Below are 576,716 nucleotides of genomic sequence, written 5' to 3' on the forward strand. Positions count from 1 at the left end.
ATTTCAATATACTCCAATAATTTCCTATTTTTTCCAAATTGTTCCTATAATTTCCTATTTTTTCCAAATTGTTCCTATAATTTCCTATTTTTTCCCAATTGTTCCTATAATTTCCTTTTTTTTCCAAATTGTTCCTATAATTTCCTATTTTTTCCAAATTGTTCCTATAATTTCCTATTTTTTCCCAATTGTTCCTATAATTTCCTTTTTTTTCCAAATTGTTCCTATAATTTCCTTTTTTTTCCAAATTGTTCCTATAATTTCCTATTTTTTCCAAATTGTTCCTATAATTTCCTATTTTCTCAAAATTGTTCCTATAATTTCCTATTTTTAGCTAAAATGTTCCTATAAATTCCTATTTTTTCTATGAAATTTCCTATAATATGTAACAAAAAATCGCTGGGAGCCCTGTTAATGAGGGTTCAGAAAGTTTGCCCTGAAGAATACAAATTTACATCAATTAAATTTTTAATATTAAAGATTTGACTTTATCACTTCTCTTTTATAATAATATGCCTCTTCGGGGAAAGAATTAACGGGGTAGGTACATTTGTTCGAATTTAAATCGTCCGAACGGTGGAACAAATGTTCGAATTTAATTCGTCCGAACCGCCGAAATAACAAATGTTTCAATTGTTCGAATTGGACAACTTGTTTGTTTCATTCGTCCGAATCGGTAGCATCACTTGTCCGAATTCTGTCGCTAAATTAGTATTTCTTATTGCTGTTTTTTTTTGGTCCGGATTTTTTTTAGTGCAAGAATAAAAAATAAAAACTACATTGTAAATATCGTTGTTTGTTAATAAGTGGGAATTGCGTTGAATGTTGTGGATATTTTAGGTTAGGTTAGGTTAGGTTAGGTTCACGTTAACGTTACTATTTTCTTATATTAACAATATTTAAAAAAAATAATCAATTCCTAATGTTCGAAAAAACCAACAAATGAAATTCGCCAGTAAAGTGAATATAAATTGAACGACTAAACCACCAACAAAAGTTATGATAAATTTTTCGGGCAAATGAAATGACATACGATCCTGTTTTCCGGCATTCGCACATTTGTACCACCGTCCGGACGAATGAAATTCGAAGAAATGTACCCAAATCGAAATAACTCTCCATGTCATTGCTAACTTAATCATAAGATAAAACCTTAGTTTCTATTTAGTTTATCTTAAAACATTCGCTCCGTTGCATCTGGAAAAATTAAAGAAATCGGTTTCCTATAGTTGTATGAATCCTCCTATAGTTGATAGTCCGTTGTTCTCAATAGATAAATAAACTATTGGTTAATAAATAATAATAATTAGCTAGGCACCACCCTATATCATTAAATAAAGAAAGTCATATTAAACTTTTTAAGAAAGTCAAACTCATATTTTTGTGGTTCTTAAATATTTATACTTTTTTAATAAAATAAAACGATTAATTTGTTAACCTTAATGTAACGACAACTCGGACGTTAGTATTATTATTGTGATAGTGATGTTCAGTATTGGACAAGAAAATTGTAAAGATATGAAAGACTTAGACTAAAGTCTAGAACACGTTTTGAACCTAGGCTTAGTCAAAGATAATATAAACCTCGTACCCTAGATTCGAAACCAGAAAGCTTTCGGATTGACGGTCTTGTAACGAAGCGTTATCCATTTCCAGCACGTGACTTCCAAAATATCGGCCTCCATCGGAACGGCCAACTTTGATGACAGCAGCGTGTCATCAAAGTTGGCCGTTTTAAGTCTATAGAAGTGGGTAAACGCTTCGTTACAAAACCGTCAATCCGAATTCGAATCTAAGGTACGAGGTTGATATAAGCTTTTTCTTAGTGTTTTGACCACGGCCAACCCCGATCGCGGAACCCCGTTATAGAAGTTGGCAGTGCTTTGACGAAATTCCGGAAACATTTTTACAAGTTAGCTAAGAGCCTAAGACCAAAATAATTTATGCTATCGCCTATTGCGTAGGAGGGTGTTGGAAAGCCGTTGATGCCACACGAGCCAACAGCAGCCCTACACTCACTATTACTGCTAACCTCCACGAGTTTTTATAGAAACCAGCAGGGAGATAATTTGCAAACGCAGGAGCTGTTACGATAAACTAACAAGGCAATAACCTCTGGTAAGAACTGAGTGCGGAGAGTGAATTGAAATGTTTGGTTGACTAAAAGTAAAATATACTCTAGATTCCACGTTAAATATTCTCATATCAGACAAAGTTTATTATACTACCGAAAGTTCTTCAAAAATTAATTTCAAAGCACCATCACATATTTCAAGTGAATTTTATTTTACCCGAATTGTACTTAGGTGAAGCAATGTTTGCCATTAAATTTTTCAATGACCTACTTACTTATATTGTGTTACTTCTGATGCTATTAATAAACAGACTGCTCAAAAATTATTTTTGTGTCAGTCGGTTATATTAGAACTGCTCCCAAAACATGAAGTCGTATAAGGGTATACTTAAAGTTTTTTTACTTATGCAGGGCTCCCACCAGGTCCCTAAAATGCCTAAAAGCCCCTACTTTTTTTCGAGGTCCCTAAACCACCATAAAATCGGGATTGTTCACTAAATCACCCTATTTCTAGTACATTTGGTGAAAAGTACCATCGGCTTAAAATATTTCGTAGAAAAGCGAAAAAAACCCGATTTAATGTGATAGAATTATTACAAAAAATTTATAGTCATTTTTGGGATTGATAAAAGTTTTTTTAGAAATTAAAACTAAGTACTTAATTTTTGTGATAAAACATTTTTTTAAATTAAAACTAAGTCAGTTTTAAAAATTTGCTGCTTTTAAAATTTTAAATAAAGACCTTATTTTTACCTCTCCGAGGGGACAAAGTCCCCTAGGAGGGGTTATATATATTATATTAATCTTATTTAATTAAATATTAATAAATTATATTAATATTATATTTAATTAAATATTAATAAATTATATTAATATTATATTTAATTAAATATTAATAAATTATATTAATATTATATTTAATTAAATATTAATAAATTATATTAATATTATATTTAATTAAATATTAATAAATTATATTAATATTATATTTAATTAAATATTAATAAATTATATTAATATTATATTTAATTGAATATCTGAGTACTTCACTTTATTTGATCGTGTTCAGGAATTGAACTCGGGTCGCATCGTTACAATGCAGATAGTTTACCGCCGAGCCATTGACTTCCTTTAGGAATATAAAAAGTAAAGAAATCATTATGATAAGGCGGGTTTTTTACCTTTAAATAACGCTTAGAAAAAGGATAATTATTCAAAACTCACGCGGAAACTATATAAAAGTAATAATATAGCGCCACCGTGTGGAGAACTATCAATCAAACCGGGTACAAAATATAATCTCTTCAATTTTTCGAACTTTAGTCAAATCTTGACGGGTCTAAAAAACATCAAATAATCGTATATAAAGCCGTTGCCGTGAATATGGAAGTCTTTCTTAGTTCTTGGCGGTCAGACTAACTACTACAGGACGGGGTCCTGGTGTCGGTCTTCGGTCATTGAAAGAGCTAAATTGTGTTTCGCGTTTGGAACGTGAGCGAATGGACTTAAGTGTATGAGCAGTGCGTGTTTAAGACTGAAAGTGTTAAAGTAATTGTGAACTAACTCAAGTCAGCTGTAAGATAAAATTGATTGTTTTTTTGAATTGGAATAACCAAATTATACCCTTGAAATTATCAACTCAACATGTGAGGCTAATTAAGTAGATTGGAAGATATTAGTAGCGGACAGCTCTCAGCTGTTAATTAAGACAAGAGTGTATAGTAAGGTAGTTTGAATTTAGTTAAAATTACTCAGTATAATTTATGATATTTACTTAAGTGTAAGTGTGTTTTGGTTTATTTTCCAATCACGATGAACTAAGACAAATCTAGTCTTAGACACTTGAGTACCAGTTCTGTACAATTAAGTAGAAGGGATATATATTGTTGGGTTATTGATGAAAGTTAAATCTAGAACGTTACATAGACTGTTCTGAATAAAAATAAACATTTATAATTTTGCATAATTCTGGTTGCCATTTTATTTCTAATCACTCGCCCACAACATTACAGTTTTATTTTGGTGGTGCAAGGCGGGTGCAAATAGAATTCAGGTAAAAAAGACCTTTGGAAATTCTGGGGGGCTGGCCATTAAGTTATCCCCCCAGTTTAATTTTGCCGGTGGAATCTTCCCTCTTCTGGTGCAAGCTTTTATTTTGGTGGTGCAAGGCTGGTGCAAATAGAATTCAGGAAAAAAAGACCTTTGGAAATTCTGGGGGGGCTGGCCATTAAGTTAGCCCCCCAGTTTAATTTTGCCGGTGGAATCTTCCCTCTTCTGGTGCAAGCTTTTATTTTGGTGGTGCAAGGCGGGTGCAAATAGAATTCAGGAAAAAAAGACCTTTGGAAATTCTGGGGGGCTGGCCATTAAGTTGGCCCCCCAGTTTAATTTTGCCGGTGGAATCTTTCCTCTTCTGGTGCAAGCTTTTATTTTGGTGGTGCAAGGCGGGTGCAAATAGAATTCAGGAAAAAAAGACCTTTGGAAATTCTGGGGGGCTGGCCATTAAGTTGGCCCCCAGTTTAATTTTGCCGGTGGAATCTTCCCTCTTCTGGTGCAAGCTTTTATTTTGGTGGTGCAAGGCGGGTGCAAATAGAATTCAGGAAAAAAAGACCTTTGGAAATTCTGGGGGGCTGGCCATTAAGTTGGCCCCCCAGTTTAATTTTTCCGGTGGAATCTTCCCTCTTCTGGTGCAAGCTTTTATTTTGGTGGTGCAAGGCGGGTGCAAATAGAATTCAGGAAAAAAAGACCTTTGGAAATTCTGGGGGGCTGGCCATTAAGTTGGCCCCCCAGTTTAATTTTTCCGGTGGAATCTTCCCTCTTCTGGTGCAAGCTTTTATTTTGGTGGTGCAAGGCGGGTGCAAATAGAATTCAGGAAAAAAAGACCTTTGGAAATTCTGGGGGGCTGGCCATTAAGTTGGCCCCCCAGTTTAATTTTGCCGGTGGAATCTTCCCTCTTTTGGTGCAAGCTTTTATTTTGGTGGTGCAAGGCGGGTGCAAATAGAATTCAGGAAAAAAAGACCTTTGGAAATTCTGGGGGGCTGGCCATTAAGTTGGCCCCCCAGTTTAATTTTGCCGGTGGAATCTTCCCTCTTCTGGTGCAAGCTTTTATTTTGGTGGTGCAAGGCGGGTGCAAATAGAATTCAGGAAAAAAAGACCTTTGGAAATTCTGGGGGGCTGGCCATTAAGTTGGCCCCCCAGTTTAATTTTGCCGGTGGAATCTTCCCTCTTCTGGTGCAAGCTTTATTTTGGTGGTTCAAGGCGGGTGCAAATAGAATTCAGGGAAAAAAAGACCTTTGGAAATTCTGGGGGGCTGGCCATTAAGTTGGCCCCCCCAGTTTAATTTTGCCGGTGGAATCTTCCCTCTTCTGGTGCAAGCTTTTGTTTTGGTGGTTCAAGGCGGGTGCAAATAGAATTCAGGGAAAAAAAGACCTTTGGAAATTCTGGGGGGCTGGCCATTAAGTTGGCCCCCCAGTTTAATTTTGCCGGTGGAATCTTTCCTCTTCTGGTGCAAGCTTTTATTTTGGTGGTGCAAGGTGGGTGCAAATAGAATTTAGGTCTCTAATAAAATTTCGGGTTGCTGGGGGGGCTAACTTAACGGAGCCAGAAAGGAGACTTTCGTTGAACCCCCATAAAAATAGAACTTTATAATCGCTCCAACAAATCAGTTTTAGCTAGAATGTATTCAGGTTAACGTTGAATACGTTATTTATTTATTTAACAAATTACAAACTGCTAAGCTTTAGAGCTTATACGCAGCCTTGCAGGAGTATGACAAATGAGATAACATCATGGAATATAGCGTAATACAATTTATACATCAGAAGGGTGATCATTCTTCCTTTATTTTGTAATTTCTCCTATATTTCAATGCTTTCCTTTATTTTCCTATAATTTCACCATTTTTCCTTTATTTTCCTATAATTAGATATTATTTTGTATTTCGCGCGGTTTTTTCGAATTTCCCGCGTGCCTAGTTCGTTTTTCGTAATACAGATGGCGCTTAATGTACTAAATCCCTTTGATAAAATGTAAACTGCTTCTCCAAACAAAGAGTATGGAGGAAATAGAGATAAAACAACCGGGAGAGGTCCGCAACGAAACGTTCACCACCGAGGGGGTTGACAATGGGGAAAAACGTCTGTAAACCCAGCTTCAAAATAGCTCTTTGCTCCAAAGAACTGCACGGAACGAATTAAGAATATCGTCGTCTCCTTAAAAGAAGTTCCTTTTATCAGGGCCGGATTAAGACCTTGTGGGGCCCTAGGCCCAAGCTAATTTTGGTGCCCCTTTCCTCGCTCCCGCAATTTGTAATTAACAAATGGATGGAAACACAATTTCAATGTACACTTTAATAAATGATATTGCTTTACATGGTATTGGAAAATGTGGACGCATATACTAAAATTACACCGGAATAATTTTTTTTCTGAAAAGTTAATTTAAATTTAATTTTTTCGAAACTTCTTTTTTGCCCTAGGCCCAGGCCTAGTCGGCCTATTGGTTAATCCAGCCCTGCCTTTTATATTAAAACAAATTTAAATTTTATTTCTGCAAATTTTCCTATATGTTCCTATATTATCAAAGATAATACTCCAATATTTTCCTATAAATCGACTGTTGAATTTCCTATATTCCTATAAATTGTTTGGAGTTTTTCAGTGGTCACCCGGCATCAGGGATCGCGCGAATGTAATCACGCACACATTGACTGGCGACTTTCACATTTGAGGACGCGATCAGGGAGTGAATTCCATCTGGCAATAGTTCTGTTTTATTGTATAATTGTTATGCGGGTTATTACGACCAAGATGGAGAACTCCACTTTTATTAATGTTAAATTGCATATCATGGTCAGCATCTAAATCTTTTTGTAAACATGCTTTATCGAAATCTGTGGCAACTGGATGACAAGTTTAGAGTCATCAGCAAACAGGTTAATGCGACTGTGCTGAACGATCTGTGGCATAGAGTTTATGACATTTTGAAAATAGGATTGGCCCAAGCACGCCACCTTGAGGAACACCACTAGTAGGACTGAGCGGGGCTGATATATGACCTTGAAGTACAACTGAATGTTTACGATTGGATATGAAATCGGCAAGCCAGGTAAGCGCTGTGTCCGTCACACCAGCCCCACGTAAGGCGTCGATGAGCCCCCGGTGAGGGATAGTATCAAAAGCTTTACTAAGATCAAGATAGATGACGTCAACAGGTTTACCGTCATCCAGCCAGGAAGTCCAATCTTTGTTTGCTTGTAGAGTCCGACGCCGATGTAAAAATGATCAGCGGTGGCGTGTCTCATTTTTAGAGCCTTCAACGACGGTGGCGTAAGGATAATTTAACCAGCGGCGGCGGCGCTTGACGGCGTAACAGTGGCGGATGCAGTGGGGGGAGGTGCCCCCACTTTGACGTATAAGATTTGCATGTGATTTGATTTTATGTTATTACACTCATATCTCAAAATGTCATTTAGCGCCCCTAACAAACGGGTTCATACTCTTTCATAGAATTTCTGCTAGAAATCATTCATTGAACAAAAATTATAATGACTAGAGCAAGAGCCCTTGGATTTTTTTTAGAAAATAGGAAAATAGTACGGCGTCGCGCGCCGAAAAAATCACCTATCGGCAGCGGCGCGCCGTAAATAAGGGAAAAGCCAGCGTGGCGGCGTGAACAGCGGCGGCGTTGGACTCTAGTTGCTTGAAGAAGGTGGTACAAGAATATTTAGGCCGAAATCCATGCTGGGACGGATGTAAGAACTCACAAGGAGACTACCCGAGGTGGTTATCACCGATTTTGTTGAAACTCGGGGGTTAGGTAGACCTTATGGTAGTATGAAAATTCGCAAAGGGAAAAGTTGCAATGGGCTTTAGTTTTCCTATGGCAACCCAAAATGTTTTTGACCTCTCCATTTAAAAACGCATGGGATTTTCTAGGTTACCCAAATTTTGTTAAAATTTAACCAAAATTTATCAATTTTAGCCAAAATCATTGATCAATTTTACCCAAAATAGGTCAAATTAATCTTTTTGGGTATGTTTTGAAAATAAAAAAATTTCAAATTTTTTAAGTAAGTTCCCTGTAAAACCTGCTTTTTTAAATGGAGATTTTTTGTTTTTGAGAGATCAAAAACATTTTCGGTTGCCATGGGAAAACTAAAGCCCATTGCAACTTTTCCCTTTGGCAATTTTCATACTACCATAAGGTCTACCTAACCCCCGAGTTTCAACAAAATCGGTGATAACCACCTCGGGGAGTCTCCTTGTCAGTGTCAGTTAGAAACTTTCTCAATGAGTCATCAGCCAGCCTCTCACCAACCCTAGAAACTTGACAGGTCTATAGTTGGAAGGAGTGTTACGAAGACCAGCTTTATGGATCGGTGTAATGATGGCAATTTCCAGTCGCTGGTAACTCACCAGACGCAAAGCTTTGGTTAATAATAATTGATAACGGAAGTGCAATTGATGGAGCTATTTTTTTCAGAAGGTACGGATACAATTCATCCGGTCCAGCCAGGGTTGGAAAAAACCCGGCAACAACAGATTTTTGCCGGGACATGTGCGAAAAACTGTTAAAAACCGATAAAAATGAAAAAAAAAAACGGCAAAAAGTGGAAAAAACTCTTTTCGTGCAAAATTTGGTCATTGCAAATAGGAGATATGAAAAAAAGGCCAGAAGAAGAGTGAATAGAATAGAAGAATATACTGCTTTTATTATTTATTTATTTTTTTATTGAATTTTGCCACTAGAGGTGGAAAAAACCATGGAAGTACGATTTTCCACACGGATTTTAACAGGAAAACAATAGGTGGAAAAAACCGCGGAAAAATCTAGTTTTTTTCACCCGGTTTTTTCAAGCTTTGGCAAAATTGTGCCAACCCTGGGTCCAGCGGCATGGAGATGATTCAAAGCAAGAAGTTCTTTTAGCACAGATGATTCAGTACATGTAAATGTCTTAATACAAGGACGATCAGGATTTGAATTTTGAGTAGGTGAAGTACTATGTCTTTGAGTCGAAGTATTTAGTTTTGAAGATACTTCTACAAAATGCTTGTTTAGAACGTCCGCCATTGATTCCGGATTTGATGTTAAAGATTAGTCAGAAGTTTTCATTTCGGTAATAGTAAATTTCGTTTTGCGGAGGCTGTTAACATGACTGTAAAATGCTTTTGGGTGAATTCTAATTTGCTCAGTGAGGTGGTTTTCAAATTTCCTTTTAAAATTACGAGAGGCGTTTGTTGTAGCATTTCTGGCATTTTTATAATTGGAGTACGCTTTTTCAACCTGAGAGCCAGAATAGTATCTTGCTTTAGATCGCACATATTTCCGCCAAGCCACAGTTTTGAACTGACGGGATTTAGAGAAGCGGCTTGAAAAATGAACTGGATAAGGCCTATATGGGCGACGAAAAGGAACGTAAAGATCTATTCCACAATTCAGTATATTTAAAAAGGTGGTCAAACAGGTATTGAAGTTAAGATCATTCAATTCAGTTGACCATGTGAATTGTGAGAGATAAGCGTTCATAGTCTCCATGGAAAAAGTCTCTACAAAGTCGTGTTGGAGCTGTTTCCGAATGTTGATTAGGACATGACAATTTAAAAGTTAGAACGTTATGGTCACTGCTGCCAAAAGGTGGATAGTGCAATATGTCATAGACCATTTGATCCTCAAGCGAGAAGATTAAGTCCAGTACGCTAGGGAGCTGGAAAAGGTAACCAAGGCGAGTGAAATCTGTGACATGTTGGAAAATATTATGTTTTAAAATCGATTCAAGAAAACATTTGGTAACCTGATCCGCTTCAGGAAATGGTAGTACTGATTTCCAGAGTACATGAGGATATTTAAAATCACCCATTAATAATGGTTCCATCCGCTCACTTTCACAATATTGGACAAGACAGTCAATTACAGTCAAGACTTCACAATGATTTTTGTAGGAAGGTGAGCGATACACCACGCAGAACAGAATAACCATGGAAGACAGAACACATTTAACAGTTAGATAGTCAAGCCCATTTAATTCGGAAAAATTGTCTAAAACATCCGCAGGAATAAGCGATATTTGGCTTGCGTTAAAAGTAGTTGGAAAAAGCAGTGCCACACCGCCACCCTTCTTAGATCCACAACGGTCTTGACGAAAGATGTTGAAATTAGGAAGCCTCAGTTCACTGTTAAGAATTTCAGGTTTCAGCCCAGTTTCAGTTATAGACACAATATTAGTATTATTGGTATTAATTATGGATGTCAGCTCAGAAAGTTTGTACGACGTAAGCGTGCAAGCATTGATATAGAGAATATTGAATTCGTTGAATTTTGTTCGCACTAAGGAAGCCGAAAAAGTTGGTGTTTTGTAAGATTGTTCTTAAATTTAAAAGGAAAAAGAATTTAGCTCTTGGATTTAAAGGGGTAAAGGTTGCGGTTGTTGAAGATAGTAGCATAGTTGTATGGGTGGCACAAAATCGTTGCGTAGAATGTTTGAGTATAGTGTTAAGGCTGGTTTACACTAAGGCAAAACCGCCGTGACGGCGGGCGCTAACTTTTGAAATCCTCGTTAGGCCTAATAGAAAATTTTTGCGTTCACGCCCGCCGTCACGACGGTTTTGCGCTAGTGAAAACCAACCCTTATGAAGAAGAGGGGGAAGTGTTGGTAAAGAGTTAAAGTTAATTTGGCTATATACAATATTTACAGAAGAACCAGAAAGTGATACTTTCTGGGGCTCGATCAGTTTTTTGAACCAGCCGAAACAGGTTGTGCGGGAAGCTTGGGTGGTCTTAGTTGTGACCGCGTTAACACCTTTCCTCTGCGAATACAAAGATCGCTTTCTTCCATAACAAGACGTTGTTTCAACTCTGCAACAACAATACGATGGGCTAGTCGTTGGGTCGGCGAACGATCCATTGAACAGGAAAATTTCACATTGCTATCTCTAAGTTTCAGAGACTTGACTTCACCCAGAAAATGATACTTAAGGTCCAATGATGGAAATTCGATCTTTATTGTACGACAATAGTTGGCGGCCGAAGGTTGAGATTGTCGAGATCGCAGTCGAGAAATTTTAACAAAATTTATTTGATCGGGCTCTATAAGAGTTGTTGAATAGCTGGTGTATCAGTAGCAGGATCTTCACTGTCAGGGAAGTTATGTAACATGGCATTAAATAGCCGGTTGGAATTCTCTTGGTCATGTGAAATAGCTGCCACCGATTCTTGAACCTTCTTTGCTATTTGTTGGTCAATGTTAAGGTCTATAGAGGCAACGGTATTTCGCATGTGCTCATCTAAGTTAGCAGGTAGAACGGAATTTTTAACTTCTGTACGTAGAGCGTCCATAGTTTCTTCTAGAAATTGAAAATGACGGTTAATATCAACATGGGAGGTAGTCATTGCTTGTGAGAGGCGAGCACATCCGTTATCTATATTTTTGGGACTTTGAAGCAGGGCACTATGATTAGACTGAACAGTAGTCTTCAGATTGAGTAATTCATGGCCTTGACTGTTGAGATTTTCATTTAGTGAAAATAACTGGTCTTTCTGGTCCTCAAGATCAGCACCATTCACTTCTACCTCAGCAAAGTATTTGTTGACATCATCTAGTTGCTGAGTAAACGAGGACGTGAGAGCTTTCACAGTGTCATTCAGAGTGGAGATGGCGGCATCTCTGTATTTCACATCCATTTGCAACTGTTTAACCTGTTCTTTGAGGGTGTCTTGCGAAGTCGAAAGGGCGTAAAATTGAGATTGGAGTACACGGAGGGCAGCCTCCAGGTCCATAACAGGTTTTGTAGTGGAGATGTCAATGGGATGATATGAGTCATTGACAGTTGCAACATCATACTTCGGGCTACTCTCCATTGTTGCCATTTCTTCTTCATTTCCATTCGCCTCCACTCCATGATTGCCGGCCACGATAAGTTATTAGCCTTCACACTTCGCAGATCTCAACTTGAGCAACATTTCTGAAGGTTCTTCAATAGTATTTTCCGATCTTCCCTCTACACGAGATCGCAAAAACGAAGTAACTAGCCTCTGAGACATATAACAATAAGTTGAAACTATCAATTAAACTAAACTAAACTAAGCCCTAATAATTTTTAAAAAAAACAATATATCCGAAAAAAAACGCAAAGCCTAAAAATAAATTGAAGATTGAAATATAAAAAACTGCACGAGCGAAAAAATATGCGACTGCACGAGACAAATTCTGTGATTCCATGATTCCCTTAAGAAAAACCACGCCTCTCAACCATTCCTTGAAGACACTCCGGTAAGATCGCAGGAGAATATCTTCCATGAATCATGAAAACATAGCTATAGTTTTCGGTATTCTCTGTTAACCTGACATATTCTCTATTAACATCCTGAGATACAGGGCTGATTTAGCAACACTAAAAATTGTCTCAACATGGTCATTCACCCCAAGTATTAAAAAATATCTCCTTTAGCCATAGTTGAAATAGTTTATCTTATAAACTAACTATTCAAGAACCGTTGGAGGCTGTCAGTGCCAAGGTCTAGTAAAGGGCCTACAAAATGGTTCAGAGTTTGCAACATAAAATAAGAAGACAATGGAAAATAGATTAAAATTTAATTATTAACTTTTATTTAATTAACTATTAGCTTGAGATTAATCCACAATGTTGAGCCAATAATTTATTTAATGATCAATAGATTTATTTCGCTAACACAAGAGCTTATTATAATCTTCAGATTACACTAGGTTTTCAACGACTTTTTAAAAGTCAAAAAAGTTCTTCTTGGGCGATTCGTCGAACTTGGACTATGGAGATTTTGTATAGACTCACGGATACGCTACGGAATAAGCTCACATTTTTCGTATTTCAAGAGCCTTTGGATGTTTTCATTTGAACCATCAATATTGAATTGTCATCAGTCCCTAGGATGTGAAGGGCTGCGCAGAACCGTCCCTTGGGTAGGGCGAGAGGGGCAGGGGCCCAGGGCGCGATAAGTTTAATACGCATCTTTTCGATTGAACGAAAATAGGTAAAAATATAAACAGAAATTACCTTTATTTATGATTATCAAGTAATTTGGTATTAGTACAGATATTATTCTAAGAATTACAAGGAATTTCCGGATTTTAAAATTTTAAGAACTTTAGGACTTCTTGAGAGGTGAAAATGCATAGTTTTCAAAACTTTTTTTTGGTACGAGCTAACGAAAAACGCCTGTTTCCTGATCTCCTGAAGTTATTTTGTAAAACGCAACAAGGTAACACCCATCCAAGCTAAAGATGGTAGAACGGGTAATGATATAGCTGCATATTCACGGTTGAAATTTGTACATTCATGGTAGTAATTAATACGAAGAAGTTTATTTCAAACCATCTTCTGAGTTTGATGATAATTAGCCTTAAAACGTGTATACTAGGATACAGTGGCGTAGCCAGAAATTCGTCAACGGGGGGTCTAAGTATGTGAATGTTAAGAGGGGGGTCGAGAAGGGGGTGTAAATTTTTAACAGTCAAAGGTAGGAACAAGGGGGGTCTGAACCCGGAAACCCCCTTGTGTACGCCACTGCTAGGATATTAAATCTGCGCTTTGATGTTGATTGTTCAGAATTTTATATTATTTTGCAAGTTCCAGGAATTTATTTTGTTGATTGAATATGTAATATCATAAGCCTATCATAAGCATAGGTCTACCATAGGAGCCCATGTTAACAGCGTTGTCCTGTAGATAAGAAAATTAACGTACGACGATAGGGCAGTAGCGCCATCTTCATTTTCAAAATTTCTACATCTAAACTATATTCTCTTACTTGGTAGAGCAACCACGCTCGGCGGCTTGGGTTAATAATGCCACACATAATGCGTCTAAATCTCAAAATTTCAAAATAAATACCTTTAGAAACAAGTTGTCTTATATTTTAAACCAGTTTTGGGTTCTGATGAATCATTTTGCAACGATAAGTGTTAATTTTAAAGGGCAACGCAAGTGACCATGCAGGGGGTAAATTAACTTATAGATAAAAAGAACGACTGCGCATGCGCTATCTGCCATAGCCTTTCCCTCTGTAAAAAAAGCAGAACCATATTTGCCGAATTTATTTTGTATAAATGAGCCTCTCGCGGTTTTTACGCAAAATCCATGCATTCTTTAGTCGCGAAAATGGCCGAGGAAAGTGAAGTCTCCGTGCTTATACCGACAAATCGGATCCTAAACTTCTACAAAATAAATGTAATAAAAAAAGATAAATATTCTGTCGGGGTATAATGATAGGGAAATTGTTAAGGGAGACGGGATATAGGAGTGTGTGTGGTGTTGAATTTTCTTAATCCAATGTGAGGCTAGCGGCAGAGATTTACCGCGTCCAAGGCCTAATGTTTCAACTTCCATTATTAAAAATATTCAATTCACAAATAATTTTATTCCAAAACATTGTTAAATCGAAAATATCAAAGTCCAACTCTCGGAAACTAACCCAGTTCTTTTCTCCATAATAAATAAATTAAGCTAGGCCTAAATTCGTGGGTTCGTTGATTGCGAGCTAACTCGGCGAAGAAAATCGAAAAATTCACGAATGAGAGCGAAATTGCGCCACGTGGCTACACCAAGGAGAATATGGCTTTCGCGCTGTATAAAATCATCCTTGGAAAACCTACTTACGGCTTGTTGAAGAAAACATAGTTCCCCCCCCTGCATGACCACTTGCGTTGCCCTTTAAGTTTGAAGGTGATAAAATTGCGAATAAGCCTTGGTTATGGTGCTAAGGGCTCCCGCCTCGCGGCGGAGATTTCTCCCGCATGGTTCTAAGTTTAAAAACGTTCGCGCACGCCTTCTGCGCATTAATCATGCAACGCGTGAAATTCATTTGGGGAAATGCCTAGTTGAGAACATAACCACTAGGAGGTGCAGATTTTTAATACCTACCTCCAGGAATTCATACCTCTAACTTAGAGGTATGAATTCCTGCTACCTCTTAATAACGGGAATGTGATCGTCAAAAATGTGGCTAAAGGCGCATTTTCATGCTCGCTGGTAGCGGGTAAAAATTGTCGAAATCCGCTTCCGCTACACACTTTTTCACTTTCCGCGTCGATCTGTTTCAAACAGATATTTTAGCTTTATTTTCACGCTTGCGAGTGGCGGATGCGAATTTTGACGATTTTTATCCGCTACCAGCGAGCATGAAAATGGCCCTTTAGACCTTTGCTTATATGGACCTTATGATAGGTTTATGGTAATATGATAGAATTTGTTTAAGTTTTCATTTGTTTTTAAAGAACTGATTTAGTTTCCAATGTTCTGTAACCTGTTTGATGAGACGAGCGGAATCTGTATTGTTTACTGAGCTGAGCGTGACAGAGCGGTATTCAGTTAGATATTGAGCGAATGAGAGAACAGGCAACTTCCTTGGTAGATTGAGCCAAAGAAGAGATGAGCTATAAACGTTTGCGAGTGTCAAGTATGATAGTTCGCGCGTACGAAGTATAAACGTTTGCGAGTGTCAAGTATGATAGTTCGCGCGTACGAAGTATAAACGTTTGCGAGTGTCAAGTATGATAGTTCGCGCGTACGAAGTATAAACGTTTGCGAGTGTCAGGTAAACATGGTAGTTCGCGGGTACAAAGTATGCTCGTTTGCGTAAAGTGAGACAAAAGTATGAGATATAGTAGAAAAGTATACAATCGTGTGAAGTAAGAATTTTGTCCGGTTTCGCGTGCCATACATCACTGATTTACCCACACCTAGGAGCAACAAACACAAGGAGAACGCAGCTAGCCTTGAAACACGCTAAGGCAGTGTTGTGTACAAATTTCATTGGTCTAGTCTTTACGCTGAACGTTTTACTAAAAGGGGGAAGACAATTTCCGAATTTCCCCCTTCCGACGGCAGCAGGTGGGCTCTAATGCGTCTAACCAATGAAAAATGTACGCAAGAAAATGCACGACTTTTGACGGGTTGAGTTTCTCTTGTGTGGGGTGCTGTGTTTGTTGCTGCTAGCCCACATGCACACGGCCTTCGTGTAATTTCCTTGTGCATATTTCCAACGGCAGAAGAAGATGAAAATTTCACCGTCGACAATAATTGGCATTATCAAATTCTTCCGCATGTAATTCAATAATTCTACAGACTAGTTAGAGAAGATATATGGTCAACAAATACTAGTAGACTAGTAATGGCTATTATTGGCTCTAAAAGACTAAAAGTCGCTTGATGAATTAGGCCTAAGGTGGTGCCTTGGGTATTAGCCTAGCTGATTATTATTATTATTATTGATAAGTTCAATTTTCTGAAGTAATTTATTTAAAGCCTATATTAACACGAGTCAAGTTGACTAAGTCAACATTTCCCCCAACTTTGTTGGTGAACGTAGTTTTCTACTTCTGTTCGCCAAACACGTTGCGTTGTCAAAAACGCGCTCGAAAAAATGTTCAGCTTCTCTGAGCCGCATAATCCTTTAGGCAGATTAGGCAAAGTACCTAGGGCCTACGAAACTTTTAGGAGACATTAGGGCCTACGATTATATATAATAGGGCCTACGAAGGTCCGAAAAGTCGGTAAATAAGATATTTTTGCCTAAGGCCTTGGAGCTTCTGATTGACCAACTTTGATACGCGCTGTTGCGCGACAGCACGTCATCCAAGTTGGCCGTGGTCTTTTCTATAGTTGGTTACCATGGTAACTATGGAGCTAATGATTTCGGAGATCCGGTAAGAAGTGGGTAAACGCAATTAACTACGCGCGAGGCATCAATTTCGAATCTAGGATACGGGGTTTATATTATCTTTGATAGCACTACACAAAATATTAAATCGATTTCTCGATTGTAACAGCGCGCGATACGTCGTGCTCGGTGGCACGTTTCATAAAGCTTATATAACCTATATTATAGGTGTTAGTTGTTACATGCCACGATAATAAAGTTCAGTAACATGTTTCTTGTGCCGTGGACCTGCGATAAATCGTTGGTATGGGATTTCACTGGCACTTAATCACTAGCACTAACGAATTTGAGTTCTACAGTCGCTCTCTGGACCCTATTCCAGGTTGAATAGAAGAAGAAATCTAATTACTATAAAATCTTTGTTTGTTTAAAGCTGTAGCCCCTTGGTTCCTTTTGCTTTGGTAGCATTCGGCTCGAAACCGATGAACTGCAGCCTCTCTTTCAACACTTTTCCCCGTGTATCTCCCTCTAGGATAGCTCTTTCCTCCAAGCCTTCCTCGAGGAAGGTTCTACTCATTGTCAAAGTTTCTTTTGGTAATATATAAATATTTTTGTGTTGGAAATAGAGAAACAGTACAAAATATTACTTTGTAGAAAAATAGTACAAAATATTACTTTGTAGAGAAATAGTACAAAATATTACTTTGTAGAAAAATAGTACAAAATATTACTTTGTAGAGAAATAGTACAAAATATTACTTTGTAGAAAAATAGTACAAAATATTACTCTGTAGAGAAATAGTACAAAATATTACTTTGTAGAAAAATAGTACAAAATATTACTTTGTAGAGAAATAGTACAAAATATTACTTTGTAGAAAAATAGTACAAAATATTACTTTGTAGAGAAATAGTACAAAATATTACTTTGTAGAAAAATAGTACAAAATATTACTCTGTAGAGAAATAGTACAAAATATTACTTTGTAGAAAAATAGTACAAAATATTACTCTGTAGAGAAATTGTACAAAATATTACTTTGTAGAAAAATAGTACAAAATATTACTCTGTAGAGAAATTGTAAAAAATATTACTTTGTAGAAAAATATTACAAAATATTACTTTGTAGAGAAATAGTATAAAATATTACTCTGTAGAGAAGTTGTAAAAAATATTACTTTGTAGAAAAATAGTACAAAATATTACTTGTAGAGAATAGCACAAAATATTACTTTGCAGAGAAATAGTACAAAATATTACTTTGTAGAGAAAGAGTACAAAATATTACTTTGTAGAGAAATAGTACAAAATATTACTTTGTAGAGAAATAGTACAAAATATTACTCTATAGTGAAATGGTACAAAATATTACTCTGTAGAGAAATAGTACAAAATATTTTTTTATAGAGAAATAGTACAAAATATTACTCCGTAGAGAAATAGTACAAAATATTTTTTATAGAGAAATAGTACAAAATATTACTCTATAGAGAAATAGTACAAAATATTACTCCGTAGAGAAATAGTACAAAATATTACTCCGTAGATAAATAGTATAAAATATTACTCTATAGAGAAATAGTACAAAATATTACTCGATAGAGAAATAGTACAAAATATTACTCCGTAGATAAATAGTTTAAAATATTACTCTATAGAGAAATAGTACAAAATATTACTCGATAGAGAAATAGTACAAAATATTACTCGATAGAGAAATAGTACAAAATATTACTCTGTAGAGAAATAGTACCAAATATTCCTCTGTAGAGAAATAGTACAAAATTTTACTCTGTAGAAAAATAGTACAAAATATTCATAGTCTTTGGTTTTCTCCAATGTGTTTAAAAGGTTGATTTCAGCATTCGTACGCCCTTTAGGAACAGAGTGCCTTCTTCAAATCGCCGATAGATGGCGGATAAATAAATGTGACGTAAGAGAATTCGCTACGGTGAGAAACTGAGAATCGCTCGGCCACAGAAATTCTGTGACAGCAGAATACTTTGCCTTATTCATTCTCCAAGGTGTGAATTTTTGTAACCAAGGCCCATTTTTATTTATATTCATATTTAGTTTATTATTGAAGTGATTTATAACCAAATCATGGAAGACGTATTTCATTGGAGTAGAGAAGGAAATGCATTTCAAGTTCGAGTGTGGCTTGATGATACTGAAAATGACATGAACCAAGGGTATGATTTTGTCATTGGCTTATTTCGTTTTGATGTCATCTCCTTATATGGCTAAGTCAAAGATTTTGGGTGGGTGGGACCTTAAGATTTGCATTTTTTTCCGATAAATCTTTTTTGCATTTCTTATTACCAGTAATTTATTGATTTAAATACTCTTTGGAATTCAGAGATGATCATGGATTTAGTCCTCTGCATTGGGCTTGCAAAGAAGGCAGGCCCAATATTGTAGAAATGCTTCTTCATCGGGGAGCTAGAATAAATTCTACGAACATGGGAGATGATACGGCTTTACATTTGGCATCTGCTCATGGTCACAGAGATATAATTCACATGCTCTTACGCAATAAAGCAGATGTAAATGCAGTGAACGAACATGGAAACACACCATTACATTATGCTTGTTTTTGGGGATATAGTGCAATCGCTGAGGTATAGTCTAAATTAACGCAAGAAGTGATGAAGTGATCTAAACTTGGGAATTTTTTGTAGGATTTAGTCAATCAGGGGGCAGTCGTTTCTATATCAAATAAATATAACGAAACACCCCTTGATAAAGGCCGGGGACAGTTGTCACAAAGACTACATGGTAATATAAATCTAAATGGACCAATTGCATTTTTTTTTCTAGTTTGCGATAACATTATTTTTATTTAAATTCAGAAATTGCCACTCAAATGGGACAAGAATTAAAGAAAATCCCATATAAAGATCAAAGTTGGATGGGGACAAAATCAAGAACAAGTTTGTGAATTTTGTAACTTATTTAACCTTTTAGTAATAACATAAAATTGATCTAAATTTAATTAGGAGATGCGACCTTGTCAAGACATTCAGGAATCAATATCAACGAGATTGGTTTTCAGACAAAAATTGCCAGCACACCATCCGGCGAGGTAATACTATGCCTTAATTTAATCAACTAATATTTATATTAATAATCTTAATTACCGTATAGACTTGGAGAGGCATGTGGCAAGGCAATGATGTTGTGGCCAAAGTTCTTAGAATATTAGACGTAACACCGAGACATTCCAGAGATTTTGCCGATGAATACCCTCGTCTTCGAATATTTTCTCATCCAAATGTGGTGCCGGTCATAGGCTGCTGTAATAGTCCACCAAATTTAATTATTATCAACCAATTTATGCCATTTGGATCTTTGTACTCTGTTTTACACGAAAGAACTGGTAATTTACTTCTTCTATGGCTTATTTAAAGTCTCAGTTTTTAAATGAAGTTGTCTATTTTCAGGGATTGTTGTGGATACGGCGCAAGCATTGAAATTTGCTATCGATATTGCTCGAGGAATGGCATTTTTACATAGTCTTGAACCTCCAGTTGTTAGATACTATCTCAGTAGCAAGCATGTTATGGTAATGTATCTTATTCTATTCAATCCTATTATTATATAATAAATAAACACTGCTTTTTCGTTTAGATTGACGAAGATTTAACTGCCAGAATAAATATGGCAGATACAAAGTTTTCCTTCCAAGAAAAAGCCAGAATGTATAGTCCAGCCTGGATGGCGCCGGAAGGTATTAAATGTTTTTTTTAATTGATTGTATTTAATGGAATAATAAAAAAATCCCTTTTTATCTACTAGCGCTCCAGAAGAAACAAGATGAATTAAATGCCAGAGCTGCGGATATGTGGAGCTACGCTGTGCTGCTCTGGGAACTGGCTACGCGAGAGGTACCGTTTTCAGATTTAACACCAATGGAAATTGGCATGAAAGTGAGTATTTTATGTTTTAATCAGGCTCGGACATAAGTATACAAAAACGAATTTAGTAGGTTTGTGCGATTAGTGGTTTTAGGCAATCGAGTTATCGAGTACCAAATTTATTTTTCTAGTATTCGAGTCAAGTATTATTGAAGTAGAGTCGAGTAATCAAGTACTTGATTAAGGGGAAACTTACTCTTATTCGAGTCGAGTAACTAAAAAAAAACAAGTTATATATTTTTAACGAGTCAGGTTATCGAGTACTTGATTAGGAGCTGGTTTTATTCAAGAAATTATAAAATTAAATTTAAAAGGAGTATTAAGTAACTTTTAATGCTGAAAATTATTCCTTTAATTTAAATGAACCACCGTTTCCACAAATTTGTAGGTACCGTTTATTGCCCCCCAAAACGTTGTAAAAAACTAAAAACCCTTCTTTGAACTTTGAAGCAATGAGGATATTAAAAACAAATACTAGAAAAGTTTAGAGAGCAGCTTATTTGAGTAATCGTAAACCCGAATATGCATTTTTTTGGTACTCTGTAATCGACGATTATTCTCCGAGGTCTAGTTCCAGTACTTGACCTCGAGAAAGGCAGAGTCATTGCTTGCACCAGATTATATATTAAAAAAACTGTGGCCGATTTATTATGGTGCTATTAACTAATATACAATCGGAGATTTTAGATGTTTTCAGTCTAAGCTTGATCTTAATTATTTTAAATTTTTTTACTCTTTAGATTAGCTTGGAAGGATTGAGAGTTACGATACCGCCTGGTATTTCTCACCATCTTTCACGATTAATCAGAATATGTATGAATGAAGATCCTGGAAAAAGGCCAACTTTTGATATGATTATTCCCATTTTGGAAAAAATGAAGCAGTGATTTGTGCATAAAAATATTTATGGTTTACTCTATTTTTCATCATGCCAAATTTCGTGTTATATAAATTTAAATATATTTACCTAATCGTAGCTTTACAAAATCATGTTTCAAAATGTAGTTGGAAGATAAGTAAAAAATTTGACTTAACAGTATTTTTGTTGTATTGCATTTTAAAATATTTAAATGAGGAAAGTGCCTTGAAACTGTACCAATTTTAATAAATTTTAACTTTTTAACGTTTATATCATTGCTTTTAATTTTTGTATGTAAGTTTTAATCAACTCGCTTTCATAATCCTATTAGCCTCTAAATTCTAAAATGCCAAAAATAGAAAAAATAGATAAAAATTGACAAAAAAAAATCAAAACTGATCAACTTTTGATCAATTTGAGGTCAAAATCCCATGTTATTTTCAATGGGAAAATTTAATATTTTGTGCTGTCAAAAACATTTTTCGTTGCCATGGCAAAACGGTTGCCCATTGAATAAATTCCCTTTAGGATTTTTCATGATACACGAAGGTCTACCAATCCCCGGAGTTTGAACAAAATCGGTGAGTTACACTTTGGGATGTCTCCTTGTAAGTAGTGAGAATTAGGGCTGTGCGGGTATTGATACCCGACCCGATACTCGGTCGGGTATCGGGTCGGGTATCCGCCCCGATACCCGAAATTTAAATTTTTAAATACCCGAAAGTGATCGGGTATTAAATTTTTTACCGCCAAATATTCGGGTATTCAAATTTTCCCGCCAAATATTCGGGTATTCAAATTTCCCGCCAAATATTCGGGTATTCAAATTTTCCCGCCAAATATTAGTTAACCTTGACCAAACCGCCCAGGACTATTTTAGTATTTTCATATTTTACTCTAGTCTTCCTTAGCTATCTAAATGATCTCAAAGTTGAAGTTCATGTATTTTATCATATTTTACAGCTAAAATATGATATTTCAACATATGTCTCTAATGAAATTGTACTAAAATACTAAAATAAAAGGATTGTTTTTGAATTTTGGATAAATAAAAGTTTAATTATTTAATTCCCTTAAATAATGTAACTACCCGATAATTACCCGTTATTTTTAGTATCCGAATAGTTATTTTGCTTAGGCTTAAATACCCGAATACCCGATAAAAATTGGCTACCCGACCCGATACCCTAAAGAAATATTTCTGATTTACCTGTACCCGACCCGAACCCGAAAAAGCACTACCCGCACAGCCCTAGTGAGAATTCTCACTATCCCATGGGGAGAATTCTTATCATTTTGACGTGAGCCTGGGCTATTTAAAAGTCGCAAAATGCCGTTTGAATCAGTGGCGTAGGCGGGGTGGGCACAGGGGGCACGTGCCCCCCCCCAAAACGTATGGTTGTATGTACAATTTTTTATTTTTTGTTTTACTTTTTTGCATTGTGTGCCCTCCCCGAAATCAAATCCTGGCTACGCTACTGGTTTGAATTTTGCTACTTTTCCGCGCGAGCACCAGAAATAGGGCTGTAAAAATCCAACAATATGATTAATAGAATTTTCTTTGATAGAGATTTTTAAAAAGCAAGTGTGGCCCTTAAAAACAGAGCCAGAATATAGTAATTCTTACCAATCTTACAGGATGGTCTAAAATTTATTGCCAATGAAGCGCTTCTGGTTTTATCTAAACATTAATTAAGGTCAGCTGTTTGCTATTAGCCAACCGTTTGGTCCATATTGGTCAAGATGGTTTTCATTTTGGTAGTTTTACGCATGCGTTGCTGCAGTAGCCGACGATAGCTAACGACAAGATTATATTTACGTTTTAGTTTACTTCGTCTTATAGCAGTAATATTTGACAAATATTAGTTTGTAATTTAGTTTTAATATTTACTTTTTCGTTCAAGAATTCAAATCTTTATATTTTATGCAAAATGGCAACTGAACTCAGGTAAATCTATTTCTTTTAGAATTTGTTGTTTGGGACATGAACCTTAAGACAGCCAAGGCCCTTTTCTCACGTGTCATGGTTTAGACCATGCTTGTTCAAACCTTAGCTTTTCAAATTTATTTTAATGTTGTTTTTTGGATTTAATTAAAGTTATATTTTGACTAGTTTATTTATTATTAAATCAGTTACTGAAATTAATAAGGCCCTATAGTTAATTATCTCATATTGCGTTCTTAACTTCTTGAATATCCAAACTGACAGATCTCTCATCTTATCATGACATTTACCCCTTATAGAATGAACATTAAAGTAGAATTATTTATTTTTTAGGGCAGTAGATCCGCAGTCGTATTATCAGTACTTTTTGGTAAGCATTTCAGTCTTAGACATTCTTCATAATGCCTTTAAAATTTAATTTTATATTAGGACAAAGATATAAGGCCAGATAATCGTGAGTTATTAAAAGTTCGGTCAACCACAATCAATATCAGTAGGTTTATTCTTACAAAATTAATGGCTTTGGTTAAAAATTAAGACCAGTTAATTATGTTAAGATTGTATTCAAACTGCTGATGGCTCCGCTCTTGTTAAATTTGGAAATACAACTGTCATTTGCGGTGTGAAAGCTGTGAGTTAAAAGTACTAAAATAGGAAATAAAAATTGAGCTATATGTGAATTAAACCTATTTAGGAATTATCAAACCCAGCACCGGATAAAGCTCATTTAGGAATAATTGGTAGATATTTATAATTATTATCATAAATTGAATCGGAATTTTAAAACTAATGGCTAGTTTTCAATTAAGTCCCAAATGTAGATTTATCGCAGTTATGTTCATCTAGATTTCGTCCTGGTCCCCCTAGTGAACAAGCTCAGGTTTTAACACAAATTATATCGGATACCATTTCCAAGTAATTCTCCATTTTCAAATATCCAATTTATTTTGAAATTTTTATTAATATAAAATCAAAATCTTGAAGTTCAAAGTGCATTAAAGCTGAAGACTTATGCGTAAAGTCAGGCAAGGTAGTTCTTTTTAACTCTAGTTTCCTGAAACAATGTAGGGTTCTTTATTAAATTATTACATTCGATATTTAGCTGGTGTGGTGTCTTTTCATTGACATAATTTGTCTAAGCTATGATGGCAATATAATGGATGCCGCTTTGTTAGCCTTATTAGGAGCATTACATACCAGTAAGGAATTTAATATCAGTTAATATCCTCTAATACTCCAACCCAAATGTATCTACAGCTAAATTGCCAAAAGTTAATGTAAATGCTGAAACAAATGATGCTATTTCGGTGGAAGATAATTTGACGGAATCTTTAAAGATATATAGTGAACCTTTCTCTTGTACCTTTGCTATGGTCGAGAATGGGTAATTCAGTTACCTCTCTTACGAGGAGACTACCCGAGGTGATAATCACCGATTTTGTTGAAACTAGGTGGGTATGTAGACCTTATGTTAACATGAAATTTCACCAAGGAAAAAGTTTCAATGGAAATTAGTTTTGCCATGGCAACCGAAAATGTTTTTGAAAACGCAGTACGTATATTATAACATGGGAATCTGAGCACTTCTAAAGGTCCTCCCTGTAAAAAATAATAATAATAATTCTAATTAAAATTATTAATTTTGATCAAATTCAAATAACTAAATTCCATTTTATTAATTTTAATAAAATTCATTTATTATCTTCGATTTGGCGATTAGTTGGCAAATACAACTTTTTTATCTTTATATTTCGCTTTTTTCCATTTTTACCGATTCTGATCAATTTTAACATACTTTGATCAAATTGACCAAAATTCATCAAAAAATCATAAAATTAATTTCATTTGTCAATTTTGATAATTTTTTTGTTTTGAAATTTTTCATAGGGGGGGACCTTTAGAAGTGCTTAAATTCCCATGTTATTCGCAATGGGAAAATATACATACTGTGTTGTCAAAAACATTTTCGGTTGCCATGGCAAAACTAATGCACATTGCAACTTTTCCCTTGGTGAAATTTCATGTTACCATAAGGTCTACATACCCAGCTAGTTTCAACAAAATTGGTTATAATCACCTCGGGTAGTCTCCTCGTTAGTTTTAACGCAAAATGATACTCTAATTTTAACTTAGTAAAATTATCATTGATCCTACTGATGAGGAAGAGCAAATAGCACAAGGTACTTTTACAATCATAGTAAACCAGGATGAACTGTGTGGTATTCATAAATATGGTAGGGATCATATTTGGCCTTGTTTGGAATTTGTCATGATGGAAATATGTGGCAATTTTAGGCGGGGCTAGCATAGCTGAAGAGCAAATGACTCAATGTATAGAAAAATCTAAGCAGAGAAACAGAGAACTTAAAGAACTGTTGCATCAAAGTTTGCAATCTCTTCAATGATGGGTAAATAAAAAAGTTTTCATTCTTGTTAAACAATTTTTTATTTCTGGTTACATGTGGTTTACAAAAATATATTCTCCTCAGTAAGGTTTTATTAACAAACATTGACTAGGAAAGCTAAACTGTAACTTTCAACAAAAAAAAAATAACTAAGAAAGTTCTGAAATTAACTTTCAACAAAAAAAGACTAGAAAAAGCCTACTGTAAAATGAGATATAAACAGAAACGGACTAGAATCCCTTTTTACAGAGGTTTAAATTAGAAAACTTGGCACGTAATCGAACTTAAAAAATAACTGATTGTTGTTCAGTGTTTGGATTAGTGTACTGTCCAAATGTAGTAGTACATCCCACTGAACCATTACCAGTATTGTTGTAAATTGGGTTGTAAAAAAAATAAATTGGATAACTGGTGTAAGCTAGTAATAAAAATTATATTAGAATGTTATTTTTCCATATCCATATTAAAACTTACGCGAAAACTCCCCATTTGTCATGACTGAACCTTCTCCCATAGTGGCTGCTCCAGCAAAACTATTTTGCAACATGCACCCGTTGTAGGTGTACATTTGATTTGGTATAGTTACTTGCTGCTGCTAAAATGCCCAAAAATAGTAAACTAAGTATTTTAACCGAAAGAATTTGAAATATACCTCTGGTAAGGGTGAATATGACTGGATTTGAAAAGAGGTTTCAGCGTTTTCATTGGAATTTTCATATTGCACATTGGGTTGGGGTGGGCAAGTGGGTAGAGTGTAAAATGGGTAAGTGTAGTTGCAGACTGGGAACAATGTTGAGTTTGAAGCTTCGAAACCGGGAGTTAATGGGTTTGTGGCAGTTGAATAGTTTGTTTCATAGTTAGTCTCCCCATTTGAGTAGGTTGGGATAATGTAGTTTTCAATTGGAATCATTGGAGGAGATAACGCCACGTTTTGCGTTGCTGGATTTGTAACTTCGTCTACGTTTCTTGCAGTAACTTTTGTTGTTTTTACGGGTGGCCTTTTTTGCGATCTGTGCTTGGTTTTGATGTTAACTTCCTAAAATTTATCAGCTCATTATAACTATTTTAAACAAAATATCATAATTTTATTAGTACCATTGTTTTTGTAGACTTGGCTAGAAAAGTTGATTTAGTCTCATGGGGTTTTGACATCTTAGAAACAGTCATACTAGTATTCTTCATTTCACTCGCAGAAATTTGAGCTTTTTTCGCTTCTTTTCCTAAAATAAAATTGAATAAAATTCCGAAATATGACAAATCGTCAATTTGTAATGCTATACCTATCGGTAAAGCCGCAGTTGCTTGGGAAACGCTCCAAGACTGAAGAACAGTTTGACTATAATTAACGTCCTCAGGACCTTCTGAATCTAAATTCTTAGGCCCTTGATCATTAGTCACTGGAGAAGTTAGAACTTGGGAGTGTGTTAATTTTAGCAGAGAAGAACTTTGGAAAAACGGAATGACCATCTGAAAATCTTGATAGCTTCCCTTTTTCGATCTCCTTTTGGGGGCTTTCATTTTGTCTATTTAAATTTTATCAAATTACATTTCATCATCTCTGAGATGAAAATATCTGAAAATATTTTACCATAAACTTGGGGGAAGTTTTTTAAATATTCCCATACATTTGAACCTTTGTTGTTTGTGAATCCTTGCATTGCAATTGCTAAATGGAAATGTTAGAAATGCAATTTTTCACAGTTTTAAAGTCAAACCAAATATTTATACCTTTGTAAATAGGTATGGGCAATGGGGTCAGACTTGTAAAAGGCACACGTTTTCTGCAAAATGAAAATTTTGGGTATTGGAAAATTGCTTATAAAAAATTCTAATGCGCATTTTCTGTACTTTTCTCCCAGTTCCTCAATAAACACCAAAACTGAGCCCTCATTTGGAGACATTTCTTGTATATGCACGTGAAATGTTTCTTTGGAATTCTCCAATTGGAGCTGAAAGTAAGTGGTGCATACTTAAGATGTCTTATTTCGTAAGACTGATTGGAATTTAATTACCAGACACTTAACTCCTGGACCAATGTCTGGAACCACCATTTGATCATTACGCAATTGTTCTATTGGTTTAAATTAAATTTAGTGCTAAAAATTCTATGATTAAAATTAAGGTGATTAACCTTTTTTCACTTCGTTCCACAAATCTAATTCAACATTTCGATAAATTTGCCAATCCAAAGCTTTTGCCACTTTATAAGGAAAAGGTGGATCACCCTTAGCCAAAGATTTTCGAATTTCATTTGACTTTGCATCCTGAAATATAAAAAGTTAACTTTTTGTTTTGATTTGAAAGTGTTTAAATTCAATATTTTACTTCATTTTCCGGTATCTCAATTATCGAAATGCTTGAACTAAAAAAAACAGCGAAACTTTATAAAAAAATTTACATAATTTTTAAATATTTATTATAATAGTATGACCTGCTAGGTTTCGCTCCTCTTGAATTGTAAATATTTCTCTTCTGTTTTGCGTAATCCTTATCATATAACATTTTTTCCACCGCAAAATCAACATCATGTCCCAGTTCAAAAACATTTTTGTATAACAAGTCATACACGAGAGCTAAAAAAAAATTAATTTTACACAATCTCAATTTTAAGTTATGTAAAAGAAAGTTTTAAATTTTATGTAAATATTTTAAAACTTGTAAATAAATTTTTAATCTTTTAAGATTATATAATTAAAATTAATTACATTGGCAGATTGAGGAGTTGATTAGTTTAGACTTTGGGTATATTACATCATAATGGTTGGTCAGAGCGTAGAATAAGCATATCTATTTAAAAAAAGTAAATTAATCATTTATTCTAATTTACATATTAAATATTCTACCTTTTCTGGGGTATTAGCCAAATTGGTCATTAAAGTAGGTGGTTTGTCCTTCTCTTCATAAACTTCAAAGTTAACTCTAGAAGACTCAATTTAATTAAATTTCTATATTTTCCTGTATTAGTTAAACCAGTTTGGACCCTTACTTGTACATGAGGGACATGGCATATATCTCAATTTGACCCCCATACCCCTAATAAATGTAGATAAGAATTATTAAAATTTAACAAAGCCCTGATAGAAATTTGATTATAAATGTAACCTTAGGGTTTGTTAAATTTTGTAAATACTCTTCATAATCTCCATTAATACACTGTAAATATTTAATTGTAATGTGATTTATTTTTGTAAAAGGTGTGTATGTAAGCCAACAAATTGTCAACCTGTCTTACAGATTGGAACAAGTGTTTCTTGTGTCTCATAAAAGAAGCGCATTCTTCTCTAATTAATTGGTGTTTGGCTTGAGTACCATAAACCTAAAGGGTTCAAAGAAAAATTAATTTTCTTAAAATGATTGTCTTTAATTTTCATTATGGGCGCGGAAATATTGTGAAAAAATAAATATCTTACGTGTTCTGAAACAATTCGGAACAAACATGTCGCATCTTTTGGAATTTGTTTCCTCCATAATCCTAGTTGATCGAAATACTCGTCGAAATTCTCCATTTTTATTTAAAAACTTGATTAACCTTAAAATTATTTGAAGTAATGATTAGTTTTACGGACCCGTAATAGCGGCGAAGTGAGGAAAAAAGCAAGCTCCCACGATTAATAGACCAAAAAACACGCGTATTAGGGGGAGGGGGTTCACTCTGTGCACTTGTCTCGTCTAGTCAGATAGACATGCTGAATTGTCTAAGAGTTGTGATTGGTGCAACAAGTGAGTTTCAGGGGGGAGGGAAGGGTTTATGTAATTTTTTTGGTCTACTGAAGGATTTCAGAGACCCAGAAATGTCTACTTTTGATAATCACTATTTCGAATACAATTTTTTGTTACTAGTCCTATGAATCATGATGATTTTATTATAATTAACAGTCATATATTTGTACCTTTTCGGAAACTTGCGCGTAATAAATAAATATGCGCCTCAAATTTGTGGGTAAAGGTCATAAATTTAGGTGTTTGTCTTTTTCGGATCAACCCATTTCCCAAAAGAGGGGGATAGGCGGCTATTTTTCTTTTTGACCGTATACCCTTCTCTTTATGCCTACTGTACTGCAAATGTTGTCGTTTTCAAGCAACCAATCCACGTCTCTCAGAAACTAGGATTGCAACATTTCGACTATGACGCTGAAGCAGTGGCGTAGCTAGAAATTCACGCGTCCAGGAAGGATCCGAATCGGCCATTATTATATGCCAAAGAGGGTTTCGAAAAGGGCGTTTTGAACGAGGGGGTAGTCACTCGTAAAATCTTTGTACACCTGATTACTCATTTTTGAAAATCATCCGTTGATTTCTTACAATTTCTCGCTGATTTTCTTAAGATTTTTCTCGCGATTGCCTACGATTTCTACACCTGATTACTATACTGACTACCCCCTCGGTTTTGAATCAGCATTTGATTGTAAATTTAGCACAGTCAAAGCTACAAGACTTAATTAGGGCCAAGGGGCGGTTGAACACCAAATCGCAACATATTCAAGCCACTAACCACCCAGAGTGAAGTCCCTATGTCTTAAAGGGAAAATTTCGGACGCCTATTAAAGGGTCCAATGTCAGCTGCGTATAACGCGTATGTTAAAAGGTAGGTAAAAATGTAGACCTACCCTACTAAATTTGAATTTATATGGAGACGAATTTCGTGTTTCATGTTTTCGGTTTAAAATAGTCTGCGTTTCAGACGACTTTTAACAAAATGATTGGTCTTTCATATAAATTCAAATTTTGCTGGGTGCAGAGGCGTACCGACCCTGTTTCAGTTGATACATTTTGAGCATGGCGCCAAGTTGTCTTTAATGTAGGGGGCGCCAAGTTGCCTTTAATGTAGGGGGGCGCCAAAAACACTCCTATCTTTAAAATATCAAAGCTACTTATAATTTTTTTTGTATATAAGGGGCGCCATTTTGAAAATCTTGAACCGGGCGCCATATACAAACACAACACCCTTGGTGTGCCCATGGACCTTATATAAACGGTCCGTGTTGTGTCTGTAATCCCAAGAACATAAATTAAAAGAAGTTGTAACTTTGTAAATCACTTTTCAAACGGCCAAAACCAGAGTTGGTTAATATGTTTTTGTTATAAATAGAAAGACCAATTTTTTAAAAACTTGCCATGATATTTTAGTAAAATTGTTAAAAGAAGACTAGTATCTGCTGTAACCTACTCCTTTCTTCGCTGATCCTGAAACTCGATTTAGCTTGACCGAACTTGTTTAATACATGAAAATAAACATTTGAATATTTACAAAATAGTTAATTCTTTCTTATAATATGGTAATATGGTTAATTTTTTATTATGTTTTACTACACAGAGATATGTTTCAACACTGATTTTGAATAAGTAGGAAAAGCAAATGAAATCGCAGCAGGGCGGAAAGTAGTAGCTTCGCCATTTTGATTAGATGTCGCGTATCAAAATAACATTTTCGCGCGAAATTTGAACACCATTTTACCAACCATGTGATTTAAGAAATTCCTGGTCAATTTTTGTTTTACTTGTATTTCAACTACAAATTCAACAGAAATATTATTTTTTTAGAGTTGGTTTGCGATCTGAAATATAGAGCCTATTAAATGACCAAAACTTAAATTTTATTTCGAAGTTCTTCACTTGTCCGTTAGGGGAGCTTGGCGCTTACTATCTAACAAATTTAGCGTCTGCTTCACTTTAGTCTAAAAAGTAATTTTTCTTTCGGTTTAGTAGAGGTGGGGCTGCAGAGTGTGCGAATTATTATTTCTGTTAGTTTATTCTTAGTCAATTTCGGTTTAATTATTGTATTAATTTACTGATAAAAGTAGTGAGTAATGATGGATATAAGTTTGGTTTAGAATTTGAAGGAGTGAATGTTCCATGATTATATAGCGCCTAATATTGGTTTGAATGAATGGACTTCTGGGACTACCCAATATATAAATATGTGCAAAATGTTTGAAGTTTATGGCAAAGGAAAATTTACGGGGCCAGGTTGAGTAACGTTTATTTGCCCAGGCGCTACTTAAAGTTTTGATTATTTACTTATTAATTGGTTCAGTTATGTGTATTGGTTAAAACGTCCATACATATTCGGTCTTTCGGTTTTCAAACGTGCGGTTCAAGACTAAAGGGGGGTTTTGTAAAGGGGTGCACCAAAATACTGGGCCATTGCCCGCCGAGAACGCTGTCTTCAACTCCAGCCCGGACCCAGCAAAGAGAGGTTTGCCTCACTTCGCGTTGACATCATGCATGGAGCGTGGAGGTCATAGAAATTCGAGATTCATTTCCATCTTTGTTTACCAATGGTTAAAAGGAAACGAATAGCGCAACAAAACAATCAAGATGAAAGGAATGAAGACGGGTAATGATAATTTATTTTTATTTTGGGTACGGTTAGAATTTATGTAATTGTATGGCATTCTTTGCAACAATTTACACCGCCATTTTAGCACATTTTAAACAGTATCGTTATACCCAACTTACTTATTTTATTCATATATTTAAAACAAGAAGTGGAACGGTTTTTATGGAATGTAAAATGGGTAGTTAAATGAAGAGTTTAGTGGTAACTATTTAAGTAAAATACTCGGTCACAATGTAAATAGTTCAATGTTTACAACCGATTAAGTATCCGCCATCTTTAAATATTTTTGCGCTACACCCCTTAGTTTAACCTAAAATGTTTAAATGTAATGTTAGACACGTTTAAGTGTTAAGCCCCAAGGTAAAAGAAATGATATTCCTTAACGGCCTTTGTCACGTTTGCAACCTAGAGAAATTTAATTTTCTGCAGGGCTACGCGGTCTTCGGAAGTGGCGGTTCGTGAAGATGCCAAAGCAACGGACAATCGTAACGTCGGTGGCGGACCTTCGAACGTCGCTGATCCGGGGAACACGAGTGTCATGTGCGGTACCCGTAGCCGGTCTCAACTCAGTGCCGGCCGAAATCCTCAACAGAACCCGCCAACCACGACGGACGCTCCCGCCACCGCTACGCCGACCGTCGGGGACGTAAAAGCCGCCGCCGTTCCTCGTAGTAGCGCCCGGGTGCCGTGCAAGAAACGTCTCCGTAAGGAATCGGCGAGTTCCACACCGGCCACGTCCAAAAATAGCGCACAACCGTCTCGGAAGAATAGTCTTCAGCCTGCTGTTAAGATTAAGAAGAATGGTAAGGCAAAGGCTTAGTTAATTTAATTATCGTTTAATTTTTCAATTAATATGTTATTTAACTTTATTACTGGGAATATTAATAGGAAATATTCCCATCTTTAACTGTTATAAATAAAGTTGATAGTATCGGAGATACCAAACCTTTGAATATTAATTTTAATTATATAGCTTATTTAATAAACATTCAGAGTGCCCTATAGTTTATTTAATTTGAAAATTCAAATCATTGCCTTTACTTCAGGGAAAAAAGTTGCCACCAGACCTGATCAACTCAGAACTCGCAGAAGCTGGGAACTTTGGAGTGTCGAAGATAAAAATGCATTTTTTGAGGCTTTGTGCGAGGTGTGTTTTTCAGTCTTTGACAAGCGAATGAAACTGGTTGGCTAATGATTATTTTCCACAAAGTATGGGAAAGATTTCGAGAATATTCAACTGTATATCGCTCAGAAGAGCAAAAAGAAAGGGCTTCCACCTAACATGATTAAAAACAAGGATCAAGTTCGGTTTTTCTACTATCGTACCTGGCACAAAATTGCCAAGTTCTTAGATGTTGGAGAGGGTAAAACATTTTTAATTAAATTTTCGTTCTGGAAAGTTAATTTTATTTCCATTTTAGATATAAAGAAACCAACTCTAGAATTATATGGTCTTGTTAATTACGCTGAGTTGCGGAAAAAGAAAGGAGGTTGCGGATTATTAAATGTGAAAAATCAACAGAAACTCAATGAACTTGTTACTAGAGGGTAAGAATGATTTATTAAATCACGTCAACAAACTAAGAGATACCTTTTTTTTTAACTCTAGAGAGACTACATTCAAGTACAAAGGAAAGAAATTGAAAGTGCGTACGCCTGTGTGTAGAGCGTTAAAAAAGTTGAACAAGATTGAAGGTAATTGGTTTATTTTTCTCCATTTTCGAGTTTTATAAGAAGACATTGTTTTTCGTGAATTTTAGATACCAAAGAACCCGAAATACCAAGGCTTCCAAAGGAGATTGAAGTTGAATTTAGACCAAAGACCAACGCAGCCTGGATGCGTGTTCAAAACATGGCGCATAATCCCAGAGTCAAGACAAAAATTGGACTTCACAAGAGATTATCAACTTTATTAGCTTATATGGAAAAAAGGTGGAAACCTTATAGGTTACGACAAGTATCCTTTTTATTAAATGTGAAATGACGCAAAATCCTTTGTTGGAATTCTTTAATACACGACGCTTCAGAAAGAGAAGATCTTTGAAACCATGCCTGAATTAGCTCCTTCATCAATCCCAACTGAGAAAATGCCCAACATCAGGGTTTTCTTGTTAAAGGATGTCACTCTTTGTATGCTGTCAGTAACGTCCATAGATACGGCTTGTAGCGAAGATGTGTGTTTAGACAACTATATCAAAGGCTTAGCGATGAGTGAACAGTTAAAAGAAAGCGCTAAAGATGCTGGTAAACCAAAGAAACCAGTTCGAACTAGAATTTTGCCCTTGAATGCCATGCAGAACAAAATAAGTTCCCAAACTCCGGAGGAAATTTGCGCAGAGTTAAACTCTGATGCTAAGAAACTTGAAAAGAAACCTGGTGACCCGGAAGAAACTGACGCAAAAGGTGTGGAGGAGCTGGAAGAAACGGGAATTGTGCGAGAAGACAGTTGCGCTTCAAATGACCCAGAGATTGAAGCCGAAAGATCTCTATCTTTGCTCAAAAATATGATTCAGTCTATCACTCCCGCTGATGGGGATGTATCCGCATTAGAGAGTAAACCTAATGTAGGTTTATTGCGTAATATAAGTGTTACTTGAGAATTCACCTCGAAAGAAACTTTTATAATTTTAGGAGGCCGAACCAATTAAGAATATAGAGCAAGATGAATCACCGTGTGTTTCAAGCGCACCTGAGAAAACGTCTGAGAATACTTGTCCCGCTGCCCTTGATCTCTTTCTTGCCAACCAAAGTGAAAATAAAAACTTAACTTTTGGACAGTTTTTAAGTCTAACTGAATCTGAGGATAACAAAGAAATTGAATCGGTAAATGACCCAGAGAAGAAACTTGACGCTGAAGATGATAATAAACGGGCTGAAGACCAGGAGAAGATAAATAAGAAGAAAGAAGAACTGATGAATAAAATAAGAAAAGGCTGGACCCGTGAAGAGTGCCGGATGCTCACTATCGGGGAACTTTATCTTATGGTGACTCATTATAAACTCCTCTGTCTGAATTTTGACGTTTTTCAACATAATTAAATTTTCCAGCTAAATCATCCTGAGAAAATTGTACTGGAATACGATTTTGAAGTTCTGGGTGACCCGCAAGTTAAAGTGATGCCTGATTCAGAGCTTGAAGCTGTCAGAATTCCAAAAAATTTACGCGTTCATCATTTGGCAGAGATTCTTAATAGCCTTGTTTCAGTCGCATCTCATTATTTCACTGATTTTAAAACTAAACCTGTTAGTTTAAATACATAGTCATACTGCTTATTTAAGGGATGTTTTTCTTAAACCACACTATCTGTTTTGTAGACTCCCATCTCTCCTACCACACGTGTTCAGTCCAAATCAACTGCGACTCCTACTCAGTCTAAAAGTACAGGAGGTACTCGGGCCAATGCAAGAAATCAGGGAGCTGGCAAGGCGGCTAATAATGCAAAAGCTAATAAATGTGTTAATACTGAAGTCAATGCTACCTTAATCGCTGCGGAAAGACCATCTGACCCGGTTGCCCAGCCTGTCATCGCATCTGTACCTACCTTAAATAGAATTGCCGTTTGTGAAACTGTCAGTGTAGACAAGCATCAATTTGCCATGCCCGTCAGAACAGCTCCGAGACCTTTCAAAATTTCTACATCAAATCCTCGAAATGATAGTGTGATGCAACAGTTAGATGTAAGTTGAAGTGAATTAAAATTCATTGAAAGTTACTATGTTAAAATTTTCTTTTGTCATTTACAGAAATTAGTGGATTTGCAACGGCGTAATAATCGTTCTAGGAACAGGCGTAGTTTGGTAGTGCCTAGGCCGTTGTTACCTTCAACGGCTGATAATTCGGGGATGACAGTTGTTCATCTGCTGCCTTCAGGTGGTTCTCTTTCTCCACTAACTGTCACAAATGTCGGTGGTGTTAAGAAGATAATTTTACCAAAACAGCAAACTGTCTTATCTAAATGTAAATTTTTCAGTGATGACAAAATTTTGTACAAATTAGTAATAATGAAGGTTTATCACAATTTAGCCGCAATTGGGCTAACTCCGGTGCAGATTTTAAACCCAGTTGCACCTACTCCCAGAGGGTTGATGTTTCCTACAGCCAGTTTGACACCTCGAGTTTTAGTCGGCGCAAGTACGAATCGCACTGTTATATCCAACCCCGCCTCTCATGCAGTTGTGACAACTGTTCAGTCTGTGATTACGCCTTCAACTTTAGCAGTTAGCAATTCCGCGGACAATGTTAGGATATCTGAAAATGCATTGCTCTCTCTTCAAACGCCCTTAGATGGGACGCGAAACCCGAAAATCAGTATCAGCGTATGTATTGCTTTTTTATTTCAAAATTTTTGTTATTGATCATTCAATTTATTTTTTTCGTGTAGCCCATATCTTTAAATGTGATAACAAATGATGGTCAGATGCAGCAAACAATTGGGAACTTGTGTATTACCACTAGAAGTGGCAATTCCCCACCACAAATTTCTATTCCAGAGGCACCAAGCATTACGAGTTCTCTTCAAATTCCTTCTCAGTCTTCATCTCAAAGCACGAGCTTTACCCCTAACATATGTTCCTTATTGGATTTAAGTGAAGGTAAATTATATACCATGATGTAGGCTTAATCGCTCTCACTCCCCTAGTAATGGTCAATATTTAAATATCTATTTCAGGCTTAAATCAAATCCCTCATCCGGAACCAGATCATCTATTAGATTTTAATTCAAATTCCACTATTTCAAGTAGGTATTCCACTTTAATCACTTAAGTTTTAAATTAACTCTAATCCTCTTTCGCAGGTACTTTTGGCCTTTCTACTAAAAGCGGTTCTTCCAATACCCACTTATCACCACTCATTAAACAAGCTCGCACAAGTGATAACGATCCTTTAGTTTCCAACAGAGTTCAAGAAACTCCGCCTCTCTCTCCTAATGGAAGTGGGTTTAAAGTAAATTCTCCTGGTCCCGAAACTAACTGGCTTAATGGGGAGGTAAGTTAAAATTTAACAATATAGAGGGTGATTATGCTAATTTATCTCTTATTTAATTTTCAGAGTTCTGATTTCTCCTTGAGTAGTCTTTTAAACACGTTCGAGTCCCCAGTAAAAAATATTCAGTGTGGTCCTTCGGATGGGTCAACTTTAGATGCCATGTCTAGACTTGGGCCAGATGTAATTATAATATTTAGTTGGATTTTAAGTAGGCATGTGCGAGTACTCAATTTCGTTCAAGTAGTCAATCAAAAAGCCTTAGTTGAAAAAACAACTTTCAAGTACTCAAATCTATTATTCTTACCAGAGACATTAAAAATGCAGGAAAAGCTACTAAAATATTCCGTTTGGTCCTGCCTTAAGATCTCTTATTGGGCGAGGTAAAAGTCTTAGTGGTTTCTGATTGGTCACTGATTTTAAATGTATAAAATGAAACCAAAACCATAAATTACATAATGTAGGGTGCCCTAGCTGTTTATTTTCAGTTGTTTGGCGGTTCATCAGTCTATTATTTTCTAGTTGTTAATCCCTTGTATGGCTAGTTATTAATTTAGACTTCACAAATATGGCTTCAAATAAATGTACAAGCTCGGGCAGTAAATATTCTTAATTTTTGAAAAATGTTTTACTTAATAAACCCAATTATTCAGAGCCTTTTAAGCTAAATCTATCATATAGTACTCAAAACCCCCCTTTATAGAGCTAAGCATAATTATTAGAGTACTTGAAACCCTCTTTTTAAGCTAAGCCTAATTATTTGAGTACTCTAAAACAAAGTTTTTAAGCCGAGCCTAAAAGGTTGATAAAATTTCAAAGCTCGACTTGATAATCTAAAAGTGAAATTTTTCTCGAAGCTCTGCTAGAAAACCGTAAATCAAGTCTTGCACATGCCTAATTTTTAGGGTATAAATTTCATGATTTTTTTAATTGTAGGTTGATAACAATCTCCAGTGCCTAATTAATGAGAGCAGTGTCGATTACGTAGCCAAGTTTGCTGACTTGGCAGCTCAAATTGCCTCCACTGCCACTGAGAACAAGTGCACTTGAAACATTTGAGTGGTCCATTCGGTTCCCAAAATAACAAAGCTTAAGGTATTATAATTAAGTATTTATGCCCCTACTTTGATTTGTAAATAGACATGTAAATTTTTTATATTTAATGGCAATAATAGTTTTTTATACGCAATAGTAACAATTGTGCATGCCTTAACATTAAAAATAGTATAAAGTTACTGGGGGTATTCGTTAAAATCATTTTATCAAGTTTCTCTGCAAATTTTTATATTGTTTTTGGAGTATAATTAGAAAAATTTAAATATGTAGCAATTTAATTTTGAACAAGCATAAATGACACCTAAATATACAATATTTTAGAAAATAAAATAGTTTACAGTAAATAATATTTTCTCTAAACCAAATGAGGCCAATTAATGTACAAATCAAATTATTTCGTTTCAATACTATAAAAATAAAGATTGGTTAATTAAATTAAAATGTAACCTTTATCTACACAATTTGATCAAAACAGTCCAAAACTAAATCATTTCAAGTTTAATTATCTTCAGTTTTTTTAGTATGTTGGCGACACTCGTTGATTATATGCTTGATACCGACCATCCATTGGCTAACCTTTTTTTAAAGACAGGTATACAAATTAGACTCTTGTAATTTTCAACATTTTGAGAAGTTTTTTAATAGGTCATTGACCTCAGTTTACCTCACTAACGTAGTCAACCATTAAACTTAAGTGTAATTTGTGGGCTTCTTCCCAATCTTCTTTTTCCATCGCTGCCAGGGTTAAATTATAATTAAATTTTAAAGAATTATATTAAACTGCATTGCTACCTTTGGCAAGAATATAGACATTTTTTTTAACAGCTGAACACAGTTTGTCACCAGTCCACCATGTACTTAGTATAGATAGCCTTTTTGATACATCATCACGAACTCGTGGCTACATAAATGATGTTTTTATATCGGTTTCATTGATTGGTGTAGACTATAAAAGATATTTACTGCCATATGGGAAGAACATGATTTCATGTAATTATTCAATATTTCCATGCTCTTATTATGCATGATCTCATCATCAAGGATTTCTTTAGTGTCTTCCATTTTCTCATCTGTTTTAGATGTAAGGCAAGTTCCCTGCCCTGAAGGAGGAAATAAAATTGCAGGGCATGTTGAAGGCACATCTGTATTTAATTTGGGTGGTAAAATAACCACACCACCTTCTCCAACCGGTAGAGCATTTTCAGTCAAACCACTGACAGGCACTAAACTACCTAGAATTAAAAATTTTGAACTAACATTTGGGTTATTATAGATTAGTTTGGGTTATACCTAAATTACCTATGGGTGCTGGTGGTAAAGGGTAGCGTATTCTACCGGATAACAGTCCCCTTCGAGGAACAGATGCTTGAGTGCTTTCATATGAAAAAACTGGTGGATCATTCCATGCTCTCTCATGATTTCCTATAAATTAAGATTACTTTCTATTTATAAAGTCTATTCACATGGTAGATGGCACTTATGAAAAGTTCATAAAAGATCCAAGGCTTAGTTAGTTTTGTATTTTTTTAATGCTATAAATTAGTATTAGGTTTCAATCTGAACCGCAAGTAAAATTTATTAGTGAAATCAGCTATTTAACTACTTTATTATCATATCATAACTTGGAAAAAGCATTTAACACTTAAATTACGAAGGAAAGGAGCGCCATAGCTCACCAGGTCCGAGAGCAGCCATTTTAGTTCAAAGTGGATCACGTGAAGGTATAAGCCAATTAGCTCTTACGAGAGCTTCGAAATAATTCAAGAGGCAGCCTTGACGCATCTCTCCGGTAATTTAACCCAAATTAATATATAATTTATAGATTTTATTAATGTTTGTTAAAAAATCGTTTGCTCGTACATTGATAAAATACAATATGCAAGATTTTTAAGGCCTTATGTCATTAAGTAATTGTGAAACAACGGTTTCTTTGATAAGATTCTTGGCAAAGGCTTGAGGTGCCGACTGTAAAGTTTTTTGCATTTGCTGCAATGAAAGTGAAAGTACTGTCATTAACTCATGTGATCCTTAGTGCTAGCCTTCTTATAATTTTATTATGGGGTAAATCGGTTGATGGCCTCAAGTTTAAACGGTTGAGCGCAAGTTCCTCTTTATCAAGCAAAAGTGCTTCTAAAGAAAAGTTAGTTGAAACTCTCACACAAACTCCACCGATAGAGGATACATGTTCCAAAAATTCCTGCCCCGGTGGTATTCCATCTAAAACACCCGGTACTAAAAGTTCTTTACATTCGAGTGATACTAAAGCCATTAAGTCTGATGAGAAGAAGGAAGATGAAAGTGATAAACACTCAAGATTTGGTAATATGTTTTCATTCATTTCAACAGAATAAGTACAATTAAAAAAGTTATGGCTGACTTTCTATATTATATACATTTTGAAGGGGTTGGTCTACTGGTCATGGCATTGTATATATAATATCAAAGGGGAATGATCTTGCCCCTATCTTAACCTATCTAATTTCTATTGCACTGTATATACCCGCACATGTAAAAAAGTACACCAGTGTTGAGCTTAATTTGGTTAAAATTAAAAACCTTGGATGGTACTAAAAGCCCCACCTGTCAAGACTTGTTAAAAGTTTGTAACCCACTATTTTTTCCATCTATTTTACATAATTATGAAGCTAGTTTTTATTAGCGAACAGAAGTTATGAAAATGAAACCACAATTTACTTTGCAGTCATGTTTGTAGTCTTTACAATTTTGTGTAGGCATGCAGCTTAAAATTTCCTCTATAGCCTAATGTAGTTCTTTAGTGTTGGCAGTTTATGATGATACTTGTACTATTACTAAGCATTTGATTTATTGATAGTATTTTTAATTGTCACATTTCTGTATTTTAAACTACTTTGCCATTTTTTTTCTTTAATAATTTTTAATGAAACTGAGTAAAAGCAATTAGATATGCCTTTCCTCTGATACATTTTACGCTTCATTAGCAATAATCTTACACGTATAAACCATACAGTGATAATCCAAATTTAAGACTCGCTAATTATTTATTTTATCAGATAAATTGGCAATAAATATACTAATGCTGGGGACAAACTACATTTTGCATCACAAGGAAAGATATATGTCAGTTATTTGTGTTAAGGTTGGGGTTTCTGGAATCATTCCAAAAAAATTGTATGCTGCAGAAAACCTATCTTTACAATATTTCTTCATAAAAGCATTTTTTATCCGAAAATCATAATATAATCTTTACTTTTTAGCTTTCCCGTTTTATGAACTCAAACATTTTATATAGGTCTAGACAAAGGTCTGGATTTAAATTGCAAATCAAAATTTTGTGCCAGTGGCTTATAAGCTTTTAGACGTTGACTTATTTGTAACAATATTGTCATACTGTGTTAGATATACTTAACATGTAGGTTGAATATTTTTTTTCGGGGTCTACTAAAAACATCTTGGCCAATTTGTACTTGATTAAATTTAATTTCACCGTCCCACACACCCAGTAATATTATAGTAAATACATAGCTTATCTAACTCAAATCTTTTCAGTTATGACACATGAGGATGAGCATAGCTTTGAAGCAATCAGTTTTCTACATAGACAATTGGATGATGATGCGAATGGAAATATTGATGTGTCTGAAAGTGATGAGGTAGAAATTTTTCTTTCTAGAGTGTTGAGAGTGTCACTTACTGTGCTTTAGAGTTTAGACATTGAAATTTCTTACATGTACACCTACCTATATCATATTACGCAACCCCATTATTTGTTTTGTTAACCTAATATATTCTTATAATATGTCATTATTCTCAATATTTTTTCTAAATTTTATAGATTTGGGATATTAATATTAAAAATTCAATGCTTAAAATCATTCCCAAATAATATAAAATGGTGTTCAAATCTTATGTGGTTGTTAATATTCAGTTTAATAGACATAGAAAAAGGATATGACTGTGAATTTATTGCAATGGTACTGTAAAAATTAAGGTACTTCCAATAATATGTTTTTGAAATCCATATGAAAACGCACACATTTAGTGTGGCCTACTTACTAAAGTGTATACATACTTGTACATTTCTCAGTATTACGAAATATATTTTATTTTCTGAAACTAAATCAGGTTATAGCTTGACTCTGGTCCACTTTACAGTATAGTACATGTATTTGGAATATCTGTATTTTTCAACAACTCTTTAGAAATAATTATTTTGTTAAGCAATAATCTAGTGTTAGTAATTCATAGGGAAAATGTTGTTATACTTAGATAAGATTTAAGGAAGCATATATAGATAAGCAACTTAGGTATGTCACTATAGGAATTTGACGGCTAGAAAATTTCACATGTGTTGATGTAGATACGCGTGTTAATTAATTGTTAGGGCTTAGTTTATTTATATTCCAAGCGATATACATCTAATCTATAAATATTATGTTGATATAGTTTCTGAGAGATGAACTGCAATATGAAAATGGTTATGAACGTCAAAAAACTTTCCATGGCAATGACAAACATATTAGTGTGGATGAATTATGGAGAGCGTGGAAAATGTCTGAAGGTGCGCTAAAAAGTCTAAAAATAAAATTGGTTTTATGAACTAGAAATTATAATACATTAGTTTTAATTTTCACATCTTAATTAGTTCATAATTGGACAACGGAGCAAACAATTCAGTGGTTGGTGCAAAATGTGGAGCTACCTCAATATGCTCAAGTCTTCCAAGATCATCACGTAAATGGTTCGACACTTCCGAGGTGAGCGTCTTTCAATTTGATCTTATCAGGGTAATTTCTGTCATCCCAACGGCAGTAAGGGAACTCTTCAGCTTCTTTGTGTTTATTTTCACACTAATCCTCTTAAATATATTTTTAAAAAGGTTTTTTCTTCAAATTCCTTCTTTTTTTTTCCCACTTAAGGATGGCCGTTCCAAATATGCAGTATCTTACCCAGGTCTTGGGTATTAAAGATCACCGACATAAACAAAAATTAGCTCTTAAAGCGATGGATGTGGTTCTTTTTGGACCACCTAAACGTAAGTCAGTTTTAGTATTTCAATCACTTCCCCAATTTATATTTTATAAACAAAGCAACAGCTTTTACTCCCAACTTAGAGGTGTAGGTGTTCCCCATTCAAATCACAAGCCATTATTTTAAGCCTACTCTATTTTTAAACTATATTCGCAATTCAATATATCAAAATTCTACAGATCACAATTATGTAAAGGATAGTATACTGGTTTTGCTGTTGGTCATTGCCATTGGCGGCGTTTGGTTTGCGTATATCCAGCACAAACATTCTCAAAATCACATGAAAAAGATGATGAAGGACATGGAAAGTTTGCAGCATGCGGAAGAAGCTCTCGAAGTTCTGGCCAGAGAACTGGATAAGGCTAGGGAAGAGAACATGCAACGTAAAATTCAAGAACATTCCCTCATGCGTTCCGGAAGGGAATCTAGCCGTATACGTGAAGCAGCTACAAATGGAGATTTAAATGCTCTTCAAAGTGGAATGTCAACCCCTGAGGAAGAAATATCCAAAAGATTGGAATTGGAAGATGAACTGAGAAGAACGAAAGAGCAGCTCACTAGAATGGAACAAGACTTTGAATCTCGATCAACGTGGTCTGCTCCAGCCGCACTCCAACACTGGTTGCAGCTTACTCACGAACTTGAGCAGAAGCATTACAATTTGAAAAAATCTAACGCAGAACAACAGTTACTCTCAGCCAAAGAAGGGGTGAGAATCTGAATTAATAAAAACGCTTCATTCCATGTTGGTTACGTATGAAATATATCCTGTAGTGTGAAAAGATTAGAAAAAGGAGGTCAAGCTTTCTTGGAACATTCAGAATAGCTCATGGTGGAGTCATAGATGATGTAGATAATCGTATTTTACAAGCTAGGTATGAAAATTTGTGTTGCTACTGATATTCAGTAAACTTAATAATTAATTTTCTTTAGGGCGGCCCTGTCTGAAGTTACGAAAGATCTTCAAGAAAGGCTTCATAGGTGGAGGCAGATTGAACTACTATGTGGTTTTCCCATAGTGATGAACCCAGGTCTGCATCAATTGGAGGCCATCCTCAGGGGTACACCAATAGCCAATGGGAGCACATCAACACTGGGACATTATTCAGGTTAGGGGTGGGGGCTGCTACGCAATGTAGCGGAAAGCTTTTTGTATTTATGGTATATTCTTTGGTGGTTTTGTTCTCTATCACTTTTTTGGAACATACAACACACTTCTAATTTAAAAACATACATGTATGTAGGACACAATAGAAATTTAGGCTATTTTAGACATTTTAAGTTAATATATTAATGTTTTCTGTTTTTGCGTATTTTTGTTAAGAGTAGATGATAGATTCATTTAGCACTTAGTGAATAGTACCTTAACCCCCTTTCCTTCCGTCTTCATCTTCTCTTCTGAAATTGTAAACCTTGAGGAACTCTGGCCAAACCATTTCATTGCTTGAAATATAACTAAATTTGTTTGGATCTTTTTATAGATTCAAAATTGAAACGTTTTATTGCAGCGAGGAGCAACATGTCCCGCAGTTGTAGCGAAGGTACTTTGCTGGAAGATGAAACCGTGACAGGCGCCCCTCCAAATCAACCTTTAATTGGGGGCACTTCAGCAGGTTAAGCATCAGTATTTTTAGCGTTTTCTCATTCTCATAATCCAGATTTTTTTATGCTACATGCATGTGCACACAGCTATTTAATTTCAATAAATAGCCCATATTGAAAACATTTACGGTTTCAATAAGTAGCAGGCTTTTGTAGTGTGTAGTGCTTTTGTCTTTGTACAGTTTTAACTTTACTAATTGGTAATGGGTTTTTTCTCTTAACTTTGCTGTAATACCTCACAAAACCCAACCATTTTCTGTCTCTTCTTTTCCAAAATTCTTTTTAACACTTTAAAAAATGAAATGACTCTGACTGTGGACCTATTTGGAATGTGGCTCTGTTGACACCGTGGGGCTGGTACTTTTTGCCTGGTTGTTTCTTTAACCTATGTGACACTGTCCAGTGCAGCAGTTGGTACACCGCTCGGCAGCCCTCTTCTTGGCGTCCGTTCCACCCGCTTGCCTGAAGTGCGGCGTTCAGTGTCAATCAAATCCCGCGTATCTCTCTTCTCGGAGCGCTAGAGGAAGCATTACCTCCATTGGCTCTAATGCTTCTTCTAGTCTCCTACAATCTCAACTCAATCCTGTACTTACTGGTGTAGAATTGACTTATAGTAATGGTGAGGAACTTTTTATGTCCTCTTCATGTGTTTATTTTGGTTTCTTTACTCTCATATTTCCTGGTTAAATTTAGGCATACCTATGATGGTATTTTTAGAAAATTAATCTAACTACTACCAATATAACACCTTAATAATAATTCTTTCAATAATTCTTTAGTATCTAAATAGTAAATATATTAGTTGGTAATTTTTATTCGTTAAATTTCATTTTTGCTTATGAAACGAAAACGCTTTGGTGTTAAAATTAGCTAATACATTTTTACATTTGCTTGTATGTTAGGCTCAGTTATAACAATGCCTGGCTACGTAAATGCTCATTTACCAGCACCAGGAGTTGTTTCAGAGCTACGACGCGAGCATGCTCAATTCGCTGGGGGCCGGCTCGGGTCAACCAACTCACTGAGTTCTGAGAGCAAGAGTCAGCCACCAGCTGCCTCTGGTTCTCAACTTCATCAGCTTGATGAAGAAGAGGCCACGGATGATGAGGTGGATAATGAAGAGCTGGATGATAATAGCGAAGAGGTCAAAGGAGCCACCCTTACTGTTACTACTACTTCCCCTACCAATGGTGGACGCGCTTCTTCCGCTCCGCCCGAAGATAGGGCCACTTTTATAGTGGGTGAAGATAGGTAATTTGATCACACTCTTCTCCAATACTTTTTCACAGAGGCAGTACGTGGCTGGTCCCGGGTGCTATGCGCAAAATATTACTTACGCCACTCTAATTGATTATCTTTTATAAACGTAGTAACTCTATATTAATCCAGTAATAGTTTGTTGCATGTTGAAATTTGTTCCTTAGTAGTGGTGCCTGTTATGTAAATGATTTCTTATTAATTTTTTTATTATTTTACGTAGTCCGAAAGCTGTCCCACCAACAGCAACGATTGGCAGAGGCCGAATGTTAAAATGTTATAGCCAAGATCAGCCTCAGTATAACCCAGCAGCTCCTCATCATTCCCCTTTTTATCAGCAGAGTTCTTCCTCCTCATCTTCTTCAGCAACTAACGCGACTGTTTCTAAGCCTTTGTTTTGGCCGGAAAGTTCCCATATATCATCCAGTCAGTTAACGCACGCAGATTCAACAGATTCCTGGGATGGTCCATCCAAAGTCACGGGCCAAATTTCTCCCAGTGGCTCTGTTTCTTCTAGTGGGGGAGGAAGTGTCACTGGCCGACGCAAGAAAGGAAATATTATATCCGCTTTACGTCATGGGTTATCTTCAAACCCTCCTCCTACATTAGAAGAAGAAAATTCTACGGACTCAGCTTCAGTAGAAGATAGTGATAGTCGTAAAGAGAAAAAGAAAACTTCTTTATTATCTAAATTAAAGAAGAAAAAATCTCCATGATGAAAGATTTTTTTAATTTTTGTTGTGGATATAAAGTGAAGAAAAGTTATATTTTTGGTGCTTTGTAAGAAAGTTTTTCAGAGTGAGAGATACTATAAAGTACAATCCGTTGGATGTAGTCCGAAATACTTCGCAGAAGTTCCAAGTGAAGCAGGCCGAGTTTTTGTGCGAAAAAATTTATAAGAAATGTGATTCTTCAAAAGGAAGTAAGATCAATTTCCTTCGATATATTTTTCCGACAGGTTTTTTGCATATACCAGGGTCCTTTTTTATATTTTACATGTATTAAATTTATTAAGGGTATTCTCAAAGAAAACTACTAAAGCTCGGGTGTCCCCCGAATCTTTGTAGTTTTAACTTAAATTTGTTTCCCTCCCAAGCCTATTTCTTTTGCGTATCCGTTGTCTCCTTTTAGACTTGATTTTTATTTTATAATAACATTATACAATGGTTAATGGCATTAATGCCAGAAGTGGATAGTGAATTTCCATTAAGTATTTTAAACTAGTTTATAGCTTTAAATTTTTTTAGATATGTTAAGTTAATGACCCTTTATTATATTGAATATATACTTATGTATTCAAGTTACTTTCCCAACAAATACAAAAACTGTTGATTTCAAGGGATTATTAACTAACTAAAGGCAATAATATAAAAGTATAGATAGAAACTTTCCAGCCCAAATATAAGCACAAATAGATCTATCTATTTTGATTGATATCATGAAACCCTTGATTTCATAGGTTTTTAATTAATTGGGATCAGTGAGAAATACCAATGGTACTATGATGCGTGCTAAACCTTTTACTCAAACCAATATTTGTGATTAAATTTTTGAAATTCACCAGTGCCTCCATTATAAAAATGTTTATAATGAAGGCAATGAATTCTGTTCTCTGTTGAATGGTCAGACTGAAATGCGTTTATGTGCCCGTCTATAAACCTAATTTTGTATTTTCCTATATTTATCTTCCACAAATGCATTTTAACTGTGCTTGAAAAATTTGCAAAAACCCAGTCTTCTACTGAGTATCGCATTTTCTGAAATAGAACCTTCTACAGGGTATTATAATTCATTCATTTCAATAACGATTAATTGTAAATTTTCAAATTATTTAAAAATCAACAATGTACTTTGTTTTGATTTTTAGTTTTAAAGAATTCATTGTAACGCACTCCTTCAATGCAATTAAGTTAAACACTGTAAATTTTTATCTAATAGATCTCTATTTTATGATAGCCTTTAAATATTTGTTGACATTATAATTTCAAATAGAATGTGCTTAACAGCAAAATAACTGTTTCCAAATAGAAAGAGCATTTTAGACAGTTGTATAATAGATATATATTGGTTTATCAATTATTATAAAACATCCCACCAAATTTTCCCTGAAATATATCAAATTATTTATCATTTGAACAATGTGTAAATCCCTGTATATAAAAAGGTTTTTGTATTTGTTGGTTGGGAAAGTTTTAAAGTGAAAATAAAACTTAGCGATCAAGTTGAATTGCCAACTTCCCCCAGACTTGTATAAATTAAAACTTAAGGATTGTTATTGCTGTTTTTGAAAAAGCTTAAAAAGCTGCATTTACTTGTAAATATGTTAATTTACAATCCAAATATACCTTTTAAATAATGTAGGTTGAAAAAAAAAAGATGTTGAGGTAATTTAAAAAAAATGTTAATGCAGAAAATGTATGCAAAATGTTGTTTTGAAGATTCATAAAAATGACACGTTGGTTCTCAGTACTGTTTCTTTGTTTTTAATATTTATATCAATAAGCCAAGATAAATTTTTCCCAAAATGAGTTATTAAAGAAAAGGACAAACATTATATAGGAAATAGCATTTAATCCGAAATTGCATGATTACATAGTAAAATATATATATCAAAAGTTAAATACAAAAGTAGGATTTTTATAAATATTGTGTGTAAATTTGTCAGTTTTCTTAAGGCAGTCTGAAAATAGTTACTTTATCTCAACTGAGAATATTGGAATATTTAAATTTGTGTGTGGAAAAAAAAGGAATTAATTGAAGAAACATAAATATGGCTGTGGATACACAATAGGGTATAATTTCATTCCAAAATACGGAATTTTTTTTCAGTAAATGGCTAAAAAATAGGGAGCAATATAAAGATTATGAAAATAGAGAAATTTTTTCCACCTCTAACTTTATAATTTCCGCTAATAATTATCAAATTACTATAAAATTTATAATTTAACCATATGAAAATTAATTTTTTTGAGGAAAGACTACGCATCAATTTGCCTTAGAATATATAGTATTCCATTGGCATCTATAGTTATGAAAACTTTGAAGTCCTTTGATGTGTATATATGTTTAATTCGTTTACCCTTAACTATAAACCTTTGTAACATTTTTCTGCTATTAATATCCCACCAACATATTTCATCTGCTACGGAAACTAGCCGAGTAGAATCAGGGGACCAAACCATATCATTCACGAAACCTCCGTGACCTTCCAATTCGTAGCTTTGTTTCTTGGATTCTTCAGGTACATTTATAATCTGTACGCGAATAGTGTGGATTTATACCATTTTGTATACGCTTCAAATATTAAAGTAAAAGATAGGAAAGTTACTTTAATAACGCCTTGGTCATCACCAGCAGCGAGGTAAAAACCATTGGGAGAAAATTGGCAAGAGCGGACGCAACTTGAAAAGAGTACTTCGTGGAGGGGTCTTCCAGATGTGGCATCAAAAATCTTATAAATTTTGATAAGTATAAATTTTCTAACTTTTAAATCATTGACTATGATAATGGTTTACCCTGGCATATTTATCAACGGACGTTGAACCGTAGTATTTCCTATTTTGTGACACATCGCAACTTGTAACAGTGTCTTTGTGCTTCATTTTTAGTAGAAATTCATAGTTTTGTAAATCCCATGCCTAGTAAAATATTTTCCAATTAGTGAAAAGTCTACATAACAGATTAGTCAAATAGTTACAATTAAAAATCCATCTCTAGAACACGATAACAAATAGGATCTATCCTTAGTTCGGAAGTAAACACATTTATTTATTTGATCTATATGACTGCATAATGGTTTCAGATTTCCGCTCTCTCCTAGTTCAATCCCTTCCCACACCTGAAAAAGAAAAGTTTAATTCACCTAAATTAACTATAAATTTATAAAACTTACAACAATTAAGCCCTCCACAGAAGCAGTTATAAACCTCCTTCCTTCATCCAAAAAAAGGCAACAAGTAATCTCGGATGAATGTATATGGAATATATTCCTTTGACCATTGCATAACGTCAAAATCTTTAAAATTAAATGAATTTGGTACTACTAATAATTAACAAGGTTAAGCTGGTGCTAGAAAACGCAAAAGGGAGAGCATGTGTAATAAACCATTCATGCTCTATGAAGGTACGCAATCCTCCCAAATGTTTTCTAGCACAGGCTTAACCTGTCTATTAACAACTATAATAAGTATTACATATGCTTTGCCACTTTTAGTTCCATATAGCAGCTTCGAACAGTCAAGTGATAAACAGCAGCATGTAATGTCTAATTTCTCTGGCTCTGAATACTCGTAGGTTTTTTCAGCAGTTAAATCTTTAACAACCCGAACTTTATTAGACTCATCAATAGTTGCCACATATGGGATGTTGTCTTTGAAACGGACGAAGAACTCAGGAATGAGGCTAACTAACGATATGTTTTTATCTATTTGCATGTTGATTATCATGACAGTTCCATCTTCAGATGCTGAAACTAATTTCGTTCCATCACTGGCGATATTCACACATCGAACTTCACCAGAGTGAAATTTGTATGAAGCATCAATTGAACCATTGCTTTCAGTCCAAACAACCACCGCTCTTTCAGATGTTCCACCAATAATTTTCTTTTCATCTACGCTGAAAGCGCAACACTTGACGTAATAAACTGTTCGTAAATTGTTGTATTGATACACCCGATCACCAGATTGAAGATTCCACTTCCAGACATAGTGACCAGAAGCTGATATCAGAGTTCTCCCATCAGCACTAAATCTACATGATTCTACACTCTTATCATCGTGAAAGAAGCGTTTATAAATGACTCCTGCGTGACTGTCCCAAATGATTGCATTGGAATCATTAGAACAAGATGCAATGTATTGGCTATTTGATGAAAAACAACAATGGTTGATTTGAGCAACACTGTCATGATATCGAAGCCGGTATTTTACTTCTCCGGATCTTGGATTCCAAACCTAAAAATACATTAAGTAACTTGAGAACCAAGATCACAAATGTTAATTTAAAATTCAAAGGTTACAAGAACTTCTCCATTATCACTGCCGGAAGCAATCATTTCATCATTATGCGAAATGGCACAAGTTGTAACGCTGCTTGCGTGTTCATTGAATACCAAGGCACAATTTTCCTGTTGATCCTCTGTAGCACTAAAAATGAAACTTCCGCTTCTAGGACGGGGAGTTCTTGGCGATGAGCAACTATCTATATAATACAAATAATATTATTAAGCAATTGGCAATCACGGTTTAACTATATAAAGAACAGAGAACCACTGTTGTACAATAAAACTTTATTAAAAAGCTATGCTACGGCCTGTTCGGCGCTACAACTGGCGTCATCGTCAGGCAAAACTAATCTAGAGACAATCTATGGCTGAGAATTATTGACAGAAACAGAGTAAACAAAGTTCGAGTGTAGGCATAAGAATAACAAACTCTCGGCCATAGATTGTCTCTAGATTAGTTTTGGATGACGACGACGCCAGTTGTAGCGCCGAAACGGCCGTAGCATAACTTTTTAATAAAGTTTTATTGTACAACAGTGGTTCTCTGTTCTTTATATAGTTATAATATGTAAAAGATAGTCCTTAAACATATTTAATCATGGTTTATATAATTCCAATACCGATGATGTGTTTTATGTTTTCTGTACTCCATATACGGACAGTAGTATCAAGTGATGATGATATGAGGTAGCTTCCATCATGGCTGAATGCACAACAGGTTACTGTATCACTGTGGCCAGTGAACTGTTGTAGTTGCTTTCCAGAACAGCTATCCCAAACTTTTACTAGGTTATCATCACCACAAGATGCGACAAATAGATTACAGGGACTGAATTCTACCCACGAAACGCTGTTGGTATGGGGTCTTACACTTAAAAGCGTACCATTGTAGTTACAAGACCTATTGCTGCGAAGAACCATTGGATTACAAATTAACTTTAAACAGATACACTTTACGTTAGGCTTACCAATATTCAAAATACAGCTTGGGAGATGGGGAAATCATGGAGGAACGCTGATGGATTAATTCACGAGCTTTAATGTGAACTACGGATGTAACAGGTTCATTTAAAGCCAATTGCACGAAATCAACATTTTGATTACAAAGAATATGCCCATTTCTGCTGAGAAAGTGGCGGAAATCATTAAGGGTATCCAGATCCTGCAATAGAAACTTCAAATTACACGGAGAATAAATGGTATATACAAAAAATTGTGATATAAAAATCATATAATACATTTGAGTAATGTTCACGATATGTTTCCAGGTCATGGTTGAGATCGTGAGGACCAGAAACTTTAATTTTGCTAATACAAAACTTGAGATCGAAGAAAATAATGGGAAAGTATTCAAACATTTCTGCGCGAACCAAATGATAGGCCAAGAATATGTGGCAATAGTTATCCTGGGGCAAACGACCATAATCATATGTGCCATCTGAATTTCGACATAATTCTAAGTATTTGTTCACCAGCTTTTTGTGTCTTTCAACCTTAAGAGCTTGATATTGTTCTTTCAGAAACTTTAGGTAAAGATCGTGGATGCCATATCTTGCGTGTTTTGAATCCTCATCCTTCATTTTCTGAATCAGCGATTTCATGGCCAATTCATCCATTAAATCTTCAACTTCAAAGTGAGATTTGCTCCACAGCACTTCAAAAACCTCACATGGAATGTAGTAATCCTCCGCAAATAGCATAAAATCTATAAAACATTCGCGCAAAATGGCATCTAGGCTATCGACAGTCATCTGGATTTCTTTCGTCAAATTGGTTTGTCCAGAATACCGTCTGGATCTTTCCATTTTCTCCTCATCAAGAACTCTGAGCATGTTATTCCATCTGTCCTCGTCATTTCCGTATTGAGACATTCCAGTTCCCAACATACTCATCACAATTGGAAGACCGCGATATTTGTTATGGAGCTTTTCAACAACTGGGTTCAAGTCATCGGGACAGACGTAAACCCACAAAGAAATATGATATTTAGTCTCTTCGAGACTAAAGCCGCTAGGTAACTCTATAATTGTAGTTGTTCTTTTATAGTTTAACTTTGTTTTGTCGCGAGTAGTTATTAAAATTGTCCAGGTTGCGGGGAAAGCATCTATAATGTTATTTTCCCATACATCGTCTAATATCAGTAAAAATTTATCATACTTCCTAGCTTGTTTTTTTAAGAATCTTGATGCGGAGGAAATTGTTTCAGGGCGGTAATTTTCATCAAAATATTCACAGAGAAGCTGTAGTTTAAGTAAGAGAGCGTTGCTTTCCAATGAACTTCCTATTGGCAACCAAAATATTCCACTTGGAAAATAGAGTTCATTGTATTTAAATTCTCTGAGTGCTTGAGCAGCTATGACAGATTTTCCTGAGCCAACCATTCCGTAGATCACAATATATTGTGGTTTCTCACCTGCAATAAGTTATTGGTTATTTTCATTTCGCAATAACCATAACGTATTAGACTATATTACTTTCAGCAGCACTTAATAACGCAGTTTGAATTCTCTCCACCTCGTTCTTACGAGTAATTTCACATGGTCTCATCTTTGGCACACATCCAAGATCAAGTTTATGTTTCAATTCCTTATCAAGCCACTCTTTCACTTTAGATTTAACCCATGGATAATTCCTATAGAGTTGCTCAATAAATAAATTTAATGAATTGAGTCCCTTTTTCTTTAAAACATTGACCAATTTTTCACGACAATCATTTTCTCCCTGTCAAAATCATTTGAAATTAAGTTTTAAACCCTAGATTTCAAGAAAGTGAATTTCTCTTACGGTATTATTGTTGAAAAGAATGTGAATTTCATCTGAAGGGAAGATTGCACCAAGATCAACTAGATATGGAGTTACGTGTCTTGGTTCCACATCACTTAGGAGGGCTTTCAACGTTTTTTCAGTCTCGTCCATAATTTATAATTTAACTTTTTGGAGCCAAATTATGTGAACTCTACGAGTCATTAAATAAAGCATGCAACAAAATGAAGTTACAGTATTTTACTTACAATTGCTTAAAGTAACAACCTTTAAGTATTCTTGGAGATACAAAACTTTTAAAAATCTTTTAAATAATACAATATTATTAACTAACCAAATAACAACAAATACGTGAGTCACATAGCGATTTTTACATTCTCCGGGTCTCAATCTGTATGAGACATGTCAAAACGAAATTACGTAATTAAGTAATTTTTTATCGCCCTCTATCCAAAGAAAATATACATGACCAAGTTAATTTGTGTTTCGCGCCTTCATTTTTTTCGATATTGAGCAGACGGTCGGCTGCTTCATTTTATGTCATCATTCTTGCTTATGCTGTCGTTTTATTTTGTCGCGGTTACAGCTATTTTCAGTTTAATTTCAAAGAGCATTTGTTATAAACGATAACTGTATAAGTTTTCAAACAAAACGAACTTTTAAGAAGAGACCAAGGATTTCATTCAACATCTCCTGTGAGTAATTAGTTAAATTTTAAGATTGGGCCTTGGACCCTTGGCCAGTTAACTGGTGAGGAGGGGTAAAAACTAAAAACCAGCCATATGACTTATGTCCGTCCGTCATTTTACTTTCAACACAAATGTGTGTGTGTTTTTTTTTTCTCTTTGGTCATGTTGATAGTAGAATAATTAATTTTTAACCGCAGATGGTCAAGGCGAGCCAAAAGGTGATGCTACCCATTGCATTTAGATTTATTGTGAAAATAATACAATTGCTGCGAGTGCATAACTTGTTAGTTGTTTATATACGGTTCATTAATTGTTTTCTTAAAATTAAAAAGCTGGCCAAAATTCCATTTAATTAACTGCTGGGATTAAACTGGAGTTTGCCCAATGCCACCACCATATTCTTAAGACAAATGTTTGGGTGCCCACAAATATCTTTAAAATAACTGGGGGAAAATGTGACTTATCTCTTTAAAAGTAAATGTTTGAAGAATAGGAACAAAATAAGGTCCAGTGTAAACAAAATGAGACCATTATTTGCACTAAATTATCCTAAAAAGTTACTTTTAACCACACTATTTAGAATTTACAATAAAACTAATTCCCGTGAAGTTTGTTTGTGTTTTTCAGCCTTAGTCTCTAACCGAAGGGTGGGAAACATTTTTGTTTAATTTAATTTATTAATGTTAGTAAGGGAGAAGCTTTTTTCATATGAGTCTAATTTTTAAACTTCTAACTGTATCGTACCTAGTAATTTATAATTATCTTAAAATTATGAAATATTATTTCTTCATTCTTTTTATGACGAATTTTCCACGAGTTGAACGTCTGTAGTTTTTAGTAAAATATTGCTTAAAATAGTGTTAGAAGTTGATTATTTATTATTCCCCGCCGATCAAAATTAAAATGGCGCCATCTAGTATAAATAAAAACGTTAAAACTGGACCTCTAAGGGCTGCGTTATAAATGTTTGCTTCAACTGTAATTTCAAATTCTCAAATTGAACCCGGTATCAGAAAACAGTTGTTTTTTGTTTTATTTCAATGTACATTATTGGCTGCGTTCAGTAACGCTCAACGGACTCATCGTTGAGTACGGATTCGCACTGTACGCCTTTTCACGTTTCCGCTTTTGACGTCACGTTGCCCGTCCGTTGAGCAACGAAGTCATGGAGGAAGGGTAGCTGCAGACGCCGTGACAGACGATATTTTAATTACTAGAGTCAAGCAACAAGTATCTTTATTCAAATGGGTCTGATTAACTGTACGTATAGACTGTGTAACGTATATATATATATATATATATATATATAATATAAGCAAATAAAAGGAAATAACTTTATTTTGAATGTTTAACAATATACATAATTCCAGAATGTTTTGATATTTACATAAAAATATTTCTTAACTAATTTAAAATGGGTTAATTCTGAGACCAGTACCTAAGGGTGAAAATGGGTTGACCCTAGCCCACATGATGGCGTGACTTAGTGACATGGCTGATTTACCATCATCCAAAACATAAACTGGACCCTGAAATTGGGTAGTCTTTAAATTTTACACAAACATAAATGCATTATAGACAGTGATGGGCACCGCTCATCTCATTTGAGAGGTTTTTGTCACTTTGAGCGGAAATTAATGAGCGCCTATTCGGGCATTCAGAATTGAGCGGAAATTAATGAGCACATATTCCGGCGTTCAAAATTGAGCGGAAATTAATGAGCGCCTATTCCGGCGTTCAAAATTGAGCGGAAATTAATGAGCGCCTATTCCGGCGTTCAAAATTGAGCGGAAATTAATGAGCGCCTATTCCGGCATTCAAAATTAAAATGAAATTAATGAACGCCTATTCGGGCATTCAAAATTGAGCGGAAATTAATGAGCGCCTATTCCGGCTCTCAAAATTTAACACGTGAGACCACGAGTGGCGTGCGAGCTGAGCGGTTCTCTAACGGAAGTGCCCATCATTTATAGATTTAGTGGTGAAAAACGGAATTCGGATTTGTTATCAGTACCACCAGTTAGCAAACAAACGTACCTTAATAGATTTCCCCGATATGACGCATCTATGTTGATCGGAATGTCTGGGCAGGTGGCCACCCGTCACTATCACTTCGCCAATCACGAAAGTTGAGCTCCACCCTTCGAGGTGACTTTGTATTTCTCGATAAGTATGTTCCAGCTCGCCATCCATCCTGATTGGAAAATGCGCTTTTATCAGACGGCCTTTTATAACGAGACTTGACGACTTGAAACTTACGCTATATTAGGATGCGTAGTCACTTCCCAGGCGTGTATTTCAGATGTTAATTGTTCGAACGTAATTGGCAACGCTATATTTCCCAGTTTTGCCAAAAAGAAACTGCGTTTTAAGTAAAATTAAAACAAATTGTAATTGCGTGAATCGAACGACATTTTATGCCTTAAAGCTAGGAGGATGGAAATACTGGAGGGGAAATATGGGATTCATAGGCCTGGCAATGTGGGGAATTCGTACATAAGATACTAGAGACACCTAGCGGACACCGTAGTCAAAATTTCGTCCGCATGTTCGTTGGGACTTGGTTTGAAATGCGTGCTGGTTTTAAAACCGTGACAAAGATTTATTTATTTTGTCTTCAAATTAAATAAACATCTCCGAAATTAGTTTCGTAGAATCCAGGTAGAATATTCGTGTTTCAACTTGAACAAAAATCCTTGTGAATAGAATGAAAAGTAGGCAAAATTTATAGAGACAAAAAATTCCGCCTATTTTTACGATGGCGCTACGCTCGTATGTCCGAAATTGTATAGCTCTCGCGTTGCCGAAGCTAAAACAGCGAGTCCGTGATGGGGGAATACAAATTTCTGTTCCAGGTACGCAGTATTATATTCCTAGCTTAAAGGGAGTATTACCTTGGTCGATATTTAGGGAGAAAAGTCTTTCATTCCCCCCGAGCGCGAAATAAGAAAAAATATAGGTGTATTTTTGGAAGAATTAATAGGATTTTTCAACCTATCATTTTCTTTCTAAATTCGAATATAGTCGATTTTTAACATGAAGCTAAGATAACCTACATGAAGAGATTGTTTTTCAAAATATAGTTGGTTTATAACATAACTATATCTCAGTGACTATGTAAATAGTTATTTCAATGGTTAAGATGGGTTTGTTTAAAAATATAACCGTAAAATCAGTAGGGTTTTGAACTAAAATCAATTTATTTAACTAGGCAACTGGCTGCGTTTATGGGTCATCAACAGCTTGATAGTAGAAGTTCTATGGGGAATTAATTCTACTCGTGTGGATTTTTAGTAAGCTTATCGCACCCTACTAAACTAGGAAGGTCATACTCCCTTTAAAGCAAGTGTCGGCTTGACGCGAAGTAGCTCTTTTTTCAACAGATGTCGCTATTGTCGGAATCAAAATAAGATGCTTACGCTACATTTTGACCTAAAAAGCCGGCCATAAAAGTACCCCTCGCGTTGATTGGCTCGTTTGTAAATTAGGCAATAACCTAAATATAGTAAATTTTTTACAATATATTTTATAAGGGATATATAATTTAGGTTAAAGTCCACTAAGTAAAGTATGTCTAATTATAATAATTATAAATGGTTCTCTGACGACGTTTTTATTTCGCTATTTTGAATTTTAGTTTCCTTTTCTATTAATAGATGGCACCACGCTCTCCAGTAAAGTCGTTTTTTTCAAAGAATCTGATAAATTCATTGCCATCTCTAATAACTGGGACCTTATTATAATACAGGTGGCAATGATAGAGCCGACTGTTGCTTTAATAAGGGTTCGTACACGTGTGATTAATAATAGTGTTACACTATTATTAATCTCACGACCCGGAAAATTTAAAATGATCCCAAAAATTCAGGGAAAAAGCCTATCCATCTTTGCTTTAAAAATGAAACTTGTACCGTCGCAAGCCCATTTAAACAAATTTCTAATCATCTTGTACATTAACTTAATAAACCCAAGATGAATTTTTCGAGTTACATGGTTTTAAAATTAAAGTAGCGAAACGTGAACACGTTAATTTAAATTAATTTTTAGACAAACATAATTTTTTGAGTTACTTGGTGTTGGAAATAAGGTAGTGGACGCATTGAATGCACTCAATGTGTTTTGGAGTTAGATGGCGCCTGTATCAATTTATACGACATTCAAATATCACATTAGTGCTTACGCGGGTTTTGGGGTTCCGCGAATTTTTCCAGAAATCTCACTAAAAGGGGAACGGTCAAGCTTTAACCAGTTAGATAGCCCTATAGCCCATTAAAAACTAAAATTTATGGCTAAAACCGCATCAAAAATATTGAGTGGTTAATTTTTAATAAAATAAAGAAATTTCGGGAAATCGAAAAGCGCGCGTCCGCCGCGACACCTGGTGAGAAATCGGTGAGACAGAAAAACAACGTAAAAGCGCGCGCTGCTGAAGACGCAAAAAATTTGTTTCGCACGCGCGGCGCGTTCGAGTTATAAGAGACCTAAGCCTAAATTGCGTGATTTTAAAAGTTAGGATAGTTCGTAAATCGCTCATTCGGGGTTAGGGGCGCTGGCGGCAGCCCCTAAGATGGCGGCGAAAATTCAAACCCAAACACCTGGCGTTATTTTTCATTTCAACTTTTTGGGCCAAAAGCTATTTTTTCAAGTCAAAAAAAGGTACGTGTTAGAATATTGAACGTCTTGTTAATCTTTTGATACGGAAATAAGGCCATATTTGGAAAAGCTTGGCCGTTCCCCTTTAAAATATAAATTTGTTAATGCAACCGAAAACCTAGTTCAGAAATGATCAGTACTAACTAAAAATATAATTTTCAACCAACCGGTTCTATTATAAAAAAGTATGTAGAATTAAAAGTGGAATATCGTAAAAAATAACTAAAATGGATAAATTAGCAACTTTTGGGCTCCCGATCTCCAAACTTTATAACGGGCTACCGAGGACATGATATTTCCTTACGATTGAGATATCCCTGGCCCTTCTAAGACTAATTCTTGGAGATTTATTTCGAATACGGCATTGGCTACACTGTACGTGGGCTCACTACACACCAATCCCTGACGGATTGTGTGTAGACACCATTTTAATAACGTACTATTTAGAAATCTCAGCGGGAACTTGCGAAGATACGTGTTTCAATCGAATAACAGTAAATATATTAATACTTTTGTTATAAGATATATACAAGAATGTATTTATTTATATTTAGGAAGAATGATCATGGGCCAAATAATGATAAATCCAGGACATGACTCTATGCGAAAAACCCGTCCAACAGCGCTAACACCCGACCACTATTGCCCCCTATTGGGAAAAATGCGCGATCGCGGACCCACGTCATTTTGGGGGCAAATTTTTTAGGGGCAGTTTTCAAAAATAATACACGTGGTCGTCTAAGGTTCGTGGTGGTCGTCGTAGTAAATATCCTGGAATATTTATTCACAGTTATCATATCTAATGTGGTTATTAATGTAAGTACTTTTTTTACGTACTAGGTTCATAATTAGTATAATATATATAATTATATAATATTAAACATATACTTTCCTAGAATCGTTAACATTAATCTAAAAATGAGGGGCCAATATGGCAGGATTTTCAAATTAAAAACGCCACTTATTTCCGAATTTCGACTTAGTCAACACAAGATGGCGTTCGGGAAACCGGAAATTTCTGCTTGATTTTGCTCCCAATTTTTTTTATTTGCACCTTTTCCCCGCCTACTAAAAAGGCCGCCCGTTACTTTTGGTGGACGACCGATTTAGTACGTATGAAGGTACCAGAGGCATGTCCTGGATTTATCATTATTTGGCCCATGGAATGATTATGTTGCGACAATCGCCGGACACGTTGAACGCCTTTCCCCTGGAAAGACAAAACGTCACCGGCGTTTGATTTCCATCGCGTTGGGTGACTTAAATTTTAAGCAGCCAATGAAATACCGGGACTATTCGTTTTATTTTAAGCGGAGGAGCGTACTGGGGGGACCAACGGGTGGATTGAGAGAAAGGCTCAAAACCGTCTCGACATAGACATTTTCCCTATGTATAAATAAATACATTCTTGATATATATTATTTACTCCAGTTATTAATAATCAGCTAGGCTAATACCCAATTCATCGAGTGACATTTTAAGCCATAAAATTAGGTGGCCGGGTTATAATGCAAGCCCTTCGTGCTCCCTACACTCGCTACAAGTTTTTATGGAATGGGGAAACCGAAGAACTCGAGGGAAACCCCTTTTAACGAGTGGGGAGAGAACTTGCTAACTCTACGCGGAAGGAGGAGTTTCGAGTTTTCTACCAGTTCTACAAGCTGCGATCGAACCCGGCTCCTCTTGTTGCGAGGCAAAAGTGCTAACAGGGTTGCCACACGTCAGGGAAAACAGGGAATTTAAAATGGGCCTATAAAGTCAGGGAATTCAGTTTAATCTTGACACTTTTTTAAAGTAATTTTATTGTAGATCTATGGCAAATTCTGCTATTATTACTTAGATTCTTGAAAGGTTTTTTAACGTTGAACTAACCTTTGTACTGAAATATAAGTTTATTAAGTTTTTTAACTTCTGATAAATGTAAAAGTTAAAAACTTGTCTAACTTTGGCCTTAAAAAGTCAGGGAAAATAACTTATTGGTTAGGGAAAACAGGGAATAGTCAATTAATTCGAATCTGAGAATATTGTGGCAACCCTGGCTAACCACTCTGCTAACCCCACTTACTACTTACTAGTTGATAAGATTAATTGGTTATATTTAACCAAAAATACCTGCTTTGATTGTAGAGTGGTTTAACAATAGGATTATATTTATGATGTATAGCCGCCAATGCGCCTAAATACGAACTGTATAGCTGTAGTTCATTGCAAAACCTATTTAAAAAATAAATATCAAAATTATCCTAAATATTTCGGTTAATAATTTGAATTACCTCGCGTTAGAATCTTCTGCCAATATTGTTGATTTTATGTAAGAAAGTTTCTGAATTACTGGCCATACTTCCTTCATGTTCCATTCTCCAGTTGAAAGACGACCTAAAAACAATTCAAAGTTTTTAACGCCACCAATGCAATAAACATTATTAATAATCTTCGAAAAGCTAGGTGACGAAATATTTTATATTTTATTTAGAATTACCAAGAATGTATTTATTTATATTTAAAGGAGAACTGTCACCAAATCAAAATTTACGAGGTTTTTTTACTGAATGATAGAAAATATATTAATGATTATGTCCCTGAAATTTTATAGTTATTGGAAAAGTATTTAAAAAGTGACGCTACTTTTTCCACAACCTACATCAAACGGTTTCAAAAATTTCAGAAATTGCGGTTGAACCTACGTGCAGTGCCAAAAAAATGAAGCGGCAAAAATTTAAGAAAGGGCGGCGTGTAAGGCATTTTAAAAACACGATAAACTACAATCTACGAAAATAACTAGGTTAAAAAGCCAAGGAGAATGTCCTAGCAGACGACAGTTCCGATCGAAAAACGATAAAACCGGGGAAAAAATATTTCGTTCTCGAGATGGCGCTGCAGGTAGGTTCAACCAAGCGGTTCTGAGATTCTCGAGTCGGGGATAAAACACGAAATTTCGTTGCTTATAATAAATCAAATACTGGAAATATTAAGATGAAATTTTTTGTATAAACATTTTCGGACGTCTTCTATCCATTTAAATAGTTTTTAACAATTTTTAGGGTGGTGACAGTTCTTCCTTAAGGTGGATAACAGTCATTATCACTGACAACTAGGAGCAACAAACACAATGAGAACGCAGCTAGCCTTTAAACACGCTAACGAAGGGTTGTGTACGAATTTCACGAGCCTTTACGCTGAACGTTTTACGGGCGGGGGAAGACAATTTCCGAATTTCCCCTTCCGACGGCAGCAGGCGCTAAAGCGTCTAGCCAATGAAAAACGTACACAAGAAAATCCACGACTTTTGACGGGTTGCGTTCTCCTTGTGTGGGGTGCTGTGTTTGTTGCTCCTAGCTGACAAGGAGACATCCCGAGGTGTTTCTCCCCATTTTTTTCAAACTCTGGGGTTAAGTAGACCTTCATGTACTTTGAAAGCTCCTAAAGTGATAAATTTCAATGGCCATTCGTTTTGCCATGGCAACCAAAAATCGATAAAATTGGATGAAATCGATAAAATTGGATGAAATCGATAAAATTGGATGAAATCGATAAAATTGGATGAAATCGATAAAATTGGATGAAATCGATAAAATTGGATGAAATCGATAAAATTGGATGAAATCGATAAAATGGATGAAATCGATAAAATGGATGAAATCGATAAAATGGATGAAATCGATAAAATTGGATGAAATCGATAAAATTGGATGAAATCGATAAAATTGGATGAAATCGATAAAATTGGATGAAATCGATAAAATTGGATGAAATCGATAAAATTGGATGAAATCGATAAAATTGGATGAAATCGATAAAATTGGATGAAATCGATAAAATTGGATGAAATCGATAAAATTGGATGAAATCGATAAAATTGGATGAAATCGATAAAATTGGATGAAATCGATAAAATTGGATGAAATCGATAAAATTGGATGAAATCGATAAAATTGGATGAAATCGATAAAATTGGATGAAATCGATTAAATTGGATGAAATCGATTAAATTGGATGAAATCGATTAAATTGGATGAAATCGATTAAATTGGATGAAATCGATTAAATTGGATGAAATCGATTAAATTGGATGAAATCGATTAAATTGGATGAAATCGATAAAATTGGATGAAATCGATTAAATTGGATGAAATCGATTAAATTGGATGAAATCGATTAAATTGGATGAAATCGATTAAATTGGATGAAATCGATTAAATTGGATGAAATCGATTAAATTGGATGAAATCGATAAAATTGGATGAAATCGATAAAATTGGATAAAATCGATAAAATTGGATGAAATCGATAAAATTGGATGAAATCGATAAAATTGGATGAAATCGATAAAATTGGGTAAAATCGATAAAATTGGGTAAAATCGATAAAATTGGATGAAATCGATAAAATTGGATAAAATCTATAAAATTGGATAAAATCTATAAAATTGGATAAAATCTATAAAATTGGATAAAATCTATAAAATTGGATAAAATCTATAAAATTGGATGAAATCGATAAAATTGGATGAAATCGATAAAATTGGATGAAATCGATAAAATTGGGTAAAATCGATAAAATTGGATGAAATCGATAAAATTGGATAAAATCTATAAAATTGGATAAAATCTATAAAATTGGATAAAATCTATAAAATTGGATAAAATCTATAAAATTAGATAAAATCTATAAAATTAGATAAAATCGATATAAATATCGATTTTACCCGATTTTAAGGAAATTATATCGATTTTACCCGATTTTAAGGAAATTATATCGATTTTACCCAATTGTTTTGCCAAAATTTTAATTTCTTAATTTTTGGGAAATGGCAATCCTTGATTTCGCCATACTATTTGGTTGTCGGTAAAAAAATCCTAGGTAAAGAAATTCACAGAAAAAAAATCCAAAAATAAAAGCCGATAAATAAATTTGAGTTGTGAAAATCATTTTTGGTTGCCATGGCAAAAAGAATGGCCATTTTATGAGCTTTCAAGGTACATAATGTTCTACTGAATACATATTTATTTACCTCTGATCAGGTCCAACCCCAATTCGAGTCCTTCAACGGGTCGATTCGAGATGAGGAAATGAGAAATGGCTTTTTCTTTCAATATAAGTTCGTCGTCTTGGCCTATTTGGCAAACTGACAATGTTTCTTCGGCCACCGAAGAACTGGCTTGTACGTCTGGCAGCCCTAACTGAAGTTCACGGAAGAGTACCGCAAAGTTTAGTTGGTGAGAACCGCCGTTGGATTAGAGAATGAGAACTATGTTAAACGTGAAGAAGTTAAAAGACCAAAAATTTGGGGAGAATTCAAGTTGGTATATTAGCCTCGAAAATTGGGAATTTCCCTAACAGGGTTGTCTGATTTTGGACAAAAGAACTAGTGGTCGGTTCTTTAAGAGCAATAGACGTTAATTCTAATTTGTTTAGCTCTTTTTCTAAAGTTTTTCGCATCTGTTTTTTTATATGGGTTGAAAAGTTTCGCGATTATCTCGGTAGGAGCGTTGGTAGACGACCTAATTTTAGTGTTTGCTTATGATTTTGGCACAGTAGTTTGTATAAAGTTTGATTTAAATCAAATAAATTTTTAAACTATTAGTTTAAATTAAATTTATGAAAGGTTTTTTTACTCAAATCAATCGATTTTTTTAATCAAATTAATTTTTTTACTCAAATCCAATAAATATTTTTTCTAAATTAAAAAAAATTATTTACTCAAATCAAATAAATCTTATTTACTCAAATCAAATAAATCTTTTTTACTCAAATCAAATAAATCTTTTTTTTACTCAAATCAATTGAATCGATTTTGTTACCGAAATCAAATAAATCGACTTTGTTACCGAAATCAAATAAATCGACTTTTTGAAATCAAATCAAATAAATCGACTTTTTGAAATCAAATCAAATAAATCTACTTTTTGAAATCAAATCAAATAAATCGACTTTTTGAAATCAAATCAAATAAATCGACTTTTTGTACTCAAATCAAATAAATCGACTTTTTGTACTCAAATCAAATAAATCGACTTTTTGTACTCAAATCAAATAAATCAACTTTTTTACTTAAATCAAGTGAATCGATTTTTTCTCTAACAAAACCATTTTGATAATAAAGGTTAGATCTCCAAAAATCGTTGGTCTTATTTCCTTCTTCACGTGTAACACACAACAAAGAGTAGTTGTTTTTTCAAATACCTTTTCGTAAAGTTTATTCCGTTCTACCAGGGATATGGGACAACTAGCGCACAGTTGAATTTTGGCCACGTCATTTTCCGCGCATAGATTTATCAATTCCACCGCTAAATCCCTGTTAATAGTATTGGTGATTTAAACTGTTATTTTAAAGGCCTAGGTTTTCTTCCGCCTGTCCCCCTTTAAATTAGGCCAACATGTTCAGCGGTTGGCCTACCACCAGGGTATTTGTGCTCCACTAACAAGGAGACGACCCGAGGTGTAACGCGCCGATTTTGTTCAAACTCGGGGGTTTGGTAGACCTTCATGTTTCTTGAAAAACCCTAAAGGGAAATGTCTCCATAGACAACCGTTTTGCGATGGCAACCAAAAATGTTTTTGACAACACAAAATGGAAATTTTCCCATTGAAAATAACATGGGAATCTGACCAATTAAAATTTTTGAAAATGCTTAAAATAGAAAATATAAATATAAAAATAATGAAATAGTTCGAATTAATTAAAATTTTTAAAGGGGGTACCTTAAAACTGGTCAGATTCCCATGTTATTTTCAATGGGAAAATTTCAATTTTGTGTTGTCAAAAACATTTTTGGTTGCCATGGCAAAACCGTTGCCCATTGAATAAATTCCTTTTAGGGTTTTTCAAGTTATACGAAGGTCTACCAACTCCCCGAGTTTGAACTAAATCGGTGCGTTACACCTCAGGTGTAAGTTAATTTAAAGGGGGACAGGCAGAAAAGAACCTAGGCCTTTAAGCGTTAGAACTATCTTGAACCAATAATTATACTTAGGGAGAATGACATCATGATCTAGAGAGGGGGGAAGTCAAAACGTCACAATTGTGCGTTGGAAGACGTCTATCTTAGGGAGCCAATGGAATCCCGGGCAAGAAGCGGTTTGGTAGTAATGCGAAAACGCTACCTAATAGTACCTATGTTACAAAACCAGGTAACTTGACTTACCCGAATTTGCTTTTTGGCCGTTTTTCAAAAGAGCATTTCAACTAAAGTTTTTACTAAAATTATTAAAAGTAGGCCTTATGTAATTTTAAAGTAATCGATGTTTTACCATTTAAAAAAAAAAGCATTGTGTGATGCTATTTTCTGAAAGGACATCGCACTTCTTCTATGGGATTTGGCTTTCGACCAATTTTTTTCAAATTGAAACATGTTGTTGGGCTTGTTCAAAGGAGCAAAATTGTCCATTGCCATTTTTTCCTAGCTCCTATAGTTTGGCCAGTAATAGCGGTCAAAAGTGGACGAAACTTAGTGTAGTCTATTTGTTAAAAGAAGTCTCGGCCCATCGCTTAGCGCTCTATGTTTGCGCGTCGCTAGTCCGGGTTCACTATCAAAAGAGGTTTCTTGCTATAATTCCGGGTGCTTCCCAAAACCGAGCGTCGTATTTGGTTTCGTTCTGTTCGTATGACTTTCTGATCGCACGATGAACGAACTCAGTTGATAAATAGTTATAAGTATTGAGTCTTAACTGGCGTGTGACCGTGACTATAACCGAGTATGTGCTGTATCGATAAATAAGTGTTTGATCTGTTGTTGAGTGACTGTTTCTTACCTATGGCCGAGTGTTGAATGTGGGATTCAACGAAACGGTTAATCATATATGTTCTGATTTCTTTAGTATTTCTTTTATTTTATTATTGCTCATAAAATAATGAGTATTAAATAATTCCACGTACGAAAATTCATCGAATAATAAGTTGCGAGAAAATAAATAATGAAGTAGAGGTGTAAAAATCTTGGCAAGAAAACTCTATTGATAGTGAGCCCGGACTAGCGACGCGCGAGCGTAGAACCCTAACCGATGGGCCGTGACTCCTTTTAATAAATAGACTATACTAAGTTTTGTCCACTTTCGACCGCTGATACTGGACAAACTATAAGAGCTAGGGAAAAAAGGCAAGAGACAATTTTGCTCCTTTGATCAAGCTTAGCAACATGTTTCATCTTGAAAAAAATCTGTCGAAAGCCAAATCCCATAGAAGAAGTCCGATTTCCTTTGAATAATTTTTTTATAATTCCAATACTTTCCTATAATTAATGGTCCTTTAAAGTCCTATAACTCCATGTTTATCCTACAGGATGACCACAGTTCCTATATTTCCTATTTTTCCTATAATATAACGTATTTCCTTTTTTATCCTATAATTCCATTAAATTTCCTATAATACCCTATATTTTAACTCAAAAGTCTGAAGGAATTAAAATAGTGGATATTTTATCCAAGTTAGAAGTCTTGAAAACGTCCTAGTTTTTAAAGTTGTTTTTTTCAACTCTGTTCGCCGATAGTTTTGGACTATTTCTATCGTTTATCAACTTGATTAACCCCCCCTTTAAACAATTTTGACAACCGTTTTCTCTTATGGTATAATTAATTTTATCTTATTTCTTCGTTTTTTTCTCACAATTTTCTTCCCATATTTTCCTATATTTCACTGATTATTTTCCTATAATTCCTTTAAACGATTTTAACATATTTTGTGGTCACTCTGAGCCTATGATTTCCTATTTTTTAGCATATTCGGTTAAAACCGAACTTATAAAATTTGAAGAAGATTTACACACCAACCATAAATATATTTTTCTTGAAAAGCAATGTCCCTCGCGGAAATTTAAATAATTGAAGGAACAGAATGGACGGGAATGCGAGTTTTCAGTTCGGGAATGGACGGGAATGCGAGTTTTCAGTTCGGGAATGGACGGGAATGCGAGTTTTCAGTTCGGGAATGGACGGGAATGCCATTTTTCAGTTCGGGAATGGACGGGAATGCCATTTTTCAGTTATGGAATGGACGGGAATGTATTCTCCCTTTTCTGCACGATTTTTATGAAGGTGCCAAGGCAGAGCCTCCGTGAAAATATCTCGCGTTTGCGTATAGTGTAGAAGACATGGTTACCCTAGGTTACTAGACTACCCCATTGCTTCTCATTTAATAATTAATAATATGATATTAATTAGCCTAATAATCATGTTCGGAATTCTTTGATTTGGGAATAGAAATTTCGGGAGTATCTGGAATCACAATGGATGGAAACGGGTAGTCATAGAAATGGAAGAGGAAAATCAGGACGAGAAATGGGATGGGAATGTAAATTTGCACTACGGGAATGGGCGGGAATGGAAACGTTTTGGACTCAATTGCAGCTCTCTACTATAAATCATATCTCTATATTGTTGATCACTATTGTCCAGGAGCCCTGGAAACCAGGTTTTGGAACTAAGGTAGTCACTCTCCCTAACGAGGAGACAACCCGAGGTGATGATCCCCGATTTTGTTGTAACTAAGTGGGTGTGTAGAACTTATGGTAATATGAAATTTCCCCAAGGGGAAAGTTGCAATGGGCATTAGTTTTACCATGGCAACTGAAAATGTTTTTGACAACACAGTATGTATATTTTCCCATTGGCAAATACATCTTTTTATCTTCACATTTCGCTTTTCTCCATTTTTACATATTTGTATCAAATTGACCAAAATTCATCAAAATATCATAAAATTAATTTAATTTGTCAATTTTGATCTACTTTTTTTGGTTTTGAAATTTTTGACAATATAAAATAACATGGGATTTTGACCGATTTCCCTGGGAAAAAAAATTTAAAAATTGATAATAATGTGACAAATTTTATTTATTTTTTGTCAATTTTTATCAATTTTTTTTATAATTTTGGTATTTTAATTTTATTTAAATTTTGTAAAATGTTTCACAGGGGGGGGGGGGGGACCCTTGGAATCGGTCAAAATCCCATGCTATTTTCAATGGGAAAATTTCCATTTTATGTTGTCAAAAACATTTTTCGTTGCCATGGCAAACCCGTTGCCCATTGAATAAAATCCTTTTAGGATTTTTCAAGTTACACGAAGGTCTACCAATGCCCCGAGTTTGAACAAAATCGGTGTGTAACACCTCGGGTAGTCACTCTCCCTAAGTATAAATAAATCCATGGTTGCGTGAAGATAATGACCATTCGCCCTTGTGCATGCACTTCCAAGCCAAGAAGTAGAGGGCGCTCTGATAGGCGGTTTCCTTGAAGTTCAGCGTTTGAGCGAGACCAATGGCCAATTCCACTTCGTAGCCTCGTAGTAAGGCGTTCATAGCGGACTGAAAGAAAATTGACGGAAAAATATTTCACTGTTGAAACTGCAGTCGTGATGTCAACATACGGAAATGTCATCTATGGACAGGTGGTAGGCTGCCGCCACGACAGGTGCGCCTTGTCGAATATGGAATTCTGATAGGTGCTCCACACATTCGTTCAGTAAACTGTGGATGGAAAATCCGTATTAATAACAGTTCAGGGTCGTCAAGTGTAAATGGGTTTTTGGGTTGCGTCAAGTGTAAATGGGTTTTTGGGTTGCGTCAAGTGTAAATGGGTTTTTGGGTTGCGTCAAGTGTAAATGGGTTTTTGGGTTGCGTCAAGTGTAAATGGGTTTTTGGGTTGCGTCAAGTGTAAATGGGTTTTTGGGTTGCGTCAAGTGTAAATGGGTTTTTGGGTTGCGTCAAGTGTAAATGGGTTTTTGGGTTGCGTCAAGTGTAAATGGGTTTTTGGGTTGCGTCAAGTGTAAATGGGTTTTTGGGTTGCGTCAAGTGTAAATGGGTTTTTGGGTTGCGTCAAGTGTAAATGGGTTTTTGGGTTGCGTCAAGTGTAAATGGGTTTTTGGGTTGCGTCAAGTGTAAATGGGTTTTGGGGCCATAAAGTGAGAAATGGTTTTTGGGGCCATAAAGTGAGAAATGGTTTTTGGGGCCGTAAAGTGAGAAATGGTTTTTGGGGCCGTAAAGTGAGAAATGGTTTTTGGGGCCCTAAAGTGAAAAATGGTTTTTGCGGCCCTTAAGTCGGAAATGGTTTCTGGGACCGTAAAGTGAAAAATGGGTTTCTGGGTCCGTAAAGGGAGAAGTGGTTTTTGGGGCCGTTAAGTGAAAAATGGTTTTTGGGGCGATGCATAAATTGTTTTTTTTTTGGAATCACGAAATCTAACTGTGTTTTTGGGGTTCACGAAGTGTAAAAGCACTTATGGGGATGGGCCTCCAGTTCGAATGGAATGAAATGCCGCTAAGAAATGGGGCTTACTTAAGTCGGGGTCCGTTTTCGTACGGAACCTGTTCGTAGTCCGTGATAACATCTTCCAGACTATCCGCGGCCGGTTCCTCCTCTTCCAGCGCCGCCGGAAGTGGACTCAGGGTTTTCTTCATTTCCGCCGCGACCGTCAGCGCCTTCTGCCACATTCCGTGGTTGGCCAACAGTTGCACCAATTCTTTCTGGTTCCTCGTGGCGGCCAAGTGCGGAGCCGCTTGCAGGAGCGTCGAACTGTGGTGAACCAGCGTGGCGTACCTCTTGGTGCATTTCATCCAGAATTCCACGGAAATGGCCGGTGCCACCGATAAAGCCAGTAGCCACTGACCAACGATAATAAAACTTTTAGGGTTTTATTTTTATGGCTAAATCTCCGTTAGAGCAGTGGCGCACCGAAAAAAAAATTAAAAGAAACAAATATTTTTTTCGATGAAAAAGCAAAATTTGATAATTTTTACCAAAACAAAAGATTTTTTTCCTTTAAATTATAATGGTTATTTTGGAAAAAAAATAATTGTCGAAGAAATAAAATATTTTTGAAAGAAAAAAAACATTTTTGTAAAAAAATATTACAAAATATAAAAAAAAAATTGGGAACGAAAAACAAGGTCTAATAATTGATAAAATGAAATATTTTAGCATAAATGAAAAAGTGCATATACCGAAACATAGATGGCTCTACTTTACGCTAGCAGGAACTATACTAATACTGTCATGGGATTATTACAGGAATGAGTAATACTCCAAAATATGGTATGGTTTTTCAGCGTTTAAGCTGAGATCGACGTTGAAACAGTGATGGGCACTTCCGTTAGCGAACCGGATTAGGCGCCCGTGATTTCCGCTCAATTTTAAAGCTGAGATCGACGTTGAAACAGTGATGGGCACTTCCGTTAGCGAACCGGATTAGGCGCCCGTGATTTCCGCTCAATTTTAAGAGCTAAAAATATATTAAACCGCTCTTAAAAAGCTCTCAAAGCGGTGCCCATCAGTACTAATATGCGCTATTAATAATCGCGGATCTTTTAAAACGCCAATAAACCGATATGTAGAAACCTTGAAGCTTCTTTAGGCTTCGTCTAAAGAGATTGGTGTACAAAAATATGCCTTGAATTCACTATGCACTTATTCATTTATGACTAAAATGTTTTATTTTCTCAATTATTAGACCATGTTTTTCTTTCCCATTTTTTTTTTACATTTTGTAATATTTTTTCCAGAAATAAAATATTTTTATTTCAAAATAACAAAAAGGAAAGAATTTTTTTCAATATCCAATTTTTCTTTTTTTTATGAAAAAAAATTATTTTTATCTTTGTAATTTTGACCAGAATGGTGTGCCATATGCTGGTTAACACAGGTAGTGTTTCCCAGATTTTCTTGTTTTACCACCTTTTCCAGTGGTTTTGGTGCACGGAAAACGACTGTACACACGGACTTTTCCCCAATTTTATTGCCACGAGTGCTGCTTGTAAAAGAGACCTAGGATCAACAAACACAGTACCCCACACAAGGACAAGGAGAACGCAACCCGTCAAAAGTCGAGCATTTTCTTGCGTACATTTTTCATTGGTTAGACGGTGTAGCGCCTGCTGCCGTCGAAAGGGGAAAATTCGGAAATTGTCTTCCCCCGCCCGTAAAACGCTAAGTGTAAAGGTTCGTCCAATGAAATTTGTACACAACACGGCGTTAGCGTATTTAAAGACTAGCTGCGTTTGTTGCTCCTAGGTGGCACTATATCACTGTAATGCGGAGAAGTAGTAAAACATTCATAAGGGCTACAAAGGCACGCCACCGACATCTATATTCGTCACTGAATTTATTAAATCTACTTTTTTTTAATATTTATTTTTAGTTTTTTCTCCCTACCCCCCCGAAAAATCCTGGGCGCGCCACTGTGTTAGAGGCGCGTTATTTAAACAAACTAACCTCTCCAAGTTCCATTTTAAGTTCGCAATATTTTTGCAAGTTACCCAGGAGAAGGTAAATTTCGGCGGCTTGCTCCAAGCTGGATTCTCGACTCGGAGCTCCGATGCCGCCGGAGCCGAAACGAGTCATTTTCACCAGTTCCAATTGTTGAGCTCGACTCTGCGCCGTTACAAAAATTACTGGCTTGTCTGATTTTAAATCATTGATTTAAATCGCCTATTATACTGTTTTGAATTTATTTTTAAATGTAGCCATGCCAATTATTCAATTTAATTGAAAATAATTTAAATTTTATCACTGCAAATTATAAACCAATTTGCGAATTAAAGGGAATATAACCTGCAAAGCAATCTTTATGGAAGACCCCTTTAATTTTTCAAGTTTCCCTGTACAGTGGCGCCAAACATTTTTAAAGCCAAAAGGCAAGAGCGGCCAGAGCTTCAAACGTTGGTGTTCCACACCAAATACCTGAGGTTATATTCCCTTTAAGAAATAAAAAAGGTTTAAAAAACAAGAAATTTAAAGTAATTTAAAAATTTTTTAATTTTTTTTATTTAATCTGGATTGGGACATAATTTTTTTAATTCAATCGATTTTTGATTTAATTTATAGATTTTTGAACAATTACTGACTCTTCCAGTATATTTGATTAATTATCTATCTTATCTATCGGTTATATAATCTTTAGTATTTTAGTTTGATCAGGTTTGTTTTGCAATGGAATTATTGCAATGGATTTAAAAATAAATTAATTTCAATCAAATGATAGTTTTTCAAAAAATAAATAAATTTCAATCAAATGATCGTTTTTCAAAAAATAAATAAATTTCAATCAAATGATCGTTTTTCAAAAAATAAATAAATTTCAATCAAATGATCGTTTTTCAAAAAATAAATAAATTTCAAGCAAATGATCGTTTTTCAAAAAATAAATAAATTTCAATCAATTGATCGTTTTTCAAAAAATAAATTAATTTCAAGCAAATGATCGTTTTTCAAAAAATAAATAAATTTCAATCAAATGATCGTTTTTCAAAAAATAAATAAATTTCAATCAAATGATCGTTTTTCAAAAAATAAATAAATTTCAATCAAATGATCGTTTTTCAAAAAATAAATAAATTTTAATCAATTGATCGTTTTTCAAAAAATAAATTAATTTCAATCAAATGATCGTTTTTCAAAAAATAAATTAATTTCAATCAAATGATCGTTTTTCAAAAAATAAATTAATTTCAATCAAATGATCGTTTTTCAAAAAATAAATTAATTTCAATCAAATGATCGTTTTTAATTTTTTAATCAATGATTGTTGATATAAAAATAATATACTTTTAATCAACGATTGTTGATATAAAAATAACATACTTTTAATCAACGATTGTTGATATAAAAATAACAATTTTAATCAACGATTGTTGATATAAAAATAACATAATTTTAATCAACGATTGTTGATATAAAAACAACATAATTTTAATCAACGATTGTTGATATAAAAATAACATAATTTTAATCAACGATTGTTGATATAAAAATAACATAATTTTAATCAACGATTGTTGATATAAAAATAACATAATTTTAATCAACGATTGTTGATATAAAAATAACATAATTTTAATCAACGATTGTTGATATAAAAATAACATAATTTTAATCAACGATTGTTGATATAAAAATAACATAATTTTAATCAACGATTGTTGATATAAAAATAACATAATTTTAATCAACGATTGTTGATATAAAAATAACATAATTTTAATCAACGATTGTTGATATAAAAATAACATAATTTTAATCAACGATTGTTGATATAAAAATAACATAATTTTAATCAACGATTGTTGATATAAAAATAACATAATTTTAATCAACGATTGTTGATATAAAAATAACATAATTTTAATCAACGATTGTTGATATAAAAATAACATAATTTTAATCAACGATTGTTGATATAAAAATAACATAATTTTAATCAACGATTGTTGATATAAAAATAACATAATTTTAATCAACGATTGTTGATATAAAAATAACATAATTTTAATCAACGATTGTTGATATAAAAATAACATAATTTTAATCAACGATTGTTGATATAAAAATAACATAATTTTAATCAACGATTGTTGATATAAAAATAACATAATTTTAATCAACGATTGTTGATATAAAAATAACATAATTTTAATCAACGATTGTTGATATAAAAATAACATAATTTTAATCAACGATTATTCGTCTAAAAATAACATAATTTTAATCAATGATTATTCGTCTAAAAATAATTTCAGGGCTCCCAGCGAACCTATAATACCTATATTTACCTATAATTTTGAAATGGTCCTATAAAAACCTATATTTGCTTTTTTTATCCTATATTTCCTATATTTTTAACATTTTGTTGAAAATTATACTAAGACAGTTTGAACAAATTTCGGATTGTTTACGTTTTTTTCTCGAAACTCCCGCCTCTATAAATTCGTGCGAAAAGTTTTATTTGAAAATGGAAGATTATCTGATCAAAAACTTTCAATCTCCAAAAATATCTTTCAAAATTTACAATTTCTAAAACCGAGTGAAATCAAGCTTAGAGAGATGTGTAAGAGTGGCAAAGTCTTTACCATTCGATGTTGATGTCAAGTTTTCCAGTAATTCAGTCGATGATTTTAAACTACTACAATTGGAAGGGTTAAAAATTGACGAATCTCAGCGGATCGACCACTTTTGGCGTGAATTAGGAGGAATTGAAACAAGTGTGGGACACATAAAATATACTAGCATTTTATAAGTGGTCCAGGCTGCTTTATGTATTGCAAAAATGTGATACTTTTAGTCATAATTTTGTGATATTTTTATTAAAGTTTAAGTATCCGTGAATTTTGATCCTATAAAAACCTATATATTGATAATTTTTTACCTATATTTAACCTATAATTTAGCGATTCCAAACCTATAATACCTATAATTGTTTAGAGGGTATTGGCTGGGAGCCCTGTAATTTTATTTAAATGAAATTTAATCAGTCAACCGTGCTAAATAAAATAGACTGCAACGTACCGTCTGAAAGCGTGCCAAATGCTTGTAGTGCATGACTTGAGCTTTGGCGTATCCCGGCGATAGTCGAGACAGATCTTTGCCTTGTAAGACGCTGATTAGGTCCAGAAAGTTATCAACTCCTCGAGAGTACTAAGACGGATAAATATGTCATATTATTTCGCGCGTGTTGATTTGTGCGCGCGAATTATTTACGCAGAAAAATGGCGACGTGATCAAGGGGGCTTCCATTTCCCAGTCGTCATCCGAGATGCTTTTCAAACTTTGCTGAACCTTCGCCGACGCTTTGCCGCAGAGCTTCACGAGGCCTTCTTGATTTTCCGTCGGTCCATCTGAAAATTCCCGACGAAATTCAAATGGTTTCTCTGAGGGTTGTTGAATTTAATTATTTGGTTTCATTTTAATATTTTTTAAAGGTCTTGTGCCGGTTTTTCTTGATAAAGAGATTAATAATTTGAGTGCAGTGATAATGTAAATTGAGCATAAATTAAATCTTCATTAAATTTTATTATTAATTAATAATAAATTTTAATTTAATTAACATTGCTAGAGAACCTAGTTCGTTCTTACATTTTCATAAATACATCAGAGCCCCCAGAGGTCCTATAGCATCCTATATTTTTAGCAAAATCCCCAAAAAGTCCTATAAAATTCTATAATTTTGATATTTTGCTCATTTCAAATCCCACCACTCACAAGGAGACGACCCGAGGTGTTACACACAGATTTCGTTCAAACTCGGGGGATTGGTAGATCTTCGTGTAACTCGAAAAATCCTAAAGGGAATTTATTCAATGGGTAACGGTTTTGCCATGGCACCGAAAAATGTTTTTGACAACATAAAATTGAAATTTTTCCTATTTAAGCCATATTGTTTCATTTTTACCCATTTGGTTCAAATTGATCAAAATGTGATCAATTTTGATTTTTTTCGTCAATTTTTAAATTTTGTTTTATAATTTTGGTATTTTAAAATTTTTCAATTTTTTAAAATCTTTCACAGGGAATCGGTCCAAATCCCATGTTATTTTCGATGGGAAAATTTCCACTTTATGTTGTCAAAAACATTTTTCGTTGCCATGGTAAAACCGTTGCCCATTGAATAAATTCCCTTTAGGATTTTTCAAGTTACATGAAGGTCTACCAATCCCCCGAGTTTGAACAAAATCGGTGTGTAACACCTCGGGTCGTCTCCTTGTCAGTTAAATTGCTAGATTTAGTTGTAGGATAAATTCCTTAATAAAGTCATTCTAGTCTCTACATATTGTTAACATGGTTAGCTACTAGTATATTTTGGTGATAAAATGGTTAAATTGTTTCTATTTTTAAGTGGAAATAAAACATTTATTTCACTTAATATAGATTTTGCTTTACGCTGTTATGGGGTAGCGAATAGTTTGAGTCGGAGTAAAAACGTTTTTCCAAAATGACTGCCTGAGTCCATTTTAGCAGATAAATTCTGGCTAGCAGATGACAAAATCCGATTTACTCTCTTTACACTCCTTTTCAGAAGGAGTAAAAAGAGTAGCCCTAATACTCCGGAACAAGTGAATAGTTTATGGGTCGGAGTAATTCTCATCCCTGGAACAGGCGAATAAAACGTTTTAGGGGAAAAAATAGTACACTTTTAGTCCGATAACAGGCGAAATGTAACCACTTACAAGGAGAGTACCTGAAGTGTTTATTGCCGATTTAGTTCAAAGTCGGGTGTAATGTAGACCTATATGAGATATGAAATTTCCCAAAAGGAGACGTTGCACTACCCATTAGATTTGCCATCGCATCCGAAAATGTCTTTGATCACTTAAAACAATAATAAGATTTTTTCCTGATTTTACCCAAAAATTGTTACAATTTTACCCCAAAAATATTCCAATTTACCCAATAATGATGAAATTTATCTAAGTGTGGTACAAATTACCCATTTCGTGATTTTAAAAATTAAAAAAATTCTTAGCTAGGACCCTGTGAAACCGAGACAATCCCATGCTTTTTTAAATGGAGATTTTTTGTTTTAAGTTGTTTGGTTGCCATGGCAAATCGAATGGGTAGTGCAACGTCTCCTTTTGGGAAATTTCATACGTCATATAGTTCTCCATTACGCCCGACTTTGAATAAAATCGGCAATAAACACCTCGGGTACTATCCTTGTTATTGTTAAAGAAACTATTAACTCTGTAATTATCAATAACTTAATTTCTATGTACAGGGTGTTTCAAAAGATTATGCAAATATTTTAAGGAGTGTAAGCAGCAGGGAAACGCGAACATTAAGGTTTGGGTTCGTGTGATAGGTAAAAAAGGACTTTGTTAATCGAGGTAACCAGCGAAAAAAAGTACACTTAAACAGTATTTAAAGTCCAGGGGCTAGTAGGCCACACTTTGAAGCTCTGGCGCTCTTTTAACTCATCGTAGGAAAATGGGAAAAACAGGCATACTTCTCAACTCATCCCCTACAACTCCTTAAAAATTTTCATAACCTTTCGAAACACCCTGTATTGTTCCAAGAATGCATAGAAATAACGTAATTCAATGCTACCATGATGTTATACTTATCAGAATAAAAACGCCCTAAAAACTCTGTCTGTAGCGCCACCTGGAATATGCAAAAGTGGGATATTTTTCCCTCAGAGAAATATAACTTCTTAAATTATTCTTGGTTTTTTCTTGATTCTAGATTGTATAGTTTTCGTAATTGAAAGTGTAGAGAGATCTATAGTGGCAATTGAGAGTGACAGTTTGGGTCTTACCGGGATGCGAGGCGAAGACTGTTTCCAGGGGTTTCCTGAGAAGGCATTTGGCCTGCAGCGTGGCTGCCAGGGGCTGCAGCGACCACAGGCGAAGGCTGGAATCCCGCGAGGACGAGGCCAGCAGGAAAGGCCGACGAGGGTGACAGGCTAAACCTATTTTTTTTAAAAAGAAAAGACTTTTTGTAGAGACCCGTAGATAGACTGCTATGCGGAGAAAATGGGAAATCAATACATCTTTTTCAGGGGCAACCGCAAACACAAGGAGAACGCGGCTAGTCTTTAAACACGCTAAGGCAGTGTTGCGTACACATTTCATTGGACGAGCCTTTACGCTGAACGTTTTACGGGCGGGGGGAAGACGATTTCCTAATTTTCCCCTTCTGACGGCAGCAGGCGCTAAAGCGTCTAACCAATGAAAAATGTACGCGAGAAAATGCACGACTTTTGACGGGTTGCTTTCTCCTTGTGTGGGATGTGGTTGCTCCTAGATTTGTATCTAGTTTATAATGTTGGAATAATTTACAACACTGGCTCGTTATTATGATACGAAGATTTAAGATTCCCAACCGCACCTTCCTTAAAGCGAACTTGTTAGAAGTAATTTAAGTTTGCATAATTTAACGTATCGTAAGTTGCATTTTTGTTCGATCAGCGTAGCTCTGAAGATAATATTGTTCCGTAAATTGCACCATTGTAGTTGGTTGGGATTTCACGAGATTGATAATATTCTGTTGGGATTTCACGAGATTGATAATATTTTTTCGTTTTTCACGAGATTGATAATATTTTTTCGTTTTTCACGAGATTGATAATATTTTGGCTCGGTAAAGTTGGCACCCCCTATTTTTCTTTACTCGAATTAACCATCTTATATTATGGCACCCAATATGCACCATAACGCACCATCAAAGACACGTTACGCACCCCCTGGGAACCGAAGGAAATTTACAATATAAAAGGGGTGCCAACTTTATCTCAACACCCCCACTTCAACTTTTGTGGAAAAGACATGCACCAATCAATCGCACCCATTACGCACCATTATGCACCATTATCAGCGTTTTTCGCACCGTATTGGTTTTAGATTTATTCAAATATTACAGTGGGGGTGCCAGATTTACTTCAGCACCCCCATATACCTAGCGCCCTATAAAGATGACCAATCAATCGCACCCATTACGCACCATTATGCACCGTACGCTTTTAATTACGCACCATACTAGTTCATGAATTACGTTCATTTTTAATTTTAGGATTATTTAAATATAAATTGGAACTGTGGGGGTGCCAGATTTACTTCAGCACCCCCATATACCTAGCGCCCTATAAAGATGACCAATCAATCGCACCCATTACGCACCATTATGCACCGTACGCTTTTAATTACGCACCATACTAGTTCATGAATTACGTTCATTTTTAATTTTAGGATTATTTAAATATAAATTGGAACTGTGGGGGTGCCAGATTTACTTCAGCACCCCCATATACCTAGCGCCCTATAAAGATGACCAATCAATCGCACCCATTACGCACCATTATGCACCGTACGCTTTTAATTACGCACCATACTAGTTCATGAATTACGTTCATTTTTAATTTTAGGATTATTTAAATATAAATTGGAACTGTGGGGGTGCCAGATTTACTTCAGCACCCCCATATACCTAGCGCCCTATAAAGATGACCAATCAATCGCACCCATTACGCACCATTATGCACCGTACGCTTTTAATTACGCACCATACTAGTTCATGAATTACGTTCATTTTTAATTTTAGGATTATTTAAATATAAATTGGAACTGTGGGGGTGCCAGATTTACTTCAGCACCCCCATATACCTAGCGCCCTATAAAGATGACCAATCAATCGCACCCATTACGCACCATTATGCACCGTACGCTTTTAATTACGCACCATACTAGTTCATGAATTACGTTCATTTTTAATTTTAGGATTATTTAAATATAAATTGGAACTGTGGGGGTGCCAGATTTACTTCAGCACCCCCATATACCTAGCGCCCTATAAAGATGACCAATCAATCGCACCCATTACGCACCATTATGCACCGTACGCTTTTAATTACGCACCATACTAGTTCATGAATTACGTTCATTTTTAATTTTAGGATTATTTAAATATAAATTGGAACTGTGGGGGTGCCAGATTTACTTCAGCACCCCCATATATCTAGCGCCCTATAAAGATGACCAATCAATCGCACCCATTACGCACCATTATGCACCGTACGCTTTTAATTACGCACCATACTAGTTCATGAATTACGTTCATTTTTAATTTTAGGATTATTTAAATATAAATTGGAACTGTGGGGGTGCCAGATTTACTTCAGCACCCCCATATATCTAGCGCCCTATAAAGATGACCAATCAATCGCACCCATTACGCACCATTATGCACCGTACGCTTTTAATTACGCACCATACTAGTTCATGAATTACGTTCATTTTTAATTTTAGGATTATTTAAATATAAATTGGAACTGTGGGGGTGCCAGATTTACTTCAGCACCCCCATATATCTAGCGCCCTATAAAGATGACCAATCAATCGCACCCATTACGCACCATTATGCACCGTACGCTTTTAATTACGCACCATACTAGTTCATGAATTACGTTCATTTTTAATTTTAGGATTATTTAAATATAAATTGGAACTGTGGGGGTGCCAGATTTACTTCAGCACCCCCATATATCTAGCGCCCTATAAAGATGACCAATCAATCGCACCCATTACGCACCATTATGCACCGTACGCTTTTAATTACGCACCATACTAGTTCATGAATTACGTTCATTTTTAATTTTAGGATTATTTAAATATAAATTGGAACTGTGGGGGTGCCAGATTTACTTCAGCACCCCCATATACCTAGCGCCCTATAAAGATGACCAATCAATCGCACCCATTACGCACCATTATGCACCGTACGCTTTTAATTACGCACCATACTAGTTCATGAATTACGTTCATTTTTAATTTTAGGATTATTTAAATATAAATTGGAACTGTGGGGGTGCCAGATTTACTTCAGCACCCCCATATATCTAGCGCCCTATAAAGATGACCAATCAATCGCACCCATTACGCACCATTATGCACCGTACGCTTTTAATTACGCACCATACTAGTTCATGAATTACGTTCATTTTTAATTTTAGGATTATTTAAATATAAATTGGAACTGTGGGGGTGCCAGATTTACTTCAGCACCCCCATATATCTAGCGCCCTATAAAGATGACCAATCAATCGCACCCATTACGCACCATTATGCACCGTACGCTTTTAATTACGCACCATACTAGTTCATGAATTACGTTCATTTTTAATTTTAGGATTATTTAAATATAAATTGGAACTGTGGGGGTGCCAGATTTACTTCAGCACCCCCATATACCTAGCGCCCTATAAAGATGACCAATCAATCGCACCCATTACGCACCATTATGCACCGTACGCTTTTAATTACGCACCATACTAGTTCATGAATTACGTTCATTTTTAATTTTAGGATTATTTAAATATAAATTGGAACTGTGGGGGTGCCAGATTTACTTCAGCACCCCCATATACCTAGCGCCCTATAAAGATGACCAATCAATCGCACCCATTACGCACCATTATGCACCGTACGCTTTTAATTACGCACCATACTAGTTCATGAATTACGTTCATTTTTAATTTTAGGATTATTTAAATATAAATTGGAACTGTGGGGGTGCCAGATTTACTTCAGCACCCCCATATATCTAGCGCCCTATAAAGATGACCAATCAATCGCACCCATTACGCACCATTATGCACCGTACGCTTTTAATTACGCACCATACTAGTTCATGAATTACGTTCATTTTTAATTTTAGGATTATTTAAATATAAATTGGAACTGTGGGGGTGCCAGATTTACTTCAGCACCCCCATATACCTAGCGCCCTATAAAGATGACCAATCAATCGCACCCATTACGCACCATTATGCACCGTACGCTTTTAATTACGCACCATACTAGTTCATGAATTACGTTCATTTTTAATTTTAGGATTATTTAAATATAAATTGGAACTGTGGGGGTGCCAGATTTACTTCAGCACCCCCATATACCTAGCGCCCTATAAAGATGACCAATCAATCGCACCCATTACGCACCATTATGCACCGTACGCTTTTAATTACGCACCATACTAGTTCATGAATTACGTTCATTTTTAATTTTAGGATTATTTAAATATAAATTGGAACTGTGGGGGTGCCAGATTTACTTCAGCACCCCCATATACCTAGCGCCCTATAAAGATGACCAATCAATCGCACCCATTACGCACCATTATGCACCGTACGCTTTTAATTACGCACCATACTAGTTCATGAATTACGTTCATTTTTAATTTTAGGATTATTTAAATATAAATTGGAACTGTGGGGGTGCCAGATTTACTTCAGCACCCCCATATACCTAGCGCCCTATAAAGATGACCAATCAATCGCACCCATTACGCACCATTATGCACCGTACGCTTTTAATTACGCACCATACTAGTTCATGAATTACGTTCATTTTTAATTTTAGGATTATTTAAATATAAATTGGAACTGTGGGGGTGCCAGATTTACTTCAGCACCCCCATATACCTAGCGCCCTATAAAGATGACCAATCAATCGCACCCATTACGCACCATTATGCACCGTACGCTTTTAATTACGCACCATACTAGTTCATGAATTACGTTCATTTTTAATTTTAGGATTATTTAAATATAAATTGGAACTGTGGGGGTGCCAGATTTACTTCAGCACCCCCATATACCTAGCGCCCTATAAAGATGACCAATCAATCGCACCCATTACGCACCATTATGCACCGTACGCTTTTAATTACGCACCATACTAGTTCATGAATTACGTTCATTTTTAATTTTAGGATTATTTAAATATAAATTGGAACTGTGGGGGTGCCAGATTTACTTCAGCACCCCCATATACCTAGCGCCCTATAAAGATGACCAATCAATCGCACCCATTACGCACCATTATGCACCGTACGCTTTTAATTACGCACCATACTAGTTCATGAATTACGTTCATTTTTAATTTTAGGATTATTTAAATATAAATTGGAACTGTGGGGGTGCCAGATTTACTTCAGCACCCCCATATATCTAGCGCCCTATAAAGATGACCAATCAATCGCACCCATTACGCACCATTATGCACCGTACGCTTTTAATTACGCACCATACTAGTTCATGAATTACGTTCATTTTTAATTTTAGGATTATTTAAATATAAATTGGAACTGTGGGGGTGCCAGATTTACTTCAGCACCCCCATATACCTAGCGCCCTATAAAGATGACCAATCAATCGCACCCATTACGCACCATTATGCACCGTACGCTTTTAATTACGCACCATACTAGTTCATGAATTACGTTCATTTTTAATTTTAGGATTATTTAAATATAAATTGGAACTGTGGGGGTGCCAGATTTACTTCAGCACCCCCATATACCTAGCGCCCTATAAAGATGACCAATCAATCGCACCCATTACGCACCATTATGCACCGTACGCTTTTAATTACGCACCATACTAGTTCATGAATTACGTTCATTTTTAATTTTAGGATTATTTAAATATAAATTGGAACTGTGGGGGTGCCAGATTTACTTCAGCACCCCCATATACCTAGCGCCCTATAAAGATGACCAATCAATCGCACCCATTACGCACCATTATGCACCGTACGCTTTTAATTACGCACCATACTAGTTCATGAATTACGTTCATTTTTAATTTTAGGATTATTTAAATATAAATTGGAACTGTGGGGGTGCCAGATTTACTTCAGCACCCCCATATACCTAGCGCCCTATAAAGATGACCAATCAATCGCACCCATTACGCACCATTATGCACCGTACGCTTTTAATTACGCACCATACTAGTTCATGAATTACGTTCATTTTTAATTTTAGGATTATTTAAATATAAATTGGAACTGTGGGGGTGCCAGATTTACTTCAGCACCCCCATATACCTAGCGCCCTATAAAGATGACCAATCAATCGCACCCATTACGCACCATTATGCACCGTACGCTTTTAATTACGCACCATACTAGTTCATGAATTACGTTCATTTTTAATTTTAGGATTATTTAAATATAAATTGGAACTGTGGGGGTGCCAGATTTACTTCAGCACCCCCATATACCTAGCGCCCTATAAAGATGACCAATCAATCGCACCCATTACGCACCATTATGCACCGTACGCTTTTAATTACGCACCATACTAGTTCATGAATTACGTTCATTTTTAATTTTAGGATTATTTAAATATAAATTGGAACTGTGGGGGTGCCAGATTTACTTCAGCACCCCCATATACCTAGCGCCCTATAAAGATGACCAATCAATCGCACCCATTACGCACCATTATGCACCGTACGCTTTTAATTACGCACCATACTAGTTCATGAATTACGTTCATTTTTAATTTTAGGATTATTTAAATATAAATTGGAACTGTGGGGGTGCCAGATTTACTTCAGCACCCCCATATATCTAGCGCCCTATAAAGATGACCAATCAATCGCACCCATTACGCACCATTATGCACCGTACGCTTTTAATTACGCACCATACTAGTTCATGAATTACGTTCATTTTTAATTTTAGGATTATTTAAATATAAATTGGAACTGTGGGGGTGCCAGATTTACTTCAGCACCCCCATATACCTAGCGCCCTATAAAGATGACCAATCAATCGCACCCATTACGCACCATTATGCACCGTACGCTTTTAATTACGCACCATACTAGTTCATGAATTACGTTCATTTTTAATTTTAGGATTATTTAAATATAAATTGGAACTGTGGGGGTGCCAGATTTACTTCAGCACCCCCATATACCTAGCGCCCTATAAAGATGACCAATCAATCGCACCCATTACGCACCATTATGCACCGTACGCTTTTAATTACGCACCATACTAGTTCATGAATTACGTTCATTTTTAATTTTAGGATTATTTAAATATAAATTGGAACTGTGGGGGTGCCAGATTTACTTCAGCACCCCCATATACCTAGCGCCCTATAAAGATGACCAATCAATCGCACCCATTACGCACCATTATGCACCGTACGCTTTTAATTACGCACCATACTAGTTCATGAATTACGTTCATTTTTAATTTTAGGATTATTTAAATATAAATTGGAACTGTGGGGGTGCCAGATTTACTTCAGCACCCCCATATACCTAGCGCCCTATAAAGATGACCAATCAATCGCACCCATTACGCACCATTATGCACCGTACGCTTTTAATTACGCACCATACTAGTTCATGAATTACGTTCATTTTTAATTTTAGGATTATTTAAATATAAATTGGAACTGTGGGGGTGCCAGATTTACTTCAGCACCCCCATATACCTAGCGCCCTATAAAGATGACCAATCAATCGCACCCATTACGCACCATTATGCACCGTACGCTTTTAATTACGCACCATACTAGTTCATGAATTACGTTCATTTTTAATTTTAGGATTATTTAAATATAAATTGGAACTGTGGGGGTGCCAGATTTACTTCAGCACCCCCATATACCTAGCGCCCTATAAAGATGACCAATCAATCGCACCCATTACGCACCATTATGCACCGTACGCTTTTAATTACGCACCATACTAGTTCATGAATTACGTTCATTTTTAATTTTAGGATTATTTAAATATAAATTGGAACTGTGGGGGTGCCAGATTTACTTCAGCACCCCCATATACCTAGCGCCCTATAAAGATGACCAATCAATCGCACCCATTACGCACCATTATGCACCGTACGCTTTTAATTACGCACCATACTAGTTCATGAATTACGTTCATTTTTAATTTTAGGATTATTTAAATATAAATTGGAACTGTGGGGGTGCCAGATTTACTTCAGCACCCCCATATATCTAGCGCCCTATAAAGATGACCAATCAATCGCACCCATTACGCACCATTATGCACCGTACGCTTTTAATTACGCACCATACTAGTTCATGAATTACGTTCATTTTTAATTTTAGGATTATTTAAATATAAATTGGAACTGTGGGGGTGCCAGATTTACTTCAGCACCCCCATATATCTAGCGCCCTATAAAGATGACCAATCAATCGCACCCATTACGCACCATTATGCACCGTACGCTTTTAATTACGCACCATACTAGTTCATGAATTACGTTCATTTTTAATTTTAGGATTATTTAAATATAAATTGGAACTGTGGGGGTGCCAGATTTACTTCAGCACCCCCATATACCTAGCGCCCTATAAAGATGACCAATCAATCGCACCCATTACGCACCATTATGCACCGTACGCTTTTAATTACGCACCATACTAGTTCATGAATTACGTTCATTTTTAATTTTAGGATTATTTAAATATAAATTGGAACTGTGGGGGTGCCAGATTTACTTCAGCACCCCCATATACCTAGCGCCCTATAAAGATGACCAATCAATCGCACCCATTACGCACCATTATGCACCGTACGCTTTTAATTACGCACCATACTAGTTCATGAATTACGTTCATTTTTAATTTTAGGATTATTTAAATATAAATTGGAACTGTGGGGGTGCCAGATTTACTTCAGCACCCCCATATACCTAGCGCCCTATAAAGATGACCAATCAATCGCACCCATTACGCACCATTATGCACCGTACGCTTTTAATTACGCACCATACTAGTTCATGAATTACGTTCATTTTTAATTTTAGGATTATTTAAATATAAATTGGAACTGTGGGGGTGCCAGATTTACTTCAGCACCCCCATATATCTAGCGCCCTATAAAGATGACCAATCAATCGCACCCATTACGCACCATTATGCACCGTACGCTTTTAATTACGCACCATACTAGTTCATGAATTACGTTCATTTTTAATTTTAGGATTATTTAAATATAAATTGGAACTGTGGGGGTGCCAGATTTACTTCAGCACCCCCATATATCTAGCGCCCTATAAAGATGACCAATCAATCGCACCCATTACGCACCATTATGCACCGTACGCTTTTAATTACGCACCATACTAGTTCATGAATTACGTTCATTTTTAATTTTAGGATTATTTAAATATAAATTGGAACTGTGGGGGTGCCAGATTTACTTCAGCACCCCCATATATCTAGCGCCCTATAAAGATGACCAATCAATCGCACGCCGTGGATCTTTTGTATTCGTTAGATAGTTGTAAAAGTTGTTGTAGTTAGGTATTGTTTCCTGCTAACTAATCATACTAGTTTTGTCCCGCTGGAGTTGGGCAAAGGGGGGAATTTTCGGCCCCCAAATGGAAACCAACGACGCGTAATCTAAAATGAGATTTTTCTTCAACAACTCATTGGAACTGCTTTATTTTCCCAAGAAGCGCGCATTCCTCGCTTTTCATTACAACAGAGTTTCCGAAAGTTACACCGGATAACCAGGGAGTGGCCGCAGGGGGAGAGGCGACGACTTCGGGAGACACTCCCGCAAAGAGGAAATTTATTTGGGTAGCGTCGCCAACCTGTAAGACAATTATCGTTTTGTAGGATAATTTGACATTCCCTACAACGTACGATACCATTTGAAGTGTCCCACGTTAACTTTAAGCTTTCGATGTGCATCTAATATTACGGCCTTGGCCGACTTGTTAATTTTAGGATTATTTAATAATAAAGGAGGTCAAAAATTTTTACGTTTAGTTTTTTAATAATATTGAATAACTCAAAAATAACGAAAACAAAGTTTCTAAACTTTTGACAATTATATGGCTGGGGGCAAAGGGCTTTTCGCGCCCTAATAATATTTAGAACCTCAGAAATACCCTTTTCACTATCTCCGCTTCTTCTAAGAAGTGACTTTGCTTACTTTGTATCAAAAGTAAAATTTTTCCTGTTGGGATTCTTGAAAGTTGGTAGACATAGTTTGAGTCGTTCTTTATTTAATTGGGGTAAGGTTAAGGCAAACTATTGTTGGATTTAACGTGCGCATCCGACTTAACACTTCAACGAGTTTTTTTGCGCGAATATAATTTGGCATCTTGTTTTTCACAAGTTGGCCCATTACCAAAGAAATCTATGAAGTATTTAAAGGTTTTGTTTCTTATCTCCAAAAATTGAAACCCAAAGCTTCTCACGTGCTCTTGCTAATTAGAGTTGCTCCGGTTTTTTGGTACGTAACGCAATACAATTTACGGAGGAAAGACTGTTTCCCCGATTTCGTGTATACGTGATATCGGCTCCATGGAAACAGTAAAGAGGGATTTTTTTTTGGTCTTCTAGGAAAAGTTCATGTGGACGGTAGGTAGGGTCCATAGTTGTACATTTATTCTTTCGACGTGAAATTTTAAAACAGGCTAGTTGGAATAGACATGATCTCAGAGAAGGTTTAATTACTTCCCAGTCTAGTAGTTTTGAATTTTATATTTTAAGCTTAAAATAAGTGTGAAACCAAAATGGCTCCCAAAGCTAGAACGAAAGAAGACACAGAAAATATCTTACGTGCTTTATCAAAATTTAAAGAAAAAATATATCATCATAATAGCGTTACAGGAAAATCGTTTAAAGTATGGCAAGATGTAAGTGCCGAATTGGACAGCCATATGACGGGATTGGCGTTGTATACTTACGTTATGAAAAACATCAAGGAAAACAACATTCAAGTGTGTAAAGCTCTAGGCATTGATTTAACGAGTGATGAAGACCGAAGTGGAAGTTCGTCTCCAAGATCTAACCGCAGTTCTCAAGAAAGCGAAACTCCGAGTGAAACCTCTGAAAAGTCCGATAATTCGAATACGGCTCGTTTTGTTTTATCAATTAAACCCGAAGACTATAAGTTAATGGCACCGGAAGAAACTACTTTTAGATGTCGAGAGAAATCTAAATTACGAAAACATCGTAAGTACGTGGTTTTTAAACCCCGAGTGTGGGCAGACATCGTGCAAAATTATTTTTTCGAGAAAACCAAATTTCCCTGCACCTTAAGTTTCAAATGTGCACGAATCCATACTAGAAGTGATGTCTATGCAAAAATCCTGGGTCGCTGTTCGGACTGCCAGGCGACGTTTTTTGGATACGTCAAAGATGAGCCAAACCCGGTTTATGGTATGGACATCGAATGTGTTTTGCGGGGAAAATTTAATTCGTCCCATGAAGGATTAAAAAGGAATTTATCAGGAGATAGAAGAAAAGAAATGGTGGAAAAAATGACAGAAAAGAGTTTAACACCAGGTATGATTCGAATGGAGATGGCAAGTGATAAAATGAGTTTCGGAGATATCGAACCGTGTATTTTCCCTTCGGCGGAAGTGCTTAAAGTCGCTAAATATCAGCACTTAAAGGCCCTTAAGCTGGACGATGATCCTTTCACGGCAGTTTGCAAGATGATGAGTATATCAATATTTCAAGGTGTAATTAGAGACTTAGGTTATTTTAAATTCCGAGCCATCTACTGGACCCATACGCAATTACATGTTTACAAGGCCTATTGCGAAAACAATTTAGAGAACTGTAAAATATCAATAGACGCAACTGGCTCAGTTGTGAAAAAATTACAGCGACCTAGTGGTAAAAGTGGCCATATATTTCTTTACGAAGCAACCGTGAACGACTTAATCAATAAGAAACAATTTGCAGTGACTCAAATGCTTTCTGAGGCACATGATGCAACGTCAATTTATCTTTGGTTGCAAATGTGGATAAACTCGGGTGCCATAAGACCGAAAGAATGTGTATCGGATATGTCTTTAGCTCTACTTCATGCCGTATGCAGGGCCTTTGCTAATTGCACGTCCCTTTCGGATTACATATCGCGTTGTGGGGACATTTTAATATCAAAGAAGATCGATGTTCTTTTACCAGAGTCTTTCATTAGATGTGATGTTGCTCATACAATGAAATTAATTGCCAGTTGGCCTAGTTTAAAAACGGAAAAAGTAAGAACCAGAAGGTTTTTTCTACACGCTATGGGTCAAATTATCCAAACTGAAACTCTTGAAGATTTAGAAAATTTTCTTCGAGCTATTTTGATAGTTTCACTTAGCGAGACAGAAGGGCAAAGCCTTAAGACCGGAAATAACACAAAATGCGAACTTAGAAAGTCATGGCTTCAAGGAAAAATATCGGGCATTCAATCTGAAAGCGTTGAGGTCTTAGCCGTGTCAGTACCTGAAAATTTGAACGTCGAACATGAGGAGAGCACAAAGAGATCGCCTTTCGAAGATTTTATCTCTCAAATTATTCACGCGTGTGAGCAAGAAGTTTTTAACTCGGAATTTCCAGAAAATAATCCCGAGGAAGAAGGTAACCGGGGTAACCAACAACTAGTTCCTCATTTGAAAAAAGACTTGATGAAATTGGCAAAACTTTTACCACTTTGGACCAGCCTAATGCGACCTGTTTTTAAACTAGGAAGTACAGTGGCTACCAGTGCCGGAGTTGAAAGTAGCTTTAATGATTTGAAACATCGAGTTTTTAAAAACCACCAACTCCCCCTTAGTATCGATGAGTTTTTGTCGATTCATATCAAATCCTTGGTTGGGAGAATGAACTTAATTGAATCAAATACGCAATCTCAGAAAAAAAGCATCATGGTCATTTCTCCACAAACTAACGGTGAGTAAATAATTTTATGTATAGCATTTATTCACTATGTTTCTACATGCATGTATTAATTTATACCATGAATGTAGAACCGCATTAGGTAGGTCTAGTTTTTATGACGTCGCTCACGAGCGGCAGCTACAAACGTTTTAACAAGCAGATTTTTAGTTTTCTTTGAGTCCAAAAAGTTGCAATATTTATTCTTACGATCAAACGAAAATAATTTTTAATAATATTAATAGTGCATTTTATTATAAATAATATGTAAGATTTTTCGTATTAGTAGAGGTAATATTCTAAGAGTAGCAAGTAAATTTCTTTATCGGTTAAAATACGAAAAACGGGGATTTTTCGTAGAACCAGATACGCTTGTGAAAATGTTTAAGCCTATCCGAGACGCAGATGACAGCAAAGATATTTCAGATCGATATTCTTGGTAGAAATGAATACATTCATGGTTTCTAGAATCAATTGAGAAATTATGTAACAACTGAGAATATTTTGGAAAGTTATCTTAAATAATACACTTATTTACCAAATTCCATGTCTGTTATTATAAACGTCATGTTATTTAGTATGATTTAGAACTTAATTTTAAAAAAATGAACTATTTCAAATATGGGGCTGTTCACAAATTACGTAACGCAAAAAAAAACCGTTTTCGACATCTCCCTCCCCCTTGTAACAGAGAGTAACTAAAGGACAGACCCCACCCCCTAAATTACGTCACAAATACTCGACACCCCCCATTATAATAACACCATTAATCTCAAAAATATAAAATTTCTTTCAAAATTAAGTAAATTTCGGTATTATTCTGCCCCTAGAAAGATAATTTGTAGCGTTTTTATTTTTAATTGATCCTTCATATAAATATATTTCACTTATGTAACACTAGATGGTAGTCCGGGACTTCCGCTAAGATTTCACTATTGGGTCTTGCGGATAAAATGGTCTGTTATTGTCTAGGGGATTTTGTTGTAAGCTTAGTTTAGATTAAGGGAATCGAATGCGTTGCCAAATTACTTATTTTATTATCTTTGCTTAAATGGCCAATCGACCAAGTTATAGTAAGAATGGAAAAATCAACCCATTGATAGTGATAGTAATTTAATTTATACCAGAATCCATGTAAGGATGATAAATTCGAAAACTAAGCTTTGTGAATATATTATAACTGAACGGTAATTAAAAGTGCCCTCTCGGTACACTTGTAAAGGGGTTTTCCCCGAGTGCTTCGGTTTCCCCTTTCCATCAAAACTTGCAGAGGTTTTAAAGCGATAGTTAGTGTAGAGACGCTAGCGGTTATCTGTGGCAGGGCTAGCCACAACCATCCCACGCGGTTTAAATTTCCCCCGCATCGCTGTTAAAAGGGCCTCAGGCCTGTTGCGATGCAGGTAATAAGCAGTAGATTATTATTATTATTATTATTATTATAGTATATCAAATTATAGGCTGTCAGTGATAATATGAAATTGGCTTAGTCGGAAAATTATTTAACTATCAAGAGGGTTGCTTATAAATTGAACTTAAGACATTGACATTAAATTTTAACTTTAAATATTAAGATACCGATTTTAAATCGAATTTAGGAAATAAAATGTACGATACGATTAGGTGGCTGTTGGAGTCCATTGAGAAAGATGAGCTTGATGAAAGTGCAGTCACGGCTTATGAGCTTGATGAAAGTGCAGTAAATAAGTACCGTACACGTTACCCGGTAGCGGCGCATGGTGGGTTATCTTGCCTCTTTTTGCTATCGTGAGCTCAACGCCTCTTTTCTTACATAATCGGGGAGCTCATGGAACGCAGCATCATTACCGGTCCGCACTTTATTATTTTTTTCGTTTTTAATTTTTTTCTTGTTATCAAAAAGGTTTTAAGACTAATTTTTAACTTTAGGTCTCTCTTTTCTGTTACCACTCTGTTACCACTTTTTCTTCCCGCGCACCATAGTTTTTTATTCATCCGTTTGTGGGTCATCTTTATGGTCCCTTTTCTAGGAAAGCGCCAATTCGAAACGTAGTGACTAAGTGGTCATAAAACACAAATTATAAGATTTTATTTTTGGCAACGCATTCGGTTTTGGGAAATGCGTAAATGTTTTTATATGGCCTAAGAAAAATGCAACCATATGTCGGGGTGGTAAGAAATTGGATATCTGACCAGCAGATTCCAATCGTTAGAAGCGGACCTCCCTCGTGGTTGAGCGGGAATCTGGGGGGGGGGGGATCCTAACCCTCGAACCCTAACAAACAATTTTAAAATTTAAATTGGGAGATATCGAAATAGATAATGCTTAGGAATAATATACGCTGCAACTCACACTATTATATATGATAAAACAAGTTAAAATAATTGATAATTTAAATTCCTATGCTAATTTATGATATGTGACGTAACAGTTCAGTGAACCCTCCCCCTGCCACATTTAGTAACGCTTGAACAAACCCCCCTCCCCCTTATCGATTTAGGTAATTTGTGAACAGCCCCTATTCCCAAAATAAATACTTAGACGTTCCATGCCTCTCTTTATTTCAAATACGGAAGTATATATATTTATATTAAATCATTAGAACATTCAGATGAACAAATTATTCAAACAGAGGAATCTCCTGATGGTAGTTTCCCTGAAGATGTCTCCGATAAAATTTGTCACTTTTGCCAGGTAATACCAAAAAACTGTCAAGATTTTAGTTCTTTATAAACATATTTAGATGAAACCGTTAGCTTTTAATTAGTAATTACAAACGAATTAGTGTTATAATTTTTGTTAACTACCGTTTTGTATTTGATTCAAACTTATGTATTTGAAGGTCCAATTAGCCTTATGAATTAGCCTTTGGAACTGATGTAATACTGTAGCGAATCAGAGTCTTTCGCGAAAAGTAGTCGCGATACAGATGCTCGGGAATTTTAGAATAGTCTTTAAATTTAAGCAATATAAGTTATTTAACTACTTGTGAAAGATATTATTTAAAACGGATGAATCGTAAGAATAATGTCTGAAAGATATTAAACAGTTTTCCCAAGGCAAAAGCATTATTTGTTACTATTTTATTCTCTATTATACGATTAAACTCTCTAAGCTCAATTTTCACCGCCTCTGATTAGCTACAGAATTATTAAAGCAGTTTAAAATTTTTCAGCTACCTTATTTTATGCTCTGATTAGGCGTAAAGCTAATTTATCGTTACTATGTTCCGAGCTATATTTTCTCCAATTAAATTTATTTTTTGCCTTAAAATAAACAAAATATTTCATTTATTTAGAAAACTTCAACAGAAACGTTTCTTGTACGGTTTAATAACCCAACGTCTTCAGATCAAAATGCTTATAGTTGGAGTTGCAAAAATCACCTGGAAATTATTTCTCGTAAAATCATTTAATTGATAAATAAACAGTGTTGTAGTCGAGAAAAGCATTGTTAGCTTAATGTACCACTTTAGAGAAACGATCATTACAGTGGTAAAATTGGCATATATGACAAAAACTGGTGTATATAAAAAATATAAAAAAATTGTTAATATATATCTCCCCACTATAGAGTTTTAACTACCTCAGTAGCGCTTTGTTAGCTTCGGGACTTTGTTTTAGGACTACACCACTGTAAATAATTTTACTTTAGTTTTAAATTTTTATGATTTTAATATTTAGCCGATACTAGTTCCTCATCTACAACAAAATGCATCGCTTGTATTCGGGGAGACTTCCCATCAAGTGCCCACAAGTGTACCATATGCAATGTATGTTTAAAAAATAATGTAATTACAACGCAATAACTAATATAATATATTTATGAAAACGCTAGATAAATGTTCATATCCTTCCTGGATGTTCTCTCTTCGTCGAAGGAGAAGAAGAAGGATACGGCGAAAAACGTATCTGTTGCAATTGCGCCCCGAAGGCGCCCCAACAGAAAGAAGCGATAAAAGAGTCTACTTCATTTGAAAACTGGCGAAACCAAGGCACTAGTCCCAAAAAACGACCACGAAAATCCTATCTAAATAAACTATCTGAACTTTCCAGAATTGACTTTTCCTCAAAACAGAACGCACTGCCTATAGGTCTCTTAAAAAATGCTAATTCGTTATCTCTGCAACCAATCAAAATTCAAAAACTTAAATATTCACTTACCAACACTTGCGCGTTTGATAGTATTATTCAAGCTCTGTGCGTAGGCTATTGCGATTCCGCCGAGGTTAAAAACGTAGTGGATGATCCAAACACGGACACACCGATATTTATACTAGTTGAACGAATGATGCGTGTTGGAATTAAACTAAATATTTACAGACAAAGAGCAGTAATTTTGAAAGATCTTTTCGAAAACGAAACTTCGCCCTTCAATATAATTATTGTAAAATGCGAATCATCAGCAGTGGAACTTTTAAGAAAAATAAATTTAGGACCATGCCTTAAAGAAAGTAGTAAATGCGATTGCAATTCCGAAACAAGAGACATATTGAAGAATTTCGTCACAATAGATTGTTCACCAACAGCTATTGACCAAATGGAAGAGTTAGTTCAAACGTATTTGTCAACGGAAATATTTGTGGAATGCTACCTTTGCAAGGGCATTAAGAAAATAACACAATCTTTCCCAGATTTTCATTTCTTTATAGAATTGACAGATATTACGTCAAGAATGGATTGTGAAACCAGCGTGGTATTAAAACTTTCAAACATACCAAAATCAATTAAGTTAAATAGCAAGACCTACTTTTGTCGAGCCGTAGTATCTTTTCAGGGATTGAATTCACCTGGTATTATTGGCCATTACGTGTGTTACGGGCTACGTCCAAACGACAAGTGGGAAAAGTACGACGATTTGGCAAAGACCAGTATAGAGGTTTCAGATAACACACAAGTTTACCCTCATATAGTATATTTCTCAATATAAAGGAGAAGAATCGTTAAAAGTTGAATAAAACCGCCTATATTAGTGATAAAAACTCTTTTGGCATTTAAGTATTTTTTGTTGCTACCATTTATTCTTATATTCTAATATAAAACTACTCCGATATATTTGTTTAAAATATTTTTATACCTTTATATGCTCTACGCAATTGAATTAATTCCATCAGTATAAATATTTCTTTACCTTAATTATTTTGAATTAAAAGGTAAAATACTCGACATAACGGAAAAATAAGCGACAAAATGTAAAATTTAAAATAGTGCATAGAATGTCTCGAACATATCTAAAATATAAACGCAGTTTTTATTACACACTAAAAGTTAAGATAAATACACCATACCTAAAATTCTATGTCTTTATTTTGGATTTCTTTCTCTTTGTAATAAAAATATTTGCAAAAAGTTCAGTTGACCTAATTTCTAGGGTGCTAAGTAAATCTGGCACCTCCACTGTAATATTTGAATAAATCTGAAACCAGTATGGTGCGTAATTAAAAGCGTACGGTGCATAATGGTGCGTAATGGGTGCGATTGATTGGTCATCTTTATAGGGCGCTAGGTATATGGGGGTGCTGAAGTAAATCTGGCACCCCCACAGTTCCAATTTATATTTAAATAATCCTAAAATTAAAAATGAACGTAATTCATGAACTAGTATGGTGCGTAATTAAAAGCGTACGGTGCATAATGGTGCGTAATGGGTGCGATTGATTGGTCATCTTTATAGGGCGCTAGGTATATGGAGGTGCTGAAGTAAATCTGGCACCCCCACAGTTCCAATTTATATTTAAATAATCCTAAAATTAAAAATGAACGTAATTCATGAACTAGTATGGTGCGTAATTAAAAGCGTACGGTGCATAATGGTGCGTAATGGGTGCGATTGATTGGTCATCTTTATAGGGCGCTAGGTATATGGAGGTGCTGAAGTAAATCTGGCACCCCCACAGTTCCAATTTATATTTAAATAATCCTAAAATTAAAAATGAACGTAATTCATGAACTAGTATGGTGCGTAATTAAAAGCGTACGGTGCATAATGGTGCGTAATGGGTGCGATTGATTGGTCATCTTTATAGGGCGCTAGGTATATGGAGGTGCTGAAGTAAATCTGGCACCCCCACAGTTCCAATTTATATTTAAATAATCCTAAAATTAAAAATGAACGTAATTCATGAACTAGTATGGTGCGTAATTAAAAGCGTACGGTGCATAATGGTGCGTAATGGGTGCGATTGATTGGTCATCTTTATAGGGCGCTAGGTATATGGAGGTGCTGAAGTAAATCTGGCACCCCCACAGTTCCAATTTATATTTAAATAATCCTAAAATTAAAAATGAACGTAATTCATGAACTAGTATGGTGCGTAATTAAAAGCGTACGGTGCATAATGGTGCGTAATGGGTGCGATTGATTGGTCATCTTTATAGGGCGCTAGGTATATGGGGGTGCTGAAGTAAATCTGGCACCCCCACAGTTCCAATTTATATTTAAATAATCCTAAAATTAAAAATGAACGTAATTCATGAACTAGTATGGTGCGTAATTAAAAGCGTACGGTGCATAATGGTGCGTAATGGGTGCGATTGATTGGTCATCTTTATAGGGCGCTAGGTATATGGGGGTGCTGAAGTAAATCTGGCACCCCCACAGTTCCAATTTATATTTAAATAATCCTAAAATTAAAAATGAACGTAATTCATGAACTAGTATGGTGCGTAATTAAAAGCGTACGGTGCATAATGGTGCGTAATGGGTGCGATTGATTGGTCATCTTTATAGGGCGCTAGGTATATGGGGGTGCTGAAGTAAATCTGGCACCCCCACAGTTCCAATTTATATTTAAATAATCCTAAAATTAAAAATGAACGTAATTCATGAACTAGTATGGTGCGTAATTAAAAGCGTACGGTGCATAATGGTGCGTAATGGGTGCGATTGATTGGTCATCTTTATAGGGCGCTAGGTATATGGGGGTGCTGAAGTAAATCTGGCACCCCCACAGTTCCAATTTATATTTAAATAATCCTAAAATTAAAAATGAACGTAATTCATGAACTAGTATGGTGCGTAATTAAAAGCGTACGGTGCATAATGGTGCGTAATGGGTGCGATTGATTGGTCATCTTTATAGGGCGCTAGGTATATGGGGGTGCTGAAGTAAATCTGGCACCCCCACAGTTCCAATTTATATTTAAATAATCCTAAAATTAAAAATGAACGTAATTCATGAACTAGTATGGTGCGTAATTAAAAGCGTACGGTGCATAATGGTGCGTAATGGGTGCGATTGATTGGTCATCTTTATAGGGCGCTAGGTATATGGGGGTGCTGAAGTAAATCTGGCACCCCCACTGTAATATTTGAATAAATCTAAAACCAATACGGTGCGAAAAACGCTGATAATGGTGCATAATGGTGCGTAATGGGTGCGATTGATTGGTGCATGTCTTTTCCACAAAAGTTGAAGTGGGGGTGTTGAGATAAAGTTGGCACCCCTTTTATATTGTAAATTTCCTTCGGTTCCCAGGGGGTGCGTAACGTGTCTTTGATGGTGCGTTATGGTGCATATTGGGTGCCATAATATAAGATGGTTAATTCGAGTAAAGAAAAATAGGGGGTGCCAACTTTACCGAGCCTAATATTTTTTCGTTTTTCACGAGATTTATGATATTTTTTGGGATTTCACGAGATTGATAATATTTTGTTGGGATTTGACGAGATTGATAACGTTTGGTTGGGATTTGACGAGATGGATAATGTTCTGTTGGGATTTCACGAGATTGATAATATTTTTTCGTTTTTCACCAGATTTATGATATTTTTTGGGATTTTACGAGATTGATAACGTTTGGTTGGGATTTCACGAGATTGATAATATTATTCGGATTTCACGGGATGTATATTATTTTAGCATTTAACTAAATTTATATATTTTTTGGGGTTAAACGGAATTTATATTTTATGGGGATTTCTCGAGATTGATAATTTTTTTTGGGATTTCCCAATATTTATATTTTTCCGGATGGTTTGAATTTCTTCTATTTCTTATAGATTTCTAAAATTACAGAAGTAATTAAATTTATCTTCACTTGTACACCAGATTTCTTAAATTGTTTGTTTAGTTTTCCGTAGATGGCGCCAGGTTTTCCGTATTGACCTATTTGTCTAGAAATTAACCTGAACCGGAGGGACTTAAAGGTCTACAGAATCGTTTCGAAAATTCGGGTTGAATTTCAAGTAGTTATTTCCGCCTTCCGTCACGTGACTCTGACTCAGGCATACTTTCGTGCTCCTAAAATCACGTGGTTAAGGTTTTGAGGAATCTTTTCAATACAGCGAAATACTGATTTCTCAATATTGCGTTAACATTCCAATTATATTATTGCAATATTTGGAAAAAATAGTATAATCATGTAGAATACGTAAACTCGACCTTCTGACCTTTAAAAAAATACCAAATTAAATTGTACTTTTCTTGCTATAACTTAAAGCATATGTAACGTAATTACTCATAAGTATGCCACTAGCTCTATTTCTTCACTAACGGTTTGTTTCACAGATATTGCGTCATCCGTACCCTAGGTAATATTTGACGTCATATTTGATGTAATATTTGATGTAATATTTGACGTCATCGAATATCAAATGCTGATTATGCCGTCGCTCAATTAGCTCTACTTCTGATGAACTGACGGCCATTATTTTAGTAAACAAACCGGCTTAGGAAATAAAATGAACTACAATATACTGTCAAGTGCTGTTAATGCAATTAATAAAGTTTTCGGAGACTCGGGTTCAAAAATAAGTTTGCATTGTCAAATAAAAGAAGCAGGTTTATTGAAACAATAATTGAAATTCAGGTTGAGCTTTTCTGGGGCATCTACAAGGTTGAAGGTTGGAGTCTTTGCAGATTCTTTTGAGCCTAGGTCTAACTCTACTTGGCTTGGTATGGGTTTTAAAAACTTCGACGACTTGTTCCATTTTCGGAAAGTGCTCTCTGAACCGAACCGTATTGGTCATTTTCCCCAACCTTTTCTTCTTCTCATTATTTAACTTCATCCGCACAAACCGAGCGAATTTATGAATTTCAATAAAGCTACATTGGGCTAACTAAAATTTCGACGCAAAAAATGCCTTCTTAATTTAGAGGTTTTCCATTGGCTTAAATAAATATGTTGGTAGCCAATAGTGTGACTCCCAAAATTACTAGGATGAATAAAAAGGTTAAAATCTAACGTAGTCCACCTTTTTACTGGTTCGTGGTGAAACAAACCGTTAGTGAAGATTTTTAAATGGAATAAAGGTACAGTGGCATACTTATGAGTAATTATGTTACATATGCTTAAAGCATAAGTAACTTAAGAAAAATAAGTATGTCAAATAACATTCTAATTAAATTATTGCAATATTTGGAAAAAAAAATAGTATATTCACGTAGAATACATAAATTCGACCTTCTGACCTTTAAAAAAAATACAATTGTTCTTTTCTTGCTGTAACTTAAAGCATAAGTAACTTAAGGAAAATAAGTATGTCAAATAAGGAAAGCTATCACCAAACTGATTTTCAGAGCAATCAAGTCTTTTTTTTTCCACACAGAGCCCTCTAGTGTCTAAATATGCCCAAAGCGAAATATCCTACTACCAAAGACGATAACACGCTTCTCAGTTCGGGTGCGAGTCCCAATCGGAGCTGGGTGAGTGTGTCGGTGTCGAAAAGAGGTTCGATCAGAAAATTAGCATTAAAACAATGGATATGTCATACTTATTTTTATTATATTACTTATGCCTGAAGCAAAGGAAATATACTGCCTAGTGCCTACCAGCCCTACCTACAAAATAGCCACGCCCACATTTCAACTCGAAATGAAGTCTTTATTCAACAGTGGATCTCTAACCTTCACGGTGTATCACCTCGGTATTAACTGACCATGTTTAAATGATGTTTTATTACGAATTACGCGAACTACATAGTTATTCGGTTTACTCTGTCTTTCACTGGAAGTTGGCTCGCCACGAGACACATATGCTACGCAAACAGCCAGTTTCCAGTGAAATATAGAGTAAACCGAATAACTATGTCTTCAGCTTTGAACATTTTCGGTATATAACGGGAGAAATAGTATCAATTTCAAAATCCAAATGGCTCGGTAAGAATGAGAAACAGTCTAGTATAGATGTAGAGATTTAAGGCCGGTATTACTGAAAGCAATGTGGTGGTTATTACTGATATTTATCAATGTCCGAAAACCTTTCTCACTGTTAGACTATTTTGAGGGAGAACCAACTAAAAGGTAATATTTCATTTTTTATGAAACCATTCTCCGCCCGTTTCCCCGCTAGGGTTTCGCCCCCCCCCCTCCCTCGCGAGCCTCTTCATTTTCTTTGTTACCCCCCACCAGGGGTTTCTGGCTTCATTTTAATATGAGGCGTATGGTGGCGCTCCAGTCACTACTTTAAAGCATTACGTCAGGTAGAATTTTAAAGTGGGAATATATTTCTTTTCCCGCCGGTAGAGGGCGAGGCTGATATACCATCCATCATTCTATCCAAAATAGCCGAGAAAAAGTTGAATATAGCAGGTTGAATATTCCAGCAGCAGGTCCCGAGTCACCTACTGTCCTTCTTTCTCTTCAACAACCCACGGTTTTTTTTTAAGACGAGGGCACTTCAATGACGCCATCTCCCGAGTTTTTTGTTCCGTATTTTTATATTGTCTGATTTCCATTTTCTCAAGGGTCGTTTTGCATCGAGATATCGCGTATCTTCATAAATGGAATACGTCATAAATACCTTCCCAATAATTACTTTTTACATATTTATCTCAATTTAATGAAATTTTAGTAAAATTTTAAATTCTTTTTTGTAAAAATGCCGCCTTGGTAATTTTTAATTAATAAAATTTAGTGTGAAGTGTAATAAAATAGTTTCAAATATTTTATGTATTCTAAAATTATCCTGGAAGTAGAACACCGTTTCTTGGGTTTTGTGCGAGACATTTACACGAGCTGCAGGTTGATGTCGCTAATGGTGCAACCCCTGTAAATAAGAACACAGAAGTAGTTTTCTAGCTAGTGCCAAATTTAAAAATTTTATTCGCTCTTGCAAATTCATTCGTATATGAGCTGTACATATTGTAAATAGCTTTATTATTTGTCATATTCAGCTTTTGTGTTTTATTTTTCTAAATTCTATAGTTTTTTTTGCCAAACTTATCCAAACGAAATTATAGTGTATAATATGTTTTTGACGATGGCAAATATAATTTAAAATGTAGCTCGTGAATCCATATTTATGGTTTCCTTCCTGTTATCAAAGGGATTTGTTCTTTCACAAGGAGCTAATAAATATTCATTCATTCATTCATTCAGCGCGTGTCGAACACTTCTACAAATCTACAGACGTTTTAATCTATTTTCTAAACTTTAATTATTAAGGCAATTTTGTCTTTGCAATTCATATATCGTAACAAACTGAAATGTATCTTAAATTCTATTTAAAGTGACGGTTCGAGTGTAGTAGCTGAATGGTATTCGGCGTCGAGTTCTAGTCTCTCGAAATGAACCCGTTCAACGCTAGTGCCGACTTAGCGAAAAATGCAGTTTTCGCGAAGTGAATTGACGCATGCGAGTGAAATTTAGTGAAGCTCAAAGCTACGACGAAAATAAAATTCGTCGCGAAAGTCTCGAAAATTCGTCAAGTGGGAACTCGGCTTTACCGTCTTATGACCGAGACTTAGCGACAAATTTTAATCGTAAATTATAACAAACGTCTTTACGATTGAAAATTAAATTTAAATAAATAAAATAAAAATAAATTAAATAAAAATAAATAAAATAAAAATAAATAAAATAAAAATAAATAAAATAAAAATAAATAAAATAAAATAAAAATAAATAAAATAAAATAAAAATAAATTAAATTAAATAAAAAAAAATTAATTAAAAAAAATGAAAAAAAATGAAAAAAATAAAATTAAATTAAAAATAAAATATGAAAAGGTACACACACACCTGCATTATGTTTATCAACAGAGATTGTAATAGATTTAAGTATTTTTAAAGAGTTACGAATAGTTGTTTTAACCTATGAAACCACAGACCATCTACCCTAAGAGGGACATGTATCGCTGGTAGTAATCTCAATTTCATTATGGCTCGAATGTTATGCGGCCATCTCACGGCAAGTTGAGGCAGTTTTAAAGGTACAAAGACTAACACGCGCGACCATATAAAATGTGCGTGTGCCAGTTTCTACATTACATCTTTTTTATTTTATTTCGTAAAATAAAGGATTTTCACGCGCTATTTTCTGTTAGCGCATCACTTTTGAGACACCCTTTTTTAGGTAGATGCAAGTCCGTCTTGAGGTAGGTGGTCTGTGGTTAAACTGAGAAATCGCCGAAGCTTCTCATTGGGTGATAATATTAAAATATTTCGCGCCGCGGTTACGAAAGGGGGCGATACTTTACTTAGTCTTTTTGGGGCACTACGGAAAAGCATCCAAGGGGTTTTCTTTGGACCATCCGCTGATTTTAAATTAATTTGTCGAACTTACCGTAGACGTCGGCTCCATGGTCCTGTATAGTATCGAGGCAAGTCCCATCCCTGGTGTCCCATATCCGGATACTACTGTCCCAACTTCCGGTTATAAGGATGTGAGGTAGTTCCGGTGACCAACAAGCTCCACGTACGCAGTCCGTATGTCCCTCCAGGGTCCTCAAACAACTTCCGCTACTGTAGTCCCAAACTCGCACGGAACTGTTGAAATATCAACCGTAATTACATTTAAAATAATATTTTTAATAAATGGTGTTACCAAAAGTATATGGTAAAACATGCGCGTGAGAAGTAAGCGTCTAGGACGTATAAAACTAAACCTGTACCATCGTACCGGGTTGGCTGATTTAAATCAAGTTATTTTCCCCTCACTTTTTTTAATAATAATCACTATCAGCTAGGCTAATACCCAAGGCACCACCTTAAGTTATCTAGCGACTTTTAATACCTTTAAATCAGGTGGACGGGTTACACTAACTATTACCGGTAACATCAAAATAATTCTATAAAAAGGAGAAACCGAAGAAATCGGGAAAACCCCTTTAACCAGTGGAATGAGAACTTGCAACTCAACGTGGAAGTTGTTCCGAGTTTTCCTTTACAATTGGCAGTGCCACCTAGGAGCAAGAAATACAAGGAGAACGCAGCTAGCCTTTAAACACGCTAACGCAGTGTTGTGTACAGTGCTTCCACTTCCAAAAGATTATTTTACCCATTCCAAATTTCAAAAATACCCACTTTTACCCATTTTAAATTTAAAAATACTCTAAAAATTCCCATAAAAAACAACAATATAAAATATGTAGTTTAATTATCACAGTTTTTATTTAATTTTTACAAAGAAAAAGACACTCATAGGGACGAAAACAATATTTTTGTCTGCTACAATCGGCAAAGCTGACAACAGAGAAAGAACCTATAAAGGTCTCGACATAAGAAAAACCAGTTTTCCACTTACGGCCAACTTAGTTACACTTTGTCAAATAGGGAAATTATATTTCATGGTAGATTATTTTCAAAATTATTTAAATACCCTTAAATTTCCCATGAAATGTTCAAAATACCCTCATTTTACCCATTACCCTCAATCTCGAAAAAAATCCCTCTCGAGGTCAATTTTACGCGAAAAAGGGTAAAATACCCTCAAAGTGGTTGTGTACACATTTCATTGGACGAGGCTTTACGCTGCACGTACTCTTAAAACAGTTGGGTTAAAAATTTTGGGTTGTTTTAGTTTTAACCCAAAAATGGCTAAAATTGACTAGTTTTGGGTTATGGTTTTTCTTACATTTTGTTCTGGGTCAAAAAACTGGGTCGAAATGTCTAACCCAAAATTTTGGTTATTTTTTAAACCCATTCTGGGTTGTTATTAACCAATTTTGGGTCACATGTTCTTACAACCAAAAATTGAGTTACAAAATTCGCGGGAAAATTAATTATGACGTCACTATCGTAACGATGCGTCAGTAAGTCGCGCGACGCCATATTTTTCGCGCGAAAGCAGCGTTTTTTCGAGTGAGTGATTGTTGATTTCATTCTTTTTACCTTTTCAATTATACAGTGAAGATAATTAGTTTAACGACTTTATTGTGCAGCATCTTCATAATAAATATTTAGGGTAAAAGTCATCCATGAACAGGTCCATTCAAGGTTAATTCCCCAATAAGCCTAAACATGCATGCTTCAAAGTGTTAGGCTTAAGTGTTGCCAGAATAACCAAAAGTAGTAATAATAATAAATAGACCTTTGCACAATTGCAAAAGCAGATTGCGTTCTATAATATATGTTTAAGTAAACTATTACATATACCAAATGCGCCTAGATCGTGGAATTAGATGTATGGTCTTCTTAAAATTATTGAATATGATAATCTACCATAACCAAATTAACTTAAAAATCATAGATGAAATATATTATCCAACCATTGGGAAAAATTTAATTTGTGTAAGCTCAATAGCGAACGGGGCTGAATATCTGATGGTTTTGAAGAAAGTTGGAAGTACGCTGTATCGAACAAAAAACACTACTTGGTAAATACAAAAATATTTCATACAATATCTCTTTGTTTATAACCTCTTTGCGATAAACTGCCCAAGTGGTCAAACACAAAGAGATTTATATCCAATCTAATTACTCATAGAAGTAAAGAGAAAAAAACTTAATTAAAAGAGACTTAAACAGTTTTAAATTCACAATATATTTATTTATAACAACCAACGTTTCGGAGGAACTCTTCCACCTTCTAACTATTAAGCTCCCGAATGTTTTTCGTCCCAAAGTTTTACCATTATATCGTCAGACTTGTAAAAATCCCTGAAGAGTTAGTAATATATTTATAAATAAAAATATTGTGAATTTAAAACCGTTTGTCTCTTTAATTTATTTACTCATACGTATCAAAATTTTTATCTATTAAACCTGATACTTTGTATATATAAATTAATTTTCAAATTTAATAGGTCTCTTAGAATATGAAGTTTAGTAAAAAAAAATCACTTTCGCATAACCGAATTTACAGCCATTGGGTTAATTAAAATATATTACTAACTCCAAGTCATTTTACCAGTTGTACCTTTTAAGTGGGAACATTCAAAGATGTAATTTCTACTACATAGCTTAATAGAAAAATAATCTGATTGTAATATTTCAATTGGTTAATGGCCTCTTTGCGATGAAACTGCCCGAATCATGAAACACAGTTTATGGGTAATTCCCACGCTAACACTTTTATAATTTTTTAAAAATCAAATCAGTACCATAGTATGGTACTGAATTGATTTTAAAAAAATTATAAAAGTTTTATTGTCAGAAATATCCATAAAAGTGCTAGTCTGTGAAAGTTTCATAAATGTTTCGTAAATCCCGTTGATTTAACAAGGGATGAAGATCAAAAACCTCCTTTTTAAGAGCAAGATTTGACTAATTATTTTATAAATAGCCACAATGAGTCTGAAATAGGTCAGAAATAGAGGTATGATATAGAAATTATTTTTCAAAAACATTTATAAAAGTGTTATTGTGGGAAATATCCATAAAAGTACCAAAACCTCAGTTACTTTTACAAGGGAAAGTAACTAAAAATCCTCATTTTTAAGAGCAGGATTTAACTAGTAATTTTACTAATAGTAAAAATCAGTTTGAAATTGGTCAGAAATATAGGTATGATATAGAAATTATTTATCAAAAACCTTTATAGAAGTGCTAGTCTGTGAAAGTTTCATAAATGTTTCGTAAAACCCGTTGATTTAACAAGGGATGAAGACCAAAAACCTCCTTTTTATAAGCAGGATTTGACTAATTATTTTATAAATACCCACAATGAGTCTGAAATAGGTCAGAAATAGAGGTATGGTACTGAATTTATTTTTTTTAAAAATTTTAAAGTGTTAGTGTGGACAATATCCATAAAAGTACCAAAACCTCTGTTACTTTCACAAGGGTAAGAAATCAAAAATTGTCATTTTTAAGAGCAGGATTTAAATAATTTATTTAATAGCCACAATGAGTCTGAGATAGGTCAGAAATAGAGGTATGGTTTCAGTCTCATTGTTGCTATTTATAAAATAATTAGTTAAATCCTGCTCTTAAATATGAGGATTTTTGGTCTTCATCCCTTGTTATACAACGGGTGATACGAAACATTTATGAAACTTTCACAGACTAGCACTTCTATAAATGTTTTTGAAAAATCATATTTTTATCATACCGATATTTCTGACCTATTTCAAACTTATTTTTACTATTTGTAAAATTATTAGTTAAATCCTGCTCTTAAATATGAGGATTTTTGGTTACTTTCTATTGTAAAAGTAACTGAGGTTTTGGTACTTTAATGGTTATTGCCCACACTAACACTTTTATAATTGTTTTTTTAAATCAACTCAGTACCATAGCTTTATTTCTGACCTATTTCAGACTCATTGTTGCTATTTATAAAATAATTAGTTAAATCCTGCTCTTAAAAATGATAATTTATGGTTACTTTCCCTTGTAAAAGTAACTGAGGTTTTGGTACTTTTATGGATATTTCCCACACTAACACTTTTATAAATGTTTTTGAAAAATAATTTCTATATCATACCTCTATTTCTGACCTAATTCAGACTCATTGTTGCTATTTATAAAATAATTAGTCAAATCTTGCTCTCAAAAATTAGGATTTTTGGTTTCTTTCCTTTGTAAAAGTAACTGAGGTTTTGGTACTTGTTGCCCATTGTGAACATCAGTTTATTTATGAGATTTAACTTTTAAGTAATTAAATTAACGAAAATTACTAAATTTGTGAGACTGAACTTTCGTGAATCTAAGATGTATTCAGCCAAAATGTGTAATAATTATATTTTTCACATAAGTTGAACAACTTGTTAAAATTTTTCGTAATTATAGTTTCATTTTTTTAATCCTAATTTCACTGAACTTTTAAATCTAGTCTTTCATTGTTATTTTTTAAGATAATATACTTTTATATAGCGAGGCTGAACGTTTTATAATTTGTGAAGAAAAAAGCAGTTTTATGTCAAATTCCTTTTCATATGTTTTTTAAGTTTTGTAATAAACAATTTTTAATTGTTTTTACCACAGTTTAATATTAGTATTTTGCTGACAGTTGTGGTAAAATACAGGTATCTTAAAAATTGTAACATAATAGTTCTGTTGAGTTAAAATTTTAACTTAAAAAAACCAAAGAACAATATAATTTTTAAAATACAATAATGTCATAATTTAACTATTTACAACAACATTTTGAAAATAAAAAAATTTCCTAAGTGATTGAGTTTGGTATTTATTGATTGTATTCACAAAGGGTAGATGAACGGGCTAGGTTATACCTGCTTAGGCTAGAAAGGATTCTTTTAGGTGAATCAGAGATAGTTTTGATTCTTTTACTAAGAATGTTACGAAGTTTCGGTATATATAAACTAAATGGGGTGTTTCAGTTTAAAAAAGAGCCCAAATTGGGTTATTATTGCAACAAAAAATGGGGTGTTTCAGTTTAAAAAAGAGCCCAAATTGGGTTATTATTGCAACAAAAAATGGGGTGTTTCAGTTTAAAAAAGAGCCCAAATTGGGTTATTATTGCAACCAAAAATGGGGTGTTTCAGTTTAAAAAAGAGCCCAAATTGAGTTATTATTGCAACTAAAAATGGGGTGTTTCAGTTTAAAAAAGAGCCCAAATTGGGTTATTATTGCAACCAAAAATGGGGTGTTTCAGTTTAAAAAAGAGCCCAAATTGGGTTATTATTGCAACCCAAAATGGGTTGTTTTAGATATTAACACAGTTTTGTGTTACGAAAAATAACCCAGTTTATGTTATTCTTGTAACCCAACTGTGGGTTAAAACGTAACAACCCAACTTTGGGTTGCAAGTTCTAACCATTTCTGGGTTGAAATTTAAATAACCCAAAAAAGGGTAGGGTAAATACTGACCCAGCGTTGGGTTACAAAAATAACCCATTTTGGGTCGATTTTAACCCAACTGTTTTAAGAGTGTACGGAAATGGGGAAGACAATTTCCGAATTTTCCCCTTCCGACGGCAGCAGGCGCTAAAGTGTCTGACCAATGAAAATGCACGACTTTTGACGGATCGCGTTCTCCTTGTGTGGGGTTCTGTGTTTGTCGCTCCTAGGTGCCACAAACGGGGAACAAAACCCGGCTCCTCTTGCTGCGAAGCGAAAGTGCTAACCACTCTGTTACCCCACTTCATTCCGAAATGATGACAACTTCTCCTTAAGAGATATCTGATATACTTTTGAGGTTACTTACTGGTCATCGGAAGTGCTGCAGAGCAAACTCTCTCTCAGGGGAGACCATCTGACCTTGAACACCTTTGCCGTGTGCCCTGTCATTTGTTATAAAAGTTAACCAACCTCGCAGTTGCTAAAATTCACTAATGATTTAGTCCATATTATGAAATACCTTGTAACGTCTTTATCGGTTCCACGTTACCGGTAGTGACGCTGAATATACGAATCGCTTTATCTTCGCAGGCCGTTGCCAATATTGCCCTGCAAAATATGGTTTAAAGTTACAAAGTAAAATGCGTAACAAGAGTAACAAATCGAGATCGTTTGAATAGACAAAGAATTTTTTTAAATATTTAAAACTAGTGTTGTAAGTCCGAGGCTTTTTTCCGGAAAATTTTCCGTATTTTTCCGAAAAAAAGAAAAAAGGTTTATTTCATGAATATAAAAGACTAATATATTGTTTGTTTTAAATAAAGTGGCATTTGCTCCTAACTTTTTCGAATCTAAAAGTAAAACTAACCTCTAGACTAGTTGAAACTGATTAACAATGTAACACTATTAATGTTTTGTAGTATGTTTACTGATATTAGATATTTATATCGAAAAAAAGTTAAAAATATTAAGAACCCTTAAAAATATTAAGAACCCTTAAAAAGTTATTTATGTTTAAATTTTTTATTTTTCCGATTTGCGGAAAATTTTTGGAAATTTTTGGAAATTTTTCCGGGAAACTAACAACACTATTTAAAACTAATAATTTTCAAAGGAATCTTTTCGATTGTACAAAATAAATATTAATATTAAATACTTTTTTCCAATGAAATTTACATATTTTTTTGTTGTACTTTATGTTAAGAGAAATCTGTGCCCATTAACAAAGTTGATCAAAAATGTTAACTAGTACGAATTTGGCCCGTAGTGAAATTTAAAAATTAAATTACGAATTTTATTATTATCATGCCCTAAAAATGTCAGAATTCTTAACTTTTAAAGTTTTTTGACTAAATATTCTTATTCAACAATTTAAACACAGCATAGTACCGCTTACTTAGGTCAAAAATAGCTAGAAAAAAATACGTTTATTGCCCTAAAATTATGTATAAAAATCAGGGTTACCACAGGTCAGGGAAAAGTCAGGGAATTTAAAGAATTCTTAAAATTACGTAGAGTTAAATATCATAATGAACTTGTAATTTTATTATAATTCTGTCACAGATTGTTACTTAAGTTCTCTAAATGTTTTGGTCATTTTAATCATTACAATTCTAAAGATTAAAGTTAGTTTTTCGACCTTGAAAATATTGTCCCATTGCAAACATTTTAGGTACGGTAGATAACTTTAAATCGGTTCCATCATATCGTTATTAATGAACGAAAAATAGTTTCCATTTGAAATTCGGGTCGAATATAATTAGAATGTTGTTTACCTCGGAGTGGCGACTCTTAATATAAAGTGAGCTTACTCGTTGCTAGGATGCCAGTCGCATCCGTAGACGGTGGCTGGGTGCCGCATAGAGTGCAAGAGTTTCCCGTCCGCTTGGTGGACCAAACTGTTAATTACATTAGTCAAATATCGCTTAGTAAGTTCTCGGACCAATGCTTCGATGGACGATGTCCAAATCAAGCGACGTCATTAGTAAGAACGGAAGTGTACCATTTCTATTTGCGACTTAGCACGGAAGTAGAAAGGGCTTGAAACCGCGAAGAATATGACGCTTTGTATATTGCAGCGGCGGCGGATTAACTGCTTTAATATGGGCATTTTACTGACGGGGCAACTCAGCTCATTTATCGACGCTCCTCTCTTTTCGCGCTCATTTGAGAGCCTAAATCGGCGTTGGTTTTTCGGGCTCATTTGAAAGCCTAAATCGGCGTTGGTTTTTCGGGCTCATTTGAAAGCCTAAGTCGGCGCTGCTCTCTTTTTACGCTCATTTGAGAGCCTAAGTCGGCGCTGCTCTCTTTTTACGCTCATTTGAGAGCCTAAGTCGGCGCTGCTCTCTTTTTACGCTCATTTGAGAGCCTAAGTCGGCGCTGCTCTCTTTTTACGCTCATTTGAGAGCCTAAGTCGGCGCTGCTCTCTTTTTACGCTCATTTGAGAGCCTAAGTCGGCGCTGCTCTCTTTTTACGCTCATTTGAGAGCCTAAGTCGGCGCTGCTCTCTTTTTACGCTCATTTGAGAGCCTAAGTCGGCGCTGCTCTCTTTTTACGCTCATTTGAGAGCCTAAGTCGGCGCTGCTCTCTTTTCACGCTCATTTGAGAGCCTAAGTCGGCGCTGCTCTCTTTTTACGCTCATTTGAGAGCCTAAGTCGGCGCTGCTATCTTTTCACGCTCATTACAAATTTAACATGATCACTGTTTTTAGAAAGTGACTCCTCAAAAATCTTTTTGATAATCGCCATAAATTAATTTAGCCAATCATAAAACCCTATTTTTCGAAAGCATTGATATCTAGAGAAGAAATGTTTCAAATTTGAACCAACAGTAGCCGCGTTCACACTAGACACTTTGGAACCGTTTTTAAACGGTATCGAAAGCTAAAATTTAACCTTTTCGGTGTCAACTGTATTACGATAAATTCATTCGATAGCAAAATTTTACAATTTGTACTTTCGAAACCGTTTTAAAACGGTCCCAAAGTGCCTAGAGTGAACGCTGCTTTAAAGATATCTTACGCACTTCCGTTCATACAGTCGCAGGGTTGGCAAAAAAACCGGATTTGGATTGTTTTTTTTTGCTGGTTAAAACGGGTTTTATGGGTTTGAACCGGATTTTCTAAAAATAATAATATATGCGTTTTTTAACTTATTTATAGTTCCTATCTCTAGACCGCCTGAGAGAACGTTTCAGAGATTTTAGTTCTCAGTATTTTATTAGTATGGATGGAAGTAGATAAAATTGTCGGTGAAAATGGGACATTAAAAATTAAGTGTAAACATTGTGGAAGTGAAATAAGTGCGAGGGCAGAGAGAGACAGGTATCATATGGACAAATGTACAAAAATCCGGATTTTTTAAGTAGTTTAAACCCAGGGTTGCCACACTTCAGGGAAATCAGGGAAAAGTCAGGGAATTTAAAAATGGGCCTAAAAAGTCAGGGAAATGTCAGGGAATTTTAAGAATTTGTAAAGATTCAGGGAAAAGTCAGGGAATTTAATTTTATCTGGGCACTTTTTGAAGGTAATTTAACTCTAGATGTATGACAAATTCCACGATTATCATTTATTTCCTTGAATGTTTGGCTAATTTTTTCAACATTGCAATAACCTTTTTACTGAAATATAAGTCCATCCAATTTTTTTAACTTCTGATAAAAGTAAAATATAAAAGAAAAATTTTGCCCTTAATAAGTCAGAGAAAATCTCTTAAAATGGTCAGGGAAGACAGGGAATAGTCAGGGAATTTGAATCTGAAAATTTTGTGGCAACCCTGATTTTAACCGGTTTTAACCGGGTGGATTAAACCGGACTGGTATCCACTTTGCCAACCCTGTTTAACAGTCGCCTAAAATGTGGTACACGAGGAAAGACTGTACCAGAGCGCGTCCGTCCCTCCAGAGGCGATCTTTCGAGCGTCTTTCTGGTTCCAGGCGACGCAATAAATGCAGGCCGCTTTGCCGTGCTGTAATGATATTAACTTAGCTCGCTTCGGAATTTAATAGGCGCTTGTTAAAGCATTCCACGCGCTCTTTAATATTTTAGCGTAAAAGTCTCGCGCATTTTTTTTATTTTAGAGAGCTCGCGCGAAATCGCTCGAGCCATTTTATACTAAAATATCAAGACGCGCGTGGAACTTTTGAACAAGTTGAATAAGACATTAAAGGCTAGTTCACACTTAGCGAATTGCCGAGACGAATAAAATTTTCGCGCAAAGAAAAAAGACGCGTTTTTTCGGTCGCTGGCGAAGCGGTTCTCACTTAAGCGCGAAAATTTAAAAACGCTGAAAACAACTCGTGCGGGTTTTTAGTAATGTTTTAGGCCTAACATAAAACATCAGTTCAAAATGAACCAAATGGATGTTCCTGTTGATAATTTCAATAAATAAACGATTCTATTCGTGAGATAATTACCTTTACTTCAGTATCTTGGTCAAGTTGGCTGAGCCGCTTTTCTAAAGACCTAGGCTTAATAAGTGACGGACGGGAGCGGAATAGATCGAGGGAACGCGTTTTCTGATTGGCTGAAGCTTTTTATCGCCAAGGTGTGGACGTCCAAAAATAGAACATTCGCTAGATACCGCGGAGACGCGACTTTAGCGGCGAATTTGAAAAAATTGCAAATTTTATTCGCGAGCGTCAATTTTCAGCGCGAAAATTGTTTTTTTCGCTAAGTGGGAACTAGGCTTAATAGAGTTTATGCTAGCGTCTATTGGCGAGCGTTTGAAATGTACTTACGCTGGTGAATCGCCTCGACACGAGCCCCTTGGCGATGTCCCAGATGATGACGCCTCGTTTGGAGGTGGCCGCCGCGATGCAGTCGATGTCTCCGGGTGCCCAGGACAGCGAATAGATCACCGATTCGTCGCCTGGGGAACTGGTTACCTGCAGGAAGAGACAATGCCTGGATTCACTTAAAACAGTCACATTTGATAGGTCAAGGTCATTTTATAATTTTGAGTGAGTTTATAGTTCTAATGGTTTGACTATGGGTGCCTGATTTACAGTCTTTCGAACAATCTTTCTTCAAATCCCTCTATCGGGAAAAATATGCGTAACAGCGACTGCGCAGGTGCGATAGTATCACGAAGAGCGGCCATTTCTAAAAACCTGTAGACGAAATGGACGTTTCAATAAAAGATACTCGGTTTCTACTCCCCTCTCCAAATTCATCTGGGAAGGAGCTATTTCCGGTCGGTCGGTTAAACGGTTAGAATGGCTAGCCAAAAAGTCATATTTAAGCCAATTGGATACGCGTTTTTGCCCTCATGAGAATTTTGCGTCAGATAAGAAACGCGTCGGCTCACGTGTATAAGGAACATACTAATGTTCATTTTCGATAATATATTTTAAGGTAAAATATATAATGTTACTAAAACTAAGTATAAGAAGATAATAATATTATTATTATCATCCTCTTATGGTATAAATAATTAAAATTATATGTAATATTTTTATAATACCGGGGAATTTTAAAGCTTCTCATGGAGGCAGAGTTAATTCATTTCGTAGAAAATTATCTTTTGGAAAAAAATGAAAACTCATTCCTTTAGAACTAAACATATTACTTTTTCAGTACGGTATGCAACAAGTGTTTCCTTTAAACCAGGTAACTTTTTTGCCATGTTAAGGCTTAGCAAAAAACCGATGTTACGTTCGAGAAAGTTTCCAGCTTTCTAATATTTCAACAAGCACTATATAAATAACTTATGAGTCCTGGCTGTCGGAAATATTACTTCTTGGAAATTTCTGGGAAGATGTTTTATTTAAGCGCCTATTATACGAAACCGTTATCCACATAACTCTCCAAGCATTAGGGTTACAAGGGTCAGGGATATCTTTATCGAAAGGAAATATCATACCCTCGGTAACCCGTTATGACAAGTTGGTCATTTCCAAAACCAGGTAACTCGAAATAATAGGTTTGTATAGGAATTAATTTTAATAAAGGTATTCGCGTTTCACTTCCTTATTTCCAAAAACCAGATAACTCGAAAAAATAGGTTTGTATCAAAATTAATTTTAATTAAGGTATTCGCGTTTCACTTCCTTATTTCCAAAAACCAGATAACCCGAAAAAATAGGTTTGTATCAAAATTAATTTTAATTAAAGTATTCGCGTTTCACTTCCTTATTTCCAAAAACCAGATAACTCGAAAAATTGATTTTCGATAATATTCCTCTTGTGTTTCTTAAGTTAATGTACAAAGATGATTGAAAATTTGTTCAAATTTAGTATGTAAAATATTTAATACATCGGGTGGGATTGTGTGTACTTAAATGTCCATGACATTTAAAATAAAATGGCCGCTGCTTGTGATACATTCGCGCATGCGCGGAGTGAGTTACGCATTTTTAGTCGGAACAAAGATGGGCGGAAGTGTTTTAGAAGTCGAAACGTCCCCTTTAATTGGCCTTTCTATAAATAAACATTGGCCTTCTGTTTAGAGTTATATAAACTCTATTTATGTCTTGTTCAACTTGTTAAAAAGTTCCACGCGCGTTTTGATATTTTAGCGCAAATGGGCTCGAGCGATTTCGCGCGAGCTCCCTAAAATAATAAAAATGCGCGAGACTTTTACGCTAAAATATGAAAGAGCGCGTGGAACATTTTAACAAGTTGAACAAGACACGAATTAAAATTCGACGAGTCGCTCTTTTTATAAAGATCTAACCCGAGGGGCAGGTCACTTCCTTGATTAACGACGCACCCCTTAAAAGATTAAATCCGATTTAATCGTGATTATTTTTATTAAATCCGATTTAATCGTGATTATTTTTATTAAATTCAATTTAATCACGATTAAGTTGATTAAATCACGTTTAATCATGATTAGAATGTTTAAATCTGATTTAATAATGATTAAATCTGATTAAAAAGATTAAATCGGTTTAAAATGATTAAATCTGATTAAAATGATTAAATCAGATTAAAAAGATTAAATCTGTTTAAAATGATTAAATCCTGATTAAAAAATTATATCGTGATTAGTATGATTAAATCGTACTTTAGTTTTGATTTTAATGATAAATTCTCGATTCGACCGATTATATTGATTAAATCTAATTAAAAAGATTAGATCATGATTAGAATGATTAAATCTCGTTTAAATCGTGATTAGATTTTTTAATCTTGATTAGATTTTTTAATCTTGATTAGATTTTTTAATCTTGATTAGATTTTTTAATCTTGATTAGATTTTTTAATCTTGATTAGATTTTTTTATCACGATTACCCCGATTTAATCATTTTACTATGATTAAGACGCACCCAAAATGGAAGTGACCTGCCCCTCGATCTAACCTTCAAAACTGAACTGAACTCCTACGTATCTCGTGACGAAAGCGATACAATTAAACAAGTTCGGCAAGCGTAATGGCTTTATAGAAAGGCTTATTGGTCTAAGGACGCTTTAACCTCGTTCTATCACTGTCTTGGAACCCTGTCAAAAATGTAATACCGGCGTCATGGTCGTGATGTCCCAAATTTTCATGGTACCGTCGTAGCTCGTGGTGGCCAATAGATCGACGGACTCTCCTTTGAATTGACAGTCGAAGATGGTTTCAACGTGACCCTGTTGTAGTATAATTCCGATTAGATAATTATACGTTTTCTCTAGGCAATTGTTCCTACCATTTCCTGTTTGAAATCCCACTTTCTCAGCCCCAAGTCGTAAACTCCGCTGCCGCCGTCGATAAAGAGAGCCACTATTTTGCCCGTTGGCGTGGCGAATTTCTTGTAAGGTCCGTGCCTGGGGACGTTCGATCTGTTCCCCTCTCTCGATACGTCGTCGTCCATGTCGCAGCATTTTGGAAGGGTGCACAACGTCTGGAATCCGGTCTGCTTCAGGCGGATGCTTTCCAACGGCGATTCCTGAGAGACACTCCACACTCTCAACACACCCGTGTCCTTATCTGAAGTTCAATTTGCAATGCTTTAAATACACGTTTCTGACGTGCGGAGGGGAATTTAACGTCTAGATATAAGATGGTATTATTTCGTCACTATGAGCGTTTACTGCTGTTGTTGAGGGGAAATCCTTACATACGCGAACTAGGCTAGTGGAAATTATACGCTGAACTTGTATATTTATGGTAGTGCCGTGAAAATTATTCTTGATTTATTTTTCTCCCCCGTGCAGTAAAGAAGATTCACTTAATAGAAAACGTGCTTTCTCGTGCAGGTAACAGAAAACCTACTCTCCCGTGCAGGTAACAGAAAACCTACTCTCCCGTGCAGGTAACAGAAAACCTACTCTCCCGTGCAGGTAACAGAAAACCTACTCTCCCGTGCAGGTAACAGAAAACCTACTCTCCCGTGCAGGTAACAGAAAACCTACTCTCCCGTGCAGGTAACAGAAAACCTACTCTCCCGTGCAGGTAACAGAAAACCTACTCTCCCGTGCAGGTAACAGAAAACCTACTCTCCCGTGCAGGTAACAGAAAACCTACTCTCCCGTGCAGGTAACAGAAAACCTACTCTCCCGTGCAGGTAACAGAAAACCTACTCTCCCGTGCAGGTAACAGAAAACCTACTCTCCCGTGCAGTTAACAGAAATCCTACTCTCCCGTGCAGTTAACAGAAAACCTACTCTCCCGTGCAGTTAACAGAAATCCTACTCTCCCGTGCAGTTAACAGAAAACCTACTCTCCCGTGCAGGTAACAGAAAACCTACTCTCCCGTGCAGGTAACAGAAAACCTACTCTCCCGTGCAGTTAACAGAAATCCTACTCTCCCGTGCAGTTAACAGAAAACCTACTCTCCCGTGCAGTTAACAGAAAACCTACTCTCCCGTGCAGTTAACAGAAAACCTACTCTCCCGTGCAGTTTACAGAAAACCTACTCTCCCGTGCAGTTTACAGAAAACCTACTCTCCCGTGCAGTTAACAGAAATCCTACTCTCCCGTGCAGTTAACAGAAATCCTACTCTCCCGTGCAGGTAACAGAAAACCTACTCTCCCGTGCAGGTAACAGAAAACCTACTCTCCCGTGCAGTTAACAGAAATCCTACTCTCCCGTGCAGTTAACAGAAAACCTACTCTCCCGTGCAGGTAACAGAAAACCTACTCTCCCGTGCAGGTAACAGAAAACCTACTCTCCCGTGCAGTTAACAGAAATCCTACTCTCCCGTGCAGTTAACAGAAAACCTACTCTCCCGTGCAGTTAACAGAAAACCTACTCTCCCGTGCAGTTAACAGAAAACCTACTCTCCCGTGCAGTTTACAGAAAACCTACTCTCCCGTGCAGTTTACAGAAAACCTACTCTCCCGTGCAGTTTACAGAAAACCTACTCTCCCGTGCAGTTTACAGAAAACCTACTCTCCCGTGCAGTTTACAGAAAACCTACTCTCCCGTGCAGTTTACAGAAAACCTACTCTCCCGTGCAGTTTACAGAAAACCTACTCTCCCGTGCAGTTAACAGAAAACCTACTCTCCCGTGCAGTTAACAGAAAACCTACTCTCCCGTGCAGTTAACAGAAAACCTACTCTCCCGTGCAGTTAACAGAAAACCTACTCTTTCGTGCAGTTAACAGAAAACCTACTCTCCCGTGCAGGTAACAGAAAACCTACTCTCCCGTGCAGTTAACAGAAAACCTACTCTCCCGTGCAGTTAACAGAAAACCTACTCTCCCGTGCAGTTAATAGAAAACCTACTCTGCCGTGCAGCAAGGATACTATATGTTAGAAGGATAGGTAGCCCTCCGGCCAGTCCGTGTTTTCAAAACGCCGGCAGCGCCGTCGATATTAAGAGAGTGTCTAAACGTGGAACGTGTTGTTTCTATTCCCTCAAGGACAAATTTTGGCGGTGCTTCCTCCGTGTTTTGTCCTTGACGGATTCTCTATCGCGCATGACCCACCGACGGCGCTGCCATTTTTCGTCCCTCGCCTCATATCCTTCTAACATATAGGATCCTCGCGTGCAGTTAACAGAAAACCTACTCTCCCGCGCAGTTAATAGAAAACCTACTCTCCCGCGCAGTTAATAGAAAACCTACTCTCCCGCGCAGTTAATAGAAAACCTACTCTCCCGCGCAGTTAATAGAAAACCTACTCTCCCGCGCAGTTAATAGAAAACCTACTCTCCCGCGCAGTTAATAGAAAACCTACTCTCCCGCGCAGTTAATAGAAAACCTACTCTCCCGCGCAGTTAATAGAAAACCTACTCTCCCGCGCAGTTAATAGAAAACCTACTCTCCCGCGCAGTTAATAGAAAACCTACTCTCCCGCGCAGTTAATAGAAAACCTACTCTCCCGCGCAGTTAATAGAAAACCTACTCTCCCGCGCAGTTAATAGAAAACCTACTCTCCCGCGCAGTTAATAGAAAACCTACTCTCCCGCGCAGTTAATAGAAAACCTACTCTCCCGCGCAGTTAATAGAAAACCTACTCTCCCGCGCAGTTAATAGAAAACCTACTCTCCCGCGCAGTTAATAGAAAACCTACTCTCCCGCGCAGTTAATAGAAAACCTACTCTCCCGCGCAGTTAATAGAAAACCTACTCTCCCGCGCAGTTAATAGAAAACCTACTCTCCCGCGCAGTTAATAGAAAACCTACTCTCCCGCGCAGTTAATAGAAAACCTACTCTCCCGCGCAGTTAATAGAAAACCTACTCTCCCGCGCAGTTAATAGAAAACCTACTCTCCCGCGCAGTTAATAGAAAACCTACTCTCCCGCGCAGTTAATAGAAAACCTACTCTCCCGCGCAGTTAATAGAAAACCTACTCTCCCGCGCAGTTAATAGAAAACCTACTCTCCCGCGCAGTTAATAGAAAACCTACTCTCCCGCGCAGTTAATAGAAAACCTACTCTCCCGCGCAGTTAATAGAAAACCTACTCTCCCGCGCAGTTAATAGAAAACCTACTCTCCCGCGCAGTTAATAGAAAACCTACTCTCCCGCGCAGTTAATAGAAAACCTACTCTCCCGCGCAGTTAATAGAAAACCTACTCTCCCGCGCAGTTAATAGAAAACCTACTCTCCCGCGCAGTTAATAGAAAACCTACTCTCCCGCGCAGTTAATAGAAAACCTACTCTCCCGCGCAGTTAATAGAAAACCTACTCTCCCGCGCAGTTAATAGAAAACCTACTCTCCCGCGCAGTTAATAGAAAACCTACTCTCCCGCGCAGTTAATAGAAAACCTACTCTCCCGCGCAGTTAATAGAAAACCTACTCTCCCGCGCAGTTAATAGAAAACCTACTCTCCCGCGCAGTTAATAGAAAACCTACTCTCCCGCGCAGTTAATAGAAAACCTACTCTCCCGCGCAGTTAATAGAAAACCTACTCTCCCGCGCAGTTAATAGAAAACCTACTCTCCCGCGCAGTTAATAGAAAACCTACTCTCCCGCGCAGTTAATAGAAAACCTACTCTCCCGCGCAGTTAATAGAAAACCTACTCTCCCGCGCAGTTAATAGAAAACCTACTCTCCCGCGCAGTTAATAGAAAACCTACTCTCCCGCGCAGTTAATAGAAAACCTACTCTCCCGCGCAGTTAATAGAAAACCTACTCTCCCGCGCAGTTAATAGAAAACCTACTCTCCCGCGCAGTTAATAGAAAACCTACTCTCCCGCGCAGTTAATAGAAAACCTACTCTCCCGCGCAGTTAATAGAAAACCTACTCTCCCGCGCAGTTAATAGAAAACCTACTCTCCCGCGCAGTTAATAGAAAACCTACTCTCCCGCGCAGTTAATAGAAAACCTACTCTCCCGCGCAGTTAATAGAAAACCTACTCTCCCGCGCAGTTAATAGAAAACCTACTCTCCCGCGCAGTTAATAGAAAACCTACTCTCCCGCGCAGTTAATAGAAAACCTACTCTCCCGCGCAGTTAATAGAAAACCTACTCTCCCGCGCAGTTAATAGAAAACCTACTCTCCCGCGCAGTTAATAGAAAACCTACTCTCCCGCGCAGTTAATAGAAAACCTACTCTCCCGCGCAGTTAATAGAAAACCTACTCTCCCGCGCAGTTAATAGAAAACCTACTCTCCCGCGCAGTTAATAGAAAACCTACTCTCCCGCGCAGTTAATAGAAAACCTACTCTCCCGCGCAGTTAATAGAAAACCTACTCTCCCGCGCAGTTAATAGAAAACCTACTCTCCCGCGCAGTTAATAGAAAACCTACTCTCCCGCGCAGTTAATAGAAAACCCGCTCTCTTGTATATCTTTTGAAAAACATCTTTTAGTGAATGGTATATACGCTTTCAACGCGCATTTATTGGATTGAAACTTTTAATCGCGCATTGTCATTTAAAGCTACTTCCTTTTTTCGTTTAATTCCCGGAACAATTGCCCCGAGTCGCGATTCTAGATGGGCGGGCATAAGAAGGGTGCGAACTTACCCCCGGTAACGAAGACTCCGGGGGCGCCTTGGATCCAGGCCACGGTTTGCAGTGAGACGGCCTTGCTGGGCGCGGAGTAGCGCTGCACGGCGACGCTGCACTCGAGGGCCGTGTCCAGAAGGAACATGGCCCGTCCGCCCAGGATGACCAGCAGGTAGCTCTGCGACTGCGGGTCCCATTCCAGGGCCGTCACCGCCTGGATGCCCTTTTCGTCCTTGCTCTCTTGGAAGGCTTCCCAGTAGCCATCCGGGACCACCGCGAAGTGCCTCTCCACTTTGCGATCTGCACGAGACGGAAGCGAATCAGTTATTGATGAAAGCCGTCGCTTCTAAATAATAGAGCGAGGCTCAGCGGAGCGCTCTAGACGTTCGAACGCGGGGCCCCAGAGGTCCTATAATTCCTATAAAATCCTATATTTTCGAAAATGTCCTGTAATATCCTAAATTTTTAGCGCAATCCCCAAAAAGTCCTATAAAATCCTATAATTTTTATATTTTCCCCATTTCAAATCCGACCACTAACGAGGAGACTACCCGAGGTGATAATCACCGATTTTGTTGAAACTAGGTGGGTATGTAGACCTTATGGTAACGTGAAAATAACAATTGATCAATTTTTACATATTTTGATCAAATTGACCAAAATTCATCAAAATATCATAAAATTCATTTCATTTGTCAATTTTGATCTATTTTTTTGAATTTTTTTTTAGAAGTGTTATTTTCAATGAGAAAATATACGTACTGTGTTGTCAAAAACATTTTCGGTTGCCATGGCAAAACTAATGCCCATTGCAATTTTTCCCTTGGTGAAATTTCATGTTACCATAAGGTCTACATGCCCACCTAGTTTCAACCAAATCGGTGATTATCACCTCGGGTAGTCTCCTCGTCAGTTGAATTGCCAGATTTAGCTATATAATAATTTCTCATACAAAGTCATTCTAGTCTATACTTTTATTATTGTTAACATGGTTAGCTAATAGTATATTTTTGTGATAAAATGGTTAAATAGTTTCGATTTTTTAATCGAAAATCAAATTTGTTTCACTAAATATAGATTGTTTTTAAATGCATAACGTTAGTAAATGAAATAGCATAAAATCCTATAATTTTGAAAAAAAGTCCTATAAAATCCTATAATTGACGGATTTTGAAATGACGTTTTAGCGCGCGACACTACAGGTACATGTCTTAGGCACACAGCCTTCTTTGCGTGCTTTTTTTACCATAACATGTAGAGGTATTTTCACGCGCAAAATGAATTTTAAAAGCCGTCAATTTTGAAATATAGTCCTATAAAATCCTATAATTTTGAAAAATAGTCTAATAAAATCCTATAATTTTGACAAAATAGTGTAATAAAATCCTATAGTTTTGAAAAATAGTGAAATAAAATCCTATCGTTTTGAAAAATAGTCCTATAATAAAACTGAACATTTGAGTGGGGGCCCTGCGAACGACAACGTCGAGTCACGCAAAGATGGGCACTATCATATCTTTTTTAAATCTGATACTTTTTTGATCGATTCCACAAATAATAATTCTATCAATTTTGATACGATTTTTAACCCAAAAATTCTATACAAAAAATTTAGTTTGAAATGTTTCAGAATACCGTAAAAAAATTGAATGGTTGTGATTCAACGGATTTTTATTGATAGAAAAATTGATCTTAATAGTGATAGTGGCGTTATATTAAAAAAGTTGATAGGAATAAAATTGGTCGAGAAAAGTTACTCATCTTTGATTTTAAATTGATATTTAAACGTTGCGGGGTTTAAAAAAAATTGATCGTGATAGTGATATTGGCGCCATCTTGATGATTTTGAAAGGTAAAAAGATCGATAGGCAAAAAAGTGCCCATCTCTGGAGTCACGTGCGGTTAAAGTTGGAGAGTGCGGTCATATTTTTGTTTTTGTTGAGCTCGCGCGAAAACGCACGAGACCCGCTACACGGAAATATTAGAAAGCGCGCTCAAAAAAATAACACTTTTTATACATGTATGCGTAGGTTTTTATTATTTTATAGAAAGAGCTATTAGAAATATTGAAAATTTTAAATACTATTTATTTCAAATAAAAAATTCAGCTTTTTTTTATTCCAAAACGTGACTAAAACTTAACCTTCACTTTTTGTCGTAAGTAATGAGAGCTAGATATAAGCAATGGACGCTTCAATTAAAGATACTCGGTTTTTACTCCCCTCTCCAAATTCATCTGGGAAGGAACTATTTCCGGTCGGTCGGTTAAACGGTTAGAATCAGTGTTTCTTTCAGAAAATTTTCTTCGGGGGGGGGGTTTCCCAGATATCCGGGGGTGCCGGTATCCAGTGGCGAGCGTAGCATTCCATGCACGCCTGGCAGTGGCGTCGGAAAAGGGGGAAACTCCGGGGGGGGGATGACTTTTTTCCGGGGCTGAGAATTTTGCGTCAGATAAGAAACGCGTCGGCTCACGTGTATTAGGAACATACTAATGTTAATTTTCGATAATATATTTTAAGGTAAAATATATAATTTTACTAAAACTAAGTATAAGAAGATAATATTATTATTATTATCATCCTCTTACGGAATATTTTTATATTACCGGGCGATTTTAAGCAGAGTTAATTTATTTCGTATAAAATTATCTTTCGGAAAAAGATGAACTAAACGTATTACTTTTACAGTACGGTATGCAACAAGTGTTCCTTTTAACCAGGTAACTTTTTTTGCCATGTTAAGGCTTAGCAAAAACCGATGTTATGTTCGAGAAACGTTTCCAGCTTTCTAATATTTCAACAAACACTATATAAATATAACTTATGAGTCCTGGCTGTCGGAAATATTACTTCTTGGCAATTTCTGTGAAGATGTTTATTTAAGCGACTATTGGGGGATCTTAAAATTCATTTTGCGCGTGAAAATACGTCGCCATGTTAGGGTATCAAGCGGGTAAATAAGTCTGCTATACCTCACAATGTAAAAGTACTGTCACGCGCAAAAACGTAATTTTGAAATCGGGCAATTTGAGCATTTTAGAAGTTATGAGGGCTAGATATAAGCAATTTTAGAATTTTTTATTAGCGGTTTTAACCATACTTAATTTTTTAATAAAAAAACACGGTTTTTTTCCCCCAACCCCGCATTCTATACTGTTTTTAGAGTATAAACTTCGGAGTCGGGTCCGTTAATAACTTGAAGACGACGCCGTATTTCTGTCGAGCTAATTTGACACGTGGTATAATATCTATAGCGCTTAAATAATAAATACTGAATATTACAATTTTCCTGCTCAACAAATCGAGAGATAATTATGGTTTATATTGGTTTATATTGGTTAAAACTTAAATGCTCCTAAGCCTTGTGAATTATAGGCGAAATCAGTCCACGGAGAGTGGGTGACCAGACTTCCTATATTTTCCTATATTTTTAATGCCCTCCTGTAAATCCCTATATTTTCACCTATTTTCCTATATTTTCACGGTCTTTTAAAAATGAAAAAACTTTTTTCTACGTTTTATAAAAAACACTACCACTTTCGAACAAAATCTTGTAAATCCGCTAAGTGGTCCAATATTTCAAGAAGGCAGTGTACAAAAAATTATCAATATTCTAGGTGCTTCGAGTCAAAGTATACCCATATGCAATAGTTATCGTATTAGTTTTCCCATATTTTCTTATTTAGTTATCTATAATAAAATATAATATTGTAATATAATATAATCTATAATTCGCCTATTTTTTTCCTTTAATGCGCCTATTTTATTTCCTTTATTTTTCTATAATTCGCCTATTTTATTTCCTATATTTCCTATAATTCGCCTATTTTATTTCCTATATTTCCTATAATTCGCAAAAATACACTATTTTCGACTCGCTTTTTAACATTATTTAATTAATTAACTTAAACCAAATTGGAAATCGATGAAAATACCGCGACTCGCTGCCTTTGCGCCATAAGATAAGCTGTGAGAAATTTGGAGGTCCTAGGTTTAACGGCTCGGACGCCTATAGAGAAACAGACGCAAGACAGACAGAAGACACTTAGGCGAATTATTATCTATACTATATTCCTATTTTATTTCCTATATTTCCTATAATTCGCCTATTTTACTTCCTATATTTCGCCTATTTTATTTCTTATTTCTTATATTTCCTATAATTCGCCTATTTTATTTCTTATTTCCTATAATTCGCCTATTTTATTTCCTATATTTCCTATAATTCGCCTCTAAAATTCCTATTTTTCCTATAAAATTTTGAAAGCCTTTCCTTGGTCACCCTGCGGAAACGCATTTAAAGTAAAGTAGGGAACGCGAAAACCAATATTGGTCTTTAGACTGTTCACGGCGTTTTAGTATAGGTTAAACACTTTTTATTTTCGTCACGTACCCGGGTTTATCAAATATTTCTAAAATGTGTAAACATTCTATTTTTACTGGAAATGTTACCGTAGCAGTTAAAGTGCAAACTGATTTAAAATTAATTAATTTAAGGAAACGTCTAAATACTCCCGACGCTGTCGTTCAAACTCTTAGAGCGTCCTGCTAAACCTCTCTAATAATTATCTTCGTACGTCGCCAACGCCTGATGCGGCCGTTGGGATAGGTCTCGCGTTATTTGCAACCGGATCGATTTTCTAAATGGAATTTGGTTGTCTTCAGCGGAAGAATGACCTTCAGACGACGGCAACTCTATTTCTTTCCTTTGACTCTCTGTCTCGTTAGATAATTCCGCGACACGATTGTCCCCTTTGGCAGCAAAGTGCGATGTCCGCTCAATCGAGGCTTAAATCCGGGAGCTGACTTTTTATCAGTAGTTTAGTGTTTAGCGAAGATTTTCATTATAGCATCTCTATAGATTAGTAATTACCTGGGTTCCAAAGTGGTATTTAACAGGTGGTAAATAACGTTATGGTGTCTCATGTGTGCAGCCAGCTTTAAACCAAAATAGTTCCAAATAAAGTTTAGTAGAAATTATTATTAAGTCTCGCTAACGGTGTTTCCTCAGAAACGATTCTGAACAGATTTAGGTTAAATACTTAAATTAAATAGTAGTGGGAACAATGCGGTAAACGCCTATGTTAAAAGGGGGGTAAAAATGTCGAGCCACCCTGCGAAAGTTTAATTTATATAGAGACGAATTTCCTGTCTGGCGTAGTTTCGTGTTTTCGGTTTTAAATTGTCTGCGAAATAGCAGTTTCTTATTGGTCTTTCATATAAATTCAAATTTTGCTGGCTGGCTGACCACAGTTCCTTTATTTCCTATTTTTTCGTATAATTTAACGACCTTATATAATAATTTCATTAAATTTCCTAAAATACCCTCTATTTTAATTCAAAAGTCTGAAGAAATTAAAATCGTTGTTGTTTTACCCTTAGAAGTCTTTAAAACGTCCTTGTTTTTAAAGATGCTTAGTTCGAACACTGTTCGCCGGTAGTTTTCGACTATTTCTATCGGTTATCAACTTCATTTTGAATGTTATACCCCTTTAAACAATTTTGACAACCATTTTCTTTTATTGTATAATTAGGGTTGGCTGGTTTAAATCATGGTTTAAACCAAGTGATTTAAAAAAAATTATTCCAAAATGTTTGTACATTTTCTTACCGAAATTATTACATTTTTTTTAAATAGAGCTAATACCCAAGGCACCACCTTCGACCACATAAGCAATGTTGCTTGTGCGTAACAGGTAGCCGGGTTACAATGCGTAGGAGGGTGGTGGCAAGCCACGCGAGCCAACCGTCAGCTCCATACACTTACTATTACCGTTAACCTCAGTAAGTTTTTATGGGAAGGGGAAACCGAAGATCTCGGGGGAAAACCCCTTTAACCAGATCATACTTGGTTTAAATTTTAAACGCGAAAGGCGGGCAAGGCTTAAGGTTTTTCAAAGCGTATTGAGAAAATGATACGGAGATATCGCCTTCAGAATCACGATTATTGTTCATTAGAATGTATATTTATGTTTAGCAGATACTAGTTTTAACATTTATTACCTTTACAATGTAGAAATTACCAAGTTCAATCAAAACGAGGCGAGTCTCTCAAAATTTAAATTTTATGGGAATTCTACGAGCTAAAATGTAAAGAATAGTCTGCATTTTTCAAATGTTTTCTCCGCTACTGCTCGCGTATGAATCAAGGGGCTATCCAATCCTTCCAATGTTAGAAATTTTGTACATCTGATTTCAGATTTCAAGTGATTTCAAAATCTAATTGATTAAAGTTATTAAAGCTACTAAATTTGCGTGATTTAAAGTGATTTCAAAATTTAATTGCATAAAGTTATTAAAGCTACTAAATTTGCGTGATTTAAAGTGATTTCAAAATTTAATTGCATAAAGTTATTAAAGCTACTAAATTTGCGTGATTTCAAGTGATTTCACGGCTGATTTGTACACCTGAAATCCCTCGGTATGAATATATCGAGAGGACTATATTTTCTGGCCACAAATCGGCTTAACAAATCTGTATCCCTCCGAATACCTCTAGTTCGAAAACGAGATGTTTCACGGTTTTGGGCAAGTAGCCGAGTTAGAGGCTCCTCTTATTATAGGCTTCTGGTTACATGTATGCACGGTTAAACTAAAGTGAAAAATAGATTAAAAGTAAAATAAAGGGTTGTTAAAAGAACCTGATTTAAACCAAAAAACCGGTGTTTTGGGTCCCCCCCCACCCTGTGTATAATTAATTTTATCCTATTCCCCCCCAATTTTCTTCCCATTTTTTCCTATATTTCACTGATAAATATCCTATAATAGAGCGTTATATAAAATCGGTGTGGTGTGCTTTCCCCATTTGAGTTCGGAGGAGGTGAAGGTTTGGCCGCTTTTTCGTGTGAGATAGAAATATTAATCTGGCAAGCCCGTAAGAAATTGAGAGCAGTTGCTAGCCTAGGCTTCACTAATTTCCGGCTTTCCGCGCCGTTTTTCTTATTTTAAATGATTGTTGTAATAAATGTATGATGGCAAATAAGCAAAATACTAGTCCCAAATCCACGGGTTTAAAAAAAAAACATAGATCATGAAAATATCCTTAACCCCAAACATACTTCAACACTTAGGGTCCCTCTTACAACTCCTAAAAGGTACGTTTCTAAAATATTAATATAAAGACAGGACATAAGCCGAATTCTCTTAAACCAAAGAATAACAAATGTTGTTAGTCCTGCTGAACTAGCTCTATAGTCAGTATGAAAAGTTTGGCCGGTTTTGGGCCGATTTTATAGAACGCTCTATTCCTTTAAACGATTTTAAAATATTCTGTGGTCACCCTGTAGGCCTATAGCCCGACCACTTGTTTAAATGCCTTAAAAGTCGCTAGATGACTTGGACCTAAGGTGAGGCCTTGGGTATTAGCCTAGCTGATTATTAATATTATTATTATTATTGTCTCAACCAAGTAATTTTCCCTAAGTAAAAATAAGTACATCATTGCATGTAGAAACTCGGTTCACGATCCATGTTGACCAGCATTGTTTCACAAAAATGTTGACGCGTGTGAAATTGCCTTTAATCATTAAATGTAAAGAGATCAGGGAATTTCTATGTCAGCCCGAAATACTGTCTGTATAAACGGGGTATCAGCGACAAGCACGAATAAATATGAGTTCTAATAATTAGATTATTGATTACGATTTCACTAAACGCTTACCGCGTTACGGCTAGGTCGATAAAAATGTTGGTCATATTTTTCCGGGAAATTGTTTGCTTCGTTACCTTTGATGTAGATGGAAACAGTTCCGTTGGCGTGACCGAAGGCGAGCTTGCCCGGGACGGTGGGGTGCCAGCGGGCGTGCGTGACGGCGCTGTTGAAGGGGGTGATTTCCTTCCACTGAACCGACTTCCATTGCTGTTGCTCTCGCCGGATCAAGCCGTCGCTGCTTCGAAGACTCTGAAACAGCCATTAGATCACATTTATTTCAGGGACCCCAGAGCTCCTATAATTCCTATCACATTCTATATTTCCAAAAATGTCCTATAACAGGGTTGCCACACGTCAGGGAAATCAGGGAAAAGTCAGGGAATTTAAAAATGGGTCTAAAAAGTCGGGGAATTTTAAGAATTGGTAAAAATTCAGGGAAAAGTTAGGGAATTCAATTTTATCTTGGCACTTTTTGAAGGTAATTTAACTCTACAGGGTTCATACAAACATGGAAATCAGTGAAATCCTGGAAATATCAGTGACATTTATTTAAAGCAAAAAAGTCAGGGAAATATCAGGGAAAATGAAAATTTTCCTGAAAAATCAGGGAAATCAGGGAAAATGATTTTGAGAACTCCAAATGATGTGCAATTTGTTTTAGTATTTTTGAAATTATTAATTAGTATTGAATTCTTACGTTCAATCTTGACTATATTATATTAGAAAGTGTAACAGTAATGCTTTTAACATTTTAGAGACCCCTATTGTTTTAAAAAATACACCTGGAAAATATTCAAAACTACCCTGGAAAACCTGGAAATATCAGGGAAAAGGGTTTTTGAAATATTGTATGAACCCTGCTCTAGATCTATGATAAATTCCACGATTATCATTTATTTCCTTGAATGTTTGGCTAATTTTTTCAACATTGCAATAACCTTTTTACTGAAATATAAGTTCATCTATAGAAAAATTTTGGCCTTAATAAGTGGGAAAATCTGTTAAAATGGTCAGGGAAAACAGGGAATAGTCAGGGAATTTGAATCTGAAAATTTTGTGGTAACCCTGTATAACATCCTATATTTTTAGCAAAATCTCCAAAAGTCCTATAATATCATAAAATTTTGATATTTGGCCCATTTCAAATCCCGCCACTCAGTTAAATTGCTAGATTTAGCTATATATAAATGTAGGATAAATTCCTATACAAAGTCGTTCTAGTCTATACTTAAATTGCTATTGTTAACACGGTTAGCTACTAGTATATTTCGGTGATAAAATGGTTCAATAGTTTCTATTTTTTAAGTGAAAATCAAAGATTTATTTCACTAAATATAGATTTTGTTCTTAAATGCATAAAGTTAGTAGATGAAATAGCATATACATGTCTAGTCCTATAATTTTGAAAAACAATAGTCCTATAAAATCTTATTATTTTGCAAAAATAGTCCTATAAAATCCTATAATTTTGAAAAACAATAGTCCTATAAAATCCTATAATTTTGAAAAACAATAGTCCTATAAAATCCTATAATTTTGAAAAACAATAGTCCTATAAAATCCTATAATTTTGAAAAACAATAGTCCTATAAAATCCTATAATTTTGAAAAACAATAGTCCTATAAAATCTTATTATTTTGCAAAAATAGTCCTATAAAATCCTATAATTTTGAAAAACAATAGTCCTATAAAATCCTATAATTTTGAAAAACAATAGTCCTATAAAATCCTATAATTTTGAAAAACAATAGTCCTATAAAATCCTATAATTTTGAAAAACAATAGTCCTATAAAATCTTATTATTTTGCAAAAATAGTCCTATAAAATCCTATAATTTTGAAAAACAATAGTCCTATAAAATCCTATAATTTTGAAAAACAATAGTCCTATAAAATCCTATAATTTTGAAAAACAATAGTCCTATAAAATCCTATAATTTTGAAAAACAATAGTCCTATAAAATCCTATAATTTTGAAAAACAATAGTCCTATAAAATCTTATTATTTTGCAAAAATAGTCCTATAAAATCCTATAATTTTGAAAAACAATAGTCCTATAAAATCCTATAATTTTGAAAAACAATAGTCCTATAAAATCCTATAATTTTGAAAAACAATAGTCCTATAAAATCCTATAATTTTGAAAAACAATAGTCCTATAAAATCCTATAATTTTGAAAAACAATAGTCCTATAAAATCTTATTATTTTGCAAAAATAGTCCTATAAAATCCTATAATTTTGAAAAACAATAGTCCTATAAAATCCTATAATTTTGAAAAACAATAGTCCTATAAAATCCTATAATTTTGAAAAACAATAGTCCTATAAAATCCTATAATTTTGAAAAACAATAGTCCTATAAAATCTTATTATTTTGCAAAAATAGTCCTATAAAATCCTATAATTTTGAAAAACAATAGTCCTATAAAATCCTATAATTTTGAAAAACAATAGTCCTATAAAATCCTATAATTTTGAAAAACAATAGTCCTATAAAATCCTATAATTTTGAAAAACAATAGTCCTATAAAATCCTATAATTTTGAAAAACAATAGTCCTATAAAATCCTATAATTTTGAAAAACAATAGTCCTATAAAATCCTATAATTTCGAAAAACAATAGTCCTATAAAATCCTATAATTTTGAAAAACAATAGTCCTATAAAATCTTATATATTTTTTAAATATAATCCAATTTTTCCTATAATATAATTTAAGATTTGAGTGGAGGCCCTGTTACTTAATAAGCCGATCAAGAAGTATATATAGATATGGTATCGGTATCGGTTAGCAGATTAATCGGCTCGCGTCTAAATTTGCGATTTAAAAAAAGTTGCTTTAAAAGTATTTGTTTTATCTTCATTAAAATTATTCCTAAAATTTCCTATAAATTCACCTGAACGTTCCTAAAAATTACTCCTATAATTTCCTATATTTATCTAACAATTACTCCTATAATTTCCTATATTTATCTAACAATTACTCCTATAATTTCCTATATTTATCTAACAATTACTCCTATAATTTCCTATATTTATTTAAAAATTACTCCTATAATTTCCTATATTTATCTAAAAATTACTCCTATAATTTCCTATATTTATCTAAAAATTACTCCTATAATTTCCTATATTTATCTAACAATTACTCCTATAATTTCCTATATTTATCTAACAATTACTCCTATAATTTCCTATATTTATTTAAAAATTACTCCTATAATTTCCTATATTTATCTAAAAATTACTCCTATAATTTCCTATATTTATCTAAAAATTACTCCTATAATTTCCTATATTTATCTAAAAATTACTCCTATAATTTCCTATATTTATCTAAAAATTACTCGTATAATTTCCTATATTTATCTAAACATTACTCCTATAATTTCCTATATTTATCTAAACATTACTCCTATAATTTCCTATATTTATCCAAACATTACTCCTATAATTTCCTATATTTATCTAAAAATTACTCCTATAATTTCCTATATTTATCTAAAAATTGCTCCTATAATTTCCTATATTTATCTAAACATTGCTCCTATAATTTCCTATGTTTATCTAAACATTACTCGTATAATTTCCTATATTTATCTAAAAATTACTCGTATAATTTCCTATATTTATCTAAACATTACTCCTATAATTTCCTATATTTATCCAAACATTACTCCTATAATTTCCTATATTTATCTAAACATTACTCCTATAATTTCCTATATTTATCTAAAAATTACTCCTATAATTTCCTATATTTATCTAAACATTACTCCTATAATTTCCTATATTTATCCAAACATTGCTCCTATAATTTCCTATATTTATCTAAAAATTGCTCCTATAATTTCCTATATTTATCTAAAAATTGCTCCTATAATTTCCTATATTTATCTAAACATTACTCCTATAATTTCCTATATTTATCCAAACATTACTCCTATAATTTCCTATATTTATCTAAACATTACTCCTATAATTTCCTATATTTATCTAAAAATTACTCCTATAATTTCCTATATTTATCTAAACATTACTCCTATAATTTCCTATATTTATCTAAACATTGCTCCTATAATTTCCTATGTTTATCTAAACATTACTCGTATAATTTCCTATATTTATCTAAAAATTACTCGTATAATTTCCTATATTTATCTAAACATTACTCCTATAATTTCCTATATTTATCCAAACATTACTCCTATAATTTCCTATATTTATCTAAACATTACTCCTATAATTTCCTATATTTATCTAAAAATTACTCCTATAATTTCCTATATTTATCTAAACATTACTCCTATAATTTCCTATATTTATCCAAACATTGCTCCTATAATTTCCTATATTTATCTAAAAATTGCTCCTATAATTTCCTATATTTATCTAAAAATTGCTCCTATAATTTCCTATATTTATCTAAACATTACTCCTATAATTTCCTATATTTATCCAAACATTACTCCTATAATTTCCTATATTTATCTAAACATTACTCCTATAATTTCCTATATTTATCTAAAAATTACTCCTATAATTTCCTATATTTATCTAAACATTACTCCTATAATTTCCTATATTTATCTAAAAATTACTCCTATAATTTCCTATATTTATCTAAAAATTACTCCTATAATTTCCTATATTTATCTAAAAATTGCTCCTATAATTTCCTATATTTATCTAAACATTACTCCTATAATTTCCTATATTTATCTAAAAATTACTCGTATAATTTCCTATATTTATCTAAAAATTACTCGTATAATTTCCTATATTTATCTAAACATTACTATTATAATTTCCTATATTTATCTAAACATTACTCCTATAATTTCCTATATTTATCTAAAAATTACTCCTATAATTTCCTATAACAAATCGTTGAAATCGGAATATCTCTATCAAAATTATCATACTAGACGCAATTTTGTGATAACACTATTGCCATCTCTAGATTCGTTGGAGAACCACAATTTAGCAGACGATAGTTTATAGAATCCTACGAGCGTTTCTAAATAATAGTTCAACGATAGATCTATGGATGGCGCCACGTTTGCAGCTGTCACTCGCTATCGGCTAATCTCCATTCCGTTACCAAATATTTGATATTATTATTTTGCTCATTCGTAAGAAGTTCAACATTTCCTATTACGATTAATCGAATGTATTGCATATTTTTAATCCGTAATCGATTCGATACCCGTAAAGTTATCGAACTCTAAACAATGACTTGGAAAATTAATCGGCTAATTTAAACTGTATCGATTCTCGTTATGTCGATTATATTAATGGTTAAATATTTCAATTGCTCAATCGTTAAAATTTTATATCAGTAAATAATAGTGGCTTTTTAATCGATTAATAGTTTAAATTTTTAATCGATTAAAGGTTAAAATGTTAATCGATTGATTGTTTAAATGTTCAAATAATCGGAAATAGAACAAACCACTCCTTCAGTCAATACTTTGTCGCAGTTATAGCTCTAACCGATTAATATTAAATCAGGGTTGCCACACATCAGGGAAAAGTCAGGGATTTTAAAAAATGAGCCTAGAAAGTCAGGGGAAGGTCAGGGAATTTTAAGAATTTGTAAAAAGTCAGGGTATTAAATTTTATCTTGACACTTTTTGAAGGTAATTTTACTCTATTTAATTCCTTCAAAGATATTTTAACGTTGCAATAATACTTTTGTACGGAAATGGAGGTTGATTTCAATTTATAAACTTCTGATAAAAGTAAAATACAAAGCTAAAAATTGTCTAATTTGGGTTTTAAAAAGTCAGGGAAAACAGGTAATAGTCGGGGAATTTGTATCTGGAGTTATTGTGGCAACCCTGTAAAGCTTTATCAAACAATATCATCTATACAATAAATGCTCATTTGAATGTCCTATAAAGATTTTAATTCTTTCTATGGTCTCTATGGATTTGCGAAGCCAATTACCGGTGGCGGGTAAAATTTAACCGACTAATATGAAATGTTAATCGAACAATTCGATAGGTACAATAAACGAACTGATAAGGAGAAACGAACCTCTTCTAAAGTGAGTGGATCTACGGCTCGTGGTATATGTTGGGTGGGTCCAAAGCACGGATGAAGATTATCCCGCGGGCTGTACCGCCCAGAAAAAGATGGCCACCTCAAGGGGAAATTCCCTTCGGTATAATTAGGGGACGATTTATAAAGGTTAAGAAAACCTATTAGCGAAAAAGCAAAAGGGATATGTACTCCGTATAATGTCGGCTCTCTGAGCCTCCGAATTGAGCCCCTTAACTGATGCTTCTAATAATGGAATTAATTTCTTTTAAAGAAGAGCTAAGGGAGCTTCTAGCCTAGATTTCCAATTATTTTCTTTCGCTTTTAATGAAGTAGGGCCATTAGCCGCGACCAACCCCATCTAGCGGTTTTCCCGGGAACGTTTTTTTCCCTCGCCAACATCGGCTCTCGTCGGATAATAATTTGATGGTGGTCAAATTCTTACCGTCCCTTTGGGAGAGACGTTCTTCCACAGATAAAGCGGTCCTTTTTCGTCGCAGTAGATAATGGCGTCGTAGTCGTCTTGATGCCAAGCGATGACCAGTGGCCGGACGTTGACCATGCTGGTTGAAGCTACGGCGCAGTGGTTGGAGACGCTCCAGACCAGGATCAAAGGATCCCTGCTGGCCACCGCCAGCAAGTCGTCGTTTTTAGGATGCCACGCGATGCCCGTTATAGTTTTGGTCGTTTGGGATATGACCGAATCCAGCACGAATTGACCCACATCGCTCGAATACTGGGAAGGAAATATATTCAATTACTCTTCTCTATATTAGAAATAGTTTTACGTAATAATGATAATAATAATAATCAGCTTGGCTAATCACCCGAGGCACCACCTTAGGCCCAGAGTTCTTAAATTACCGTAATTTTATTTTTTTTTAAAAAGGTTTTTTTTTACGATTAAAACAAGGAATACAAACAAGAAACGCTTTTGTTGGGTATTATACATTTTATAAATTACCACAATAGGTTATAAATGCCCAAAAATGTTCAATTATCTTCATTTTGAGATTAATTATCAGTATCATCATATTCCTCATGGTACTCACTATCGTTTTCATCCTCGTCAGATTCATCGATAGTTAATTGAACCGGTATAAACAGGGCTAGACATAAGTATTCTTCCTATTAAACGTATCAAACTATTCTAACACGGCCTTCGACTCCTTGGAAATTCGCAACCAAAACGAATCTAGGTGGCGCAGCGGTGCCTAGCTATTCGAGTTAGTGCGTTACACGGTTTACGCTTATGATCTAGTGTTTGCTGGAGTGAAATTACATTATTAAACGATGCAAAAATACACTAAATGATATTTGTAATCTTGTGCGACGTATTTTAGGTACATTTTAGCCCGAAAGATCAAAGAAAATTGAGAAACAGTGAAACACGAATACCATGGTAAATTACCATGGTAATTTACCACAGTAAATTACCCTGGTAATTACCAGGGTAATTACCATTTTCGTAATTTACCTGAGAAAATTGTAAATTACTGTTACCAGGGTAATTTACCGCGTAAATTACCAGGGTAAATTACCGATTCGTATCTCTACTTAGGCCTAAGTCATCAAGCGACTTTTAAAGCTATTTATTAAGGCGGTCGGTTTACAATACGTAGGAGGGTGGTGTCTGCATGCAAGGGGTAAGACAGTCTCAGATAATCTGTACACCGAGTTCGTGCATTTAGCACTGTTAAAGGTACATATTTTCAAGAGTTCGCGAGTTCCATTTAGCACTGTCAAAGGTACGGCAGTGTACACCGAGTTCGCATAGTGTCTTACCCCTCGGTGTCATGCCCTTCATGCCACGCGAGCCAACAGCTCCCTACACTAACTATTACCGTTAACCTCGACAAGTTTTTATGGATGGGGAAACAGTGTGGATAATATGACGTAACTCTCCACTGCATAAAATGTCATAAATATTGGTAAATTATCGGATTCATTAAGCGGGAAAAGTTATCATTTAAAAAAAACTTGATTTAAAACGATATTTTTTAAAAATAAGTTGATTTAAATAAAATTGATTATATCAGAGAACTCTGATGGCAAACAATTCACGTGACTAATAGTCGTAAAATATCACATATACAGGCGGTCTGGGCCGATCAAATGAAGACACCCTGTATAAGGTTGAATTTTCTTTGCATAGAAAGGCAAAATTTAACCTTAATTATATGGCGAATAATCCTTCTGCCTAATATTGGTAAAATATCGGATTTATAAGGCGGAATTCCTTTGCATATAAATTAAGGCACAATTTAATCTGGAGGTTATGGCGAAAACTACCTGTGTCCAATATTGGTAAAATATCGGATTTATAAGGCGGAATTCCTTTGCATATAAATTAAGGCACAATTTAATCTGGAGGTTATGGCGAAAACTACCTGTGTCCAATATTGGTAAAATATCGGATTTATAAGGCGGAATTCCTTTGCATATAAATTAAGGCACAATTTAATCTGGAGGTTATGGCGAAAACTACCTGTGTCCAATATTGGTAAAATATCGGATTTATAAGGCGGAATTCCTTTGCATATAAATTAAGGCACAATTTAATCTGGAGGTTATGGCGAAAACTACCTGTGTCCAATATTGGTAAAATATCGGATTTATACGGCGGAATTCCTTTGCATATAAATTAAGGCACAATTTAATCTGGAGGTTATGGCGAAAACTACCTGTGTCCAATATTGGTAAAATATCGGATTTATAAGGCGGAATTCCTTTGCATATAAATTAAGGCACAATTTAATCTGGAGGTTATGGCGAAAACTACCTGTGTCCAATATTGGTAAAATATCGGATTTATAAGGCGGAATTCCTTTGCATATAAATTAAGGCACAATTTAATCTGGAGGTTATGGCGAAAACTACCTGTGTCCAATATTGGTAAAATATCGGATTTATAAGGCGGAATTCCTTTGCATATAAATTAAGGCACAATTTAATCTGGAGGTTATGGCGAAAACTACCTGTGTCCAATATTGGTAAAATATCGGATTTATACGGCGGAATTCCTTTGCATATAAATTAAGGCACAATTTAATCTGGAGGTTATGGCGAAAACTACCTGTGTCCAATATTGGTAAAATATCGGATTTATACGGCGGAATTCCTTTGCATATAAATTAAGGCACAATTTAATCTGGAGGTTATGGCGAAAACTACCTGTGTCCAATATTGGTAAAATATCGGATTTATACGGCGGAATTCCTTTGCATATAAATTAAGGCACAATTTAATCTGGAGGTTATGGCGAAAACTACCTGTGTCCAATATTGGTAAAATATCGGATTTATAAGGCGGAATTCCTTTGCATATAAATTAAGGCACAATTTAATCTGGAGGTTATGGCGAAAACTACCTGTGTCCAATATTGGTAAAATATCGGATTTATACGGCGGAATTCCTTTGCATATAAATTAAGGCACAATTTAATCTGGAGGTTATGGCGAAAACTACCTGTGTCCAATATTGGTAAAATATCGGATTTATAAGGCGGAATTCCTTTGCATATAAATTAAGGCACAATTTAATCTGGAGGTTATGGCGAAAACTACCTGTGTCCAATATTGGTAAAATATCGGATTTATACGGCGGAATTCCTTTGCATATAAATTAAGGCACAATTTAATCTGGAGGTTATGGCGAAAACTACCTGTGTCCAATATTGGTAAAATATCGGATTTATACGGCGGAATTCCTTTGCATATAAATTAAGGCACAATTTAATCTGGAGGTTATGGCGAAAACTACCTGTGTCCAATATTGGTAAAATATCGGATTTATAAGGCGGAATTCCTTTGCATATAAATTAAGGCACAATTTAATCTGGAGGTTATGGCGAAAACTACCTGTGTCCAATATTGGTAAAATATCGGATTTATACGGCGGAATTCCTTTGCATATAAATTAAGGCACAATTTAATCTGGAGGTTATGGCGAAAACTACCTGTGTCCAATATTGGTAAAATATCGGATTTATACGGCGGAATTCCTTTGCATATAAATTAAGGCACAATTTAATCTGGAGGTTATGGCGAAAACTACCTGTGTCCAATATTGGTAAAATATCGGATTTATACGGCGGAATTCCTTTGCATATAAATTAAGGCACAATTTAATCTGGAGGTTATGGCGAAAACTACCTGTGTCCAATATTGGTAAAATATCGGATTTATAAGGCGGAATTCCTTTGCATATAAATTAAGGCACAATTTAATCTGGAGGTTATGGCGAAAACTACCTGTGTCCAATATTGGTAAAATATCGGATTTATACGGCGGAATTCCTTTGCATATAAATTAAGGCACAATTTAATCTGGAGGTTATGGCGAAAACTACCTGTGTCCAATATTGGTAAAATATCGGATTTATACGGCGGAATTCCTTTGCATATAAATTAAGGCACAATTTAATCTGGAGGTTATGGCGAAAACTACCTGTGTCCAATATTGGTAAAATATCGGATTTATAAGGCGGAATTCCTTTGCATATAAATTAAGGCACAATTTAATCTGGAGGTTATGGCGAAAACTACCTGTGTCCAATATTGGTAAAATATCGGATTTATAAGGCGGAATTCCTTTGCATATAAATTAAGGCACAATTTAATCTGGAGGTTATGGCGAAAACTACCTGTGTCCAATATTGGTAAAATATCGGATTTATACGGCGGAATTCCTTTGCATATAAATTAAGGCACAATTTAATCTGGAGGTTATGGCGAAAACTACCTGTGTCCAATATTGGTAAAATATCGGATTTATACGGCGGAATTCCTTTGCATATAAATTAAGGCACAATTTAATCTGGAGGTTATGGCGAAAACTACCTGTGTCCAATATTGGTAAAATATCGGATTTATAAGGCGGAATTCCTTTGCATATAAATTAAGGCACAATTTAATCTGGAGGTTATGGCGAAAACTACCTGTGTCCAATATTGGTAAAATATCGGATTTATAAGGCGGAATTCCTTTGCATATAAATTAAGGCACAATTTAATCTGGAGGTTATGGCGAAAACTACCTGTGTCCAATATTGGTAAAATATCGGATTTATACGGCGGAATTCCTTTGCATATAAATTAAGGCACAATTTAATCTGGAGGTTATGGCGAAAACTACCTGTGTCCAATATTGGTAAAATATCGGATTTATAAGGCGGAATTCCTTTGCATATAAATTAAGGCACAATTTAATCTGGAGGTTATGGCGAAAACTACCTGTGTCCAATATTGGTAAAATATCGGATTTATAAGGCGGAATTCCTTTGCATATAAATTAAGGCACAATTTAATCTGGAGGTTATGGCGAAAACTACCTGTGTCCAATATTGGTAAAATATCGGATTTATAAGGCGGAATTCCTTTGCATATAAATTAAGGCACAATTTAATCTGGAGGTTATGGCGAAAACTACCTGTGTCCAATATTGGTAAAATATCGGATTTATACGGCGGAATTCCTTTGCATATAAATTAAGGCACAATTTAATCTGGAGGTTATGGCGAAAACTACCTGTGTCCAATATTGGTAAAATATCGGATTTATACGGCGGAATTCCTTTGCATATAAATTAAGGCACAATTTAATCTGGAGGTTATGGCGAAAACTACCTGTGTCCAATATTGGTAAAATATCGGATTTATAAGGCGGAATTCCTTTGCATATAAATTAAGGCACAATTTAATCTGGAGGTTATGGCGAAAACTACCTGTGTCCAATATTGGTAAAATATCGGATTTATACGGCGGAATTCCTTTGCATATAAATTAAGGCACAATTTAATCTGGAGGTTATGGCGAAAACTACCTGTAAAATATCGGATTTATAAGGCGGAATTTGGTATGACTGCAAAGGCAAAACATTTTCTGAACGATATGGCGAATACAATTACGGCATAATATTGCATATAGGTCTGTAATAATTAGTGAAATAACCCTTAACGTATTACACACATTTCTTCCTTCGTGAATAACACGAGCGTTATCTTTGCCTTGACAAATCTGAAATATTATCCGCGCTTACCTGGTAGACGTAAACAGCCAGAGTAGCGGCGTAGGCGAACCTTTTTCCTTTGCAAGCGAGTACGCTACGGAACCAAGGTTGACAGCCAGCGGGCAGTAACGCCACCTGCCGCAATAGCCCGGAACTAGTGGGCATTGTCTTTTCTTTCCACTCTCGTGGATGTTCTGGCTCGGGATCTGGAAAAGGGAAAATGAGGAAATAAGCGTTTCAACGATTAAGAAAAAGCGCCGATAAGAAAAAAGTTCTTTTCTTTTAAAGGGTCCATTCCGAAGGTCTATATAGGACCGCGCTCTCCCCGTCGCGAAGCCTTATTGATATTTCATTACCGGATGAAGGAGGGGCTCAATAGACCCTTCCAATGATTCCCCAAATGCCTATTTTATCCGTCGCGGCTTCGATATTCTTTTTTCGATGAATTTTTAAAATCGCTGTTTTGTGCTTTTGTTTGTTTCGACCGATAACGCTGATCAAAAAGTATAATAATGCCGCTATGATATCACACGACAATGATTCTGTCCCATTTTCTTTTCAGTTTGAGCTTATCTTTGTTGTAAGAGAAAGCTAAGAATAAGGAGATTTTGTAGGAAATTCATATAAAAATTAAGAAAAGGAGGAAAATAGCATTTTTAGATTTGGTGCAATAATTTATCGGTTAGCGAAATGCGTGTGCAGGTTCGTTGACTTTTGTATTTAGGCGTTATATTTATTTAAGTATATTTTGCATTTGATTATGCAATCAAATCACATGGTGACCACAGTTCCTATATTTCCTATAATTTCATTAAATTTCCTATAATATCCTATATTTTAACTCAAACGTCTGAAGAAATTATAATAGTTGATATTTTACCCTTGGAAGTCTTTAAAACGTCTTAGTTTTTAAAAATGCTTATTTCCAACATTGTTCGCCGATAGTTTTCGACTATTACTATCGGTTATCCACTTATTTTGAAGGTTATACCCCCTTTAAACAATTTTGACAAGCGTTTTCTCTTACTGTGTAATTAATGTTATCCTATTTTTTCCTTCAAATTTTCTTCCTATATTTTCGTATATTTCACTGTTAAGTTTCCTATAAGGATTTTAAAATATTCTGTGGTTGCCCTGAAATAAACTAATTTTACATTTCGGCCACAAGTTTTAAGAAAAGATACGGGTAACTGGTGTTAGCTACCTTCAAAACAAGTCGTTAGTCAACTATTTTTCAACTTTCAGAACTTCTATAACTTATTCGCGTTGTGTTATTTGACCAATGATTATTTGACCTTTTTAACCCTAATTACTTAAATATTAAGAAAATCTTTAATGTATTCATTGAAATATAATATAGTATGATTCACAATTTGCTTATAGGGAAACAAATTCTTTGAGAGGTTGGATTTTAGTTATTTTATTTTCTACCAGATGGCGTCAATTTAAACGTTTTGGCGTCTATCATTGCCACCTGTATTATGAAAAGGCCCCTGTTATTAGAGATGGCCATGAACCTATCCGATTCTTCGAAAAACGCGACTTTACTGGAGAGCGTGGTGCCATCTATTAATGGCAAAGGAATCTAAAATTTAAAATGGCCAAATGATAACGTCGTTAGAAAGCAATTGTAGAATATTATAGTTAGACAACTTATACTCTACTTACAAGGAGACGACCCGAGGTGTAACGCACCGATTTGGTTCAAACTCGGGGGATTGGTAGACCTTCATGTAACTTGAAACACCCTAGAGGGAAATGTCTCCATAGGCAACCGTTTTGCCATGGCAACCAAAAATGTTTTTGACAATGCAAAATGGACATTTTCCTATTGAATATAACATGGGAATCTGACCAAATGTAAGGGTACCCCTGTAAAGATTTTAATCAACTTCGAACTTTTTCATTATTTTCTTATTTATATTTTCTATTTTTAGCATTTAATATTGGTCAGATTCCCATGTTATTTTCTATGGGAAAATTTTCATTTTGTGTTGTCAAAAACATTTTTGGTTGCCATGGCAAAACGGTTGCCTATGGAGACATTTCCCTTTAGGGTGTTTCAAGCTACATGAAGGTCTACCAAAACCCCGAGTTTGAACAAAATCTGTGTGTTACACCTCGGGTCGTCTCCTTGTTAGTGAACTTTAACCTAAATTATAAATCCCATGTAAAAAGTTTGTTTATAATTGCTGTAATTTATGTTATTTACCAATTTACAAACGATCCAGCAAACGCGAGGGGTACCTATAAGTACCGCCTTTTTGATTTCCACGCTAGCGACATCTATTGAAAAAAGAGTTACTACACGTCGAGCTGACACTTGCTTTAAGCGATATTTTTTCTAAACACTATAAATAATAGACTAATGATAAACAAAAGTTCAATTCAGGATAATTTAATCATAAAAATAATATTTTTTCCCTCGTTTTTAGAGCATTTAAAATTTCTACATTCCAAACGGCTAGCGCCATCTGGTAAGATATTGGGTATTTGTAAATGTATCTTCTCTCTTGTCAAACGCGTATCGCATTATTGTACACATAATGTTGGAGCTTCAAAATCAAATATGTGCACGGGTACACACACGTGGTTTCTTTTGGGAGAGGCCATTGAAAAATTGAAATTTCCCGCGGGATAACGAAATCCGCTAGATGTCGCGATAAGTAAACAAATAAAGACCTTTTGTAGAAGGGCCTTCATTTTGCTGCTGAATCTGGGTTAAAAGTCTAAACTGCCGCGGGACAGAGAAACGATCTCGGCTATTCAGGCCCGTTCTATCATCGCTCTTAATGGAGTAGCTGTTTACATTGCGTTTGTATCCAGATGAGCGGGGGGGGGGGGGGGGGAATGTTTATTTCTACAAGTACTCTTTAGGAAAATACGCAAATGCTGAAAGTTACCTCAATTGCATTTACCTGGTGCTAGTCAATAGATCGATTCCCAAATTCCGTGACGACCAAGGTTTGGGCATTTTCGTCAAAGTGCCGCTCGCACTCGCTACCCTAATATCCGCTCACGCTCACGTATTTTTGAGCGCTTAATTTGGCGCTCCTCTCTTTTCACTCTTTTTAGAGCAGTTAAATAAGCGCTCCTCTCTTTTCGCTTCATTTAGGGCTCATCTCTACTTTTAAGTTCTAAACTCAACTAAAAGCTAGTAGCAACAAGCACAAGGAGAACGCAGCTAGCCTTTAAACACGCTAACGCAGTGTTGTGTCCAAATTTAATTGGACGAGCCTTTACGCTGAACGTTTTACGGAAATTGGGAAGACAATTTCCGTTTTTTCCCCTTCCGACGGCAGCAGGCGCTAAAGCGTCTAACCAATGAAAAATGTACGCGAGAAAATGCACGACTTTTGACGGGTTGCTTTCTCCTTGTGTGGGGTGCTGTGTTTGTTAAGCCTACACTAAAAGTAAGAGCGGAAGTACACTATTTATCACGGATGAGAGAAGTATCAATTATTCTATCCTGCTCGAAAAATGTAGCTTCGCCGGCTCCCATGAATTTACTTTCAAAAGTAAAGTAAACATTAGCAAATTAGCCCACGTTGAAAAGAGTATCGAGCCTGCGTAGACGCGTGTTTCATTTTCATGACCTAGATCAGTGGTTTTCATCCTGTGAACCCCCGCGAGATGGCTCCAGGGGTTCAACGGAAACACATATGAAAAGTTAAAAAACCCAAATTTTCTAATCTAGCTAATCTATTCTATATTTCTATTCTACTTCATGTTTGCGATATTTTTATTAATAAATTGATAATTCTGCAGTTTTTTTATAATATAATATAATATAATATATAATTATTATTATAAATAACAATTTATTATTTTTTATTAGTCTAACTTAAAGGGAATATAACCTCAGGTATTGGGTGTGGAACACCAACGCTTGCAGCTCTGACCTTTCGCTTTAAAAATGTTTGGCGCCACTGTACAGCGAAATTTGAAAAATTGAAGGGGTCTTCCATAAAGATTGCTTTGCAGGTTATATTCCCTTTAAATTAACTTACTCAAGTAAGATAAGAAATAGTGGTCAGTACTATAAACTAGCCAGCGGTCAATTAAATTTTGAAAATATGTTAGACCTCTGAACTTAAATGCATCCGTCGGTTCTCTTAAAAAGGGCCCTTTGAAGTGCCAATTTAAAAAGGTCAAACGGGGTCTATATTCGGCGATAGAAAGAGGTCGAGGAGGGGCCGCCTTGAGGTCAAATTCCGGGATCAAGCGAGCCTATTCATCTTTCAATTTCATGCTCCGTAGATTCGGGGTTTTTGCCCATTGAAAGTCGGCCCATCAGCCGTTGCTTATTAAGCAACTAGCGCCGCCACGCGTTTTATTTTATAAGCTCAATTTTCTTCAATAGCTTCAAGTCGGAACCGTTAAATGTCGTATTTTTAACTTTGTACTGTTACTCCCTAATTGAGCTTCGTAGCGTTTAAATAATTCTTGATTGGAACCAATTTTATATCTCGCGTTTTCGAGTTAACTTCTTTGAAGTTTTTCCTTTTCTTTTAACCTTTAAGAAATGCCCTAGCTCTACTAATTGGCTTTGAAATTGTTGAATATGTTGCCGGAAATGGCATATATCCTGACTCTACTGCCTTTAATTGGCCCGCTTTTCCGGTGCCATTTTGTTTTTGAGGATATGGTATGGCAACCTTTTGAATTTTATGCACTGTTTCCGGCCATAATTTGGGCATTGGAATTAGGTTTTTAAGATATCTAAAGTTGGATAATTTTGTAGAGTGGTTAGTTTTCCGGAAAAATAAAAAAATTGAAACATAAATTACTTTTTAAGGATTTTTAATGTTTTTAACTTTTTATCGATATAAAATGTCTAATAACAGTAAACATACTACAAAACATTAATAGTGTTACATTGTTAATCAGTTTAAAGCTTGTTTAGAGGTTTAGTTTTACTTTTAAATTCGAAAAAATTAGGTGATTTAAATTTGAAAACATTATTAGACTAATCATGGAATGAAAACTTTTTATTTTGTTTCGGAAAAATACGGAACTAGTATATTTTTGTGATAAAATGCTTCAATAGTTTCTATATTTTAAATGAAAACCAAAGGTTTATTTCGCTAAATATAGATTTTTTTAATGCTTAAAGTCAGTAAATGAAATAACATATATAGTCTTATGAAATCCTATAATTTAGAAAAAATAGTCCTATAAAGTTCTATATTTTTAGAAATATAATCCAATTTTTCCTATAAAAAATTTAGAGGTGAGTAAGGGACCTTCTAATGTGAAGAACGTTAAAATAGTATTTTTCGAAAAATAGCGATCTGATGATGTTAAAACAATCGATGAAATATCGTAATTTGACTTAATTTTAAGAATTTGTTTTAAAAATGTAACCCGTAAATGAGTGAGGTAGAAAAATTACTGCTAGAATCACGGCCAGAAATACCGTATTACAAAGTTAAAATACTGGGTGTTAACTAAAAAATGGACCAGGGCGAATATCTCAATGTATTTTAGCTACGATTTTGAAATTTTAGGTTGTTATAGAGCGCTCAGGGGGTCACCCAACTATGAAAATTTCAATGACCTTGAACCATGTCTTCAAGGTCGTTCGAAAATTCTACTTGAGAACCGTAAGAGTTACGAAGTTGGTTCCAATTAGAAAGTTGTTCCCCGTCACATTTTATGGTTAACTGTCTTTGACTCGATCTGATTTGCGAAATAGGAAGTCGAGAAATTTTAGGCCAAAAACAAGAAGGTCGTTAAGTTGATAACGTGTGGAAGACGAGTTTCGGGAGCTGAAATTTTCAAACTTAAAGACCCTCAACAAATTCCAGTACTCTAACAAGAACACTTTTAAAGGTATCAGTTGAACATCGACTTTAACACGTTATCAACTTAACGGCCTTCTTGATTTTGGCCTAACATGGCTCAACTTCCTATTTCGCAAATCAGATCGAGTCAAAGCTAGTTAACCATAAAATGTGACGGGGAACAACTTTCTAATTGCAACCAACTTCGTAACTCTTACGGTTCTCAAGTTAATTTTCGAACGACATGGTTCAAAGTCTTTGACATTTTCATAGTTGGTTGACCCCCTGAGCGCTCTATAACAACCTAAAATTTCAAAATCGTAGCTAAAACACATTTTGAGATATTCGCCCTGGTTCATTTTTTAGTTAACACCCTGTATAGGAAAATATATTGATGGGCTTCGGTGACATTGAAATTTATTTAATTTATTAATATGCTTATACAGGGTGTCCACTATAAACGAACAATGATAAATAACTGAAAAACGATTTTTTTTAATTTGAAATTTCTGTGAAGCATTCCTCGTGCAAGTGTAAAATTGAATGGCCTTAAAGACATGGTTCAAGGTCATTCAAAAACTATCTCAGGAACCGTTGGGTTTACGGATATGGTTCCAATTAGAAAGTTGTTGCACGCCATATTATTAGTTCAAATAACTTTTGATTTGACCAATCAGAAGCCGAGAAATTGAAGGTTAATCAATTGAACCTGATTTCCGTAAGATTGGTTGTCATGACAACAAGAAAAAATAATTTATGCCTTGGACCGTGACATTTCAATTGAAATGTTGAACAACACTATGAACTCCTTCGTTAAACGAGCTCAAGCTTGTATCGTAGCTGACGGTGGCATAATTGAACTTTTGTACACTATTCGGAATTTATTTGATTTAGTCACAATAAAACTAATCAGATTATTTTATTATCAAACACTGAATTCATTAGCCTTAATAATAATCAGCTATATATAATACCCAAGGCACCACCTTAGGCCTAAGTCATCAAGCGACTTTTGAAGCCTTTAATTCAGGATTGGTCAAATCAAAGTGATTTGAACTAATAATATGGCGAGCAACAACTTTTTAATTGGAACCAAATCCGTAAACCCAGCGGTTCTCTAGGTAGTTTTTGAATGACCTTGAACACATGGTTCAAGGTCATTCAATTTTACACTTTAAAATGTGCCCTGCACGAGGAATGTTCCATAAAAATTTGTTCGTTTTTTTAGTGGACACCCGGTATAATATGCTAATATTTGGCATTCAAATTTAACATAAAGTATTTAAAGGGTTCTGTAGAATTATATGACGTGACTATTTTAATTTTTACCTGGAATTATGATTGAAATTTAGTTATTTTTAAATGACCTTGAATTTTGTTAACAGTTTCGTAAGATGCATATTCAGACTTTTTTCAACATATGGAATAATGTCAAGTTGAAGTGTCACATTAGCTAACATATGGACGTTTTTTAATTTAAATATTATTAGTAAATAAAATCTAAATTTATTTAAATTGCAAAAACGTCCAAAAATAACGGATAACATACCAATAAATATACGTTCATTTTTGATATTTTTGGGGTTCGAATTGGCTTAAATTAAAATTTTTTACTATTATATATCCATCAGTAAATATCATCTAATATTGTCACTAGTATCGTACTCTTTTTAATTCGATTCTTAAAACTAAACCGTTGCCAGTAATGACTGAAATTTACGGTTCACTGGTTTTATGAATACCTGCTAATATCACGTTGTCGTTTCAAGTGCCAATTATTAACGCGTAATTCTATCTTATCTTAGAAACTTGAAAATCGAAAAGAAAAAACTTACCTTTATATTAAAAGACTGTGAAATTTTCCAAAATGAAGCTGCGATACGAAACCCGAAGAGCGTGTAAAATTATACTCTTAATAAGAAGAACTGTTTTCTGTGTACCGCAGTACAGTTGTTTAGTTACCATAGCGACGGTAAAATGCGGGCCTGTTCCCATTTCCCCTCTCCTCGCTTTACCTAGTAGTACGCTTTACAAAGGGGAACCTTGGGGAACCTTTTGGTGGAAAAGTAAGAGATCGTAGTAGGGAAATAGGAGAAGTCTGATCGTTAAGGGTCGTACGTAGCCTAAAGTAACGCCATATTTTTTCGACGCGATAAGGGACAGTATTTTTTTATATTTATTTTGATGTGGACGGTTATAGTGGCTTCTTTGGCAGTCGCTCTTTGAAAGTGGTAAGTTTAGTTTGCCGTGATACTTAGCTCCGAGCACCGTAGTTAAAATATACGGCATTTTTTGACGTGCCGAAAAAATACATCCTTTTTCTTATTTATTAGAAACCCTAGAGCTATCTAAAGCTTGTTGTTTTGTATTCTTTAGATCCCCGTTTTTTATCCAAGGTTTATTCAACCCGATTTTTCCTTGAACTCGTTGTTGAATAATACAGTTTTCCTTTATATATAACGGATTATTATTGATTTAGGTTGCATTTTATGGAATCGGGAAACATATTTTAATATTTTATTGGAATTTTATCCTAAATGATTCATTTTCTACGGTTTTTAAGTAGTAGGCCAAATTATATTACCCCGTGCCTGTAGTGTTCTACACGCAGCGCTCCGATTCCCAGGGAGAAGTTAATTTTCAGGGGCTAACCTACTATCGCCATCTTTAGGTAGAATTGTTCCACCCGTGAAACTCGTTCGAAAAATTGTTGTGTTAGTTTAAGAATTAGAACCTAGATGGCGCCAGGGTTTCTATTGAAGGTTTAAAAATATCGCTTTCAAAATAATGTGAATAATAAAATATATATAATAATTTTAGGTTTTATTTTATACTTTTAGAGTTAATTTGAATAATTAAATATAATAGTTAATATTTAACCACCAATGTATAAAAATTAAAATTCAATTGGATAAAATGGAAAATTTTAAGTTGATTTTCCGTTATTACTAGTATCGCCATGTAGATGGCGACTCAGTCTCCATCAGGGAAAACTATAAGTTCGCGTGATATCATAAGTAAAATAGTGTGTTGATTTCATTTGAATAAATAAATCAAACGCTCATTCCTTATTAATATTAGTGGCTTAAAATAATTCAAGCCTTTTTTATTACATTATTAAAATAAAACATAAATAATCAAGTGATCGTTTTCAATGTAAAAAGACAGTGTAAAATTATAGGGGCTGCACTGTTTTGTAGTGTTTTAGGTTTTAAATTGAATATAAAGCTAGGACGCGCCGTAAGGAATTCGAAGTCGTGGATTTATTTTTAAATAAATAGGGGTGACGGTAGGGTTAGAAAGCGAAGCTAGAGGGCGTTTGAGAGTTAAATCGGCTTAGCCTTTAGTCTTGTTTTGATAAATTCCTCGCGGACTGTATCTATCTTGGAAAGAACGTGCTTCGGAATTGAATTTCTGATTAAATAGAAACAAAAAAGCTGAGATAGAATGTGGAATATACAGGGTGTTTCAAAAGGTGATGCCAAAATTTGAAGGAGTTGTAGGGGTGAGTTGAGAAGTATGCCTGTTTTTCCCATTTTCCTACGATGAGTTAAAAGAGCGCCAGAGAGCTTCAAAGTGTGGCCTACTAGCCCCTGGAAGTAGGCTGCAACAAGCGCATAACCCAGCAGCAGGGAAATGCGAACATAAAAGTTTGGGTTCGTGTGATATGTAAAAAAAGACTTTGTAAACAAATTGAGGTAACTAGCGTATAACAGTATCAGAATTATTTTTTGCGTCCTCGCAGCAGCGTTAATCGCGTCGAAAACGTAATTTTTAAGAACCAATGAGATTGCAGTATTATTTGATTTTATTAAAGCGGAGGAGCACACCGGGGGGCACAACGGGTGGAATTAGAGAAACGCTAAAAATAATCTCGACATATTCATTCTTCCTGAGTATAAATAAATACATTCTTGATAAACAATAAAAACTATTTTTAAAACACGTTTTAAACTATTCATTATACTTATGAATCAGATTCACGAGTAAACTCATTTAAAGAAATATTACGTATCATTAAAGGTATTATCATAAGTGGCATAATTACCCTAAGTGTGTCAATAAGATGAATTTTTCAATGATACCTTGTTTAATAAAGTGACGTAAAGGCGTTGTTGACCAACCATTAGGGTTTTCGATGCCCCATGCAAATACTACCTAACCTGTAGTAGGGTTTTTAATATAGCTATCATCCTGGAATTTTCGGTCGCATAGTACTAAGAAAAGGGAAAATAGCTAGTTATCCACACATTGTTTTTAGTTTTGGTTTATTGAAATGTGCACGTCTGCAGTCATAAATCATCACAAATAAACAATGTTATAAAAAATAAGAACTTAGATAACACTATAAACTTAAGTCTTCCATCACATCATAAAATTTCTAAAAAATCGAGAAAGGGGACCGAAATCCCTTGATTTTTATCTAGGAGTGCCGCCTAGTCGGTTTTAACCCGATCTGTCCAGACCGGCCGTGTTTCTTGTACCGGCACAGCCCGAATAAACAGCAACCCTACTTTTATCTCATGCATAGGTAGTGTCCCAAATATATGTATATTGGCTATATACATTCTATATAAACAAAAAGACAAAATTCAATGCATTCGTAGGATTTTTGCACTGGTAGGAAATTTATGAAATCATATCGAGCCCTTTCAGTCGCTCTTTTCAGAGAATCTTAAAATCAAACTACCCGTTATCAATACAATTTAACTTTCTTAGAGCCTTGGAATGGTTTTTTCTACCTTTTCCCTCATATTGAATAACCAAAATCTTGCAAAAAAAAAACAATGAAAATTTACCTTATAAAAAACATGTTTAAAACAGATAGTTTAAAACGTTTAAAACAAATTGGTGTTTGTTTAAAATACTTGTTTTAAACGTGTTTTAAACACTTGTTTTAAACATTTTGTTTAAAACTTGCCAACCCTGGAATTGAATGAACCGAAGTTATCGAAATAGCGCTCAGAATCGGAGGGCGAAAATCGAGTCAAATAAAAGCTAATTTCCATCCCCGTCTTTTGATATGATTTTTTGCACTTGGGAATTGTGGGTATAATTATTTCTATGTATAAAAAATGGTTTCATAAAAACAAACGTTTTTGTTTCGGCCTAGGAGCGCACAAATTTTCAAATTCGAGGTAAAAATGTAACTTCATAAGGAAAACGCCTCCAACATGGGGAGTATAGCAGTCCGATAACTTCGGTTCATTTACTTCTGACAGTATTTAAAGTCCCTGCTGCTTGGTTTTGCGCTGGTTGCAGCCTACTTCCAGGAGCTAGTAGGCCACACTTTGAAGCTCTCTGGCGCTCTTTTAACTCATCGTAGGAAAATGGAAAAAAACAGGCATACTTCTCAACTCACCCCCTACAACTCCTTCAAAATTTGCTTAACCTTTTGAAACACCCTGTATAGTGTCTAAAGGGGGCGTTTTTCGCTGTTTAGAGAGTCTCGCACTGTGGCGCCATCTCTGTTTATCCGATGGCCATTTTCCCGGCGCAGTTCGGTTTTCTTAGGCCTGTAGCGCTGCTCTTTATATTCAGAGGGTCTCTGCATGTAAATTACTACCTCGGGGCTTTGAACGTTTTTATTTTACTTTCTTTATAAAAAAAACCGAAGGCAAAGAAAACAGAAAAGAAAGGTCGGTCGAAATCACCTTCAACTTTGACCTTTTAATGCCTTATTTCTTAATTTTATAGCCTTGTAAACTTAAATAGAGCGTTTCATAAGGGGGTTATAAAATTTCGAGTAGTGACCAGCGTTTGATGATTGATTATAACTTGGATAGGGTTTTCCAGATTTTTATCCCTCCGAGAGTGCATTTTTTTTATAGTTTTTACTGCCTTGTTATGACGGTATTAAAAGTTTCCTTTCCAAAATCCCCGACTATTATGTGAAACCACACTTAAATTTTCGGTACACTGGCATTACGTATAATCGGCATAAACCCTAAAACGTCACAAAATATAACGCGTATCTTTAGTTGAAAGTTACAATTACGATTTTCCTGTAGATCGATTCAGTAAAAATGGTTTTATACTAAGTCAGCTATAACGTTGCTGCGAAATCGATACTACACTTTGATCTAAGCCAAACAATGAAGAAAATGAAATCGAAAACGTTAGATGAAATCACTTATTTGTTGATTTCCAAATGTTATTATATTAAAAAAAATTATTTACGTTTTCTATTGTATAGTATAACAAATATTTTATAGGTACAGATAAATAATTATTTCAAAGACTTTACAAAAATGTCGACCTATTGTAGAAATCTAGCTGGAATAATTAGTGTTTTTTCTTGTTCTAATCGAATTCCTAGAATTTGAACGTAAATAGAACTCCTAGAATTTCAACGTAAATAGAACTCCTAGAATTTCAACGTAAATAGAACTAGAATTTCAACGTAAATCCTTTATAGCTCCTAGAATATCGACGTAAATAGTTAGAACTCCTAGAACTTCAACGTAAATCCTTTATAGCTCCTAGAATATCGACGTAAATAGTTAGAACTCCTAGAACTTCAACGTAAATCCTTTATAGCTCCTAGAACTTCAACGTAAATCCTTTATAGCTCCTAGAATATCGACGTAAATAGAACTCCTAGAACTTCAACATAAATCGCTTATAGCTCCTAGAATATCGACGTAAATAGTTAGAACTCCTAGAACTTCAACGTAAATCCTTTATAGCTCCTTTATAACTCCTTATAACTCATAGATCTTCGACGTAATTCGTTATAGCTTTTAGAATTTCAACGTAAATCCTTAAAGCTTTTAGAATTTCAACGTAAATCCTTAAAGCTTTTAGAATTTCAACGTAAATCCTTAAAGCTTTTAGAATTTCAACGTAAATCCTTAAAGCTTTTAGAATTTCAACGTAAATCCTTAAAGCTTTTAGAATTTCAACGTAAATCCTTAAAGCTTTTAGAATTTCAACGTAAATCCTTAAAGCTTTTAGAATTTCAACGTAAATCCTTAAAGCTTTTAGAATTTCCACGTAAATCCTTAAAGCTTTTAGAATTTCAACGTAAATCCTTATAGCTTTTAGAATTTCAACGTAAATCCTTAAAGCTTTTAGAATTTCAACGTAAATCCTTAAAGCTTTTAGAATTTCAACGTAAATCCTTAAAGCTTTTAGAATTTCAACGTAAATCCTTAAAGCTTTTAGAATTTCAACGTAAATCCTTAAAGCTTTTAGAGTTTCAACGTAAATCCTTAAAGCTTTTAGAATTTCAACGTAAATCCTTAAAGCTTTTAGAATTTCAACGTAAATCCTTAAAGCTTTTAGAATTTCAACGTAAATCCTTAAAGCTTTTAGAATTTCAACGTAAATCCTTAAAGCTTTTAGAATTTCAACGTAAATCCTTAAAGCTTTTAGAGTTTCAACGTAAATCCTTAAAGCTTTTAGAATTTCAACGTAAATCCTTAAAGCTTTTAGAATTTCAACGTAAATCCTTAAAGCTTTTAGAGTTTCAACGTAAATCCTTAAAGCTTTTAGAATTTCAACGTAAATCCTTAAAACTTTTAGAATTTCAACGTAAATACTTAAAGCTTTTAGAATTTCAACGTAAATCCTTAAAGCTTTTAGAATTTCAACGTAAATCCTTAAAGCTTTTAGAATTTCAACGTAAATCCTTAAAGCTTTTAGAATTTCAACGTAAATCCTTATAGCTCCTAGAATTTCGGCATAAATCGTTCTAACTTTAAAAATGTCGACGTAAATCGTTATAACTTGTATCAAAATCTCGGTGAAACATTTAACGGTTTTTTTTTATAGTCCCTGGCGTATAGTTCGTTTAGTAGTCCACTCCGGCTCCAGCGTTATGTAATAATAAAGAGAAGCCTTTTCTAACGACCTATTATGATCCGCGGGAAGGCGGGCGCGGAGTGGCGCTGACGAACGCCCCCTGTCGTTAAAAATCCGACCTTCTCCGCGAACCACGACTAATATAATGATCCATGGATTCCGAAAGGCTACTTTGTGTACAATGGCCGACCGGATGCCAGAAGAGAAAGAGAACTCTCTATTTACGGCTATCGCCTTAAAATGGATGGCCATCTACCGGAGCTTTCCAGCGATAACAAGTATACACTTTTATTGGTCAACCCCTGAGCGGCTGCAGCCCCGCCAATCTCGCTCTTTGTTGATTTTTGTCCACTTTATTAAAGCGAGAGATCCGCTTTTCGATCATAACTTTGGGAATTTCCGCGCCCCTCACCGAACGTAACGTGGCTCGAAAACCTCGTTGTATCGTCACGCGCTGACTTAACCCCTGGTTCGCCTTTGGTCGTATTGCTGGTCGAACGCCACGCGTAGTATATCGCTGTCCTTTCAATTTCATTTTGATAATCTGGCGTGTCCATTGTAATAAACAGATTGTCCCGAGTTTGTATGTGTTTCTGGCTTTCTGATACTTGATGGCTGGGATCGCCAACGAGCGAGAAGGATGCGCTGTTCGTAGATAACAAGGGGACAACTATTGTATTGTAGGATTTTGTCAACGTTGTTTGATGGCATTTTCCGCAAAGCGTGAACTCCGAAAGCTGCTCGAGAAACGGGTAGGATTAAAACTAAGACGTCACACATTTTTACAAATTTATTGGCTGGATGGCGTCGCTTAGAAACAGCTCACTCGGGAAAAAGAACCAACAGCAGGGTTTAAACCAGTTAAAACAAGGGTTGGCTGATTTAAATCAACTTGATTTTAATCACGATTTTAATCGCGATTTTAATCGTGATTTTAATCACGATTTAAATCGCGATTTTAATCAATGATTTTTTTTCCAAAAAAATCAATGATTTAAATCAATTTTTATATAGTATTTTTGAAAAATAAAAACCTCGCCAATTGCTATAATTTAGGTTTAATTATAATCTTTCTTGTATTTCCCCCCTAAAGATAGGTTTTAAAAAATAAAAACTTCTATATGATTATTAGCTTAAATTTTACAAATTCATTATTCATATTAGTCTTTAAAAATTAAAACATATGATTTAGGTAAAATAATTATACTAAATTATATAAAACTTTGAAATTTTAATTAAAATCAAATAAATAAAAAAAATCAATACAAATCCGATTTAAATAAAAAAAATCAAAAAAATGCCAACCCTGGTTAAAACCACTAATAAATATGCTCAAATTGCTTATATCTAGCCGTCAACACTTCGAAAAGGATCAAATTGACGTTTTTGCGCGTGACACTACCTTTACATTGTGAGGTATAGCAGGCTTATTTACCCGCTTTTATAACCCAATATGGCGGCGTATTTTCACGCGCAAAATTAATATTAAGATCCCCCAATAGACCTTTCTGTAAATTCCTAGCTAAATGATATTTTCTGAACCGTCACCCACAAAGTCGATTTTCAAAATATAGCTAAGGTAGCCTGCGTTAAGATCGTATATTTCAAAATATAGTACGTTTATAACTGAACTATTTACAAAATCAATGACATGTAGTCAATTAACTATTAATAATGGTTTGTATAAAACGATAACCGTTAAATGAGTAGGATTTTGATGAAAAATCTACTATTTATCCACACAAGTAAGTTGGCAGGTTTGCCAGATAATAATTTTTTGAGCCTCCCTGGTTCATGAAAAATCGGGCCAAAACTTCTACCTCTCTATACACAAAAGTAAATAAGCATTTGAAATAAATAGTATGTCAAATTTTCAATATTTCTAATTCATTTCTCAATATTTCTTTTAATAAAAAAAAGTGGTTTTAATCATGGATTTTTCCGGTGGTTAAAACTAGTTTAAATAAGTCTGGCTGGTTGTTGGCAACCCTGCCCAACAGGAAATGAATTTAAGAAACTGATTAGTTCTCAGACTGAAGATCAAGGAGATTTTCTCACGGTTTTCACGAAACTGATCTAGTTCCGCGTAAAATCCAGGGTTGGAAAGAAACCTCATTTTTTTTTCAAAAGAACCAAAATAGCCGTTTTTGAGTTTAAACCCGGTTTATTACACACAATCCGTCAGGAATTTGTGTGTAGCCGATGCCACCGTATTCCACATAACTCTCCAATATATTTGACATCGGAGCCCAAAAAGTTAATAATTTTTTCATTTAAGTGGTTTTTGGCGATTTTCGACTTCTAGTCTACATACTTTTTTAAATTAATTAAGACCGACCTGGTTGGAAATTATATTTTTAGTAAGTACTGATTATTTCTGAACTACATTTTCTTAAATTTTAATTTTAAGTGAGATTTCTGGCCAATTCGCGGGACCTCATTACCCGCGTACGCATTATTGTGATATTAGAATTTCGTACCATTTGATACGGGGTAGGTACATTTGTTCGAATTTCAATCGTCCGAACGGTGGAACAAATGTTCGAATTTCATTCTTCCGAACCGCCGAAATAACAAATGTTTCAATTGTTCGAATTGGACAACTTGTTTGTTTCATTCGTCCGAATCGGTAGCAATACTTGTCCGAATTGTGTTGTTAAATTAGTATTTCTTATTGCTGTTTTTTGTGGGATTTGGTTTGAATGTTGTGGATGTTTTAGGTTAGGTTAGGTTCACGTTAATGTTACTATTTTCTTATATTAACAATATTAAAAAACAACCAATTCCTAATGTTCGAAAAAACGGACAAACGATTATTCGAACAAATGAAATTCGCCAGTAAAGTTAACATAAATTGAACGACTAAATCACCAACAAAAGTTGTGATACATTTTTCGGGCAAATGAAATACGTTTTCGGACATACGATCCTGTTTTCCGGCATTCGGACAAATGATCATTCGGACATTTGTACCCAAATCATTGATACAGGCGCCATCTAACTGCAAAAACATGGCTACCCTATTTCCAAAACCAGGTAACTCGAAAAATTAGCTTTGCCTAAAAATTTATTTAAATTAATGTGTTCACGTTTCCCTACCAAAACCAGTTAGGCCTAACTTAAAAAATTCAATTTCGATAAAATTCCTCTTGGGTTTATTTAGTACAAGATGATTGAAAATTGGTTCAAATTTAATGTTTAAAATGTATTTAAAATGTCCGTGACATTTTGTTTGGTTTAAACTATTTTTTTAATACACTGGTTGGTCTGGTTTATTTTACTTTTAATCTATTTTTTCGCTTGTGTTGATTATTTTTTAGTTAAAAGGAAGGTATGAACTGCATTGCAAAGGATGATAAAATTAGCGAATAAGTAGATTAGTCCATTAGGAAAAAGGATAAAAAAGTTAAACCCGAAACAAAGGACATCGCACTTCTTCTATGGGATTTGGCTTTCGACCGATTTTTTTCAAATTGAAACATGTTGTTGGGCTTGATCAAAGGAGCAAAATTGTCCGTTGCCATTTTTCCCTAGCTCCTATTGTTTGGCCAGTAGCAGCGGTCAAAAGTGGACGAAACTTAGTGTCGTCTATTTGTTAAAAGAAGTCTCGGCCCATCGCTTAGCGCTCTATGTTTGCGCGTCGCTAGTCCGAGTACACTATCAATAGAGTTTTCTTGTCGAAATTCGAGGGGCTTCACAAAACGGATTTGGTTTCGTTCTGTTCGTACGACGTTCTGATCGCACGATGAACGAACTCCGTAGATAAATAGTTAAGTATTGAGTCTTAACTGTCGTGTGACCGTGACTTTAACCGAGTATGTGCTGCATCGATAAATAGGTGTTTGATCTGTTGTTGAGTGACCTATGAGCGAGTGTTGAATGTGGGATTCAACGAAATGGTTAATCATATATATTCTGATTTCTTTAGTATTTATTTTATTTTATTATTTCTCATAAAATATTGATTAATAAATAATTCCACGTACGAAAATTCATCGAATAATAAGTTGCGAGAAAAGAAATAATGAAGTAGAGGTGTAAACATCTTGGCAAGAAAGCTCTATTGATAGTGAGCCCGGACTAGCGACGCGCGAGCGATGAGCGTTAACCGATGGGCCGTGACTCCTTTTAACAAATAGACTATACTAAGTTTTGTCCACTTTCGACCGCTGATACTGGACAAACTATAAGAGCTAGGGAAAAATGGCAAGAGACAATTTTGCTCCTTTGATCAAGCTTAGCAACATATTTAATTTTGAAAAAAATCTGTCGAAAGCCAAATCCCATAGAAGAAGTTCGATGTCCTTTGAAGAAATTTAAAAACTTACTAATAGCTCGTACCGATAGGTCTTCGAGCAAACCAAAAGACGCGAAACTCGGACCAAATAGATCTTCGAGTGAAATTTGTTTAGGGTTTAACTTTTTTATAACTTTTCACAAAGGACTTATCTCCTTATCGCTAATTTTAATTCTTTTTAACTGTACAATGTACATACGGTTCTTTATTAACTAAAATTTAATTTAAGTAAAAAAATAAAAATACCAAAACTATATGCCCAGATTAAAATTAACTTTTTTATTTTCTGGAACTATACTTTAAGGGATTACACTTCTTTGACTCTATTTAACATCTTTTCTAAAGACTTAAAGGGGGTAAAATACAGTAAAAGCCTCTTTTTCGTTCAAGCTGAACGTTTCTGTTTTAACAATTATATAGTTGAATTATATTTTTATTATTAGGCTGAACCTTCCTCTAGTGCTTAAAATAATTTTGATAATTATAATATTAATAGTTAACGAGATATAAGGTCCTAACTAAAGGGTAGTTTGGGCCTTGCCAACTTGTTTAGCTCCGGGCATCCGAATTAAAACGTAATAACTTAATTACTTTTAAATTTAAATTTGTCAAAATTATTTTAGGCTGTTTTACACTGAAATATTAATTTTTTAAGTAAAAATACAAAATTAAAAGTGTTCAGCTTGAAATAGCGTGAAAGTAGACAATGGTCACTGTAGTCTTCCCCCTTAAACAAACACGCAAGTTTAGATACTTTCTCTGTGCCTTGTGGATTATTATTAACCAATAAACATCTATAGAACAGCAGTAACGCTTTAAAATGTGTTGTAGATGTTTTTCGGTTTTCAATATTAGAAAGGTCTTGGCCAGAAACGAAGTTTTAGTTTCGATTATGTAGAAATATTTTGGCCAAGAAGACGTTTTAGCTTCGTAGTGTTATGGTAAGTAAATGTACAAGTTATTGGGAATAGTTTACAGTAAATCATAACAAAGTTAAAAAAAACTACTTGGTTTAAACCAGCCAGTCCTGGTAAAATCATGTATTTATAAAAGGTTTGCCACACGTCAAGGAAAAGTCAGGGAATCTAAAAATTGACATAAAAAGTCAGGCATATATCAGGGAATTTTAAGAATTCGTATCAATTCCGGAAAAAGCCAGGGAATTATATTATATTATTATATTTTATTATTATTCCTTTTTATCTTGGCACTTATTGAAGGTAATTTTACTCTTGATCTATAATAAATTCTATGATTATCATTTATTTCCTTGAAAGTTTGCTAATTTTTTCTACATTGCAATAACCTTTTTACTGAAATATACGTACATTTAAATTTATAAACTTCTGATAAAAGTGAATTTTTAAATAAACATTTTGGCCTTAAATAGTCAGGGAAAATTTCTTAAAATGGTCAGGGAAAACAGAGAATAGTCAGGGAATTTGAATCTCAACATTTTGAGGATTAAAAGAGCGAGGTAAGTGAGCGAGCTTCTATTCGAGACAAGGCTTAATGTTGACTGGGAGCCGTGTCTAGCTTAGCGCGTCGCGTGCCAAATCCCCGCTCTTTACCATAATCAACCGGTGTATCATACCAAGAATGCATTTATTCCGATTTCGCGAGAATGACTATAAGGAGATAATTTTTAGAGTATGGTAATCTTCCATACTTACCGATATTGTTACTTTTGGCACTTAAAATTATTGCAGATAATTTTGGGAGGCCAAAAGATGTATAGCCCAGTTGTGGAGTTCTATGTAAGGCTGCTTTCACAATCGGGGTCATCCTCGACCGGCGCCGTCTGTATACACGCGAGATACTTAAAAGAAATAGGGAGATATATTTTTATTTTGACTGCAGATGGCGCTATACGAAAATTACCCTGTCATCTATTAGTCAGGGCTCGTACATGAACTGAAAAAAGTGGAAAATTTAGGGAATTTGAAAATTATTACAAAAAGTCAGGGAATTTGAAAATGACTGCAAGAAAATCAGGCAAATAATGTTTTGAAAAATGTATTAAAAATAAATATTTAATATTTTGCAAGATTTTACTTCAAACATTTCATTTATGCTACAAAAATGGTCAGGGAAAATTTGTGAGTCAGGAAAATTAATTCAGGAAATTTTGTACGAACCCTGTTACTGTATTTTCAAATATTATCCGGAGCAAAGGTACCTGAACAAACAATTGGTATTGTTTTCAGATTCTTCATTTATTGGAATGTTTTGTGTAAATATTATTTCGGAAGAAATTGTACTTTACCCGATTTGTAGGTGTATCGTCGTTTGTTGATCGCTCTAATGGGATAACGCTGACATCATTGTACAGTTGATACGCGGTAGTTAAATTGGTCCCCGTGTTTACATTACGTCCTTAGAAGGCTTTGTTAATAAACCATCGTCACCAATTTGGGTTTAAATAACACAGACCACTGAGTTTGCCTCGATGTTGCCGCAGTTTCAAATTCAGACTGTCCATATTGAAAACTGTAAGGTTGGCTGTAATGCTAATTGGAAAAGTACTGATTGTGTGTCCATTAATTATTTAATTTACGTTTAAAATATATTATTTTTCAACATATTTCAAGATTTAATGGTTTTATTCTGAGCATTAAATATCAGAAATATAGGTCGATTCTGAAAGTTAGCGGGTGGAATTTTGGTTCGCTCTATCTTGTGAAATTTTCCTTCCCTTACGTCAAAACGTCGTCTGTTGTGTCCAATAAATATCCCGATACTGGTCCAATAAATATCCCGATACTGGTCCAATAAATATCCCGATACTGGTCCAATAAATATCCCGATACTGGTCCAATAAATATCCCGATACTGGTCCAATAAATATCCCGATATTGGTCCAATAAATATCCCGATATTGGTCCAATAAATATCCCGATACTGGTCCAATAAATATCCCGATACTGGTCCAATAAATATCCCGATACTGGTCCAATAAATAGCCCGATACTGGTCCAATAAATATCCCGATACTGGTCCAATAAATATCCCGATACTGGTCCAATAAATATCCCGATACTGGCCCAATAAATATCCCGATACTGGCCCAATAAATATCCCGATACTGGCCGAAGAAACATCACGATACTGGCCGAAGAAACATCACGATACTGGCCGAATAAACATCACGATACTGGCCGAATAAATATCACGATACTGGCCGAATAAATATCACGATACTGGCCGAACAAACATCACGATACTGGCCGAACAAACATCACGGTACTGGCCGAACAAACATCACGATACTGGCCGAACAAACATCACGATACTGGCCGAACAAACATCACGATACTGGCCGAAGAAACATCACGATACTGGCCGAAGAAACATCACGATACTGGCCGAATAAATATCACGATACTGGCCAAAGAATCATCACGATACTGGGCTAAAAATATCATGATACTAGCCACTTTCCCAAGCTTAAGGGAAGACGATGGAACAGACGACATAATGACGTGGGGGAAGTGAATCTTCACAAGATAGAAAGAAGAAAATGTAAATGATATAACTTTTTCAGTTTGTAATGTAATATCAATCGATTAAAAACTATAATGTAAACAAGATGTCATGGACATTTGAATACACACTCAAATACTGTACGTGTTAAGAATATCGAGAAAGTGATTAACCGAGAAAATTCCCAACATCTGGGCCCCCGAGTGCTCAAAATGATGTAGCGACAGCGAGGGATCGATATTCTCGATCGGTTGATGTATCATTTTCCTTTCTAACCTTAACGGATCGAAGCAGAGCCAATGCCCAATTTCTGGGCCCTCGAGTTCTGAAATTGATATGGCGACAGTGAAGGTTCCATATTTATTATTAGTTAATGGTATACCGTTTAAGTTTCATGTTGCTCCATTTAAAGTCGGAGAATAAATATTTCGGGATAGATGGCGTCACGTGTCTTAATATTCAATTGATACTAAATTCAAATATCAAAATAGAGCGTCCGCGGGCTGTCGGGGGTCCCGCGTATGGGCTAAAAACCTCAAGTAAAATTGCAATTGGATTATGTAATTCTATACTTAGATAAAAGGGGTTGAGGCCTAACCAAAAATATAATTTTCAAGAAAATCGAACCTAATTTAAAATATGTATTTAGTTTCCGATGCAAAAATTTCCAAAATAGCTAAAATGGGTAAATGGCCAATTTGCAGGCTTGAGATTACCGAATTTAATATTGGGATATCGAGTACGTGCAGTTCCATATCGATTGGTGTACAATATACCATATTCACCATACCGGTCGAAGAGCTACGCGCTATTGGACGACGACGACGGCGGCGGTGGCGGCTACACCATACGTGATTTTAATGAAAGTTCCGTGTTTTTCGAATGATTTGTTAACAGTAACAAGCAGTTTAAACGAAATGTTGCTTTTCTTTTGCCTATTTTTGTGTCGTTATTTTTATTTGGTGGTTTTTATAAAGTTAAATATTTTATGGACGACCTTATTTAAAAAAAATCGATTTATTTGATTTAAATCGTATTTGTGTTTTTTATTTTAATTAAGTAATTAATATAATTACTATTTTAATTTAGTTTGCCCTGAATTGGCATTGCTAGAGAACCTACTTTTGTACATTTTCATAAATACATTGAAGAATAATTGGCGATTTAAATCAATGATTTTGAAATAAAGTCGCTTCATTTAAATCCAAATATTTAATTGATTAGTAATTTACTCGAAGTGGTAATGCAAGGTAAAGTTAACTTTAATTAAATTTAATTACTTTAGTATGCTGTGAATTGTCATTTTAAATTTTTATGGATAAAATTAAAAATGATACATGTAGATGATTTAAATCAATGATTTTAAAATAAAATTATTTAAACCAAGTGTTTAATTGATTAATATTTTCCCTGGGTAAAATTAATTTTGATTATATTTAATTTAGTTGACTCTGAATTATTTTACGTACATTTTCCTACAATGAAGAATAATATACGAATTAAATCAATTATTTTAAAATAAAATCATTTGATTTAAATCACGGAATCAAATTGATTAAATTCAGACCAGGCTGTTTTCCCGAAAGGCTGCGCGTGGCTCATAGTGGCTTATCGTGGCTTATACAAAGTGTCTTGTTTACTGGGCCCCGATATTCAATCTACCCTCAAAATTAACTGGCGACACCGTCGAGAGAAATGTGAAACATTCCACGCCTATCCCGAAATCCAAAGCGTGGAACTCGTTGGGAAGCTCGCCTCCAGGCGCCTCTCATCCTGCGCTTTCTCTTCTCCTCAGGGCAGCAGCGTGTCTCTCCGAAAGTAGAATTACGGGGGGTACTTCTCCGAGCGCTTAGAAATCGATATCCAATCGACGTTCTTAAACCGGAAACTGAGAAGAGGAAGTAGGCGAAAACAGACGAGGAAGTGGCCCGTATGTATATATATTGGGCGCCATCTAGTGGGAGACTTCGGAATCCGGGGAAAACTGTTGTGGAGACGGATGTCAATTAACAACGCCACCTTTCCACTTTGGAAGAGCTTCCTTCCCTCTCCGCTAGGGGGCATATATAAAAAGGAACTTTAGAAGAGGAAGGATGGGGGGGGGGGCACCGTCAGAGTGCGACACTGTCGCCTCCTAGAGACGGCAGAAAAAAGTTCTCTGTCTCGCGAAAAAAGCGTCGCGGATGCTGACTGGAGGGATTCGGAGGGGCCCGGGCTATAGTTTGATATCGTTGATTTCGTACAGGGTGATGCGTCACTCCTTCAAAATCTGACGCTATTGTTTGTTGGGATTACTGATAAACTGTAATTTGCACCTTCTTGAATATTAACTATTTTTGTTAGGTGCTCTTTTCTAAATATCCCCAATTTCAGCTTTTGAAATAAAACATATTTACATGATGTTATATCTCGTGATGTTTCTTTGGACCAGTATCGAGATTTCTTGGGACGAGCCTTGAGATATTTCTTTGGACCAATCTCGAAATTTTTTCTTGGTCCAGTCTTTTTGGTTTAGTCTCAATATATTTTTTTGACCAGTCTCGATATATTTTTTGACCAGTCTCGATATATTTTTTGACCAGTCGATATATTTTTTGACCAGTTTCGAGATATTTCTTTGTACCAGTTTCGAGATATTTCTTTGTACCAGTTTCGAGATATTTCTTTGACCAATCTCGAGATATTTCTTTGTACCAGTCTGTAGACATTTTTGTACCAGTTTCGAGATATTTCTTTGACCAATCTCGAGATATTTCTTTGACCAATCTCGAGATATTTCTTTGTATCAGTTTCGAGATATTTCTTTGTATCAGTTTCGAGATATTTCTTTGTACCAGTCTCTAGATATTTCTTTGTACCAGTCTCTAGATATTTCTTTGTACCAGTCTCTAGATATTTCTTTGTACCAGTCTCTAGATATTTCTTTGTACCAGTCTCTAGATATTTCTTTGACCAATCTCGAGATATTTCTTTGACCAATCTCGAGATATTTCTTTAAACCAGTCTCTAGATATTTCTTTAAACCAGTCTCTAGATATTTCTTTAAACCAGTCTCTAGATATTTCTTTGACCAATCTCGAGATATTTCTTTGTACCAGTCTCTAGACATTTTTGTACCAATCTAGACATTCTTTGGACCAGTTTCGAGATAATTCTTGGACCAGTTTCGAGACGTTTCCTTGTACCAGTGTCAACCTATTTCTTTACCCTGTTTCGTCATTGCAAGACGTTTTCTACGCACGAAAACCAATCGCTCGAAGGCATTGGTTCCTCGGACGATGCATCTCCCTGTCATTTCTCGGGGGTGCGGCAGCCTGTAGATCGCAGTGTTATAGTAAGCGTCGAAGGAGAGAGAGAGAGAGAGAGAGAGAGAGAGAGAGAGAGGGACTGGAGTGCTCCCGGGGGCTTCTCTGTCAACCGCATTAGTCCATGCTGAATAATTCATGCGCGAGTGCAGCGCCATCGTGTAGCGGGGGGAGAAACGGCCGAGCTTCAATTTCCGTGACAGCGCCGAGGCCTAGGCCGCCACTGCCCTCTATTAAGGCCAATGGCTTTCCTTATTTAATGCCACTCTCGAACGGTAGGTGGCGTACTCGGTTGCCCCCTCGCGCATGCTTCCCCGCTAGCGACACTGTTCTGTTTATTTTAGGATTATCTGCCGATTATTTTACGCGTTGCCGAGCTTTTAAAAGGGGGATGGAAAACCAGCTTCGCTTCTCGCCCCCCCCCCCTAAATCTCTCGATATCTCGCGAATGGACGTTGGTCACTTGATAGCTCCGCTCGAGACGAGGAAGGCGAGATGGTCCTTCGTTCGCTTTATTAAGTGACCCGGGCGGATTCCATTTGATACGGTATCTCCGTAATTAGTGTAGGAGGTTAATTCGCTACTTATAAAACTCGTTTTTAGAATCGTTTTATGTTGAAGCTAGGATTTGGGAATATATTGTCGATAAGGCCTAACTCGACTCGGTAAATACTGACCCCCGAATACGGGACTGTAACGTTATCCTATCGAGGCTTCATTATAGTTTAAAGCGCCTTATTTATTATAATTGAAGAACCTTATGGCGATTTAAACATTGCTACACTCTCATCACTAACAAGGAGACATCCCGAAGTGTAACCCACCGATTTTGTTCAAACTCGGGGGATTGGTAGACCTTCATGTAACTTGAAAAATCCTAAAGGAAATTTATTCAATGGGCAACCGTTTTGCCATGGCAACGAAAAATGTTTTTGACAACAACAAATGGATATTTTTCCCATTGAAAATAACATGGGATTCTGACCGATTCCTAGCCCCCGCCCTGTAAAAAATTTGAACAAATTTCAAAATTTCGAAAATGCCAAAAAAAGAAAAAAGAAATAAAAATTAACAATAAAAACATCAAAATTTATCAACTTTTGATCAATTTGAGGTCAAAATCCCATGTTATTTTCAATGGGAAAATTTAATATTTTGTATTGTAAAAACATTTTTCGTTGCCATGGCAAAGCGGTTGCCCATTGAATAAATTCCCTTTAGGTTTTTTCATCATACATGAACGTCTACCAATCCCCCGAGTTTGAACAAAATCGGTGGGTTACACTTCGGGATGTCTCCTTGTAAGTGGAATTTCCTATTGGATTCTAACTTTTCGCGGTAACTGCCGCCACCTATGATACGGAATATTCACTTTCAAATGTTAGTATTTCCGGCTCGTGACGTACTTGTTCTAGGCTATCTCAATCTCTTTTCATTTTTTATCTTTCGAAAATGTTTTTTCCCCGCCCACCCCCGCGTAAAACAAACAAATAATGATTAGAAATGGTAAAATGTAATATTTTTATGTCAATACTTTTTGCTTGACCTATTTTTTAGTGCAGCCGACAAATAAATCGTGCCGTATCGCTATTTGTATTCTTTTTTTTTTGGCAAATATCGATAAAACAAATAAATTATTAGAAAGGGTAATTTTATATTTTTCCGTCAATCCTTTTAAAAATAGTAATTTTTTATTCTACCTATTATTTGGCCTATAATGGAACAGGACTCGGGAACGTCAAATAAATTGTAAACCATGAGAACGTTTGGTTTTAAGCCTTTGTTGGACCGGATTGCTTTTTCGATATGGTTATGGTCGCTATTCAAACTGTTATTTCAAGAGCAACTGTTACGATAATTTTGTATGACATATCTGTACATAGTTACCTTAAGACTTTGTAGAATCTACAATATTACTATTGGTACAAGCGAATATGTAGCTAATATATCGATCCAAGTTTACACACTTGGTGCGACAAACATATTACACTTTGATCTTAGCTTATTATTAATATTTAATTTATTTATATAAACTAAGTCTTTTAGAGGTGTCTATTTACAAATAAATAATTTATATAAAAGTTAAGAATTCCAGCAAAACCTATTCGCGACCGAAAACTATCGCTACGCCCCCTTTGGTTCGCCATTGAAACCTAGATAGGTAGCGGATGAAGCAGACGCTATTAGTTTTTCCTCATCGGAATTCGGAAATTTGACTTAATAAAATAATTATACTGGCATTTTAATATAATTTGTGCATCGTTTGCTTATATTTTGATATTTAAGACTTTTTAATTTTTCCGTAGCAGACGCTAGATCGCAGGCGCAACCTCGGAGTAGATAGCGCCGCTACGCCACCTAGACTCGTTTCGGTTGCGAATTGAAATGGCGTATTTCTATATTTTAACCCTACAAAACTCTTTTAAATTGGTAATTTAGTCCTATAATTATCCTACAATTTAGTCCTATAATTATCCTATAATTTAGTCCTATAATTTAGTCCTATATAATTATCCTTTAATTTAGTCCTATAATTATCCTATAATTTAGTCCTATAATTATCCTATAATTTAGTCCTATATAATTATCCTTTAATTTAGTCCTATAATTATCCTATAATTTAGTCCTATAATTATCCTATAATTTAGTCCTACAATTTAGTCCTATAATTATCCTATAATTTAGTCCTATAATTATCCTATAATTTAGTCCTACAATTTAGTCCTATAATTATCCTATAATTTAGTCCTATATAATTATCCTTTAATTTAGTCCTATAATTATCCTATAATTTAGTCCTATAATTATCCTATAATTTAGTCCTATAATTATCCCATAATTTAGTCCTATAATTATCCTATAATTATCCCATAATTTAGTCCTATAATTATCCTATAATTTAGTCCCATAATTTAGTCCTATATAATTATCCTTTAATTTAGTCCTATAATTATCCTATAATTTAGTCCTATAATTATCCTATAATTTAGTCCTATATAATTATCCTTTAATTTAGTCCTATAATTATCCTATAATTTAGTCCCATAATTATCCTATAATTTAGTCCCATAATTATCCTATAATTTAGTCCCATAATTATCCTATAATTTAGTCCTATAATTATCCTATAATTTAGTCCTATAATTATCCTATAATTATCCTATAATTTAGTCCCAGATAATTATCCTTTAATTTAGTCCTAGATAATTATCCTATAATTTAGTCCCATAATTATCCTATAATTTAGTCCTATAATTATCCTATAATAGAGTCCTATAATTATCCTATAATAGAGTCCTATAATTATCCTATAATTTAGTCCTATAATTATCCTATAATTTAGTCCTATAATTATCCTATAATTTAGTCCTATAATTATCCTATAATTTAGTCCTATAATTATCCTATAATTTAGAGAGCTGCATGGGAATGTTTTTTTTTTTTTTTCATTTCCCGCGGGAATGGAAAATTGTCGAATGGATGGAAATAGACGTGAAATCAATTTTTCAGTTCGGAAATGAAGCAAACGTTGTAAAAATTATATTAAAATGAAATTATCTATATTTATTAAGTCAAATTTACGAATAACGATGAGGAAAACTAATAGCGTCTGCTTCATCCGCTTCATCAATGGCGAAATAAAGGGGGCGTAGCGATAGTTTCAGTCGCGAATAGGCCATTATAGATTCTTAATATTACTAAATTTGGACGTCACTATTTTGAAGAATTCTGACATACATCTAATTTTAAATCCCTAAATTTATACCTTAAATCGTTTAAGGCCGACTACATAAATCTTCGGTTTACTCTGTCTTTCACTGGAAGTAGGCTTACTGCAATACACGTGTGCCATGCAGTCAGCCTACTTCCAGTAAAAGACAGAGTAAACCGAAGATTCATGTAGTCGGCCTTTAAGTAATTTCCAAGTTTCATTTTTATATTTATTTGGTCTAATCATGTGGTTTAGAGAGGGAAACTATATAGATATACACTTGGAATGCCCAAGGAAGATTTTTACGGCCGCGATGAAGCTCGTAGCAACGGGCGTGTCTTAAAGCGGGAAAACTCACGAGAAAAACTTTCGAGCCTCGCTACCCTCATTCGACGAAAACTCGTCATTAAGCCTAGTCATGGTTAATATATTATTAGCTTACCCGATTATTTCTTTTATAACCGTACAAATACCTGAAATTAGGTATCACTACACTTCTTTCGCGAAGAACATTATAATTACTTTAAAATATTAAGTAAGATAACAAATTGAAGTTTTTAAATCCATTGTTTTATAAGCCTTTTTTTGCGCGGGAAGATCGCTTATTTGTTACCATGACGACGCATTCCTTTCACGTCAAACCTCGAGCCAATGAATTAGAAATGTTGTGTTACGTCTTACACTTGACGTAGTTAAGCCCCGCCCTTTTCTCGACGCGTTTTCGTATCACCGTCCCAATGGAACCTTAGACATCCCAAGTGTATACCTCTATAGTTTCCTGTTTATAGTTATTATATTTTATAATTTTGTACCCAAAATAATAAAATGTAGCTGCTATATTTTATTATTTTGTGGAGATTTTCTTACTTATAACGTACTTCTGGTAATATTATGGTCGTATGGTAATATATGCCTCTAAAACCAATCCCCACAAATGTTGTAAATTTCAAATATTTGTAGTAACACGAACAAACTGGTAAGAATTACGTAATAAGTTTTCTCTAGATGCCACTCTGAAACAAATACAAAATATTTCGGGTCTAAAGTGGCCCGTATAAAAACTCCCTTTGTAGTTTTAAGTTTCAAAGAAAATTTGGATCCATACGCGCAGACAATGGGGGTAAAATGCTCTCAAAATGAAAGTTAGTAAGAAAAAAAACGGTATTTTCTTACTGCGAAGGTTTTTAGAGATTACAAAAATCGGTGCTCTTAAAAAAAAATCCTGGGCAACGCCCTTAGAATAATCAAAGGCCCCTCTCAAATCGTACTTTCCTCCGCAGCGATGGGCACCTCTCAACTCATTTGAGAGTTTTTTGTAACTTTGAGCGAAATTGAGCGGTAAAATATATTTCCAGCTCTCTAAATTGTGCGACAAACACGAGCGCTTATTCCGGCTCTCAAAAATTATCGGAAATTCATGAGCACCTACTCCGTCTTTCCAAAATGAGCGGAACTTCATGAGCGCCTATTCCGGCTCTCAAAATTGAGCGGAACTTCATGAAGGCCTATTCCGGCTGTCAAAATTTTGAGAGCGTGAGCGGTGTTTGAGCTGAGCGGTTCGCTATCGGAAGTGCCTATCACTGCTTTTATACGAGTAACAAAAAAGGTGGATTTTTCCCGATCCTAACGTCTTGCTCTAGATTCATTGATAGTTATACGGTAGGACCCCCAGTTTGTCCGTTTGTCGCCACTCCGTACGCCGAAGAAGCCCGACGGTCCTTCGGAATTCCCTAGCCTCGTTGCTTACCATCGTATAAGTCCTATATAGATTGTCGTAAAAAGTTTTATACCTTTTTTTGATAGTCTGCTTTTTGGGCTATTGGACGTTAAATATTTTGCTCCCTACTTTCTTTCGATTTTTCTCGTGGTATATATTTCTTCGTAGCGTTTTTAGGGTTTATTTTTCTTATAAGTGTGTTAGAGTAATTGATTATTTTTATACGCGGTATGGGTTTTATTAGAATATTTATTCGGGCTAATCAGTTGATTCTTTTTTGTGGAAATATGATTTAGCTTTCACACGGAGTTATTATATTTTATAATTTTTCCTATATTTTTCTATATTTTCGTAAATATTTTGTTCTTTATTCGTTGCGGTTGCGGTAGACAAGTCGCGTGGAATTTTCCCTTTTTATCGATTTTGTAATTGGTTTTTCCTTTTAAATTTTATCGCGTTTTGTCTCACATTTTTATATTATTCGTAGTCGCGCCGTTTTAATTATTTTAAAATAGTTTGGTGACGTCATTGGTAAAGAAAGCGATAATTAACCAAATTTAATTTTTGGGAATCGAATCGAATATTAAATCTTGTTTTTTTTAATCCCGGCGAATACGAAATCGAATATTCGAAACGTCGAATAGTTTGGTCAAATATTTTTGAATGGGAAAAACGGGACCAGTTAATTGATCAAATACCAAATAGTATTTCGAATATTAAATATTGGTTTTTCTAGTCACGTCGAATACGAAATCGAATATTCGAAACGTCGAATAGGTTGGTCGAATATTTTTTAATGGGAAAAACGGGACCAGTTAATTGATCAAATACCAAATATAGTATTTCGAATACCAATTAATTTGACGTGTTTGGTTTTACAGTTTTACTTAACTTTGCCCTTCGAATGTTCGAACATTTTCCACGTTTGTTCGATTCGAATATTCGATCGAATTATTTGGTGTAACCAAACATATCACACACCCTTTTAAAATCCATTTAAATAAAATGTTTATTCGCTTCAAAGGTATTAATTATACACTTTTCTTAATATTCTAAAATATATTTTCTACAATTTTTTTCTTTAAAAAGTGACCACCTTGTGGTCCGCCATCTTGTGCAAATTTATCTTAAATATCACCTATAGAGATAGCTTTCACGTGACGTCATGCCTCTTTTCTTTGTAACATGGCCGCCGTATTATTCACCTAATGAATTCACGGTTAGCCTCGATCTTCTGTTTAGAAATGTTTCTTAGTTTATCTCGCCGACTCGCAGTGGCGCTATAGACGTTATCTATTTTCCGCTCGCAGTTTCCCTTTTTTTTCAAATTGATAAATAGGTGGCGCTATCAGAGGGGTTCTCATCCCCTCCATTTAATTCTAGATTTCCCGGAGAACGAATAAAAATCTTGAGAGCGCAGCCACAGCCTACGAGATCGAATCAAAGGCCAGGAACGAGTGGACCAGCGGAGAACGGTAAGTTTTCTTTATATTCTATCGCGACGTCAGCGATTTATTTTACGGTTAGCCCTAATAGAGAGAGCCGCGAATGTCGGTAGACGCCAGCGCCCTCCCGCGCCCGCCTGCCGAATGAATATAGCTTCGACGCCCATTCATTTTCATATAGAATATAGATAGGTATTCCTTTGAAACTCCCCAACGCCGCTGACGTCACTCGACGGCTACTCGTAAAGCCCGCGATTTGGTAAAGTTTACGAACGTTACCTTTCATTCGATTATCGGCTAAGCCTCGGCCCCTAAATCTAGTCTTTGCAAAGGCTTATGAAGCGAGAAAATAGTCCGACTCAATGCGAAACTATCGCGTGTCGTAAATATTTGCTTTTTCCCCCTTCTGGCCGCGCTCGTACCCAGAATGCGATTTATCTGCCCCTTTTCTCCTTTCGGTGGCGCCCTCTCGCGACAATGTCCGTCATTTGTCATTTTGGGAAGACCGCAAAGACTTCACCATTTGGTCGCTCCATTGGTTTTTTGTTACCCAATTTTCGAAAACGCCTAGCGCCACCTAACGACTAGGAAGAGAATCTATTTAAAAACGCTTTTTTTTCGCTTTTTTAGCGCTATTACGATTTTTATTCTTTTGAATCAAAAACTTGTAGTGTGATAGATAGTGGGCGGCCGGATTGGACAAATCTTGATTTTCTTTTAGTTCACCCACTTTCTTTAAAATACTAGCAAATTAATAATAATTATACTGATAATAATAATCAGCTAGGCTAATACCCAAGGCACCACCATAGGCCTAAGTCGTCAGGTAGCCGGGTTACAATGCGTAGGAAGGTGGTGGCAAGCCCTTCATGCCACGTGAGCCAACAGATCTCTAAACTCACTATTACCGTAACTCTCAAGAAATGTTTATGGAAAGGGAAACTGAAAAAATTGGAGGAAAACCACTTTGACCAGTGGTTAGAGAACTTGCAAACTCAACGCAGAAACCGATATTATATTATATTAATATTAGTATATTTTTTTTATAAAAAAAGGCTTAAATTTACATACATTTATCTATTTTAAAGTACTTTGCAATTTTACATCTTTACATCAAAAATAGGTTTATATTGAATTTTGGTACGACAAATGTTCACAAGAGGGCTACAATGGGATGATCCGTATTTTTTTATTTTGTCTGCTATTTTCTTTCTGTTTAAAAGTGTTCTGTATTAAATTTAGAAATTAGGCTTAACTTGTCAAGATTATTTATGTCTGCTTTACGCTAGGTGAATTGGGCCTAAGGTGCTGCCTTGGTTATTGTCGTAGCGGATTATTATTATTATAATTATTGTAATAGCAACGTTTGATAGTAAGCAGACAACTGGTCAAAAGTTTCAAAGTTCCCGCGTTAGGAATACTTCAATTTCATTGGTTGAATTTTCAATAGTTGTATATCTCAAACAAATTGTACACCCAAAAATTGGTCACCTACCCGAATAAAATGCCTGTTGGTCCCTTAAAGAGTGTACCAATATTTTATCTTCACACTTGATATTTCATTACCAATTAGTCGGACAAATTTGGTTGGCAAACTTATTGCCGTTTTGAAGTTGTATAGTCTGAACGTCCCTTAAGACAGGGTTCGTACACGACCTGAAAAACCTGGAAAAGTCAAGGAATTTGAAAATGGTCCCAAAAAGTAAGGAATTTTAAAATGACCCCAAAAAAAATCAGGCAAATAAATTTTTGAAATAAAATATTTCTCAAGATTTTTTACCTAAAACCATTCATTTATTCTACAAAAATGGTCAGGGAAAACCTGGAAATGTCAGGGAATTTAATTCTGGACATTTTGTACGAACCCTGTAAGAGGCCAATAATATGCATTTGGATTTCAAGGATGTTTTGGCTCGCCCAACTTGTTCTTATGACTAGAAAGCCTTCCAGTTGATGCCCCTGCCACAGGCTCTTTCCCTGAGAGATTTTTTCGTAGATTCCTATAACGCGTTCCCGCCTTTTTTATAGGAAATTGAATTACCTTTTTTCCTCCGTGACTAAGAAAGTCTTTTCAAATTGCTAATAGTTGGCGTTTCAGCCCGAAAACGTCACATTTCATTTGCGTCAGTTCACTTTTAGCATCTTTGATATTAGTTCTTTATTATACATGGGAGTGTCTGTTATTTTTGTTTTTGCTGAACGTGTTATTTCGATATTTTAACTAGCGCTTTTTACGTATAATCCCTCTGGTTGAATGTATTAGTTTCGCAAACAGTGTAGTCGATGCCGCCGCCGCCGCTGCCGCCGTGGAATTTTACATACCTCATCAAGTGTTACGCCTAGAAGGGTAAATGATCGGTCAATCGATAGGAAATAGCGCTTTAGTCCCATTCGACCGAAATTCCATTCGACCGAAGGCGGTTTTTGAGGTGTCCCATTCGACCGAACGCTGCAATATAAATTGGCTTTTGCTATGTTTTCAATTTAGTTACTGAAGTCGTTTGCAATGGAGCGGATAGCTAATATGCATTTATTTGAAAATAAAATGGAATGAGCATGAATTATATTTTTATCTTCACCTAGTCAAGAAAAGTAACTGAACCAAAACTGAAATAGTAAACTTAACCAACTCTAACCTAACCTAACCTAACCTAACCTAACCTAACCTAACCTAAACATGGATCTTCGATAGTACATACCTTGTAAATAAAATACCAAATCACCCCGCCAAATTGGGCTACATTTTAAAATTCTTTCGGTCGAATGGGATTTCGGTCGAATGAGATTTCGGTCGAATGAGATTTCGGTCGAATGAGATTTCGGTCGAATGAGATTTCGGTCGAATGGGATTTCGGTCGAATGGGATTTCGGTCGAATGGGATTTCAGTCGAATGGGAATAAACGGAAATAGCATACCCTCTGTAGCTAATTTACGATCGGGGGTACAGAAGTTGGTCATCTGTCCATTTTTGTTTTTCTTTTGTCGATTTTCGGCTTGAAATTAACGCATTTCCGAAATTAAGTCGAATTTCAATGAAAGTGTTATTTTCGGTTAGACCATAGTCTCTTTTTTCTTTATTTTTTTCCAATTAGTTGTGGTATTTCGAAATTTCACGTGACCTTACAATCCACTTATCAGTGTTCCGCCGTGGACAAAAGTGAATTTTTTAACCTATCTGACCAAAGTGGCCAATAAATTTTTTTACCACAAAAAATTATGAAATAATTTAAAAAAAAAAATTTAACACAGGTATTTAAGATTTGGGCTACTTAAGGCAAATATATATGCATAGGAATGGTCAGATTCTGATTAACTAGTCTGTTAATATTATTCGAATAAATAATTCTAACATTGTAAGTTCAGTGTAAACTAAGAAATTTTTACAATAAACTTCTTAAAATATAATTCCAATTACTTTTTCAAGCTTTGTAATGCAATTTTTATTTATTAGCCACTATTTGCCAATTTTCCACTATTTTCCACTGGCCTGGACTTTTCTCCAAAAAGGTGGCACTACGTTGATATTTGAAATAAGTAAAAATAGAGCGTTCTATAAAATCGGCCCAAAACTTTTCATACTGACTATAGAGCTAGTTCAGCAGGACTAACAACGTTTGTTATTCTTTGGTTTAAGAGAATTCGGCTTATGTCCTGTCTTTATATTAATATTTTAGAGATGTACCTTTTAGGAGTTGTAAGAGGGACCCTAAGTAAGTGTTGAAGTATGTTTGGGGTTAAGGATATTTTCATGATCTAAGTTTCTTTTTAAACCCAATGATTAATTTGGGACTAGTATTTTGCTTATTTGCCATCATACATTTATTACAACAATCATTTAAAATAAGAAAAACGGCGCGGAAAGCCGGAAATTAGTGAAGCATAGGCTAGCAACTACGCTACTCCTAAATATCGACTGCTATCAATTTCTTACGGGCTTGCCAGATTAATATTTTTATCTCACACGAAAAAGCGGCCAATCCTTCACCTCCTCCGAACTCAAATGGGGAAAGCACACCACACCGATTTTATTGATCTTGAAATGCACAAATTTTCTTAACCAGCTTTTCTTCGAAGGTCCAAAGTTAAAAATACGAACTCTGTAAAAATAGGTAATTTTTAATTCTTAATCACTTTAGTTCTGGTTATTATTATATAATTGATCTTAGTTCGTTAATGTTAAAAGATCTTTTGTTAATGGACAGGGTGATTTGGATAGCTTTATAATGAATATTTCTTTGTGGTAAAGTTACTCTTAGGTTGTTAATGCTTAGTGCGCTTATTATATTAAGGTACAGGATGATTGCAATATATTGTTAGTTAGTAACTGAAGCACTAATTACGATAAAAATGACTCTTAGCTCTTTATAGTGCGCTTATTAAGTTAATAATTTCATGGTAAATAAGGGTTATATTAATAATCAGTTAGGCTAATAGTCTTATAAGTCGATAATTCAAAATAACGGTCAAAAACGCTGCCGAACAGTTTAGTAGAATATTTTCGGCGGCGTAATCGTCGGCCATTTTCGGTATGGAGATACAGGCCGGAAGGCAGGCAAGGCTGCCAGATTTCGATAGAGCGAAAACGGCCAACTCTCTCAAATGTTTTCGTTTTCAAAACGAAAATTTTGCGGCGTAGCTATCGACTAAGACTATATCGAAGGCACCACATGATGAAGTTCCTGATATTTTATAATTTTAATTATTGACTGATTGAGATAATTGTGCAAAATGTACTTAACGAGGAATTTTTTGTGGAAATTTGTTATTCTCATTGTTTTATTTCGTAAGAAATTAAAATAAAATACATTTTATTTTTAGTCTAATGATAACCGTTTTTATTTCTATTGACTCACGCTTAATTTCAAAATCTGTATATCTAGGCGTATCCGCTTGAAAAAACCATGGATTTAAGTCGCCTATGGCAAATTAAATTACCAATAGTAATTCAATTTAATTGAGGTTAATTTAAATTTTAGAATACTCTCCTTAGATAACCAGTTTAATTTCTGTTGATTCTATCACAGTTTAATTTTATGTTCACTATCCGGAACTAAGTCCAGTACCTTCGTGTTTAATTCTACTTTTAAAACCGAATTTTTATGATAATTTATAAATTATTTTCAAATAAACCATGGACAGTAAATTAAGAGGACAGGTTTTCGATACCCTTCCACAGTGCATTTTATTTCTCCCCGCGTATCAATAGCTCGAGAGACTCCGAGGGAGTCTTACAAGGTCGTTTGTACCACGTGATCTTAAAATTTCAAAATTGCAATCTAATGCGGTTGATATTGTTAAGTAATTTTTTGCCCTTCATATTTGAGTAATTTTTAATTTTAGTTTTTTAATTCAATAAAAACTATCAACTGATATTTAGTATATCATATTTAATCTATAAAAACGTGAAAAAATACCTTTTGGCGTAAAAATGTACCTCGTGTTTATCTTTTTTTCCTTTTTCGAACAGTATCGTCCACTCTTAGCGATACTTGTTTTTTTTTTCAAATAACCTTGGACGACTCCCTTACAAGGAGACATCCCGAAGTGTAACCCACCGATTTTGTTCAAACTCGGGGGATTGGTAGACCTTCATGTAACTTGAAAAATGCTAAAGGGAATTTATTCAATGGGCAACCGTTTTGCCATGGCAACGAAAAATGTTTTTGACAACAACAAATGGAAATTTTCCCATTGAAAATAACATGGGATTCTGACCGATTCCTAGTACCCCTGTGAAAAATTTTAACAAATTTAAAAATTTGGAAAATTCCAAAAATAGAAAAAATAGATAAAAATGGGCGAAAAAACATCAAAATTGATCAACTTTTGATCAATTTGATGTCAAAATCCCATGTTATTTTCAATGGGAAAATGTAATATTTTGTGTTGTCAATCCCCCGAGTTTGAACCAAATCGGTGGGTCACACTTCGGGATGTCTCCTTGTTAGTGTGATTGGTTAACGGGGGCTAAAAACCAGGCTTTTTACCGATCCTCTAAAATCTATCCATGAATAAACTTAAATCTAGGTTTAACTGTCAGTCTTAACAATAGACATGACTCCTGGTCTTAATTATATTTATTATTGGTAAAAAAAAGAGTGAATGAAATTGGCCAAAGGGAAAAGGTTAATGATGGTGGAGGTCTCTCGGGTGGGCTGTTTGTTTTGATCTAATTGATTGTACGCGGAGAGAGGAGTGACCCCTAGTTAGCCCGGGGCCTGCCCTAATAATAGACCTCTTTGGCGAACCCGCCGTCGAATCTTTCTTTACTGATAAAGAGTATTTTTCCGCCGCGATTCATGTGGGATTTAGGCCAGTCGTTCGCCGCAATTCGTTATCTCTTAGCCTAGACGTTTTTGAAAAGCCCGTTCTCAAAGCATTCTTCAGGGACGATCAAGGATTTCCAATAATGGGTGGTTTGTTGTTTTGCCAGGGAATTTTAATATGGGTCTAAAAATCAGGGAAAAGTGAGGGAATTTTAAAAATTAGTCTTTAAATCATTGGAAAGTCAAGGAATTTTAAAAATGAGTCTAAAATCAGAGAAAAGTCAGGGAATTTATAAATTTGTCTAAAAATCAAAGGAAAGTCAGGGAATTAAAAAAATTAGGGGCTGTTCACAAATTACGTAACGCAGAAAAACCACATTTTGGACTCTTCCACTCTCCCCCTCGTAACAAAGAGTAACAAATGGAAAGACCCCTCTTCTTAAATTACGTAACAAATATCGAACCCCCCCCCCCTTAAATTATTATAGTACGTAACAACTAATATGCTGGTAATAAAGTACTATAAGATCAGGTACTAAATTTTGTTGTTTGTAATTTACATTTGAAATTACAACTGTATTTTTATGTAAACCAATGAAAATGTTTTTAATAATTGCGACTGTTTCTGAAAGTGATGAAAATTTTATTCTACCAGGGTTGCCACACGTCAGGGAAAACAGGGAAATCAGGGAAAAGTCAGGGAATTTAAGAATGGACCTAATAAGTCAGGGAAATGTCAGGGATTTTTTAGAATTTGTAAAAAGTCAGGGAAAAGTCAGGGAATTAAATTTTATCTTGGCACTTTTTTAAGGTTATTTTTTAGACCAGATCTATGACAAATTCTATGATTATCATTTATTTCCTTGAAAATTTGGCTAATTTTTTCAACATTGCAATAACCTTTTTACTGAATTATAAGTTCATTAAAATTTATTAACTTCTGATAAAAGTCAAATATAAAATAAAAATTTGGCCTTAAAAAGTCAGGGAAAATCTCTTAAAATGGTCAGGGAAAACAGGGAATAGTCATGGAATTTGAATCTCAAAATTTTGTGGCAACCCTGTCTACGATATTAAAAATAAGATGTGTTACGTAACATTTTAGTGAACCCTCCCCCCCCCACGTAACAATTCGTAACGCTTGCCAAAACCCCCCTCCCCCCTACCACGTTACGTAATTTGTGAACAGCCCCTTATTTTAAACATCGGGGAATTTTAAAAATTAGTCTAAAATCAAAGGAAAGTCAGGGAAATTATAAATTTGTCTAAAAATCAAAGGAAAGTCAGGGAATTAAAAAACATTTTAAACATCGGGGAATTTTAAAAATTAGTCTAAAATCAGAGAAAAGTCAGGGAAATTATAAATTTGTCTAAAAATCGAAGGAAAGTCAGGGAATTAAATAAATTATTCTAAAAATCGGGGAATTTTAAAAATAAGTCTAAAATCAGAGAAAAGTCAGGGAATTTCTAAATTAGTCTAAAAATCAAAGGAAAGTCAGGGAATTAAAAAATATTTTAAACATCGGGGAATTTTAAAAATTAGTCTAAAAATCAGGGGGAAGTCAAGGAATTTTAAAAATTATTCTAAAAATCAGGGAAAAGTCAGGAAATTTTAAAAATTATTCTAAATACAAAATATTTGCATAAAATAAGTCAGGGAAAATCTCCGGAGATGGTCAGGGAAAACATGAAAAAGTCAGGGAATTTGATTGTGAAAAACTGTGTTTGGCTCTTCTAAACCAATCGAAAGTCGTAGTTTCAATCTTAAAGGTTTATTTGGAAGAGCCAACTTTCGATTCGTCTAAAAAATACATCTACTTTTAAAATATATATACACACTTTTGCCTCGCAGCAAAAGGAGCTGGTTTTGATCCCAGCTTGTAGCACTGAGTGAAAACTCGGAACAACTCCTTCCGCGTTGAGTTTGCAAGTTCTCTCCCCACTGGTTTAAGGGGTTTGCCCCCGAGTTCTTCGGTTTCCCCTTCCCATAAAAACTTGTAGGGGTTAACGGTAATAGTTAGTGTAGGGAGCTGTTGGCTCGCGTGGCATGAAGGGCCGGCCACCACCCTCCTACGCATTGTAACCCGGCCACCTGAATTAATGGCATTGAAAATCGCTAGATGACTTAGGTCTATGGTGTGTGTCTTTGGTATTAGAGTAGCCGATTATTAATATTATTAGTGTAATATTATAATTTAGTGTTGTTCAAATCAAAATGAGGTGTACGAAAAGTCTTCGATTTAAATATTCTTAACTTTGTCAAGTTAAAGTAAAGTAGTGTTATATAAATTATATTTATTTTTTGTTGGCAAACGGTTTCTTTTGACCTTTTGACCTAATTTCGCTTAAGATGAAATCATCTTAATTGAATTTAAGGCAGGTAGTAAACCCGTTTTAATTTTTCTTAGATCTTAGTTACTTAAAAGTTACAAAGTTAGTTTTAGTTTCATTTGCAACGCCTTATTACCAATTTATTCACTTAAAGGGGAACGGCCAAGCTTTTCCAAATATGGCCTTATTTCCGTATCAAAAGATTAACAAGACGTTCAATATACTAACACGTACCTTTTTTTGTCTGGAAAAAATAGCTTTTGGCCCAAAAAGTTGAAACGAAAAATAACACCAGGTGTTTGGGTTTAAATTTTCGCCGCCATCTTAGGGGCTGCCGCCAGCGCCCCTAACCCCGAAATTTCTTCATTTTATTAAAAATTAACCACTCAATATTTTTTGACGCGGTTTTCGCCATAAAATTTAGTTTTTAATGGGCTATAGGGCTATCTAACTGGTTAAAGCTTGACCGTTCCCCTTTAAGGAAAGGGGTTTAAAATGTATAAAAGGTGAGGAAAATCGATGAAAATTATATCTCCTTCTTGATCTAACCTTGATAAATAGGCTATTCGTATAGTCGACTTCAATTTGGACTTGAACTAATGGGAAATATTTTGGCTTTGGGATTGGATGTGGGGGGGGGGGGGAGGGTACAACGAGAAGGGGATGTTGCAGCATCCCAGGGAAGCACCATTGCAGGGAAACTGGGAGTCAGTGCGTGGATGGTGGGGCGGCGGTTTCGAGGGAATTTGCAAAGGAGAAACAAATTTCTCACTTTTCCGGCTGAATCGTTTCCGACGGAATGCGCCGCCAGGGGAACCGCGCGCCACTCCTTTTCCTGGTTCATCCGCCAGGGGTTACTCTCCAAAAGGAACTCTGGCTTTTGGCTGGCCGCGCTTCCCTTATCACGGCCCCTCCCGCTCTCAGTCGTTACTTCTCTGTAAAACACAAAAGCCCAGTGCACTACTTATATTATAGCGAATCTAGGGACTCTGCTGCTTTATTTTAAAAATAAGCAGTCGTATAAAATGGCTGAGCAGTCGACTAAATTCGCTTTCAACGTTTTCCGACATTCGCTTTCCTAAATGACAAATACAAAGTTACATTTTAGATCGGATCAGGGGGGATTTGTATCCCAGAGTTATTGCTAACTTTGTTACCTACCTCCTGGTTAGACATTTTAGATTTGGCTATTTTCTGAACCACGTTTTTAACTAGTGTTTTTAAAGGGAATTTATTCAATGGGCAACCGTTTTGCCATGGCAACGAAAAATGTTTAGATTTTCCACCCTAGCTACCTAGTGGTGAAATGTTTTCGAAAGTAAAGTCGGACTAATGACGAGATGATTTGAGTAGATAGACTGCACTATAAAATTATTAAAAATTCTAATTGGTTTTGGAGATTTTCATTTATTTTCTGATAAATTTGATTTTAATTTAATTTAATAAGATTTAATTTTAATTTATTTGATTTTAAATTCAACGTGTTCCACTATTTTGAACCCCTAATTTTCGAAATTTTCAGACGGATTGGCTCGTAATAAAAATTGAATCGTGAATAAGTTCCAATTACAGGGTAGAAATCAGGTCAGGAAAAAGATAGGGAATTTGAAAGTAGGCCAACCAAGTTAGGGAAATGTCTGGAAATTTTAAGAATTTGAGAAAAGTCAGGTATATTTAGAGATTTAAATAATACCGTAAAAAGTCAGGTATAAGTCAGCGATTTTATCAGACAATAAACTTTGCATCACGGATTATATTCCCAATACAGGGTGTCTTCGTGTGTATTATTTTCATGTACTGTGGACGGTGTTCGCACGATTAAAGGTACAAAGACACATGATACGTCAATCGATTGGAAATACCATGTGGGGCATTTGCTCATTTTCGTCATTTTAGGCGATTTTCGAATTTAAATTTACATAATTTTTTTAAATTAAAACCGACGACTTGGTTGAATATTTTATTTTTAGTTAGTACTGATTATTTCTGAACTGAAAGTTTTCGGTTGCATTAAAAAAAATATTTTTAGTGAGATTTCTGGCCAATTCGCGGGACCCCAATTCATATTTGAATTTCCAATTGATACAGGTACCATCTAACTCTTTCGGGTTTCGCGGGTTTCGCTACCTGATTTCCAAAACCAGGTAACTCGAAAAATTGATTTTCGATAAAATTCCTTTTGGGTTTGTTAAGTTCATGTACAAGATGATTGGAAATTTGTTCAAATTTAAATTTAATATTTAAAATACAGGGTGTCTTCAGTTGATCGGCCCAGGCATGTTTCTCAAAAACTATACTTTCTAGAAATGTAAAATTTTCAGTATGTACTCTCTCGGGGGAGATCGTTGTTATTTGTAAATTTCTGAAAAATCGTGAAATTGTTCACGGTTTTAGGAGTGTTAGTTTTTGAACGCCATGTGATAGACGAAAAGTTTCAATTTTGTTTGTTTTTCATGACCAATTATTTCAGTGACGAAATGTCCGATTTCCACCATACCAATTCCATTAAAGGTTTTCGAGTATGCTCTACAACTTGCTCATTGAAATTTTTCGTCTACCACATGGCGTTCAAAAACTAACACTTCTAAAACCGTGAATAATTTCACGATTTTTCAGAAATTTACAAATAACAACGATCTCCCCCGAGAGAGTACATACTGAAAATTTCACATTTCTAGAAAGTATAGTTTTTGAGAAAAATGCCTGGGCCGATCAAATGTAGACATACCCTGTATAGTTGGCGAACTTTTAATCTCAGTTAATAAGGTGGGGTGGCGGAGTGGTTAGCACTTTCGCCTCGCAGCAAAAGGAGCCGGGTTCGATCCCAGCTTGTGGCACTGGGTGAAAACTCGGAACAACTCCTTCTGCGTTGAGTTTGCAAGTTCTCTCCCCACTGGTTTAAGGGGTTTTCCCCCGAGTTCTTCGGTTTCCCCTTCCACAAAAACTTGTTGAGGTTAACGGTAATAGTTAGTGTAGGGAGCTTTTGGCTTGATCTCGTGGCATGCAGGGCTTGCCACCACCCTCCTACGCATTGTAACCCGGCCACCTGAATTAAAGGCTTTAAAAGTCGCTCGATGACTTAGGCCTAAGATGGTGCCTCGGGTATTAGCCTAGCTGATTATTTATAATAATAATAACCAACTAGGCTAATACCCTTGGCACCACCTTAGGCCAAAGTCATCTGGTGACTTTTAAAGCCTTTAATTAAGTTGGCTGGGTTACAATGCGTAGGAGGGTGCCAGGGTGGTGGAAAGCCCTACATGACACGCGAACCAACAGTTTATAAAATAAAATCAAGTTCGTGATATTTAAGAAAATTGTTTCACTTTGTAATTTTACCTATGTAAACATGAAAATTATCAGGAATATTATAAAATTACAAAAAAAAAAACGAATTATCGCGTAAGTTAAAAAGACTTTTTATTACATAATTAAGGTATTCATATAATCAAATTGGTCGACTAGTTTCGGCATAGTTAGTGCCATTGTCGATCAATTTTATTATATGAATACCTTAATTATTTAATAAAAAAACGTCTTTTTAACTTGCGAAATAATTTGTATCTTTTTTCAGTAATTTTATAATCTGATAGCGCAAGAATAGAAGAAATATTACTAAAAACGTCAAAGATATTTCCACGAATTGGTCAGGGATAACCTGGATAAGTCAGGGGTCGTACGAAATTTACGGATTTCAAATACCTGACTGTATACTTTAATAATACGAATGGCAGTTAACACGCGTGACCCGACAGTTCGCAATAATGCGCGTTAAACAGCGACGATATTAGGACAATAATAGCGAGTGACTGTCCCGTACACCGTAAGTCAGGCAAAAAAAGCGAGGCGTCTTCTTCGGCGTGGGTTGAGTCGCGCGGAAGTATCTCGAAAGAGGGTCCAAAGTAATTAATTCCGCAAAGATAAGGAAAATATAGCGACGCGGTTCAAATGGAACTTGCGGGGAAAAAAGCACGAGACTACGGCGAACTGTCCAAAATAACTTCGGAAGGCGGGCGCGGTAAGTGAGTTAACACGGCCACAATATTTCTGCCATTATCGAGTTTCCGGGTTCGTCCGAGAGGGGGCGCCGCGACTCGATCAATAGCCATAAATTCGGGCAACGTCGCCCCCAATTGATAGCGCCCTTAAATAGGGAGGAGAAAGTACGGAGACAGCCAGGCATGATGGGAAACTAGAGGCAGCGTTGGGCATTTTCGGCAAAGAGCGGCTCGGCTCACTCACCGCTCGCACTCGATAGCCTAATATCTATTTATAGCGGTAAAATTAGCACTCCTCTCTTTACGCTCTTTTTTGAGCGGTAAACTAAGCGCTCCTATCTTTTCGCTCTTTTGTGAGCGGTAAAATAAGCGCTCCTATCTTTACGCTCTTTTTTGAGCGGTAAAATAAGCACTCCTCTCTTTACGCTCTTTTTTGAGCGGTAAAATAAGCGCTCCTCTCTTTACGCTCTTTTGTGAGCGGTAAAATAAGCGCTCCTCTCTTTACGCTCTTTTGTGAGCGGTAAAATAAGCGCTCCTATCTTTACGCTCTTTTTTGAGCCGTAAAATTAGCACTCCTCTCTTTACGCTCTTTTTTGAGCGGTAAAATAAGCGCTCCTCTCTTTACGCTCTTTTGTGAGCGGTAAAATAAGCGCTCCTATCTTTTCGCTCTTTTGTGAGCGGTAAAATAAGCGCTCCTCTCTTTACGCTCTTTTGTGAGCGGGAAAATAAGTGCTCCTCTCTTTACGCTCTTTTGTGAGCGGGAAAATAAGCGCTCCTCTCTTCACGCTCTTTTGTGAGCGGGAAAATAAGTGCTCCTCTCTTCACGCTCTTTTATGAGCGGTAAAATAAGCGCTCCTCTCTTCACGCTCTTTTATGAGCGGTAAAATAAGCGCTCCTCTCTTCACGCTCTTTTATGAGCGGTAAAATAAGCGCTCCTCTCTTTACGCTCTTTTGTGAGCGGTAAAATAAGCGATCCTCTCTTTTCGTTCTTTTGTGAGCTGTAAAATAAGCGCTCCTCTCTTTACGCTCTTTTGTGAGCGGGAAAATAAGCGCTCCTCTCTTCACGCTCTTTTGTGAGCGGGAAAATAAGTGCTCCTCTCTTCACGCTCTTTTATGAGCGGTAAAATAAGCGCTCCTCTCTTCACGCTCTTTTATGAGCGGTAAAATAAGCGTTCCTCTCTTCACGCTCTTTTATGAGCGGTAAAATAAGCGCTCCTCTCTTTACGCTCTTTTGTGAGCGGTAAAATAAGCGATCCTCTCTTTTCGTTCTTTTGTGAGCTGTAAAATAAGCGCTCCTCTCTTTACGCTCTTTTGTGAGCGGGAAAATAAGCGCTCCTCTCTTTACGCTCTTTTGTGAGCGGGAAAATAAGTGCTCCTCTCTTTACGCTCTTTTGTGAGCGGGAAAATAAGCGCTCCTCTCTTCACGCTCTTTTGTGAGCGGGAAAATAAGCGCTCCTCTCTTCACGCTCTTTTATGAGCGGTAAAATAAGCGCTCCTCTCTTTTCGTTCTTTTGTGAGCTGTAAAATAAGCGCTCCTCTCTTTACGCTCTTTTGTGAGCGGGAAAATAAGCGCTCCTCTCTTCACGCTCTTTTATGAGCGGTAAAATAAGCGCTCCTCTCTTTACGCTCTTTTGTGAGCGGTAAAATAAGCGCTCCTCTCTTTTCGCTATTATGTGAGCGGTAAAATAAGCGCCCTCTTTCAATTTCGGGTCGCGCTCTTTTAAAAAAACATTTTTTCATGTCAATTTCGCTCATAACAACCACAGCGCTCACAATGAGAGGAGCGGTGCCCATCACTGACTAGAGGCGCCATCTCGCGTCGCTCGTCACCGCGCGCCACCTACGTCCCAGTGAGGGTAATAGATAGGGAAGGCGCATTTCACTCTCGAGTAGGTTAAATTGGAGACGAATCCGCGGAAGCGAGAGGAAGACGCGGGGAAAGATATCATCCGAGTTTGATTCTGAGCGTCAAACGTTTCCAGTTTCGAACCTTCTTCTCTCCCTCCACTTTTATTATTACCAAGAGTGTTTTCCAATCGAATTTGCCCGCTTCTTCAAAGAGTCTTTTCAACTCTACTATCTCCGTAATAAAAATGAAATCTGAAATTTCGTACCATTTTTGTACGTGGTTGGGTGAAAACACTACGGGTTTCAATCTTAACCAATTTTGACCTTTACTCGCGGGTTAAAGGTAATTTATACATCGATTTTTTGGGCGGGGTATTGAGGGAAATGATAAAGCTAAGTAAAAAAAGAGACAGAAACCGTGTTTATTTCTGAAGCCCAGGCTTCACTAATTTAAATAAATTTATTTTTAAATCGGGATTTAAAAGAGTGATTTTTAAACAGTCATGTATTCTTCAATTTCTGTAAAAAAATTGTTTCTAACCAAATTAAAAGCAAACCAAATTAGTAGTAATTAAATTTAATACAATATAATTAAAATAAAATTTTTGTTGATACTACAGTTGCAAGCAAAGTGTATATCAAACCAAATAATAAGTAATTAAATTCAATACAATATAATTAATATTAAATTTTGGTTGATATTACCGTTACAAGCAAAGTGTATATCAAACCAAATAATAATTCAAATTATTTTTTGTTAATATTACTGTTGCAAGCAAAATGTCTATTAAACCAAATATATATAATAATTTATAATTAAATTTAATACAATTCGATTAAAAATAATTTTAGTTACAAGCAAATTATTAATTAATTAGCGAAAAAAGATAGTGGTACAAAAATTAATGAATTCAAAATTCAAATTAAATTATTTTTAATATTTAAAACACTTCGAAAAGTAAAAGCATTTTTAAGCGTAGTTATAGGGACTATGAACTTCTATATTTATGGCGGATCAACGAATTTCACGTTTCTGCCGCTAGGTTTTATAAAACGCTAGTAGTAACTGTCGCTAGTTACGTTAGCAGATGTTTTAATTCCTCCTAAAAAACAATTTTGTTGAGACTTTTGAAATGTTCTGTTTCAAGATTGATGTAAATTTTGGCTAATTTTCATTATAACCAAATTTCTACATATTAACCCAAATTTCTACATATTAACCCAAATTTCTACATATTAACCCAAATTTCAACATATTAACCCAAATTTCTACATATTAACCCAAATTTCAACATATTAACCCAAATTTCTACATATTAACCCAAATTTCTACATATTAACCCAAATTTCTACATATTAACCCAAATTTCTACATATTAACCCAAATTTCTAGATATGAACCCAAATTTCAACATATTAACCCAAATTTCTACATATTAACCCAAATTTCTAGATATGAACCCAAATTTCTACATATTAACCCAAATTTCTACATATTAACCCAAATTTCTACATATTAACCCAAATTTCAACATATTAACCCAAATTTCTACATATTAACCCAAATTTCTACATATTAACCCAAATTTCAACATATTAACCCAAATTTCTACATATTAACCTTCTTATAATTATTTTTCGAACAAGAACCAGAGGCGTTAGATAATTTGTCCTGCATTTGCATTTCTCAGGATAAACATAACTGGGTTTTCTCCGACTAAATTCTCTTAATCGAGCAATAGGGTCATCGATTAGGCAATTTGCCGCTTAGAGAGAGGTTTTTTTCCGTCGATTTTCAACGCCTTATGAATAATTAATCGATTTTTCATTTCGTCTTCGCTGAAATAATAATCTCTTTGCCTGAAAGTTCTCTCTTCCGCCAAGCTCCCTCGAGATACGATGCCGAAGAGAACATTCCATATATTTCCTCAACGTTTCCTCTCTCGCGTTAGCGATGTTATTTCTAATAGTACACCTCATTTTCTTATTCGTATATATTCTCCAAACAGTGTTGCCAGGTATAAGTGACGTCTCGCCGCCCAAACGGGTATTAAACTAGCCCAAAAAATCGGCCACAGTCAAAAATGTTTTTTTTAAGAAAAAAATATAGGTCCAAGAGGTCCTATAATTCCTATAAAATCCTATATTTCCAAAAATGTCATATAACATCCTTTATTTTCAAAAATGTCCTGTAACATCCTATATTTTCAAAAATGTCCTATGACATCCTATATTTCTATTAAAATGTCCTATAAAATCCTATATTTCAAAAAATGTCCTATAAAATCCTATATTTTCAAAAATGTCCTATAACATCCTTTATTTTTAGCAAAATGTCCTATAACATCCTATGTTTTCAAAAATGTCCTATAAAATCCTATATTTTCAAAACCTGGACCTGGAAAACGTGGAAAAGTCAGGGCATTAAAAATGTTTCCAAAAGGTCAGGGAAAAGTCGGGGAATTTGAAAATGGTCCCCAAAAAAATATGGCAAATACATTTTTGAACGATGTATTACATACTCAATATTTTTCAAGATTTTTCCTCAAACCATTCATTTATTCTATAAAAATGGTCAGGGAAAATTTGGCAATTTGGTCAGGGAAAACCTGGAAATGTCAGGGAATTTAGTTCCGGAAATTTAGTACGAACCCTGTATAACATCCTATATTTTCAAAAATGTCTTATAACATCCTATAATTTTGATATTTTGCCCATTTCAAATCCCGCCTCACAGTGAAATTGCTAGATTTAGCTATAGCATAAATTACTATACAAAGTCATTTTACTATACTTTTGTTATTGTTAACATGGTTAGCTAGTATATTTTTCTTTTTGTGATAAAATGGTTAAATAGTTTTTTTAAAGTGAAAATCAAAGATTTATTTCGCTAAATATAGATTTGGTTTTTAAATGCATAAAGCTAGTAAATTAAATGACATAGGCCTATGTGTTCCTTAAAAATCCTATAATTTTGAATAAATAGTCCTATAAAATCCTATAATTTGGAAAAAAAATAGTCCTATAAAATCCTATATTTTTATAAATGTAATCCTATTTTTCCTATAAAAATTTTGAAGATTTTATTGATAATCATCGGTCAAATATTTACTATACAAACAGTAACAAAACCAAAACAAGTATAATATTTGTTTTTAGCAAAATTGTGGTAAAATAATTATTCCCTAGACCGCTGGGCAGCCGCTATTTGGTAGAAACACCAAAAAATCAGCCTTTTTACCCCGCAAAGCTCTTTAAAAGCCCAATTGGTCGAGAAAACCGCCATGCTGGCAACTTTGACCTCCGACCAAATTATTCGAAAAAATGTGTGTGGAGGAAAGATTAGGTTTATTTCCAAATTTCTCAGTAAATTTCGGGGAAAGGAATCAAGTTTTGCATAAATATTCCTTAAGTCCGTAAACACCATTTCGAATTTTAGCTTTAATTGCGTATCGATTTTGTTCGTATAGTAGTCACTAATTAGGAAGTTATTTTTTTCCCAAAAAGCCAACTTCGCGAGAATACGGCGATGAGAAATGATGAACGGGCTTAAAAGCTGAATTAAATTTTCTTTAATCACCTTTTCCAAGTATTACAGACATTCTTTAAAATTCTGTTTACACTACGGATTTTTTGAATCTGTAAAGATATTTTTAAATTGCCACATTTAACGTAAACAGTTTTTAATATTTGGAATCCTCTACAAAATCGTATTCCAAAACAAACCAATATTATTTTGACAATTTGGAAATCGAATGAAATTCTAAAATTTTACATAAAATGTGTTTAAATATTTCAATTTAATCCTTTAATTAAGACATCAACCTCGCATTTTTTAAATCTTTTAGCGATTCAAAATCCTTAAGTTAACTGCAAATATAGAACTATCCGACTGCTAATAGCGTAAGTCCATAATATGTTGACACAAGTATGACCCTTTTATAATTTTTACGAAATCAGCTAGGCTAATACCCAAGGCAACACCGTAGGCCTAAGTCAACCGTCGACTTTTAATGCCATTAATTCCGGTGACAAGGGTTACAATTCCCGGTAGGAGGGTGGTGGAAAGTTTCCAAGTTGGGATCAAACCCGGCGCCTCTGGCTTCGAAGCGAAAGTGCTAACATGGAGCAACAAACACAACACCCCACACAAGGAGAACGCAACCCGTCAAAAGTCGTGCATTTTCTTGCGTACCTTTTTCATTGGTTAGACGCTTTAGCGCCTGCTGCCGTCGGAAGGGGGAAATTCGGAAATTGTCTTCCCCATTTCCGTAAAACGTTCAGCGTAAAGGTTCGTCCAATGAAATTTGTACACAACACCGCGTTGAATAAAACTGTTAAAACATTATACGTTTTTTATTTTATCTTCTGTATATAAATTCTGATATTTTTCAGTTTTAATATGAAGCCATTATGAATTTTCAAAGCGAGTGTCAGCCTTGAAAATAGCGAGTCTAGAATCCTCGCTTACGCCTTGGCCGTCCTCCAAGTGCATCGGTCTTATATCGTTACGCGCTGGATCGAATCAATGTTTGGATATAGCCTATAATATGTATGTTTCTCTCTCAACTTGGGATATATTCAATATTACAATTGCTAATGGCTCTTCACCGGCGGGTACATCCGGCTTGATAGGCCCCCCCTTATATCAAGAGAACCTATATCTATCCCGCATTCCGACGTACGTAGTGACCGCTAGGAATTTCGGACACACTATACCGAGAGCCACCATTAGTTGGCCATTTGTCTTGGTAATGACCAACGTAAACCGTACCCCTTTAATAGCCTTTCTCCGACACTAACTTCCCCGAATTGATCGGCGCTATAGCGGGGGTTTTCCAACTCGATAGACGTTGATGGATGATGGACCACAGAGGCGGGCCCTTACGCGGAATATATTAAAAAGAGATAGCCCTAGCTTCCCTTATTTCAGCCCTAGCTTGGCCCTCATTCCTCCGAGAAATCTCTTCTGGGAAGATCACTTTTAAAACATTCGCTCTAATCTATTGGATAAAAATAACGTTATGTATGCTCGTGGAGCCTTTATTAATAGTCTGTGACGTTGCGTTCAATTTGCGCGAATTAAAACTACGGAATTTGATCGAAATGATTCCTTCTAAATAAGTAGTTTTATTTCAGTGTTAGCAAAGTGACACTTTTTGCGTGAAGGTTCAGACCGGTGGCCAATTGTGGAAAATAGTTCCCAATAGTGGAATATAGTGGACAATAGTAAATAGTGAATAGTAGTGGCGAATAGTGGTAAATAGACAACAATAGTGGCCAATTGTGGAAAGTAGTGGCCAATTGTGGAAAATAGTGAATAGTAGTGGCGAATAGTGGAAAATAGTGAATAGTAGTGGCGAATATTGGTAAATAGTGAATATTAGTGGACAATTGTGGAAAAATAGTGGTAAATAGTGAATAGTAGTGGCGAATAGTGGTAAATAGACAACAATAGTGGCCAATAGTGGAATATAGTGAATATTAGTGGCCAATTGTGGAAAATAGTGAATAGTAGTGGCGAATAATGGAAAATAGTGAATAGTAGTGGCCAATTGTGGAAAATAGTGAATAGTAGTAGCCAATAGGGGTAAATAGACAACAATAGAGGACAATTGTGGAAAAATAGTGGCCAATAGTGGAATATAGTGGTAAATAGTTAATAGTAGTGGCCAATAGCGGAAAATAGTTAACAATAGTGGATAACAATGGGAATTAGTGGCCAGCAATGTAAAATAGTGGCCAATTGTGGAAAATAGTAGTCAATAATGGAAAATAGTGGCCCATAATGGAAAATAGTGGCCAGCAATGGAAAATAGAGGCCAATAGTGGAATATAATGGCTAATAATGGCTAATAATGGAATATAATGGCTAATAATGGAATATAATGGCTAATAATGGAATATAATGGCTAATAATGGAATATAATGGCCAATAGTGGAATATAATGGCCAGCAATGGAAAATAGTGGCCAGCAATGGAAAATAGTGGCCAATAATGTAAAATAGTTAACAATAATGTAAAATAGTTAACAATAATGTAAAATAGTTAACAATAATGTAAAATAGTTAACAATAATGTAAAATAGTTAACAATAATGTAAAATAGTTAACAATAATGTAAAATAGTTAACAATAATGTAAAATAGTTAACAATAATGTAAAATAGTTAACAATAATGTAAAATAGTTAACAATAATGTAAAATAGTTAACAATAATGTAAAATAGTTAACAATAATGTAAAATAGTTAACAATAATGGAAAATAGTTAACAATAATGGAAAATAGTTAACAATAATGAAAAATAGTGACTAGTAATGGAAAATAGTGACTAGTAATGGAAAATAGTGACTAGTAATGGAAATGAAATGAAAAATCTGTTTATTGGGCAAAGAAACACCACCTGTTACAGTATCAGCTAGTCGATACACATTAAATAATTGGTTAATCGGTATAAATTATATAACATTAGTTAATGATATAAGAATAGGGAAATGTCAGTGAAATGTTATTACAGTGAATGGCCTATATGGTAAGGGCCGATCATGTTTTCAGATCAGATATTTTACAGTTAAATATATCAACAACATTTGAATAATTGTTTTACGGTTTTTAAAAGTAAATAACAATAATAGAAAGTAGTGGTCAATAATAAAAAAAAGCTAAAAATAATGGAAATTAGTGGTCAATGGTGGATAATACAGTAATATTTCTAAAACACTAGTTTGAAACTTGTTTAATATTATTATTTTTTTTATTATTAAAATCGCGCCATGACAAATTAGCCCACTGACCAAAGAACATAGCCATCTAGTTGGTTTTGCAGTCGATGGTGAGACTAGCTAGATCAGGAAATATTTCAAAAGGTGTAAAGATAGGGCTGACACACTTTGGGGTCTTACGTCGCTTTTGCTACGTAGTGTAACTTTTTCATTTTATATCCTGAGGCTCTACCACTCTTTACCTCATAAAATGGGTGTAAATTCTTCTCCAAGTGTAGTCTAATGCGAACCCATTTTATATCCTGAGGCGGTAAATTTGGAGTCATGTTGCGGGGTACAACACCTTTACCTCATAAAATGGGTGTAAATTCTTCTCCAAGTCTAGTCTAATGCGAACCCATTTTATATGCTGAGGCGGTAAATTTGGAGTCATGTTGCGGGGTACAACAGCTTTACCGTATAAAATGGGTGTAAATTCTTCTACAAGTCTAGTCTAATGCGAACCCAATCACCGTCCATATAGAAATATGGTGGGAATCTTTGAAATATTGTTTCAAGTCATCAGCCAACGGTATGGGGGGGGGGGTCGGTTTCAAATAAGCGGCTGGCTGGGCGCAGTATTTGTAATTAATTTCGTCGCTACGTCGCCCCATCTGGTGGCGGCCCCCACCGAAACTGACTCCCTTGTCGAGTAGAACGAAATGGCGATTAGTGGCGCCACCGACCTTATTGTTTGCGAAAGCGGAAAGATTCGGACAGTGCTGGACCAAAGGCGGCCGGTCCAGTCCAGGCGATGGGTTTTTGTTCCGTTCGTTTCGGACAGCCACTCCCGCCGTTCTTTCGGGCTTTGGCGGGAAGAGGCGCCAAACGGAATCACTGGGCGTGCCTATCTCTTCACTCGCTCCGCTAGCACTAGGTGGTGGCGCTGCTCCAATACAATGGCCTACGATCATTAATAAACGACGTTGGATTTGTAGCTTCCCCCACACCCGGCCGAAATCCCCAACGTCTTCTCTAAAGTGTACCTCTCCCTATATCCCACTTTCTCAAGTTCCACGCGACCTAGTGTACCGGGTGTTGCGTATTTTACCTTCGAAAATTCCTTTCAGTCGGTCTAGTTCTTAATTCGTCATTTTAAATGAGAAATTTTAATTGAGGGTTTCTAATAATATTTGCCGTATTTAGCCTGTTCTCGGGCTAAAAGTGTACTCTTTTTACCCCAAAACGTTTAATTCGCCTGTTCCGAGGATGAGAATTACTCCGGCTCATAAACTATTCGCTTGTTCCGGAGTATTAGGGCTACTCTTGTTACTCCTTCTGAAAAGGAGGTGTAAAGAGAGTAAATCGGATTTTGTCATCTGCTAGCCAGAATTTATCCTCTGATAATAATATTTATTTTGCTAATCAACTTTGCTGGCAACCACTGAGGCAAAGCCTATACATTCTTTTATATCCTTATTTGTGAGAGCTGCCATTTTATTACGGGTCTGATTTCAAATAGTGCATGCGAGGCCGCTTCACGCGGTCAAGTGCACGCGAAGTCTCGAGCTGATGAGCACGTGCAGACGCCCTTGCCTGTACTATTTTAAATTAGGCCTGTAAGGAAATGGCCAACTTCGTAAAAGAGTGTATACGATAAGGCCACGGGCAGATATTTTGGAAAAACATTTTTACTCCGACTCAAACTATTCTCCACCACAGAATGGGAATAAAATGACGTCATAGCCTGACTCATCTTACACTACTTCGAAATCCCGGAAGAAGCGAAAATAAACCACCTAATTTATTCAGGAAAGGTTAAAGGGAAGTGGTTTTTAACTGAGAATTCTTGAAGCAGAATACCACTCGGATCTTGTTTGGAAATAATTGTGTGCTTTTAATTTTAATTTTTATTCATAATTATAATTTTAATCCTAACGTTACCCAGTGCGGGCCGAAAATGTACAGCTATGATTTTCCTAAATTCCGAACCAATGTTTAACAAACCGCAACACCCTGTATATTTCTACGCTGTTTTAATAAATCTGGACTTATACGGTTCGGAATTCCGTCGGACGTCAAGTGGGTGGGAGGCAGCAAATTTATGTTGTCCCCGGGACCACCGTATTGTTTCCGTCCTCTTCGCGGGCCAAATGAAAGACGAGGGACCTGTCCCCCATATTCCTCGCTGTCCCCCCCGCTAGTTCCTATTCCATATTAAGTTGATCACTATAATCACTTTAATATCTTCCCCCTGGAATACTGACTGTCATCCCAAAATGTCACGCGCCAAACGATCTAGACGGCCGACCACTATCGCCATTTTATCCGTCTTTCCGGTCAAAACTATATATTATCCCCAACTATCATTGTTTGGATGCGCGTTTGGATGGTATAGCTTTGCTCGTATTAAATTGAGTTGACTTTTAGTGCCATAGTTATCCGGAGTTTGCCTCTCAAATTGATATTTTATTCTGGTTGGAATTGTTTGCGCAGTTTGCGTAAGTAACTTTAAAAATATGATAATAAATATTAATTATTATTCTATGAAATACTATAATAATATTTAATACTATAATAATATTAAATACTAAAATAATATGAAATACTATAATAATATTAAATACTATAATAATATTAAATACTATAATAATATTAAATACTATATTAATATTAAATACTATATTAATATTAAATACTATATTAATATTAAATACTATATTAATATTAAATACTATAAAAATATTAAATACTATAAAAATATAAAATACTATAAAATATTTAAATAAAAATATTAAATACTATAATAATATTTCAAGTTTTGTTTTTGTGTATAAATAAGATTATCGCTCGTAGAAGTGTGTATTTTATAACTGAGAGGAACCCACGAGAGCATTAAAAGTAATATTAAACTAACAAGGAGACGACCCGAGGTGATAATCACCAATTTTGTTCAAAGTCGGGTATAATGTACACCTCCATGTACCTTGAAAAACCTGCAAGGGAAAAGTTGCGACGGGCTTTCGTTTTGCCATGGCAATCGAAAACGTTTCTGACAACATGATTTGGAATTAATTCCAATGAAATAACATGGGAATCTGGAGGATGATTGTTTGAGGCTTTTCGTTGTAAACCGCCATCGATATGTCACCCGTGACGCAACAGCGACGTCAAAACAAGAAGGCCAATGTTACTCTATAAAAAGACCTATATTTCATTACTGTTTAATATTTTAGTTTGCTTAGATTTTCTTTGTATTTTAATTTTTTAAGAACCTAATTTTTGCCAATTTTTATGCCCCATTAAATACATTGTGTGATTTAAGTCATGGGCTAATACCCAAGTCATCTAGCGACTTTTAATACAAGTGGCTGGATAACCTGGGTTATACTGAGGGTGGTAGTGAGTTCTTCATGCCACGCGAGCCAACAGCTCCCTACACTTACTATTACCGTTAAGTTTTAAAATGATTAGGCTTAGTAAGTTTTAAACCTTTTATTTTGGAAATTGGTTCTTTAAAAGTTGAAGTAATGGTAATTAACCATTTTTGGTCCGTGATCGGTGTTTAGGGTGAAGTGAAGCTACAGGAATTCATTTATTAGCGCCATTGCTACGTAGCGCTCTTAAGCTATTTCACTCCCCATAATCACCGGCGTAATTTCCACCTAGTTCGAGAATTGTCACCTAGATGGCGACTGGCTCTCCATAAGGGTGGAAATATTTCCTAACGTTCGATATTTTTCGGCTGATATTGATTATTAAACGATAATGACGTGGAATTTCAATGGAAATACGTACATTGTATCAGAACAATTGATTTTTAAAATTATAAGTCTAGTAAACCACAGAGGATATCGATTTTGTATTGCCCAGAAGATAATGTTTATTTTATTCTTATAAGAGCCTTTGTTCGCTTTAGCTGGAAGATTTTGATAACAGCTAGTCAAAAAATTGTTTTATTATTATAACGGTCTATTATATTGGTATTTCTATATCATCTTACACGAAGTTAGATGTAAACAACCTTAGTGAAAGAAGAAAATTAATTTTTGTTTTTATGGAAAAGCTAATTCTAAAAAATAATATATTTAATATGGTGACTTAAAACCGATTTCAAGGTCACTTATTTAATTCCAATGTTTCGGAGGAACAATATCTCCCTTAAATAATTAATTATTATGTTATATTATATTATTTTATTTACTTATTTAATTAATTCTTCAAATAAAAAAAATAAAGTAAGTAATATTTTAATTAATATAGAATATTAATTCATTTATTAATAATTTAAATAAAAATAATGTATTAATAATGTAATTTATTAATAATTTAAAAAAAAATTATTAATAATGTAATTTATTAATAATTTAAATAAAAATAATTTATTAATAATGTAATTTATTAATAATTTAAATAAAAATAATTTATTAATAATGTAATTTATTAATAATTTAAATAAAAATAATTTATTAATAATGTAATTTATTAATAATTTAAATAAAAATAATTTATTAATAATTTAAATAAAAATGAATTTATTAACAATGTAATTTATTGATAATTTAAATAAAAATTAATTTATTAAAATGTAATTTATTAATAATTTAAATAAAATTTAATTTATTAACAATGTAATTTATTACTAATTTAAATAAAAATATTAATTTATTAGTAATGAAATTTAATAATAATTTAAATAAAAATATTAATTTATTAATAATGTGATTTACTAATAATTTAAATTAAAATTAATTTATTAACAAATTAATTTATTAATAATTAATAAATGTTATTGTTAATTTTAATCGTGTTAGTAAATGGTTTCGTGAATTGTCATTTTACAAGTTAGAGTATTTTTTTAAACTCTTTAAGTTTGCAAATCAGCGCATTAATCGTCGATGACAAATTTCCAACGGACCAAAGTGCGGCTGTATTTTATTTGTAAATGTAATTTTGTGTTACAGAATTTCTTGAAATGGGAGATTTTTCCGTCGCAAACTTCTTAAAGGAGGTATTAATTTAAATATAGGGAAAAAAGGGAGAAAAAGACGCGTGAAAAAAGGAAAAACGAGCCGAGCGTCGGGAGGAGAAAACTTAAGATGGCTTTAGTCTTTTCTTTTTGTCGGGGCTAGATGGCGTTATATAAAGAGGGCGGGTAAGGCAAGCTGAGCGGGGATTCTGGGGGCATAACCCTATTAGAGTTTTTCAAGTCGCCCGAGAGTGAAATGTAATTTATTTTAAAGCGGCTGCCTGCTTGCATCGCGCACTCATTTAGGCGAAAAGTTTGCAGTGGCAAGCCGCTCTTTTTATCACATTTTTTCTTTTCTTCGGGCCTTGGCTGGTCGACTACGCACGCGCAGGACCGTTTCTTCCGCGCCATACTCTTCTTCAGCCACCGTCGACGATTTGAGAAGAGAGAGAAATTTCGCTCCATCTTTCTCCATCCATGGGAGCCGCGCCGAGTAAAACCCTTTCCAGGGGTGGGAAATGTCTGCGAGCGAACTTGACGTTGCGGTGGTTAACCCTTTGAACTCTCGTTGCGTCAATGCTTTCTTTTTTATATTTATTCGTACGAGTTGGCGACGTTATTCGGATTTCGACTTGCATTTTAGGGTTAATAATGTTCAATTTCGGTTCTAAAAGCGAAATTTGTTTGTTCAACTATAAATTTGTTTGTTCAAGGATTAATTTGTTTGGTCAAGGATAAATTTGTTTGTTCAAGGATAAATTTGTTTGTTCAAGGATAAATTTGTTTGTTCAAGGATAAATTTGTTTGTTCAAGGATAAATTTGTTTGGTCAAGGATAAATTTGTTTGTTCAAGGATAAATTTGTTTGTTCAAGGATAAATTTGTTTGTTCAAGGATAAATTTGTTTGTTCAAGGATAATTTTTTCAGAGATAAAGATCTCCTTTAAGTAGAAGCCTTAACGATTTCTGTTATTTGTTTTAGGTTGTTTGAGTTATGGTAGAAACATTTTGTGTTTTGGAATTAAAACTACGATATATATTTATATAAACATTTTTAACAATATAAATTGTCATTTTTGGCAATTTAAAATCACCTTTTTTTAGGAGAATGGCTTAAGATTTTAATTAATATTAAATATTTTGTTAAATAGTTATTAATATTGGGTCTTGTTGGAGGATTTTCAATTTAAACCCTTCATTATTTGGAAAAATATTTTAAATAATATTTTAATTCGTACTTTAGCTATCTTTAAATTACTTATCTATTATATAGCGTATTACACTTATAAACAAGTATCAACTCTAACTTTTAACTTAATTACTTTGCAGCGGAGTTATGAATTCATACAGGGTGGAAGCCTCAGCCGTGGTCCAGCCTCGGTACTTCTCCTAGTACACCAGAGTGCTGCGGGTCGAACACTTCTACAGGCGCTGGTATCCCACAAATAGACCAATGGCATAATTAGAAGCGCATCTTTGTCCAATCGCCCGAAAAAGCATTTGGAGGATGCGTTTCTAATTCTCCCATTGGTCTATTTTTAGACTAGGAAAAGTACCGAGGCTGGACCACGACGGAGGCATTGGTCTATTTTTGGCCTACGAGCGCCTGTAGACGTGTTCCACCCGCAGCACTCGGGTGTACTAGGAGAAGTACCGAGGCTGGAACACGGCTAAGGCTTCCACCCTGTATGTATTTGGCCCTAAATGGGTTAGAGTGTGCAATAACTGGTGGCTTTACCGGGGAGTCGGGGTCCGGCTCTTGTACCCCATAAGGGCGGTGGCGCACTGGGAGATGTTAGCTCTGATCAAATGGTCCTATCTCCACCTCCGACTTCGGTCAGGTTTGGGCTGGATACTGAACTTCGGTTCAGGCTAACGGAGAGGGTCCAGGCAAACTGGCCGCCTCGGCGGATTGGGTAGCCTGCTGTGGGGCGGCGAGCCTCCATATGCGGGCACGGCGGTCCTGTTTCCCGGCCTTTTGGGGTCCACTGGGATCTCCGGTGCCAGCTGTGCCGGGTTACTTGGGCTGCTGTGTGCTCGTCGTTCCCCTTTAGGAGCTCTTTCCAAAGGGTTTGGCTCCTTACCTTCATAGGTAGGGTGTCGGCTGGAGTTGCTATAGCATCCATTCTAAATCCCACTGCTGTGTGCGAAGTGGGGATTGGTCCACCCATTGCTGCACCTTCTGCTGGGTTGAGTGGCTCGCGTCAAAGGTGAGACCATCAGTAGTGGGGTTCTGCTACCCATGCTGGTTTTGTCACCTGTCCGGGCTTGGGGACGCTGGCGTAGGGCACTATGATGATAGGCCTCCGGTGGTATGGTCTTTGTTACTAGGTACACCGGGCTATAAATTCTGACACACCCTGTATGGATTTATACTGTTACGAGAATGACTATTTCGAGACGGTACGCGGCTATCATGATTGCATTTCTCCTAGGCTTGAGAAGGGGAATTAAAACCGTCACGGGATACCGGGCTGATTTGATTTGATTTGATTTCGAGCATGCGGGCTTTTGGGAGCAACGCTAAAAATCGTCTCAATATAGTCATTACATTATTTACATTCTTGGTTGAATCTCAATTGTTTCACACTTACTTGTCAATACGGCGCTATACTAAGGGAGTTCTTACCCCATCTGGTGACGGCAACCGTATCTATTTAAGAGTTTTACCTTTACATATCGAATTTCATTTGTGAACACATTGATAACAGGGTTGTCAAAGCAAATGATTTTTTTTAAATAATGATTTAAATCAACTATGATATTTCCATGTAATTTAAAGAAGTAGGTTCTAACAATAGGCTTCGACCATTAATATCCGTCAACTAAATATTTGAAGAAATAGCAGACGACTTTTGAATTTCAACGTTTATCGTTTGAACCTTTCAGCTACTGTGCAGAGAGAATTTTGAACGAGCAGACAGAGTAGAAGGAAAGTGAGGGTGTGGCATCGATCCCGGGTTCGGGTTTGGGTTCGGGATCGAAATCCGGGATTTAAGGGATGAAATGGGGGTAAAATCGTCAAAAAGTCAATGTATTTAGGGTATTTCTCGCGACGATTTGTTTTCCCGTATATCAACATATTGTGTCCAGGCCAACTTGTTCATTTATCTACGCTTATCTCGAAAGATACTTGAACGTATATCTTATCAAGTTTTATCGTACGGAATAAGTTGAAATGATGTAAAAATTGATAACCTAGGCGGCGCGTGCGCAGATTACCCCGGGGGACGCGATTAATTTGAATTTAAGAGTTTTTTGACGTCATGGAATATGGGACGCGGTTAACGTGCGCGGATTGGGGCGCGGTTAATTTGAATTTAAAACATAGATTTGAGTGTTTTGACGTCATGGAATATTCGTTGTTAAAATGACGTAGAATGGAAATATTTTTAAACTTAATTTTAATATCATTGTAGTACTTAAATATGCTTGACACTTGAACCTTTCTCACGAGTATTTCAAACGAATATCTAAAGTTTAAGTATGAGAAACGTATCGTTCTCAAGTATTGTAATTGTACACGTGATTCCGTATGAGGACCGGGTAAATTCCTATATACGTAACGCGATACACTTCAAAATGCGTATACGTAGAATGGAATTAATTTTAAACTCCATTTTAAAAAATAAGATATCGAAGATAAATAATTTCAGAGTATAAAAAGGGAAAACCGTATAATAGTAAGACCATATTTAGAAAGTTCACCATCTGAATTGTATTGGAAGTGACTTCGAGGAACCTTAAAATGTAAGTAGGAATACTCAGTGATAATTCTTAACTTTGTCTTAATGTATTTATTTTATAGGAATTGTTCATTTCCTGTGTCTGCTGACAAAGGGTTAATCGTTTATGCAGATGAAACCATCTACTGCGGTCTATTAGATTTAACAAAGGGTATCAAACTAACAGAAGCGGAACTGCAAGAGCTATGGACAAAGAAAGATGCCATTGAAGCTTATTTCAATAACGAAGCTGAAACTTCGTGGGTTTTCACAGGTTCTGAAACTAAACGGTTTTCGGTTCATAGATTTGCCGAACAAAAGGTTTTAGATGTTAGACAAATGTACCATGGTTATGGAGTAAACTATGGAAAACTGTTACCGACTAAAGAGGGGGTAGCTTTCGCTCAATCTTCTTGGTTGAATTTCCTCGACCAGTACAAGTCTATTCAGAAGTGTTTAAAGAAAATCAAGGAAATAAAGGAGGCGATGACTAACGTTGTAATTAAACAATTACACGAAGCTCTTAAGAAAGCGTGCAATGGCTGTCAAATTGATCATCCATCTCAACTCCAGCATGATTGTATCATGACGGATTATTCTAAGCGCGTAGATTTGCATTTTTATGAAATAATTATGTCGGTAGATTGTGAAAATATTATTGAAATGTTTACTATTCGCTGTGAATTGTCGAAAGAAATTTTAAATAATATAATGTCACTAATAATATGCAATGCTAAAAACTTGTTAAAAAGTTAATAAAATTGATTGCACTAATGTTCCGATTCTCATTTACCATTATGGATTTAAGCTTACAACATCCAATGAATGGGCTTGTAGCCGGGTCCACCCAATGCGGAAAGTCATTCCTGGTGGGACGGTTGATTCAATATAAGAAGACCTGTATATCCCCTCCTCCGGAGAGGATAATATGGTGTTATACCGAGTATCAGCCGAAACTATTTCAATCAATATTAGAACACACACCTTCAGTCGAGTTTCACGAAGGGTTACTCGATGTTAATATATTAAACCCGCAAATTAGGAATTTAGTTATTTTAGACGATTTGTTATGCGAGATATCTAATAATAAAGATGTAACTAATTTATTTATTCGTGGATCTCATCACAGAAACACCTCCGTACTAATTTTAATGCAAAACCTTTATTACCCCGGAAAAGAAATAAGAACTTTAAATTTAAATGCTCATTATCTATTTATTTTTAAATCACCACGAGATAAATCAACAATTTATCATCTCGCGAGGCAGATATCTCCAACCAATAGCAAATACGTTATTGATGCGTTTCAACAAGCTACGTCACGGAAATTTGGGTATTTATTAGTTGACTTGAAACCTCACACCCCAGATCAGTATTTACTACGAACAGGTTTAATACCGGGTGAAGAATCGGCTGTCTTTATTCCAAAATGAAGTGTATTATAGAAGGGAATTTTTTTAGGGTTAATCGAGAGTGGATTATTAAAGAATTAGCTTACGTAGTATTAGAAACTGAAGAATCGGAAGTGTTTACTTTCAAATCTCCATGCCCTTTCAAAGAGCTTTCAAACGAAAATAAAAGACAATGCAGATGGATATCTCATAACATTTGTCATCTTCGATGGGATGACGGCGAACGTCCTTACAGAACGAGACGTGACATTTGCAATCAGATAGCGGAAAAAGCTACTTCGTTTTTCACCAAAGGTTTAGAAAAAGCTGCAGTATTATCGACACTCCTCGGTGTTCCAGTAACTAACATCGAAGATACCGGTTGTCCTAAATTATCAGAACTAGAAGACGTTGAATTAAACTGCCCTTTTCATTCCGAAACTGTTCATTGCGCTTTAAGAAAGGCTAAGAAAATCTCTAAATGGATGTCTCAAAACGAGTAAAGGAAAACCTAGACTTTCTACGTTTCCTGACATCCTGTAATCTAAATCAAAGAAAGACAGCTATTAAATACGCTAGCAAGGAAGCTATACTGGCTCTCGTTGAATGTTGTATAAATGTATTACACGGAACAATTGAACTGTCAGAACGTCATCGTAAGCGGTTAAAGAAACATAGCGCGGTTATACGAAACGTGTCGAAGAAGAATCCTATATCAAAACGACGAAAGATACTGGTACAAAAAGGTGGTTTTCTTCCATTTTTATTAGCGCCACTGCTATCTATCGTTAGCTCAGTCGCCGGAAGTGCAATAAGCCGAGCTATAAACCGATGATGGCTCGAAAAATGCTTCTAGTACCTGAAGATGTAATGGAGAGATTAAAAAACACTCCACCTTCCAAAACAGAAGAAACACCTGAACTTCAAAAAGAGAAGACACTCGATGATGAAATGAAATCTATTCTAGATAATCCAGATTTAAACGAATCAGAGAAATTAGCATTATACAATCAAACTCTCCAACGACGGTTAACTTACGTACGTAAAGAGCAAATCTCTCCCGTTATTGAAAACTCTGAACGGCCTAAAACCTGGTTCGCGCAAATATCTTATTCTCTACCTGCAACTTATGTTAGTGATGCGATTTCATTATACCGAGCGACTACGGAAGATCCGAGATATATTAGATGGACTAACTCAGGAGAGCTTTCTATTCGAGGACAAGTGATTGGAGGATCTAATATAATCGATCTTTTGTATGACGCTGTGAGAAAAACGCCTGGAACAGCGATTGATCCTATAGGAGTTACAGAGTTTTACGAGGGCATTCATAAGTCAAATATTTCAAAACGTTTAATTAAAAATCCTGTAAGATTGACACTGTTAAAAACATTCGCTGTATTTCATACACCACCAAGTAGTTCAATGTTATCATCATCTTCACCTAGTCCTCTAAGATCTTGGATACATACTAAATAAAATATATTAACCTGATAATTTTGTTCTCATTTCATAGTATAAGCCTACAATGGAAGGTTGTACAGAAACGGTCTCTTTAGGACTTTTAGCCTATTTATCACAATCATTTTCAAAATCACCGAAAATTATCACAGCTGTATTAATTATCATAGTTATTATAATATTAGAATTATTTAATTTCCTTTTTTGGCGTTACATGCCATTACATCAAAATATTACCCAATATGGAGAAAGAACTTGAGCAGATCTATACTAACCCCGCAGACCCAGGGTCATTCGCTGGAGTTCAAGCGCTCTATAATTCAGCTCGACATAAAGGTTTAAAGGTTTCATTGGAAAAAGTAAAACAATTTCTAATAAAGCAGGATACATATACGCTGCATAAACCTGCTAGAAGACGATTCAAACGAAATCGAACTATTGTTTATGGAATTGACGAACAGTGGCAAGCGGACTTGGCAGATTTTCAGAAGCTGTCTAAATATAATTCAGGATCTCGCTACGTATTATGTATTATCGACATATTTAGCAAATACGCTATGGCTGTAGCGGTTAAAAATAAGAAAGGTGTAACAATTTTAGAAGCGTTACGTAACGTTTTTGAAAAAGGCCGTCAACCGAAAAGAATTCAAAGTGATCATGGAAACGAATTTGTCTGTCAAGAAGTGCAGAGTGAATTAGAAAGAAGGAACATTAAATTTTTCGCTACCCGATCGGAAATGAAAGCGTCCATTATTGAAAGATTCATTAGAAGTTTTAAATCTCGTTTATATCGCTATTTCACGCAGAATAACACCCTTAAATATATCGACGTTTTAGATGATATTATAAACGCTTATAACAATAGTTATCATAGATCAATTAAATGTAAACCCGCGGAAGTTACTCTAGATAACTCTGCTAAAATATGGAAAAATCTTTACGGTTCGGTAAATTTTTCTCCTCCGTTAACATACGCGTTTGAAATTGGAGATATTTGTAGAATAAGTAGAAATTTATCAATTTTCGATAAGAAATATAACCCGAATTTTACTACAGAATTGTTTAAAATAGCTGAGAGACTACCACGTGACCCACCTGTATATAAGCTGATGGATTTAAATTCTAACCCCATTTTAGGAGTATTCTATCGAGAGGAGGTTCAGATTGTTGGTCGAGATTTAAAAGACTGTTACTTCATAATCGAAAAAGTAATAAAAAAGAGGAAAAAATCGGACGGTCGCGTAGAACTGTATGTCAAGTGGCAAGATTACGACCCTACATTTAATTCTTGGATACAAGAAGTGGATTTAAAATGAGTTTTTACGTAACGCTACCTTCAGATTCCTCGTCATTATATTACCAAGATAATAGCGTTGGTAAATTTCGAACGTATTTAGCTGAACCGTTAAGATTTGAGGAACAGTACGAAGTTGGGTTAGCGGAAATAAGCTATCCTCGGACATGGCATAACGTTCGAAAACCTAATCTATTGGTTATTAAAGACCCTCTCGAATATGATAAAATGACTGATAACCCTCTAGTTAAAGACCCTCTCGAATATGATAAAATAATTGAAGTTCCCGCGGGTTTTTATAAAACTCCGGAAGAACTATTACATGTTATGAACGTCCACAACCAAGAAGAAGAACAAGTTACATTCGCTTATTTAAATTATTCTAATCGAATTAAAGTTAAATTGCAACCGAAAATCAGAGCTGTAATTGGCCCCGATCTATCGATTTTACTAGGTTTTAAGGATAGAAGAGATAATGATTTCACCATTTTAAATTCAATGATAACCCCCTACCCAGTTGATATGAACGCTGGGTTACATTCCTTATTCGTTTATTCCGATCTGGTTGAAAATAGCGTTGTTGGGGATAGTTTAGCACCTCTATTAAGAATCATAAGCGTCGAAGAGAAAGCCGAGTCTAATGGGAAAACAACTACAAAAATATTTTCACAACCTCATTACCTACCAGTCGTGTGTAATAATATTAAGACTATAGAGATTAATATAACAGATGATTTAGGTGAGCCAATACAGTTTCATAGTGGAAAAGCTCACGTTGTATTACATTTTAAACCCCGTAAAATGTGGACTTCACTATAAACCTTTAATCATTCAGGACACACCTTCATTCTAGCTTAAGAGAGCGAACAGTTAACATCATGAGGTCTGAATATTCACCTTCAAGAACTGATTATGAAAGTTACTATTTAAACCAGGTTGGTTTCGGTGGAATACCTGTATATAGAGGTTTAGCCGTGCAAAGAGGACATGGACTAGGAAATATATTATCTTCAGCGTTTAGATTCGCGGTACCTTTACTGAAGAAAGGCGCTACTTACTTGGGAAAAAAACTTTTAAGTACCGGAGCGAAAGTAGCGACCGATGTTGTTAGCGGAGTCCCAATTAAAACAGCGCTTAAATCGCATTCTATTAACGCTGGAAGGGAAACTTTAGCTTCAGCAGCTGATGAAGCCATGAGACTAACATCTTCAGCTACGGATCATATTAAAAGAATGACGGGTTCCGGAAATAAAAGGAAACGAACTCAATCGAAAAGCGCCATTTCAACAGCAGGCAGGATAGCGAAAGGACGGTTCCCTAAACGTTCTGATATATTCTCATAATGTCCCTTTTACACCCGCACTCAGTTGAGTGTATAAATTCCGAGCTAGATTTGTTTCAAGTACCTATGACACAATCTTCGATTATTGGTGGAGAATGGGTTGAGTATAATCCAATATCAAATATAGTTGATAACGCATCAATTACATTTTCTATCAACGGTAACTCTGAAACGTATATAGACCTTTCACAAACTTTGCTGCACGTTCGAGTTAAGGTAACTAAAGATAATGGTCAACTACCGCAACCCGCGGTTCCAGGTGTTGCGGGTGGGGCCGCCGGAACTCCAGCCGACAATATCGCCCCCGAGAATTTGTTTCTTCATTCGCTTTTTAGCGACGTCCACGTATTTCTTAATGAAAGATCAGTAACACCTTCCAGTCAAAATTACGCTTATAAAAGTATGATACAAACTTTATTAACGTTCGGAGATTCTGCGAAAAAAAGTTATTTAACGAGTTCACTTTTCTATCGGGATACGCCTGGAAAGTTCGATTCATTTTTCGATAACGATGGTTTCTCTAAACGAGCGAGTTTAGCGCAAAAAGGGGCGATTGACTTGTTAGGCGTAGTCCATACTGATTTATGTCAACAACCACGCTTTTTATTAAATATGGTTGATTTGAAATTTAAATTCGATAAAAATAGAGCAGCTTTTTGCGTTCATTCCGACGTAAAATGTAAAGTGGAGATTTTATCAGCTTCCCTTTATCTGAGGAAAGTTAAAGTGATACCGGAACTATCGCTCGCTCAAGCCAAGGCGTTACAATATGGAACCGCTAAATATCCTGTAACTCGTTCGGAGTGCACCTCATTTTCTATACCCGCTGGACTTATGGCTAGTGTGCAAGATCATTTATTTACCGGACAAGCACCTAAGAAAGTTGTTATCGGGTTTGTGGAACAAAAAGCGTTTCTAGGAGATTTGAAAAAATCCCCGTACAACTTTCAACATTTCGATTTATCAAGCATTGGATTGTACATTGACGGTAGCAGCGTCCCTCATAAGGCGTTATCTCTAAACTTTGAGGAAAATCTATATATTCAAGCGTATTGCAATCTTTTCATTCAAACTAATCAGTGGAACGTAGATGAAGGGAATCAGATAAGTCGGGAAGATTACCCTAACGGAAATTGTTTATTCGCGTACAATTTAACCTCGGATCTTAATAACAACGCTAATCACTTGCATCTTGTAAAAAACAGTAACCTGAGATTAGAATTAAAATTTGCAAAACCGTTACCGGAGACGATTTCCATTCTAATTTACGCCGAGTTTCAAAATTTGATTGAAATTGATAAAAATCGAACCGTGATTTTCGATTACAGTAATTAATGGATTCGCTACAGATAACTAAAATACTTGAAAAAGATTTAAGTACTAAAAGTATATTTCAAGGCGTGTTCGCGGCTGACAAGCTACCTAAATACGTAAAAATATTCCCTTCTCTATTTATTGTAAATACCGATACGAGTGCTGAACCTGGAGAACACTGGGTTCTAATATATTTTTCTAAACATAAAAATTGTGAATTCATGGATTCCTTTGGAAACCCGCCAGATTATTTTAAATTTAATGACTTTATTGAACGAAACAGTAAAACTGTAACTTTTAATTCTAATCAATTACAGAGTAATTCTAGTAATACGTGTGGAGCATTCTGTATCTATTTTGCTATAAACAGGTGTAAAGGAATAGAAATGTATAACATTGTGTCTAGGTTTAAGAAAGATAAATATGTAAACGATAAAATGATTAAAGAGTTTATGTGCAAAATGTATTCAATAAAATAATTTTTTACAATTTATAGCAATAGCAGTTTTTTTTTTATATATACATAAATACAAGCATTCATTATAATTTTTCAATATCTTTATGACCGTGCGCTAATGTACGAACCCCGCAGGGTAGAATGTATCTCTTATCATCATTTGGTGATAAACAAAGTTTTCTAGTATTTATAGTAAATAGTTCATGCTTGAAACTAGCTATACGCATCATCTCGGCTGACATGGTTTCTTGATTAAAAAGACAACGTTCATAGTCTTCGTGGCGGATGACGTTTCTAATAACGTTCATGGCAACGCCCTTACAAACCTTTTTATGGTTTAAAATTGACTCTAAAGATTTCCCCAATCGCAACTCCTTTTCTATCTCTTCAGCGGTCTTAGACTCCCCGTACAATTTAATAGAATAAAGCTTTGGACGAAGTCCTACAAAGCTTTGAATTAACTGCGAATTTGTCTCGTCTTTAAAATAACCGAGAGCTTTTTTATTCTGATTAGAATGAAGGAAATGCGAAGGTGGATAATCAGAGAAGTCAAAGCGGTTTTTATGAACTTCAAAGTCTTTATAAACATCATCCGTCTTAATGTTGTACGTTAAACTGTCTGTAAATATTTTATATATTAGTACTATTTAAATAAAAAATGCATATTAAATTAAATTACCAGTGTCTGTAAATAATAGTGATGCTTTGTCCCCGTACGTATTTTTTATGAATCCATAATGGAACCGATACATGAGCTCCTTGGATAAATCTAGAATGGTGAATCCGGTAAATATAGGCCGGTTAAGAACAATTTTAGCTCTCTTCTTATGAGCGCCGGCTAACTCTTCATTAAAGATGGTAAAGTGTTCAAACTGCGGGGAACTTGTAACTTTTAACATTCTTTCTGGTTTATGAATCAACTCGAAATTTATATGCTTCCGTAAATTTTCCATTGTTTTTCTAAAGAATTAAATGAAGTAAGGGAAAAAACAGCAATAAATTATTTAAATTGATTTACCCGAAAACAGAGTTAACCATTAGTTTCCAGAAATTCTTTTCAAATGAACTCTTGGATAATTTCCTCTGTTCAGTGTTGAATCTAACATATTTTTCTAACCATTTTCCTTGAGTGAAGGTTAGAGCTCGATGAACCTTGGTTATTTTCAAACCTAATTCTACATAATATTTTAAATTGCGGTAATGTACTATGTATTTCTCTTTATTATTTAAATTAGGAAGAAGTTTTGGTAGACTTTGATTCTCCTTAATATTTAATTTTCCTAAGAGATCTTTGGAGTATGGAGATAGCATATCATGTGTAATAACTTTAGATTCCGCCGCTACTGGGAGATCGTTATGTAAGTCATGCAACTCTGGAGGATATTCAAGATCCACCTGCAAAGGAAACAATTCTTTAAAAATATAATTCAATAATTATAACACTTGTTATTTACCTCTAAAATGTATCCGTTTTCAACGTTATTGGGAATACTCAGAATATTTTCACTGAGTGTTTGCAAATCATCCTCCTGAACCCACTGGAAGTCGCCTAGCGGTAGTGGTTCACACATAACAGCACCGTACAAATTATTAGCATCTTCAATTAAGTTAAATTAAGTTAATTAATATAATTAAAATTAAAATAATAAAAATAAAAAAATAAAAATAAAAAAAATTATTTATTTTTTTAAAAATGTAAATTACCTAAATAGCATATATAACTGCTCTCTTTAGACGAATCATATGTGTCGGCCATATATTTGTTATTCGCTTCAGAATAACGAGTTGAGATCATTGAAACACCGCCTCGAATCCCTAAAAATTCAATGTAAATACAATAATATTTAAAATATCACAAAAGCGTTACCCTTTTCAATAAATAAGTGTTGATCTATATCAAGTATGAGATCGAGGCGAACATCGGTCATCTTCAAAGCTGCTTGCCAGGCTAAACCTGGTGCGGTGTAAGCGTGAGCGGGATCTAATTTATAATGGGTTATAGATAATGTTCTAAAATTTTCAAAAACGTCGGCTAAGAGCAACGCATCGCTTTTCACATAGAAGTCGGTGTATTCCCCTACGAAAACCGAGGTTAAGAGATTTGAAATATTTATACTATAGTAATTTTACCTAATGTTTGAATATTAAACGCTGTCCAAACATTTTGGGCGTGTAAATAATCAGATTCTAAAATTTTTTGATTTTTCAATGAACTGAAAAACGCTTCTCTAGGTGGCAGCATCGTCTCGTCAAATTTCTTTTCATCGTCCATATACTCGTATGGGTAGACCCCCTTCCGCAAAAGCAGTTGAACTTTCTCACTTTCAAAATATTTCTTAACAATCTGGAATTTACTGGCTCCTTCCAAAACGAGATTAGATACTAGAGCATCGAGGCTATCACTTAGAAATCGATAAGAGTCTAAAAACCGAAATCTCCCTAAAAAACAATAAAATTAATGTTAAGGTTAAATTCATAATTAAATATATTTTACCTAGTTTCAGCGAAATATAATTTTCGCTAGTGGAAGGAATACAGTCAAGTGTCTGTTCCTTAAAATGACCAATCTCCTGACATATAAGATGTAAATCGTATCTATGAAGATTTATTATTATTAGGTTTATTTCCTGGTTAATTAACTTAATAAATTCACCTGCTAAGGTTATGAAGGAAAATAGGGATAAATTCTGGAACTTTCTTTTGAAGATTACAGACGTTATGCGCTGGCCCCCTATATTTGCCGCTGAAATGGCAATGATCTCGAACAGCGGGCATATTTCCCTGATTTAGCTGCTTCTGACAAATGTAGCAATGCGTAGCAGCTTGAAACTGTTCCTCCTCCTCCGGGGTAATAATCATTGGTACATTTGTCTCAATGAGTTCCATCAACTCCTTCTCTAATTCCAGAATAGACTCCAGAAATCTTCGAGTTGCATCTTGTCCTCGATAGCAATCGGTTCGAACAGGTACACCTATAAGTATCCTATTGTAATATATCTAAAAGGGAATTTTGTCAAATAACTTACCGTCAGGTCCAACAAACACCCACGAATACGCGCAGCTGATGTGCATGTTTACTTTGCTGGTATTTATATCGGGATCTAGATCACATCCTTGAACTCTCGGTAGGATTGCTTCAAAATCGGCGTAAAATACATACTGCACCTAATAATTTCATTTCATTAAGAGTTAAATTAAATAATTTTTATTTTTACCTTTTCTGTCCACTCATATTTATCAAAATAAACCGTCTTCTTCTTAGTAGGGAAAACTGTTTTTTGGACGCCGTGAGTGGCGCATTCTTCGATATGCGCATCACGTCGCTGTTCAGCGTTGCTTCCACTGAATCGGTGAAGACACATTCTAATACAGAAAATAATTAGTATATTTCAAACTAATATATTGGAAACTAAATTACCTGCAATAATAACTTGTATTTCTGTGTTTTGTTAGATGCTGTAGCAGTTTTCCTAGGTCTCGTATAAGACAGTAATGTCTATTCCCATCGTCAATATCTTTAGTTTCGTCGGTGATGTATAGCAAATCAACCTCCCTTTCCTTACAACACTTGTTAGCGCTTACGTAAAGGGGGAATATGTCTCCCGAAAAGCCGAACACAGATATTGATAAATTATTCATTAATTCAAATTTTTTAAGTTCCGTAGCGTTTAATTTGAAAGGAAAAGATATATCACTGGTATCAAGTTCATTTTCATAAGGTGTATATTTGGAAACACGATTAGCGTTTTGAGTCCGAGGAACTGGGTGAAGTTTAGCGAGAATTGACCAGAGAAAACATTTCTCGTCATTTTCGTTTCTAATATTAAGAATCGCGTGACGTCGAGATAGTTTTTCAGGTAGTTCCATATACGATGACCCTCGCAACGGTTGGTAAGATGCTACATTTAATTCTACATACAGAACACGGTCAATTACCCAACCCGATCCTATCAAAAATATAATGTTTTAGTTCAAAATATAACTTATAAATTTTAGTACATACCTGTCGCTTCAAAGTTTTCCGCTGCTGACTGTATTGTTTCAAGACATTCATTCAGCTGGCTTTCAATGACATCGGGCGTTAATGTTGTTTGCATAGTGCTCCGGAAATAGGGTCGTACTTCCGCTCTTTGTTCCTCACCCCCTAAAGGTCTCATATAAACAGATCTTACGAGTAGGAACCATTTAATTCCACGTTTACTGGTGAGTCTTTCCATTAGAAATTTACTGAAAGCGGCTCGGTAACGTCCGATAAACATCCCCGCATCAATATCATAGTCTTCAGCATTGTAACGGATAGATGCTAACGTATCATTCAAGGCCTGGACCATACTTGGAGATGCTGGTGGTGTTTCATCAAGTATTGATGAGGCGGGAACAGGTGATGGCGTTGGGTTGTTGGGTAAATCCGCTGTAGATGGTTGGATAGATTCCAGTTGAATTTCTTGAAGCAGACTAGGTGAAGGTGGACGGTATGGCGATGGTGGACGGAAAGATGCTAGCGAACGTTGCATTGGTGACGGTGTGCGAGACAGGTCCATGGGTTCGGAAGGGCCGGGTGCGTTCAAGTCATGAGTTCGTTGATGGCTCTTGAAATGTTCCAATCTAGCAACATTCTTACCACATACTTCACAGACAAACGTATGTCTATCACCGTGTACTTCTCTAACATGCCGATTTAAGGAGGACTTGGTAGTGAAACTTTTCGCGCACGTAGGGCAAATATGTTGGGCTTTAGGCATCTTGAATATAGCTACCGCAGTTAACCGTGGAATGACCTCCTACAACGCTATACAACCTCTTTTATAGTATATTCAAGTATCATTTGAGAACAATACGTTTCTCATACTTAAAATATTCGTTTGAAATACTCGTGAGATAGGTTCAAGTGTTAAGCATATTTAAGTACTACTTACGCGTTAATGCTATTAAAATGAAGTTTAAAAATATTTCCATTCTACTTTAACAACAAATATTCCATGACGTCAAAACACTTCAATTCAAATTAACCGCGCCTCCCGGGGAATCTGCGCACGCGCCGCCTAGGTTATCAATTTTTACATCATTTCAACTTATTCCGTACGATAAAACTTGATAAGATATACGTTCAAGTATCTTTCGAGATAAGCGTAGATAAATGAACAAGTTGGCCTGGACACAATATGTTGATATACGGGAAAACAAATCGTCGCGAGAAATACCCTAAATACATTGACTTTTCGATGATTTTACCCCCATTTCATCCCTTAAATCCCGGATTTCGATCCCGAACCCAAACCCGAACCCGGGATCGATGCCACACCCTCACTTTCCTTCTACTAGACAGCTTTCATACATTCAATTTAAAACTAAAATAATTTTTTTCCTTTTTTAATCAAATAAATTGATTTTTTAATTAGATAAATTGTTTTTTTAATAAATAAATTAATGTTTTAATTAGATAAATAAATTAATGTTTTAATTAGATAAATTGATTTTTTTAATCCAATAATTTGATTTTTTAATCCAATAATATGATTTTTTAATCCAATAATTTGATTTTTTAATCCAATAATTTGATTTTTTAATCCAATAATTTGATTTTTTAATCCAATAATTTGATTTTTTAATCCAATAATTTGATTTTTTAATCCAATAATTTGATTTTTTTTAAACCAATAATTTGATTTTTTTTAAACCAATAATTTGATTTTTTTTAAACCAATAATTTGATTTTTTAATCCAATAATTTGATATTTTAATCAAAGAAATTAATTTTTTTAATCATCAAAGAAATTGATTTTTTAATCAAAGAAATTGCTTTTTTTAATCAAATAAATCGATTTATTTTTTAAATCAAAAAACGATAAAACGATTTATAATACTTTTCGCTCCTGATAAATATTTTTTTAAAATTTCAAGCTTCGTAATTGAATCAAATTTACAGTGTGATAAATTCTTTTAATTTTCATAAAAGCACGATTCCCTCATTTCAAAATAAATAATCTTATACGCAAAATTTCTTATTTCTCGTAATTTTCGTGATTAATACTTTTAAATATTTCGTAAACGGACGGACCAAAAGACTAATATCGTATGTTGTAAAGAAGAATTCCCTTCTTCGAGTCGCAAATCCATTTTTTGCTGTTTTTCCCTTCCTTCTATTCGCCCACTAAAACCGAAGTCCAAAAAGACTTTTCAAAAATAGCTGGCTCCAGCGTATAATAATTCTCCTTCTTCCCATTTTTGGACGCGTTTTTCCCCTCACCACCCACCGTGCTAACCCAAACGATATCGGAGGAAAAACTTGGTCGGCAGGCTCGGGTGGCGGAAATTGAGCGTTAGTTTAGGGGCTACACCGTCGGGGGTTGGGAACACCGTCTTTAGCTTACCCTCCCGCTCTTGGGGTGTTTCTGGGACTCTCGCTTCATTTGGCACCTAATCTGGCAAAGACACTTTGGACTCTTTCGTGTCCTAAAGGTTCCGGTTGCTCTGGCGGGTTCTGTGAACTCGGCTACTCTACTTCGAAGCCGATTCGCGTATAGTCTAATACGAAACTCAGACCGGTGCAATATCAAAGTCGCAATTTCGCCTATTTGGAGATGTTTGAGTGTTTGGTAAATTTCTGCGTCACTGCGCCGCCGTTATTTAATATATTTCAATATAAGTGTCTTTGCAACGTGTTGCTCTCGAGCACGGATAATATTTTGGTTATGGTTTTAAACAATGTGGCGTTTGTCGTAAATTTAATTCGTTCGCATTCGATATACATACGTTACTTCGGAATGAGGAAGATTTTTACCGCAACTACGCTAAAGATGAACTTCTATTTAATAGGTGGTTTTTTTCGCCTGTCCCAGGACAAAAAGTGTAAACTTTTTACCCTAAGACGTTTTATTCGCCTCTTCTCGGGGTAAGATTTACCCTGTCCCGAATTTGGTTCGCTTGTTCCAGAGCTCTAAGGTTACACTTTTTACTCCTCCTCGAAAAGAGGTGTAGAGGGAGTAATCTAGCTTATATAGAAAGTTCGTCTGCTTAAATTTCGTTTCACGAAAACATGACGGGTTTTGAACATCTTCACATGTGGCAAGCTTTTAATAACGAAAATCCAATTGTTAAATGCTATTTAATGACTTTAAAAGTTGCTTGATGACTTAGACCTAAGGGGGTGTCTTGGGTATAAGCTTAGCTGATTATTATTATTATTAAATAAATAAGAAAAATGGGTCATATATTGATGACTTCACCACCGGTCGCCATCTTAAAAACAAAACAAATATATAACCTTTAACCTCTAACTCGTTTTTTTCGTCAAGATAGAATTGGAGTAAAATGACGTCATAGGGCTACACTTTTTAACCTGCTCAAAAAACCCAGAACAGGCGAAAAAAAACCACCTAGAAACGGCGTGCGACCCACGATCGGTGTCATGTGGTAACCAGGGCACTAGTCACGTCATTTGACTACTAAATTTAATGCTGTGACTACTAAAATTAATTGAAATCGGGGGGCTCACTATTTGAATTGTTAAAATTTTATCTAAATATTCATAAATAATGGCGTATCGTAAACTCATCATTCATCAATGCCATTTTATTTAAAAAAAATTGTGATCGGCCAAAGTCATGTAACTCAAGTGATATTAAACTCCCATTTTAATTCTGAAGGTAAAGCAAAATGTTGGCTCTCCTTGTTTTTATACCCCCACTGGTCAGTTAATATTAAAATAAATTAAGGTAGGAGGCTCTCTAGTCAGGCTAACTACGAAAAAAATGTCCATATGTCCAACTCTGGTGGTAACTGGAACACCCGTGCTTCGGGGTAGTTAATAAATAGACGAGAAAACCCCTAACGATGTGTGGCGCCATCTTTAGCGTAGGATGAGTAGTAATCTTATTGTATTGTCTTCAATTCGACAATAGAGAGGTTAAGCAGGACGCTCTAGAACGTCAACGTCGGGAGTATCGTTCGTGAAATTAAATTCTTTAAATTCAGTTAAGCGTGCTTTCACTTTGACTGCTAAAGAAAACATTTACAGATACGATAGAATTTTAACACATTTTACAAATATTTGCCAAACACGGGTACATGGCGAATATAAAAATGTGTTTAACCGATACTAAAACGCGCCTTATGTGAGTGTTGTCTTAACACAAACATTGGTTTTCGTGTACCTTGCTTTACTTTAAATGTGTCTCCGTCTTCCAATTTCGCCTATAATATACAAGGCTTAGGAGCATTTTCATTTAAACCAGTATTTACGAATGCTGAAACGCACGTTGCTAGAAAAGAAACAAATCTGCTATAATTATCTCTCAATTGGTGGAGCAGGAAAATTGTTATATTTTTATTTCAACGCTATAGATATTATACCACGTGCCAAATTAGCTCGATAAAAATAGGGCGTCTTTTTAAGTTGTAAAAGGTTCCGAATCCAAAGTAGAAACGTTAAAAGAAAACTGTAGAGAATATTCACGGGACTCTCGACGTTGTCGTTCAAACTCCTAGAGCGCTCTGCTTAACCTCTCTACTAAAACTTGAGGTCTTCATTCTTATTATCTGAATCTTGCGTTATTTATGTGTTTATTGGCAACTCCACACTAATAACTTAAATTTAGGCACCGATATAATTATTCTCGGGGATTTTAATTTACCGAGGGTTGATTGGTCGTATAACAGCGCAGTTGACTGCCTTCACAAAACTAAGAAAAAAGCGGCCCATATTTTTGACGTTTGCTATTCAAACAACCTTCGCCAAATCTCTAATTTCAAAAACACGTGCGGGAATACTCTGGATCTGTGCTTAACTAATGTCAATAATTTGAAAATCTCGCGCATGGCGACCCCCTTTGTTGATATCGATAAAGCCCACCCACCTTTTTCCTTGCCTTGACAAGGCTATTCCTGTTACCTCCAAATCGTACAATTTTGCCAAAGGCCCATGGACATTCGGCTCAAAAAAGACTCTAATTTGATGACCAACCCTACCGATCTCGCGAATGAGTTTCTTAGTGTTTTCTCTAAAATCTCTGTTGACGACATTCCGGCCAACCAAATTTTCGACTACGATACAACTGTTTTACATTCAGATGCCTTTAATCACGTTCAAATTTCGTCATTGGATTTTAAAGAGGCCATATTGGGCCTTAAATTAACTTTCTCGACTGGCATTGATAATATTCCAGCATTTATAATTAAAGGTTGCGGGGACCTATTTCTACCGCTTTTAGAATACTTATTTAACCTCTCCATTAAATTTAACAAATTCCCCACTTTATGGAAGACGTCTATCGTTAGCCCAATTTTCAAAGGTGTTGCCGGAAATCCAATAAACTACAGGCCTATTTCACTCCTCCGCGTATTCGCGAAACATTTTGACCGAATTATGCGCAAATATATATCTAACTGGTTTAATAATTTTCCAAATTCTACCCAACACGGTTTCTTAAAGGGCAAAAGCGTGGAGACAAACCACGTAAATTTCTTAAATCAAGTATCTGACGCTGTTGAAAATCAAAAACAAATTGACGTAATCTTTCTAGACCTAGCAAAAGCTTTTGATCGCGTGTCCAATCCACTTCTCTTGAAAAAAATAGAATGTCTACTACGCTGGTTAAGCGACTATCTATCTACTCGTGCAAATCTCTTAAAATGTAACGGTGTTGTCACTGATGTAAGTTACGATACGAACTGCGGGGTACCCCAGGGTAGTTCCCTGGGACCCCTTTTATTTAACATTTACATCTACGACCTACAATTTTTAATTCAAAATTCCACTCTCTATCAATTTGCAGACGATAACAAGCTATGCAAAACTATTAACAACGTGACCGACTCTTTCAATTTACAAGATGATCTCAACAAAATTTCTATATGGTGTTCTAAAAACAATTTACCCGTTAACCCCTCCAAATCCACTGTAATATCTTTCAGTAGAAAAACTGAATTAATTTGATCCGTCTTCAAAATTAACGGTGATACAGTCCCGCGCAAAGACTCGACCAAAGACCTCGGAATATACCTTGATAAAGGGTTATACTTCCGAGATCACGTCCATCATATTGTTAATAGCTGCAAAAGGCTATTAGGTGTTATCTTAAAACTTGCCAAAAAAATCAATTCCAAATTTCACTTTATTCTTCTGTATAAAAGCTTAATTCCGTCTAAACTCATGTACGGTTCGTTGGCGTGGGGAGGCTGTAGCGCTTATCTACTTTTAATTATTGAATCAGTACAAAAGAAATTTATCGAATATTTACATACTAACTTTATAAAAATTCATAGATATAATTATATTACATTACTAGGAGATTTGCAAATTGATAAATTATCTGTAACCCGGGAAAAATCCGAACTAATATTTTTATATAAATTGTTAAAAAATCAGATTCCTAGCGAGGACTTACTTTCCAATATAAACTTTGTTGTCCCTAACTATTATACAAGGCACCCTCAATTGTTCAAAATTTCTAAAAGTCTTTTAAACCCCATTAACCGAATTTTAAGAACTGCAAACAAATATACTGAAGTAGTCGATTTATTTAGCTGTAAATTATCTGAACTTAAAACTTTACCGGCTCTTAATACGTAGGAGCCATGAAAACTGTTGTCAATTAAAATTATATTATGCTTTTAACCTTTCGGTCATTTTTAAACACTTTGTACATATAATTTTTTATGCAATGTGTGTCAACTAGCTGACGCTGTAATAGTGTTGTTTTGATACACAATAAACAAGTTTCCATTTCCATATCAAAAATGTATATAGATATAAAGTCCCTATTTTTCTTCAAGGTCCCTAATCTACCCTATTTTCATGAAATCCCAGGGAATCCGAGATAGGTTTAAAATATGTTTATACATCTGCTAAATTTTAGGACAGATCCTCCCCGTTAGGTTGTCAAATTTAAAAAATATATAAATACCAAATCAGTTTTGGAATTTAGTTCAAATAAATATATCATTTTGTTTTTTGTTTCCAATTTTGAAAAAAAAAATTCAATACGATACTCACATCAATCATATCGTATTGGTTAACTAAAATTACGTCTTTCCATGCGGTAAAACAGGGGCCCCAGAGGTCCTATAATTTCTTTAAAATCCTTTCTTTTCAAAAATGTCCTTTAACATGCTATATTTTTAGCAAAATCCCCAAAAGTCCTATAAAATCCTATAATTTTGATATTTTGTCCATTTCAAATCCCGCCACTTGTTTAAATTGCTAGATTTAGCTATAGGATAAATTCCTATACAAAGTAATTATAGTCAATACTTTGGTTATTGTTAACACGGTTAGCTACTAGTATATTTTTGTGATAAAATGGTTAAATTGTTTCTATATTTTAAGTGAAAATCAAAGATTTATTTCACTAAATATAGATTTTGTTTTTTAATTCATAAAGTTAGTAAATTATATGACATATTTGGTCCTATAAAATCGTATAATTTTGAAAAAATAGTCATATTTTTAGAAATATAATCCTATTTTTCCTATAAAAAATTGAAGATTTGAGTGGGGCCCCTGTAAAACACTGTCCGCTAACGTCTTTTCCTCCGCCTCTTGTGTCTGGGAAAACTACACCATGATGATTATAATTAATTATAATTAACCTGAAAAGACCATATTAAAACATTCTACTGTTGATTTCCTATTTTGATATTTATTTCCACACTTGTTATAATAAATTCGACAAATCAAAATACTTTCGACACTCCTAAATGTATGGCAATTTTAATTAATTTTAACACCAATTTATAGTTACCAATTTTAGGTCCACAATATGTTCGAATTTAATTTATCCGATTTTAACGCGAGGCGATCGTAATTGTTTGGTTTGATGTTGCGAGATGTCGCCACTATACAGACTATTGAACGCGAATTTGAGCTTTGATGCCTCTACATGATATTTATCCCCGTTCCAAGGTGGAGCTATGATTGAAATTTTGGGCCAAAACTGCCTTATCCCGGCAAATTGACTGACAGGATGATAAACGTCAACGCCCCCTATGTACACTCGCGTTTCCGACCGCAAAATTAATTTAGTCCGCACCACCGCCGCCAGGTAGCGTTTATTTCACGAGACGAATTCAATTTCGTGTCTTATTGTATTGAGAGTCATTTTCAATCTTCAGTAACAAGAATGCATCCGGTCGCACAGAATATGGCTCTGCTCTCGTGATGGGCGCACTCCTCTCATTTTCAGCGGATTTTGTCATTTTGAGCGAAATTGAGCGGTAAAATATTTATTTTAAAAGAGTGTAAAACGGAAATGAGAGGAACGAAAACTTAACCGCTCCCAATAATCCAAAAGAGAGGAACGAAAACTTAACCGCTCCAAAAAAACCAAAGGAGAGGAGCAAAAACTTAACCGCTCCCAATAATCCAAAAGAGAGGAGCAAAAACTTAACCGCTCCCAATAATCCAAAAGAGAGGAGCAAAAACCTAACCGCTCCCAATAATCCAAAAGAGAGGAGCAAAAACTTAACCGCTCCCAATAATCCAAAAGAGAGGAGCAAAAACCTAACCGCTCCCAATAATCCAAAAGAGAGGAGCAAAAACTTAACCGCTCCCAATAATCCAAAAGAGAGGAGCAAAAACTTAACCGCTCCCAATAATCCAAAAGAGAGGAGCAAAAACTTAACCGTTCCCAATAATCCAAAAGAGAGGAGCAAAAACCTAACCGCTCCCAATAATCCAAAAGAGAGGAGCAAAAACCTAACCGCTCCCAATAATCCAAAAGAGAGGAGCAAAAACTTAACCGCTCCCAATAATCCAAAAGAGAGGAGCAAAAACTTAACCGCTCCCAATAATCCAAAAGAGAGGAGCAAAAACTTAACCGCTCCCAATAATCCAAAAGAGAGGAGCAAAAACTTAACCGCTCCCAATAATCCAAAAGAGAGGAGCAAAAACTTAACCGCTCCCAATAATCCAAAAGAGAGGAGCAAAAACCTAACCGCTCCCAATAATCCAAAAGAGAGGAGCAAAAACTTAACCGCTCCCAATAATCCAAAAGAGAGGAGCAAAAACTTAACCGCTCCCAATAATCCAAAAGAGAGGAGCAAAAACTTAACCGCTCCCAATAATCCAAAAGAGAGGAGCAAAAACCTAACCGCTCCCAATAATCCAAAAGAGAGGAGCAAAAACTTAACCGCTCCCAATAATCCAAAAGAGAGGAGCAAAAACTTAACCGCTCCCAATAATCCAAAAGAGAGGAGCAAAAACTTAACCGCTCCCAATAATCCAAAAGAGAGGAGCAAAAACTTAACCGCTCCCAATAATCCAAAAGAGAGGAGCAAAAACTTAACCGCTCCCAATAATCCAAAAGAGAGGAGCAAAAACCTAACCGCTCCCAATAATCCAAAAGAGAGGAGCAAAAACCTAACCGCTCCCAATAATCCAAAAGAGAGGAGCAAAAACTTAACCGCTCCCAATAATCCAAAAGAGAGGAGCAAAAACTTAACCGCTCCCAATAATCCAAAAGAGAGGAGCAAAAACTTAACCGCTCCCAATAATCCAAAAGAGAGGAGCAAAAACCTAACCGCTCCCAATAATCCAAAAGAGAGGAGCAAAAACTTAACCGCTCCCAATAATCCAAAAGAGAGGAGCAAAAACTTAACCGCTCCCAATAATCCAAAAGAGAGGAGCAAAAACTTAACCGCTCCCAATAATCCAAAAGAGAGGAGCAAAAACTTAACCGCTCCCAATAATCCAAAAGAGAGGAGCAAAAACCTAACCGCTCCCAATAATCCAAAAGAGAGGAGCAAAAACCTAACCGCTCCCAATAATCCAAAAGAGAGGAGCAAAAACTTAACCGCTCCCAATAATCCAAAAGAGAGGAGCAAAAACTTAACCGCTCCCAATAATCCAAAAGAGAGGAGCAAAAACTTAACCGCTCCCAATAATCCAAAAGAGAGGAGCAAAAACTAAACCGCTCCCAATAATCCAAAAGAGAGGAGCAAAAACTTAACCGCTCCCAATAATCCAAAAGAGAGGAGCAAAAACTTAACCGCTCCCAATAATCCAAAAGAGAGGAGCAAAAACCTAACCGCTCCCAATAATCCAAAAGAGAGGAGCAAAAACCTAACCGCTCCCAATAATCCAAAAGAGAGGAGCAAAAACCTAACCGCTCCCAATAATCCAAAAGAGAGGAGCAAAAACTTAACCGCTCCCAATAATCCAAAAGAGAGGAGCAAATCCTAACCGCTCCCAATAATCCAAAAGAGAGGAGCAAAAACTTAACCGCTCCCAATAATCCAAAAGAGAGGAGCAAAAACTTAACCGCTCCCAATAATCCAAAAGAGAGGAGCAAAAACCTAACCGCTCCCAATAATCCAAAAGAGAGGAGCAAAAACTTAACCGCTCCCAATAATCCAAAAGAGAGGAGCAAAAACTTAACCGCTCCCAATAATCCAAAAGAGAGGAGCAAAAACTTAACCGCTCCCAATAATCCAAAAGAGAGGAGCAAATCCTAACCGCTCCCAATAATCCAAAAGAGAGGAGCAAAAACTTAACCGCTCCCAATAATCCAAAAGAGAGGAGCAAAAACTTAACCGCTCCCAATAATCCAAAAGAGAGGAGCAAAAACCTAACCGCTCCCAATAATCCAAAAGAGAGGAGCAAAAACTTAACCGCTCCCAATAATCCAAAAGAGAGGAGCAAATCCTAACCGCTCCCAATAATCCAAAAGAGAGGAGCAAAAACCTAACCGCTCCCAATAATCCAAAAGAGAGGAGCAAAAACCTAACCGCTCCCAATAATCCAAAAGAGAGGAGCAAAAACTTAACCGCTCCCAATAATCCAAAAGAGAGGAGCAAAAACTTAACCGCTCCCAATAATCCAAAAGAGAGGAGCAAAAACCTAACCGCTCCCAATAATCCAAAAGAGAGGAGCAAAAACTTAACCGCTCCCAATAATCCAAAAGAGAGGAGCAAAAACTTAACCGCTCCCAATAATCCAAAAGAGAGGAGCAAAAACTAAACCGCTCCCAATAATCCAAAAGAGAGGAGCAAATCCTAACCGCTCCCAATAATCCAAAAGAGAGGAGCAAAAACTTAACCGCTCCCAATAATCCAAAAGAGAGGAGCAAAAACTTAACCGCTCCCAATAATCCAAAAGAGAGGAGCAAAAACCTAACCGCTCCGAATAATCCAAAAGAGAGGAGCAAAAACTTAACCGCTCCCAATAATCCAAAAGAGAGGAGCAAAAACTTAACCGCTCCCAATAATCCAAAAGAGAGGAGCAAAAACTTAACCGCTCCCAATAATCCAAAAGAGAGGAGCAAATCCTAACCGCTCCCAATAATCCAAAAGAGAGGAGCAAAAACTTAACCGCTCCCAATAATCCAAAAGAGAGGAGCAAAAACTTAACCGCTCCCAATAATCCAAAAGAGAGGAGCAAAAACCTAACCGCTCCCAATAATCCAAAAGAGAGGAGCAAAAACTTAACCGCTCCCAATAATCCAAAAGAGAGGAGCAAAAACTTAACCGCTCCCAATAATCCAAAAGGGAGGAGCAAAAACCTAACCGCTCCCAATAATCCAAAAGAGAGGAGCAAAAATTTTAACTGCTCAAAAAAGAGCGAAAAGAGAGGAACGAATATTTTGCCGCTCAATAAAGGGCGAGCGCGAGCGGCTATTACGTGAGCGAGCGTGAGCGGTGCACGAGATGAGCAGTTTTTTAACAAAAATTATGTTCCCGGAAGATGATATCCGCCTGTGATCGTACAAGAGTGTCTCCCCCTCCCCCCCCCCCCCCCACCGGCGCAAGGGGGGAAAAGGAAAAGTGGCGTGGTTTTTCTACCGGGAATCACGTGGCAACCCGGGTGGTACTCGCATACTCTCTGTTCTCATCAATATATTCTTGTCATTAGATATTAATACCATGAACAAATTAATATACTTAAAATTATGCGATAATTCTAAATCACACTTTCGCGTAATTTAGATTTTTTGTGACACTCTTTCACATCGAGTATCGTCATCTGTAGTTATGTTTTGCAGGGTTCATGATTTTTATTTTATTTTTTAAATCTAAAAAGTGTTTCTATTTAAATCGGATTTTGATTGATTTTATTGATTTTTGAAGGTTTGGTGCCGGTTTCTCTTGACAAATTGATTATTAATTTGAGTGCAGCAGTAATGCAAACTAAAATTTAAGTTAATCTTAATAAAATATAAGTATTATTTAAAAATTAAATTTATTTGAGTTTACTTTGAATTGACATTGCTAGAGATCTTACGTTTGTGCATTTTCATAGATACATTAAAGTATATTAAATGATTTAAATCGATGATTTAAATCATATCCATTTAAAACCTCGATATTTTGCGATTTAAAAGCGGATGAACTTTCATATTCTTTTACTTTTTATATTAAAAATTCAGTTGAATGCATTTGGAAATGTAATTTAAAAGCTAACTTATGAATACTCTTGTTTGAACTTTTAAAAAATATTATTAAAACTTTTGTTTAAAATATTCCAATTTATACAAAACTGTATTTAGGAAATTCCAATTAGTTATTAATGATGCTCAAAAACCATGAATAAAAAATGTATTATATTTCTACTTAAGAAAACGGCTGATTCCTGGTTTAATAAATAAATGTGTTTTCAGTTTCAAGATCAAAAGGTTTTCTATAGTATAAAATAATTATTTTCGACTCTTAACTGAACTAAACAAAGGAGACTCGGGTGGTAAGTTTAGTGTAACTTGAAAATCCTTAAAAAGGTGGACAAGAATGGACTTTTGTTTTGCCATGGCAACCGAAAATATTTTTGGCAACTTAAAACCTGATTTTCTCTACCAATATTTAAATAAAACCCATATTTCAACAAGTTTATCCAATTTAAGTGTATTTAACCAAAAAACCCAATTTACGTGTATTTACCAAAACTTACCCAATTAACGTGTATTTACCAATACTTCCCCATTCACGTGTATTTAATAAAACTTACTCAATTTACGTGTATTTACCCAAACTTACCCCATTTAAGTGTATTTACCCAAACTTACCCAATTTACGTGTATTTAACCAAACTTACTCAATTTTCGCGTATTAACCCAAACTTACCCCATTTAAGTGTATTTACCCAAATTTACCCAATTGTGTATTTACCACAATTTACCGAATTTAAGTATTTTTACCCAAATTGACATGTATTTACAACAATTTACCACAATTTACCCAATTTAAGTATATTTACCCAAATTGACATGTATTTACCACAATTTACCCAATTTAAGTATATTTACCCAAATTGACATGTATTTACCACAATTTACACATGTTCTGAATTCTGTTTTTTTTTTCAGATTTTACCATGTTAATTTCCGTAGAGAAAATTAGGTTTTAAGCTGTCGAAAACATTTTCGGTTGCCATGACAAAACGAAAGCCCATTCTTGTCCATCATTTTAGTGATTTTCAAGTTTCACTCGGGTCTACTTACCACCCGAGTTTGAACGAAATCGGAGCAGGGTTCGTACACGACCTGGAAAAGTCAGGGAATTTGAAAATGATTCCAAAAGGTCAGGGAAAAGTCGGGAATTTGAAAATAGTTCCAAAAGGTCAGGGAAAAGTCAAGTAATTTGAAAATGGTCCAAAATGTAAGAGAAATTTAAAATGACCCCAAAAGGTCAGGGAAAAGTCAAGGAATTTGAAAATTGTCCAAAAAAGTAAGGGAATTTGAAAATGACCCCAAAAGGTCAGGGAAAAGTCAAGAAAAGTAAGGGAATTTGAAAATGACCCTAAAAAAATCAGTCAAATAAATTTTTGAAAGATGTATTAAAAATACATAATAATATTTTTCAAGATTTTTCCTCAAACCATTCATTTATTCTACAAAAATGGTCAGGGAAAATTTTGAAATTTGGAAATGTCAGGGAATTTTATTCCGGAAATTTTGTTCGAAAACTGCGGAGATAAACACATCGGCTAGTCTCCTTTGTAAGTTAAGTAATAATTTAAAACATTTATGAAAACTTCAAACTTGAGTGGAGAAAACTAATATTCTTGTTTCGATAATTTATTTATCACGACATTTAATTTTCAATTTTTATTCAATTCAATATATAACTGTGTGAGTGGTCTTCTAGCGACTTATAGCGAAATTAAATTCCACTTTTTTAATCCCAAAACTAATCCTTCTTTTCCAATAAGTGGAAAGTTGTTCAAATCGAATTCTTTACGTTCTATTATAATATTTCCATGAATAAAATTCGTAATTTCTTCTCGTTTTTGAGGAACAAAGCAATCGCGTTCCATTTAGTTCGTGTTCGAATTATCATATTTCCTTATTGGCGAACAGCCCGCGACTGACATTTGAGTCCAAACTAAAAATCTTTTTTCTCCGAATCGCGCCGTACTTTTTAATTTCTGTGTCGGGCGGCACGGTCGAACTGAAAGGGGCAACGATATTTACCGTTCCTAAAGCGCCCTGGCGGACGTTTTTGGAAATGAAAATCGATAGTTAATGACTCGAGAAATTTCTCCGCCGCTTCTTAAGACTATAAATTCTTATTTATCTTCTTAGCCAATCTTTTTTATAGCAAATTTTTGATAATCGCTTCCAATATACGGTACAAGTAAGGTTACGCAACGACACCATTTTAAAAAAAGTCGGGAAAAAAATTAAAAAAAAAGAGTTCAAATTTGTTCGTTTTTATAATGCGTAATTTTTGCTAGCGATCGCAAAAATGTTTTAAAAGGAAAAAAAATTAATTTACAGGTTCTGGAGATATTTTATATCCTTTTTATTATTATTATTCGATAGATTTTTCCAGGGGTTTTGCTTGCTCGTTTTCCCTTCGGGGGTTTTCGGGAGCCGCCATGAAAATTGTTCTAGACAAATTTGCATTTCCCATTACGGTGAAAAATCCCTCTTTATACCGAGCGCCAGAAAAAGAATGCCAAAGTTCTACAGTTTAGTTTTCTTTATAAAATCGATTTGGAATCGTCGGAAAACTCCGGCCTTAATATTTCATATTTTTATTTTCTTGGTGTGCAATTATTATTAGTTTCAGTTGATTTATTAAATTTTATTTTACTACCATAATTTTAATGTGTCGGGAAGATAGTATTTTGCTTTATAAAAATGACCCGTATGTTTTAAAGCAACTATTTCGACCTTTTGTGGAATTGCAGGGCTCCCAGAGGTCCTATAATTCCTATATTTTTAAAAAGGTCCTATAACATCCTATTCTTTTAGCAAAATTACCCATAACATCCTATTCTTTTAGCAAAATAACCCATAACATCCTATTATTTTACCAAAATCCTCATAACATCCTATTAATTTAGCAAAATTCCCCATAAAATCCTATTCTTTTAGCAAAATCCCCCACAACATCCTATTATTTTAATAAAATTCCCCATAACATCCTATTCTTTTAGCAAAATCCCCCATAACATCCTATTCTTTTAGCAAAATCCCCCATAACATCCTATTCTTTTAGCAAAATCCCCCATAACATCCCATTCTTTTAGCAAAATCCCCCATAACATCCTATTCTTTTAGCAAAATTCCCCATAACATCCTATTCTTTTAGCAAAATCCCCCATAACATCCTATTCTTTTAGCAAAATCCCCCATAACATCCCATTCTTTTAGCAAAATCCCCCATAACATCCTATTCTTTTAGCAAAATTCCCCATAACATCCTATTCTTTTAGCAAAATTCCCCATAACATCCTATTCTTTTAGCCTACGTTATAAAATCTTATAATTTGGATATTTTGCCCATTCAAATCTCACGGAGAGTACCCGAGGTGTAACACACCGATTTTGTTCAAACTCGGGGGTTAGGTAGACCTTATGGTAGTATGAAAATTGTCAAAGGGAAAAGTTACAATAGGCTTTAGTTTTCCCATGGCAACTGAAAATGTTTTTGACCTATCAAAACGAAAAAATCTCCATTTAAAAAAAAGCATTGGATTTTATTGGTTATACAACCTGTGAAAATTCTTCAAAAATTTGAAAAATTAAAATTTTCAAAAATTATCCAAAATGATAAATTTTACCTAATTTGGGTAAAAAAGCTCGATTTGGTAAAATTTTCACAAAATTTGGATAAATTTTGTGAAAATTTCAATAAATTACATGAATAAAGTAATTTTGGGATAATTATGAGTTAAATTTGGTAAAGGTGATTAAATTTCGATGAAATTGAATAAACTGCAGAAAATTGGATAAACCTTATAAAGTTGGACGAAAATTTGGTAAACCCAAAAAAATCGGTGATAACCACCACGGGTAGAGGTCGGCGGAACAAATAATTTAACCGCAAAAATTTCAAATAACCATTAAAATTAGTATTATTTGTTTTATACGAATAAATTATACGATTAAAATGCAAAATTAATCATTTTGTTTCGAATATTTCTGAATAATTCTCGGTTATGGATAAATATAAACAATCGTATAATTTCTTATTCAAACGCCGACCTCTAACCACGGGTAGTCTCCTTGTTAGTATCTTCCAATGACCACGAATAAATATAAATCACTGGAATTGGAAGTAGAAAAATTTACAGAAAAAGAGGCAACATCGAAAAAAAAAAGTAGCATCGAGACCGGAAACGCGTCCCCAATAGCTAATTTCCGGTTTGAATAGAAACTCGCAGCAGATAGCGTCGGTGTCTGAATTGAAGAGACTTTTAAATGTTTATTCGTTTCCTTTTCCAATTAGAGGCGGCGCTAATAACGGAAGAGTAAACGCGAAATCATTGTAGAAACCGGGAAGAGGGGGGTTGAACGACCGGAAGATTAATAATAGCCCCGCCCACAATCCCCGGAAGTGGGTACCGAAGAAGGCGGGTGGAGGGTTGTAGTGGTAGATCATCTATGTCTTTGCTTATTACCGTCAATTAACAAGTTCCCCGGGCCTTGGAGGACCGCGATCCCGCGTTGATCATAAAAAAAACCTAGATGGCGCTAGTGAGGCGGAAGGGTAGGACTCGCTTAATCTAATGATACCCAGGGGCAATTGACGCTGAAGAGGCTCGCGACTCTGATAAGACATGCCGAGGAGAGAGAGAAGGAGATCCAAGCCATCGCGTCATCATCTTTTCTTCCCTACAAAATGGACGCGGAGACATATCTTCCCTTACACGCCATCCTCTTAATGCGGCCACATCGCTCGTTTTATCAATAGTGGCTTCTCCAAAGACGACTCTTCAGTCGCCTCATCTCCATCTCTTAACGGGGGGAAATGTCCTTAGAGTATATTGACTTTGCCGCCGCCCGAACTGATGTCCTTAAAGTTCCCGACACTTTCGAACCGTCCTCGCCTAAAAAGGTTTCTTTTTAGCGTCTATTTTTTTCGCCTTTTTTTATTTATCCTGGAGAACTTTGTAGACCTGACTTTCGAATGACCAAGTTTTCGATCCCGTTAGGCGTAGCGGTGCCTACGTTATTATAAAGGCCTGTGCAAGCTGCTCAGCTAGGGGGTGACAGGAGCTTGCGACTTACGCGCGAAAGAGTAATAGGTGGCGTACTTTTCAAATATTTCGAGATTCGCGCCGAAAGTTTTAATCGTTCGGCGGGCTCATTTTGCTAATGTCCTGTCTAATACCATTTTATTAATGGAATTTTCATTGTAAATCCTTAAATTAAATTAAATTAATAATATAGTATGTTACAATAGGCCTTGGCAAAAATTTTATCAGTTAAAATAACCTAGTTTTATAAATAACAGTATTTTCGAATAAATTGATTATAATTAATTAATTTATTAGAAAATAAAATATTATCTAATTTATTTTAGTAATGAAAGATTTTGAAAATATCTTACTTAAAACTCTCGACCAACATTTCACCGCCGCGGAAAAACCGCCTTCCTCCTTATAAGGCACCGACTCGACAATGATTATACGCGGGAACTTTGGAAATTCAAAACTCTAATGTAAAGGAAGAGCGCCTCTATCGGGAAATACTAAAACTTCCAAAATCAAAAATGAAATCAGACTCTTGCACAGGCCTTTATAATAACGTAGGCACCGGGCGTAGTCATAAAGATTCTTCCTCACTTCTCTGTTTGGGTTGGCAAGAACCAGCCAGACTGGTTTAAACCCCGGTTTTAACCACCAAAAAAATCCATGGTTAAAACAACTTTTTTTATTAATAAATTATTGAGAAATGAATTAGAAATATTGAAAAAACTAAAACTTAACCCTTTATTTTTGTCGTAAGTAATGAGAGCTGGATATAAGCAATTGGGGGATCTTAAAATTCATTTTGCGCGTGAAAATACGCCGCCATGTTAGGGTGTAAAAGCGGGTAAATAAGCCTGCTATACCTCACAATGTCACGCGCTAAAACGTTATTTTGAAATCGGACAATTGGAGCACTTTCGAAGTAATGAGGGCTAGATATAAGCAATTTGAGCATTTTTTTATTATTGGATCAAATAATATTTACCCTATCCATATTTGATGAAATATTTGCATAAATAAATTAACTATAAATAAAATACAGGGTGGAAGCCTCAGCCGTGGTCCAGCCTCGGTACTTCTCCTAGTACACCACAGTGCTGCGGGTCGAACACTTCTACAGGCGCCGGTAGGCCAAAAATAGACCAATGGGAGAATTAGAAGCGCATCTTTATCCAATCGCCCGAAAAAGCATTTGAAAGATGCGCTTCTAATTCTTCCATTGGTCTTTTTTTAGACTAGGAAAAGTACCGAGGCTGGAGCATGGCTGAGGCATCTAATTCTCCCATTGGTCTATTTTTGGCCTACCGTCGCCTGTAGAAGTGTTCGACCCGCAGCACTCCGGTGTACTAATAGAAGTACCGAGGCTGGACCACGGCTGAGGTTACAACCCGGTATATTTGGCATCTTTCCCTAATCGGGCTTTGACGGAAAACCAATTTTTAGTCTTACATAGAAATATATTTCGAGTATTTTTTTATCCGAATCGTACTAGTATAAGCTGTTGTTGTAGCGGTTAATTCTTGTCCTACTTCGCGTGAGTGTTTCCGAGAAATTGGCAGAACAAAGAGATGTTAGATTCAGTTGTTTGTTGATGGTTTTGAGTAAGAAATTATTCTACGACTTTTAAATTGGAAATTAAAAGCATTCGCAGAAACCATTTAAGTTTTGGGCAAATAGGGGCCCATATATTTTGTCAATAAATATATTTCTATTTCGATGTGGAGCTAATATTACGACTTGTTCGACTTGCTTATTATTCTCAAAGGCAAGCACGCAGATAGTCTCGTCGGGGCTTTAAAGTTTAGCCTCATAATTAATCCTTAAATGATACATGTAAGGCGTCAGCGCAACTTAAGGATAAATAGTAACATAAGTAAATAATGTGTCTTACAAAATTTAAGTGAAAAGATGAAAAACAACATTAGCAGTTACTTTAAATATTTCTGGTAGTAAAAATTATTTTTAATCTTTTTCTAAAACGTTGTTTTTCGAATCTGTTCAAATTTAGATTAAGAATATTAAATTAAAAATTACGACAGGAACCAATGATATACGGAGCAATTAGTAAATGTATTTTTTCCGAAAGGTATTTTGAAAAATTAGCCGTATAGAGAGATACAAATTTCCGGCGTAAGAGATATCTTATACACTTAGGGTGTAATGCAATTATTTGATAAATAAGTGCCAAGAAAAACTAATTACGTAATTAAATTCACATTAATTCTCTATTAATTTCTGTAAAGGTAAATGAATACACGGGAAGATTTAACACCAATTAAACAATTTCATCTCAAATGAACAATTTTCTATAAAAGCTTAAAAGGATGATTTTTTACTCCCATTTTCCCCGCATTAAAATGATATTTCGAGTTTCGGTCTAATTGCAAAATTCCATTTATAATAATCGTTGAATTTCTTATTTTTGCAAGCTTAACGCATATTAAAAAAGCCCAAAGAAAAATCGATACTTATAAAAAGGAAAAAATATAAAATTATGTACTGAATCGGGAAAATATTTTCTATTTAATAGTTGCCTACGTTATTTCAAAGGCCCGTGCACGGCATTTTTCTTAAATTAAATTCTGGAAATTTAGTTCGACAATTCTGGCCACTAGGTTCTCTCGTATCTGGAACCCGTTGCCTAGGCAACAGTGAGGTTCCAAACCCACCAAATAAAATGTGGCGTTGCGAAGTGCGAGATATGGCATTATCACATTTTTCAGATGTAATTTCCATGGTTTTTAAGCTTCTTTAAAAATGTTTAATTCTAAGAATTTGAGAAAAAGGAAGATGAGGAAAAAACTTTAATTAAATTTAACCAATAATTAAAAAAGCAAAAAATAACCGGTGGAGAGTTCCCGGTAAATCTGGTTTTAAGCAGTGAAAAATCGATAATTATCTCAGAAAATCCAATCATAACCAGAAAAAATATTTTTCCCATAAAATCCAATATTAACCACAAAAAAGGTAAAAAAAAACCCGGATAATCCAGTTATAAACAGGATAAAACCTATATTTTTCCCATAAAATCCTTTTTCACCACCAATAAAGCGATATTTTTCCCATAAAATCCGGTTTTAACTACCAAAAAAAAACGATATTTTCCCCATACAATCGGGTTGTAAACAGGATAAAACCTATATTTTTCCCATAAAATCCGGTTTCACCACTAATAAAGCGATATTTTACCCATAAAATCCAGATTTAACCACATAAAAAAACGATATTTTCCCCATAAAATCGGGTTGTAAATAGGATAAAACCTATATTTTTCCCATAAAATCCGGTTTCACCACTAATAAAGCGATATTTTACCCATAAAATCCAGATTTAACCACATAAAAAAACGATATTTTCCCCATACAATCGGGTTTTAAACAGGATAAAACCTATATTTTTCCCATAAAATCCGGTTTCACCACTAATAAAGCGATATTTTACCCATAAAATCCAGATTTAACCACATAAAAAAACGATATTTTCCCCATAAAATCGGGTTGTAAATAGGATAAAACCTATATTTTTCCCATAAAATCCGGTTTCACCACTAATAAAGCGATATTTTACCCATAAAATCCAGATTTAACCACATAAAAAAACGATATTTTCCCCATACAATCGGGTTTTAAACAGGATAAAACCTATATTTTTCCCATAAAATCCGGTTTCACCACTAATAAAGCGATATTTTACCCATAAAATCCAGATTTAACCACATAAAAAAACGATATTTTCCCCATAAAATCGGGTTGTAAATAGGATAAAACCTATATTTTTCCCATAAAATCCGGTTTCACCACTAATAAAGCGATATTTTACCCATAAAATCCAGGTTTAACCACATAAAAAAACGATATTTTTCCCATAAAATCGGGTTGTAAATAGGATAAAACCTATATTTTTCCCATAAAATCCGGTTTCACCACTAATAAAGCGATATTTTACCCATAAAATCCCGATTTAACCACCAAAAAACCGTATTTTTTCCATTAAATCCGGTTTGAACCACCAAGGTTAAATCCAGTTTCCAACCCTTTCTCGGTTGTGGCTCCAAAATTCTTTCGCTGACCATCTGTTAAATAAATCTGTGTTCTCTGGCTCAAGATCAATATTTTTATTTTGTATTTTGGGGCGCAGTTTTTGGGAACGTGTTGTTGAAACGGTCGCACTCACGCCAATATAAAGCGGTGCGTCCAAATTTATTGAAGAAATAAAAATGTTTTTAGACTCGCGCCATCTTTATACGCCATCTACCCTTGGTCCCGATAAATTTATTGGGTTTTTTTTATCCGTTTTACTCGTAGGCCATCCCTCTTTTTATGTATTTTTGCTTACTGCAGCCATTTTATGTTTGTTTTGTTTTGTGGCCAAACAATTTGTTGATAAAATATTTCGAGTTTTTCTTGTTTCGAGAGTTTTGAGATTTTTGAGAGCGGAAATGTTACCTTTTAGTATTTATGTTATATTTTTACGTTGCGGATCTGCCTGAAAGTGTAGGTGATTTTGAATATATAATCACTTATTTTAGACTATTTTTTTTATAAGTCTTATTGATGTGAAATATATTTTGTTTGAAGTAAACTTTATGTTCATTTTTATTTTTTATACCTTTGCAGGCGGTGCATCAAATATCAGAGAGTTGTTTTCGATACACATCTATCTTCGTAAGTGCTACAGTTTTAATAATTTGGTTATATATCTTTGGGCGATTTTAATATTTTAGTATAGAGTTTTTTTTTGACACACAAGCTTAGGGGATTTGTGTGTATTATTTTCATGTACTGTGGATGGTGTTCGCACGATTAAAGGTACAAAGACACATGATACGTCAATCGATTGGAAATATCATGTGGGACATTTGCTCATTTTAGTCATTTTGGGCGATTTTCGAATTTAAATGTACATATTTTTTAAATTAAAACCGACTTGGTTGAATATTATATTTTTAGTTAGTACTGATTATTTCTGAACTAAGTTTTAAGTTGCATTAAGAAATTTTTATTTTTAGTGAGATTTATGTCCAATTCGCCGGACCCACTATTGTCATATTTGAATTTAGTTCCAATTGATACAGGTACCATCTAACTCTTTCGGGTTTCGCTACCTGATTTCCAAAACCAGGTAACTCGAAAAATTGATTTTCGATAAAATTCCTTTTGGGTTTGTTAAGTTAATGTACAAGATGATTGGAAATTTCTTCAAATTTAAATTTAATATTTAAAATACAGGGTGTCTTCAGTTGATAGGCCCAGACATTTTTCTCAAAAACTATACCTTCTAGAAATGTGAAATTTTCAGTATGTACTCTCTCTGGGGAGATCGTTGTTATTTGTAAATTTCTGAAAAATCGTGAAATTATTCACGGTTTTAGAAGTGTTAGTTTTTGAACGCCATGTGGTAGACGAAAAGTTTCAATAAGCAAGTTGTAGAGCATACTCGAAAACCTTTAATGGAATTGGTATGCTGGGAATCGGACATTTCGTCACTGAAATAATTGGTCATTAAAAACCAACAAAATTGAAACAGCATTGTGATAACCAGCTCGTAATTAAGACAACGGCTTTGCTCGAATTGTTTATTTTGGACGAATCCATCCAATAGCAGCGACACAGTAGTGGCTCCATTCCAAGAATTTGGCTGCAGTGATGAAAGTGCAAAGAAAAATGGTCCGATTTAAATGAAGAGACAGGGATTCGGCTAATGATTAAATCTGGAGGAAGAGATAATTAGTGATGACCGTTTCGAGCATTCCTTCTCCGATCAACGGGGGAAATAAATACTGTCCTACCCTCTTAAAAAACCTCCTCAGGCCGTTCTCAGTCCCGTCTCCTTCCGCGTTACGAAACTCCGCGACGTGTACTTGTACGCCCCGAAGAATGACTTCATTTCGTTGGTCGAGAAGTCGCCAAGATCGCCAACTTCGAAGCAGTGTTGGGCATTTTCGTCAAAGAGCCGCTCAGCTCACTCACCGCTCGCACTCGCTCCTTTCTGTTTGCTCTTTTTTTAAGCGGTTAAATAAGCGCTCCTCTCTTTTCGTTCTTTTATGAGCGGTTAAATAAGCGCTCCTCTCTTTTCACTCTTTTTTTGAGCGGTGAAATAAGCGCTCCTCTCTTTTCGTTCTTTTTTTGAGCGGTGAAATAAGCGCTCCTCTCTTTTCACTCTTTTTTTGAGCGGTGAAATAAACGCTCCTCTCTTTTCACTCTTTTTTTGAGCGGTAAAATAAACGCTCCTCTCTTTTCACTCTTTTTTTGAGCGGTAAAATAAGCGCTCCTCTCTTTTCGTTCTTTTTTTGAGCGGTAAAATAAACGCTCCTCTCTTTTCACTCTTTTTTGAGCGGTGAAATAAGCGCTCCTCTCTTTTCGTTCTTTTATGAGCGGTTAAATAAGCGCTCCTCTCTTTTCACTCTTTTTTTGAGCGGTGAAATAAGCGCTCCTCTCTTTTCGTTCTTTTTTTGAGCGGTTAAATAAACGCTCCTCTCTTTTCGTTCTTTTTTTGAGCGGTGAAATAAGCGCTCCTCTCTTTTCACTCTTTTTGAGCGATGAAATAAACGCTCCTCTCTTTTCGTTCTTTTTTGAGCGGTTAAATAAGCGCTCCTCTTTTTTCGTTCTTTTTTGAGCGGTGAAATAAACGCTCCTCTCTTTTCACTTTTTTTGAGCGGTGAAATAAACGCTCCTCTCTTTTCACTTTTTTTGAGTGGTGAAATTAGCGCTCCTCTCTTTTCGTTCTTTTTTGAGGGGCTAAATTAGCGCTCCTCTCTTTTCACTTTTTTTGAGCGGTGAAATTAGCGCTCCTCTCTTTTCGTTCGTTTTTGAGCGGCAAAATAAGCGCCCCTCTCAATTTCGCTCTTTTTTGAGCGCTGAATTTGGCGTTCCTCTCATTTTCGGGCTCTTTAAAAAAAACATTTTGCCGCTCAATTTTACTCCTAATAACAAAAGCGCTCACAATGAGAGGAGCGATGCCCATCACTGCCTCCAAGACGTGGCAATTTTCATTTTCCCAATCCGACGCTATTTACTTGACCAATTATACGCGTACCTTCCTCCTCGGGCGGATGGCCCTTTCCTGGACCCTTTTCTCGATTTGGACTACAGCCTTTTTGAGAGCCCACCGCCGCCCGATGTACTTCCATTAAAGTTTAATTAATTCTGGACACTCTCAGTAGGACTATCCGCACGCTGCTGGTAGCTGGAATAAGTCCCCTCCCCTATTTTTTGTTTTTCGCGACTATTGCTCCACCTGACGGGACTATTCTCGGATAAACTAATTAACGGAGTAGTGTTCGCTTTTAAGTCTCGTTAAATTTGTCTTTCCGATTCTTCACTTTAGCGAGCAATTTGTTAACGATAAAATCATTTACATTGTCGTCACTTTTACTAAATTTAACGGTCGTATATACCGAATTTAAAAATCTTCAATCTTATAAATTATTATTTTTATTAACATTTATTATTTCTATATTAATATTATTTAATATTTTATTTTTTATTTCTATATTAATATTATTTAATATTTTATTTAATATTTCAATATTAATATTATTTAATATTTTAATTAATATTTCTATATTAATATTTAATATTTATATATTAACAAGAATGTATTTATTTATTTTCAGGGAGAATGAATATGTTGAGATTATTTTTAGCGTTTCTCTAATTCCACCCGTTGTGCCCCCCGGTATGCTTCCCCGCTTTAATAAAATCAAATAATACTGCAATCTCATTGGTTCTTAAAAATTACGTTTTCCGACGCGATTAACGCTGCTGCGAGGACGCAAAAAATAAGACCGCCTCCTTTTTCTCCCCCCCCCCTTAGCGTGAGGGTGTTAGGGCCTCAACGTGTCCGTCGATCGTCTCGACATATTCATTCTCCCTGAGAATAAATAAATACATTCTTGATATTAATATTATTTATTATTTCTATATTAATATTATTTATTATTTCTATATTAATATTATTTATTATTTTTTTATTAATGTTATTTATTAGTTTATATTTATAATATTTATTTTATTTTTATTTATATTAATAAATAAATTAGTATTATTTTTATATTACCATTTTTTATTTTTATAGTAACATTTTTATTTTTATATTACCATTTTTTATTTTTATAGTAACATTTTTTATTTTTATATTAACATTTATTATTTTTATATTACCATTTTTTATTTCAAATTAACATTTTTTATTTTTATATTAACATTTTTTATATTTACTATTTTTAATATTTGTTTATTATTTTTAATATTATATTTACTATTATATTATATCAAGAATGTGAAATTCTTTTAATATATGTATTGTTATCAGTATTATATTTATTGTTATCAATATTTTTTTATTTATCAATATTATATTTATTTATCAATATTATATTTATTTATCAATATTATATTTATTTATCAATATTATATTTATTTATCAATATTATATTTATTTATCAATATTATATTTATTTATCAATATTATATTTATTTATCAATATTATATTTATTTATCAATATTATATTTATTTATCAATATTATATTTATTTATCAATATTATATTTATTTATCAATATTATATTTATTTATCAATATTATATTTATTTATCAATATTATATTTATTTATCAATATTATATTTATTTATCAATATTATATTTATTTATCAATATTATATTTATTTATCAATATTATATTTATTTATCAATATTATATTTATTTATCAATATTATATTTATTTATCAATATTATATTTATTTATCAATATTATATTTATTTATCAATATTATATTTATTTATCAATATTATATTTATTTATCAATATTATATTTATTTATCAATATTATATTTATTTATCAATATTATATTTATTTATCAATATTATATTTATTTATCAATATTATATTTATTTATCAATATTATATTTATTTATCAATATTATATTTATTTATCAATATTATATTTATTTATCAATATTATATTTATTTATCAATATTATATTTATTTATCAATATTATATTTATTTATCAATATTATATTTATTTATCAATATTATATTTACTCTTATCAATATTATATTTATTTATCAATATTATATTTATTTATCAATATTATATTTATTTATCAATATTATATTTATTTATCAATATTATATTTATTTATCAATATTATATTTATTTATCAATATTATATTTATTTATCAATATTATATTTATTTATCAATATTATATTTATTTATCAATATTATATTTACTCTTATCAATATTATATTTACTCTTATCAATATTATATTTACTCTTATCAATATTATATTTACTCTTATCAATATTATATTTACTTTTATTGATATTATATCACTAATTTATTTATTTCAACTTAGAGAGAACGACTATGTTGACTTAACAACGAAAGCCCTATTATCATATTTAAACTTTCGTTTATAATATTAATTTTGCGTGCATAGTGCTGACATCTGGCGTGTTTATTTAAAACCCTTACGAATAGATAATTAATTAATTCAAACTTCTCCATAATTCCAAATACAAATTTGTCGTACGAGTCGTTACATTTCCATAGAACAAATAAACACCAATTTGACGTATTTTGGACTTGGATTTAATTATTTTTATTTAATAATTAAATTCCCAAGAGAAGCCCGCTGGTAATAGATCTTTTCTTCAATTACCGGTAGCCTGTTATTTTTGGAAGTTGGATAAACTTTTTGGAGATTTGTAGGAAATAAAATATGAGGCTATAAATAATTTCTAGTCATTCTGATTAGAGCTCCAATAAGATATGTCGAAAAGTAGAAACGACAGCGTCGGTAGAAATAGAGATAGACACGTAGAGGACTTAATTTTAGTTGTCGGTCCTCCGATAATGAATGTCCCCGGGCCCGCCAGATGAAGTTTTCTCTCTCCGCCGTCCTTTGGCGGCGCTGCTGTCGAGTTATTTCTACTCCGAGACGCCAGAGGCCACCACCGTCTCTTTTCCGCCTCAAAGTACTTCTCCCGCTACGCCGGAGAGTCGGTGTTTCGCGCCCTCTGGTCGCCGCTTTCTGGGGTGTCTCATTTGCGCCCGACATCTACCGGTTGGTGTTTGGGTTATCTTGAATTCGCTCTAGGCTTCTAATTAAGGCCGTGCTTTAAGTAAACCTTCAATATTTAACGCCCTAATTTTCTATATTTTGCGCTTCGAGGTATTCTTTTCGGGTTAAACTATATTGAGGGGTCTTGACCTATTTTTATAAAACCAAATAGGCTTCATTTATAGAAGTTTCTTTTTGCGCAATTTATATATATATATATATATAAAGTTCCAAAGTTCGCTGCCTCGCTTCTGTAGGTGCGTCATACACAAAAACTAGGGGGAATTATTTTAATTTAAAATCTTAAAAGGAAGAGACTCATGGATAAAGGTTAATTAATTCCTTTAATTAAGGAAACAAATAGGGTGTACAGAACCCATGTTAAGAGAGAGCTTTCGGCCTCGTAAGGCCTTTATCAATTATTTTATATAGTTACTTCGCTTTATTTGTTTAGTTTCTTATTTACGGCAATAACGGCAGACAATTTCTACTTACATAAGTAAAAGGTACTGTTTATATTTTAGACGGATATAACCGAAAAAAACCGGCTATAGCCAATTAAAACCACTGGTCTGGATTTTTTCCAAAAAAGCCGGCTTTTTTTTGTATATCAAAGTAGACATTTCTAATTTTTGGTTTAACAAAGACCTCACAATTGTATGTACTTAACACTCAAGCTCGTTAGTGTTATATCACAGTGTTAATTTACTTATTATTATTATTATTCAACAAACTACAAAATGCACCGAAAACTGTATATTTTTCTATTTAAATTAACGTACTTTTTCTTTACAAACGATCTTAAATGAAACGAAAATTGTAAGATCGTTGTTAAGTAAATTTTTATATCGAAGGCAGATCTTTTCAAATCCTTAATAAAAGCTGCTTATTATCAGGGCTGGAAAAAAATGTTTATTTAAAAAAAAACTAAAAATAACAATTTTTTTTATATATTTAACGGGTTTTTTTTTGGTTTAAACCAGGTTTTATTTAAAACATTGATTTATAATCCTTTTAAACTATTTTTTCGCCTGTATTAATTGTACATACGGTTCTTTATTAACTACATATTTAATTTGAGTAAAAAAAAAGATTAGAGTACTAAAATAATTTGCCCAAATTAAAAAATTAACTTTTTTAACAAACACACAAGCTTAGATACTCTCTGTGCCTAGTCGATTATTATTAGTCAATAATCAATTATAGAACAGCAGTTTCGCTTTAAAAAAGTGTTGTTGTAGATTTATTTTCGGTTTTGAATACATTACAAAGCTCTCGCTAGAAATGAAATTTTAGGTTCGATTATGTACAAATATTTTTGTTTTAGTTTTGCAGTGTTTGGTAAGAAAATGAACAAATATTTGGGAAAAATTTGCAGTAAATCGTAACAAAGTCATTTTAAATAAAACCAACTTAATCGATTAAATTATGTAGTTCAAATGATACTCCGAAACCTTTTTAATACTTTAAGGGGAACGGCCAAGCTTCTCCAAATATGGCCTTATTTCCGTATCAAAAGATTAACAAGACGTTCAATATACTAACACGTATCTTTTTTTGTCTTGAAAAAATAGCTTTTGGCCCAAAAAGTTGAAACGAAAAATAACGCCATGTGTTTGGGTTTGAATTTTCGCCGCCATCTTAGGGGCTGCCGCCAGCGCCCCTAACCCCGTATGAGCGATTTGCGAACTATCCTAACTTTTAAAATCGCGCAATTTAGGCTTAAGGCTCTTATAACTGGAACGCGCCGTGCGTGCAAAACAATTTTTTCGCGTCTTCAGCAGCGCGCGCTTTTACGTTGTTTTTCTGTCTCACCGACTTCTCACCAGGTGTCGCGGCGGACGCGCGCTTTTCGATTTCCCGAAATTTCTTCATTTTATTAAAAATTAACCACTCAATATTTTTTGATGCGGTATTCGCCATAAATTTTAGTTTTTAATGGGCTATAGGGCTATCTAACTGGTTAAAGCTTGACCGTTCCCCGTTAAACTTTTAATAGTTCACGAACTTCTTTTCGTCTCGAAGTATAAATTTAATTATGTATCTGCAAAGTATTATGAAGTTAATTTTAAATTATAATGAAATTTAATGTTGTCTGTACTACGTAGTTTAAATTCAGATTCATTTAAGAATGGCTCCAGCTGAAGCTCAATCTCTCTCCTAAAGTGCCAGAAATGGTTATTTGTAGCGGTAATTTGTAGGCTATTTAGAATCACTCTGATCATCCAATTAGCGACTATTTTACCATTATTCGAAATTTATGGTCTGTTTTATAATAGGCCATAAATTGTGCTTTATCGCTCGAAAGTTCATAAATCTAATAACCCATAATTTACTTGTCAAAGGATCACAACCTTTTAGAATTATTATCAGAAAGCTAGTTTAGCAGAAAGGTAGAATATTTATTGGGTCATAATATTTTACTAAAATGCGCCATTTTATATTAACTTTAAGAAAGTTATGGTGCATATACATTACTAATTAAATTTTATAGTAATGATTTTTTAAATATACAGGTAATTGTTTAAGACTGACTCATTACATCATTAACGTTATAATTAGATTAGCAAGTCGCTAAAGATGTAGGTAAATTATATTATAGCGGATTATTTTTATTAATAATAATAATAATAATAATAATAATAATTATTATTATTGTAAAATGTTGTTATTTTGTTTGTTGCTTTAAAATTTAGTTTTTAGGCAAAGCAAGCGCTATTTATGACCAGTTGTAAATAATTTTTAATTCCATTTTATAACCAATTATATTTATGACCCATTCGTGGGTATACTACTGATAGAGAGATAAATAAAAATTATGGCTTATTGTTTTAGGTGTTACTCTTAAAAGTTATATTTATGACTAGCTGGAAATAGTTTTTAATTCCATTTTATAACGAATTATATATATGAACCATTAGTGGGCGCACTATTGATAGAGATATATGAAAATTATGGCTTATTGTTTTTATACGTTATTATAAATGTTAAATGTAGGACCAGTTGGAAATACCTTTGAATTCCATTTTAAAATGAATTATATTTATGAACTGTTCGCGGGCGCACTATTGGTAGCGATATATGAAAATGATGACTTTTTGTTTTTATACGTTACTCTTAAAAGTTATATTTATGACCAGCTGGAAATAATTTTTAATTCGTTTATATAACGAATTATATCGATGAACTATTTGCGGGCTTATTATTGATAAAGATATATGAAAATTATGACTTATTGTTTTTATACGTTACTAGAAATGTGAAATGTCTGAGCAGTCGGAAATAATTTTTAATTCCATTTTATAACGAATTATATTTATGAACTATTCGTGGGCGCACTTTTGATAACTATATATGAAAATTATGGCTTTTGGTTTTTATACGTTACTAGAAATGTTAAATGTCTGACCAGTTGGAAATAATTTTTAATTCCATTTTATAACGAATTATATTTATGAACTATTCGCGGGCACGCTATTACGCTTAAATACTTTCCCCTTTTAGTGGCGAAATCGGTGCTTTTCCTCTGTCAAAGAGCATCTCGGAGCAATTCATTATTGAGCCTAGAGAAGTTCTGCTTATTAGGCGGAACGGAGTCTGCCATAACCCGATAAAAACTCTCCCCTCTCCCCCGCCCCCGTTCACGCCCCCCTCTCGACTTGTCCGGGTTTTTTTTGCGTGTGCCCTATCTCGTTTTTCTACACATACATTTTTTTAGTTCCAAATACGGCCACTACGATTTCAACGGCGCTGCTTACTTAAGCGTATTTAGCTTTCGATGCCAATACAGAATCCTCTATTTATAAGTTCTTTCATTTTAAAATGGCCGAAACGATTTCCCCGGATAACTGCGTGCCAATGAAACCCCCCAGTTGCTTCCTGAGAATTCTAAAATGGCCTTTTTTATATCTCTAATTTATGCCGTTTCTTGGGAAGGATTTACCGCCATTTTAAACTTAAAAACGTTTATATTCCAAGGATTTTTATCCAACTCCCAAAGCGACCATAAATAGATATTTTCCATAAAATATTCAAAACGTAAGTTCAGCTCTCTCGACGCTAAGGTGTAACGAAAATTTTTCTACTGTTTCTTTTTTTTTGCAGAGTTAACGGCATTAGAAAAGTGCCTAGTTCGTGTTAAACGTTTTCCCCGTCTAGATGGCGGTAATAGACCAAAAACCCTGTTATTCCACTTCTCCCAGAACACCGGTGTTTTGCGCGTGGAACACTTTCACAGGCGTATAGACCTATTTAAATTTCGATTATCATTTATTTGATTCAAATTAGTTTTTTTTTGTATTTTAATTCTTTTTTAACATTTTATGTTTTTTACAAAGCTCTCAGAGTAACTATAATTCCTATATTTTAAAATTGTTCCTATTTTTTCTTATTTTAAAAAAAATGTACCTATAATTTAAAAAAAAATGTTATTAGATAGCTACTGAAACGCTTAACCTTAACTTTAAGCAGCGTTATGACATTTTTATGGAATTTGATTTTAAAAAAAAAACCAGAACATTTCCTATTATAATGAAGCAATATTAAATTTGATAGAAAAAAATTGAAGTTTTAAAGTAATTGTCTTTTGTTACAAGGGTTTTTATGAGGAAGATGTTCCTATATAATCCTTTTTTTTTCAAAGATGATTATCTATAAATTCCTATATTTTCTGTGTTAAGTTTCAATAATTCCTATAATTAAAAAAAATCGCTGGAACCCAGTTAGGCTATTCTATAAAAATTAAAAACTACCAGAAATCATGATCCTTCCAAAATGACAATGCACGTTTGCAGAAGAGGCTGTTATCGAAATTTCAAACTATCGATAGTATTGGTCAAATTCAAAATCGTGGCGGTCTGTAATGCCGACGTTAGTAATTTTAATGAAATGCTTCGACATGCGGGCGATGGTGGCAATTTAAGCCTTGGGCACCAAAACTAAACAGATATTTAATATTTTTAAAAATAATAAATATAATTTTAAAAATAATAAATATAATTTTAAAAATAATAAATATAATTTTAAAAATAATAAATATAATTTTAAAAATAATAAATATAATTTTAAAAATAATAAATATAATTTTAAAAATAATAAATATAATTTTAAAAATAATAAATATAATTTTAAAAATAATAAATATAATTTTAAAAATAATAAATATAATTTTAAAAATAATAAATATAATTTTAAAAATAATAAATATAATTTTAAAAATAATAAATATAATTTTAAAAATAATAAATATAATTTTAAAAATAATAAATATAATTTTAAAAATAATAAATATAATTTTAAAAATAATAAATATAACTTTAAAAATAATAAATATAATTTTAAAATTAATAAATATAATTTTAAAAATAATAATAATAATTTTAAAAATAATAAATATAACTTTAAAAATAATAAATATAATTTTATAAATAATAAATATAATTTTATAAATAATAAATATAATTTTATAAATAATAAATATAATTTAATAATAAAAATAATAATATTGCACACCATCGTATGCCAATTTTTTCATTGACCTGAATTTAAAATGAATTGTTTTTAAAATACCGCATTTCCGCACATCTCTGTTATATTTAGCACGAAAAGGTACCGTGTGTGTAGCTATGATTCTTACCTTGAAGCTTCGAAAGGTCGAAGCACGCACGATTCTCAATTGCATTAATGTCCTATTTGAATAAAACATAATACGTAAATGTCTTTCATCGATTGAAAATTATTCCTCTTGGAAATTTCACTTAGGCTCGAAGCGGCTAGGAAAACAATACCCTTCTTCGGTGAGCGATGACCCTGGGGGGTGGTGGCGCGCGCATTTTGAAGAACGGGGGCGGTTTGGAGGTGGGGTGGGGCTCCGTACGGGAATAACAGCGTGGTTTGCAAATTTTTATTATTCGTACTTTTCTTAAATAATTCATACTCCATTTGCTCGATAGAAGGGGTTATTGGCGTTACCAGGCTCCAGGTATTGTCCTTCCTCTATCGAGCCTTCGCCTTTACGCTTTCATCCTGCAGGAATTGCGCTTCTATGCTTTCAAGGTTGCCGCTTCCGCTACTTTGTAGCCCTTGTTAATAATAGTTTAGTAATCCAATAATAATATTTTCTATGTAGGATTAACGTTTCTATATATTGATAATGCTCTATTTAATAAATAAATATTTACATCGCGTCTGTGTATTAAAAAAATAAATATTTACATCGCGTCTGTGTATTAAAAAAATAAGTATTTACACCGCGTCTGTGTATTAAAAAAGAAATATTTACATCGCGTTTGTGTATTAAAAAAATATTTACATTATTATTTTAGTAGCATAAAGTGAGTTGCGTTTCTAAAAGAAAAATTGCTTTTTAAAATTTAGAATACTGTATAGTATTGGCAAAAGTTAAAAAAAATATAACGTAATAATATTTTATATAATATTATTTGTTTGGAAGGGTACATACTTTTATCGTACTATTATGGACTTATATTCGTTACATAAAGGGATAATTCTAAAGCTTAAAAAAAACTTTACTACGTAACATTTCTTGTTGAAAATATCTTAACCCCCAAATGGAAATGTTTTAAAGCATATTTTTCGAGGTATTTCATTTTTTTCTTCTTAAGTAAAAGTGCTTTGGCCAAATCCGTTCTTTTTTAAAGGGCTTAAATGTAGGTTCATATTTCTTTCACTTAATATGTCAGCGGTAGCGCTAGTCACGTTCCCATGGCACCAACACTAAACTGAAATTCGTCGATAATGGCGTTTCGAACGGTGCATTTCAAATTTAAAGTATTTTTTAGAAAGGCCGGAGGAAGATAACTTATGGAAACGTTAAATTTGTTTGTCCACGTATCACGGAGACTACATCAATTTTAGATATTTTATTTTTACTGTAGCCATAAAGTCGTGCGGTGGCTAAATAAGGAAGTAAAGCCTATATATTTTATTTGCATTGACCCATAAAACAAGAGCTTAATTTTCAAATTACTAACCTATATAGTTTTCGAATCTTATCACAATCAAACACACGAGGCACGCTAATGTTGTGTTTTAATAAATGGTTTTCGGTGTTTGGACGATATATTTGAACTAAAATATTTTGTTTGACCTACAAACTTAACCAAAATCAATTTATTTTGGGTTTGTCCTACCTACATAACTCTTTTGACCGAATGAATTAAGTTTAGGATTGTTCTATGTAGCTGTTTTGACCGAATGAGTTTAGTTTAAGATTGTTTTATGTAGCTGTTTTGGTAGAATTAATTTAGTGTAGGATTGGTTCTATGTAGCTGTTTTGTCCGAATTAATTTAGTTTAGGATTGGTTCTATGTAGCTGTTTTGACTGAATGAATTAAGTATAGGATTGTTCCATGTAGCTGTTTTGACCGAATGAATTTAGTTTATGATTGTTCCATGTAGCTGTTTTGACCGAATGAATTTAGTTTAGGATTGTTCCATGTAGCTGTTTTGACCGAATGAATTTAGTTTAGGATTGTTCCATATAGCTGTTTTGACTGAATGAATTTATTTTAGGATTGTTCTATGTAGCTTTTTTGACCGAATTAATTTAGTTTAGGATTGTTCCATGTAGCTGTTTTGACCGAATGAATTTAGTTTAGGATTGTTCCATGTAGCTGTTTTGACCGAATTAATTTAGTTTAGGATTGGTTCTATGTAGCGGTTTTGACCGAATTAATTTAGTTTAGGATTGGTTCCATGTAGCTGTTTTGACCGAATTAATTTAGTTCAGGATTGTTCCATGTAGCTGTTTTGACCGAATGAATTTAGTTTATGATTGTTCCATGTAGCTGTTTTGACCGAATGAATTTAGTTTAGGATTGTTCCATGTAGCTGTTTTGACCGAATGATTTTAGTTTAGGATTGTTCCATATAGCTGTTTTGACTGAATGAATTTATTTTAGGATTGTTCTATGTAGCTTTTTTGACCGAATTAATTTAGTTTAGGATTTGTTCTATGTAGCTGTTTTGACCGAATTAATTTAGTTCAGGATTGTTCCATGTAGCTGTTTTTACCGAATTAATTTAGTTTAGGATTGGTTCTATGTAGCGGTTTTGACCGAATTAATTTAGTTTAGGATTGGTTCCATGTAGCTGTTTTGACCGAATTAATTTAGTTCAGGATTGTTCCATGTAGCTGTTTTGACCGAATTAATTTAGTTCAGGATTGTTCCATGTAGCTGTTTTGACCGAATTAATTTAGTTCAGGATTGTTCCATGTAGCTGTTTTGACCGAATGGATTTAGCTTAGAATGGATCTATGTAGCTGTTTTGACGGAATGAATTTAATTTAGGATTGGTTCTATGTAGCTGTTTGAGCGAATTAATTTAGTGTAGAAATCCAGCTTAATAAACGGCGAGAAGATGTCTCGAACAAATTCCTGTTTATTTATTGGCCTTCCGTGGTGTGTGTCCCCGATTCCGAATAACCAAAGTGGAAAACATATTTTCAATATACCGCTTCACTTTGAGCTTTTACGCTCGTAATGTGTTTTGGTGAAATAGGAGAAAACCTTAAAGTTTTTCTGGAATCAGATTTTATACACTGCGGCGGTTCTGTTGGAAAAAGGACTTCAAATATCGAGCTAGGTAATGTTGTCCGTAAATCGAATAGTAACAAAAACCGTCGCTAGATGGAGGGAGGCGGGAGGGAAGACGCTCGAACGAGGTGGTATATTTGCTTTAACAGCGCCTTCTTTACTAGAAAAAGGCGTTGGGCGTGACAAAGGCTTAACTTTATGACCTAAAATGGACATCTATTCCCAACAACCCCCCTCATTCCAAACAAATAGTCACGAAAGCAAACGCCACCGCTTCTTTTGACGTCTCGTCGGTGTCAGGTTAACCCGATAGCGCCGTTCATGGCGGGGAAAAGGGGTAAAAGTTTAACCCTATCCCCGCCTTCGCGTTCATTCGCTGGTAAAGTAGGCTTCAATGACGGGTTTCGATATTGATCGAGAGCGTTTCCGAGTTTCGGCCCCTTTTCGTACGGGAAAGTAGAGGCTTTTTCCGAATTGATTTACGATCCGGTCGTTAGCGCGGTGGAGGCGTCGACGGGAATTTGGCGCGATTTGAACGCTCGGTGTCTAAATTTTATTTTTATTTTTTTTGGGTCGGAATATTTGTTCCCTTTCTGGCCAATAGAGGGAGTTAAAGTACGCAGTTTTCAATACGCTTTTGTAAGCCTAATGATAATGTTGAGGGTTTCCTATTCAGACGAAAACGAAATGACCACTTTTATTCCGAATGTAGGTTCGCCGCGCCCTCCCACGCTTCAATTTTTATCAACTTTATCTGGAAAATGCCCTCTAGCGTTCAGATTTGGTACTTTTGATAGCGGACTCGCTAACTTTAATTCCTAATGCGCTCCTGGTCGCTTTCGTAGTTGGTGGTACGGGGAAGAAAGGTATGTTTAGGTAGTAGTATGTACGGGGGGGGGGGGGGCGTGGTTGGGCCTATTATACGTTTCGGGGGCCCTTGAGCACGTTCGAATATGGCGCACGTGGCGAACGTGCCCCCAACTTGGTTGCTATCCAAACAACCGCAGCTACGTCGATGTTTTTTGCCGTGAAGTGTGCCCAGAAATTAATACGTGACTTTCGGTTAGCGCTATACCGTTTACAGGCACGTGTGGTATTAGAAATTAATTATGTGATACTGAGGGTGATTCCAATTTATCGCTTGTGAAATCAAGTTTGGCGATTTTTTTTGGTGGGTTTAAATCTTGTATGACAATTAACACCTTGGTAATAAACCTTGCATCTTGGTTTGGAGTGTCCTTTGAAAGTTATTTAAGCGTTAAAGCAATTAATTTTTTGAGTTCGTTACAAATAGATATTGATGAAAGGATCGTTTGTCAAAACTGCACACTTACTTACAAAAAACTAAAACGTTAGCATCTCATTAAAAATGACACTAGAAATATGCGTTCCAATCAACTTCAAAATTCTCCTATTTCAAAACGGTTTTCAGATGGAAATTTTTAAGCATCTGATGCCTTGTTTGTCTTTAAGGTCCTATTTCAGGTTCAGGAAACTTTATTTAATTATCATTTTATTAATTTAATAATAATAATAATAATAATAATAGATTCCGGAATTTGTATATTGATTGAAAAAAAGAAGAAAGTAAAAATGAAATTGGAAATGTAAATAGCATTGGAAGCGTTTTTTTAAGTAAATAGTATTGGAAGTGTGTTTTTATGTAAATAGCATTGGTTGTGCGGAAAACTTTTGTAAAGAAATGGAATTTTGTATTGAATAAAATTAAAAAAAAAAATAATAATAATAATAATAATAATCAGCTAGGCTAATACCCAAGGCACCACCTTAGGCCCAAGTCATCTTGCGACTTTTAATGCCTTTAAACAGGTGGCCGGGTTACAATCATGATGGGCTCATAGCTTTGCCAGAATATCTCTCTGATCTACATTTATACTTACGATTAGTTGCTTAAACTATTTAAAATTATGATTTACAATTATTTATCAGTTAAAAAAATCTTTGATTTAAATTACCTATTATACTTCAATGTATTTATGAAATACGTAGGTTCTCTAGCAATGCCAATTCAGTGAAAACTTAATTAAATTAAAATTTTAATTAATTAAATTTAAAGATTTATGTCCGTTTTAGAAGGGCCCCCAGAGGTCCTATAATTCCTATAAAATCCTATATTTTTACAAAATCCCCAAAAAGTCCTATAAATCCTATATTTTATACAAAATCCCCAAAAAGTCCTATAAAATCCTATATTTTTTACAAAATCGCAAAAGTTCCTATAAAATCCTATAATTTTGATATTTTGCCCATTTCAAATCCCGCCACTCACAAGGAGAGTACCCGAGGTGTTTATTGCCGATTTTGTTCCAAGTCGGGCGTAATGTAGACCTACATGAGACATGAAATTTCCCAAAAAGGAGGCGTTACACTACCCATTCGATTTGCCATGGAAACCGAAAATGTTTTTGACCACTTAAAACAAAAAATTATCGATTTAAAAAAGCATGGGATTTTCTCGGTTTCACAGGGTACTGACCTACGAAAATTTAAATAAAAATTAAAATACATTTAGGTAAATTTAATCAAGTTTGGGTAATTTGAAACATTTTCGGGGTAAAATTGATACAGTTTTTTTGGTAAAGTAAGGAAAAAATCTTATTTTTGTTTTAAGTGGTCAAAAATATTTTCGGTTTGCCATGGCAAATCGAATGGGTAGTGCAACGTCTCCTTTTGGGAAATTTCATATCTCATTTAGGTCTACATTACGCCCGACTTTGAACAAAATCGGCAATAAACACCTCGGGTACTCTCCTTGTCAGTGAAATTGCTAGATTTAGCTATAGGATAAATTCCTATACAAATTCATCCTTGTCAGCTAGGCGAATACTCAAGGCACCACCTTAGGCTAAAGTCATCTAGCGACTTATAATGCCTTAAACAGGTTACAATGCGTATTTTTGTTATTGTTAACACGGTTAGCTACTAGTATATTTTGGTGATAAAATGGTTAAATTGTTTCTATATTTAATTGAAAATCAAATATTTTTCACTAAATTTAGATTTTGTTTTTAAATGTATAAAGCTAGTAAATGAAATAGCATATATAGTCCTATGAAATTTTATAATTTAAAAAAATAGACCTATAAAGTACTATACACATGTGTATTTTTACTATTTTGAGAAATATAACGCTATTTTTCCTATAAAAAAATTGAAGATTTGAGTGAGGGGCCCTGTAACGGTTTAAGTGGGTTTTTATTTAAGATAAATAATAAAGGTACTTTTTACCGTATTATAACAAACCCCGCTTATCTTATACTTATAACGTTACTTAAGGTACGATTGACGTCGATGAATGGTATATTTGTAACATTTCTAAAAGGCGGTAATAAGGGCTAAAATGGCAACTCCATTTTGGAGTCGCTCTTGTTTGAGCCGCTAAAACGTCGTTTACATAAAACGACTGCTTCGAATTCTCCCTGTGTGTCTTTTATCATAAATGGGCGATTCTTCGGGGACGGGAAATTTCTTTGTTAGCGACGCCACGACGAAAGATAATGTTTGTTCTCTTCGACGCGAGTTACGACCCCCTTTTTCCTACCCCCCACTTGGTCCTAATATCCACCTTCAGCCATTTCGCCGCTACTAGATGGCGCTTTTGGGAGCCCGAGTTTAAACTATACGAAGAGTTAGGCTTCTCTAAAACCGGCACCCCCTCTAACAAGATGTTCGTCGTCTCCATCAGCCGATGAAATGACCTCCTTCAACGGAGAATGGAGACTCTCGATGTCCATCCTGTTATTTACATATAAGAAACCGCAATAAAAATATCGGTAGATTGCCGCTCGGGCTCCCTGTCCGAGATAATGAACTCGGCCCTTTATCTATGTTCTGCCGGTAATTGCTAGTCCCTTTACGCCTGTGTAGAGTCTATATCTTCCTTTGTACGAGCCGCTACTCTCCCTCCCCCCCCCCCGCAACCGGAATGACGTCAATTGAGATAGAGCGACATCCAACGGCGGCTTTTATGTATTGGGAGTTCCCTCCAAAGTTTAGGGAATTTTCAAAGTACACTCTGTTTGAAAAGTCTTCGACAGCTGAAATTTTTGCCCTCTTTTTAATTCTGCTAAAAAACTATAATAGATAGTTCGATGAAACCAATTGCAACTTTTATTTATTTTCCAATATCTTTCGTTATTTATTGGTTTCGTCCGCCAAAAATTAATAGTTTGGCGGGAACCGTCAAAACTCATTTTTGACAACTTTTTAAATATTGGTTCTACGGCACTTACTGCCGCGTTTTTGAATTTACAATGGTCGGTTCATATTTAGAAAGTGGAAAAATAATCCCTCTACAACCAACGGTTGAGAAGTTATAGCGTTTCCAAACTTTCCTCGAAACTAGGAAACACCTAAAATTCATCAAGCGATTATAAATAACGCAACTTCGATGACAATTTGGAAACGCGATAACTTCTCAACCGTTGGTTGTAGAGGGATAATTTTTCCACTTTCTAAATATGAACCGACCATTGTGAATTCAAAAACGCGCGAGTCAGTGCCGTAGAACCAATATTTAAACAGTTGTCAAAAATGAGTTTCGACGGTTCCCGCCAAACTATTAATTTTTGGCGGACGAAACCGATAAATAACGAAAGATATTGGAAAATAAATAAAAGTTGCAATTGGTTTCATCGAGCTATCTATTATAGTTTTCTAGCAGAATTAAAAAGAGGGCAAAAATTTCAGCTGTCGAAGACTTTTCAAACAGAGTGTACTTTTTTTAATGTCTTCATTTAGGAGTTAAATATTTTTAAAAGTCGCTAAGCGACCTAGTTTAATCCTAAACGTATTTAGATCCTATGAATTGATCCAGGTTCGAATCCAGGATTCATACGGTAATTTGTAACTTAATTATGTTTTTTTTAAATGTTTGTAATTACATTTCTACAAATAATATTTTTTTGAAAGGTTTAATTTTTTTTTAATTTTTGTTCAAAATGTCCAATGAACGTGACCACTCTTCCTATAATTTAATAAAATTACACTATTTTAAACTTCATTACAAACCCATTATTTCCTGTAATTTTAATTTTTAATTTTAATTTATTTTCCAGAAAGTCCCATATATCAAATACATTTTTTTTTATTTTCCTATACCTTAAGTTTTTCAGTTTTCTGTGGTCACCCTGCATAACCAATAATGCCAAACTGGGTACATTTTACCTTTACCAGAGGTATATAATATATATCTGCAAAAGTTATTTTCTTGTAAGGTTGTGCCATCACAGGGCTCATTTTTCGAAAGATGTTTCGCAAGGCAATTTTTGAAAACCAAAACGCTTCAGATTTCAAATAAATGATATTTTTTAAAATATCAATTTATTTAAAAAAAAATTATTTATATTAATAATATTTATTTATTAACAAATCGGCCGAATTATCAATTTATTAATCAAAACCACACAAATATGAAGTAGAATAGGCTAGATTATAAATTTGTTATTTGGGTTTTCAACCTTTTTATATATTTTTTGAAATTTTCCGTAATACACAGGTTTAAAACCAGTTTTACATCGTCAGGCGCAGTAAAAGACGTGGTAAATATTTCGCCGTGACACGGTCTCCGCATCCGCGTATGTCATTTCTTTCGTTAGGGATATTAGATTGCCTTAAATGATCCGATGAAATTATTACGATATATCAGGTAACAAATTAACACTCTCACGATCAGATATCAGATCAGTTCATATGTGTCCAAATGTAAACCAGATTCTGTAAACCCAAAACTAATCTGAATTCATTGTAAACAGAAGGACTGTGAGCAGATTTGGGATTTCCTCACAGTTATCGATTTTACATATCCAATCCATAAATTACTTTCGAAATTTTAATGCGTACCTCAGTTAAATTGTTAGATTTAGCTATAGGATAAATCCCTATACAAAGTAATTCTAGTCTATACTTTGGTTATTGTATATTTTGGTGATAAAATGGTTAAATAGTTGCTATTTTTGTGTGAAAATCACTAAATTTTGTTTTTAAATGCATAAAGTTGGTAAATGAAATAGCATATATAGTCCTATAAAATATTATAATTTAAAAAAGTCCTTTATTATTAGAAATATAATCCTATTTTTCCTATAAAAATTTTAAGATTTGAGTGGGGGCCCTGTGACTGCTTAAGTGGGTTCTTAATTAAGATAAATAATAAAGATAATTAATTTTATGTTATTATTTCAAACCGGTATCTTCCCATTGCGCCGAATCCCATTCGACCGAATTCCCATTAGACCGAATTCCGCCAATGTTTTTGATGAAATTAGCCCAAAGGCGGTTTTGTATTTTTCTAATCGACCGACGCAATATTATCAATTGAGCGACCGCAAAAAAAGTTTTTATTTCTACTCCTTTTGATTTTTTAGGTTAGGTTAGGTTAGGTGAGGTGAGGTGAGGTGAGGTTAGGTTAGGTAACACTGCATGCGGTTCTGAAAGATGTCGAAACGGATAAAACCGAATCATAAACCCGGAGAAGTGCTGGTTTCTCGGTCAAATGGGACAATCCCATTAGACCGAATCCTAAATCCGCCAAAGTGCGGCTTTTTCGGTCGAATGGGATTCGGCGCAATGGAACAGATTCTTTCAAACCCCGCTCAAGATCAAACAACGCTTATCTTAAATTTTATAAGATCGTTCCATTTTGCTCCTCCGTTCCAAAATACAAATAAAAAGCTTCTGCGCGCCCCTTTGCGTGTGTCACGTACTCGCGAACTGTCTTTAAATTCTCGGTAAAAAGGGGGGTACAACTTATCAAATGTTTGCCTCCCCCCATTGTTTTCCAGTCTTATATTTTGATATAATCAGAGCCCTTCGAATACCGTAGCGGAATATCTAATCCGCTATTTCGGCTCCAACCCCCGAGTTGTATCCCTCCGATTAGACTTGTAAATGCGACTGGATTCAGCCATTTTTTGCGTGATGCATGTAGGAGGGAGGCTGACCTTTGACCCGCCATGATTCGTCACTCCTCTCTCTCTCTCTCTCTCTCTCTCTCTCGATGAGATGCAATTGAATCGTCATCCCCGTCCCCTACTGTGCTTCCCTCTGGCTGCCCGAGAATTTATTCCATTTCGTCTCCCGTCTCATCTCTTAGATCTTCTTATTTTGTTCTCGGTATCAATAGTATTTTCTTCCGCCATTCTGTGACTACAAAGAATTCCTTTCTTTCAACAAAAATCAACACCAAATTCCCTGCGTGTTTTTTTTCCTGCCGTGCCCGTCAGCTGCTCGTGAAATATTAGTCCCCCTCTCCGTAGTTGGTTTTGTAAATCTAGTCTTTGTGCGGAATCCGTTTCCTGTTCCGGAAGAGTAGGAGTGTATTATTTATTCTCCGCTGTTTGAATTGCCGCCGATTTTGTTGTCTTTGTTATTCGATGAAATTGCTGTTTACGGATTAAGCAAATTCAAAGGCGAAGTTTACCAATTAGAAAACCAGGGTTTGTTCCCCTCTTTTAGTTACGTTTTACGGCAATAGAGGGCGCTAATATTCGTTTAAAAGTAACGTAATACTCTTGTAATATTATATTAATCTTTATAAATAATAATAATTTAAAATTAATTAATCAAGAGTGGGAAAGTCTTGTTCTTTAAATATTTAAAATGTTTTAACAATTTGACTTTTTACCTAACATTGCATTTACATTTATCAGTTAGATTGATTTGACAAATATCCGATAGATTGATTTGTCAAATATCCGATAGATTGATTTGCCAAATATCTGATAGATTGATTTGCCAAATATCTGATAGATTGATTTGCCAAATATCTGATAGATTGATTTGTCAAATTACCGATAAATTGATTTGTTAAATACGCGATAGAATGATTTGTCAATTAGATTGATATTTTGAAATGGCAATTAGATTGATATTTTCAAATGTCAATTAGATTGATATTTTCAAATGTCAATTAAATTGATATTTTCAAATGTCAAGTAGATTGATATTTTCAAATGTCAAAGTAGATTGATATTTTCCAATGTCAATTAGATTGATATTTTCCAATGTCAATTAGATTGATATTTTCAAATGTCAATTAGATTGATATTTTCAAATGTCAATTAGATTGATATTTTCAAATGTCAATTAGATTGATATTTTCCAATGTCAATTAGATTGATATTTTCCAATGTCAATTAGATTGATATTCTCAAATGTCAATTAGATTGATATTCTCAAATGTCAATTAGTTTGATATTCTCAAATGTCAATTAGATTGATATTCTCAAATGTCAATTAGATTGATATTTTCAAATGTCAATTAGATTGATATTTTCAAATGTCAAGTAGATTGATATTTTCCAATGTCAATTAGATTGATATTTTCAAATGTCAATTAGATTATTTTTAGGTATTTGTTGGTTCGGGCGGTAGTTATTGACTACAGACGTCGCAAATGCTTTACTCATTCTTAAAATATCAGCATTCGCGGAATTTTCAATTTGATTGGTCGAAGTTTCAGTTTTTACAGTGTACCGGCTCGTTTTAATCCCAATTCTGCTAAATAAAGTCGCCCTCGCGTTAATTAAAATTTCTTTCTTTCCAAGATTTACCACTAAATGGTTAAGGCCGTTTAACAACTTCTCCGAATTCGGGCTCCTTCTGCTACCAAACACTTTACCTTCCGAGGAAGAATACTAAAAGCCCAAGATTGCATAAACAGGCCTACGAGGGGGAGTGATATATTAAGAATGATAAATGGATTGCAGGGAAGAATCGATCCTCCGAAAGAAGGGTTTAGCGCGGAGGCTGCTGGGAAGGCGCGCTGGGTGACGCCAATGTCACGTGACCCGTCAAAAGGCGTCCAATTAGGCGTATCCATCACTCCTCAAACGTCCAAGGACAAACACACCTGTTACCTGATGAACTGCGCGCCATCGACCCGCCTGGCTCTTCTGACGTCTCAAGCGTCGTTGAAAGAGTGGCGCGGGGTTCGAAGTTCACCAACTCTCTGGTTCCCCTTTTTAACAGTAGACCCCCTCTCGTTACTTTGGATCTTTTTTTTATGACACCCTCACCCCCTTATCGCCCCCCCCCCCCGGTTCCAACAATTATGTAGTCTTGTGTTTTTCCAAGAAACCCGAGCCATAAACCGTCGCTTTTACGAGTTATATATTTTTTATAACAGGCCGTTAAAACGAGGCTAGCGAGAGTAACGAGCAGATTGGTCGATACTGGTAATAGGGTGGCCCTTTTACGGGCCCCTATGAAGTCCATAAAGGTACATTTTAGGGATGGAAGGTCTTCACTTGGCGCGTTTTATTTAAATTAAATTAGTTAGTTAGCTTGAAATGTTTCTTTTGTTTTTGTGGTGGCTTATTTTCTTGTTGTGGTTATTCGAGACTTAAAAGGATAATTCTTGTTGTGGGCTTTATTAGTGGAGTTAATGAAGGAAATGTTTTAACTTTTACCATAAATATATTATATTTACAAGCTTAAGTTGTAATAAAGTAAAATTTAGGAACAGTAATTTTTATGTAAAATATTTTTGGATTTTCATTGACTTACCTAGAATAGTAGTGCGGTTCATTATTTTACCTACATTCTTTTTTGGGATTATTTTATGCCTTACCTAAAATAAATTCGAGGTTTTTCATTATTAAGGTATAATTTAATATTTCATTATCTTAGCTAAAATATTGGTGTAGTTTTCATAATTTATAGGTATAATCTGTGTTGGATTTTTCATTATCTTAGCTAAAATATTTGTGGGGTATATCGTTACTTATAGGTATAATCTGTGTTGGATTTTTCATTATCTTAGCTAAAATATTTGTGGGGTATATCGTTACTTATAGGTATAATCTGTGTTGGATTTTTCATTATCTTAGCTAAAATATTTGTGGGGTATATCGTTACTTATAGGTATAATCTGTGTTGGATTTTTCATTATCTTAACTAAAATATTTGTGGGGTATATCGTTACTTATAGGTATAATCTGTGTTGGATTTTTCATTATCTTAGCTAAAATATTTGGGGGTTATTTCATTACTTATAGGTATAATCTGTTTAGGACTTTTCATTTACTTAGCTAAAACATTCCTGAGGTTTTTCATTATTTAGATAAAATCAGTTTTGAATTTTTCATTACCTTAGCTAAAATCTTTCTGAGGTTTTCCATTATGTAAATAAAATCGGTTTTAAATTTTTCATTACCTTAGCTAAAATCTTTGAGTTTTTTTTATTATTTATAGGTATTTTTCCATTAACTGCCATAAAATATTTGTGGGTTTTTTATTATTTATACTTATAAACATTTTTAATTTTTCATTATCTTACCTAAAGTAGTTGTGCGGTTTTTTGGATTACATTAGCTTTCGTTTTTATGTCGTTTATCATAATACAGGGTGGAAGCATCAACCGTGGTCCAGCCTCGGTACTTCTCCTAGTACACCAGAGTGCTGCGGGTGGAACACTTCTACAGGCGCTGGTAGGCCAAAAATAGACCAATGGGATAATTAGAAGCTCATCTTTATCCAATCGCCGGAATGAGCATTTGGAAGATGCCCTTCTAATTATCCCATTGGTCATTTTGGGCCTACCAGCGCCTGTAGAAGTGCTCCACCCGCAGCACTCTGGTGTACCAGGAGAAGTACCGAGGCTGGACCACGGCTGAGGGTTCGAACCTGTATTTAGCGAACCCGTTCTTTTTTCGGTTTTTGGTTTTTCGCGTACAACGGAAACCAAACTCATTAGCTATCCAATACTAATTCAAATCCTAGTTGTCGAATTCAGCCGCAAAAGAACGTTATTTTTCAGGATCATTGCAAATGAAAACAGTATCGTAACCCCGTGTCAGGTTGCCTTGTCCCCGAGTTGAAACAAGCTAGACGCCTGTTATTTGAGAGAACGTAGCTAAGCCTCGTCCCCCTTTTGACCCGGGCTTAACTCGGAAGAGGGGGGTGAGGGGGATGGAAATTACGGTCTGTAAATGGCGTTAATAGGGCCCTATAAAAGGTACCAAGTGCCCTCTAGGGCTCACATCTCTTTCTCTCACTCTCAGGGAAAGGATATATATATATATATATAACTATTTTTATTCTTTTCCCCACCCGACCCTCGAACCCGGACAATAGCAGCGCCATCTATACGACGGCGGGAGAACGAGTAACGAAATGGCTTTCTCTGCCCCTATTTTTACGATCGTTTTTATTTCGTTCTCGTGCGTCAGATTTCGCGCGCGCGCTTTTCCGCTCTTTAAGAGCGTATTAATCTTTTATGGGGGCCTTGCTTTAACCCTCGTGCACCGAGGGCCCCCGCGTCACGTGATCCGCCCCCTCCATCCCCCTCCATCCCCCTCCTTTCTAATAGTGGCTAACGATGTTTATGAAGGTGGGCCTCCTTTTATTATATCGGGGGAAATTTACGCGCGAGTTGGAAGAGAAATCGTAATTCGGTATTGAGTGAGGCGCCATACTTGGGGTTCGCACTTGATGAATGGCGTTATACTGAAGATGATTTTTGATAAGGTTGGACTATCTACGGTTTTGTCTAATTAGTTGGGTTTCTTCGTTCAAACTACTTGGGTCGCTCAATCTTCTTGATTTTTCGAACTAAAATAACTTGGGTTTCTTGGTCCAAACTACTTGGGTAGTTAAAACTACTTGATTTTTATAGTTTGAACCAAAACTACTTGGGTTTCTTGGTCCAAACTATTAGGATTTACTAGTTCAAAATACTAGATTTTCTCAGCTTAAACTACTGGTTTTTCATATGTAAAACTACCTGGATTTTCTTATTTCAAACTAATCGAATAATCTTAGTTCAAACTACGTGGATTTTCTTATTTCAAACTACTGGAATAATTTTAGTTCAAACTACTTGGTTTTTCTCAGTTTAAACAATTTGGATAATCTTGGTTCAAACTACTTGGATTTTCTCAGTTTAAACTATTTAGATATATAGTTCAAACTACTAATATTACTTGGTTTTTCACAGTTTCACTATTTGGATAATCTCGGTTCAAACTACTTGGATTTTCTTATTTCCAACTACTGGAATAATTTTAGTTTAAACTACTTGGTTTTTCTCAGTTTAAACAATTTGGATAATCTTGGTTCAAACTACTTGGATTTTCTCAGTTTAAACTATTTAGATATCTTAGTTCAAACTACTAATATTACTTGGTTTTTCACTGTTTAACTATTTGGATATCTTAGTTCAAACTACTAATATTACTTGGTTTTTCACTGTTTAACTATTTGGATAATCTTAGTTCAAACTACTTGGATTTTCTCAGTTTAAACTATTTAGATATCTTAGTTCAAACTACTAATATTACTTGGTTTTTCACTGTTTAACTATTTGGATATCTTAGTTCAAACTACTAATATTACTTGGTTTTTCACTGTTTAACTATTTGGATAATCTTAGTTCAAACTACTTGGATTTTCTCAGTTTAAACTATTTAGATATCTTAGTTCAAACTACTAATATTACTTGGTTTTTCACTGTTTAACTATTTGGATATCTTAGTTCAAACTACTAATATTACTTGGTTTTTCACTGTTTAACTATTTGGATAATCTTAGTTCAAACTACTTGGATTTTCTCAGTTTAAACTATTTAAGATATCTTAGTTCAAACTACTTGGTTTTTCTCAGTTTAAACAATTTGGATATCTTAGTTCAAACTACTTGGTTTTGCTGATCCAAAATAGTTAGTCTTTTTCACGGTTCAAAAAATCTTGTTTCCCTCGCTACATTGCCTAAATCTCTGTTTGTTAGTTCTTAACCCTTCTTAATCATATCCAAACACTCTGAACCCTTTAGTTACAGGAAGGTCATAGCGTTATATTAGTGTATCTAATTTAAGCGACACCCACTCGTCAGCTTAATATTATTATCCCTTCCAATATACGAATCCTGGTATAAATCTCGATATCCGATTAGATGAGGAAGAACGCGCGCCAACTAAACTTGGCCATCGTGCGTGGGTCTAAGTTAGCGTGGGTGGAAGTTAGACGTGACCTTCTCATTTTGATGTAATCAACTATAGGATATATAACCTCGCGTCGCGAACGCTAACCCGGTTCGTATACCTTCCAGCGCGTATGACGCCGCTCCGTTGTACGCCTTGAGACTGGTTGCGGCGAATGGGGTGTTTATTCGCGGATCCGTAGATTGTCGGGTGTCGGGCGCTGTAAATGGGCCAATTTGACCGCTGGCCGGCCGGGATTAAGCGGCCTAATAACCGTTAAAGGTCGTCTGGGTTCATCGCGATAAAGTGTAGAGCTTTCATTTCCCGTCTCATTTCTCCGGAACGCCTTCATCCGTGACTTTTGTTTTATACCCCGATGGAGTCTCTATCGCCTTCGCCACCCACGCCGAATCCGTTTCAAAAATGCCTTGTTATTCCACTTCGTACCACAGGAAACGGACATTTGAATAAGTCGAAGACTTTTATCTGAGGCAGGGTTGCCACACGTCAGGGAAAACAGGGAAATCAGGGAATTTAATAATGGGCCTAAAAAGTCAGGGAAATGTCAGGGAATTTTAAGAATTGGTAAAAATTCAGGGAAAAGTCAGGGAATTCAATTTTATCTTGGCACTTTTTGAAGGTAATTTAACTCTAGATCTATGATAAATTCCACCATTATAATTTATTTCCTTGAATGTTTGGCTAATTTTTTCAACATTACAATAACCTTTTTACTGAAATATAAGTTCATCTATAGAAAAATTTTGGCCTTAATAAGTCAGGAAAAATCTGTTAAAATGGTCAGGGAAAACAGGGAATAGTCAGGGAATTTGAATCTGAAAATTTTGTGGCAACCCTGTGAGGGCGAGAGTAAAGCGAGTTGAAATATGTAATTTATTTTTGCTTTAATCGAAGATTTGAAACAAAAATTAACGTCAAAATTTCATAGTTAAAGGCCTAGGTTTTCTTATGCCTGTCCCCTTTTAAATTAGGCCAACACGTTCAGCAGTTGGCCTTCCACCAGGGTATTTGTGCTCCACTAAGTTAATTTAAAGGGGGACAGGCAGAAAAAAACTTAGGCCTTTAAGGTATAAAACCACATAGCGCACATTTGAAAAATCGTAATGCAATTTTTCGAAATGCATTTCTTTATTAAGAACAGATAACCTAGGCCTTTAAAATAAATTAAATAAGGCTTTCTTCTGCCTGTCACCCTTTAAATCTACTTTCCTTCCAAACAAATACCACGTTGGCCTACCACAACGGTATTTGTTTGGAAGGAAAGTAAATTTAAAGGGTGACCGACAGAAGAAAACCTAGGCCTTTAACTACTAATAACTAGATATTGTCCATTAACACTTATATAACTAAAAATGTTACTTCTAACCTCGATCACTATCTCTGTAGCACAAATTATTAAAGGGATGATTAAGATCATGTAGACTATTATACATTTTTTACTAATAAAGGTTTAATTGATTAAGTTAAAAGTTTTTTCATGTTACTAAGATCTTATGACATATTGTATCGTTTTCCTGGTTAAGATAGCAGTTTACCTATCTCGGTTAACTAAGAACGATAGGAATTAGGGCAAATCAGAACGCAAAGGATTAATTAATTAAGAAAACGCTTAATATTAGAAAAAATATTTACAACACTAAGTTTATTTTAACCTAACTGCTGAATGGCCAAATTCCCTACATCAGCCGAAACTTAATCCTTGTTTTTCCTTGTATTGTTTCCTAACAAAAACAGCGAAAATAAGAAGCATATGCTTGAAAAAATGACCGGGAATCGGAAAACATTAGTATCAGATATCCTGGAAAAGTCCAGGGATTTTCAGTAAGAAACGTTTATTACCACTAGTGCTCGGCATTCGATTAATTTTTATCCATAAATAAAATAAGCTCGGCGATATTTAAATAATATTTATTTAAATAACCAATAGTTGAATAAAAATTGCAAAATGTTTAAATAATCGAAAGTGAATAAGCCTATTATTTAAATAAAACAAACAATTATTTAAATAAATACCACTTTTATTCAAATAAATGCTTGGTTGCGTAAAAAACATAATTAAATAAGTTGAAATGATATTCTTTTTACCAACGTTTTTTAAATAAATCGGAAAATTTGTGAATAACGAATAAACAATTCCGAACACTAAGTACCACTACTGATTTTTCGATAATGTGTCTGTGTTACATCCATGATTTAAATAATATCATCTAGCTGAAATGGTAGCGTTAATATAGTCAATTGTTTCCATAATTACCGTTGTTTTAAAATTTAAAAATCAATTTATTTAAATATTTTTATTTTATTTATATTTAAACATATTTCTCGACAAATTGATTAATGATGTAAACTAAAATTTTAATTAATTCTAAATAAATTTAATTACTATTTGAAAACAAAATATAATTTAGTTTGTTGTGAATTGGCATTACTTTAGACACTACTGTTGTACATTTGCATTAATTCATTGAAATATAATAGGCTATTTAATTTAACGATTTTTTCTTAAATCGTGGATATGATATTGGAATTAGATAGTGTTGTTAATTTTCCGGAAAAATAAAATTCGGAAAATTTTCCAGAAAAATATAAGGAAAAGTTTCGATTTTCCGCAAATCGTAAAAATAAAAAATTGAAATGTAAATTACTTTTTAAGGGTTTTTGATGTTTTAAACTTTTTATCGATAGAAAATGCCTAATATCAGTAAACATACTACAAAACATTAATAGTGTTACATTGTTAATCAGTTTAAACTAGTCTAGAGGTTAGTTTTACTTTCAGATACGAAAAAATGAGGCGAAAATGCCACTTCATTTATATTTGACTAATCATCGAATGAAAACTAATTTTCCACGGAAAATTTTCAGACTTACAACACTGGAATTAGACAATGAATTAGGCAAGAGCTTTCAAATAAGTATTTTATTTTATCGAAAGCTATATTCCTAAATATTCCGAAGAAACTTTTAAATTGGAATTGGTGGTAACAACGGTAACAAGGCTTAGTAGCACCTTTGAAACTCCGAAATGACGAAAAGAGAAATAGAAGCGCCTTAAACCTATCCTCAAACGAAGGGGTACCTTTCGCGCTTTGGCCCAAAGATATTGCTTCCCTTTCTTTGGTCAGGTGTGTTTCGACACTTTAGTCCACCTCCTCCTCCTTCGTGCTTCAAGGCTGGGGTTTCGTGAACGTTGTATTTGTTGCTCGCCGCCTAGATGCATCGCATAATGCTCTTGCTATTCCCGTTTCTTTTCCCCCTGTTTTTTACGCTTATTTAACAAGATCGTGTTTTGCCTCTTTACGTGCGCGTTCTTCTTAAGGTATCTCCCGCCCACTTATTCTAACCGCGCTACTTTTTGAAACTTACAGCCTTCTAATATAAATTAACCTTATGATTTGGTTGGTGTCGTCGTCGTAGTAGTAGCGTAAGATGGGTATACTTTAGTATAGGTCGTACACTATAGTAGAACTCACGAAGATGATTTCAATCGTTAATTTTCCGGAAAAATGAAATGCGGAAAAGTTGCCGCAAATCGGAAAAATAAAAAATTGAAACATGAATTACTTTTTAATGGGTTTTAATGTTCTTAACTTTTAATCGATATAAAATGTCTAATATCAGTAAACATACTACAAAACATTAATAGTGTTACATTGTTAATCAGTTTAAAGCTCCTCTAGAGATTTAGTTTCACTTTTAGATTCGAATAAATGAGGCGAAAATTCCGTTTTATTTAAATTTGCAAACAGTATATTAGATTAATCATGGAATGAAAACTTTGGTCATTTTCCGGAAAATTTTCCGACTTACACAAGTAAGTTCAATTGTTTGTACTGTACTAAAATATAATTATAATTCAGAAGTATAGTATAGTAGAACGGATGAAGTAATTGGTGCATTGTTCGGACCGAGCTAGACATATTTATATAGTAGTCTAGGAGTACGAGCTAAATATCGCAATTTCATTTTTCGATGTTTAATTTCCTCTAGTGTAGTCTAGCAATAAAAATCGTTTTCGCGAGTTCTGATTTAGTGTAGGACCTATATTAAAGTGGCCCCGTAGTTTATTTTGGCAACTGTCGAGTGCGATAAACTTACGCAGGCTTATACTTAAAACCAGTGATGGGCACTCTCCTCTCACCCTGAGATCAGTGAGATAAATTGAGAGAATGTGAGATGCTCTAAGCTTCCAATGGAGAGGAGCGTGAATGGAAAAGAGCGTGAGATGAGATAAAATTTTTCAAAGAAAGTATTTGGAGGAGGTGAGCTGAAAAGTTAGTTTACGGTGGTGAGAGGGAGTTGAGCTCAAAAGTTAGTTAGGGAATGAGATGGAGTGAGAGGTATCACAAATTTTTTAAAATGCCTATCACCGCTAACTGCTTAGAACACGGAATGCTGGTAAACTAATTTTTCGATTTCATAATTTGAACAATTTTACATTCTGATCAATTTTGTAAATTTTTACCCTCTGCCCAATTTTGTAAATTATTCCCCTCCGCCCAATTTCTGATTTAATGTTCGCAAATTTTCCATTCTGATAAATTTTTTCACTCTTCCAATTTGATAAATTTTTTCACTTTTCCAATTTGATAAATTTTTTCACTTTTCCAATTTGATAAATTTTTTCACTCTTCCAATTTGATAAATTTTTTCACTTTTCCAATTTGATAAATTTTTTCACTTTTCCAATTTGATAAATTTTTTCACTTTTCCAATTTGATAAATTTTTTCACTTTTCCAATTTGATAAATTTTTTCACTTTTCCAAATTGATAAATTTTTTCACTCTTCCAATTTGATAAATTTTTTCACTCTTCCATTCTGATAAATTTTTTCACTCTTCCAATTTGATAAATTTTTTCACTTTTCCAATTTGATAAATTTTTTCACTTTTCCAATTTGATAAATTTTTTCACTTTTCCAATTTGATAAATTTTTTCACTTTTCCAATTTGATAAATTTTTTCACTCTTCCAATTTGATAAATTTTTTCACTCTTCCAATTTGATAAATTTTTTCACTCTTCCAATTTGATAAATTTTTTCACTTTTCCAATTTGATAAATTTTTTCACTTTTCCAATTTGATAAATTTTTTCACTTTTCCAATTTGATAAATTTTTTCACTCTTCCAATTTGATAAATTTTTTCACTTTTCCAATTTGATAAATTTTTTCACTTTTCCAATTTGATAAATTTTTTCACTTTTCCAATTTGATAAATTTTTTCACTTTTCTTACTAGCACGAAATGCGTGAAGAGTTAATCGTAACTCGCTCATCTTGTTTTTATCATCCGGCGTTTTTCGGTGGGAGGGGGGTCGGTAGCATGTCCACCACCCCGTTCATCTTTAGGCGCTGGAAGGGTTGATTGTCAGATCCAGGTTGGCCCGATTGCTTCTAGCCAAGAGGCTCTCTTGTCCTACCCATCTCTCCTTCGCTCTCCATCCACTAGTATTTTTTCTCCCGGCGCCTGTCTTTCTCCGCATTTAGCCGCTCCGGGATATGGGAGTTTCTGGCGCTATTAGCGCTATTCCAGCACGTCAAAGAGACTCTCTCGCTCTCGCCATGTAGACGGATATAACTCTCTCTTTTAAATAATAATGAAGTCTACCGCCTCGGGAACCGTCCACTATTTATATTTAATAGCAGACACCGTACCCAACGCTTAAAATATTAATCATTTATTTCGGACTGAATAATAGAAGGTGTCGGAAGATAAAATAGGCCAAACGCCTGTAGAAGTGTTCCACCCGCAATGCACCGGTGTTCGGGGTGAGGTTAATTTACAGGGACTTCGCCTACTCACGCCATCTATTAGTATCTTATTTAAGCGCGTTCCACAGTAGAAGTATCTAGCTACTCATTTTTCTTGTAACATCTTTTTGATGAACGGCGACTGGCGGACTAATACATTTAAAAAATAGTGCCTCTATCAATACGCATTTTCCTTCTCTGTTTGAGCGATAATTCAGAAAATATTACATACCAGCAGACGACAGGAAAATCCATTTTTCAAGGACAACAAAGACTATTGATGAGTTTATTCTCTTTACCTCTGTAGTAAACAGAATGTATTTAAAAAGGTTTTTATATTAAAAACTTGTAATACCATTTTTACGGCAATGACTTAAGATAATGGACTTACAAATACGATCATAATAGACTTTTTTGCTTGGAAAAATGGATCCTAATGTCTTTTACTAGTCTGTAGATTTTCTGAATTATCTTTGAATTGTTTGAAATTTCTCATAATTCGAAAAACGTTACCTAGATGGCGGTATTGTCTCTGGTGGTTAAATAAACGGTTATCATAATTGCATAAAAATATCTGAGGATATGTATGTAAATTAATACAATTTAAATTAATGTTTTTCATGGTTTTCATATTAAATCGGCCCTCAATGGGTTAGAGTGTGCAATAACTGGTGGCTTTACCGGGGAGTCGGGGTCCAGCTCTTGTAACCCGTAAGGGCGGTGGCGCACTGGGAGATGTTAGCTCCGTCCAAATGGTCCTATCTCCACCTCCGATTGGGTAGCCTGTTGTGGGGCGGCGGGCCTCCATATGCGGGCACGGTGGTCCTGTTTCCCGGCCTTTTGGAACAACACCGGGATCTCCGGTGCCAGCTGTGCCGGGTTACTTGGGCTGCTGTGTGCTCGTCGTTCCCCTTTAGGAGCTCTCTCCAAAGGGTTTGACTCTTTACCTACGTAGGTAGGGTGTCGGCTGGAGTTGCTACAGCATCCACTCTTACTCCCACTGCTGTGTGCGAAGTGGGGATTGGTCCACCCGTTGCTGCACCTTCTGCTGGGTTGAGTGGCTTGCGTCAAAGGTGCGACCATCAGTAGTAGGGTACTACTACCCATGCTGGCTTTGTCACCTGTCCGGGCTAGGGGGACGCTGGCGAAGGGCACTCTGATGATAGGCCTCCGGTGGTATGGTCTCTGTTACTAGGTCCACCGGGCTATAAATTCTGACACACTGTCATTTAAATCCTATTTACTTTAAAGAGTTAATGAATTTAAATATTGTGTTTACTTGTCTTTTTAAAATCCAAGATTGTTAAAGTGAGTGGAAATTAAATAGAAAAATCGTCTGCTGACACGCGCTACGACATGTTTTTAACGTAACTAGCGCCAATCATACCTGGTGGCTGTAATGTGAAATTTGTTGATTTAGCAGAAATTTGCTTCATACAGGATTCGTACACGTCCTGGAAAACCTGGAAAAGTCGGGGAATTTGGAAATGTCTCCAAAATGTCAGGGAAAAGTCAAGGAATTTGAAAAAAGGTCCCAAAAGTAAGGGAATTTTAAAATTACCCCAAAAAGATCTGGCAAATACATTTTTGAAAGAAAATATTTTTCAAGATTTTTACCTCAAACCATCCATTTATTCTTCAAAAATGGTCAGGGAAAATTTGGCAATTTAATCAGGGAAAATCTGGAAATGTCAGGGATTTAAATTTTGTAAATTTTGTACGAACCCTGTCATACTTTCGTTAATATAATTGTTTCTGTAATAGTTCCATAAACGAAATCTAGATGGCGATGAAGTATCCTTGGCGAAGTTTCGCATTTCGTCATAGCACGTGGTAATACGGTGAATCGGAAAATCACGATGTAGTTTAGATTATTTCCGACAGACTTGGTCTCGCTACATTAAATTTCTGATCATTAATAGCTACCTTCAAATCTTGGTGAAACCTTAAGAATGTTTCGTACTGGCGTCTGACACTAGATGGGGTATGAAAACCCACAGCTTCGCGCTGTATTGCCTTGTTAGGGTGAAGTAAATTCTGAACCCTCAGCTTTTAAATCGTAAAGAAATAAAAATTGAAATAAACGGAATGGAACAAGTTGAGAAATGATGAAATACTCGTAGCTTGCTCGTGGGTGTGGCTTATGTTCGTTGCCATGGTAACGCGTATAGGTCGGCTATGGCGGTCACGTGTTTATTTCGTGTGGCGTTTCGCCTCGTGATCTGTGAAACAGTGCCATGTCTACGACGCTACGAATAAAAACATTATAGGCATTGAGAAATATGTCTAAAGTGTACCATTTACACTCTTATTTAACATCATTTATAAAGCATTATTAAGGGTCTAAATTAGTGGTCGGCATTCGATTAATTTTTATCCATGAATAAAATAAGCTCGGCGATATTTAAATAATATTTATTTAAATAACCAATAGTTGAATAAAAATTGTAAAATATTTAAATAATCGAAAGTGAATAAGCCTATTATTTAAATAAAACAAACAATTATTTAAATAAATACCATTTTAATTCAAATAAATGCTTGGTTGCGTAAAAAACATAATTAATTAAGTTAAAATGATATTATTTTTACCAACGTTTTTTTAAATAAATCGGAAAATTTGTGGATAATGAATAAACAATTCCGAGCACTAGTCTAAATTAGGGCTGTGCGAGTAACTCGAACATCATCGAGTTATCGGCCTTTTTTGAGGTTGAGTACTCCAACTCGACCTCGAATAAGTAATTGGAGAATACCAGTCGAGTACCGAGTACCAAAAAATTGCATATTCGGGAACCCGATTACTGGAATTAGCTGCTCTCTAAACTCATAGATGATTTGTTTTTTCTATCCTCGTTGCTTCAAACTTCAAAGAGGGGTTTTTACAACTTTAAATTTAATTTAATAATTTCTTGAATAAAACCAGCTCCTAATTAAATACTTGATAACCCGACTCGTTAAAAATATTACTCGAGGTTTTTTTTAGTTACTCAACTCGAATGAGAGAAAGTTTCCCCTTAATCAAGTACTCGATTACTCGAGACTCGACTCGAATACTCGATGAAAAAAAATGATATAATCGGTAACCAACTTGATTGAATAAAACCACTTATCAAAAATGTAATTATCGTTAATATCTAATATCCATTGAACAAAATAATTTTCAGACCAGTGTATCACAAAGTTGTTCGTAAAATTAACCAAAATTGCTTTTTTTAATATTTTGCCAATTTTTGGTATTTTTAAACAAACTAATTAAACAATTAAGCATAACCATTCCCTCTTAATTTAAGAGCCTACAAAACGGATTACAAAATATCACAACACGCAGTGTTCCACATTAAAATTTTTTACGTGGTTTTATTCGGTTATCTTAACATTGCGACCGCCAATACAAAGGACAAGTACACCAACCATAGAGGAACCCTTAAATTCATTATCCAGTGCCCCCAGAGGTCCTATAATTCCTATAATATCCTATATTTTCATAAATGTACTATAACATCCTATATTTTTATCAAAATTGCCATAAAGTCCTTTAAAATCCTATAATTTGGATATACGCCACAGACAAGTTAGTGAAATTTCTAGATTCAGCTATAGGATAAATTACTATACAAAGTCATTCTAGTCTATACTTTTGTTATTTTTAACATGGTTAGCTACTAGTATATTTTTGTGATAAAATGGTTAAATATTTTCTATTTTTGTGATAAAATGGTTAAATATTTTCTATTTTTGTGATAAAATGGTTAAATATTTTCTATTTTTGTAAGTGAAAATCAATGATTTATTTTACTAAATATAGATTTAGTTTTTAAATGCATAAAGTCAGTTAACTAAATAGCATATATAGTCCAATAAAATCCTATAATTTGGAAAAAATAGTCCTATAAATTCCTATATTTTTTAAATATAATCCTATTTTTCCAATTGGAAATTTTTACAAATAATCGAGGCTAATCGATTAAGACAAATTTTATTTTTAAATGCACAAAGTTAGTAAATGAAATAGCATATATAGTCCAATAAAATCCAAAAATTTCTAAAAAATAGTCCTATAAAGTCCTATATTTAAAAAAAATCTAATCCTATTTTTCCTATAAAAATATTGAAGATTTGAGTGGGGACCCTGTTAATGTAACGTTAAACCACTTTCATTCCCCCTCCTCGTTTTAAAAATAAATTGTAAAGATACAACCTTGGCGGAATTGGGTTAGGCAAACCCCGCCCACCGCCCGAAGCGACATCTTTAGGTGTTGAAACAAAACCAGCGCCTTTTCACGTAATATATTTAAAAGAAGCGTAGAAAGCGTTTCCGGCCTCTTAATTAAATAATAACGCTGAAAAACAACGCGTCCTTTTATTATTACATTATGAGGCGCCAAGGCTTAGCCGCTTTTCATTCTCGCTGTTTTTGTCACCTAGTAGTTTTCGTTATTTTCCGCCACCACCACCGTCGATATTTGTTTTTTAATCTGTCCTCTGGCAGTGGCGTGTACAATAGCGCCTCCCAGGGAGAGATTGAGTTAAGCCTTGGCGCGCCAATATGTATGCTAAAGAAGCCTTTGTCGAGACTCGGCCGGGGGTATCATCGTCGAGAAAGGGAGCCCGATCGTGTTATATTTGGCCGCCACTATGATTGAGGTAAACGCTTGGCCGAGGCCTAGCCGCTCTTTAGTCAATAAGCGTTGCGTATAGAGATCGCTTTGGTATACGGTGGGACCGGACTGTTCTGTTTCTTTTAGATACTTTTTATCGCGATCTTTTACTTCTTTAGAGAGCTTTAAGACAGCTGCAGTTGACGGTCTAAGCGTACCCATAAAGCCAGTCTCGTGCGTGTTGTTACGGGCGGTATGTTTTGATTTTGCCTTCATCTGGTAATGGCGGATATATTACAAAAAATGAACCAGGAATTCGTAATTAAAGCATGGGCCAAATAATGATAAATCCAGGACATGACTCTGGTACCTTCATACGTACTAAATCGGTCGTCCACCAAAAGTAACGGGCGGCCATTTTAGTAGGCGGGGAAACGGTGCAAATAAAAAAAATTGGGAGCAAAATCAAGCTAGAATCAAGCAGAAATTTCCGGTTTCCCGAACGCCATCTTGTGTTGACTAAGTCGAAATTCGGAAATAAGTGGCGGTTGTAATTCGAAAATCCTGCCATATTGGCCCCTCATTTTTAGATTAATGTTAACGATTCTAGGAAAGTATATGTTTAATATTATATAATTATATATATTATACTAATTATGAACCTAGTACGTAAGAAAAAAGTACTTACATTAATAACCACACGTAGATATGATAACCGTGAATAAATATTCCAGGATATTTACTACGACGACCACGTGTATTATTTTTGAAAACTGCCCCTAAAAAATTTGCCCCCAAAATGACGTAGGTCCGCGATCGCGCATTTTTCCCAATAGGGGGCAATAGTGGTTGGGTGTTAGCGCTGTTGGACGGGTTTTTCGCATAGAGTCATGTCCTGGATTTATCATTATTTGGCCCATGATTAAAGCAACAGTCGGCTCTATCATTGCCACCTGTATTATAATAAGATCCCAGTTATTAGAGATGGCAATGAATTTATCAAATTCTTTGAAAAAAACGACTTTACTGGAGAGCGTGGTGCCATCTATTAATAGAAAAGGAAACAAATTCAAAATAGCGAAATAATAACGTCGTCAGAGAACCATTTATAATTATTATAATTAGACAACTTATACTTTACTTAGTGGACTTTAACCTAAATTATATATCCCATATAAAATATATTGTTAAAAATTACTATATTTAGGTTATTGCCAAATTTACAAACGAGCCAATCAACGCGACGGGTACTTTTATGGCCGGCTTTTTAGGTCCAAATGTAGCGAAAGCATCTTATTTTGATTCCGACAATAGCGACATCTGTTGAAAAAAGAGCTACTTCGCGTCAAGCCGACACTTGCTTTAAATGTAGTCTGTAGGTCAGATCATATGTAACATAATTACTCATAAGTATGCCTCTGTATAATATTTCCATTGAAAAAAATTCAATGAGACCGTGTTTCACGCGAAACATACATTGAGCGGACCCAAAATTTCCAAAATGCTTATAATCCTTGCGCTATTGAAAAGGTTACCATGGAAATGAAATCACGTGATCGCGAGGCACGAGCTAAACTTGACATGGACCAAGCCAGAAACGCGCGAGGAATTCTCACTAACTTCCGTTTCCCATCAGTAAAGTTGATGACGCGTATTTCGTCACGGAGTTGTAAGTGACGTAATTTACGTCATATCCCGTGAACAAGGTTTCATTAACGAAAATGCTTTTATGGCATACTTATGAGTGATTATGTTGCATATGGTCAGATCAATAGAAGGTGGTTTATTTTCGCCTGTTCTCGGACTAAAAGTTTACTCTTTTTACCCCGAAATGTTTTATTCGCCTGTTCCGGGCATGAGAATTACTTGGGGGAAAAAACCGCTTTTTAAAAAATATAAAAATGCAGTATGGATAAAACCGTGTGTAACCGGTGGTTTAAACCGGTTAAATACGCTAATAAAAAAAATCAAATTGCTAATATCTAGCCCTCATTACTTCGAAATTGCTCAAATTAAGCAATTTAAAAATTACGTTTTTGCAGTACCTTTACATTGTGAGGTATAGCAGGCTTATTTACCCTCTTTAATGCCATAACATATTTTCACGCGCAAAATGAATTTTAAGATCCCCCAAATTGCTTAAATCAAGCCCTCATTACTTCGTAACACGACGTAGCAGACGACAAAAAGTGAAGGTTAAGTTTTAGTTTCGTTTTGGAATAATTATTTTTAAATAAATAGTATTTCAACATTTCAATATTTCTAATTAATTTCTCAATATTTTTTTAATAAATAAAAGGGGTTTTAACCATGGATTTTTTCGGTTGAACCAGTCTGGCTGGTTCTTGCCAACCCTGACTCCGACCCATAAATTATTCGCTTGTTCCGGAGTATTAGGGCTACTCTTTTCACTCCTTCTGAAAAGGAGGTGTAAAGAGAGTAAATCGGATTTGGTCGTCTGCTAGCCAGAATTTATCTGCTAAAAAGGCCACACGCAGACATTTTGGAAAAAAACGTTTTTACTCCGACCTTAAAATCGGGTTCAAAGTATATCGATATGCAATAATTATCTTATTATTTTTCCTATTGAGTCTCCTATATTTTCCTATAATTCGCCTATTGAGTCTCCTATATTTTCCTATAATTCGCCTATTGAGTCTCCTATATTTTCCTATAATTCGCCTATTGAGTCTCCTATATTTTCCTATAATTCGCCTATTGAGTCTCCTATATTTTCCTATAATTCGCCTATTGAGTCTCCCATATTTTCCTATAATTCGCCTATTGAGTCTCCTATATTTTCCTATAATTCGCCTATTGAGTCTCCTATATTTTCCTATAATTCGCCTATTGAGTCTCCTATATTTTCCTATAATTCACCTATTGAGTCTCCTATATTTTCCTATAATTCACCTATTGAGTCTCCTATATTTTAATATAATTCACCTATTGAGTCTCCTATATTTTCCTATAATTCGCCTATTGAGTCTCCTATATTTTCCTATAATTCGCCTATTGAGTCTCCTATATTTTCCTATAATTCACCTATTGAGTCTCCTATATTTTCCTATAATTCACCTATTGAGTCTCCTATATTTTAATATAATTCACCTATTGAGTCTCCTATATTTTCCTATAATTCGCCTATTGAGTCTCCTATATTTTCCTATAATTCGCCTATTGAGTCTCCTATATTTTCCTATAACTCGCCTATGGAGTCTCCTATATTTTCCTATAATTCGCCTATGGAGTCTCCTATATTTTCCTATAATTCGCCTATTGAGTCTCCTATATTTTCCTATAATTCGCCTATGGAGTCTCCTATATTTTCCTATAATTCGCCTATGGAGTCTCCTATATTTTCCTATAATTCGCCTATGGAGTCTCCTATATTTTCCTATAATTCGCCTATGGAGTCTCCTATATTTTCCTATAATTCGCCTATTGAGTCTCCTATATTTTCCTTTAGTTCGCCATTAAAATTCCTATATTTTCCCTGGTCACCCAGCTATCGATTTCTCACGCGATTAAAGAGTCCTCCGGTGACGTTTTACCATCCCCCCTTTCGTGCCTGAGGTACATTGATTTGGGTACATTTGTCCGAATTTCATTCGTCCGAACGGTGGTACAAATGTCCGAATGATCATTTGTCCGAATGCCGGAAAACAGGATCGTATGTCCGAAAACGTATTTCATTTGCCCGAAAAATGTATCACAACTTTTGTTGGTGATTTAGTCGTTCAATTTATGTTAACTTTACTGACGAATTTCATTTGTTCGAATAATCGTTTGTCCGTTTTTTCGAACATTAGGAATTGGTTGTTTTTTAAATATGGTTAATATAAGAAAATAGTAACATTAACGTGAACCTAACCTAACCTAACCTAAAATATCCACAACAAAAACAACTTGAACAAACAACGATATTTACAATGTAGTTTTTTATTTTTAATTCTTGCACTAAAAAAATCCGGATTTAAAAAAAACAGCAATAAGAAATACTAATTTAGCGACAGAATTCGGACAAGTGATGCTACCGATTCGGATGAATGAAACAAACACGTTGTCCAATTCGAACAATTGAAACATTTGTTCCACCGTTCGGACGATTGAAATTCGAACAAATATACCTACCCCGGTACATTAGCCAGTTGTTTTCAACCTGTGTGCTGCGGAACCCCCGCGAGATGGCTCCAGAGGTTCAGCGGAAACATTTAAAAAAATATATAAAAAGGTGAAAACCCAAATAGCAAATTTATAATCTAGCCTATTCTACTTCATATTTGTGAATAATTAATTAAAAAATTGATAATTATGTAGTTTTGTTTATAAATAATTATAAATTATAATTTATTTTTCATTTGAAATCTGAGGCGTTTTGGATTTAAAAAATTGGTTATCCAAACGCTTTTACGTTTTTAAAAGTTCGTGACGTCACAGCCGTAGCTTCCGTAATGGTTGTCATGAAAACTCGCGTTTTTTCTCAATAGACGTTTAACATTGGTGACGTCGCAGGGTTTCAAGCTGCTGGCACTCTATAGTCATTTTAAAGGGGAACGGCCAAGCTTTTCCAAATATGGCCTTATTTCCGTATCAAAAGATTAACAAGACGTTCAATATACTAAACCGTACCTTTTTTTGTCTTGAAAAAATTGCTTTTGGACCAAAAAGTTGAAACGAAAAATAACGCCAGGTGTTTGGGTTTGAATTTTCGCCGCCATCTTAGGGGCTTCCTCCAGCGCCCCTAACCCCGTATGAGCGATTTGCGAACTATCCTAACTTTTAAAATCGCGCAACTTATTCTTAAGCGTCTTATAACTGGAACGCGCCGCGCGTGCAAAACAATTTTTTCGCTTCTTCAGCAGCACGCGCTTTTACGTTGTTTTTCTGTCTCACCGACTTCTAACCAGGTGTCGCGGCGGACGCGCGCTTTTCGATTTCCCGAAATTGCTTCATTTTATTAAAAATTAACCACTCAATATTTTTTATGCGGTTTTCGCCATAAATTTTAGTTTTTAATGGGCTATAGGGCTGTCTAACTGGTTAAAACTTGACCGTTCCCCTTTAAGTACAAATAAATAATTTTTTGATATTAGATTATAACACCCCTGCACTTTGATTATTTTACTATAATATACGTTAGTAATTATTTTTTCTTGAAGAACTAATTTCCAAAAGAGTCTGTAATAATGTATTATTAGATGGTGTAAAATTTAAAAACTGTGTAGGGAAATTTCTTTATTGATAAACCATATTTTCTTGAAGAAATAGTATTAGAAAATCAATATCTGTCGATCTTCGCCACGCACTACTTTTCTTCCCAAACGTGTTTTGAAAAAATAACGGGATTCTGCGTTGGTGCATGTTTCAATAAAATAATATGAATAGTATAGGACATCAGGGTTGGCTGATTTAAATCGGGTGAATTTTTTTAATTCATTGATTTAAATCCCAAAATGTATTAAAATATAGAAAATCTGAGCCAATTAAATAATTTTATAGGAATAAAATTTATTAATGATTTCATATAAGATTAACTAACTAATAATTATAAAAGTAAAATATCCATTAATTATACAGGAAAAGAGTCATTAATTGTATAAAAATTAAACAATTCAATAAAATCTAATAAAATAGCTGATTTTTAATAAAAAAAACTCGTTTGATTTTTTTTCATAAAAAAAATAAAATAAATGCCAACCCTGCGATAGGTAAATGGAAACTTCGGTCGTAAGATATATATTATCTACTTCTGATTGAATTTAATCTCAACTTTCGAAAAGTTTATTTGTAAATTATACGGGGTTGCCACACGTTAGGGAAAGGTCAGGAAATTTAAGAATTTGTAAAAAGTTAGGGAAAGGTCTGGGATTTGATTTTTACCTTGACACTTTATTAAGGTAATTTTACTCTAGATCTATTGCAAATTATTTTATTATTATTTAGATCCTTGAAAGGTTTTTCAACGTTGAAATATTTTTTGTACCGACATATAAGTTGATCAAATTTATTAACTTCTGATAAATGTAAAAGTTAAAATCTGTCTAATTTTGATCTTAAAAAGTCAGGGAAAATAACTTAAAATGTTCAGGGAAAACAGGGAAATTGAATCTGAAAATATTGTAGCAGCCCTGTGATATTTAACTAATAAATATGTATATTCTACGAAATGTATTACAAACACGTAAGAGTTGTAAGTCGGAAAATGACCGAGGCCTTTTTTCCCGGAAAATTTCCGTATTTTTCCGAAAATAAAAAAAGTTTTCATTCCATGATTAGTCTAATATTGTTTGCAAATTTAAGTAAAGCGGTATTTTCGCCTAATTTTTTCGAATCTAAAAGTAAAACTAAACCTCTACACAAACTTTAAACTGATTAAGAATGTAACACTATTAATGTTTTTTAGTATGTTTACTGATATTAGACATTTTATATCGATTAAAAGTTAAAAACATTAAAAACCCTTAAAAAGTAATTTATTTAAATTTTTTATTTTTCCGGTTTGCGGAAAATATTCCACATTTTATTTTTCCGGAAAATTAACAACACTAATTGAACTCATCTTCATGAGTTCTACTATAGTGTACGACCTAGTGTTGTGAATTTTTCGAAAATATAAAAAATAAATATTTTTCTGGAAAATTAGCAAATCTACAAACACGTAAATAATAGGAGATTTATTTTTGTTTATTATCGATTAAAGGCGCAGTCATTTATTTAAACATTATTATTCGAGAAACGTTTTTTCTTTAGACGCGGCGAAGTTGCGTTTGTTGTAATGTATGGAGCTCTCTCTCCCGTTGGTAATTCCACTTTCTACATCGTGGCAATTTGTTAGTGGAGAGTGGGCCACCTCTAATTGCGGCTGAAGTTGGCGCCTTCGGAGGCGGATACGTGCTTGGGATAACCGGCACTTTTTCATTCGCTTTACTTTTTTCGTATCTTTCATTTCTAGGTCTCTAGGACTATCTGGTTTCGCCCTAGAAATACCAGGGCCTTACTTCCGGTACTAAAGGGGGGCAGGAAAGGGCAGAGTTACGCAAATTTAATCTGCTTAAGTGTATAAATCCATTAACACTGGTTTAAATTAAAGCGACGCTTTCGTGCGCTAACTTCAATTCGTCTTCGGAGATTTTAAGAAAGCGCTTTGATTCGCCCTGTAGTTACGAAACTTCGCTCGTTGTTTTGAAATGGAGTGATTTTAATCAATTTGATTGAAATTATGATTTCATTGAAGTTATTTTTTTTTAATTACTGATTTAATTCGTCTAGTGTATTTCAATGACGCCTGAAAGAATACGCCCAGGTTTTAAAACAATTTCATTACAAAGCAAATTGGAACTAATTAAATTAGAAATATTAAAAAAAATTAAATTATATTTTTAAGGATTATATAATCTATAGATGAAACTTAATTGGTATAGTTAATAGGTTATTTGAATAATACACGCAAAGAAAGTGTTTATTATAATATTAACAAATGTGGGGAATATTTTTAATTCGTAGAAAATTTAAATGTGCGGAATATTTTTATTTCGTATCAAATTAATATTAACGAATGTAAGTGTGGGGGATATTTTTAATTCGTATCATATTAATAACAACGAATGTAAGTGTGGGGGTATTTTTAATTCGTATCAAATTAATAACGAATGTAAGTGTGGGGGATATTTTTATTTCGTATCAAATTAATAACAACGAATGTAAGTGTGGGGGATATTTTTATTTCGTATCAAATTAATATTAACAAATGTAGGTGTGGGGAATAATTTTAATTCGTATCAAATTAATATTAACAAATGTAAGTGTGGGGAATATTTTTAATTCGTATCAAATTAATATTAACGAATGTAGGTGTGGGGAATATTTTTATTTCGTATCAAATTAATAACAACGAATGTAAGTGTGGGGGATATTTTTAATTGGTATCAAATTAATAACAACGAATGTAAGTGTGGGGGATATTTTTAATTGGTATCAAATTAATATTAACAAATGTAAGTGTGGGGAATATTTTTAATTCGTATCAAATTAATGTTAACGAATGTAAGTGTGGGGGATATTGTTAATTCGTATCAAATTAATATTAACGAATGTAAGTGTGGGGGATATTTTTTATTCGTATCAAATTAATAATAACGGATGTAAGTGTGGGGAATGTTTTTAATTCGTATCAAATTAATGTTAACGAATGTAAGTGTGGGGGATATTTTTAATTCGTATCAAATTAATAATAACGGATATAAGTGTGGGGGATATTTTTAATTCGTATCAAATTAATAATAACGGATGTAAGTGTGGGGGATATTTTTAATTCGTATCAAATTAATGTTAACGAATGTAAGTGTGGGGGATATTTTTAATTCGTATCAAATTAATAATAACGGATATAAGTGTGGGGGATATTTTTAATTCGTATCAAATTAATAATAACGGATGTAAGTGTGGGGGATATTTTTAATTCGTATCAAATTAATGTTAACGAATGTAAGTGTGGGGGATATTTTTAATTCGTATCAAATTAATAATAACGGATATAAGTGTGGGGGATATTTTTAATTCGTATCAAATTAATAATAACGGATGTAAGTGTGGGGGATATTTTTAATTCGTATCAAATGAATAATAATGGATGTAAGTGTGGGGAATGTTTTTAATTCGTATCAAATTAATGTTAACGAATGTAAGTGTGGGGGATATTGTTAATTCGAATCAAATTAATATTAACGAATGTAAGTGTGGGGGATATTTTTTATTCGTATCAAATTAATAATAACGGATGTAAGTGTGGGGGATATTTTTAATTCGTATCAAATTAATAATAACGGATATAAGTGTGGGGGATATTTTTAATTCGTATCAAATTAATAATAACGGATGTAAGTGTGGGGGATATTTTTAATTCGTATCAAATGAATAATAATGGATGTAAGTGTGGGGAATGTTTTTAATTCGTATCAAATTAATGTTAACGAATGTAAGTGTGGGGGATATTTTTAATTCGTATCAAATTAATATTACCGAATGTAAGTGTGGGGAATATTTTTAATTCGTATCAAATTAATATTAACGAATGTAGGTGTGGGGAATATTTTTAATTCGTATCAAATTAATATTAACGAATGTAAGTGTGGGGAATATTTTTAATTCGTATCAAATTAATAATAACGGATGTAAGTGTGGGGAATATTTTTAATTCGTATCAAATTAATGTTAAAGAATGTAAGTGTGGGGAATATTTTTAATTCGTATCAAATTAATGTTAACGAATGTAAGTGTGGGGGATATTGTTAATTCGAATCAAATTAATATTAACGAATGTAAGTGTGGGGGATATTTTTTATTCGTATCAAATTAATAATAACGGATGTAAGTGTGGGGGATATTTTTAATTCGTATCAAATTAATAATAACGGATATAAGTGTGGGGGATATTTTTAATTCGTATCAAATTAATATTAACGAATGTAAGTGTGGGGAATATTTTTAATTCGTATCAAATTAATATTACCGAATGTAAGTGTGGGGGATATTTTTAATTCGTATCAAATTAATATTACCGAATGTAAGTGTGGGGAATATTTTTAATTCGTATCAAATTAATATTAACGAATGTAAGTGTGGGGAATATTTTTAATTCGTATCAAATTAATATTACCGAATGTAAGTGTGGGGGATATTTTTAATTCGTATCAAATTAATATTACCGAATGTAAGTGTGGGGGATATTTTTAATTCGTATCAAATTAATATTAACGAATGTAAGTGTGGGGAATATTTTTAATTCGTATCAAATTAATATTACCGAATGTAAGTGTGGGGGATATTTTTAATTCGTATCAAATTAATATTACCGAATGTAAGTGTGGGGAATATTTTTAATTCGTATCAAATTAATATTAACGAATGTAAGTGTGGGGAATATTTTTAATTCGTATCAAATTAATATTAACGAATGTAAGTGTGGGGAATATTTTTAATTCATATCAAATTAATAATAACGGATGTAAGTGTGGGGAATATTTTTAATTCGTATCAAATTAATAATAACGGATGTAAGTGTGGGGAATATTTTTAATTCGTATCAAATTAATGTTAAAGAATGTAAGTGTGGGGAATATTTTTAATTCGTATCAAATTAATGTTAAAGAATGTAAGTGTGGGGAATATTTTAAATTTCTGTAAAATATAACAACCCTCGCTAATAAATTAAAAACCAACTTCTTTTATTACATTTCAGGATTTTAAAATTTGACTGTCACAGGGACGCTCTCTTATAATGGCGGTATATCAAGTACGTAGTTTTTCAAAACAACTCCTTGTTCCGCATGTTTTTTTACTTGTTACCTTTTATCCGTGACCAAATGTAGAATACACATTTAAACAATTAATAATTTAAGCGCAAGTGCATATCCAAATAGACCTAGATTCTTACTACATAATTTAAAATGCTGACCCTTAATTGAAAACTTTGAAACGGCGCGTGTTAATAATTTTATCTTCTTAATAAAATCCGGGCTCCCCGTTTGAAATGAAATTTCTCCGAATCTCGCTACCTTAGAGCAAGAGTCAAGCGAGTCTGAAAACCCCTATTTGAGAAAAACCAGTTTTAAGTTCGAAATCTAGCATAATAACAATGATAATCTAATTATGAAAATTGATAAAAATAGAGTGAAAATATATATTGAAAATTTTGTACTGACAAGGAGACATCCCGAAGTGTAACCCACCGATTTTGTTCAAACTCGGGGGATTGTTAGACCTTCATGTAACTTGAAAAATCCTAAAGGAAATTTATTCAATGGGCAACCGTTTTGCCATGGCAACGAAAAATGATTTTGACGACAACAAATTTAAATTTTCCCATTGAAAATAACATGAAGGTCTACCAATCCCTCGAGTTTGAACAAAATCGGTGGGCTACATTTCGGGATGTCTCCTTGTGAGTCACCTTAATTTAAAAACACTCAAGAATTATAATTTTGAATTTATTTCAATAGTCACGTATCTCGACTTACTTGACTTTTGCCCTCAGGTAGCGATGTGGTGATTCTATTTTGGTCACGATGCGGTTTAAATCTTTCCCGTTTCCGAATTGTAACCAAAGTGGCTTTTGTATATTTCTTTCCCCGCGTTCTTTGTTTGTGTCGCTTCCGGAACCCGCGAAGAAGTTACCTCAGGACTCTACTTTCCAGGAGTACATTAGCGAAGAGCCCTTGGAGGGGGACATGAACATCCCGGACTCCCCCAGCAGGTTCACAGGCACCAAATTCGACACCTTGGACGAACCCATTAAAGATACTTTCGTAAGTGTTGACTCTCTTTCTTTAAATCTATTTTCCGTCTAATTCGAATGGATCCGGTTGATTGCCTCAGTTGCCAATTTAATCTGCGTATTTCCGCTTCCGTTAAGTTACGCTGTATGTGGGTCAATACAGGAAACTATAGAAGTATACACTTGGAATGTCTAAGGTTCCATTGGGACGGTGATACGAAAGCGCGTCGAGAAAAAGGCTGGGCTTAACTACGTCAAGTGTAAGACGTAACACGACATTTCTAATTCATTGGCTCGAGGTTTGACGCGAAAAGAATGCGTCGTCATGGTAACAAATAAGCGATCTTCCCGCGCAAAAAAGGCTTATAAAACAATGGATTTAAAAACCTCAATTTGTTATCGTACTTAATATTTTAAAGTAATTATAACGTTCTTCGCGAAAGAAGTGTAGTGATACCTAATTTCAGGTATTTGTACGGTTATAAAAGAGATAATCAGGTAAGCTAATAATATAATAACCATGGCTAGGCTTAATGACGAGTTTTCGTCGAATGAGGGTAGCGAGGCGCGAGAGATTTTCTCGTGAGTTTTCCCGCTTTAAGACACGCCCGTTTCTACGAGCTTCATCACGGTCGTAAAAATGTAATAATAATAATAATAATAATCAGCTAGGCTAATACCCAAGGCACCACCTTAGGCCTAAGTCGTCAAGCGACTTTTGAAGCCATTAATTCAGGTGGCCGGGTTACAATGCGTAGGAGGGTGGTGGCAAGCCCTGCATGCCACGCGTTCGAGCCAACAGCTCCCTACACTAACTATTCCTTAGACATTCCAAGTGTATACCTATATAGTTTCCTGATCAATATGATCAGAAGAAAATAGGGGGGAGTACGCTTCTAGTCAGCTTTGGAAAGGCGTCACTTTTCACGAATTTTCGCGCCAAAACGGTTTGGCGGGAAATCGCGGATGAATACATCGTTTAAAAAGTCATTTTTCTTAAATTGAACAATTGTAACATATTGCCCTTCTCATTCTCTGCTATTTGAGTTAAGGCGTATTTGCTTTCGTCGATTATAGCCGTGTTGAATCAAAACAAAAGTAGAACTACTTTTTCAGTTTGGTTTATTATGCGTAAAAAGGCGTTTTCGTGGGTCACACGACGACTTCTACGGCTCAAAGCTACAGATACGTACTTCCCCTATTTTCTTCTGATATGATACAATCATTTCAAAATATTTTTTGCTGCGTCTAGCTAAAAGGAAAGGTTGATAATTCAAAGGTACCGCGTCTAGACTCGGAATAAATCGTGTGTCTTTTAGAGAACCTTTTATCATTTAACAGACTCTGATTTATTCTGCTCGGATGCAAATGAACTGGATAAACTCGGTGTTAATAGAAAGTTTAAGCTAGTATAATGTAACGTGTACGAAGTCTAATTTATCAACATTTGGTTTTTAACGTACTTTCAATTAACCTTAATAATAATAATAATAATCAGTTAGGCTAATACCAAAGGCGCACCACCTTAGGCCCAAGTCATCGAGCGACTTTTAATGCCTTTAAACAGGTGGCCCGGTTACAATGCGTAGGAGGGTCCTGTATTGAGCGCTATATGTACGCGTTTTATCACTATAGGAAAACACAACTTCGTATCTTTAGCCATGTTTGCCATATTGCTAATCGTTTTCAACTTGTGCTATTAGGTCATAGTGCCAAATCCCTATTTATTATTATTGAGGGAATTTTAATATCTTTATTTTAAAAGTCGGTGAATTTAATTTTGGTTGGAAATGAAAAATGTTAATTATAATATAGGTAAAAATTTCCACATTTTACTTTAAGTATTTAAAATTTTTGGCTTAAAATAAGTCAAGGAAAATCTCTGAAAATGGTCAGGAAAACATTGGATAATTATGGAAAATTTATGAAAATTGTAAGGAAAACATTGGGAAATTATGGAAAATCTATGAAAGTGGTCAGGAAAACATTGGTAAATTATGGGAAATATATGAAAATGGTAAGGCAAACTTTGGGATATTATGGAAAATGTATGAAAATTATTAGGAAAACATTGAATAATTATGGAAAATCTAAGAAAATGGTCAGGAAAACATTGGGAAGTTATGGAAAATATTTAAAAATGGCCTGGAAAACATTGGGGAATTATGGATAATATCTAAAAATTGCATGGAAAACATTGGGAAATTAAGGAACATATCTGACAATGGTCAAGAAAATATTGGGAAATTATGGAACATATCTGACAATGGTCAAGAAAATATTGGGAAATTATGGAACATATCTGACAATGGTCAAGAAAATATTGGGAAATTATGGAACATATCTGACAATGGTCAAGAAAATATTGGGTAATTATGGAACATATCTGACAATGGTCAAGAAAATATGGGGTAATTATGGAACATATCTGACAATGATCAAGAAAACATTGGGAAATTATGGAACATATCTGACAATGGTCAAGAAAACATTGGGAAATTATGGAACATATCTGACAATAGTCAAGAAAACATTGGGAATTTATGGAAAATCTATGATAATGGTCCGGAAAACAATGTGAAATTATGGAAAATTTATGAAAATGATTAGGAAAAACCTTAGAAAGTCAGTGAATTTGAAAACAAATATGGCCACCCGGATTAGTTTAACATCGTAATTGTAATTAGCCGTAGTCGCGAAACTTCTTAAAAAATGCGCTTCCAAGATAAGGTGTTTAAAAATGTTGAAATCCAGAACTTCAATTGGTTTCCAAACTAAAACTCATCTCGGACACTGACGAAGTTATCACATGAAGCGTGTACCTTGAGATAACTTTATGTTAGTAGAGCGGCAGTACTTCCAATAATATTGTTCGGGATAATAGTCTTGCCACGCGCCACCCTTAAATATATCCGCGTCTGATTAAAACAGTTCCCGTCTTTACGAAATTAAACTGGCTAAGCCCCAGACCGGATTAATTGTCTTTTGAAGCGTTCCCAGCTAGAACGGGGGGTGCTAAACTGTAGAAAGGTGTCACCCCCTTTATCTTAATAGAGTCTCCAAGTTTTACTCCGTCGCTTTAAGCTTGACAGATCTAGACAGGTCCCGAGATTGGTCACCCGAAATAGAAGGTCGACGCCACTCCGCGACGTCTTCGTACGGTACGGTGATTCATTTCGCTGACGTTGAAGGCTATACGTTAGGAAGCGTCTCTCGGCGTCTGGGTTAATTTATCGGGAACCGGAGGCTGATCGTCTGGGCATTGTCTTACTCCAAGACTCAAATGGGGAAACACTCCGGGACCACCTCATCATTCCGATTTATGAGGACCATTTTACGGAGCGCGCTGGACTGATGTATGCCGCTCGTCTATCTCGGATTGGAAATCTGCTCGCTGCGATTTGCGTCATCGATTTCGCCGCTTTGAACTGTAATTTAACTCGACGAACAGAAGGTGTCTTCCCACAACGATGCCAATGTTCCGTTATTGGCCATGTAGGAAAATCCAAACTTTTTACATTTATTTTCAAATTTTTTTTTTAGCCTACTAGGGATTTATGCGATAAATATTCATAATCATTTGAGAAGTTTCGTCGATATTATTTACGGGTTTCTCTAATTTTTTTATTAATTAAATCAATGGTGTCATTAAGGAATGGTTGAGGGGTTCAACCCCCCCCCCTCCTCCACCCTCCAAAAAGGTTTTAACCCACTTCCGGCACGTGCCCTCTTATCACGGCGAACTTTGACGCGTTGTTGCGAAAACAACACGTCATTCCAGTTGGCCGTGATCTTTTCTATAGTTGGTTACCATGGTAACTATGGAGCAAATTCTTTCGGAATTCCAGTCTGTTATTTCTAATCTAGGGTACGAGGTTTATATTATCCAAACATGCAAGAAAGCAGTGTACAAAAAAATTATCAATATTCTAGGTGATATGCAATAATTGCATTATCATTTTTTCCTATTTAGTGTCCTATATTTTCCTATAATTCACCTATTTAGTGTCCTATATTTTCCTATAATTCACCTATTTAGTATCCTTTATTTTCCTATAATTCGCCTATTTAGTATCCTATATTTTCCTATAATTCGCCTATTTAGTATCCTATATTTTCCTATAATTCGCCTATTTAGTATCCTATATTTTCCTATAATTCGCCTATTTAGTATCCTATATTTTCCTATAATTCGCCTATTTAGTATCCTATATTTTCCTATAATTCGCCTATTTAGTATCCTATATTTTCCTATAATTCGCCTATTTAGTATCCTATATTTTCCTATAATTCGCCTATTTAGTATCCTATATTTTCCTATAATTCGCCTATTTAGTATCCTATATTTTCCTATAATTCGCCTATTTAGTATCCTATATTGTCCTATAATTCGCCTATTTAGTATCCTATATTGTCCTATAATTCGCCTATTTAGTATCCTATATTTTCCTATAATTCGCCTATTTAGTATCCTATATTTTCCTATAATTCGCCTATTTAGTATCCTATATTTTCCTATAATTCGCCTATTTAGTATCCTATATTTTACTATAATTCACCTATTTTATTTCGTATATTTTTCTGTAATTCGCCTCCTATTTTTCCTATAAGATTTTCCCTGGGGACCCTACGCTAAAAGTCATCTTAACATAGTAATTTTCCCTAAGTATAAATAAATACATCCTATATAAAATAGATTCTTGAAACATTTATCAGATTTCATTTTAGCTTTATTCGATGCGGAATATTATTTTTCGAAGCAACTTACTGGATTGGCCAAGGGGCTAAGCAAAGCTCACGTTACACCGTAGCCATTCATTTCTCTTCTTTATTCAAAGCTCGGAGAAGCTATACAACGTCCTCTAGGAGATAAATTGAGCCACTTTAATCGAAAAACTATGAGAGCCGAGCATATATTTTGAGCTCCACTTTTAATTTCATCTTAATGGACCTGGATAATGGGACTAGCCTATCGATTCCCTTAATTATACCAGGTTCATAGAGACTTGGAAAACCTAGAAATATCAGGGAATTAGATAAGGATCGAAAAGATCGTCAGAATATTAGATTGTCGATAGAAATATCAGTGGAAAACCTGGAGGAACCAGGGAAATATCAGTGGAAAACCTGGAGGAACCAGGGAAATATCAGTGGAAAACCTGGAGGAACCAGGGAAATATCAGTGGAAAACCTGGAGGAACCAGGGAAATATCAGTGGAAAACCTGGAGGCACCAGGGAAATATCAGTGGAAAACTACTGGAAATATTAGGGAAATATCAGTGGAAAACTACTGGAAATATTAGGGAAATATAAGTGTAAACCTCCTGGATACATAAGTGGAAAACTCCTGGAAATATTAGGGAAATATAAGTGGGAACCTTCTGGAATATTAGGGAAATATAAGTGGAAACCTCCTGGAAATATTAGGGAAATATGAGTGGAAACCTACTGTAAATATAAGTGGAAACCTCCTGGAAATATTAGGGAAATATGAGTGGAAACCTACTGTAAATATAAGTGGAAATCTCCTGGATGTATTAGGGAAATGTAAGTGGACACCTCCTGAAAATATTAGGGAAATGTTAGTGGACACCTCCTGGAAATATTAGTGGACACCTCCTGGAAATATTAGGGAAATATAAGTGGAAACCTCCGGGAAAAATTAGTGGACACCTCCTGAAAATATTAGGGAAATATAAGTGGAAACCTCCTGAAAATATTAGGGAAATATAAGTGGAAACCTCCTGAAAATATTGGGGAAATATAAGTGGAAACCTCCTGAAAATATTGGGGAAATATAAGTGGAAACCTCCTGAAAATATTGGGGAAATATAAGTGGAAACCTCCTGAAAATATTGGGGAAATATAAGTGGAAACCTCCTGGAAATATAAGGGAAATATAAGTGGAAACCTCCGGGAAAAATTAGTGGACACCTCCTGAAAATATTAGGGAAATATAAGTGGAAACCTCCTGAAAATATTAGGGAAATATAAGTGGAAACCTCCTGAAAATATTTGGGGAAATATAAGTGGAAATCTCCTGAAAATATTAGGGAAATCTAAATGAAAAGCTCCTGGAAATATTAGGCAAATAGATTTTCTAATAGTTGAATGATTCCGGTTATACGTTGAGTCGTAATTTCGATTGGGATGGGCCGCGTTGCACCCGCGTACGCGACGTCTCGTTTATTTCCATTACATATCATCCTCTCAACCCTTGGCGATCTCTCAATTAGCCTTAGAAATTTCGCCATTTTCTTCGTGTCCGCTAGTAATTTTGCCTTTAAAAAATGAACAAAATTAATAGCGTTTTCATCTTCGGGCGATATAAAAATAAGGCACGCTGAAATGATAGTGGGCTAAATTTAGATACTTCGCCTTGTCGATGGCCTTGAGTTTGGAGCAAATGGACCGTTCCATTGTTTGGCGGGAGGGGTGGTGGCCGACGAAACTGATACCGTAGAAAGGTTATAGTGATCTAGTTTTTCCAGTTTATTAATATTTATTTCGTGGGTTAAGATGACATTTTTGTATCAAGAGTGTATTCAGGTGAATAGAGAACATGAAAGGGCTCGTACACGATCTGGAAAACCTGGTTTATTCAGGGAATTTGAAAATGGTTCCAAATCGTCAGGAAAATGTCAGGGAATTTGAAAATGGTTTCAAATCTTCAGGAAAATGTCAGGGAATTTGAAAATGGTTCCAAATCGTAAGGAAAATGTCAGGGAATTTGAAAATGGTTTCAAATCTTCAGGAAAATGTCAGGGAATTTAAAGATGGTTCCAAATCGCCAGGAAAATGTCAGGGAATTTGAAAATGGTTTCAAATCTTCAGGGAATTTGAAAATGGTTCTAAATCGTCAGGAAAATGTCAGGGAATTTGAAAATGGTTCCAAATCTTCAGGAAAAGTCAGGGAATTTGAAAATGGTTCCAAATCGTCAGGAAAATGTCAGGGAATTTGAAAATGGTTCCAAATCTTCCGGAAAATGTCAGGGAATTTGAAAATGGTTCCAAATCTTCAGGAAAATGTCAGGGAATTGGAAAATGGTTCCAAATCGTAAGGAAAATGTCAGGGAATTTGAAAATGGTTTCAAATCTTCAGGAAAATGTCAGGGAATTTGAAAATGGTTCCAAATCGTAAGGAAAATGTCAGGGAATTTGAAAATGGTTCCAAATCGTCAGGAAAATGTCAGGGAATTTGAAAATGGTTCCAAATCGTCAGGAAAATGTCAGGGAATTTGAAAATGGTTCCAAATCTTCAGGAAAATGTCAGGGAATTGGAAAATGGTTCCAAATCTTTAGGAAAATGTCAGGGAATTGGAAAATGGTTCCAAATCGTAAGGAGAATGTCAGGGAATTTGAAAATGGTTTCAAATCTTCAGGAAAATGTCAGGGAATTTGAAAATGGTTCCAAATCGTCAGGAAAATGTCAGGGAATTTGAAAATGGTTCCAAATCGTCAGGAAAATGTCAGGGAATTGGAAAATGGTTCCAAATCGTAAGGAAAATGTCAGGGAATTTGAAAATGGTTCCAAATCGTCAGGAAAATGTCAGGGAATTTGAAAATGGTTCCAAATCTTCAGGAAAAGTCAGGGAATTTGAAAATGGTTCCAAATCGTCAGGAAAATGTCAGGGAATTTGAAAATGGTTCCAAATCTTCCGGAAAATGTCAGGGAATTTGAAAATGGTTCCAAATCTTCAGGAAAATGTCAGGGAATTGGAAAATGGTTCCAAATCGTAAGGAAAATGTCAGGGAATTTGAAAATGGTTTCAAATCTTCAGGAAAATGTCAGGGAATTTGAAAATGGTTCCAAATCTTCAGGAAAATGTCAGGGAATTTGAAAATGGTTCCAAATCGTCAGGAAAATGTCAGGGAATTTGAAAATGGTTCCAAATCGTCAGGAAAATGTCAGGGAATTTGAAAATGGTTCCAAATCTTCAGGAAAATGTCAGGGAATTGGAAAATGGTTCCAAATCTTTAGGAAAATGTCAGGGAATTGGAAAGTGGTTCCAAATCGTAAGGAGAATGTCAGGGAATTTGAAAATGGTTTCAAATCTTCAGGAAAATGTCAGGGAATTTGAAAATGGTTCCAAATCGTCAGGAAAATGTCAGGGAATTTGAAAATGGTTCCAAATCGTCAGGAAAATGTCAGGGAATTGGAAAATGGTTCCAAATCGTAAGGAAAATGTCAGGGAATTTGAAAATGGTTTCAAATCTTCAGGAAAATGTCAGGGAATTTGAAAATGGTTCCAAATCTTCAGGAAAATGTCAGGGAATTGGAAAATGGTTCCAAATCGTAAGGAAAATGTCAGGGAATTTGAAAATGGTTTCAAATCTTCAGGAAAATGTCAGGGAATTTGAAAATGGTTCCAAATCGTCAGGAAAATGTCAGGAAATTTGAAAATGGTCCCAAATAGTCAGGGAAAAGTCATTAAATTTGAAAATGGTTCCAAATCGTAAGGAAAATGTCAGGGAATTTGAAAATGGTTTCAAATCTTCAGGAAAATGTCAGGGAATTTGAAAATGGTTCCAAATCGCCAGGAAAATGTCAGGGAATTTGAAAATGGTTTCAAATCTTCAGGGAATTTGAAAATGGTTCTAAATCGTCAGGAAAATGTCAGGGAATTTGAAAATGGTTCCAAATCTTCAGGAAAATGTCAGGGAATTTGAAAATGGTTCCAAATCGTCAGGAAAATGTCAGGGAATTTGAAAATGGTTCCAAATCTTCAGGAAAATGTCAGGGAATTGGAAAATGGTTCCAAATCTTCAGGAAAATGTCAGGGAATTGGAAAATGGTTCCAAATCGTAAGGAAAATGTCAGGGAATTTGAAAATGGTTTCAAATCTTCAGGAAAATGTCAGGGAATTTGAAAATGGTTCCAAATCTTCAGGAAAATGTCAGGGAATTTGAAAATGGTTCCAAATCGTCAGGAAAATGTCAGGAAATTTGAAAATGGTTCCAAATCGTCAGGAAAATGTCAGGGAATTTGAAAATGGTTCCAAATCTTCAGGAAAATGTCAGGGAATTGGAAAATGGTTCCAAATCGTAAGAAAAATGTCAGGGAATTTGAAAATGGTTTCAAATCTTCAGGAAAATGTCAGGGAATTTGAAAATGGTTCCAAATCGTCAGGAAAATGTCAGGGAATTTGAAAATGGTTCCAAATCGTCAGGAAAATGTCAGGGAATTTGAAAATGGTTCCAAATCTTCAGGAAAATGTCAGGGAATTGGAAAATGGTTCCAAATCGTAAGGAAAATGTCAGGGAATTTGAAAATGGTTTCAAATCTTCAGGAAAATGTCAGGGAATTTGAAAATGGTTCCAAATCGTCAGGAAAATGTCAGGGAATTTGAAAATGGTTCCAAATCGTCAGGAAAATGTCAGGGAATTGGAAAATGGTTCCAAATCGTAAGGAAAATGTCAGGGAATTGGAAAATGGTTCCAAATCGTAAGGAAAATGTCAGAGAATTTGAAAATGGTTTCAAATCTTCAGGAAAATGTCAGGGAATTTGAAAATGGTTCCAAATCGTCAGGAAAATGTCAGGGAATTTGAAAATGGTTCCAAATCGTCAGGAAAATGTCAGGGAATTGGAAAATGGTTCCAAATCGTAAGGAAAATGTCAGGGAATTTGAAAATGGTTTCAAATCTTCAGGAAAATGTCAGAGAATTTGAAAATGGTTCCAAATCTTCAGGAAAATGTCAGGGAATTTGAAAATGGTTCCAAATCGTCAGGAAAATGTCAGGGAATTTGAAAATGGTTCCAAATCTTCAGGAAAATGTCAGGGAATTTGAAAATGGTTCAAAATCTTCAGGAAAATGTCAGGGAATTAGAAAATGGTTCCAAATCGTAAGGAAAATGTCAGGGAATTTGAAAATGGTTTCAAATCTTCAGGAAAATGTCAGGGAATTTGAAAATGGTTCCAAATCTTCAGGAAAATGTCAGGGAATTGGAAAATGGTTCCAAATCGTAAGGAAAATGTCAGGGAATTTGAAAATGGTTTCAAATCTTCAGGAAAATGTCAGGGAATTTGAAAATGGTTCCAAATCGTCAGGAAAATGTCAGGAAATTTGAAAATGGTCCCAAATTGTCAGGAAAAAGTTAGGGAATTTCAAAATGGTCCCAAATAGTCAGGAGAAAGTCAGGGAATTTGAAAATGGTCTTAAATATTCAAGGAATTTGAAAATGGTCCCAAATCGCCAGGGCATTTGAAAATGGTCCCAAATGGTCAGGGAAAAGTCGTGGAAATGGAAAATACTTCTAGTCAGGGAATTTGAAAATGTCTCCTTAACGTCAGGGGATTTGAAAATGGTACAAGAAAGTCAAGTAATTTGAAAATGATTAAAAAGGTCAGGGAACTTGTAAATGACCCCAAAAAATCAGGGAATTTGAAAATGATTCCAAAAAAGTCAGGCAAATAAATTTTGAAAGATGTTTTAAAAAAAACATGAAATATTTTGCAAGATTTTACCTTAAACCATTAATTTATTCTACAAAAATGATTAGTTTAGTAAAAATACAAAATAGGTTTAACGTATTAATTACTCTAGCGTCATCTACTGAAACTCTATTTACAGAAGACATGGCCTAAAATCCAGACCGCTTTACTAATTAATAGTACAGCAATGAAGCTAGAGATGGCGCCACTTTTGTGGCTGTCGCGCGCTAGTCACCATGACAGCGTAGGGTAGGCTATATGGATAATTTCGATTCGACTTATAGCGTGTGGTTTTTTGTATTTCATTGGATTTATCCTACGGAAAAACATTTGAGTTGTGATTACTATGGTTTTTCCTGAAGCCTTGGCAAATAAATATTTCGTGTTTGTTTGGCGAAATCCTTCCATTTCGGTAGTGGCTTTACGCACGCCTAGATGGCGCGAGCATCGTGCCAAAGTAAACACGCCGATTTTTGTTACTTCTATTGATAAGAACTCTACAATTTTATTTTTTGTTAAAAGTCACATATTATTCCACCCCAGAGAGCAAATTAATATTTTTTTAAACTATGTTTAATAATAATTTATATTTAGGGATAATGAGTATACTGGGAGTAGGAAAATCACGGTTCATTTTAGTTCAATATGGACAAACTTGGCGTCGCTGAAGTCGATTTCCAACGTAGTTTCGTAGAGAAGCTGGAGCGTTAACGTTCAATTTTTACAAAATGGCGCCATTGATGTCGGTTAAATGATTAGGCTAGCTAGTTTTAGACCTTTTATTTTTGAAATTGGTTCTTTAAAAGTTTAATTATTGGTAATTAACCATTGTATTAAATAAAAATAACCAGTAAGCCACGTATGGCTGAGGGTTTTTAATCAAATTCCCTAGAATTTAACATTTAATGAACTAAGCCTAATCTAACTTTCTCGCCCTGGCTAAGCCTCTCGTAGTGATGGTTGATCAGAATTCTTGAGTTATTTCAAACCGGCTGACGTACCTCAGTAAGCCTTCCGATTTAGGCCACGCCTACCGTGTCCAAATATCGGGAACAGTGAGTCCAATTAGATTCTTGGTCCATGGATCCACCAATTTAAAAAGACGTATTACGATTTACTAATACATCAATAACACTATTCTCTAGTACTGATGACACCATATGTAACATAATCACCATAAGTGTATAATATTGTTACATAAGTGTGACACTTCCAATTCTTCACATGCAATCGTTTTACTGAGAGCTATTCACGAGACAGACTGCATTACGGCCTTCGTCGCCGTTTTGCGTCCGCTTGCTAACGCGTCACACGTAGCCTTGGACAGCGCCTTGCAACGGGAGAGAATTTGAATATGGGTATAAAAATCAGAGAAAAGTCAGAGAATTTGAATATGGGAATAAAAATCAGAGAAAAGTCAGGGAATTTGAAAATGGGTATAAAAACCAGAGAAAAGTCAGGGAATTTGAAAATGGTTCCATGAAGTCAGGGAAAAGTCAGGGAATTTTAAAAATTGTTCTAAAAATCAATGTAAAGTCTGGGAATTTGAATATGGGTATAAAAATCAGGGAAAAGTCAAGTAATTCTAAAAATTGGTCTAAAAATGAGGGAAAAGTCAGGGAAAATAATTTTATTTGAAAATAAGAAACTTTTACTAAAATATAGGTTACAAAATACAAAATCCTGGCGCAAATAAAGTCCGGGAAAATCTCCGGAGATGGTCAGGGAAAACCTGGAAAAGTCAGGGAATTTGATTTTGAAAAAACTGTGGCAAACCTGCCGTACTTGCATATGACAACCCTAATAATTAGTTTAAAAATAGCGAATGCTATGAAAATAAATAATAAATCAGCGAAGACCCTGGGGAAATTAAGAGACATGGTAAATCATCATTTCACGTAACAGAAGGTTCGCTGTAAATTGACCCAGAAGCGCTTCTTTTATAGGTAATACATAATATAGTTAATGACCGGAAGGAAGGTGAAGTTTGCGTCCCTCGGAAACGAGGCCGAAGCAAATTTGCGTCCATTAGAGACGAGCCAAGGCTTAGCGACGAATCCGCGTCGTACCTATTAAAGCCGTAACTTCTCCCGAAAGGCTTCTTCGCTGTATATCCTTATACGAGTTTTGGTGTAAGAGATGTCATGTCCAGTATTACATAGCCTCGTACGTGTAAAGATAATTACAACGGCTCAGGCATCAATCAAGGGACGCACGGAGAATAAAAAAAACAGGACGCGAAATTTCCTAAGAATTATTAGTTAGCTAGCTCGCCTGACTAACGAATGGCTTCTTTACGCGAAAACCTTTCGCGTTTTTATTTTCATTCCCCGTCGCTAGATGGCGAACTGGAGCCAGCTACCATTATCAGACCGAATTTTAGACGCGCTCGAGGAAAAGGCCTAAAAATAACAAATTGAAGCGAAAAGGCTTAACGAAATTTGGCACTTTAGCCGCTGTTTTTCGAATTTACGAAAAATGAAGTTTTGTTTTGAAAGCGCGTATAGCTTTAATTCTCATTTCAACGGGAATTTCTAATTGTATTAAGCTTTGCCCGTTTTGCAAATTGGATTTAAAATAGACGTTGTTTGGACAACGTAATCGTACTTCTATTTTTAGGTATCATTATTTTCAAGTATCTTAGTCTCATTCTTGCGGCGGTTAAAATTTCTATTCTTTAGTTCGGGAGGTTTATTCTTGTTTTGGGACGATGTTCGAGTGGTGTCGCGTGTCCTCAACGGAGCACTTTTAAACCTTTCCTCGCTGCAAAACAAAACTTAACAACCTCTTTAGCGTTGGAAACGTCTTCCTTACAACTGTTCATTTTGAAATTTCAACATTTAAAATTAGGACTAGCTTCGTTTAAACTGTTGATTTTGCGTAACACCTCAAATAATATAGGGTTGCCACATGCCAGGGTTTTTAAAATTGGGAAAGGTCAGGGAATTTTAAGAATTTGTAAAAAGTCAAGGAATTCAGTTTTATCTTGACACTTTTTTAAGGTAATTTTACTCTAGATCTATGGCAAATTCTAATAATAAAAATAATAATAATCAGCTAGGCTCATACTCAAGGCACCACCTTAGGCCTAAGTCATCGAGCGACTTTTAAAGCCAATAATTCGGGTGGCCGGGTTACAATGCGTAGGAGGGTGGTGGTAAGCCCTTCATGCCACGCGAGCCAACAGCTCCCTACTCTAACTATTACCGTTAACCTCAACAAGTTTTTATGGAAGGGGAAACCGAAGAGCTCGAGGGAAAACCTCTTAAGCCAGTGGGGGGATAACTTATTATTATTTAGATCCTTGAAAGGTTTTTTAACGTTGAAATAACTTTAGTACTGAAAAATATAAGTTGATTAAATCTATTAACTTCTCTTAATTGTGAATTTTAAAATTGTCTAATTTTGACCTTAAAAAGGCAGGGAAAATAACTTAAAATGGTCAGGGTATTTGAATCTGATAATACTGTGGCAACCCTGTTCTATAAACCTCGTATACCACGGATTCGAAATAACCGCCTCTCGCGTAGGCAACAGCGCTTACCCATTTCCTGCCGGAAGTCCGAAATCAATAGCTGCGTTGTTACATAAAATTCATAAATATAGTTTTGATTAACACCATAGTCAAACTGGCTGTCAAGCGATAGAGGGAGAGTATATAAGAATACTTTTCGCTTCGCTTCGTCGTTGTCGGTTCTAGGAACTTGGAATCCTCTATCTAGTTGAGCTTTAAATTTAATTAAAATAAAGAATTTAAATATTGTTTAAATAACGTTAAATTAAAATAAAGAATTTAAATATTGTTTAAATAATGTTAAATTAATCTTAAGAACTTAAATATTGTTAAATTAAAATTAAGAATTTAAATATTGTTAAATTAAAATTAAGAATTTAAATATTGTTAAATTAAAATTAAGAATTTAAATATTGTTAAATTAAAATTAAGAATTTAAATATTGTTAAATTAAAATTAAGAATTTAAATAATATTAAATTATAATTAAGAACTAAAATAGTATAAACTTAAAAATAGGAATAAAAATAGTATGAATTAAGAAATAAGAATAAAAATAGTATGAAATCAAAATTAAGAATAAAAATAATATGAAATCAAAATTAAGAATAAAAATAGTATGAAATCAAAATTAAGAATAAAAATAGTATGAAATAAAAATTAAGAATAAAAATAGTATGAAATCAAAATAAAGAATAAAAATAGTATGAAATCAAAATAAAGAATAAAAATAGTATGAAATCAAAATTAAGAATAAAAATAGTATGAAATCAAAATTAAGAATAAAAATAGTATGAAATCAAAATTAAGAATAAAAATAGTATGAAATCAAAATTAAGAATAAAAATAGTATGAAATCAAAATAAAGAATAAAAATAGTATGAAATCAAAATTAAGAATAAAAATAGTATGAAATCAAAATTAAGAATAAAAATAGTATGAAATCAAAATAAAGAATAAAATAGTATGAAATCAAAATTAAGAATAAAAATAGTATGAAATCAAAATTGAGAATTAAAACAGTATTAAAATTTTATTTCTCGCTAAATGTGTGGTTTAACGAATATTGGTGGCGATCTAAACGCCAGACTTCATTTTGCCTTTAGCACTAAATGGAGACAATGACATAAAAACACGCATTTGTAATTTGTGGCGGTAATTAGACAAATGGCTAAAAAGGCAACGAATTAGGTGTCGCCCTACGAAACCAACGACCTGACGGAAAAAGCTATTCCTTCTTCAATGTCGCCGTTCATTAACGAACATTAGCGACATTTGCCTAATTGAAGTCAAAAGTGGAGTCTAATAATTGTCCCTATTGACAAATAAGGCTCATTACCAGGGGCAATGGCGATCGGCAATTGTCATTGAATAATTCGAACGAGTTCCTTGGTCCTTGGATAATGAATCGTAAACGAATCATTATAAATTCGAGAATAATTCGCCGGCTAATTTTGCTTTTTTTTCTAGTCCCGCGCTTCTCATTCCGCTAAATTAGGATCTAGCCCGCGCCGTTTACTCTACCCTTAATCATTCTGATTTATTTATAGCCAGGTTTCGCCAAAAGAGATCCCGATAGATGGCGACGGATGAAATCTAAAAAAAAAATATGAAGAAAAAGAAATTAAAAAAATAAGGTGGAGCCACTCGGTAATCGAAAAATAATTATGGCATGGAAAGATTCTTTTAAAAGAGGAAGGTGGGAGCGGTTCTTTTCATCCGCGCAGGTTAACGCTAGATGGGGTTAAAAAAGCCGTTTTTCTAATTAATGGAGACTGATAGAGAAAGGTGGAATTTTCCATCGCAGAGGTGGGAAATCATTCCCGTATTATAATTAAAATTCTCGACCCCCCCCGCGTTTTGATCAATTACGAACTAAAGTCAACTTCATTAATTTTTTAAGCCAAAGGTTTATCAAGACTAGTAGTTCGGCATTTGGCCGCTGTATGTCGCGATCGAAAGTATATAGGGAAAGGATTAGGCGAATATTTTGTGACATAGTGATTTACGAAACAATGACCCTGGTATTGTTCTGTTAATCTCGACTCTTGACAACGTCATAAGGTGAAAACTATTAGCCTGTTCTAAACGTCATAAGGTGAAACGTCATTCAAGGTTAAACCTATTCACCTGCTCTAAACGTCATAAGGTGAAACGTCATTCAAGGTTAAACCTATTCACCTGCTCTAAACGTCATAAGGTGAAACCTATTCACCTACTTTAAACGTCATTAGGTGAAACCTATCCGCCTGCTCTAAACGTCATAAGGTGAAACCTATCCGCCTGCTTTAAACGTCATAAGGTGAAACCTATCCGCCTGCTTTAAACGTCATAAGGTGAAACCTATCCGCCTGCTTTAAACGTCATAAGGTGAAACCTATCCGCCTGCTTTAAACGTCATAAGGTGAAACCTATCCGCCTGCTTTAAACGTCATAAGGTGAAACCTATCCGCCTGCTTTAAACGTCATAAGGTGAAACCTATCGGCCTGCTTTAAACGTCATAAGGTGAAACCTATCCGCCTGCTTTAAACGTCATAAGGTGAAACCTATCCGCCTGCTTTAAACGTCATAAGGTGAAACCTATCCGCCTGCTTTAAACGTCATAAGGTGAAACCTATCCGCCTGCTTTAAACGTCATAAGGTGAAACCTATCCGCCTGCTTTAAACGTCATAAGGTGAAACCTATCCGCCTGCTTTAAACGTCATAAGGTGAAACCTATCCGCCTGCTTTAAACGTCATAAGGTGAAACCTATCCGCCTGCTTTAAACGTCATAAGGTGAAACCTATCCGCTTGCTTTAAACGTCATAAGGTGAAACCTATCCGCCTGCTTTAAACGTCATAAGGTAGAGGTGTGCAAATACCATTTTTTGGGGATCGAATCGAATATCAAATAATTTTTTTCAAGGCACGTCAAATACCAAATCGAATATTTATAACGTCAAATAATTTGGTCGAATATTTTTAGATTAAAATTTTAAGCCAGTTAATTGATCAAATACCAAATAGTATTTCGAATACCAAATAATTCGACGTATTTGGTTTTGAAATAACCAAATAGTTTGCAAACCGAAAAATCCAAAAAGTTACTTACTTCAACCTTTCTCGCAGTTATTAGTTTTGTTTTGAACTTGGTTTACGTTTTAGTTTTACTTTGCTATTCTAGAAAATTCCATAACAAAGAACACGCGAATAATCTAGCCAATAAGCGCTAGAATAAACAGCTTCTGCCTTTCGCTAAGAAGTTTTAATACAAACGGTATGAATATTGGACGTGCAAGTTACTCTTTATATGGTCATTGCCGCTGTGGCCTAAAGAGAGGTGCCAGAAATAAGCAGTAGTTCGGAAATTTCACAGCGTTCTCCTCTGAAGGCCTTGAAACTCAACAAATTAGAAAAAGACCCACGGTTATTCGACCATTTTGCAAACTATTTGTAAATACCAAGTACTTTTTTCCTATCTTTTCGAATATTCGCGAACTTTCCCAAGTGCTATTCGATTCGACGAATCGAATATTCGATTTGGTATTCGATCGAATTATTTGGTCTAACCAAACATTTTGCACACCCCTATCATAAGGTGAAACCTATCCGCCTGCTTTAAACGTCATTAGGTGAAACCTATCCGCCTGCTTTAAACGTCATTAGGTGAAACCTATCCGCCTGCTTTAAACGTCATTAGGTGAAACCTATCCGAAAAAAGTAATGAAATCGTGGCTATCGTTGACCATTTGGAAAATTCTAATAGAAAAAGATCAGTTAAATCTTGAAATGGTTGTCGAAATTTCGAAATCAGACAATGTTTTTGAAAATTTTTACAACTGGTTTTATTAAAATGAAATAAGTAAACTGAAAATCAATTTTAAAATCTCAAATACATTTCGATATTGCAAAACCTTTTGACAATATTATCGGGAAAGTTTTTTTGTAGTCGGAGAAAATTAGCTATGTAAAAATCTCGAAAACAACCTAAAAAACCAGAAATCAACACGAAAAATCGTAATATAAAATCTCAGAATAAGTGTCTGATTTCAGATAGGCTATTCTGTAATAATCAAAAATGACAAAAAAATCAGGATCTGTCAAAAATGACAATGCACGTGTGCAGAAGAGGCTGTTATCGAAATGTCAATCAAATTCAAAATCGTGCCTGTCTGTAATGCCGACGTTAGTGATTTTAATGAAATGCTTCGACATACGGTCCATGTTGCCAAATTTAAGACTTGGGCACCAAAAATAAACAGGAATTTTACGTCCGCTTAAACATTCAGTTTATGATTTGACTTAAATACCATATGAAGCGTAAGATACTGCCACTACTTAATATTGAACTTACACAATTGATAATTTGATATGAAATGAAAAATTACGAACTTGGGTACAACCTTAACAGAAACATTAGGCCAAAACTATTCGGTCGCTTTGGGACGAAAAGAGTACACCTTTTACCCCAAACTACCAACTTCTTCCATACAATAACAGCCAAACTATATTTTGAATTTGCTCGCTATTTCCTTAAAAATTACTCCAAAACTAGCGAATAGTTTTCGCCTATAGATACCTCGACGGGGTCGCCACACGTCAGGAAAACAGGGAATTTAAAAATGGGTCTTAAAAGTCAGGGAAAGGTCAGGGAAAGGTCAGGGAATTTTTAGAATTTGTAAAAAGGCAGGGAAAAGTCTGGGAATTAAGTTTTATCTTGACACGTTTTTAAGGTAATTTTACTCTAGATCTATGGCAAATTATTAGGTTTTTTAATGTTGAAATAATTTTGGTACTGAAATTTAGGTTGATTAAATTTATTAACTTATGATACATGTAAAAGTTAGAAACTGTTTAATTTTGGCCTTAAAAAGTCAGATAATTTTAATAGTGGGTGGCAGAGTGGTTAGCACTTTCGCCTCGCAGCAAGAGGAGCCGGGTTCGATCCCAGCTGGTGGCACTGGGTGAAAACTCGGAACAACTCCTTCCGCGTTGAGTTTGCAAGTTCTCTCCCCACTGGTTTAAGGGGTTTTCCCCCGAGTTCTTCGGTTTCCCCTTCCATAAAAACTTGTCTAGGTTAACGGTAATAGTTAGTGTAGGGAGCTGTTGGCTCGATCGCGAGGCATGCAGGGCTGCCACCACCCTCCTACGCATTGTAACCCGGCCACCTGAATTAAAGGCTTTAAAAGTCGCTCGATGACTTAGGCCTAAGATGGTGCCTCGGGTATTAGCCTAGCTGATTATTTATAATAATAATAACCAACTAGGCTAATACCCTTGGCACCACCTTAGGCCAAAGTCATCTGGTATTAGCCTAGCTGATTATTATTATTTTTAACCTCCTAAGATGTAAGGTAAATTAATTTTTATATTATGTATCGTGGTGAGTTGGAGGTTGTATAGGAAGAGAAGCGTGTTTTAATCTAAACTGGAATATCCCGAAGGATTTTAGGTAAATAAACCTTAGCCAAGGCCTAAGAGAAGTCCGTAAGCCTTTGCCTTCGCGTCGAGATAACCGCGTGGAGAGAAATAGTTTTTTTAGCTCTGTTTAATTGAAGGGCACTCGGCGGAGGAGGGTGTAGCGGCACTGGCATCTGGCCCGGGGCGCGCGAATGTTAATTTGGCTCGAACACTTCGGTCGGTGTTTCGTCGGCTTGTTTATAAATCTTATTTCCGGCTCGACAATTCAATTAGGGGCGAGCCACCAATTTTGACGAATTCCCGTCCGTAATCCCGCGCGACAGCGGATAGAGGTTGGCCCAAAGGCTCCCATCGCGCCGCTTCCCCTCGTTGCCTTTGCGGGCTCATTTTACTAAGCCTAGGCCCTATTCAAAGTTTTACCCGAAAATATATTAAGTTGGCTTAAGGCGAGGCGAGCCGGAGAATTCTCTCAGGGTGATATTTTTATCAAATTTAAGTAGAGTAGAGGCTCTCTTCTTTAACTAGGTGTTTATTTCCATCCCGCCGTCGCCGCCATCTAGCGGCTAGTAAAGGTACTTTCGGAGGGTAGCTAGCTCTCGAGCCGAGTCTCAACTGGTATACGGCCCACCGCTATGAATTATAAGCCTTTACGAGGCCTTATCTCAAGCGGATGTTGGAAGAGCGGTGAAAAATCGCTCCTCTCCGATGGCCAGTCCGTGAGAGCTTTACCGACTCGATTCCCGAAACGAGCTTTTCTATCTATATCCGACGCTTCTTTCTGCAGCTACGCCATTTTTCCCAGAGATGAATATCCGAGAGATGGAGACACGCTGTACGTAAAGCCCGCCACGATTTTTCTCCACCGCCCTCCGACACGTCGTTCGAGGCGTAGTTTGCGGAATTAAGTACGTTGTGAGCAGTTGTTGAAGCGTTTGTTTTATCGTTCACGTCGGAAATTACGTGAAAGGTTTTTTGGGATGCACTAGACCACTTCATTTTATTAGAAGTACATTTATTTTGATTGTAAGTTATTGACAGTAAAACATTTATTGGTAATACGATACGTCTATATTATTGTTATATAAGTCTATAATATTGTTCCATACGTCTGTAATATTGTTCCATACGTCTGTAATATTGTTCCGTAAGTCTATAATATTGTTCCATACGTCTATAATATTGTTCCGTAAGTCTATAATATTGTTCCATACGTCTATAATATTGTTCCATGCGTTTATAATATTGTTCCATATGTCTGTAATATTGTTCCGTGCGTTTATAATATTGTTCCATACGTTTATTATATTGTTCCGTAAGTCTATAATATTGTTCCATGCTGCTATAATATTGTTCCATGCTGCTATAATATTGTTCCGTAAGTCTATAATATTGTTCCATGCTGCTATAATATTGTTCCGTAAGTCTATAATATTGTTCCATACGTTTATAATATTGTTCCGTACGTTTATAATATTGTTCCATAAGTCTATAATATTGTTCCATAAGTCTGTAATATTGTTCCATACGTCTATAATATTGTTCCATAAGAGTATAATATTGTTCCATAAGTCTATAATATTGCTCCGTAAGTCTATAATATTGCTCCGTAAGTCTATAATATTGTTCCATAAGTTGGTCACTTTTGAAGAATATTTTACTGAGAGCTAGTAACGGAGTGACGTCATCACAAGAAGAAAATCTCCCCCTAGCGAGGCGCTGTCAAAGGCTACGTGTGACGCGTTAGCAAGGGGACGCCAAACGGTGACGAAACCCGTAAAGCAGTCTATCTTGTGAATAGCTCTCAGTAAAACATTTGCGTGTGAAGAATAGGAACTGTCACACTTACGTAACAATATTATATACTTATAGTAATACCGTATCTGGCAATAAATAATAAACTTTGGTTTCCGATGGTGAAACCTACTTTTAGCCTTGACCAAATTGTTGATTTTATTTCTAGTCCTAGTAAGCTGCTGTGATGCTGTTTTGCTCTACCTCAGTGTAAAAATGTTGTAACTTAATGTTTTGTAAATTTGAGAGACCTTGGTACTTTGGTCTTATTACGTTGCTTGCCCCGGGCCCAGAAACGTCAGCACAGTGCAAAGCTCTGCGTATTTATGTACAATAGTTGATTTTATAAAATGTCTTGACGCTTGCTCAACTTGTTGAAATGTTGCCCTGGAATAGTTCAGCCAATGCCTAAGAATGAGTTCATAAGCTCTTTAGTGGGAGAGAAAACGGATCCACAGCTGAAGCGGGGAGGCAACATTTCAACAAGATGGCCAAGGTTATTTTATAAAAAGAACTATTTAAATAACAACAGCAGAGCTGTTTTATTAGAAATTTCTAAATTTTACCAAACGTATTTCATACAGAAAATTAACATTAAATATTTTATAATGTATCCTCGTAGTAAAGAAAACATTGTAATTACAGTTGTTAATTTTCCGTAAAAATTAAATGCGGGAAATGTTCGGGAAATTTTCCAGAAACTTTTCCGCAAATCGGAAAAATAAAAAAATTTAACATTTATTTCTTTTTAAGGGTTTTTATTCTTGACTAGTCTAGAGGTTTGGTTTAACTTTTGGATTCGACAAAATGAGGTGAAAATTCCGCGAAATAAAAATTGGCGAATTATCATTTTTTTTTTCGAAAAAATACGGAAATTTTCCACGCAAAATTTTCCGACTTACGCCTCATATTGTAATTAATATTACTATTTTAAATCAGCAGGATTCGTACAAACCTGGAGAACCTGGAAAACCTTGAAATATCAGAGAAACTGATTCTTTCCAAAAAAAATCAGGGAGATATCAGGGAAATTTTAAATATTTAACCAAAACCGGGAGATATCAGGGAAATTCGTTTGAGTCTGGAAGCGCCTCAATAATTATATATAATTTTTTTGATTAAACGAAAACCTACGGTGCTTTAGCACCTGGAAATATCAGGGAAAATAATTTTCCAAATGTTGTATGAACCCTGATCAGTTTCGTTGCCTATTTCCCCAATTTTACCGCAAAGAGAATTTATTGAGTTATAACATTTTCGCCTTGAGTCCTCTATATTCTGACTGATCCAGCGAAGGTTTACGTTTGATTTCTGTTTTTTTTTTCAGCTGCGCGATCTGAAAGCCGTCGGGACAAAATTCCTGCACGTTCTCTACCCGAAGCAGAAGACTGCCCTTCTCAGAGACTGTAAGACCCTCTCTCTATCTTCTCCTGTACCCCAATTAATTTCCCTGAAACCCCAACGCCCCCACCCCTTATTTCTTCTTGTTTAAGCTCTTTAAAACCTGCCGCCACCAATTTTACTCCTCTCTGTATCCTCTCCAACAGAGGGAACAAGAAATAAAGAAATACGAGTTTATTTACAGATCGAAACAGTCGTAAAACTTCAACATACGTTTGAAATAAAAATATACCAGTTTTAAGCTAATTCTATTTGTCATGGTTATTTTATACTTGGTTCGGTGACTGATGTTTTATTATGTAGATATATTGTCAAACTTGTATAAATTGAATTTGATGTCCATGGTAAAAAATAATAATAATATTTAGTATATATGAGAACATTATTTTAATGTTATAATTTTTAAAATTGGCAAACTTTCGGGTACTTGACCCCTTGTCAAGCACTAAATCTAAACTAAATTTTACAATTATTAAAATAATTATAATAATAATAATAATAATAATGATTAGCTAGGCTAATACCGAAGGCACCACCTTAGACCCAAGTCATCTAGCGACTTATAATGCATTTTAAACAGGTGGCCGGGTTAAAATTCGTAAGAGGGTGTTGGTATTTCCTTATCAAAAGTCATTTTTTACATTTCTTTAGTTTTAATTTCCCCCAATTTTTTTGACAAATTTTTCATTATCTTAAATTTCATTTACCGTCAATTTTTATACTAACAGCTTCTTTAAAATAGTGAGATTCACGCGTTAAAAGTTTACCGTCAAACTTGTTTTAAAAGGTAACGATTGTCTTTGTAAAACCTAGATTAGTTTATTTTTCTCAATAACAGTATTAAAATTTTTGGTGTTTGATAAATTTTGATAGGAAACTCGACAAGCAAGGTTCATACAGACCTGGAAAACCTTAAAAAATGGACATATCAGAAAATTAGATTGTCGGTAGAAATCAGGAAATCGGGGAAATTTATGAGGGTTCAGAAGTTTGCCCTGACGAATGAAATTTCCATCAATAAGTTTTTCTTAAAAAGATTTGACTTTATAACTTCTGTTATAATATAATATCGAACCAATTTAACTTAAATGACAATCATGAAAAGTGTTAATCTGTAAATCTTAGTTTCATTTTTTCTTGCACCTGGAAAAATCAGGGAAATATTCGTGGAAAAACTTGGAAATATCAGGGAAATCGGGTGATAGCAGATCGGACCAATGATATTCTGCCAATTTTTCGGCTCTTTTACGAGATTCTCGCTGGAAACTAATAAAATTCAATAATATAATAATAATAATATAAAATGTCTAATATCAGTAAACATACTACAAAACATTAATAGTGTTACATTCTTAATCAGTTTCAACTAGTCTAGAGGTTTAGTTTCACTTTTAGATTCGAAAAAAATGAGGCGAAAATGCCACCTTAATTAAATTTGCAAACAATATTAGACTAATCATGGAATGAAATTTTTTTTATTTTTTCGGAAAAATACGGAAAATTTTCCGGTAAAAAGGCCTCGGTCATTTTCAACTTACAACTCTACTCCTAACTATTCTTACAACTCTACTCCTAACTATTCTTACAACTCTACTCCTAACTATTCTTACAACTCTACTCCTAACTATTCTTACAACTCTACTCCTAACTATTCTTACAACTCTACTCCTAACTATTCTTACAACTCTACTCCTAACTATTCTTACAACTCTACTCCTAACTATTACCAAATAACCGTGACTTTTATCTTCAACCAAAACAAAGTTGAATAAATTATAGACCCTTTATGGCTAGACAAATTAAATTACGACTAATTTTAATGAAACATTCCTTCTTCTGGGATAAAAATTGGAGTTGAAAGAGCAACCCGCATTGTTTTGTTGGTACTTGACTCGCGAAGATTATTACATTTGGCTTTTTTCATTTATCAGGGGATCTTTGGGGACCTTTGATGTTATGCGTCTTTTTGGCAATGTGAGTAAAAACATTCGAGACAGTTCACCAGCTTTTGAAGGGGAGAAAAAAGAGGGTTTTTGAGGGCATCCCATCTCCACCCTCCTCAGTTAGAAGCGGAGTGGGCCTCGGTCGCTCCTTCGAACGAACACTCGGTTAAGCCTCGGCGCTGGAATCAAATACTGTCTTTTTCTCCTTCAAGAAGCCGCCATAAATGTTTTCTTTGGCCGCTCTTGTCTTCGACTACATTCTTACTTCTTCTTCGTCGTGTAGGGTTTTGCAAGGCTCCTCCCAGAATGCGGACAACGTGAATACGGGGGGACCACAGTTCACCGAAGTCTTTATCATTGTCTGGTGCGGCTCCGCCGTTGTCACCCTCAACTCCAAACTCTTGGGTGGAAATATGTAAGTTTCTTCTATTGTCTCTTGTTTTTTTTCTTGGGCTGGAATTTTCAGAATGACTGTTATGTCTTCAACGAAATGGGATTTCGGGCCCAAGGACTATTTTCCGACGTTTCAGTTTGTTTTACCTTTTTTGAATGTCAATATATTCTTTTGAATTTACGCGCCCAATTGTCGCGGGACAATATAACCGTCCATTTTAATGTTTTTAAATTTTCAGATTGTTTATAGTAAGCGTTTCAGATTATATTTTGTAAAACAGATTTTTGTGTATTTTGTGTATTTTGTGTATATTTGGCCTACTGGCGCCTGTAAAAGGGAAGAGTCAGGGAATTTGAAAATGATTCCAAAAGGTCAGGGAAGAGTCAGGGAATTTGAAAATGATTCCCAATGGTCAGGGAATAGTCAGGGAAATTTAAAATTTGTCCAAAAAAAATCCGGCAAATAAATTTTTGAAAAATGTATTAAAAATACATAATTAACATTTTTCAAGATTTTACCTCAAAACATAAATTTAATCTACAAAAATGGACAGGGAAATTTGGCAATTTAGTCAGGGAAAACCTGCAAATGTCAGGGAATTTAATTCCGGAAATTTTGTACGAACCCTGCTACATCAGGGAGGAGCTAAGCTCACAGGATTAATTTTAAATATTTACAAATAGTAATATTTTAAAAATACACATTAAAACTAAAGAACAATATTTATAAAAATTGAGTTTAGATATTAAAAAGTTAGCTCGTGTTTGACCTCGTGTTTGTCCACTCACAGCGTTTCACCCACCACGCTGTAAGAATTGACTTGGTATCGTTGAGGTAGGCCGTCACCTATGTACAGGGATAAGTTAATTGACAGGGTTTGAATCACTTAACTTCGTTTGGTGGCAAAGGCTATTTCCTGCCATTTTTTTTTGTTTTCGGTAAATTTTTTGAATTGCCGAGGTTTTGAATTAACGCCATAGTAAGGCGGTGTGTAATTTATTAAGAAAGGGAAATCAGGGAATTTTAAGAATTGGTAAAATTCAAGGAAAGGTCAGGAAGTTTTAGGAATTTGTTAAAGTTAGGGTCCGGGAAAGGTCGGGAAATTTTAGGAATTTGTTTAAGTTAGGGTCCGGGAAAGGTCGGGAAATTTTAGGAATTTGTTAAAGTTAGGGTCCGGGAAAGGTCGGGAAATTTTTAGAATTTGTTAAAAGTCGGGGAATTTTAACTTATTGTAAATATTTTATGATTAATAAAATTAATAATGAAGGTGATCTAACTAACATTTATAAACGCTGCAAAATATAACCTGAATATTAACCATTATTCTAAAACATACATTAACTTATGGTAAAAGTAAAATATAAAGTTAAAAAAAAATTTCAAAAGGGTCAGAGAAAATATGAAGAAACTAAAATATTGTAACAACCCCGATGGCGTTTCAATTTATAAAACCGTTATTTAGTAGTTTGTCTATTTTTGCCCTACTGGCGCCTGTAAAAGTGTTGCGCACGTCCGACACCGGTGTTCAGGGAGAAATTAATTTACAGGGTACCGACTATTGGCGCCATCTTTTCAATTTCTCAAGCGCGCTTAAATGCCTCCGCTAATGAGCACTTAATCGATAATAATACGAATTTCATTTTCCGGTATTTTGTTTTTCAAAATGGCTCGTCTTCTTACGTCCCGAGAGTTTTCCCGAAGGAAAGAGTATTTTTTTGGTTGAATTTTTAGAGAAATTGGAATCAATTTTTCCCTCGTGTAAAAGACCCTGGCGTCTTCATTAACCGCTAGCGGCGACTTCTTTAGCGCGCGTATACCGTACTCCATCGATAGTCTCGAACTCCGTCGTTAGCTGACCCTTCATTTTTTTTAGTTGTTTTTCAGACTGAAAATCTAGTTCGCTTTTCCGATTTTGTTTATTGACTGAAATTGAGAAAATGAACTAGATGTTCGCCGTTTCTTCGTAACGTACGCGTAGCTTGTCTCTTGGAAGGCGAAGAGGTTAAAGGGGGGAATTGGATTATTCGTCTGGATGAAAACATCGAAAATTGTCTAGACGCCTATTTTTTAAGAACTTTAAAAAAAAAATTATTAGAAAGTACAGCGGACATAATTTCTCGTTGATCCTGTAATTTCTATATTTTCCTCTCATTCTGGTATGGTCCTGTTAAATCCTATGATTCAAGTTTTACCTCTTTATGACATAAATTAAAATTAAAAATATTCGATATATTAATATTGTCTTAACAGGTAATTATTTCTATAAACAATGGCGATTTAACTTGAGCTAGAACTCGACCTTTCACTCTCTTAGATTTTGGCAAGTTCCAGGCCCTTACGCTTAAGCCTTCTAAGTCTTTTGGTTAATCCGTTAATGTCAACAAATAATTAATTAGTAATGGCGCTATAATTCGTGATTTGCATATTTGACTATTGGCTGGAAGAGACAATTAATTTATAATAGTTAATTTATCATTTTTATTTGTGTATTAAAAGTTTCTTTTTATTTCTAATTTAAAATAGTGTTGTAAGTCGAACAAATTTCCGTATTTTGCCGAAAAAAATAATAAAAGATTTCATTCCATGATTAATCTAATATTGTTTGCAAATTAAATAAAGTGGCATTTTCGCCTAATTTTTTCGAATCTAAAAGTAAGACTAAACCTCTAGACTAGTTTAAACTGATTAATAATGTAACGCTATTAATTTTTTGTAGTATGTTTACTGTTATTAGACATTTTATATCGATAAAAACCCTTAAAAAGTAATTTATGTTTCAATATTTTATTTTCCGCATTTTAGTTTTCCGGAAAATTAACAACACTATTTCAAAATATACACAAATGTTATCGGACTTATGTAATTCAAATATGAATTGTAATTAATTTTAATATTTAGTTTATATTAAAGAGTAAGTTGCAAATAGATTTTCGGAATAGAAACTTAACTACTTTATATTTTTCTCGTTCATTTGATGGGATTTCCGAAAATGTAGCTCATTTGATGAAATACCGTCGTTAAGCTTATTTAATTTTAATGATGATTTAATTTGATGAATTTATTTTTAACGATAAATTTATCGCGCCTAGTTTGTGACGTCATTGGCTACGGTTTTCTCTGTATTTTCCCCACTGAATCTGGTAAATTATATAGTTCCCACTATCCTACCAAGATCATCCCTTTACTATCCTTGGTAGATATGGCGATGTCAATTTAGCACGCGCGTGTTTTTTAAACCACGTAAGCACCCGCGTACAAATTTCAGTAGTAGAATCCGATGCTTGTACAGGAGATTTTGCGGTTTCCGTGGCCACGGAATCAGTAGCATCTACATTTTGTATGCAAGCCTAAACTCAATGTTGGTGATAGTGGCCAATGAGAAATAACGTGTAGTCAATGACGTCAATCACACCGCTAAATTTGGAAATTGTTTTGGAGTTCTACTAATTACTTCTAATAAACTACGAAACGGAAAGTAACGAAACTTTTGGGTATTTTAAACGTAAGCGCTTCGTTTAATAACAAAATTTGGGTGGTAACCAGGGTTCGTACATGACCTGGAAAACCTAGAAAATTCAGGGAATTTGAAAATGATTCCAAAAGGTCAGGGAATTTGAAAATGATTTCAAATGGTCAGGGAATTTGAAAATGATTTCAAATGGTCAAGGAATTTGAAAATGATTTCAAAAGGTCAGGGAATTTGAAAATGTTTCCAAAAGGTCAGGGAATTTGAAAATGATTTCAAATGGTCAAGGAATTTGAAAATGATTTCAAAAGGTCAGGGAATTTGAAAATGTTTCCAAAAGGTCAGGGAATTTGAAAATGATTTCAAATGGTCAAGGAATTTGAAAATTATTTCAAAAGGTCAGGGAATTTGAAAATGTTTCCAAAAGGTCAGGGAATTTGAAAATGTTTCCAAAAGGTCAGGGAATTTGTAAATGATTCCAAATGGTCAGGGAATAGTCAGGGTCCAAATAAGTAAGGGAATTTTAAAATGTCCCAAAAAAATCAGGCAAATAAATTTTTGAATGATGTATTAAAAATACATAATTAATATTTTTCAAGATTTTACCTCAAAACATTCATTTATTCCACAAAAATGGTCAAGGGAAATTTGGCAATTTGGTCAGGGAAAACCTGGAAATGTCAGGGAATTTAATTTCGAAAATGTTGTACGAATAATTTGCAACTTACTCTTTAAGGATGTTTAGTACTGGCATCTATGACTATATTGAAATGTTTTTTAGCGTTGCTGGCGCGTGAAAAGAATTTGGGTTTACGGATCACCCTGTATTCGCGCAGTAAGAGTGGGTCAGGTCTTCGCGAAAGTTAATGTAGCGTTGTCTAATGCCTTGAAATGAGTTTGGCTGGCGTATATAAAAATAACATTTTCTCTACTGGCTCGCTCTCTCTCCATCTTTCTAAGTGACTTAACTCTCTCCGGTTGCTGGGCGCAGCTGATTCGCGTATTATATCAACTAGATAGAAGAGCTAAAAAATGGCGTTTGACGTCAAAATTAATTTGCCATTTGCCTTAATGACGTCCCGGAGGCCCCGTCTTCTCACGACGTTTATTTTTCAAACTTTTATTTTTTCCTCTGCCTCTTAGATCATTTTTCCAGAGCGTTTGCGTCTTGGGCTACTGCCTCCTGGCACCTTGCGCTGCCCTCTTGGTCTGTCGGCTGGTTCTCTTGGCCCCCGAACAAACTCTGGCCTTGTTCATCGTACGTTTCGTGGTCACCATGCTCGGATTTGCCTGGGCCACTTTTGGTGAGTGTTTGTCTTCGTTATCATTATATTACGTTTGAAATTATGTTGTGCTTATGGTTTTGTTTGATGGGATACGTTAAGTATTTATCAAAAGTATCTAATATAAAAAGATTACTGTTTGTTTGTATATACAGGGTGTTTCAAAAGGTTAAGCAAAATTTGAAGTATTTGTAGGGGGTAAGTTGAGAAGTATGCCTGTTTTCCCCCATTTTCCTACTATGAGTTAAAAGAGCGCCAGGGAGCTTCAAAGTGTGGCCTACTAGCCCCTGGAAGTAGGCTGCAACCAGCGCAAAACCAAGCAGCAGGGAAATGCGAACATTAAAGTTTGGGTTCGTGTGATAGATAAAAAAGGACTTTGTAAACAAATCGAGGTAACCAGCGTAAATAAGTAAACTTATTCACATGGATAGAGGCACTAATTTGTTTCATGGTGTTGCAATAAAAATATTTAATTTATTACGGAGGACTCATGAGGCATATGATTTTAATTAATTTTAATTCATTAAAACATATATACAACTTAAAATAAAGCTGGACACAACGTTAAGATAAGAAAAATGTTAATAAATAGAACACCTGACGATTTTATATTCACACTTGACAAAGGGTCTCGTTAAGACCCGAAACGTTGTGTCCAGCTTTATTTTAAGTTGTATATATGTTTTTAATGAATTAAAATTAATTAAAATCATATGCCTCATGAGTCCTCCGTAATAAATTAAATATTTTTTAAACACATGGATTTCTCGTCGCTTTCGAACTGCAACAATGGAGTTAACTTCGGAAGAACTGGCGGATATTCATTTCGTGTATGGACTAGTGGATGGCAAAGCTTTGGCTGCTCAACGTCTCTGCCAGGAAAGGTACCCGAACCGGCGCATCATCGTGCTTGTTGCAGCCTACTTCCAGGGGTAGTAGTTCACACTTTGAAGCTCTCTGGCGCTCGTTTAACTCATCGTAGAAAAATGGGGGAAAACAGGCATACTTCTCAACTCACCCCCTACAACTCCTTCAGATTTTTGCATAACCTTTTGAAACATCCTGTATATATGTTTGTCCGCTATAGGAATCTACAGTTTTCAACTTTGGTCGACCACATTTGGCATACTATCTCATGGTACCCTGACTGTGGTTTTCGACGGCTACGGTCGGCAAAACAACTTTAATTAATTGAATTAATTTAATAATTAAGTATATCTGCTATATACAAGATACTACACTTTGATCTTAGCCAAAAGACCCGAGTTTCTTAATTCGGAGTTTCGTCACTGGCGCTTTTTCCTTTGTTACACAAATAGGCATATTTCCCCGGGAAATACCGGGTACCCCAGCTAGTATTATATATTTCTTACTAGTTAGCTGACGTGTTTTTTCAGATTGGAAATCTAGTTTCTCTTATATTGCATTGGCAATTATATTGTTACGGTTAGTTTGATGGGATACGTTAAGTACCACACTTCCCGTATTTTATAATTTTTCCTATATTTCGATTGACTTCCTACTACTTCCTACAGGGCCCCCAGTTGTCCTATAATTCCTATAAAATCCTATATTTTCCAAAATGTCCTATAGCATCCTATATTTTTAGCAAAATCTCCAAAAAGTCCTATAAAATCCTACAATTTTTATATTATGCTCATTTCAAACCCGCCACTCATTTAAATTGCTAGATTTAGCTATAGTATAATTTCCTATATACAAAGTCATTCTAGTCTATAATTTTGTTATTGTTAACACGGTTAGCTACTAGTATATTATGGTGATAAAATGGTTAAATACTTTCTATATTATTTTTTATTTAAGTGAAAATCAATGATTTATTTAACTAAATAAAGATTTTGTTTTTAAATGCATAAAATTAGTAAATTAAATAGCATATATAGCCCCATAAAATCCTTTAATTTGGATAAAATAGTCCTATAAATTCCTATTTTTTTTTAAATATAATCCTATTCTTCCCATTGGTCATTTTTACAAATAATCGAGGCTAATCGATTAAAACCTCGTGAATAATCGAGACTAATCGATTAAAACCTCGCGAATAATCGAGGCTAATCGATTAATACCTCGCGAACAATCGAGGCTAATAGTTCAATACCTCGCGAATAATCGAGGCTAATCGATTAATACCTCGCGAACAATCGAGGCTAATCGTTCAATACCTCGCGAATAATCGAGGCTAATCGATTAATACCTCGCGAACAATCGAGGCTAATCGTTCAATACCTCGCGAATAATCGAGGCTAATCGATTAATACCTCGCGAACAATCGAGGCTAATAGTTCAATACCTCGCGAATAATCGAGGCTAATCGATTAAGACCTCGCGAACAATCGAGGCGAATCGATTAAGACCTCGCGAACAATCGAGGCGAATCGATTAAGACCGCGAAAAATCAAAGCTAATCGATGAATACCTTGTGAATAATCGAGGCTATTCGATTAATACCTCGCGAATAATCGAGGCTATTCGATTAATACCTCGCGAATAATCGAGGCTAATCGATTAATACCTCGCGAATAATCGAGGCTAATCGATTAATACCTCGCGAATAATCGAGGCTAATCGATTAATACCTCGCGAATAATCGAGGCTAATCGATTAATACCTCACGAATAATCGATTAATACCTAACGAATAATCGAGGCTAATCGATTAATACCTCACGAATAATCGATTAATACCTCACGAATAATCGATTAATACCTAACGAATAATCGAGGCTAATCGATTAATACCTCGCATTTTTGTTTAACGAAAGCGTAACGTATGTTCTTATATTGAACCCAAACCTTTGAAAAATGGCGATTTTAGAGTCCGTTAAATTCCGAGCAGCTGCTTTATTATTGAACAATTCCTTGTTTTCGTTTTCGGCACGTTCTCCGGAAATCCCGAAACGCATTCGTTTTTCGCCAAAAACATCGTTCATTTTTAAAACGTAGCCTTTCTATTCTTCGGTACGATTTCCTCTTCGTTTTCATAAATTCGGGAAGCCGCGCTTGGCCTTGTCGGGTGCTATCCTGGCTTGACGATATACGTACGGGAAAGGATTCCGCGCTAGGCCTTGTCAGAATTTTTGCGTTAATTATCTCCGTTTTTCACTTATTTTCCGTTTCTATTTGCATAAAATTAAAGAGGCCCTTTATCTCGGAATTCTACACCCTTTTAGCCCGTTTTAACAAAGAAGGAAACTCGACGAGGTGGAAAAAGGGGCGAAGTTATCGAAAAATGACGTTATCTTTTATGACCGCCATACGGCGCCACTTTAGTTTTGGCCACTATTTTTCCCGAACGCGTCGTTTGAAAAGCGGCCAAATTGAATGAAAATTCTCGCGCCAAAAATTCCTTTGACTTTTCCGTACGCGCGTGCGCCCGCCGACTATTTGCGCCACCTAGTTAGCGTCGGAACGTCAACCTCGAGGTTTTATTAATAAGGCCCAAGCGTTTCGAAGTTGGCCGTAGAATGTATTTTAACCAATATCGGGCAGGCCTAGTTATATATTTTTGTCGGTAGGGGGAGTGTTTTCTAGGTTTTTTTTATCTCCGTTTTCCCAAGCTCTTATCAGAACGGGAGTTTTCGCTTCAATGATCAATTTCGGTCGCTTTTCTCCCCAAAAAGTCGCTACTACACGCTCGGCTAACTTCTTAACGCCCTCTATACGCTTAACTTTCGTTTCCTTCTTCTTGCGGATTTTTTTTATTTGAAAAAAAAACGCCCTAAAAAACCCTCGTTTTCTTAAACCTTGGTTTAAAATCCAAACAAATCGAACCTTAACTTTATTCCGGTTTTTTTTTCTCGTTTTGATAACTTTCTTTTGGACTTTGGATTGGCCTAACCCGTTCCACTTCTTAGCACGGCAACCAATTTAATCATTGTATATAAGGAAACACCCCCAAAAAAATCCGATTTATAAATTAACTTTCTTAAGGATGGCTGTGTTTTTTTTTTTTCGTGGTTCGAGGGAATTTTTTTTGTGTAATTGAAAGTTATTTAAATTTCGTTTTGTTCGAAATTTATTTTTGGTTATTTTAATTTAATAATTGGTTTATACCACGGATCAGGGCAAAATCAGGGAATTCAAAAAATAGGCCTAAGGAAGTTAAAGAATTTGTAAAAATCAAGGAAAAGTCGTGGAATTCAAAAATAGGCCTAAGGAAATTAAAGAATTTGTAAAAAAATCAAGTAAAAGTCAGGGAATTAAAAAATAGGCCTACGGAAGTTAAAGAATTTGTAAAAATCAAGGAAAAGTCAGGGAATTCAAAATTAGGCCTAAGGAAATTAAAGAATTTGTAAAAAAATCAAGTAAAAGTCAGGGAATTAAAAAATAGGCCTACGGAAGTTAAAGAATTTGTAAAAATCAAGGAAAAGTCAGGGAATTAAAAAATAGGCCTAAGGAAATTAAAGAATTTGTAAAAAAATCAAGTAAAAGTCAGGGAATTAAAAAATAGGCCTACGGAAGTTAAAGAATTTGTAAAAATCAAGGAAAAGTCAGGGAATTAAAAAATAGGCCTAAGGAAATTAAAGAATTTGTAAAAAAATCAAGTAAAAGTCAGGGAATTAAAAAATAGGCCTAAGGAAGTTAAAGAATTTGTAAAAATCAAGGAAAAGTCGTGGAATTCAAAAATAGGCCTAAGGAAATTAAAGAATTTGTAAAAAAATCAAGTAAAAGTCAGGGAATTAAAAAATAGGCCTAAGGAAGTTAAAGAATTTGTAAAAATCAAGGAAAAGTCGTGGAATTCAAAAATAGGCCTAAGGAAATTAAAGAATTTGTAAAAAAATCAAGTAAAAGTCAGGGAATTAAAAAATAGGCCTACGGAAGTTAAAGAATTTGTAAAAATCAAGGAAAAGTCAGGGAATTCAAAATTAGGCCTAAGGAAATTAAAGAATTTGTAAAAAAATCAAGTAAAAGTCAGGGAATTAAAAAATAGGCCTACGGAAGTTAAAGAATTTGTAAAAATCAAGGAAAAGTCAGGGAATTCAAAATTAGGCCTAAGGAAATTAAAGAATTTGTAAAAAAATCAAGTAAAAGTCAGGGAATTAAAAAATAGGCCTACGGAAGTTAAAGAATTTGTAAAAATCAAGGAAAAGTCAGGGAATTCAAAATTAGGCCTAAGGAAATTAAAGAATTTGTAAAAAAATCAAGTAAAAGTCAGGGAATTAAAAAATAGGCCTACGGAAGTTAAAGAATTTGTAAAAATCAAGGAAAAGTCAAGGAATTCAAAATTAGGCCTAAGGAAATTAAAGAATTTGTAAAAAAATCAAGTAAAAGTCAGGGAATTAAAAAATAGGCCTACGGAAGTTAAAGAATTTGTAAAAATCAAGGAAAAGTCAGGGAATTCGAAATTAGGCCTAAGGAAATTAAAGAATTTGTAAAAAAATCAAGTAAAAGTCAGGGAATTAAAAAATAGGCCTACGGAAGTTAAAGAATTTGTAAAAATCAAGGAAAAGTCAGGGAATTCAAAATTAGGCCTAAGGAAATTAAAGAATTTGTAAAAAAATCAAGTAAAAGTCAGGGAATTAAAAAATAGGCCTAAGGAAGTTAAAGAATTTGTAAAAATCAAGGAAAAGTCAGGGAATTCAAAATTAGGCCTAAGGAAATTAAAGAATTTGTAAAAAAATCAAGTAAAAGTCAGGGAATTAAAAAATAGGCCTACGGAAGTTAAAGAATTTGTAAAAATCAAGGAAAAGTCAGGGAATTAAAAAATAGGCCTACGGAAGTTAAAGAATTTGTAAAAATCAAGGAAAAGTCAGGGAATTCAAAATTAGGCCTAAGGAAATTAAAGAATTTGTAAAAATTAAGGAAAAGTCAGGGAATTAAAAAATAGGCCTACGGAAGTTAAGGAATTTGTAAAAAATCAAGGAAAAGTCAGGGATTTAAAAAATAGGCCTAAGGAAGTTTAATAATTTGTAAATAATCATGGAAAATTTTTCTTTATATCTCCACGGCCAACTTTGATCTCGCGCTGTTCGCGCTACAGCGGCCAACCCATTCTTTGAAGTTCCTATGTTAACCAAGGAGCCAGAGATATCTGTGCGAGTTGAGCGCCCCTAGCGGAATATTTTGTATAGAATAGTTTTTTTATACAGACCAAAGGTGGGGAATTCAAACTAATTCATATTAAAATTGTATTATTGTAATTTTTACGCAATTACCTTGGACAAAACTTGTAAATATTAAAGTAACATTTTTTAATACAATTTAAGTGCAAAAGTGGCCGATATATACGTGATATTTAAAATTAAGTATATAAGACGCGTTATTAACACCGTTTTGCATTGAAGCCCATATAAAAATCCGTGAGGTTCGAGCGCCAAAATTCACCTAGCGGGAAAATCCTTGTACATGAAAATAAGGCGATTGGGTTGGCTGCTGTAGCGCGAACAGCGCGTGATCAAAGTTGGCCGTGATCTCTCTAATATCCGTTAGGCCTAATATAATTTTGGTCTTCTCGACGCAAAAAACTCCGTTAGGCCTAACACAAGTTTTTCGCGTCTACGCTCTAACCTTGGATGAAGAACGAAGCTATTTTGATAAACTAATTGCCCGGGGCAAAGTTAATATTTTAAACTTTTGAAGCGAGCTATATTGTTTTCTATCTATCATTTAAGAATTTAAGAAAGCAATTAGTTTTAATACGCTAAAGATAAACTAAATCCTTCTTGGGAATTCTGTGTACGGTTTTAAACACAAGCCCAGGTTTAATACAAGTTTTATAATATTTGTCTACTGAGAATATAAAGCTTTCTAGAATCAGGGTTGACATGTGGGAAAAACAGATAAAAACCGGAAAAATGGAAAAAACCGGAAAAAATGGAAAAACCGGAAAAAAAGTGGAAAAAAACTTTTCATGCTAAATTAATCATTGATATATCTATTAAGTGACTAATTGGGTCATTGCAAATAGGAGAGATGAAAAAAGGCCAGAAGAAGAGTTGATATAATAGAGGAATTATTATTTATTTTTTATTGAATTTTGCCACTAGAGGTGGAAAAAACCATGGAAGTACGATTTTCCACACGGTTTTTAACAGGAAAACAATAGGTGGAAAATCTAGTTTTTATAACGATAATCAGCTACGTTAATACCCAAGGTACCGACTTAGGCCTAAGTCATCTAGCGACTTTTAATGCTATTAATTAAGGTGGCCGGGTTTAATTGCGCAGGAGGGTGGTGGCATGCCCTTCGTGCCACGCTAGCCAACAGCTCCCTACACTAACTATTACCGTTAACCTCAAGTGCTAATTATTCCGGACCTCACTATAAAGTGATTACTCTGAAGTAATATTAATGATAATAAGTGATTTGTTGAAATAATTTATTATAACTGAAATATTTTAAAATTGAAATTTAATTTATCACAGTGACATATAAGGTTGTTTACTTTTCGCCTGTTCTCGGACTAAAAATGTACTCTTTTTACCCTAAAATATTTTATTCGACTATTCCGGGGATGAGAATAAACTATTCGCTTGTTCCGGAGCATTAGGGCTACTCATTTTACTCCTTCTGAAAAGGAGAAAATTGGATTTTGTCGTCTGCTAGTCAGAATTTATCAGCTAAAAAAGGCCACAGGCAGCCATTTTGGACAAACGTTTTTACTCTGACTCAATCTATTCGCCACGACAGAATCGGAGTAAAATGACTTACTCTTTTTACTCTACTCCGAAATCCCGGAACAAGCGAAAAGAAACCAACTATTTTTATATCGTCATAATAAATTTTAATATCCGCTTCTACAATTAAAAGAACTTGGAAACCACGTTTTTTTTCAATAATATTTCACCAAAGACCGATGTTTGGACCGAAAACGCTTTAATATTTCTATGTAAACAGGGTTCGTACACGACCTGGAAAAGTCAGGGAATTTGAAAATGATTCCAAAATTAAGGTCAGGGAAAAGTCAGGGAATTTGAAAATGTTTCCAGAAAAGTTAGGGAATTTGAAAATGTTTCCAAAAAGGTCAGGGAAAAGTCAGGGAATTTGAAAATGTTTCCAAATGGTCAGGGAATTTTGAAATGGTCCAAAAAGTAAGGGAATTTTAAAATGACCCCAAAAAAATTAGTCAAATAAATTTTTGAAAGATGTAATAAATAGATATAATAAATATTTTTCAAGATTTTACCTCAAAACATTCATTTATTCTACAAAAATGGTCAGGGAAAACCTGGAAATGTCAGGGAATTTCATTCGGGAAATTTTTAAAAGTCGCTTGATGACTTAGGCCTAAGGTGGTGCCTTGCGTATTAGCCTAGCTGATTATTATTATTATTATTAGAATAAAGTGTGAATATGTTTTCGTGAACGTAAGTGCCAAGTCCGTATAAAATGTATTTCATGTCTGATGTGGGTATTATCTTCCTTAGCATCAACGGCCTTCTTGGGAGACTCGCAGCCCCCGGGCCGGAAGGCGTTAGCTGTCTACCCCATCTTTGTCTTCTACTTTGTCATCAGTTGGCTTATCATCTCTAACGGACCTTGAGAACCTTTAATCTTCCTCCTCAACCTTATCTACAAATTCTTTCATCTTAACGGCTATCCTATTTTGGTCGCCGAAATTTTAAGAGGATTATAAACTTTGGAATTAATTTCTGGCGGAGTATTAAGTCTTTTCGTTCCAATTTCTAATCGCGTCGATTTTAATTCCTTCTTTGATGCTACGCGTTCGTCGAAATTACCAGGCGTCTTTACTTCAACAGAACGAATTTAATGACGTCATTTTTGCGTTTAGAAATTATGACGAACTTGACTTGTTTCGCTTAGAAATTAATTTTAATACTTACGCTTTGAATTTAAATACTAAGATTAATTATTTTAATCCCAGGATAATTAATTAAGAAATTGTTTTATGTTTTTCGCTTTTCGATTTCGTCTCATTTTGGATTAACAAAATTTAACTAAATATGAAATTTGGTGACCAAACTTTCCAACCTTTTTCATTTTATATATTTTCCAAGTTGATTTAAATAATTTATGTTAAATTTATCGCTATTTCAAATAGCCTTGTGTAAATATGTGATAAATAATATATATGGAATTCCACGAAATTGTCAACGCCAAGAAAATAAATGTCAATATTTTTCAAACCAATATCATTTACAGTGGTTTTATTTCTTGTTAAATTGTTGACTAGGCCTATTTAATTGACTGTTAAATAAGATCGGTTAAGCTTATTAGTTAAATTTCATGTTTCTGCTTCAAGGTATCTTGAAATTAATTTATATTTTGAATAAATATAAAATTATTATTTTCCATAAAAATTGAGGGAATGTTTCAAAACGGGGTTGCCACAGTATTTGGAAAACCTGGAAAGTTCAGGCAATATGCAAATTATTCTAAAAGTTAGGGAAATTTAATAAATAGTATTAAAGTCGGGGAAATTTAATAAATAGTATTAAAGTTGGGGAAATTTAATAAATAGTACTAAAGTCGGGGAAATTTAATAAATTGTATTAAAGTCAGGGATATTTAATAAATAGTATTAAAGTCAGGGATATTTAATAAATAGTATTAAAGTCAGGGATATTTAATAAATAGTATTAAAGTCAGGTAAACTTTTGAATGCAGTTGGGAATCAGGGAAACCTTTGGATGTAATTGGAAATCATTGAAACATTTGGATGCAGTTGGAAATCAGGGAAACTTTTGTGTGCAATTGGGAATCAGGGAAACTTTTGGATGCAATTGGAAATCAGGGAAACTTGGATGCAATTGGAAATCAGGTAAACTTTTGGATGCAATTGGGGATCAGGGAAACTTTTGGATGCAATTGGGAATCAGGGAAACGTTTGGATGCAATTGGAAATCAGGGAAACGTTTGGATGCAATTGGAAATCAGGGAAACGTTTGGATGCAATTGGGAATCAGGGAAACGTTTGGATGCAATTGGAAATCAGGGAAACGTTTGGATGCAATTGGAAATCAGGGAAACGTTTGGATGCAATTGGAAATCAGGGAAACGTTTGGATGCAATTGGAAATCAGGGAAACGTTTGGATGCAATTGGAAATCATTGAAACATTTGGATGCAGTTGGAAATCAGGGAAACCTTTGGGTGCAATTGGAAATCAGGGAAAATCTATTGAAATAGTCAGGAAAACCTGGAAAAGTCTGATAATTAGTCATATTTATATATGTTCTGTAAAAGCTGTGGCAACCTTTGAAAAAAATGGAAAAATTCGACATGGAATTAATAATTTAAAATTGTTAAAAGTAATTTCATTATAAGTCTTCAAAAATCTTTTAAAGACGAAGTTAAATTAACTTTTATAATCGAAATGTGTAATTGTTATATTTAAAAAAAACACATCTTAAGATTTGTTTTCTCTAGACCTAACGCTAGAGGTCGACACTTTCGCTTGAACGATACCAAAAAGCAAAAAAAAAAACTGTCTACTGCTAAAGTTCAATGACGTCCAATTAATATAAATGGCCTTCAATTTTTTTTTGGTCTGGAAAGCGCTGACCTAGTAATTATCGTAATTTGTGGCAGATGAAAACGAACAACAAAATATTTTCAGCGAACGTCACGCTTTGTTGAAAAGTTAGAAGATAATTTCTTTTAGCTGCAAAGCCTTTGTTCAAAACCGACTATTGACTGAGCTCAGTCCTTTGTATGGAAAAGGATTGGGTTTAGAGGTCGCGAACTCTGGACGTGAGGTCATCGAACTAATAGCTCGTGGTTTTATTGTGAAGGATGATTTGATGGTTTAGCTACTAAAAATGTCAAATTTTCTTGGAGATTACGTACAGTGGTTCTTGAAGGTGATCAATCAAGGTAAGCTGGAAATTTTTATACAATTCCTTTTAAACGCACTTGGTATATATAAGAACTTCACAATATCGCGGTTTAATACAAGAATTTAACAACGAATTTGCACGAGTAGTATAAAATTGCCGATTCCAACGCCAGAAGATTCTAAAATGGTGTCATAGTGGCTGGTGTTTGAATCGGCATTATAATACTACTTATAACTCTCCTATATGAAATATTATATTGTTAATTTTATTTTGTATATATTTTTCCGAATTAGATAAATCTGAAATGGGTTTAAGCGTATCATCCCGCATGTTTTACATGGCATGGAAAATCAAGGAATTTGAAAATTGCCCTAAAAAATCAGACGTTAATTTTTGAAAGATGTATTAAATATATATATATGAAATATTTTGCAAGAGCTTACCTCAAATATTTTATTTATTGTATACCAAAATGGTCTGGGAAAATTTTGAAAATTGGTCAGGGAAAATCTGAAAAAGTCATTGAAAATATTTACTTAAATTACCTACGAACCCTGTTTTGTTTAATTTTAATAACTAGGCCTTAAAACTATAATTCGTTATTTCCGTGGCAAATAAATAAAAGATAAAAACAGCTTTTTTCCACGCGTTTCGATAATTTCATAATATATGAAACGAATTAGTGACGACCCTAAAACAATTCGATCGTTAACGGTTAACGGCGAAACCGGTTGGTCGAAGGAAGAGATATAAATCCGTGAATAATCTTTCATTACGAAACAGGCAATATAACGGAATTAGAACCATCAGTTTGTTTTTATGTAAATAATAAATTAGTTTCGGTATTATATATTTGAGAGCGATAAATCTCCGTTTGCAACGGTTGGTTGTTATACTCGAGGCGGGTCTCGTTATTCATTCATTTGGTTGTATTACAAAACGCTTGTTTAAGCTTTTGAAATTTTATTGCATTTTTGCAGCCGTTCTTTTTCCCCATAGGGCCCATCTTTCGCGGAGCCAATCTCCCAGTTTCCACAGAAATGGCCAGCCGAAGGGCGAATATAAAGTTGCTGCTATCTGCATTTCCTCGCGTTTTTTTTTAAACGTAGAATAGAGGTAGCCAAGGCTTAGACGAGTTTGTTTTATCTGACTTTTCGGCGAAATAGCAACAGGAACAGAAGGAGAATGATAAACAGTTCGAGAGTTTTTTTGGGATATTTTGCGGAGCGGGGCTGCGTCAGGCGGGTCCGCTTTGTATAAAAGCAAAAGGGTAAAGTCATGAGCGCCATCTACTATTGCCTATTCGCGCGATCTTTTTATATTTTATTCCTACCTTCGGGCATCGGCGACACTTGGGTTATATACGCTCGGACGATATTCCATTATTCTTGATAGAATCGAACTTTTTGTCGACTAGAAAGAAAGCTTTTTATTCCGAGAGAGAAAAAATAAATATTCGCTTCGAAAAATTTCGAGCTATATACTATATTCTTTCCAACTCGTGATCTTCGCGCCATCTATGTACCGGCACAGCTTTGAAAACAATATATACAGGGTGCGATCTAGCGTTACGATCATTCGTATCGCTCATCCGCGTCGCGTGATGGTTCAATACTATATCGTCGTACCAATTTCCGAATCCGATATAATTTTACTAATTTTTAAATCCGATTTAATTTTACCAATTTCTGAATCTAATAATTTTAAAAATATTCAAAACTGATATAAATTTAGAAATTTTCGAATATGATATAAATTTATATATTTTCAAATCTGGTATATATTTAAACATTTTCGAATCTGATATAAATTAAAAGATTTTCGAATCTGATATAAATTAAAAGATTTTCGAATCTGATATAAATTTAGAAATTTTCAAATCTGAAATAAATTAAAAGATTTTCGAATCTGATATAAATTTAAATTTTCGAATCTGATATAAATTTAAATTTTCGAATCTGATATAAATTTAAATTTTTGAATCTGAAATAAATTTAAATTTTCGAATCTGATATAAATTTAGAAATGTTTGGATCTCACTATTAAATACTTTCAAATCTGATATAAATTTAAATTTTCGAATCTGACATAAATTTAAATTTTCGAATCTGATATAAATTTCAATTTTAGAATCTGAAATAATTTTAAAAAATTTTGAATCTGAAATAAATTTAAAAAAATTCGAATCTGATATAAATTTCAATTTTAGAATCTGAAATAAATTAAAAAAAATTCGAATCTGATATAAATTTAAATTTTTTAATCTGAAATAAATTTAGAAATGTTTGGATCTCACTATAAAATACTTTCGAATCTGATAAAATTTTAAAACTTTTCAAATCTGATATCATTTTAAAACTTTCGAATCCGATATACACATTTTCTTAACATGGCCATTAATTTTCGATAGAAACACGCAATACTACGTAACGTAAAAGTTACAATGCGATCTTAAAGGTTGCTCGTCACCCTGTATGCGTCCCGGTTTTCTTCCGAGGCCTAGACGTTCTTTTGTCTCTCACATTCGTTCGCAGACGTACGCAACACCGTAGACCAAGGCTTAAATATGAGACTAGAATGGATCCTTATAAAGAAAACATAGCAATCTGTTGTGTTTTTTTTCCGCTCTATTTTCTGTCCGTTTCTGCGAACAGCTTAGGACTGAGCGCTCTTTATATATATCGGGTTTTTGCGACGGAAGGGAAAACGTGTTGGCATTTTACTTCGACGCCTCGAAGATAAATGACGAGGACCAAGGCTTAACCCGTTCGAATTAAAGAGAAAGGTTTTTGCCAAACCATCGATTTATCCTTTATTGTATTATAAATTATTCTTGTATTCTAATAAAAGCTGTTTATTTTCATTTATTTTATTATTTATTTCAATCTGAGGCTGTACAAAAGATATAATAACACTTGTTTAAAAATTAAATATGTTTTTCACGTGTTGGTATTATCACTTTTAGATTTAATTAGTTTTTCTTATTGAGATAAAATTTTTAATTTAGCATATTTTTAGATGTGGGGTGGTGGAGTTGTTAGCACTTTCACCTCGCAGCAAGAGGGGCGGGTTCGATCCTAACTTGTGGCACTAGGTGAAAACTCGGAACAACTCCTTCCGCGTTGAGTTTGCTGGTGTAATCGGTTTTCCCTCGAGCTCTTCGGTTTCCCCTTCCATAAAAACTAATTGAGGTTAACGGTAATAGTAAGTGTAGGGAGCTCTTGGCTCGCGTGGCATGCAGGGCCGGCCACCACCCTCCTACGCTTTATAACACGACCACTTGAATTATTGGCTTTAAAAGTCGCTTGATGACTTAGACCTAAGGTGGTGCCTTGGGTATTAGCCTAGCTGATTATTTTTATTATCTTTAGAATTATATTATTTGACATACCAAGATAACATTTATTATTTACATGTATTATTATTATTAATATTAGACCGATGCACAAATTATTAATTAATATCTCTAGCTAAGACATGAGAGGTTTATTCTAGATGGCACTAATTTATTTTTTGACGATAAATATTCACAGTATTTGTGCTTAGGAGAAATTCGTATTAATACGAAAAATATTATTTTTCGTGGTTTTTTAATAATTTAAAATTTTTAGGGTCCAGACTGCTAACGCCATCTGGTATGCCTTTGAGTATTTAACAATGGGCCTCTAATGGTGTTACCCCTGTGAAAGGATCTTCACTATCATAAATTGAGTTTTTATGCCAAGCAAATTAATTTTGTTTTCGAAAAATCAGTTCGAGATTTCGAAGCAAATTCATTTTAACAATAGGTTATTCAGTTCTTAACTATCAGATATATGAAGATAGTTAATCAGAACAGGTTGATCTGTCATATTCCCAACACTAAGCATCTATCGGCTTACAAATAATTCGGATAAGCTTCAGGTTTGAACTATCTGATTTCCATTTTGACGTATACAAACTGATCTGATAATATCTGAACTTCAATGTGGATAATCTGATATCCACTATATCGTTATAATTTCCTCTGTTCTGGTATATCAACTGATCTGATAATATCTCAACGTCAATGTGGATACTCTGATATCCACTATATCTTGATTATTTCCTAGGTTCAGATATATCAACTGATCTGATAATATCTGAACGTCAATGTGGATAATCTGATATCCACTATATCGTTATAATTTCCTAGGTTCAGATATATCAACTGATCTGATAATATCTGAACGTCAATGTGGATAATCTGATATCCACTATATCGTTATAATTTCCTAGGTTCAGATATATCAACTGATCTGATAATATCTGAACGTCAGTGGGGATAATCTGATATCCACTATATCGTTATAATTTCCTAGGTTCAGATATATCAACTGATCTGATAATATCTGAACGTCAATGTGGATAATCTGATATCCACTATATCGTTATAATTTCCTAGGTTCAGATATATCAACTGATCTGATAATATCTGAACGTCAATGTGGATAATCTGATATCCACTATATCGTTATAATTTCCTAGGTTCAGATATATCAACTGATCTGATAATATCTGAACATAAATGCGAGCAATCTGATGTATCGTTAATAATGGCCCAGGTCGGACAACGCAACTGTTATCGGGAAGCGCAAATTTACAGTATTTATAAATCAATGAATAAGTTAAACATTATATAGATACCTCCGATTGAACCTAAGGCTAATATTACTTCAGCATTTGATGTAACATTATAATCTCGAATATGGATGCTAATTTTTGTTGCCAGATTTTATCGTTGCTATATAACTATTATTAACCTCGTCTGCTGTTCAGCAATATATCGACATTATGATAAGGATCGTCTGGTGGATGAAATTACCATGGAGATTATGACGGTGTTTTTTCGGGGTTAACCCTTTGCGACATAAATGTATGTTTTATAGAGTTGAGCTCTAAAACGTCGCTTAGGTGAGAACGGCCAACTTCTCAGAGTGCATCAGTGAAAAAGGCTGGCCGGAAAAATTGATGGTAGTTTGCCCAAGGCCAAACGTCGTAGCCTAAGGAAAATGTACCGAAATTCGATCGCCACGCCACCTTTATCCGAATCGAATACGTGTCACCCTCCCCTCCTAACAATTTGAGTGTAACGGGAGTAGGTTGAGTGGGGGTGGGAAAATGGCGCGAACGATGGATGGGGCGGGAAATATCACTCACGTGACCCCCCGTTCCTCGTCTTGCTTTCATCCCTTTCAAACCATCCAACTTATTTTCACCCGAGAAAAGAAAAATATTCGAATTTTTTCGTCGATATTACAGAAAGGGATAGTTTTTCGATCCCAGTTTCGTTTAGCGTTTCCTTATTTAAATCGTGACGTCAAACCATCGTCACAGTGACGTCATTATTTCCTGTTTTTCGCAAACAATATGACGTTCCGTTACCAGATAAATAGAAGATAGAAAACATAGGTAACTCGGAGAATCCGGTTTCGACAAAATTCGAACTTAAAAGTTTTATTGATTAAATAAAGTAGACTTGCCGAAGGTCACTGAGGTCAGGTCTAAACAGTCCAGAAAATTAGGTCTAAAATATCCAGGGGAAAGTTAGGGATTCGATAAAAGGTCTAAAAAGTCTAGCGAAAAGTACTGGATTTGATAATAGATCGAAAAGGTCCGGAGGAAGGCTGAATTTTATAATAGTCCAAAGAAAGATGGGATTTTATAATAGGTCTAAAAATTCCAGAGAAAGATGGGATTTGATAATAGGTCTAAAAAGTCCAGAGAAAGATGGGATTTGATAATAGGTCTAAAAAGTCCAAAGAAAGATGGGATTTGATAATAGGTCTAAAAAGTCCAGAGAAAGATGGGATTTGATAATAGGTCTAAAAAGTCCAGAGAAAGATGGGATTTGATAATAGATCTAAAAAGTCCAGAGAAAGATGGGATTTGATAATAGGTCTAAAAGTTTCCAGAGAAAGATGGGATTTGATAATAGGTCTAAAAAGTCCAGAGAAAGATGGGATTTGATAATAGGTCTAAAAAGTCCAGAGAAAGATGGGATTTGATAATAGGTCTAAAAAGTCTAGAGAAAGATGGGATTTGATAATAGGTCTAAAAAGTTCAGAGAAGGATGGGATTTGATAATAGGTCTAAAAGTTTCCAGAGAAAGATGGGATTTGATAATAGGTCTAAAAAGTCCAGAGACGGATGGGATTTGATAATAGGTCTAAAAATTCCAGAGAAAGATGGGATTTGATAATAGGTCTAAAAAGTCCAGAGAAAGATGGGATTTGATAATAGGTCTAAAAAGTCCAGAGAAGGATGGGATTTGATAATAGGTCTAAAAGTTTCCAGAGAAAGATGGGATTTGATAATAGGTCTAAAAAGTCCAGAGAAGGATGGGATTTGATAATAGGTCTAAAAATTCCTGAGAAAGATGGGATTTGATAATAGGTCTAAAAAGTCCAGAGAAAGATGGGATTTGATAATAGGTCTAAAAAGTCCAGAGAAGGATGGGATTTGATAATAGGTCTAAAAGTTTCCAGAGAAAGATGGGATTTGATAATAGGTCTAAAAAGTCCAGAGAAGGATGGGATTTGATAATAGGTCTAAAAATTCCAGAGAAAGATGGGATTTGATAATAGGTCTAAAAAGTCCAGAGAAAGATGGGATTTGATAATAGGTCTAAAAAGTCCAGAGAAAGATGGGATTTGATAATAGGTCTAAAAGTTTCCAGATAAAGATGGGATTTGATAATAGGTCTAAAAAGTCCAGAGAAGGATGGGATTTGATAATAGGTCTAAAAATTAAAGAGAAAGATGGGATTTGATAATAGGTCTAAAAAGTCCAGAGAAAGATGGGATTTGATAATAGGTCTAAAAAGTCCAGAGAAGGATGGGATTTGATAATAGGTCTAAAAAGTCCAGAGAAGGATGGGATTTGATAATAGGTCTAAAAGTTTCCAGAGAAAGATGGGATTTGATAATAGGTCTAAAAAGTCCAGAGAAGGATGGGATTTGATAATAGGTCTAAAAATTCCAGAGAAAGATGGGATTTGATAATAGGTCTAAAAAGTCCAGAGAAAGATGGGATTTGATAATAGGTCTAAAAAGTCCAGAGAAGGATGGGATTTGATAATAGGTCTAAAAGTTTCCAGAGAAAGATGGGATTTGATAATAGGTCTAAAAAGTCCAGAGAAAGATGGGATTTGATAATAGATCTAAAAAGTCCAGAGCAGGATGGGATTTGATAATAGGTCTAAAAGTTTCCAGAGAAAGATGGGATTTGATAATAGGTCTAAAAAGTCCAGAGAAGGATGGGATTTGATAATAGGTCTAAAAATTCCAGAGAAAGATGGGATTTGATAATAGGTCTAAAAAGTCCAGAGAAAGATGGGATTTGATAATAGGTCTAAAAAGTCCAGAGAAAGATGGGATTTGATAATAGGTCTAAAAAGTCCAGAGAAAGATGGGATTTGATAATAGGTCTAAAAAGTCCAGAGAAAGATGGGATTTGATAATAGGTCTAAAAAGTCCAGAGAAAGATGGGATTTGATAATAGGTCTAAAAAGTCCAGAGAAAGATGGGATTTGATAATAGGTCTAAAAAGTCCAGAGAAAGATGGGATTTGATAATAGATATAAAAAGTCCAGATAAAGGCGAGATTTGATAATAGATAAAAAAATTCTGGGAAAAGACTGGGTTTTATTAAAATTCCAGGTAAAAGGCAATAGGACTGAAATATCAGGAAATTTAAGTCTTGAAAGTTTGATGAAGGTTACCCAAAATACTAAGGTCTGTAAGCGTTGCAATAAAAACATTTTATTTAAGTAAAGTATATTGATAAATTTCTGATCAAATTAAATTATAATATAATAATAATAAAATAGCTTTGGTCCTATTGGGTCGGTGCCCATTGGGTCGATTCTCATTCAACCGAATCCCATTCGACCGACTGTCCCATTCGACCGCCTGTCCCATTCGACCGCCTGTCCCATTCGACCGACATTTTGTTTGCTCAAATGTGAAAGCATGAAACCTAACCTAACCTAACCTAACCTAACTTTTTCGAATACATGGTGTTAATTCGTAACTGGCGATAACTGGGAGAGCTAAATTTAGGTAACTAGCCGACTGAAAAACCTATTACCTTTGCGACTTCAGATATTGTCGTGTGAATTTTGAAATAAAAAACTACTTGTTTGCGAACTTTATTTGATTTTATTTAATTTTGCTATTTTTTATTTACGTTGCCCATTTGGGGCTTACTAACAACTTTTCTTCATTTGGGAGTAACAATTTCCTGCCTCCTTCCGAGGTTTCTAAATTTCATCTGGTCTTAATTGACAAAGATTTACAACGGTTCCCTTCGAGAGGGGGGGAAGCGATGGAGATTTCTAAGAATTGTCACGAAGCTCCGACCTTGAAGGTCAGAGTTGGGTCTTGGTACGTTTGGGACAATATGTGCCCGGTACGATATCCACCTCTCTCGAAGAAGACCGTTTTACAACAGGATGGGACGGAATTTCCCTCCCGCAACATTCTTTTAGCTCTATTTCTCCGAATGTGGGCTACTTTAAATTTTACCATTAAAGGGAATAGAGCATGGTTTAAATTTTCTTTACATGGTTACAAGATTTTACAATACAATTTCATTTAATCAATTACAGTTATACAGTTAATTTAATTTCAAGAATGCAAATTTTTAATTACATATAAGAAAGAATTAACAAACAAAACAAACAAATATACACTTATTTTCTATCTTTTTAACACATGGGATTGCAAAATTAGAATTTGATCAATTGGGAAAGTATATTTTTTGATTCGATCCATTGGGAATTCGACGCAATAGGATTCTATCCAACGGGAACATACTATAAAATAAAGTTCAACTTCTTTAATTTTGCCCTTAAAATAAACTCTTAAATGGTCAGGGATAACAAGAAAAGTTTGGGAAATTCTATCTGAAAATATTTGACCAACCCTAGTTGTCATGTATATTATGGGAAATATCAACGATAATTTTATTCACGGATAACAAATTACTTTTTTAGTTGTAATGCATCCTATATTATTAAAAAAGCGATGGTAAGCCTTAGTACGGATTTGAACCGCAAGATGGCTCCCCTAAAGTAGTCGAAAATAATCGGGTCAGCCCAGCCGTAATGACCTATTCCACGCAACCTAGATTTTTTTGTTTAACTAGCACTGGTGTTGAGCTGTTGAGGGTAGATGAATTTGGCCTATTTTCCTTTGCCTTTGATAAGAGCGTCGATCTGCTCCCGAAATAACGTTAGCGGCTATATAGCCTGAGGTGTACAATAAAAAGAACGAAAGCCGATATAAAGGGGCCTTTCACACAGATGAAGCCATTTCCTCCGAGTCTCTCCAAATCTATCACTTTTATTCGAGTTTTGGGTTCGTTTTTAAGCTCGCGCGGGAGGACTAAATGCGATGATAGGCAATGATACGAAACAGGGAGGTGCCGTTGGTGGTACGCTCACTCTAGTTTCCCGCGATACTACCTCAAAAACGGGCCGCCCGAAGATAAAAAAGGTCATTAGAAAAGGTCACGCGAGCTTCTACTTTATTCAAACTGGAAAGAGCCTAACTTAAGCCTTGGTTAACTTAAGCCTTGGTCGGCGGCGGAAATAAATTATGACGGCTGTGAAACGAGCGGAAGTGGAGAAGGGATTTTTTATTTCCTAAGCGCGGCTTTTTATTCTCCTCCCCCCCCCACGGTGGCGCCCCCTTCAACGTCCAGCGGTGATTGCCACTCATTTTTTCCCGGCCACTTTTCAAACGCCATCTAGGCGCGGCGGTTTCGATTCGAAATGATCGTATATGGGAGAAGAATACCTTCGTTCTAGAGTGATATTTGATGTTTGTGGAAATACAACGCCCTCGCCAACCCGCCCGAATCCAGGTCGAGGGCTTTAAGATCACATAAACAGGACCCCCAACTTCTCAAAAGGAAATCAAAATCACTTTCCCCCTTTCAAGAATTTTATACCCAATATCGACGTCAGTTACCACCCCCCCCCTTTTCTTTAAGCCCCATTGCCGTGTTGGGATGGAAAGTAATGTTCCTTCAATAGTAGTCGTAGTTATAGCAGTAGGAAACGTAGTAGTCGTACTAGTAATAGCAGTAGCAAACGTAGTAGTCGTACTAGTAATAGCAATAGGAAACGTAGTAGTCTTATTAATAATAGCAGTAGGAAACGTAGTAGTCTTATTTATAATATCAGTAGGAAACATAGTAGTCGTATTAATAATAGCAGTGAGAAACGTTGTAGTCGTACTAGTAATAACAGTAGGAAACGTAGTAGTCGTACTTTTAATAACAGTAGGAAACGTAGTAGTCGTACTTTTAATAACAGTAGGAAACGTAGTAGTCGTTCTAGTAATAACAGTAGGAAACGTAATAGTCGTTCTAGTAATAACAGTGGGAAACGTAGTAGTCGTACTAGTAATAGCAGTAGGAAACGTAGTAGTCGTACTAGTAATAGCAGTAGGAAACGTAGTAGTCTTATTAATAATAGCAGTAGAAAACGTAGTAGTCGTTCTAGTAATAACAGTAGGAAACGTAATAGTCGTTCTAGTAATAACAGTGGGAAACGTAGTAGTCGTACTAGTAATAGCAGTAGGAAACGTAGTAGTCGTACTAGTAATAGCAGTAGGAAACGTAGTAGTCTTATTAATAATAGCAGTAGAAAACGTAGTAGTCGTTCTAGTAATAACAGTAGGAAACGTAATAGTCGTTCTAGTAATAACAGTGGGAAACGTAGTAGTCGTACTTTTAATAACAGTAGGAAACGTAGTAGTCGTTCTAGTAATAACAGTAGGAAACGTAATAGTCGTTCTAGTAATAACAGTGGGAAACGTAGTAGTCGTACTTTTAATAACAGTAGGAAACGTAGTAGTCGTTCTAGTAATAACAGTAGGAAACGTAATAGTCGTTCTAGTAATAACAGTGGGAAACGTAGTAGTCGTACTAGTAATAGCAGTAGGAAACGTAGTAGTCGTACTAGTAATAGCAGTAGGAAACGTAGTAGTCTTATTAATAATAGCAGTAGAAAACGTAGTAGTCGTTCTAGTAATAACAGTAGGAAACGTAATAGTCGTTCTAGTAATAACAGTGGGAAACGTAGTAGTCGTACTAGTAATAGCAGTAGGAAACGTAGTAGTCGTACTAGTAATAGCAGTAGGAAACGTAGTAGTCTTATTAATAATAGCAGTAGAAAACGTAGTAGTCGTTCTAGTAATAACAGTAGGAAACGTAATAGTCGTTCTAGTAATAACAGTGGGAAACGTAGTAGTCGTACTTTTAATAACAGTAGGAAACGTAGTAGTCGTTCTTGTAATAACAGTAGGAAACGTAATAGTCGTTCTAGTAATAACAGTGGGAAACGTAGTAGTCGTACTAGTAATAGCAGTAGGAAACGTAGTAGTCTTATTAATAATAGCAGTAGGAAACGTAGTAGTCGTACTAGTAATAGCAATAGGAAACGTAGTAGTCTTATTAATAATAGCAGTAGGAAACGTAGTAGTCTTATTAATAATAACAGTAGGAAACGTAGTAGTCGTACTTTTAATAACAGTAGGAAACGTAGTAGTCGTACTTTTAATAACAGTAGGAAACGTAGTAGTCGTTATAGTAATAACAGTAGGAAACGTAATAGTCGTTCTAGTAATAACAGTGGGAAACGTAGTAGTCGTACTAGTAATAGCAGTAGGAAACGTAGTAGTCGTTCTAGTAATAACAGTAGGAAACGTAATAGTCGTTCTAGTAATAACAGTGGGAAACGTAGTAGTCGTACTAGTAATAGCAGTAGGAAACGTAGTAGTCGTACTAGTAATAGCAGTAGGAAACGTAGTAGTCTTATTAATAATAGCAGTAGAAAACGTAGTAGTCGTATTTATAATAGCAGTAGGAAACATAGTAGTCGTATTAATAATAGCAGTGAGAAACGTTGTAGTCGTTCTAGTAATAACAGTAGGAAACATAGTAGTCGTACTAGTAATAACAGTAGGAAACGTAGTAGTCGTACTAGTAATAACAGTAGGAAACGTAGTAGTCGTTATAGTAATAACAGTAGGAAACGTAATAGTCGTTCTAGTAATAACAGTGGGAAACGTAGTAGTCGTACTAGTAATAGCAGTAGGAAACGTAGTAGTCTTATTAATAATAGCAGTAGAAAACGTAGTAGTCGTATTTATAATAGCAGTAGGAAACATAGTAGTCGTATTAATAATAGCAGTGAGAAACGTTGTAGTCGTTCTAGTAATAACAGTAGGAAACGTAGTAGTCGTAGTAGTAATAACAGTAGGAAACGTAGTAGTCGTACTAGTAATAACAGTAGGAAACATATTAATCGTACTAGTAATAGCAGTAGCAAACGTAATAGTCGTTCTAGTAATAACAGTAGGAAACGTATGGTCGTACTAGTACTAACAGTAGGAAACGTAGTAGTCGTACTAGTGATAGCAGTAGGAAACGTAGTAGTCTTATTAATAATAGCAGTAGGAAACGTAGTAGTCGTATTTATAATAGCAGTAGGAAACATAGTAGTCGTATTAATAATAGCAGTGAGAAACGTTGTAGTCGTTCTAGTAATAACAGTAGGAAACGTAGTAGTCGTACTAGTAATAACAGTAGGAAACGTATGGTCGTACTAGTAATAACAGTAGGAAACGTATGGTCATACTAGTAATAACAGTAGGAAACGTATGGTCGTACTAGTAATAACAGTAGGAAACGTATGGTCGTACTAGTAATAACAGTACGAAAGTAGTTTAAAAAATCAAATAACTTTGGTTTCCATTAAAAAACTTAATTAATCTGGTTTTTATTTAAATAAAGGCAGTGTGGTTTGAAATCGTTCATCAAAGTGCTTGATAATAAGTCCCGCTTTTTCAGCTTTTGAAAATTTTCCGAATTGAAATAACTAACCTCTTGCCTCTTCGCGACCAGCTTGTTCCTGGTCGGTCGCTTTATCCTCGGCATTTTTTGCCGATTTCTTTTTGGGGGGCACTTCTTTTTGGAAGCTCTTGAAAGTCCCTTTAAATTAGCGTCCGATGGAAACCACTTATCTCTGTACGGAGCCTTGCTTTTTCGAAAGACGTTTTCTTGGAAGATCTGCCGTCGGGCTCCCGGATCGGGCCACGAAATTAAAAGGGATCCTTAGAATAGAAAAAGCCCAAAAGAGATTCAGTGAAATGAAAAAAAAAGAAGAGAGACGTATTTCCAAATCAAAGAAACACTTGAATTTCTTTTTGAAAAGTTCACCGGACCTATATCCGAATAAACTTAAAATTTATATCTAAAGCTTTTGAAGAAATCAGAGAGACTCTTCTTTTCATATAGCTCTGCGGAAAACCTACAAAACTACCTTAACACGTCCAAACATTCTTGACGTATAAATTTAAGAAATAAGCGATTTTAAAGTTTTCAAACCGAATCATAATTTTTAAAGTATAGGTACTTGGAAAATACCAAGAATTCAATTTTACGTGGAAAACTTCCACCTCCGAAACTAACAAGAATTCTATTTTACCTGGAAAACTTCAACCTTGGAAACTACCAAGAATTGAATTTTACCTGGAAAACTTCAACCTTGGAAACTACCAAGAATTGAATTTTACCTGGAAAACTTCAACCTTGGAAACTACCAAGAATTCAATTTTACCTGGAAAACTTCAACCTTGGAAACTACCAAGAATTCAATTTTACGTGGAAAACTTCAACCTCCGAAACTTCCAAGAATTCAATTTTACCTGGAAAACTTTAACCTTGGAAACTACCAAGAATTCAATTTTACGTGGAAAACTTCAACCTTGGAAACTACCAAGAATTCAATTTTACCTGGAAAACTTCAACCTTGGAAACTACCAAGAATTCAATTTTACGTGGAAAACTTCAACCTTGGAAACTACCAAGAATTCAATTTTACGTGGAAAACTTCAACCTTGGAAACTACCAAGAATTCAATTTTACGTGGAAAACTTCAACCTTGGAAACTACCAAGAATTCAATTTTACCTGGAAAACTTCAACCTTGTAAACTACCAAGATTTCAATTTTACCTGGAAAACTTCAACCTTGGAAACTATTTTGTACCAACTACCAAGAATCCAAATTTTTATATTTGTCAGGAAGTTGCGAGTGAAATCGTTCCAAAACTAATTTCAATCTACTTAGTCGCTTAGATTTGCTGTCAGTATTCGGGTTACGTTTATATAACGATTATTTTTGAATATTTAAAATAATTAAATATTTTAAACGATAATTTATTTCACGGAGCATTTGGATAAATTTCGGTGGATAAAATATTTGATGACCCCTTAAAGATATCTTATGATACATCATTGGAACTTGTCCAATAGCTTGGTCACCGAGCACCCAAATTGATACAGCGACAGCGAGGGCTAGATATCCCCTATGAGTGCTAGGGACAATCAGTACCCAATGTCTGGGCCCCTATTGCCCAAATTAAGAGAATGACAGCGATAGTACGATCAGCAGCCTTTGATTATTGAATCTTTTCAATGACGATTTTAGGTCGGAGATAAAATATTTGGGTTCCTGCTAATTGGCTAAAATCTTTCTTAAAATTAAAATGTATGGTCCCAACCGTACACATAGTGCGGTGTAAATTAGGGCTAACTACAAGTTATATGTTTTTACCAAATCGAACTTAATTTAAGAAAAGTATATAGATTTAAAGTCGAAAATCGCTAAAAAGCACAATTTACCTAATGACCAACTTCTTGGCCTCCTTTTTTAAAATGATCAGTTTAACAACTGAGGGGTTGATATTATCTGTTGATTGATGTTGCATTTACCACATTACCACAAACGTTTCGAGAGTAATCGCAAGAACGGCGGCGGTGACATCGGCGGCGGCGGCATCGGCTACACAATACTTGAAACTATACAAATCCCTATTTAGGATTGTGTGTAAAAAGAGGTCACTACAAAATTTGCAATTTTTATCTATTTAAAATTAAGTTCAGATTTATTTAAACAAATCAACGAAACAGGTAAGGTTTTCAACATTCGATTTCAAAATTGTAAGAAAATAAAGAATATCGATTTTTTATTCATAACTCTATTATCCGTAGAAAGACTTAAAGTATACTATGGTTAAGAATTAAGGGCCCAATATATTTGAACACATGTTTAAAACATAGTTCCAATGTTTTTATTATCAAGGTAATAGATAATGCAGAGCTCAACAGACTTGCAACTTCTGTAAATATATCGATTCGAATAGTCAGTGGGTCAAAATGATCTTCCCCTACTCAGTGTCCCTACGTCATAACGTCGGCTGTTCCAAGCTTAAAGGGGAACGGAATTTAAGGTAATTCCTATTTCAAAGTCTATTTCCGAAATTCATACGATTCTGTGAATAGTGCTTCCTGATTAGGTTATTCAGATATCTGAAGGAAATTGGTTAGGCAAATCAAGTTATCTTTAACATTATCCTCACTCTGATTCATTAGCCCATATTTAACTCATCTCACCAGATTCAGATACTGAGATCTATAACTGTGGTGCATCTAAAATGTCGTTTTACAATTATTTCAGATTTGGGGCTAAGCCACTTCCACCAATGGCAAAGCTGGTGAAAGGTTGTGTTCAGAAATTTCTATACCGGTGCTCCAAGCGTAATCAAGACGGCCTACTACACCGGTGAACCCCGGTAAATAATAATAATCAGCTCCGTTTAAACTGTTTATTTTGCGTAACACCTCAAATAATACAGGGTTGCCACATGCCAGGGTTTTTAAAATTGGGCCGAAAAAGTCTGGGAAAGGTCAGGGAATTTTAAGAATTTGTAAAAAGTCAAGGAATTCAGTTTTATCTTGACACTTTTTTTTAAGGCAATTTTACTCTAGATCTATGGCAAATTCTAATAATAAAAATAATAATAATCAGCTAGGCTCATACTCAAGGCACCACCTTAGGCCTAAGTCAACCAGCGACTTTTAAAGCTATTAATTCAGGTGTCCGGGTTACAATGCGTAGGAGGGTTGTGGCAAGCCCTTCACGCCCCGCGAGCCAACAGCTCCCTACACTAACTATTATAAGTAAAGGTCTAGCATAGATCCCCATGTCTACCGCATTGTCCATGCGAGAAGAAAATTAACGTACAACGATAGGGCAGTAGCAACATCTTCCTTTCTACATTTAAACTATTATCTTACTTGGTAGAGCAGCCACGCTCGAGTTGATAAATGCCACACAAAACGTGTCTAAATCTCAAATTTGAAAAAATAAATACCTACAGAAACACAACTCGAGTCTTATTTCTAATACCCAGTTTTAGGTTCCGATGAAGTGTTAATTTTAAGTTTTAAAGTGATAAAATTGCGAATAAGCCTTGGTTACGGTGCTAAGGGCTCGCGACGGAGATATCTCCCGCGTGGTTCTAAGTTTAAAAACGTTTGCGCACGGCTTGTGCGCTTTCATAATGCATTTCGCGAAATTCATTTCAGAAATAGTTGAGGACGTAGCCACTAGGAGGTGCAGATTTTTATTACCTACTTCTTAATAACGGGTATGTGGTCGTCCAAAATTTGGCCTAGACCTTTGATTTTGGGGACCTCAGCAAGTTTTTATGGAAGGGGAAACCGAAGAGCTTGGACGAAAACTCCTTAAACCAGTGTGGAGAGAACTTGCAAACTCAACGCAGAAGGAGTTGTTCCGGGTTTTCAAGCCAGGGCTGTTTTTAGGGGGGAGCGAGCCGGGCGGTCGCCCAGGGCCGCTAAAATTTTCCCATAGGGATGTATATACCGGAGGGCCGCTAGACTCAGTTTTCCCCATGCATTTCGCCCGGGGCCGCGAGACCTCTAAGCACGGCCCTGTTTCAACCAGTGCCACAAGCTGGGATCGAACCCGGCTTTTCTTGCTGCGAGGCGATAGTGCTAACCACTCCGCCACCCCACCACTAGTTATTGCACGCCGTGACCTGTTAAGGGCCCGGGTGAAAGGTTATTGTTCTTTCCCCTTCTTTACTAAAGCGTGACCTTTCACCCGCTTTCCCATTGGTTGAAATAGCTTAACTCATTAGTACTTAGTGGCGCCATCTACTCGGTGTCTGCTCTTAAAAATTTCTCTTATTCGTAATTGAACACATTTTCGCCGATACTTACACCAATCGCTTTCAATAGGGCGGTTTATTAATTATACACTTCTGGTGGTACATGCATTTTGAAACATCTGTGGCGAGCTTGATACTTTTTGACAAATACACCGCGAAAACAGACGATTTTTAATGGTAAATTATTTTCCGATATCGGTTCGAAGTGACATCCCCCTTTCGAGAGAAACTGGATTTTAGGCCTATTGTCGGAGTGATAAAGAAAAACAAACTAGACGATTTGTCATCGAGATTAACGACCTTCGTCGACCGAAAGCGGCTGAGACCGGCCAACGTGTCTTTTCATTTTCACGATTTCTCGCGAGGCTTAGCGTTAATTTTAGGCCGGGTTTGTCTTGGCGTAAGGAAATAAAGATTCCAAAAGAGGAGCGTGTCCCTCTTAAATCTCCCTATCAATTGCAAGCTCTCGGTTTCAGTTCAGTCGGCCAGGTCTTCACATTTCCTCGCTTCCAGTCGCAATTCGAAATTTGTGGCCTGGTTTCCAGCATTCGGTATTTAAAATGTTATTCGGTCTAAATCCTCCCGTGTATATTAAACAATATAAAAGCTCGACGGTGTTAATAGCGACCCTTAAGCCTTTGCCGAGTTTGGGTCTTGGTCCTTACGATTCCTTTTTCGAAAATTTTCTCCCCTCTTTAGCGAATCAAAGTTTTAAAAGATTTGTTGGATTGATTAAACGCTCCAAAATTTATAGACAAAAGGGAAGAGTTTCAAATCGTAACTGAAAGTTAGGCTATTAGTCTGTGATTGAATTATTTAGGCCTTGGCTGTGTCGAATTAAAATTAAGTCCGTTCAGTAGACCGTGTTAATCCTCATCGACGTTCATTAAGAAGTTAGGCGAGTGATTCCGATATTGTTACGTCACCCATGATAACCACTCGCCGATGTATTGGAACCGGACCATTTCAACGTAGCTTTTACCCCTCCCATTAGCATCGATAACGCTGCGAGGTGGACATCGTCGTGGCTGTCGGAAATCTCCAGCTTTTGGGCGAGTTAAAGAGTTGGTGCTCCTCCCGGCTCTGTATTGATATTTCATTCATTACGGTATTTGGTTGAGCAGATTTAACGGCACTAGAGGTCAAAGACCCCTTCTTCGAATAAGACCCCTTTTCTCTCGTAAAATAGACCCTCACTTAATCGTTAAGTTTAATTAAGGTAGATACAAGGTTTGGTATTTTTAAAAATACCATTATATTTGTTTCGCGAATTAATTTTCCTTTAGACGCTGTTATACGTATTAAGATTTTATTCAATTCACGCAATTTAACCCGACCACCTGAATTAAAGGCAATAAAAGTCGCTGGATGACTTAGGTATTAGCCTAGCTGAATATTATTCTATGTATTTTAATTTTTTAAGAACCTATTGTTTGCCAATTTTTAGTCCTTCATTGAAATACACTGTGTAATTAAAATCAACGATTTTTTTTAAGAAATAATTTGAATTAAATCTTGATTTTAATCACGATTTAAATCAAATTGATTTAAATAAGCTAACCCTGTTTTAACTGCTATTATAGTGTTGTGTACAAATTTCATTGGACAAGCCTTTTCGCTGACCATTTTACGGAAAGGGGGAAGACAATTTCCGAATTTTCCCCTTCCGACGGCAGCAGGCGCTAAAGCGTCTAACCCAAGAAAATGCACGACTTCTGACGGGTTGCATTCGCCTTGTGTGGGGTGCTGTGTTTGTTGGTCCTAGCTTAAACCAGCTTGTGGCACTGGTTGAAAACACTGAACAACTTCTGCGTTGAGTTTGAAAGTTGTATCTCCACTGGCCAGAGGGGTTTTCACCGTAGTTCTTCGTTTTGCCCTAGGGAGCTGTTGGCTAGCGTGGCATGAAAGGCTTTCCACACTCCTACGCGTTGTAACCCGGCATCAAAAGGGGGTGCCTAGCTGATTATTATTATCATTAATGGTAATTTCGTGTCCGACCCTTTTTTCAGTACTGACATTCTTGCCATTCACCTGAACTGACGTCGTGAGTAGTATTTTATGATCCTTGTTAGCACTATACTACTCTGTGGTAACAAAGTAAATCTCAATTGCGCAATAGCTCTGATATTAAATACGGTGTTAATATGTTATTATGGTTGAATTTAAGATGTAACTCGTTTTTTTAAAATGCATTGAATAAAAAACTGACCAGAGAATTAATTTAAGAAACTCCGAAGATCTTGGATAATTAAGCAACGTTCGCCTGGTTCACACAACTCCTTCGAACTTGTCAAGGTTAACGGTAATAGTTAGTGTAGGGAGCTGTTGGCTCGATCTCGTGGCATGCTGGGCTTGCCACCACCCTCCTACGCATTGTAACCCGGCCACCTGAATTAATGGCTTCAAAAGTCGCTTGATGACTTAGGCCTAAGGTGGTGCCTAGCTGATTATTATTATTATTAACGTTTTGAATCAATTTGGAGCAATATCAAGGCAAAATGTAAATTCGCCTTTTTGAGATGGTTAACAAAACGCACATAAGGTAAACTTAGACTAGGCTTAATGTCGACATGGACCAATAATCTAAGGGGACTCACTGTTCAAGATTTAAAATGCACGCGTTAATATTGGGAATAGGAAAATCACGAGTAGTTTTAGTTCAATGTGGACAAACTTGGCGTATTTCAATTTTGAGAAAATGGCGCCGTTGTTGTCGGTTTTATGATTAGGCTTAGTACGTTTTTTTTAAATTAGTTCTTTAAAAGTTGAAGTAATGGTAATTAACCATTTTGTTAAGTAAAAATAACCAATAAGCTGCATATGGCTGAGGTTTTGTTTATCAAATTCACTGTACTTCATTTCATTTCTAAACTTAAAATAAATTAATGAACTAAGCCTAACTTAACTTTATCGCACGTACTGCCACCTAAGCCCCAACTCGCGCTATAGCGGCCAACCCATTCGTTGAAGTTTCTATGTTAACCGACGAGCAAAGATATCTGTATGAGTTGAGCGCCCCTAGCGGAATATTATTTTTAGAATAGTTTTTGCATTGAAGCCAATATAAAAACCTGTATGAGTTCAGTGCCACGGAATTTCGGCGAATGGGTTGGCCGCTATAGCACCAGATCAAAGTTAGCCGTGGTTGAACCAAATTCTTGAGGCGCTACAAAGCGGCTGGTGTACCTCAGTAAGCCTTCCGATTTAGGCCACGCCTACCGTGTCCAAATATGGGGAACAGTGAGTCCCCTTAGATTCTTGGTACATGTCTAGCTTCACTCCCGCGAGCAAAATTTTGGCCGTAAATAGTAATAGCCTTGCTTAGATCTAGGAAGGGGAAAATTCGGAAATTGTCTTCCCCCCGCCCGTAAAACGTTCAGCGTAAAGGCTCGTGACGCTCGTCCAATGAAATTCGTACACAACCCTACGTTAGCGTGTTTAAAGGCTAGCTGCGTTCTCCTTGTGTTTGTTGCTCCTAGCTTAGATATTATTAGTACATAGTTTCCACTGGCACATTTTTAAGTGCAGTATGAACTAAATAAAAAAAAACTAGCGCCAATCATCCCTAGCTTATCTTAAACCTAGTGGCAGAAACGTGAAATTATTTTAACCCATAAGTGTATAATATTGTTACATAAGTGTGACACTTACTATTCTTCACACGCAAAAGTTTTACTGAGAGCTATTCACGAGACAGAGTGTATTACGGACTTAGTCGCCGTTTTGCGTCCGCTTGCTAACGCGTCACACGTAGCCTTTGACAACGCCTCGCTAGGGGGAGATTTTCTTCTTGCGATGACGTCACTCCGTTACTAGCTTTCAGAAAAATATTCCACAAAAGTGACAAACTTATGGAACAATGTTACAGACTTATGGTTGAACCACCATAAATATGGAAGTTCGTACTCTACCGTTTCGTCAACAAATCCTGTTTGTAAGTACTCGAAATTTCTCTCGTTGTTGCTAGTTATATTCTCTTCCCTTTTATTTAAGATTTTTATTTACTTTCGTCGGTCGTGTTGTGAAAATTCCGCGAGAGATGGCGGAAGGTGACCCCATTGAGATCACGGCAAAAATAACAAGGTCTCTTTCGCTAACAAAAATATTTAGACGTTGAAAATCCTGCTATAAACTCTCTTCCGAAACTTCCTCTTCGGAAATTCTGAACTTCCAGTCGCTGCCTTTTCCTCTCCGAGTTTCTCTTCGGATGAGCGAATCAACACCAAAAATACAGTCGGGCCCTTAAGGCTAGCCGTATACCGGTCCTTTTAAATTTCCACCGTCTTTTTTAAACCCGTTTCTTTCTGCTCTTTAGATTTTTGAAATTGAGGTGAACTGCGCGTGTTTTGGGGGTATTAGACTAAAATAAATGGCTGTTATATTAGCTACGGTATAAAGCCGGTTTGTTGGGGGCAAAAATCGCGTTCTATTTTATTTCTTGTCAACTAAATGCAGGGATAAATTGTAGTTTCAGACTGAAATACATCCAGCTGTTTTACAAAGAAAATTTACATTTAGCCGACGGCTATCCTACGTTAAATTGAAATAACAGCCAGTAGGTGGCGACACTAAAGCCACGTTCACACTAGAGCCTAAAACCCAGTTTAGATCGGTTTGTATTCCAGTTTGGACCGCCTACGATAATTCTTAGTTCACACGTGCGAAATCGCTTCACCCCCGGTTCGCTTATCGCCAAGGCTTAACGCCATTTCGAATTATGACTAGAATTTTGAAAATACTTAAATGTATCCCAAAACAATTAGTTAATTATGTTTACTATACATATAGTAATATTATTTGACATTATTTAGAATTTTATCCACATTATTTTTGAAAATACGAGCAATTTTACTTCCCCGCCTCGTCGTTTTGAAAGCGATTCTAAGCGAACTGACTCGGACGAGTTGCTTCCCGAACCAACACGAAGTGATTTATCACGCTGGTTTTAAAAACCAGTTATCTAAACGAAGCGAATTTAGGGGTAAGTGTGAACGTAGCTTTAGTTTCTGTATAAAATTTAAATCAACGGGTGAAGCGTAGTAGCATAAGTCTATAAGATTATTCTATAAGTTTGTCACTTTGGGGAATATTTTCCTGAGAGCTAGTAACGGAGTGACGTCATCGCAAAATCTCCCCCTAGCGAGGAGCTGTCAAAGGATACGTATGACGCGTTAGAAAGCGGACGCTAAACGGCGACGAAGCACGTAATGGAGTCTGTCTTGTAAAACGTTTGCGTGTAAAGTGTAGGAAGTGTCACACTTATGTAGGAATATTATACTCTTATGGTAGTAGGGATTTGAAAAGCTGTTAGGTAGTGGATGTTTGAATAAGGAGCTTTTGGAGAGATCACTGATTTAAATTAATTTATGTAAATATAATTTAAACCAAGCCAATATCGAGTAGTTTGTTCTAAAATTTCGTCTATGCTTTGGCAGTTTATCAACAGGGGGGCAAGACAGTCAGAGAGGGGTTTTTTTAAGCGCCTATTGTGACCAGGAAAAATGTTTAAAAATGTAACATTAAAATGAAGAAATTCTTATTTAATTTTGCCTTTCAATAAGGACCAAATCAGTAATATTGGAATATTTAAGTCGTTGATACGGCTCTGTTGCTCGATTAAAGGGAATATATTTTCCATTTGATCATTTTGTTTGGACATTTTCTTTGTGGTTTGTTGCTGAGGTACTCCTAGTTTTCTGCCAGGATAGCGAATATTAAACATTTGACTTACTCTATGAACGTTACCTACGAGCAACAAACACAAGGAGAACGCAGCTAGCCTTTAAACACGCTAACGAAGGGTTGTGTACGAATTTCATTGGACGAGCGTCACGAGCCTTTACGCTGAACGTTTTACGGGCTTGGGAGGGGGGGGGGGGTGGAAAGACAATTTCCGAATTTTCCCCTTTCGACGGCAGCAGGCGCTAAAGCGTTTAGCCAATGAAAAATGTACGCGAGAAAATCCACGACTTTTGACGGGTTGCGTTCTCCTTGTGTGGGTTGCACTGTGTTTGTTGCTCTCAACGAATTATCTGAAAAATTATTTTCGTTGACATCGTTGCTAAAATTTCGTCTGTGGTGACGTCTGTAGCTAGCCTTCCTCCCTGCTGCGATGTCACGTGACCGTTGAGCAACGGAAAAACCTGCTCGACAGCTGATTTCTCAACGGACGGGTAACGTGACGTCAGAACCGGAAGTCAAAAAACCTGTTCAGTAAAAAACCGCCGACCGTTGAGCTCAGCGCTGAGCTTTTTAAGAGTTACTGGTTGTTGATTTCTCAATAAATGTTAGAGAATGGTGTAAAACTGAAAGATTTAGCTTTAAGTAGCACCTGACAACCGACCTTTGCGCAAAAGCAAGAGAAAATGTTTTATTAGTACTGCCGTGCAAAGCACAAAAGTATTAACGACCAAAACCAAAATATTCGGAAAACCCGCGAAATTCAAACTTTCTTTGCCTTAAGATACCCCAACTTACTTCTTTCAAGTTTATATAGTAGACTTGGATTTTTCAACTCAAATTATATTCTGGTACTAAACAATTTACAGGCCAAACGATATTTCAGAAATATCATTATAAAATGCTTTTCGCCACGTATTTGTTGGACTATTTATGTCTTAAAACGCGAAAAAAATGCGTCTTGATTTTAATTTTAAAGAAAATAAACACATTTATGCGTTTTTGGTTTGAAAATAATGCAAAAACATAAAATAATGCGTTTTGCAACAAGTCATTTCTCTAAGAACAAAAATTTTAAATTCGAAAATTAGTTCAAAATTGAATTTAACGTATAAAATAATGTGAAATAAAACCAAAATCTGTAAATCGAAAATTTGGTCGTTAATGCTTTTGTGCTTTGCACGGCTGTGATGAACTTGGGAATTTGGGATAATTACCACAGGATTGTTATTTTAAACAACTATAAAAAGAAGAAAAACAAGACGGCCAAGCTGGGACATAAATAACAGTTTCACACGAGCTTACCCGAAGACTATATAGCTACATTTGGCAATTTTTTACAAACAGGCGTAGATTTAGAATTGTTGGATTTACAAATTTCGTGCTGTTACGTTGATTTCCTCTTTCTAACGTTTGGGATTTTTTCGAAGGTTCGTAGAGAATAATTTACAAATATTCCCCTTCATGCAGAAAACGTGATACCTTATTGCACCGTCTACTGCGCCTGTGGGATCCGATCGGTTCGTCTTCAATATTTAAAATCCCAGTACGAGGTGGTAGAAAACTACCACCACTACGCGACGTTTCTGGGATTTTAAATACTGTCACGGTGAACGGCGTGCGGGGTTAGGGGTTTTCTACCACCGCGTGCTGTTACCGGTATTTTAAATACCGTCACTGCGAACGGCGTGAAGTGGTAGGGGTTTTTCTATCACAATTACGCGATGGCGGCCAAAGTTTTTCTCCCACAACGCGTGGCGGCAGGGATTTTTCTACCACAACGCCATTAATGGCTGCAGGGGATTTCTACCACAACGGGATGGTGGCAGGGTTTTTCTACCACAACGTGATGGCGGCAGGGGCTTTTATACCACAACGCGATGGCGGCAGGGGTTTTCCTACCACAACGTGATGGCGGCAGGGGTTTTTCTAAAACAACGCAATGGCGGCATGGTTTTTCCTACCACAACGAAGGGTGGCAGAGGTTTTACTACCACAACGCAATGGTGGAAGGAGTTTTCCCACCACAACGCGATGGCGGCAGAGGTTTTTAAATACGGTCCCTGCGATGGCGGTAGGGTTTTTTTTAATTGGATGCTAACGGCGGCGTAGACGGCGGGGACAATAGCGGTTTCAAGAGTCTCACACCAGTCAGCGCTAGTCTACTTTAGAACCAAAAACCGCGCACTATTATAACGCAAAGCAGATAGTCTTTAATACACTCGAGGGCATCCCGTATTTTTTCTCGTGCGTTAAAGACGACTTAATTTCTTTAATCCGGAAACGAGGGTGGTCCACAAGGGACGCGCTAGCCACGCCGCGACGCTAATACGACAAAAAGCGTCATGTTCCAAAAGCGGCTTTTTAGGGCCCAATTTTAAAATGAAACCCAGGGGAATTCCGCTTTTATTAAGAAGGCTAATTAGTCCTGCTGGAAAAATGGCCACGTGATGTCTCCCTTGTCGAAACTGTAAACACAAGCGTATAGTTACTGACATCAGTTTAGCAGGCTGTTTGGGGAGCTACGTTAATTTTTTGAGTGTACTCGTGTGGATGAGGTCTGTGACCTGATCACCCGGCTTTGGGCCGAGGGACCTTCGTTAATGGCTGTTAATTATTACGCTGATGGAAGATGGATTCCGTGACCTCTAAAGTCATCGTTACAGAGTTCCTAGCTATATTATCATTTTATTTTTTATTTTTCAAATAATTCTGTAATAGTCCTATAAAATTCAATATTTAAATTTTTTTCCTATATTAACTTATTTTTTTTTTATAAATATTAAATATGGAAATTGTTTAACTAAATTTTTTTACTATTAACAGAGAGACACGCATGGATTTTTCAAAAATATTATTTAATCAATAATTGGGGTGTAAAGAGCCCACAATTTTACCGAAAGCTCAGTGGTTTTCGGTAAAATTGTGGGCTCTTTACACCCCAATTATTCATTAAATAATATTTTTGAAAAATCCATGCGTGTCTCTCTGTTAATAGTAAAAAAAAATTAGTTTAATTTTTTTGCATATTCTGTTACCACTTCTGTCTCACAAGAGGAGCCGGGTTCGATCCCAGCTTATGGTGCTGGGTGAAAACTAGGATCAACTCCTTCTTTGTCGATTTTGCAAGTTTTATCCCTACTGGTTAAGGGGTTTTACCTCGAGTTCTTCGGTTTCCCCTTTTCATAAAAACTGGTAGATGTTAACGGTAATAGTGAGTCGATTCAAATCAAATTTATTTGAATCAGGATTTAAATCAAGATTTAAATCGAGTGATTGTTTTGAAAAAAGCATTGATTTAAATCACGCAATGTATTTCAAAGGATAAATAAAAATAGCCAGCCAAAATAGGTTCCTAAGAAATAAAAAATACAAAGAAAATCTGAGCAAACTAAAATATAAAATTTAATTAAGTCCTAGGCTTTCTTCTGCCAGTCATCCTTTAAATTTACTTTCCTCCCAAACAAATACCCTGGTAGGCCAACAGCAGAACACGTCGGCGTCAAATATAAATATTTAATTCATACCACATATTAAAAAAAAATAATAAAATATAAATATTTCGCGTTAAATATTTAATTCAGAAATCCATGGATTTATCCATTTAAAGGGGAACGGCCAAGCTTCTCCAAATATGGCCTTATTTCCGTATCAAAAGATTAACAAAACGTTCAAAATACTAACACGTAGCTTTTTTGTCTTGAAAAAATAGCTTTTGGCCCAAAAAGTTGAAACGAAGAATAACGCCAGGTGTTTGGGTTTGAATTTTCGCCGCCATCTTAGGGGCTGCCGCCAGCGCCCCTAACCCCGTATGAGCGATTTGCGAACTATCCTAACTTTTAAAATCGCGCAATTTAGGCTTAAGTCTCTTATAACTGGAACGCGCCGCGCGTGCAAAACAATTTTTTCGCGTCTTCAGCAGCGCGCGCTTTTACGTTGTTTTTCTGTCTCACCGACTTCTCACCAGGTGTCGCGGCGGACGCGCGCTTTTCGATTTCCCGAAATTAACCACTCAATATTTTTTGATGCGGTTTTCGCCATAATTTTTAGTTTTTAATGGGATATAGGGCTATCTAACTGGTTAAAGCTTGACCGTTCCCCTTTAAACTTTTATGGATTCATGGGGAATCAGAGGTTAAAAAAATCAATGTTATTATTTATAAACGATAATAAAGGGTCCTTTGACCTTTATCTCTCACCTCCGTCTTTACACAAGGGCATAGAGCACTAATGGAAATAATGTTGACATATTGACCCCTTAATATTTCGGGTGCAATGACCTCCGACCCTGTTGAAGTACAATGACTAACTGTAATGTGTTTTGAAGCAACGGTAGTGTGGTTTTGCTTATTGACTGACGCGGTGCCATTTTAAGCAGTATCAAGGGCGCCTATCCAGCGCTTCCGAAAACCAACTTATAGGGGCAGTTACTATCGACGGGAGATTTCAAAGAGATAAGCATTGCAGGCTCTTTTTGAGACCATCTCGATCAAAAGCGTGCGGGATAAACATTTTTGACCAGCACCTTTTAGTTCTGACGTTTCGCGGTGAAACATTCGCAATCGTCTACTTTGTAAGCGTGATTACATACAAATGTAACAACCAACAAGTTGGCAAGCCAAAATATACCTATCCTCGGAAGAGTTTTTAATTTTCAGTGAAGCGGTAGAACGCTCACCTGTCGTTCAAGAGGGCTCGGGTTCGAATCCCGGCCGATTAAAAAATTATACTACACCCAATGACAAAAAGAGGGCGCCTTTTCCCTGATTCTAAGAAACTGCGTACGCAGTGATTACCCTTTGCCTCGAAAATGCGAACGCGTTCGCAGGCCTGACAGACAGACCCACAGACAGACAGACAGACACGGTGGTTGTATAACCCCTCCTAGGGTACAAAGTCCCCTCGGAGAGGTAAAAATATGTAAAAGGAGAAACTTTTGTTTAGGCCTGGTTTGGCGTTCTTGTTACTTTTTATTCGGATTCGTCTTTTTAGAAATCCCTTTTGAGAGAATAACGGTAGTTTGAGGTGGAATATCTTTGTCGAACTCAAATCGAAGCAGTCTTTACCTTCGTCCTTCCATTTACCTTCACTGTCAGGTGCTGTTAGGATCGAACTGTGGGGGAAAGAGAAAATCCTATATGTCAGAACTTTCAGATATAAAATATAATAATAAAAAGTAGTTGAGGGAAGGGGGGGGTTAAGGCGCCTGTGATTCGGCGAATAAGAGGTCGGACCTTCAATCTAAGCCCATTACGTCAATGAATGACGTCAGCTTGCTGACATTTTTTTTCAAAATGAAAAGAAAAACGGCGTGCCCTGCTTAAAAGGATCTCATACAAATTATTGGATCTTTGGTGATGTTTATTGACTGTGACGTGTTCTAGACCAAAGTATAGAGTGTTCAACTGACGTTACCTGCTCCTGTATATTAGGCCGCCATTTTGGATAATATTTTCTATTAAATATTTGTCTGTTACTTAAATTTTAATGCTGTATTTTTTCTTATGAAATACAGGGTGATCACACCTATATTTGTTAATTTTTTCCATATTACGCTATTTGCCTATATTTTCCTATTTTTTTAGAATTTTTTGTACTTAACCCGTTGATATAGATGGCAATTAAAACATTTCGAAATAAATCACACCAGTTTTCGCCTCTTCAGATTTACCGTATTCGTCACTTGTTAGCCTCGTTCAGTCAATTTTCCTTTATTTTCCCAAATATTATTTATTTTCCCCAAATATTAATCATTTTCCTTTATTTTCCCAAATATTTTCATTTTCCTTTATTTTCCCAAATATTTTCATTTTCCTTTATTTTCCCCAAATATGCTTCATTTTCCTTTATTTTCCCAAATATTCTTTATTTTCCTTTACTTTCGCAAATATTCTTTATTTTTCCAAACTTTTTTGGTTTTCCTTTATTTTCCCTTTATTTTCCAGAATACTTTTTATTTTCCTTTATTTTCTCAAATATTTTTTATTTTCTTTATTATCCCAAATATTCTTTACTTTCATTTTCCCAAGCATTCTTCTTTTTCCTTTATTTTTCAAAATATTCTTTATTTAAAAAAAAAATATTGTTTTCCTTTATTTTCCCAAGTATTCTTCATTTTTCCAAAATAAATTATTTTCCTTTATTTTCCCAAGCAGTTTTATTTTCTTAAATTTTCTTTATTTTCCAAAAATCTTGTACAAATTTCCTATTATACCGCTGAAGATTTGGATTTTTTTGTGGTCACCCTTACAATGATATTAAATATCGTTACAGTTGACCACCTAAATATAGCACCAGTAATTAATTTCGAAAGGTTAAGCCTTGGCGAAGAAAAGTGGCTCTCGCACGCTTCGTTAAGTTTCGGACCCAATTATTTCGGATTAACATTCGAAACCGTTCTTTCGCCGATTGCCGGACCATAAGGACACACCCTCGGAATCGTAACGATGACCAAAGTCATGTCCATTTAAGTATTAAAGATAGACCATTTCGAAACGCCCTACCCAAAATTTCGCCCACATAGAGCGCAAAATATTCGAAATATCTACAAAAATCATTTCTACGACATAACCCTAATTACTTAAAAGCTAATTACCAATATGTTTTGATATTGACTTAAATATAAAAGAATTATCGGAAAAAGGTCAGTTTCGTTGAGAGAAAAGGTGAAATATACTTAACCCTGTGTCGTTCACTGCAGCCAAGAAGGGACAGAATACTTCTTACGTCGTGAGTGAGATCCCAGAGGAAACATTCTGGATCCTTTTATTTTTTTGGTAACATTAATATGTTTAACAAAAATTTAATAAAAGTTTCAATCAATTTACAACATTAATGTATAAACATGTTAGCATAAGTAACATAATACAATAAGTTTGACACTTCCTATGGCTTTAATGCTAATTTTCTAACCGAACCTTTTTTCGGTACTGATACTCTCTTCAAGCTGTGACTTGGACTCGCGACTTACCGTTTGGGATGATTACTTTTTGATAAAAATCTAGGCCGAATATCGGAGAGCACGTTCTGGAGTCGCGAGGGGCTTTGGCTTTGTTTTTTAGCCCACGTGCAAATCACGCGTGATAAAAAAACATGAGCTCGTGGCGCCGAGAAAAACTTTTTTAATTTTTATTATTTTAGCCTAATATTCCGCCTACTTATCGGAAACCAGATATTTCGGCTTAGCGAAAGTCTCGCGTATTTTAGACACTAGAGGGCTTGTTCTGAGAAAACATCTTGATTACGCAATAACTATGAAAATCGGTTTGGTTGTATATCTCGTTAATTGTCATACTTATTGTTATTATGTTACTTATGATGTTAGTAATAGTATTAAAATTTTTCTTTTCAGCCTATATATAGCGGCCTTTTTATATGTACATTTAAATTAACCTCCTTAGAGCCATTAATATAATTAAACCTTTGTGCCAAATTAAATTAATATTTAAATGTCTGTAAACCTAAGGTATTTTTTAAAATACTTCTTAATAGGCCCTAGTCAGTTTGCCTTATGGAAGATACAGCTCTTAAATTAGGTAGTTAGCTGAATAATTGTTAGGGGTATTTAATAATTAATCGCCAAACGTAATTTCAAATTAAATATTTTTCCAATTAACGTTTTTTTTAATTTTGCTAAAATTAAAAACGTGATATTGCAATCAAATTTTTTGGTATTTTAATCCAATTTGATTTTAGTTCTAATGTTTATTTTAAACTTTTATAATGCTATTTTTTTAAAAGTGTACCAATCACAATGTCGTTTGAATGGAGTTTATGTCATACAGGATGTTACGTATAAGTATGTCAAAATTTCAGGGGCATGTTCAAAAACTACACCAAAAACGGGTACACAGTCTTATAACTAGTGGAAAAAGTTCATTATTGTGCTTTTAGAAGTACGATAAGTTTGACAAGCGATAAAGTCTTTTAGTACTGGATTGTGTATTTTTCCTACAGTAGAATTTTTCAATAAAAATATTATTAGGAATCCATACCTCTACTTGGAATGCTTATCCTGCCGTATCGCGTATGGTAAGATCACTCTGACGGCTTTGGCCCCGCCTACGAGAGAAAAAATCCCCTCTGCGCGCGCTCCCCTCTCACGTTGTTGTTTTTTAAGTTAACATAGTGACGTCAAAAAACCGTCAGCCACATCGAGATGAAAATCTGCCGCGATAAGCATTCCAATTAGAGGTATGGATTCCTGACTACAACAATAGTTTTTAATTTCATCATATGGTTGACACTATTAAAGTGTTGGTTGCACGAAATTTTATCTATGGCTAATTAATGGTTCATTAGAAAGAGCAAACATTTTATAGCAAGTACAGAAAATTTCATCAAAATCGGTTAAGTGGTCTTTGAATTATTATAAAAAGAAGTCGGAATGTTGGAAATCGAGTTTTTCGGCGAATTTCCAGACTTCTCGGCACCCATGACGTCAGAAAATGCGAAGCGTATCATTGGCTAATTGTCTGTAATACATTTCTTTACATCTGGGATTAAAAGCAGGTTGATTTAACACCCAGGAAAAAGTCCTACGCGGTAGTAATTGAAATATGCATACACAAGCCTACGTAGTAGAAAAACGATATGAAACCGAAGGCTCCTTGTAAATTCTTCTTAAAACGTCGGGGCGCGCGCGTAAAAAAATATTTTTTATTTCGATAATAAGCCTAATATTATGATTAAAAACCTCTGGTTTGAAAACTTCTACAAGTAAACATAATCCCTCCACTTCAGTTCCTTCTATTTTAGGAATAAAACTACAGCTTTGATTTGCCCCAAATTGCTCGTGCTACGGAGGAGAAAATTCGCCGAAAATTTCAGGATTTTGGGGAGCGAAAAAGGTCAGTTTCGGACTCAAAGTTAATACACTTAGGCTTGGAAATTTGTTTCGACAAGGACATTTTTGGAAAGAGAACGTCCTGGGCTTCAAAACAAGGCCGCATTCATTCGTTTTTATTACTATCGATTTTTCGTGCAACCAACACTTTAAGAAGAATGGAAATTAAATTAATTATCTGATAATATTTGTTTACAGGTTGAGATAAATATCGTGATAAACAAAGCTTACAAATTATCATAATACAAATTCAATATGTAATATATAATTAAAAATTCCAAGCGAACAGAAGCTGGTTTGCAAAATAAAAGCGTAACTCGGATTTCATTTATCTACTAAAAGGCCAGCGATGTAAAGTTTTCTTTTACAAAGTGAAAGAGGCAAAAATTCAAGCCCGGTCGCGCCGTAAATTGGGAGGCTTCAAGAGATGGGCATTTTTTTTGAAATTCCCCGCTCAACTCACGAGTCTCTCATACCAAATATAATAAAGCACCCTAGATTCGAATTCAGCGAGCCTTCTGATTGACTTTAAATACGGTTTAAGTTTACCATTTTACGCTGGTTACCTCGATTTGCTTACAGAGTCCTTTTTTACCTATCACACGAATCCAAACCTTAATGTTCGCGCTTGTTGCAGCCTACTTCCAGGGGCTAGTAGGCCACACTTTGAAGCTCTCTGGTGATCTTTTAACTCATCGTAGGAAAATGGGAAAGAAACAGGCATACTTCTCAACTCACCCCCTGCAACTCTTTCAAATTTTTGCATAACCTGTTGAAACACCCTGTAGAGTCAACTCTATTCTTCTCCTAATTAGTTGAAAATATCCAGCTCATTCCCACTGTAAACTCTCAGAAGCGCTCTAAAATGAGAGAATCGTGGCCATCCTCTTTACGACTCGTCCCACTTAATAGCAAGAGAATAGCGTGGAATAGCTTCCGTAGAATTAGAAAGAGTCGAAACGGTATCTGCAGAGGGTTCTTTCTGTCTCTTAACAATTCCAAAAAGAACAAGAGCGAATGAAAGGGGGGCGATTGCCCAACCGTTTTCTCCCAGATTACTAAAAACGAAACTAAAAGCTAGAAACAGGAGAAAGGAGTAAAAAAAGGAGCGAAAAATTTGTTACCGAAACTTAATGGAAATTTTCCTCAGCTCGGCAGTTTTTAATTAAAAGTTTGTTAGACTTACCTAAGCTCTTAAAATCTCCTGGGCTTTTAAAACTGATTTTTACTTTCATCCGCCTTTAGACTCTTTCCCGTACAAATATCTTGTTACTAATTTGTTCCCAATTTTATACCTTTTAGATTTTTTTCTTTTAATTGTTGTGGCTGCCATACGAGGCCTATTTTATATTTTGTATAACCAGAAGTATATATTATATCGCTTGTGAGTTACATACCTGAATTTACGCCGTAGTCACAGTACGAATAAAAAGCGTTATTTAGAGCATACACTTAATCACAGTTTCTAATTTACCATCCCTTTGGGCGTAGCTTTGACTGTATGAAATTTTAACCCTCTTTTATACCCTAATGAAAAAAAATATACTGATCGTCCTTTGATGAATTTTTGACTAGGCCACTGCAATTATTGAAAAACCGATGGGAAAATTAACACATTTTAATATTTTTCATATTAGGAAGTTAGATTCTTATGTCATGTGTATGTATTATGTACTTCTGGTATAACGTATAGTCATACACTCTTTAACAATTTTCAAAAAAATTAAAAGAAAACAAAACCTACCGGATATTGATATTTATAAATATTTATGTTATTGTGGATCATGGATAATAAAGAAACTCATTTAAAACTGAATAAATTTATTAGTTAACTTAGTCAAACCTAGGAGCAACAAACACAAGGAGAACGCAGCTAGCCTTTAGACACGCTAACGAAGGGTTGTGTACGAATTTCATTGGACGAGCGTCACGAGCTGAACGTTTTACGGGCGGGGGGAAGACAATTTCCGAATTTTCCCCTTCCAACGGCAGCAGGCGCTAAAGCGTCTAGCCAATAAAAAATGTACGCAAGAAAATCCACGACTTTTGACGGGTTGCGTTCTCCTTGTGTGGGGTGTTGTGTTTGTTGCTCCTAGGTCAAACAAACTAGAGCAAGCGACATCTGAATAACAACTGAACAAAGAAAAGCAAGGTGCAATGCTGCCAGGCATAGTAACAATATACACAACAAGAACAGTGCTGCCATACTCAATATAGGATGCGATATATTAAGCAAGAGATTATATTATTATGGACAAGTTTCTTACACCTAACAACAATTTATTTGCTATTATTTTCATATAACTCAATTTATTGTGAGAAACTACTTTACTATTACCTTCATAGAATAGGGTGAAACTTACGTCATTGTGTAAAGCAAAAAAGGATCCGATAGATGTCACTTATCTTAACTCAAACGATTCCGCACTTTTAAATTCTCGGAATTAGATTTCACGCTTTTGGTCCGAAAATTGAACGTCTCCCCCATTTACCGTAAGCCCCTGGCGGTCAGGTCGCGAAATAATCGAGATTCGAAAGTTTTAAAAGCGTGGTCGGCTCTCCGACGTTAGAGTTGTCCGTGAAAGAACCACGGATATATCCTAGTCTTCCCGCTAATGAACCGCTCGTAATGGTTCGAGGAGAGTTCGTAATAGAACTCAGCCGTTGGCCGTTCGTCACCACTGAAGAGCTTCGGGGCTCCCCCTTCCAAATAAGGCTTTATCCGTAGACGTTCCGGAGTCGGTGAAGGCCTCGCAACGCGAGGTTAATGAGGAGGCTCAAAATGGCTGATAATATAATATGGTCGCGGAATATCTCCGTGTTTCTATATTAAGAAGGGGGCCACCTAATGAGTTGGGACTTCCTCCACCGCCGGCGTATTGTCCTTTGATGAAAAGGACCCATGCCACCCTCTTGTTTATTTGTCCTGTTCAATTAGTTTATTTCGAATACCTCTCATTTGTATGTAAGGTGTACGCTTTCCCAGACGTACGATAATTATCGCAAGGTAGGGCTTCTAACGATTATCTGAATAAGGCACACTGATCTCATATCAGATATATTTCCGATAAACAACCTGAATTTTCTGGCTACTTGTACCCTTTTTTATCTGACCCGCGGCTATCGGGTTTTTAGTTCCACATCGATATATATATATCGAAGTGGGACTATTGCTATGGACGGAATGTCGTTAAGTGTTGTAGTTTGTTTGGCGTGGAAAAGCGACGACACGGTAGATGGAGCTGCGAAAAATAATTTTTGTGAATTATATTATTGGCGACACTGGGATTGAACCCAGATAGTTGCTTGTCGCGTAATCTCCAAAAACCGACGCCTTTACCAAGCGAGTAACGGCATTCTCTTCAGTCTATACTCGGAACTTCTAGTCGTTTTTAGCGACGCGGGGGGATTTGGCTAGTTAAGTTGTCGCAATTGTCGTTCCTATTTCCGCGTTATTTTACGTATATTTACGGCGTTTAAGGTCAAGTGAACCTCAAACTTCGCCTCCCTCCCACCAACCCAGTGGATTTACACGAAGGGTGACACGGGCGTGGCGGGAAGTTTGAATTACAGTGTGGGGCTACACAACTTTTACCGATGGCCAGTTTCAGGTCTGTCAGGTAAACAGGGGGCACAATTTTGACCCCCCTTTAATAACAATACGCACTCTTCGCCGTCAACTCTTTAACTTAGGATGGTACTTTTTATATCAAACGATAGAACGCGCAGTGCCGTTAATTTCCGCCCCCTCCGACCAATCCCCTTAAAGGGAGAGTGACCGGGAAAAAAAGTTGGTCTCATTCGATAGTACAATAAAAGTAAAAGATTGGAATCGTCTACGCTCGCGTCTACGTGCAAGAGTGAGACCAAAAAATCCAAAGCAGTCGAAAACAAAGTATGCGACCATGGGGACAGAATCTCCGTCTTGCCATATTCTTAGTAAAAGAATTATGTTCGTCGTGTTTTGCTTACCTATTTCACCTTTGATACGTTCCGTCTATCTGATAGGAAATCACATAGTCTCAACAGCTTTTGTATTGGGTTGCCCACCAGGGCATCCTGAGGGTGGGCGGTGGCCACTCTTTAACATAGGATGCAGGGGCGGATTAACCCTTTTGGCGCCTTTAGGCACAGAAACATTTTTCACCCCTGGGCATTGTCTAACGGGCCGGTAGGGGCAAACCAAGTACTTGGACCGTGGGGCTTTATCAGAGTTTTGGCGCCCCTAGAAAAATTCCGCCCTAGGCACGTGCCTACTCTGCCCAATGGTTAATTCACCCGTGAAAGGATGGTAAATTATATATCAAACGATAGGTAATCACATGGCCTCAGCCTCTTTTGTATTGGTTTGCCCACCCGCGTATCCTGAGGGTGGGCGGCATCCACTCTTTAACTTAGGATGGCAATTTATATATCAAACGATAGGTAATCACATGGCCTCAATAGCTTTTGTATTAGTTTGCCTACCTGTGTCTACTAAGGGTGTATGGGTTTGCCCACCCGAATACGCCGATGTGGAACTAATATTACGGCCTGGGCCGTCTTGTTCTATTTGGTTTCGGTAACCGACGAGACCACGGGTAAGACGTTTTTCTCTCAGATAAGCGCGTAGATATCGGTCTTCATGTTGGCTTCCTTTAGACATTTAGTTAAATGTTTTTTATCCTTTAAAGTTTTTGTATAACAACAAAAAATTGGTTTAGTTTCACCAAGCCAATATATAAAGATACACTAAAATAGTATATCCGCAGTTATCGCGGATTAAAGATACAATTTAGAAAGCAGAACAACCCGTAAAATCATTTAGGTTTGTCAGACAAGCGCCAAGCGTATCCGCGTACTGCCATTAGAGTAACACGCATTATTGAGAAAGCGGGGAGGCCTGCTTATAGCGCAAATGCCCAGAGACATGGGGTGTTCCAGTCAAAGATAACGGTAAAGGGCAAGTGATTTTGGCTAGTAGGCCCGTTTATTCCCATTCGACCGAAATCCCATTCGACCGAATCCCATTCGACCGAATCCCATTCGACCGAAAGAATTTTAAAATGTAGCCCAATTGGCGGGGTGATTTGGTATTTTATTTATAAGGTATGTACTATCGAAGATCCATGTTTAGGTTAGGTTAGGTTAGGTTAGGTTAGAGTTGGTTAAGTTTACTATATCAGTTTTGGTTCAGTTACTTTTCTCGACTAGGTGAAGATAAAAATATAATTCATGCTCATTCCATTTTATTTTCCAATTTATATAGCAGCGTTCGGTCGAATGGGACACATAAAAGCGTTCGGTCGAATGGGACACATAAAAACCGCACGTTTCGGCGGAATTCGGTCGAATGGGACACCTCAAAAACCGCCTTCGGTCGAATGGGACTAAAGCAGTAGGCCACACTTTGAAGCTCTCTGGCGCTCTTTTAACTCATCGTAGGAAAATGGGGGAAAACAGGCATACTTATCAACTCACCCCCTACAACTCCTTAAAATTTTTGTATAACTTTTGAAACACCCTATATTGGGCAGAGGGGATGAACAGTGCATTTATCAGTGCTGAGTGATAACCCTTTTGCCCGACAACAATCGACAACGGCAGTTAGGGCCGACTGCAATGTTAGAGATGGACTCAATATACACCCAAAAAGTTTGGTATCATCCGCAAAGAGGGCAACAAAGGAGCACGAGCAACGGATGCGAGGGAGTTAATTAATACATTAAAAAGCAGGAGGCCATGAATGGATCCCTGGGGGACTCGTGACTTGACGTTAGACCAATCAGAGGTTTCACCACAAACTCTCGCAGAGTATAATGCCGACATGATGGCTGCATGTGGTAGAGAATCAAAGGCCTTTCCAAATTCCAGAAAAATAACATCAACAAGATGACCCTGAGCAAGCCAGTTTGACCAGTGGTTAGTGGCAGACATGAGGTTTGTGAGGCACGAACTCCTGGAGAGGAAGCCGTGCTGGGCTTGAATGAAGTATAACCTTTTTTATTGCCCAAGCTTTGAATGGTTTAAAACTTCTTTCATAGGTCAAATGATGGAATTACATCCAAAACTAAATGTCTTCATAAAAACCGATTACATTAAAGCCGCGTTCACACTAGACACTTTGGAACCGTTTTTAAACGGTTTCGAAAGCTAAAATTAAACATTTTTGGTGTCAACTGTATTAATTGCCATACGATAAATACTTTCGACAGCAAAATTTTACAATTTGTACTTTCGAAACCGTTTTAAAACAGTTCCAAAGTGCCTAGTGTGAACGCGGCTTTATAAATACATGATCTAATTCTATCGAATTCTATAAATTTGAACACAGATTTGGTTTAGGGCTCTAGTTATATATTCTACCTCATTGCTAAAAACTGTTAACAATGTATTTCCAGATTACTAAATATTAATTTAAGGCGAAGAATCCACTAATAATTGATTTTTAATCTTTATTCCTTATATTTGTACTGTTTTTACTAGTAATTTTTAAATTTGTTTTTTTTTCAGCGATTTTTAACCGCATGAAGTTTTGTTTTTTTCAGTTATAATTAAATTGGATTTTTTTGGGATTTTTCAGTGGTTTGATATAGATAATACCAGGTGGTTTAAGCCAGACTTGAATACTGGATTGGCTCTTGCCAACCCTGTTTTATGGTATTATATTCTGAGCTATTCTCTAATTGAAATAAGCTTCTTTGCTGTCACGTCAGACTCTTGCCAGACAAAATTTAAAACAAGGTTGATTTTTGCGTTTTTTTTATTATAAAAAATGATAAATTTTATGTTTGTAGAGCGAAACTATGTCCATCAAAATGAAAAATTTTAATTAACAACAAGGCTTAGTTCTCGTTAATCCGTTCTGAAATTTTGCAAAATCTGGAGTACTTAGAATATATTTTTAATATTTTAAAATCCCTCAATTTCTTGATTTTATACCGACCCTGTGTAAATATGGCTCGACAAAATTATGCCTTAGCCACTAACCCTTAGCATTAAGGTTACACCCTGTTAATGTTCAATAATGTTTTCAGCCACCAGATGGGGTAAGAACAGCATCGCGTTATCAAATAAATAAGAAAACTGAAAAAATAATTTAAGAAGTGTTGCAACTATAATAATAATACAACAAAGCGGCCCAGCCACAATGTTAGTTCCACATCAGCCAAATGAAAAGTCGCTATATGACTTGGGCCTAAGGTGGTGCCTTGGGTAATAACCTAGCTGATTATAATCTATAACTATAAGTCTTAAAGTTTGTCCTTTTATTTATTTATTTGTATGTCATGTTCCTAAAAACTCGAGAACGGTTAGCTCTAGAGCTTTGAAATTTTATCTCATTTTTCAGGGCCTGATTTCCAACTAAACGCGCCTAACTACAAATACCTGACATGGTTATTAATCTAATTCAATTTTATTTTGCGCCCGTTCCGACCTTTAAACTTTTTGAACGGGTTAGTGTTCAATTCGTAGAAAGGGGAGTTAGTGTGTAAGAAAGGGACTTCGTAGAAGGGGAGATAGTGTGTAAGAAAGGGACTTCGTAGAAGGGGAGATAGTGTGTAAGAAAGGGACTTCGTAGAAGGGGAGATAGTGTGTAAGAAAGGGACTTCGTAGAAGGGGAGATAGTGTGTAAGAAAGGGACTTCGTAGAAGGGGAGATAGTGTGTAAGAAAGGGACTTCGTAGAAGGGGAGATAGTGTGTAAGAAAGGGACTTCGTAGAAGGGGAGATAGTGTGTAAGAAAGGGACTTCGTAGAAGGGGAGATAGTGTGTAAGAAAGGGACTTCGTAGAAGGGGAGATAGTGTGTAAGAAAGGGACTTCGTAGAAGGGGAGATAGTGTGTAAGAAAGGGTCTTCGTAGAAAGGGAGGTTTAGTTGGGATTTTTAAGTAGTTCAGGACTTTTTGGTCCATGTGTTCCGTTTTTGCTACAGCGTTTACCTTTCTTACGTACAAATCAGATCTAATTCATTAAAACTAAGACCCTGGGCGAAGCCGGGTATTAAAGCCAGTAATTATTATGGCCCTAAATGGACATCGCTATCGAAAAGAATTTTACACCTTATGAATCGACGTATCATTTACAAATGTGGTTTTAGCGGTTTCCAAGAAATAAATTTCCCAAATTTAAGGGCCCCCGAGAACCCCAATGGGTATCGCAATCGAGTTAAAATTTTATCACCCATAAATGGACGTATCGTTAATATTTGTAAACTCGAGAAATCAAGGGCACAAAATTTTGGGTCCCCGAGTCCTCATTCAGTTATCACGCCTCTGAGAGTTCATTAATTGAGTAATTGACATTATTTTTTAATTAAACTGAATTTTTGGAGATACCTGGTTTTGGAAATAAGGTAGGAACGGCGACATATATGACCGCAACTAACTCGCTAGCCAGCGCCTTCAAACTGGGAAAGAGGTGCAGTCATTTATATTTAAAGGCGTACTTTTGTATATGGATTGTCCTTGCACGTGAGGCTACGATAGAGTCGCGGAATATTTTGAAAATTAATTTCCAAAACATTTTACAGGAAAAATCAGTTCAATATTATTGACCAGGACGATAGTTTTGGTACGTCTGGCAACGCTAACCTCTATCGGCAAGCGCATTGAGTTTTAAATTACACGAAGATAACTTTGTTTAGCTGAATTGAGATGCGACAAACAGGTAGATTAACTGAATCTGACTGGTTGATGAACCAGTCAGATTCTAAATTTCGCAAATAACTATTCAAGTATTTTCCGCAAATTGTACTAGTATTTATTTAACTAATGGAAAATTGGAGACTACAATAAAATTTCAGCTCTTCATTTCGAACTCAGCCAAATTTGCAACCGTAAGTCAATAAATCTTCTAGCAACCCTTAGTATTCATATAGTAATTTAATTTAACCCAAACCCAATCTAACCTAACCGTAACCTAACACTAACTTAACTTTCTCATACCTTAAACCTAACCTAATTTTACCTTACTTTAAACTTCATCTAATGCTAACTTTACCTTACCTTAAACTTAACCTAAGCCTAACTTTACCTTACATAACCTAAGCCTAACCTAAATCTAAACTTGACCTAAATCTAACCTAAACTTATCTATATCTAACCTAAACCTAACGTAACATAACCTAACATAACCTAAGCCTAACCTAAACTTACCCTAAATCTAACCTAACTGAAATCTAACCTAAACCTTACCTAAAACCTAACCTAACCTACCCTAACCCTAACCTAACCTAATCGAAACATAACTAAACCTAAGTATAAACTTAATCTTAACCTAATCAAATCGTAACCTAACATAACCTACCCTTAACCTAAATTAATCAAAACAAGAAGAAAATTTGATGGCAGGCCTAGTTTAAACTACCTTAATCCACAGCCAATGAAACGCCCTCGCGATAGGCGCTAGATATAAAGGATTGACCCTAAAAAAAACAATCAACGGAGCTCCTAGTGGCAAAAAACGTGAATTTCGATGATCCAGCATCGAAAGCTCTACTTTTTTCTCTCTTCAATGGGTTAACGGTGATCTGGGAAATATATGCAAAATATCCTTAAACGAAAATCCTTATCGTATAACTACAATAACCGTGTTAGAATAAGTTACTTTGGGGGATACGAACTCCTCAAAATCTGATCCGCCAATGTTCAATTCGATTTGGTCTCCAGCCCTTCTATACCAACCAAAAAATCCTATATAGTATTTCGTAGAGAGAAAAACAAGTTGTCCAAAAGGCCAAATTAATCCGGTGCTTAGGTCGCCATCTACCAGTCATGAAACCAGGAAACTTTTTATGTGTACACTTGGAATGTCTAAAGATGTTTATGAAGGCCTTGATGATTCTAATAGAAAGGCCCTAGTTTACAACGGAGATTTTCGCTCCCGACGTGCGAAGCTAGGATCAGCTCCTAGTCGATGTTAAGCCTTGTCTCGAATAAAAGTTCAATTATCTCCATGTTCTTTAAGATAAATTCTGCAAGATCTTCAGTGTGAAAACTAATCGACGTTTTTAAATTCATTTTCTGAGTGAGTCTTCTTCATTTTCTTCAAGTGGTGTTTCTTCTTAGCGACGCAATCAGCCAATGAATTTGAAAACAAATCGAATTACGTCTTTCATTCGACGTAGTTAAAGCCCCGCCCATCTCTCGCGCCGCTTTCGCAGCATGGTGGTGCTGGTCCCTGAGACATTGAGAATATTACTCTAAAAAGTGTCGTCTTTAATTTGATGCTTAATTTAATTATTAATTTCAATTGTATATTAATTTTTAATTTCAATTGTAGGCCTATATTAATTTTTAATTTCAATTGTAGGCCTATATTAATTTTTAATTTCAATTTTATATTATTTATTAATTTCAAATTAATATTATTTATTAATTTCAATTTTATATTATTTATTAATTTCAATTTAATATTATTTATTAATTTCAATTGAATATTAGTTATTAATTTCAATTGTATATTAATTATTAATTTCAAATTAATATTAATTGTTAATTTCAATTTTATATTAATTATTAATTTCAATATAATATTAATTAGTAATTTCAATTGTATATTAATTAGTAATTTCAATTGTATATTAATTATTAATTTCAATTTAATGTTAATTATTAATTTCAATTTAATATTAATTATTAATTTCAATTTAATATTAATTATTAATTTCAATTTAATATTAATTATTAATTTCAATTTAATATTAATTATTAATTTCAATTGAATATTAATTTAATTCCTTATTTCAATTGAATATTAAGTTAATTCCTTATTCAATTGAATATTAATTTAATTCCTTATTCAATTGAATATTAATTTAATTCCTTATTTCAATTGAATATTAATTTAATTCCTTATTTCAATTGAATATTAAGTTAATTCCTTATTTCAATTTATTATTAAGTTAATTCCTTATTCAATTGAATATTAAGTTAATTCCTTATTCAATTGAATATTAAGTTAATTCCTTATTCAATTGAATATTAATTTAATTCCTTATTTCCATTGAATATTAATTTAATTCCTTATTTCAATTGAATATTAAGTTAATTCCTTATTCAATTGAATATTAATTTAATTCCTTATTTCAATTGTATATTAATTTAATTCCTTATTTCAATTGAATATTAATTTAATTCCTTATTTCAATTGAATATTAAGTTAATTCCTTATTCAATTGAATATTAATTTAATTCTAAAATTACTCCAGCTTCACTATATAGAGGGCTCCATATTCCTAGAGCAGACGGCGACGAAGGCCTCTATATTGAATCTTTATACCCTGAGAACCAGTTGTAAGATATACAAGAGTCCGCTCTACCAATGGAAATGCTGTGCACCAAAACGAAATTTACATCTGAGTATAATTCTGGCGCCATCTTTGAAGTTCGGGCCTAAAAAACTTCCACCTTCTCTCTATCAAAGTAAAATATCTAGATCTGCTTTAGCCGTTTTCTCCCCCCAATTTTCTTTTTTCCCTCTCTTCCCAGTTTCATTCTCTCTCATCAAACAAGCTTTTTTACACTCGGCAAGGGAAGAATATTCCCCCCCCCCCCGATATCACCCCCACCCGTTGTCATAAAACAAGAGCTCGGTGGCGCTAGTGTCGCCTCGTTTTATTCCCCGCTCTTCCCCCTTAACTCACCGCTATCATCACTCCCCCCGCCCCCTTTCTTCACGAGGAATGCCAAGGCTTAGGAATTGGTCGGAGACGCAAAAAACCCTTTTGCGCGCTCTGGAGTGATTCGCTAGTAATTAGGACTTTATCGGTTTACCGTGCATTTGGATTTCTGTCTCTTTTTTTTTTGCCAAACCCCTCGGAAAATTCCTCCAGGGGATTTTGTCAGGGGATGGGATATTTTCTCCCTCTCTCACCGTGTTTAATCTAACGACAGATCGAAGCGCCATCTAGCGGCACCTTTCTCGATTAAAAAAAACGTGAAACCAGGATTGGAGAACGACTCTTGCCGGCGTATTTATATTAGAATATGAAAATTTTCCGTGATAGGCCTTCTAGACCTACTTAAAAGGGAAGGAGTTTTTTTCGCCCAAGTTTTCTCCTTTTTTCAATATTGGTTTTTCGCGCCATCTCTCGGAGGGTGTGGTATTAAATCGTGATCCCATCTCAAAGTTTACCAGGGACTTAATATGCCATCATTTTCAAATTAAATTTGTTCCTAGGCACGTTTTGGGCGCGGGGGTTTTCTGATTATTAAAAAGAATTATTTCGGGTTTTCACCCACCTCGTCGAGAGTTTTTTGCCCCGAGATAACGTTTGTTTGCGAATGCGAGGAGGAGAGAGAAAAAATATAATTGACAGAATTACATTCTTTGGGTAAATATTAGAGTTTTATAAATGTTGGCCTTACTTTGATATCTGCCGAAATATTTCTGTAAAAATTAACGTATTTATATGGTAATTTAGTAGAAGCTGTTTGTCTACGATTATTTGCTTGAGAAAACATCCAAGGATGCGCAATATTACCGTAGTAGAAAATAATTTGCTCTTAAATTAGGGTTCTTACCTAATTCCGAAGGGATTTCCTGTTCCCGATTTTGTTTTCTGACACGGTAGGCGCAGAGGCGTATTCGGAATGATGTGAAAAATGTCCGAATTCTAGTTGTCCCATTAAAAGAATGGCTTTATTGGTTTCACATTGGTTGTTTCGTCAATAAAAGGTTCATTTTACTTCATCTCTTAAAAATGGTTTTCATGGTTTTTATAAAGGGTATGGTTACGTTATTTTAGGTGAGGTTAAATTAAGTTGAGTTAGGTTGGATTAGGTCAGGTGATGTTGATTACGTTAGGTTGGATTAGGTTAGGCGAGATTGATTACGCTAGGTTGGATTAGTTTGGGCGAAGTTGATTAGGTTAGGCGAGGCTGATTTAGTTAGGTTGGATTAGGTTATGTTGGATTAGTTTGGGCGAGGCTGATTAGCGAGGGGCTGATCACTCCGCGTAATCGGTGTACAGAGCCGTACGTTTGACTGTGCTAATGGGACTACGCGTAATCTTTGAAGTACCTGCCCTTGGCAGTGCTAATCTAAGCGTAATCCGGTGTACAGACTTTCTAAGAGTGGTTAGCCCCTCGTTGATTAGGTAAGGCGAGGTTGATTTAGTTAGGTTGGATTAGGTTATGTTGGATTAGTTTGGGCGAGGTTGATTTAGTTAGGTTGGATTAGGTTATGTTGGATTAGTTTGGGCGAGGTTGATTAGGTTAGGCGAGGTTGATTTAGTTAGGTTGGATTAGGTTATGTTGGATTAGTTTGGGCGAGGTTGATTACGTTAGTTTGGATTAGGTTAGGCGAGGTTGATAACTTTGGGTTGGATTAGGTAAGGCGAGGTTCATTACGTTAGGTTGGATTAGGTTAGGCGACGTTGGGTTACGTTTTGTTGGGTTAGGTTAGGTTAGGTTCGATTAAGTTTGGCAAGGTTGGGTTGCGTTAGGTTAGGTTACGTTAGGCTAGATTATGTTAATCGAAGTTCATTACGTTAGGTTCGTTTAGTTAGGTTAGGTTAGGTGATATTGGATTTTGTTAGGTTAGTATAGATTAGCTTGGATTTCTTTTTATTAGCTTAGGTTTAATTTGGTTTGTTTAAATTTTCGCAACATATATGTTTTTTTATTCCTTGGGATCATTTGAAAGAAGAAATACAAAATGACGCCTTACATAAAACTTTAAACGTAAAATTTATAATTTCTTCAAATTTGTTTAGTGTTTAACTCTTTTGTTCCTTTTCACTATGGAATATTCTACCTATCCTATTTTATCACTCTTAGTTAAAACTGGGCGAAAATGTCAGTGTCGAAAAACGTTTCAGGAAATTGTAATTAAAACAATGGTATTTGTCATACTTATTGTTATTATGTTACTTATGCCAATAGTTGTATAAATTAATTAAACGGGCTAACCCTTACTCGCGACACTACACTGCCATTTATTTGCGGTAGTAAATATCTTAAGGAATTTTTTCTCCTCATGGAGATAACTTTACGTTCAAACTTCCGAATGGAATTCAACCGATCCAGAGCTCCTTCTGCAGATGGTTCTAATTACAAGTTACGAAACGTGAGCTCCTTACTGGGTTACATAACTCTGTCGAGATAGCAGCTAGTGCGCTTATTAAATTGGTTTGGATTACGGGTCGGGGACGGTTAATCATAATTCATGTTTAAATTGATTTTTTCGGAAAAAAATGTAAACAAAGAAAATTACCGGTTAATATTTCGGAAAATGATTAAAAACATGTATTATTCGTAAAATTTTAGCTTTTTATCTAAAAAAAAACGTCGTTTTCTAAATAATTTTGCAAATTTATCAAAAAATTAATCGGATAATACAGAAATATAAATTACATGTACTTGATCAAAATATTTTTCGAATAATTTTGAGAGCTTTATCTATTGAATAAAAGTTAACCATCCCCAACCTCTAGTGTGGATTAACGCAGTTATTTATAGTTTTTGTTCTCATCACTTATGTCTGAAGACAATCCACAGATGATCATTCGTCGTATCGGCGGCGATGGATGTTGACGGTGAGACACATTTTTAGATCTTTAACTATTTCAACTGCAACCTTCTCTCTTTAATCTAAGATAGGCCGGTGCCAGCTGTGCCGGGTTACTTGGACTGCTGTGTGCTCGTCGTTCCCCTTTAAGCGCTCTCTCCAAAGGGGTTGACTCTTTACCTACGTAGATAGGGTGTCGGCTGGAGTGGCTACAGCATCCACTCTTACTCCCACTGCTGTGAGCGAAGTGGGAAATGGTCTCCTCATTTCTGCACCTTCTGCTGGGTTGAGTGGCTCGCGTCAAAGGGGCGACCATCAGTAGTAGGGTACTACTACCCATGCTGGATTTGTCACCTGTCCGGGCTTGGGGACGCTGGCGTAGGGCACTATGATGATAGGCCTCCGGTGGTATGGTCTCTGTTACTAGGTATACCAGGCTATAAATTCTGACACTCTCTAAGATAGGCTTAATATAAACTTAAGATCTTAATTTTAAATGTGTATATTTAATAGACCCTAAAAGGTCTATACATGAAAGTCAAATAGCGCCTGTCATAGTTTGAAAGTCTAATTTCGGCTTTAGTTAGAAGACGAAAGGTTGTTTTATACTGTTAAAAGGAACCACATATGGACTGCAATGCATTGCAGTGCATAGGTGGTTCCTTTTAACGTTATATTTCGTACATACTATTCTCCACCACTCCCTTTTTATTCGGCTTTCCGTTTCCTCGCCACTCGTTTTGAAATTTTTAATGTTTAGGCTTAGTTTCTCTTCCGTGTAATAGTGGCGAGCCAGCCTTCCCGCGCGTTACTGACGAGTCCCAAATAGGACGAAACCGGTCTACCGTTGGATATTCTGGCTATTTTATTTAATTTAATTTAGTTTTTCACTCGAAGATCTATTTGGTCCGAGTTTCGCGTCTTTTTGTTTGCTCGAAGACTTATCGGTACGAGCTATTTGTAAGTTTTTAATTTTCTTCAAATTTGTTTTGGGTTTAGCTTTTTTATCCCTTTTCATAATGGACTAATCTACTTATGCCTTTGTTTAATACTGCATTGACGTTGAAGTCGCTATTAATTTAATTTTGGTAGTTTTGATGATTATAATCATTAGGCTTCATCCCTTTTATTGAAAACTGTAAGTATCCAGGTTTTGGTTTTTGCAGTTTTAAGGAATTAAAGTCTGGGACCGTTGCCCACGTTATTATAAAGGCTCGTGCACGCCTCACGAAAAATGCAGGCTCTCTCAACTGAACGTATTAAGGGCTTTTAGGCTTAAGCTTTTCCATTGAGACCAAAGAGCAATTTATATTAAAACGATTGCAATTAATGAAATATGTGTCTTAACTTTTATTTTTCCTAAATTCTGGGAATTAAACGTCTTTGAAGAAGCTAAAAACAAAGTAATTTACATCCCAAATTTGTTATATCGCATTAGTTCGCTCTTTGCAAAGCCATATTTTCTTGTGGGTTTTGTATTCTTGAAAGTTGAAACCTGGCCGTTGCCTAGACAACGGTGGTCGAGATACGAGAGATCTTAGTGGCCAGAATTGTCGAATAAGAATATTAGAAACAAATTGAAGAATTCCCCGTGCACATGCCTTATAATAAAGTGGATGCTACACTGCTTTAAAAGCGAGGAAATATATTTGGCAATTATTCTTCCCCCTTTCCGTAAAACGTTCAGCGTAAAGGCTCGTCCAATGAAATTTGTACACGACACTGCGTTAGCGTGTTTAAAGTCATCTGCGTTCTCCTTGTGTCAGGTGCTGTGTTTGTTACTCCTAGATGCTACATTGCTTTAGATGCAAGGACGTATATAGGGGAGGGGGGTTTAGGGGGTTCAAACCCCCCCTCCCCTTAGGACTTGATTCCCTTCTTACGAAAGTAGCGCAACATTAAGAAATAAACAGTAAGACGTAAAAATGAATTGAAAAATCCGCAACGCAGCACAGTAAAATATATTACTATATTAAATATATTAATAGGATCAAGAATGTATTTATTTATATTTAGGAAGAATGATTATGTTGCGACAATCGCCGGGCACGTTGAACGCCTTTCCCCCGTCTCGCGCGGGGGGAAGACAAAACGTCACCGGCGTTTGATTACCATCGCGTTAGGTGACGTAAATTTTAAACAGCCAATGAAATACCGGGACTATTCGTTTTATTTTAATCCGAGGAGCGTACTGGGGGGAACAACGGGTGGATTGAGAGAAAGGCTAAAAACCGTCTCGACATAAATAAATACATTCTTGATAGGATCATAGATATTATCATTTTCTCGCCAATGTATTAAAAAACTTCGTTTGATACACGTGTGGAAATGCCATTGTCACTCGTCCCGAGTCTTGTTTAGATGCAAGGAAATACATTTGGCCATTGAAAATTCTTCGAAAAATAACCAATTCAATTGGAATTTGATTGATACCTATAACAGTTACAATAATTTATACTTTGCTGTTCTGACTTAATAAATCCACTTATAAAATCCACATTAAATTAATTATCTAAAGACTGACCTGGTGGCCAGAATTATCGAATAAAAATATCAGAAATAAATTGAAGAAATTTCCCGTGCAAGGGTCTCTATAAGAACGAAGAATGAGTTTTTTAATTTCCAACGGCACCCGCATTTATTGTGAAGTTCTAAAATCGAACAAGGTGTTTCAAATGGTTATGCAAAAATTTAAAGGAGTTGTAGGGGGTGAGTTGAGAAGTATGCCTGTTTTTTCCCCATTTTCCTACGATGAGTTAAAAGAGCGCCAGAGAGCTTCAAAGTGTGGCATACTAGCCCCGCGAAGTAGGCTGCAACAAGCGCAAAACCAAGCAGCAGGGAAACGCGAACATTAAGGTAAAAAACGACTTTGTAAACAAATCGAGGTAACCAGCGTAAAAAGGTAACTTAAACAGTATTTAAAGTCCCTGCTGCTTGGTTGGTTGCAGCATACTTCCAGGGGATAGTAGGCCACACTTTAAAGCTCTCTGGCGCTCTTTTAACTCATCGTAGGAAAATGGGAAAAAAACAGGCTTACTTCTCAACTCACCTTCAAATTTAAAATTTTTGCATAATCACTTGAAACACCCTGTATATTCTGTTATCAAGATGGTGGCGATGGGGGGGAGCTGGTTGATCCTGCAGGTTCGCTTCTTTCATTATACGGGATGTTTATTAGTCCTACAGGGAATCGGCCTTGTCGATTTCCTGTCGTTATTTCGCTGTACCTCCTTTTCGCTCGACCGGCTGGCGTTTTTTTTACTGCTAGGATCTTGGCGCAGCTCTTTTCTCATTTATCCAGCCACTCTCCCCGAGCGCCACCTAGGGGATGCGATTGGCGAAACTGGCGACAAGTTTAAACCTGCCCCTCTAGAGAAATTTGCCAACCCGAACCTCGCGTCCTGGCTCCGGTCATAAAGTATAGCTTCCTCGCAGCTCAGTTACGATGTAAAACAACTGGATACTTTTTATTTCGGGGTGGTACATCCTATTTCTGGGTAATTTATAGCCTACCAAGGCTTACGCCTCGTGACCACTCTCGAGTTGTTACGCAAATTCTTTGCGTATTTTTTTCTTTCGAAGTAAGATATATTGGAATTTCGAGTTTGAAACTTTTTATAACTGGGCTTCAAAATGTTAATGACATTTTTGTTCGACTTCCAGCAACGTAAGATGAGCTATGCAGATATCGACCAATCTGTTATTACAAGTTTATAATATATCTTTTACCTAAGAAGTGTTCCTCACGCGAGCTAAAGACACGAAATGTGAAAATTACACCGCGTAGGGATATTAACCTATAGTTTAGGAAATATAGCGCCATCTGCCTTAATATCCGTCAACTAAATATGTGAAGAAATAGCAGACGACCTTTGAATTTCAATGTTTTTCGGTTGAAACTTTCAGCTGTTGCGCAGAGATAATTTTGAACGAGCAGACAGCTTTCATATATTCAATTTAAAACTCAGTCAGTAGGTGGCGATATTTGTGAGAAAATTTAAACTACGCACGAAGCCTATTGATATATTATATTTTCCCGATGTAATGTTCACGCCAGCTTGTGATAAAAATAATTTCCAAATCTTGCGTTTTTTCTCCTACTAAACTTAAGATGACGCTACGTAACATTAGAAACGAAGAATCCAAGGGGACTCACTGTTCCCGATATTTGGACACGGTAGGCGTGGCCTAAATCGGAAGGCTTACTGAGGTACACCAGCCGCTTTGAAGCGCCTCAAGAATTCGGTTCAACCACGGCTAACTTTGATCTGGTGCTATAGCGGCCAACCCATTCGCCGAAATTCCGTGGTACTGAACTCATACAGTTTTTTATATTGGCTTCAACGCAAAAACTATTCTAAAAATAATATTCCGCTAGGGGCGCTCAACTCATACAGATATCTTTGCTCGTCGGTTAACATAGAAACTTCAACGAATGGGTTGGCCGCTATAGCGCGAGATCAAAGTTGGCCGTGGTTCAACTATCACTGCGAGTTGGGGCTTAGGTAGCAGTACGTGCGAGAAAGTTAGATTAGGCTTAGTTCATTAAATTTTTAAAATTTAGAAATGCAATGGATTCCAGTGAATTTGATTAAAAAACTTCAGACATACGTGGCTTACTGGTTATTTTTACTTATTACAATGGTTAATTACCCTTACTAAAACTTTTAAAGAACCAATTTCCAAAATAAAAGGTTTAAAACTTACTAATCCTTATCATTTAACCGACAACAACAGTTCCATTTTGCCAAAATTGAACGTGAACGCTCCAGATTCTGTACGAAAATACGTCGGAAATCGACTTCAGCGACTCGAAGTTTATCCACATCGAACTAAAATTACTCGTTGGGTATCTCTCCACAAAAACGTCTAGAGGTGGCCGGTGAATTAATGAATATTTATTTTCCCTTTGAAATACAAGTCCCTTTTATGACAGGGAGGAAACCATTTACGGGATTCGCGGGTAAAAAAATATAAAACGAAATACGACAGCACTTTAAATACCATTATAAAATGCACCAAAAATAAAACGACGAAATTAAATAAAAAAATAAAAAAAATTATACTGACTATGTACAATAAACACAAACAGAAATGTCAAGATATCAAATTGTCCTTTTTAACCGTAAGCCCCCCCAAAGACCAAGAATCCTTTTGGTAACAAGAACATCCTGCCATCCGGCACATCCAGTCCGCAAGCCCAGTAGAAAAGACACACAGTCGTCCGACTTAGCGCTCCGCAGATCCGGCTCCGATTGCACTAATTATGTTTTTAAGCGCATGTATATATTAAGATAACACTAATGTTTCTGTGAAAGAATACACTATTATGTTTCAAAAGCTAATCAAAGCGTTAAATAAAGTAAGAAAAAATTCGATTATTTTATAGTAACATTACCCGAGTTAAATCTATACATAAATAATTTGTCTTTATGTACCCTGCTTTACCAAAATATTTTAATTTTTCCTAAATAGATAGTCCTTACTCCTTACAAAGTTACCAGTGGAGTGCAAGGTTAGTAAATTTTAGGCTATAAAAGGTTGCCTCGATACGCTGTGGTTGCTAAGGGCTAAGGTTGGTAACTTCGTTGCTAACGAACATCGTCATGTCACTGAGATGAGATCCTATTGAAAATCAATGGGATCTCATCTGGGTGACGTCATCAACAGACGCATTTTGGAGGCAATCCAAAAACTCTTTCAAACCGTTTCTCGATCGAGACCCCGTTGAGTGGAGTGTACCACTGCTACTGCTAGTAAATTCATCCTAAAAAAGCTTAGGCATAAAGTAGAAGACCAAAAATTCAAAACCAAGACTTACCGACATTCCTGGCATTTATAGGTATCTTTCTGATCTAACAGTTCGGTAAAATGAATTTTCCATTGACCTGACTTATTATTAACTTGAACCTCGTCGTTTATCTCATTTCCATTCTCATTAATATTTACTAAATTATATATATATAGGTATATAATAATAATAATATAATATATATATTACGCTTCACTGGTAATTAGTTGCCGGAGCCGACTGGAGCCGATAGCGTTTAAGTCGGAGCCAGAGCCGGAGCCATGCGGAGCACTCCGATTTAGTGAGTGTAAGGAGCTGTTGTTTCGCGTGGCATGAAGGGCTTGCCCCCCCCCGTCCTACGCAACTTAAACCGGCCACCTGAATTAATGGCATTAAAAGTAACTATATGACTTGGTTAATATGACCCGTTATTAAAAGGTAGGTATTCAAAATCTGCACCTCCTAGTGAAGGTACTAATTTTTTCAAATTTGAGATTTATACGCGTTTTGTTTTGCATTTATCAGACGAAGCGTGGCTGCTCTACCAAGTAAGACAATATTTTAGAAAAAGAAGATATCGCTACTGCCCTATCGTCGTACGTTAATTTTCTTCTCGTATGGACAACGCCGTTTACCATTGGCCCCTATGGTAGACCTTTACTTAAGGGACTTATGATAGGCTTATGATGTTACCAATAAACACTACCAGGGAACTGTATGGTATCTAGTTCATGGCTACTGAAGCACAAGATTTCCACCTCAAAACAAAAATTTTACATGTAACAAAGGTTAAAAACGTTTGATGGTCAAAGATGTATAATTTGCCTCCTTTTAAGGGAACGCAAAATATGGGGTAGGTACATTTGTTCGAATTTTAATCGACCGAACGGTGGAACAAATGTTCGAATTTAATTCGTCCGAACCACCGAAATAACAAATGTTTCAATTGTTCGAATTGGACAACTTGTTTGTTTCATTCGTCCGAATCGGTAGCATCACTTGTCCGAATTCTGTCGCTAAATTAGTATTTCTTATTGCTGTTTTTTTGGTCCGGATTCTTTTTAGTGCAAAAATAAAAAATAAAAAACTACATTGTAATTATCGTTGTTTGTTAGTAAGTGGGAATTGCGTTGAATGTTGTGGATATTTTAGGATATGTTAGGTTAAGTTAGGTTAGGTTAGGTTCACGTTAATGTTACTATTTTCTTATATTAACAATATTAAAAAAAACAACCAATTCCTAATGTTCGAAAAAAGTTGCGATAAATTTTTCGGGCAAATGAAAAACGTTTTCGGACATACGATCCTGTTTACCGGCATTCGGGCAAATGATCATTCGAACATTTGTACCACCGTTCGGACGAATGAAATTCGAACAAATGTACCCAAATCCAAAATATTTCTGGAAAGAAAAACAAGGAATTCAATTCCATTATTCAAAGGTCTTCTTAATTTCGGGATGTAAATGAGACGCGGGTGTCCAGTTTTGTCCGAAGAAAGAAGGTGGTCTTTACTCAACTGATAAATGAATATGCGTGACATTTCCAGATTTTTTGGTGACGGGTATTATCATAAGTGTATAATAATTTACATAAGTGTGACACTTCCTATTCTTCACACGCAAAAGTTTTACTGAGAGCTATTCACAAAACAGACTGCCTTACGGGCTTCGTCGCAGTTTTGCGTCCGCTTGCTAACGCGTCACACGTAGCCTTTGACAGCGCCTCGCTAGGGGGAGATTCTCTTCTTGTGATGACGTCACTCCGTTACTAGCTCTCAGTAAAATATTCCCTAAAGTGACAAACTTATGGACCGACATTATAGACTTGTGGTATTATTCATCCTCTGATTTCGCGAAACAAAGACGAAAAACCAAAGCTAAGAAAATACCGAGCATCCGCTAGATGGCGATATGCAGGGAGATAAAATGTCGGATCCGTAAAGAGGTTTACGTCCGCCTTGTAAGGTTTCTCTTTACCCGTTTTATATATACACCGCGTTTCCCCTCTCGGTCGCCAGGGGAGCTGGTGTAGCGAAAAATTCGATTTTGAAGACGGAGGAGTGGATTTTTATACGGCTTTGTGTCGGTATAGTCTCTTAAGCTTCGTACCTTCGACTTTGCTATCGTAACCATATTTCAATTCTAATTTAAATATGAATACCGGAATGAAATAGACGAAATAAAAATTGTATAATTTTTGGAGCCGGAATTTAAGAGCCATCTCTCTAACCGGGGATTTTGGGGCGGATCTGGCAAATGGGACTGAGGGAGAAATTTCAATTTCTAACGATCCATTCTAGTCGAGGTTCCCCGCGCTTTTTGTGTTTGCGATTGTAATATTTTTGCTTGGAATTTGGAAATTTTTCCACAGACATTGATATATGTACTTTGCCGTCGAATTTAAATTCGGAATTTTAAAATCTCTTTCGTTCGGAATTGGCAATATATATACTATATTTGTGTTTTATTTTCACATTTACGTAATCCTTGGTATTTCTTTGCCATTGATTTTATTTTTAAAGTTCTTTTCTACGTTCTGTTTTTTATCTTTTTTCTTGTTTGGAATTTTTAATGTTCTTGCAATAATAATGGGTAACGTCAACCTCAATCTAGTTGGAGAGTTTCTCTAGATATTGACATAATTTAGAGTGGTTTTATTCATTTGTTCAGTTTTACCCTTTTGGGGTTGTTTTGCTATAATTTGGTGATTTTGGTGAACTGCGTAAGGTAGAAGTGGTATAGAAGTTGCTTTCAGTTAATTTACAGATTTTGATGAGTTTTTAAAGTTTCTGATTTTGAATAGCTTTTCGTGTTTCCGAATTTTTCTGAATTTGAACGTTTTCTGATTTTACAGTGGTTTTATTCTATTTAAGTTACTTTTTTCGGAGTTTCTTACTATCTTCAGTTTTAAGTGGTGTTTGAGGTTAGAAGGGTTTAGAGCTCTGCGTAACAGATAAATTAACTGACAAAATTTCGATTAATCGTAAATATTTTGGTTAACTGTTTATTTATGGATATTATCCGTGGATAAACAACGATTTAACATGCAAAAAATTATTTATATTTTCGGATAATTGTAGGTTATGGATAAAAATAAAATAAGTGGTGAATTTTTATCCAAACGCCGAGCTCTAGACGGGTTTCTGTTTCTTTAGAATGCTCGCTCGCTAACCTACAGTTCAAAAGGATTGGCACTTTTTACCTCTCCGAGGGGACAAAGTCCCCTAGGAGGGGTTATACAACGACCGTGTCTGTCTGTGGGTCTGTGGGTGGGTCTGTGGGTGTGTCTGTCTGTCAGGACTGCGAACGCGTTCGCATTTTCGGTGCAAAGTGTAATCACTGCGTACGCAGTTTCTCAAAGGGTTGGCAAAACCACCGTGTGACGGTGAGCGTTAACGGATGCATTTGCGGTTTGGTTTGGATGGTGTTTTTTCGCTCACCGTCGTGACGGTTTGGTGTATTACGTTTTTGTAATGTTTATGCGTAGGTTGTGAGTGTTGAATTTGTTGTGTTTGTGTTCTGATGGATGTGCATGTTGAGTCTGTTGTGTTTATATGGGCGTTTTCTCTCCAACTTCTTCTTAATGACTTTGGGACGGACCGAGTGCTGAGTGTAATGCTACCTCTCAACGTTCAATGGCAGGGTTTCCACCAGTTGTACACGGTATTCGTCTTAGTATCAATTTGCGATCGCATCGGGCGGGATTTGAACCCGAGACCTCCTGATTGACAGGCGGACGTTCTACCACAGAACCACCGACACTTGTTACGCCTTATTGAAAATTAGACCTTCAGCTTTATCGGAAGCGTATTTAATAGAGTACGAAATTTTGGTTTAATTGAAATAGAATTGAAATTGAAATTATTGCATTGAAGAAATTCTACTTTAGCGTTTCTCTATTGATTAAAAATAAATGCGCCACCCAGGTTTCGAACCCAGACCATTCGGCTTGGCAGTCGAGCGCTCTACCACAGAACCACCGATAGCTCCTTAGATTCACTGAAATTAAGACAGGCATCGTAAGCATAATAGGTAATAAAGTCTTTTTTTATTAATGAATTTATGAAGGCCTAATCTGGTATTTTTTAAAGGTTAAATCTTGTTTTAGCGCAGTCAGCCGAGATTAGAGGGTTAAAGGGTAGACCCTGTGGGTGGTCCACTTTTTTAACGACCTATATATAGTTCTGTTAATTCAAAGGAGATAATTTAACGTTAATTGCTTTAAGAGCTGGCGGTTCGTCAAGTGGCTCTCTGTGCTTTGTTGATGGTAAGGTTTTTGCTTCTTGTAAATACATTTGGTGTGGATATTTGGATATCTACGATTTCTAACGCAGTCAATGATTTCTTGGGTGTGCGAGTCATTATATGATATTGGAAATTGGACGGCATTGGTCTTTTTCATGTGGTATGCGTCACAACGTCAACAGGAAGTGAACGAGTCGTCCACTACCAGATATCTACGGTATCTTCATCAAGGGCGAGTGTTGAAATAAAATGAGCGTTAAAGATGCGGCAAGTATTTCGTAAGAGAGTAATTCCAAAAAGCCTCTGTAGATATTTCTTTCATTAAAATTTGCTTCGTATTATATTTAACTGATAAACTTGTTCTGTAAAAGGGTTTAATTCAATTGTGCATTGTTATAGTACGTCTAACTTACTGTTGTAACTACTTAACTTATGATATTCTGAATAAATTAAAATTGATCGTTTCGTCTCAATTATTTTAATTATAATTAAAATTTTATACCGGGCGGCATAGAAATGGGTTAATATTTTTAACAAATAACTCTAAATTGCGGAGATATATCTTTAAGGGTTATCTCGATAAATTAATACCACTAGGGACAATTCTTCCGAGGAGAGGTATATTTTGGCTTGCCAACTTGTTACCTCTCCGAGGGGACAAAGTCCCCTAGGAGGGGTTATACAACGACCGTGTCTGTCTGTGGGTCGGTCTGTGGGTGGGTCTGTCTGTCTGTCAGGACTGCGAACGCGTTCGCATTTTCGGTGCAAAGTGTAATCACTGAGTACGCAGTTTCTCAATGGGTTGGCAAAACCACCGTGTGACGGTAAGCGTTAACGGATGCATTTGCGGTTTGGTTTGGATGGTGTTTTTTCGCTCACCGTCGTGACGGTTTGGTGTATTACGTTTTCGTAATGTTTATGCGTAGGTTGTGAGTGTTGAATTTGTTGTGTTTGTGTTCTGATGGTTGTGCATGTTGAGTCTGTTGTGTTTATATAGGCGTTTTCTCTCCAACTTCTTCTTAATGACTTTGGGACGGACCGAATGCTGAGTGTAATGCTACCTCTCAACGTCCAATGGCAGGGTTTCCACCAGTTGTACACGGTATTCGTCTTAGTATCAATTTGCGATCGCATCGGGCGGGATTTGAACCCGAGACCTCCTGATTGACAGGCGGACGTTCTACCACAGAACCACCGACACTTGTTACGCCTTATTGAAAATTAGACCTTCAGCTTTATCGGAAGCGTATTTAATAGAGTACGAAATTTTGGTTTAATTGAAATAGAATTGAAATTGAAATTATTGCATTGAAGAAATTCTACTTTAGCGTTTCTCTATTGATTAAAAATAAATGCGCCACCCAGGTTTCGAACCCAGACCATTCGGCTTGGCAGTCGAGCGCTCTACCACAGAACCACCGATAGCTCCTTAGATTCACTGAAATTAAGACAGGCATCGTAAGCATAATAGGTAATAAAGTCTTTTTTTATTAATGAATTTATGAAGGCCTAATCTGGTATTTTTTAAAGGTTAAATCTTGTTTTAGCGCAGTCAGCCGAGATTAGAGGGTTAAAGGGTAGACCCTGTGGGTGGTCCACTTTTTTAACGACCTATATATAGTTCTGTTAATTCAAAGGAGATAATTTAACGTTAATTGCTTTAAGAGCTGGCGGTTCGTCAAGTGGCTCTCTGTGCTTTGTTGATGGTAAGGTTTTTGCTTCTTGTAAATACATTTGGTGTGGATATTTGGATATCTACGATTTCTAACGCAGTCAATGATTTCTTGGGTGTGCGAGTCATTATATGATATTGGAAATTGGACGGCATTGGTCTTTTTCATGTGGTATGCGTCACAACGTCAACAGGAAGTGAACGAGTCGTCCACTACCAGATATCTACGGTATCTTCATCAAGGGCGAGTGTTGAAATAAAATGAGCGTTAAAGATGCGGCAAGTATTTCGTAAGAGAGTAATTCCAAAAAGCCTCTGTAGATATTTCTTTCATTAAAATTTGCTTCGTATTATATTTAACTGATAAACTTGTTCTGTAAAAGGGTTTAATTCAATTGTGCATTGTTATAGTACGTCTAACTTACTGTTGTAACTACTTAACTTATGATATTCTGAATAAATTAAAATTGATCGTTTCGTCTCAATTATTTTAATTATAATTAAAATTTTATACCGGGCGGCATAGAAATGGGTTAATATTTTTAACAAATAACTCTAAATTGCGGAGATATATCTTTAAGGGTTATCTCGATAAATTAATACCACTAGGGACAATTCTTCCGAGGAGAGGTATATTTTGGCTTGCCAACTTGTTACCTCTCCGAGGGGACAAAGTCCCCTAGGAGGGGTTATACAACGACCGTGTCTGTCTGTGGGTCGGTCTGTGGGTGGGTCTGTCTGTCTGTCAGGACTGCGAACGCGTTCGCATTTTCGGTGCAAAGTGTAATCACTGAGTACGCAGTTTCTCAATGGGTTGGCAAAACCACCGTGTGACGGTAAGCGTTAACGGATGCATTTGCGGTTTGGTTTGGATGGTGTTTTTTCGCTCACCGTCGTGACGGTTTGGTGTATTACGTTTTCGTAATGTTTATGCGTAGGTTGTGAGTGTTGAATTTGTTGTGTTTGTGTTCTGATGGTTGTGCATGTTGAGTCTGTTGTGTTTATATAGGCGTTTTCTCTCCAACTTCTTCTTAATGACTTTGGGACGGACCGAATGCTGAGTGTAATGCTACCTCTCAACGTCCAATGGCAGGGTTTCCACCAGTTGTACACGGTATTCGTCTTAGTATCAATTTGCGATCGCATCGGGCGGGATTTGAACCCGAGACCTCCTGATTGACAGGCGGACGTTCTACCACAGAACCACCGACACTTGTTACGCCTTATTGAAAATTAGACCTTCAGCTTTATCGGAAGCGTATTTAATAGAGTACGAAATTTTGGTTTAATTGAAATAGAATTGAAATTGAAATTATTGCATCGAAGAAATTCTAATTTAGCGTTTCTCTATTGATTAAAAACAAATGCGCCACCCAGGTTTCGAACCCAGACCATTCGGCTTGGCAGTCGAGCGCTCTACCACAGAACCACCGATAGCTGTTTAGATTCACTGAAATTAAGACAGGCATCGCAAGCATAATAGGTAATAAAGTCTTTTTTTATTAATGAATTTATGAAGGCCTAATCTGGTATTTTTTAAAGGTTAAATCTTGTTTTAGCGCAGTCAGCCGAGATTAGAGGGTTAAAGGGTAGACCCTGTGGGTGGTCCACTTTCTTAACGACCTATATATAGTTCTGTTAATTCAAAGGAGATAATTTAACGTTAATTGCTTTAAAAGCTGGCGGTTAGTCAAGTGGCTCTCTGTGCTTTGTTGATGGTAAGGTTTTTGCTTCTTGTAAATACATTTGGTGTGGATATTTGGATATCTACGATTTCTAACGCAGTCAATGATTTCTTGGGTGTGCGAGTCATTATATGATATTGGAAATTGGACGGCATTGGTCTTTTTCATGTGGTATGCGTCACAACGTCAACAGGAAGTGAACGAGTCGTCCACTACCAGATATCTACGGTATCTTCATCAAGGGCGAGTGTTGAAATAAAATGAGCGTTAAAGATGCGGCAAGTATTTCGTAAGCGAGTAATTCCAAAAAGCCTCTGTAGATATTTCATTAAAATTTGCTTCGTATTATATTTAACTGATAAACTTGTTCTGTAAAAGGGTCTAATTCAATTGTGCATTGTTATAGTACGTCTAACTTACTGTTGTAACTACTTAACTTATGATATTCTGAATAAATTAAAATTGGTCGTTTCGTCACAATTATTTTAATTATAATTAAAATTTTATACCGGGCGGGATAGAAATGGGTTAATATTTTTAACAAATAACTCTAAATTGCGGAGATATATCTTTAAGGGTTATCTCGAGAAATTAATACCACTAGGGACAATTCTTCCGAGGAGAGGTATATTTTGGCTTGCCAACTTGTTCTTATTAGGCTGAACCTTCCTCTAGTGCTTAAAATAATTTTGATAATTCTAATATTAATAGTTAACGAGATATAAGGTGGGGTGGCGGAGTGGTTAGCACTTTCGCCTCGCAGCAAGAGGAGCCGGGTTCGATCCCAGCTTGTGGCACTGGGTGAAAACTCGGAACAACTCCTTCTGCGTTGAGTTTGCAAGTTATCTCCTCACTGGTTTAAGGGGTTTTCCCCCGAGTTCTTCGGTTTCCCCTTCCATAAAAACTTGTTGCAAGGTTAACGGTAATAGTTAGTGTAGGGAGCTGTTGGCTCGATCGTGTGGCATGTAGGGCTGGCCACCACCCTCCTACGCAATGTAACCCGGCCACCTGAGTTAAAAGGCTTTAAAAGTCGCTCGATGACTTAGGCCTAGGGTGGTGCCTTGGGTATTAGCCTAGCTGATTATTATTATTATTATTATTAACTAAAGGGTAGTTTGGGCACTTGCCCAACTTGTTTAGTTCCGGGGGTCCGAATTAAAACGTAATAACTTAATTATTTTAAAATTTAAAATTGTCAAAATTATTTTAAGCACTAAACAAGAGGCTGTTCTACACTTAAATATTAATTTTATAAGTTAAAATACAAAATTACAAGAGTTCAGCTTGAAATAGCGCGAAAGTAGACAATGGCCACAGTAGTCTTCCCCCTTAACGTTGGAATTCAACGGAATCCTGAGCGATGTTAGCTGAATAGCGACTGCCAAGCAATAATTGGTGAAGAATTTTACTATAAATTGCAATGGATTGCTCACATATAGGACACCCTGAATGTATATTAGTTTTACTGATATCGGCAGATTTCTCAGTATAGCCAGAGTTCCTACATAGTATTGTTGAGCCCTAAAAGGGCGAAACTGGTCTACGGTAGGAATCTTTGACTGAAAATTTGACTTTTGATATTTGGAATAAGTAATGTATTTTGCTAGTCTAATTGATGGATTCTTGGTTTTTTTTGTTGTATAATCTTAAATCTAAACTAAATTTCAATAATATTTCGTTTTGTTAAGTTAAAATAAATTAAATTCGATTAGATTTAAAATAAAACACTGTTTGCATTTATTTTTTAATCCTGCGCTGAAATCCATTATACGATTTTTTTAAATTATTAAATTTTAAAACTGACACGCACGTGACTGAATTTGTTTTGACAAGAAAGTTGACATTTGTATGTAGGTAATTACATGCTGGATCCCAGAGAAGGTGTCTTTAACACGGAAAAACCATTACTTCATCTTTCACCTTATCAAATGTAGTAGCCGACAGATTTACAGCAATAGCTGACTACAACATACCTGTTGACAATAGAGAATTGATTGATTCGTGGCAGCCAGAAACATTGAAATGCATTCTGAACTACATAGATTTTTGCAGCTGCGGCGTTGAAAACATTTCACAACTTTGTCACAACTATCATCTCCTAGAAAGAGGTAATCTGAAGTAACCAAGCCAACCATTTGTTTGTGTTGTTTCGACAAACTGTCGTGCAAAGCGCATACCCGTACATTGGAAATTCCGTCATCGAGAATTTGGCCAAAACTTTAGTTTATACCAACTCGTGCTCAAGAATACAAATTTAATTGTAAATATGTTAGCCTAATTCAGGGGGATTTATATTGTCAATTTAAAATTGGCCTGTTTTATAACGGTTATTTTTTATTAAAAGATTTAGACTAACATTAAAAATTCTAAAATAAATAATTATTTTAACAATGGCGGTTCTTTGTCAAAAATAAAATGTATTTCTAGTGAGCTATGTTAATTTTAAGTTAACAATTTTCACTTTTCTACATTAGCTCTTCATTATCTTATTTTAGCCTCTGACTATTATTGAAAATTTAAAATCAATATACTATTCATATTAGAGTGATGGTCTAATAAACTACATTATCAACTCTTTAAGCTTCGAAAGTTAATCAAAGTGAATTTTTTACCTTAATTTTTATAAATAAAACAAAAGCTTATAAAATCATTCACACTCCGAGGTGAGCATCAAAGGCGAACTGACCACATGGGCAGGTGGGCCAAATGCCACGGGAAACATGGGCAGGTGGGCAACGATTGCATATTAGTTTGAGTGGTAGCACAAAGAGTCGATTTAGGGTCGGGCTTTGGTCGAAAAGTCGCTTTTGGGTCCTGGTCCAATAGCGAGTACCGACTCTAAAAGTCCTAAACGTTTTTGAGATAATTCATCGTAAGTACGTTTTCGGTCGCTTTAAAAGTCGGTATGGCGACCTAATGTTTTGGACCACTTGCCGACTCTAAAAGTTCTAAACGTTTTTGAGGTAATTCATCGTAAGTACGTTTTCGGTCGCTTTTAAAGTAGGTATGGCGACCTAATGTTTTGGACCACTTGCCGACTCCAAAAGTCTTAAACGTTTTTGAGATAATTCCGCGTAAGTACGTTTCGGTCGCTTTTAAAGTCGGTATGACGACCTAATGGTTTGGACCACTTGTCGACTCCAAAAGTCTTAAACGTTTTTGAGATAATTCATCGTAAGTACGTTTTCGGTCGCTTTTAAAGTCGGTATGGTGACCTAATGTTTTGGACCACTTGCCGACTCCAAAAGTCCTAAACGTTTTTGAGATAATTCCGCGTAAGTACGTTTCGATCGCTTTTCAAGTCGGTATGACGACCTAATGTTTTGACCACTTGCCGACTCCAAAAGTCTTAAACGTTTTTGAGATAATTCCGCGTAAGTACATTTCGGTCGCTTTTAAAGTCGGTATGGCGACCTAATGTTTTGGACCACTTGCCGACTCCAAAAGTCCTAAACGTTTTTGAGATAATTCCGCGTAAGTACGTTTCGATCGCTTTTCAAGTCGGTATGACGACCTAATGTTTTGACCACTTGCCGACTCCAAAAGTCTTAAACGTTTTTGAGATAATTCCGCGTAAGTACATTTCGGTCGCTTTTAAAGTCGGTATGGCGACCTAATGTTTTGGACCACTTGCCGACTCCAAAAGTCCTAAACGTTTTTGAGATAATTCCGCGTAAGTACGTTTCGATCGCTTTTCAAGTCGGTATGATGACCTAATGTTTTGACCACTTGCCGACTCCAAAAGTCTTAAACGTTTTTGAGATAATTCATCGTAAGTACGTTTTCGGTCACTTTTAAAGTCGGTATGGCGACCTAATGTTTTGGACCACTTGCCGACTCCAAAAGTCCTAAACGTTTTTGAGATAATTCCGCGTAAGTACGTTTCGGTCGCTTTTAAAGTCGGTATGACGACCTAATGTTTTGGACCACTTGCCGACTCCAAAAGTCCTAAACGTTTTTGAGATAATTCCGCGTAAGTACGTTTCGGTCGCTTTTAAAGTCGGTATGACGACCTAATGTTTTGGACCACTTGCCGACTTCAAAAGTCCTAAACGTTTTTGAGATAATTCCGCTTAAGTACATTTCGGTCGCTTTTAAAGTCGGTATGACGACCTAATGTTTTGGACCACTTGCCGACTCTAAAAGTTCTAAACGTTTTTGAGATAATTCATCGTAAGTACGTTTTCGGTCGCTTTTAAAGTCGGTATGGCAACCTAATGTTTTGGACCACTTGCCAACTCAATAAGTCTTATCATTGGAACTATTTAGCATCCGAACGCCGACCTTACATTGTAATAGTTGTCGTGACTTGTAAAAGACATGACACATTTATAGCCCGACCAACAGCCGACTTATATCCGACATTTTATTTGCCAATTAATCGCGCAAAACTGTGAAACTTTGCGATTTAATAAATCAAATTGAAATATTTTTTAAATAACTTCTTTTCTGAAAAAGATCATATATTCAATCTGAAAATGTTTGCTTTTTTTTAAAATCTCTGAACTCAACTAGGTTACATTCGTACAATTAAATATGTTAGGGTGATACATTATTAATGAAGATTTATTTATTACCCTTTCTTTATCCGTACCCTAGACTCTAGCTCCTCTAGCAAATCTGAGTCGGACCGACGTCGACGAAAAACGGAATCGATATGGTTGGGCAACAGTTGACCCACCTCACTTTTTATGGTTGAAATGTCCTACCAGATATAAGGTCGGCCGACCCAATTTGTCTGATTCCAACCACCCCTCATTGGTACTTGCACCTACTCCAAAACAATGTCGGACGGACTTGACATAAAGTCGTATTTTCGAAACGCAGTTATGCTTTTATGTAATTTTAAGTTATCGGGAGATGCTTCTATAATGTTATATAATTAGATTTATCGGCATTTAATCGTAATAAGTTGACAATTTTCGGTATCTATTATTAAATTAAATTAAATTAAAAAAAATAAAATAAATTAAGTTAAATTAAACATATTGGACAAGGTTAACAACAGATTTTCATTGAATCCAATGTATTAAAAAATAATACAATATAGAATAGCCTATTTTATGGCTAAGCCAAGGAAGCTGTAGGGTTAAAAATTGAAGCTTCTTATTTATTGCCGTCTTAAATGTTCGCCGTTGTAATTGAATTTTGAACTAGATTTACAGAGAAACTGTTAATATTTAAAACTCAATCACTGACTAGCTAGACGTCTTTGGAGTAAGAGGTTAAGCGGAATAAGGCTACAGCAACTAAAAGTTAATGGTTGTCATAACTTAGTACTTGTAATTATTCTCAAAATTATATTCGAAGCAGCTAACGTTTAAGTTAGTGAAAAGGGAACTTAATTTACCCTAGTGCTTAGAACTATTCAAATTATTCAGGTCGTAATCTGCAGCTAGTCAGATAAAGTTGATCTTTAATATTCCCCTCACCCAGAAAACCGGCTTCAAATTGAATCGTTATCGGAAATAACATCTATTTGTTGTTTAAAAAAAGTGTAAAATGGAAATGAGCGTTTGTTTCAATAAAATATCACGTTTCGAAGAGGCAAAATACCTTCCCAAAATTCCAAATCATGGAAACTTCCATTTTGAATGCCCTGAAGTTAACAAGATTTGACTTTCGTGGAATTGATCTATAGGAATATCTTTTTGTGCTCTACACAATCTCTGTTTTAAACATGATGGTCTGAAGGAGGAAGATAATCCTGATGATGATAATGATGACGATAATGATGACGATTAGTGAAACGGGCAGTGCAAAAATGTTGTGAAGAAGTAATACAAAACAAGTTGGCAAGCCAAAATATACCTCTCCTCGGAAGAGTTTTTAATTTTCAGTGAAGCATAACTGTATCCGTGGTTCTGCGGTAGAACGCTCACCTGTCGTGCAAGATAGCTCGGGTTCGAATCCCGGCTGATTAAAAAATTATACTACACCCAATGACAAAAAGAGGGCGTTTTTGGAAAAACCTTTTCCCTGATTCTAAGAAACTGGGTACGCAGTAATTACCCTTTGCCCCGAAAATGCGAACGCGTTCGCAGGCCTGACAGACAGACCCACCCACAGACAGACACGGTGGTTGTATAACCCCTCCTAGGGTACAAAGTCCCCTCGGAGAGGTAATTATTGAATAACATCGGCTTGGCGAATTAAAGATAAGTAAAATTTGTAATTTATTAGATATTAATTAATGACAAATAATGCATTATTATAAGAACATCAATGTTATATTTATTCTGATGTTAAGGTTTTAAAAAGAGAGATTTCATTGGGTCGATGTTTTCCTGACCTTTTCTTTCATTTAATGTATTTTAAATAATGCTTCTATTGAATTCTATTTTGTGTTAGAAGTGACTTCTTTTTTCGGAGATAATGGCCTTTTCTGTGATTTTTAGTTTTAGAGAACCAATGAGATAAAAAGGGACTTATTTGATTTCTTAGGAGAAAGGAGCTTAGTCTTCGAGTATGAGGGGGATTGCGAGCAACGCTGACATAGTTATTATCCCTAAGTATCAATAAATATATTCTTGTTTTTTTTTTAATTTAGTTTGAACTGTATATTATAACTTACTCTGATGATTTACACGAAGGGATGATGAGTGTAGTTGATGGGGCTTGCAAAAGGCCATTTAATGCTGATGGGACTGAAACTTGCAAAGGACCAATTGATGGTGATGGTACTGAGATTTAATTATAATAATAATAATCAGCTAGGCTAATACCCAAGGCACCACCCTAGACCCAAGTCATCAAGCCAATTTTTAATGCCTTTAAACCGGTGGCCGGGTTACAATGCGTAAGGACCATTTGATGGTGGTGGGACTGAGACTTGCAAAGACCATTTGAAAGTGATGGGATTGAGTTTGGCAAAGACCATTTGATGGTGATGGGATTGAGTTTGGCAAAGACCATTTGATGGTGAAGGAACTGAGACTTGCAAAGGACCATTTGATGGTGATGGGATTGAGATTTGCAAAGACCATTTGATGGTGATGGGATTGAGATTTCTAAAGACCATTTGATGGTGATGGAACTGAGACTTGCAAAGGACCATTTGATGGTGGTGGGACTGAGACTTGCAAAGACCATTTGATGGTGATGGGATTGAGATTTGCAAAGACCATTTGATGGTGATGGGATTGAGATTTCCAAAGACCATTTGATGGTGATGGGATTGAGATTTCCAAAGACCATTTGACGGTGATGAGACTGAGACTTGCAAAGAGCATTTGACGGTGATGGGACTGAGACTTGCAAAGACCATTTGATGGTGATGGGACTGCCACTGGTACCCAAAAGTAGCGAGCTGCTCTTCGCTGAATGTTGTTTATAGCCTTTCACCTATTGAAACCATAGTTTCATATTAATTACCAATATCACGTATGTTCGTAGAAATTTATCGACATTAATGTTGATAATAGAGATTGTAATCTCTGAAATTAATTTTGAAGTCTTTATTTAGGTACAGCTTTGCTAACTTAGATATCAAATAGGATAAAATGAAATTTTAAATTAGCTTACAATTTTTAATAACGAAACCACAGGTTCTTTCTTTTTCATTGAATTATTTTTTTAATAGTTTAGAACTTTTGATAAAGCAATCAAAACCTATTTGCGGCTTGATTGTAAAAAACGTGTCTGTATTGTCTGTAGTAAATAGTATAAAGGCTGAAGCTGAATATTTTCAATTTTGATAAGCACCATTTGTAAATTTGGGGTGGCGGAGTGGTTAGCACTTTTGACTCATAGGAAAAAGAGCCGGCTTCCATACCAGCTTGTGTCACTCTGCGCGACTGTTTCTGCGTTAAATTTCCAGTTCTTTTCCACTGGGTACAGGGGTTTCCCTCAGGTCTTCGGTTTCCTATTTCCATTAAATAGAATTGATGTTAATGGTAGAAGTAACTGATGGTACCTGGAAAACCTGGAATTCCTGGAAAAGTCAGGGAATTTCAATATGGGTCTAAAAATCAGGGAAAAGACAGGGAATTTCCAAAATTAGTCTAAAAATCAGGGAAATGTCAGGGAATTTAATTTCGGTTGCAAATAGGAAACCTTTACTAAAATTTAGGGTAAACAAATACAAAATTTAGCCACAAAATAAGTCAGGGGAAATCTCCGGAGATAGTCAGGGAAAACCTGGAAAAGTCAGGGAATTTGAATGAGAAAAAACTGTGGCAACCCTGGCATTGTAACCCGGCCACCTGAATTAATTGTTTTAAAAGTCGCTGGATGACTTAGGCCTAAGGTGGTGCGTTAAGTATAATAATAATCAGCTAGGCTAATACCCAAGACATCATCTTAGGCCCAAGTCATCTAGCGACTTTTAATGCCATAAACAGGTGGCCGGGTTACAACGCGTAGGAGGGTGGTGGCAAGACCTTCATGCCACGAGATCCAATAGCTTCCTTCACTAACTTTTACCGTTAACCTTCGAAGAAATCGTGTTGAAAACCCATTTAACAAGTGGGCAGGTAACTTGCAAACTCTACGCGGAAGGAGTGGCTCCGAGTTTTCATCCAGAGCCACAAGCTAGCATCGAAACCGCCTTTCCTTTTGCTATATATATATATATTAGTTATTTTTAAAGGAAACCAATTTTCACGACGAATTCATCTTCAATGCTACAGCCCGCGTTGGCCGAGACACGCCTACTTCGCTGACATCCAGGGATTGAGATTGAAACCAAAGTAGCTCGTAACGCCAAGGGGCGGAAATAACTAAAAATTTATATTAAGGGGGAAGAATACGGTAAAAGCCTCTTTTTCGTTCAAGCTGAACGTTTCTGTTTTAACAATTACATCATTGAATTATATTTTTATTATTAGGCTGAACCTTCCTCTAGTGCTTAAAATAATTTTGATAATTATTTTAATAATAATAGTTAACGAGATATAAGGCCCTAACTAAAGGGTAGTTTGGGCCCTTGCCCAATTTGTTTAGATCCGGGGGTCCAAATTAAAACGTAATAACTTAATTACTTTTAAATTAAAAATCGCCAAAATTATTTTAATCACTAACCAAGAGACTGTTTTTCACATAACTATTAATTTTATAAGTTAAAATACAAAATTAAAAGAGTTCAGCTTGACATAGCGCGAAAGTAGACAATGGCCACAGTAGTCTTACCCCCTTATAGTCTTCCCTGAAATGTAGAAGCGCCTTCCAAATTAATTTCTTGCTTAAATGCCACGACGAAGCGGGAAGGTTTAAAATAACTTTTCAAATTACTCGGGAGTACCTCGACGAGATCGACGCCTTATTCAAATGCCAGTTTTTCAACCTCAAATGTCCGATTAGCAGTCATCTTAGTAAAAAAACTACGGCGGGAAGGAATCGCCTTATTCGAACGAATCTGAACGTTACTGCTCTGCTAACTGAATTTGGTCAGTTCAGATCGGTTACTTTTGACAATGAATCCGATACAATTTGAGTATAAAAAATAAACCTTATCTGACTAACTAATTATTTTAAGATTATTATTGTGACCGGAATATCCTGAACGGTTGACCGTTGGAAGCACCATATCTTATTTTACACATTGACAGATTGAAAGCAATGGACTTGCAATGGCATGCAGGACTTGTCACCACCCTCCTACGCATTGTAGCCAGGCCACCTAAATTAATGGCTTCAAAAGTCGCTTGATGACTTAGGCCTTAGGTGGTGCCTTGGGTATTAGCCTAGCTGATTATTATTATTATTATTATTATTATTATCCTTAAATTAGACTCTTAAGTAATATCAGAATTAAAATTGTTAAAATTAGCAATACTATATGCGTAGTTAAAATTTAGAGAAAAGGATAAAAACTTCGTTAAATTTTCATATATGAGGTTGATTTTATTAGAAGGCCTAAGCCTTAGTCTTACTCAGTTTCAATTTGTTTTGCAGATCATCTTCAGAGTAATAGTAATAGTTAAATAATTAAAAATTTTACCGATTTACTGTACACTATAAAACACTTTATTGTTTAAAAAAATATAAAGGTTAACGTTACATGTTTCGGCTAGTTCTCAAACGTTTATACAAATCTAATGAAACGCGAGCCACGTTATCCTTTAAATTTTTTTTAAACAATAAAGTGTTTTATAGTGTACAGTAAATCGTTGAAAGTTTTAATTATTTAACGTAAATTTTACACTAGTCGGAGTAATACAATCATAATAATAGTAATAGTCCGATTAAGTTCCCCATAAAGAATTTTCCACGTTGTTCCCTAAAATAATTTTAGTAATTTTGGATGTATAACCCATGATCCTTTAAATTTGATTTGACATTTGACCTTAAATTATTAATTTATTCTTTTTCGAATTACAAGAAAACGTCCAAATCATTATTATTTAATATTTTGTAAAACCCCAGTAAAGTTCAATTTAGCTGAAGCCCCACCCGTTTCCCCAAAAGCATACGCATTCCTAGTGTGTACATATATAATTTCCAGCTTTTAATTTTTTTACGTCTGGTTGGATTTTAAGATAAGAAAGGAAGCGTATTAATTCTAACTGCATTTCAATCTTTCTTTCATAAAAGACGTTAAACAATCGAGGCGCGCCGAAAGCCAAGGGGACAGAAGCAGATTTGGCAAAATAATGATCACTGAAGTAAGCCCCGCTCACCCGATTTTATTTCGGCTGCTTAAAAGACGGTATTTCGAAGTTTTCGCGGAAAACGCGGCTCGATCCAAGTCTTGAATGATGATATGACAAAGGCAAACTCTCAGCGGAACAAGGCTTCCTAGAGGACTATCTTATTTAAGGGGGGGGAGGGGAGGGGGCGAAACGTTTTGGCACTGCGCCCTCTTACTTTCGTTCGGGACCCACCCTGAGTTAAGCTTCGGCTTAGAGCCGTACGCGCCGGCAGATAGGAACGGGTGGAGCCCGCTAGATGTCGTTACGCGTTTGTTTGCTCTCTGAGAATGGTTTGTCTCCCTTTAGATCCAACCCACGCCTCGTCTCCCCCTGGTGGTAATAATTATTTCCCTATCCCGGGGATTAATTTCGGACCTCGGTTTATGAGCTTGTGTTTTGGAAAATCACGTCCGCCCCCTCTCGGGATTATACGACACTACCGGTACCGAAGAAATGTACGAGGGGGGGAAGGAAATTGACTCGGTCACCCCTAGTTCCTAGACGCGTACGTAGATGGCGCCGCGCGAAGGGGGAAGGACAAAAGATTATTAAAGCTAAAGTCCGATTAGCACTTTACACCTAATTTAAACTAGGCGCGTGCGGTCTCCTTACCGAAATCTGATGATTTATCGAAAAGGTAGGCCAACTCCATTCTCTCTGGCGCGCTTTCGACTGACCCCTTCCCTTTACGTAATTCGGGGCGCGTGTAATGCCAGAAAGAGAAGCTAGATGTCGTTAGTAACGTAAATGATGTGCCGGAAAGGAAACCGAGCAATTAAACAAGGCGAAAAGCCGAGGCTTATCGAGAATCACTATTAGACTACGCGCACTCGCCTTTTCATTCCGTAGTCACTGTCCCCTCTGTTAAGAAACAAAAATGACCTCCTGTCCCTATATATACATAGGGACAGGAGATATCTGGCTTTTCGTTTCATAAATTTCGCGTCTGTGGACATTTAAAAGCTCCCTAATAGGATAAAAGTCCCCGGGAGGAGATGATGTTGGTATAGCCACTAGCGCCATCTGAATTCGGACGCGAACCCTAACGGCTGTCCGTCGAGCGATTAGTTCGCGAGTTATATTTAAAATAATATCACTGGCAGAAAGAGAAATGATTTACTGGATTGTAGTGGCGCCGCGGAGTAGGGGGGAACCCATTTTTAAAACAAAGATAAAAGTTTCCCTCGACTGAAAAGGTTATGATACTGATAATAAAAGTGAGGGGGGAGAGGTAGCGCGTTAAATGCCACCCCCCTTTTCGTTTTGTTCCTCGATTTCTATTGATGGAGAATAATTTCCCCTCCCGCCTTTCGAAGCGCCTAAGCTCGAAGTCGCCTTTAATACCACCGAAGGTGTATCTAATATTTCTAAAATTTTCCCTCGGGACTTTTCCCACGCTAAATCCGAGATTCAGCCTTTTCGAAGTTACCTGACTGGATAAATTTCGGACCGACGCTTTTAAAACTAGCCACTGTCGAGGGCGAAAATTGCGCTGGAATTTGGGAAGGTCCCCCCGTCTCAACGCGTCCTTATAGAATTAAGAATAATAGCCCGTACGTGGTGCGAAAACTCAGCCTGATTTAATATTTGAAATTCCGAGGTAATATTTTAAACTGCAAAAATTTAATCCAATATAAGGGAGTGGGCTGTATTATTCAGTGGAATGATAAGCCTTAAGAGCGCTTATTTAAGTTATTTTCAATTTCAAACGTATACAATGACTCAACAATTTTATATAATAGGGTAAAAGATATTTTACAAATCCTTGAATAACGGAAGTTATTATTAAGCCTATTGTAAAATCAAAACAGTAATATCAAGAAGGAAATTCTTAAGATACATTGTACGTTCTCCCATTCAGCTTTCTAAGCCTCTAAATATTTATTTAAACTCAATTTCGACAAACGCGGTGCTGTAGGCTAACTCTGAAGAAATTAGACTGACTTATATTATATTATATTATATTCATCCATTTTTGGAATTTCTATCGCGTAAATTTCAAAGTGATCAATAAATATTTATTGTAGAATATTATTTTGAAACTTCATTATAGCGTATTTTTAGTCTTATGCTCCTAACCAACCATCAAATCGCACGTTTATGTATGTCAGCTTGGTAATCCCGGCAATACCCGTTCTATATTTACTCTGGACTCGCCAAACCAATATTTTTTGGTATGCCTCACTTGTAGTATTAAAAATAAAATATGACAACTGTTTTTTAAATCTTATCTATGTTAATTAATTAATTATCACTTGGAACTATAACGCAAAAGACCAAAATCATAACGCGTGCGGGTATACTTAGAAATTCAACCGTAAACAGGCCAAATTCGAAATTCCCGCCCACGATTTACCAGGAAATTGGTGCTAGTATCTTTCCGCCAAATGTACTAGATATTTTGCCTTACTTAACCTGCAACTGAGTATGCTCTAGCTCCAAGTGTCATCGGGAAACTCCGAACGGAATATCAAGAATTAACTTAAACTCGGGACTTACGTAGACATTAATGCAACTTAAAGGAAAACTTGCTTTGTGCTTTAGGTTTGCCATGGCAACCGAAAACGTTTTTGTCAATTCAAAACGTAAATTTGTCTATGTAAATTAACATGGGATAAACGCATATTTTACGGAGCCTAATTACATTTACTTAATTTTCCTTAATTTATATATATTTAAACAAATTCACTTCAATTTATACATTGTTCGGTTTTTTAAGATAATATTCAATTTATGAATATTTGAAAAATAAACAATCTGCGTTTTGCCCAAAGTTAATTTACGTTGAAAACTGTCAAAATCGTTTTGGTTGCCAAGGCAAAACTAAAGCACATATCAATTTTTCCATTTAGGACTTTCGAAGTTACATGAACGTCTAAATAACTTCCAAGTTTCAAAAAATCGAGGAAAATCAGCTAGGGATGTCTCCTTGTTAGTTTTTAATGAATTCATGGCCTAAATAGTTGTACTTACATTTGTGAAAAATCATGACGTAAGCCTGCACCAAGATTAGCATTAACTTATTAATTGGGGGAAGTTTGCTATTAAATGTGAAACCCTAGGAATATTTAGTACTGACGTCCGATATTAGATGGGGTATGAGCTCCCACAGCTTCGCGCTGCATTGCCTTACTAGGTTGAATTAAATTCTTTTCGACCACAGGCGAATAAGAACTTGAAGATTACTAAAATCTCTTTCCATCGCAAAAGAAAAAATCTTGAAATCCAATGGGGAATTGAGAAATCCGACGGTAAATCTCAAAATCCAGGACAAAAGTTAAGAAATCCGAAATCCAACAAGAGTTAAATTCTGGATTTCAAAATCTCGTACACATTTTTAAACACGCTAACGAACGGTTGTGTACGAATTTCATTGGACGAGCGTCACGAGCCTTTATGCCGAACGTTTTACGGGCGGGGGGAAGACAATTTCCAAATTTTCTCCTTCCGACGGCAGCAGGCGCTAAAGCGTCTAGCCAATGAAAAATGTACACAAGAAAATCCACGAGTTTTGACGGGTTGCGTTATCCTGGTGTGGGGTGTTGTGTTTGTTGCTCCTAGGTGCCACTGACAGAATTTTAAGGCGTTTCCATTCTGAGAAGTATAAGATCATGGCAGCAAGGGATAATGTTATGGTACATTTTTCTTACTTACTTCTATACGTTCTTGGTAATATAAAAAAAAATTACAGACCGATAACCAAAAATCAGTTTCCTCTGAAACTAGAGTGCATATTGTAGTTTGCGTTCCAAAACGAAAACAATCGTATTTTAAATTAAGCTCCTGCAAAATGGATTACAAAATATCAGAAAACGCCATTTTCGAAGTGTTTCATCTTAAGGACTACTGTGGCCATTGTCTACTTTCGCGTTATTTCAAGCTGAACTCTTTTAATTTTGTATATTAACTTATACAATTAATAATTATGTGTAGAACAGCCTCTTGTTTAGTGATTAAAATAATTTTGGAGATTTTAAATTTAAAAGTAATTAAGTTATTACGTTTTAATTCGGACCGCCGGAACTAAAAAAGTTGGGCAATGGCCCAAACTACCCTTTAGTTAGGACCTTATATCTCGTTAACTATTAATATTATAATTATCAAAATTATTTTAAGCACTAGAGGAAGGTTCAGCCTAATAATAAAAATATAATTCAATTATTTAATTGTTAAAACCGAAACGTTCAGCTTGAACGAAAAAGAGGTTTTTACTGTATTCTTCCCCCTTAAGCCCTTACTATTTTCGAACTATATTCTAAGATAATTTAATTTCATTCCACGATTAGCTTAACATTGTTCGGAAATTTAAATTTCGCTTCATTTTCGTCTCATTTTGTCGAATCCAAAAGTAAAACTAAACTTGTAGACTAGTCTAAAATAAATGCGAATATAAAGCTTTGGGTTCGTGTGATAGGTAAAAAAAGGACTTTGTAAACAAATCGAGGTAACCAGCGTAAAAAAGTAAACTTAAACAGTATTTAAAGTCCCTGCTGCTTGGTTTAGAGCTTGTTACAGCCTACTTCCAGGGGCTAGTAGGCCACACTTTGAAGCTCTCTGGCGCTCTTTTAACTCATCGTAGGAAAATGGAAAGACCGAGTTTCTTAATTCGGAGTTTCGTCACTGGTCGGGGATGGTTAACTTTTATTCAATAGATAAATCTCTCAAAATTATTCGAAAAATGTTTTGATCAAGTAATTTATATTTCTGTATTATCCGATTAATTTTTTGATAAATTTGCAAAATTAATCGGAAAAACGACGTTTTTTTCGATAAAAAACTCAAATTTGACGAATAATACATGTTTTTTAATCATTTTCCGAAATATTAGCGGTAATTTTCTTTGTTTACATTTTTTCCCCGAAAAAATCAATTTAAACATGGCTAGTGATTAACCGTCACCGACCTCTAACTGGCGCTGTTATCTTGATTATACAAATAGGCATATTTCCCCCGGAAATAGCAGCTACCCCAGCTAGTACATTATAAAATAAATATATTATATTATTTTTTCCTAACGGTTCCTTGAACTCGTTTGCGGAAGAATTTGACTTTGGAAAGTGAAAATAATAAAAAAAAAAGTTGGAACCCAGGGTGTATGTGTGTACATAAAGAAGTTTGGTCGGGCGAGATAGCGCCTCCGCTGATTGAACTTGATCCTATTTGTACAGAAGCGATGAAATATCTCCCCCACGCTTCGCATTTGCCGAAGAGAAAGGTAGAAAAAACAACGGCTTAGGTCTATCGCGGAATCTATACTCCCGTTGCAACTCTTGGTCGTACATATTTCGACCATTCGGGGTACAAGACGGGTATCGTACTTGGAGTTTCGTTTGACGACTGGTCAATGTAGCCACTTTTTTTCGTGACGCCACCTTTTCTTCTGGTAAGGATAACCGATAATAAATCAAACGAAAAGCGAGAACGAAAGGGAAACATTTCGCCGCTAGACGGCGCTGTGTCTCCATTTTCTTTTTCGTGACTTCGCGTCTCGTAATATGAAATGAATCGGAATTGATATTGTAATTTATAAATAATGAATCGTGATCATTTTGTAAAAGAAAATGTAGTAATGTATGTTTATCCGCTGGTATTCTGACGTCATTTGGAAGTAATTATATTTTAGCACCATTTTCTTAATCAATTTCTTCCTATACTTTTTTATCTCTAATATGTAGAAGTTTCGAATCTGAAATAAATTTTCAAATTTTATAGTCTCCAATATTTAGGATTTTCGAATCTGAAATACATTTTCGAAAATTAGAGTCTCTAATATATAGGATTTTCGAATCTGAAATACATTTTCGAAAATTAGAGTCTCTAATATATAGAATTTTAGAATCTGAAATACATTTTAGAAAATTAGAGTCTCTAATATATAGGATTTTCGAATCTGAAATACATTTTCGAAAATTAGAGTCTCTAATATAGAATTTTCGAATCTGATGTACATTTTAGAAAATTAGAGTCTCTAATATATAGAATTTTCGAATCTGAATTAAATTTTCGAATTTTAAGTCTATAATATTTAGAAAGACAATTTCTTGAATATATCCAGAAGTTTCTTTAAAAATTTAACCAATAAAATTGTCAAGTGTCGCATTCATATTTAAAACTCGGTTCCTTCATATTTAAATAATGACGGTACCAAGGTCATTTCGGTTATAACTTTTACATTCCTAAAAATTCTGCTAAAAAATGAAATAGATTTATGGTAGAAATTGGAAATTTTGAAGAAGAAACAGTGGCGTAGCTAAGATCTGGAAAGAAAAGCATATTTATTTGATTTTAAAAAATGATAAAGAGCCCAAAATGTGTCGAATTGGCATCGAAAAATAAAATAAATCACAATCTACAAATCCACTGCACTGCTAGGTGATCCAAAATGGCGGACATACTGAAACATGGCAAACATTTTAGCGCGAGGCAAATACGAGCAAAAATGAAACTTTTGAACCATTAATTTTGAGAGTTAAATTAAAAAAGAGGGGACTAAACATTTCGGAACGATAAAGCTATGACAACGTTACTTACCACTCGTCAAAATTAAAAGTGCCGAAATGGCTGCGTGGGGGGTATCGGCGGTAAAGTTAACTGCAAACGCGCGAGCCAAAAATTTCAATCAAAAATTATAATTGCCGAGTAAACAAGCCGGAGCACCCCACAACGGCCAAAACTCTCATTAATATCAATAAAAGGGTGAAAGCGGGAGAGAGAGTTTGAAACGTCAAATCGGTTATGGCAGGGACGCGATTCGTATGTTGTACACTAGATGTCGCTTCGACGTTGATATCTTCGTCGAGAAGCGGCAAAAATTGCCTTCGAGGCGGTTGGTTCACTTTTAATATACAGACAACGCCTATATCCGTTCAATCATTTTTAATTAAATTCATCTGGCCGTTCTGCTCTGAGGGGCTTGGCTAAAATGTTTGTCGCTGACGCTTGTGACAGGCTTAAGCCGATAGAAAAATAACCATTAAAATTAAAAGGCTGTTATAATCCTTCTTCGGAAGGTTTTAGAAAAGATATTATCCCACCACCCGGCGCGCCTCCTATCGGTGGCCCTCTCCAAGCGTAAGAAGAGAATGAGCCCTTAGGTCTTCGGTTTATATTAAGTTTCCTGGCGCTATTTTTAAAACTTTCTGTTTTGGAGTTGAAAATAAAAAACAGCCAGAAAACGCTTTATTGTTCCTGGCACATTAAAAAGATTTACCGCTGTCATTTACAGGTATAACCCCCTTCGCCCTCCCCCCTTTGTGTCTACTGCCTCTGAAAGGTCGATTCAAAGGAAAACTCTCAAACTTAGCCTTAAAGAAAAACACACGTCATTTTCGATCTGTTTTTCGCTGTTGTTTTTACTCACTAACAAAAGGACTTAAGCTTTTCCAAATGTGGCACTATTTTCGTTTTAAAAGTCGACCAAGACCCTAATTAAGATTAAAGCGAGTGTAGTACCTAGATGGTACGATAGGTGTCGTTTTAAGGCTGGTTTTCACTAGGGCAAAAACGCCACAACGGTGACAGTTGACGCAAAAATATTGCATTAGGCCTAACGGGAATTTTTCGCGTCGACGTTCACCATCGTGGCGTTTTTGCCCTACTGAAAACCAGCTCCTTCAACCTATAGTGGATTAGGTAGGATGGGTTGAGATTACCAAAGCTTAAGAACCGCGACTAAATAGCGGCGTAGAAATTCGAGTACTAGTCTCTAGAATTTAACACGTTCACCGTCCTATTACCGAGGCTTTGCGTTAAATTTTAATCGTAAATATGAAAAGGTACACATCTATATTATCGACCGAGATTGTAGTAGATTTAGGTACATGACTTTGGCCGATCACATTTTTTAAAAATAAAACGGGATTGATGAATGATGAATTTATGATACGCCATATTCGCCATTATTTATGAATATTTATGTAAATTTTTCAATAGTCAAATTGATTAGTGACCCCCAGATTTCGATTAATTTTAGTAATCAGAGGATTTATTTTAGTAATCAAATTCCGTGACTAGTGCCTTATGTCCACCCCTGTCTGAGAAAATGATTTGGGTACATTTGTTCGAATTTCATTCGTCCGAACGGTGGTACAAATGTCCGAATGCCGGAAAACAGGATCGTATATCCGAAAACGTATTTCATTTGACCGAAAAATTTATCACAATTTCATTTGTTCGAATAATCGTTTAATAATTGGTTGTTTTTTTAAATATTGTTATAAGAAAATAGTAACATTAACGTGAGCCTAACCTAACCTAACCTAACCTAACCTAAAATACCCACAACATTCAACGCAATTCCCACTTACTATATCGGCCAAAGGAAAAATGGACATAATAGGATAAAATGATTAGACATTATAAAAAAACAGCAATAAGAAATACTAATTTAGCGACAGAATTCGGACAAGTGATGCTACCGATTCGGACGAATGAAACAAACAAGTTGTCCAATTCGAACAATTGAAACATTTGTTATTTCGGCGGTTCGGACGAATGAAATTCGAACAAATGTACCTACCCCGAGAAAATGCAGGGGATTCCCGACGGGTGTAATACAGAAAAACATCCAAGGGGTTTACTTTGGAGACGCAACTTGCTGTAAATTACCAAAAAATTAATATGCTGCTAATTATTAGTTTCCATTTCGATGTCAAACGGAATGGCTATAAAATCAGCGGAATTTTTTGTAATATGAATAAGCCTAGGCACCCTACCCGCAGAGTCACTCGGCGGAAGACGCAAAAATAAACCGGAGAGACTAAACGTAGCAAAGCTAGGTTCAAATTTCATTGGTAAAAGTATTCGTCCTTGGTAGTAGCAAGAATGTATTTATTTATACTCAGGGAGAATGAATATGTCGAGACTATCGACGGACACGTTGAGCCCCTAACCCCGTCACGCTAAGGGGGGGGAGGGAAAATGGAGGCGGTCTTATTTTTTGCGTCCTCGCAGCAGCGTTAATCGCGTCGAAAAACGTAATTTTTAAGAACCAATGAGATTGCAGTATTATTTGATTTTATTAAAGCGGAGGAGCATACCGGGGGGCACAACGGGTGGAATTAGAGAAACGCTAAAAATAATCTCAACATATTCATTCTCCCTGAGTATAAATAAATACATTCTTGGTAGTAGCAAGAATGTATTTATTTATACTCAGGGAGAATTAATATGTCGGGACTATCGATGGACACGTTGAGGCCCTAACCCAGTCACGCTAGGGGGGGGGGGGGGGGCAGGAAGGAGGCGGTCTTATTTTTTGCGTCCTCGCAGCAGCGTTAATCGAAAAACGTAATTTTTGAGAACCAATGAGATTGCAGTATTATTTGATTTTATTAGAGCGGAGGAGCATACCGGGGGCCCCAAGGGGTGGAATTGGAGAAATGCTCAAAATAATCTCGACATATTCATTCTCCCTGAGTATAAATAAATACATTCTTGGTAGTAGTATTCGTTTTTGTTAGCAGTTACTATTCGCGCCCGAAACCAGTCTAGGTGGCGTAACGGCGCTTGCTTCTCCGAGGTAGCGCCTATGATCTAGCGTCTGCTACAGTCAAATTAAAAAGTCATAAGAACATATTTTCATAAATAAACTTATCAAAATATGAGCAAACGATGCAAAAATTATATTAATATTCAAGTATCATTATTTATAAAGTCAAATTTACGAAAAACTATGAGAAAAAACTAATAGCGTCTGTTTAACTGCTACCTCTCTAGGTTTCAATGGCGTGCCAACGGGGGCGTAGCGATAGTTTTCGGTCACGAATAGGGGTTCTATGTGAAACTAAACCTTGGTTGAGCATCCAATAACTTTGAAAATAAATACTTATTGTTATAATGTTACTTATGTTCGCAGTAAAGGTAGGTGGATATTTCCCCGCTAAAGATATATTAATCGAATAAATTTGAAGGGCAACGCAGGTGGTCATGCAGGGGGGGAACTATGTATTCTTCAACAAGCCGTAAGTAGGTTTTCCGAGGATGATTTTATACAGCGCGAAAGCCTTATTCTCCTTGGTGTAGCCACGTGGCGCAATTTCGCTCTCATTCGCGAATTTTTCGATTTTCTTCGCTGAGTTAGCTCGCGATCAACGAATCCAGGAATTTAGGCTTAATTTATTTATTATGGAGAAAAGAACTGGGTTATTTTCCGAGAGTTGGACTTTGATATTTTCGATTTAACAATGTTTTGGAATAAAATTATTTGTGAATTGAATTAATTAATTAATTTAATAATGGAAGTTGAAACATTAGGCCTTGGACGCGGTAAATCTCTGCCGCTAGCCTCACATTGGATTAAGAAAATTCAACACCTGTGACCACACACACTCCTATATCCCGTCTCCCTTAACAATTTCCCTATCATTATACCCCGACAGAATATTTATCTTTTTTTATTACATTTATTTTGTAGAAGTTTAGGATCCGATTTGTCGGTAAGCACGGAGACTTCACTTTCCTCGGCCATTTTCGCGACTAAAGAATGCATGGATTTTGCGTAAAAACCGGGAGAGGCGCATTTATACAAAATAAATTCAGCAAATATGATTCTGCTTTTTTACAGAGGGAAAGGCTATGGCAGATAGCGCATGCGCAGTCGTTCTTTTTATCTATAAGATAATTTACCCCCCTGCATGGTCACTTGCGTTGCCCTTTAATAGTTGAAAATCACGTGTGTTATTTATATTTTATTAGTTTTGATTCTGACTTTGCCTTCACTGATATATGGTCCAAGATTTATAACAGGGCGTATATTTTCCGTTACGAAGATACCGTACGAATAAATTAGCGCTACTTAAGATTTATACAAACTTTAGCTGGCTTACTGGTCGTTTGTCTTTCGTCCATTATTTAACGCGCTTGACCCCGCCGGCAATGATTCAACGCGAGCGGGATGTTTTTAAGACCGTTCCTTTCTCGGTAATATTTCAGTCCACGCGGAGAATGAGCGTGAAAGAATACCTTTTTGATTCATTTACTGAAATTTTCGACGGGGGACGAGGTTTAAGCCTCGGCGCCCATTGGCAATACGCATTTTCACCCACTATTTTCCAGTTCGTTTCCAGACATTTTTTGGGGTAATTCAAAATATGGGGAGGGCCTCTGAATTAATTCATAGCAAACAGCGAAACTACCCCCTCTTCGTGACGCTTCGTTTCTTTTCTAGGAGTATATATATATCCTTCCGCGTGTATTCATCCGCGGACGCTGCCTGGAATAGGAAGACGCAAAAATGTAGCTGAGGGAGTCTGGGATTTATGGCCTATTTACTAAGAGTGGATGCGAGAGAAGAATAAACGATGGCCAGTGCCGTTTTTCAACGAGTAAGTCTCTTTCTCTTCGCTTTATTTTTCGACGCTAGATTCTCTCTTTATAATTAGAATATAAAACAGTGACCCGGCTTTACTTTAGGCCTTGGCCAGTGTTTACGTTTCGCGTATCAACGTTAGGTACTATATGATTTATCGTCGACTAAAGGGAAAGCGATTCAATGTAACTAACTCTAATCTTATGTAGGAAAAGGTGGTTTATGAAAGTGCCTTTTTTCCATCATTTCGTTTTCAACGTTGATTTATTGTCGTTCTAACTCGAGAGATAACACGAATTAATTTTGGATTATATTTTCAAAAATCGTTAATGCAAATTCGTAAAATTTTATTGGAAAATGTTTGGAGTTGATGAAATTTTAAAACTAGTTCGCTGCCTACATTTTATTGACACGGCGACTAGTTTCTTTCTGCACGGCCAACTTTGATCACGCGCTGTTCGCGCTACAGCGGCCAACACATTCGTCGAAATTCCGCGAGCAAGGATTTCCCCCTATAAACTGAACTATAACGTGTAGGAGTTCAGCGCCACGTACGCTCGGTTTTTATATTGGCTTCAATGTAAAAACTATTCTAAAAATAATAATCCGCTAGGGGCGCTCACGTCATACACATCTTTTGCTCATAGGTTAACACAGAAACGACAACGAATGAGATGGCCGCTGTAGCGCGAGATATCAAAGTTGGCCGTGCTTTCTGATTCACGCAAGATGATTCTCTGATCTAGACCGGTTAGGCTTATCTTTTTCTATTCGTAGCTTGCTCGTGGGTGTGGCTTGTGTTCGTTGCCATGGTAACGCGTATAGGTCGGCCATGACATTAAGACGCCCATGGTGGTCACGTGATTATTTCGCCAGATCGTGTGGCGTTTTGCGTCGTGATCTGTGACATGAAACTATTGTCATGGCGGCCGTTTCAAGGCGGGACTTAATTATGACGTATGCTTACGACACTACCAGCAAGCACCCAATAGACGTTTCAATGAAATCACCAAGAAGTAATATTTTCGATAGCCAGGACCTGCATGTTACTGTTTATATAGTGCTTGTTAAAATAATGGAAACTTTTCGCCTCTACCAAGATGCCTCTACTGCATGCAACAAGTGTTTCCTTTTAACCAGGTACCTTTATTTAGACATATTAAGGCTTAGCAAAAACACGACGTTCTGTTTACAGATGAAAAGTTTCCATTATTTCAACAAGCACTATTTAAACAGTAACTTGCAGGTCCTGGCTCTCGGATATATTTCCTTGAAGTGGTTATATTGAAGCACCTATTTCGTAGCATAGATTTTTCAAAGTCAAATAAGAATAACCAGAAGAAAATAGGGGAAGTACGTATCTGTAGCTTTGAGCCATAGAAGTCGTCGTGTGACCCACGAAAATGCCTTTTTACGCATAATAAACCAAACTGAAAAAGTAGTTCCACTTTTGTTTTGATTCAACTCGGCTATAAACGACGAAAGCAAATACGCCTTAGCTCAATTAGCAGAGAATGAGAAGGACATTATGTTACAATTGTTCTATTTAAGAAAAATTGATTTTTTAAACGATGTATTCATCCGCGATTTCCCGCCAAACCGTTTTGGCGCGAAAATTCGTGAAAAGTGACGCCTTTCCAAAGCTGACTAGAAGCGTACTTCCCCCTATTTTCTTCTGGAATAACACATTTTAGACATTATTCACGGTTTGCGTCAAAAATGACAATGCGCGTGTGCCGAAGAGGCTGGTATCGAAATATCAAACTATCAATTAGTATTGGTCAAATTCAAAATCGTGGCGGTCTGTAATGCCGACTTAAATGATGTCAATGAAATGTTAAAGGCCTAGGTTTTCTTCTGCCTGTTTTCCTTTAAGTTTATTTCCCGCCGTGCAAATATCCTGGTAGTAGGCCAACGTGTTCTGCGGTTGGCCTACCCAAGGCAACATCTTAGACCCAGGGAGAGACTTTTGATAATTATTCCAGGTATCCACACTTAAATGTGTAGCAACTAGAAGCAACAAACACAGCACAACACACAATGAGAACGCAACCCGTCAAAAGTCGTGCATTTCCTTGCGCACATTTTTCATTGGCTAGACGCTTTAGCGCCTGCTGCCGTCGGAAGGGGGAAATTCGGAAATTGTCTTCCCCCTTTCCGTAAAACTATCAAATGAAATTTGTACACAACACTGCATTAGTGTGTTTAAATGTTAGCTGCGTTCTCCTTGTGTTTGTTGCTTCTAGACAGGGGCGTAGGAACGTTCCGGAAGTTGGAGGGGGCAAAGAGAAACGAAAAGGGGTCTGGAGAATGGTTTTGAATTTAAAATGGAGTGAACTTTTACTACTTTTTACTACTATGTAAATTGGCGGGAAAAGGCTGACATTTAAACACAGTTAATGTTCTATAAGCTTTATATGCTTTTAAAGGTGGTGCCTTGGGTATTAGCCTAGCTGATTATTTATTTATTTATTAACCCGCAAAGCAATATTTACGGAAGACCCCTTCAATTTTTCAAATTTCCTTGTACAGTGGCGCCAAGCCTTTCTAAAGCCAAAGGCAAGAGCGGCCAGAGCGGCAAACGTTGGTGTTCCACACCTAATACTTCAGGTTATATTCCCTTTAAAATGAGAATTGGAGCCTTTTGGATATTTCAACTGACCAAAAAGTTGGATGGGGCAATAACATGGTTCCTACGCATCTGCTCCTAGATGCCACTATTTAAAATTGAACTTACACAATCGATAGTTTAATGGGGAACGGCCAAGCTTTTCCAAATATGGCCTTATTTCCGTATCAAAAGATTAACAAGACGTTCAATATACTAACACGTACCTTTTTTTGTCTTGAAAAAATTGCTTTTGGCCCAAAAAGTTGAAACGAAAATTAACGCCAGGTGTATGAGCGATTTGCGAACTATCCTAACCATGGAGATGGAAAAGAAATAGAGGCACTATTGTATCTGGCGAAGTTGGCCGCGAGTGCCGACCCCCTTTTCGCCAATTTAGGAAGCCATGAGATGGGCAGATTACGTGGCGCCATCGATGCGCGGTGAAATGAAATACATTATGCCTTTTTGAAAATCAACTGTCATTTGATGTAAACAAAGAAAGGATAGATGGCGTTGCAAATTCTGCCCATCTCCGCTTTCATACATGCGTGGGGGGAGGGGGATGAATTTTCCCGGTCAAAAACAGGGGTGCCTTAACTAGGTAATCTTCCCTCTATTTCTTTTCTATCTCTATGATTCTAACTTTTAAAATCGCGCAATTTAGGCTTAAGTCTCTTATAACTGGAACGCGCCGCGCATGCGAAACAACTTTTTCGCGTCTTCAGCAGCGCGCGCTTTTATGTTGTTTTTCTGTCTCACCGACTTCTCACCAGGTGTCGCGGCGGACGCGCGCTTTACGATTTCCCGAAATTTCTTTATTTTATTAAAAATTAACCACTCAATATTTTTTGATGCGGTTTTCGCCATCAATTTTAGTTTTTAATGGGCTATAGGGCTATCTAACTGGTTAAAGCTTGACCGTTCCCCTTTAATATTTCAATATCCGCCCCTTCTCAGTGGCGGATACAGAAATAACTCAATGGGGTGGGGCGCTAAAAGACATCGTGAGCCTAATTGGGTGTAGTAACAAATCATCAAGTCACATGCAAAGCTTACGCCACTGCCCCTTCTCCACATGCGCATTGCCATTTTAGACGGTTAGAGATTTTTTGTCATTTTAGCTTTTTACAGAATAGCCTTCCAGTTTGAGAAAAAAAAGGTCGGTAAGAAAACTAACATTTAAACAATAGGAAGTGTTATACTTATTGAAATTATGTAACTTATGCTGATAATGATATTAACTTGAAACACGTAGCTTCAGTATTTTCCCATTGATACTTATCGCGATTATGTTACCTACGATAATGGGATGAAAGGAAAACCGTTCGATGAAGGGCGCTATTGAAAACGACGGCCTATCCGCAATTAATCCCGTAACGGCCCCTTAATAGAATGCAGCGCTCGTTCGGCGCTCTTTAAAACTATTTAATCCTTTCGTTAAAGCTCTTTTCACAAAATGGGCCCGGGTAAAAAGTTTCGCCTTTTTTAACTAGGATGAATAAAAGAGGGCGGGTTAAGCCTAGGCCTTTTCAAAAAAATAATAGAAGCAAACCTAACCTCAACCGCCCCACTAACCTTTAAGAACGCGGAAGAGAGGTCGAACCGCCATTTTTTTAAATCGCCACCTCATAGATGGCGCCTGAACTATACTCTGGTAAACGGTAAAATTTCATCAATTTCGAATTTTTCGATTTAGTTGTCACCGTTGACAAAGGTAGAGCGGCCCGTGTATATGTAAAAACTGGTTCTTAGGGTATAGAGGAGGAATGTTTACAGGGCTATTCGCTTCCCTTCGCCGCTGTCTGTTCTAGGAGTACTTAAAAACCTATTCAGTGGGGCTAGAGATTAAATATTATAGCTCTATTTTTAAATATATCTGAAATTGAAATTAAAAATTTAAAATAGGAATTAAAAATTCAATATTTGATTAAAATTAGTAATTTAATATTGCATCAAACTTAAGAATTTAATATTGCAATAAAATTAAGAATTTAACCATCACTAAAATTAAGAACTTAATACTACATTAAAATTAAGAATTTAATATTGCATTAAAATTATATAATTTGAATTAAGATTTTAATATTGCATTAAAATTATATAATTTGAATTAAGATTTTAATATTGCATTAAAATGATTAAATTCAAATTAAGATTTTAATATTGCATTAAAATTATTAAATTCAAATTAAGAATTAAATTAATATTGCATTAAAATTATCCTTTTAAAATTCTGAATTGAATTAATATTAAAAGTTTATTAAATTCAAATTAAGAATTAAATTAATATTAAAAGTTTATTAAATTAAAATTATGAATTAAATTAATATTAAAAGTTATTTAAATTAAAATTAATAATTAAATTAATATTAAAAGTTTATTAAATTAATATTAAGAATTAAATAAATATTAAAAGTTTATTGAATTAAAATTAAGAATTAAATTAATATTAAAAGTTTATTAAATTAAAATTAAGAATTAAATTAATATTAAAAGTTTATTAAATTAAAATTAATAATTAAATTATATTAAAAGTTTATTAAATTAATATTAAAAGTTTATTAAATTAAAATTAATAATTAAATTATATTAAAAGTTTATTAAATTAATATTAAAAGTTTATTAAATTAATATTAAGAATTAAATTAATATTAAAAGTTTATTGAATTAAAATTAAGAATTAAATTATTATTAAAAGTTTATTAAATTAAAATTAAGAATTAAATTAATATTAAAATTTATTAAATTAAAATTAAGAATTAAATTAATATTAAAATTTATTAAATTAAAATTAAGAATTTAATATTGTATTTAAATTATTATTTGATTAAAATTAATAATTAAATTAATATTAAGATTTTTATTGCCGTATATACCGACTTAGGCGCCGGACTACAGTTGGCCGTTTGTAAACTTGTTTTGAGCTAGCGTAACGAAAATGCGATGAGGGTGGGTACGGTGGGGAAGATTCGAGATTTGGTCGTGGAAAAGATTTAATTATTGGTGAACCGGGCGTAGCCTTACACGCAGCGATGGCTCTCATAATAATCTTCAGCCCCCTCTTTTTCAGAGTGACATTTTTCAAGAACAAAAGACTGATCTGGGTGAGGTCAGACTGCGTAACAATGCGGTTCCCATTATAGTAACCCATAATTTTCTTACTTTATAATTTTAGGTATTTATTTTTTTATAATCATTTGATTTTGTAAACGTAAAGAATTGAAATTAAAATTTGGCATTTATTATAAATTATTATTTAGTGTCGGACGTAATGGTAAAAAATTAAATAGATTTCAAATGATATTTCAGATATTGGTAATAAATTAAATATATTTGGAAAACGTACTTATGTATATATATATATTGTATTTGTAAATATTTGGAATAGTACGATTATGGATTAGTTTCATTACATACTCCTAATACTATTTTAATACTTTATTCATAATAATATATATATTATAGAATGATTTGCCTATAAATGAAAATTTAGCAATATTACAATTATGTGCTAGTTTCATTACACACTCCTAATATTTTTTAATACTTTATTCATAATATTAAATTCATTATAACTGATACATTTTATACGTTAGCCACAGAATGATTTGCCTATAAATGAAAATTTATCAATATTACAATTATGTGCTAGTTTCATTACACACTCCTAATATTTTTTAATACTTTATTCATAATATTAAATTCATTATAACTGATACATTTTATACGTTAGCCACAGAATGATTTGCCTATAAATGAAAATTTAGCAATATTACAATTATGTGCTAGTTTCATTACACACTCCTAATATTTTTTAATACTTTATTCATAATATTAAATTCATTATAACTGATACATTTTATACGTTAGCCACAGAATGATTTGCCTATAAATGAAAATTTAGCAATATTACAATTATGTGCTAGTTTCATTACACACTCCTAATATTTTTTAATACTTTATTCATAATATTAAATTCATTATAACTGATACATTTTATAACGCTAGCCACGGAATGATTTGCCTATAAATGAAAATTTTGTAATATTACAATTATGTGTTATTTCCTTACATACTTCTAATATTTTTTTAATACTTTATTCATAATATTAAATTCATTATAACTGATACATTTTATAACGCTAGCCACGGAATGATTTGCCTATAAATGAAAATTTTGTAATATTACAATTATGTGTTATTTCCTTACATACTTCTAATATTTTTTTAATACTTTATTCATAATATTAAATTCATTATAACTGATACATTTTATAACGCTAGCCACGGAATGATTTGCCTATAAATGAAAATTTAGCAATATTACAAATAGGTGTTAGTTTCATTACACACTCCTAATATGTTTTTAATACTTTATTCATAATATTACATTATAACTGTTACATTTTATACGCTAGCCACAGAATGATTTGCCTATACTTTAATCATAACATTACATTAATTATAACTGATACATTTTATACGCTAGCCATAGAATCACTTTCTTATAAAAGGAATACGTAGATTAGTCAAACGCATAAAAATGGCCAATGTAGAGAGTATGACGGTAAGTTCCTAAAAAACCTATGCATGGTGGCCGGGAGAGGTAAAATAGGTAGACTTTATTAGTCGGTAACAGGAACAGCAGCCTTTAGCGAACCGGTGGTGAATAGGAGGGGGGGGGGGGGGGCTCTCTTTAATGAAGTCATCAGTCATCCCGGCTAGCCGCTCTCCGAAAGACCATCAAAGCTCGACCTCATCCCTCTCAGCCCCGTTCGCAACCGGGCCGATCTCATTCATAACGATGCATTATGTCCGCCCTCTTTCCAGGCTTTGGCAGCATCGGCTTTAATTCTTATATAAATCCTGAAAAACCGGGGGTAACCCTGGCAACGAGAAAGATAAACCGTCTCGCTGTAGCCCCCGAGGATAATTGATTGGGGATCCTAATGCAGATTTAATAATATTAAGAGAAAATGCGGGGTCGATCGAACTGGCTCATTTTGTTTACGTAAATATGTTTGGGGCCCTTACAGCCCCTGGGCGCCGGGCTTATCCCTCTTAATCCGTCGGGGAATTGCGCGGGTTACAGCCCCTACACGCGGAATATGCGGGGTACGTGAACTCCTTTCTTTGTCTATGGATTTATGACGCGAACATATTGACTGGCGTAGCTTGGATGACCGAGATCCCATTTGTCTATTGTAGCATTATAATGGCGTAGTCTCCTTCATAGTGGGCGGCTTAAGCGAGACCCGTTTCACCGTGCAAGTTTGTAGCCTACCGCTAGGTTTCCCCCCACTACGTTTGGCGTACACGTTCGGGTTCAGAGGTGCTTCAATTATACCAGTGTTTATCGTTAATTATATATTTATATTTTATTACCGTCGCCTGCAGGGTCATTAGAAGTCCTATAATTCCTATAAAATCCTATATTTTCAAAAATGGCCTATAACATCCTATATTTTTAGCAAAATCCCCAAAAAGTCCTATAAGATCCTATTATTTTGTTATTTTGCCCATTTCAAATCCAGCCACTCACGACGTCAGTGAAATTGCGAGATTTAGCTATAGGATAAATTCCTATACCAAGTCATTCTAGTCTATACTTTTGTTATTGTTAACGTGGCTAGCTACTAGTATATTTTTGTGATAAAATGGTTAAATATATAGTTTCTACTTTTTTAAGTGAAAATCAAAGATTTATTTCCCTAAATTTAGATTTTAACAACTTATAATTAAAGTTTTCAAATTTGAATTAAATACAAAATTCCTTCAGGATGATTATATACATACACTAGTTATTCATTTAGCTTTAAAATATCATTGTATTTACAAAAAAAATATCAATTTTATTGCATTGATTGAAATAATGGCATACAATCGAATATTTTATACATAGAAAAGGTAATCTTTTGCCGCGTACATTTGGTAGATACTTGTAATTCAAAAGAGTGTTTTAATTGATAAATATTGGACAGGCATAGTGTTTTTAAAAAGTGAGTGTGTGCAAGCTAGGTTAATTTTTTACGAACATTTTAAATTTTCGTTAAAAGGTATTCGACACAACCTCCTCAAGAAAGATTGATGAGTGGTTAATTTTCCGGAAAAATAAAAAATTGAAACATAAATTACTTTTTAAGGGTTTTTAATGTTTTTACCTTTTTATCATTATAAAATGTCTAATATAATCAAACATACTACAAAACATTAATAGTGTTACATTATTAATCAGTTTAAACTAGTCTAGAGGTTTAGTTTTACTTTCAGATTCGAAAAAATGAGGAGAAAATGCCGCTTTATTTAAATTTGCAAACAATATTAGACTAATCATGGAATGAAAACTTTTTTATTTTTTTCGGTAAAATACGGAAAATTTTCCGGAAAAAAGGGCTCGGTCATTTTCTGGAAAATTTTCCGACTTACAACACTAGATCTTACTAAGCTGAGGTAGTGTTAATTGAAACATTTAAGAGATTTCAGCTCCGTGGCTGAACGTACTATTCCAAAGAGTTACGGGTTCACGACTTGAATAACCAAAGCAGTGGGAAGCACCAGGGTAAATTAAGGAACCTGACTTGGCTTCTAAATTATGGACTTATTGAAGCTAAGTTTCCTTTTCACCGATTTAAACATTAACTGCTTCGAATACAATTTTTAGAGCAATTGCAAATCTCCAAGTACTAAGTTCTGACAAACATTAACTTTTAGGTGCTTTAAACCTTAGTCCGCGTAACCAATTACCTCAAATACTTCCAGTCATTGATTGAATTATAAATTTTAAACCCCCGTTACAGTTCCTTTGTAAATCTAGTTCAAAATTTCATTCAATTTTGCTATTATATTAAATATTATGCAACGGTGAACATTTGAGACGCCCATTAAGAAGCTTCAATTTTTAATCTTATAACCTAATTGCTTCAGTTTCAGGTACATAGTTTAGAGAAATTCCATTATGCTATAACAAACCTAGACTAGGATGTCACTAACGACCTAATATTGAAATCGATATCTCTTTCTAATACGCAAAATGTTGTTGCCATGGTGATGATTAATGCAAGTATAGCTTAATACTTAAAGGGAATATAACCTTCAATCTTCATGGAAGACCACTTCAATTTTTCAAATTACCCTGTACAGTGGTGCAAAACATTTCTAAAGCCAAAGGCAAGAGCGGCGAGAACTGCAAACGTTGGTGTTCCTAGTGCTCGGAATTGTTTATTCATTATCCACAAATTTTCTGATTTATTTAAAAAACGTTGGTAAAAAGAATATCATTTTAACTTATTTAATTATGTTTTTTACGCAACCAAGCATTTATTTGAATAAAAGTGGCATTTATTTAAATAATTGTTTATTTTATTTAAATAATTGTTAATTTTATTTAAATAATTGTTTATTTTATTGAAATAATTGTTTATTTTATTTAAATAATTGTTAATTTTATTTAAATAATTGTTTATTTTATTGAAATAATTGTTTATTTTATTTAAATAATAGGCTTATTAACTTTCGATTATTGAAACATTTTACAATTTTTATTCAACTATTGGTTATTTAAATAAACATTATTTAAATATCGCCGAGCTTATTTTAATCCGGGATAAAAATTAATCGAAACCCGAGCACTAGGTGTTCCACACCAAATACCTGAGGGTTATATTCCCTTTAATCAAGATCGCTCTGAAAATGTTCGAACTTGACTCTAAATTGATTTTTCTCAATTGCTAATCCATTAGGAGTACTGTTTTATAATTAAATTTTACCAGTAATTCCTAATACACCCAAATTCGCAATTTAAACTCATTTAAATATATTTAAACAGCCCCTTGCTAATAGCTTTTATCTCGAACAAAAGCGCAGATTTGGAACCAACGCGGATACTTTTAAATTTAACTGGCATCAGCTTCATAAGCGACACGAATTCCCCTTTGGCCACTGCAGTCGGTCGTTTTCATTTAAATTTCTAAATTTCCCTCTTATGGTCGGTCGGGCGTTTAATCGTCGGAGAAAGAGCTTTAAAGGGACCCCCCAAAAAAGGGAGCAGAAGTCGACAAATATAAACTGCTGAATTCGCGGATAGTAAAGAATAAAAATTTTTGAGGTTTCTTTTTTTTTAAGAAAATAGAAAACTAGCTTGGCCCTTATCTTAGTGACTAGTTGTAGGGGGAAACCTCCGATGAAGGGGGAGTTTAAATCCAATAAAACGTGGCCAGCGCCATCTCTGTTCCCTTTTTGTAAAGAGAGAGGCTTTTCCTGGAAATTAGTTTATTCTTGACGCGAACTGAACCGGCCGCGATTTCGGATGGAATTCCATTCATTTCTATTCTATCTTTTTTGACCCGATTCATTCTTCATTTTTGGAAATTCTTTTCTCTACTTTTCTTTTTCGACGTCTCGTTTCCGTGAAACTTATCGTTTTGGAAGTTGCTTTTCATTTTCTTCGTTAAGAAACTGGCCTATTTTCTACCGTTTCAAAAAGTTCGTAATGATGAAGTGTTTTGCCCCGACTACGATAGATGGCGCTACACGGCATTAGGGTGCTTTCCCGTTTATATTTAATAAGGGCGCACGACGCGCGCTCGGTGGCACGTTCGAATTAACACGTAACACCGAGGGTGGTTCGAGCGTCCTTATTCAGGGTTCGTGCGGAACCCGGATATCCTTGATAACATGGATAAGTCAGGGATTCTCAAATTGGGGGAAAAGTCAGGGATAAATCAGGGATTTAAATAATATCGTAAAGTCAGGGATAAGTCAGGGATATAAATAATATCATAAAAAGTTAGGGATAAATCAGGGATATAAATAATATCATAAAAAGTCAGGGATAAATCAGGGATATAAATAATATCATAAAAAGTCAGGGATAAATTAGGGATATAAATAATATCATAAAAAGTCAGGGATAAATCAGGGATATAAATAATATCATAAAAAGTCAGGGATAAATTAGGGATATAAATAATATCATAAAAAGTCAGGGATAAATCAGGGATATAAATAATATCATAAAAGTCAGGGATATATCAGGGATATAAATAATATCATAAAAGTCCGGGATAAATCAGGGATATAAATAATATCATAAAAAGTCAGGGTTCTAAATAATATCGTAAAACGTCAGGGAAAAGTCAGGGATTTAAATGATATCGTAAAACGTTAGGGATAAGTCAGGGTTTTAAATAATATCGTAAAGGGTCAGGGATTTAAATAATATCGTGATTAGTCACGTTGGATTTTAGTAGTCAAAAAACTTTGCATCGTAGATAAAAATTAGATATTTTCTCTTGGGCCCTCATATATGGCGCCTTTTCCTGAGAGAGGAGAGAGACGCTCTCAGTATGTTGTTATAAAATATAATTAAGTTTGTGATATTTGAAAAATGTTCCACTTTGTATTTTACCTATGAAAAATACCAGGAATATTTCCAAAAAGGTCAGGGATATTGCCAAAAAATAGTCAGTGATAACCTGAATAAGTCAGGGATTTTAAATCAGAAAATTTCGTACGAACCCTGTTATTGAATATAAGAGGGAAAGCCCCTAACGCTGGCTAGCGCCATCTTCAGTATTATCGCAGTAAACATATTCCTCATTTTCATTACGCGCAACATTATTATAAATAGCATAAGTAACATAATAAACATAAGTATGACACTTCCTATTCACCCAATGCAAACGTTTTAATGATAGTCTGTTTCGCCAATGACAACGTAAACCATTACGTACCGATGGACTGGCAACTCTCCGCGTACTGCTCCTAGTATTTGGAGGATGCCCGGAAAATCGCCTTTTCGACGAACCATTCAAGGACTATTGAAAATGGAAATGCTTTCAGAAGTGTAAATAGCGCTTACTTTGGTCAAATAATGACGAATTATTGAATAATAATTATTATAAACACTGGCTCCATTTCAGAAGTAAGTATTTTTCGATTTTCAAACCTAAACGCGTGTACGCTCGTATTTCTCGCCATCAAACTAAGCAACTATTTTGCCAACGGAAAGAGTAGGAAGGGACGAGTTTCCTGTTCGGAAACGTCCTATTTGGAAATCACTCCACGACAGACTATCATTAACCGAATTCGTTCTGTGCCATACTTATGTTTATTATGTTACTTATGTAAATAGTAATAATAATAATAATAATTAAAAGTTTAGCTAATACCAAAGACGCCACCATAGGTCTAATTCCGCGCCATTATTTGAAATTATGGGTAGGTAGAATATTTTAATTTATCAACCAAAACGTGTTTAGCGTCGAATTCTAAACAAAGCAGTATTTGTTTTTCAAGAGTCCCGGGCACTTCTTTGGATAAACTAGTGTGAAATTCCTTTTCAAAAACTAATTTGAATCTCGGTATTGAACGGATTTAATTAACCGTGTCGAAAAAAGAATGCCATATTTAAAGGGGCACAAATCCTCTTACTATTCTTTCAATTACGTATACTTCTCTTAAAAGCCAGAAGTAAAATTGTGTTTGTGTTGAAATATAAAGAGTGATTTGTGTATTTTAAAGTTAACTAATCTATAAAAAGGACAATCTCAACGTGTGATAATATTCGGTTTGTACGATAATATTCCAATAGAGGCACTATAGGTTAACGTACTACTGACAACAGCTGGTTGCTTCTGGATAAATCAAAGGAAAACGATATTTCAAAAGTGCACAAGAAAATTTTATTTAAAATTTATTATTAAAACCCGACTAGTACCCCTGATGATGGAGCGATGACGCTACCGAAACTAGTCGGGTTTTAATAATGTTTTAAATAAATTTTAAATAAAATTTTCTTGTGCACTTTTGAAATATCGTTGTCCTTTGATTTAACCAGTATCTCTGTGCAAGTCGCCAATCAAACACTTAATACTGACAACAGGTTGCGATGCCTCAGATATTTTCACAGGATTGTTCATATTTTAGCTAAGACTTACGAAAAATTCCAATAAGGAACACTTTGGAAAGTAATGGTAGTTAATAGATTGTCTGCTTTTTGTGGTTTTTTAGAAGGGAAATGTTGTTAAATAATTACAGCAATATACAGTAGGTAGAATATTTTTAACAACCGAATTCTACCAAAAACATAAATTAAAACAATGTGAATGGATTGCATTCTACATCAATTGGGTGAACCTACTGTGTCATGGCGCTATCTCTAAAACCAGGAAACTATATATTTACACTAGGAATGTAGTAGCCCTGATGATTATCATAGAAATGGGCGTGGTGTACAGCTGAGATTTCACCCGCAACCCGCTAAGCTAGACCCAGCTCCTAGTGAACATTAAGCCTTGTATCTAATAGAAGTTCACTAACCTTTTTGCGCTCTTAAAATGGGAATTGATTGCGTTATAAATAAATTGGGCGAGCCCACTGTGTCATGACGCTATCTCTAAAACCAGGAAACTATATATCTATACACTAGGAATGGCTAAGGTAGACTATGGTAGCCCTGATGATTATCATAGAAATGGATGTGGTTTACAGCCGAGATTTCACTAGCAACCCGCTAAGCTAGACACGGCTCCCAGTCAACCTTAAGCCTTGCCTCGAATAGAAGTTCTCTTACCTTCAGCGCTCTTTTTAACCATCTAAATACGCGATTCTACGCGGAACTAGACCAGTTTCGTGAAGACCGTGACAAACTCTACAATATGTGAGAAATAATCAGCTTTCTTAAATTCATTTTCTGTTCAGTCTATTTTCTTAGCGACAATAAATTTTAACAAATGCGCTACGTCGTACATTCATTCATTCGACATAATATAAGCCCCTCCTGTTTCTTAATCCGCCATCGGAGCATGCTGGCAATGATCTCTTGGACATTCCAAGTGTATACGAATATAATTTCCCGCTATTACCGATAATCTCAACAAGTTTTGGTTTTACCCAGAGCCACAGTTAAGCACCTCCTGCTGCGACCCGAAAGAGAGCAAGTAGCCCAACCACTACGCTTATATTTAGAGCATCGACTCTGCAAGCGCCACAACTTTATTGTTCAGCTGTCGAGTTTTATGTTACCGGTATCAAATTTTCCCAACAACGATCGTAAGCAGCCCCGATTTCCCTCGCCCCTAACGGTTAATTTCTCCACGGGCTTCATCAACTTCCCCATTTTAACATAAAATCCTTCTATCCTACAACGACGCCAATGGTATGTCGTTTATAGTATAATGGTCATAATAATGTATAAAACTAAATTATCTCTTCGAAGATTTCGCGGAATCAATAACCGTTACGCGAGCTAAATCTAGCAGTAAATTGCCAACGATAGATGGGGGCTTTTTATATTAGAAATTCGAACCACAGCCTTCATGATAGTGCAATTACCCGAGGCTGAAGATTCATTTTTTTAGCCCCGCGTGTATCGCGACTCCCGAACGTCCGACTTTCACCAAGGGCCGAGCCTTCATTCCGTATTCTTCCGGAAACGGCAACGAATAGGAAGCGAAGTTGCCACGCCACGCTAGCTTTCCCTTCGTAACTTTCACTCGAAAAATTATATCTCCGATTAGACCATTAATTTTTATACTCTTTAGTAGAGTGTAGCCAGAAGGCTGCTTGGATACCCGTCCTAAAAATAAGAGATGGTAGATCTTCGCCTTAATGAGGCGACCGGTAGCGCCCCTAGTGTCTGGAATCCAAAACCGGGCTAAACCAACTCCCTCCGGCGGCTGGAGTCGACTACTAACGACCAATAAATTTTAAGTTATAAAAAGGCCGCGATTTGATCGGGGGAGCCACGGGCCGAACGGTTTTTTTTCCCTCTCTCACTCTCTCATCGGTCACCTTACGGGGTAGTAGCTTAGGCCAAGGGAGGCCGTGACCCTTATCCACTACCGCCATCTAGTGTCAGATACGTGACTCTTTTTTCAACATCTTCTTTAAGGAGAAACGATATATATATTTTTTTCTCTCCGATTTCTCACTTACGTATTGGGCCCTGTTTTTTCCCCTGGCGGCGTGTGTGTCACTTAACTGGTAGTTTTCTCCGAGAGTAGTTTTAACACCAGTTTAGGGCATTCACGTTTTGCCGGGGCGACCTCTGTCGTTAAGAGAGGTAAATTCAGCCGACCCCGCCGCCTTACGTAACATCAGCCATTAGATAAAGTGCAGACTAAGATTGGTGGCCGTACTCATTTCAGCGTACCGCGCCATCTAGCGCATCCATAAATGTGATAAACATGGAAATCGTTGAACGCTGACTCGACTTTAGTTAAAGGGACTTTCAAGGGAAAAGTCCGTTTAAACACGTCACTCGGTCACCGTTCGTCGCGTTTACAAAGTTCCACTCTGATGACCTTTCAGTGACGTTTTTCGAATAGACTTCCGACCTTTCACACCACCATTGGAAGTCCCTTTAATAAGCTTATGTTTCGTTCATGTCAAATTGAAATAGGCTGGTATTCACTAGGCCAAAAATACCAAGATTGGGATCGACGAAAAAACTCCCATTAGGCCTAATACAATATTTTTGCGTCGACACACGCCATCGGGGCGTTTTCTCTAGTGAAGACCAGCTTTAGGGGTACATTTCTGGTCTATTCTGGAAAGGGTATGACGATTTTACGGTAGACGCAAAAAATTCTCCGTTAGGCCTAATACATAATTTTGGCGCAGACGCAAAAAATCCCTTTTTGGACTAAATAAAATCTACGGCCTAATACAAAATTTTGACCTCAACGCAAAAACAATCTACATTAGGCCTAATACAATATTTTTGCGCAGACGCAACAAATCTCCGTAAGGCCTTATACAATATTGCGGACGCAAATAAAATCTACAATATTTGGTGTTTTGGCCATATTGAAAATCAGCCCTAAGGCGTACATTTTAGGTCTACTCTAAAAATGGTATAACGAATTTATGGTCCATCAAATTGGATAGTGTTTATTTAACAATTTGAAATGAGGTTATGTTTGTAATTGTAAATTGTGAAAGTAATTGTATAACCGTTACATTATTTTAAAATATTTTTTTGTGATAAGAAGTGACTAAACGAGGGTCTCGGAAATTCACATTTGCAAGGCCTAATTTATCGCAGTATTTTGATTCATATAAACTAAGTTAAGTTAATGTTTAGTTAGAATAAATGTATATACTATAATTCCGTAAATAACATAATAACAATAAGTATGACATTTCATGTGGTTTTAATGATAATTTTCTAACCGAACCTTTTTTCGATACTGACACTCTTTACCATCTACGACTTGAACTTGCAAATGAGCTGATTAGTATGCCATCGTATATTTAGACACTAGGGGGCTATGTGCTGAGACGTTTCTATAAAGCCATTACGCTTGCCGAACTTGTTTTAATGTATCGCTTTCGTCACGAGATACGTAGGAGTTCAGTTCAGATTTGAAGGTTAGATCTTTATAAAAGGGGTGACTCGTCCAATTTTAATTCGCGTCTTGTTCAACTTGTTAAAATGTTCCACGCGCTCTTTAATATTTTAGCGTTAAAGGCTCGTGCGTTTTTTTTTAATTCCAGAGAGCACGCGCGAAGTCGCTCGAGCGCATTTACGCCAAAATATCAAGACGCGCGCGTGGAACTTTTTAACAAGTTGAATAAGACATAAATAGAGTTTATGCTCGCGTCTATTGGCTATCATAGTGAAACGTCACTTCTACGTCACGAGTGACAAGAAGGCCTATTTTGAAGACTTTTAACTTAAAATACTGCTGCTTCGTTTAGCACAGTTTTATTTACCTAAATTGAAAAACTTTCATACTAGGGAAACTACGCTCTTAATGCGAACCAAGCTGTAAATGCTGTTGATGTGATCTCAATGATGAGATACCGTAAATCGAACGTTGAGGCTCTTAGCGTAGTTTTTCTTCTATTAGGTGATGGAATTGCAAGAGCCCCCCGAACAGACCCTCTAGGCTCCCAAAGGAAACCACCATATCTTATTTGCTTAATGCAGAAGCTTTCTCTACTTCTATATTTCGGGGGTCTTTCACAAATTACGTCACGTGGAGGGGAGTATATTCAATTTTACATTATATACCATTAAGGGGTAACCGTACAAATGTGACAATTTGTGTCAGTTTTGGATCAGTTTCACAGACGTTTCGATTTTATTTGAGTGGTTCTTTTTAGATAAAACTGTGAATGATCAAACAACATTTTGTTCTGTTATTCTGGTGTTGGAGTTTACAATTTGGATAAACTGTAACGGGAATGGGAAGCGTTTTAACAGTATAAGCGCAACGTTCGAATCTGATTAGAATTCGATTTGAGATTACAGTATAATTACGGTGATTAAGTCTGGAAAGTATCTTTCACACGTAACGTTAAAGCAAACGAATCGATTTTTTTTTATTTCAGATTAATTGATTTAATGGTGTTGGTCCATTTGATCGAAAAATATGTGATCGACAGCCGATCATTATACGTTGCAATTGATCGAAATTCCATTTGATCGAATCCCATTTGTCATTTGTTTCATAAGATCGAACCTTCAAATGATCGAATACTATTTGATCGAATTCCAAAGTATTTATAGTACCAGTTGGTATGTTTTTATTTTACCGAATGTCAATATGAAGTGCAGAAGGAATAATGATGGAATAATTAATTGCTTTAACTGTTTTAAGTCACAAAGATGAAGAGATTTTTACTTTATACACTATATGATGGAATTTTTTATGACATCGACGATAACGGCCCGTTGTTTTTTATATATATAAATAGGGTCAGGTTAGGTTAGGTTGATGTACGCGCGCCGTAGGCGCGTATGCACCGTTGCCTTTTCGATTTACTCCCAAAAACTAGTAGTTTTACCCTACAGTAGCTTTCGATCAAATTTCGTTTGATCAAATGCCATTCGATCAAATGCAATTCGATCAAATGGAAATTCGATCAAATGGGACCCGTTTGATCATTTGGGAATCGATCAAATAGACTCAAACCGTTATTCTAGATAATTTTTAACTCAACCAAATAGACATTTTTGTGGAGAATATTCATTTAATCAATTTATGTTAATAAAATTTCACACATATTTTGGGAATAATTGTTTTTGTTAGATACCATCAAGAATGTATTACAACCAAAGTAAAAGTAATTGAATATAATAAAGTTGAAATATGTAAATTTAAACCATTTTTAAATAAATTTTTATGAGAATGGCGTAAGACAAATGGATGAAGTTCGTTCTGTTTGTTAAAAACGTAATAACTTAAAATCTGTTCCCATTTAGGGTATAATTTATTGTATAAAATTTATAAAATATGCGTTTTAAGTCACACTTTAGCCATTGTTCTTGATACTTAAAGCCCCTAATAAATTTTGTTTTATATTATTTATTAGTTCCAACACTTCTAAATAAGTAACTATTCTTATTTTTCCAATTTGCTTATTTTGTGGCCAAGATATGAATTAAAGGGGAACGGCCAAGCTTCTCCAAATATGGCCTTATTTCCGTATCAAAAGATTAACAAGACGTTCAAAATACTAACACGTACCTTTTTTTGTCTTGAAAAAATAGCTTTTGGCCCAAAAAGTTGAAACGAAGAATAATGCCAGGTGTTTCGGTTTGAATTTTCGCCGCCATCTTAGGGGCTGCCGCCAGCGCGCTAACCCCGTATGAGCGATTTGCGAACTATCCTAACTTTTAAAATCGCGCAATTTAGGCTTAAGTCTCTGATAACTGGAACGCGCCGCGCGTGCAAAACAAATTTTTCGCGTCTTCAGCAGCGCGCGCTTTTACGTTGTTTTTCTGTCTCACCGACTTCTCACCAGGTGTCGCGGCGGACGCGTGCTTTCCGATTTCCCGAAATTTCTTTATTTTATTTAAAATTAACCACTCAATATTTTTTGATGCGGTTTTCGCCATAAATTTTAGTTTTTAATGGGCTATAGGGCTATCTAACTGGTTAAAGCTTGACCGTTCCCCGTTAATTAAAAAACGATGTTTCTTAGTGTGCCAGATTTTACCCGACTCTGGATAGGCACGATTTATTTGAGCTTTACTCTGCTCAATACAGTGTGCTGATGAGGGGGTTCTTTCCCCATCTGGTGCCAGAACACGTAACTAAACATTCGCAGGGTTACCCTTTAACGTAAATTCGTAAGACCAAAATACCAATCTGATTTGATTTGTTTTTGTAATTGGAAGGAGCCTAGTTCCCACTTAGTGAAAATAAAACAATTTTCGCGCTGAAAATTGACGCTCGCGAATAAAATTTGCATTTTTTTCAAATTCGCCGCTAAAGTCGCGTCTCCGCGGTATCTAGCGAATGTTCTATTTTTTGACGTCCACACCTTGGCGATAAAAAGCTTCAGCCAATCAGAAAACGCGTTCCCTCGATCTCTTCCGCTCTCGTCCGTCACTTATTAAGCCTAGGTCTTTAGAAAAGCGGCTCAGCCAACTTGACCAAGATACTGAAGTAAAGGTAATTATCTCCAGAATAGAATTTTTCATGACCTGATATTTCAGTGAAAAATATTCAGATTTTAACCAAACCAAGTGTATTCTAACCTTTCACTTTCTCGTTGAAACTTTTTGTCTGCAACCTACCGGTAAAAAAATAATTTTTTTTCCAAAGCCATGAAAAATGCCCTGATTTTCGTGAAAATTAATATTTAAAACGATTACTTGTCATTGAATACCCATACCACCTGGAAATTTCGTACTTCTACAATACATAGTTTTTACGAAAAACGATTGTATATCGATCAATTTCAAAGACCCTGTATAATGAAGAATTAAATTGACATATTTTAACTTATTTATATTTAATTATTATTATTAGTACTTTTGTTGTTATACATTCTTGATGGTATCTAGCAAAACAATAATTCCCATAACAAGTGTAAAATTTCAATAATAATAATCAGCTAGGCACCACCCTAGGTCACTTCCTTGATTAACGACGCACCCCTCAAAAGATTAAATCCGATTTCATCGTGATTATTTTGATTAAATTCAATTTAATCACGATTAAGTTGATTAAATCACGTTTAATCATGATTAGAATGTTTAAATCTGATTAAAATGATTAAATCTGTTTAAAATGATTAAATCTTGATTAAAAAAATTATATCGTGATTAGTATGATTAAATCGTACTTTAGTTTTGATTTTAATGATAAATTCTCTATTCGACCGATTATATTGATTAAATCGTGATTAAAATCATTAAATATAATTAAAATTATTAACTGTAATTAATAAGATTAGATCATGATTAGAATGATTAAATCGCGTTTAAATGATTAAATCCTGATTAAAAAGATTAGATCATGATTAGAATGATTAAATCTCGTTTAAATCGTGATTAGATTTTTTAATTTTTATTACTCTGATTTAATCATTTTACTATGATTAAGACGCATCCAAAATGGAAGTGACCTGCCCCTCGGGCCCAAGTCAGTTAGCGACTTCTAATGCCTTTAAACAACTAGCCGGGTAACAATGCTTAGGAGGGTGGTGGCAAGCCATTAGCTCCCTACACATATAATCTCTACAAGTTTTTATGGAATGAGGAAACCAAATAGCTCCTAGTTTTCACCCAGTGCCACAAGTTGGGATCGTACCCGGTTCCTAGCTCTTGCTGCGAGGCGAAAGTGCTAACCACTCCGCCACTCATATAAATTAGATAAGAGGAGGGTTGATTAAATGAATATTCTTTATAAATAATATAATAAATAATGTGGTTGGTTTAAAAAATAACTAGAGTAGCAGATTGCTAGCACTCCAGAACACGTCAGACTAGTTTATGTATTGCCTTTTTTTACTCACTTGGGTAAAAAGTTTTAAAATTTTAGTATGAAATAACTGATTCATTTGGGAGCGTTGCTAACCAAATGAAAATCAACCTTTATTTGCGTTAAAAGCGTCTGCAGGATATAAAAACCATACAGTGCATTAAATTATAATGGTTTAGTGAGAGTAGTCTGTTGAAAATGCAATATTTCATAGTTATCTAGCTACGAACCCAGAGCAACAAGCAAATTAAAAAACCAACACTTAAAGTATAAAATAAAATGTTGAATTTTAAAGCCTTTGAAAAATTGCGTCTACACTCATAAACCATAATGCTAAAGCCTTTAAACTATATAGGAAAATTGTAAATTTCTTCTCTTAATAGACCATTTCACCGTCTGCAATTCCCAAAATGATCCGCCAAAGACGTAGCTTTATTTGGCCATTTTGAGTTCTATAAAAGGACGTCAGGTAACTTAAAGTGGGAGGCTGCGCCAAGCAATTGCGGTGATATTAAATCGAAATAAAGGAAAACTCCATCTAGTGGCCTTCTTGGAATTTTCACCTCCCTCCTCTTCCGCCGCTTGCCGAGAACTAGTTTATTGAATGGGTCCGGATCTTGTAAAGCGGCTAAACAAAGGGCTAAGCCTTTCGTTTTTCCCCGACCCTTCCGCCGAGAAAAATAGAACACCTTGCAGACAACATAGACGCGTAAAAAAAATTGTACCGAGGCTTAGCAAGGACGCGTTTTTTCCAGCGCGTTAAACTCCCCAGATATCCCTCGGGTGTCGTAGAATAAAAGGGGGAAATGGCGAGTGTCTTGTAAGTTAGAATTAGAACGAGTACGACTTGATATTTGAACCAAGACGCCGGTGGATAGTTTTTGTACGTTGGTAAAGTACCACGTTACTTTCGACCTCGTTATGGTAGGACCAAGGCTTATACTTTTTTTCGAGCCAGTATAGAAAATCCTGTAATTCGCATTTTCTTACGGGACCTTCTTCCCCGCTTTTCCGTTTAGTTAGCTAGCCATATAGCAAAAGCCGATATCCACTACCGCGTTCATCTCAAGAGTAGAGTGTAGCTAGAAGCCCTACAAGCTTTAATAAGAAGTGGCAAGCAACGTCGTATTTTTAAAGGAAACAGGGAGTTATATCGAACGTTGCCTGACAGTAGCTAGCAAAACGATATTGCTCGATATGGTGGGTATATGATAGTAAGGTTTCAGGCTCGTTTTTCGTTTTCCCAGGGATGGGAAAAAGGGTAGACTAACCTGGCCGTACGTGAGCCCCACCCTTAATGCGCCACCTTTCCCATACTCAGGGTCAGACCAGATTTCTCACACCGAAATAGCTTTTTCGACCAAAACTTTTTGATTTCTAATTTCGCGTCAAAATTCGGAACAAATTCAATACGCTGACAGGGTTTTTCAACTTTTAGGAGGTTAGATTACCGAAGCTTTCCGATGGCGCCGATAAGTAAGACTTGCTTTCCTCAAATTCCCATGTTTTAGCATTATTTCAAAATACGCCATCTAGGTTAATTATATTGAATAAAGATTGTCGTAATTTTAAATAAATTTTTACAGAATAAAAAAGTTTTAAAAGTAAACAAATTTTATTAAATTATTTTCAAATTAATCGATTCAAACACGATTTTCTTATATTTTAACGAGCATGTTTTTATCTGCAATAGATAAATGAACATAAAATTAACCTCATTCAGCCACTTAAGGGGGAAGAAATTCTATTACTGGTATAGCTTAGTAATTTAACCTCTTAAATGTTGGGTAACCCTGGAGATGATTTAGACTTTGTTTCGATAAGTTTAGAGAATCATATTCTGAGGTACATCATGGATAGTAGATTTTAGAGGATCGGTAAAAAGCCTGGTTTTTAGCCCCCGTTAACCAATCACACTAAGGGAGTCTGCCAAGGTTATTTGGAAAAAACAAGTATCGCTAAGAGTGGACGATACTGTTCGAAAAAAGAAGTATATTTTTACGTCAAAGGTATTTTTTCACGTTTTTATACATTAAATATGATATACTAAATATCAGTTGATAGTTTTTATTGAATTAAAAAACCAAAATTAAAAATTACTAAAATATAAAGCGCAAAAAATTACGTAACAATATCAACCGCATTAGATTGCAATTTTGAAATTTTAAGATCAAGTGGTACAAACGACCTTGCAAGACTCTCTCGGAGTCTCTCGAGCTGATTGATACGCGGGGAGAAGTAAAATGCACTGTGGAAGGGTATCGAAAACCTGTCCTCTTAATTTACTGTCCATGGGTACATGGCTATTCTGTAAAAATAAAAATTACCAAAAAAATCATGATTCGTCAAAAATGACAATGCGCGTGTGCAGAATAGGCTGCAATCGAAATATCAAACTATCGATAGTATTGGTCAAATTGAAGATCGTGGCGGTCTGTAATGCCGACGTTAGTGATTTTAATGAAATGCTTCGACATACGGTCCATGTTGCCAATTTAAGCCTTGGACACCAAAAATAAACAGTTATGATCTGACTAAAATACCGGATCAAGCGTAACACACTGCCAGTACTTAAAATTGAACTTACATAATCGATAGTTTGATTTTTCAACATCCGCCCCTTCTCCACATGCGCATTGCCATTTTTGACGGATCGAGATTTTTTTGGTCATTTTTGATTTTTACAGAACAGCCCTCCTGAAACTCTCTTGTTCGCGATTTTTACCATATCATTTATTGGAGCATCCATACTTTCCCTAGGACTTATAGACTTCTGACATAGTGTATTCTTTTGGAATACAACTAATGAAATGCAAAGGACTATACTTCAAAATTTGCGCCATTTTTCTATCCATTTTTTGTAATCAGTTGCTATTCAGTTCATCCTCAGGCATTCAGAACGATCAAATTACGCTGACAAATTGAACGACCTCCAACGCAAAATTTTGTTAAATTTTTCACCTCGATCATCGGTAAATTTTAATAAGCTACCGCTAGAAATTTTATATCCACTTTTGAAGGAAATTACCTAGAAAGAACGCTGACGGTGCAGCTTGAAAATACGGCAAGAAAATGTTTGAATAATCCATCAGAGCAGTGTTATTTAAATTTGCAGCCATTCCAGGCATCCCTAAAAAGGGCTGTTGCTGCCTCCACGTTATTAACTCGGAAAAATTCCGTCCCTTTTTCGTCGGGACTAAATCCTAAACTACGAAAACTGGCGTCTCTTCTTTGGCTCCCAACTATCAGCTAGACAAAAGATGACGACGCCGGGGTGGTTTTGAGCGCGTAATCTTTATGAATATTTGATGTCTCATTACCGACTTAACTCCTCTCGGTCTTGTTCCTTTTAACAACGACCTCTGGTGTCCGTGGCGCGTATTTCCTTACACCGTCCACATCAAATTAAAAGTGTAGCACGAGACTGACACCTGGGAAGGGTAGTTTACCACCTTGTTACGTTGATTTGTCATTTTGGTGGCAAACGATCCATGGGTATAATAATCAGCTAGGCTAATATCAAGGCACCGCTTTAGGCCTAAGTCAGCTAACTACTTTTAATGCGGTTAAATCAAGTGGCCGGGTTACAATTCATTTATTGACTTTGTTTCGAGCCAAAACACGACGGGCAACACTGTATCATGTTAGTTTGCTGGTAGCAGGAGTAACATATTAGTTAGAAAATTACCAAAACTTATTCTCAAAGCTATTGCGCAATTAATGTTTAGTTCCCAGTACAGAGCCCCTATTGTCTAAATATACGCAAGAAGAAATATGCTACTAACAAGGATGATTTTATACTACTCACAATGTCAGTTCAGGTGCAAGTCCAACTCGGAGTTGGACGAGAATGTCAGTGTCGAAAAAAGGTTAGGTCAGAAATCTTTCAGTTATAAAGTGTCATACTTATATTATTTTGTAACTTATGTTAGAAAGTAGTATATTTAATTTGAACCCATAATGGCAAAATAATTTTGTAATAAATTTTAATTTTGCACTTTATTTTTAATGGAAATTTTAGGCCTGAAGGATAATTTTTGCGTCAAGGAGAAATAATTGACTTATGCCTAACCCAAATTGTTTGCGCTGTTTTTAAATAAATAAAATCTGATACATCAGATCAGAAATTCGATTTGTTCTGTTTATCCAGATTATTGTAAGCCAGCTAACTATTATCTGCAGATGGTTAAACAAATGAGGTAAACCATGGACAGTAAATTAAGAGGACAGGTTTTCGATACCGTTCCACAGTGCATTTTATTTTTCCCCGCGTATCAATCAGCTCGAGAGACTCCGAGGGAGTCTTGCAAGGTCGTTTGTACCACGTGATCTTAAAATTTCAAAATGGCAATCTAATGCGGTTGATAATTTTGGTTTTTTAATTCAATAAAAACTATCAACTGATATTTAGTATATCATATTTAATCCATAAAAACGTGAAAAAATACCTTTTGGCGTAAAAATGTACTTCGTGTTTATCTTTTTTCTTTTTTCGAACAGTATCGTCCACTCTTAGCGATACAATCACCGTGTCTGTCCGTCTGTGTGTCTGTCCTGCGAACGCGTTCGCATTATCCGTGCAAAGGTTAATCATTGCGTACGCAATTTCTCGAAATTTCTGCGTTCGCAGTTCCTCGAAGGGTTGGCAAAACCACCGTGTGACGGTGAGCGTTAACGGATTGATTTGCGGTTGGGTTTGGTTGGTGTTTTTTCGTCAACGCTCACCGGATATTTCGTTATTGTTATGTTGTAGGTCGTGAATGTTGAGTTCGTGTTGTGACTGTTGTGGGTGTTGAGTTTGTGTTATGATTGTTGTAGGTCGTGAATGTTGAGTTCGTGTTGTGACTGTTGTGGGTGTTGAGTTTGTGTTATGATTGTTGTGGATGTGGATGTTGAGTTCGTGTTATGACGGTTGTGAATGTCGAGTTTGTGTTATGATGGTTGTGGATGTTGAGTCTGTTGTGTTTGTATGGGCGTTTTCTCTCCAACTTCTTCTTAATGACTTTGGGACGGACCGAGTGCTGAGTGTAATGCTACCTCTCAACGTCCAATGGCAGGGTTTCCACCAGTTGTACACGGTATTCGTCTTAGTATCAACATGCGCTTTTTTGGCGCCGGCCGGGAATCGAACCCGGGTCTGCCTCGTGCAAGAGATGTACTCTAACCACTCAGCCACCAACGCTGGTTAATTTACGGTGTTTTTCTAAAAAACAGCTTTGGCGAATGTCCTTTACAAAGTTATAACGTTAGGTACTATAATTTATTCTACATCATTTTAAATATTTATAAATTAAATTAATCTTATATTTAATTAAATATTTATAAATTATATTAATCTTATATTTAATTAAATATTTATAAATTTTATTATTCTTATATTTAATTAAATATTTATAAATTATATTAATCTTATATTTAATTAAATATTTATAGATTATACTAATCTTATATTTAATTAAATATTTTAGTATTTTAATGTAAAATTTGATCGCGATCAGGAATTGAACTCCGGTCGCATTGTTACAACGGATTATATCTGTATATATTGTTTATTCAATGATAATTATTCAAAACTCCCGCGGAAACTATATCAAAGTAATAATATAGCGCCACCGTGTGGAGAACTATCAATCAAACCGGGTAAAAAATATAATCTCTTCAATTTTTCGAACTTTAGTCAAATCTTGACGGGTCTAAAAAACGCCAAATAAACGTATATAAAGCCGTTGCCGTCACTAAAGAAGATTTAGTCTTTCTTAGTTCTTGGCTGTCAGACGAACTACTACAGGACGGGGTCCTGGTGTCGGTCAAAAGTTATGAGGTAACTTTGCGGTTTTAATTAGTATGTTCGGTCTTCGGTCAAGAAAAGAGTTAAATTGTGTTTCGCGTTTGGAACGTGAGTTAATGGACTTAAGTGTATGAACAGTGCGTGTTTAAGACTGAAAGTGTTAAAGTAATTGTGAACTAACTCAAGTCAGCTGTAAGATAAAATTGATTGTTTTTATTTTTTGAATTGGAATAACCTAATTATACCCTTGAAATTATCAACTCAACCTGTGAGGCAAATTAAGTAGATTGGAAGTAATTAGTAGCGAACAGCTCTCAGCTGTTAATTAAGACAAGAGTTTATAGTAAGGTAGTTTGAATTTAGTTAAAATTACTCAGTACAATTTATGATATTTACTTAAGTGTAAGTATGTTTTGGTTTATTTTTCAATCACGATGAACTAAGACAAATCTAGTCTTAGACACTTGAGTACCAGTTCTGTACAATTACGTAGGAGGGATATATATTGTTGGGTTATTGATGAAAGTTAAATCTAGAACGTTCCATAGACTGTTCTGAATAAAAATAAACATTTATAATTTTGCATAATTCTGGTTGCCATTTTATTTTCTAATCACTCGCCCACAACATTAAGTTCTGGCAATCCCGAATCAACTAAATTTGCGATATAACGGCGACGGGAAATTATTCTCGTAAATTTATCGCGCGGCCTTAGGGAATATTCTTTTAACAAAGTTTCGATAAACTATCGTTTAATTCAAATCGGCCCGATTCCGTTAAAATTATAATTCAAAAAGCGAACGGTCGTTAGATATTTCTTTCATTAAAATTTGCTTCGTATTATATTCAACTGATAAACTTGTACTGTAAAAAGGGTTTAATTCAATTGTGCATTGTTATAGTACGTCTAACTCACTGTTGTAACTACTTAACTTATGATATTCTGAATAAATTAAAATTGGTCGTTTTGTCTCAATTATTTTAATTATAATTAAAATTTTATACCGGGCGGGATAGAACTGGGATAACATTTTTAACAAATAACTCTAAATTGCGGAGATATATCTTTAAGGGTTATCTCGAGAAATTAATACCACTATGGACAATTCTTCCGAGGAGAGGTATATTTTGGCTTGCCAACTTGTTTTCAAATAACCTTGGACAACTCCCTTAGTGTGATTGGTTTACGGGGGCTAAAAACCAGGCTTTTTACCGATCCTCTAAAATCTACTATCCGTGGTTAAACTGAGTACGCACAGCTCTATTAAAAATAAATAGATAACATAAGATAATAAAATAAAATAATAATTTAATAGCTATATCAGCGATATCTCCAGGAAAAAATATCTCTAAAAGTCTGCTTAAGAATAGTTTTAGCTTTTATTCCTGATACGTGTTTAATTTTGATTTCTGCAAGAAAAGGGTAATATTATAAATTGTAATTTTTCAAATTAACTTTTGATTGTTAGAACAAAGTGCTGAACAATAAATGATATTGTTTTCTCAAATATAAAGACGGTCAGATTTCTTTTAATTTTCATTTTATTTTAAATAAATTTAAATTATACATAAGCACTTTTGAATTTTCTAAAATATATACGTTGTTAAAAAATGAACTGTTTCGTGAAGACTTTCCGGCTCAAATATTCTAGGTGGAGTTACGAAACTTCCATATTCTTGGACGTTCTGAAAACGTAAAGAAACCCCGAAGGTACAAGAATTTTATTACGATTCGGTTAGTTTCTATCCGAGGTTCAAGCTGGAGGGACTCTACGTCGAATGAGAGATTTAATATTACAATCTTAATCTTTCCGGCCGTCATATTTTATCCGAAGAATTCCGAGTTTCGTGGTTCCTGGCTTTCGAATCGAGTTAAGTCCCTCTCCCCGAAGGGTACCCTCGCGGCGGGGCCCCCAGAACACGCGTTGGAACAATCGAATCGGGACTCCGCGAATTCAAATGAGATTCGTCTTCTTGTTGACAAAGCAAAACCTTCAGATTAGAATGACTGAAATTGCTTTATATATATACACACACTCTTCAGCCAAGAAGACTTATATATTAAGAATACGAGTTCCTTCAGTCTTCGCGAAGCTTAACTAGTTCGTCCGCGCAGCTTGTACCCTCGATCTAGCTTATAACGGAAGTGTCCCGTGACTGTTATCCGGTCCTTGATCGTAGAAACAGCCCGCGAGAAAGCCAAAGTAGTTAGGATAAAAGCGTTCTCGGACGCCGAAGAGGCTTCCGCATCCAGGTCATTTCTTGGCGTTCTTTCCGCAGTATGGTCTCCGCGCTTTCCACCAGTCACTCTCCCCCCTGCGCAAAACTGCCGACGGACAGATTGAAGGTTAATTTCCCTCGGGTCCATTTTTGGGCAAAGAGGGAAACCCGGGATAAGGCCGTCTCCCCTTTTTGGTTTCTTCGTAAGCCTTTGACTCGGTCCTCGGCTCCAGGCTGGATCTAGAAGAACCTTTCCTAGTAGCGCTGTTTCCCTCCGTCGATCCAAACAGTGTAGCGCGAAAGGAATAAAAGAAATAACGCGTATTGTATTAAAAACTGCGAGTGCGTCTAGGAAATATGTTTTTGCGGTTTCGACATAACACTCGAGGAGAGATGGTCTTCCTTTTTTATTTCTTTGTCGTGTTTGTGGTAGTTTCTATGCAAAATCCGTTTCCCAGCACCCAAATCCTTTTCCCGGTTCGAAATCGTTGGTGTCGTTTGACTTTTGAGGACAAACGTTATCGTCGTGTTTTCTCGCTGGCGTTTGCCTCGCCAATCAACTACTTCATTACTTTTTTTTTATAGAAAGTTCTCGTTTTTGCGTCATATTTCACGAGGCCTGTTGCTGAGTCACTTTTCGAACCTAAAATCACTTTTTTTTAAATTCAGACACTAAAAGTCACTTTTTCAAAAATTAGTCACTTAAAGTCACTTTTTCCAAAATTAGTCACTTAAGTGTTGGTTGCACGAAATTTTAGCCATGGGTAATTAATGATTCATTAGAAAGAGCAAACGTTTTATAGCAAGTACAGAAAATTTCATCAAAATCGGTTAAGTGGTCTTTGAATTATTATAAAAAGAAGTCGATATGGTGGAAATCGAGTTTTTCGGCGAATTTCCAGACTTCTAAAATTCTTCTCGGCACCCATGACGTCAGAAAATGCGAAGCGTATCATTGGCTATTAAAAGCGGGTTGATTTAACACCAAGGAAAAAGTCCTACGCGGTAGTAATTGAAATAGGCATACACAAGCCTACGTAGTAGAAAAACGATATGAAACCGAAGGCTCCTTGTAAATTCTTCTTAAAACGTCGGGGCGCGCGCGTAAAAAAATATTTTTTATTTCGATAATAAGCCTAATATCAGAGAGTGTAAAGATTATGAGAGGCGTCTCTTCCTATTCCCGTAACGTTAAAATTTCGTACAAGATTTTGAGAGCACGCGCCCATAGGAGAGGTTACGATACTATCCGACACACGATGTCGCTACTGGAAAATTTTTAAATTTTGTAAACATCCGGAAAGTATTTTTCATCAGTCATGGCTGTTAAACATAGTTGAATTATGCTAATTTAAAATTAATAAAATTCAATTCCATGAAAAATAAAGAAACGTAAGTACAAGAAAGCGGACTATTTATAATATTTTGATACTAAAAGAATTAATTTGTTTGATTAACCAAGGAAATTCATTGGAAATTTTATGAAATTGCCGAGGCTTAACGAGAACAGAGCGGTATAAGTTAAAAAATACGAGGAAACATTGAAGTTGGTAAAATGTGATTAATATTGTATTTTTAACAGTTTCCTAACTTATCTTTTCTGGGTTTTCATGTATTCATGGTTGAGATCTTGTTTTTTTAAGGGAACTATGTATGCAGAATTCTATGAAAAAAGATATCATGTTTTGGTAAGCAGTTGCACATGGAGAATCTTCATTAGCTTTAAAATATTTCTTGTCAATTCTTTGAATGATGAATCTCTCCAAACGTCCTTTAATATTTGTCATGTGCGATAAAAGCTTAAAACTGGTGTCAAATACTTCATTTGTCTCCGTTACAAATTTGAAGAAACTATCAGTTGGTACGATGAGGCTGCTGAACAGCTGATAGAAGAATTCTTTGCTGGTTTGAAAGCTTAAAAGTAAAAGAGCAGATTTGTTGGGTCAACAATTGGATTGTATTTTTTGAGTTGACTTATGCAAGAAGAGCATTGAAGGTTTGAGTAGCAGCGGTGAATTAGATATCCTGAAATGTAACTAAGAACATTTTGTTTTAGCAGGTTTGGACTTTCAATAGATTTACAAAATTCTAAGTCTTCATCGGAACATTGCCCCTGGCTTTGCGAGACTCCAAGATTTTCAAAATTGGAGAAATCTTCATCCGGTCCTGGAGTTGCAGTTTTAAAAGTGTCAATGTTTAAAATGAACTCATCCAAATCATCAATGCAATTAGAATCCGGTGGTTTCAAGAGATTATTACAGAGGCAGCCCTGTATGCAGCTCGAAATTGTTGTCTATTGGGATGATCACGGTTGCCTCCTTTCTGTCTTATAGATCCAAGAAAATTATCTACAAAATCTTGGCTAATCCTGTCCGTTAATAAAAACTTAAAACCAAAATTATCATTTAGATCTTCCCAGAGGAGTAGCAAGGCTTGAATTGAAATTACCATTTTCTGAAATTTCCAGTGGTGTAGAGTCATTAAGACTGAAAATTGTTGGCACAGCGGATGGTGTGAGCCTATTTTTAGTTCTAATATTCATGAAACTGGCATCAATGAAATGATTCGCGCAAATTCTATGGTTAACGTGTAAATATTCCGTAGTTTTATTTGTAAGTCCATCATTATTTACAATTTTCAGCCACAAAATAGAACTAAAATTTATATTAAGTTAATATGCCAATAAGCCTATCTAATGAAAATGCGAATTTACCAGGCTTTTTCCTTTGGAAACTTAAAAAAAGATAAACAAGGATTTCTTGTTTTCGATATTTTACAATTTAAAACGGAACAATATACCCCAGACATACTAAATTATTTAAAAACCTTGTAAAACTAGCATTAAAAATCTGGAAAGTTTTTGCGTCTCTTTTAAACCTAACATCGAAACGCACGCGCTGTGAGAACGGCGCCACTGGTGGCGCCATCGCTCTTACGGTAGTAGTGGACATTTTTGGGAAAAAAAAAGTTAGTACGCTTTTTTGAAAGAGAGACGCCTCTCACAATCTTTACACTCTCTGCTAATATTATGATTAAAAACCTCTGGTTTGAAAACTTCTACAAGTAAACAGAATCCCTCCACTTCAGTTACTTCTATTTTAGGAATAAAACTACAGCTTTGTTTTGCCTCAAATTGCTCGTGCTACAGAGGAGAAAAATTCGCCGAAAATTTCAGGATTTTGTGGAGCGAAAAAGGTCAGTTTCGGACTCAAAGTTAATACACTTAGGCTTGGAAATTTGTTTCCACAATTACATTTTTGGAAAGAGAACGTCCTGGGCTTCAAAAAAAAAAGCCCGCATTCTTTCGTTTTTATTACTATCGATATTTCGTGCAACCAACACTTAAAAGTCACTTTTTCAAAAATGATTCACTTAAAGTCACTTTTTCAAAAATGATTCACTTAAAGTCACTTTTCAAAAATTAGTCACTTAAAGTCACTTTTTTAGTATTTTTGCGTTTTTAATATTTTTTGTCTTTAAAAAATATTTTCTAAATTATTTAAAAACCAAACTGAAATGTGTGATTTACCGAAAACCATATTTTTTTTTAAATCCCGCCAGTTACTAATTCTGTAGCTGGTTAATATTGGCGCTGCCGCTGCGCTTGGAAGGAGCCTGAGCATTTGAATTCGTCTGCTTGTGTGTTTTCGAATGGCAAAACACACGTTTTAAACTTTTAAAATCTTGGTTTTTGTTCTTTTTTAGTAACTTCCCAGTCACTATTTTTTAAATTGTTAGTCACTTACATCACTAAATTTTGCTGTGTGACTCATCAACCGGCTTGCATATTTAACGTCATTAGAGATGTAATTTAGCCTTTGAACACGTAACGGTGAAGGTCAAGTACACCAGTTGGTCGTCATCCGTAAAAATTATATAATTTTAGATGAAATATCTTAAAGGGGAGTAAAAGTAAGATACGTAGCAGAACCTGAATCTGCTCAAAGTGCATCGTGATACTTAAGTTAAAGTCTTTGGCGTTGTATCGCAGCGCCATAGTCGGCATTTCTTCGAACTAGACCATGCCACATTCCCCCCTTAAGTCAATTACATTTCGATATTAAACTCCTACATCCAATTCCTGCTCCGTTCGGATTTAATCAAAATGCTTAAAGAAGGACATTTTACTTCGTGTAAACCCACAGGCTTCATAGTCATACATTTATGAGCTAAGATAATCTACTTTTCTGCTATAGTATGTTCGAATGAGGTTGAGAAGTTCACGTGATGGTTGGTACCAGTGGCTCTGTACTATTTGAATGGAGGTTTCTGAAAGATATCCCTTATTCCGCGTTGAGATCTGCACTTCTTATTCTTCCAATTTCTGTCTACGCAAGAGGCTTCCTAAGGCAGCTTCTCGAGCTTTGAATGCTGACTCGCAACTCTTCTCGGCTCTTGGACATTACATTGGCTCTGTATCAGTAATAATAATAATATTCAGCTAGGCTAATACCCAAGGCACCACCTTAGGCCTAAGTCATCATGCGACTTTTGAAGCCTTAATTCAGGTGGCCGGGTCTCTCTCTTTATATTCTGCATTATGGAACCCTACAGAAAGTACACTTCACGGGCTTTGAGTAAAATCACACTTCCCTATTACGTAAACTTAGAAACACTTTTGGGCGTCGCGGGGTTTTCTCAATGGGTTGCCAGGGCACGTGAAGGGTTTCTTTGAAATCAAATGCCCGTAAAAGATAATTTACCAATTGTTTAAAATATATTCAAATTAATACTAATAATATAGTAATATTAATTAATGCTAATAGTTTACCAAGGTTTTTAATATATTCATATTAATACTAATTATAAATTACTATTAATTAAAACTAATAATTTACCAAGGTCTTTAATATATTCATATTAATACTAATATTTTACCAAGGTTTTTAATATATTCATATTAATACTAATAATTTACCAAGGTTTTTAATATATATTCATATTAATACTAATATTTTACCAAGGTTTTTAATATATATTCATATTAATACTAATAATTTACCAATTTTTTTAATATATATTCATATTAATACTAACAATTTACCAAGGTGTTTAATATATTCATATTAATACTAATAATTTACCAAGGTGTTTAGTATTTTATAATAACATAATTTTAATATAATAATAAGAGTATTTTATTAATTTTTAATTATATTATCTTAATATATTATTTATAATAATAGTATCTTAATAAATTAATAATAATAATAGTATTTAAATATATTAATATTAATTATTAATATTAATACTTTAATATATTAATATTAATTATTAATATTAATACTTTAATATATTAATATTAATTTTAAATAATAGTATTTTAAATAACAAATTAATATTAATGAATATTAAAACCTATTAAAACCATAGCCTTTTACAGGTTGAGTAAAACTCAATTATGTTATTATAGTGGATTTCCAGGTTTCAGTATTTATAAAAGTAATTGTACGCATTACTTATTTCGTAATATGTTTTAAAAATTTATGAATTAACAAACATACCAAATTTCCTAATATGAGCGCAGTTTGTATTAATTAATTGGATATATATATATATATATATATATATATATATATATATATATATATATATATATATATATATATATATATATATATATATATATATATATATATATATATATATATAGCATAATTTTTCTGTTATTATTTAATCATTATCTTAGAATTCTTGTAGTCTGTGTACTTTTATAGCGTTCTATAATATTGTGTCAAGGTTAAGTTTCCTTATCAGGTTACTGTATTAAAACACATAAAATGTCAGTGCATTTTTTAAATTATCACTGCAACAGCTAAGCCTAACATTCGATAATAGTAAACATAAGATTTTTTTAATAATAATCAGCTAGTCTAATATCCAAGGCACCACCCAAGTCATCTGGTGACTTTTATTGCCTTTAATTTAGGTGGCCGGGTTTAATTGCGAAGGAGGGTGGTGGCAAACGCCGCAAACCCTTCAATTATAGACTTTGGTTCGAGCCAAAACACGACGGGCAACACTGTATCATGTTAGCTTGCTAGTAGCGTGAGTAACATACTAACAATTAGCCAAAAAAATTACCAAAACTAATTTCAAAAGCTATTGCGCAATTAATGTTTAGTTCTCAGTACAGAGCCCCTAGTGTCTAACTGATGGGTCCCTCAAACGGACATCTATCGACATTTTTCCTCATCCCTTTCGGGCTGTGAGTAAATTAGGCCCTGATGTCCTTGGATTGTCTCAAAAATAGTCCTTCTCCCTAAGTATAAATAAATATATTCTTGATAGTACCAAACAGTAAAAACATCTCGAAACCAAGCCGTATATGTCAGCGGACTAAGCAAAGCAAACCCGAGTGAGCTAGCGCGCGATCGAACCGAGCACCGTTAGATCCATACCTCAACGGCGACGAATTAATTTTCCAGCAGTCAGACAAATAGGTTTCGTTCTTGGATTTTTTTCGTCGTCTCCCTGGTCCTGTCTGCCCCTCTTTTGTAACGAGAGATGCTCGGCTTCCGATTACTTCGAGGCAGCGTACTATTATAATTAAGATCCAATAATCCCGTCCTTCTCCGAATTCCTTATTCAAGACTCCCCGACTTCCCTATAGAGAGGAGATACATTTGCGCAAAACCAGCAAAGAGAATTCAGGCAACGATCCGCGTATGATATCCCCCGTTCGCTAGGTGGGGACTCTGAGGGAAAATGGTCGGGGCGTAAGACCCCTTCCCGCACGCCGTCTACTAGAGGAATGTCAGGCGGACATTAAAGCGAGGCGACTTCTTCCATTTGTGCCTCTTTTTATCCGTCACATTGATCACCGGGGGAGAAAAAGGGTGTTGCCCCATCAACCCCGGGCCGAAGCCCTCTTTCCATCGGATTTTTTGCCTCTGTCATTATTCTTTTGGCCCCCGACTCCGCCGCTATAAAAGGGGCTGGAATAGTTTGAAGGGATTCCTCGCCACCATCCGCGTACCCCTTTCCACGGCTCTCCCAATCTTCCGGCTGAGCTTCTATAAACGTATAATAGAGGGCCCTTCAGTCGCCTCCCGAAGGGATTTTTTGTACTTCTCTTTCTTTAAGGGTCAAAGATATGACGTACAGCTTTCGCTCCCGCACTCGGTACCCCCACTTTGACCCCTCCCCCCGCCAACCTCCGACGACGTTTTTATGCAACGAGGTAAAAATGTTTTTGCTTCTTTCTAGGTGAAATACTCTCTTTTTGCCAATAGCTTCTTCGAGGCTCTTTCGTTTTGTTCGGCTCGATACAATCATGATTCTAGGTCTCTTTGCCTTTTTACCGCGGATTCGTCGGATTCGTGGAACGCTTGTTTCTAGCACGCACCGTTTTCGTCTTTCTGCGCCGGTGATGGAACACTCGGGTAAGAATCCTTATTGAGAAAGAGAACCAACCCATTTAATGGCTTTGCTGAAGACGCTTGATAGACTGACTCGAGTACTCTGATGTTACTATTGGACCGCGTCCAAGATTGTTTAGTGTCCTTTCCTTCCTTACTAGATGGATTTAGATCTTCGCGCATCGATGATTGAGTTTTTTTTATTGTAGACCATTGGACCGAAATCCCATTCGTCCGAATGTACCATTCAACCGAATTCCAATCGACCGAAAACCGCGCAAAACGCGGTTTTCGGTCAATATACCGTTAGTGATACATATTTATATATCGTAGATTACGTGACGATAGTATATCTAATTTGGACTAAACTATGTCTTGAATATTTATTATTTCGTACCGACGTGTATTTTTAGACCTTTTTCCCTTGAAATTTGATATTTTCCGGGTTTAATTTTGGAAAATAACCTTGATAAGACCCGACGTGAAATAGTTGCCTACCATATCTAACCTAACCCAACCTTACCTAACCAAAACTAACCTAACCTAACCCAACCCAACCCAACCTGAACTAACCTAACCCAACCTAACCTAACCTAACCTAACCTAACCCAACCTGAACTAACCTACCCGAAGTGAAAACGAACCAGATTTAAATTTCCCATTCAACTGAATCCCGCCATGTTGGGCTATAAACGAAAATACTTTTCGGTTCAATGGGATTCGGTCCAATAGTATACAACCAGTTTTTTTCCTGTTCGATTATTTTTAGTTCTAAGTAACTGAAGTTGACATTTTGGGCTTGATTAGTTCATACTAGTAAATAGTAAGAAATATACTATAGAGACAGATACTTCATGGTTTAAAATAAACTTTTATTAAAAAGAATATTGGGGAAGCTTTTCGAGCCCCAATATTCTTTTTAATAAAAGTTTATTTTAAACCATGAAGTATCTGTCTCTATAGTATATTTCTTACTATTTACTAGTTTAAATTAACCATGGTTAAATTTTGCGTTTATGATTGATTAGTTCATCGTAGTTCGTACTATCGTAAATAACAACAATTGGAATCCGTCTATACGGTGTTATAATCTAAGAAAGTTTTCTGTTCGCTGTTAGTTTTTGTAATACACTACGATGCTCTATTTAAATCAGTTTCGTGCAGTATGATTATTGGAAATAATAACAAAGATGTCTTATATGTAAAATCACAAGAAAATGAACCGAAGTTATCGAAATAGCGCTCAGAATCGGAGGGCGTTTTCCTTATGGTAAAGATGAGAAAATCGAGTCAAATATAAGCTAATTTCCATCCCCGTCTTTTGACGAGAAAAATTGCACTTGGGAATTGTGGGTATAGCTATTTCTATGTATAAAAAATGGTTTCTTAAAAACAAAAACGTTTTTGTTTCGGCCTAGGAGCGCGCAAATTTTCAAATTCGAGGTAAAAATGTAACTTCATAAGGAAAACACCTCCAACATGGTTAGTATAGCAGTCTGATAACTTCGGTTCATTTACTTTTGGTAAAATTAAATCACTGTACGTATGGCCTTTTTTATTTTATACATAAATATAACGATAGCATGGGGATAAAAATTAAAAAATTAAAATTTTGGCAAAACAATTGGGTAAAATCGATAAAATTGGAAAAAATCGATAAAATTGGAAAAAATCGATAAAATTGGAAAAAATCGATAAAATTGGATAAAATCGATAAAATTGGATAGTCAATAAAATTGGATAATCAATAAAATTGGAAAAATCTATAAAATTATCTCCCCACTGGTTTAAGGGGTTTTCCCCTGAGTTCTTCGGTTTCCCCTTCCATAAAAACTTGTTGAGGTTAACGGTAATAGTTAGTGTAGGGAGCTGTTGGCTCGATCGCGTGGCATACAAGGCTTGCCACCACCCTCCTACGCATTGTAACCCGGCCACCTGAATTAAAGGCTTCAAAAGTCGCTTGACGACTTAGGCCTAAGGTGGTGCCTTATTAAAATTTTATAAAATAGATAAAATTGGGGTAAATCGATTAAATACAAGCCGTGAATTTGCCATGCTATTTTACGTAGAGAAAGTTTAAATTTGAGTTGTGAAAAACATTTTTGCTTGCCATGGCAAAACGAATGGCCATTGAAACGTTTTCCTTTATGAAGGTCGACTTAGGGATGTCTCCTTGTAAGCCATACTTTGTAATACTACGTATTAAATTTTGAACCATAACCCTCCTTGGACTATCGAAAATTTATTGTTTCCTGTGATTTACGCACGATCACATTCGGTTTAAATGAACCTGGTGTGCAAAATATTTGGTGAGACCAAATAATTTGATCGAATACCAAATCGAGAAAGGTTTAAGTAATTTTGTGGTTAAAAAAGTGAATTTTGTGATATATTTTGAACTTATTTGAATGGTAAGTCAAGAAATTATTAAATTAATGAATTAAATTTTTACAAAAGATACTAAATTTTACTATATTATTGTAGGTTTCAGTTAAGAAGCCCATATTTTTAGCCAAAGACCCAATTAAATTATTTTCTTATTTTGCTATTTGCAAGTAAAACGTCCCGTGATTTCAATTACATTTTTATTTTTTTGGGACAAATATGCAAATACTCCCGTGATTTCAATTATTTTTTAAAATTATTTTTACAAATATGCAAACTATTTGATTATTTGAAAACCAAATACGTTGAATTATTTGATATTCTAAATTCTGTTTGGTTTTTGATCAGTTAACTAGCTTGGATTTTAGCCCAAAACTATTTGACCAAATTATTGGACGTTTTAAATATTCGATTTGGTATTTGACGTGCGTCGAAAAAATTTGATATTCGATTCGATCCTCAAAAAATGGTATTTGCACACCTTTAATTATAATGAACCCGGTTGATTTAATTTTGTTTAGGTGGAAGGAGCTTAGGAGCATGAAGAGAATTGGGAACAACGCTAAAAATAAAATAAACTAGAAATAAATACATTGTTGATGCGAAATAATTATCCTTGGAATAATTAGTTTATTACATTAATAATTTTAAATATTATATTGCAAATAAATCAATTTAAAGACTATATGAAAGTCTAAACTGTCTCCACAAATAGCGATTTATGAAAACGTTGCCAGTGGTGTAAATTATACGAATCTATGATTTTTCTAAGTTATGGCTCGATAATGATGAACTAAGTTCCTTTACTTTGCTGGTACGAAGGAACTAGGAATTCGTACAATTTTGCGTAGCTTCATTAGATTCAAACACGTCTTGGCTATATATGAAGGCTAGTTCCGTATGCAAAATCTAGTTTCAGAACCTTCTTTTAATATACACCGAAGTTATCGTACAAGAAAAATGTTCTCCATTTCTCAGTCATTTCCAGTAAGCTTGATCCTCGGAGTTGGAATGTGAAACTCACAATTAAAACGCGAGCGAAACCCAGCTCCCGCGTGGCGTATTTTATCTGATTCTAGATCCGTCTTCCTGGCGTTTTCAAATCATTGTACCGCGTTTAAAATATTTTTAAAACACGCCACCAGGTCGCGCTCGGGCGTTGGAATTAATTAAGATTGTAGACCGTTGATGAGAACTTTCGCTCTCTCTGGTTTTTTTAAAGATTGTGCTGAGGAATGAAATGACGAGAGAACTGTCTGCTACGCGGAATTTAATGAAGTCTGGCTAAATTTTTAATTTACACACTGGCGCCATCTCATAGCGGCGGTTCGCTTTAAATCTTTGCTAGGCTCTTTCGTGTAATTCGGTTGGTATTCTAGCTAAGCCTTCTTAAATAATTCCAAATGCAGCGTGACCTATATTCGTTGGGCGTTTACTCTGAAGTTAAGTCTTCGAGAGATTCTGATGATATAGTCGGTTTGCATTCCTAGTTTAGTCGTTTCTGCCAATAAGTTAGATCTTAAATTCCCTCTAATTGCTTTGTTTAGTTTCCTTAATAACAGCCTCGTGGAATAATTATTAATTAGACAACCCTTTATTATTAAATATAGATGCTATCTAGTAATTAAAATGAAACTAGAGGTACGCTATTACTAGCAGACCAAATTTGGTAACTCAACTTTTGAAAATTCATAATAAATAAAGAAAATAATAAACCTGGAAATTAAATGAATAATAGTTTTAATTATTCTTAATTTAACAGTATAATTTAAGTTTAATTAAGTTTACAATTATTGTAACTTCAACTTACAGTATTTGTATTATCAAAGAAAAAACTTCAAATCATTGTTACAATGAAGTTACCATATTTTGTATGTAGATTTAATATAAAATATATGATACCTGTTATTAGGGAAAATCCTTAATATAAAATCAAATTCATTTTATAAAAACTAACATTTTTGGAGTTACCATATTTTGGCGCTGACGTTAGCCCTAATAACCTTCCATTTGTTTGAGATAAGATATTTCTTTAAGGTAAACTATGTGACATATGCAACGTATTAAAATGTATAAGATTTCGAATTATTTCTTACTAAAAGTTAATCTATAAATTATTGACGATGTTATTATATTCCATTCCATTCCATTAGATGACATTACATTATATTACATTATATTACTTAAATATTAAAAGCAAATCGAATATATTTTACTTTTTTATGGAAAAAACTATTTTTTTCAATCATAATATGTGATTAGGCTTTGTCAAAGCAATTATGTGATTAGGCTGCCATTATTTATCACCATAAGTGTATAATATTATAGACTTATGCCCTCACCTATTTGAGTACATGAATATGAATGTGAATGATCACTTACCATCATTAACTGACTATTTCAATTAGTTCTCGGAATTGTTTATTCATTATCCACAAATTTTCCGATTTATTTAAAAACCGTTGGTAAAAAGAATATCATTTTAACTTATTTAAAGGGAATATAACCGGCAAAGCAATCTTTATGGAAGACCCCTTCAATTTATCAAATTACCCTGTACAGTGGCGCCAAACATTTCTAATGCCAAAGCCAAGAGCGGCCAGAGCTGCAAACGTTGGTGTTCCACACCAAATACCTAAGGTTATATTCCCTTTAATTATGTTTTTTTCGCAACCAAGCATTTATTTGAATAAAAGTGGTATTTATTTAAATAATTGTTTGTTTTATTTAAATAATAGGCTTATTAACTTTCGATTATTTAAACATTTTACAATTTTTATTCAACTATTGGTTATTTAAATAAATATTATTTAAATATCGCCGAGCTTATTTTATTCATGGATAAAAATTAATCGAATGCCGAGCACTAATTTCAATTGCGATTTCAGTTCCAAATACTTATTTAATTTTTTTCAAAGATCAAATGACTGGCTAATGCTAATCATTGAAAATAGGACGTTTACTAGCTTTAGTTAATCAGCAGCAATCAAATCTACGACCTCAGACATCCGATGATTTGAATATTTTGGTTTTGATTTTGAAGTTGAGCTGTTGGTGATTAGAGTGTCATTTAAATTTAAAATAATACCCTAATACTTTCCTTAGTTTTGAAACTTTTTTACTATTTCCTATTTTATTTAAAATACAGGTGGAATGCCTTAAGCAAAATATTTTAATCACGGCTATGATATAAAAGTGTTTTTTCTTTCATCTAGATAGCTTTTGTTGAAACGCAGTCAGCCATCCGCTCAGTGAACGGCCCTGCAAATTCGTTGATTTTGCCATTTGTCAGACCTAAGGCTTCATTCTTTATTCTGATCTATTTTATTTTGAACACACAATACAACAATTCAGTGGGAATTAAAACCAAACAAGTTGGCAAGCCAAAATATACCTCTCCTCGGAAGAGTTTTTAATTTTCAGTGCAGCGTAACTGTATCCGTGGTTCTGCGGTGGAACGCTCACCTGTCGTTCAAGAGGGCTCGGGTTCGAATCCCGGCCGATTAAAAAATTATACTACACCCAATGACAAAAAGAGGGCGCTTTTGGAAAAACCTTTTCCCTGATTCTAAGAAACTGGGTATGCAGTGATTACCCTTTGCCCCGAAAATGCGAACGCAGGCAGACAGACCCACAGACAGACAGACCCAGCCACAGACAGACAGACAGACACGGTACAAAGTCCCCTCGGAGAGGTAAAAACCAAACATTTTCGGTTCTTAAATATTTTACTCTCAGGATACAAACATTTTGCCTCATCTCAAGATTCACCAATGAAAGAAACTAAATTTTCTTTATTTTGTGGACACCATCGGAATTCTATATACGAGATGGGCTACTACGAAATACCGTTAATTCAACTTCATTAAAGAAAACCAGATGACAAACAAAATAATGGAAACCGTAGTCACAGCTATTTCTTTACTTTTGAGATCAAACCTAGGGGCAGATCACTAAGCCTAATAATCATGATTAAATGATTAAAAAATCAATTTAATCACGGTTTAATCAATTTAATCACGGTTTAATCAATTTAATCACGGTTTAATCAATTTAATCACGGTTTATTCAATTAAATCACGATTTAATCAATTTGATCATGGTTTAATCAATTTGATCACGGTTTAATCAATTTAATCACGGTTTAAAAAAATTTGTCAAGGTTTAATCAATTTAATAACGATTTAATCAATTTAATCACGGTTTAATCAATTTTATCACGATTTAATCAATTTTATCACGATTTAATCAATTTAATCACGGTTTAATCAATTTAATCACGGTTTAATCAATTTAATCATGGTTTATTCAATTAAATCACGATTTAATCAATTTGATCACGGTTTAATCAATTTGATCACGGTTTAATCAATTTAATCACGATTTAATCAATTTTGTAACGATTTTATCAATTTAATCATGGTTTAATAAATTTTGTCAAGGTTTAATCAATTTAATCACGATTTAATCAATTTAATCACGGTTTAATAAATTTTATCACGATTTAATCAATTTAATTACAGTTTAATCAATTTAATCACGGTTTAATCAATTTAATCACGATTTAATCAATTTAATCACGATTTAATTAAAAACACTTGTTACCAAGCATGCGGCGCCCGTCGTATTATAATTATTTATGATTAAATAGAATTGAGAAAGTCCCCTAGTGTTATGTAGCGCCATCTACAGTGTGTCAGAATTTACAGCCCGGTGGACCTAGTAACAGAGACCATACCACCGGAGGCCTATCATCATAGTGCCCTACGCCAGCGTCCACCTAGCCCGGACAGGTGACAAATCCAGCATGGGTAGCAGAACCCCACTACTGATGGTCGCACCTTGGACGCAAGCCACTCAACCCAGCAGAAGGAGCAGCAATGGGTTTAAGAGTGTAGGCTGTAGCAACTCCAGCCGACACCCTACCTACGGAGGTAAAGCGCTATCTACAGCATAATCGAAGTAATTAAGTAGATTTTACTTTACATTCGTTTTGCTATGGCAACCAAAAATGTTTTTCACAACTCAAATTTAAACTTTCTCTACGTAAAATAGCATGGGAAAATCACTGATTGTGTTTAATTGATTTAACCTAAATTTATCGATTTTATCTTTTTTTTTTAATTTTATCGATTTTATCAAATTTATCTATGTTTTTCCAATTTTATCGATTTTATCCAATTTTATCGATTTTGTTTTCCAATTTTATCGATTTTATCCAATTTTATCGATTTTGTTTTCCAATTTTATCGATTTTATCCAATTTTATCGATTTTACCAAATTGTTTTGCCAAAATTTTAATTTTTAATTTTTTTTTAAAATGGCACTTACAAACCGTGATTTTCTCATGGGAATTTACGCAGAGAAAGTTTAAATTTGAGTTATGAAAAACATTTTTGGTTGCCATGGCAAAATGAAAGCCCATTCTTGTCCACCCTTTTAGGGATTTTCAAATTACATGAAGGTCTACTTAACCCGCGAGTTTGGTAAAGATCGGGGAGAAACACCTCGGGATGTCCCCTTGTTAGTCTTCTCCAACTTTTGACCTTTGATAATGGACAAACCGCGTGAGCTAGGAAAAATTAAACATTGGATAATTTGGTTCCTTTCACCAAACTAAGAAACATATTTCAACTCTAAAGAAATCCATTTCCATTGTCTTTTAAATTTTAATAATATCTTAACAATTACCATTAAAACACAAATAAAATAAATAAAGTTAGCTTTGATCGATAAAAACCGGCGGAAAGATAATTGATAGGAATTAATTTAAATCAAAGAAGTTTTCTCGCCAAGTTAGTTTTTGATAATTTTTAAATTGTCACGTAGCTTTTGTTTTTGGCGTAAAAGGCCGAATTCTCAAAATCCTTTCAGCTTGCTCGTAATCTTTTGTTTTGCCAGCGTGTCAGCGGAAATTCGGGGGTGTGTCGCACAATTAATCTCAGCTTCTGTCTCTCTCTCATTGTAACTAGATCGGAGTTTTGGATGACAATCAATTAGTGTGGACAAAGCGGTTACAGGCTGCAATAGCGTACGAGGGAAACGCTCCCCAAGACTAAACGTTTAATCAAAGTTTTATAAATTAATGACACGGCAAGCAATCCATTCGAAGCCTAGCACTTTCTAAAAAGCAAAGTCTTCCTTATTTTTGGAACCATTGCATTGTCTCTTTTTAAGCTCCTGTCGTCCGGGCTTGTCACGCGATGTTTCACCTCTTTTTGTTTCTACGAATTTTGACGTTCTCCAAAATGTTTTCGTTTGAACCCTTCCCGTTTGTATTGTTAGTAAGCTTATTTTTTTATTCATGTTTTTAAGCTTTACTTAATTTTTAATACTTCTCATTGTCATATTTTCATTAATATTGTTTAACACTTCAGAGCATCCAGGTCGTACTCTTCAGATATATGAAGGTTATCAGTTAGTCGGATCAAGTTCATCTTTTATATTACCGGCATCCAGAAATTTGATCCCAAATTCATGATTCATTAACTAAAGTAACCGATCTGATCTCGAATTGTATTTGATTCATTATATCAAGTAACCGATCTGACCTCGAATTGTATTTGATTCATTATATCAAGTAACCGATCTGATCTCGAATTGTATTTGATTCATTATATCAAGTAACCGATCTGATCTCGAATTGTATTTGATTCATTATATCAAGTAACCGATCTGATCTCGAATTGTATTTGATTCATTATATCAAGTAACCGATCTGATCTCGAATTGTATTTGATTCATTATATCAAGTAACCGATCTGATCTCGAATTGTTTTTCATTCATTATATCAAGTAACCGATCTGATCTCGAATTGTATTTGATTCATTATATCAAGTAACCGATCTGATCTCGAATTGTATTTGATTCATTATATCAAGTAACCGATCTGATCTCGAATTGTATTTCATTCATTATATCAAGTAACCGATCTGATCTCGAATTGTATTTGATTCATTATATCAAGTAACCGATCTGATCTCGAATTGTATTTGATTCATTATATCAAGTAACCGATCTGATCTCGAATTGTATTTGATTCGTTATATCAAGTAACCGATCTGATCTCGAATTGTATTTGATTCATTATATCAAGTAACCGATCTGATCTCGAATTGTATTTCATTCATTATATCAAGTAACCGATCTGATCTCGAATTGTATTTGATTCATTATATCAAGTAACCGATCTGATCTCGAATTGTATTTGATTCATTATATCAAGTAACCGATCTGATCTCGAATTGTATTTGATTCATTATATCAAGTAACCGATCTGATCTCGAATTGTATTTGATTTATATCCCAAGTAACCGATGTGATGTATTATCCAAATTAATTGATCCAATTCATTTTCCAAAGTAACCGATCTGATATCAAATTATATCTGATGCATTATCCCAAGTAACCGATCTGATGCATTATCCCAAGTAACCGATCTGATATTAAATCATATCTGTTTTTTCCCCAAGTAACTGATCTAATGCATTATCAAAAGTAACCAGCAATCCATACTTGGAATGATTATCGCGGCAAATTTTCGTCTCGATGTGGCTGACGGTTTTTTGACGTCACTATGTTGACTTAACAAACAGCAACGTGAGAGGGGAGCGCGTGCAAAGAGGATTTTTTATCTCGAAGGCGGGGCCAAAGCCGTCAGAGTGATCTTACCATACGCGATGCGCCAGGATAAGCATTCCAAGTAGAGGTATGGATTCCTGCAAGTAACCGATCTGATGCATTATCCAAAGTAACCGATCTGATATAAAATTATATCGGGTTTATTATCCCAAGTAACCGGTTTGAACTGATCTGGTATAATTAATCTCACCAGATTCGTTTAGTAGATAATTGTAATATGCTGAAAGAAAATCAAAATAAACAGCGACAAAAATTTCTAAAGCAATTTAATCGAGGGATTTGTAAAATCGATTACGGTGAGGGATTTGTAAAATCGATTACGGTGAGGGATTTGTAAAATCGATTACGGTGAGGGATTTCTGTCTGTCGTTGAACGATGAATTCAGATTAGTTTCGGGTTTAAACAAGCTGGTTTTAGTTTTGACCCATATCAATGCGAATAATCTGAAATTAGATCCCTCGTAATTATTAATCTTTTGCATTGTTATCATTCTAGACATAAAACATAAAAAAGTAAATTTTCTCAAATAAGGGTTTTTTAATTAAACGGCGATTAATTGTTTGAAATAAAATAAATCAAATTCGATAACTTTATTATAGTTCGAAAGTTGAATACGAAATCAAATTGTGTACTAGCTAGGTATTTCCTTTTTGTACAAAACAAATTCAGTAAACTAAGAAATAGTCGATGTAGAAAATGTTTATTTTTCGTTTCTTCTAGATTCGTTTTATCGCGTTTAAACAGTTGAAAGAAGACATATCGGTCGGTCGAGACAATAGCGAATTGAGAGTAGAGTCAGGCTAGGGTTACCCCGTCCATTTCTCTCCAATTGCCATTCAAGTGACCCCTTTGCAGTTCAGCCATCGTACTCCGAAATCTCGGATGTTCCGAGCGAGAGATAGAAAAAAAGGATTGCTACATTTACGGTTCGGCTTTCTCAATCTGTGATCCTCTCCTCTCGGAGGAAGAGCCTGTTTTTTAGAGCGTCCGTTAAGATTTCTTCTCCGCCAGTACACACGAGAGTGGCGAGCTTTTCCGCTAAGCCCAACACGGAGCCTCCAATCAGGGCGCCTTTTAATCTTCACTATAGACGAATAGACGGTTTATTTCGTTCCGTAGAAACCCTCTTCTCTTCCCTCCCACCCGGAAACCATCCGCGGCATCTTTCTTTCCAAATACTCCCACTTTTTTTTCTCTTTTTATTCGCTCTTTAATTTTACGATGTTACAGCTCTTACGTCTGATTTTCCGAGTTCAGATCTCTAGGTCTACGAAAAGCTGTCTCGGGGCAAAACCTAGTAAAAACTTTTTTGTATGAAATTTGAGATATGTTTCTGCTTCGGTCTTTGGATAAACGTTATTTCTTATGATAACTTAAGTGGGAATTTACAGGTATAACTAGAAGTTTATATTTAAAACAGTTTTATTTGTTATATCCTTACGCTTACAGATTATACAAGTTGGCAAGCCAAAATATAAATCTCCTCGGAAGAGTGTTTAATTTTCAGTGAAGCGTAACTGTATCCGTGGTTCTGCGGTAGAATGCTCACCTGTCGTGCAAGAGGGCTCGGTTTCGAATCCCAGCCGATTAAAAAATTATACTACACCCAATGACAAAAAGAGGGCGCTTTTGGAAAAACCGTTTCCCTGATTCTAAGAAACTGGGTACGCAGTGATTACCCTTTACCCCGAAAATGCGAACGCAGGCCTGACAGACAGACAGACCCACCCACAGACAGACAGACACGGTGGTTGTATAACCCTTCCTAGGGTACAAAGTCCCCTCGGAGAGGTAAAAATGATTAAAAGGGGATACGAATTATTGCGTAAATTAAAAAAATTATTACATGTATAATTAAGATATTCATATAATAAAACAGCTTTTATTATATTAATATCTTAACAATGTAATAAAAAAGTGTTTTTTTAACTTAGGCAATAATTCGTTTCCTTTTTTAATAATTTTATAACCAGAAGTTTATAACATAATTTTGTTGAGAGAAGTATACAGCCAGGCTTTTTAAATGTATGTATCATCGCAGGCTCAAATTACACCGCATCACGGTAATAGTAAGTGTAGGGAGCTGTTGGCTCGCGTGGCATGAAGGGCTTGCCACCACCCTCCTACGCATTGTAACCCGGCTAGTTGTTTAAAGGCATTAGAAGTCGCTTGATGACTTGTGCCTAGGGTGGTGTCTTGGGTATTAGCCTAGCTGATTATTATTATTATTATTATTAATTTAACGAGTCTAATACGTCACTTAAAAATGTAAAAATTACCTATTGACCTATTGACCTATTGATAAACCACATTTTCGCGAAGAAATAGTATTAGCAAATCAATATATGACGGTCTTATAACACTGAAATTTACTACCAACTCGAAATTTTCAAAATTGGCGTTTACTAGGTTTTTCCATGAGACCGCCGATTGTCCTTCTTTTTATTGTATTTCTCTATAGAGAAAAATGATATATGTGTCCTGACAAATGAGGCAGACATCGTTTATAGTTGGTCGAATTGTCTACTTAGATGTTGATTTCTCTGTCTAAGATTCACTCGACCTTTAAAAATAGTTCTTGAATGGTATAAGACATCCTTTAAATTTATTTGATACACGTAACCAAGCGATACAATATGCCGCTGATGGTTAGTTTAAACTATAACTTGACATTTCAACTTCAATTTCAATTTCAATTTCATTTATTTAACATAGTTGTTGTATTCGTACATTTTTGGTTTTTTTGGAGCTCGGGGAAAACCCCTTTAAGAAATGCATACTCAAAATTGTAATTTATGTTTAAATTTAAACCGTTGTATTTCTTTACATCGTTACTAAATTACCCATTACGTAATTAAGAAGACTTTTTCCAGGAGGCAGTAGAAATTAACGATCACCCCAAAAAATAAACTGATTACTGGTTGCAAATTTTGGTTCTCCATATTTCTCTAGCGCGCGGTGGCACTCTTAACTAGATCTCGCATCCAGTTCTCAGAACAGATTGCTCACCAAACCAATAATACCACACTCGGGTTGAAACAATACGATAGCTGCGCCACCTTTTGGTCACTCATAAAATTACCTAATTACCCTAAAAGCCCCCAATGCTGTTAAGAAGGGTCTGAGAAATAAGACCTACCCGCAGAATTTTCCCTGGCATCTTTAATAGTAGCGAAGTAGGAAAAAAGATGGATCCATTTGGCAACTTGGTAATTCGAATAGAATGCGCCCCCCTCACCCCCCCCCCCGCGGATTCTCTGGGTCTTTACCCTTTTTTTTCGTCAAGTCATTTATTAAATCTTTCTTTCATTCGCTTTTCCATCTCGCATTGCTAATAGCGCTAAATGCTACTTAACAGTAGATAATTGACGCGATACGGAAAAAATATTCTATAAGCCTCAGTGTACCCATTGGTTGCCGGACGAGGCAATTGCGCCCCCTCCCGGCCTTAACCGAAAACCTTTCTTTAATAAAAAAAATCTAATCTCATTAATCTGTGGAACAATGGCTATCAGACTTTTTTTTTTGGTTCAATATTCGCGGTGGAACTTTTTACGATGGACTATTTTTTGCCACGGAGGCGAATGGCGTAGGAACATTTTAGTAATTAATCCAAATTTTTACGCGTATCCAATTTTCTAAAGATAATAGGTTTAGTTCTTTTCAGAATTGGTTTTTTAATTTTCACGATTTTACGGGGTTGACCGTCGCTTAAGATAAAAGGTTTTTGTTTTTAACTTAATTAGTTTTTTAGGAACTTCTACGTATAAGGTTTTGTTTTAATTTAAAACAAAAGGAATATTTTTCGTAATATTTTAACTTTTTGTGGGGATTGGTGACAGGCTTTCAGTTTAAAATAACCTTGATTTTGAATTAAACAAATTCGGTTATCCGTTTTCATTGACGCTTTGTGTCGTGGTGTGGCGCTGCAGTCACTAAACACACTTTGTGATTTGAGTAGAATGGTGACTTCGACTGCTCAGTGCTTTGGGCATTATGTCGAATGATTTTGAATAAAATTTCCGCCAATGATTAGATGAAATGTTTGGTCTTAAGGCTCTAGAGAAACGACTTGAGTGCTTTACCGTATTACACAAAAAGACTCCGTAAAGTATCGCCCCCTATCGTTGCAACAGAGCAAATAATTCCGTTCGACGATAAACTCAAGCTATTTCTCAATTTAACTGGCGATGAAAACAATCTTGTTATATGTACATTTTATCATAATTTTTACCTCCCCGAGTGAACTTGCTCACGGAGAAGTAGTGCCTTCTCCGTGTCTGTGTGTGTGGGTGTCTGTTTCAAGGTATACGCAGTTGACGTCATGTAGCAAAGTGTTGGAACGGTGTTCGGCAACCCAGGGCAAAGGATTAGAACGGTGCTCGTAGTTGGAAACCCGGGACAAGGCGTTAGAATGGTGCTCGCAGTTGGCAACCCGGGGCAAAGTGTTAGAACGGTGCTCGCAGTTGGCAACCAGGGACAAAGTTTGAGAACGGTGCTCGCAGTTGGCAACCCTGGGCAAAGTGTTAGAACGGTGCTCACCGTTGTCCACCCGGCGCAAAGTGTTAGAACGATGCTCGCAGTTGGCAACCCTGTGCAAAGTGTTAGAACGATGCTCGTAGTTGGCAACCCGAGGCAAAGTGTTAGAACGATGCTCGCAGTTGGCAACCCGCGGCAAAGCGTTACAACGATGCTCGCAGTTGGCAACCCGAGGCAAAGCGTTACAACGATGCTCGCAGTTGGCAACCCGAGGCAAAGCGTTAGAACGATGCTCGCAGTTGGCAACCCGAGGCAAAGTATTAGAACGATGCTCGCAGTTGGCAACCCGAGGCAAAGCGTTAGAACGATGCTCGCAGTTGGCAACCCGAAGCAAAGCGTTACAACGATGCTCGCAGTTGGCAACCCGAGGCAAAGCGTTACAACGATGCTCGCAGTTGGCAACCCGAGGCAAAGCGTTACAACGATGCTCGCAGTTGGCAACCCGAGGCAAAGCGTTAGAACGATGCTCGCAGCTGGCAACCCGAGGCAAAGCGTTACAACGATGCTCGCAGTTGGCAACCCGAGGCAAAGCGTTACAACGATGCTCGCAGTTGGCAACCCGAGGCAAAGCGTTAGAACGATGCTCGCAGTTGGCAACCCGAGGCAAAGTATTAGAACGATGCTCGCAGTTGGCAACCCGAGGCAAAGCGTTAGAACGATGCTCGCAGTTGGCAACCCGAGGCAAAGCGTTACAACGATGCTCGCAGTTGGCAACCCGAGGCAAAGCGTTACAACGATGCTCGCAGTTGGCAACCCGAGGCAAAGCGTTACAACGATGCTCGCAGTTGGCAACCCGAGGCAAAGCGTTACAACGATGCTCGCAGTTGGCTACCCGAGGCAAAGCGTTAGAACGATGCTCGCAGTTGGCAACCCGAGGCAAAGTATTAGAACGATGCTCGCAGTTGGCAACCCGAGGCAAAGCGTTAGAACGATGCTCGCAGTTGGCAACCCGAGGCAAAGCGTTACAACGATGCTCGCAGTTGGCAACCCGAGGCAAAGCGTTACAACGATGCTCGCAGTTGGCAACCCGAGGCAAAGCGTTACAACGATGCTCGCAGTTGGCAACCCGAGGCAAAGCGTTACAACGATGCTCGCAGTTGGCAACCCGAGGCAAAGCGTTACAACGATGCTCGCAGTTGGCAACCCGAGGCAAAGCGTTACAACGATGCTCGCAGTTGGCAACCCGAGGCAAAGCGTTACAACGATGCTCGCAGTTGGCAACCCGAGGCAAAGCGTTAGAACGATGCTCGCAGTTGGCAACCCGAGGCAAAGTATTAGAACGATGCTCGCAGTTGGCAACCCGAGGCAAAGCGTTAGAACGATGCTCGCAGTTGGCAACCCGAGGCAAAGCGTTACAACGATGCTCGCAGTTGGCAACCCGAGGCAAAGCGTTACAACGATGCTCGCAGTTGGCAACCCGAGGCAAAGCGTTACAACGATGCTCGCAGTTGGCAACCCGAGGCAAAGCGTTACAACGATGCTCGCAGTTGGCAACCCGAGGCAAAGCGTTACAACGATGCTCGCAGTTGGCAACCCGAGGCAAAGCGTTACAACGATGCTCGCAGTTGGCAACCCGAGGCAAAGCGTTACAACGATGCTCGCAGTTGGCAACCCGAGACAAAGCGTTACAACGATGCTCGCAGTTGGCAACCCGAGGCAAAGCGTTACAACGATGCTCGCAGTTGGCAACCCGAGGCAAAGCGTTAGAACGATGCTCGCAGTTGGCAACCCGAGGCAAAGTATTAGAACGATGCTCGCAGTTGGCAACCCGAGGCAAAGCGTTAGAACGATGCTCGCAGTTGGCAACCCGAGGCAAAGCGTTACAACGATGCTCGCAGTTGGCAACCCGAGGCAAAGTATTAGAACGATGCTCGCAGTTGGCAACCCGAGGCAAAGTGTTAGAACGATGCTCGCAGTTGGCAACCCGAGGCAAAGTGTTAGAACGGTGCGTGTGTTGTGTTGTGTTGTACTGTTGATAGCCACTGTTTTTTGAAGTTAAGGACGGATCGAGCACTGAGAAACGACTCACTATCCAAACGGCAGGGCCTACAACTATTGTTTATGGTATAGTCAAGACATCGGTTGGTATTCGAACCCGTGTTACCAGTAAGGCAGGCGCGTGTTCAACCATTGAATACGAACCGATTGAATGTAAGTGAAAAATAAATTTAAGCTTGGGTGGAAAAGAATACATTCGTGGCGAACGTGAATCGACGCTGCCTCTATTGCATGGTAGGCATGGTTTTATGTCTGAGCCACCGACGCTTCGCCAAATTATAATAATTTCAGGAATAGGAACGTGTGTAATAAAATCGAATCGAAATTCAAATTTTCTAGATAAGAGAGCAATTGATCGAACTAGAATCGAACTCTGACTCCTCAGATTGATAGACTAGTGTGTTACAACCGAGCCACCGCCACCTCGCGCGATTCTTTTTAAAATTTATAGGCATATAAGAACGAGATGAATATAAGTGGAAAATAAACTTAATCTGGGGTCGAAAAGACTACATTCGTGCCAGACGAGAATCGAACCCGGCTCTTTTGCTGATGTTTTCGAAAAAGCTCACATAATTCCGAAACTAGTAGACGATGCGCGTACTTAAATAGAGTAAATACGATAAGATAAGTTTGAAGAAACCACCTATGGACTGTAGGAAGGATGATAAAATACGCGACTTTCCGTTGCTAAGCAACGCGTTTGGAAATTTTTAATGTTTAGGCTTAGTTTCTCTTTTAGATATAACAGTCGCCAGCCAGATTTCCCGCACGGTACTGATGAGTTCCAAATAGAACGAAACCGGTCTACCGTTATAATTTCTGGCTATTTTATTTAGTTTTTCTGTAGTTTATTAGTCGAAGATCTATTAGATCCGAGATTCGGGTTTTTTGCTCGAAGACCTATTGGGTACGAGTTATTAGTAAGTTTTTTAATTTCTTCAAATTTGTTTAGGATTTAGCTATATCATCCCTTTTAATTTTGGACTAATTTACTTTTTCGCGTATTTTATCATACTTAAATAGAGCCCGAGGGAATTTTCCTCTTGATGAACTTGAGGAAAGTTACTACTTTGGTTTCCCTAATTGTATTCAATTAGGTTTATTATTACTTTTGTTATAATTTATGAAATATAATTTCAAGTAAGCCTCGTTCATAAGCGTCTTAAATACTGGAGACGTACAGTAGAATATATCTTAATAGAACTTAATAGAACTTCAAAGTAACGCCGCTTAACTATAGTTGCCAAAATACGGCAGGTAATTAAGCACTGGAAATCTCAATCAATCGCGAACCGAATACACTAGCTCGAACTCACTGTCAGCAACGACATCTATTGAGCCATCGAGATACCACGTAAGATCCGCTACTTTCTACCCTTTCGGCATAGCCATATTGCAATTTAATTCGAATACGTTTCAAGACGTATTAATATACCTGATTCAGCTAGCTTCGGAATTTCAAGACTTAAACTCATCCTAGGATGAGTTTATTTTATTTATTTTTTTTTCTTCTCAGTACTATACATGTACTTGGAGGTTAAGAAAGGCAAAATATTTAGTACATATGTCGGAAAGATACTAGCACGAATTGCCTGCAAAACGGCGGCGGAAATTTCGAATTTCGCCTGTTTACGGTTGAAAATCTAAGTATACAGGCTCGCATAATATAATTTTGGAAAATACCGTCTATTTAATTATATTTCCAAGTTATAATTAATCAAATTAACATAGATAAGATTTTAAAACTGTTGTAATCATTTATTTTTAGAACTTCAAGTGAGGCATACCTAAATAAATTCCTTTTGATGAGTTCAGGGTAAATATAGAACGGGTATTGCCGAGATTACTACGTTGACGTACATAAACGTGCGATTTGACGATTGTTTAGGAGCATAATACTAAAAATACGCTATAATGAAGCTTAAAAATAATAATCTACAATAAATATTTATTGATCACATTGAATAGACATTTCTAAAATGGATGAATATAACACGCTTAGGAGCCTTTAGGAATTCAACAGAAAATAGATAGAATTTGAATTTCCCGCCGGCGATTTACCGTAAATTTGTGCTAGTATCTTTCCGCCAAATGTACTTAACGTTATCTGCAACTGACGTGAGTATACTTCGTACCCTTTCCGCGTAACAACACTGCAAAAATTGGAATACGTTTCAAGATCTATTAATGTACCTGATTCAACTACCTTTGGAATTTCAAAATTTAAACTCATCATAGGCTTTGTATTACGGGACTTTTCGTATTTTATTTTATTTGATTTTATTCCTAAACCCAGCTCAGTTCTAGAAAGGAAGTCAAAAGATTGCATTGCCCGGTTTTTCACTACCCTCACAATCCTGCCCCCCCCCTTGGGGGTTTTTTTTTAAAGTTTTTTTAAAAACTGCCAGAGCGAAAAAACGGATCAGATTTTTCTTACTTTCCCGCGCTGGTATTTTTTGCCTCAATCTATTCTGTTGCGAAGACTCTTTGCTTAAAAAAGTCTCTGCATTCGTGTTAAGCTCGAAGAAATCTTTTTAGGCGCGGGCTTAGTTCGGGGCGCTCTCCGCCAGATGGGGGGATAAAATGATGGGGCCAGCTTTATTTACTCCAATACTTGGAGGATAAAAACACCCAGGGTGCTATATCGCTCTCCCCTCGTATAAGATGTTTATCCAACTGCGATAGGGAATCTAGGGTTTTTGTTGGAGAAAATAAGATGATGTCCATCTCTAAGGGTGGAAGTGGTCATCCGTGGGTCCATTTTATTTTTTTTTATAGATTTTTGCCCGTTGTTGTCCGCCGACGTCTCTTTGATCTTTTTTGCCTCCATTTTATTTTTATTTTTTCCTCTTTATAAAGATAGTGATTATTTTGTGGACCTTAAAAAAATTACTTTCTTTTTGCTAGGAACTATGGTAGAGAGGTTAACAATGATTCTGCTTGGGATTTCTTGGACAGTATTGCCTAGTTATCTTGACAAACGTCCAGCGAAACATCGTGAAAGCCTGGACGTTCCCGTTTTTAACGTCAAAGGTTTAACTTCTCAATTTGAGATTTATTATTATGTCCCATTAAATTGAGTAACTTTTTTAACATTTCAACCGTATGAACAAAATAATTGGGGTAATTTATTTACCATTTTGCTTACAAGGAGAATTACTGTACCCGAGGTGTTTATTGCCGATTTTGTTCAAAGTAGGCCCTAATGTAGACCTATATGAGATATGAAATTTCCCAAAAGGAGACGTTGCACTACCCATTCGATTTGCCATGGCAACCGAAAATATTTCCTTATTTTACCCCAAAAATGTTCCAATTTACCGAAACTTGATGAAATTTACCTAAATGTGGTCCAAATTACCCATTTCGTGATTATAAAATTTTCGTACGTGAAACCGAGAAAATCCCATGCTTTTTTGAATGGAGATTTTTGTTTTAAGTGGTGAAAATCATTTTCGGTTTCCATGGCAAATTGAATGGGTAGTGCAACGTCTCCTTTTGGGAATTTTTTTATCTCATATAGGTCTACATTACGCCCGACTTTGAACAAAATCGGCAATAAACACCTCGGGTAGTCTCCTTGTTAGTGATTAAATGGATAAAAATAAAACAGCGGCCATTGTCTACTTTCGCGCTATTTCAAGCTGAACTCTATTAATTTTGTATTTTAACTTATACAATTAATATTTAAGTGTACAACAGCCTCTTGTTTAGTGACTAAAATAATTTTGTCAATTTTAAATTTAAAAGTAGTTAAGTTATTACGTTTTAATTCGGACCCCCGGAGCTAAACAAGTTGGACAAGCGCCCAAACTACCCTTTAGTTAGGACCTTATATCTCGTTAACTATCAATATTAGAATTATCAAAATTATTTTAAGCACTAGAGGAAGGTTCAGCCAAATAAGAAAAATATAATTCAATGATGTAATTGTTAAAACAGAAACGTTCAGCTTGAACGAAAAAGAGGCTTTTACCGTATTCATCCCCCTTAATATAAATTTTTAGTTATTTTCGCCCCTTGGCGTATCGAGCTTCTTTGGTTTCAATCTCAATCCCTAGTTGTCAGCGAAGTAGGCGTGTCTCGGCCAACGCGGGCTGTAGCTTATAGATATCGCGGTTATTACGTAATGGGAAAGAACATCTAGGTCGTAAGGTTAGATTTCTAACTATTAGGCGATCCGGGCCCGCCCTTGCCTCTTCCATCACCGCGCGGGAAACTTGGCCCGGCTTAGATGAAAGCTCTAGAGCCGCGGGCCTTTCCATTTCGGGGTGACGTTCTCCCTATAATAACCCTTATTCGAGCCAGGGCTGAATGGCGTTAAGGTATACCCCGTACGGGTATTTCCCGCATTAGGTCCCGTGGCCGAGACCGAGGCCTAGCGTGGCTTTCACCGGGCCTTGGTCGCTACGAGTCTTTAGCCTAACTAAGGGTCCCGGTTTCGCAGGATGATCGCTTTCCGACGAGCTCGGTGTCACTTTCCCGCCCACTTTTCTTCTTTTCCCGGGGTCCCCTACCAGATGGCGCTAGTATAGCCTTTCCCCCATTACCTATTCGACACCTTCGAACCAAAATGGTGTATGTCGAAAACTAACGTTATCTAAACTATTCGTTTAATATCCGCATAATCTAATACGGTTAAACGTTATTTAATAGGTACGTTTAACAACTAAAAAATCACATTTTGTTTCTTATATTACCGAATAACCACAAAATTTAGTTTTTTAGGATAACCATTGGTGAAATAAGTAAGTACTGGATATTTTAACACTTAAATGTCATATCAAAAAATTAAGATTATACGATCTAAAATTATAAGTTTAATTATACTTTTATACACCATCTTAAAAACGTTTAGGGCAAATTTGTAAGAGTGTAGACCTACCTTTAATTATTCATACCTCTACTTGGAATGCTTATCCCGGCAGATTTTCGTCTCGATGTGGCCGGCGGTTTTTTTTGACGTCACTATGTTAACTTAACAAACAACAACGTGAGAGGGGAGCGCGCGCAGAGGGGATTTTTTTTTCTCGTAGGCGGGGCCAAAGCCGTCAGAGTTATCTTACCATACGCGATACGGCAGGATAATAATTCCTAGTAGAGGTGTGGATTCCTGTATACACTCATACGCGTTGTAACCCGTCCATCTTAATTAATGGCATTAAAAGTCGCTAGATGACTTGGGCCTAAGATGGTGCCTTAGGTATTAGCCTAGCTGGTTATTTTATATTTAATTTTATTCCCCCAATTACCTGTCTAACAATTAGAATGATAATTAAATTAAATAAAAATAAAAATATGATTTTCGTAAGTAATGATTTCTATTAACGAAATATCTTCGCAGTTTACCAAACTCACCTGACCCTCTGAATAATACATTATTTTAAAAGCAAATAAAATTTTACGTCATGGAATTTTTATTTAAAAAAAAACATTGAAGCTTTGGGGCCGTACAAAATTATTTGTATAAATAATACGTAGTTTCTAAATGTTTTTTTTAAATAACTTATATGAATACATTATTTGCTTAGCATTAAATCTTGCGTATCTCGATATACGTGGTTTTGGCGTTGGAAAGTGGTGGAGTCTTTTCTTTGGCTGGTTGGGTGGCGCGGCCGGTTCTCCTTTAGATTGAGCTGATCCTCCGATTTTAGTCGAGCTTTGATAGCAGATGCCGTCTCGGCCGGATTGATGAATAACTCCGAAGACTCGCCGGAATCTTGATCGAACTCTCAGGGAAATGGCGACCGTCGCTCCCCCTGGCGACTATTCCCTCGACAGTAAAGCCATTCTTCCGACACCAGTCTTAGGCTTACTTCATCCTCATCTTGACGTTACGACGGCAAACGTGGCCTACGACTTCGCGACGTAAGTTGATAGCGTCCTCGAGGGCGCGTGAAATTTATGAGGGCACTCTTAGGATAAATTGACGTTGCAACGGTACTTTTAGGCAGGGGTATTTCTCGCGCTCGGGATGGTCGGGGCATTCGGGGTGAGGAATGTATCGATGTCCTTCCCTGGATTTGAGATTGGGCCTTCTTTTTGCCGGTGAAGAGACCCCTTCGTTCATTCTTTACTCCGCGATTGGCCTCATTGGGATTAAGACGAATATCTACCTCTGGTTTTCAGGGATGGATTGGCTCGCTTACCAAAAAGTATACCTAGGGTCGCTGGGGGTGTTTCTATGGAAGACATTGCGCGGGTTTTTACACGTAGCGCCGCCTTGTTGTAGGCTGAGTAGGCTACTTCAGATTACGTTTATATTTCAGAGTGGCACCACATTTTGGTTAATTGGTACCCAAATATCCTAAAATATGAAATTTTAAAGGTAAAAGTACGATCATGTTTTTCAGTTTTATTTGTCCTTATGAATGTGCCCCCAAATGTCTTTAAATACGATTTTTATATTTATCATTATGCCCCAAATGCTTTTAAATACGTTTTTTTAGATTATTAGTATGCCCCCGATTGTCTTTAAATATGTACTTCAGATTTATTAATAAGCCCCCGAATGTCCTTAAATATGTACTTCAGATTTATGTGATTGGCCTCCAATATCCTTAAATATGTTTTCAGATTTATGAATATGCCCCCAAATGTCCTGAAATATTTTTCGGATTTATTAATACGCCCCCAAATGTTCTAAGCTTAAGGCTTTTAGATTTATTGATATTCCTCGAAATGTCCTTATTTACGTATTTTAGATTTATTAGGATGCCCCCAAATGTGCTTAAATATGTTTTTCAGAGTTATGAATATGCCCCCAAATGTCTTTAAATATGTTTTTCAGATTTATTAGGATGCCCCCAAATATCCTTAAATATGTTTTCACAGATTTATGAATATGCCCCCAAATGTCCTTAAATATGTTTTTAAGATTTAAGAATATGCCCCCAAATGTCCCTAAATATGTTTTTCAGATTTATTAGGATGCCCCCAAATGTCCTTAAATATGTTTTCACAGATTTATGAATATGCCCCCAAATGTCCCTAAATATGTTTTTCAGATTTATTAGGATGCCCCCAAATGTCCTTAAATATGTTTTTAAGATTTAAGAATATGCCCCCAAATGTCCCTAAATATGTTTTTCAGATTTATTAGGATGCCCCAAAATGTCCTTAAATATGTTTTCACAGATTTATGAATATGCCCCCAAATGTCCTTAAATATGTTTTTCAGATTTATTAGGATGCCCCCAAATGTCCTTAAATATGTTTTTAAGATTTAAGAATATGCCCCCAAATGTCCCTAAATATGTTTTTCAGATTTATTAGGATGCCCCCAAATGTCCTTAAATATGTTTTCACAGATTTATGTATATGCCCCCAAATGTCCTTAAATATGTTTTTCAGATTTATTAGGATGCCCCCAAATGTCCTTAAATATGTTTTTAAGATTTAAGAATATGCCCCCAAATGTCCCTAAATATGTTTTTCAGATTTATTAGGATGCCCCCAAATGTCCTTAAATATGTTTTCACAGATTTATGAATATGCCCCCAAATGTCCTTAAATATGTTTTTCAGATTTATTAGGATGCCCCCAAATGTCCTTAAATATGTTTTTAAGATTTAAGAATATGCCCCCAAATGTCCTTAAATATGTTTTTCAGATTTATTAGGATGCCCCCAAATGTCCTTGAATATGACCTTCTGTTTTATGAATATCAAAATTAAAGTAAATATATGTTATTTTCAAAACTTGAATTTCATAAATATTTTGCTCAAACTAAAAGAAACATTCTAGTAACTTATCACTGAATTTTTTCTATGGCTAAGAAGTTGGATTTACATTTGATGTGAGACCATTCGAACTCGTTTGTGTTGTGTCCCCCAAATATCATCAACCTCTTGACTAAATTACGTGAGAAATTTTCTACGCATTACATGACGAAATTTTAAGATTTGACATCTAATCAAGAGGTCGATCCTTATGAAAATGACTCTATCCCAATTTGCATCGTAATGAAAATAAGACGCATCTAATTCTGTTTGGATCAAATAATTTTGAATCAAAACGGAATAAAGTTTTCATTCGATAAAATATAACACATTTTGGGATCAAAATTTCGATTTACCCCAATAATGGATGCAAGTTTTGAATAACATTTTCATTTACACTTTTTACATTATTTCTATTTCGCATTGGTCTAACAAAGATTAAAAAATATATATATAATATTATTCCTAATAGTTATAATTTGCCTACGAAATGCTATATTATTTAGATAAGATAGATTCAAAACAAAGTTATCGAGCTCAAGGAAATCAATTTCAAAGTCATCAAAGTGGTCTTTATAAAATGATTTATTCATACTTTAATGATAAGTCTATAATGGGTGCCGGTCATTATTGACTTACGGTACAACGGTCTATACATCCAAATAGCCACAATCCCGATGAAAGATCGAATCCCGATAATAAACTAAAATAAGCGAATCAAAACTAAGAAAATCGAGTCGAGTAAAAAACGCGCTGCGAGTACTTTCTCCGGACATTTTCGGTATTCGTGAAATAGTCCCTGAGAAGACATGAAAATGGTGTTCCTAAGACCGTTTGTTCTTAAGCGCTGGTCCACTCTTTTTGTCTGCCATTCGCTTTGGGCCTATTCGAGAAACTAGGAATAATAAACGATCGGAGTAAATAATTTAACATGATCACGGGCTGTCCGCGCGGTGGCGTGGTTGTCGACAGTAAAAAGCGATTTTGGGTCGGACCCCTCTCTTATTTTCCCTTCTCTAAAACCTATCATAAAAATGATAGGAATTATGCGGGCCTACTTTGCCCTTATAAGACAGGGTGTTCCAAATAGAAGGGAACAAATCTCAAAAAAATAACTTTTTATTAGAGATTTACTAGCTTTGAAAACAAAACAAGATCTTAGAACCTCTCTATCAAAGAAAGTGATGATAAATCATCTCTTATTAATCTTCTATAATAATAATAATAATAATCAGCTAGGCTAATACCCAAGGCACCACCTTAGGCCTAAGTCTTCGAGCGAGTTTTAAAGCCTTTAATTCAGGTGGCCGGGTTACAATGCGTAGGAGATTTAAGAGTATATTGCTATATATTTGATATAAATGTTAACATTCTTATTTAACGATAAAATTTAATTTAATCAACCAACTAAAACTATCTATTATCCTTCCTTTTGATTTTTTTTTACTATTTTATTTTAAATCTCATAAAATAGTAAAATTGGTCAAAATGGGAGTATTTTAATAATTTTGTTAAATATATTATATCGCTGATAAGCAAAGGGTCCATTACTAAAAAATATTGCGCTGCTGCGTAACAACACTGCTGAAGGTTGCAATAAGTTAATATCTAGTGTGGGTTCTATTAAGTTAAAGTATTAACAGAAGATTTCCTATACAATGTATTTATATCGTAGTTTATTATAATAATTTACTTTTAATTTTTAGAGAAGTTATGCTTATATTGAAATGCTGTCATTATACTACCATTATTTAGTAGCGAACCATTGCTAATTTACAAATTACAAATAAGGTATACTTATCCCGGGTTTTTCTCAGAAAAAGTATAACTATCTCCAGTAGTAAAACTCTCTTGCGGCCCGGAATTTACCGGGGCCCTGGCTGCGAAAGAAGCTCAAGAAAGATTGACTGGTTGCCGTTGCTAAGAAGATGCACTACAGGAAAAAATTGCGAACACTCACTTGGAAATTAGACTGAACAGAAAATTTATTTAAAAAACACTGAATATCGCGGAGAATTTGTCACATTCTTCATAAAACAGGTCTAGTTCCGTTTAAAATCTAGTTTTAAGAGCGCAAAAAGTAAGTGAACTTCTATTAGATACAAGTGGGGTGGCGGAGTGGTTAGCACTTTCGCCTCGCAGCAAGAGGAGCCGGGTTCGATCCCAGCTTGTGGCACTGGGTGAAAACTCGGAACAACTCCTTCCGCGTTGAGTTTGCAAGTTCTCTCCCCACTAGTTTAAGGGGTTTTCCCCCGAGTTCTTCGGTTTCCCCTTCCATAAAAACTTGTCTAGGTTAACGGTAATAGTTAGTGTAGGGAGCTGTTGGCTCGATATCGTGGCATGCAGGGCTTGCCACCACCCTCCTACGCATTGTAACCCGGCCACCTGAATTAAGGGCTTCAAAAGTCGCATGATGACTTAGGCCTAAGGTGGTGCCTTGGGTATTAGCCTAGCTGATTATTATTATTATTATTATGCCGACTAGGAGCCGTGTTTAGCTTAGCGGGTGGTGAGTGAAATCTTCACTGTAAACCACGCCCATTTCTATGAGAATCATCAGGGCTGCTACATTCCTAGTGTACATATATAGTTTCCTGATTTTAGGGAAAATGCTTTGACAGAGTGGGTTCACCTTTTAATGTAGAACCCAATCAATTCAAACTGTTTTATTTTATGTTTTTGGTAGAATTCGGTTGGTAAAAATATTATACCTACTGAATATTGCAGTAATTATTTGACAAAATTTCCCTTCTGAAATACCACAAAAAAGCAGACAATCGATCTATTAACTATCATTATTTTCCAAAGTGTTGCTTATTTTAACTTTTCGTAAGCCTTAGCTAAAATATAAACAATCCTGTGAAAATATCTGATGCATCGCAACCTAGCTGTTGTAAGCAATACGTTAACCTATAGTGTCTCTATTGGAATATTATCGTACAAACCGAATATTATCACACGTTGAGATTTCCTTTTTATAGATTATTTAAATTTAAAATAGACAAATCACTCTTTGTATCTCAACACACACACACTTTTATTTCTGTCGTTTATGAGATGAAAAGGTAATTCAAAGATTTGTAAGAGGATTTCTGCCCCTTTAAAAATGCCTTACTTTTTTCGAGAGGATTGATTAATACCGAGATTCAAATTATCTTTTGAAAAGGAATTTCACCAGGGTTGGCAAGAGCCAGCCAGACTGGATTAAACCACCCTGGTTTAAGTCGGATTTAACCACCAAATAAAATCCATGGTTAAAACCACTTTTTTTTTATAAAAAAAATTGAGAAATTAATTAGAAACATTGACAAAACTTAACCTTCACTTTTTGTCGCTAACATATAAGCAATTAGGGTATCTTAAAATTAATTTTGCGCGTGAAAATACGCTGCCATGTTAGGGTATAAAAGCGGGTAAATAAGTCTGCTATACCTCACAATGTAAAGGTACTGTCACGCGCAAAAACGTAATTTTTAAATCGGGAAATTTGAGCAATGAGGGCTTGATATAAGCAATTTGATCATTTTTTTCATTAAAGGTTTTAACCGGTTTAAACCACCGGTTACAGCCGGATTTAACCATACTGGATTTATCAATTTTTAAAAAAGCCGGTTTTTTGCCAACCCGGAATTTCACACTAGTTTCTTCAAAGAAGTGCCAGGGACTCTTGAAAACAATTACTGCTTTTTACATTTTTTTTTAATAAAGCAGGGCACACGACGTAGAAATAGTAAGAATGCGCTTTGATTTAGTATGGCCCAATCAATTTTATTTCTTCGTGTATTCAGTTTTATCGCGAAAGGTAGCGAGAATGTCTAGCGAATCATTTAAGAACTTGTAACTCGGCAACCTGTATTGATCTCACGATTGCAGGGAATCAGTTACGAACTAATTAGTTAGTGTGTTGGATCACGACCGTGGCTTAAGGTGAAACCCCGCGAATGCTTAGTACTGGTGTCTCGCACTAGATGGTGTAAGAGCTGCTACAGCTTAGCGCTGTATCGCCGTGTTAGTATAGAGTAAATTATGTCTAGAACCTCAAATTTTAAATAATTCCTTTTTTCAATCGTATAGAAAGGGAATTAAAATAAATTAATGGAGCATGTTTAGAAATGAGAAAAGCATTATGGGAAATATAAAAATATATATTAGTTTTTCTTTATAAAATATTTAAAACATTTTAAAGGCATAATTTGGAAATGTAATTCATCTTGATTTAAGAGACTTAAGCCCCATTTTCATGCTCGCTGGTGGCGGATAAAAATAGTCAAAATTCGCTTCCGCCACTCGCAAGCGTGAAAATAAAGCGAGGGGCTAACCACTCTTAGAAAGTCTGTACACCGGATTACGCTTAGATTAGCACTGCCAAAGGCAGGGACTTCAAAGATTACGCGTAATCCCATTAGTACAGTCAAAGGTACGGCTCTGTACACCGATTACGCGGAGTGATCAGCCCCTCGAAATAAAGCTAAAATATCTGTTTGAAACAGATCGACGCGGAAAGTGAAAAAGTGTATAGCTGAAGCGGATTTTGACGATTTTTACCCGCTACCAGCGAGCATGAAAATGGGGCTTTAGACCAGTTTCTTTAAGTGACTCGCAAAATTAACTAAAATTGCTTTTTTTTTAGTATTTTGCAAATCATTTTGAATTTTCCACAAAAAAAATTGTTGGTTTTATAAAGTAAAAAGTGTTCTTGCCCAACTTGTTAAAATGTTGCTCTGACGTCACAAGACACGAGTGATTTGCGCGCGCGCTAGAAAAACCTATATTCCTCTGGTGACTGTAGCGCGCACTCGTAGACTTGTAAAAGTAAGAGACTGTGACCATGGACCAAGAATCCAAAGGGACTCACTGTTCCCGATATTTGGACACGGTAGGCGTGGCCTAAATCGGTCGGCTTACTGAGGTACACCAGCTGCTTTGAAGCGCCTCAAGAATTCTGTTCAACTATCACTGCGAGTTGGGGCTTAGGAGACAGTACGTGCGATAAAGTTAGGTTAGGCTTAGTTCATTAATTTTTTAAGTTTAGAAAAGAAATGGATTCCATTAAATTTGATTAAAAACCGACAACAACGGCGCCATTTCGCAAAATTGAACGTGAACGCTCCAGCGAAACTACGCCGGACACCAAGTTTGTCCACATGGAACTAAAATTAACCCTGATTTTCTATTCCGAGTATTAACGCGTGCTTTTTAAAGCTTGAACAGTGAGTCCCTTTATAGATTCTTGGTCCATGCTGTGACTTAAAAGCCACATTTATAAAAAGAACTATTGAAACATTATTCAAAAATGAGCTTACTTCGAAATCTAAAGCGCCTATTGTAATTCCAAGAATCAATATTCTATCTTAATTTAAGCGTCTTCAATATGGATTTTCGCAATGTTCCACCTTAAAGGGGAATTGTCACCACCCTAAAATTGGTTTAAATGGTAAATACAAAAAAAATTCATGTTAATATTTCCAGTATTTGATTTGTTATTAGCAAACAAATTTCGTGTTTTATTCCCCCCGACTCGAGAATCTCAAACCGCTTGGTTGAACCTACCTGCAGCGCCATCTCGTGAACGAAATATTATTTTCCCCGGTTTTATCGTTTTTCAGTCGGAACTGTCGTCTGCTACGACATTCTCCTTGGCTTTTTAACCTAGTTATATTCGTAGATTGTAGTTAATCGTGTTTTTAAAATGCCTTACACGCTGCCCTTTCTCAAATTTTTGCCGCTTCATTCTTTTGGCGCTGCACGTAGGTTCAACCGCGATTTCTGAAATTTTTGGAGCCGTTTGATGTAGGTTGCAGAAAAAGTAGCGTAACTTTTGAAATACTTTTCCAATAACTATAAAATTTCAGGGACATAATCATTAATATATTTTCTATCATTCTGTAAAAAAAACCGCGTAAATTTTGGTTTTGGTGACAGTTCCTCTTTAAGTACGATCTACGTCATTGGCATCAACCTGTAAAGGAAAATGAAATCTATAGAGGAAAGAATTAATATACCTATATATATATATATATATATATATATATATATATATATATATAACGAGCGTGTGGACAAAAATAAGTTGGTGGTCGTCCGTGGTCGAGTCTTAACACTGCACGCTTGTCATTTCTGATGATGAATAATGGGAACGCGACTCTGAATTATAAATGAAATGAACTTTAGTGGAAGACTGCCTTTCTGCAAATAGCTTCCTCAAAGTGTTGGGTGTAGTCGTTCCCAATGACAAATGGACTTTCGAACGGGCAGCAACGTGCGGCCTTTAACGATATCGCCGAATTGGAGGTAAGGAAATTCCGCAACCCACCTTTCTCTCTTTCTCAATAGATGGCGCTGTTTTTAGTTTCCTCCGACTCTATATTGGATATTTATCGTCTGGGCTTCTCAGTTCTTAACTGAAATATTTGATTCGCTTTTCTCCTATATAAGCCGAGACATTTTTCTACTGCTTCGATCGACTGTATTTGATCTTCCGATTGCCAACAAAGTCTAATGGAATTGTCTTTACGAGCGTATTTTTTACGAAATTTAAGTTTCATATCCGATATTGAAATAGGTCTATTTGATTTTAAAATGAGTCTATTTGTTTATTTGTTTAGATTTATTTTGAAACAAGGCACCGGATTGTATTTTCTATAACCTAATTGGAAAACGTCATTTATATTTCAGAGCTGCCACAGTACCCGAAAAACCGGGAATTCCTAGAAATTCCAAAGTCAGGGAAAAGTCAGGGAATTTAAATATGGGCCTAAAAGTCAGGGAAAAGTCAGGGAATTTAAACATGGGTTTAGAAGTCAGGGAAAAGTAAGGGAATTTAAATATGGGTCTAAAAGTCAGGGAAAAGGTAGGGAATTTAAACATGGGTTTAAAAGGCAGGGAAAAGTCAGGGAATTTAAATATGGGTCTAAAAGTCAGGGTAAAGTCATGGAATATAAATTTGGGTCTAAATGTCAGGGAAACGCCCGGTAATTTAAATATGGATCTAAAAGTCAGGGAAGCGTCAGTTAATCTAAAAAAATAGTAATAAAATCAGATAAATATCTGTGAATATAATTTCAGTTGTATAGAAAACCTTTACCAAAACACAGGTTTAAAAACGCAAAAATTTGGCACAAAATAAGTCAGGAAAAATCTCCGAAGATGGTTGGTAATTTGAATCTGAAAAAACTATGGCAACCCGGTATTTTAAATCGCTGAATATCCCAAATGTCAAATGAAAGGTTTTACTGAAAAGAAAATGGTGCTTTAAACTAATCATATACAAGAGGCTTTTCTGTAGAGATTTTTTGTAAAGGAAAATGAAAGGTTTATCTATGAAGAGCACTTTCTTGAGGGGGAGATAGGCAAAGAATCTTTGTAACGTTAATACAACCATAGGTGGTTCCTTTTACCGTTACATTTCGTATTTACTATTCTCCACCACTCTCCCCCTATTCGGCTTTCCGTTGCTACGCAACTCGTTTTGAAATTTTTAATGTTTAGGCTTAGTCTCTCTATTCGGTTTAATAGTCGCGAGCCAGATTTCCCGCACGGTACTGATGAGTCCCAACTAGGACGAAACCGGTCTACCGTTGGAAATTCTGGCTATTTTATTTATTTTTAATTTAGTTTTTCACTCGAAGATCTATTGGTCCGAGTTTCGCGTCTTTTGTTTGCTCGAAGACCTATCGGTACGAGCTATGGAAGTTTTTAAATTTTCTTCAAATTTGTTTAGGGTTTAGCTTTTTATCCCTTTTTATAATGGACTAATCTACTAATTCGCTAATTTTATCATACAAAGAATCTTTGGTCTATTTCATAAAAAAAAAAGTATTTTCAGTTACGCACAATATACCGACCCTTAAATTGGAAACAGGGAAATGAAAATTTAGAGCGAAGCCATTAGAGGGGTCCGATTTGAACGCTTTTGTTCATAGTAGATGGCGCTAAAGAGGAAACGCAGATATATTACGAAAAATAACTTCTCACCAGTGATAATTTACGTTAAAAGCATAAGATCCACTTAGGGAAAATGCATCATAAAAATTTTAAATGTCTACTTTTCAGACTAATACTGGCGTCATCTAATAAGACTTTGGGTATTTAAATATAAACCTCTAATGGCTTTACCCCCGTGACAGCATCTTCCCTGTCAATTGCGTATCGTTCTATTAAATAAATTATTAATTAATATTATTATTTTTAAAAAGAAAAAAACTTCAAGGATTTGAAAAATAGATTGTTTAAACAATTTTTTTCGGTCGGTTTTCAATGGTTTAAATAAACAATCTGTTTTTAAAATCTAGACACTTTTCGTCTTTAAAAAAAATAACTATAAGAATTATGTAGTTCGTATGGAATATTGTAAATTTTTAAAACCTGATTTTACTGTCATTTATTAATAATTCCGCATTATATCGTAAGCAATTAAATTGATTGAACATAATCTCTAAAGCTAATCTTATAACGCTTTGATGACTCGTGGAATTAGTCTTACTAGTTCCGCGGCTCGATGATATTCAAAGGCTTCCTTTATCAATATCCAATCCTCATCGCAACGCCAGGATTTCAGCAATAAATATTCCGTAATAATCAGCGTTATATTGGCCAAAGACGCTCGCTTCCGGCTAGGACTAACGGAACGAATAGTTGTCTCGGGAATCGGGCTTTACGCTAAAATCAATGTAAAAGATGGAGAGAGAAACGATTTCTTCTTCCATCCCATAGATGTCGCTTTTTGGGAAAGGCGGGACTCGAGCCTCTTCATTTTTCTCCGTTCGCTCGTTAACCCAAACCACTATCTTGACACCGAACTCGATTCTTTTATCCATTTTCGCGGGGCATTATGGGTTGGCCAGTAGAGAGAGAGAGAGAGAGAGAAGCCTAGGTCTAGGCCTAACGTAGGCCAGCGCGGGAAAAAGAATAAAAAAAGACCTAAAATGAGCAAAAAGTGAGCTTCGGTGAATCCCCAACTCTCAGGCGTAGTTTCCTTCTATTTTTGGGTGGCTTTCCGTTCCACGCCGAAGATTCCGCTTTTGTGTTGCGCGGGGAAAACCGCGCTCCGGGCTCCCCTCGGGCCTCGGCTTGATCATCCATTAGGCCGCCGATATCTAAGGACAAAAAGCAGTCAATGAGTTTGCTGAAAAAGCACTGCCAGAGAGAAAGAGAGAGGGCGCCACGCTCCAGGGAACTCGCCCGAAAGTTTTTATTGCCTGACTCGTTGGCCTATCTTAATGACTTAGTTCGTTTTATTCGGTGCCCGGTGCGGGCGACACACTTTCATCCGACGCCCTATATCCACCGAGACTTGCACCGACGCCGTATTGAAATGGAAAATCTTCTTGTTTTCTGAATACAGTTTCTGATGTATAAAAATATACACAATATGAAATATAAAATATAAAATATAAAATATAAAATGTAAAATGTAAAACGTAAAACGTAAAACGTAAAATATAAAACGTAAAACGTAAAATATAAAATATAAAATATAAAATGTAAAATGTAAAACGTAAAACGTAAAACGTAAAATATAAAACGTAAAACGTAAAATATAAAATATAAAATATAAAATATAAAATATAAAATATAAAATATAAAATATAAAATGTAAAATGTAAAATGTAAAACGTAAAATATAAAACGTAAAACGTAAAATATAAAATATAAAATATAAAATATAAAATATAAAATATAAAATATAAAATATAAAATATAAAATATAAAATATAAAATATAAAATATAATTTGACTGACTTTGAATCATGTTTTCAAGGTCATTCAAAAACGTTTAGTTTAGAGATTTGATTCAATTTAGAAAGATGTTTCCAATCACCTTTATTTTCCAAAAGTCTTGTTTAACTGTTCAAATTAGGTGGGGAACGAACCATTTGGTCATTAATAGTGATTGGGATCAATTTTCTAATTGGAATCTAATCTCTAAACCACACTATTTTCATGATATGTTTTGAATGACCTTGAAGACGGGACTCAAGGTCATTCAAATTAACACTGTTAAATTTACACGAAGAACGTACCTTAGAAATTTAAAAATTTTCCTATAAGTAGTTTTTGAGTTATTAATAATAGACCCATAACAAAAGAGGGGCCGCAGACGAGGCTTAAGTGAGACCTTTGGACGGAACATCCTGTTTGTGACGTTTTGAACCACGTGGCCGCCATCGAAATATACAGGCGGAAGTAAGGAAACGGATGTTCCGTCCAAATGCCGAGCTGCCAGGTAAAAATGTTAATTTTCGACCCCCCCAACTTTCAACATGGGTCTATTTGGCATATTTTACTTTGTATAGTGGAAAATAGGAACTTATATATACCTACACAAGGAACGTTTTTCAGCCAAAAGAGATTATGAAAAGTTTCCGCTAGAGCGACTACGTGAATTTTCCAAATCGCTTCATTTGATCTAAAACGCTATCCCTCGACGCTACTTTTCACAACTTTCTGGTTTAACTTCTTTTTCAATTCTCTGATTTTTTTTCAAGTGAAGTGTTTTATATATTTACTATATTCTGCGGAGCTTTCGATAGATTTTGATGTGTTTTGTTTTACAGATTTTTATTGGTTTATTTTTGGAAAATTGTGGTTCCAACTGATTGTCAAATTACAGTTGCGTTATCTGAACCGATTAAATATTTGGGATAATTAATATTATCCGCATTTACGTTCAGATTTTATTAGATTAGATAATATGAGTCCAAGTGCAAACCTTATAGTTTAAACCCAAAACTAATCTGAATTCTTAGAAGCTGAGCGGATTTCAGATTCCTCACTTATCCCCTGATTAAATTCCCTTTGAAATTGTAATCATGGTTTAATTTTCTTTCCACAATATTAAAGTGTTGGTTGCACGAAAAATCGATAGTAATAACAAGACGTACGACGGTCGGAATACACACAATCCTTCTAATGTGTTAAGTTTGTTTGAGCAACCTGCAACGCCGGTATCGCAACCAAAATATATCCACGGTCACACACATAAACATATTTACACTTATTTGTTACTTCTAGTCATACTTTGAAAGCATCGAAAATTTCTTCGATCAGTGTCACTTTTATTATTTACTTCTGATCACACTTATTTGTTACTACTAGTCAGCCGTTGAGTGTCACACTTATTTCTTCTAGTAACTTATTAGTTACTTCTGATCACACTTATTTTTTCTAGTAACTTATTAGTTACTTCTGATCACATTTATTAGTTACTTTTGATCACACTTATTTGTTACTTCTGGTCATACGCCGAAGACTAGGCCGATCAGTGTCATACTTAATTGTTACTTCTGCTCATACGTTGAAAGCGCGGCCCACTCTGAACGGCCTTGAAAAACGCCAGAGGGAAACGGGCGCGTAGACCTCTATAAACACGCGGATTGACAATGTTGGAAATTGCGGGGGTCCGTATACGCTGCCCAAAAAACCTTACTTAGAATTAAATTTAAGGAACGCATTTGCAATTCTAGGTTAAGTGTAAACCACAGCTATTCAAAAATATAACTCTCATGAAAATTGGACTTAAATATGTAGATTTTTAGGCGAAAATATTAAACCACCAAAATTGGGGTCCCGTAAATTACCCTGAAAACTATACTTAAATTTAATATTTACTGATATAACCAAAGTTGTAGGTCCGCTGAATCCTAACCTATCCAGTAATATTATTTTAACGTTATCGGACTTAATTTTAAACAAAATATTTACCACATAAATAAAATCACCGAAAATAGTAAATTGGGCAAATTGCCAACTTCTTGGGCTCCGATTTGAAAACTTTTTGAAAGGCTATCAATGGTAATGTCTGTACATCCGAACGAGATATCATTGACACGTCTAGCCCTAACCGTTGAAGAGGTATGCGTGACACGGCGGCATCGGCGGCAACGGCTACACTGTACGTGAGACTAATACACACAAATCCTTAGGATTGTGTGTAAAAACGAATGAATGCGGGCTTGTTTTGAAGCCCAGGACGTTCTCTTTCCAAAAATGTCATTGTCGAAACAAATTTCCAAGCCTAAGTGTATTAACCGAAACTGACCTTTTTCGCTCCCCAAAATCCTGAAATTTTCGGCGAATTTTCTCCTCCGTAGCACGAGCAATTTGGGGCAAATCAAAGCTGTAGTTTCATTCCTAAAATGGAAGGAGCTGAAGTGGAGGGATTCTGTTTACTTGTAGAAGTTTTCAAACCAGAGGTTTTTAATCATAATATTAGGCTTATTATCGAAATAAAAAATATTTTTTACGCGCGCGCCCCGACGTTTTAAGAAGAATTTACAAGGAGCCTTCGGTTTCATATCGTTTTTCTACTACGTAGGCTTGTGTATGCCTATTTCAATTACTACCGCGTTGGACTTTTTCCTGGGTGTTAAATCAACCTGTTTTTAATCCCAGATGTAAAGAAATGTATTACAGACAATTGGCCAATGATACGTTTCGCATTTTCTGACGTCATGGGTGCCGATAAGAATTTTAGATGTCTGGAAATTCGCCGAAAACCTCGAAAATTTCGTGCAACCAACACTTTAAGTATTAAAGGTCGGTAACGGTTAATCATTATCCATGATTAAATTGGTTTTTTTTTGGAAAAAATGTAACAAATAAATTTACCGGTTAATATTTCGGAAAAAGATTAAAAATTATGTATTATTCGTAGAATTTGAGCTTTTTATCGATTAATTTTACAAATTTATCAAAAAAATATTTGGATAATACAGAAATATAAATTACTTGATCAAAACGTTTTACGAATAATTTTGAGAGCTTTATCTATTGAATAAAAGTTAACCATCCCCGGCCTCTATTAAGTATATACTAAACGTACAAATCAGATAACTTAATCTGGTGAGATTGAATATAGCAGAGAAGTTCAGATCGGTTACTTGGCATAATGAATCAGATGCAATTTGAGATCAGATAGCTGGATTGGGTGAATATAACAGATTCACCTGATCTGACTAACTGATAATCTATGAAAATTACAATCTGAATAACCCGAACAGTTTTCCGTTGTAGTAGGTTTTCATTAACTTTCCCAGCTATCTGCACTATATGAAGCTTAAGGGGGAAGAATACAGTAAAAGCCTCTTTTTCGTTCAAGCTGAACGTTTCTGTTTTAAAAATTACATAATTGAATTATATTTTTCTTATTAGGCTGAACCTTCCTATAGTGCTTAAAATAATGTTGATAATTATAATATTTATAGTTAAGGAGATATAAGGTCATAACTAAAGGGTAGTTTGGGCGCTTGCCCATTTTGTTTAGCTCCGGGGGTCCGAAATAAAACGTAATAACTTAATTACTTTTAAATTTAAAATTGTCAAAATTATTTTAGGCACTAAACAAGAGGCTGTTCTACACTTAAATATTAATTGTATAAGTTAAAATACAAAATTAAAGAGTTCACTTTGAAATAGCGCGAAAGTAGACAATGGCCACTGTAGTCTTCCCCCTTAATGCGAATAAATTTGCGTAATTTTTTTCATAATAAAAATTGTATAAACTGATTGAAAATAAATTAAAAATCAGTAAATTATGCAAACTTCGGTAATTCGCCCAAATTTTAAGCTTCTATTTGATAAAGAAAAATAATAAAGGAAGTTTCAAAAATATTTATTATTTAAATACAAATACAAATATTAATATATTATATTTTCCATCTTTTAAATTATATTTCAAATAGATTTTTAACAGGAATTCAAACACTTACAAATTTGAAAAGGATTTGTTCATCTACTAATTCATAATTCTTAAGGTAATAATAATAATAATAATAATACGACTTTTAAAGCCAATAATTCGGGTGGCTGGGTTACAATGCGTAGGAGGGTGGTGGCTTGCCCTTCATGCCACGCGAGCCAACAGTTCCCTACACTAACTATTACCGTTAACCTAAGCAAGTTTTTATGGAAAGGGCAAACCGAAGAGCTCGGGGGGGACCCCTTAATCCAGTGGGGAGAGAACTTGCAAATTCAACGCGGAAAATTTTTCATTTTATCAAAATAAATTATTTTTTATCTAAATTAATTTCAAAATCTTTTTCCTTTTAACCCAAAACTAAATACTGGATCAACCGCAATTGTACGTAACCACGCCTTAATATGTAGCGCCATCTAGGAAGTAGTCTCGATAACGAATAAAAAGTATCATCGGGTGCTCAGGATAGGAGATTTTATATTATCCATTTATCGCTTTAGAATAGTCACATTTTGCTTATCAGACAGCGACTAAGCACTTTCCGAGACCAACCAGATCCAGAGAAACAAGAAACCAAATAGCAAAAAGCATCTAAAGCCACGAAAATAAGGCTATATAAACTTTTGAAACATTCTGCCACCATATAAGTGCAGTAGCCCAGTATAGAGAAGTAGTTCACCCATTCGCCGCTGGAGGGCATGGTCCTCATGATGCCTAACGGTATTATCAGGGAGGGTCTGCAGTGGGGGGAAATATCAAATTGAGCCTTTTGAGGAAGGAAAGTTCCTGGAAACTCATCTAGACCTTTTTTCCTACCCCCTACCATCGCTGGCAGTAGAGTTTATTTTTCGGATTAACTATGTGAAGTGAAAGATAAATTTTGAAGTACCTCCACTCTCATTTTTTATTTCATTTAAGCTTTTTTACGAGCTTTTACATTTTGTTTTTTAAGTTCGCTGAACTTATAGCTGTTTTGTTAGACCTTTTAAAGTCTTAAGGGGTTTTGTGGCGTACTGAGATCGCGACAAGATGGCGCTAGTAGTTCGAAGCCTGTAATTTCTCTTGTCCCTGTACATTGATGTATTACGTGTGGAACACTTTTACAGGCGCAAGTACGTCAAAAATAGGCCAAGGTTTTCGAAATGTTTTATTGATATTTTAATATTGTAATTCACTCATATTTAACAATATTTAAAATTATTTTCAGATTAATTAACTCATATTTAACAATATTTAAAATTATTTTCAGATTAATTCACTCATATTTAACAATATTTAAAATTATTTTCAGATTAATTCACTCATATTTAACAATATTTAAAATTATTTTCAGATTAATTCACTAATATTTAACAATATTTAAAATTATTTTCAGATTAATTTATTTAATTTAAAAATTAAATTAAATAATTTTCAATACATATTTAATCAGTTTGGAAACAAGTACGATTTTTGTCTTGACGTTTTGTAATGTTTTTAAATATTTCAATGGTTTTAAAATTTAAAATTAATCAGTAAACTTCGCGATTAAAAATATACGATTTTAAAATAACTACTCTTTAAATGTTTCTAAGCTATCTTGACATAAACAAAACGCAAATATTTCATCTAACTGCGACCTAATTAAAATTTGATCTGTCGTTAAAATTTGCTGACAAGTTAAAATAAAAATTCGACTCGAGTGTTTAATAAAATCAAAGCCGGAAGACTATAAAGTCTGCGCGTGGTAAAGGCGTCATTTCGAGTCTAGCTTCAACAACTCGTAGCCTTAGTTTTCGCGAAAACCTCGAACTTCACATAGGTGGCGTGACAGGTCCTTCTCGATTTTTATTTCGGGCTTTTATCTGACTTTCCAAGTTGCGGTATATACGGCACTCGAGTAGTTTTGAGTTTAGCCGTTTTACTACCCAGTTGATATCTCCGCTAGAGGGAGAGCTACGTGTGACAGTTTCGGGAGCAGATATGGCCTATCTTTTTTGGGGAGAGTGTTTGCAATATGCGTATGGGGAGGGGGGGGGGACGAACGACTTCGAAAAAGATGATAAGACCTAAACTCGATAAATGTCACTGGTGGCTAATACTATCTTAAGCTTTCCAAACTTCAAACGAGCTGGATGGAGACAGGAAATATAGCGTTTAAAAGATGAGATTTTTGTTCTAATGCGAAAAAATACTGCCCTTGATTTTTTGTCCTTAAAGGGGCTTTGATATCCGATTTTCTTTAACTTTATTAAGGTGGTGGAGTGGCTAGCCCATTCACCTCTCAATACCAGCTTGTGGCACCTAAGAGCAACAAACACAAGGAGAACGCAGCTAGCCTTTAAACACGCTAACGCAGTGTTGTGTACAAATTTCATTGGCGAGCCTTTACGCTGAACGTTTTACGGGACAATTTCCGATGGCAGCAGGCGCTAAAACGTCTAACCAATGAAAAATGTACACAATAAAATGTATGGGGTGCTGTGTTTGTTGCTCCTAGGTGGCACTAGGTGAAAACTAGGAACTCCTGCGTAGAGTTTGTAAGTTCTCTTTCCACTGGTTAAAGGGGTTTCCCCTTTCCATAAATACTTGGGGTTAACCTTAATAGTGAGTGTAAGGAGCTGTTAGTTCGCTTGTCATGAAGGGCTGGCCAATCACTTTTTTTTAAATCTGTCACTAAAAGTCACTTTCCCAAAATTAGTTACTAGGCCTATTTATCACTTTTTTCGAATTTTTCGATTTCCTTAGCATTGAACGTTAAAAAACTGTCGTACAACCCTTTTTTTACAAATAATAAAACGAAATCAAACTCCGTTCACTTTTAATTTTTATTTAATTAGCTAATAAGCGGTTGAAAAAAGCTCTTAGTGATAAAAACTAGCCTAAGTAATATAACTTCCTATGGTTCTATAGTTACTATTGTGGTTGTGTAACTATTAAAAAAACGCAATAAAACAGTATTTTTTACCATTTTTGGTAGAGTTTCAGTCACTATTTAGTCACTAATTTTCGGTCACTTTTTTAAAATTTTAGTGACTAAACTCACTAAATTCTACTGTGTAAGTGAGTATCATGCCTGTTATTAGTGTCCAATTGCTGTCTATATCTTTGAAGGTCTGCACTGTTGATATGAACAATAAACAAAACATGTTATTACTGTCCAATTGCTGTCAATATCTTTGAAGGTCTGCATTGTTGATGTGAACAAAAAACATGTTATTACTGTCCAATTGCTGTCTATATCTTTGAAGGTCTGCACTGTTGATGTGAACACTAAACATGTTATTATATTCTACTCTATTATTGTTATTTTAGTGACTGAACGTATAGGTTCTGTATTTTATTTACAGAAAGGTTTTGTTGTAAAATGAAGTCGTATGGATTCCCACGGTTACGACTCAAGTAGTTTTCTTTATGCCAAGAACTACGCACGATAGCAATGTCCCCTGCTGCCATGATCTTCTACTTTTCAGAATGGAAACTCCCTCAAAATCTGTCTACAACGCCATCTAGAAAATGTAAATACGGGATATTTTTTTTCACTTCAAAAATGGTAAGATAATTTTTCAATTGGAATTCGCTGACTGAAGTATTATAAATAATAATTATAAATCATTATATATAAGAATTAATTAATTATAATTTATAGACTCCATTTTCCACCACCATGTAGGCGCTAGGTGGCGCTAATCAATTCCCTGTAGTTCGAGAAGTATAACTTCATAGTGCCAGCTTGGATTAGTAATAGTAGTTCCTACCTGGATATATCACTCGGGAAAAAACCTGACAAGCAAATGGCTTTTGCGACAGCAGCGCCGCTTCGGCGAAGTTAACGGAGAATTTCCGAAACTCCCGCAACTCCCTACAAGACAAAACCCGTAACAAACACTTAGCAAATGCACGCGGAACGCTAAAGTGATATATCCAGGTAGGAACTACTAATATTAATCCAAGGTGCCAGCATTTCATATTTTTATATTTCTTAGTTACTCCTATGTTTATATATATATATATATATATTGATTTGGTTTTTAATTTCTGACGAACTTATATGCATGGTGTATTTTGAATGTTGATTCCTGCTTTCAATCAATTTACAAAGCTACTTCTCTCTATAAGGACTTTATTGTCTACTCCGGTACGACTAATAATATTTTCAAATTTCACGCTAATATTGACTATTGTAAAGTATATTTTTTCAAAATTTCGCTGAATCTCATTTTATATTAATAAACATTGGGTCCTTTCCTCATCCAAAATAATCCAGCAATAACAGGTTCGTTCTTAGTATTCGAATCACGCGAAGGAAAAATATATTTGTTGGGGCAGCTTCCGTGGACGTCGTACGGAGACGAGGCCAAACCTGGTGGCGTTTTATAAACTGCGACGAAAGTGTCAGGAGAGTCGCGTGTCACTGGGAACGTCACTCACGCTCTAAACATGGAACACCAGGGCCGCCATCTCTCGAAACGAAAAGAAATAAAACGGCAACAACGGAGATTTTTTCTTCCTTTCTTCATCCGCGGATGGCTGGCGCGGATGGATATATATTCGGCCGTACATTGGTTCGGACAACCTATAGCTTTTTTACTTTCCTTAAGCCCTTTTCGGCGCTGCGAAGAGGCGTTTTTCCACGAACCTGAACGTCTAGTTTACTCTAGTACCTTATAGTGTACGACCGAGATTTCATCTCGGAGGAGTTGTAAAGAAAGCGCAACCAAAGAAATTGGATGAAATTCTCTCCCACCCCTCCCTTTCCAAATCTTCTTCTTCTTATTTTCGTCCGCTCTTTATCTAGTTGTCCCGGGCCTTCGCATCGCAGCTTGCCAGAAAAAAGCCCTTTATCGTCCTGGCACCGATAGGGTTCGAAAGGATTGCAGCCCAGTTGCGGAAATTCTCCTACCTTGTTAGGCCCAAATTTATTGTTATACAGGGTGTTTCAAAAAGTTATGCAAAAATTTGAAGGATTTGTAGGGGGTGAGTTGATAAGTATGCCTGTTTTTTCCCCCTTTTCCTACGATGAGTTAAAAGAGCGCCAGAGAGCTTCAAAGTGTGGCCTACTAGCCCCTGGAAGTAGGCTGCAACCAGCGCAAAACCAAGCAGCAGGAAACTTTAAGTTTACTTTTTTACGCTGGGTACCTCGATTTGCTTACAAAGTCCTTTTTTACCTATCACACGAACCCAAACCTTAATGTTCTCGTTTCCCTGCTGCTTGGTTTTGCTCTTGTTGCAGCCTACTTCCATGGGCTAGTAGACCACACTTTGAAGCTTTCTGGCACTCTTTTAACTCATCGTAGGAAAATGGGGAAAAAACAGGCATACTTCTCAACTCCACCCCTACAACTCCTTCAAATTTTTGCGTAATATTTTGAAACACCCTGTATTAGTTCACGTAGCTTGTCATCACTCTAAATTAAATATGATATTAGCGGTTTTTCCAAAAAAAGTCAGTTATAACCCCTGTAGCAAATTAGAGTCGGGCCGACGTCGGCAAAAGGTACTAAACACTAAAGTCGGCCGACCTTTGGATTTTGGGTCGAAATGTCCTAGGGGTAAAAGGGTCGGCCGACCGTCGGCCGCCTACAAAACGTCGACTCTTTACCGCCTTTTAATAGACCTAAGAACCGACTCCGAAACGATGTCATCCCGACTTGGAATGTACTGGATAATTATTGATATTTTAAGTGACTGAAAATGACCAAATAAAACCGTAATATACATGTATGTAGTTGGTCAAGTCCCATGAACGGGAGTGAAACAATGAGTTTATTTCCGTCAATCGGAAAGCTCTTGAATATAGAGTACAGAGTTCTAAAGTTTCTTGGGGCTTAGTAAAAGTAACGAATAAGTCTTCATTAATAATATCTTAGCCTAACATATTTAGCTATACGAATGTAACCTACTTGATCTGAGAGATTTTTAATAAGGAAACATTCTCAGATTGAATATATAATCTTTTTCGAAGAAATATAATACCGAAAGGAAGTTATTTAAAAAATATTTCAATTTGTTTTATTAAATCGCCAAAGATTCACAGTTTTGAGCGATTAATTGACAAATCGCGACCTTAAATCGACTCTTTGTGCCACAGGGGTAATAATTAAATGTAAAGTCTATTTTAAGTTGGATAATGGTCGGCATACCGACCATAAATAGTCCCAAAAAAGGATTTACGGTTTTAGTGTCGAAAAACGTTCGGACGTTTTTAGGTCGGCATTTGGTCGAGGACTATAAAGCGACTTTTCGACCGTACCCCGACCCTAAAACGACTTCATGTGCTACAGGGGAACCTGGATAAGTCAGGGATATTGCCCAAAAATAGTCAGTGATAACCTGGATAAGTCAGGGATTTTAAATCAGAAAATTCGTACGAACCCTGTTATTGAATATAAGAGGGAAAGCCTCTAACGCTGGTTAGCGCCATCTTCAGTATTATTATTGAATCGGAAGATAAAAATAACTATTATAAACACTGGCTCCATTTCAGAAGTTAGATTTTTCCGAATTTCAATCCTAAACGCGTGGACGCTCGTATTTCTCGCCATCAAACCAACCAACTATTTTGCCAACGGAAAGAGTAAGAAAGGACGAGTTTCCTGTTCGGAAACGTCCTATTGGCAATCACTCCACGACAGACTATCATTAACCCAATTCGTTGTGTCATACTTATGTGTATTATGTTACTTATGGTTTTAATGATATTGACGGATTTCCGAGGAAAATATAGAGTTCTTACACAGTGCTGATGAGCCCCAAAAGGTCGAAACCCGTTTACTGTTGGAATCTTTGGCTGAAATTTAGAATTTCTGATGCAGATTAATTCACTAGGAATTTACTAAAATATTTTAATTTCGATTGCACTCTTTGTACAGGCTAGTTGATAGTGACGAAATTTTCATTCTATCAAGCAGATAATTACAAATTTTAATTTCTATAAAGCAGATAATTACAAATTTTAATTTCTATCAAGCAGATAATTACAAATTTTAATTTCTATCAAGTAGATAATTACAAATTTATTTTCTATCAAGCAGATAGTTTCAAATTTATTTTCTATCAAGCAGATAGTTACAAATTTTAATTTCTATCAAGCAGATAATTACAATTTTAATTTCTATGAAACAAAGTTTAATTTCTATGTAGCCAAATCGTAGGGTTTTCTAGTTCATGATCACAAATTTGGAATACAAGTTTTAAAGTATAAAGGCCTTAGTTTCTAAATTTATAAGAAAAATATGTCAGTAGTAAATGAGAGTAACATTTTAAGACGACCAAAGTCATAAATATTAAATAAAATTGTCGGAAAAGTTTTAAAAGAAAATTTGGAATCTATGTTTTAGTGGTAATTAGTTAGAAAGCGTCCTCCTTGGATACAGTCCCGGATAGTAATGGTAGTGGTATTTGGTAGGTAAGAAGGGAGGTGAGGCGAGGGAAAGGTCGGTAAGAGCAACGGAGCGTGTCGCAGCCATCTTCCGATTCTATCTTTAGAGCCGTCATCTTGTTAGCGGGCGATTTCTTCGGCGACTCTCTTCCGTCGAGCCACCCACACTGGCGCCCCCAAGCCCAGGCCTCTGTCTCTCTCGAGAACGCATTGTCTTTGCCCAGGTCCCCTCTTCGCGCTCGGGCCAACTCGCGAAAGGAGAGAAAAAATACAATCCCGAAATTGGTGAATGAAAGGAAGTGTACCGAGCAGAGAGAGAGAGAGAGAGGCGGGCCAGCGAGGGACCCGTCGGTGGGCCTTGGCTCTGCAGAGATGTGATTTGCGGTTCGGCAACCCGGAAAATTGCCACCTTGCTTCTTCCAAAAGAGGGACCGCAGCGCCTCACTCGGACGCTTTTTTCTCCGCAGCTTTTGGATGGAATTTTTTCCGCTCTGTATTCGGTCGTTCTTTTATTTTAGCCTTAACGTGTCATTTGTAATGTAGCGAAGGAAGAGCAAACGCCAATAGACAGTCAGTTTATTTTATTTTTTCTCCCGGTGATTTGGAGGGTTCAACTTGGATGTTTGTACCTGTCTTAAAGACCTTCCGTTTCCCGACATTATCAGTCGAGGGGTCCGTCACTTAAGGAACATGTGTTGATTCTTGTTGATTCCAAACATTCGTGATTCCATCTGGATTCCGTGATTCCATGAAGATTCCGTGCTTCCACATTGATTCCGTGATTCTACTCTGATTCTATGATTTCACACTGATTAAGTGATTCCGGGATTCCACGCTGATTCGGTATGGTTCCATGATTTGGGTATGATTCTAGATTCCAGGTATGATTCCAGCATGCTTCGGTACGATTCCAGCATGATTCGGTATGATTCCATGATTTAGGTATGATTCCAGATTCCAGGTGTGATTCCAGCATGATTCGGTATGATTCCATGATTTGGGTATGATTCCAGATTCTAGGTATGATTCCAGCATGATTTGGTACGATTCCAGCATGATTCGGTATGATTCCATGATTTGGGTATGATTCCAGATTCCAGGTGTGATTCCAGTATGATTCGGTATGATTCCAGATTCCAGGTGTGATTCCAGCATGATTTGGTACGATTCCAGCATGATTCGGTATGATTCCATGATTTAGGTATGATTCCAGATTCAAGGTGTGATTCCAGCATTATTCGATATGATTCCATGATTTGGGTATGTTTCCAGCATGATTTGGTACGATTCCAGAATGATTCGGTATTATTCCATGATTTAGGTATGATTCCAGATTCCAGGTGTGATTCCAGCATGATTCGGTATGATTCCATGATTTGGGTATGATTCCAGATTCCATGTATGATTCCAGCATGATTTGGTACGATTCCAGCATGATTCTGTATGATTCCATGATTTGGGTATGATTCGAGATGCCAGGTATGATTCCAGCATTATTCGGTATGATTCCAGCATGATTCGGTATGATTCAATGATTTGGGTATGATTCCAGATTCCAGGTATGATTCCAGCATGATTCGGTATGATTCAATGACTTGGGTATGATTCCAGATTCCAGGTATGATTCCAGCATGATTTGGTACGATTCCAGCAAGATTCGTTACGATTCTAGCATGATTTAGGTATGATTCCAGATTCCAGGTATGATTCCAGCATGATTCGGTACGATTCCAGCATGATTTGGTACAATTCCAGCATGATTCGGTATGATTCCATGATTTGGGTATGATTCCAGATTCCAGGTATGATTCCAGCATGATTTGGTCGATTCAAGCATGATTCGGTATGATTCAATGATTTGGGTATGATTCCAGCATGATTCGGTACGATTCCAGCATGATTTGATACAATTCCAGCATGATTCTGTATGATTCCATGATTTGGGTATGATTCCAGATTCCAGGTATGATTAAAGCATGATTTGGTCGATTCAAGCATGATTCGGTATGATTCAATGATTTGGGTATGATTCCAGCATGATTCGGTACGATTCCAGCATGATTCGGTATGATTCCATGATTCGGTACGATTCCAGCATGATTTAGGTATGATTCCAGATTCCAGGTATGATTCCAGCATGATTCGGTACGATTCCAGCATGATTTGGTACAATTCCAGCATGATTCGGTATGATTCCATGATTTGGGTATGATTCCAGATTCCAGGTATGATTCCAGCATGATTTGGTCGATTCAAGCATGATTCGGTATGATTCAATGATTTGGGTATGATTCCAGCATGATTCGGTACGATTCCAGCATGATTTGATACAATTCCAGCATGATTCTGTATGATTCCATGATTTGGGTATGATTCCAGATTCCAGGTATGATTAAAGCATGATTTGGTCGATTCAAGCATGATTCGGTATGATTCAATGATTTGGGTATGATTCCAGCATGATTCGGTACGATTCCAGCATGATTCGGTATGATTCCATGATTCGGTACGATTCCAGCATGATTCGGTATGATTCCATGATTTGGGTATGATTCCAGATTCCAGGTATGATTCCACCATCTTTCGGTATGATTCCATAATTTGGGTATGATTACAGATTCCAGGTATGATTCCAGCATGATTCGCTATGATTCCATGATTTGGGTATGATTCCACAATTCGGGTATGATTCCTGATTCTAGAGGTGATTCCAGGATTCAAAGTTGATTCCCTTATGATTCCATGATTCGAACACGATTTTTTGATTCTGAAAAATTTATGATTCCCGCCTAGATTCCTGTGATTCGGAATTAAGGAATCAGGGCCTGTACATGATTCCTTGAAGTGACGGACCCCTCGTTATCAGTTCAATCGTTTTTACGTCGATATCGTAAAAGTATTAATTATTCAAAGTAATAATTTTAACGTAATGGATGGCCGGCTAACGAGTTTCCTCGAAAATGTTAGTCCTGGATAAGAAAGAATTTAAGATGAATTGTACAAAGGAAAATATGTACAATAATTGTTTAGTTAGGAAAAATGTAGACAACACCAGAAAAATGTACACAACACCGGAAAAAATAATCACTTTTTTAACATTAGCTTAAAACTAATCTCGCTTATCATTATTCATCATTTTCGATTTAAACTCCACGATGGACATCAGAGTTATAACGAGTAATAAACAGATTGAAAAATTGTGTGTAGATGGATATTTATACTTTAAAGTACGTAGGTAAAATTTAAGTAACTTGGCTACATTAAAGAGTAAGTGGCAAATTATTCGTTACCGCCTTAATTTTGTTGTTAAATGAAGCGCTTACGTTTAAAGTACCCAAATATAAAGAATCACTTTTCCCCGTTTCGTATTTAATTAGAAATAATTAGTAGAACGCCAAGTTAAGTTAGAAGAAACCACCTATGGACTGTGAGAAGGATGATAAAATACGCGAAAAAGTAGATAAGTCCATAATTAAAAGGGATAATATAGCTAAATCTTAAACAAATTTGAAGAAATTTAAAAACTTACTAATAACTCGTACCGATAGGTCTTCGAGCAACGCGAAACTCGGATCAAATAGATCTTCGAGTAATAAACTAAATTAAAAATAAATAAAATAGCCAGAAATTCCAACGTCAGACCGGTTTCGTTCTATTTGGAACTCATCAGTACCGTGCGGGAAATCTGGCTGGTGACTGTTATATCGAAAAGAGAAACTAAGCCTAAACATTAAAAATTTCAAAACGCGTTGCATATAGCAACGGAAAGCCGAAAAGGGGGGAGTGTGGTGGAGAATAGTATATACGATAAGTTAAGTTAGAAGAAACCACCTATGGACTGTGAGAAGGATGATAAAATACGCGAAAAAGTAGAATTTTGTACGTGGGTTTAAAAACGCGCGCTCAATTGGCATCGTCATATTATCTAGCAAGGATATTGCAAAAATCATCTTAATAGGATATAATCTACCAGATGAAAAATTTAGATCCATGACTTATCGTTCAGAATAAAAGCCGCATCGGGGCGCTGCACGCCAATTTAATTTTAATATTAAATAAACTTAACGACGGTATTTTATCAAGTGAGTTACATTTTTGGAAAACCCATGATCAAATGAACGAGAAAAATATAAAGTAGTTAAGTTTCTATTCCAAAAATCTATTTCCAACTTACTTTACAAAGACTGATTTAGTTAAAAGGAACCACCTATGGGCTGCATTTTTGTTAATTTAGTTTTTCACTCGAAGATCTATTTGGTCCGAGTTTCGCGTCTTTTGGTTTGCTCGAAGACCTATCGGTAAGAGCTATTAGTAAGTTTTTTTAAATTTCTTCAAATTTGTATAGTTTTTTGCTTTATTATCCCTTTTCATAATGGACTTTTCTACTGATCCAAAGACTGAGACACCTTCGTTATGCGCGTTCTAAAAATCATTCCCAGGATCCTATTAGTCTTGAGGATCTAATCATTCCAAATCCAAGACCTTTCATGCTTTTCAGAACCTCGGTCTGACGAAACTAGATGCTCTAGCAATCTTACCTGTCCAATTTGTCAAAGAAGGAATGCAATTCTTACGGGGTTGTGTCCCTCCACTGGCGGAAGAGGTCTTGGAAAATTTTGACAACACTTTCGTTACAAGGCAGTTAAGACGTTGCCTTTCTAGTAAACCTCGATTGGTTTTCGTGTAAGAAGAACACCTCCCATAATTTTTCCACCATCTACTTGGAATTGCTACGAAGCCACGTTTAGAAACCAACAACGGACCAACAATATCTCTGAAGGCTGGAACAACGGTGCTGCATGTCTAGTAGTACACGATCATCCAAAGTATTTGCTTTGATAGAAGTTCTCCAACAAGAAGAAGCGCAAGCACACGTGAGAATATTGAACGAGGCTAAATTTGCGCGTGCCAAGAAGCGAAATAAAAAGGTCTACTTTGATCTACAAGAAAGACTTCATAACTTATTTGAAGATTTCTTAGAACGACGAAAGGACACAAGGAGTAAGCTATAACATTAGATTTGACGAACCAAATTTGTAATTTTTAACCAATAAATATTTGTACATTTTGTCCTTGGTTGTGAAAATGTTTTACCAAGAATGTATTTATTTATACCTAGGGAAAATGTCCATGTCGAGCCGGTTTTGAGCCTTTCTCTCAATCCACCCGTTGGTCCCCCCAGTACGCTCCTCCGCTTAAAATAAAACGAATAGTCCCGGTATTTCATTGGCTGCTTAAAATTTACGTCACCTAACGCGATGGAAATCAAACGCCGGTGACGTTTTGGCTTCAACGTGCCCGGCGATTGTCGCAACATAATCATTCTTCCTAATAATAAATAAATACATTCTTGGTTTTACTAATTGGTTGAACATTTTATCCTCAGTAAATTTTTTCCGACAACCGGATAGAACTGATTTAAAATTAAAATTAAAGAACTAATCCAATAGACTGCGTATCCATAAAGTAAACGGAGAAGTAGCTATTTATTTAACCATTAATGTAAATTGCATCAATTATACCTATTAATTCATCTAGTAATCGAAGCTGTATTTTTTACTGTTAATATTTTCGTAAAACGTAAACCTTAGTGTCCATCCGAAGTCATAAATAGAGCTAATATTGGCAATGTTCAAGGCCACTTAGTCCATTAACGCCACTTAAAAGTCTCTATAAATAGTTGAAATAGCCGCAGCCCGATCGTGATTAGGGCGACTAAAGTGTCCTATATCCGGTATCCCTCCGCGCTTCGTCCATTGAAAAAAAGAGTCTTTTAATTTCTTACTTCAACAAAACGCGTGCGTAGCGGAACTAACTACAGTTTGAAGTTACTTTCCATTAGGCATCCCTCGGGGGATTTAGAGCCACCAGCCTTTCTCGGGGCTAGCCCTAACTTTACATAATGGTCTACCTGGTCTCCCCCTCCGTTCCATTTCAATTCGCTAAGCCCCGCCCAACCACCTTTCTCCTTTTAAAAAGGACGTGCTCCGATCACTTCATTTTAAGGAAAGACGAGCCAAGGCCCGTTTGTTAAGCCTCGGCTCTCCTTTCGGTGGCAAAAAATACGGAGCTTCACTTTCGGATTAGGTGGGAAAAACCCAAAACTGCATAATTGAAGAAGAGCCCGTGTCCTCCTCATTGGCGTGTACTCGGAGGGGGACGGTGAGTTGTGGCTTAACCACCCTTATCCGCCCCACTCGCCCACTTCTCCCACCGGCTCTCTAGACGGCCACCGTGCAAGCGCGGTGTACTCATTAAGATCAGATTTCTAATTAAGAGGCGAGAGAAAAGAATGACCATTTCATTAGGCCAATTTAGGACACACTTGAACTTTTTGCCCAAAATCTTCTCGCGGAATGAAAATTACCTTCGCTTATAGTAGGCTCTTAATTTCTTTCATTCATTTATACTTAAGCTACTCTGTATTTTCTTTTATAGGATTAGTGCCTCGTAATATGCTTTTCTATTCCGTTTCTACGAGCATTTTTAAATGTATTCGAATAAAGATTAATATTGGCAGAAGTTCATAATAAACCCGTTCGGAGGATGTATTCCATTTCTCATTGAACCCGTGTTATTTTGATGATATATCACTCTACGACAGTTCAAAAACCGCGGGCGCTTTCCATTGGTTCTTAGTATTATAACATATTTTGAAAACCTGGCGGTTTTGGGCCAGCGTTGCCAGACGTACGATAATTATCGTACACGTCGATAATATCGAGCTAATTTTTGGGGCTTACGATATTTTTAATGGCGTACTTTAAAGTACGCATTTTTCGATAATTCAGCTTGCGCGTATGATAATGTACGATATTTTTTTAATAGGCGCTTAAGTAAAACATCTTCCCAGAAATTGCCAAGAAGTAATATTTCCGACAGTCAGGACTCATAAGTTATTATTTATATAGTGCTTGTTGAAATATTAGAAAGCTGGAAACTTTCTCGAATGTATCATCAGTTTTTTGCTAAGCCTTAACATGTCAAAAAAGTTACCTGGTTAAAAGGAAACACTTGTTTAGTTCTAAAGGAATGAGTTTTCATCTTTTTCCAAAAGCTAATTTTATACTAAATGAATTAACTCTGCCTCCATGAGAAGCTTTAAAATTCCCCGGTATTATAAAAATATTACATATAATTTTAATTATTTATACCATTAGAGGATAATAATAATAATATTATCTTCTTATACTTAGTTTTAGTCGAGGGGCTGATCACTCCGCGTAATCGGTGTACAGAGCCGTACCTTTGACTGTACTAATGGGATTACGCGTAATCTTTGAAGCCCCTGCCTTTGGCAGTGCTAATCTAAGCGTAATCCGGTGTACAGACTTTCTATGAGTGGTTAGCCCCTCGGTTTTAGTAACATTATATATTTTACCTTAAAATATATTATCGAAAATTAACATTAATATGTTCCTTATACGCGTGAGCCGACGCGTTTCTTATCTGACGCCAAATTCTCATGAGGGCAAAAACGCGTCTCCAATTGGCTTATTTGACTTTGGCTAGCCATTCTAACCGTTTAACCGACCGACCGGAAATAGCTCCTTCCCAGAAGAATTTGGAGAGGGGAGTAGAAACCGAGTATCTTTTATTGAAGCGTCCATTGGCTGAAATGAATTTAAAACTGTGACTTTTAAACATTATTTTTCAATCGGTGTTATTAAAAAATTTGATTTCACAAGTTTAACGTCAGTATTTCACACAAAATTCAAATTTACCGCCAGTTTTCACGCGTAAGATAATTTATTTCTGAAATCAAAATGTTTTGGGTCTAGTACGATCACGGCCAACTTTGATTTCGCGCTGTCGCGCGGCACCGTGAAATCAAAGTTGGCCGTGGTACGATAATTTGAGTTTCGGGAACTGGCGACGCTGTTTTGGGCTTTTAAAATAAAATGGCGTCTTTAGACCGTGCTGGAGGTCACAATTATAAATTGATTTACTGTTTTTCCTTATAAATTAAATTTACAAGGTTATATAATGTAATTTTTACGTTAAAGGTTGTTTAACTAATTCAGCTAAATAATAAATATGAATCAATGACAGGGATCTTTGTCAGAAAAGAAACTTAAGTCTGCAGTCTTGAGGATAAAGTATGTAATTTTTTAGCTTTGGCTTGCTAACAGGCATATTACCAAGAATGTATTTATTTATATTTAGGTATAAATAAATACAATCTTGATATTACTAATTTTAACTGATTTTCATTAAAAAATTCGATAAATTTATTGCCTAGGAAATAAATGTTATTGTTGAAGACTGTATCGAAAAACTACCATCTGAATCAACTGAAGGAAAATAAATTTCAATATTGCGCAACCTGAGACAAAGTTTTATTTAGAAACAACCAGACCTGTTTCTGTTTCGTATTCAGAATAATGACAATAATAATTTAATAGTGGATATATATTTAAAAACATTAATCAAAATAATATAAATATTATCATATGTAACATAATTACTCATAAGTGTGCCAGAAAGAATTTTTTTTCAATGAGACCTTGTTGCAAGGATATGACGTAATTGACGTCACTTCCATGTCGATGACGGTTTAATCGTCATCAAAACTAGTTCTCGCGGGGAGGGAAGGAAGCTAAAACCAGTTTTACGCGACGTTAGTCCCTATTTTCTTTGGGGGCTGTGAAACAAAGTCTCATTTAAATTTTTAATACAGAGATTTTAAACAGAGGCACACTTATGAGTAATTATGTTACATATGATATTATACATTACATGAAGTCAATAACTCAACACTTAAAGGCCTAGGTTTTCTATTGCCTGTCACCCTTTAAATTTACTTTCCTTACAAACAAATAACCTGGTGGTAGGCCAACGTGTTCTGCTGGTGGCCTACCACCAGGGTATTTATAAATAGGAAATAATTTTGAAATGTATATGATTTAAGTTTATTTTACTTTCAATACAATTATATTTAAAAATAAATTTTGGTTATAATTAAAATATAATTTAAATGAATAAAGAGTAATGTAATTATATAATAACATAAACACAATTATGATCAGTAAGATATGAAATCCAATGTTTAAAGTCATCAGGGAATGTTTTTCATGGTTTTTATTTGACATAAATTTAATATTTATATTAAATAAATTAAAAAACCAATACATTTAAGGTTTATCTCTTTTTTTAGTGTTGTTCTAGTAGGATAAGTACTACAAACTAAGTTTTAAATAAATATATAATTAACCTCATAATTAATATAATTTTCTCAGCTGTATTTTCAATCTTGTTTGTTAGAGAAATCTGGAATTATTTACCTTGTCAATTCTTTCACTTACTTATGATTCTTTGTAGAATGCCTATAAATTGTATTCCAAGATAAGGTGTAAGAAAAACAACCAAATTATTTCCCCAACATATTTTGAAATACATTTTCCATTCACACTCTTTCCTATTTTAAAAGATATTAAATATTTTACTAAATTTTTTTTAACTTATTTAAAAGTTTACCTTTCATAATTTTATCGGCAATGTTAAACGCCATCCAAGACGCCGTATTTTAAAGATCTTAACGTATCCCGACCGCAGACGACGGGCGGCGAACACGCGTATGGTGTAGGATTATAACCATCCGCGAGTAGGACGCGTTTGTATTCCGCCGCGTTTAAGTAGAGCACGTGAGTGCCGCTGAATGATCTATCATGAACAAACCGAAGTGGAATTCTTCCGCCGAAGGGGTTTATTATGAACTTTTGATATTGGTTATTTATTTTAAATCAACATTAATATTGGTAATTTATTATGTATATTTTAAACCAACATTAATATTGGTAATTTATTATGTATATTTTAAACCAACATTAATATTGGTAATTTATTATATATATTTTAAACCAACATTAATATTGGTAATTTATTATATATATTTTAAACCAACATTAATATTGGTAATTTATTATATATATTTTAAACCAACATTAATATTGGTAATTTATTATATATATTTTAAATCAACATTATTATAGTTATTTATTAAATATATTTTAAATCAACATGAATTAATATTGATAATTTATTAAATATATTTTAAATCAACATGAATTAATATTGATAATTTATTAAATATATTTTAAATCAACATGAATTAATATTGATAATTTATTAAATATATTTTAAATCAATATTAATATTGCTAATTTATTATATATATATATTTCAAATAAATATATATATATATATATATATATATATATATATATATATATTATATATATTTCAAATCAAGATTAATATTGTTAATTTATTACATATATTTCAAATCAAGATTAATATTGTTAATTTATTACATATATTTCAAATCAAGATTAATATTGTTAATTTATTACATATATTTCAAATCAAGATTAATATTGTTAATTTATTACATATATTTCAAATCAAGATTAATATTGTTAATTTATTACATATATTTCAAATCAATATATATATATATATATATATATATATATATATATATATATATATATGTGCGTGAGCCTGTGTGGGTGAGAGATAAAAATAACTTGAATGTTTTGGAAAATCAAATATTTCATATTTGCTAAACCGCTGAGCAGGATTGAAGTTGGAATCGAAGTTAATATTTGAAGTGCCTTCAAAGAGGATAATATTCTTTGCCGAAATTATAATTCGCGTGATGAGGCTGTTTGTAAACCTCAACAAATTCGGCAATAGAAAAATATTTCTTCTGATTAAATTCGGGAATAAATCAGCGAGCAACCCCTTTAAAGTTATTACGAATTTGAAGATCAAAGTAAATTTTGATTTCTCGATCCTTTTCATTCGAAACGCAATGCGATAACAATCATTTACGATATAAAGTTACGAGATATACAAGCGGTTCCGAATTTCTGCTCCATCAGAGATGTTTTGGTGTCCATCAACGCGGTTCAACCAACGTCAAAATCCTATTCATTCTAGTTTGCGATAAACAATGGGAACTTTCTCGAAAGGGTTTGTACCCCTCCAAATGTTTGATATTAAATTTTGATCCTACCGCTTCGTTATATTACTACAGTTTGCTTTTCATCGTCGACCCACCAAGCGCGAGTTTATGATTTCTGCGTGATTAATATTTGCCTCGTATAGGATACATTGTAAGAGTTTGAAATATTATTATCTCATTTACATGCCTCTCCTCTTTCGTAACGGTTTATTTTTGTTCACTCTCTTTCGCATTTATTTCTTTTTTTACTTTTCAGTTTTGTAGTTTGAGTGAATCCTCCTTGAGCAATTAAGCCTCAATTAGGACAGATGGATTTAAACGTCCGAAGCGTTTGAAATTCCGAAAGTTCATCCTCTGGCCGCTTTCCAAATCAAGCTCAACCGTTCTTTGGTCGATCTGCCGTTTGTCAATCTATCTTGAAATGGCCTTAAAGCTTCTCTTATTTCGATTACATTGTTCAGATTCCCGACAGATGTCCTTTAGAAGTATCAGGAAAAGAAATATCTTGATCGTAAGAAAATGAAACGTATACCTACAGTTTTGTAAAACATTGTCTTTCACCTCGCAGCAAAAGGAAAGGCGGTTTCGATGCTAGCTTGTAGCACTGGCTGAAAACTCGGAACATCTCCTTCCACGTTGAGTTTGCAAGTTTTCTACTCACTGTTTAAAGTAATAGTAAGTGTTGGCTCGCGTGGCATGTAAGGCTTTCCACCACCCTCCTACGCATTGTAACCCGGCCACCCGAATTATTGGCTTTAAAAGTCGCTTGATGACTTAGGCCTAAGGTGGTGCCTTGGGTATTAGCCTAGCTGATTATTATTATTATTATTATTACCTTAGGAATTATGAATTAGTAGATGAACAAATCCTTTTCAAATTTGTAAGTGTTTGAATTCCTGTTAAAAATCTATTTGAAATATAATTTAAAAGATGGAAAATAAGAGCAGTATTAAGAACCTAATATATTAATATTTGTACATTGTATTTAAATATTAAATCTTTTTGAAACTTCCTTTATTATTTTTCTTTATCAAATAGAAGCTTAAAATTTGGGCGAATTACCGAATTACTGATTTTTAATATCTTTTCAATCAGTTTATACAATTTTTATTATGAAAAAAAAAATACGCAAATTCATTCGCATTAAGGGGGAAGACTACAGTGGCCATTGTCTACTTTCGCGCTATTTGTAACCGGGCCTTAGGTGGTGCCTTGGTTATTTGCCAAGCTGATTATTAATAACATAACCAGCATATAGAGACTGATACTTGTGGTAGTATTTTTTAAAAATTTATATTTATATATTTATATTTAATTAGTAGAAACAGTTATTTAGCTGTACAACATTTTCATACATTTTTAGTAAACTTTTATCATTAATTTTCTTTGTCTAATATGCATTTTAGGAAACTATAAAGATTTAGGGCCTGTTGCAAAAGTCTGATTTGCTAGAATCGCACATGTTAAATTCAATGGGCTAGCACTTTGGCTAGGGCTTTTGCAACAGGACCTTAATTGGTTTGTCAATAATGCCACCCTGATCACATATCCAACCAATTCTCTTTACTTCCGAATGTTGCCATTGATACTTTTAATTTTATCAATAATTGAATTGCTAAGTATTATTTAAATTTCTTGGTAAGTCAAGTTAGTCAACCCGTTAATGTAATTAAGTTTTCAGTAAAACTCGAGATTCCATTCTCTAAACCGACCCTTAAAACTAATCAAGTAATTAACTCATCTTCTTGTAAAAGTTCCAACTAATTAGTTTCAATTAACCACAAATACCGAGAGGCAACTATTTTTTCCACGCCTTCATTTGAAACTTAAACTCTGGGGCTCGTCCAAATTGAATTAGACAAATCGGGTTCCGACCAATCTGACCAACAAGTGTAGAGTGGGGGCTTTGCCTCTTAAATCGGTCGGGAGATCCTAAATTGCGGTGCCTTAATATCCGCAGTAGGCCTGAATAGAATAGAATTTGGGGGGGCTTTTCCGCATGCTGATTAGGGAAAGTCAGTCCCCGATGGACTAATTGTTATTATAGCCCACTGCGAAGTCTAACGTTTACTGCCTCCACTCCCGCACATTCTAGCCCATAGATAAAATAACTTCGTATATAGATGGGAAACTTCATGTTGTAGAAGTGACGCCAGAGTTTTGGCCGACATCTGGTGGCGGCACCCGAATTATTATTTAAATTATTTATTTATGTATTAAAAATACTTTTTCTTGAACTGAGAGCAAATTTAAAAAAATAGCACTAAAGAAATAGCATTCAGTTAAGTTTTCCAGTTTGTTTTAAACGCTATTTCTGGTATATTTGAAGACATTTACTTTGCAAAATACGTTTATTCCCAAAACTCCGACCTCAAATTTCTCAATACGTTCTACGCTCTTGAGAACACAGCCAACTGGCGCAGTCACTAGATGTCAGGGCAATCTCGTGAGAGCCAGTTTGCCCCATTGAAGTTTCCTATCTATATACGAAGTTATTTTATCTATGTTCTAGCCTTTATAAACGGCTTTTGCTTTAATAGTTTCAAGTCGGAGGGAATTTTTAACGGCAACACTGAGACGGCCTAGTGTTAAAGTTAGTTACGTATGAAAATCTCGCAGGTGTGACCTTTTCATTTTAATTTGTATCAAACGCGCTGCTTACGTCCACAGGCCCAGAGGATAGGCGTCACCTCAGTTTCTAGTCCTCGCCGCGAGGGTCGACCACTAGTCTCGAAACTTGAATAGCTACCATGCTATTGTCTCCCATTAGATACGAAATTAAAGATACGGAAATAGACCAGCTTGATTGTTCGTTTCTTAAACAAAAGAGGATCTCAAATCAGAATGTAAAAATATTCAATCAATATATGTTTGTTATTTTAGAACATTTCCAAGGCTTATTTGTTTGTGGTAAGTCCAGAAGGAGGGGTAAGACACTCTGCGAACTCGGTGTACACTGCCGTACCTTTGACAGTGCTAAATGGAACTCACGAACTCTTGAAAATATGTACCTTTAACAGTGCTAAATGCCCGAACTCGGTGTACAGGTTATCTGAGACTGTCTTACCCCTCGGTCCAGTATGCTAATAATGATTATTTCAAAAAAAGGTAAACTTCGTTATCATTGATTTTAATTAAATATGCAAATATAACGAAGTTTACCTTTTTTTTAATAGCACATTTCCGTAGACTTAAGTCGTTTTGCCTTGAAGACAAAAAGTTAATTTTAATTTTTCGCGTAGTTTACAGTGAATTGAATTAAAATAATATTTGAAATTTCAATTACCAAAATAAGGTTTTACTCATTTGCTTAGTATTTTTTTCATACACTGAGAATTTATCTCGCTTGTGAGTCAAAATATTTCGTAAAACTGGTCAAAGTACTAATTTTTCAATTAGTTGTATGCGCGAAATATAATTCGATTATGATTTTCCCATAGACAAATATTAAATTTGGAGCTTCTTGACGAAACGTAGAACATTGAATTCTACGTTTGATTATTCATAAATTTCAATTTTTCATACTTATTTGTCTTGGACCTGAAAAATCTTGGGTCAAAGGTCAAATAGTAAAATTTAAGATTCTTGAAGACACCTACCACATTCATTATGTACACGAATGTTTATGCAAATCGGTAAGCTAATTGTTGATAAATAATGTTGAAAACATAAATTTAATTGATTTGTTTTTAAGCTAGTGAAGTCCAAGTTGTGGAGTGCATTCTATAATTATCATCTTTCCGCTGCTGTCCTTTTTAAATATTTGAAGAAATCGTTTAAAATTTGAAGAGTTGATATCTAAATAAGTGTTTTCAAATAATTTATATAATTTTAATATAAAAGTTAAAAATTGCACCATTTTCTTCTAAGTCCTTAAATAGTGCTTCCAATCGATTCGCAAATCTGAAACCGATAAAATATTTTAGTTATTAGTTTATCCGCAATTACGTTTTGTGGAGTGCATCTAGAATTATCAGCTGTAATTTTTTAATTTTCAAGAAATCGTTTAAAATTAGAAGTACAGAGCTCGGGGTTTGGATAAGAAATAACAGTTTTATTTGTTTTTATCCATAACTGAAAATTATCCGAATACAAACTTATTTTTTGCATCTTAAAACGCTTAATAACCGCGAATAATATCTATAAATAAACAGTTACCTGCATTTTTATGAATAATCGAAACTTTAATTTATCTGTTCCGCCGAGCTCTAATTTGAAGAGTCAATATCTAAATAATTTTTTTCAAATAAATTATAATATCTATAACTATAAGTCTTAAAGTTTGTCCTTTTATTTATTTATTTGTATGTCATGTTCCTAAAAACTCGAGAACGGTTAGCTCTAGAGCTTTGAAATTTTAACTCTATGTTCAGGGCCTGATTTCCAACTAAACGCGCCTAACTACAAATACCTGACATGGTTATTAATATAATTCAATTTTATTTGGCGCCCATCCCGACCTTTACACTTTTTTAACGGGTTAGTGTGCAATTCGTAGAAAGGGGAGTTAGTGGGAAAGAAAGGGACTTCGTGGAAGGGGAGGTTTAGTTGGGATTTTTAAGTAGTTCAGGACTTTTTGGTCCGTGTGTTCCGTTTTTGCTACCGTTTTTGTTACGCGTGTTGCGGTTTTGCTGCCGTTTTTGCTACGCGTGTTGCGTTTTTGCTGCCGTTTTTGCTACGCGTGTTGCGTTTTTGCTGCCGTTTTTGCTACGCGTGTTGCGTTTTTGCTGCCGTTTTTGATACGCGTGTTGCGTTTTTGCTGCCGTTTTTGCTACGCGTGTTGCGTTTTTGCTGCCGTTTTTGCTACGCGTGTTGCGTTTTTGCTACAGCGTTTACCTTTCTTACGTACAAATCAGATCTAATTCAATAAAACTAAGACCCCGGGAGAAGCCGGGTATTAAAGCTAGTTTTAATATAAAAGTAAAAAATTGCACCATTTTCTTATTAATCCTTAAATATTGCTTCCAATCGATTCGCAAATCTGAAACCGATAAAATATTTCAGTTATTAGATTATCCGCAATTACGTTAAGAAATTATCAGATCAGCTGGTACGGGTCAAAATGCAAACCAGGTAAAGTTTAAGCCGGAAACTAATTTCAAAATTCAAATCGATTTTAACTATCCCCCAACTAAATATTTTTGGAAATTTCAATGACTGTTTAGATTGATTTGATTTTAACAATATTATATATCTACTAAAAGTATAAGTCAGAAAATTGTTCATCTATCTGAATCTGGTAATATGAATTCTAACAGATCGGTTCAGATCGATTACTTGGGATGATGAATCAGAAACAATTTGAGATCAGATTGCTGAGTGGGATACTTTTATCTGACTAACCGATTCACTTCAGATATCTGAAAATAATGACCTAAATAACCGCTATGAGTCTATTTGATCGATTCCCAAATGATCGAACGGGTCCCATTTGATCGAATTGCATTTGATCGAATGGCATTTGATCGAACGAAATTTGATCGAAAGCTACTGTAGGGTAAAACTACTAGTTTTTGGGAGTAAATCGAAAAGGCAACGGTGCATACGCGCCTACGGCGCGCGTACATCAACCTAACCTAACCTAACCTAACCTAACCGAACCTGACCCTTTTTATATATATAAAAAACAACGGGGCGTTATCGTCGATGTCATAAAAAATTCCATCATATAGTGTATAAAGCAAGGGCGTATCCAGGATTTTATTTCAGGGGGGTTTTGAGGGAAAATTTCAAGGGGGGGTGCTGACGGAAGTTTCACTGATTTTTATTAGGCACCCCCCCCCCCCCCGGTCATCAGCATTTCGGGGGGGGGGTTGAAACCCCCCCTTAAATACGCCCTTGGTATAAAGTAAAAATCTCTTTATCTTTGTGGCTTAATACAGTTAAAGCAATGAATTATTCCATCATTATTCCTTCTGCACTTAAGCAATGAATTATTCCATCATTATTCCTTCTGCACTTCATATTGACATTCGGTAAAATAAAAACATACCAACTGCTACTATAAATACTTTTGAATTCGATCAAATACTATTCGATCATTTGAAGGTTCGATCTTATGAAGCAAATGACAAATGGGATTCGATCAAATGGAATTTCGATCAATTGCAACGTATAATGATCGACTGTCGATCACATATTTTTCGATCAAATGGACCAACACCAGAATAACCGGATCAGTTGGACGTTCTAAGCAATCAAATGTACAATTTACTTTGTTAATTCATAAGTTTTTTAAATAAACCTTACTAATTTTATAAATAATAAACCCTAAATTAATCAAAAAATTAATAAATTCAGCAAATTTTTCTAACGCACATGAGTGTTTTACTACTAATTTTATAAATACTAAAATCTTTATTAATCCAAAAATTTATAAATTCCGCAAAGTACTTCATCAATGCCACATTTAATTCAGCGCATTAAATACCGAAGCAAAAGTTTATTTTTTCTCACCATGAAAGCTTTTTATCATTGTAAGAGGATTAAGTATGAAACGTATTTAATGCCATCTTGCGGAGGGTGACCTCTATGAAGAGCTGAATTTCTTTTTGAAAAAAGGTTTCGAGGCGTGCCGAAGCTTTTCCCGAAGCCCGATGGAGGGCGTCTTCCTAATTAATATGGCCTCTTCGAGTCTCTCCTTTCCACCGCACGAAGGCGCATCTTTTAATTGCATCCTCATCTTAACATTTTCCTCCCGTCGAGTTTCTCTTCGTTAAGCCGAAAGCGTTTTTTGGAAATCCCTTAAAAATTTCCGAGCACTTTGAATCTCTTTAAGCGTAGAAATAAAAACAATTTTCGCAACCGTTACCGCGCGCGCGCCCACGCCTTTTTAAAAAGGACCCTAAGACGCTTTCGAAATCGATTTTGCATCCGGAGATTTCACAGAAACGACGAATTAAATTTTTCATTATCTGTACCGAAGTCCGCAACGTCTAACGTTACCATAGTAATCGAAATTTTAATATTAAAATTTCCATTTTCATAATAGAACCTCCTACGTTACACTTACCCTTTAAAATAATTGCAACGCCATTATCTTAATTGTTAATTTTTTAGTCTTATACTCGTTATTATCGTTATTGTTACGAGTTGAAAATATAATTACGAGAATTTGGCCTAATCGTGGAAATTACGTTCCATTTTTAATTTTAGTTGACTAGCAGATAAGGCGAATTTTGTAAACAAATGGAGATAACAGAAGCGCCTGATTAAACAAAGTTCTACTGTCCCACGTTATGTCGTAAAATTATATGAGCCATTTAGATTTGTCACGGGATAAACTAATATCACTGCTGAATAAAATCATGATAATGGTTGTTTTGCTACACGAGATATTCTAATTAAGATTATTTAGTTGTTGACCTAAATAAAGAACTAGCTAATATCCATGGAACCATCAGTAGCGTAGCCAGTATTTTGGTGTACGCGACTGAGTACCACCCAAGTCAGCTAAAGATTTTTAGGGCCATTTTAGTTCAGGTGAATATACTAACCTCCACATAAGTTTTTATAAATTCAGGAAACCGAAGAACTCGATGAAAAACCTCGATAACCAGTGAAGAGATAACTTGCAAACTCAACGCGGAAGGAGTTGTTCCGAGTGTTCACCCAGTGCCGCAAGCTCCTCTTGCTTGGACACGAAAGTGCTAACCACTCCGCCACTACTGTAGAAAATTTAAATACTTACCTGGCTGACTTCGCGTATTTTATAATTCCTGTTGATTTAAGGTTTGATATATAAATATATTTTTTGAAATCAGTGGAGTAGGCTACCCCTTCGAACCAAGATCAAATTTCCGTATCTTTAAAGAGAGCCAAAGCATATATCACAACACCAAACGGGGTATACCTTCCGCACTCGGTACGGCGGCCCATTCCTGAAATAGTTTTTCAATATATTCGGAGCGAATTGAGCGTGTGAACGCTTCCCATTTTTTCGTAAGCCTCTGTCTCTAGTGTAAACAAAATTTGCCCAAATTCTTTACAGAGTTTTGGAAATTTCCCCCGCTTTCGCGCAGGTAATAAATCATTCAGGGGCATATCGCGCCGTTCTAGCGTATTATTGCGCGCTAGAAAGAAGTTCCGAAGCAACCACCAAGAAGAAAGGTTGGAAGGGGGTGCCGACTTTGGATCTGTGGCAGTTAGTGCCTGTGTAGTATTCGTCGATCAGTTTGGCAAAACTAATTCGTTGTTGGAGAAGAGGTTCTGAGCTGTCGCCTTTCGTCTGGCTCAAGAGGTCACGTGGTTCGCGAAAAAGGGCTCTTTAATTACCGTAGCTGTCCTTTACCAGCTTTCTTTGTCCCCCCCTCCCCCCATCGCCACTACTTTCAGCCTCGCTGAACGTAATAGACTATAGAAGCTCTCGTTGGGGGAAAATTGAATTAGGAATCTGCCCTTTTAACGTACAGACGGACTGCGGTTCTCGACGTCTCGTCGAGTTCACCCGCCACGACTGCCCAAAATGAGGGAACGGGTGAAATTTGCTCCTTCGAAGCTTAAAAGAAATACCAAGTAAGCTTCTGTTTTGAAGATGGAGGACTACGTTAAAGCGGCTCTTAGCGGCTGAAAGCTCTTTTTGTACTATCAGCGGCGTTTTCGGCTTCTGCCACGTTTCATCCCAGTTCGGACATTTCCCGGGGACAGTCGGTTGGCCAAAATGGATTAGCCCTGTACGCGTATGACGGACATTGGTCATCCTATCTCCGAACGCTCCGCCGAAACAGGATTAGGTCTTAGTCGACATCCTACGACAGTATCAGCCTCGAAGTTAATCAATTCGTCTTGGTTTTAGAACAAGCTTAATCTGGTATTATTAATTCCTCGACTACGGCTTTGCGAAATTTTGGCTACATACTGTCATTGGAGCCATGTACTAGAAAACCTCGATTATCGATTACGGATGTGGATTTAGTATTTTGCCAATCAGAAAAAAAAAATATATATATATATATCATATTTTTTCTGATTGGCAAAATACTAAATCCACATCCGTAATGTATATATATATATTTAAATGTATGTATATATTTATAAATGTATGTATATATATATATATAAATGTATGTATATATATATATAAATGTATGTATATATATATTTATAAATGTATGTATATATATATATATATATATATGTATATAAAGGGGAGGTCTGTGGATACTAACCTATTATCTTTCAGCAACTACATCGAACCAATAGTATCGTCCCGAGGTCAAGTTGACACTATTTTTGTGGATCTTTCTAAGGCTTTTGACCGAGTGTCGCACCCACGATTGTTACAGAAATTGCATTATCACGGCATATCAGGATATTTACTAGATTGGTGCAGGAGCTATCTTTCCTGTCGTACTAATTATTTAAAATGTTACGGTGAAATAACTAACGTAAATTATAAAGCTTCGTGTGGTATTCCTCAGGGGTCCTCCTTGGGACCGTTGTTTTTTAACATTTATACATTCGACATTCCTTCTATTATAGAAAAGTCGAATTTACTACAATTCGCTGACGATCACAAACTTTTTAAAAATATTAAAACGACAACCGACTGTTTAAACCTTCAAAAAGACCTGGAAAATTTAAATAAATGGTGCAGTGTAAACAACATCCCAATTAACGAGAAGAAAACCATTGTCTTGTCATTTTCGAGAAAAACGAATCCTATTTTATTTCCGTATGAATTAAATGACGTAATTTTAAAGCGCGATTGTAAAATAAAAGACTTGGGTTTTAATTTTGATTATAAACTACTCTATAACGACCATATTGAAAGGGTTCTTGTAAGGTGTCATAAAATTTTAGGATGTTCGTATAAAATATCTCGCTTACTCAATTCCTCCAAATGTCTTATGACTTTATATAAGTCCCTAGTTAAGTCGACGATGTTGTATGGTTGTGTTCTTTATACAAAAGAAGTTTTATTACCTTTACATCTCATTATCTGGGCTAAACTTTAATTATAATGATTTTTTAATTAAAAACAATCTTGACCTTGTTACCACGTGTTTCATAAAAAATGACATAAAATTGTTAAATCGGATCATTCAAAATAAACTAGACTGTTCCGAAATTTTAGAAAAATTCTCTCTAAACTGTTCGAGTCGTACAACTAGAAAGAATAGTATTTTTTATGTAACTAAACTATGTAGCAAATCCACCAGTCGTATTATCAACAAGTTGGCAAGCCAAAATATACCTCTCCTCGGAAGAATTGTACCTAGTGGTATTAATTTCTCGAGATAACCCTTAAAGATATATCTCCGCAATTTAGAGTTATTTGTTAAAAATATTAACCCATTTCTATCCCGCCCGGTATAAAATTTTAATTATAATTAAAATAATTGAGACGAAACGACCAATTTTAATTTATTCAGAATATCATAAGTTAAGTAGTTACAACAGTAAGTTAGACGTACTATAACAATGCACAATTGAATTAAACCCTTTTACAGAACAAGTTTATCAGTTAAATATAATACGAAGCAAATTTTAATGAAATATCTACAGAGGCTTTTTGGAATTACTCGCTTACGAAATACTTGCCGCATCTTTAACGCTCATTTTATTTCAACACTCGCCCTTGATGAAGATACCGTAGATATCTGGTAGTGGACGACTCGTTCACTTCCTGTTGACGTTGTGACGCATACCACATGAAAAAGACCAATGCCGTCCAATTTCCAATATCATATAATGACTCGCACACCCAAGAAATCATTGACTGCGTTAGAAATCGTAGATATCCAAATATCCACACCAAATGTATTTACAAGAAGCAAAAACCTTACCATCAACAAAGCACAGAGAGCCACTTGACTAACCGCCAGCTTTTAAAGCAATTAACGTTAAATTATCTCCTTTGAATTAACAGAACTATATATAGGTCGTTAAGAAAGTGGACCAGCCACAGGGTCTACCCTTTAACCCTCTAATCTCGGCTGACTGCGCTAAAACAAGATTTAACCTTTAAAAAATACCAGATTAGGCCTTCATAAATTCATTAATAAAAAAAGACTTTATTACCTATTATGATTACGATGCCTGTCTTAATTTCAGTGAATCTAAGCAGCTATCGGTGGTTCTGTGGTAGAGCGCTCGACTGCCAAGCCGAATGGTCTGGGTTCGAAACCTGGGTGGCGCATTTGTTTTTAATCAATAGAGAAACGCTAAATTAGAATTTCTTCGATGCAATAATTTCAATTTCAATTCTATTTCAATTAAACCAAAATTTCGTACTCTATTAAATACGCTTCCGATAAAGCTGAAGGTCTAATTTTCAATAAGGCGTAACAAGTGTCGGTGGATCTGTGGTAGAACGTCCGCCTGTCAATCAGGAGGTCTCGGGTTCAAATCCCGCCCGATGCGATCGCAAATTGATACTAAGTCGAATATCGTGTACAACTGGTGGAAACCCTGCCATTGGACGTTGAGAGGTAGCATTACACTCAGCACTCGGTCCGTCCCAAAGGCATTAAGAAGAAGTTGGAGAGAAAACGCCCATATAAACACAACAGACTCAACATGCACATCCATCAGAACACAAACACAACAAATTCAACACTCACAACCTACGCATAAACATTACAAAAACCGTAATACACCAAACCGTCACGACGGTGAGCGAAAGAACACCATCCAAACTAAACCGCAAATGCATCCGTTAACGCTCACCGTCACACGGTGGTTTTGCCAACCCTTTGAGAAACTGCGTACGCAGTGATTACACTTTGCACCGAAAATGCGAACGCGTTCGCAGTCCTGACAGACAGACACACCCACAGACCCACCCACAGACCCACAGACAGACACGGTCGTTGTATAACCCCTCCTAGGGGACTTTGTCCCCTCGGAGAGGTAAAAATTATAATAGCTATGGAGCCCTCAACGATATATTTGATTCAAAGATAATCCAAAACAAAAACGTAAAATTGTAAACGTTTTTAGTTCTTATTGTCTCAGACATATGTAATATAATTTTTAAGACTCTGGCCTACATAGGCACCTTTTACTCTGTATCACCATTTTTATTTTATTTTTTTCTGTGTATTAGGTTATCTTAAGTTTACATGTGTTACAACTTGTTGGTATTTTCTATACTGTTTTGTGGCACAATAAACCGTTATTCAATTCAAATTCAATTCAATTCAATTCAATATATTTAAATGTATGTATATATATATAAATGTATGTATATATATATATTTAAATGTATGTATATCTATTTATAAATCTATGTATATATATAAATGTATGTATGTATATATATAAATGTATGTATATATATATATTTAAATGTATGTATATATATATAAATGTATGTATATATATATATTTAAATGTATGTATATCTATTTATAAATCTATGTATATATATATAAATGTATGTATGTATATATATAAATGTATGTATGTATATATATAAATGTATGTATGTATATATATAAATGTATGCATATATATATATATATATATATATATATATATATATATATATATATATAAATGTATGTATATATATAAAGGTATGTATATATATAAATGTATGTATATATATAAATGTATGTATATATATATATAAATCTATGTATATATATAACTGTTTGTATATATATAAATGTATGTATGTATATATATAAATGTATATATATATATATATATATATATTGCTAAAATATATCAGATTCTAATTCAAACTAATCAACGTAAATAATTGATTATTTGACATCAAATAGGTTTCAAATTCTTACTAAAATATTTTTACTATTAAATATATTTTAAATTTGTACCTTATTTAATCAATTTATACAATGACAGATTCTGTAGAGATTCAATTTATGATTAATAAACGCATTAAAACCAATTAATTTATAATATCAGGAAACTATAGAGGTATTCACTTGGAATGTCTAAGGTTCCATTGGGACGGTGATACGAAAGGCGGGGCTTAACTACGTCAAGTGTAAGACGTAACACGACATTTCAAATTCATTGGCTCGAGGTTTGACGCGAAAAGAATGCGTCGTCATGGTAACAAATAGGCGATCTTCCCGCGCAAAATAGGCTTATAAAACAATGGATTTGAAAACCTCAATTTGTTATCGTACTTAATATTTGGAAGTAATTATAACGTTCTTCGCGAAAGAAGTGTAGTGATACCTAATTTCAGGTATTTGTACTGTTATAAAAGAGATAATCAGGTAAGCTAATAATATAATAACCATGACTAGGCTTAATGAGTTTTCCCGCTTTAAGACACGCCCTTTTCTACGAGCTTCATCACGGTCGTAAAAATCTTCCTTGGGCATTCCAAGTGTATATCTATATAGTTTCCTGATAATATTCACGCAAAGTACTTGAAACGGCAATCGATGTATAAAGTTAACGATACAATCCAATAGATAGATGTTTCTATAAAAAAATTAATAAAAAGTAAAAAAATAGATTATGTTGCTTTTACGTCCCAAAACACGGCTTTATTAGTATATTCTTCGCACGTGCGATTCGCACGCGCGCTAGAGAAACCAATATTCCTCTGGAGGCTGTGACTAGGCAACATATTCTATTTTTTACTTCTTATTCATTATATTTTATTGATCCCGAAAACCCATTTATTTTACGATATCGGCAAAATCAAATCAAACCAGTCTATTCGGGATCCAATAGTCCAATACTCTCAATTACCGTTACTGTCGCAACCAGAGGGACATTTGTGGCGTTTTCCATTGGAACACAACACCATCCGTAAGCCTCGACTATAAATATATAAATAATCCTCCATCAAAATCCATAGACACCCGCGTATGTTGAAATTGGTGTACTTGGAAATCTATCTTTGGCCGGTCCACCACCAAACTGTCGTTTTATTGTTAAGGTGGGGGAAGAGAAAGTGAAAGGACTTGGAATCGAAGGTGCTTGTATACGGGATATCTCAGTGTAGTTCAACAATGGCTGGGGAAGGGGTGTCTAACATATCTCTTCGTAGAAAAAAGCGAGGATTTGTACCAGGCCATGTTTTTGTTTTAGGCCATCATCTATTTGTCCTCGAGTCTTCTTCACCATCTTTTCCAGCTCTTAAACTGCCCCCCCCCCCCCCCGTCCCATTTCGCTGCTGGGTTTTTGGACGTAACCCTCGGTGGCCTCTTTATTGCACTTTTGTTTCCATCGCTACCGCGATCGGAGAGATTGTAGATCCTCTCTTTTCGCGTCCCTGTGTTTCGAGGCCCAGGAGTCATCCTTATGAAAGATAAAGCGAAGGGTTGCGCCAGCCTTTTTCCCTGTACGAACGCGCGCGCTGGGCCTGTCTCGACTCGCCCGCGCGTTGTGTTTTTAAGGGGGAAGACAATGTTTTCCTTCCCCCGTTGGTTTTAACGCTACATGTTGCTTTAAGCTGGTATTTCGTCTTTGTCACTCCCCCCAGCGACCTTCTTCCCGCCCTTGTTTGGTTGGGGTTTTTTTTGTTCGAGCAATTACTGGGTTTTGTTCGCATATCAGTTTATGTGTCTTTATGGAAGCCATAAGCCTATAATTACATTTAATAATTGTGCCTGTAAGTTGGAATAATTATTGATAGCTATGTATGGAGTCACATGTGTTTTATGCTTACCATTAGCATACAATAACGTTTTATTAGTGGGTCAGTAAGTTAGAATAATTATTGATAGCTATGTGTGGAGTCAAATGTGTTTTTATGGTTGCCATAAGCCTATAATTACATTTTATAATTGTGCATGTAAGTTGGAATAATTATTGATAGCTATGTATGGAGTCACATGTGTTTTATGCTTACCATTAGCATACAATAACGTTTTATTAGTGTGTCAGTAAGTTAGAATAATTATTGATAGCTATGTGTGGAGTCAAATGTGTTTTTATGGTTTCCATAAGCCTATAATTACATTTTATAATTGTGCCTGTAAGTTGGAATAATTATTGATAGCTATGTATGGAGTCACATGTGTTTTATGCTTACCATTAGCATACAATAACGTTTTATTAGTGTTTCAGTAAGTTAGAATAATTATTAAAGCTTAAAAGTTTAAAGTAATGATAAAACTTACGAAATAGGTCTTCGAGAATAAAATGAATACGCGAAACTCAAGACCAAATATATCTTCGAAACAGAAGATGAGTGGATATCAGATGCCTCACAGTTAGTTTTTGACGTATCCCCAAACTAAATTCCCTTGGAAATTTTAATCAATGTTTATTTGTATTTACTTCCACCTAGGAGCAACAAACACAGCACCCCACACAAGGAGAACGCAACCCGTCAAAAGTCGTACATTTTCTTGCGTACATTTTTCATTGGCTAGACGCTTAAGCGCCTGCTACCTTCGGAAGGAGAAAATTCGGAAATTGTCTTCCCCCTTTCCGTTAAAACGTTCAGCGTAAAGGCTCGTCCAATGGAATTTTCTCCTTGCGTTTATTGCTCCTAGCTTCCACAATATTACGTATCTACTAAATGTATGAGTAAGATGTTCGTCTAACTGAATCTAAGAAGATGAACTATAACAGCTCGGTTACTTGGGATGATGTATCAGATACCATTTGAGATCAAATTTAATAAAACATAAACCAAATCTGACTAATAGATATCTGAAAATTATAGTGCTGTAAGTCTTAAATTTTCCGGAAAATGACCGTGGCCTTTTTTTCGGAAAATTTTCCGTATTTTTCCGAAAAAAATTAAAAAAAGTTTTCCTTCCATGATTATTGCAATAAAGTGGCATTTTCGCATCATTTTTTCGAATCTAAAAGTAAAACTAAACCTCTAGACTAGTTTAAACTGATTAACAATGTAACACTATTAATGTTTTGTAGTATGTTTACTGATATTAGACATTTTATATCGATAAAAATTTAAAAACGTTAAAAACCCTTAAAAAGAAATATATGTTTAAATTTTTTAATTTTTCAGATTTTACGGAAAATTTGACGCAATTCCATGTTATTTTTCCAAAAAATTAACAACACTAGAAAATTACAACCTGAACAGTTGACGGTAGCGAGGGGCAGGTCCTTGATTAACGACGCACCCCTCAAAAGATTAAATCCGATTTAATCGTGATTATTTTGATTAAATTCCATTTAATCACGATTAAGTCGATTAAATCACGTTTAATCATGATTAGAATGTTTAAATCTGATTTAATCATGATTAAATGATTAAAATGATTAAATCTGTTTAAAATGATTAAATTCTGATTAAAAAAATTATATCGTGATTAGTATGATTAAATCGTACTTTAGTTTTGATTTTAATGATAAATTCTCGATTCGACCGATTATATTGATTAAATCGTGATTAAAATGATTAAATCTAATTAAAATGATTAAATTTAATTTAAATGACTAAATATAATTAAAATGATTAAATCTGATTAAAATGATTAAATCTAATTAAAATGATTAAATTTAATTTAAATGACTAAATGTAATTAAAATGATTAAATCTGATTAAAATGATTAAATCTAATTAAAATGATTAGATCATGATTAGAATGATTAAATCTCGTGTAAATGATTAAATCCTGATCAAAAAGATTAGATCATGATTAGAATGATTAAATCTCGTTTAAATGATTAAATCCTGATCAAAAAGATTAGATCATGATTAGAATGATTAAATCTCGTTTAAATCGTGATTAGATTTTTTAATCTTGATTAGTATGATTTAATCACAATTACCCTGATTTAATCATTTTACTATGATTAAGACGCACCCAAAATGGAAGTGACCTGCCCCTCGGACGGTAGTAAGAATTAACAGACATACTTACCTCTAAACGTGATATAATGTACTTCTGGTGATATTAGTGAAGCGAAAGTAGGTAGGGTAGGGAATGTAAGCTGATTAGAATTGATGCAGCTGTTGGGGTCCCCACGAGAAAGAAACGTAAAACGGAAACCAATAGCTGGCCATCTTTGTTGCCCTCATTATTAATGGCGTGCCATGCTCCGAAATAAAGTAATATCGGTATAGGGCGCCCTCTCTTTCTCTATTTTCCCCAAAACATGAACCTCGCTGCTACTTCTTCCCCCTCCGGATAATCGCGAAAATGAAATGAAAAGAAAATGCGCCACTCCCCCCTTTGTCCCCCTTTTCAATCTCTACTGTGTTTATACAGCGCCGAATAGAAACGCGACCCAGAGTAAACAAAAATCAATGAAGATGTTACATTATTAAAGCGCACTTTTTTAAGCCTTTGCCTACCGTATATATCCCCCAGGAGATTTCCACTCTTTCGTTTTCATTATCTGTAAATGGATTCTTGATGACTGGCTCCAACGTAGTTTAACTGCCAGGCCCCTTACTCGCTGGCTGCCTCGTATAGCGTCTCTCTACAGCCAATATATATTTGTTTACTCCTAGATTTGGTTTTGAGAAATATACTGCTTATTACGAGATTTTGTTGCTATTTGAACAAATACGTGTTCCTATAGTGCCCTAATGGACTTTTGTGAATTATTTTTAGGGCTACGTCATATATAGACGGGTTATTTGAGCTTGCGGAAGTAATTTAATGGGAGTTATTTCGGCTTATCGTTTTACAGGATGTTCTGAACTCTATCTATTTTAGTTTTTTCATTCGTTTGTGAGTTTAAACTATACAGACTCTGTAACTTACTTTATTTTTGAAAGCTTTAAGCAATCATATTAGGTCAGATTGCTTAAGATATCCAAAACTAATAATAATAAAACTAAGAATAATTATCTGCTAAGCTAATATCCAAGGCACCACTTTAGGCCCAAGTCAACCAGTGGCGTAGCTAGGGGGGGGTGGTCCGCCCGGGTGCCACCCGTTTGGGCGTTATTTGGGGGTGACACCCAACCGTGAAAAAAATAAAAACTTACACAAACTAGAGTCTAGTAAGTAGCACACCATGATATCCGCCCCGGGTGTCACCCATGCTAGCTACGCCACTGAAGTCAACCACCGACTTTTAATGAAATTAATTCAGGTGGCCGGGTTAAACTGCGTATAGGAGGGTGGTGGCAAGCCCTTCACGTCACGCGAGCCAACAGCTCCCTACACTTACTATTACCGTTAACCTCCACAAGTTTTTACAAACACTGGTGTATATTAGCAAAGGGGCATACGACGTCACTTTAACTACTCACGAATTTAACTCGTTCACCGTCGCATGACCGAAGCTTAGCCTCCAATTTTATGATATAAAATATGAACACGTAATCCGAAAAAGCATCCAAATGATTTTCATTGGAGTTGCCACTTGCTTCATGGAGCATCAGAAAGTGTTGTATATTCCACTACAGTTCAGAATATTTAATATCCCCAAAATTTCCTGTCGTGATATATTCGAGGCTTAATCTTTTTTTATAATATTTAATCAATTAATCTCAGCTACTTACGAACTGACCAATTTTTCCAATATTTTATCGAACAGAAATAAATAAAATAAGACTTGAGCTTTGCTAATTATCACTAGTAATTTTGTTGCTTTGATCCGAAACAAACAATACTGGCATATTTTGGCGCAATGAATAGAAAATATGATTCTAACTTTTGGTCAAATTAGTGGAACCCATTTGGGACCAAGAATCGTGCTCAAGAGGAAACAATTTTCAATTTGAATTATAATGAGCTGGAAACTGAATTATTTTGTACAATTAAAAGTGTCAAAATTAATAAAAATCCAGTTTATTAATCATGACAGAATATCAAAGTATAAAGTATTGTAACTGATATAGCTACCAAAATAAAATGAAAAGTGCATTAACTATCTTCCGATAAATTTTTAAATGACAAAGTGTTTTTTTTTAGACTGAGCCTCTCCTTGCATCTAAATCATCAACCGTTGCCTACGCTATTATAAAGGCCCGTGCACGAGAAATCTCTTCAATTATTTTCTGGAATTTTAGTTAAAGGATTCTTGCCACTAGGTTCTCTCGTATCTAGACCCCGTTGCCTAGGCAACGACGAGGCTTTAACTTCTTTCAAGAGTTCAAGCTCAAACTGTAGCACTATCGCAAATTTAGGATGTAATTTACTTTGTTTTAGCTCCTTAAAAGAACTTTAATTCCCAGAATTAAAGACAGAGTAAGGTGAGGACACATTTCATTAATTTAATTTAAATTAAATTAAATGGTTTTAATATAAATAGTGGTTTTGTCTCACTGGAAAAGACAAAGCCTAACATTTTGAAAACCCCTCAATACGATCTGATCAAAGAGCCATTTTTCATCAATCAGAAACAAATAAACAAACTAGTCGTCTCAGATAAAAGTTGCGTTATCTGAACTGATAAAATATTATAATATTAGAATAAAATATTTGTGATAATTCAGATATCAGGTTATGGCATTTACGTTCAAATATTATCAGATCAGTTGGTATGAGCCAATATTCAAACCAGATAGTTTAACCAACAGACAGAATGGGAGCAAATTTCAGATGCCTCAGATCGATTTTACATATCGCCCGATTAAAATCCTTTAAAAATTGAAATGACTGTTTATTTTCATTTACTTTGTTAACTGTTTGACAGACTGAATCTGGTCAGGCCAAGGGCGTATTTAAGGGGGGGGGGGTTGGGGGTTCAAACCTAATAAAAAACAGTGAAACTTCCGTCAGCACCCCCCCTTGAAACTTTCCCTCAAAACCCCCCCTGAAATAAAATCCTGGATACGCCCTTGGGCCAGGTGAACTATAGCAGATCAGTTCAGATGGGTTACTTGGCATAATGAATCAGATACAATTTGCTGAGTGGGGGAAGGAATATAACAGATCTACCTGATCTGACTAACTGATTATCTTTAGATATCTAAGAATTACGACCTGAGTAACTTGACCAATTGGCTGTTGGAGGAAGTACTTGATAAAAATAGAAAATAATACCAACTTAAACCTATTAGCTAAATTTAATTTAAGTTAATTAATTAGATTTAGTTAAATTTAAACAGACTTTAAACAGGATACGAAACGGAAATGGCATAAATCAAAACGTATTGTGATTTTTGTTCTATTCCAAACTCCAGACTTAACTAACTTTTCGTAAGTTTACGGGCCTGACAAAGCCTCAGCTCAGATCCTCAATTTATACTTCCGAAAAGGAGTCGTAAATTTCTTATTCCCGTCTCGTACCACTAAACGATTTAATCAGAAACTTCTGTTTCAATTTAAGAGAAGATTCTCACGCAGCAACATATTATTCGAGGTCGTGGGCAACTTCGAAACGGCACGACGACGGTATATCTCGTAATTAGGAACTAGACGTCCCGTAGCGGTAGTTATCGCTACTAAAAGCTCTAAATTGGGGAGGCCTATTAACTCGATTCAAAAGACGCCGGAGATCTTATCTCGGAATTGGATTTATTGAAATAAGACCTTTTTTTTCTTCTTAGAATCCTACTTTGTATTTGGCAATTTCTCGAACGAAAGGATTTCACTCAATTTGTTTTTATTAAGTTTTGTACGTAGTGTATGGCCTCCTTTTTGCCTCGCTGGGGAGCTTCACTCTCTTCGGGATGTTTTTAGCGTTGCCATGGTGATTGGGTCGGGATTTTTAAGAAGCTAGAGCTGATTTCGCTTTCGGGAAAGATCAAGCGTGGATTTAGTAGGACTAAAAGGAAGGATGCGAGCAAAGATGAAAGGGAAGACGCCGACCAGTTTTGATTCCATCTGCAGGATTGGAATCCCCGTGTTTGCGTGAGAAATGTACAAGCTCTCTTTGGATCTAGAGTTTTCTCCCTAACAACGGCTTAAACATATAGATACATAAAAGTAACAAATTTGTGAAATATATTGTTTGTACGTTCAAAATAGGGAGTTTCAAAAGGTTGTGCAAAATTTGAAGGAGGTGTAGGGGGTGAGTTGAGAAGTATGCCTGTTTTTTTCTCATTTTCCTACGATGAGTTAAAAGAGCGCCAGCGAGCTTCAAAGTAAGGCGTACTAGCCCCTAGAAGTAGGCTGCAACAAACGCAAAACCAAGCAGCAGGGAAATGCGAACATTAAGGTTAGGGTTCACGTGATAGAAAAAAAAAGGACTTTGTAAACAAATCGAGGTACCCAGCGTAAAAAGGTAACTTAAACAGTATTTAAAGTCCCTGCTGCTTGGTTTTGAGCTTGTTGCAGCCTACTTCCAGGGGCTAGTAGGCCACACTTTGCAGCTCTCTGGCGCTCTTTTAACTCATCGTAGGAAAATGAAAAAAAAAAAACAAGCATACTTCTCAACTCACCCGCTACACCTCCTTCAAATTTTTGCACAACCTTTTAAAACATCCTGTATATTAAAGTCAAATTTATACGAGTCAATAATTTGCCCAACTTTCTCGGTTTTCGAGCACGTTGTACTTTGTTCGAAGATTCCTTGATATTATACCGAAATCTCTTACGTTAACCAAAGAAAATATTTAAATGGAATAGCCACTCTAAATTGAACGTTGTGCGGGATGATTCCGGTTATTGTATATATTCCATTAGGCTAGGCGTAAGTTAAAGCATTACCAGAAGTTAATAGAACCATGAATGTATTAATTTCAATCATGCATATCGAACTATATCAATACCCTTTCTACCATCTGGGGCTACGATGGGCTGTTCCTTTCTGCGTTTTACATGATCACTTAAGCCAATCAGGAGACAGACGTTTGTATCTGTACTCTAACCAAATTACTTGATAATCATAAATAAAGGAATTTATTATTAATATTCTTACCTATTTAGTGCTCGGAATTGTTTATTCATTATTCACAAATTTTTTATTTATTTAAAAAACGTTGGTAAAAAGAATATCATTTTAACTTATTTAATTATGTTTTTTTACGTAACCAAGCATTTATTGGAATAAAAGTGGTATTTATTTAAAGGAGTGTTTGTTTTATTTAAATAATAGGCTTATTCACTTTCGATTATTTAAACATTTTACAATTTTTATTGAACTATTGGTTATTTAAATAAATATTATTTAAATATCGCCGAGCTTATTTTATTCATGGATAAAAATTAATCGACTGCCGACCTCTAATCGAGTTGCTATTCCTCTTTTATAATTTCTTTGCGAAAAAGGCGAAGCGAATTACTCGTAATTCTTAATATAATACCTCTACCAAGAATTCATTTATTTATACTTGTGGAAAATAAAAAGGGATTGGGAACAACATTCTTGGTAAAATATAAAGTTACAATTTGGCCAATTTTAGCATTAAAGGATCAGAAAAATCCGTAAAATTGTTAGGAAAAATTCGGGAAGTTTTGATTGGAAATATTGTGGCTACCCTGTCAGCATAACTCACAATATATCATTTAAAATAATCCATATTACTGATTGGAGCCTGAACGCACGCGCCCACGCTTGTGGTAGCAGAGCGTGGCTTTTAATATTTTTATATGTCAAATATTCTTCTCTAACGCTGTAAAGAAAGGTGAGATGAAATTCCCTCGAAGTAGATTTAAATAAATTCTACAATTGTAATTTAATATGTAAACATTTTCGGTCTCGGTAGCTCTTGGCTAAGTTTAATAAAAAGTGTATAGTAAATATCGGAAAAAATAATAATATAATTAACATATAGCTAAATTTAACGATTTAATTCATCATAAATAAAAAAGTGCGTAAATTGGTAATTATAGAGTCAAAAAGAAACCTTTCGCGGGTCAGAGTAAATCTTATTCACGGAACAGCCGAATAAAGCGTTTTAGAGTAAATAAGAGTATACGCTTCGCCCGAAAAAAAGGCGAAAAGAACCACATAGTCTTGCTTTTATAAACGTGTCGACTCCTACACTCTTAAAAGAAAGGGTGTATTTTCAAACCTTTAAGGGTTTTTGTTTGTCCCATATTTACCACCTTAACAGGTTTATAAAGGATGTTATTCTACACCTTAAAAAGCAGTTTTCCTGCTAGGGTGTTTATTTACACTGTTTGGGGTGCTTATGTCCTCCGGTTTGGTTCCTTTGTTAACAGTTTGTGGTATAAAACTATTCCCTTCAGCAAATTTAGTTGAGGTGAGCGGTTCGTTGATTATGCGCTCCGACCTTCTCCCCTTAACCAAGCTATTAATCGAACTTTCGACTCGCGCTTTATTACGATCAAAGTCCGTACTACATAGTACTCAACCGACATCGGATCCTTTATGTTCAACGTGGAAGAAACATAGGCGGACGAAAAATTAACTACTACGGTGTTAGATTATCTCGTGCCCCCGCCGTGTGAAGCCTACAAACTACGCAAGAAGATCTACTCTAACATTCCGGTCGCTGAAGCTACAGAGTGCAATTCGTTTCCGACCAGCTCATACTATAGTAAATAACCGACACCGGATCCTTTATGTTCGACGTAGAAGAAACATAGGCGGACGAAATCCAAGTAACTTTTTGAATATTCAATATATTGTCTTGAAAACTTATCAATCGTCAAACCAGTTCGGGTGCATACGAGCTCTACAGCTCAAACAGTGTTGGGTTGGCGTATTTTGACCCCCCGCTGCAACAAGTCTACTAGTTAAAACCGAAAACATGAAGGAAACGGGGGAAAATAGCCAAAGAGAAACAAGAAGTGGAGTTAAAACTATCGATACTATATTATTAGAAATTAGAAATCTTAAAACGTCTCAAACTGAAGAATTCTCAGGTATTAATCAAAAACTAGACGAACAGCTGCAGAGAATTAAAGAAACGGAAAATAGAATAGAAATAATAGAGTCTAGACAGACTGACATGGATATGAAGCTCGACCAAATCCAGGCTAATGCTAATGAAGTACCAGGGGTAAAATTAAAATGTGACCTACTAGACGATAAAATTGAAAACCTAAAAAAAGAATATAATAGCAAATTAGAGCAAAATAGGTTTCAAATAGAAAACTTAGAAGTAGTAACGAGACGTAATAACCTGGTAATTAGAGGTGTAGATGACGTACAAAACGAAGATAGAGGGCAGCTTGCCAATAAAATAGCAGATATTTTTTACGATAAACTAGAAATCGAAATAAATATTACTCCAGCTCAGGTATTTCGCAGAGGTGCTTTCAACACTAACAAATGTAGGGTCATTATTTATAAAGCAGACACGTATGATACGAAAATGAAAATTCTCAAGGAAAATGTAAAACTAAAGGGAACGAATATTTATATAGAGCAGGATTACACTCCAAATCAGTCCAAGGCTCGATATGAACTAAGAATGTTCGCAAAGACAAAACAACCGCTAAAATTTAAATGGAGTGCGACAAACTCTATATCAATAGAAGGGGAAACGTTTAAATTCGACTTTCAAACGGAAAAAATTGTCAAAATTACGTAAGATAAAAATGTATATATTTTTTTTTTTTTGGAAACTTCGTACTCTCTTTTTTTATTCTCTTTATATATATTTGAAATAAATGCTGAATTTAATATCACATAACATACGTAGTGCAAACTGTAATTTTCCCCTTTTATATTCGTATTGTGTAACTCAGTTTAATATTGACATAGATATTTTTGCCCTTTGCGAAACGTGGTATAAAGATTATCAAGAACATTATGATGGTTATGTATTTTATGGAGCGGGTAGGGTCAATCGCAGGGGTGGTGGAGTTGGTTTTTTGATTAAAGATACAATCGGTGTGGAAATTATAGACGACCTCTGTGAGATATCCACGAGCCATGAAATTTTTACCATAAGAATTAAAGAAACATTTATATCGGTCATATATCGTCCACCTGGTCCAGTGGGCAACTTCGTATTACATTTGGAAGCCTATCTTAATAGAATGGGCTCTGCCAGAAGCTCTAAAATAATCTTAGGGGACATAAATATCAATCTATTAGAAAAGAATTCTCTAACCGCCGATATTAATGATTTAGTGTTATGCCATAACCTAGAGCAACTAGTGAAGCAGCCAACTAGAATTTCTGGAAAGTTGGTAGATATTTGTTTTACAAATTTAGCGCAAGCTGTGAGTTCGTGTAAGATTTACGCGGATTGGGACATATCAGACCACTTCCCTATCCACATTACGTTTAAAATTCCTCAACCCAGGAATTGTCTATACCAAATAAGGAATAAAGCTACAAAAAATATTGAAAAATTCTCTTGCTGCGTAAAAAACATAGATTGGAAATTCTTATACTCCCAAAATGACCCTAACGCGGCGTTTAATAGTTTTTTAGATAAATTAGTAACTATATATAACAACTGCTTTCCCTACGTAATAGTACATAAGAGAACTTCGCACTTTTGGATAACAGATGACCTAAAGAGGGAAATTAAACTTAAAGATAGGCTGAGGAAAATAGTAATTCGCTCGCCCACGGACCAAAACAATACGAATTATAAAAACCATAGAAATAGCCTTAATAATAAAATTCGCAACGCCAGAATTACTTACTACAAAAATTTATTAGTCGACTCGCACTCTCCAAAAGAAACGTGGCAGATTATAAATAACATTTTGGGAAAAAGTAAGAAAAAAAAATATCCGAATACCATATCCACCTCCCCTGATACCTTCAATGAATTTTTTGTTAATTCAAAAACTACTAATATTCATATGGCGAATGATGCCTCTTATGATTTAGTAAAAAACTGTGCGAACTCAATGATGCTATTTGAAACTGACGAAACTGAAATATCCAGTATAATTTCGAGCCTAAAAAATGACTCAGCCCCAGGAAAAGACGAAATAACGCCGAATATTCTAAAATGCGTGGCTCAATATATTGTTACCCCACTAGTATATCTTATTAACTTGTCATTTAACTCCGGCACTTATCCTAACATTTTAAAAAATACTGTAATAATTCCAGTGCACAAAAAAGGTGATATCGATAACCCGGAAAACTACAGACCGATCGCTCTACTTTCAGTGTTAGCAAAAGTATATGACAAATGTTTTTACATCCGACTAATAAAATATGCCTCTAAATTCAATCTCATAGCCGAAAGGCAGTACGGTTTTAGAGAAAAGTGTGGGGTAGACTACGCTATAGCTCACGTCTACAATAAGATCCTGACGTCACTAGACTCTTCTAAAGTGGTCTTAGCCGTCTTTCTCGACCTAAAAAAAGCTTTCGACTATGTAAGCCACGATAGACTCTTAAAAAAGTTAAACATAATGGGAATAAGAGGTCGAGCATCAGATTGGATTAAATCGTACTTGGACAATAGATTGCTACAAACAAAGATTAATGGAATGTTATCAAATAGTAAAGCCTCTCATTTTGGAATTCCCCAAGGGTCAATACTCTCGCCAATACTCTTTAACCTATATATAAATGATCTCCTAATGCTGTTCAATGATGATTCATTAACCCTATATGCGGATGACTCACTCCTACTGGATAGCGAAGACAACATCATACTAACAGTCAGAAAAACAAATAGAAAGTTGGAAGATATTAACAATTGGCTTAAAGATAATGACCTTGTATTAAATAAATCAAAATCTGTATATATGTTTATGTCGAATAAGGAAATATATGTGCCCCCAAATATCAAAATCGTACTTGAGAACCACATCTTAGAGAGAGTTGACCATTACAAATACCTGGGCCTTTGGTTTGACGACCGATTAACGTGGACAACACACGTAGATTATATAGCTAAAAAAATTTCCAGTAGTATCTACGCTATCTCTAGAAATCGATTAATCTTTAATAAACAAACTATGAGAAATTTGTACTATACCCTGATCTATCCATATCTTAATTTTTGCACTTTTATTTGGGGTAACACCTCTCAAGGAAATTTAAATCGGCTATTAATCTTACAAAAAAGAATCGTCAGAGTCATAGACCTAAAAAGTTACTATGAACATACGGGCCCAATATTCCAGTCCCTTGGAATCCTAACTATAACCCAGATAATAAATTACAACTCTATAATTTTTATATATAAATCAGTCAATAACGAAATTCACAATGAATTTAAACAAAATAACAGCACAATCTATGAATTTCGTCAAAAAAATGTACTACTAGTGACAAAATCGAAAACTACCCGTAGACTAAACTCTGTTTTTCACAAAGGTATAAATTTTTTTAATTCTCTACAGTTAGATGATGTAAAAACATGTACAGCTTTAAAAAAAATTGCGAAAGAATATGTAACAAACTTTTCATAACCCTAGCTTTATCTTTACCATTAACTGTTTTTATATGTAACAAATCTATTTATTTTTTATACCAGTAAAGTGTGGGCTTAAAAGTCTAGTAAGACTTAGCCCAACCCCACTATTGTAACAGAATTCATCGACTAATAAACAATTATTATTATTATTATTATTATTATTATCTACTCCCTCTAGGGTACAAAACGACTCCTTTTAGGGTACCAAACGACTCCCTTCAGGGTGTTACACTACCCCCTTCAGGGTTCTACAATACTCCCTTTAAAGTTTTTAACTACTCTCTTTAAGGTTCTAAACTACTGCCGTAAGGGTGCTGCAATACTCCCTTTAAAGTGTTAAAATACTCCTTTTAGGGTACTAAACTACTGCCTTAAGGGAGCTACACCCTTACCAGGTGTTAAATCACTCAATTTACGGGGTAATATAACACCCTTTATACACCTTTTCAAATTTTTAATTTGGGACAATAAAAATCCCTTTAGGGCGTTTAAATTAACATTCAAGAGTGTTTTTTTCCAAATATTACACCCTTAATATACCATTAAAACACCCTTTTTTAACAGTGTACGTCCTCTATAAACCTAAATACCTTCTTGGTCGAATGAAATACGAATATTTCTTAAAAATCGGCCTTTTAAAATGTTTGAATTATCAAACGCGAGCGTTGCCCCCTTTCCTACCCCCTGGAATAGACTGAAACCCGATCGCGAAGAATAAACAGTCACAGGGGCTAGATCCCTGAGACATATTTTATTGAAATGTATTTTCTCTCAAGCCGTCCGGTTTTTTTTTTTTTTTTTTTTGGTTGTTCGCGTTTGGCCCGAGTACAAAAGCGTGAACCTTTGGAAATATGACGGTAGGGGGAGCGACTATACACGATATATATCTATACGGCGGATCTTTTACCGCGATCCCTGGTAACGTAAAGGCCAGAAAATCCCAGACGTGCCGTAGTAGGTTCGTTGAAAAATGATCTTTGAAATATTATACGTATTTATTTGCATGTTCTAAAACCGAGCATTTTTTTTCACCAAGACACGAAATGCATGTAGCTCTCTTTATTGCCAGTGCTCCTCCCCCAAAATGGCCATATTCCCGTTATTACCGTTGCCATTTCTAGGCTGTTTTTGTTGTTGGTTGATCTACGCACCTATAAGACGTTTTACCCGGCGTGCGAGAACGAAATCCCCCCTAGAGTTATAAGTTATGATCAAGTTTATCTTCTGATGGTTGTTTTTCGTTGTCTCCGCTTGGCGAATTTCTCCGCCACGTTGTTATACGTTTTCCGCTTCGTGTTGAGGCTATGTCTTCTTTTTTCCCGCGTTTTTTCTCGCTTCTTAAGCCTTTGTTTCCTTTTATTTACCGTATGGTCTGATTCAGAAGGGATCTCCCAGTTTGGAAGGGGTTTTTAAGATCGATTCGTGGTTGCCCGTGCTCGGAGTGCACGTAAATATTTCGTGACCCGCCTGGAACACGCTTTTTGTTATTTTACAGGGTGAAAAGAAGGTAGCAGCGATTATATCTCATACAAATGTACTTTTTTTGGATGTTTAGCCATTAGGCCTTGTCTGAAAATATTATACAGTTTCCGTACGTAGAATATGAAACTTGGGAACGAGTTACAATACACAATAGATAATAATAATAATAATAATCAGCTGCATTAATAACCCAAGGTACGACCTCAGGACCAAAGTCATCTATATAACGACTTTCAATGCTATTAATTCAGGTGGTCGGGTTACAATGCGTAGCCCCTCATGCCACGCGAGCCAACAGCTCCCTACACTTACTATTACAGCTAACTTCTACAAGTTTTTGTGAAAAGATGAAACCCCTCTAATCAGTGAAGAGTTTTTATGGAAGGGGAAACCGAAGGTAATTAGTCAGATTATATTAATCTTTTATATTCTACTCACATAGAAATCTGATTTAAAAGCGTTTTATACAGGGTGTTAACTAAAAAATGGACCAGGGCGAATATCTCAAAATGTGTTTTAGCTACGATTTTGAAATTTTAGGTTGTTATAGAGCACTCAGGGGTCACCCAACTATGAAAATTTCAATGACCTTGAACCATGTCTTCAAGGTCGTTCGAAAATTAACTTGAGAACCGTAAGAGTTACGAAGTTGGTTCCAATTAGAAAGTTGTTCCCCGTCACATTTTATGGTTAACTATCTTTGACTCGATCTGATTTGCGAAATAGAAAGTTTAGGCCAAAAACAAGAAGGTCGTTAAGTTGATAACGTGTGGAAGACGAGTTTTGGGAGCTGAAATTTTCAAACTAAAGACCCTCAACCACGATGAGGTTGTCTAACAAATTCCAGTACTCTAACAAGAGTACTTTTAAAGGTATCAGTTGAACATCGTCTTTAACACGTTATCAACTTAACGGCCTTCTTGATTTTGGCCTAACATTGCTCAACTTCCTATTTCGCAAATCAGATCGAGTCAAAGCTAGTTAACCATAAAATGTGACGGGGAACAACTTTCTAATTGGAACCAACTTCGTAGCTCTTACGGTTCTCAAGTTAATTTTCGAATGACCTTGAAGACATGGTTCAAGGTCATTGACATTTTCGTAGTTGGTTGACCCCCTGAGCGCTCTATAACAACCTAAAATTTCAAAATCGTAGCTAAAACACATTTTGAGATATTCGCCCTGGTCCATTTTTTAGTTAACACCCTGTATCTCAAATAACCGATCTGAACCGATCTATTGAAATAAATCTTAATTATGCAACCATGAATTTAGTTATATTCAACCATGAATATAGATCTGCTATGATACTGGCGCCATCACGTTCAGAAAAAGGCTGAGCTTTAAACCCCGCCCACAATGGCTTCACCAGATAATATCTTCTGCCTAAAATTTCGCGTTCATAACTATTTTGAGTCCGTTTGATAAAAGCAATCAAAAAGCGAAATTAGTTCTAGTTTCTCTAAAATAAATTTAGCGAGTGAAGAAATAAGCCAAAAGGCTAGTTTAGCCCTTGATAATTAGGAACTTGAGGAAGGAATTTTAAAACCACAAGCGCGCAGAACCCATTGGGGTATTTTCGTGTTATTCGCAGAACCTTTCCATACCTTAACTACCGGATTCTACGTCGCCAATTCTCATCCTGTTACAATGAATACAAAAGAAGGGATATTGGGCCTCTCACGAATACATCAAAATATTATTTAATATTTACAGCAATTTACAATGAATTATTTCCTTTTAACATTTATTTTTAAACACATATACATACAACAACTAATTTCAATCATTCCAATTATTGATAATACTAAAATTTTAGTTTAAACAATTAATTAATTTTACCCTAATTTAAATCCAAAACTCATTTTTCAACAATACTTATCAATCAAGTATTTTGATGATATTTCAAAAACTCAATCAGAATTCCTAGCTGTAGCCAAAGATATAAAAATTATTCAACCTGACTTGAAATATGCTAAGCCTAGGTCCGATAAGTTACGTACATGAACTAATGATAGATTCTTAAAATTGTCACAAGAGGTGGAAAGAATGGCTTTCAAAAGGTTCACTAATCATATTGGTAGAAATGGACATTTTAAAAGCACTTTTTAAACCATAATTATGTAAAATGCAGTTAGTCTAAAAATGAAACGTAAACATAGACGGAAAATTGACCTACTGTTCTATATTCATGGTTGAATATGAATAAATTCATAATGCAACGTGATTTCAATTTTTTTATGATTAGGCTTAAATAGTTTCTCTTTTCGGTGTTATAGTCTCGAGTTATTTAAATTCCCGCGCCGTACTGATGAGTCCCAAATTGAACAAAACCGGTCTACCTTGGAATTTTTTCTAATTTATTTAGTTTCATTTTGTTTTTTATTAATTGGTCCGAGATTCGCGTCTTAAGTTATTTGTAGTTTTTTTTTAATTTCTTCAAATGTCGTGGAACCGAACTGGAAGTCGAATTTTTAAAACCAAGGAATAGATTAACGAAAATGATACCTCATATTTGATTCCAACATTATATCAAAAAATGGGTATATCCATATTCAGCTTTGATCGAAAATTAAAATCGAAAATGTGTTATACTCGATTTGAATTCAACTTTATTCCGATCTGATCAAAATAATTCGATCTAAACAGAATTGAATTGAAACTGGATGTATTTTGAATAGAGATCGGCGGAGTAGACAAATTAACTGGCAAAATTTCGATTAATCATAAAAATTGCGGTTAACCGTTTATCCATGGATAGAAACAATTTAATATGGGAAAAAGCCAAAAATAACTGATTATTTTTTGGATAATTTTTGTTTATGGATATTATCCCAATATACGGTTAATTTTTATCCTAACGCCGACCTCTAATTTTGAATACAGTTAATTGGAAAATTTGGACATAGGATCGAGTAATTTTGGTAAGGGTTAAGTGAAGGATTTAGTGGGATTAGCTAGTAATTTATAGAATAGTTTCTCGCGCAAGGAACTTCTTCTATAAACGTTTTTCATCTTTCCTATTTTTTAATTAAAATCAGACGATTACCCTCAGTGTTTTTTTTTTGGTATCAGTGACTTATATCTCCCATTAGACTTTTTTCTACTTATAGTTCTTTCGTCATTGAGGTTTTTTTTTGGTGTAGCCATTTTCTAACGCTGGAGTTGGTCATTCGCTCGAGGAAAAATATAGTTCGAAGCGACAGTCCTCGCAATTTCCCGAAAGAAAAATAGAAAGACGTTATTGTCGTAAAGGCTCGTCACTTAGAAAGAAAGTAGAAACTCGAAAGGGAAAAAAATGCGCCTGGTATCCCGAGTCTTGGCAAAAGTAACTTCACTCCAGTGCAGTGTCCCGCTTTCTCAATAATCCTGAGAAATGTATTAAGGAGACACTAACCATACAGCTTGTATAGTACTTACAAGGAGAGTACCCGAGGTGTTTATGGCCGATTTTGTTCAAAGTCGGCCGTAATGTAGACCTATATGAGATATCAAATTTGTCAAAAGGAGACGTTGCACTACCCATTAGATTTGCCATGGAAACCGAAAATGTTTTTGATCATTTAAAACAAATATATCTCGATTTAAAAAAAGCATGGCATTTTCTAGGTTTCACAGGGTACTTCCTACGATTTTTTTTTAATTTGAAAATCACGAAATGGGTAATTTGGACCACATTTAGGTAAATTTCATCAAGTTTCGGTAAATTGAAACATTTTTGGGGTAAAATTGTAAAAATGTTTGGGTAAAATAAGGAAAACATCTTATTTTTGTTTTATGTGGTAATAAAATTTTGGTTGCCATGGCAAATCGAATGGTTAGTGCAACGTCTCCTTTTGGGAAATTTCATATCTCATATAGGTCTACATTTCGCCCGACTTTGAACAAAATCCAAATTGGGATCCAACTGGAAACAAGACATCCAGTTCCAATCTTATTTGTTTTGAATCAAATAATTTTGATAAAATTGGAATAAAGTAGAATTTCAATCAAATACGTAATATTTTGCAATGTAATATTTGATCAAAGTCTAATTTGGCAACATTTTGAAGCTAAAAATCAACTATTGGTCTAAACGTCGATCGTTGGTTGTCTAATCTGGGTCATTTTAAACAATAGTTTCACGTTCAAACTCTAGAAATAGAGCTAGAAAATCACGAGGTACGGAAATGGAGGAACCACTAAATTTCCAAACACCGGTGTGACATTACAATCTTGAAAGATATTTTGGGAATACCCAGCTTTTATGGATACAAGTATGTTGGTATGTTACTTTTGGTCTTAGAAATATTACGAATGGTTTTTCCTTGGCATTACAGGCACGAGATTCCTAGAAACGGAAAAAAAAACCCTGCCAGGGATGATTGAGACATAATTGAGTTCCTTCGAAAATGTGTTCTAACGAATAACAGTGAATCGACCGGCCACGGATACAGTAAATAAAAACATCAATTGGGGGAAAACGAAGCTACACCCCCCCCCCCGTCTCTACTAAGTGACGACCAAGCATTTTGTCGTGCTGTTGGTCATCTAACAGCGTCCAAATTGAAGGAATGAGTCGCAACTTCATAATGCCCGGAACCCGCGCTTAGTCTCCTAACCGTTTCTGTATAAACACTCCCGTCATTGACGCTAAGACTTGTCCCTCGAGTCATCCAAGCTTATCCCGCCTTATTTTAAAAGCTCTTTGGCCAGCAAAAAGTTTCGCCGTAAGATGTTGTTTTTGATGTAAAGATCGATTCATATTAATTTCTTTTTTTAATCTAACCTGACTATTAAGTTTTCGTAGGTGAATATAGAATAATGCCTTTGACCTTTACCGAAGGGCCGGGAGAAGCTTAGTCTTATTTGTTGACTGAAATTTCTTATTCCCTTTTAGCCGTAGTTTTATAGTTTCTTGGAATAAATGTTTACCTGAGCCTCTGGGAAATTATCGAGGGACCCGAAATCCCTACACATCCCGTACAATCTAGAGAAAAATGATTTTAGAAATCAACTTGAAAAATCCGAAATCTGGGCGAAAATCTCAAAATCTGCTTAAATAACCAGAAATCGACACAAAAATTGCGCTTCTTAAATTAAAAATCCCGTACGCAAAATCGTCAAATGTCGGATCCCTCAATAACAATTTTTTCGTGTTCAGAATTTGGAACTTTTTTAAATTTAATAGAGCTATTCAATTACAATTACGGGGCATAGTGAAAGAATATTCATTTATTTCTAAATTCTGAATTACTTAAAATTCCCGTGCTCAAGTCAGACTAAATTGTATAAACTTAAATCAAACATTTTTTTCTAAAATTGTTATTCAATTCATCGTAGTATATTTTAAAGCGTAATTGTAAAAGTTTTCACGTTATGGTACCCTTCAAGAAATTTGTAGTTAAAACATTAGAAGATAAATATGGTTTTACGACAAACTTTAATGTCTGTTAGAGACAGCCTCATGTGTTATACAGTAAAGTTAAACTACTAATTAAATAAATACACAGTTCCTACTTATCGATTATTCAAAATTCCCAGTTATTTTCGATTATACAAAGTTTCTACTTGTTTTAGATTATACAAAATTCCTACTTATTTTCGTTTATACATAATACCCACATTTTTTCGATTATACAAAGCTCCCTTTTATTTTCGATTATACAAAGCTCCCTTTTATTTTCGATTATACAAAGTTCCTACTTATTTTCAATTATACAAAGTTCCCACTTATTTTCAATTATACAAAGTTCCTACTTATTTTCAATTATACAAAGTTCCTCCTTATTTTCGATTATACAAAGTTCCTACTTATTTTCAATTATACAAAGTTCCTAATTTTCAATTATACAAAGTTCCTAATTTTCAATTATACAAAGTTCCAACTTATTTTCAATTATACAAAGTTCCAACTTATTTTCAATTATACAAAGTTCCTACTTATTTTCAATTATACAAAGTTCCTACTTATTTTCAATTATACAAAGTTCCTACTTATATTCAATTATACAAAGTTCCTACTTATATTCAATTATACAAAGTTCCTACTTATATTCAATTATACAAAGTTCCTACTTATATTCAATTATACAAAGTTCCTAATTTTCAATTATACAAAGTTCCAACTTATTTTCAATTATACAAAGTTCCAACTTATTTTCAATTATACAAAGTTCCTACTTATTTTTAATTATACAAAGTTCCTACTTATATTAAATTATACAAAGTTCCCACTTATTTTCAATTATACAAAGTTCCTACTTATATTCAATTATACAAAGTTCCTACTTATTTTCAATTATACAAAGTTCCTTCTTATTTTCAATTATACAAAGTTCCTAATTTTCAATTATACAAAGTTCCAACTTATTTTCAATTATACAAAGTTCCTACTTATTTTCAATTATACAAAGTTTCCACTTATTTTCAATTATACAAAGTTCCTACTTATATTCAATTATACAAAGTTCCTACTTATTTTCAATTAAACAAAATTCCTTCTTATTTTCAATTATACAAAGTTCCAACTTATTTTCAATTATACAAAGTTCCTACTTATTTTCAATTATACAAAGTTCCCACTTATTTTCAATTATACAAAGTTCCTACTTATATTCAATTATACAAAGTTCCTAATTTTCAATTATACAAAGTTCCAACTTATTTTCAATTATACAAAGTTCCAACTTATTTTCAATTATACAAAGTTCCTACTTATTTTTAATTATACAAAGTTCCTACTTATATTCAATTATACAAAGTTCCCACTTATTTTCAATTATACAAAGTTCCTACTTATATTCAATTATACAAAGTTCCTACTTATTTTCAATTATACAAAGTTCCTTCTTATTTTCAATTATACAAAGTTCCTAATTTTCAATTATACAAAGTTCCAACTTATTTTCAATTATACAAAGTTTCCACTTATTTTCAATTATACAAAGTTCCTACTTATATTCAATTATACAAAGTTCCTACTTATTTTCAATTAAACAAAATTCCTTCTTATTTTCAATTATACAAAGTTCCAACTTATTTTCAATTATACAAAGTTCCCACTTATTTTCAATTATACAAAGTTCCTACTTATATTCAATTATACAAAGTTCCTACTTATTTTCAATTATACAAAGTTCCTTCTTATTTTCAATTATACAAAGTTCCTAATTTTCAATTATACAAAGTTCCAACTTACTTTCAATTATACAAAGTTCCTACTTATTTTCAATTATACAAAGTTCCTACTTATTTTCAATTATACAAAGTTCCCACTTATTTTCAATTATACAAAGTTCCTACTTATATTCAATTATACAAAGTTCCCACTTATTTTCGATTACACAAAGTTCCCACTTATTTTCGATTACACAAAGTTCCAACATATTTTCAATTATATTTAACAGCAGGTCATCTCGTGCTACCCCGTACCAGTCCAGGTTCCGGTTTGTTTCAATGTTGTTTTTGGTTGCCTTTCGCACGTGAAGCCAGTTCAAGTTAATTTTTTTTCCCTTTAGCTTAGAAAAATAAGGCAGGAACCCAAAGCTGTAAGGTCTTGTCAGGAGAAGAGGGGGGGGGGGTTCAATCTTTCGAGATAAGGCAAAAGGCACCAGGCAAAGGGTGACGTGAGGTGGAGATTGGGAACGAGCCGAGGAAAGAGGGAGTAACTTTTGGGATCATTAGAGTCGATCGTAGTTGCGCGGCGAACTGCAAGGGCGACGACGCAACGAAAGGAAAGGGGCGCGTAGGAAGCCCGGGAGGAAGGTGGCAAGATGAGGATGCAAGAACGCCGGGATGAGAAACTGTATTCTCCAAATGTGTATTTGCATTTCAACGTTTCTACCGGATATTTTCTTGACAATTGCCGATAAGGATAAAGATGGAGAGAAAACGAAATGGAAAAAATGGAAGGTAGATGACCTCGTAGCATCCGTAATCTTTTCTCAATTTGGGCGAAGGAAGTGAGGACACGTATTTAAGAGGAAGTCCTTTTTCCGTCTGCGAAACAGCCCAATGACGTAACTTCGATATTAAAATTAAAATATAAAGGACTTGAACGGATTAACATGGGAAAATCCCCCTCACGATTTTGATGAAATTTTGCACAGATGCTTTATATTTTAATGTAAGAATTCATGCAAAGTTGTAGATCTGACAAAACATTTTTTCAAGAGATACAGGTACGAGTAATTTTCGCATTTTCCTGATATTTTCAATGGGAAAATGCGAACAATCACACATCTGGTGATATATCGAAAACGACCTTAAATATTTTGACTAAATTACAAACACTGCCTCCAAATATCATGAGCAACATCCTTGAGTAGTTTTGTAATGAGGAGATGAGCGGTTTTAGATATATCACCGGTTGTGTGACTATTCCTATGGAAAATATCAGGGAAATGCGAAAGTAAAATTCAGATCTAAAACTTTGCATGAATTCTTATTTTGATATATCAAGCATCTGTGCAAAATTTCTTCAAATTCGCTAGGGAGGAATTTTTCCTTGTTAATCCGGCCTTTCTGAAATATATCATCTGAAAATGAAATGTTATAAAATATTTTAATATTAATTAAAATATAAAACATAACATCTATCGTAACACAATTACGTTGTATAATTCTTATATATATATATCATCGGAAATTGAAATTTTTGTAAATGTTTGTAATATTAATTCTAATAAAAAATTACATCAATCATAACACAATTACGATGTGAAATTCGGAAATATATCATTTGAGATTAAAATTTAGGAAATGTTTTAGAATCAATTTACACCAAAAATATTTAACCTAAAGAAAATTTTAAAAATATAGATTTTAATTTTGGGACTAAATTTAAGAAATTTTCAATTTCACTAAATCTCTTTATTTCGAATAATAGTTAAGCCATAAATCGCTAAACGATGAATCCAAACCGGCCAACTTTGGCGAGAAAGTATTGAATATGGCAACCGTGTTGCAGTAGCGTGATGGAGAACCGATAATTGCGAAAAAGATGAAAAGGGAAAATTTTCAGGTCGTTTAGAGTAGATGATGTCACGTTCAATTCTTCTTCCCCCCCTGCCCTCCGCGTGCACTTTTCCCTTTGAATATTGGAGTTTTATTCGGCTTTACGTCATTCTTTACCCGGCTCCCAAAACCCCACTCGACTTCTCTTTTCTGGTGACACTGGCGCAATTCCTTTTTCAAAAGAGAGATGCCAGAGTAAACGAAGTGTCTCCTTCCGATGCCTAACGAGGGACGCAATTAAATCTCCGAATCGACTCGTTACCCAGTTTCGTTTCCTTCTCAAATACCTCTCTCTCTCTCTTGTGGAATTCCAAATCTTATAACTTCAGCGTTCGTATTAACGCGGGGGGTTTCCTAAGGTTAAAGAGTTGCCCTGAACGGCTATGACTCTTTGAAGATTTACCTATAGTTTATTCGTTTCTTTTCTACTCTTTTGAATTTTCAAATATTTGTTTTGCCAACGTTCTATACAAGATTTTTGATTAGATGGTATTTGGTACTCGATTTTTGTTCCGATGTCTACGCGGCTAATTGGAGTTTTAAATTGGTTTGCATTTTTAGCTAGAGTAAACCATCATATTCGTATAAATAGTTTCAAAAACGCAGTTTCTTTAACTTTTAAAATGAAATCGATATTTTTATATGGATTATGTACCATTGAATTTTCTTAGATTGAAAAGCAATTCGGTTAAGGTGAAGGACACGACCCGAGGTCACTGCAGTCGACCTTTACCCTGTCACGAGTAGGGTGGAAGGAAATAGGTTAAACGGGTGTGTTTCGATAGCGGCGAAAGGAGGTAGTATAAGGAAACCAATGAGACTGATTTGATTAATTTTAAAGTGGCGAGACATATCCAAGTAGAAATACATACAATCTTGATAATTCATATTTACATTAAGTACACGATTCAACCTTAACATTAAGTTCACGATTCAACCTTTACATTAAGTTCACGATTCCACCTTAACATTAAGTTCACTATTAAACCTTAACATTAAGTTCACGATTCAACCTTAACATTAAGTTCACGATTCAACCTTAACATTAAGTTCACGATTCAACCTTAACATTAAGTTCACGATTCAACCTTTACATTAAGTTCACGATTCAACCTTAACATTAAGTTCACGATTCAACCTTAACATTAAGTTCACGATTCAACCTTAACATTAAGTTCACGATTCAACCTTTACATTAAGTTCACGATTCAACCTTAACATTAAGTTCACTATTCAACCTTAACATTAAGTTCACTATTCAACCTTAACATTAAGTTCACGATTCAACCTTAACATTAAGTTCACGATTCAACCTTAACATTAAGTTCACTATTCAACCTTAACAGTAAGTTCACTATTCAACCTTAACATTAAGTTCACGATTCAACCTTAACATTAAGTTCACGATTCAACCTTAACATTAAGTTCACGATTCAACCTTAACATTAAGTTCACGATTCAACCTTAACATTAAGTTCACTGATTTGATTAATTTTAAAGTGGCGAGACATACCCAAGTATAAATACATACAATCTTGATAATTCACATTTACATTAAGTTCACGATTCAACCTTAACATTAAGTTCACTATTCAACCTTAACATTAAGTTCACTATTCAACCTTAACATTAAGTTCACGATTCAACCTTAACATTAAGTTCACGATTCAACCTTAACATTAAGTTCACTGATTTGATTAATTTTAAAGTGGCGAGACATACCCAAGTATAAATACATACAATCTTGATAATTCACATTTACATTAAGTACACGATTCAACCTTTACATTAAGTTCACGATTCAACCTTAACACTAAGTTCACTATTCAACCTTAACATTAAGTTCACGATTCAACCTTTACATTAAGTTCACTATTCAACCTTAACATTAAGTTAACTATTCAACCTTAACATTAAGTTCACGATTCAACCTTAACATTAAGTTCACGATTCAACCTTAACATTAAGTTCACTATTCAACCTTAACATTAAGTTCACGATTCAACCTTAACATTAAGTTCACGATTCAACCTTAACATTAAGTTCACTGATTTGATTAATTTTAAAGTGGCGAGACATACCCAAGTATAAATACATACAATCTTGATAATTCACATTTACATTAAGTACACGATTCAACCTTAACATTAAGTTCACGATTCAACCTTAACATTAAGTTCACGATTCAACCTTAACATTAAGTCAACGATTCAACCTTAACATTAAGTCAACGATTCAACCTTAACAATAAGTTCACTATTCAACCTTAACATTAAGTTCACGATTCAACCTTAACATTAAGTCAACGATTCAACCTTAACAATAAGTTCACTATTCAACCTTAACATTAAGTTCACGATTCAACCTTAACATTAAGTTCACGATTCAACCTTAACACTAAGTTCACTATTCAACCTTTACATTAAGTTCACGATTCAACCTTTACATTAAGTACACGATTCAACCTTAACATTAAGTTCACGATTCAACCTTAACATTAAGTCAACGATTCAACCTTAACATTAAGTTCACGATTCAACCTTAACATTAAGTTCACGATTCAACCTTAACATTAAGTCAACGATTCAACCTTAACATTAAGTTCACTATTCAACCTTAACATTAAGTTCACGATTCAACCTTTACATTAAGTACACGATTCAACCTTTACATTAAGTTCACTATTCAACCTTAACATTAAGTTCACGATTCAACCTTTACATTAAGTACACGATTCAACCTTAACATTAAGTTCACGATTCAAACATTTACAAAACGTGGTTAATATCAAAATATTTAATTTTATCGTATGTTTTTAAAAATTTAATTCCAATACGACATAAATGGGTAAAGTCCAACTGCTCAAATGTCACGTTATATTCTAAATCAGATGATAATAATGTATTTATTTAGAGACAATGCTCATGCCGAGACGATATCATTGTCTATTTTTCCATCAGAGGGGTTAACGTCACCGACATGGGCTTTGATCACCTCGGAAGACTTCCGCTTACTTTTAGAGCATGAGGAGAATAGGAAGCAACTTACAAAGAGACATCCCGAGGTGTTTCTCCCCGATTTCTTTCAAACTCGGGGGTTGAGTAGACCTTCAAGTACCTTGAAAGCTCCTAAAGGGAAATGTTTCAAGGGCCATTCGTTTTTCCATGGCAACCAAAAATGTTTTTCACAACTCAAATTTAAACCTTCTCTACGTATAATAACATGGCAAAAACACGGAATGTAAATCCTTACGATTTGACCGAAATTTTATTGAATTTACCCAATTTTATCAATTTTACCCAATTGTTTGCCAAAATTTTAATTTTTTAAATTTTTTGAAAATGTTAAAGGGGCCCTTACTATCCGTGATTTTGCCATGCTATTTTACGAAAAGAAAGTGAAAGTTATGAAAAACATTTTTGGTTGGCATGGCAAAACTAATGGCCATTGAAACTTTTCCCTTTATGAGCTTTCAAGGTACACGAAGATCTACTTAATCCCAGAGTTTGACAAAAAATCGGAGAGAAACACCTCGGGATGTCTCCTTGATAGTCGTTCTCTCGAAATAGAAATAGATGCATTCTTGTTAGATGATGAAGACTGCTTTCGTAACTCCTATCTACCTTTGTTACCACTCCAAAATAACGCACGATCGACTGTTAAATTTCCTTATCATTTGATATATCATCTGAAAAGGATAATTTCCCTCGTATATCGATAACGAAAACGATTAAGTACCTTGTTACTCAGTCTCTCATTAAAATGAAGAGATGGAAATACTAAGGGCAACCGGCCCTTTGAAGACGGTGCAATTGGCGAAGTCACATTAAACCCCTTTAATATTAAATAATTGAAGCTGGAGCTCCGCATGCTCTAACATCGTTTCATCGGTTTCATTGCCGACCAGCTTGCGTTCTATATTGTACGCGGATATGCCCCTCAGGAATCGTTAAGACTAGCGCCCGCTGGCGCTGAACACCGTGGTGGTATTTAGTTAAGGAGTGCGAGTTTCATACTGCCTTACGCGAAATGGGATGGGAGGCGAATAAGGTGCTGCCCTCTATTAGAATCTAATTTGGTGGCTCGCGCGGGGAAGTTCAACTCCCTTTCCTAATAGCCTTCTAATTTAACGAGAACTGGCGTTAAGCGGTTCTAACTATATCCCGATCGATCCGTTTGAAGTGCCCCTTTTTTCGATATTAAGATTAATTTTAATTATATTAAAAAATGATTTTTAATTATTTTATTTTATATAATTATCTCGCGTGGTATCCTTTGAAATTTCTAGCTTAAAATTTAATTAGCATTAAATATTCGTTCAGTGAATTTTTTTAAATATATATTTCGCTAGTTTTAAATTCTTATATTTATTAGCTAGACATTTCCAGAACTTGAGAAATTTGTAACGTAAAATCAGATGAAAATGAAATTTTCGTTACGTGAATTTTAAAAAGAATATTAGATCAATTTTAAATTCTTATTAATTAATTGGCTAGAGATTTCCTGCACTTGAGTTGAAAGCGAATTATGTGTAATTTGTAACTTAAAATCAAAGTAAAATAACATTTTCGCTAGTGATTTAAAAAAAAATTATTTAACTCAAATACCGACAAAAAAATTATTTTCGTGTTGTAAAAATGAACATTGAGTAAATTTTAAATTATCATTCGTATTAGCTAGAGTTGGAAGTGAAATTTATGTCTGGAAATCAGATTGAAAATTAATTTTCGCAAAGTGGATTTAAGAAAACCCATTAGGTCTAGGAATTTAAAATAGAACCAGTTTGAAATTCTTATATTTATTAACTAGAAATTGCTAGCACTTTATAGGTTGATTTGAATGAGAGGGATCGAAAGTTTAAATCTATCCGGACACTAAATGAAGAAACCGCTGATGGTATTGGAGCGTGTATTTCCACAAAATCGGCGTTCACAGTATTGGCCTCATTTTGCAAAACGAGAGAGAGCGTCACAGAAAAAATATTCGAGCCGCGTCGAAGATGGAGCGCTGCTGAGAAATAGGATATCGCCCGGGCAAAACGAATTCAAATAAATCCTTTTTCGCTCGCCCTGTTCCCGCACCCCCCTCTCCCCTTTTTTAGGATAGCTATTTTATTTTACGCCCTGAGAAATCCAAGCCTTTACGACACACTTATGCTTTTGTCGTGTCCCTGCTGTCTTTTTTCGAGAAACCACATATTTTGGGGAGATTATATTTAGATTTTATTTAAAAATAAATAAATTATCAGATATCTGAAGAAAATCGGTTAGTCATATCAGGTTATTCCGGTCCTTAATGTCAAATATCTGGTCAGATCAGGTTATTTAGGTCCTTAATCTCAGAAATCTGAAGAAAATCGATTAGTCAGATCAAATTCTGGTCCTTCACTCTCAGAAATCTGAAGAAAATCAGTTAATCAGGGTATTTGGATCTTTAATCTCAGATATATGAAGAAAATTAGTTAGTCAGATCAGGTTATTTGGGCCCTTAATCTCAGAAATCCGAAGAAAATCATTTAGTCAGATCAGATTATTCTGTTTAATAATTGGTTAAAGCATGACTGATACTTAATGGTATTTTTATTAAACTAACTAATATTTTAAACCATAGTAATAAAACGTTTTAACTTACACGATCAGATTATTCTGGTCCTTAATCTCAGATAACTGAAGAAAATCAGCTAGTCAGATCAGGTTATTCGGGTCTAAACTCTCAGATATCTTAAGAAAATCAATTAGATTGATCAGGTTATTTGGATCCTTAATCTCAGAAATCTTAAAAAAGTCAGTTAGTCAGATCAGGTTATTTAGGTCCTTAATCTCAGATATATTAAGAAAATCAGTTAGTCAGATCAGGTTATTCGGATCCTTAACCTCAGAAATCTGAAGAAAATCAGTTAGTCAGATCAGGTTATTCGGATCCTTAATCTCAGAAATCTTAAAAAAGTCAGTTAGTCAGATCAGGTTATTCGGATCCTTAATCTCAGAAATCTTAAAAAATCAGTTATTCAGATCAGATTATTCGGGTCTTAACTCTCATATATCAAAAGAAAATCAGTTAGTCAGATCTATTTAATTTTTATTTTTCCTTCACTCAGCAATCTGATCTCAAGTTATATCATAAGTTAATTAATTTAGTAATTAATTAACTTATGGTTATATCTGATTCATTATCCGAAATAGCCAATGTAAACATTCAAAAGGAATGCTATCGCCGGGGATATCTGAATTTTATAACTGTGAAACATCCGAAATCTGATAACATCTGTCTGTCGGTTTCCAATGATATCAGATTAGTTTCGGATTTCAACTATTTGGTTTGCATTTGGATTCGTACCAACCGATCTGATAATATCCAAATGCCAATAAGGATTAACTGATATCGCAATAATTTCATCGGTTCAGGTATGTTATCTGAGAATCGGTTGGAAGCGCTACTTGAATATCTGAGGAAGACATTGGTGGACCTAGTGTTCGGAATTGTTTATTCATTATCCACAAATTTTCCGATTTATTTAAAAAAAATGTTGGTAAAACGAATATCATTTTAACTTATTTAATTATGTTTTTTACGCAACCAAGCATTAATTTGAATAAAAGTGGTATTTATTTAAATAATTGTTTGTTTTATTTAAATAATAGGTTTATTCACCTTCGATTATTTAAACATTTTACAATTTTTATTCAACTATTGGTTATTTAAATAAATATTATTTAAATATAGCCGAGCTTATTTTATTCATGGATAAAAATTAATCGACTGCCGAACACTAGGTGGGCCTGATGATTCTCATATAAATGTTCGTGCTTTACAACGAAGATTTTGGCTCGCTACGTACGAAGCTAGAATCGGCTCCTAGTCGACATTAAGCCTTGTCTCGAATAGAAGTTCAATTACCTTCTGTGTTTTTTTAACTATCAAAATAAGTTTTCGACGAGCGTGACAAATTCCCAAAGATCTTCAGTGTGAGAACTAGTCGTGGTTTCTTAAACCAATTTTCTATTCAGTCTCATTTCCGAGTGACTGACCTTCAATTTCTTTCTTAGCGACGGCAACCAGCCAATGAATTCGACGTAGTTTAAGCCTCGGCCATTTCTCGACTCTCGAGCCGCTTTCGCAACACGGTACCAATAGATCAATAGTCATTCCAAGTGTTTACATCAGCGGTTAACAACCCAGGTAGCAAAGCAACGTTGCAATTTGGTTAAATTTTGGTTATCTGGTTGAAATATCGTTATGAGTTATTTTTTCAACGTTCTACTAACGTTGAATTGTAGTTTATAAATTTAACTGTTTCGAACCAAATTTTCCAATAACCTTCTTAACGTTAAAATAACGTTGTTTTTAATCAATTTCGTCCAAGTTTATTTTTAGACGAAAATATAACGTTTCTTTTTGGTTTTGTTAAAAACTATTTTTTCATTAAGGATAAATAACCATATAAACGTTCTTATAGATACTAATTCAACGATAAAGGTTAAAATTTTAACTTAATACTTTAGTATATCGTTGTTAAAAATACTACAGCAAAACCTCTAAAACTTATTTTTGGTCTTACAATTTGTCATTTACCATATTTTCAGCCGAATTAAGTTGCCTATTCGTAATTTATCCATCTATAGAAAAAAAATTCATTTCATCCCCTAGCTCAAGCATAGCTCAAGTGATGTGTTATAATAATTAATTTTATTCTCGGGTATAGAAAGTGATTGAACACTTTTTGTACCCCGAAACGGGATTTTAGATGTTACAATTGTAATGCGCGTAGGAGTGTGGTGGCACCGTAGCAAGCCCTTCATGCCACGCGCACGTGGACTAACAACTCCCTATACATGCGACCAATCGAAGTCGGCTGTGGCTCTGCACAGGTAGAGATTATCTAAAGTGAAAGTAAAAGCAGTACCTACGCATTTGTACTATAGGCAGTGGTAAAAGTATCGCGCCATTAGGCAATAGGCATTAGCATGGTCGGTTTTAAACAATCAATAGATAGTGCTGTAATTTGAATGAATATGGTAATTATAAGTATTAAATATATTATCAAGTTAATGATAAGCTTATAAAACATTAATAGGTATTTACTAAATGTCATTTGACATGATCGCTTGGTATTTAATAATGGATTATCGTGACCCAGCAGTTAAGCCTTTGTATCACTTTCCAAAGTCTCATTTGCATTAACAAACTTGGTTTAAAAACTATGATTTTATGAATTTATTCAAGCTATAAATCAGTTCACATTGTACGCAATAAATTAACTTAGGTTCAATTTGTTTCCAATAAGTTTAAAATTTAGAAATAATGCTTTTTAATTCAATGTTGAGAGTAGAAATTTTGAAAAATTCTACATTTTTCTTAACCTTAAAATATGGGATTATTTTTATTAGGGCTATATTTCCTGCTTATCTTTAATACTATAGGCCACCGGAAATTCATATTATTAATTTAAAAGTTTAGCAATAGAGAGTTGTGATAAAAAATTCAAATATTTAGCTCTGATTACATGATTCTTAGTATGCGATACAGCTGCGGGTGAGCAAAATACCGCAGTCTGTATTTAAAGTAAAAATTTCAAAGTCTGGGGGAAGATATAATTCCATTATCAAATTGATGTCTCTACATTAGATCACCATGTTTGCATTCAGTTATTTTAGGTAAAAAAATTAGAAATAATGCTTTTTAATTCAATGTTGAGAGTTGAAATTTGGAAACATTCTACATTTTTCTTAACCCTAAAATAAGGGATTATTTTCATTAGGTCTATATTTACTGCTAATCTTAAATACTATAGGCCATCACAAATTCACAATAAAAAAGTTTTGTAATAGTCAGCTGTGGTAAATAAAAATCAGTCTTCATCTGCAATTCTGCAGTTTGTTTATATTGATAGAGAAATTTATATTGCTTAGTTAGTACTAAATAATTTTGAGGAATGTCATTATTGTTATATTTTGAATATTTTTTTTCTGTTGTCATTGAGTTAAGGTGATTTGTGTACCTTCAATAATGAAATAGATTTTGTAATACCATATGTTTATGCTTTTCAAAATTGGGATTTAAGATTATCTCCAAGTATTTTTGATTAATTTGAATAAGTTTTAAATATTTAGGAAGTAACGACAAGTAAGATTAAACTTTTTTAAGATGTTTGACCAAACTGATGGAGATTTTAGATTCAGTATTGCAATAAATAGCGTGTATATTTTCCGTAAAAAGCGATTTGGGATATTTTAGAAACAAGGGAGATATTATATTCGCTGTATACATCGAAATTAACATTTAAAATTCGTTAATTAAATGCTTAATTTCAAATATTCTCGATTATTGGAAATACGATTTAAGTATTTTTAAATAACGTATATTCAAGTTTTAAGTAGATCCAATTTTTTATTTTCCAAAAAAGTGATTTGTGTTAATCTAATTAACTGATATGTTTTAGTAGTTCATATTGCATTGTAACCCAAAAGTTTTATAAAAAGTACAGTTCTTTCTTTTCTTAACTTAAATTTTTTTCCAGTGTCTGTTTATATTTTTATGGCTATCAATAAATTTTTATGTGAGAGATGCATTAAATAAAAATTGATCCATTTCGGAGATCACGCCTGCTCTAATTAGTATGTAAAAGGCATACATTCTAGTATAAGAACGACGTTATTTTAACTCCTAAAATACGTTGATTTACAGTTGGTTTCAATTAGAGCACTAACGTTAGAAAAACGTTTTATGGTAGTTTATTGAACGTTTAATAAACGGTTTTTTGTATAACGTGTTATTTACGTTGCACAAGTAACGTTACGATTAGCAAAATACTAACGTTAACTAAACGTATTTCTAACGGTTTTTTTATAGTATAAATCACCGGACATGATCTACGTTATTATAACGTTTGATTTACTACTATTTATCAACGGTTTTAAAACGGTTTTTTAACCACATTTTGCTACCTGGGAAATTTATTTTGCTATGGAACCCTAAATTATCCACCTAATTCTGGTGGAACCCCAACTAATTTTTTTACTTATCTTAAAAGACTCTTGACACAAACAAAGATGGCCGCGCTGCGAATTCTCGGAACCCCTGTGATCCTTCCACGGAACCCTAGTTCCACGGAACCCTAGGGTTCCGCGGAACACCTTTAGGGAACCGCTGGTTTACATAATATAGCTTCCTGATATTTGAATAATTATGCTTCTGTAAAACATTTTATAGAAAAACGTTCAAAGGGGCCTTGTTTCACAACACTGAACATAGAATTAGTCGAAGTAAAAATGGGAAATTCTTATTATCTTTGTGCAATTGAAAAGGTTACCATGGAAACAAAACCTCAGGATTGCCAGGTACGAGCTGAACTGGTTTCTTTTCGCCTTGTTCCGGGATTTCGAAGTAGGGTAAGAAGAGTCATTTTACTCCGATTCTGTGTAGCGAATAGTGTGAGTCAGAGTAAAAACGTTTTTCCAAAATGGCTGATTGTGGCCCTTTTAGCAGATAAATTCTGGCTAGCAGACGACAAAATCCGATTTACTTTCTTGACACCTCCTTTTCAGATGGAGTAAAAAAAGTAGCCCTAATACTCCGGAACAAGCGAATAGTTTATGGGCTGGAGAATAATTCTCGTCCCCGGAACAGGCGAATAAAACGTTTTAGGGTAAAAAGAGTACACTTTTAGTCCGATAACAGGTGAAAAGGAACCACCTAGATTGTCAAAGCCAGAAACGCGTGGGGAATTGTGGGTTTTCAAAATCCGTTTCCCTTCCATCCGGGCCCAAGAACAGAGGAAGGGGCCGATACAAATGATCGGGGCTCGTGAAGCCTCGGGGACCCATGTTTGAACAAACAATGCATACTTCTAATAATAATAAATCCCCAAAAAAAGATGGCTATCTGCAGTAATAACGGCTCTCTTGAGGCCTGGGCTCGCTGTCGGTGGCCCTGCTTCCATAAAGTTCGTGACGCGTTTTTCGTCACACAGTAGGAAGTGACGTAATTTACGTCATATCCCGCGAAAAAAGTTTCATTAAAGAAAATGCTTTTATGGCATACTTACGGGTGATTATGTTACATAATATATTAGGCTGCCTCTATAATTTTCCGACATTGAAATGAACGAAGTCTATTGTTAAGCGCCGAAGACAGTTTCAGCAACTCATGGAAATGTGTAAACGTGGAGTCTGATTATAAATTTGGTTAAGCAGAACCTTCTTACTTCTTAACCTCTAGCGGCATTTGTGTTTTATCGCAAATTATAAAAATGTAACCGAGCTTGTTAAAATAAAAATCCTAATCATCAGTTCAAGTTTGTGGACATTAGGAGCCCTGGGAAGCTGACCCTACAAGATTTTTCAGAGTTTGCAAACGTTGGTTGAGTTGTCGAAATCGAAATCTCGACGGCCTACGCTATCAACTTTCAACAAACCTCGACAGCATTTTTCGCTACGTCCCTGCCTGTAAAACGCTAGAATAATTTTTACAGTCCCGTTCGTTGTCCACATAACAGACGACGCTACGACGTAGATGAAGTGACTCTTCACAAGATACATGTTTAGGTCATCCAAGGGTTATATTTGCATCAAAGGAAGGGTTATTCTTCCTTAGGGCACCAAAGGAAGGTCATACGTGCGTAGGGAATCAAAGGAAGGGTCATGTGTGCTTAGGGAATCAAAGGAAGGGTCATGTATTCTAAGAGAATCAAAGGAAGGGTCATGTGTGCTTAGGGAATCAAAGGAAGGGTCATGTGTGCTTAGTGAATCAAAGGAAGGGTCATATATGCTCAGGGAATCAAAGGAAGGGTCATGTATTCTAAGAGAATCAAAGGAAGGGTCATGTGTGCTTAGGGAATCAAAGGAAGGGTCATGTGTGCTTAGTGAATCAAAGGAAGGGTCATATATGCTCAGGGAATCAAAGGAAGGGTCATATATGCTTAGGGCATCAAAGGAAGAGTCATAGTTGCTTAGGGCATCAATGGAAGGGTCATATATAAATTATTTACATTTAGGCCTTAGTACGACCCTTGACATCACAAGCGGCCGATAGAGAGGGAGATAACCCGCGTGGCTCCGTCAGACGTTACGATTAAATGAGGGAAAAGCACCCATCTTGTGACGTCGAACGACGAACGCACCTGGGAATTACGACAATACAATATGCAAAATTCGTTGTATATTCAGTTGTGTAGTTGGAAAATGTTCGAACTGCTTAAAACACCATAATATCTTAAGGGAAAACCCTGTGAAGATGACGATTTATGCCAATTATTTTTACCGTTTTCTTGGCTTTTGGTTTCTGTTAGAAAAGTTATTTTGTTTTAATAACCAACTCCAAACCAAACATTTTGGCAATGATTAGACCCATTTGTTTCTGAGAAGATAAATGGATTGGGTTTGTTTAATTTTGTTAATTAGGTAATAACTTAAAATCCGTTCAGAGCACAATTCCAATTTATACCCTACATTATTTTACAAAACATTATTTAAATAATGACTTTAAAGTCACGCTTTAGCCATCGTTTTCGATATTTATAATAGTGTTTTCTAAAAAATACGGGAAGTCACGAGTAAATGTTTTTTTTTTCTACGTCACTAGCTATAGTCATTGAAGATAGAGTGTCGATAAAGATTTTGGAATTTGAAGTCCACGTGCGAAACGCGCGTGCCGATAAACTACAAAAAAGCTCAAACTGGTGACTCAGAGAAAAACATTTAATACTTTTTTATTGGTTTATTTTATGAAAACATCTATTAAACAGTTATTTTTAAATTTGCTGTTTTTTGCAACTGATATATGAATTAATTAAAATACGATGTCAAAGGGAATATAACCTCAAGTCGTTTTTTATGTTTTTTATGTAAGCAATTTTGGCGGGAAGTCACTAAACAGTGCCAAAAAATCTAAAGTCATGGGAGGGAGCGGGAAATGGTCGAAGTTTGGTGTAGTGTTCGGAATTGTTTATTCATTATCCACAAAATTTCCGATTTATTTAACAAAAGTGGGTAAAAAAAATATAATTTTAGCTTATTTAATTATGTTTTTTACGCAACCAAGCATTTATTTGAATTAAAATGGTATTTATTTAATTAATTGTTGGTTTTGTTTAAATAATGGGCTTATCCACTTTCGATTATTTAAACATTTTACCATTATTATTCAAATATTGGTTATTTAAATAAATATTATTTAAACATCGCCGAACTTATTTTATACATGTATAAAAATTAATCGAACGCCGACCTCTAGTTTGATGTTCCACACCTAAAACCTGAGGTTATATTCCCTTTAAAAACTATTTATTTGAGCGTTACTCTACGCGATACAAGTCGATTCTGATACTAACACTCACAGGTCTTCCCCGTTAAAAGTTAGTGAAATGTAGGGGTGTTAAAGTGACCGTTGGCGGCTGACTTGTTTGATCCCCGCAAAGGGCGAAAGAGGGGTACACTCTTTTTCGGCTAAAAATCGCCTTCGGCCGCTTGCCGGCACCCGTATTTTTTATTCTTTTTCAAAGTGAAACTTCTGGGCGAGCTTTTTGGCGGGCGTGCAAGCCCGGGCTGATCGATGTTATTAGGGAAAAAGTCTCCTAGCGACAGGACTGCCAGATTTGGCTACATCCCCGAGGAGATCCTAAGAAAGGGTCATAGCCGAGAAAGGCGAAATAGTCCTTCCTATGCCATGTATATTTGCTTCTAGACGCCCCGTTTCTCGCGCTATTTGGTTTATTTCTCCGCGAGTTTAACGTAAAAGAAAGCAAACTTTTCTGCCCTACTTTAGATCGGCTCAGGCTCGCCGCGTTTTTCGAATTAACTTTTTATTCAGAACGGGCTCTAGCGTCCACAACCATTCTAGTTCCCTTTTCCCCATTTTTATCTTATGACTCGCTTCTTTAATTAATTTATTTGTATAAAGGTATAATAATCAGCTAGGCTAATACCCAAGGCACCGCCTTAGGCCTAAGTCATCAAGCGACTCTTAAAGCCATTAATTCAGGTGGCCAGGTCAAATTGCGTAGGAGGGCGGTAGCGAGCCTACACTCGCTAATACCGAAAACCTCCACAAGTTTTTACAAACACTGGTGTATATTAGCAAAGGGGCATACGACGTCACTTTAACTACTAGTCTCACGAATTTGACACGTTCACCCTCGCATAACCGAGGCTTAGCATCCAATTTTATAATATAAAATATGAACACGTAATACGAAAAAGCATCAAATGATTTTCTTTGGAGCTGCCACTTGCTTTAAGGAGCCTCGGAAAGTGTTGTCTTGTATTTCCGGAGTAGTATATTCCACTATAGTTCAGAATATTTAATTTCCCCAATATCAAGCGACATTTAAAGCCATTAATTCAGGTGGTCGGGTTACAATGCGTAGGAGGTGATTACATCGTCTGTTTTCCATAAAATGTAGGCTTTTATTTAAGGTCTATTTCGTAAATCTGTTGGCATTGCCGCTCACAATGTGAAATTTTTCCAAAAGTAATACAATCATCATACAGGCTTCTGCTAGACCACTTTCATTTTTTTTGGTTTCGCCAAATTTTAACTGAGTGCACAATCCTACTCATTTATCGGTGAAATTTTTAAAACAAATTTTTATATTTACAATGAAATATCAAAATCTTAATGTTATTTTAATTTTACATTTATAATATTGTTATATTTTGAAAAATACTATATTCACGTAGGTTACGTTAGCTATATACAAAAAGTTCAAATTTAGTAAATGCTATTGAAGATGGTATATCTTTACCTGAAAATAAACCCATAATAGTACTAAATTTTATAAAATGATATATTTGGCGCGAAACAAGTCTATATTTAAAGTTAAGTTAAACCGAACCACGGCTATGGACTGTATTGTAAAGGATGATGAAATTAGCGAATAAGTAGATTAGTCCATTATGAAAAGGGATAAACAAGCTAAACCCTAAACAAATTTGAAAAAATTTTTAAACCTACTAATAGCTCGTACCGATAGGTCTTCGAGCAAACAAAAAGACGCGAAACTCGGACCAAATTGGTCTTCGAGTGAAAAACTAAATTAAATTAAAATTTGTTTAGGGTTTAGCTTTATTATCCCTTTTCATAATGGACTAATCTATACTTATTCGCTAATTTTATCATCCTATATTGAAAGCAATTACGCTTTAGTGATATCAATCGTAAATTATTTGAGACTATACATTATTAATGTATTCGTCAGTCTTGGTAACCGGGTGAGTTATTATAAAGGGGTCGAAACGGGGGAAGATATTTTCATACGCGAATTCTGTTCCCAAGAGAGGTCAATTTTTAATTAACTTAGGTGAATGGTTTACAGTGAACTAAACAAATGTTTACCATTATCCCTAACAAGATTTTATTTTTGTTAATAATAATTTTATATAAAATGAACGTTTTTGTAAATTATTTTTTTACGACGAGTTATTGAATACGAAGTGAACATAAAGAAACAAGTGTTATAATTAATTAAGTTTTCTTTAGCCCCAAAACGATCGTCGAATATTTCTTTAAGAAGCAGTCTGAGAGAGACAAAGCGAGCCGCGGGGGAAGGGGGGCACGCCGAAAATTAATCTCAGAAAGGCCAAATTGATTAGTAACTAATTATTGGGTTTCTTTGCCAATTGGAAGTCGGCCAATTCCGTTTTCTCTGGCCACCCAAGGGCCACCTTTTCTGTTTTCCACGTTTTCAGTGTTTCTTTTCAAATTTTGTTTTTCGTTAGTAAAAAAATCAATTGCCAGGGGCTTTGTTATATTTTCAATTAGTAGACATTGTTACCTTTGTAAGACAGTCAATTCGATTACTCGTGAAATTTCTTATAAAGTTTCTTATGCTGGGTTATATAACATAAATTACCTATACCAATATATTTTTATGCTTTTTATTTATTATATTTATATTTTATATATATTATTATAATTTATTATATTTACATTTTATGTATATTGTTATAATTTATTATATTTACATTTTATGTATATTATTATAATTTATTATATTTACATTTTATGTATATTATTATAATTTATTATATTTACATTTTATGTATATTATTATAATTTATTATATTTACATTTTATGTATATTATTATAATTTATTATATTTACATTTTATGTGTATTATTATAATTTATTATATTTACATTAGAGGTTTTTTAAATAACAATTTATTATATTTACATTAGATGTTTATTAAATAACAATTTATTATATTTACATTAGATGTTTATTAAATAACAATTTATTATATTTACATTAGATGTTTATTAAATAACAATTTATTATATTTACATTAGATGTTTATTAAATAACAATTTATTATATTTACATTAGATGTTTATTAAATAACAATTTATTATATTTACTTTAGATGTTTATTAAATAACAATTTATTATATTTACATTAGAGGTTTATTAAATAACAATTTATTATATTTACATTAGAGGTTTATTAAATAACAATTTATTATACTTACATGGGATGGTTATATTGAAATTTAATTTTTATATTATATCTACATAATATTATAACTTGTTATTATAATTTGTTATATTTATATTGTATCTACATTATATTATAATTTGTTATATTTATATTGTATCTACATTATATTATAATTTAATATATTTATATTACATCTCCATTATATCATAATTTATAATATTTATATTACATCTCCATTATATCATAATATATAATATTTATTTTGTATCTACATTATATTATTGTTCATGAAATTTATAATGTATCTACATTACATTATAATTTAATATGTTTATATTACATCTACATTACATTATAATTTAATATGTTTATATTACATCTACATTACATTATAATTTAATATGTTTATATTACATCTACATTACATTATAATTTAATATGTTTATATTACATCTACATTACATTATAATTTAATATGTTTATATTACATCTACATTACATTATAATTTAATATGTTTATATTACATCTACATTACATTATAATTTAATATGTTTATATTACATCTACATTACATTATAATTTATCATATTAAATTATATTTAAAATACAATATAATTTATTTAATCCTACCAGAAAATATAAAGGTACGCAGTACAAGAAAATACCTATTAAATACCTCAGCCACATTTTCTTAAGAAGTAACAATTTTGGCTGTTAGGTTCCTTTCGCTCCAGGTGAAATACGTCCGCTAGTATAGTCCTTTAATCCTTAGGGGGGCCCACTTTTGTTATTTTATAAATAATAATACTTGTATTATTCGCGCCTAGTCCGTTATTTCGTGACTGCCTTTTAAGTCTGAGTTTTGTTTAAACATGTGCCCTCTTTCCATTCTCTTCTGCTCAGAATCTCGGATAAAGACGAAAGCTTTTCTTAATTCCGGGGCCCATCTTTCGCTAGCTGGCGTTCATTAAAATTCTTTCTCCCGCGTTGGTTTTGCGCCTCCATACACATTTCTTTGGGTGGGGTTCATCCAAGCTCCTTTTATCTCTCGAATCTTCAGCGTTTCCTTCGAATGAACGCGCAGTCATTCCCTTTTATTTCGACTCGCGCTCGAGGTTACGTACCTAGCTTTTCTATTGTCCTGATGAGTGTTTCCTATATCAAGCGTAGGCGATAATTTTAGCCCGTTTTCCGCGTACTTTCAATAGCCCCAACTTTATACAGTCATGGCGGCTTTTAACGAACTAGTTCGCTTACGTTTTGGACAGATGACAATGCGGTGAGTGTTTGGAATGCTCGAGAGACTGTCGTCTGATAAATTACGGTTCTCCGGTTTTGTTTCTTGAGACGCTGGTAGCAATAATGTATTTATTATTTTATTTATACATAAGGAGAACGATGGTATCATGGTCTAATTTTTCCCCGGCACGAGAGGCGGAAGGAAAAACGTCACTGACGTGTGCTTCAGTCGCGATGGAAGACCTACTGCAATCAACTAAAGTTTAAAAATTTAAAAATAAGGTTGTTATTACCATTCTTAAAGGGAGTAGAACTCTCATTGTTTGGTAGGGTGCACCATATATAGCTTCTCTCTTTTCCCGCTCATGGCGCTAGTCTAGAACGATAGTAGAAACACCCAATTCTTCTATTAGAGGAAGCGTGCCCAGCCTGAAGAGGTTTTCTCATTTGAAACCTTTATTCTTTCATATTTAGTGTTCATTTTTTAAATGCACCCTTAATTAACACATAAACAACAATATCCGAGCTATAAATTAATTATTTTCATTATAGTTTGGATATTTATTCAGATATAATTTCTTAATAATGAGGTATATGGTTTTAGATTCACGAAAGGCGTACTAGGAGATATGAGAAATGTAATCACTACCAAAGCGGGGATACTTTAAGTGGGATAATTCCTTAAAAACCACTGTATTTCACACTACGTATAACACGTGGTTAGAAAAATGAGGGGAGGGAATTATGTATTGCCCCAAATTCCTGTAAAGATGGTCGGGGACGGTTAATCATTATCCATGTTTAAATTGATTTTGTTCGGGAAAAAAATGTAAACAAAGAAATTTACTGGTTAATATTTCGGAAAATGATTAAAAAACATGAATTATTCCTAAAATTTGATCTTTTTATCGAAAAAAACGTCGTTTTTCCGATTAATTTTACAAATTTATCAAAAAATTAATCGGGTAATACAGAAATATAAATTACTTGATCAAAACGTTTTACAAATAATTTTGAGAGCTTTATCTATTGAATAAAAGTTAACCATCCCCGACCTCTAGTAAAGATTATACTCCCTTTAAGGTCGTTATTACCATTCTTAAGGTCATTATTACCATTCTTAAGGTCGTTATTACCATTCTTAAGGTCATTATTACCATTCTTAAAGTCGTAATTACCATTCTTAAGGTCGTAATTTCCATTCTTAAGGTCATTATTACCATTCTTAAGGTCATTATTACCATTCTTTAAGTCAGGATTGATCTAATTATTGATAGTTGTTTTTATTATTAAAGGATTTTGGAATATTTTAGAGATCGAGAATTTTGGATACCCCGGGCATAGAACCAAAATATATAGGAATTCGAGTAGAAACACAAACACAAAAATAGTTTTTAATAAGCAAATTCTGGAATCTCAAATTCCCTTCTCAATATCTGTAAATTGCTCTTGAATTTTCAAAATCTTTCTTTTGATTTAAAATTCCGTATACAAAATAAAGAAATACACCGAATAAAAATATATCCCATTTTTTGGGGAATTTAAGCTTTCTTGGCTTAGATCGAGACTTGGATTTTAGTCTGTCTGGATGGTGTTTTTATTGTTTGTATTCGAGTAAGTGGATTTAACAATTTTGGCTTCATTCACCTAGAAATATTCTTTACTTATAGGGAAGTATGCTCGCTTCCATCACTTAAAAATATTCTTTACTTATACGAAAGTATCCTTAGTATTCAAGTGACCCGTAAATTTCAGTCTCTAAGCAAGTAAGAAATTCCACCTAATAAAATATTCAAAGGGTAATTCCTAAAAAAATAGTTGGTCACAAGATTTGGTTACTTTATGTCCTAGGAGCAAAAAACACAAGGAGAACGCTAACGCCGTGTTGTGTACAAATTTCATTGGACGAACCTTTACGCTGAAAGTTTTACGGAAAGGGGGAAGACAATTTCGGAATTTTCCCTTCCGACGACAGCAGGCGCCAAAGCGTCTAACCAATGAAAAATGTACACAAGAAAATGCACGACTTTTGACGGGTTGCGTTCTACTTGTCGGGGCTGCTGTGTTTGTTGCTCCTAGCTTTCGGTCGCATGGTTCTTTTCATATTTTAAACGCGCGCGCAAAATCGCGCGAGCCGCAATCTACTAATTTATTAAGAGCACGCGCCCAAAGAATAATGTATTTTTCGACTTATTCTTAAATATATCTTAAGATTAAATAAAACTTAGGGATACGCGCGAATGTTATCTATATACTGCATCTGAATTATTGACAACACCCGATGATATTTGATCAGTTGAACAACCCCAATTTCTTATTTATTTTAAAGATAAATCGCGGTGGAAAATGTATATTTAGAAAAGCCACTTGATACTTTCGGTTGCAGTGGCTAGTGCTAGAGGGTGGGAGGTTGCATAGGCAAATTCGTAATTTATTTTCGTTTTTCGTTCTAGGCGAGTCGAGAATCCTTTCGGTTATCAATCATCATTTAAAAAGGTTCTAGTCCCTCTTCCGCGCTGCTGTAAGCGATGTCGACATCGTTGCGCCTTGAATTTTTTATCAAAACCTTTTTCTTTTATCTTGCCGCGCGGTGTCTTTCTCTGGCAGTGTATAGTCGGAGGTCGTCCGTTTCTTAGTTTTTATCCTATTTGACGACCGTGCCCCCCCCCCCCGCCCCCTGGCGAGTTGCGTGGAAACGTCTCTGGTCGTAGTCGTTGTCGGAAGAGAAGGAGTTGGAATTCCAATGCAAGCGAATGACAACGGTAGATAGCGACGGAATCGGGGTCTCCTTCATTTATTTCCACGAAACGAAGGACTTTTTTCTTTCACCCGAAAATTCGACTTTCGGGATGAGGTTATTGAATCGTGATAATTGTAGCCGGTCGTTACGCCGCCGTACGAAACGTAGTCTTTGAACTTCCAAAGGAAAGGATAAAAACTGATTTATAGAGGTACACTAAAAAATGTTTATTAAAAATAAACTTTATTTTAAAGCAAGTGTCGGCTCTATCATTGCCTACGTTATTTTTGATTGGGTCTATGTAGCAAAGATGGCTATGGTTGCTCAGATCGCCGGGAAGGTGCTTCCACCTAGTATCGACTTTCAAAAACGTTTTATCGTTTATTTTCAAGTCGACAATTACGTGTTTGCCGAAAATCCAATCCAAGCGAGGTCGGATGAGCACGTGATTACAATTAATCCTTCTGATACGTTATTACGATTACCCAATGAGCTAAAAGCATCCTTTTTGGCCACGCCATATGGGTAAGCTGGGTAATGTGCCTAATCAACTTGTTTAAATTTGCACGGTGGCGACATATGTCGATAAAGAACGCAATAATACTAGAGCCGACACTTGCTTTAATTTATTTTTAATAAACAGTTTTTTTGTGTATCTATAAATGGTTTTTCTTCTGATAATTTTGGTTTGCCATGGTCAATACGATCACGCCATCTGATTTAAAAACATTAAATCTGACATTGGCCTAAGGTGTGGTACCTTGGGTATTAGCCTAGCTGATTATACGTTTTGTGTTTCATTCTTAAAAAGTACAGTTAGGTTAGTAAATATTGAAATTCAATTTTTCGTTTCTGAAAGTTGTCCTAATCATTGTAGTGAATACTTCAATGAACCTATAATGGAAAATAGCTCAAGTAAAATAAAATAGGAGTAGAAAATCTTGAATAGGTGTTTCCATAAAATAAAACGATAAAAAAATAAAAGTATAAAATGTTATTATCTGCGTCACGAGCTTAAGCTTTTAAGTACTTTATTTGTACGCGCTTTTCGCACGTGGACTTCAAATTCCGAAAGGCTTCGCAACTTCAGCACGTGCTCTCTACCTTCAAGAGCTACGGCTAAGTGACGTAGACAAAACATTGTCACATGACCTCCCGTATTTTATAGAAACACCTATGGCCCGTGTAGCTACTAGGTACACCGGGCTATAAATTCTGACACACTGCCCGCGTACACTCTAAAAAAAAAGGGTTTCTTTTCAAACCTTTAAGGGTGTTTTCTTGTCCTATATTTAACACCTTAACAGGTTTATAAAGGATGTTATTCTACACCTTAAGAAGTAGTTTTCCAGCTAGGGTGTTTATTTACACTGTTTGGGGTGCTTATGTCCTCCGTTTTGGTTCCTTTGTTAACAGTTTGTGGTATAAAACCATTCCCTTCAGGGTTATTATCTACTCCCTCTAGGGTACAAGGCTACTCCTTTTAGGGTACCAAACGACTCCCTTCAGGGTGTTACACTACCCCCTTCAGGGTTCTACAATACTCCCTTAAGGGTTCTATAATACTCCCTTTAAAGATTTATAACTACTCCCTTTAAGGTTCTAAACTACTGCCTTAAGGGTGCTACAATACTCCCTTTAAAGTGTTAAAATACTCCTTTTAGGGTACTAAACTACTGCCTTAAGGGAGCTAAGCCCTTACCAGGTGTTAAATCACTTAATTTACGGGGTAATATAACACCCTTTATACACCTTTTCAGGTTTTTAATTTGGGACAGTAAAAATCCCTTTAGGGCGTTTAAATAAACATTAAAGAGTGTTTTTTTACAGATATTACATCCTTTATATACCATTAAAACACCCTTTTTTTAAGAGTGTAGCTTAGCTTTCACTATGGTTGACAGGTTTTTAAATAATATCTAGAGCACGTGACTCAAAGGTCCAATAGAATTACTACTTTTCTTCTGGGCAGGCTTATTTGAAAATATGTAGTTTGATAAGTTTTAATTAAAACTATTAAAAATTTAATTTTCGTAAACACATAGTTTCGTTTAGTTTTCTTTGATTAAAGCCTCGCAAAGAAGCGAGCTACTTTTGACCGCGGAGAAGTACACGATCCTATAACTTTGGCTAGATGACTTGGGCCTAAGTTGGTGCCTTGGTTATTAGCTTAGCTGATTATTATTATTATTATTATTATTATTATTATTATTATTAAGTAATACGGTGCTATCCACGATTTGGCGGGAAATTCGAGCCGAATGGAATCTGCGTAAGAGTTATATTAAAAACTTTTGACATTAGATTCCTTTAATTAGAGAAACCAGCGTCTTCATTTAATTTCACCTCTTAATAAATGTGAAACCCAGAAATGGTAGTCTCTTGACGAACTTGTTTTCAAACGTGGAGGGGGGGGGCTATATCCTGACGTACCATGTCGTCTCTGCTCTTATTTTTATAAATAAAGAGGGCGCTTTCTAACTCTCTCTCTCTCCTTTATGGAGCTCGCTGAATTTTTCTTCAAATGCAGCTCTCCTCTTTTTTAAACTCTAGGGATTTTTTTCTTAAAAATAAAACTTTTTAGTCTGTTTTATTTACTTTTGCCCTCTTCTATTTTGGGGGGGGGGCTTCGGAATATTGGGAAGAAGAAAAAGCAGAATACAAAAGGGACCCGTCGGGCTTGTTCCAGGCTGATTTTTATTTCGACTTATTTAACAGAGCTCGGGACAGCGAACGTCTTATTTGAACGAGAAACTGAATTTTGGTTTTAGATGAATATTTGAGGTTTTAGTTATGAAAGGGCAGATTCCCTCAGAAATAGGTAAAATACCGGAGCCCTCTTAAAACCCTACCTCTGGGCATTTTCTGTCCTTTGTTCGTCTTCGAGATAAAACATTTATTTTTTAGAAGGATTTATTTATTTCAAATATTCTATTTAAAATTATTATCTATTATTTTATACTGATATATTAGGCTACTTACGTGCGCTTAAAGGACAGTTTCGATTAATTTAAATAGTCTTTAAATTTAAAACTAGAGAGGAACAGAATATTATGTTTTCTTCAAAACTGGAATCAAGAATTTATTTTATTTATATTTAAGGAGGAAAAAGGTCACTGGCCTGCACTGCAACCAATGAGAGTTGATTTTTTAGGGAAATATCTTACCTTTCGGGCACGACGGGTATTTACAGGCAACGCTAAAATTAGTTTTATAATAATAGTAAATAGATCTTGCGAATTTTAATGCCGTTAGTTCAGGTGGTCGGGTTACAATGCGTAGGAGGGTGGTGGCAAGCTCTTCAGGCCATGTTAGCCTACATTTACTAAAACCGCTAACCCCAACATGTTTTTATGGAAGAACTCGGAGGAAAACATTTTAACCAGTGAGGAGAGAACTTGCAAACTCAACGCGGAAGGAGTTGTTCCGTGTTTTCACCAAGTACCAGCGTGGATCGAAGCCGGCTCCTCTGGCTGCCCACCACTCCGCCACTCCACTTCCAACATAGTCATTATCCCTAAATATAAATACATTTTTGTTGAATTTTCTGTCATTTCCCCTAAGGGCTTCCAATATTGTCCGCCCCCGCCAATGGCTTTTGATATTTTAGGCGCTGCTTAGTGTTTTGTTGCGTAGCTAATCCTTAAAATTATTGGGATCTAACGCAAAGAAACGCGTAGGAGGTGATATTCTTTTTAACTGGAAGTTACTAATCAGCTTAAAACTTTAAGATAACTCCGTGTTTCCCAAAGGGATTTAAAAATTAATTCCAAAGAACCCTTAAATAAATACATTATTGATTGGATATTAACTGAATAAATGTAATTTTTATGTCTCTAGATAAAAAATAAAATGCCAAACTTCACTTTTTCATAAATTTATTTTCTTTACAAAATAGAAACAATGCTTATAAAACTTCTTTTATTTAATTATTTAGCGTAGATAGACGACTAACTTCAAAGCATTGCTGACACGGTAGTGGAATTCTAAACGAAACGCAAAATTCTATGAAAATGATTGTAATTACGTGGGATATTTTGGGTTAACGAATAACATTGGTCAGTTAACAAAACGAATTAATTACAATTAAATCCATTTTGTTAAATAATTATAGAGTTAGCAAAATATATTATTGCATACCCTTCAAAACCTACCCCGGGCTAAATATAACTTTATGGCACCTTTCAAAACAGATCCTTTTAGGTTGCCCCCTTGCTAAAAATAACTTAAAAGTATAGCAATTTATTGGGCTAACGGAAAGTGCAAATTGTTATCTAAAATTTGAAAAAATGTTTTTTGGGAATGCTCAATACTTTTTATATCCAACACTTTGGTTTTATCTAAGAAGCGATTACTATTTCAAAAAGACTACATTCCCTAAAATTAAGATTATGATATTAAAAAATTTAAATCGATCTTCGATAGAAAATGGAGGTTGGTTAGTTCCGTATTTGCGCAAATTTTATTACATTAATGTTATACAGAACACCGTTTTAGTTGATACTGAGGAAGCATCGCTCGCTACGCTCCAAAAATGAAATAATGGAATCCTAAAGAGTAGAGGAGTATTCAATGTTCCCAAAGTTAAGTGTATAACATGTCACGGAATGATATTGGAACTACTCCTTTTAGTGCCCTATAATTTCCATTAAATTATTATAAAATTCAATTTAAATTATTTCTTATAGTTTATTAAATGCTACATTCCTTAATATATCATTTTAAGCCACTATTCTCCAGTAATTGGTACTGTTACAAAGTTTTTTTTCCAAAAAAGTGACATTTTGGTAGCACTTAACTCCAAACTTAATTTACTAATCAGAAGGGTCATTTATTCGTGTTTTTCAAAACTAGCTGGTGGTTTTTTAATTTACGTTTTGTGTCTATAGTATTTCTCTGAAAATAATCCGAAACTGTCCCTTTTATTAGAGGCAGTAAGAAGGCGCTGTCCTCGATATAATCTTGAAGATTTACCGGACTCCATCTTAATCCAATCTCAGTCTCAATTTCACGGCAGAATGAAAACGCCCCTTCAATGGCCCTCCTACCAATTACTTCTCATTATCTTGCCGCATATTCGTAATCCTTTTTCCGACCACCAGATTAAAGCGACAACAAAACTCTGTACATATCTGATCGGTGTTGGCTTAACCAACAGAAACTTTCTCAATTCTTCAAAAGCTTTCCCAAACCAATGTCGCTAGGCCGGGGGTTTAGTCATTAAGGGGGTGGGTAATTCAACCCCGCTGTATCGTACCAGCGGGCCTGGAGAACCTATATGAACTTTTGGTATTTCTATATACGGAAAATAAAAACTGATATGGGGGTCCGTCAGTGATGCTAGAGCCAGATTTCTTGACGTCCAATGGCTAAACGATGAGTTATGACGTCATATCTACCATTTTCTCCCCCCTCCTTTTGAACCCCGGCTTCCGATCCCTCCAAACCCCCGAGAACATTATAAACTTATACTAAAAAGTCATATAGGAAAACTATTTATTAGGGGCCAACATATGGTTTTTACGCGCGCAAAGCCCCGCTAAAGTAGAATCAATATCTTATCTAGAAACTGGCCAGAGCTCTTTTTCAGAGATTTCTTTTTCGTTCCGCAGCTCCGCGATCTGATATTGTATCGTAGGCAGCCCTCACCCGTCTTCTCGCCTTTGACCGAACAATTGCTGAAGTTTATATATACTCGATTTATGAAATTCCATTCCCCCCACCCCTTGAGCATTTTTCTCAAAAAAAAGGTTCCCGGTGAAGCCGTTTATAGATAAAAATATTAACTCCGCGATTTTTCGCCGACTTTCGTACCACCTCAGCGAATTGTATAATGTACTACCATTCTCTGTTCTATAATGTATAGTTCAACTCAGAAATTCATACGCGCTTTGGCACTTTTGACCGGCTTCTAAGCTTTTCAAAAAGGTCTTATTGCCATTTTTTGTCGTGGTTAAATACTAAAGATCTTTGATTATATTCAGTTTTGTCGCCAATCGAAAATTTAAAATTGTAATTGGATCAAATATAACATTTTTTAGGTTTAATTTTCGATCAAAGTAGATTTTTGATCTTCCTAATTTGGGATATAATTGCGGAAACAAATTTGAACTACCGTTTTTGTGACCTGAGCCAGAAAATGTTTATAATTTCGAGACTAAAAGTTTAGTTATTTTAAGCACAAGGTTTTGAAAGAAAAAATGTTAAATCAAGAATGCTTTAAAAAATATACACCTATTCGTTTAGTCTAATTAAACTAACACTCGTCTTTCCTATTCCTTCGAAATTTTTTAAAAACTTTATTTGATAAAAGTGCAGATAATTTTAATTAAATATTATTTTTAACGAAAACTTAATTTACCAAAATCGCTTAGGGTTTGACTCTCTGCCTCTGTAGGTATGGTGTCGGCTGGAGTTGCTACAGCATCCACTCTTACTCCCACTGCTGTGAGCGAAGTGGGGATTGGTCCACCCATCGCTGCTCCTTCTGCTGGGTTGAGTGACTTGCGTCCAAGGTGCGACCATCAGTAGTGGGGTTCTGCTACCCATGCTGGTTTTGTCACCTGTCCGGGCTTGGGGACGCTGGCGTAGGGCACTATGATGATAGGCCTCCGGTGGTATGGTCTCTGTTACTAGGTACACCGGGCTATAAATTCTGACACACTGTTATAAACTAGCTCGAAATCAACTTTGCAAGAACACTGACGTCAATCGTTTTTACAAGACTGTAAGAAATCCGAAGGGTTGATCACTCCCCGTAATCAGCGTACAAGCTTGTAGCTTTTACAGTTGTAAAGTGATTACATAAGTGGTAGCAAATGAAGCATTACCAAAAGCTGTACTCAGTTTCATACGCTTGTTATCGATGTGTACAGATCCTTAGGAAGTGGTTATTAGCTTAAAAAACTCTTAATATCTAGAGAAAATATTTAAAGTCGTCTGCAACAACAGGCAGAAATAGATTACTGCCAACTTGCATTTTAGCAGTGGCCTACAATAGTGTATAATTAAGGTATTTTCAAATTTCAAGAACGTTGTTTTATATTATTCCATCTACGAACATTCCTACAGAGTATAAATATAAAATACAGACTTTAACTTAGCCCTATAATCTTATATGACAAATGTTAAAGATCTTTAATTTCAAATAAAATTATAATTATTATTATTTTTATATCTCATTGAACAAATAGGGGCCTACGACCTTGGATACAATTTGAGATCAGATATTACAGTTCAACCGGATCTGAAAATTGCAAGCACTAGTCTAGATAGCAAAATTTTGATGACGAATCAAACCGTTAATTTGACTCCAAAGTACTAAAACTGGCTATTAATGTACTACCAAACGTGTTGATCAAAATGACCAGAATATACGTTTTCAAATTTCTTAATTAATTTGAAAGTCCAGCCACTTTTATTCCAAAATTTCGAAATCATTTTAGAAACCCTCAAATACTCCCTTCGGTTTTTAAAAATCTCTTCACGCTAAATAGATAAATCAGTTTTTCACAACTTAAACTCTCTCTCTTTATCAGTCGTCGAAGGCAATAGTGATACTTGGCGGAATGTTAGTCGGCTCCGTTTGTTAGATTAGAGTCATTATAGATGAGCGGGCAATTGTTTCCTCTGGCGCGATCGCTTCGAGGTCGAGCTATTTAGAGCATCGACGATTTATGAGCCTCCTATTTATTGGAAAACCAACGACTTTGTTTAGAGAACGTCTTATCCGTTTGCTGGCTGGATTGAGATCTGCGGCCGTCGCTTTGTCCATCCGCCTGATTGTATAAAGTTTGCGCTGCCGAGCGCCAATTGATCGCTTAGATTTACTACGGTGCCGATGGAATTTCGAATTACGACTAAATCTTTCAAATTCCATTCGAAAGCCAATAAAAGGATTAAGCTTCTCTTTTTGGACACTTTTCTTTCGCCTTTCAGTTTTTTTTTGTTGTTGAAGGTACTGGTACCACTTTTTTAAGGAGTACGTTTAAGAAACGGTTGTCTAGTCTTTAAAACTGAGACTTATCCATAGAAAAAAATGAGCAGTACATCAAACTGTGTACGCGAGTAAAATTAATTAAAGGTTCCCATCTGCGTTTGAGGTTTATTCGTTTCCAGCCATTTGACGTAGTAAACGAGATGCATTGCTCGTGTATGTACTTGAATATTTTTAGTCATTTGATTTAAATCGCCATTACATTGCATTCATTATTACGCACACGCGTCTTGCAACTTTTATAGACACGTGTGCTATTGAGGGCACTCGATGGTGATTGCCCTTTACAGAACACTCGATGGTGATTGTACTTTAGAGAACACTCGATGTTGATTGTACTTTTGAGAACACTTGATGGTGATTGTACGTTTGAGAACACTCGAAGGTGATTGTACTTTTGAGAACACTTGATGGTGATTGTACGTTTGAGAACACTCGATGGCGATTGTACTATTGAGAACACTCGATGGTGATTGTACTATTGAGAACACTCGATGGTGATTGTACTATTGAGAACACTCGATGGTGATTGTACTATTGAGAACACTCGATGGTGATTGTACGTTTGAGCACACTCGATGGTGATTGTACTATTGAGCACACTCGATGGTGATTGTACTATTGAGCACACTCGATGGTGATTGTACTATTGAGAACACTCGATGGTGATTGTACTATTGAGAACACTCGATGGTGATTGTACTATTGAGAACACTCGATGGTGATTGTACTATTGAGCACACTCGATGGTGATTGTACTATTGAGCACACTCGATGGTGATTGTACTATTGAGCACACTCGATGGTGATTGTACTATTGAGAGCACTCGATGGTGATTGTACTATTGAGCACACTCGATGGTGATTGTACTATTGAGAGCACTCGATGGTGATTGTACTATTGAGCACACTCGATGGTGATTGTACTATTGAGCACACTCGATGGTGATTGTACTATTGAGAACACTCGATGGTGATTGTACTATTGAGAACACTCGATGGTGATTGTACTATTGAGAACACTCGATGGTGATTGTACTATTGAGAACACTCGATGGTGATTGTACTATTGAGAACACTCGATGGTGATTGTACTATTGAGAACACTCGATGGTGATTGTACTTTTGAGAACACTCGATGGTGATTGTACTATTGAGAACACTCGATGGTGATTGTACTATTGAGCACACTCGATGGTGATTGTACTATTGAGCACACTCGATGGTGATTGTACTATTGAGCACACTCGATGGTGATTGTACTATTGAGAGCACTCGATGGTGATTGCACTATTGAGCACACTCGATGGTGATTGTACTATTGAGAACACTCGATGGTGATTGTACTATTGAGAACACTCGATGGTGATTGTACTATTGAGAACACTCGATGGTGATTGTACTATTGAGAACACTCGATGGTGATTGTACTATTGAGAACACTCGATGGTGATTGTACTATTGAGAACACTCGATGGTGATTGTACTATTGAGAGCACTCGATGGTGATTGTACTATTGAGAACACTCGATGGTGATTGTACTATTGAGAGCACTCGATGGTGATTGTACTATTGAGAACACTCGATGGTGATTGTACTATTGAGAACACTCGATGGTGATTGTACTATTGAGAACACTCGATGGTGATTGTACTATTGAGAACACTCGATGGTGATTGTACTATTGAGAACACTCGATGGTGATTGTACTTTTGAGAACACTCGATGGTGATTGTACTATTGAGAACACTCGATGGTGATTGTACTATTGAGAACACTCGATGGTGATTGTACTTTTGAGAACACTCGATGGTGATTGTACTATTGAGCACACTCGATGGTGATTGTACTATTGAGCACACTCGATGGTGATTGTACTATTGAGAACACTCGATGGTGATTGTACTATTGAGAACACTCGATGGTGATTGTACTATTGAGAACACTCGATGGTGATTGTACTATTGAGCACACTCGATGGTGATTGTACTATTGAGCACACTCGATGGTGATTGTACTATTGAGCACACTCGATGGTGATTGTACTATTGAGAGCACTCGATGGTGATTGTACTATTGAGCACACTCGATGGTGATTGTACTATTGAGCACACTCGATGGTGATTGTACTATTGAGAACACTCGATGGTGATTGTACTATTGAGAACACTCGATGGTGATTGTACTATTGAGAACACTCGATGGTGATTGTACTATTGAGAACACTCGATGGTGATTGTACTATTGAGAACACTCGATGGTGATTGTACTATTGAGAACACTCGATGGTGATTGTATTATTGAGAACACTCGATGGTGATTGTACTATTGAGCACACTCGATGGTGATTGTACTATTGAGAGCACTCGATGGTGATTGTACTATTGAGAGCACTCGATGGTGATTGTACTATTGAGAACACTCGATGGTGATTGTACTATTGAGAACACTCGATGGTGATTGTACTATTGAGAACACTCGATGGTGATTGTACTATTGAGAACACTCGATGGTGATTGTACTATTGAGAACACTCGATGGTGATTGTACTATTGAGAACACTCGATGGTGATTGTACTATTGAGAACACTCGATGGTGATTGTACTTTTGAGAACACTCGATGGTGATTGTACTATTGAGAACACTCGATGGTGATTGTACTATTGAGAACACTTGATGGTGATTGTACTTTTGAGAACACTTGATGGTGTGTGTACGTTTGAGAACACTTGATGAAGATTGTACTATTGAGAACACTCGATGGTGATTGTACTATTGAGAACACTCGATGGTGATTGTACTATTGAGAACACTCGATGGTGATTGTACTTTTGAGAACACTTGATGGTGATTGTACTATTGAGAACACTCGATGGTGATTGTACTATTGAGAACACTCGATGGTGATTGTACTATTGAGCACACTCGATGGTGATTGTACTATTGAGAACACTCGATGGTGATTGTACTATTGAGAACACTCGATGGTGATTGTACTATTGAGCACACTCGATGGTGATTGTACTATTGAGCACACTCGATGGTGATTGTACTATTGAGAACACTCGATGGTGATTGTACTTTAGAGAACACTCGATGGTGATTGTACTATTGAGAACACTCGATGGTGATTGTACTATTGAGAACACTCGATGGTGATTGTACTATTGAGCACACTCGATGGTGATTGTACTATTGAGAGCACTCGATGGTGATTGTACTATTGAGAACACTCGATGGTGATTGTACTATTGAGAACACTCGATGGTGATTGTACTTTTGAGAACACTTGATGGTGATTGTACTATTGAGAACACTCGATGGTGATTGTACTATTGAGAACACTCGATGGTGATTGTACTATTGAGCACACTCGATGGTGATTGTACTATTGAGAACACTCGATGGTGATTGTACTATTGAGAACACTCGATGGTGATTGTACTATTGAGAACACTCGATGGTGATTGTACTATTGAGAGCACTCGATGGTGATTGTACTATTGAGAACACTCGATGGTGATTGTACTATTGAGAGCACTCGATGGTGATTGTACTATTGAGAACACTCGATGGTGATTGTACTATTGAGAACACTCGATGGTGATTGTACTATTGAGAACACTCGATGGTGATTGTACTATTGAGAACACTCGATGGTGATTGTACTATTGAGAACACTCGATGGTGATTGTACTATTGAGAACACTCGATGGTGATTGTACTATTGAGAACACTCGATGGTGATTGTACTATTGAGCACACTCGATGGTGATTGTACTATTGAGAACACTCGATGGTGATTGTACTATTGAGAACACTCGATGGTGATTGTACTATTGAGAACACTTGATGGTGATTGTACTTTTGAGAACACTTGATGGTGATTGTACGTTTGAGAACACTTGATGAAGATTGTACTATTGAGAACACTCGATGGTGATTGTACTATTGAGAACACTCGATGGTGATTGTACTATTGAGAACACTCGATGGTGATTGTACTTTTGAGAACACTTGATGGTGATTGTACTATTGAGAACACTCGATGGTGATTGTACTATTGAGAACACTCGATGGTGATTGTACTATTGAGCACACTCGATGGTGATTGTACTATTGAGAACACTCGATGGTGATTGTACTATTGAGCACACTCGATGGTGATTGTACTATTGAGCACACTCGATGGTGGTTGTACTTTAGAGGACACTCGATTGTGATTGTACTATTGAGAACACTCGATGGTGATTGTACTTTAGAGAACACTCGATGGTGATTGTACTATTGAGAACACTCGATGGTGATTGTACTATTGAGAACACTCGATGGTGATTGTACTATTGAGCACACTCGATGGTGATTGTACTATTGAGCACACTCGATGGTGGTTGTACTTTAGAGGACACTCGATTGTGATTGTACTTTTGAGGAAACTCGATGGTGATTGTTCTGTTGAGATCACTCGATGTTGATTGTACTTTTGAGAACGCTTGATGGTGATTTGATAGTTGAGGGCGCTCGGTGATGATTGTATTGATAGAGGGCTATTGATGATAATTGTGCTGTTATATAGTAAATAATAATAATGGAATTGCAAATATCTTTCGCGCTACAAGAACTATGAAGTATTTCAACAGATTTCTCTTGAACATCACAAATAGTAAACGGAGTCTTCAAAAGCAAACCAAATTATCCTGAACCATAACTAAGAGTGCTTACGTTTAAATTCAGCAATGATAGTAGTAAGCCGCGTCTTCAACCTCATTTAATAAAAATTTAAATAATGAAAACGAAACCAATGTATTAAAGATCTTTTATAAGTATTACAGTTTCCATTTATTTATGGCAGACTTTTTTAAGTTTTACGCGTGAATTTCATTAGCATTTATTCACCAGTAAAATAACTTATGTAAAATAATTTTTAGTATGTTTATTACACAATTTGGAATCTTGATTAAATTCCTTTTGAAATCCTAATTACTGTTTATTTTGATTTCCTTTCTACAAGATTACATTTTTACGAAACGTATAACTCAGATAATTGTCCGGATCACTGAATCTCTTTCAAGAATATTAGTTCAGATCGGTTACTTTGAATATTGAATCAGATACAATTTAAGAGCAGATCGCTTTTTGAAGGTAATATGAATGATTAACCTGATCTGACTGACTATTTTCAGATATCTGAAAATGACGACTCGAATATTTTGATATAGTGGCCTTTAGAAGCACCGTCCTACTGTGAGTTTTATAGAGATATCCAACAGAATGGAATCACGTGTGTAAAAGCTTTTAGCTCTGTTGCTGATGCCTAAGTAACCTATTTTTTCTATTGTTTGTCCATTCCCCGGTACAAAAATAGTGCGAACGTATCTCCGGGGGTAAGGCAGGCATATTTAGCCTCGAAATGCGGAGTGGCAGTGAATGCGTGTTTTCTCTCCACAGAGGGCTGAAGACCACGCGCGGAAGAAAACATCCAGGGTGCCCCGAATGAATACCACCCTATTGCCTTTTCTTAGTTCGATCGCAGCGGTTCCTGGGCGCAAGCTTTACCCTCGGCCCCCTCGTGTCAAAACTACGGCTTTACCTCGAATACCACCGTAGAGAATATCCGAATCCTTCGCTATAGAAAGTTCGCTTTGGAGGCAAGCTTCCTGTTGAGGAATAAACTTGGGACGTATAGAAGGCGGTCTACTAAGGGTGGTTGGCTTCCGAAGCGAGCCCCAGCTTTCAATATTTCCCCAAGTTTTTATAAGCGACATCTTACGGCACAATCCTGATGGATAAACACCAATAGGCAACTTGAAGAGCATGAATATTTCAATTCGATAACGTCTTTTTCGAAATAGAATGTTGGCTCTATTTTTAGTGGTATTTCTTCGATGGAAGCAAATGCAACGCGTAGCACTTTCAAAAGTTTAATAATGTATCTCTTGGTTTATTCAAATCGATACTCTACCCATAGGATTTATTTTTTTTTGTAGGTTGTTTCGTCTATTTTTAGTGGTTTTTCTAACGAGTACGTTTTAAGGTCCTGTAAGCAAATGCAAGACGAGTCATTTTCAATGGAACTATGTATGTACAGATCTGTATTTTACTAACATTTTCTCGAGAAATACCTGGTTTAGTGACTTGCTGATCTATAACAAAGGCAAAATATTTTTCATAAGTGTATTTTAGCAGAGTGGCTAGCACTTTCGCTTCAGAGCATAAGGATCCAGGTTCGATCCCAACTTGTGGAACTTCTGTTTTCCCTTTCCAAACTTGTTGAGGTTAACTGCAATAGCGAGTGTACGGAACTGTTGGCTCACGTGTTTAAACAAATTCCCTCTTCGGCAGTGCCGCTTTATCCAAAAGGCTGACTAGGCTGAAGCCTATAAACTCACCAGGAGCCCACGCACCACAAAAAAGAGAGGATCTCAGGTGGTCCAAAGTGGCTCAGAGCCTAGGGGTACTCTCACGAGTTGATACGGCTATTCGGAATTAATAAAAATATTATTTATTTACATCGAAAAATATTATTTATTTACATCGAAAAATATTATTTATTTACATCGAAAAAATATTATTTATTTACATCGAAAAATATTATTTATTTACATCGAAAAAATATTATTTATTTACATCAAAAAAATATTATTTATTTACATCGAAAAAAATAGTATTTATTTATATGGTATAAATATTATTGATTTACACCGAAAAAATATTATTTATTTATATGGTATAAATATTATTGATTTACACCGAAAAAAATATTATTGATTTACATCGAAAAAATATTATTTATTTACATCAAAAAATATTATTTATTTACATAGAAAAAAATATTATTTATTTACATCGAAAAAATATTATTTATTTACATCTAAAAAATATTATTTATTTACACCGAAAAAAATATTATTTATTTACACCGAAAAAATATTATTGATTTACACCGAAAAAAATATTATTTATTTATATGGTATAAATATTATTGATTTACACCGAAAAAATATTATTTATTTACATCAAAAAATATTATTTATTTACATAGAAAAAAATATTATTTATTTACATCTAAAAAATATTATTTATTTACACCGAAAAAAATATTATTTATTTACACCGAAAAAATATTATTGATTTACACCGAAAAAAATATTATTTATTTATATGGTATAAATATTATTGATTTACATCGAAAAATATTATTTATTTACATCGAAAAAATATTATTTATTTACATCGAAAAAATATTATTTATTTACATCGAAAAAAATATTATTTATTTATATGGTATAAATATTATTGATTTACACCGAAAAAATATTATTTATTTATATGGTATAAATATTATTGATTTACACCGAAAAAATATTATTGATTTACATCGAAAAAATATTATTTATTTACATCAAAAAATATTATTTATTTACATAGAAAAAAATATTATTTATTTACATCGAAAAAATATTATTTATTTACATCTAAAAAATATTATTTATTTACACCGAAAAAAATATTATTTATTTACATCGAAAAAATATTATTTATTTACATCGAAAAAAATATCATTTATTTATATGGTATAAATATTATTGATTTACACCGAAAAAATATTATTTATTTATATGGTATAAATATTATTGATTTACACCGAAAAAATATTATTGATTTACATCGAAAAAATATTATTTATTTACATCAAAAAATATTATTTATTTACATAGAAAAAAATATTATTTATTTACATCGAAAAAATATTATTTATTTACATCTAAAATATATTATTTATTTACACCGAAAAAAATATTATTTATTTACACCGAAAAAATATTATTGATTTACACCGAAAAAAATATTATTTATTTATATGGTATAAATATTATTGATTTACATCGAAAAATATTATTTATTTACATCGAAAAAATATTATTTATTTACATCGAAAAAATATTATTTATTTACATCGAAAAAAATATTATTTATTTATATGGTATAAATATTATTGATTTACACCGAAAAAATATTATTTATTTATATGGTATAAATATTATTGATTTACACCGAAAAAATATTATTGATTTACATCGAAAAAATATTATTTATTTACATCAAAAAATATTATTTATTTACATAGAAAAAAATATTATTTATTTACATCGAAAAAATATTATTTATTTACATCTAAAAAATATTATTTATTTACACCGAAAAAAATATTATTTATTTACATCGAAAAAATATTATTTATTTACATCAAAAAAATATTATTTATTTACATCGAAAAAAATAGTATTTATTTATATGGTATAAATATTATTGATTTACACCGAAAAAATATTATTTATTTATATGGTATAAATATTATTGATTTACACCGAAAAAAATATTATTGATTTACATCGAAAAAATATTATTTATTTACATCAAAAAATATTATTTATTTACATAGAAAAAAATATTATTTATTTACATCGAAAAAATATTATTTATTTACATCTAAAAAATATTATTTATTTACACCGAAAAAAATATTATTTATTTACACCGAAAAAATATTATTGATTTACACCGAAAAAAATATTATTTATTTATATGGTATAAATATTATTGATTTACACCGAAAAAATATTATTTATTTACATCAAAAAATATTATTTATTTACATAGAAAAAAATATTATTTATTTACATCTAAAAAATATTATTTATTTACACCGAAAAAAATATTATTTATTTACACCGAAAAAATATTATTGATTTACACCGAAAAAAATATTATTTATTTATATGGTATAAATATTATTGATTTACATCGAAAAATATTATTTATTTACATCGAAAAAATATTATTTATTTACATCGAAAAAATATTATTTATTTACATCGAAAAAAATATTATTTATTTATATGGTATAAATATTATTGATTTACACCGAAAAAATATTATTTATTTATATGGTATAAATATTATTGATTTACACCGAAAAAATATTATTGATTTACATCGAAAAAATATTATTTATTTACATCAAAAAATATTATTTATTTACATAGAAAAAAATATTATTTATTTACATCGAAAAAATATTATTTATTTACATCTAAAAAATATTATTTATTTACACCGAAAAAAATATTATTTATTTACATCGAAAAAATATTATTTATTTACATCGAAAAAAATATCATTTATTTATATGGTATAAATATTATTGATTTACACCGAAAAAATATTATTTATTTATATGGTATAAATATTATTGATTTACACCGAAAAAATATTATTGATTTACATCGAAAAAATATTATTTATTTACATCAAAAAATATTATTTATTTACATAGAAAAAAATATTATTTATTTACATCGAAAAAATATTATTTATTTACATCTAAAATATATTATTTATTTACACCGAAAAAAATATTATTTATTTACACCGAAAAAATATTATTGATTTACACCGAAAAAAATATTATTTATTTATATGGTATAAATATTATTGATTTACATCGAAAAATATTATTTATTTACATCGAAAAAATATTATTTATTTACATCGAAAAAATATTATTTATTTACATCGAAAAAAATATTATTTATTTATATGGTATAAATATTATTGATTTACACCGAAAAAATATTATTTATTTATATGGTATAAATATTATTGATTTACACCGAAAAAATATTATTGATTTACATCGAAAAAATATTATTTATTTACATCAAAAAATATTATTTATTTACATAGAAAAAAATATTATTTATTTACATCGAAAAAATATTATTTATTTACATCTAAAAAATATTATTTATTTACACCGAAAAAAATATTATTTATTTACATCGAAAAAATATTATTTATTTACATCAAAAAAATATTATTTATTTACATCGAAAAAAATAGTATTTATTTATATGGTATAAATATTATTGATTTACACCGAAAAAATATTATTTATTTATATGGTATAAATATTATTGATTTACACCGAAAAAAATATTATTGATTTACATCGAAAAAATATTATTTATTTACATCAAAAAATATTATTTATTTACATAGAAAAAAATATTATTTATTTACATCGAAAAAATATTATTTATTTACATCTAAAAAATATTATTTATTTACACCGAAAAAAATATTATTTATTTACACCGAAAAAATATTATTGATTTACACCGAAAAAAATATTATTTATTTATATGGTATAAATATTATTGATTTACACCGAAAAAATATTATTTATTTACATCAAAAAATATTATTTATTTACATAGAAAAAAATATTATTTATTTACATCTAAAAAATATTATTTATTTACACCGAAAAAAATATTATTTATTTACACCGAAAAAATATTATTGATTTACACCGAAAAAAATATTATTTATTTATATGGTATAAATATTATTGATTTACATCGAAAAATATTATTTATTTACATCGAAAAAATATTATTTATTTACATCGAAAAAATATTATTTATTTACATCGAAAAAAATATTATTTATTTATATGGTATAAATATTATTGATTTACACCGAAAAAATATTATTTATTTATATGGTATAAATATTATTGATTTACACCGAAAAAATATTATTGATTTACATCGAAAAAATATTATTTATTTACATCAAAAAATATTATTTATTTACATAGAAAAAAATATTATTTATTTACATCGAAAAAATATTATTTATTTACATCTAAAAAATATTATTTATTTACACCGAAAAAAATATTATTTATTTACATCGAAAAAATATTATTTATTTACATCGAAAAAAATATCATTTATTTATATGGTATAAATATTATTGATTTACACCGAAAAAATATTATTTATTTATATGGTATAAATATTATTGATTTACACCGAAAAAATATTATTGATTTACATCGAAAAAATATTATTTATTTACATCAAAAAATATTATTTATTTACATAGAAAAAAATATTATTTATTTACATCGAAAAAATATTATTTATTTACATCTAAAATATATTATTTATTTACACCGAAAAAAATATTATTTATTTACACCGAAAAAATATTATTGATTTACACCGAAAAAAATATTATTTATTTATATGGTATAAATATTATTGATTTACATCGAAAAATATTATTTATTTACATCGAAAAAATATTATTTATTTACATCGAAAAAATATTATTTATTTACATCGAAAAAAATATTATTTATTTATATGGTATAAATATTATTGATTTACACCGAAAAAATATTATTTATTTATATGGTATAAATATTATTGATTTACACCGAAAAAATATTATTGATTTACATCGAAAAAATATTATTTATTTACATCAAAAAATATTATTTATTTACATAGAAAAAAATATTATTTATTTACATCGAAAAAATATTATTTATTTACATCTAAAAAATATTATTTATTTACACCGAAAAAAATATTATTTATTTACATCGAAAAAATATTATTTATTTACATCAAAAAAATATTATTGATTTACATCAAAAAATATTATTTATAAGTGACAACGATATCTCAAGGTTGCGTTATTATTCCATTTATAATGTTCGTATTATTGAAAAATATTCTACTCACGGAGGTCACTTTACCTACAAAACATTTCCCCCTAGTTCTTCGGTTTCTCCTTCCAAAAACCTTGTTGAGGTTAACGGTAACAGTGAGTGTAGGGAGCTGTTGACTCGCGTGGCATGAGAGCTTGCCACCACCCTCCTACGCATTGTTACCCGGCCACCTGTTTAAATGCATTATAAGTCGCAAGATGACTTGAGCCTAAGGTTATTATTATTATTATTATAACTACTTACTTATAAACAACCATGATGGCAGTGT

At 35.1% G+C, this 576,716-nt stretch overlaps 11 protein-coding genes and 1 long non-coding RNA gene across 23 annotated transcripts; 7 read left to right on the forward strand and 5 right to left on the reverse strand.

Annotated features, from left to right (window-relative positions):
* The first annotated feature begins 18,671 nt into the window (after window positions 1–18,671).
* Window positions 18,672–21,749, forward strand: Ilk (integrin linked kinase). Its single transcript, XM_090175956.1, has 11 exons — window positions 18,672–18,727; window positions 18,790–18,895; window positions 19,063–19,324; window positions 19,385–19,481; window positions 19,556–19,636; window positions 19,703–19,788; window positions 19,851–20,082; window positions 20,147–20,268; window positions 20,334–20,433; window positions 20,502–20,632; window positions 21,361–21,749. The coding sequence occupies exons 2-11, from the start codon at window positions 18,807–18,809 to the stop codon at window positions 21,505–21,507; spliced, it is 1,347 nt and encodes a 448-aa protein (XP_090032082.1). The 5' UTR covers window positions 18,672–18,727; window positions 18,790–18,806; the 3' UTR covers window positions 21,508–21,749.
* A 1,513-nt stretch (window positions 21,750–23,262) lies between these two features.
* On the forward strand, window positions 23,263–27,888 carry LOC149945509 (exosome complex component RRP43-like). 3 transcript variants are annotated; one of them, XM_090175299.1, is made up of 14 exons: window positions 23,263–23,298; window positions 23,384–23,427; window positions 23,758–23,794; window positions 23,854–23,917; window positions 23,982–24,055; window positions 24,119–24,164; window positions 24,234–24,339; window positions 24,409–24,454; window positions 24,527–24,623; window positions 24,682–24,808; window positions 25,558–25,658; window positions 25,720–25,832; window positions 27,689–27,784; window positions 27,845–27,888. In XM_090175299.1, exons 2-12 carry the CDS (start codon window positions 23,411–23,413, stop codon window positions 25,827–25,829), a joined length of 825 nt encoding a protein of 274 aa, XP_090031425.1. In that variant the 5' UTR covers window positions 23,263–23,298; window positions 23,384–23,410; the 3' UTR covers window positions 25,830–25,832; window positions 27,689–27,784; window positions 27,845–27,888. The 3 variants fall into 3 exon arrangements, with proteins under 3 accessions (XP_090031425.1, XP_090031427.1, XP_090031424.1); XM_090175301.1 differs by having other exon boundaries at window positions 23,291–23,324; XM_090175298.1 differs by lacking the exon at window positions 23,263–23,298 and having other exon boundaries at window positions 23,305–23,427.
* Window positions 25,901–29,486, reverse strand: LOC149945510 (UDP-N-acetylglucosamine transferase subunit ALG13-like). 2 transcript variants are annotated; one of them, XM_090175297.1, is made up of 18 exons: window positions 29,240–29,486; window positions 29,062–29,145; window positions 28,932–28,982; window positions 28,816–28,862; window positions 28,673–28,748; window positions 28,535–28,616; window positions 28,261–28,402; window positions 28,155–28,191; window positions 27,961–28,093; window positions 27,842–27,900; window positions 27,678–27,778; window positions 27,558–27,610; window positions 27,418–27,495; window positions 27,110–27,352; window positions 26,925–27,049; window positions 26,482–26,865; window positions 26,304–26,421; window positions 25,901–26,247 (listed from the first exon to the last, which is right to left on the reverse strand). In XM_090175297.1, the coding sequence occupies exons 1-18, from the start codon at window positions 29,333–29,335 to the stop codon at window positions 26,114–26,116; spliced, it is 2,043 nt and encodes a 680-aa protein (XP_090031423.1). In that variant the 5' UTR covers window positions 29,336–29,486; the 3' UTR covers window positions 25,901–26,113. The 2 variants fall into 2 exon arrangements, with proteins under 2 accessions (XP_090031423.1, XP_090031422.1); XM_090175296.1 differs by having other exon boundaries at window positions 26,304–26,424.
* A 2,110-nt stretch (window positions 29,487–31,596) lies between these two features.
* On the forward strand, window positions 31,597–38,507 carry crm (cramped chromatin regulator). Of its 2 annotated transcripts, XM_090175519.1 has the most exons (18): window positions 31,597–32,166; window positions 32,599–32,972; window positions 33,216–33,316; window positions 33,380–33,533; window positions 33,591–33,717; window positions 33,779–33,864; window positions 33,930–34,126; window positions 34,197–34,733; window positions 34,801–35,154; window positions 35,218–35,412; window positions 35,485–35,847; window positions 35,914–36,127; window positions 36,194–36,486; window positions 36,552–36,762; window positions 36,840–36,908; window positions 36,966–37,156; window positions 37,220–37,336; window positions 38,090–38,507. In XM_090175519.1, exons 1-18 carry the CDS (start codon window positions 32,108–32,110, stop codon window positions 38,201–38,203), a joined length of 3,756 nt encoding a protein of 1,251 aa, XP_090031645.1. In that variant the 5' UTR covers window positions 31,597–32,107; the 3' UTR covers window positions 38,204–38,507. The 2 variants fall into 2 exon arrangements, with proteins under 2 accessions (XP_090031645.1, XP_090031644.1); XM_090175518.1 differs by having other exon boundaries at window positions 33,380–33,717.
* On the reverse strand, window positions 38,467–40,015 carry LOC149945512 (steroid receptor RNA activator 1-like). Of its 2 annotated transcripts, none has more exons than XM_090175525.1 (6): window positions 39,886–40,015; window positions 39,509–39,631; window positions 39,173–39,441; window positions 39,002–39,110; window positions 38,874–38,944; window positions 38,467–38,785 (listed from the first exon to the last, which is right to left on the reverse strand). In XM_090175525.1, the coding sequence occupies exons 1-6, from the start codon at window positions 39,902–39,904 to the stop codon at window positions 38,708–38,710; spliced, it is 669 nt and encodes a 222-aa protein (XP_090031651.1). In that variant the 5' UTR covers window positions 39,905–40,015; the 3' UTR covers window positions 38,467–38,707. The 2 variants fall into 2 exon arrangements, with proteins under 2 accessions (XP_090031651.1, XP_090031650.1); XM_090175524.1 differs by having other exon boundaries at window positions 39,500–39,631.
* On the forward strand, window positions 39,748–48,287 carry Stim (stromal interaction molecule). 3 transcript variants are annotated; one of them, XM_090175522.1, is made up of 11 exons: window positions 39,748–40,528; window positions 41,738–41,841; window positions 42,635–42,749; window positions 42,834–42,945; window positions 43,108–43,223; window positions 43,399–43,928; window positions 43,994–44,094; window positions 44,153–44,250; window positions 44,728–44,832; window positions 45,724–46,072; window positions 46,302–48,287. In XM_090175522.1, the coding sequence occupies exons 1-11, from the start codon at window positions 40,201–40,203 to the stop codon at window positions 46,792–46,794; spliced, it is 2,451 nt and encodes an 816-aa protein (XP_090031648.1). In that variant the 5' UTR covers window positions 39,748–40,200; the 3' UTR covers window positions 46,795–48,287. The 3 variants fall into 3 exon arrangements, with proteins under 3 accessions (XP_090031648.1, XP_090031646.1, XP_090031647.1); XM_090175520.1 differs by having other exon boundaries at window positions 39,749–40,528; window positions 44,153–44,328; window positions 44,701–44,832; XM_090175521.1 differs by having other exon boundaries at window positions 39,749–40,528; window positions 44,153–44,328.
* A 489-nt stretch (window positions 48,288–48,776) lies between these two features.
* Window positions 48,777–54,209, reverse strand: LOC149945514 (apoptotic protease-activating factor 1-like). Of its 2 annotated transcripts, none has more exons than XM_090175133.1 (12): window positions 53,868–54,209; window positions 53,558–53,804; window positions 52,322–53,496; window positions 52,052–52,257; window positions 51,704–51,990; window positions 51,099–51,280; window positions 50,272–51,033; window positions 49,971–50,093; window positions 49,776–49,916; window positions 49,594–49,716; window positions 49,407–49,529; window positions 48,777–49,332 (listed from the first exon to the last, which is right to left on the reverse strand). In XM_090175133.1, exons 1-12 carry the CDS (start codon window positions 53,997–53,999, stop codon window positions 49,057–49,059), a joined length of 3,777 nt encoding a protein of 1,258 aa, XP_090031259.1. In that variant the 5' UTR covers window positions 54,000–54,209; the 3' UTR covers window positions 48,777–49,056. The 2 variants fall into 2 exon arrangements, with proteins under 2 accessions (XP_090031259.1, XP_090031260.1); XM_090175134.1 differs by having other exon boundaries at window positions 48,779–49,332; window positions 52,052–52,245.
* Window positions 54,210–54,386: 177 nt separating this feature from the next.
* On the forward strand, window positions 54,387–322,802 carry LOC149945515 (protein YIPF6). 4 transcript variants are annotated; one of them, XM_090174509.1, is made up of 10 exons: window positions 54,387–54,541; window positions 172,288–172,379; window positions 235,473–235,520; window positions 283,042–283,095; window positions 283,970–284,107; window positions 306,546–306,624; window positions 308,551–308,593; window positions 308,846–308,977; window positions 313,566–313,726; window positions 322,093–322,802. In XM_090174509.1, exons 4-10 carry the CDS (start codon window positions 283,081–283,083, stop codon window positions 322,206–322,208), a joined length of 684 nt encoding a protein of 227 aa, XP_090030635.1. In that variant the 5' UTR covers window positions 54,387–54,541; window positions 172,288–172,379; window positions 235,473–235,520; window positions 283,042–283,080; the 3' UTR covers window positions 322,209–322,802. The 4 variants fall into 4 exon arrangements, with proteins under 4 accessions (XP_090030635.1, XP_090030637.1, XP_090030636.1 ...); XM_090174511.1 differs by having other exon boundaries at window positions 283,997–284,107; window positions 322,093–322,801; XM_090174510.1 differs by lacking the exon at window positions 235,473–235,520.
* On the reverse strand, window positions 55,940–140,963 carry LOC149945516 (WD repeat-containing protein 17-like). Its single transcript, XM_090176585.1, has 26 exons — window positions 140,829–140,963; window positions 135,238–135,528; window positions 128,818–128,992; window positions 121,112–121,393; window positions 116,404–116,684; window positions 116,231–116,344; window positions 113,529–113,654; window positions 112,650–112,759; window positions 110,583–110,669; window positions 109,292–109,380; window positions 109,139–109,214; window positions 103,373–103,575; window positions 78,204–78,356; window positions 75,650–75,786; window positions 75,458–75,586; window positions 72,389–72,547; window positions 70,457–70,782; window positions 69,552–69,651; window positions 69,353–69,489; window positions 65,372–65,483; window positions 64,200–64,368; window positions 61,462–61,564; window positions 61,301–61,402; window positions 56,795–56,896; window positions 56,573–56,729; window positions 55,940–56,064 (listed from the first exon to the last, which is right to left on the reverse strand). Exons 1-26 carry the CDS (start codon window positions 140,961–140,963, stop codon window positions 55,945–55,947), a joined length of 3,975 nt encoding a protein of 1,324 aa, XP_090032711.1. The 3' UTR covers window positions 55,940–55,944.
* On the forward strand, window positions 202,203–202,891 carry LOC149945517 (uncharacterized). The gene is made up of 3 exons (XM_090176586.1): window positions 202,203–202,213; window positions 202,272–202,827; window positions 202,883–202,891. Coding segments are annotated over exons 1-3 (567 nt in total). The 5' UTR covers window positions 202,203–202,211.
* Window positions 210,584–214,709, reverse strand: LOC149945518 (uncharacterized). Its single transcript, XM_090176587.1, has 12 exons — window positions 213,451–214,709; window positions 212,866–213,394; window positions 212,663–212,810; window positions 212,474–212,612; window positions 212,101–212,419; window positions 211,942–212,042; window positions 211,578–211,886; window positions 211,315–211,524; window positions 211,152–211,262; window positions 210,902–211,044; window positions 210,627–210,842; window positions 210,584–210,589 (listed from the first exon to the last, which is right to left on the reverse strand). The coding sequence occupies exons 1-12, from the start codon at window positions 214,187–214,189 to the stop codon at window positions 210,584–210,586; spliced, it is 2,970 nt and encodes a 989-aa protein (XP_090032713.1). The 5' UTR covers window positions 214,190–214,709.
* A 114,066-nt stretch (window positions 322,803–436,868) lies between the features above and the next one.
* On the forward strand, window positions 436,869–437,684 carry LOC149945519 (uncharacterized). The gene is made up of 3 exons (XR_016480949.1): window positions 436,869–436,907; window positions 437,019–437,215; window positions 437,279–437,684. It is a non-coding gene; the product is annotated as an uncharacterized LOC149945519 (long non-coding RNA).
* The last annotated feature ends 139,032 nt before the right edge of the window (window positions 437,685–576,716 follow it).

Source organism: Leiobunum rupestre, chromosome 5 (assembly GCF_980474605.1).
Source record: "Leiobunum rupestre chromosome 5, qqLeiRupe1.1.hap1, whole genome shotgun sequence".
Taxonomy (NCBI): Eukaryota; Metazoa; Arthropoda; class Arachnida; order Opiliones; family Sclerosomatidae; genus Leiobunum; species Leiobunum rupestre.

Bases quoted from the DNA above. Each gene is read 5' to 3' on its own strand.
- LOC149945510 (XM_090175296.1), bottom strand. From the start codon at position 29,335: ATGGAGAATTTCGACGAGTATTTCGATCAACTAGGATTATGGAGGAAA. The intron at 28,863-28,931 runs GTTACATTTATA...TACATTTATTAG, and splicing joins AAAATTTAACAAACCCTAAG to GGGTATGGGGGTCAAATTGA. The intron at 28,403-28,534 runs GTAATTAATTTT...ATTTTTTTTTAG, and splicing joins CAACTCCTCAATCTGCCAAT to CTCTCGTGTATGACTTGTTA.
- LOC149945509 (XM_090175299.1), top strand. The intron at 24,056-24,118 runs GTGAGTTAAAAG...AAACCTATTTAG, and splicing joins TCATTTGCGGTGTGAAAGCT to GAATTATCAAACCCAGCACC. The intron at 25,659-25,719 runs GTAGGGATCATA...TGGCAATTTTAG, and splicing joins GTGTGGTATTCATAAATATG to GCGGGGCTAGCATAGCTGAA.
- LOC149945518 (XM_090176587.1), bottom strand. From the start codon at position 214,189: ATGCCTAAAGCCCAACATATTTGCCCTACGTGCGCGAAAAGTTTCACT. The intron at 212,811-212,865 runs GTAATTTAGTTT...TTTCTGTATTAG, and splicing joins AATACAAGTTATTATTGCAG to AATGTGTCTTCACCGATTCA. The intron at 212,613-212,662 runs GTAAAAATAAAA...TGAAATTATTAG, and splicing joins AATATGAGTGGACAGAAAAG to GTGCAGTATGTATTTTACGC.
- Ilk (XM_090175956.1), top strand. From the start codon at position 18,807: ATGGAAGACGTATTTCATTGGAGTAGAGAAGGAAATGCATTTCAAGTT. The intron at 19,325-19,384 runs GTATAGTCTAAA...AATTTTTTGTAG, and splicing joins GATATAGTGCAATCGCTGAG to GATTTAGTCAATCAGGGGGC. The intron at 20,269-20,333 runs GTAATGTATCTT...TTTTTCGTTTAG, and splicing joins TCAGTAGCAAGCATGTTATG to ATTGACGAAGATTTAACTGC.
- LOC149945516 (XM_090176585.1), bottom strand. From the start codon at position 140,963: ATGCCCACTAGTTCCGGGCTATTGCGGCAGGTGGCGTTACTGCCCGCT. The intron at 109,381-110,582 runs GTAAGCTCACTT...CATATTTTGCAG, and splicing joins GACTGGCATCCTAGCAACGA to GGCAATATTGGCAACGGCCT. The intron at 56,897-61,300 runs GTATTTTTGGTT...CTTAAAACGCAG, and splicing joins CCACTCTACAATCAAAGCAG to TTTCTTTTTGGCAAAACTGG.
- LOC149945514 (XM_090175133.1), bottom strand. From the start codon at position 53,999: ATGGACGAGACTGAAAAAACGTTGAAAGCCCTCCTAAGTGATGTGGAA. The intron at 52,258-52,321 runs GTATTATATGAT...TGTAATTTGAAG, and splicing joins ATCGTGAACATTACTCAAAT to TTTCTATTGCAGGATCTGGA. The intron at 49,530-49,593 runs GTAAACCATTAT...AAAATTTATAAG, and splicing joins CCGTTGATAAATATGCCAGG to ATTTTTGATGCCACATCTGG.
- Stim (XM_090175520.1), top strand. From the start codon at position 40,201: ATGAAAGTGAAAGTACTGTCATTAACTCATGTGATCCTTAGTGCTAGC. The intron at 40,529-41,737 runs GTAATATGTTTT...AAATCTTTTCAG, and splicing joins TGATAAACACTCAAGATTTG to TTATGACACATGAGGATGAG. The intron at 46,073-46,301 runs GTAATTTGATCA...TATTTTACGTAG, and splicing joins TTTATAGTGGGTGAAGATAG to TCCGAAAGCTGTCCCACCAA.
- LOC149945515 (XM_090174509.1), top strand. The intron at 284,108-306,545 runs GTAAGTGTTGAC...TTTTTTTTTCAG, and splicing joins AACCCATTAAAGATACTTTC to CTGCGCGATCTGAAAGCCGT. The intron at 306,625-308,550 runs GTAAGACCCTCT...TTCATTTATCAG, and splicing joins GACTGCCCTTCTCAGAGACT to GGGATCTTTGGGGACCTTTG.
- LOC149945512 (XM_090175524.1), bottom strand. The intron at 38,945-39,001 runs GTAGCAATGCAG...TAACCCTGGCAG, and splicing joins TGTCTATATTCTTGCCAAAG to CGATGGAAAAAGAAGATTGG. The intron at 38,786-38,873 runs GTAAACTGAGGT...CTTTAAAAAAAG, and splicing joins TGGTTGACTACGTTAGTGAG to GTTAGCCAATGGATGGTCGG.
- crm (XM_090175518.1), top strand. From the start codon at position 32,108: ATGGTTAAAAGGAAACGAATAGCGCAACAAAACAATCAAGATGAAAGG. The intron at 33,865-33,929 runs GTAATTGGTTTA...CGTGAATTTTAG, and splicing joins AAAGTTGAACAAGATTGAAG to ATACCAAAGAACCCGAAATA. The intron at 34,734-34,800 runs GTAGGTTTATTG...TTATAATTTTAG, and splicing joins CATTAGAGAGTAAACCTAAT to GAGGCCGAACCAATTAAGAA.